Raw genomic sequence first — 576,716 nt, 5'->3', positions numbered from 1 at the left:
AGAGGGCTCTCTGCTCCTCCCCCTTTCACAGAACAGGTGTGTGTTCTTGCGGGGTCAACACATCCCTAAGATGTGAAGACACGAGTGAACAGATTTGACCACATTGGACACCTAGTCGTTAAATCTGTCTTTAAGTCTGGCAAAGTGGCTGTTATAACTAGCGGTGATCCTTCCATTGACCTCAGCCATGTGGTCTACGTATTCATGTCTGATTACACCTTCAGCAAGTTCCACAGCACAGTCAAGATTGAGAATGGGAAATTTGTCACCATCAGGAAAACCATGTCCATCTTCCAGGTGTGAGATCCCACCAACATTAAATGAGGTGATGCTGGCACCAAACACGCAGTGGAGTCCACTGGTGTCTTTACCACCTTGGAGAAGGTTGGGCTCATTTATAGTTAAAAGTGTTATCAGGGGCTCGGCAGCGTGGCCTAGTGGCTAAGGTCCTCGCCTTGATCCCATATGGCCGCTGGTTCTAATCCCGGCAGCTCCACTTCCTCTCTATCTCTCCTCCTCTCAGTACATCTGACTTTGTAATAAAAATAAAATAAATCTTTAAAAAAAAAAGTGTTATCAATTTGATGCCTTCTGCTGACACCCTTGGACATAAGCCATGTGAAGTCTGATAACTCCTTCAACATCGTCACAATGCCTTCCGCATCAGTGACTGCTTTAATCTTCTTCCCATCCCAAGTCCAGGTCATCCATGACAACTTAGGCATCATGTAAAGACTCAGGACAACAGTGCCACCCAGAAGACAGTGACTGTGTGGAACAATGCTTATGGGGTTGGCCAGAACATCAATCATCCCATTAAGGCCTTGAGTTAATTCATCCCTGAACTGAATGGGATATTCATTTGCAAGGCCTTCTGTATGTCCCCTGACAAATCTGATGACATCAAGGAATAGTAACGCAGACATTAGAGGGCCCTCTGGGTTACACTGAGGACTCGGCCATACTTTAATTGTCACAGGTACTCCTCCAACTTTAACTCTAAGGCTGGCCTTTCCTTCAATGACCACTTTGTCAGATTCATTTACTGCTGTGACAGTATGTTTGACTACAACAACAAAGTAGAGGACCTCATGGTCCACGCAGCCTTTAAGTGTGAGAGCCACTGGATCACCAACCCCAACAAGGGCAGGAGGGGAAGAAAACCCTTCAATGCCTGGGGAGTCCCTGACCCAGCTCATTCCCCGAAACAGAGACTCTCCCCTCTTTACTTTTCATGATTTCATCTCAGACCGCATGGAGAGGGGAAAGACTTCAGTAGCCCTGTCATATAGTGTTACCAGCAATAAAGTCTGTGGTACCCAGCCAGAAAAGAATAGAAAGGAAAACAAGCTCAAGTTCCTGACTTCAGCTGCCTAGCAACTCAGACCTTGGGAGGCTGTGATGATGGCTCAACTAATTGCTACCCTCCTGGGAGGTCTGAATTACAATCCTAGCTCCTAGCTCCTAGCTCCAACCTCTCTGGCCCAACCCGGGCCATTGCAGGCATTTAGGGAGTGGTCCAGCAGATGGGAGTATTTCTCCTCTTTTCTTTCCCCACCCCCCCATCTCTGTCTCTCTCTCTCTCTCCTCATTTTCTCTCTCTGTATTTGCCTTTCAAAAAAAAAAATACTCTCCCATTATTCCATATTGCTACAAGGATAAATTTCTTAAATAAATTCATTTGTCATCTCTACTTTTCCTTTCTTTCTGATTTTTCAAAGGCTATTGTGATCTCAATCTTTATTTATTTAGAAAAATTGTTATCAGTCTGGGCTTCATTGGAGGGAAATTTAAGAGTGTCTGAAGATGCTTTGTCACAACCTGGAAAGCTGGGCTACCAGCATTTAATGCGGAGAGGTCAGGAAACAGCTGAACAACTTTTAGTGCACAGCAAGTCCCTGAACAAAAGGAGAGACTTGGCTGCTCCTATCCGTAGTGAACAACTGCAGTCTGACGTGGGATTACTTAGCTGGTCCTGATGGAAAGACCTCACTTGACTTTGTAAGTTCAGCAGCCTCACTTCTAAGACAGGCACCACCCATGGAACTCCACTGACTCCCTCTCAGCTCTGACAAACAGTTCCTCTAAAATAGTAACAAGCAGAGTCGTCTGAAACACTGACAGTCAAGAAATTCAGAGTTAAGAGTTAAGATTTCAAGGCTGGCACTCTGTTGTTAAAAAAAGACAAAGCCAGAAGGTGCTAGGGTGTGGGCTGGAGACAGAGTGTCAAGCCAGACTTTCATCTCCAGTCCTGCTGCATTTGGCTTTTGTGGGCTCAGGTCAGAGTGTGCTACCCTGGGGTGGTGGTTCTGTGGTTTCCTCCTGAGTTCTATAGAACCTGAAGAAGCAAGCGTTGGCAACATGCCAAGCAGAAGAAGCAAGCATGCACAGGGGAGATAGGGGCTAGTTAAGATTTGGAATGCAAATTTCTTAATGACATTTCTTTGATAAAATCACTACGATTTGGCCTTTTATGCTCTCGGTTGTTAACACTGAAAACATGTTTTTTGCTTATGTTACTTCAATACTCAATGAATCAACTACTTATTAATTTTGGAGGTCATAAGTGTGAAAATATAATGGTGGTACAGTCAATAAGCGTGGTAGTGAAAGTCAAGAGCAAAGTGGGCTTGAGTTCCACCTCTGGTGTTGATGCTTTGAACTTCCCTGACTTGTCCAGGTTTAATTTTCTCCTTCTATAAATTGTAGAAAGCACTCATTGATGGGTTTTTCATATAAAATACCAATCAGAATTCTGGAACGTGGAGGATTTCAGTAAATTCCAATCCTTATCATAAAACAGTGACCTTTCCCTTAGTTATAAAGTCAAACTGTTCACATATGAAAAGACAAAGTAAAAAATGCAAAGCCATGAACGGCATGACAGCCTGCCCTGAGGTTGGAGAGGGTTACATGGAGATCACCTGTGATTACTTAGCCCATGTCCATAGATGCAAGGGGGTTTACAGAATTCATATGAGAACGGAAAAACAAATGAACCTGGATTACAAAGGTAGAGAAATAAAGGGTGCATTCAAAAATCATCAAATTTCCTGATGAGCTGGAGTATGGCATATTTACAAGAATGCAGAGCTGAGGCTGGGGAAGTAGTTGGTGTGTACTAATGTGATGCCAGCACAATTATCCTGTTTATCAAGATTTGATGCTACACATTAACAAACACTGTTCTCATGCTTGCATATCTGCAACTCAGCTGAGGCTCGGTTGGTATCGAGAAGGATTGGCTGGAGAGATCTGATTCCACTATGCCTCAAGTGGCTTGGATCCAGGCCACGGATTGAACTTGGGTCTACACATGTTTTAATTTTGAGATCAAGACTAGAAGATGAGCAGAAATCCAAGGCATGTTCTTCCCATAGCAGATTCTAGGTATAGAATTATAATAACACGAAATGATAATAAACATATCTGAGAACGCTGCTCCTGCAACATCTACTCACATGAAGTAAGGAAATTGTGAGGGCAACGCAAGATTACAAGGTGGGAGTGTGAATGTATAGTCCTGTTGCAAGAAACTCAAGAAGTAAGACCAGTAACTGAATCTCTTATAGGATCATACAAGGCCAGATCTAAAAAATGGAGGTAATAAACTGGGCAAAAACTAGTTATAATAGGAAATTAGAAGAAAGCTATATTTATATTAAGCCATTTTGTATTGCTATAATAAGATATCTAAGGTAAAGGGGTTTATTTGACATGTGATTCTAGTAGCATGAGGATCTGAACAGAATGGCACTAAAATCTTCATAAATTCTCCTTCTTAATTTATTTGTTTGAAGGGTAGAGTTACAAATAGAGAGAGAGAGGAGAGAGATATTCCTTCCACTGGTTCACTTTCCAAATGACTACAACAGCCAGCTCTATGTCAGTCCAATACCAAAAGTCAAGAACTATCTCCAAATCTCACACTTTTCATTAGGTTGTTTAAATTGTCTTCCTTATCTGCATTTTGACCTTCCACAGTTTCAGTCACCTGTCAACCACCATCCAAAGATATTAACCAGAAATTCCCAGAAAGAAACAAGTCATACATTTTGAGTTACAATGCTGTTCTGAGAGATGTGATGAACTCTCAGGCTGCCTGTCCTTGTTCTGCCTGAGAGAGGAATTCTCCCATTGACTACTATTTCCACACTATGTCAGGGGTCTTCAAAAATTTCATAGACTATGTATCAGTTACAAAAATGATGCAGAGATTTGCATTTTTCTATCAAACCAATTTCACTTTAAGAACATTTATTTACTGCTATTTGAAGACTAGACTTACAGAAAGACCTTTCATCCATTGATTCACTGCCCACACAGCCACATTGACTGGAGCTAAGTCAGTCCAAAACCAAGAGCCCACACCTTCTTTTAGGTCTCCCAAGTGGATGCAGGGGCACAATGACTTTAGCCACCATTTGTTACTTTTGCAGAAACATTAGCAGACGCTGAATCAGAAGTGGAGCAGCTAGGACCTGAACCAGATGCCGGCATTACAAATGGAGGCTTAACTTACGACATCATGGCACTGGCACCACCAACTTATCTTTTAAGCTGATTTTCATAATCTTCTGTGAAATATCCTTTTATATGCTGTCACACAGCCAATTGGTATCCATCTCAGTTGTTAGATTAATATTTGTGGTACAGCAGTGTTTGTGCTCAAATCACACTTTATTTAAAATGTCCCCAAAGCATATGGGCAATGATGCTGACAATCTGAACATGTCTAATAGAAGCCATAAAATGATTCTTTTAAATATCATCTCACATTATCACAAGAATGATGATGCTCAATATGACATTTTGAGGCAGAGAGAAACTATATTCATAGAACTTTATACAGTATATTGTCACCATGGTTAGATGTTATTCTCTTACTGCAAAATTTATACATTAAACTTTATCTGGAGTGTATATGTACAGGAAAATCATAGAAGTGGTAGAGAACTTTTCACTATTTGTGGCTTTAGGTATCTATTGAGCATCTTGGAACACAGCCTCTATGAATGAGGAGGAACTATTGTATTCTACAAAATAATTTTCAGTTAAGATGTCGATAACTAATTACCCCCTTTAAGAAAATATCTTTTCAGTGAATGTAATCCAAAGAGATCATTCTGGTTTTTGATATTGAAGTGGAAGGGATTTAGGCACCCAGCACCTGCGTGGGAAACCCGGAAGAGGATCTGGGCTTCTGACTTTGGAATGGTGCAGCTCTGGCCATTTCAGCCGCTTGAGGGGTGAGTCATCAGACAAGAGGATCTTCCTGTCTGTCTCTCCTCCTATCTGTGTATATGCGTTTCCAATAAAAATAAATAAATCTTTAAAGAAAAATTAAGAAATGGGCAGACACTTCTCAAAGGAATAAATCCAAATGGCTAATAAGCATCTGAAAAAATGCTCAAGCTCCCTGGCAATAAGGGAAATTAAAATAAAGACAACACTGAGGTTCCACTTAACTCAAGTAAAAATGGCCCATACACCGAAAACTACCAACAACACCTGCTGCAAGGTTGTGGGGAAAAAAGAACCCTGCTCCACTGCTGGTGGGATTGCAGGCTGGTGCAACCACTATGGAAGTCAGTATGGAGAATACTTAGGCAACTGAAAATCTACCTACCATACAATCCAGTAATGCCACTTCTAGGAATATATACAAAAGTCTTGTTACCTGAGAAAGCAACGTGCACCCTTATGTTCATTGTAGCACAATCAATAATTGCAAAATCATGGAAGCAGCCTAAATGCCCGTCAACAGATATGACTAATAATTTCCTACACTGTTGGGAGACCCTCAATGGTGAATTTCATGAAAATTCATGAAAGACATCCATTATAAGACTGGAGGGGAGAAGTGTGGGAACGGAAGGTTACTTGGGGGGTGGGAAGAGAGATGCCAGTGCCTATTGAATGGTATCATAAAACTAGATAGATAGATAGATAGATAGATAGATAGATAGATAGATAAAATGTATATATTATGAAAAATGCTGAATTTCAATCTTTGTGCACCCAAATCATCTTTTAATTCCATTTTCCACAAACTTTTTTAAAGTACCAGCATATTATAAATACTAGATATTTTGGGTTAACATTTCATGTAAATTTTAGGAAAAATTATTATAACAAAGATTATTTGTCGGAATCAGTAGTAAGCTTGGAACTAAAAACCTGGGTTAAAATATCCTTGCTTTTTGGTTTCGAAGCTTGTGAAAGGCTCCATTTGCTCCTGTCCAAATGAGAATAACACGTGATCTGTCAATCTTCTTGCAGGGCTGGAAATGAGATGCATATATGAGGAAGCCTTTGAGGAGAATAGACGTAAGATTCTTTCATTGTTGTGTTTGTATTAGAACATAACTCATTGCAAGTGCAGTGACAAAATTTTTAGTGAAAAGATAACAAGTAGTATCTACAATACCATCAATTTTCCCCTTGTGCCTTGACATCTTCTCTGCTATTAGAAAGGGAAATATTAGATATATCTTATAAAATATTATCCTCAAAAAATATGACAACACATGACCTCTGATCCTTTCCCTATTACCTGCTTTTAATGTGCACCTCAGATCACTATAAAATTCCTCCCCTGTGTTACTTTGAACCCAAGCCATTCCTGCGTGGGCTCAACTACTACGGAACATCTTCAATCTGGCCTTTCCCCAACTACTCTCTTCTGCTTAGCATCATCACACCCACTGGACTGCTGCCTGTTATGTTACACCCACAGCCCTCTCAGGCCACAGATTGGGGAGATGCTCTGCTGAATAAGTTTTTACCTGCCAATCACGTGCTGCTCTTGAAGCAGCCAAAAAAAATGGTGTACTCGGCAGTATTTTGGGAGGCTGAAGCGGTGGGATTCAGTCTCCTATGTGAAATGTTACAGACTCAAACTTCAGCAAAACTCGGCCTTACAGTTTCAGGGATGTGGATCTTTCTAACGACTAAGTTCACACTAGGACACAGTCAAATGGAAGGCAATACATTAAAATTTGAATGATCTCCTAACAGAAAGTCAAGATAAATGGATCCTTCCCAGGGACAGAGCACTGGTTCCTGCAGAGGTCCCCAATGTAAGTAAAACCCTGACTCAGCTTGGATACATAGATATTATGGATGCCACAATGTGTATCAGAGTACTTGTGTTCACAACCTGCCACGCCTGGATGCCTGCTAATGTACACCCGAAGGCTCCAGACAATGGCTCATGTTCTGCCTCCTACACAGGAGACCCAGACTCAGTTCCCAGCTCCTGGCTTTGGTCTGGCTCAGACATTAATGCTGTAGCCTTTGGGTGGTGAGTATACCGGTAGATGCAAGACATCTCCCTCTCTCTCTTATGAATAAATAAAGAGAAGAACATTTTTTTAATAAAAATCTGACTCATCAAAGAGGCCAAAAATAAATTAATCAATTCTAAAAATTATTCATGAAAGAAGCCAGATCCAGACAACCCAAAAGAAACCTGTTTAAAAAGTGAAGCTCTTTTGTTTAAAACTTCATTTCATCTGCTTCACTTCTTTAAAGTAAAGGCATGCATTTGTTCTCCTTTTTACATGCTCTGGGAAGACACAGCTAAACCTCTACCTGTTCAGATAAACAAAACATGACAGACAACCAAACGTGTGAAAGCCAAAACCATCTGAAAAACTGCCTCAATCTATGAGCAGCCCATTTGGAAGGAAAATACGTGGGTTGCCAGTGGGACTTTCTTGCTCTTCCGTTTTCTTTTTTTTCTTTCTTTCTTTTCTTTTCTTTTTTTTTTTTTTTGTTACTTAGGGTTTTGCAAAGGGGAAAAAGTTCAGAGGAAGTGAAGTGTAAAGAATTAGCTACTTTAAAAAAATTGCAGTCAGATTGCTATTAATCTATGGAACTATCACTTGCAAATATTAAAAATCCCCTCCAAAATAACCTGCACGTCCATCTCATCGGAAAACATGATATGCAACAGCAAATCAGCCACTCATAGGGAAAGATGGATGACAGCCAAGACCATAGGGTGATGAGAATGAAAATGAGGAACAGGTTTATCAGCAAGAAGAAGAGCGAGTGGTGTTTGGATTCTAGTTTCTCATTGATTCCATGTTTACAAAGCAGTAGTAAATACTTTATTATACATCTTGCTGTTTCATGGTTGGTGTAGAACTGAAAGAAAATTTGTTGAAGTTTTATGAATTAAGATGGTGGAATAGGTTAGGACATGCTTACACACACAGAGAAACATTAGCCAATATGAAGCAAAGAGGGCACATTCCAGGAAATAGAAGAGGACAGAACAAGAACAGAGGGGTACTTGGAGACTGACAGAAACGGGAAAGCAGTGGACACACCGATGGTGCAGTGATCAATAATACCCCAGTGGCATTCCGTGAGCAGAGATCTGAATTGCACCAGCAGCCAGAACTCCACCAGCAACCAGGTGGGAAGAGATGTTCACTGGAGCTCAGGGGGTGAACCCAGACAAAGAACTGCCCCTCCCAGTAAAATAACAGACAACTAAATCAATAAATAGCCCATTGCTAAAATGACAGGACCAAATTACCACTCATTCATACCAACACTGAATGTAAATGGCTTGAAATCATCAATTAAACATCATGGATTAGTAGACTGGATTAAAAAACAAAACCCATCTATTTGTTGCCTACAGGAAACATACCTGACCAACAAATATCAGCGGAAACTATATCTCATGGATTTTGATAATTTTTTTTTTGTTTCATCTCTTCAAACACTTTCTTAAATTCTTCAATGACTCATAGATCAGAAAGTAACATTATTTTCTTCAAGAAGGTTCTTGATTTTTTTTTAATTTCTTTAGCAACACATTAGTCATTCAGTAGCATGTTATTTAACTTCATGGCTCAAGTCCCTTTTATAATATGGCATATTTGCCCAGAGTCCATGCATACCCATTTATATGCTTTAATTCATCTCTATAGTAATTATAACACCATATATAATATAAACGTTATGTAAATAGCTGTTTCACTGTATTGTTTAGGTGATGACAAGAAAAAAAAGATCTTTACCTGTTCAGTAAAAAAACATTTTTTTCTCAACATACTCAATCTTGTTGTTAAATTAACTGTTGTAGAATTCATAGATATGGACCAATTAATACTGTGCAGTTCCAACTAAATTTTGTAGAGATATTAGGCACACCAAGAGCAAAGTATAGTGGACATCTCATTGTAACTTTATTAAAAGCATATTTGTCTGCACTTTCACCCTCAGTAACTCACTGAGAGCACAAGGTACTGGGTTTATGAAATGTGGTTGTTTCCAGGTTCCTGTGGAATCCAGAGATAATCCAAACCCTGACATGGTTTTGTTTTCCAGCTCCTGGACTCCACCCCTTAGTGCTCTGTAATTGAACTAGTTCGGCCATCAATATGCCATGCACAATGCTAAGAAAACAAACTTTTCTTTTTCCATCCATCTCATTCTCTTAGCAATAGTGGAATCACAGCTTTCGTGAAAAGCATGCAAGAAAACAAAACCACTCTGGGTCAGGATCAACTTCAAGTTCTAGTACTCACTTAGCAAGAAACCACATCAGTGAGAACTTCCAGTCTGTTTCTGCCCTCGAGAGCAGGGTCTGGGGAAAGAACCCAACCCAATACGCAAAACCCCTCAACCAATTCAGGCAGCAGCAGTTACTGTGGACTTACTAACTTCCCTCTCCCTTCCTTCCTTTTTTGATGTCATGCTTCCGTTTTTTTCTTTTCCCTCCATCCTCATGTTTAATGACTGTCTTCTCCATGTTAGGTGTGATGAAAGGCACTGGGACTTCAACAAGCCACCATTTATGTCTTGAAATAGCCTACAATCTTAATCTTTCTATGAGATCAAAGTGTGTCAGGAACAAACCCCAATCCTGAAAAAGTCACCAACACCATTAGCCATTGTTGCTATCATGTCTCAACCTCAACAGTGTGCTATTGACTACGCTTTATGACAAGAAGCCCTGTTAGGGTTTGATCCTTTTTGTACCTGAGGTATTTTGTTGTCTTCATGCCCAAAGCTATCTGTGTTACAAAGATTTGGTGTATTGTTTGATTAAACTCAAGAAATGCAATAAGCAAGTTTTGAAGGTGGAACAGCCATAAACAATGCATTAATAGGCATGAAATGATTCTAAGAAAGCAGACCTCAACTACCTGGAGAAATCTGAATGATGATTGGATGGACCTCAGAATTATTCCACCAAAATACAAGGAATCTGGGAGAGTTATCTGGTGATTCCTATCCTTTATCGGTAGAGGACCAACTCTGGGGAAATTAATTCCTAGAAGTACTTCCAGATTGTGGAGACCAAGTACTCTCTTTTGCTGGCTTACCGTTGGCGCCTGCTACAATAATGTGAGAGAGAAAGAAAATGAGTCTACATTCTAGTTCAACAAAGTACTAAGCGGATAGTGTAATCCAATTGCTATCTAGCCTTGCTCGATGGCCCATTGGTTTACGGATAGCATTCTGCCTGCCTTTGGACCTTGAGGCATTCAAAAGTGACATCTCAGATTTGAGAAAGACTTCCAACTAGTTTTTAATTGGCAAGTGGAACACACAGCAACCTGTCAAGTTGCTCTTGTTGTCAGTTAGCTCTCCAGGTATTTCATCATGGAGATTAAATATGGAGTGATTTGGTACACATTGCACGTTTGTGTCTGCCACTTCTTTTTCAGTCTTTTTACTGAAGTCTCCAGTGCTCTGCCTTGCTTTTTCTCTAGAGTTACCAACATGTTCTTCTCAACCACAGAAGTGTTAGACCAAGGCTTGTCAAATTGACTTTGAAGGATAACACGGGCTGATTCTGCATTGTCACTTTTATTCTGCATTTGTGTTTTGATTACATGTCACACAATCTTTTAACACCTAGAAGACCTCATAAAATGAACCCACTCTACCTCTTTGTTACCTGTCTCCGGTCTGGCCAAAGGAGAGAAGTGGTAGGATAGCATTAGAAATAGACAATGGCCTCTCCCTTGCAGAGTGGAACAGGTTTACAAATAAGAAATGGCTTCTATTCATGGACTCTCTTGACCAACCTGCTAGAATGTTTTAAGGGCTTCTTACTCATCTCCCTGACTTCTCTCTGAGACTCTTCAGAATCAATCTGAAATATTTTCTGGTGAAGGTTTACAAATTCCCATATGAACTGGCCTATCTCTGACTAGTACCAATACCACCATTCCTTATTCTGCTCCAGCCAGCCTATAAAGAAGCACATTGCCACCTCAGGGATTTTGTACTTATGGATCCTTCTACTTGGAATATTCTGCCTGGTCTACCTATTCTTTGCTTCATCGAGGTCTCTGCTCAAATATCAGTTCATTGATTATCCTACCCCTTCCCACTCTTTTACCTTTCTCTGAACTCTGTGTTCACATAGAAATACCACATCTTGTTTTTTCCTTAGTTTATATGTTTATTTCCCAGCACCAGGCGCCAGTGATTCTGTGAGCTTTTTCACTGTTTTATTGTTAAGTACCCAGAATAGGGCTAGGTTGTCAATAAATATTTTTGAATTAATAAGAAGAATTTAATGAATGTACATGTGTTAAAAAGAGCCCAGAAGAACTGCAGACAAAAGGAGATATTTACTTCCAAAAATAAATAAATTTGTTTATTTATTTATTTATTTATTTATTTCAACATCAGAATTACAGCAAGAGGTGAGGAGATGACATAGAGATACCTTCTGACTATTGATTCATTCCCCAAATGGCCACAACAGCCAGGACGGTGCCAGGTTGAAGCCAAGAATCTGGAGCTCCATCTGGTTTCTCATGCTCTCACATGAGCAGCAGAGCCCCACATACTTGGGGTATCTTCTGCTGCTTTCCCAGAAAATTAGCAGCGATCAAAAGTGGAGTAGCCGGGATTTGAACTAGGGCCCGGATGGAATGCTACCTCACAGGCAGTGGCCCACTATATCACAATGCTTACCCCTAAAGGAGAGCTTTCAGTGGGAAATTTAAACAAGCTCCTGAAGCAGGGCCAAGAGCTGTGATTCAACAGGCTAATCCACCTGTCCCGGGATCCCATATGGGCACCAGTTTGTGTTGTGGCTGCTTCACTTCCCATCCAGATCCCTGTTTATGTCCTGGGAAAGCAAAGGAGGATGGCACAAAGCCCTGAGACTCTGCATCCACACGGGAGACCCAGAAGAAGCTCTTGGCTCTTGATTTCAGATTGGCTCAGCTCCGGCTTTTGTGGTCATTTGGAGAATGAACTAGCAGACACAAGATCTTTCTCCCTGTCTCTTCTTTGCTCTGTAAACCAGCCTTTACAATAAAAAATAATTTAAACCTATCTTATGTGTAAAGATCCTAAAACATGTCTGCAGAGTTTATGTTACGAGGTTAGTCATTGCTGTACCAGTACCATCCTGAAGATGGAGCACGCTCAAAGTGATGGTTACCGAGAGGCAGATGTGTCCAGTCAGCACAACAGTGGGCTGGTCAAAAACAAAGTTCATGAGAACTGTGTGTACAACGTTGTTCTTACCAAGTATCTGGAAGGTAATGACCGACAATGCTGCTTATTAGGAGAATACCTTGAGAAACTTTGAAAAATGCTCGAGGACACTTCTGCAGAGACCGTCTCCACCAGGAGGATCAGCCTGTCCATCCTTCTTGTTGTAAAAGGGCAGATTTTCCTTATTCTTCTTGTAAAAGAAGAGATTTTTTTTTCTTTTGTCAGCTGTGTTTTCTGATAGTTTCTTTGGGAAACTGCTAAATGTTCACCTTGAAGTCTGGTTTGGCTCCTTAGGACCGCTTTTTGTTTCCTAATCTGTCTTCTTTTTAAAGGTTTAATTGTTTTTGTTTATTTGTTTATGTTGAAAGTCAATGTTACAGGGCCCAGCGGCATGGCCTAGCGGCTAAAGTCCTCGCCTTGAACGCCCCGGGATCCCATATGGGCGCCGGTTCTAATCCCGGCAGCTCCACTTCCCATCCAGCTCCCTGCTTGTGGCATGGGAAAGCAGTCGAGGACGGCTCAATGCATTGGGACCCTGCACCAGCACGGGAGGCCTGGAAGAGGTTCCTGGTTCCCAACTTCGGATCAACATAGCACCGGCCCGTTGCGGCTCACTTGGGGAGTGAATCATCGGACGGAAGATCTTCCTCTTTCTCTCTGTCTCTCCTCCTCTGTGTATATCTGGCTGTAATAAAATGAATAAATCTTAAAAAAGAAAGAAAGAAAGAAAGAAAGAAAGTCAATGTTACAAAGAGAGTTGAAGAGAGAGAGAAAGGTATTTTTTTCATCTGCTAGTTCACTCCTCAGATACCTGCGGTGTCCAGGGCTGGTCCAGGCTAAAGCCAGGAGACTGATGTGTTATAGGAGTTCCCCACATAAGTTACAGGGGCCTAAATTCTTGGGCCACACCTTCCCAGGTCATTAACAGGGACTTGGATTAGAAATGGCTCGGCACAATAGCTCAGCGGCTAAAGTCCTTGCCTTAGATGAGCCAGGATCCCATATGGACAACGATTCTAATACTGGTAGCCCTGCTTCCCATCCAACTCCTTGCTTGTGGCCTGGGAAAGCAGATGAGACTGGCCCAAAGCCCTGGGACCCTGCACCCGCATGGGAGACGCAGACAAAGCTCCTGGCTCCTGGTTTCATTCTGGATCAGTCCAGCTCTGGCCATTGCAGTTACTTGGGGAGTGAATCATTGGGTGGAAGATCTTCCTCTCTGTCTCTCTCTGTATATCTGACTTTCCAACTAAAACAAAATACATCTTTAAAAAATATTAGCAGTATTGTCTCCGGGTGGTGAGGTTATAGCTAATTTAAATTTCTTTCTTTCACTTACCTGTATTTTCCAAATGTTTAATAACTTGCACTGAAGTATGCAAGCATTACTTGAGAAGCTACAAAATACTAATAGGCAAAATCAAATTAGAATGTAAAATGATCTCTAATAAACACTAATGATCATATGACTTATTTAATTATAATGTGTTTTAAATATTTATTTATTTAGGGAGAGTTACAGCCAGAAAGCAGAAGAATCTGGGAGAGAGAGAGAGATCTTCTATGAGCTGATTCACTCAGGCAGAACTGAGTTAGGCTGAAGTTGAAAGACGAGAATTTTACCTGGGTCTCCCACATGGATAGCAGAGAGGCAAGAACTCGAGCAGTTTTCCATTGCTTTCCCAGGTATGGTAGTTGGACAGTGAAGCAGCTGGAGTTTGAACCAGCACTCACATTGGGTACTGACACCACAGGCTGTCGCTTAACCTGCAGTGCCACAATCCTGGCCCCACATAGGGTTTGTTTTTTTAATGCTTTTTAAATCATTGGACCCTAGTCAGAAATTTATACAGATGCATCTTAAAAAAAAGATCTTGTTTATTTGAAAGTCAGACTTATATGGAGAGATCTTCCATCTGCTGGTTCATTCCCTTCATGGCCTTAACAGTCTGAATTTGGCTAGGATGAAGCCAGGATCCAGAAGCTTCCCTGGATCTCCTACATAGGTGCAGGGGCCCAAGGATTTGGGCTAACTTCTGCTGCTACCCTAAGTGCATTAGCAGGGAGCTTGTTTGAACTATTGAAATCTTGCCAAGTGAAAATCAAAATCGGCCACAAATGATGACCTTGTAATTGAAGAGTGTTTTAAAATAATACTTCTTAGGACAGTTGTTTTGCTAACGGTTAAGACAATTGCATCACACATGGGAATATTCATGTTCAATACCCAGATCTGAGTCCTGACTCCTGCTTCCCTGGGAAGCAGAGGACGGCTCAAGCATTTGGATCCCTGCCCTTTACATGGAATATCTAGATTGTGTGCTTAGCTGCTGGTGACAGCCCAGGGTGTCCTGACCTACGCAAGCATTTGGAGAGTAAACGAGTGGGTAGGTTTTTCTTTGTCTCTCAACCTTTTAATTAAGTCAGCATCAGTTGACTGATTGATTATCATTTCCTTAAGACAGTTATTAATGTGAATGCTATAAAATTAACACATAAATACCATATATTTTCATATAAATCATAATCAATTAAGAAACAAGATATTCTGACTCTAATAATGTAATGAGACAGCACAATTCAGACTAATCTATTGAAAAGATACCCAGTATCTATGCAGAAAATCTAAAAATGTGCATAAAAACCCTACAGGACACTTGAATAAATAGAAAGATCATCCTATTTGGGGTAGCGTGTGTGGTAAACTGTATTTTGTAAAACGTACAACCTTATTTCCTATCTCCCATCATCTTGCAATAAAGCCTTAAAACCCCTTCCATTGAGAAATGAGGCTTTGTTTCTTTGCTTTGAATGTGCATATGCTCACGTTTAGGGTAGAAGTGACACCATGTGACTTTAGAGATGGAGTGTCAGAAGAAACAAAGCAGCTGCTATTGCTTCTCCTGGCATCCTTGTCTGTGGACTCCAGCCACCATGCTCCCCGCCTTCGGAGCCCAGACTTCACATGGGATGGTGTGCTGGCCTGAACTCTGCCTGCTCACTAACTTCCCAAGCTCCTGGCACATGTGCTGGCCTGGGACCTTACCCCTCCACACACTCAAGATCCGGGACCCTTCAGATTCCCACGCCCAGTTCATTAACACACTAGGCCAGCATGCTCACCTAGGGCTCTCCCCAGGCACGCCCATATAGGACTTCAGGTATTCTAACCAGCAGCTTAATCATCTAGTCAAACACTTACCCCCTCAGAGACACTTCTGACGGGGACCTATGTCAGTCAAAGTGTGTTCTTGATTCTGGCAAGGCTCCATGTGTTAGCTATAGGATTGATCCTGTAGCATTCTGAGAGAGATTCACAAAGACCCAGGTTTAAACTGCATCTCAGGCCTTTCACTGATTTTTTTACAAAACTTCAATTCTTTGTTTTCATTGACATCCTGCTTAAAGTACCTAGAGTTTTCTGTTTTCTGCGCTAGAGCCTCACTGATACAATTTGCCTGTTCAACCCTCACAATTCTTATTATAATACATAATTACCTATTTATTTGTGTAGTAGTTTTTTTTCTGTGTGGGTCACTGTAGCATGCTCGCCACATGAGATACCACTTGACATGTAAAAAGAAGATTAATAAATTATTTGCCAAACCAATGAGAGAATTTAACACTTTCATCTGTGTGGGTAATTCATTCATCAACTGATCACTGAGATAATTAGATTCACACCTCAGTTACCTTTAAACAAGAACAAAATCATAGAATGTCTAAAAAGAATGCAAATACAGTTCTATTTCTTACCAAGTACAAGAGAGTTAGCATTGGCTATTAGCAAGATGGTGCTGGGGAGCTTAATACAGCAAAGCCACGAGTGAGGTCTACTCTTCTCCAATCGACCAGAGGTCTGATAGCAATTTGGGTGTCTGATTAGGTTGCAACTCAGAAAAAGATTGTCCTAGTCCTACTGGTTCTGGGTGTCATGTTGACAAATTCTCAGAGCAACAGGAGGTCTTGGTGTGGGCCAAAAAGTCTCCAGTCTCAAAAGTGAGATTTGAAGGAAAGAGTTCATCTGCTGCTAGAATTTAATGTGTTTGCTGAGTTCAAACAGTGCAACAGAACTTCAACACACGTATTAGGATATTCAACCAAATTCAGGTTTCAAAGCATCAGCAGTTTAAACAGATGATGCCACCTGGTAGAGAACACACTGGCTTTGAGCTACAAGATCATGGAGACAAGCAGCATCTCTTCCACCTATTAGCTCAACATCTTGGGCAAGTCATCTAACTTCTTCGAGTTTCAACCTCTTCATTTATAAATTGAAAAATCCTATTCACACTTATGACTAGTCACAGATTTCCCCCCCTCTGGGATTTAAGTCAACTCACACATATAAAAATAAGAAACTTGGAACGGAATTTAGAACCTATCCTCTCTGCGGTTAATAAGTAGCAACTACTATTTTTACTGCTTAATGAATATGTTCTTTTCCTGTCCGCTCACTCTGTAATGGTGATATCTGAATCATCAGGTCTGAACATGGAAAAAGCCTTACTGGCCCCATTGTTAATTGAGGTGAGTTTCAAGCGTCTCTTTTGTGGTGGAAAGATTACAAAATATAAGGAACCCAGAAACACCAGATAGTATTAGTTCGTTTTTATTAGAAAAGCAAATTTACAGAGAGAAGGAGAGACAGAAAGATCTTCTGACTACTGGGTTACTCCCCAAGTGGCCACAATGGCCAGAGCTGAATCAATCTGAAACCAGGAGCCAGGAGCTTCTTCCAGGTTTCCCATATGGGTGCAGGGTCCCATGGCCTTGGGTTGTCCTCCATTGCTTTTCCCTGGCATCCAAACCAGCAATAAAAGAGATGAGCAGACTGGAAGTTTAGGTCTCTGGAAGCAGATCCCGAAACCAAAGCAGCACATCCATGGGCAGCGGGGATAAGCTGGTGAAGACCCGGACTTTGGGTAAGTTGGGGCTCTATCCTAAGCACCCAGAGAAAGCTATTGAAAAGTTCTAAGCAAGAGCGAGTCACACTTGGATTTGCATTTGATTTGTTTTCATTTAAACCATAAGTGTGTGGGTCTAGATCCCCAGCTGAGCACAGCGGGTGTTTCTAAGGTTGTTAGAAAACCATTGTCAACAGAGTTTGTCCAGAATAAGATCCTACCTCCTTTTTCTCTAAAGAAAAAAAATACTTTATACTTGCAGTTTTGCCATAAAAAGTGACTGTCTCACGGCATAAAGGAAAAGGTAGAATGCAGAATGTACTCTATTCGTTAAACATTACAACCCACTCACAGTTCATGGTGGAGAGTGGCTACTTGGATACAAAGGGCCACAGCTCAGTATCGTTGAGCATGAGTAGAGCAAAATATATATTTGTATAAATTTGTATCCTTTCTTGATTCATGAAAGATTTCAAGTGATAAGTCAGTACATGAATACACTCCAGATCACAGAATCCCAATGACTGACATTGTGTCTTGCCTGATTCTTTTGTTGTTGTTGTTACATTCATAGATTGTCAAGGAAGATTTCCAATATTTGCTTTATTTTAAACTAGAGCAAATGATTCCAAAATTCAATTTGGTAACTGCTTTTGCTCGACCTCACACTTCTTTTTACAAATCATGCCAAACTAAAGCTTTTCCAGAATTGATTCATGAAGATGGTAATATAATTATGAAGAAAAGCAGTAAGTATAATTTTATTTGCATTATATTTTCTGTAAGAATCGGTAGCTAGATGCATAGTATGTGTCAGTGTAGAAGGTTAAGCATTACAACTTCCTATATTAATGTATATAATTCTGGGTTTTGTTCCTCTTCTCTGAGGCAATTAGCTACTTTACAATGGCTTCCTTAAAATTTTTCCTTTGGTTTTGGGTTGAAATTCTTCATTTGAAACACAACTTGCCCAAAGCATGTAAATAGAAACAGTGGCAGTTCTTTCCATGTGACTTGCCAAAGGGGTGTTAAGAAATTTCTCTGTTTTTTCTCATGTGTGTGATTTGAAAAGAAGTGCTAAATTGCTAAAGGAAATTAAAATGGAGGGGAAAAAGATGGAATTGTACACTTTGCAGTGTCTGAGCAATTTCTGAGCCCTTCATTCCCAGTTAAGATGAAAATCCAAATGCTGGTAAAGCAAATTGTTGTTGAGATTAAAGAAAGAAGAAAAAATGAACAACCGTTGAATCAACCTAGTGAGTTTGGCATCTCCAACTGAAACAGAAATGCTTACTATATCCTGAATAAAATATCATAAAAGCAGACAATAAGGTCAAAAATAAAATGGTAGAGTAACTAAGTAGTTTGAGAGGCTTTCTGCTTTATTAATCTTCCAGTCTTGTATTTCAAAATTCTCAAAATATGTACTAGATCATTCAGAAAGTATAGCAAAAAAGAAGCGAGGAAAACAGCATCTTCACCCCAGGCCCAGGGCTCCAAATAACAACCTGGACTGTTTGGGTGTATTTCCTTCCAGTCTCAAAAACAGAGAGGTCTTCTTTCAAAAACAAAAACAAAAACTATTTCCTCAAGCTTCTTCTTGGTTGGGGGGGCAGGGGGAGTCATGAAGCTTTTGGTCTTTAAGAGCAATTGGTATTCATTTATTTTGTTTTCCAAAATTCCAGAAAGACTCCCTTTGATATTCTGCCACAGCAATTGGTTGAAGAGGGAAACGTTAGACTGCCCCATTGAAGTCTGGCAGACCTTTGTCAGCATTTAAAAGCTCCCCAGGCAGCTCCAGCACTCTAAAATGGAGATTGGCCATCTCCAGGAATGAGTCTCACTTCCTTGTTCCTAATCCTCATCAAAGATTCTCACTCCAAATCACATACTCATTTCCTGCACCCTTCCATTTAGGTTTCTCAGTCTGGCCATATAGACCCATTCATTATCCCACGAGAAATGAAACTACAGGCTCAGTCTGAACCCATCCCTTCAATCCCTCTAATACTGTTGGCAGACATGTGCCTATGTCATCCGCTAATCCAGGGACCTCTACACTCTGACCTCTTCAACTTCAGACCTTGCAACTAGTCCTGATGTTGCCAAGGAGCCAGACTGCTTAACTTTCATGTTGTCTTCATGTTGACAACAGAGAAATAATCACAGCTGTGTCAAATGTTGTGAGCTTGAATCACAAACCCACAGGGGTGAGAAGTCGGAGAATAAAATTAATCTCTTAAAATGTCTCTAGGAAGGAATTCAGGACATCATTCTTTATCTTCAAGGCAGTCTCGTGAAGTAGTTGAAAATGAAATTTTCAGATTTATGAAGAAAGAAAAAGGGACAGAGATCTTGCACCCATTGGTTCACTCCTCAACTGACCACAATGGTAGGAGCCAGGCTCAGTCAGTAAACAGGAGCTCACTCTGGGTCTTCCACATGGGTGCAGGTGCCCAAGCACTTGGGCCATCCTCTGCTGCTTTCCCAGGTCAGTGTTAGGGACCTGGATCACAAGTGGAACAGCTAAGACTTGAACTCATGTCCATACAAGATGAAAGGCTGCAGGTGGAGGCTGAACCTAACTTGCCATGGGCATGGGTTTTTCCACAATTTTTTTAATTGTCCTCACACAATACTTGGGTGGTGAAGGAAATTCCACTTGTTTATATCATTTAGCACTCCAAACCAGGACTCTTCCTTGGTCTTAAAGAAGCAGGTCACTCAGAGAGACCTGCCATTCGGTTTTTCAAGCTATTTACCTTGTCAAGAAAAAGAAACCAATACCTTGCTTGAAGGAAATAAGTGTTGAAGGTAGCTTCCAGAAAGCTCAGCTCTGTTTCATGATGCATCGTATCATGATTGCATCTGAGAAATTTAATATATCCATGACATTTTAAAACAAAGGCATTTCTCACATTATGTGATCTCAGAACACCCTTTTCAAGACAATGAACTAATTTAAGTAGGACAGGCATTTGACCTAACAGTTAAAATGCTGATTAAAATACCTGCGTTCCTGGGGCAGCCACTGTGGCACAGCATATGGTATTTCTGATTGCCACTTCAAGTTGAGACCCAACTCATCTTCTTCTGCCAGCTTTTTACTACGTGCACTCAGAGAGGCAGTAGATGATGGTTCTGGTAGCTGGGTCTTCCCACACACATGGGAGAACCACATTCAGTGCCTACAACAGCCAGGGCGAGCCCAAGTGAGGAGAGAGGAACGCCATACAGGTCTCCCCCGTGGGGGTAGGAATCCAAGCACTTAAGCTGTCATCTGCAGGGACAAGACTTCACTCCAGGTGCTCTCATTTGGGTTACCAGCACTCCAAGTGATGGGTTAAGCATTCTGCACCACAACACCCACTCTTCATCCATTTATACAACTAGCAAAATTTACAGTGTGGCTACTTCATTCCAAGTTCTGGGAAATACAAGGGGCATGATGGACAGTAAAAAGGATTAGGCTTTGTGAAATCAAATCAGAGAAGGATGTAAGATTTGTTCAAATGATTCTACAAATGAATGTGTGAGTAAAACGGTCCTGATATTTTATTGGAGAAAGCCACAGGGACACATTTGCCAAGCCTAACAAGGCATAAAACGATCCCAGAAGACTTATGTGAGGAAGTGATGTATTGGTGAGAGCTGAAGGGAATATACTGGGCAGGCTGAAGGAAAATATGCACACTACAGTACCTAGAACTCCAAGAGCTACAGTGCAGGATGGATGGTTGGAACTAAGAGAATAGTCAAGTGACTGAAGAAAGGATATGAGGGGACAACTTAGGAGTGGTCACGTTCCATGGCTGGGCAGGGAACAGTCAGTAGCTACTGAGAAGATGGTAAGTTTGGCTAATTAATATGTGACAGTAATGACAAGAAGGGGCTGAGTTGAAAAATCAGGTAGATTGCACACTCAACAGATTTGGTGATGACTAACACCTGGGAGTGTTTTACAAGGATTTTCCATTTTCTTATTATGTGATTTGATGAATGGTGTTGCTGCTCACATTAGTGGGAAATTCAAAAACTGAATTTTGAGGTAAGATCATGGATTTCCTCCAGGTTCCATGACTTACAGTTACTTTGAGACATCCATGCAGAAATAGGGAAATCATAGTTGGAATTCATTGTCAATACATGAATTAAATATTGCTGTCTCAAATTCTTCAAGACAATTCTAATGGCGGAAAGGACCTGACCATAATTTCTCCCTCAGTGAAAAGAACCAAATAGCATGCAATAATTGAGAATAAATCCTTTTACTGCAATTATATGCGTTTCCTTTTTACATGTATTTATTCTGATCTTTTATTTTGAATAGATTGTATAATTTCAGTCTAATAAACATTACACAATTGATCTGTAAAAGTAATTAGGACCTTTGCATACCGTGTGACTCACGAAAATATGCACAGATCATACAGAAATAAATATATCTAACACATTAGTATTTCTACAAATGCTTACTCAACAAAGTGCTTTTAAGTCCACTCACGATCAACCACTATTTGGTTTTAGGGATATTGGGTTGATGTATCAGCCTTGACACATTACACATAGGAAACGTGCTTGACTCGGTCATGCAGCCCTTTAGGCGGTACAGAATTGCAGACTTTCACGTCCATGGCCACCAAGCTTCTCTAAGCAGTGGCGAGTCAAGTCTTTGTGAATTTTGGTTCCATGGGCTCATATGGTGGCATAAATATTAATTTTGTGCAAAGTGTGTAAACATGCTAAAACACTCACGGATCCTTGGAACATGTGCATGAGCTATTTGGCATCCTTTGTCTAGCCTCTGTGGCAGTGAGTAAGACAAGCATGCAGAAAGAGTTAACAGAACCTGGACCTCTTAAATGAGATCATGTGTTTTGAGACCTTGAAGGTCTCTGCGTAAGTCCTTTTAGTCTTAATAACGCAGAAAGTTAAAACACAGAGAAAAATGAAAAGGTAAATATACTGTTACTTTAGCTAGATGGCTTTGCATTCTCTTGTCAACTTTCGTCATTTTCTGTACACAATGCTTTTCAGCCTTTGACCCCAGGACATGTGTCATACAACCGCTGTAACCTTTTTATATATCCAGTTTGGGAGGGCAAAAAATATCCTCTTTATAGAAACAAGCTTTTTTTTTTAACATTTGACTATTTACAGTTCCTTTCTCTCAAAGTGTCTGAGAAGTCTAGTGCCTAGCTAAAACAGGAGATTTGGGACTTGTACCAGAACTAGGATTTGGAGGCAGGTGTTTGCCACAGCAATTAGAGATGCTGTTTGACACCTTGGAGGCAGTACATAATGGCTCAAATACTGAATCCCTGCCACCCATATAGAAAAGCTGGATTGAGAATTTGTGACTTCAGACAGTCCTTGTCCTGGCTGTTGGGGTTGGTACATTTGAGGAGTGAACCAGTACATGAAAGATACCTCTCTCTCTCTCTCTCTCTTTCTTCTTCTTTTTCTTCTTCTTCTTCTTCTTCTTTTCTATATTCCTCTGTCTTTCAAATAAACACATGTTTTAAAATGTATTTATTTACTTTTAAAAATAGAGAGTGAGAGAATGTGCTGGTCCGCTGGTTCATTCGCCCACATACCTGCAACAAACAAGGGTCAGTGACTCAAACTAGGTTTCCCAAATGGAGGACAAGAAATCAACTCTGAACCATCTCCACTGCCTGCCATGGTCTGCACTGATAGGAAGCTAGGGCCAAGAGCTAAAGTTGGGAATTAAGCACGTTTCTTTTGATGAAACTGATTAGAGAGAATAAAAGCGTCATTCAAGACATACCACATACACTTGGAGGTTAAGTGCAGCATAATTTCAGTTTTGAATATTTGACTTCTGATTTGGATCTTCTGAATTTCAGGGTGGTTTTTTCCCTTCCATTACATTTTCTATTAATATCTGTACACATCTTTATTTGGGGGTTGTCATTCCTCTGGAATCACCCATATAACCCCTTGACATGCTTTTTGGGGTTGGAAAAAAACATCAGCAGACCCTTCTAGTTCTTGAGCTGAGATGGCCAGACAGCAGGGATTGTAACTGGGCCTTCTCCCAGCCTTTGGAGCTGGTAAGGATGCTTCAAGTATCTTTGCTGCCAGGAGAATAGATACGCTCCACATTTGTAGCCAGACCTAGAAATCATGGACTCAGGGGCTGTTTATGTGAGACGTGGTGTTTTCAAGGGTGGAGATGCAAAGAAAGAAGAGAGAAAAATGTAACAAAGAGAGAGGAGAAGGCTCACTAATTATGCCCCATTTTGATTCTGGAAATATTGAAGAAGGGGTATTTCAATAAAATGCAGTTTAGCAAAAATAAAAAAATAAGTATTTTCCATGAACTAATCTTTGATGTGTTCTGAGCCATCATATATCAAAGTAAATATTTTACTGGTGTATTTTAAAATGTCAAGGCCAAGAAAGGGTTACTGAAGGGAACTTAAAAAGCACCAACATGAATATCAAGCTTTCATCTCATCCCTGAAGAATGCTTAATTGTCAGATGAATAATTGGGACTTTTTATGATAAATGTCAAATGTTTGATGCTTTCAGAGGAACAAAATGAACTTGAGGTGCGCCCTGGGTCTTCCCTAAGAACAAGAAAGCTAGAGCAAGGTGCTCAGCCCGGTGTGGTGAGAACCAGAGCATCCATCCTGGTCCTGGAGAAGTTGGAGGATCCTTCAGAACAGAGAGCTTTTATCCCCTCTACTGGAGACAGGACTGCTCTCAGGGATTCTTCTGGTCCCATGATTCTAAAAACCTTCTTCTTTCTCCTCTGCTTCCTGACTCATGTGAACTGTGTGTTTAGAGAGTGAGCAGAATAAATCTTAACCTGATCTAACTGGAATCTAAGAATGCACATCCCAACTGGTTTGGGGTACTCTTAGTCCCAACTCAATGCTGTCCTCCTATTCTGGAATGTCAGTGACCCTCACAGGAAGCCCTCCATGCTGCTTCCAAATATTACATACTCTTCACAATTCATGTCCTAGGGTGTTGTTATCACTCTTCTGCATGCATTGCTGAATGCCATGGTTTTGGTGCTTCAATTATTGAGAAAGAGATCAACATGTGTTAAATATCATTTTGGCATGTTCCAATATCTCATTATTGGAAATACAGAAGTTCCAATTAGAAAAAAAAAATAAAGAAAACATGGACTCTTGATTCAGAAGATAAGGGGTTAAGAAAGAAGACCTTGTTAACATTCTGTGATCAAGCGAGACACCATTGCCCTGTTGAAAACTCATCCTGCAAGGATGGTCTTGGACTGGAGCAGTAATTATAAACTGCTGGCCTTTAAGAACATATGTGGACTGCTGATGTGTTAAGTCTTGCACATTCTTAAAATCAGACTTCTCATCAGAAATCCAGATTTCTGCCCATTTCGAGGAAGACCTTCACAACAGGTTACACATTTCCCCACAAGGAGGGTGTTACAGGACTGAGGGAGGGCAGCTCCCCCTTGGATGGGTGTGTGCTCTGCTGTGCACATCCTGGCTCACATTGCTTGCTTGTATTGCACGCATTCCTCATGCCTGGTGCTTGGCTTTGGAAATGCTGCACTATACAAATCCTACAGTCCCTAGTTGCTGTAGGTTTGGAAATTGATGCACAAAAATTACAGTGTATGCAACATTGACCAGCCTAGCAGTGAATCAAAATGGAACCCAGACTGCTGTCCTCTGGGGAACCTGTCAGGATTCCTTTTCTTCTTCAGTTGCCACTTATTGAGCAGAGAGCATAGAGGTGTATACAATAAACAACCTGAATGAAGACACCAAGTTTTGGTCAATGACTAACCGTTCTTTGACATATTAGTCACTTAGTGACATTTAGAGAAATCCCTACAAATGTATTGCTTTCAGAAAAATGGTATAGAGGAAACATAGCCTCCCTTCCAAAAGAACCTCACAGAATCTTCTTGAAAAAGATCATATTGGTATGTAAGAAAGTAAAAGGAAATACATTTGGATGGGAAGTGGTAGATCTTTTGTTCAGCCTACCTCTACAGGGAAGACTAATCCTACCAACTCATTGACTCAGTTCAGTGTGTCCTTGGAAACACAAAACGTGCAGCCAACATTTAGAGACTGTGGATTGACACTGCACAAACAGCATCCCAATGCTACCACTGGAAAGCAGAGAGCAAGGTGGCACACAGTTGTCACTGGGAGTTAACAAAGATCCATTCAAGTGCATACGCTCAGGACATTCCCTATACCTCCAGCCACCCTACCTGACCCGGCCACAGACTATCTCACTTATACTTCGTTCTTTAAAATTCTTATGTATTTAATTTTTTCCTATTTGAAAAGCACAAAGAAGGAAACTGAGACAGGGATATTCAACCCACTGGTTCACTCCCCAAAGAACTCCAACAGCGAGATCTGGGCCAAGCCGAAGCCAGGACCCTGGAACTCAATCCAGGCCTCATGCAGGCGACAGAAACAAAACTACCTAAGTCACTATTTACTACTTTCCAGGTGTGGGAATTAGCTAGAATTTGGGCAAGAAGGAGAGGAGCTGGGACTGGAATATGGGTACATACGGGATGTGGGTGCCCTGAGTAATGTGCTAACCACTATGTCAAAAGTCTTCCCCTTGCCTCAGCTTTCTGAGAGACCCAAGGGATTTCCGGAGGGATAATGCCCTGTATGCCAATCCCCAGTGGCCTGACAGACAGCAGGACCAAAGAATAGGTATGTTGGTGCTGAAGCAAAGGGAAAGAAAAAAAAAAAAACAGGTAAATGGGAGAAGTAATCTGTGTGGGATGGGTTGTGGTAGGTCAATCATTATCTTTGAATTTTTTAGAAATAAAATATAAAAAGACAAGTACTTTTCTCACCTAATTTGCTTGTGGAGCTGATAATTAAGTGTTGTTGCTTGCATCACCAGAATGAATTTGTGATACTTGCTTTAGTGTCTCTGCATATTTAAAGACGAAAATGTTCTTTCTGGTGCTCAGTAAAAACATCATTTTTATGAGCTTTCTCCCTCTGGCAGTTCTGTAACCTTCATTCCGTGTTTGTGGAGCTGCAAGACTCCCCGTCTGAGACATGACAAAGATCAGCTTTACACCCAAGTTCTCCTGTCAGCCTACCTGCTCCTTAACTCTGAGAAACAGACCTAGCCTGAGGGAGCTGTGGAAACCCCAGACACTCTCCCAACCTCCTCCCCTACACCCCTGCATGTGTCCCCATGACTCTGTCTCCTATACCATTACAGTGCTAAAAAAAATGGTTCACAATGGATAAAAACTCCAGCTGCAGGGGCAGGTCTGCTTTGGAAGAGTCAATCTTACTTGCATGAATTTAGACAAATTATTATATTCTCTAAGTTTTAGTTTCTTCATCCTCACATGGAAGCAACAATAGTAATTCATGGAGATTAAATGAGGATAGATTTATCCAATGAATGCAAAGCATTTAACACGTGTTGGAGGCACTACTAAGGGCTCTGTGCAGTCAACATCAGCATCAGCATCCTCACTATCTATTCTAGATGATCCCTAAGTGGTAGCATGTGAGAAGAACCTGAAGAAATCTTAAAAGTGCTTATGAGTGGGCCCGGCGGCATGGCCTAGCGGCTAAAGTCCTCGCCTTGAACGTGCCCCGGGACCCCATATGGGCGCCGGTTCTAATCCCGGCAGCTCCACTTCCCATCCAGCTCCCTGCTTGTGGCCTGGGAAAGCAGTTGAGGACGGCCCAATGCATTGTGACCCTGCACCCGCACGGGAGACCCGGAGGAGGTTCCTGGTTCCCGGCATCGGATCGGCGCACACCGGCCCGTTGCGGCTCACTTGGGGAGTGAATCATCGGACGGAAGATCTTCCTCTCTGTCTCTCCTCCTCTGTGTATATCTGGCTATAATAAAAATGAATAAATCTTAAAAAAAAAAAGTGCTTATGAGTAATCCCAGATTCCACTCTCAAAACTACATTAGAATTTTGATCGTGAACCTGATGATAATTTTTTAAATTATTTATTTGAAAGGCAAAGTGACAGAGAGAAAAAGATCTTCCATCATCAGCTGGTTCACCGCCGATGGCTGCGACAGTCTGGGCCAGGACACAGATAGGAGGCCAAACCTCCATTCAGGTCTCCCACATTAGCACATTAGCAGGGAGCTGCATCAAGAGTGGGCATCCAGGACTTGAACCAGTTGCTCTGACACAGTGGTTTCAGCTGCTGTAGCACAATACCACTTCTATCTGTTGACTTCTTCTAAGGTCCTTGTGTGAGCAAATGCTTAACCAAGCCTGGGCACAGCTGATGCAGGATGCCTCCACAGAACCTCGGGGACCGGGCAAAGAGAAAATGATAGCTTTAGGAGACCCTAGTTACTCCTTTGGGAACCATTTAATTTAGCCTGTAGGAAATGGCATCATCACAATTCTCATTTATTAAGCAACATACTTGCATACGTGCAAGATTTTTGTATCAAATGTTATCACTCTTAGGATTTTCAACACAGCTCACAACTGCTCTTGCATTTGAGACAGCTATATAACAATTGTCTTCAACTGTGGGTGACACACATCAGATAATGTCTAGATACATGTCTTGTAAAAGTAACTAAAGGGAGGTAGAGGTGGGGGGACTTCCTATGGAGTGGGTAGAGTCCAAAGACACTGGTAAAACATGATACACAGGACAGCCATTCAATCAAAGTATCGTCTTGCTCAAAATGGCAATAGTGCCAACATGAAGAAGCATGGCCATAGAAGATTCTGTAAGAGACACATTCTGCCTACCTGTAAACCCTCAGGCCCCTTTCTGCATAGCCATGTGTCTCCTATGTATCACCATCAAAGTCTGAGGGCCATCACCATTAGTTATCATTGCTGGCTTATCCAACAATTTCCAAGGCGTGGGCCTGGTGCAGTAGCCTAGCAGCTAAAGTCCTCGCCTTGCATGCACGAGGATCCCATATCGGCACCGGTTCTAATCCCAGCACTCTGCTTCCTATCCATCTCCCTGTTTGTGGCCTGGTAGAGCAGTTGAGGACAGCCCAGGGCTTTGGGACCCTGTGTCCATGTGGGAGACCTGGAAAAGGCTCCGGACTCCTGGTTTCAGATTGGTGCAGCTCCGGCTTATGCGTTGATTCACTTGGGGAGTGAATCAGCAGACGGAAGATCATCCTCTTTGTCTCTCTTGCTCTCTGTATACCTGACTTTCCAATAAAAATAAAATAATGGGAAAAAAATTTCAAGGCAAGCAACATCTACTTGCAGAAATCTGTTCTCCCCACAGGTAGTTTGGACAAGGATGCAATTCAGGCTGACGTGAAGGGTTACAACGTTACCACCAAGTTGGAACTGGCTTAGACCCAGTCTGGCTTTGTACAATAACTAGCTTGAGTGCTAACTGAAAAATGAATGACAAGCACATAACCTGTTCTGCTCTTTCATGTGGAGGAAGACGAAAGTCTCAGAAAAAAATGGGGAAAGTTGTTGAACAGGTGCCATGTGGATTAACTACAAAAAAAGAAGTCTTCAAACTCTACGGTAAGTCTACTGGCTTGTGTAGATGTTACACCTGTCACTGTTGTTGTGATTGCCCAGCATCAATCCTAGGCCAAGGCACTGTTAGGAAATGCATTTGCCATCCTTGGCTATAGAAAAAATTTATTTCTGTTTCTTTTGAACCACAGAGAAGAATGTCTGAAAAATTGTGAGTAGTGGTAGTGCCAATTGTAAGCACTACCCTGGGAGAAAACACAGCCCTGATCCTGAAGCTAACTTCTGCATTGTCATCTCTGCATTTGCTTTCCAAGAATCTTATTTTTTCCAAGACTCAGTATTTCTGTCTGTGACCAACTCTGAATTAATCGTTAATCCTTGAGCATCTGCTCCGATTTAGCAGTGCAAACAAAAGCTAAGCCATCACCTCAAGTTCCCATGAAGCAAAACATACGGGGTAGTTGTGAACTTCATTCTGTTGAAACAATTAGGGATAGCAAACTTCATACCCTTTTACTTTATTAAGTCAAAGTTGGCTGGCTTTAAGGGTCTGTCCTTATTCATTGCTAAGAAATTCTGTTTTCATTAGCACTTACCTACCAGCACTGTGTAAAGAACATGAAGAGTCAGTGATCTTCAATTTTACATTGCTGCACTATTCTGTGCTGGTTTCCACCAAGATCATGCTCCAATAAGATCCTATTAGGGTAACTAATAAGATCAACTCCAAGGTGCTGTTAGCCATCACCTAGGTAAAAACTATTCCCATGGAAATGTTCAAGGAAGGAAAGTCACCGCCACGGCGCTGTGCAAAGCTGTGGCCTGGACACCACGGCCAGTTCTAGAACTCACTGCAAATGAAGTGAGTCCAGTCATTGCCTGCTGAAATTTTCTCTCCTTCCACGAGCACTGCTAGGAAACAGGTGTCAGTATCTGCACACTTTACACCCTTTCCAGCTTGAGGAAATCTCACCAGAGCTCCAAGACTCTTTCCCCAAAGTTTATCTCCTTTCATGGAACTAACTCACCAGAGTTTTTATAATTAGCTTCAACAGATTAACAGAGACATAGACATATAGTATCAACCCTTACGCTGCAACCTGGGACACCTATATTCCCATTTTGGAGCTCCTAGTTTGGAGTCCCAGCCCTAACTCCGGATTCATTGTCCTGCCATTACCTTGGAAGGCAGCAGGTGGTTGCCCAAGCACTTGGATCCCTGCCATCCATGTGGAAGACTTGGATTGGGTTCCTGATTCCTGGTTTCAGCTGGCACAGCCCTGGCTACTATGGGCATTTGAAGAGTAGGAATTTGTGAGTTAATCTTTATTTTCTTCTGTCCCTGGCTTTATGATTTTTCAAGAAAATACATGATAAGTCACCAGAAACACAAATATTAACCTTTCCCTTCAAGAAGGTAGAGATGAGAAGTTAAAGCTAGTCCTTTTTCTATTTTGTTTTGCTTTTATGATTCACCCTGACCTTGTATGACTAATTTAGTCTCACTCCAGAACCTTTTAAAGAAAGGATCTAGGGTAAATTGGCAAATAAGAAAAGGACATTTCAAGATCATTTCATGTTGTGAATAACAGCCCCAGTGTTACCCTTTTAGCATGACAGAGAAGGCAGTGGCTGAAGTGTCAAAGGTGGGAGGGAAATGAAATAGCAAAGGAAACTGCCAAAGACCAAAGTTCAAGTCTTCTATCCAAACTATGTAACAGATGATCGGTTCTGTTTCTCAGATTTTCTCCCTAAACGATGACTCTGAGGCAGGATTTATGATTCATCTTCTTTGTTAGTCACCTGAACAGCCACTTGATTCAATGAGATATTGTCTGCTGATATGACCCTGCCTTGTTGGGGTCAGTTTATTGGTGATACAGTTGACTGGCACAGGATAAAATTTCTAAGCAATAAGGAAGGAAAAAAAATCACTATAATCAGAAAACAAAAAATTCTTACATCAGTAGAGTGAGAAATTTGTCCTAGGCCCAGCGTAATGGCTCATTGGCTAATGGTGCAAGTCCTTGGCAGCCTGCACGTGGGAGACCCAGAAGAAGCTCCTGGCTTCAGATTGGTTCAGCTCTGGTCAATGCAGCCATTTGGAGAGTGAATCAGTGGATGGAAGATTTTTCTCTCTGTCTCTCCATCTCTCTGTAGGTCTTATCTGCCTGCCCATTAACAGGATAAATCTCAGAAAAAGAATTTCTTACTAGAACAAAAACACCCTAATTTGCCTTCTTCTTTGAACCGAAGTTTTTTTCAGGTATATTTTATTTTGTTGCTTACACACATTGCTCTCATTAATAGATTCTTAGTAACTTGCACATGGTACATACTATCCCAGGTGTCCTCTGGTATTACTTAGCACATACCCTTGCACACATTCCCTTGTCAAAGGCCTCTTTGTACCTCCACCTACAGTCAAGGAGCATGTCCAGTTGACCTTGAGCTGGTAATGGCCATGAGCTTGGATGCACGACCCAAGAAACTTTGCATTTTACACACAAGGGAGTCAATTCCAATCTGGCTTTATTTCAGTAACACTCCTACAAACAATGATCTTTTTAGAACTGACACACGATATTTCAGAACGTTTACACAAATAAACATTTTGAAATTGCAAAAAATTGTTTAAATCCATGCGTTGCTTTTCTATAACATATTTTCGTGTATTTTTAGAAGACTTCCAATATTCATGCATTTCGGGTTGTCTATACCACATAGACTTAGCTTCCCACAAACTTTTTAAAGTGTCTCCGTAAATCAACTTCATGAAAAAGTCATGATGATAATCAGAAAAACATATAATAAGCATGGAAGCCAAAGCCACTGATAACCATTTTTTTCATTAGTCTTGTATTCTAGCAACCCTACTGCTGAAAACCTGTCACACCTTTGAAGTGAGACTGGGTGCATGCATGCGCGAGTGTGTGTGTGTTTTAGAGAAGAAAGTAGAAGCCACTACACTTGGCTTGTTTCACAGCGCCTTCCCACCAGGGTGCTGGGAGCCTGAGATTCACTAATGAGTGTGGGTCTTAGCTTCCATTCGTCCTGCTAGCTGAATCAGAAGAGAGCATCTTGGAGTCTAAGTGGCCCACAAATCCTGGAGCATTTCCCTTTCATGTGCCCCACTGCTTATCTGCTCTGACAACAATATGGTGAGACTTCCCTCCCTCTGGCCGAGGGCCATGGTCACCCTGGGAGCACATGCAGGGCTCTAGGAGTGGGCAGAATAGCAGCGAAAGGTCAGAATGAATACCTAGTCTTCTCAAAAGAAATACGCCTCAGTCCAATTTGATCTGCAGAAATAGAAGACATTGCCAGGCACTGGCCAAACCTGCCAGTGCTCCTGGGGGTAGGCTGCAGAACTTCCAACCCCCACGTGTGACCCTCATTTACAACGACTAGCAACACTAGAAGAAGGGGGAGGGGTTCTGAAAAGGGAAAACCTATGCTATCTCTGGTAAAAAGGACAAGTGGTAGTAACTTACAGTGTTTGAAATCCTTTGTTTTGAGTGAGAAGCAGAGCAGAAAACGAAGGACACCAACGTCCTCAGGAAGCTTGACAGAAGAAAGGGACAGGTGTCCGGGTTTTACTTGAAAAGATGCTCTATTGCCAAACGTTCCCAAGTCTCCTTAAAATGTATACCTTCCATTAGCAGTTCTCCATTAGAAAAAAAAATTATTTTATTTATTTGAAAGAGTTACAGAGAGAGGGGAGGGAAGCCAGAATCAGACAGCTTCCATGTGTAGGCTAACTCCCCAAATGATCACAATGGCCGGGGCTGAGCCAGGTTGGAACCAGGAGTCAGACGGTTCCTCCAGATCCGCCACGTGAGTGGAGGGTCTAAGCACTTTGGATCATCTTTCACTGCTTTCCTAGGTGCATTAACAGGAAACTGGATAGGAATTTGAGCAGCTGGGACTCAAACCAGGGCCCATTTGGGATGCCAGCACTATAGGCTGTGACTTTATTTACTATGCCACAGCGCCAGCCCTAGACATTCTCTGTTTCAAAATAGAGGGACAATTTTCTAGGGCATTAATGAATGAGATGCAACTGAAGGTAGTCAATGGTTGTCACACCCAGTCAGTTTTGCTACAGCATAATCCATCCCCTTCAAAGTTGATGCCTTCAAATACAGCCATTTATTTCAACCACAATTCTGAATTGTAAGTGGAGTAGCCAGGAGGAGCGAGATCATCCATATGGAATGCTGGTGTCACAAGCAGCAGCTTTATGCATTATGTAACAATGCTGGACCCTTAATCATTTTTAAAGCATATTTTTTTATTTTTAAAAATACATTAGAGGGGGCGCGGCAGTGTGGCCTAGTGGCTAAGGTCCTCGCCTTGATCCCATATGGCCGTTGGTTCTCATCCCGGCAGCTCCACTTCCTCTGTATCTCTCCTCCTCTCAATATATCTGACTTTGTAATAAAAATAAAATAAATCTAAAAAAAAAAATACATTAGAGGTCTTTGGGCCCGGCGGCATGGCCTAGCGGCTAAAGTCCTCGCCTTGAAAGCCCCAGGATCCCATATGGGCGCTGGTTCTAATCCCGGCAGCTCCACTTCCCATCCAGCTCCCTGCTTGTGGCCTGGGAAAGCAGTTGAGGACGGCTCAATGCATTGGGACCTTGCACCCGCGTGGGAGACCCAGAAGAGGTTCCTGGTTCACGGCATCGGATCAGCGCGCATCGGCCCGTTGCGGCTCACTTGGGGAGTGAATCATCGGATGGAAGATCTTCCTCTCTGTCTCTCCTCCTCTGTGTATATCTGGCTGTAACAAAATGAATAAATCTTTAAAAAAAATTCATTAGAGGTCTTCAAAAATTTCTTGGATACTGTATAGTATGAAAATGGTAGGATGGATTAAAATTTTGCCCCCAAACAATTTTTTAATCCCATTTTCCATGAAATTCTTAACATGATGTATTTATTTATTTCAAAGGAAGAGAGAGAGCTAGAGAAAGAGAGATCTTCCACCTGCTGGTTCATTCTCTGCAAACGGATACAGCTGAATCAGTCAGAAGCCAGGCACTTCTCTCAGGTCTCCTACTTGGAGGCTGGGACCCAAGCGCTAGGTTTATCTTCATCTGCTTTCTCAGGCACATTAGAGGTAAGCTGGATGGGAACAGGAGCAGCTAGTCTCAGATTCATGTCCATATGGGATGCTGGTGCTGCAGGTAGCAGATTTAACCCATTACACCACAGCATTGTCCCCCTCCTGTTAATTTTTTTTAAGATTTATTTTATTTTTATTGGAAAGCCAGATATACAGAGAGGAGGAGAGACAGTGAGGAAGATCTTTCATCCATTGATTCGCTCCCCAAGCAATGGCCGGTGCTGCGCCAATCTGAAGCCAGGAGCCAGGAACTTCTTCCAGGTCTCCCAAATGGGTGCAGGATCCTAAGGCTTCAGGCCATCCTCGACTGCTTTCCCAGGCTACAAGCAGGAAGCTTGATGGGAAGTGGAGCTGCCGGGATTAGAACTGGCACCCATATGGAATCCCAGAGCATTCAAGGTGAGGATTTTAGCCGCTAGGCCCCGGCGCCAGGCCCTCCTATTAATTTTTAAAGTACCCTTGTACATATAGAAAAGTACACATTTCTTAAACATTGCCCAATACATTTTCAAAGCATAAGCATGTAGCTTTCATTTAAACAATGCATTGTAAAAAACCCTCATTTTCCCTGCCAGATAATGCTCAACTCCTCAAAGTTAACAAGTTTCTTGACTTTTAGTACTGTAGATCAATTTTCTAATTTTCAGGTCTTCATGGATATGGAAATACGTAGTATGCACTCTTGTTACTTGCCATTCTGTGTTATTAGTTAGCATAGACAGCATAAACAGTGTTATGTCTTAATTACCTTAGCAATAGTTCCCTTGTTGTTCTTTTTCTTTCCTTAGGTAGTGTAGTTAAGGTTGCTGATTAGTTAGTTTGTTGATTCTTTGGAGAGAGCAGAGAGAATCCCTAATGGATAAGGCTTAATCATTTGAATCACCTTAAATGCTGCTATGTATTTTCCATTTTCATCACCTTGCTTTCTCCACTCCTCACTCCAATTTTGATAAAAGGAAACATATTCCATAAACTTCTTTTTTTGCATGTCCTAATTTAAGGCCTAGAATAAGTGCTGGGAAATCAAGACTTGAATTCTCCAAGACTTAAAAATGAGAAAAAAAGCATGAAAAACATCATGATCCACTTTTCCTAAGTCTGTTGATCTTCCTGAGTTCCTACTGACAATGGATTCCTCTCAGCAGGTTTTATTTCAACCTATCACCAACTTGCATGAATGGAGTCCGAGTCAATGTATAAATCGCACCATGGCTAAAGGGAGAAGATGTGAAAGCCTTAAAGTGCCATCCAAGAGATTAAAGTCAAATGAGATGTGGTAGACTTGTGTGGTCAGATCACTAAAGAAAATACTAATTGTGGCTGGTAGCAGGTGGAGGAGAGGGATATGAAAATAATAAATTTTCCTTTAGTTATGGAAAGCAGGGAGAGGATCTTTTACTTCATAAAGGATACTACTTTAAGTTTCTTGAAGCATTACCCAGTGGGTTTTTTTGTTTTGGTTTGGTTTGGTTTGTTTTGGTTTGGTTTGGTTTGTTTTTTGCGTTTTCCATTCTATTTCAGTGGTACTTCAGGGAGCTGAAAGGTGGAATAATCTCTGACTCAAATTCTCTAGAGATCCCACTTTTAATTAGTTCATCTACACCATCAGCATGATGTAACAGAGTGAAAAAATATGCATTAAAAATAGTTAAAATTTATTGAGGGTGAATCTAAAAAATTAAGTGGAAAGGGTCAGAATCCATCCTACTACTGGCTTAGGATTTCACTCATATAACATCTCAGAGAAGGCAAAGTGACAGGTACAAAAAGCAGGTCACAGGTGAGCAAGGGAGTCATGCTGAAAACTGACAGCAAACAGTGAAAAGGAACTGGGCAGTAGAGTCCCCCAAAAAAGAATCTTTTGGACTTCATCAGGTGCTAGGTCTCAGTGCCCTAGACCCAACTTTGAGCTCCAAAATATAGTTGGAAGTTTCTTCTCCTTGCCTCTCCACACGCAGTGTCACTTTACACTGGCAGTTGGCAGCGGGGTGGTAGAGACCTTGCACCGTGAGTATGAGCCTGGAGGCAGGGTCCAGTGCACTTGGTCCATTGATCCTGATACTGAGGTTCAGTTCACTTGGTGTTTTCCCCAGAGGGAGTTGCCTGTCCATGCCACAGCCCTGCCTCTAGGGGAGGAGTGATACAGTCTTCTCTTTCCTCCTTGCTTTCATCAATTGATTTTTCTTATGATTCTAACAAGATGAGGTACCGTTGTCTCTTACCTACATTCCATATCTTTTATATAGGTGATTTGGTAAATTGGCATTGTGGAATAACAGGTTAAGTTACCACCTGCAACCCCAACATCATATAAGGGTATTGGTTTGTCTCAGCTGCTCCACTTCCAAAACAGCTCCCTACTAATGCACCTGAGAAAGGAAAAAAGGATGGCCCAAGTGCTTGACACCCCAAAGCACATGGGAAACCCAGAAGAAGCTTCTGGCTCCTTATTTGACTTGGCACAAATCTGGCAGTTGCAACTGCTTGAGGATTGAAATAGTGGATGGAAAATCTCTCTCTGTAACTCTGCCTTTCAAACAAACAAAATAAAATTTTTAAAGTGATTCAGTGTCTAAACATCTATTTACAAGGATGTCTCAGTAGCGGCGTGGTCACTGGAACCACTTCCTCAGCCACCATCTCAGTTGTGCCTGCCACGAACTTTTGAAATCCTCTCATATTCTCTTGGCTAAACATAATGTGTGTTATTATGTTTCTAGCCTGCTCTCATCCTTTTAATTGGTCTTGATAATGTCAGTTTTAATCCATTACAGTTTTGATAACAAAATCAAATAACATATTTATTTTTCACAATTCTAGCGGCTAGACCAAGGTACTATCACTTTCTCTCTCTCTTTCTCTCTCTCTTTCTCTCTGTTTGCACACACACACACACACATACATACATGCATCCATCCTGAAGGATGTAAAGTAACAGGAATCATAAGCAAAGGCAGGGCTTGACCCAAAGCACTCTGATATGGAATGCCAGCATTGTTAGTGGTGGCTTAACTTGATGTGCACAATGCTGGCCTCTGCTGTCTTTTACTGGGCACTTTCCCTATTCACAAATGCTCAACAGAAACACTCTGATGACTTGCCAAAGTCACTAAATTCAAATACCCTTATTTTGGGGATTAGGTTTCAACAAATGAGTTTGGAGAACAAAAGCATTCAGTCTATAGCAAAAAAATAAATCGTATTTAAAAAGGAACAAAGATGAAAAAATAATATGATTTTTCTGTCTGAAATCTGACACAGAACAATTAAAACTGTGAATTGAATCCCATATTGACTCCCCTAAGCTGAAATATGTTGGAGTCTTAGGAACAAGAATAGTGTCTCCAAACATAAACAATTTGTATCCGTTAATACATAAACGTGCAATTCTTAAAAAGTGAAACCTCTTAGTCTGAGGCTTAAAAACCTTGGTGATCCAATCAAAATGCTTGCTCTGAGCGTAACCATATTGTGTGTGTTTCACCCTTACCAAGTAGCAGCTCTTGAAATCTGGCGTTTTTCCTTTAAAGGAAGAGATTTGGCTTCCTATTTGTGTAAGAAAATTTCATGAAAATCTCTTTAAGAAAATTCACAGAATGAAGAGGGGGAGATTTCTGGCAGATAAACAGCTCCTCCACTCAACGTCTCTCCAATGTGTTGTTTGTGTTTCTCTCCTTACAGTTTCCTTTTCAATACGGAGGGAACATATTTTCACACAAATGGAAATATGTTCATATCAGTGTCTGTTGGAAATGTTGTCACAGTGTTCCCTCTTGGCATTTACTTAACTGCTGTTCAACAACAGACTTTCCATATTTACGATGTCAACAAATGTTCAGGGAATTTGTGATTTTTTTTTTTTGGCCTTTAGCAAAGTGAGTTTTATTAAATTAGACTCAACAGATAACACTTTCAGAAGACCTTGTACTGCTGCTATGTCTCTGTACACACACACACACCCCACTTTGTAAATAAAACACAAAAAATGAGAAAATACTGACACTAAAAATACTTGCAATGATTTTTAGATTTCAGCCCAGACTTAAAATTTCTGAGAAGTTTATTTCTCAAGAGATTCAGATGCGTTCACAAAGCACTACCCATTCTTATTATGGGCCACACACTCACTCTCTCCTTTTCTATGTTTGCATTTAGGAAGTTTGGTTAGATGACGCTCAGTGATCACCCTGATGATGACATTATGTTCTTTGTTTCATCAGCTTCCCAGAATAATAGTGAACTGATAGGGAGAAACCCTGACCTGTACCATATACCAAGGTATAGCACAAATACTACAATTTCCAACTGCTAACCGTTTAACAATCATCTTTCAATTTTCCTGAACACTTAGTAATCAGTTCTCATAAGGTGCTACAATCTGCATGGTACTATATCGCTATATAAAAGACAAATATCTTGCTTTCTCTGATATGCAAAAGTTAATATCGAATACAAAAATAATGTACAGAAAAGAAATGAATGTCTTGACATTTGATTGTTGTTTTTAGCTCTTGTTATTCCTTTGCATCTTCTATATGTGTTCTTGTTATACATTCTAGTTAACAGTGTATTAAACCTGTGATCATAGAGCCGACTGAAATCACGTTTTTTACAAAAATTAAAGAAAAACAGAAAGGAAAGGAGAGGATTTCAGGAAGGAAAACAAGGAGGGAAGGAAGTATGGTTACCTTAGAACGGCACCTGTGAAATCTATTCTCCATATATTAATTTAAAAAAATTTTTAAGTCAAAAAGTAATGGGAATCCTAATTTCTGAAAAAAAGAAGACTCAATAAAAGCTTGCTGGATGGTGTTTCATTCAACTCACCTTATTACAAGGGTAGAACAAGAAGGTTCTTTTTTCCTCATCAAGTTTTCTGTTGATTGCTGTTTGCCTCATTTCCAAAATCTCACCCATCTAATATGGTAAGTTCCTGCAATTTTTAAATCAGCAACCTACAGCATAGCTCTTAAAAGACCACTCACCAGGAAATTACAGCCAAGAGTTCTAACAAGTGGCTTGTCAGTGTAGAATGTCCTGCCTGAAGTAGGCAGCAGACTTGTCACTTTTTTTCCCCATCCTCTGAGGATATTAAGTAAGGAGGACAAAATGAGTGCAGCCCTCCTGGGTCTCTCCTTAAGAGTTTAAAAGCAAAATATTGATTTTGAGTTACCCCGCTTCAAGTCAGCTTTGCTCTTGTGGTATTTTTATTCCCTTGTAGATTCTTGGGTCCATTTGTCACAGATTTTAAAAAAGTAAACCACTGGTGGATCTGTGGTGTGTCCATGTAACATTTCTGCACCTAAAAATATGGTCAATTGACACCTTAAAGGTTTCCAAGCAGCTCTAACGCTTAGTGACATCTCCAGCTGCATCCTCAGTATGTTCAAAATAGATAAAGTGAATGAATTGATTTTAGTTGTATAAAACCCTTCACAAAATCTCTTTGTGGCCATCCGTGCAGTCTCCTGATGATTTATAAAGGATTTGCTAATAACACAAACGTGATCTTCCACTCTTGCCCATTTTATTTTTCTACTGGGTCCTCAGTGAATTTCCTGAGGCCAACATACCAACAGCAGAAAATTCTCAAGCGCTCGGAGCTAGCACTGGAGTCTGCCCAATTAAATTAAAAATCACAATTAGAATTGTGACTGCTATTACTATCATGAGGGCCTTGAATGTGACCCATCAGAATGCTTAAATTCTAGCTGCTACTTTGAAATGATCATGGAGTGTCATAACCAACAGTCCAATAAACAATTTTGGCATCAATTGGGGGACTGATTGAAAGAGGGCATGACTAAAACAAGATGTTGGCCTGTGAGCCCTTTATAGCACTTGAGGAGCAAAATGCAGCTCATGACTTATTAATTCATTCACCTAATTGCTTATTTAATCATTTACTCCATTATGATTAAATCTTGAGAAAGTGGATTACTTGCATAAGTAGTAATTCCAAGTGTGATATGGTATTGGGTTATGGGAATATCACATACTATAATTTTAATATGGATATCTATATTATAAGATATTCATAATCACATCACATATGGATATATACATATATATATAATGTCATTCCTCTGCCTATATCTAAGTTATAACACACGAGGACATGTTGAGAAGGAAACACTCCATAAATTAAACACATAGAGAACGAAGTTAATTGAAGAGAAAATGAGAGCCACAAATAAAACAGTTTGTGCTGCTAAAAGTTAAAAATTCTTGAAAAAGTGATAATTTGAGTTTTTGAAAAACAACTAGGATTTAAATTAAGAACAAACCAAGCTTGTTTTTTCATTTCAAACCAAATTATCCCTTTCATCTATTATAGAAGCAATGATTGGGTTGGAATAGCAGAACAGTAACAGGCACGTGTTATGAAACGCCCCCTTCCCCTTTGAAAAGGCTTCAAATAGGCTTAACCGCACATGCCTTGACTCCAATCATAACACCTTCGGAACTGGCTATTCCATGGTGACAACCTAGAAATCTCCAAAAATATATGTAGCATTGAAAGTCAACACCCTCAAGGTAAATTATGTCAATCCATTTCTCTAGACTTCATTCTCCAGTTGCATTCTGAGAAAAAGAGTATGTGAGGGTTAGGTATTCATTGACAGCTAAAGTATTTGAAAAATCTGTAGTCAACATTCATATTTAAGTAATTATTTCGCCAGGGGCAGGTGTTGTGCTATTATGGGATAAGCCACCTGTTGGGATACCTATATTCTACAGAGAGTTCAGGAGATGAATGAAGTCTTGCCTCTACTTCCAACCAAGCTTTCTTCTAAAGTACGTCCTGGGAAGCAACAGGTGACAGTGTTGGTACAGGGTCCTTACCATACTCTTGGGAGTCCTGGATAGAGTTCCTGGCTCCCCGCTTCAACCTGGCCCCACTTTGTTGCAGGTGTTTGGGGAGTGCACCTGTGTATGGAAATTCTTTCTGTCTTCCCCCACCCTCACTTTCTCTTCATCTCTTCCCCTAGTCCTCCCTTCCTCCATTCCTCTCTTCTGCTCTGCCTTATAAATAAATTTAAAAAACTTAAGTTTTTTTCATGCCAACCCATTTTTTCAAAAATATTAGCTTTTGGGCCCGGCACAGTGGCCTAGCAACTAGAGTCCTCACTTTGAATGCACCTGGATCCTATATGGACACCAGTTCTAATTCCAGCAGCTCCACTTTACATCCAGTTCCCTACTTGTGGCCTGGGAAAGCAGCAGAGGATAGCCCAAAGCCTTGGGACCCTGCACCTGTGTGGGAGACCTGGAGGAAGTTCCTGGCTCTTGGCTTCAGATCAGCGCAGCACCAGCTGTTGCGCTCACTTGGGGAGTGAATCAACGGACGGAAGATTTTCCTCTCTGTCTCGCCTCCTCTCTGTATATCTGACTTTGTAATGAAAATAAAAATAAATCTTAAAAAAATACATATTAGCTTTTCCAGGTATAGAACACTGTAATTGGAGAGGCCAACATCATGATATAGCAAGTTAAATCATTATTCAGGATGCAGGCATCTTCCAATGTCATACTATGTGCAGGGGAAAGCACCTGAAGGTGGGCCGAGTGCTTGTTCTCTGTCACTGTGAGAGACCAGAATGGAGTTCCTGGTTGTTCTGGCCACTTGAGGACTCTGTCATCTGTCTGTCTGTCTATCTATCTATCTATCTATCCATCCATCCATCCATCTCCACCCTCTGTCTCTGCCTTTCAAATTAGCAAATATTAGTTGCTTAAAAATCCCAGATTATAAGTAAGCTTTCTTTGCAGTTTGAAAGCATGGTTTTATTGCTGCCTCGCCTCCAGTACAATTTCTTCAAGTGTGAAGAAATTCTCATTTCAGATCCTAGCCCTGGGATCTCTAGTTCATTCCTGGAGGCTCATAGCATGGCATCTGTGAGGCCCGAGGGTACCCGAGGATGTGCCTTCATATGGGTCTATGTCATGCTGGTGTCCTGGTCTCTCAGTAAGCAGTTTTTGATGTAGAGAACATGGCCTTCAAGACTGGAAACCTCCCTGGAATGATTCCGCTTGCTACTATTTGGTTTGTCTATTTTGTCTTCCTAAAGTGTCATTATTCAATGATGACACTATCTGGACTGGTTCTCCGATTGCGTGTTTTCTGTTCTTTTTTTCCTGTGTGTTTACTTTTGTTCATATTTTGAGAAATTACCTCAGTGTTATAATCCAAGTCCTATTTGGGTGCTTCACTGTTGTTCATGTCTTTGATTGTAAATGCTCTCTCGTCTCTTCTGGATCTTCAAATACTCCTCTTGTATGTATACACATCTTATCTTTTGGCCTGTCTGATTGTTCTAATCTCTATTTCTGAGGGTACACATGACATTGGTTATCTTTTTATATTCACGATGGAAAGATAAAACATAATTGATTGTAAGCCCTGAGTCAATTTGTAATGCTTACATATTTTGGGGCACTGTTGTAGGGCCACAGGTCTAAAATGCTAAATCCATCCACATCAATTCGATTCAAAATATTAATCTTGTTTCTGCCATAATTAAAGGATAGATGATTATTACTACGAACAATAGCCAATATTATAAACATCCTTTTGGGTCAGCTACATGGCAGTTCTGAATGAAAAACTAGAGTTAAGCAAACTTGGTGCTCAGTGGGTAGCAGACTGTTGCCTGCCTCTAATATCAAACATTTCTTTCTTCTAATCTATGGGAGACAAAAAAAACAAAACAACAAAAAAACACTGAACTTTTTTTTATTGGAAAATCAGATATTCAGAGGGGAGGAGAGACAGAGAGAGAGAGGGGAAGATCTTCCATCCGATGATTCATTTCCCAAGCTTCCACAGTGGTTAGAGCTGGGCCAATCCGAAGGCAGGAGCCGGAAACCTCTTCCAGGTCTCTCATGAGGGTGCAGTGTCCCAAGGCCCTGGGCCATCCTCAACTGCTTTCCCAGGCCACAAGCAGGGAGCTAGATGGGAAGCAGGGCAGCCGGAATTAGAACCAGCGCCTATATGGGATCTCAGTGCAAGGAGAGGACTTTAGTTGCTAAGCTACTGCATCAGGCTGAAATTTTTTTTAAAGCACTTCAATTCTGAACAAAAGTTTAATAACATGTTCTGTGTTTTAGAAAAAAATGCCTTAAATTCTTACTTGCTAATCCCCAGATTGCCCTTCCATGAATAAAGTTCATGGAAAGCAGAATTCAATGATCAGTGTAGGAATAGGTGTTTAACATAGTAGTTAAGACAGAAGTTGGTATTTCCACATTCCATATTGAAATGCCTGCATTGTGGTCCCATCCCTACTCCTGAAACCAACTCCCTGATAATGCGTATCCTGGGAAGCAGCAGCTGATAACTGAAGTATTTGAGTTCTACCACCCATGGGAGACCTGGCCCGAGTTTCAGGTTCTCAAGTTCAACATGACCATCAGCTCCAGCTGCTGCAGGCATCTGAGAAGGGAACTAGAAAATGAAGGCTCTCTCTCTCTCTCTTTATGAAAGAAGGAACACAGGAAAGAAAGAAGAGAGAGAAAGAAAAACAGAAAAGAAAGAATGAATAGGAAAGAGACACAAAGAAAAGAAGAAAAAAGTGATTTCATGGGTTTTATGTAGGTATAAAAAAATTGAAATCCAGGCATAATTTTTTTCATAACATATATTCCATGAGGATTTTAAGACTCCCTAGTGCGTGTTGTTTTAAAAATTGTGGCACAAAAATAAACTTACTTTTTAATTTCATTTTTCCAAAAACTTTTTAAAGTACCCTGCTATGTACAATACACGTATAAATACAGATTCTTATATTTGGGCAACATGGCACCTAAGCCTATCTGGAAAGATATACATCTGTATAATTAAGATGTTGCTTCCCATTAGCTTAAACATGAAGGTAATGATGTTCTCAAAAGCAGGGCAGGAACAATCAGCAGCATCTTAAAGAAATTCCCAAGAGTCCTGATTTTTCCCTCTACTGAGCTCTAGTTTCCCTGAAAGACTTCCTCCGTGGTCCCAAGGTGATTGCAGAGGCAATCGGGCTCCTTGCTTCCTTCTCCTACTTACAAAGCAACGTCAAGGAAGAAACCAGTTTCCCAACCACCAAGTTCTCCCAAAACAGTCTGACTGGGTTGGAATTATCTCCACAGAAATAGTGCAGAAGGCTTTCCCCAGGCACTGGGGATCTTCTCTCCCTGAGTCACAGGGGAGGGATGATTGCATGAATAGCTTGGGAATTCCTTTTTAAGAAGATAAATGAGACTACACGAACATTAAGTAGGCACTCACTGATGTCCATACTACTAGAACTGTTCCTCTTGGTTATCACTGGGCTCCTTGCTATCATATTGTTGCTGCTGTTGTTACACTCTCTTTGTTAAGACTGAGGCCAAATTCCTCATCCTGGCCTCCTGGCCTTCTGAACGGGACGTGAGGTCGCTCAGTGAAGCAGCACACACCAGCCGAAGGATGCAACAGCATAAGGTTTATTTCATTCGCGAATGGGCAGCAACGCCCCAGTACTCCTGGTAGCTGCTGCTGCCCCGAACAACATTTCTCCAGGGTTTTTATTGTCTCAAAACCACATACCATAAACTTACACAAACAACTTGACCTTTTTCTGCTATTGGCTAGTTTTACTCTAACGGCCTATTTCAAAACTACAACTAATAATTTCCTCATTCTTATACTACTTACTTCATTTCGGGGAAACAAAAACTTATATCTAACATGGCGGCTATTCTTAAAATGGTTGCACTTATGTTAAGCCTTATTCTATTAGCAAGCAGAGTACAGAAGCAAACCAGCATCATTAAAATCATAAACACTTACAAAAAGACTTTAAGACTCTTCAACTTGCTCTTGGTTTTTGTACAAAGACAATATAAAAACAAGAAGGGGGAAATTTTTTACCGTAGCCCTCCAAGAATCATATGTGAAGATGTCTACTGGATGTCTAAAATCCCATATATCCAAGTCCAGCGTGATGGATCAGTGACCAAATCCTTGCCCTGCATGTGGCAAGATCCCATATGGACACCAGTTTTTGTGTCTCAGCTGCTCCACTTCCCATCCAGCTCTGCTTCTGATCTAGTTTCTTGCTAAGCTTGCCGGGGAGTGAGCAGACAACTCAAAGACTTGAATCCCTGCCACCCGTGGAGGAGACCTATGGAGTTCCTGGCTCCTTGCTTCTGCCTGGCTTTTCCCCAGCCTCTGTGACCCTTTTGGGGGGTACTCCAGTAAGTGAAAGATTTCTTTGCTTCTCTTTGTAATAAATAGTCTGTTTAAAAGGAAGTAACATGCTGGTATAAATGCAGAAAAAAAGGGAAATCGTACATGCTTTTGATGGGAATAGATGTTAGTATAGCCACTATGGAAAACTGTATGGGGATTCCTTTAAAATTAGGAATTACAACTCCCATATCATCTAGAAATCCCATTGCTTGGTTTGTATCCAAAAGCCTTGAAATCAATGTCAAAATACATTTGGTCCTTGGTGTTTATTGCAGCATTGTTTACAGTGACTAAGATAGGAAATCAACCAACATGTCCATCATTAGATGCATGGATAAACAAAATCTCTCTCTCTCTCTCTCTCTCTCTCACACACACACACACACACTAGAACACTTTTTAGCCATAAGAAAATGAATGAATTCCTGTCACTGGTTAAAAAAAAATGAACGAAACTTGAATGCATCATATTAGGTGAAATAAGCCAGATACAGAAAGACAAAGGCCACATGTTCTCCCTCTTAGGGGAGAGCTTATAAAAACAAAACCCAATCTGACTACAGAATGGTAATTTCTACTGGCTAGGAGCAGGGGATGGATGGGGGAGATTGAATAATGTGCCCAAGTTAGAGTAAGACCAAAGGAACAAATATGGGGAGACTGCAGGACTCGGCCGTTCACTACCTAATGCATCAACACACAGAAGAAAGAAGCCGCACACCTCCACTAATAAAGTAATGTCAAAGAAGGGGAATAGCTGAGTATTTGTTTTGATCACCTTATGTTGTACATATGTACTGAAATATCCGTCATTCATAAAAACTGTATCATTACCTAATTATTCATTAAAATGTTTATTGGGAAAGTAAAATGTTATATAATCAATTGAACATGATTTCCTAAGTATTTGAGATAATAAATATGCTTATGAAACATTAGTAAAATTCACTTGCTATAGAAAAATTCATATCTTATAATAATAACTTGCATTTGTATATTCATGTTATGCGCACAAAAGGAGAGAGGTGCAGTTACCACCTGCAATGCCAATATTCCAGATCAGAACACTGGTTTGTGTCCGACTGGATCTCTTTTCCGATCCAGCTCTCTGCTAACACACCTGGGAAGGCAATAAAAGATGGCTCAGTGCTTGAGCCCCTATCACCACATGGGAGACCTTGCTGGAATTCCAGGCTCCTGGTCTTGGCATGGTCCAGCCCGGAGAAAGAAGTTATTTCAATAAGCATACATTGAAATTGTCCGAGGCAGGCTTGTCTTGGTGAGACATGGAACAATGGTGCATATACCAGATGACAGTGTAGTGTTAGTGAAACAGTCACTCAGTCGCTGATAGAATTTCCCAGCAGTTTACTGTTTTTTAAATATTCCCACACATTATTTGATTTGAAAATGACTTCTAAAGATCCATCAGGCAAAGCTAGGTGTTTTTTCAGTGATGCTTAAACGTCTCCTAAAAATTGGGCAGTTGAGAGACCCCACTCCCACCCCCACGGATGGAGGGCACTGTAACCACAGACAGATGCTGTGCCTGCCGTAACATGCTTTCTATTCTTAAAATGCCTTCTGTCTCCTTTCCCTACTGCCATTCCCAGAGCAGACACAGGGCTGGCCACATGGTGCCCCCACAGGCCAGCTCCTGGCTGGCAGGCACCTCACCACTGCTGTGCGCTCAAATTCAGAAGAGGCCTCCACCCAGGCCCTTAGCAGCCCCGAGCTTCTCCATTGTGGCAGCACGTTAGATCAGCAGGGTGCGTTTAAATACTACTGGTCTTATTTTCCCCAAGCCCCTCCCCGGACAATAGCTGACACATACATACATCAGCTGCTGCGTGTTCTCTTAATGCTTGTGAACGAATGGGCAGCACAACGCGACTTCTAAGCTTGTGCGGAGCCGCAGCATCTTGGCTAGTGGCCATTAGAGGCAAGGGCAATTTGCCAAGCATTTCAGATCTGGCCACTCCTATGACCTTTGGCAACACCTCACCTGCCTGTACCCAAGCCATCTCCGCCCCCAACAGCCAAGTCAAGTGGGATGTTAATAGGGCTGAGGGACCCCCTGGAGGCCCTCCGCTTTGATCCGATTTGTGGCAGCTCGGATAGAGTCTAGCAGATCGCTTCTCCGCCCAAGATCTCCAGGAGCACAGGACGGAGAGCTTGTTTACTGGCTTCTGGGGTCTGGGAGGATAAACAACGCGAGGGTCTCACTGAAAGGGAAATTCCCACAGCGAGGCCCAGGCGGGGATCCGCTCAGACGGGCAAGAGGGCGTTGCGCCTTCCGCAACCCAAATCTCTCCTCCCGCGGCGCGCTTCCGGCGGGGCCGGGCGGCTCGGGCTGGAGTTTGGAAAGTGCAGCTGCAAGTCAAGTTCGCAAACTACCGTTTTGGTGTACTGAATGTTTTCCGCCCGTTTCACGCCCATCTCACGCTCAGGGTTATATCGAGCAAGCAAAATCTCCAACGTCTCCAGGAACGAACATCAAATTGTCTTTGAAGAGAAAATAAGCAAAAAACAGGGTGTGGAACGAATATTATGCAAGTTCAAGTGCGTTTATGTTCTTGCTGGACTGGGATGGAGTAACCCCCAACACTGTATAACAGACTCTAATCTTGATTGCCTTGGGAGGAGCGATTGGGGAGGTGCTAGACTTTGCAACCTGGTGGCATTTTAGTTCAGTTTTGAAATGCACACAAATATACTTTTGCCTCAAGTCTAGAATGATTTCACATGTTTTAGAGTGTACCATTGATTGTGATCGCTATGCATACACTGTAACTGTATGCACATCCCATATAGTTGGGATCTTTTCACTGAAGGTCGTCTGGAATCTGTGGGTTCCTGTTGGGCATTGAACAAGAGTCCTGGGGCACTCAACCATAAGGGTTGCAAACAGATTTGCAGGTTTGAGTTGCCAGCGGCACTGGGGTAACGCTGGGAAACCCTAGGCCCTCTTCCACACAGTACGAGAAGCCCCCCATTCTAGACAGCCAGAACGTCCTCCCTATTGGGGTTCCAGCCCCTGCCTAAAGTGGACAAGGTTCTTTCTGGCCGCGATGGGCCAGAGAGTGGGTAGGAGCCAGTGTGAGACCCGGTGTGAGCACTCACTCTTACAATCCTAAAAGACTGCTTCCAGTTGGACTTAACTTAAATGTTGCCAGGGTGCCTTCTCAGAGCAGGGTGTGGCCACCTTCAGGGGCGGAGGACCAAGGTGGATCCCAAGAGGCCCCTTCACTTCCCCGCACAAGCGCAATGGGCAGGCTTCGAGCCACCTTGGGGAAGGCTGCCCCTCCTTGCCGCCCCACCCCCCCACGCCCTTGTCGGGCCAAGCTGCAACCCAAGAGGGCACCCGTCTGTGGAGGCGGGGAGTAGGAGGAGAAAAGCACAGTGGGAGAGGCGGAGGAGTGATGCGCGCTGGCGGGAATAGCTGCTGCCTTCGCTGGTCCCCCGGGCTCCTCCCGCTGCTTCCCCAGCTTCTGCGTTCTCCTTGGAATCCACTCCCCAGAAGGTGTCACACTTCAGACCAGTTGCTTTCCGTTGCCCAGCCAATTTTCCTCTCTGTAAAATTGGAGGTGATGGAAACACCGGGGGATGTTGGCCCAACCCCTTGTTCATACCGACTGGTTCACTCAAGCTGTCGTCCCCAGCAAGCATGGATGGCCCACATGACCCCAAGATTCTGGCTTCAAGTGCAATTGTGGAGCCTGGCTTCTTCCAAACGTCAGACAGATGCAGATGGGCCCCAACATCATCCATTTGCTTCCTCCCTTTGCCACCCAGGGTCCCTATTCCACCCCCCACCTCTTGGACCCCAACACAAGGTGTCATTCTTGCTTACTTAACTCCTTACTGGGAGCCTGGCAGCAGCTCAGATCCCCCAGATCCAAGTTCACGTGCTGCCATATTAGCTGTGGGTTTGGGGCCTGGCCTTTCTCTTCTCCAAGCACGCTTGACTCTTGGGTACAATAGGCTGAAAACACGTGAGGGCACTGATTTTCAAGGACCGCATTGGTGGAAACAAACTGACAGCCTGTCGTCAGCTTGGGGCTTCTTTTACTATTTACCTCCTTTTTGGAGATTCGACAAAGGATGAACGCTGCTCGTGAAAATTCAGCCAGCAGTGAACGGAGCAGAGCTCCCTTGCCTGCGGACCCAGTGCTGTCTGGGAGGTGGCAGAAGGCTGGGAGAGCTGCAAGGTCTCCTGCAGACTCCAGAAGAAGCAGCCCCGTGTGGCAGATCGCGTTGTACATTCGTCCTCTCCGTTCGCAGATGCCTCCACTGGGGACCGCAGGCGACACCCTCCCCATTCCCAAGCTTTCTTCCAGTTTTGGGGTGCAGCGACAACGCCTCCCGCAGCGATAACGCCGTGGGAGGTTCCCTGCGACGTCGGGCGTTTAACCTAGCGCGTGGAGAACAAGACTTGAGATAAACACTCTTATTCTCTTCTTCGACCAGTACTGGGGCCAGAACAGCAAAATCTCAGCTGGGGGGCTGGAGGAAAGACAGATCCTGGGAAAAAAAAACAGAATGCTAATGGAGACCTGCAGGGGCGGAAGGCGCCCCAGCCGCCTCGCTTTGAAGTGCACCTGGATCGGGGAGCTCTGGGGGAGGGCACTGGGCTGCCTTCCCCCAACCATCCCCCCTTGGCTAGCATCAGTCCCTCCTGGAGGAAAAAATGAGCTGCTGGAGCCACTGCTGACTCTCTTCTGATTCAGCTCTTGAGTCCTAACTGGTTTCTACAGGAGAGACTTTAGAACTTCTCATTCCCAAGTGCCGTTCATTCTGATGTTTGATATTTGTAGATGCTATTGTTACAAGTGGGGAAACTGAGCCATGCAGCTGTTAAGGAGTTTACCCAGAATCTCAAAACTGCTGAAAGGCAGAGCTGTAAACTATAGTCCCAAGCTCAACTTTCTACTCTTCTTTTAGAAGACCCTGAAAGGGGCCAGCGCTGTGGCTGGGGTGGGGGGGGGGGGGGTTTCAAGCCGTCATCTGCTGTGCAGCACTCCATATGGGTACAAGTTTGCATTTCGTCTGTTCCACTTCTGATCCAGCTCCTTGCTAATGGCACCTGGGAACGCAGGCAGGACAGTCCAAGTGCTTGGGTTTCTGCAGGCGACCCAGAAGAAACTCCTGGCTCCTGGCTTTGGCCCAGGCCCAAACATTGAGACCACTGGGGAGTGAATCAACAGGTGGAAGATCTCTCTCTCTCTGTCTCTCTCTCTGCCTCGTCTCTCTCTCTCTCTCTCTGCCTCGTCTCTCTGTGTGTAATTACGCCTTTTGAGTAAACAAAATAAATCTTAAGAATGAAAAAAAAGTCATCAAGGGGATGACCACTCTGGTTTTACCATGCTATTGTCTATCCTTCTGACTCCCTCCTGCTCGCTCTCCTGCTCGCTCGCGCTCTCTCTCTCTGTCTCTCTCTCTTTCCCTCTGATTGTCTGAAAGGTGTAGTTACTTTTGCATGGCAACTCCCTCAACCTAGATGCCTCTCCCTGTTGCTCAGATAGGGCCTGAATGAGAAGTTCCAGCTGCCCCTAACATAGTGACACCTTGGTTCAATAGATTGGATTCTGCCCCCTGTTGTGTAGACAGTTTGCTGCACCTATGTGACGGGGTGCCTTCAATGTGAGCACAGATTTTCATAGGTTCTATCCGCTCACAGTGATGTGCCACTGAATTCGGTTCAGGACAGTATTGTTTTGTTTTGTTTTGTTTTCCCTTGGTGTCTTAACAATTACACTGGGATTCTGGCACTCGCTGTTCCCTTTTCTCAATTCCTGTGGGAAATGTTGTCCTTGATGTATATGAAGGGGAGTGAAGGCATGCAGTAGTGTAAGAACTCTGGGGGTGGGTATGGTTCTTACATTGTTTTTTAAGATTTGTTAAAAAGACAAATATATTTGAAAATGTAAAACAAAAGAGACGAAATGCTCAGACTTGCTAAGATAGCAGCACCTGCGCCTTCCTTTTCTTTTAGGGGAAAAACATTTTCACTTAAGCCATCATGATATAAAGCTTGCAGGGTCCTTGAGTTATGTCAGCTGTTCTAACGCACAGTGAGTAACCCTTTTCTTTCATTTAGCAGGTGAGGCCCTTGGAGGTAGAAAAGAAAGCAAAAACACATGCAGCCTCTGAAACTCTTGTATTTTCATGTTAGTGATAATTAGCCAAGCATCCAGGAAGACTTTGTAAGAGCATTTATCTTTCTTTGTGTCTTGCGATTTTCTCACTATCTATGTGTTTTTATGTGTACATACACATATTTTTTCTCAAAAATTATGAAGATGAAGGATGCCATTTGCAGTTTAAAAAAAATACTTTCCTTCAAAATAAAGAGTTAAGATGGGAATTCGGGCTAACGCCAGGGATTTTTGAGTCCATGTTTCAGAAAAGATAATTTATTTTTTGCAAGAAGAAACTTTGAGTATGTTTATGAGTTTATGCTCCAAGAGTCACCCACTTCCTCCTATTTTGACAGTGAACAATAATTGCTCTTAGCAATGTAAATGTATGGACTGATAATTAAACTGATCATTTACTCTGGTTACTTTGCGTGAAAAACAAACGCTGAGTTTAATACTGCCCTTTGCCTCACATATTTGAGAATCTGGTGCTATTAAAAAAAAAAAAAGTCTATTCCATTGTGACAGTGAAACATAGGTTCCATAATATCTTATAAAAGTGAAATTATTGGGATAGATATCTTGCTGTTGTCAGACAACCAACACTGCTTATCTTTGCCAAAACATTAGGTCTTACAGGACATTGTCTTAAAAAAAAAAAAAACAGGAAAGGAAGGCAAGGAATATGTGCATAACCTAACAGTGAAGAAAGCTGTCTGCCCCTCTAGAAAGCAGAGCCAAGGTGGCAGATCTGGCCATCAGAGAACAAAGGACCAGCCAGCAAACCCGAGATGGTGAAATAAAATGTAACATCAACAAAGAAAGAGCCATAGAGAAATAGTAAAAGAACCAACTTGCCACAAAAAACCCATTGACATTTTGCCAGAGTCCAGGCAAAGCACTGGTGACCCATTGATGTTGGAATGTTTTCCTAGGGTTAAAAGGAGAACCGGCAGCAAGTCTGCTCAGACTTTACAAAGTGTTTGAATAACACGGACACTGTTTGGATAACACATTTTTAGTGCTGGTGAAAATAATAGACTTTATTGGGACATTTATAGGGGCCCCCTTGGTTGTGTGGGTGGTGGAGCGGGGGAGCTTAGAGTAAGCCCTCTATCATTACACTCATCTGTAATGTTCCCCTGTGCTTTATTCATCAGAGTATTTGTGTCTGATACATTCCAGTCCTTTTAAAACCCAGTGAGCCTCAGTTTTTCTTTTCAAAGATGCATGCATGGATAGCGATTACCTTTCAGGGAGGGGGAAGAAAAACAGAGGTCAGGTGGACAATAAATTCCTGACATCAGAATAAGACAGTGGCATGAGGTTGGCATCGCTATTTGGGACAGTCGAGCACGGGATCTTCGATATGCTCCTACCAAGACTCAGCCCTTGGTTTTCTTGTGATGTCTAAAGGTTCCTGCTTGTTCTATTGCAGGCTGCAAGAGGCAAGATTTGAGTTAATCCAGCCAGCATTTTGGTCTGGAGTTCCAAGGGGTCTCCATGTTTCCTTTGCAGTGTTGATGTTTTTGTTCAGTGTATTCCAATACACTGTCAGTTAAGTCACATAAAACCAGGCACCTTTCAATAAATGTCTCATTTAGATTTCATGAAGCTTAGGGTGTAATTGAAATCAAGCAGCAAACAGGCTGGAAGGCTCTGTTCTTTGCCTTCTAATCTAAGGAGGGTGCTGCCTGACATATTCATTGTAAGCCATTGCTTTAACTCTGGCTTTGTGTTCCCATTTCTGGAGGAAAGTGCTGGGATTTTAAAATACAGATGGGGCACACACACACACACACAAATATTTTTGTCTCTCTTCTGGGTTATAAAGTAATAATGAGCCAGCAAGAGGAAAGCTCATTCCTAGTAGGAAATCACAGAATTGCTCATCTATAATTCTCTGGACACTTTAGATGAGTACATCCCATATGGAATAATAATAACATACAGAATCATTAAATGTGATTTACCTGTCTCCTTGTAAAGGACAAAAAGACTGTTTTTCAAAGAGGATTTTTTGATAAACACATATTTATAAATGCCATATATGCAGCAAAATACATATACACCTTACATATTCCAAAAACAATGCTGGAACCCAGCAGTAGTATTGTTGAATCCGGGTTTCTACTTTCTGAATTTGACTTTGCTGTTTCGTCTCCAGAATGCGTCCTGGAGTCAAATAAATCATCTATTGAAGAGGAGGGAAAATAGAAAACGCAGTTCCTTGCCTCCAGAATCAGTACAGATCCTGGTGAGACGTAGTGTTTATACGTTCAGTAATTTGGTAGGAGCCAGAAGAAACCTGCGTGCTTTTGGGAACCTGCTCTGAGGCGGATAAAATCAGTCCTTTCTGATGTGGCGCGGGGGACAGCTGGCCCACGTTACTTGCGCCAGAGTGGGTCGCAACGATGCCTGTTGCCGGCGGTGGCACTGTGCCACGCGCAGCGCTTCCTTGGCTGCTTAGAAAATCTTTTGGAGGCAAGCCCGCCCCGCTTTGGGTTCAAGCGCAAAATCGCCGCGCGCCCCGGCCTGCCTCTTCTGTAACTCCTAAAGACGTGAGATTCTGTCCCACCCTTGTTTTTCCCTCAAACATCTTGAAGTTGAGGCCAACGCTGATACAGAGGGCCCGTGGCCATGCATTGCCACTAGCACCCACTGGCCCAGAGCACTTGGCCAAAGCCACTGAAGTCACACGGCCCCTTCTTTTCCGTGCGCTCTCATCGACTCCACGGACTTGTCTCCCACGCTGAAAAATCATGAAGTCTTCTAAAGCGCTATACTGTTTTAAAGACCAATCTTCAAGACTTGCCGGGCGGCAAAAATAAATAAATAAATAAATAAATAAATAAATACATACATACATACATACATACATACATAAATAAGAAAGAAAGAAAGAAAGACACGGACTAGAGAGAGCAGGTACACTCCAAAAAAGCCAAACTAAACTGAACGAAGTGAAGTGCGAGCAGAGCAGGGCTGAGCGCGCTCGGTGCCAGCTTCCCGGGATGCTCTCCGGAGCCGCAACTGCCGCGGGCCTCCGGGGCTACCGCTCAGGCCCTCTCGTTTGAAGTTACCCTTTCCCTCTGGCTGTACCCTTGACCCTGAAAATTATCCCGCGCTCACGGTTTTCATCGCGGGGCGTGGGGCGGGGTGGAAAGCTGTGATAGATGCCCCGGAGCGCCCCACACTCTCCGCCCCGGTGCCTTAAAGATCGCCTCGCTCTCTAACCCGGACGCGGACGCGACGTGGACGTCGGCCGAGGCGGTTTGAACCCGGGCTGGAAAGGTTTGCGCTCTTCTACCCTGTCGAGAGCGCGCTCGGCGAGTCCTGCGGCCGCCTCATCTGTTGTGCGTGAAGAGTTTCCCGTGTGATCCCGTTCGGTTGGGGAAGCAAGGACCCGACTTCTCAGCCGGAAAATGCGCTCCCGGAGCGCTGACTGGCCGGGTCCGTAATTGCTTATTGGCAGCGCATATTCAGACTTCTCCCTTCCCACTGCGGAAATGACCCTTTTCCTCTGTAGAAATGAAACAATAAAATATCACGGTACCGCTGTGGCCCGAGTTTATGGAAACGCAGGGACGGGACGGAACGGGCTGAGAAGGGGCTTAATTCAATACCAAACTGATTGTCTCACTAATTACTCTTCCTTTTGTGTTGCGCCGCAGGGGAGAGGCGCAGGGAATCTAAACCGCGCGACTGCTGCAGAATCTTTGTTTCGTGGTGTCAGGCCCAGCTTAAGACTTGAGGGTGGGAGAGCATGCAGGATTCCGAAAAACTGAGTAGCCTGCATCCCAGTGGGCAGCAGAAAGGATTGCGCGCGCGCGGCGGAGGCCAGGGAGTCCACCTACGTCTGAAGGAAGGCGTGCCTGGAAGTCATAGCCTCTGCCGAGGAAAGAGCCTGCACCGGGGCAGGCCCAGTCCCCCACCCTCGGGCGCCAGCGTCCCGGCGTCCTGGCAGCAGTCAATTTGGAGAATCAGTCTCCGGCCTCCAAAACCTGCTCCTGCCACTTTGCTCGGGGACCACTCCAGAGCCATGCATGAACTCCCGCTGTGAAGACCCTAGAACAGGCTCCCCCTAAACTCTAGAACCCATTGTCAAAGCAGGACAGACTTTAAAAGGGGGGAAAAATAATCACACTGAAAGAGTCGCAGGCGACTTGATCCAATTAGTAAATGCCTAATTGAATTAGTGTCACCACCATCAGCCAATCAGGAGATTCCCCAGTTTGTGGGGCTGCGAAGCCCCTCCCTGGCCGCGTGTATATAAAGCAGCCAGTGACAGCCCGCAAGTTTCCAAATGGTCACCTCCACCGACGGTTTGGCAATTGACGATAGGGCAGGCAAGCGCAGGCTGGTGGGTGGACGCGGACAAAGATCGTTTTGGGCGTGAGCGATTGACAAGAAGGACGGGGAAGGAAAGGCAAAGTACTTCTCTGTTGGTGTCCATCTTCTGCCTTCCAACTCCGTGCGCTTTCCTTTCGGAAAGGACGCTGGATTGAGGGCGCACGGGTGCGCACAGCAGCGGCCCGCGAGTCGGCAGGTGGATAGCAGGAAGGGGAAGTTACCTTCCCCTCGGAAGGGGGCGCTGGCTCCCCCATCCTTCCTTTATAATAAGGCCACCGGAGGAGAGGAAGCAGCCGTCTGCGCTCAGCAAAGCATGCAGTTAGGCGAGCAGCTCTTGGTGAGCTCTGTGAACCTGCCGGGCGCGCACTTTTACCCGTTGGAGAGTGCGCGCGGAGGAGGCGGTGGCGGCGGCGGAGGCGGGAGCGCCAGCCATCTCCCCGGCGCGGCTCCCTCGCCTCAGAGGTTGGACTTGGAAAAAGCTCCCAAGAAGTTCTCTAGCAGCCTCTCGTGCGAGGCGGGGAACGGGGAGCCCGCAGCCGCCAGCGCTGGGGCCCCCGTGGCCATGCTCAGTGACGCCGACGCCGGGGACACCTTTGCCAGAGCCGCGGCGGTGGCCAAACCCGGGCCCCCGGACGGCCGCAAGGGCTCCCCTTGCGGAGAGGAGGAGCTGCCCTCCGCAGCCGCAGCTGCCGCCGCCGCAGCAGCAGCCGCCGCCGCCACCGCGCGCTACTCCATGGACAGCCTGAGTTCGGAGCGCTACTACCTTCAGTCCCCGGGGCCCCAAGGCTCAGAGCTGGCTGCACCCTGCTCGCTCTTCCCGTACCAGACCGCTGCCGGGGCGCCCCACGGATCTGTGTACCCGGCTCCCAACGGGGCGCGCTACCCCTACGGCTCCATGCTGCCCCCCGGCGGCTTCCCCTCCGCCGTGTGCCCACCCGGGAGGGCGCAGTTCGGCCCAGGGGCCGGTGCAGGCAGTGGCTCGGGCGGCAGCGGCGGCGGGGGAGGCGGCCCCGGCGCCTATCAGTACAGCCAGGGAGCTCCAATCTATGGGCCTTACCCTGGGGCTGCAGCGGCGGGATCCTGCGGAGGATTAGGGGGCCTCGGGGTTCCCGCTTCCGGCTTCCGCGCCCACGTCTACCTGTGCAACCGGCCACTGTGGCTCAAATTCCACCGTCACCAAACTGAGATGATCATTACGAAACAGGGCAGGTGAGCGCAGCAGGGAGGGGCCCCTGGATGCTGGGGTAAAGGGAGAATGTGTGGTCCTGGGGAAGGTCCAGGGTGACTGAGCTGTGCTCGCTCGCTTTTCGCTTTTGGCTTAGAGTGCAGTTGCGACAAGGAGACATCGCGTCTCCGGGGCAGTGTCAATCTGCGTCCGCGAGCCGGCGACCGGTGCGGGATGCTAATGTTTTACGGCTGCACCCATCCCTCCTGTGGACTGGCGAGGAGGAGGCGGAAATGGACTTTTGGGCTAGTCCACAAAGCTGGATTCACTACGGAAGCCCGCTCGGCGGTTTGCTGTTCTCCGTGCGGCAGGCAGGGGGGCCCAGGGGTAGGGGGCACAAGATAGAAGCCACCTAAGCTCTTAAGGGGACTCCTGCAGTTTTAGGCGCCAGGTTATCCGCGGCGCACCTTCGGGAGTTGGGCGTGAGGGCTGGAGCGCCGTTCTAGGAAGATGTGTCCGTGGGCAGGCTGTCCCTGGAGCCTGAGCTGGCTTCCTTTCCGAGAAAGTTAGGATGCACATCCAGTGTTTACAGTGGTTATTTGGGGGGAAAAGTTCCGGTGGGCGCTAGGAGAGGGACACTCCAGGGGACTTTGGTTTTTAAAGCGTGAGCGTGCGTGTTGTTGTTTTCTGTTGCTTATATATTTAGAATCGTTTTTTAAGCCTTTTGGGAGAAAAGTGAATTTGCATCTGAGAGGGCTGTGAATTTAACGGGGGGTGGGGTGGGCGGGGGGGTTATCCCGGAAATAGGTGCATCTAGGAAATACGTTTGGGCAAATTACTCCGCAGAGAAAAAAAAGGGAGATGTTGAAGAGTAGACAACTCAGAAATATTTGTCGTACTTTGGGGCCATTTGATCATGATCTCGTCATCGCAGCCTTCTGAATGTGCTGCGCTGGCCCCAGCCCCGGTGCCTGGGGACCTGGGTATTGTCCGGACTCGCCCTCGGTCCTCTCGGTTTCAGTCCCTTGTCCCCGGTTCTGTCCCCTCGCACAGGCGCATGTTTCCGTTCTTGAGCTTCAACATAAACGGACTCAATCCCACCGCCCACTACAACGTGTTCGTAGAGGTGGTGCTGGCTGACCCCAACCACTGGCGCTTCCAGGGTGGCAAGTGGGTGACCTGCGGCAAAGCCGACAATAACATGCAGGGTGAGGAGAGAAGAGGCCGGCTGGGGTGGGGAGGTGCGGGCCGGAAAGAAATGGAATCCTTCCCAGGCAACCTCACACTCCACACCGCCCCAATCCCTGGCCTAGAAGAGTTAGTGTGCGATTTTCGGTGCAGACGGTTTGAGGAGGGGCCAAGTGCTAAGTCAGTAGCTCACCTGTCACCCTTTAACCATGACCCTACCCCCTCCCTTTAATCCCTACCTTCCCCAAACCTCCTTGTGAGCTCTCCCCTTGGGAGGAGCCACTATTAAGAATGCCCACTGGAGAAAATCTCCATCAAGGTTGAGTTCAGACCTAAAAGTCCAACACCATCCAGTTTTCTCCCTTCAAAGGTCAGCTCCTGCTGGCTAGGTTTTCCAGTGTGGAGACACTTCAAGGTGTGGCAGGCTGCTGTGCAGGCGCTGGGGCCCTGGAAGGGGCGTGGATGGAGCTCCGCTGCTCTCCTGCGGCCTCCTGAAGCAACTCTTCTTAGCAGACCATCCTAGTTCTCACCCCATCCTGCTGGAGCTGACAGACTTCTCAACAGCTGTCCTGGTTATAAACAGCTCACAGGCTTGGGTTTTGTGTTTTGTTTCCTTTAAGGCAACAAGATGTATGTTCACCCTGAATCTCCCAACACCGGTTCCCATTGGATGAGACAGGAGATTTCCTTTGGGAAATTAAAACTCACCAATAACAAAGGCGCAAATAACAACAACTCCCAGGTAGAGTGGCTGAGAAAGATGGGGGGTGTCTGCTGGCTGTATTTCTCTCTTCTGTTCTCTGTCTTTATAACATTAGCAGCTGTGACATGTTTGTACTCGCCAACTTATAACCCCAGAACTTTTTTTTTTCCTTTTGACCTTTCTAATGATCACTTTCTTATTGGATTTCAACAACAGTTGACCACTAGGAACAGAAATAACTAAAATCTTTAGAGGATTTGGGACAATCCAAAAGAAAAAAATATATATCTGTTTTTTGAAGCATTCAGGCCCAATTATGTTTTCAGTTTCAAAAGTGGCCATGATAAAGATATTTTTTTTAAAGGCAATAGAGAAAAGGCTGAAATCAGGAACAAGCAGGAGTCCCTTGGGAAACACAAAGTTTGTCAAAATCTACTCTTTCTGACTCTCTGGCACTCTCTCTCTGTATTGCTTCCAGATGATCGTCTTACAGTCTTTACACAAATACCAGCCCCGGCTGCACATCGTGGAAGTGACAGAGGACGGAGTGGAGGACTTGAATGAGCCCTCCAAGACACAGACCTTTACGTTCTCAGAAACACAGTTCATTGCCGTGACCGCCTACCAAAACACAGACGTGAGTGTCTTCAGCAGCCCTAGACGCCACAGCTGCGGTGCTCGGGGACAGGGCTCTCACAGGCTCTTTTCCTCCTCTGTCTAGATCACTCAACTGAAGATTGACCATAACCCCTTTGCCAAAGGCTTCAGGGACAACTATGACTCGTAAGTGCCTCTTTAGCCCCATGGACATAGTCATCTCCGAGTGGGACACTGTCAGACACTTGTATGCTTGTATCTACCTTAGTCTTACTGTGAGATGCTCTCAGAAGGCCTTTGTGGATATCTACAGAAATGTTAAGGGCTTAAATATGAACAGCTTGTTCTTTTAACACTTGAGTAGAGATTTGACATGCTAAGAATGTGCTTGTATATACCTTTCTTTTTCCTTGAACACAGCACATTTATCCTCACAAAAGCGAATATTACTCTTCTTCCTCCCCCTGTGGTTAACATAAGAAAAACCTAAAACTAAGAGGATGTGCTTTTCATATCACTTAGCAAGACTCTGCTGTTTGCAAGGCTTCCTAACAACACAGCCAGCCTTCATTTCATCGCTAGCGCAAGGGATTGTTGCTCTGCATCCTTTGTGTTTCAGAACAACGGTATATGCAGGTAGACTTTCATGTAGGCATTTAACACCTGGAAGGAGACTTGGAAAAATCTCCCCCAGAGCTGAGAGGCCACTCAAAATTGTCCACCACAGCTGCATACCTGTGTTGCTCTCAACGGAGAGACACACTGTCCGTGCAGCCGAAACACAGCACGGAACGTTTCTTATTTCTGGGAGGTGGTTTGGGAACAATATGAGGTTTTTTTTTTTTTTAAGTGTTTCTCTTTATATTGTAGCATGTACACCGCTTCCGAAAATGACAGGTTAACTCCATCTCCCACGGATTCTCCTAGATCCCATCAGATTGTCCCTGGAGGTCGGTACGGCGTTCAGTCCTTCTTCCCGGAGCCCTTTGTCAACACTTTACCTCAAGCCCGATACTATAATGGCGAGAGAACCGTGCCACAGACCAACGGCCTCCTGTCACCCCAACAGAGCGAAGAGGTGGCCAACCCTCCCCAGCGGTGGCTTGTCACACCTGTCCAGCAACCTGGGACCAACAAACTAGACATCAGTTCCTACGAATCTGAATACTCTTCTAGCACCTTGCTACCCTATGGTATTAAATCTTTGCCCCTCCAGACATCCCATGCCCTGGGCTATTATCCTGACCCAACCTTCCCTGCGGTGGCAGGTTGGGGAGGTCGAGGTTCCTATCAGAGGAAGATGGCGGCTGGACTCCCATGGACCTCTAGAACGAGCCCCCCTGTGTTCTCCGAAGATCAGCTCTCCAAGGAGAAAGTCAAGGAAGAAATTGGATCATCTTGGATAGAGACACCCCCTTCCATCAAGTCCCTAGATTCCAACGATTCAGGCGTATACACCAGTGCCTGTAAGCGAAGGCGACTGTCTCCTAGCACCTCCAGCAATGAGAATTCCCCCTCCATAAAGTGTGAGGACATTCATACTGAAGACTACAGTAAGGACACCTCCAAAGGCATGGGGGGTTATTACACTTTTTACACGACGCCCTGAAAGAGTTGTTGTGACCTCGTAAACACTCACTTCCAGCAGTTGGACTTGGTGGTGTTTCTCTTGTCTTCTTTGCGTAGGTTGCCAAAAAGACGTTTGCCTTCCACCTTGATGTATCTTGTTTTGTGCAATTCTCTCAAAGAAGGTGCCAAAGCTTTTTGATTGCTGCAGGTAACAAAAAACAAACCTGGCAATTCTTTTTTTTGTCTTTTTTAAAAATAAAGTTAATGGAGGACTTTAAGCTGCTTTAGAAGTTGAAGGTTATTTGAGGCTCTGGATTTATTTATTGGAGACACTAAGCAGTCAGAGAAGCAGGCTGGTAAGACTGGGTGCCCAGCATTATCAAATGAGTGAAAACTTTGCATTCTCATTTGTATTTGTAAACCTTTAAACAGAAGCCCAGCGGGGTCAGGTGTTTTGCTTGTGGAAGAGGTGGGCTGAGTCTTTAACTCCCAACTGGGGACGTTTTGTTCTTACTTTTTGCCAGAGGCAAAAGATGCGGGGGCCTGAGGGCCAAGAACAGCTTCAGTGAAAGGGCTGGTTTTACCTGACTTGAATTCCTTGCAGCCTTCCGGAATAAGCCATGTGTGCCCTAGACCGGGAGTTCCTTCCCTCGAGACTGGCTAGGCCTCCACCTTGGCCTGCGCTGGGGTAGCCAGAAGGACTCAGGAGAAAGCAAGGGAGGAAGTTGCCAAAAAAGAAAAAAGAAAGAAAAAAAAAAAAGGATATAGACATGTACAGTTGTGTGTGCTTAGAGCTACTGTAGAATCATGTGGAATATATTGTACCAATAGTCTACATAGGGGTCTGAGACCATGTACAATTAATTGGTGCTTTGGCTTTGTAAAGAATTTGCAAATCATTTAACAACAGCAGCAGGGGTCAGGGGGTGGGTTCATCATCATTGTAGTCATTCTCGTTCTCTCCGGTGACATTTGGGAATAATCTGTTTGCTTCTTAGATAGTTAAGAATGTATTCAGCTACTCCGTACTAGCCTGAGATGTGTTCAAGGAAAACTCCCACACCCACATCCTCCCCCTTCGCCATCCCCACTCCCAACTGGGCAATGTGAAGAAATTGAACCTGATGCCACAGCTCCTATAGGTTGTTTAGAGACCTCGGATTTTTATGTACAGTCTTAGTTATTTTTAATAAACGTGGTTCAATAAGGGATCCAGCACTGCTCTGTCTTCTGTACTGTGGATTATGGAGTTAAGGGTCTCGTTTTACTGCCTCTAGCAGCTCTTCCCAGTCAGAAGTGTATTAAACTTCCCTCTTCCATGGAAGGTTCCAGAATCTCTAACTGGATGCGGTAGTCTAGAGGGGGTTGGGGCGGGAAAGCTTTTGTTTATCTTTTTCCCCCCTTGAAGATGAATGGGGCAATTTCCTCATCCCACTGCGAAGTCTAGACAATAGGTGTTGGCTAGGGGGTGGGGAGAGAATGAGATCTGAAGGCTTAACCAAACCTCCCAAACCGTCAGTCACGTAGTTCTCGGGGCTTAACTGGGCACCGCACACCTCTGGGCCCACATAGGCTCCGCGGGAACCCCCGTTGTCCTTTGAACGCCCACAGGTTCCGGGACCACGGAGCAAGCTGCGGCTGGCTTGGCTTCTGCTCCCACCTGCGGCTTGCAGAACCTAGAACCCGGGGCGGGCAGAAGGCCCGCGGCTGCTCGCCCGCCTCGGGAGACTTGTAGTTTGGCATCCTTTGGCCTGCGGCTACGCAGGAATCGGCGCGGGCCACGGGAAGGCGTGGCTCTCTTAGGGACGATTCGAGCGCCCAGCGCACCACCTCTCTTTGGACCATGCCAGGAAAGCGGGGCATTCACTGGGAGGACGAACGTGGCACTTCGCCCCCGCCCCCCGGCCCAAACCCTGGGGTCAGCTGAAGAGTTAAACAGGGAGTCGGACGGAGGGTCCTTTGTCCCCCCGCCAGACGTCCCGCCAGGCTTATCAGCAGACGGCTTCAGGCTCAGCTTGCAAACCTTCCCTGCCCCATTCTCACCCCGCCGGGGTAGAGGTCTGGCTTGGAGGGTCATTCCGCTAACTGCGTGACGCGGAAATGCAGCTGCTAAGAGGATTGGCTTCTGGGAGGCTACCAATCCTCCGGGACCTCCTCCCCTTCGGTACCCAATTAAGATGGCCGGGAGCTTGTAGGTCTGTGGGGTCTTCCATCTCTAGCACCCTTCTGGGGCCCGAATTCTTCCCGCCTGCTGGTGACCTTGGATGGGGGAGTGAAGGTAAAGAGGCAACTCTAGCGCCACGTCTCCGACAGCGCCCGTTCCAAACGCTTTGGCAAAGGCGCCCGCAACTTTGCCTTGCTGTCCGGGAGAGCGAGGGTTGAGATCTGCCGTTTTTTTTTTAAGCACAATTTTCGAGACTGGGACACGGGAAGGGGGACCCCCAGTCGGCCTCAGCTTGTCAGCAGCTCCCACGAACCCCCTTCGGTGCGTTCCCAACGCGCGCGGGTGGAAGATGCGGTGGAATTTCAGACCCAAGCATCCTCTTCTCCGCCCTCCATGAAGCCCCACAACGGAGTCACTGCAGGGAGGGAAAGCAGACGCTGCCCACCTCTAGTTCGAGTCCTGCATATTTTTGCACCGCACAGGCAAAAGAACCTGGTACTTGTGAAAAGTCCCTCACAGTGTTTAATGAAAACGTAAGCGGCTGAGCGGCCCCAATTAACACCTTGTGATAAGGCATTCCTAAGATGGAGTGTCAGACACCAAATTGTGAAGAGATATATCTAATTAATCCTCCTAGGATGACATCGATAAACAAGCCTCCATTTAAATAAAGATCAAGGGCTCGGCGCCCGGCGTGTCTGCAGCCCCCGCTAGGGTCCCCGCCTTTGAGCCAGTGCGGGGTTGGGCTCTGTGCCTGGGCCGAAACCCCAGCTCGCCACCGTTCGCTTTTCCTTCCTTGCTTGGAACAAAAGTAAAGAATAAAGCAATTGCATAGTCTGATCCGCCTCGGTGCTGCAAATTTTGTCGCTGCATGTCTCACTTGTGTTCTTTACAAACACTAGGGTGGTTTATTTGGAGGGTGGGGTTGGAAGGAAGGAAAGTAGACAGCTCACTAGTCTCCCCCTAAGAATTGCTTTCACAGGCAGCGCGAATTCACCACGGGCCCTTCCTCCGAGCCCCACACGCCTTGGCACGAGTTGTTCCCCAGTGGTGGCAGGATTCCTCCTGCTAGGTCGGGAGTCGAGAGCTGCTGGGGCGCAGAGGCGCAGCCTGGGGGATGGGGTTGCGGGGCTGCCACCATCTGGAGGGTACGCGGAGAAGGGCGGGAGGGATGAGAAAGAGCCTGGGGTGCAAGGGGAGCTGCAAAGATCTAGCTCGTCTTAGTCTCAACGTTTTGGGGGGGTCTGGTTTGGAGCCCGCAATGCCTCTCGCAGGCGCCTTCCTCAGGCTTCCCTCCTCTGCAGCCATCCCTGATCCGCTGGAAACTCCCGGCGAACTTGAAAACAGGTGCGCGGTCGTCCCCCTCCTCGCAGCCCCAGCCTTCTCCCCCAGTTCTGTTTTTGGTTTGTTTTGTTTTTTTCCCGGAGCATTCTCGCGTGCCCCTGGATGCTGTCACCATTCAACCATCAGTGGGGATAAACATTAAAATCATTCCTCGTTGACTCGCTTGGACGCTGAACCCCTCTCCTTCCCCAGTTGTCCTCGAGATGTCCTCCGCGTCACGGCTGAACGACTCCGAAAGTTTAGCTTTCGCGCCGTAGATATTTAGAATTCACCGGAAGACCCTTTAAAAAAGACAATAGGGAAAAAATAGATTGGTACACCTGCTTGAATCCTTCTCTTTCAATTGCCTGTCTCCCTACTCCATCAGGCCTCAAGTTTAGGCTTACAAATGCTCGAGGCAGATACCCACCCCCCAACCCCAGGAAAACCATCCACCAGCCCGAGTCCCAGTCGGGGGTCAGAGGCGGAGCTGAGCGCGCGCTTGGGATTCGCGCCTCTCCACGAGCGCTCCAAGTACGCGAGGTTTGGATTCGCTCCTGGCACGCACGCTGAGCGTTTGCTGGACATTCCTAAGTTTCAGACATCATTGCTGATTGTGTGTGTGTGTGTGTGTGTGTCCAAAGACAATACACTACGAACTTCATGAACATCAAAGTTATGATTACTAAGAAGTTCAAGAGATAAAAGGTAAGCACGCCCTTCTCCCGGCCTGGGAACCCTGTGCACGCCAAGGGCGCGCATAGAGTTCCCCAAGGAGGAAACAACGTAAGCTGCGCCAGATGCCCGACAGACGCCTAGTCCCGTTCTGCAAAGCGTGTGACGATTCTCTAACCGCCACCATAGCACGGGTGGGTCACAGCTTGTTTTCGGCAGCGCCTCCCCAACACAATTCAACCTACTCCTTCAAAAGTCTCCCAATTCTTCGCTAAGCCCGCTGGAGGAAACCGGGCTCCTACGGAACTTTTTGCAACTTTAAGCGCGATCTGCGCGGTTGGTTTGCAAAGAGGGTAAGTGCGCGTTTCGCTCGGCCCCGGGGATTCGCGGCTGCGTTACTGCTGGGGACGGCGCGCACCTCTCCGCTCTGGGTAGCGGGCAGCCTCCGCCATCTGGTGGCCGCGGGCAGTAAGAATTTTCCCCGAAGCCGGTGTTTGGTCAGACCCTGAGCCTTCTTTTCATCGCATCCTTCCTTTCAGTTTGCTATTGGTCGGGGAAAGGAACTGGAGTTGGTGTTCATCCCGGAGACTGATGTTCTCCGAACTGACGCTTACTAACTTCCTGGATCTGGACTTTTCTGATCTTCATTTCCTCATCTGTGGTTTGGGAATTCGAACAGCACCTACTTGGGGAGGAGGAAGAATTGAGACTGCTTAATTCCACGTTGGGATGAGTCACTTTGCAACAACAAATATTAGTGCGCGTGATCATTACATTTACATTAGGATGTGAGAATAAATATGGTACGTTGGTAAAGGAGAGTGATGTATTATTCCAGAATAAGTACGAGCAATTTCAAATACACGGAAAAATAGAGCGCAAAGGTACTCCGTGTGCCAACCTCTTAGTTCTAATAACCACCAGTTCGCGATTTCCTTTGTTTAAATCTATAATCTCCATCCCACGTTCTCAAATCCCAGAAATCCTGTTATTCACATCATACACTCCTACGCGTATGTGTGTGTTTATTTCCAGATAGCCGTCAAATTGTCATCAAACCTCAAAATCCACAATACTTGATTGAAGAATTCAAGGCCTTTTCTTTTTTAATTTGCAAGGCGGAGTGGCAGGAAGAGAGAGACGGAATGAGAACCTTTGGCTGCTGCCTCACTCTGCGGTGACCGCAACCGCCTGAGCTGAGCCAGATGAATTCAGGAAACGCAGCTCCATCAGATTCCCCCCCCCCCCGGGGGGGCGGCGCGCATCTTCTGCCTCTCTCCCAGGTGCCTTAGCAGGGAGCTGGATGAGAAGTGGAACCGCTGGGAGTTTAAACCGAGCTCACACATGGGAAATTGGTATCCTAGGAAGTGATGTAACCCAGCTCCAACGATGATCCTCAACATCATGCAATGCTCAGGTACATTTCCTCGATTGCCTCATAAAGCTGCTGTTTTTTTTTTTTCCCCAGTTACTTTGCTTTACTCAGAATCCAGAAAACTCTATCCACATAGTTAATGTGTCACTTAATACTCTTAATCCAGAATTCCTGCCCCACCTCAAGCACCCTCTTTGAGTTTGTCTTTCAGTTTCTTGAACTAAGCCATCTATTTTTTCTGGCTCTGGGCTTTGCTGTGTTGGTTCCTGTGATGTTAGCAATGATCCTGTGACTTCTGCTTTTCCAACACAGTTTTATTTTGGTATAAAGTCTGATTTAGGTTCTTTGAGTTTTAGTAGTAGTATTCTATTGGAGACCCACACTGTTTGGTTGTCTTTGGAGCCTGTCATCGTCCATTGAGGGATGGTCAAAGAAATCGAATTTTTGTGTAATGATTGTTAAGTTACAAATCTGTGAGCAGGCTTTCCTTATTGGCAGTTTTGATATGACTCTAATCAGCCAAAAACCCAAGATTTCTGCTCTTTAAGTATCATTACAGGGACGTGTCTGTAGCCTTCTGAAAAAACAGGACATAGAACTGAGTGGAAAAACAGTGCATAAATTGGGAAGGTTTAGCAGATGATACACATTGATTGAAACAATTTGACGTGCTAAGAAATCAATGTAAGTCACTGAGTAACAAAGTGATAAAAATATGTTGTGGGGAAAGAATTATCCTCCTTGTAATCTTATCCATGACAAGCAAAGAGAAGAGGCTTCTGACTAGTTGTTTTGGAATGAGGGAAAAGTTTGAAAAAGGACAGTAAGGGAGAAAGTTCAGGTCTCTGATTGCTTAGAGCCTCTAGGAGGAGGATGGGATGTTTACTATCCGGTAATTCTAAAAAATAACAAGAGTAGGTTTTAATATGTAGATGCCATTGCTATGATCTTTGTCCATTCCAAACACTGAATTATAGCCTGTCCCGTGTACCACCAGGAAATCGGAATGTTTGCTGTAGGGGGATCTCTGATAGTCTCCATTTTTTCTTGAAATTCTTTAATGCCATAAAATGCCATAAAAGCAATTGCTTTGTGCTGAATAATGCTTCGTCCAAAGTACACAAGCCAGCTGTCATCCCTTGGGTTACTGAATTGGAGAATCATCGAGAGACTGCCCTATTTCTGTCCACCACACTATAAAGAGCTGGAAACATGATTTGCCTAGCTCTGGGAGGAATCCACTGATTGGACTTCATATTTTGGACACAAAAATGCTTCCAAATTCTGGAAAATATTTAATCGTGAAAATATTAAATTAAAAAATAGCTTTTGTTACTTTCACTTATATTAGTTTTAGCTGTTATTATTATTTATATTTTTTCAGAGAATGCTATTTAAGATGTAAATGGATCAGTGATTGGTTTTTTTCCTTCTTTTCTTTTTTCCTCCCCAAAATATACACTTATAATGGAGCTTTGTTTGCTTCTCTTGTGCTTTGGTTTATATTTAGGTCTATGGTAGTGAAGTCGCAGATCCTGTATCTTGCGTCCCACACGTTTGCCTATTTCCTTAATCTTGTTTTGTCTTTATCATAGAGATCTACATTCCAAGAAAATTCTTCAGCATTTTATTTCTTCAGGTTTCTAGTTTCTAGACAAAAAAAAAAAAAAAGTGATTGTTGATTTAATGGAACAGTCTGTGCTCAGGGTCACGTATTTAGAAAGCTGCAGATGGAGCCTACAGGACTATTGTGGAAAGTGCAGAGGAGGGTGAGTTCAGATGTAGAATCGCATGCATAGGCTGGTGCTGGGGACTGTGTGCTCCAGAACAGAATATCATGGAGCTCAGAGTGCAGGATCTGAGAAGAGGTGCCTAATATTCATGTTTCCTTTAGAGACCCAGCTCAGAGCTGTCAAAACAGATTGTGTAAATAGCCTGGACTGTGGGAGGTGATCCTGATGACATGGGTGACATTCTTATCTTTAGGTCAGGATGTAAACAGAAGGAATACAATTAATTTAATCTGGAAATACATGCCCCCCCCCCCCAATACATCATTCACATTTCTCTTTCTCCTTCAGCCAAAAGGAACTGGAAAAGGTAGGCATTTGCAAGTCCTGAAATGTCCTCTCCTTTGAGTTTTTTTGGGGAAGTTATGAGTTACATTCTTAGTTTGATACCGGGGGTTTCTGCAGGAAGCTCTGGTTAGGGTTAGGGCCTATTCCTGTTTCTTAACTCCTTTGCAACTGTTTAGGATCATACTATCCCACAAAAGATAGCCAGCAATAAGGATAAGATCAATTGACAAAAGCTGGAACCTTAGGAAGCACTTAGCCAACCTTACAGTAAACTAGCAAAACCAGACCCTCCTCCCTCTCTCTAACCCCCCGCCAGAGTTCCTGATTGGTTGAACTCAACAGGAATCTAGAGAGTTGGGAAATCTGTTGATACAGACCTGGAGGACGCACCCACCCCCCTGGGACATGGGCCAAAGTGGAGAAGCATGTGGAGTGTAACTGGAGACAAGGTTAACCTCCCAGACACCCTTGAGCTGTTCTGGAGTATCTGCAAAGAGAAGGGTCTGAAGAATAACTAGAATCTCTATTCCTGTGAGAAATCTTTCTTACTCTTTAGTATTTTCAATCTGTTTTTTTTCTTTCTAAAGTCAAATAATTTTACTTATTTTAAAGGTAGAGTAATACACACTTGATAGCTGCTGATTCACTCCCCAAATGCCTACAGCGACAGAGGTTGGGTCAGATCAAAGTCAGGAGCCAGGAACTCCATTCAGGTCTCTGATTCGAATGTCTTTAGATTGGCTCATCTCTGGCTGTTGCAGTCACTTAGGGAATGAAGCATCTCCCCATGCGGGTACCGATTCGTGTCTTGGCTGCTCCACTTCCCATCCAGATTTCTGCTTGTAGCCTGGAAGGGTGGTACAGGATGACCCACCCTTTGTGGGAAGAAGCTCCTGGCTTCAGATCAGCTGTTGTGACCACTTGGGGAGTGGATCAGAGAATGGAATATCTTTCTCTCTGTCTCTCCTTCTTTCTGTATCAGCCTCTGAGGCAGTCCAGTCCCAATACGTACACTCCATGGCTGGATCACAAAGATGATACACAAATTTGTAAGATAATATCATTTCCTCTTTTAAGAAAAATCCTTTTAACTGGGCAGTAGGCTGGGCTTCTGCCTGCTGAATTGGCATCCCATATGGGCTCCAGATCTTATCCTAACTGCTCCACTTTCCATCGAGCTCCCTGCTTATGGCTGGGAGAAACATAAGAGGATGGCCCAGGTCCTTGGGCCCCTGCACCCATGTGGGAGACCCAGTGGAGGCTCCTGACTCCTGTGTGCAAATCAGCTCAACTCCAGCCATTGCGGTCATTTGGGGAGTGAACTAATGGATGGAAGATCTCTCTCTGTCTCTCCTTCTCTCTGTATAACTCTGACTTTCAAATAAAAAGAAAATAAATCTTGAAGTTGTTTTAAAGTTAAAAACCTTTAATTTTCATGTATATTTCACACATCTGTAATATCATTTTTCTCTTGTACAAATGGACTAACACTATTGTATCAAGTCACGTCTACTCATAGAGCCTGATTGGATTAGAGTCCGGTAGGACAGGTGAGTTTTGCGTGTGGATTCTGCCTGGGTGAAGCTGGTCTTGTTGTTACCCCGTCTGCCATCATAACATGACACTCTCTTCTCTCTAAAGGTATCTTCCTCTCCCCTCTCCCTGTAAGTCTTCCTCTTTCCAGAACCATATCTCCACTCTCTACTCCAATCTGCTTGACAGACTTTTTTGCTCAACTCCTACAGCACCCAGAGTTCAGCAGCTCCATTTTGTCAGCATGGATCTGGGCTTAAATAAACTACTTCTACAAAGCAGTTGTGTGCGAGCATATTTGTGCCTTTCAAATAAATGAATCCTAGAGAGAAAAAGGAAAAAAAATAACAGATGTACAGAGAGAGGGAAAAAGACAGACCACAGGTCATGTGTCAAGTACCAGGCAAGAGGGGGCTGAGTGTGTGTGCTTGCCCCCTGAGCCCTGTGGCCCGGATCCCACATGCTCAACCTTAGCTCAAGCAGTGTGTCCAGACGCTCTTCATTCTCATCACGCTGCCGCATCAGCTTGAGAGATGAGATGGTTGGCAATGTGAGCAGCCCGAGGTCATGACTGGGAAGCGTGTGACGGGCTGATTCCAAACCCAGAGCTTCCCCTCCTGTGTGTTTGTTTGTATGTTTGTTTAATTTGAAAGGCCGACTTACACAGAAAGCAGAGAGAGAATCTACCATACAGTACTTCACTCCCTAAATGGCTGCGATGGCTAGAGCTGAGTCAATCTGAAATGAGCAGCTAGGAGCTGTTCCGGACTCCCACATGGGTGCAGGAGCCCAACGACTTGGATTATCCTTCATTACTCTCCCGGGCACATTACCAGGAAGCTGGATCAGAAATAAGGCATGTAGGACTTGAAGCAGCGTCCTTACAGGATGCTAGCTGAGCAGGTAGTTTATCTGAGTTTGCCATGGCACCATTTCTTCTCTTCTTGATGTTCAGTGTAGGCGACACCGGCACAATCTCAGGGGGCAGGTCAGGTTAGGTTTCCTCTTGGGCACTAGAGTCAAATCACACTCTGGTGGGTAGTCTTTATGGTGTTTGAAGTTCTTCTCATTGTCCACTAGAGGGCACCCTAACCCTAACCAAAAACAAAAAAACAGGACACCCAGTCAAGCAGCAAGAAGGGACAGAAGGCTGAGCTGTCAATGGCCTCGCCTGCCTGGTAAGCCAGTGGCTACAGAGAAGTTCAGGAAAGTCGTTGTCCATCATAGGAAACAAAGGAAACAACTCAGGGACCTGAGTTCTGGAATTTCCCAACTCTTGACATTTTGGTCACGGACATAGACTTTTTGTTCTTACTTTTGAGCTACAGAATTATAATTCAATCTAGGTAGAAAAATGTGTGGTGATGAAATCAGGGTCTTTAACATTTCCATCTCCTCAAATATTATTATTTCTGTGTCTCGGGAACCTTCAAATTCTTCTCCTCCAATGACTCAGGATGTGTGATTAGCGTTGTGGACTGTAGTTAGCCTGCTGCGTTATACAGTAAAAGTCTCCCCTTCTACTGCAATGTGAGTCGCTTTTTTGGTAAGCTTCCACACGTGAGAGAGAACATAGTGCATTTGTCCTCCTGTGCTGGGCTTATGTCATTTGGGCTACCAGTAAGATAATTTCTTCTCCCCGCCTCTCCTTCTTCTTTTAATTGCCAACTCCTTTGTTGAAGGACCCAGACATGCAGGAGTTAGAGTTTTGCAACCAAAGCCTTGGGAACAGAATGAATCTTGTTGACTTGGAATCTTCAAGCTTGATGCTAAGAGTAATGAGGGTATGTGCTGTGATAATCGTGCCACTGTGTTCAAATGTTCCCAAACACAATCTGCTTGCAGCCGAGTTTCGGAGAACTGTGGCTCAAATGCCCAAGGTCTGGTTTGCTGAGGACGCCGAACGAGCAGCTGGTGTTTCCTGACACCCAGACCAGGGTGATACAAGCATGCATTTGTGTGCCACTGTCAGGCTGAGGAGCCCTGTATCATGTTTAAAAACAATGCATAGAAGAAGCAGTGGGGAGAGGAGGAGGCAGGTGGCCTCATGGTTGATGCTGCCTCGTTGGTGATGCTGCCTCGTTGGTGATGCTGCCTCGTTGGTGATGCTGCAGCTCTGGACCTTCCAACCCTCACAACCTTTTTAAACAGCTTTCAGATGTGCCAGACCAAAAGGTTGTAAGAGAAACTGAAGAGATAGAAAAGAAGCCATCCTATTCTCCAGTCTAGAAATAGAACACACTTAAGAAAAACAAAACTAACCTTTGGAACTATCTGCTTATCTCTTGTTGAGCTCAGTTCTCATGCAAACACCATATGTGCGGCCTGCCCTGGTCCAGGATCCCAGGCACACCTCTGCTTTTTCAATACATTTGATATTCCATGGGTCCTGTGTCTTCCAAGCAGCCTGCTTCTCACAGCGTACGCACAAGCTTTACAATACTGAAGTTATCGGTAGACACAGATAACTCACAATGGGACCATGCGAAGCCAGGAGAGAGCCAGATGGATTCACATGAGAAATGGCGGATAGAGTGGTCTCTAAAAGTCACTTCAACTTTGCCCACTTGGAGTCCGAAGGAACTAGCAAGGACGTTCTCTTGACTATCACTGCTGCATCTTCCCTGAAGTTCTCTGCCAAGAAATGAGAAATGTGCTTCTCTGGGTCTTGTGTATCTCACAGAGAGTAAACACAGTGAAAAGTATGGGTGTCCGGAGCTCTGAGACTGTTGCCACTGCTTGCCATCTGTGCAGTGTTAGAACAGCTACCGTACGCCTCCGAAGCCCAGTGCCCCATCTGTAAAGTCACTGTGCTATGCGGACTCCGTTGGTAGAGAGAACGCTGAGCAGGGAAGTATGTGTGTCACATGCTAATGAAATGCCCACCACATTGTACACGCCCAGGAAGGATTTGCTTTTATGCTAGTGTGAGTGACATGCTACCAGGAGTCGCTTCGATATACAATTCAATGGAAGTAGGTACCAAAATGCTTTCTTTTCAGGGACCCCAGACCACAATTTTTCCTCTTGTTGACTGTTTTCTTTAAAACTTGCTTATTTACTTTTCATTTGAATAGGTATTTCTATTTAGGATGCAGTACTAGTGATAATAGACTCTTGATAACAAATCTGTAGCCAGGACACATCTTTAAAATGTGAGTTTTACCACTTGAGCAGTGCCCTCACGTCGGGGACCTGGGGATGGGTGGGAAGCTGGGTGGGGCTTTTCCCTTTATCTCTCCTCTTACCCCAGAGACAGAAAGAAAAGAGAATGTGGAAACAATGGTCTAACACACTTTCCTGTAGCCCTTGACCCTTTGTGCCCTGATCAACTATGTAAAGATTATCAAAATAAAATAATAATAAAAAAAATAAAATGTGGGTTTGGGGGCAAGTAATTTAAGTGTGGAATTATTTCTTGAACATCTTTTTTTTTTTTTTTTTTTTCAGTTTACTTGAAAGGCAGAGTTGCAGAGACAAAGAGAGAGATTTTATCTGGTAGTTTGTTCCACAAATGGCTGCAAGGGCCAGGGGTGTGCTAAACAGAAGCTGGGAGCCAGCAGCGTCTCCTGACTCTGCCATGTGAGTCTAGAGGCCAGGCTCTTGGACCATCCTCTGCTGCTTTCCCAGGCTCATTAGAGCAAACTAGATCAGAGCTGGAGTGGCTGGAATTCAATCAGCGCCCATACAGGGTGCCAGTGTCACAAGCAGAGACTTAACCTGCTATGCGACAATGCCAGCCTTTAAGTGGAGAATTGTTATGAACTTAGCATAAGGGGGAGAATGACGGTTGTAGTCTTTAGACTTGAGACATTTAGTAGACCAAAATGATGACCCAGTCAGACAGAGGGAAGGTATGTAGAAGCAACTTTTTTGTTTGCCAGTTCCTTTGTGGTGTGATCCATCTTCTCTTATAAAAAACCATTACTCCCAGATCTTATTCTTGATTGCCACAGGAAGCCAGTGGAGTGGATTGAGAATACCATGGGAGTTGTGCTAAGAGGTAATTGCCACTGATGCCCACCAACACCCACCTACTTAAACTGTCCCTCTTTGGCTCCAGAACAGATGGTCTTGATGTGGTCTGAGATGGTTTTCACAGTGCACACTGCCCTGGGCAGCTATGGAGCCTTGTAGCAGCAACACCCACCGTGGTGCCCATTTGTACTGAGTTCTTGCTTCAGTCAGCTGTTATCTTTCTGAGACCCATAAATACAAATTTGCTTTGCAATTTCACTTTGGTGTGGCTGACACCAGGATACTGGGTACAGGAATACTTTCCCCAGCTTATGGTATACTTTACATCATGGGTAGCCATGCCAACTTTAAGTGCAATCTGAGATTTAGTTCAGTTGTGATTCTAACAAGTCAAACTCTCAAGTTCTCCTTGAGGGTGGATAGTGCCAATTTGGAGGCAGTCAGGCAATTGTTATTGTCTGGGTTTCCCACTCTGATCATGGCAACTACACCTTGGCTTTTGTAGATTTTCACATTTGTTTTCAGTAAATCTTGTCTTCTCCATGACATGAAGCCAACAGGAATGGCTCATCCGGATCTTCAAAGGTCCTCACCAAGGGTATAGTGTTATAGCTCAATGAGGACACCTGTCAAAGAATTATAGGCTGACATTTACCTATGACACATGTATTGCCAATACTGTACAGCAGCGGCTATGCAATTTGATCAGCTTCTGCAGGGGTAAGGGCTCTTCCTGGTTCAGTCAACATTGGCAGCTATGTTGGCAATTTCAGCAGCTACAAACTGAACCCTAGGGGATTAGGTCCTCTCTACCAAGGAACTGATCCTAAAACCTTTTTAGAGCTCAGAGTTTTGTCTTGGTACAGGTTTCTATCCTTTACTCTGGCAGACAGCACCTTAGGCAACTTTCCGCTCTATTCAACCACACAAGCTGGTCACAAAAAAAAAAAAAAACAAAAAAAAAAACCAGGAAAATACATGTGGCTCCATGGATTTCCACTTCCTCTGCCCTTTCTTTACTTCCTGGCAAAAGCATGGTGATGAAACGTAGGTCAACGAGTTGAATATACCTGAGGGAATATCTAAGCTCTGAGCCAAATCTTTTTCACTATTCAGAGTCTCACCCGCCCAGAACCCACTCCTTGAAAGTCCTTTCTCATTTATTTCAGGGCTTGAGCCTGGGTGAATCTGTGTCTTTGCTCTAACATGTACTGAATGATGCAGCAAAAATGCATTTCCCAGTCCTTATTATGCAGCTGGGTAGCTACCCAGCACAGGCCCTTATTTTGGTTAGAAATTGCCTCCTTAGACTGTCCTTTCTCCTTGGCATAATTGTCTGCCTCGTGGTTCCTTTTCATTTTGGTTGGGATGAGCGTGGGATGAGCAACTGCTCCGTCACTGAAGAAACACAACACCCACATTCCCAGGAACCTGATTACTAGATGTGTCCTCTCACAAACAAGTGGTTTTTTTTGTTTTGTTTTGTTTTTAAGATTTATTTCACTTTCTTTGAAAAGCAGAGATACAGAGAGAAGGAAAGACAGAGAAAGAGGGAGAGGGAGAGAAATCCTCCATCTATTTGTTCATTTCATCAAATGGCTGTAACACATCTGCACCTGTTCAAAGCCAGGAAGCAGAAGCTTCTTCTGGGTCTTGCACATGGGTAAAGGGACACAAGGACTTGGGCTATCCTCCACTGGTTTCTCAGGCACATCAACAGAGAAGTGGGTCAGAAGTGGAGCAGCCAGGCCTCCAACCAGAGGTGCAGGCCACCCCAAACAGAGTTTTTTAAAAAATACTCCGGAAAGAGCTCACTCTGCATCCATGGTTACAGTATAGTACTTGCACACATAATGGGTATGTGTTTTGTTGAAAGTCTATGTTTGTGCTGTGAGTGATTATGATGGATCAACAAAACTGGATCACAGGTGCCATAGCCCTTCTTCTTTCAACTTACAAATATCTATTAAGCATCAATCTTCTCAAAACATTGAGTTAGAAAATGTGTTCCATGTGGTTTCGAACTTTGAGGATTCAGCACAGTCAACATTTAGGGAGAGGCTATGTGAATACATGAGAAATAATTGAACAGGCACTAAAATTTGAAAATGGATAAGAAGTGCTTCGGGAATTCAAATGAAGAAAAGTTCGCAAAGGTCTGATGAGATTCAAAAGGCTGCAAGGATGAGATGATATTTAAGCCGGACTTTGAAATGGCAATTACATAGCTCAGAGAAACACCATAGAAAGCCAAGCTGTGTAGTCTTTGTTAACACTTAAGTACACTGTCTTCTGGAACTATCAGTTAAAATTCTTTTGGTTCAAAATCACACTCAAATTACAAATGCAACCGAATGTATTCATGTAACTGAAAAGTTGAAGGCATGACACTGGCTTCCAGGCCCAAATGAAGGCACCAGGACATTGCCATGTTTTAATGGCCCTGCTCTTCTCAGTACTGGATTTATGTTTAGGTAGACAGTTTTCAAAAATGAGTGCATCAAGGGTTTCAAAAAGAAACTCTTCCAGCTGATGATGTACTTCCCTTTCTCTTGCAGTGCCACCAACACAGTCTGGATTCTTATGAGCTTGGCTTGGGTCAAATGGCCATCTGCAAGTCTGAGAATGATAACTGGCACACAATTCTCTGATGGCTGGATCTGAATCTATTGCCCAACCCTAAAGCAGGTGGTCCAACCAGTGCCTCATGAACAAAGAGTGGGAGACGGGCAGTTCCACAATGGAAATCAGGAGGTTAACACTAGAAGAAAGGAATGGTTGGTGGGTGGATGAAAATAGCAGCTGTCCACTGCCATCTCATCCATTAACAATCTGCTGGCAATGGTTCATCTTAATTCCTTTTCCAAATTTCACAATCCCTTTGTACAAATATCAGTGGTCCCTGAACATGCACAGATGCTCAGTATTAGGTTCACTCTAAGCCAGTAAGAATCTATTGTGCTTTTTAATGATAGAAGGTCCTTTGGATGATTAATTAAAACCCTCGGGGAAATAAGCACCAGAAAATTTCTACTTGTTTTGGAATGAAAAGCAGAAGTTAGGATTGAACCATTTCCTTCTATCTTTAAATAGATGTTAGCCCAAGTTCTTAATCTGTGATAACACTCTGACAATCATGGCTTAACTCAGTGAGGAAACCTCATCTTTGAGGATGCACTTAAGAGATCACTCTCAGAGACTGTCCAATTCAACAGAAAAGGGGAATTTAAATATATTTGTGGATATTTTTGTTCCCAGACCTGAGAGTAATCAGGGTCATGGCTCTCTCCACCCTAGGAACAATGTCTTTATTCTATTAATTCTTAATAAACCAACATTCAAGATTGAGATAGAAGTGCAAATGAGCTGAACTGTGCTTGCAAATTGGGACTTGGCAAATGTATTGGGAAATGAGCCATGTTCTTTCTCATTCTGAAATCTTGGCATTGAAAAATGCCTAAAGCTACTCTCAGCATCTGCATCATTAGGGTCTTGGAAACCAGGCAAATGTACTTGACTGTTGTTTTAAACCACAAGGCAATTTATTCCTTCAGACATTACATTTGAACATCTAACGGAAGTAATGTATAGCCTATGGAATGAAAACTACATCAGGACAGAAACAAACTTTGTTTTTCATTTTTTTTTACTTTTTTGATTTTTCATAAATATTTCTAATATCTTTTAATATCTTTATCATTTAGACCAGACAGTGACACATAGTGCTATGTGCAAGCAAATGTAGAAAAAACATTATTCATTTTGATTCAGTGCCATATATTGTAATTATTTTTTTCACCTGTACCTCTGAGCCTGATTCCTCTTCCTCAGGTCATACACTTCTGTTTTCTAAAGTGCTAGGAAACGAGCATCCTTCTTGATTGACTTTGTCAAGTTACCAGGTGATGGAGTTGTTTCTTAGATACCCCAGCTCCTTTGGTTTTGGTGGATGCTATTCCTCTTCTCTGTCAAGAGAACATCTGTGAGGCCCGGCGGCGTGGCCTAGCGGCTAAAATCCTCGCCTTCAACGCCCCAGGATCCCATATGGGCGCCGGTTCTAATCCCGGCAGCTCTACTTCCCATCCAGCTCCCTGCTTGTGGCCTGGGAAAGCAGTTGAGGATGGCCCAATGCACTGGGACCCTGCACCCGCATGGAAGACCTGGAAGAGGTTCCTGGTTCCCGGCTTCGGATCGGCGCGTACCGGCCCATTGCGGCTCACTTGGGGAGTGAATCATAGGATGGAAGATCTTCCTCTCTGTCTCTCCTCCTCTGTATATCTGACTTTGTAATAAAAATAAAAATCGTTAAAAAAAAAAAGAGAGAACATCTTAAGTATCATTTGTAGGGTAGGTTTGGAAGAGGCATATTCTTTTAACTTTTCTTTACTGTGGAAGAATTTTATGTAATTTTCAAAAACAAACGTGAAGAACATCCCAGTAAAATTACAACAGAAGACTAAATCACTTAACAACCCTTTGCTAAATGACAGGACAAAATTACCGCCTATTGATATTAACCCTGAATGTAAATGCTTAAACTCATCAACCAAACATAAATTAGCAGACTGTATTAAAAACACAAAATCCATTTATTTGTTGCCTACAGAAGATACACCTCACCAACAAAGGTCAGTGGAAACTATATTCATGGATTTTGATGTTTTTGTTTTTAGTTTCAGTTGTTCAAAACACTTCTTTTTTCTCATTAAATTCGTCACTGACTCATATCATACAGTAGCATCATTTTCTTCAAGAAGGTTCTTGATTATCTTTTTCATTTCTTCAGTGACACATTATTCATTCAATAGCATGTGATTTAACTGCAGGGCCAGGAGAACACAAAGGACATGGCTGTGTGTGTCACCATGGCTCTGCAGGCCTCTGCTCCTTGCCTGGTCACAACTGCAGGGGCGGCACAGACACTGGGCAGTGCTGGCTCCCCTTGCCTGATCACTACACGCTGCCAGAGTCATTTCTCTTCCTTCGGATTTGTGGTGGCAGACGTAAGGGGAGGAATGAGCTGAGGGAATCCAAGTCATCTTTGTTGGTTCACTTTTATTTATTTGCTTACTTGAAAAGGGAAGACGGGAGAGAGAATGTGCTTGCATCTGCTGATCCACTCCCCAAATACCTGCAACTACTAGGGTTGGGCCAGGGCTGAAGCCAACAGCCTTGGGACCCAACTGCTTGAGCCATCACTGCTGCCCTCTAGTGTACACAGTGGCAGAAAACTGAAAGCAGGAGCTGGCACCTGAATGCAAGCCCAAACACTGAATACTGGAAGCCGGTATGTGAACCACCAGAACAAAAGCCGGTCCCCTAAGCCTTTTTTTTTTTTTTCATGTATTTCTCAGCAGGTCTCCTGCTGGTGTTCCCTGAAAGTGTTTGCAGGATTAGTGCCAGAAAGCACTGCATGGGGCTTAGGAGCATCTTTGAGAGGAAAATACTTTTGTTGGGCCAAAAACAAGCCACAGGTGCGTGGTACCCTGTCACGGGGCAGGAGCAGCAGCTGGTCTGGGCTGGTCTGGGCTGGCTGGACTAGGCTGGGCGGGAAGAACCTGCCCCCACTGCCCTAGGCTTTCAGGACTGCTGTTACCTTCTGATTTTCACCAAAGTCATGTGGGAAATGACCGCATTTCCTGTAAGAGTGGCTGTGGGGAACCGTCCTTACAGGAAGGTGAGACATTCTGAGAACTAGGGCCTGGGAAAAACCTACTCTCTCTATGAACTCTGGGTGTTGCTGCTGGTGGAAGCCCTGGGCTAAGCGTTATTCTTCAAGTGCTGTTTTCCTATTTTACATATTCCTGTTTTGGCCTTTTCTGAGGCTGTCATTTGTATTAGACTTTAACTTCTATCTTTGTTAATATCGAGGGTTGGAATGAGACTAACGTAAGTATACCCAGCCATATTTGCGATTTTCAATAATGACATACTCTCCCCCTAACTTTCACAGGTGACCGGATTGAGGCCCATGCCTAATCACATAGACTTTCTTTTCATTTGCAGTGATGCATTTTGGTTTTTAAAGATTTTACTTAAAATGTACTCTCATTTCTCTTTCAAACTTTTGTTTGTCAAATTTTAAACAATTACCTGAAAGGCAGAGAGACAGAGACAGAAGCAGGCAATCTGCTGACTTATTTACTTTTTAAAATTTATTTGAAAAGGAGAGAGAAAGACAGAAACAGAGAGAGCGCGGGTACTGGTCTCACTCACCGCATGCCTGCATATGTGCATAGTTTTCTCATATTGCGCATGTTCTGTGAACTTTTACAATTTTTATTTATGTATTTGAAAGGCAGAATTGCAGAAAGTGACAGGGCAACAAATCTTCCATCCATTGGCTCACTCCCGTAAATGTTCACAGTGGCCAGAACTAGGCCACATCGAAAGCAGGAGCCAGGAACCCCATTCGTGTCTCCCACGCGGGTTCAAGGTTCCATGTGCTAGTCATTTTCTGCTGCTTTTCCAGGCACAATAGCAGGGAGCTCAGCACAGGTGGAGCTGCTGGGACTGGCACCAGCTCTCATTTGGGATATGAGCATCCCACCACAGACCAAGACCCTCTGTGACCATCCGAAGACATCATTTGACTCCATTTTCCCCTAATTTTCTGATGACTTTTTATACTTTAGATGTTAATGTTCCTACAGAAGCTATTAGTGTATGAATTTGAGTTTTATTATGTTTTCTTATTAATCAAATAAGACAACAGGGGCCTGGAACTTGCAGTGTAGTGGGTTAAGCTTCCATCTTAAAAGCCGGTATCCCATGTGGGCACCAGTTCAAGACCAGGCTATTTGACGTCCGATCTGTCTCCCTGCTAATGTACCTGGGAAAGCAGCAGAGGCCAAGTACACCCACATGGGAGACCCGAAAGCAGCTCCTGACCCCTGGCTTTAGCCTGTCACAGCCTTAGTTCCTGAAGCCATCTGGAGAGTGAACCAGAAGATGGAAGACTTTCTTTGTCTCTCCCCCTCTCTCTATAACTTTGTCTCTCAAATAAATACATCCTTTAAAAATAAAATGAAACATTTATTTTTAAAAAAAAAAAAAAACAAAAACAAAAGAGAATAGGCTTTTAGGATTTAGGACAAACTCAATGCCACTACATCTTGGATTGAGGCTTTCTGGATGGACAAGAAATCATGCAGCAGTGTGCACGCCTCACCGATAGTAGACTTCCAGCAATGCTGGTGGGTTTGGTCTCAGAGGGCTCCAGTAGCACCTGGCTGCATCTATACCAGGCTCTGACAATAATAAATAACCTCACTTTTAGTAAGACACTTTCTCTCTTCGGCACGGGCTCCTTAAGGCCCTCCCAAGCTGGGTGATGCTGAGTGGGCCTCCTGGCTGTGCAGTGGTGTTTCCTTGCTGGGAAACTCATGGCCAGCAGGGGGCTCTGACCTTTAATGTGGCCGTTTATTCTCCAGAATGCCTCCGACCAGAACAAGCTGAGGGCCTCCATCCATCCTCACAGAGTGCTAAACAAGATTCTTTTCCAAATTTTTATTTTCCATCGCCAACCTGTGTCTGACGTAGACTCTAGAAGCGAGTGGCAATTACTAGTAGTATCAATTAGCATGTTGCCAATGATATTTACTATGAGCAAAAATAATGCGTACTCTCGTAACACTTCCTTCTTTATCCAGACACCATTTCTTTCCCAGTTGCCACACGGAGTTAGTTTTTAGTTTAGTGAGAGGTAGATGCAGCACCCCCCTTCCCCAGCCCAAGCCAGGAAGGATGTCACTTCTGCTCCGTACCTGTCACCTGCTGTCACTCTAATAATGGGCCCAGTGTGACTCACAGGCCTCACATCCAGTCTTTGGGTCCATTTCTGCCTCCAAAGCTGATTATTCCAGTGATAAGTGCCTTAGATGTCATGGCTGGTGGTTGTACTTTAACTGTGGCGGGAGATAACAGGACATTGGGTACAGCACATGCAAACTCCACATTCTTCTCTGTTTCTTGGAAGGACGCTGCTGATAAAAGCTTTCCTGCGTGAGCAATAATGAGGTAGCAAATTGACTGACCAAAGTGTGGGATCCAGCCCTTGCAACCAAGCTGTAAAGGTCTCTGAGCACAGCGTCCCTATGGGCTTCCCCACCCCTCTCCTTGTCTGGCAAATAGGTTTCTCAATGCCAGAACCTCAGCTAACACATTGGCATGTTTTCTTTTCTTTTTAAAATAATTTACTGTGATCGCTAAATCTGTGGAGCCTTACATTCCAGGGGGCCTACAAGGCAGAGGTTATCACCACCATACATCTGGGGGGATGTAATAAGCTCATGATAATGTTCGTATTTCACGTTGTCACTCACCAAGAGGGAACCAGCAACAACACATGTCAGACATTGTGTGCTCATTCTTTCTATACAGACTCAGGGGCTGCATGAGCTCTGCTATCCAGGAATTCGTAGGTTACCAGGGAGGAGCCCAGTGTGATGTTCGGATGACTAGGAATGCTGCTAGCACAAGCTCACCTATCTCAAACGAGGAGCCAGAGACTCACAGAGATAGCACTTTTAGTTAAATCATGGAGAATGAGTAGCAAAAAGCTAATTGAAAACATCTAGGGTAACATTTCGGGGATGGGAAAAAAGAACAGCATAACCACACATTGGAACGCAGTTCATTAATTTTGGTGAAAGTCTTTTGTAAAGAAAAACAAATTGCCACCAGGCCCTCTGGCTAAGAGGTCAGGGAATCTGACCTCAAGTTCTGACACTGCCAACAGCTCTGTGAAATCAGCTCTCACAGTTGCTGAATCCCTCCAGTCCTGTTCACTCACGAATCTAGCAGACCTTCAGGCTGGAGAGCCTCATTAATGGTACCAACCCTAACCCCTTCTGATCCTGTAATTGGGGTTGTTTGCAAGAGATCGGATGAGAGTTCCAATGGTATTGCAGCTTTGTTACAAGCCTTGTGGTCATAAGTTACAACTTAAACTTAGCCCAGTGAGGATGAATTGTAGCTAGCACAACACAGTTGTCCAATCAGTGTTTGTGGGAATAACCTGAACTTCTTCCAGGACAATGGAAATCATGCCAATTTTCACTCTCTCTCTTCCCCTGGCTCTCAAACACACATATGAGAAAATTTTGCTTAGGCTTTTAACATTATTTATTGTTCTAAATTAGCTCCCTAGTCACGTGGCAGGGACCAGCGTACTTTGGGAGAAAGTTCTACCTAAAGTCAGTAATTCCCAGAAGCAGATTTACAGGCACAGTGTACACTGCACCTGGAAGAGATTCTAAGTGTAGAATTCAAGAGGGTCATTTATTCACTAATTCCTGCTGTGCTGGCAAGGAAAACACAAACGGGGAGAGGTGAAAGTGATGAAGGAAGGACCAGCGATTGAAATGCAGGGTTTCTCTTTGCAGCCCAAATTCCATTCAACAGCATCCTGTTTGCGCTGCTCAAAGGTGTGTTTCAGGTTTGTTTCTCCTTTCCTTTTCAGCCCTTAAGCTACATTTAAATCCACAAGATGCCTCTGGCGTTTGTTGGTATCTGATCTAAGATTGCCAATTTGGGAAAACATTTGTAGCTGCTTGCTGATTTAAGCACCAGGGAGGATTAAGGACAAGTTGGGCAGAACGCTTGAAATGAGATTAAACTGCAGCAAAGTTAATTGTGGTGTCGGCTTGAATTGATGTGGGATGGGCCAGGTGTGGGGGCGGAAGACAAAGCCTGGTCTTCCCAGCCTTCAGGACACTGCTGTCACAAGAGAACTAAACAACTCCTTGCATGCCGGAGAATGATAACGGCCTTTGGAAATCCGAGTATGAGTTATTAGGCACTGGAATTGCGTGGTCTCTGCATACAGTGGCTGTTCCTAGGTCCTCTGGCTACCTGGCAGATACATTTAAAGCTGGTGTGGGAGCACTCTTGACTGTTAGTGGAAGCTGGTCTTTCATTTCTTCCTTTTCTATACATGCTTTCTGACCAGTCTTCAACTAGCAACTTAAGGTTCCATGCCATTTTATTGTCTTCAGAGGCGCTAGTGGTGAGGCGCAAAAGATGGTGTTTCCAACCATGCACGAGGCGTGATGTGTCTTGAAAGGCATTATTCCTGATTCTTTTTGCATGGTGATCAGGGCCCCAAGGGCATCTCTAGGAAGGATTACCTGGGAAAGGCTGAGGGCCACCCACACAGCTGCTGTCCTGCTGTGCACACTCCCTGTGCTCTGATGGTCTCCCTGCCACTGTGTTATAAACAACAGGAATAGGAGAGGCCACCCCCTTCATTTTGACAGCCTGTCAGTGTGAGGGGTATCTTATATGCATTTCACCCGGATAACAGATATCTGCTCCTTCAGACCTCTGCCTCTGTTGTCACAGCAGCATACACGGGTCATAGACTGTGGGCCTCAAGCAGCCGACAGACGCGTCCATCTTCCTTTGAGAATGATACAGACATTGTAATCCTAGCATGTTGCACACCAGAACCCCCATCCCTCCCATCATCCCAGGGTGTCAGAGGTCATTTTGAACTTAGATCTTCACCTTTGCGATGTGGCCTTGCAGACTGCAGAACTGGGGGACAGAATCTACCCATGTTGGAGATCACCCGCAGCTGAGCAGACACAGTAGCTGATGAGATCATTGAGCTGCCAATCTGCTATCAACCTCTCCTACCTGTAAACTTCCTCTTTCCCTTTTGCCTTCAAACCTTGGCCTCAATGTTTTGATTGCCTTGTTCAGCCTCAGTTGGGAGAATGTAATTTGGGTTAATCGTGTTTTTCACTGCCTTGGGCACATTCACAAATGGCTACGAAAATACTACAAGTATTGATTTTGGAGTAATAACAAAATTTTTAGTGAGCAAGGGAATTCAAAAATAGTGAGGACCAACCGGGTTTTCATAAGGTATAGAGAAGAATTAGACCAGTTGAATAATATGGGTTAGTAGAGAAAATTGGCTTCAAATTCTATCCCACCATGTAAGAAGTTTTATTAATTTAGTTTATGAGCAAGGACATGTCAAGACTGCTCTTTGTCTGTCAACTCCAGGACAAATCTTTATCCCGCATGTCAATCCCATTCATTAGTTGTAGGTTTTCTAGATCTCTGTGGATTTACTCTTGACTGTAGTTCCTGGGTCACTTTTGTGGGTGTTTTTTCACCCTGACCTTGAATGAGTCTGAACAGCAGTGGAGAAACAAACTTCTCTGAAGGTAATGAAATGGCCCAGCTGTTTTTCCATCAAGGCCAAGAGCTGCTACCAGAAGAGGAGATGCCTTTCTTTATAAGGCCAATAAGCAATTGCATTTTCATTTCAATAAATTAAGAGAGATTGTTTAAAACCAAAGACAATGCTAATTAACACCAGAGAAGATTAAGCATGCAATCAAGTTTTCCATCAACTTTAATAAATTAGCTGAGTTGCTAGAACATTCTCTGGCACTGGAAAAAGAAAGGTCTAATACTTGTTCCCCAGCCTGCAGAGCATGATAATCAGGTCTCCACCTCATTTGCAGGGAAAATGCTCTTCCATGACTTTCCACAGCTGACTGAGATAATGAATCTATGCCCAATTTTCTCCATTTTTATTAATGGATTATTTTATAGACTCATGCAATTATAAATTAGCTATTCATCAGCACACAATGAAATTCATGAACAAATTTGGTTAAATGCCTTCCTTGATTGCACTGCGTGTATAACATCTTTAAAACACGGATTTCAGTTCTTAATTTACACTATCAATTAATGTTTACACACATTGTATTAATCAGTTCCCTTTGCCAGGGAAAGTTGTTTATTGGTATGGCTGTATTAGCATTTGCTCAGCATCTCTGATCACTAACCTAGTATCCCTAAGGGAAATGACCTTTTAAATATGTTTTCAGTGTCAAAACATTAGCTTATATTTATGATACAGTAGAAGTAAGGAGTGAAAATAATGTAAACTATATATTGCTATTTTTGTTCATGCAGAGAACTTTGGAAGAATATATCCTAAAGTTTTGATCATGGTTCTTTCAGGGGACTTACTTTCTGTTTGTCTTCCCAGGGAATTAATTTCTTTTGGCTTTTCTGTGTTGTTTGAATAGATTTCTCTGGTGAATATGTATTATTTAAATAATGTTATCTAATTGCTTAGTAGATGCTTGTATTAACAGCTCCCACACACACACATATCTTTACAGCCTTGTATGGTTGCTAGGAATCCTGATATTCAATAAGTCCTTGTTCAAATGTTCTATAAAAATCTATCTCATCCTAGAATAGACTCAGACTGTGAAAAGTGCATCTGCCCACATTCCATAACCTCTCGGAAGGAGGAGCTGACCTAAGTAACTCTGAAGGTTAATGGTTTTTCCATTGAACGCTGTAAGACTAAAGACAAAGAATTTCATATGAACGAACACCTTATCTTGGTAAAGCGAATTGGTTTCTTCCATAATTTCAGGTGAGTAGTGTATAATAGGGTTGAACAATGAGTGAATACATACCAGAAAAAAATTACAGATAGGTAATGTGGGAAGGCTGGAACGTCTCCTATGGTACTGGATTAGAAACTGTCGGTATGGATTTTCTTCTTTTAATATCTACATATTTTAGTAATAATACAGATACAGTAATAAAAAAGATGTATGCATACATGGGTTAGAGTACATACTTACATGAATAGTTTCTTGTAGTATCTATTGACAAAGCCTTGAAGAAATCACACCCAGAATTAATAAATACAGGAGCATTCAGATCTTGAATATGGTTTAAAAAAATCCTATTTCAACAATGCTGGCATACTGATATAGTCAAATGGGTCTAGGGACAAGCCAGAGTGCACTAGGGTCCAGCACCAGCTGGCATTCATGAGGGCCAGAATGGGTGTGGAACAGACCAGGCTAGGCTACAGCAACTACTAATTCACATGAGAACCAGTTTTGGAGGTAGGCTAGGCTGTAGCACCTTCAGTGAGAGACAGAATGGGTATAAGCCATCAAGTTAGGCTGTAGTACCCATCAGTGAGTTCCAAGACTGGGAACCAGCCATGTCAGTCTGAGCTGTAGCACCTGACAGCACATGTAAGATCTGGTAGTGGGCCTGGTTGAGGAACTTGGGGAACTGTCCTGCTACACCACAGCTCCCGTTGGTGAGCACAAGAGCCAGGGCTGATAACAGGCTAGACCAGGCTGGGCTGCAGCACCCATTGGCATACATGTGAGCTGGGTCTGGGCGTGAGCCGAGCAGGGTTAGTCCACAGCACACACTGGCACAAGTGAGGGTCAGGACAGGGTGCAGGCCAGGCTGAGTTAGACCGCAACACCAGCCAGTTCACATGAGGACTCGGGGTGGGTCAGGCTGGATTAGGCTGCTGCCTTCTCTGGCAAGAGCTGGAACTAGGTGCAGGCCATCTCAGACTGGGTTGTAGCACCTGATAGCCAATGCCAAGACGAGGGGCAGGCCATCTCCGACTGGTCCACAGCACCTGCTGGCACATATAAGATGTGGGATTGGGATTGGGAAACTCTGGAGACTCCCTTGCTGGGATGATGAGTGTGAGAGATGGCCCTGAAGGCATACCAGGCTGGGTTAGGCTGCAGGTTGTCCAAGATGGCAAATACCAAGACGGTGCAAGTCATGTCAGGCTGAACCACAGTGTCCTCTGGCATGCACAGTATCTGGCTCTAGGAACATGCCTGGCAGGGGAACAGTGGGCACTCCCCTGCTAGGCTGTACCTATCACTAGTGAGCACAAGAACTACGGCTAGAAGTGGGCCAGGCTGGACAAGGCAGTGGCACCTGTTGGCATACATGAGGGCCAGGTCTGGGGTGGGTCAGGCGGAGTTAAACAGAAGTAATCACAGATGTGCAGAAGAGCTGGATGGGATACAGGCTAAGCCAGGATAGACTGCAGCAGAGGCTGGGAGGCACAGAAACTAGGGCTGGGGGCAGGTCTGGTGGGGATTATTGGGAGTCACCATGGCTAGGCTGTGACACCCACTGGCATGAGTGAGGATCAGATCTGTGGCAGGCTGGCTAGTTATTCACAAGAGATACAGGGCTGGGGCAGAACTGATCAGGTAGTTGCATCTATGGATATGTGCATTGGCTGGTGCAGGTGACAGACAACACCTGACCCTGTACTGGCTGCTGCACACAAGAATCAAGTCTGAGGTTACCCTAGGTGAGGTCTCTTGGGAAACTCCCCAACTAGACCACTGGACTCAAACATGGGATACAGGGAAAATCACATGGTGTGTAGTCCAACCTTGGAGCGCATGTATCAAGACTGAGCCTCCTTAGTTGTTGATGCCTGTGCAGTGGACACCATGTCCAGATGCATGATGACATGGGGGACATGATGGCCAATTCATCTAGACCAGTAGGGGACATCAGCTGCCTCAGCAGAAGTGGAAAGCAAAAGACGCTGGACCACTCTAATAGCCAAGCTTGCCATATTCCCAGTCTGTGGATGCACTAAGGAGGACTTTGGCAACCAATAGACCTTGAAAAGATTTGCTCAACCATGGGGTAATGAAGTAAATAATGTCCCAGGACTATCAAAACACTCAAGTAATATCCTCGGAACACTTCTCCCCATACTGGGGTCTTCAAGGCATCATCAAACAACTGTTCCTCGTACCTGGAGTCGATGTACTGTAACAGCAAGGAGTGACTCCCCTTTCCTGCCATGAAGACACAGGAGAATAAGAAAATGAAATATTTGTCCCTCCCACCTTCCCCTGTATCTAATCAGAGGTCAACATGGGCATATATCCCTCTCAACTATATAAACAACATTATGAAGAAAATTTTAAAAAATTAACACGTTAAGAAGGCTTTCTAAGTGGATCCACTCCTTCGATATAGTTGTCTCTTTTATGCTCTTTTAAAAAATATTTTTATCAATGAAAGGTAGAGTTACAATGAGAGAGAGAGAGCGAGTTCTTCCATCACTGATTCATTCCCCAAATGGCTGCAACGCCTGGAGCTGGGCCCAGCCAAAAGCCAGGATCTGGGAGCTCCTTCCAGATCTCCCATGTGGATGTAGGAGCCCAAGTAGTTGAGCCATCTTCCCCTGTTTCCCCAGACCCATTAGTATGGTGCTAGACCAGAAAGGGGGCAGCCAGCACTTGAACCAGCACTCGTATGGGCTGCCAGCACTGCAGGCACTGGCTCCTGTTTTATAGTCTGACATGTCAAAAGAGCACAAATACTACAAAGTCACCTGTGAGATGCCTTCCCCGAGTGGATAGAGAAGCATTTAGAATTTACTATGAGAAAACATTGGGTTCTTTAGTATTCCTAGTGTTGCAGAACCGGCAGGGTATTCCTACAAAGATAAATACTTAACCCTGGAGCTCAGTAGTCACCACTATTACCAGAGTGGAGATTTCACCTTCTAAAATCAGTATATGCTGGTATCTGATTGGAAGAAATATTTCTAGAAAAACTCTGGACATTTGGATCCCATAGATAACCAAAAAAAAAAAAAAGGGTGGGGGGAGGTTTTAGATAATTCACTTATTTTGAAATGGTGGACCTCAAATTTTAAACACTATTTTAAATTAATTGGGGCACTTAACTAAATAAAACACAGAGACCCCACACACCACCTCCTTTCTGGAAATACAGTTTTTTTTAATTTTCACTTTTTTTTTTTCAAGGTGGAGAGATAAAGATATAGAGAAGGAAGAACAGGCAGTTTCCATCACTGGTTCACTGCCCATATGCCCGCAATAGCCAAGGCTGGGCCCTGCTGAGAACAGTGGCTGAGAACTCGTTCAGGTTCCATGGCAGGGACTACTCAGTACTTAAACTGACCCCCAAGGTGAATATTAGCAGGAAGCTGTAACTCAGAACAGAGCTGGGACTTGAATCCAGGCATTCTGAGTTAAGATGCAGGCGTCTCAAGCATGATCTTATCCACTGCCCAAATACCTACCCCTGTGAATTGCATGCCCAATAAGCCCCCAGATAATACTGATGCTGCCAGTCTGTCAGTACTTGGAGAACCATGGATTCAGATGAGCTAAGTATGTTTGGAATCGTTGTCTTTAATATGACAATAAGGCTGAGGTCAAGGGGTGAATCAACTTCCTGGTGAACCCCAAGTGTATACTTGTCATCATTTTTCCTGCGCTCTGGCCAGTGGCATAGCTTTTTACTGTACCCCAGTCAAGGCTTCTATGCTGAAGAGATTTGGCTGCTTATCTACTGGGGTTGAACAGGCTTTCCCAAATATTTTCTCTGTGGACAGAAATGCCAAGGGTTGTGTTCTTACTTGAGTGGTTCTTAAGTTCTATTGTGCATGTGAATCACTTTAAGAACTTATTTTTAAAGTAGATGACTCTGTCCCACCCAAGAGATTTTGATTTACTAGATAATAATACTCATAACAAAAGCATTGATCTTACATTTTCCATGTGCCAAGCACTGTTGTAAGTACGTTGCATGTATGAACTCATTTAATCCTCACTGGAACCCTATGAGGTAGCTACTATTATGAGCTAAGTATCTGTAGGCTAAAATCTGAAATCCAGGGGGAAAGCACTTAATGCAGCGCTTAAGCTGCTGCTTGGAAAGCCTGCACCCCATAAGGGAATGCTTGGTTTAACTTGTAGTTCCACTTCATATTCAGTTTCCTGCTGATGTGCACCCGGGGACCCATACACGCTGGGGTTGTAGAGCAGAGGGTTAAACCATTACCTGTGATACTGACATGCCATAGGAATACCATTTACAAGTCCCAGCTGCTTCACTTCTAACCCATCTCCCTGTTAACACAGCTGGGAAACCAGCAAAGTTAGAACCCTTGGGTCGCTGCAAAACACATGGGAGTCCCAGATGGAGTTCCTAGCACCTGGCTTTGGCTTGACCCAACCAAACATTTGGGGACTGAAACAGTTGCTTAAAGTTTCTCTCTGTCTCTCTCTCTCTGTCTCTCTCTCTCTCTCTCTCCCCCACTCTAACTCCCACTCTCCTTCTCCCTTTCTCTCTATAACTCTGCCTTTCAAATAAATAAATGTTAAAAAAACAAAAGCTGGTCCAGACTTCTGGCTTCAGCCCAGCCCTGCCCCAGTTGCTGCAGGCATCTGAAAGAACAAATCAGCAGATGGAATTTTTTGGTCTCTCTTCCTCCCAAGTAAAATGAAAACATATTCAAGAGTTGAAAGGAAAGTCTGAATTCCAGAAGGCTCCGAAATCCAAAACTCTGTGAATGGCAACCTTACATCACAGTTGAAAATTCCACACCTAACCTCTCTATAGGTCCTAGTGAAAAGCCAGGCTTACAAAAAATAGCATAGCAAATTGCCTTCAGGTAGTGTAGAAGCTGCAAATAAGACAGATTTATTTCATGTTTATATTTGGGTCTCATCCCTAGAATAACTCGTTATGTAGATGAAAATATTTAAAAACCTAAAATGTGAGATTTTTTTTTTAGAAAAGAGTGATTCAATCTCTTTTCCCATTTTATACATGAAGAAATCGTAGCTTAAATTGTGACTGATAAACAGTTAGGCCCTTATCAAGAGTAACTTAGTGACCTCTTGGCTCCAATCAGGCTCTCTGAGTTCCCCAAAGAAAGCCCAAAAGTAAGAATTTGGATCTATGCAGTGTGTTGCAATGGTGGTTGCAGAAGTTCAAACGAGAACTCAAGGAAGTGAGGCAGAGAAAGTGTGCATTAATGAGCAGGTTGTTAGGTGGAGAACTGGGGCTCAGTCTTGCTGAGAACCCTGTAAAAAATCATAAAGAACATGCCTTGGAATTGCCCTACTGGAGACTAAGCAGATGAAGGCAGTTACTGGCTGGCTCCACCCTTCCTGGTGGAGGATTGTGTCGCAAGGTCTGAATTCCCAAGCACTTACAAGTTCATCAGAAGCCACAGAGTAACCCTTATGCAGAGCATGGAGAGATCATGCCAGGGAACCATCCCACCGTTGGCCACGGAAAGGCTCTGAGTGGGTCACAGGGATTAGCGCAATGTAGCAATAGTGAACTGCATCTCAATATGTTGCAGGTGATCCAGAGAAGACGCTTTTATAAGCTGTTTAAATTGAGGACTTCTTGGGCTGGCCAGTGTTGTAGCTCAGATCATAATGAAATTTAAAAACGATATGAAACTGGATGGTTTCCTCCTTCCCTTTTCATCTCCAGACCCAAAAATCTACACTCTAAGAAGTGAGCCAAATCAGACCAGTCAAGCACTAAGTTCCTCCAGATGACTCTCGCACAACTAGTTGGAGATGGCGGGGTCTAAATGATCATGAGAAGGCTAAATGAAAGCAGTGGGGAAGGGTGCTTTCGTTTTTATTTTGTTTTGTTTTGTTTTAGGAAGTACCTAGTTAGGTCTAGCATGATAGCACAGTGGCTAAATCCTCATCTTGCATGCATCACCAGGATCCCATATAGGTGCCAGTTCATATCCCGGGTGCTCCACTTCCCATCCACCTTGTAGCTGGAGGAAGCAGCAAAGGATGGCCCAAAGCCTTGTGAACTTGGAAGGATCTCCTGGCTCCTGGCTTCAGATTGGCTCAGTTCTGGCTGTTGTGGTCACTTGAGGAGTGAACCAGTGGATGGAAGATCTTTCTCTCTGTATCTCCTCCGTATAGTCTCCTTTCTAATAAAAATGAATAAACTTTAAAAAAAAAAGTATCCAGTTGACATTGAAAACTTTTGTTTTTTTTAAGATTTATTATTTAGGGCTTGGTGCAGTGGCCTAGTGGCTAAAGTCCTCACATTGAATGCACCGGGATCCCATATAGATGCTGGTTCAAATCCCGGCAGCCCCACTTTCCATCTAGCTCCCTGCTTGTGGCCTGGGAAGGCAGTTGAGGATGGCCCAAAGCCTTGGGCCCGAATGAACAGACATCCAGAAGAGCTCCTGGTTCCTGGCATCGGATCGGCACTCCTCCAGCTGTTGGGGACATTTGAGGAGTGAATCATCAGACAGAAGATCTTCCTCTCTATCTCTCCTTTTCTCTGTATATCTAATTTTCCAATAAAAAAGTAATAAATCTTTTTTAAAGGTTTATTTATTTTTATTGCAAATTCATATATAAATATAGAGACTGCTGCCTTCCCAGACCACAAGCAGGGAACTGGATGGGAACTGGGGCAGCCCGGATGAGAACCGGTGCCCATATAGGATCCTGGCACATGCAAGGCAAGGACTTTAGCTGCTAGGCTACTATGCCAGTCCCGAAACTACTTTTTTAAAAATATCATTTATTTGACTTGAAAGACAGATTTATACAGGGAGAGACACACATAGAGGTTTTCCATCCACTGGTTTACTGCCCCAATGGCCACAACTCCCACAGCTGGGCTGATGTGCAGCAAGCAGCCAGGAACTTTTTCTAGCTCCTCAGTAACCAGGAGCTAGATCAGAAATGGAGCAGCTGGGACTTTAATAGGTGCCCAAATGTCATGCCAGTGCCTCAGGCGCACCACAGTGCCAGCCCCGGAGTGAGGGGAAGTTTCTATGTCCTTTTTTTCTGGAGTCTCTCACCTCAGATTTGAATCAACACTCAAATTAAAGAATCAACACTGATACCCTAATTCCTGTTGATAAAATTTAGCAGAACTCAAAACCCAGATTGTGGAGAGCATAAAGGATGATACTTGAAAGGTTTGTCTGTGCAATATATTTGAAGAACTGAGTACCACTGAAAGGGCAGTAAGAATCACCGTCAGAAATGTGAGAGCTGAATGGGGGACCAAAGGAAGCCTGCCATCCAGAGAAGAGACAAAACTCAGATACCTTCTCTGTTTGGGAGATGTTAGGGCTGGTTAAAGAAATGTATGCAAATGCTTTATGGAAAGACTATGTATGACAGTCATGAGGCCTGTGATTTCCAGTGATTGTATAGACTGATCGATAAAACCATCATGGCCAAAAGCTTAAAACAAAACAAAAGAAACAGACAAAGATCTCTAAAGATCATGTTTGTTAGCAGAATTATTATTATTATTATTCAAGTGTATTTATTGTTTACCACTATCTAGTTTTGTTGGTGTGGGAATTCTCTCTCCCTCTTCTTCCCCCTACCCCATTTTCCCCTCCTTTCCTTTCCTCTGAGTTGCTTCTTTGTGAATACTCGTTATAATGTAGCCATGTTGCTGAGGCAGTGGCCTGGGACTACCTGGGACCTGAGACTTAGCTAGAAGGTACCCATAAGGCCTCACTTGCATGGAGCAGTCATGGCCTGGCTATTCTTTTAAATATTTAACTATCACCTCTGAGTTCACACAACTAGTAGACCAAATCACCAACAATACACTCAACTTGTGTCCATCCTCTGCCCTTGAGAACTTACACTTTGCATTTGGAATATGCAAAAATAAATGCATATGAAATTTTTAATAGCAATAAGTACATAGATAAATGTATTCATCTGGATAAAATAATTTCCAGATGAAAGGGGCCTTAGCCCACATTAAAAATTAATAAAGAAGTCAAATCCATCGGCAGGATAGTTTTCGTGACCTAAATACTTGTTAATCTTTTTTCCTTGACATCTGATTTCATAGTAGGATAATTATATATGTATTTTCACTAGGAATACATCAAAACAAATACTTTCAATAAAACCTTACTGTTTTGCGTGTAAATTATAAATTATACATACAAAGGTATTTATAAATTCTCCCCATGTTACTCTCATAGTACTTCAATTAAAAACCCTCAAATCTTGGGAAGGATCAACAATTAAGCAAATCAATAGTTGGTGAGTGGAAGCACTAATGGGTTGACAGCTCAAGGAGATAGAGAGACTTTGTGTTTTTCTCACCTTCACCTCCCCAGGCACCTAGAATTAAACAGGTTACAAAGATGCTCAGATGCCAGGAAGACTTCAACTGAGACACATCCAAGTTGACTCATGTCGCACAGAGGTCTTAAACACCTGGGTGCTGAGTCCTGAGGAGTGGAGGTGGATGCAGGGGTGAACGGTTGAGATGAAGGGAAAAGAACAGTGCATTACTGGAACAGATGTGCAGTGTTCACAGCGGAGGTGGGAGAAGGTGGCAACAGAAGAAGCTTTTCAAATGAGCCAACAGCATGAGGTGAGGGAGAGAAGGAAAACTAAGACTGCCCGTTGAAAGAGAGGAGTCATTGACAGGGTCTTGAAAGGCAGTTCTTTCAGGTAAATCTGTAAGCTTTGCTGATGTACAGTACTCTATACACAGGGGATGTAAGTTACTGTGTAAATGATATTAAGGAAGCTTATAATGACAGCCGAGGAGAAAGGCATTTGGAGAGAGGTCTGCCCTTGTGGACTTGGCTCTGAAGGGAATCTGACCTGAAAGAGATGCTGTGACTTCACTTAGGGGATGACTTGGCTCTCCTAGTCTCCCTCCAAGGACAGCCTGGGAAACATCTCTGGCCCAGGAACAGAGAATTCTGAGTCTCTGTGTACCTCGTCAGTCCTTGTTTCAGTCAATATGCTCATGAGAGGAGAGACATTGCATTTTTAACTATACCATAACGATATTCTGTGAAGCTTCAAATCAGTGTAATTAGGCAAAGAGAAACAAACCTGGGTCTTTGGAAGGCTGGAGAAACTTTTAATTTTATTAGTGCTGTTGGAAGATTTGCTGAGCAAAGCCAGAGAAGGTTAATGTCTAACCAGGGTTTAATTTATGACCTGAGTGTACAAACCACTTTCAAGAACATATGGCTGACTAATAAATTTATTAGGGAGATTAATGCCTATTATCTGCTATTTTAAGCTGAACTGGTATGTGCTAACTTGATTTGTTTCAGCTCGGAACATGCTGAGACCGCCCCAGGTTCAGCTCAATGGCAGGTAAGTTCCTTCTGCCCAGCGCTCCCACACAGCTCCAGGTGGAGTCAGTTTTGCTCCTGGGTGTGTCTCCACGCCTCAGAGTCCACTACCAGGGCTGTTATGCCCGGGCGGCCAGCATACTCTCCTCAACTCCATCAGTACTGCTCAGGCCTTGCCTGGGGCTCCAGCAACTCATCGCTCCTTGAACTGCTCCCACAGAGGCAATTGCTCCTGCTCTCTGGCAGCCAAGGGGCCACCTCCCTTACTGGAGTGTATTTGTTCCTCATCACCACCTGCCTCTGGGCTGTTCCCTTCCCTAATGTCATATTGTGAGTAAGGGAACCATGCTGCACATGTGGATAGAAAGAAGTCATATGCGAAGAATATTTATTAAAGCAGGGATAATCATCCTATTCATCCATACCAGCCCAAAGGCCTTTATCTACAACAGTTTAGTAGGTTCCTTTTTGTTCAGCATTTTTTAAATTTACAGTCACATCAAAACACTCAGTGATATTATGCAGAAAGACTTAATCTATGTATTGGGGTGGGATTGATAACCACACCACATTCCTCTTACACCCCTTGAATGGCTCAGGTGGACTCAGGCCTGCTCTCACGATCAAGAAGCACAGTATCTCTTAATGATCAACTCATCGCTCCTTGAATTGTCGAAGAACATTAGACTCTTCCTCAAGCCTAGGGGAACGAAAGTCGGGAAAGAGCACGCTGGACCTCGACCACTGCTGTCTTGACTGTGGAGGTGACTTTTGAAAAGTGACCTCATGCAAGCTAGGAGACACATATCCGGTACTACAGTAACACCATTACTGCTCATTTGGTGGCTTAGAGCATATTCTTCTCATTACCTTGCACTTTACAGAATACATACCAGGGTATATCCCTGCTCCGTCTTTTACACACTTCAGTGTGTTCTCTCTACTTTTTCTTTGGGTTTAGTTTGGGTTACAGCTCCCTTATCTCCTGGTGAGTTCTTCTTTGGTGTTTATTCTTAAAAGAAACTATTAGTGAATTTACCAAAGTTTAAGATTCTCAAAGTGCTGAACCTCAAAAGAGTAAGAATTGGGGGACTAAGGGGTCCCCAGGCTGTCTCATCTAAGACGGTTTCTTTATCCTACAAAATTTTACAGAATAGCTCTGTAAGGGATGAGGCCGCATTGTCATGAGTACCTCCCACTTAGCTTGGACTCTAAGAAGCCCTGAAGATTTTTGTCTGAACATTAAAAAAAAAAATCACTGGCCACTTCCATTGCCTTCTCCTTACAGTCCCCCACCCCTGAAATAGCAGAAGAAAAAGAATATGGTTTCTGCTCCAGCAGAAAACAATTCAGTCACAGTTGTGACTCCCCTGACTTCCCCTGGGGATTGAGAATAGACAAAGTTTCTTCGTGGAGGAAGTTGCCTCTGTTATGCTGTGATATGGATTTCTCTTCAAAGATTCCACTGTTTTCTGCTAGTGTTATAGGCTATACTTGCTATGCAATAATTTAGTTCCCAGAGATGATGCTTAAGGGCACCACGTTGAAAGTGGTGTAGGTTATCCTATTTCTGTTTTGATCAGGGGAGAAAACTGTTTAGCTGAGACATCCACCAGGAAGAAGCTTCTCATTCAAGGCAGCAGAGTAAGGGACGTCCTGCTCCTCATGCAGGCCCACTGAGCTTGTGGAGTTACACCACGTCGGAAAGCACAACAGCAGCAGTTCACAGAAACAGAGCAGGGGACAAATCTCCCCAGGACGACGAGCGCAGAGCACTTCTGTAGAGCACATCTCTAGATTTCCACAGACGAAGATAAAAAGGGAAGAGGATGAGAATAGAGTCTGAGCTTTACATGAAGAGCATAAGCTGGTGTTGAGAGCCAGGGCAGCACAGACACCCATCGTGAGACTGGAGGGGAGGAGAGGGAACTTGGGGAGCAGGCAAAAGAGACCTCAGTATCAACTAAATTGTATCAAAAAAAAAAAAAAAAAAAAAAAGAATGGGAAATCTGATACATTGAGTAGTCACTAGCCTGTTCCAGCAATGTCATACAAGCAAATGTCACGCAAGCAATGAGAGGTCCGACTTGCCAAATAGTCCCACTTTTTTTTTAAATAAAGGTAAGATAACTCTGATATTTTGTGTGAAATCTCACTGTTTTTTAAAAATTTGGCTCCAATTTTATTTTTTTTAAAAAATACTATATGATCCAAATAAAACATATCTGCAAGACGAGTCTAGATTTCAGGCTATTGGGTTGAAAACTGTGGTGGGACAGGGTAACTGTGGAAAGCATAGAGGTACTCCAATGTTCTAGAATAAGCAGGGGGGCTGAATTCATTCCAACCTGTGCATGAAAGAACATCCAGAGCCCTCCTGTATCTTAAGCATTGGGAGTCATCTAAACTGCTTGTTTTTCTCAAGGAATTAAATCACATAAATTATTTTTAAAGCCACGTGTGAAGCTTTCAACATCCTACCAGCAGCTATAGCAGACAGAAAAGAACTATATTAACTCATTTTTTCCCCCAGAGAGACAATGAGTCAGAGAACATATTCCCCTTGGTCAAACATTCTCATTTAGGAGAATGGGTCAAGATACTGCCTGGGATGCATTCCATATCAGATTACCTGGTTTAAGTCCTGGTTCCTTCACTTCTCATCCAGCTTCCTACTAAGGCTACCCAGGGAGGCAGCAGGTGATGATCTACTGTCATCCACACCGGAGAGCTGCAATGGAGTTCCAGGTTCCTGCCTTCAACCTGACCCAGACCTGGTTCTTACATAGATTTGAGGAGTCAACAAATAAATGGAACATCTCTGTATCCTTGCCATTCAAATAAAAATGAAAATAAATAAAAATTAAGAAAAAAGAATGTTTTTAAAAACATTTATTTATTTTTTATTGGAAAGGCAGATTTATAGAGAAGAGGAGAGGTGGAAAGATTTTCTATCCACTGATTCACTCCCCAAGTGGCCGCAATGACTGGAACTGAGCAGATCCCAAGCCAGGAGCCAGATGGGATGTGAGACTTACAGGGCTAGGCCATAGCTTCTGCCAGCACATATAAAAACTAGGGCTGGGTGTGTGCCTTGTAGGGATTATTGGGTGTCACCCTGACTAGGCCATGGCACCCACTAGTGTGCATGAAGATTGGGCCTGTGCTGGACTGGGTTGGGCTAGGCTGCAGTACCCATCAGTTCTATGAGAGATGGGGCTGAAGCAGAAATGCCATTTGGAACATGAATCAACGGATGGGTGATCTATCTTCCCCTCTCTCTCTAACTCTGCCTTTCAAATAAATAAGTAAACCTTAAAAAGAAAAATCATGTTAACAGATGTATCAAACTAGGCAAACTAAACATGAAATTTGACTATGCTCTAATTAATAGACATGACCTTTTAAATCAAACTATCAATTGTATATGATTGAGTATTGGAAAATTATTTGTTTTCTTGACATTCAGAGTCAGGTACAATTTTCTCAGAACAGAATCTGGTTTTCCTTTCCAACTCTAACTTCCATGATGGTGGGCGCCATTTTACTATAAGTGCCCTGGATGCTATTTCTCCCAAAATTAGACCCAGATACAAGCCTTCTGGGGACCCTCTATGGTCTCCCCTCATTCTCTGTTTTCCATTTGCTGAGTATTTCACAACCGTGGCCAAAAGGCACCAAACAAATGACTTCACCCTTCCTGGGCTGGCTTTGCCAATGTGAAAGCATTTTGCGATCCAGCCAAGACCCGTCTCCCCACGCATGGAAAAGTGATTCTTTCTCCACACACATCAAACAGCCTTAACAACTCCCGCATGTGAGTTCTGATGCAGCCTAGACTATAATCAGAGGGTCATTTGCTCAGATTATCCACAGCTCTCTGGCTGATTGTCAAGGTCTTTGTGACCTGGTCTCATCCCACATGTTCTTCTTACTCTAAATTTTCCCCCTGGGAGAGAAGCCTACATTGCACTTTCTTTGATCAACTTGGCTCCATTAACTTCTTGTGCCACATCTGAAAAGTTATCAACCTACCCATGCCTTCTTTCACAATGTCTTCTCTGCTACAGCCATGCAAAGTGATGCTTTGTTGTCTCACTTCTTACAGCTTGTCCAATTGATCAGACCACACAGAATGGGAAGCAATTGTTCATTTTCTCAATGAGAAAGCGTCTCAGAAAAAGAAAAAGAAGCTTGGCCACTTTAAATTTGTGAACTTTTAGTGAGAAAGATAAAAATAGGCCAATGTGCACTTTGATTTAAACACATAAAACTTGTTTAAATAGCAATTTATATGAAGTTTTGTTTTGACTTATAAATAGTGCCTTTTTGGAATGGACATTTAAAAAAAGTGTTGGAACCAACTGCTTTGGACACCCAGAGTTCCTGGGTTCAGGTTCTTGCTCCACCGTCTTTTTTTTTTTAATTGAAAATTTGAAAATAATAGTTACAGAGATAGAGAAAAAAGACGAATATCTTTCACCCCCAGGCTTGATCCCTAAATGTCTAGGACTAAGGCAGAAACCAGGAGCCAAGAACTTCATCTGAGCCTCCCACATCATGGTGAACACTTCAGTCATCTTCCGCTGCTTTTCCCAGGTGCATTGGCAGACAGCAGCTGGGACGCCAATCAGTTGCCTATAGAGAACGCCAGCGTCACAGGAAGTTTCACTGGCTACTTCACAATGCAGGCTTCCTGGCTCTTCCAGAAGCAGCTTCCTACTCATGTGCGCCTTGGGAGGCCACGGATGATAGCGGGTGTTACCATCCATGCTGCACATCTGGAATGAGTTCAAAAGGTCTGGCAGTTGATGGGATGTAACTTTCAGTCTCTCTTCAAATAAAGACATTTTATGTTTTTATTTATTTAATTTGAAAGATAGAAACACAGAGAGAAGGAGACACATATGGAGAGCTTAGCACCTACTGATTCATACTCCAAATGGTTATAATGGCCAGATCTGGGCTAGGCCAAAGCCAGAGACCTGGAACTGCATCTGAGTCTCAGGGTCCCAAGCACTTGGGCCATCCTCTCCTGTTTTCCTGGTTTCACAAGGAGCTGCATTGGAAGTGGGGCAGCTGGTACTCTAGCCAGAGCCAGCATGGTGACAGCATCACAGGTTATCTGTGCCACAGCAGCCCCAAATAAAATCGCTTCAAAAAGAAATACTGCCTTTATATCTTATCTCACATTTTCTAAACTGATTTTACTAAGATTCCCTCACAACTTGTTAGTCATTGCTACAGATGCGTTTTGAGACATCCAAATATCATGATGATATCATCTTTACTTCCAGCACAATTCTTTACTTCCAAATAAGTCCTTTTCCAAGTCCCACATGGAACTGTTGCTAGGACACGTATTCCAAAATGCAATAACTACTCACAAAACATTAGAGCTAGTTTTTTTTTTAACCTAATCTCCTTTTAAAAAAATTATTAATTATTTTTATTTTTGATAATTTTTGCGTAATTGATTAGAGTGATGAGGGTCAAAAGCTACAGGAAGGTGGGTGACATTACCATTTCCACATTCTCTTTATTTCTTTCCTGTGTATATGGAAGGGAGGAGATAAGGAGAGAAGCTACACCCAGCCTCCCAAATGCCTCTGCACCCTGGGATGGAGGGCAGCCACCCTAGGGTCCCTGATGTGGGGCATGCTCTGAGTGTCCTCCTCATGAGGTTCCAATAGTTCAACAGTTCTGAATTACTGCCAATCTCACCACTCCAAGCACAGTGAAATCTCTCCAGTATCCACTGGCTGGCATAGTCTGCCTTAGAGTCTCCATTTGCCCAGATATTCACTGCCTACACTTGGCTGGGGTAGTTGATCAATTTGTTTTGTGGTCCGTCCTCTGCCATGGTACCAGGCGTCCTCTGGAGGCTCCAATGGACTGCCATATCCTCCATGTACATTTGGATATGCTGTCCACTGCTCCATCTGAGCCACTGAGGAGGCCCAGCTCTGACACATCCACTCCCACAGTCGGCCCATGGAACCTCTAATTCTCTTCATGGTTAGGGTTTTGAGTCCAGCAGTTCAGTTGGTAGGGAATCACCCAAGAAACCTCATCTGAGGTGATCCCAGACATGATTCTTGTGTGTGCTTGCCAATACAGAATCCAACATAGTCTGTCACCCCAGTCACCTTATGCATATGCTGGTGGTTGCAATTGCTGGGTCAGTTCTGTTTCCAGCACCATTTTCTACACAAACCAAAGGGTGTTGCAGTCCAGCCCGATTCTGCCCATCACACACTAGGCATTTACGTCTGTCAGTGGGAACTGCCGCCTAGTCAGAGTGACCCTCAATAACCCCACCAGGTCTGCCCCCTGCTCTGGTTCCCATGTTTGCCAGTATATACAGCAGACTGGTCTAGTCTGTCCCACATCCCATTCAACTCTTATACATGTCAAAGGGTATTAAAGCCAAGTTCAACCCAACCAGCCCCACTAGCCAGCCCACATACCTGCCAGCGGGTGCCACTCTCTGTCTAGTCATGCATGCCTCAATGCTTGCTGGTTCTCATCATCACCAGTTAAAGTGGCAACCCAAGAGGGAGGTGCCCACTGTTTCCCTAATGGGTCCATTCCCATTTCCGGATCTTGCACTCTCCAGGTGGTTCTGCACTTTAACTTGACAGAATTTGCCCCCAGTGCCAGCATCTGCCAGTAGATTCCCTTTCCGTCTTTCTAGCATCCAAAAATCTCAGAGTTCGTGGTTTTACTGAAGTGACTTGAGTTCTTTGACTTGTGCTCTTTGCTTTGAAGAGTTGGAGGATTTTTGCTGACTGCAGTCGTACCCATTTCTCTTGGGTAGATACTGGAAGTATAATTACTGAATCATGAAAGTTTATGCTTAGGTTTATAAGAAATTGTGAAATGGTTTGAAGTTGTGCTATTTAGCACTTGCAATAAAAAAAGTATAAGTGTTCCAGTTGTTCCACATCCCTGCCAACTTTTGGAAGCATCAGAATTTCTTATTTTAGCCATATGGTCAGCATGTGGTAAAATCCCAGTAGGATAATGACCTGGTAAAAGCAGTAAAAGATGGCCCACATATTCTGGGACCCTGCCACCCACATGGAAACACAGTAGGCTCCTGGCTCCAAACTGGCCCAGTTCTGGATGTTGTAGTCATCTGGGGAGTGAAGTGGCAGTTGGAGGAACTCTCCCTCTCCCAACGACTTTCAAAAAAATTTTTTAAAGGATAGTAGACAAATAAGCAAGAGGCATACAGTTTCTGTGAGGCTGGGTCATTACGATGCCTCTCTGTGAATGTTAAACCGCGACCAGACTGTGAGAACACTCAGCGACTGAAGATCATGGGGGAAGTGCAACAGAAAACAGACAGCTTACACACAAAGGCCAGTGTAGATGCACGCACCAGTGAGCCAGACAGAGGACAGTGTGGCTGAAGCAACAGGACAAGACTGGAACACTGACATCCAATACAGAGGCAGGACCAGATCACGCAGGGCTACACAGGCTTGGGTGAGAACATTGTGAATATACCAAAAATTCTTCGCTATTAAAAAAAAAAAAGACTACCTTTATGATTTAATGATGTCAATCTCTGCCAAAAATCAACTGACCAAAATTATGTAGGTCTTGATCTGGGCTCTCTGTTTCATGGATCTATTTGTCCTGACTGGCTGTATCTACTGTCTTGGACAATTGAGGGTCTGTAGTAAGCTGTGACATTGTGTGGTTTAAGATTCTCTGCATCAGGCTCACCACAGAAGCTGGACCTCTGGAAGCTAATGTATAATAAATAGGAGATTTGGTACAGAGATTGGACCACATGTGATTGTGATAACTGGTTAACCAGTCCCTGCGGGTTGGTTTTTATTGTCAGGTAGGGGAGCTGAAAGCCCCTCAAGGAGGGCACAGATGCAGGAAGAGAATATGCACATAAAGCCCTGGAGAGTCCCCGAGTCTGAACCGGACCCCCGTGTCAGCACCCACGGCTTCCAACCTTGATGCAGTGTGTGTCCACCAGATGTACTGTTGTCCAGTGTAAAGCTAAACATACACCTGGTGCAGGCTCAAACAAGAGGGAGAAGGATCCAGGAGAACTGGTATGTGCCGATCATACATTTTAGCACAACATGCATGAGTTATATAAAATGCCCTGTCTGGGTCTCTTACTATGCCTTCTGCTTCATTTCTGTCCTCCACATATAATATACAGGAGATCCATAGAGAGAAGAGACAGAAAGTCCTCCATCCACTGGTTCACTCTCCAAGTGGCCACAATGTCCAGAGCTGAACCATTCTGAGGCAGGAGCCAGAAGCCTCTTCCAGGTCTCCCACATGGGTGCAGAGAAAAATAATTTGACTTTTTGACTAAAGCTTATGAATTAGTTTTCTACTGTTGTGTAATAAATTATCATGAACCTAGTGACTCAGAACAAATTTTCGTAATTTCGTTTTCCTACAGGTCAGAAGTTGGGGCTGCTTGGATGAATTGTCTTTATCGGGGTTGTTCAAACTGGAAAAGATGCACTTCCAGGCTCTGTCCAGTGGTGGGCAGAATCTCTGTTCAGAATGAAGATCTCCAGTTCAGTGAGGAGCTGCTCTCAGCATCTGGAGGTCAACATAAATTCATGTCACATGGCTTTCTCACCACATGACTGCCTACTAATGCCAGCAATAAAGAAGTAGTCTCCCATCTGTTAGTAGATCAGCCATGTGTACTGTAGCATAATCACAGGTGTGACATGCTATTAGCTTTGTCATAGTCTGTTTGGTTAGGAACAAGTACTTGGTGTCCCCCATACTTAGGAGGAAAGGATTACGCAAGAATAAACATGGGCTACACTGTAGTCTGACCATGAAAATCGACACCTGTCTGGAGAGCCTGGTTCACCGTCTTTATGTATTTAGACAAAAAGTACTCCGTTAAAGCTCTTCGAATGATTATTTTTTGCTCAATTTCAGGGAAGATGGTAATAATTTCTACTATAATAGTGATGCCTTTAATTCAAACAGAAAAATCTAACAGCAAGATCTTCAATTATATATTTAAATGAAGGTTTTTTTAAAAATGCTCTGATTCCTTGCCCTTCTCCGTCAAATAGATAAAGGTGTGTTTAACTCTTCCAACCTCACAGGGAAAGGGCAAAATAGAAAAATAAGAGTCAGGACTGGGCCAGGAAACTGCAACTTCATCTGGGTTTTCCATATGGGTGTAGGGGCCCAAGCATTTGGGCCATCCTCTCTTGCTTTCCCAGGCTTATTAGCAGGAAGCCAAATTAAAAGTGGAACGGTCAGGACTTGAACAAGCCCTCCTATAGGGTGCGTGCATTGCAGACTGCAGATGAATGCGCTACAACTCTGGTCTCTCCTTTTGCTCTTTTTTATATCATCATTTTTCTGTTGAACAAGAAAGGGGTAGGGAAAAGGACCCCTTCGATGAAGATCAACAAACTTTGATAATTTTATTCTACACACTTGAAAACAGTCAGTTTAGGAGTGAGGGGTTGACCTCACCTGTCTTCTTGTAGGCGAAACTGATTCGCTCTTCATCTGATGAATAGTGTGCTATGGTGAAGCTATGACCTCCTGGCAGGAGAGAGGCGGTGACGGGGAGGTACTCAGAAGCACTACAAACTGAATATAGATACAAACTCTACAAGACATCCCATCCCCCCACGGCCTGATTCCCTTCGTCATTAGAACTTCAATACCGATAATCAGAGTCAACATTTATTGAGTGATTATACCAGGAGCTACATCCAAAATAGTTAACAAATGAAACAACACAAATATCAACCGATCAGGAGAGATACTGCTGGTAAAGCATCCATTCGGAAAAGTCCTTGCCTTCAGTTTCAGCTGTTACTGTTTCTGATAGCTGAAATTTTAGACATTTGAGGACCACGAGAGTCTATGCTGCCTCACCATACCAGACACTGTGCCAAGCACATTACAAGCCTTTGCTCACTGAATCCTTCAAGCCATTCTACAAGATGTGTACTCTTCTGAGCCCTGCTTGGTAAGTAGACAGTCTGAGGGTTACAGTCCCACACCACAAAGCTGAGAGGCATTCAAAGCAGGTTTGCAACATGCCATGCTGATCCAGGAGTCCAGGGCATTAAGGTCTGTATCCTGACAATTTCTCAGGAAGCCACATTCTGCAGGTCTTTTTGCTCCTAGAAAAAGAAATATGTACTTTCTGAAGTATGAATTTTATCATTTGAGTAGCAAGAAAAGTAGCCCTTGGCCAGTCCATGAAAGACAACAATACAAACAGATTAGTAAGAATTAAAGTATGAGAAATAGTCCCCAGAGCTGCGTTTGTCCTTGGGAAATTGTTCTGGACTGGATCCAGAGTTCCTGGAGGCCACAGGCTAGAGAGCCCTTCCAGCTTCCGGGAACATTTTCAGATAATTGTCACAAATCCCAACTCTACTTTCCTCTCACCATGAAGAGAATTTTGACTGAGAATTTTGAAGCTTAGTCAGAACAAACCAAAACAGCTAGATTCCAGAAATGATGAGCCATGCTTATGTCATATTAATGTCATTTTCTTTCCCATCTGTAGGAGCAGCTGAACTGCTTCATCTCCTCAGCTAATAACAACTACAATATCACTGCCTGTGTCACTGCCTGGAGTTCTTCATAGTGACACATGAACCTTTCCATAAATCTTACTTTTTCATCTACAACTGCCAGGTCTGATGAGATCCAGATGACGGACGCAGTGCCACAATCTTCAGACTACATAGCATTCCTAGGTCTTCCTGTCCTTCCTCTTTCCCATTCTGGAATGTGAAGAATGAAGGCAACTACTAGAAGAATCCATTTGGACAGCTGCCTTGAATGCTCTGAGCGTTCATTTCTGCAATTGTAAAATACAAGTGAAAGATGCGAGGTTGGAGGTACTGTGGAGTGAGGCAGTGAAGAAGACAAGATTGATCAGAGCACATGTCTATCCCAACTTCTCCAGAATAAGCCTGTATACAGGCTAGAGCAAACTCTGGAATGGCAAAAAAAAAAAAAAAAGAATAGCTGACAATGAAGAATCAGGACTTGCATTATCATTATTGTTAGTTCTGCTCCCACCAGTACCAACAATGATTGTGATAACACTGCTGTGCCTTGAGTGTTGACTGTGATGCGTGAGATCGCCTTCATAACCTCATTCATTCCTCATAACGATCCCACAGACATGCTTTGCTATTATTCTGGCTTGCAGGAGAACGCCACTGGGCCCTGGTATGGCAAGAGCAATCCTAGATGACATATGTTGAGACCAAGGGCCCACCAGCCTCCATCAGCCGGCATGTACAACATCATCATCTACTGTTGTCTTCAGGAAGCTGTATGATTGCACTGAGTGGCATCTGCCTGTTAGGTCCCATGCCAGGAGAAGTGTGGCTTGTGCCAAACAGTCTCTCTAGTTCTCTTGCCTCATCCTGAACTGCCTTTTCCAGCAGCAGTGGTGCTCATCTGGTCTCAAGACACGTGCGTTGCTCATGAAACAGAGTCCACTTGAGTCACAGCCCTTGCCAGCTTGCTGTCTTGCAAGGGAGGACTTCAGAAGGGTTTGAAAAGTGTGGAGAATTTTGTTAGCCCATGTTTCTTCCCTAGACACAGGGCAGTGGCAAAGCACACTCATGTTCACTCATGGGGCTATTTGGAGAAATGAATGCTATTGAGCACTGGGAATATCATTAGCCCCAGTAAGTCATCATTAAGTAGCTGAGTGTTGTGAGTTGACGAAGGAACTAGAGCTCACTCAAGTTTAGGATTAATACGTAATAGCAATAAAGGAAATAGAATGCAAGCGTTGGCATTTTATTAGTGATAACACTGGATTATCATTCCCCACAAATGATTATGATGAACAACTTAATCACCATGCTGGCACAAACACGGAGGCCATGAATGACCTAAAAGACTTGGAATTGATTTTCTATTCTGGGCTGTGCCTGGTTTGGATAGCATTATTGGGTGATGCATCAAAGGGGAATGTTCCTGTCTGACAATAGCCAACAAGGATCCACTGATAACCGCCACAGCTGTGTAGGTACCAGGACCCCGAAAAGCAGCCAGCAATGACCCAATGCAGACATGAGACTTTGTATCCCACCAACACCCAGCCAGAAAGTGAATAGTGTCATGTTAGCACCAAGTGTTCTCCCTTTCAAGGGTATTCTAATCAGAATAAAACTTCCGATTATTCATATCTCATAGGTTTTTGTGGTTTTGCTTTAGTGTATCTAATCTCTTAATCATGTATGGATATTTTCTCTACTACAAAGTTATGTTAAACCATTCTAAGAATAAGTTTGTCTATTCATATTTTTTGTATTAGTTTAAAAATACTCATTTTATTTTTATTTGAGAATAGAGCTACAGAGAGAAGGAGCAAGAGATATTCCAACTGCTGGTTGACTACCCAAATTGCCTCAATGGCCAAAGCTAAACTGATCCAAAGTAAGGAGCCAGGAGCTTCCTTCAGGTCCCCCTGAGGATGAGGGGACTCAAGGTTTTGGGCCACTTTCCACTGCCTCCCCGGGTCGTAAGCAGGGAACTGGAAGAAAAACTGGAGCAGTGGGGACACAAACCAGTTCCCATATGGGATGCTGGCACTAGCAGGCATAGAATTAACCTGCTATACCATAGCATGGGCACCTGCTTACTCATTCTTTATTGTCAATCATGAGCCCGTTTTTTTTCACTCCCCAGAAAAAAAAAGTCTTTTAGACTTAGAACTGAAATACATCCATGAATTTCCCAATATGGATTCGCAGTATTATATTCAATAATGGGGCCATTCCATATCTGTTCCATGCAGTACAGCAGCAACTACACAGAGAACTTTCCAAATACGACCAGCATGAAAAGAAACAGAATTTTTATTTTCAGAAATTTGTATTTGTTTTGGAGATCTATTTTATTTATTTGAAGGACAGAGTTACAGAGAGGGAGAGACAAATGGACAGAGGTCTTCTATCTACTGCTTCATTCCCTAAATGGCTGCAATGGTCAGGGCTTGGCAAGACCAAGGTCTGGAGCTCGGAATCTCTTTTCTTGCCTCCCACATGGGTGGAGGAGCCAAGCACGTGGGCCCATGTTCGGCTGCTTTCCCTAGTGCATTCACAAGGAGGTGGATCTGAGGTGGAGCAGCTGGTACTCGAACCGGTGCCAATATAGAGCACCACTGCCACCGAGGATGATTTTACCCACTGTGCCACAACCTTGTCTCCAAAATGTGTTTTTTATTACACTGTAATTAAAATACAATTCACACTGCCTTCCCCCCCACACCATTATATGTCTATAGGAGGATAGGGGAACCCATGGCAGCAATGTTCAGTGCCACGGTGGAGGGAGCAAGAGACACTGTTCCTGCCCTTGGGAGCTAACTAAAAAGACACGATACTGGAGCAGAAAAAGGGGAGAACTGATTTCTTGTCTGACTGTGCAGTGGAACTCTGTAGGTGATCTAGGGAAAGTAGGTAGGAACAAGTCAAGCTGGAGGAATTTTTTTTTTTCGTATTTTCTTTGTAGCCCTGCATTATAACTCCACCTTCCTTCATTGTCAAGCCAGCACATCCACTTTCCTATGATACCCCTCTGTCTAATCTGGAACCAGGAAGGAGATGCCATGATGGTTTACCACCATACCACCGTGAAACTTCCAGAAAGCTTCAGGCACACTGAACTCTACCCCATTTGTATAGTCCATTGGGGCACCACCCCCTATCTTATAAAAGAGACTCATGATGGAGGAGCAGCTCTGCATTTTACTCTCAGCTTCTGGACCTTACTTATGAATCCATCTGTGACCTCTTCCCACCATCTCGCCTGATAGCTAACTTCCCGGCCCATGCGCAACAGGAGTCTATCCATGTGGGGTTGTCCACAGTCCTGCATGAATATATATTCACTGTCTCTCTTGGAAATAAGTCCTGCTCTCATTTACACACCAAATTCATGCCTCTGCTTTGAGTTCTTCTCTCTGTAGGGGGCAAGTACTTGGAATAAAAGTAAGATACCAGTGCAGGGTTGGGGGAGGGGAAGGCAGATTTTGTCCTCTGTTTCTGACAATGAACTCCACCCTTTTCCTTATCTCCTAAGAGTTTTTACTTCCAACCAGAGACATTAGTGTTTGGACATCAGTGTTTGCACTACACCTAGAGCTGGCTGAGAACAAGCTAAGAGCTCCTAGGGCATGGGGTGGAAGGAAGTCAGAGCCCTTCCTATCTAGGTGGCTCTTGTCAACTAACCTTGCCTCCCAGGACTTCCTTTTCTCATCCATCTAAGGGGAGGGATCCTTTATTTAAACTGGTTCTTATCAGTATTTGCCAGCACACCTACCAATTTGCTCACACCCTGTCCCACTTTCTCCCCCGACACTCCATGCTCCCTTTTCCTATGTAGAACTCAGTCTGAGCCCTTGCATATCTCCCACCAGCTCAGCCTTGGCTTATCTCACTGATTTGGTTTTGTATTTGCTTTTATTTTTTTCCCCTTTCCTAATGAAAGGAAGGTAGATTTGGACAAGGCTAAATGATAATCTGCGTGTCAGTGATAGAGTACTTGGCACACAGTAAGCATTTAATAATCGTAAGTAGGGTGGCTGTTAGCTTTTATTAAGCTCTCCTATGTGCCAGCCATTGTCTTAAGCACTTTGTGTGCGTTAACTCATCTAAATGCCTTAAGACAAGATTTAAGAGCAAGTGATTTATTACAGTTTTGTTCTTGGAAAAAACATTGCAAAGGAATGAGGAGGCAGGACAAGAAAAGCAAAGTCAGTGCAATCTTGGGTACAATGCCACAGAGGGTGGCTTCAGGCAGGCATGAGGAGCTCTGTGTGTAAATGACGCCTCAGGGCTGCGATACTGAGCTTTCACATTTGTGGTCTTGCTTGGCGTTGGCTAAGGACAGGGAAAACGTGAACAGCGCTTCCAGATCTCTGCTGGGATAAAGCACTGATGGAAACCTGCCTACAGAGAAGTCAGACAAGAGGCGCTCACAAAATGTTAAAAGACCACTGGACAGCTTGGCCGATGCCTGAGCTCAAGACCATGACAAAAATGCCCATTGGACAGATGAGGCACAGGAGACTAAATTCATTGACTCTAGCCCCACAGCCCACCCGTGGCATCTCAACAGCCCAATTCCAAAAGTCTTTGCAGTATCATCCATCTTTCCTAACCACCCCAGGTTCTCCTTTCAGACCTAATGTCTTCATGTGGGTGTGCACTACAGACATCTGGAAATGCAAAAGCCAGCCAAACAGCTTCTTCACGGGGAAGGGCCCCGGTTGTCCTGACTTTTCTTAGCTTCATTACCATAAGGCAATCAGGATGCTTTCCAGCCTATCTGTTCCTAATGCAATTTTCCTCTAACAGCTCTCCCAGATCTCGGTGCAAGGTACCATGTCATTCTTGACTCTGCAGCGGGTGCTGGGCTTGGGTACCACGTGCAGGATGCCAAGATCCCAGCTTTTCATGTGAAACAGATTTCATTTTCTTCCAATGTTTCAACAAATGTTGCTGTCCCTTCAGCATGTTAAGTCAGACTTTTCCTGGAAAGACTTTGGTCACAAAAATTCTTTCCTATAAAAATAGAATCAAGGTGCTTCCTGCTAGATTAAGCGGTTAGAGGAAGATCAAATAAAGGCTTGACATTCCCTCCCAAATGGCTGCCTCATGTGCATTGCTGTTAGGTAGCAACCAAAGTTCATTCATCTGGCATTTGATTTCACAACTTCTGGCTGATGAACTTCAATGGCAAAATTGACAGAATGATAGTAAAACTTTACTTAATATATCGACAAGTGCATTGAAGATTAAACATGTATTACTTCACATATGATTACTTTTTATAATCTGAACAACAATAAATTTGATAACACAATGATATCAGTAAACACTCTGGAGTACTTTTTCAACTCTGTCAAAACCGACATTTCTAAGGTCAGACAAGTCTTTTCTGTCCTGGTAGGATATTTCCTGGCATTCCTTGCCTTTGTTCTCTGAGGCATATCTTTCAAATACATATATCTTTAAAAAAAAATTTTAAATGGCCCTGTGCTATGTCTCAACTGGCTAATCCTCCACCCTCCAAGTGCTGGGATCCCATTTGGGTGTTGGTTTGCATCCTAGCTGTTCCATTTCCCATCCAGCTCCATGCTGAGAGCCTAGGAAAGCAGTGGAGGATGGCCCAAGGTCTTGGAACCCTGCACTCACATGGGAGACCTGGAAGAAGCTCTTGGTTCCTGGCTTTGAATTGGCTTGGCTCTAACCTTTGTGGCCATTTGGGGAGTGAAACAGCAGATGGAGGATCCTTTTCTCTCTCTTTCCTTCTCTGCAGATCTACCTTTCCAATAAAAGTAGATAAATCTTTAAAAAAAAAACTTAAAAAAAAAAAAAACAACCTCCAGACTCTTGTCTGTTCCACACCTCTGATGACCTGAAGCCACCAGTGGCATCCTTCATGGTCTTACTCCCTACAGGTAGCTGTTTCTTGTTCAAATGCTGACAACCTGATGGTAATGCTTTAGCATCATCCTACAGACTTCAGTCCCTTGTGAGTTGTCTACTGGTTTTCATCCTTCTTACTCTTCAGGCTTGCTAAAGACAAATGTCTATTTAGTTCATCTACTTTGCCCAAGATCTGATTCTGTCCTGAGTAGGAGCCCAACAAACATTTGTATAATTGAATTTCAACTAGGTAGACTTCCCCAAGGTCTTGCTCTGCCACCTGCTGATTCTTGGCTAAGTATGCAAGGAAGAAAGGACAGGAGGGAGACAGGAAAGAAGGCTGGAGCTCAGGGAAGAAGGCATCCTATTTTTACAAATCTGTTTCCATGCCAGGATTTGTCAGGAAGTTGAAATGCTCTTTTGAAATCACAGTAAGATTGTGAAAAACATGGGCCATATTTACTTCATCTAAAGACAACGATCATTATTAATGAAAACTAAGTGAACACCATTCTGTTAGATCTCCATGGTTCTAAAATACATCCAGGAAACAATCAAATTTAGGAAATGGGAAAATCTTATTTCCTTGTTGCTGAGTCTCATTTCCTTTTGATTCAGAACCTTAACATTGCTTAAGTTTTCCCTTGGTTTTCAGATTATGAAGGATGGGAAAAAATTAAGTGCTGCCTTGCTCTGTCTTCTGTGACGTGTGAACATCTGTGCATTCTCCCATCAAGAACAGAAACTTGAACCACGTGGTGGTGTTTCCTCCAAATATAACGTCCATCTGCCCAGATTTGGATTTTCCATGATCAAATCGATTCTACAGCCTCCTGCAGCTGCTGCTTCTGCTTTCAGAGAGAAGCTGTGTAGACCATTGGCCTCAGTGGCTCTCACTGTGTAATTATTTGAGTTTGCAGAAGGACAGTCAAAGTGAAAATGAGACTTGGAGTGTAGCAAGAGCAACTTCAGTTCACCGTAAGGAAGTCCTGACCAACAAGGTTGTCCTGACCAACCAACACAGGTTCAAAGACATGTGGTCTTATTCCCACAACCCATCAAAGCACACAGAGCAGGGGTCAAGATTTCTTTTCTAGGACAGTCTTATCATAGATGCTAATGAAGACGCGATGGAATCTGATGTTTTGGAGGGCACAGCTGACATGAAGAAACTGTTGGGAATTAACTGCGTATGATGTTGGGAACCTAAGAAAAATGGGTGGATGGAATTGAGAGAAACCAGTCAATGCAGCAGGCAAGAAACCAAGGTAAGAACACTAGATCTGACCAGGCCCTAAGTTCTCTAAGACATGAGAGCTTCGTTGAAGGCTCAGAACCCTGAAGAGTACATGGGCCTCAGGAGTTTCAACTGCATATGGTCTTTCACACATTGTTCTAAGACCAGGGCTTATTCTCAGAGAGTAGACATTTAACCAATTGAGCAAAGAGAGAAGAGAGTAAAGCAGATGCTGGCCAAAATGTGACAACAAAGGATATTTCAGAGGGTCAGGATGTTTAGGCTGATGGTCATCCTTGCCAGGACAAGTGTTAAGATCATGGGGCAAAGATGTCTGTCCTCCTTGAGCCTTGGCACACACAGCTCTGAGCCCCCAGACTTCTCAAGGGCAGAGACTTTATGATGTGACATAATCAGATAGCCTCTGGCTCCTGAATATTTAATGATGGGATGCCGTCCAGTTGCTCATGTCCTTTGTTATTTATAGCTCCTATGATCTCAATAGAATGGAAGTGCTATGGCTTTATTCCAGAAGCTTCCTCAGAACTAAACCTAAAAACACTGGGGTGGGGTGGAGGTGAAGTACAGAAGAGGGTGGGGGAAACAGACACATTAACTCAGAAGGCCACTTTCACAATGTGACATGACAAACTTCAGACAATCACTTTCCACAGATTTGCTGCAGAATATGCCAGACATGTTACCATGATCAGGATCACTTGTGTATTACAGCCTCTCTCCTGTCACACAAAGAATATGTCAGTTACCAGATCTTCACTATGAATCAGCGTCTTCATTCTCTTTATTCAGTTGTCAGGGCATTCTTCATACTTTGTTATAAATAAGAGTGAGAGTGGGAATAAATAAATTTAGAAGATGACAGCAGTATTGGGGGATTTATAGGACAGAAAAACAAAGGATTTATTCTTTTTAAACTTATGTATATATACTTTTTTGGAGTAAAGTGTATTTAAAAGATGAGGAAGTCACAGAAACACACTCAGGGATAGAATTGGCAGACAGAAAAGGGGGGAAGACAGAGGTTTCCACTTTAATTTTGTATCCCTGGTGAGAGAGATGGCATCCCTCCCCAGTGCCTTGTATCTTGTGAGCCTGGGAAGGGAAATGGTTACATGATAACACTCTCCAATCCCAGATGAGGGAGTGTACAGCTTGGGAAAGGGGTCATTTGATTGACAAATAGGCAGAGTGTATTCTATGGGGTGACAGAGATATGTCCTCTACTCCGCAAGTCTAAGTTTGCTACCTGCTTGTCCCGTTTCATTCTTTCCTAAGATTTTTGATCCCTGTTTTTAAGGGTTGCTGGAGGATATAGTTTCATTTCATCTTCTGTAATTCTGTCCTACTGATTAGGAGCTTAAGCTTTGCAAGTCCCAGATTCAGAAATCTCTTCCTGTCTCATCTAACGGACGCACCTCATAAGCCATAGAAAGTGTAGCTAGTGTCAGTGGTTGTGTCCCCACATTGTCATCCCCATCCCAAGAAGTCACTGGTCTTTTCTGCTCTTTTGAAGTGGCATCCAAGGGCCTTGACTGATTTGGAGGAGTAGGTCAACCCCTCGTGTGCACCTGGGCATGATCCTCTCCCCTGCACAGCATAGGAGGCACCAAAACATTGACTGTGTGTTCTGATGCCAGGACACATGCCCCGGTCTCTGATCCCTGAGTCTAGAGATTTTGCTGCATCGGGTACCAAGTTTCTGGGTAACGTCAAAAGCTGTCAGTGAACTACCTCCTCTCTACCTCACTGGTCTAGTGCAATTGCAACCACTTAGAATCTTTTCCTATACCTTCAGAGTATCGTACAGCAGACATGGCCTTCACAGGACCCATCAGGTACCTAGCCTACCAAATACCATCAGTACCCCACTCCTGACAACACAACCCCAGCCTCAAGCCCTTGACCAAGCTCTGTGTTGTGCCACAGGTACAGCCTGCCTAGGAGCCCTGAGACCTTTGACCTACCTGTTCCCATACTGTTTTGATGCACGATGGGTGGCACTTCTCCATTTCCCACTGTCTGCTTTCAGATTGTCAAGTTGGCTCACCACAGGTGCAGCCTACCTAGGATCCTAACTCCAAGGCCCTAGCTGACTGCTCCCAGACTGGCAGGGTGGCATTCCACAGGTGTGGTCTGCCCAGGACCTTAGAGTCAGGGCCCTGGCCTGCCTCTCCCAGACCAACAAATATTCATTTCAAAGCCTATTGGTTGTCCGTAACTACTTTAAACAAACTGTCTGAAGACTTGGGAACTTGCTGTAGAATTTTGCATGGAATGTTGGCCAAACTGTCTGAAGCCATAGTCTAGTTTTTAAGATTAATGCCACGTGACATACTGAGATCCAACAGCTGCTTCCAGAGAGGATCAAGGGAAGATGTCAGTAAAACATGTCTGCCACAAATATGGAGAAAGCAAAGACTATACTATCTTTCTGCCTGTTGAAAAGGTATATGAGGTTTTTGGTTCACTGGAGTAGGCAGGCTTATCTCTCATGCATGCCTAGTCCTTCAGGGCAGAGTTCAGCCTCAGGCCCCTTCTTTGCTTAGCCAGGCAATCTTCTCAGACCTTGTGTCTCTGGCCTTGCGTTCCTTCAAGGGACCTTAGTCAGCCACACAGCACAGATCCAGGGCCCCTCCCTGCTGAGCTGTGCAACCATCTTGGCCCATGTGGTTCTACATGGGGCTTCCTCCAGGGACAAAAAGGAAAAAGGAAGTGGGAAACAAAAGATTTTAATAGAGATGAGATGTTGGGGCTCACCCTAGAAGCAAACATGACCTGCTTTACAGAATTGACCTGGACCAACCTAAGATATGGAATGTAACTTTCTTTTTCCATATTGTTCCCATACGAAATCACAGACTTTCAGATTTGGGATCAGCTTTCTCCAAACAATGCAAGTTATATCAAGACTCACTTAAACCAAAAGTCCAGAGGCTATTCAGGTTTTAGGACTGGCTTGGTTTTGATACAGCAATGACATCATTTAATTTCCATTAAGTCCTTTGGGTCATTTTTTTTTGGCTGCCATTTCATACTTCCTGACATCCATATTCAGGGAAAGAGAAGCAGCTGGCTTCCGGAAGCTCTACCAGGAGAGTTCAAACTTTATTTTCAAAATTCCCCCAGAAAATCATCTTCACAGCTGTCGTTGTCCATAATTGGGTCACATAGCACTTCCTGAATCTGATTCATTTCCTGTCAAGGGCAAATGCCAACTGCTAATTAATGTTAACTTACACCAAGAACCAATCATAAGAGTATATTAAATATTAAATAGGGCCCAGCACGGTAGTCTAGTGGCTAAAGTCCTCGCCTTATACATGCCGGGAATCCATATGGAAGCTGGTCCTAATCCCGGCAGCACCACTTCACATCCAGCTCCTTGCTTGTGGCCTGGGAAAGCAGTTGAGGATGGCCCAAGGCCTTGAAATCCTGCACCCACACAGGAGACCCAGAAGAAGCTTCTGACTCCCGGCGTCGGATAAGCTAGGTTCTGGCCATTGTGGCCGCTTGGGGAGTGAATCAATGGATGGAAGATATTCCTCTCTGTCTCTCCTCCTCTCTGTATAACTGACTTTCCAATAAAAAATAAAATAAATCCTAAAAAAAAGAGTATATTAAATAGACATAATCATCCAGGCTGGTAGTGATGGAGTCAATTTCCTTCCATGCCAAACAACGTAGCTGCTACTCAGAGTGGAAGGGAAATGGTGAGTCTTATACATTTGGCTACTCTAATTCTAGTGTTTATACAGTACAAAGAATAAAGAAAGAAGGAAATACCATTACTGAATGTCTCTCAAGCCTTACAATGTCTTCTCTGGAAAAATTATGATTTCCATTTACTGATGAGAAAACTGAGACATCCTCTAACTTACATACAAACAGTAAATGAAACAGATGAAGCACAACCCTAGGTCTGCCCAGATCTTGCTTTCTACACTAGCCCTGCCCCTCCCCAGTTAAGGTGCATGCGTCTGGAAGTAGACAAAAATTCCCACTCTGTGGAAAAGGAGAATGACTACACAGTGCAGTATAAAAATGTTTGCTCATCCATTTATATCTTCACTTCACTTGGAAAATCTCTATTGATCACAGACTCCACGCCAATCACTTAACTACCTACTATTTTCTTGATAACATGGGTCACACGCAGAAACATCTACATTCAGGCAGCAAAGAATGTGAATGGAAAAACTGCTGTATGTGAGACCTGGGGTGTGTCTGCATCATACAAAAGCAGACAAAATTCATGCAGCCCATGCCTAAATCTGGCTCACAAGCTCTCATGTGAAAACTACGGCATAACATGGAGATCAAGATGCGCTCCATGTGCTCATCAAGGTGACAAACAGCAGGCTGCAGCTCAGCCACCTTATACAGGAAAATAGCTAGCCATGGCTGACATCACTAACTGTTGCATTTTTACCTCTGAATCTAAACAAATCCTTGCAATTCTTGTGTTTTATTTGCTTCTCCATTTTCAATATTTAAAATTCTTCCAACTACAAAGTATGCATCCATGAATGTCTGCCCAAAAGACAATTATAGTGCATTTATACATCTGGTTATGCAGAACTTGCCTGGCAGAATTCTGAACATATGTTAGATATTTTATTTACTTATTTATTTGAAAGTTGAGTTACTGAGAGTGAAGGAGATACAAAGAGAAGGATGTTCCATCGGCTGGCTCACTCCCCAAATGGCTGAAATGACCAATGCTGAGCCAGGCCAAAGCCAGGAACCAAGGTCTTCATTCAGGTCTCCCACTTGGTGGTAGGAGACCAAGCTCTCAGCCATCCTTTAGCGTCTTCCCAGGCACATGAGTAAGGAGCTGGATTGGAAGCAGCAGGACTCCAACCAGGCATCATAGGACTCCAACCAGCATCACAAGTAGTAACTTTACCCACTACACCGTATCTCCAGCCCCAATATCCTTTTATTATAACAGTCACAAATAAATCCTTACCTTTAAATTTATAAATCTTTTCCCTGCAAAAGGAATCTGACCTTCCCTTTCAAAACTGACAGAAACCTTTTTCTGACTAAATTCTGTAAATGCAAAAAAAAACAAACTTCATTAGTCCCAAAGCACTTTTGCTTTTCAGATCTGGCGCCGATTAGCGAAGGCAGATCCTTTTTGCCCTTTGCAAAAGATTTCCTCCGTACTCAAGGATGATAGAATCCAAAGTGCATAAATGAATTCTGTCCTTTCCCTTCAATACTAACATCTAATTAGTTGATACTAATGTTGTTGCCAAACAACACCCTAAAGTTACTTATAGGCATTGTTTTAGAGCCCCCAAGCCTGGATCTGCTTCCCTGACAGGCAGAAAGCCAATCAATGATTTCTGGGTGGTGATCAAAAGTAGTACTTATTGTAAAGCACATGAGCAAGGAACGGGCAGCTGTCGCTTCGACTGACATTGCAACGGAGAGGTGCAGGATCAGCTGATAGCCAGGTTCCTGGTTGGGCAGTGAGCCTTATGACCTTCCTTTGTCAGGGAGGCCGTGTTCTTGAGAGAACTGATGAGCCCAGGTGGGCTCAAGTTGGTCTGGTGTTATGTGAAGGTGGCAGTTACATTCCACCCAGACCTGGAATTTTCCTACACAAATCACCTCCAGGAACACTCTGACCATAACGGTTCTTATCTATTGGAGAAGCAAATGATTCCTTGAATCCAGTAATTAAAACCCTGTAAAGGCAGCTGAATCACTCCCTCAAGTCAGGAAATTCTTTTTGGTAAAGATGAGGGAAGGACATCTCAGGCTAATGGAAACAAACAAGAGGCTAGGTCCTGCCTTTACACTGTGTAGTTTGGCTTCAGTATGTCTCCAGTAATGGGAACTGTACTTAGGATAATATTTTATGTCTTCAGATGGAGGGTATACAATTAACACTATTTGGTTTTAGGACCTCAAAAGAAACCCTGCTTACTACTGTCCTTAGAAAATACATCAGTTAGAAACTAATATTCATAACACACTCCTAGGAACTCAGCACTGGCACATCTTTGGTCATCATTCACAATCCAGGAAAAAAGGAGGAGGGGAGCATGTTAAGGAGACATCACCCTGTAAAGTTTCCAGGCGGAAATATCAAACTAATGACATTCTGATAAGATGTATACATTTAAGGTGAGTTAAAGCAGATGTGCAAAAATATTTTAAGATGTGTAGGTTTTATTTAAAAAAAATATATATATATATATATATAGAGAGAGAGAGAGCGCTCTTCCATTAAATGGTTCTCTCCCAACATGCATGCAAAACCCAGGGGTTAGCCAAACTGACATTAAACCTGCTTCTCATGTATATGGCTAGAACCCAAGTGCTTGAACACCTGCTTGCTCTCTAGGATCTGCAGTAGCTACAAGGTGGATTGGAAGCAGAGCAAGGACTCAAACCACAGCGCCTTAGCAAGGATGTGGGAGCCCCATGTGGCATCTTAACCACTTCCACAAACACTTATCTCAGGATAAAGACTTCTTACACTGGAGTGTCAGGTAGGTGTTATTTGCCTCTTTGCTATATGAAACATTCACAGACAAAAAAAATGTCTGTGGAAAAAAACTATTGTTAAAACAGTGTATTTTCATCGAAGCTGAATGAAATGTGTTATTGGGGAAAATAGTTGACGGTATTGTGAACTTCGGGGGCAGTTGGAATTTGACAATGTGGGAGGATATCTGAACATTTACAGATTTGGGGGGAGAGTGCATCAGGCTTAATGCTCCCTCTTAAGCATGGTTTATCCCTCTGAAATTCATGGAGAAGTTGGACCCCAATTACAAGAAATTAGGAGATGGGACCTCATAAATATTGGCTAGAATAAACCCATTCATGTGATTAGTTCCAAATGGCTGAAACATGAAAGCATTTTAATTGCCTAAATACTGTCTCAATGAAAATGGATTCTGAAAATCACTTACCATCTCACTATACTTCTTGAAGGAAATAGGGATAGAAGTTCATGATCTACGCATTGATGCTACTTGAAAATTAACTTCTTCCAATTAAGAAAAAAAAAAAAGAAGCTAGAAACTCTGTCTTAGCCATAATAATAAATATAATTTGCAACACACACGGAAAATTGACTTCTTCCATTAAAGTCTTATATTGTTTTCAGATAAGGTGTTAACCTGAGAATGTGTGAACAAAGCGACCTGACATTATTTGTGCTTCAGTGCTAATTAAGGAATTAAAATGTATAAATTGGCCAAAAAAGATTAAAAACTTCATTTCTTTCAGAACAGTGCAGTCCATGGACCCTTGAAGTAACTTACTCTCAGAGACCTGGAGACAAAATAATGAGTGCAAATGAGATGATGTCAGAACGAACTACAAAGTAGTAAGAATAAAGCGTAAACTGGATACACAGTACTTGACATGGAAGGTATCTTTTTATTTCCAAACTGTTTCTATTTATAGAACAAGAAGTGTTCTAAAGAAGTCACTCCTTCTTTAGGTAGATTAGGAATACTGAAAGTACCAACTGAACAACTAGATCCTTCTATGTGGCTTCTAAAATGGAAATAGTGCAATCAGTTATGAAAATTCTTTGGACTTATCTTATAAATAATTGAAAATTCCACTTCTAAACATTACCCGAGATGAATGAAAACAATGATACAAAACTGATATAAGCATGTTCATAGACGGTTGACTCATAATAATCAGGAGCCAGAAACAATCTATATGTCCCTTAGCAAGAGAATAGATGGACACAGATGGGATACCACTACTGAAAAATGAAGATGAGTGACTTAATGGCATATTTTTACTAAATAAAAGAGGGCAAATGCAAAAGAATGCATCATGGTGTATCCCACTTATGAGAAATCCAAGAAGAAGTGATAGGCATCAAGGGTGGCTGGTTCTCACTGTAGACTACAGAGTCCATGAAAATTCTGGAGCAAGAAAACAAGCTCAGCCATGATCTTCCTCACGGAGATATGAATGTGCATGTTTGTCAAAACGTCACCAGCCTGCAAACTTAGGATTTTATACATTCCACTTCAACAGAAAGGGAAATGTGAAAACAAAATGATTCCTCATGGCCATAAAAAATAAACTTTCAACCTTGTTCAACTTGCTCTTCCCTCCTTAATAGAGTCTGCTTTAAAATTAATTTTCCTATGTTCTAATCACAATTTGTCATCATCTGAGCTAAAAGTACGCTTGATAAAACCATGACAAAGGCTCACAGCTCACCTTCTGTTGAATATTTCTTCTTGTCTTTTTTGAGGGGGTCTTAAATATTTAGTGGTGGGAATAGCAATGAAATTGAGAATGCTTGTTTAATTGAGACAACATCTAGTCAATTAGCATTTGCATTTCTTAAAGTGTTATTATTCACTTTAGGGATAGAATTTTTTGGAATTTTTTTTCTTTCTGTCCAATAAACTAAATATTTTCTCTAAAAGACTGAGACTAAATATATTAACTATGTTGCTGTTCATATTGTTTGTGGATTCCTTCCTCTCTTGCTCTGTGGGTTCTCACGCTCTTTACTTATTTAAAAACAAAAAGAGATAGCTGTCTCTACCTCAAACATAGTGTTCTCCAGGCTCAGAGACTAATCCTTTGGTTGTTTGAGATGACCAATGGTTCCATGGTTACTGACTTGTTATTTTCCAGCTAAATTCACTCACCATGCAGCCAACAAGGTCATCCATTAAGAAGCATGACTCACCAGGTCAGCTGCTCTGTGGTCTGGTTTTTCAGTGATGAGGGCAGAAGAGTCTGAATTCACTGATTCGTTGCTTAACAAGAAAGATAACAAACTGCTGCTTAGTTCAGCTTCGCATCAAGTCATCCACCTGAGATAGAAAACTCCTTGAGTAAACGTTAAAAGCTCTGCTTTTTCTAACTGTGTTTCCATAGCAGGGAGAGGGCTAACAGCAGCTTAGGTGTATTGATAACTGTGTTCTTTATTGCATATTGACCACCCCAAGGAAGTATAAGTAAAACTAGATTTGGTGTTCAAGTATTACAAATGTCAAGTGACTTCAATACTTTAGAGAAAAAATCCTGTTCACTCAATATCAACAATCAGGTCAGGGTAGGTAGCCCCAGAGCATTATGGTTCATAATTTAGGCACCTTGAAAACCCATTCCCTTTTTCTTTTTGATTCAGCTTGCTTACCTTGTTTTGCTTTTATGCTCCATAAGGCTTGAGTGAGCACTCTTATTTAGGATCCTGAGAAAAGGAGACCAAGATGATTGTTAATTGCACTTCATCAGAAAGAATTCCTAGGAATAAACACTTCATACAGTCAGGGAGTCTGTAACCAGAAGGAACTGGCGAAGGCAGCAGCCAGCACAAGGCCACTGCTTTCAGACCTGCAAAGGAGTTCTCGACAGGCAGTTGTTCCCGAGAGAAGGGAGTTGAAGTATTTATACTCTCGCGCCCGTAAACCAGCATTTGATGGTATCTCACAAATGCATCAATCCCAGGCTTGTCTGGTTGCACACACAGTAGCCAAAGTTACTTTGGAGAATCGTCTCCCAACAATCCACTCTTTGTCCATGCCATCTGGTGTGTGTGGTCTTTCATTTTCATGTTTATCACAACACAGGATGATAGGGTTACTGTATTTCAAGGCATCACACATGCATTTAAGAAAAAAGGAAACGGTTTAGACTTGCAAGAATAGGGTCGCTTGTTTTCCTCTATCTTCTATTCTTAAGCCTTTCCCCAATTTTCCAATAGACTAGTCCCTGCAGTTGAATTTTTTTCTTCCACTGAGTGCCAACCTTCGCAGGGCAGGTAGACACAGGCAACATTTTTATTCCATCCAGCAACATTTTTATTGTGGTATGAGATACAACTTGTGTAACACAATGCATCTGTAGTATTTATTTGAAATACCTACACTACCTCTTTTGTCAGAAAAGAAAATGCTTTCCTGGAATACCCCAGCTTGTTTTTTCTTATAGATAACTGACCAGAACTTGGCCCCTTGCTATCTTGAACAGCAAAGGACGTTGGGAACATAAGTATCGCGTTACAAGAAAGTGACAAGAAACAGGGTAAGCGGGGGAGTGTTGGCAATGAATGGTATCAGCTAGAAGTAGAATGAGGTTATTTGAACTGTTAGAAACATTTATATTTCCCCAATACCTTTGGGGAAGTTGCTATTCTAGGCTTTTCATTGAGCTGTAAAAAAAAAAAAGCAAAATTGTACTTATTTATATTGTTGAACACACAAAAGAACAAATGCATAATATATGTCCTAATACTATTTAATATACGTTTATAAATAAACACTTCTATTTTTCATGGGTAAAAATTAAGAGTATTGAATATGTATATATATATATATATTTTTTTTTAAGGTTTACTTCATTTTTTATTTGAAAAGCAGAGTAACAGAAAGAAGGAGAAATAGATCTTCCATCTGCTAGCTAACACCCCAAATGGCTTCAATAGCTAGAACTGGGCCTATCCAAAGCCAGGAGCTCATAGCTTCTTCCAGGTCACCAATATGCGTGTAGAGACCCAAAGACCTGAGCCAGCCTCTGCTGCTTTCTCATGTCATAAGCAGGAAGCTAGATCAGAAGTGGAGCAACTGGGATTCGAACCAGCACCCAATGGGATGCTGACACCACGGATAAAGGCTTAGCCTACTAAGCCATAGCACCAGCCCTATTGATGATATATATTAATCATACATACTGATTGATATGTATTTTTGTAATCAAAATTGTATTTTAATTCATTTTCTAAGGATATTTTGGAGTATGCACATTCACATTTTAAAACATATTTTATCTATGCAAATGATCACCGTGTATTTGGAATTTGGATGAGCATTAGAAAGTGAAAAACCATATACTTTTTCAGCATTGTTAAACTCACCAGCAAGAAAAGTCACCAAATATTTAGCAGCTTATTCCAAAAATAAGTTAATTTTTTAATGACAAGATTAATCCTCATTTTGGAGTGGGCTTGTATTATTTGTTCTGTTAAGCTAATGTAGAAACTTTGATGATTCAGTGGCTAAATCCTTGCTTTGCATGCACCAGGATCCCATATGGGTGCCAGTTCATGTCCTGGCTGCTCCACTTCCCATTCTGTTCCCTGCCTGGGAAAGCAGTGGAGGACGGCCCAAAGCTTCAGGACCCTGCATCCATGTGGGAGACCTGGAATATGTTCCTGGCTCCTGGCTTTTGGTTGGCTCAGCTGGTCATTGAAGCTATTAGGGGAGTGTACCAGTGGATGGAAGGTCTTACTCTGTTTCTCCTTCTCTCCATAAGTATGATCTGCCTTTCCAATAAAAATGAATCTTTAAGCTGTTGTAGAAACCACATCTAAGTGAGAATTCTATCAAAACGTCTCACACTAGTATCCATTGAGATAGAACTATTTTCAATAGCTCCGTCTTTCTATCATCTGAGACTTCCACTGCTTTTTAAAGATTTATTTTATGTATTTGAAAGGCAGTTTCAGAGGGAGACAGTGAGGGACCTTCCATTTGCTGGTTCATTCCCTCAGATTGTGGCAATGGTCAGGAATGGACCAGGGCAGCTCCAGGAACTAAGAGCTTCTTCTGGTTCTGCCACATGGATGGAGGGGCCCAAGCACTTGGGTCATCTTTTGAGCCTTCTGCAAGGCCATTACCATGTAGATGAATCTTCGAATAGTGACGTTTTACCCAGAACCTTTTCTTCTGGGTAAACCTGTTCATCATTCATAAGTGATTTATGGGTTTCCCATGGCTTCCACACCTGGCCTGGTTAATTCCAATTGGTCTCTGAGACCCAAGAGTGGCAAACTGAGAAGGAATGAGTCAAAGCCTCACATGGCTGCAGTTTGCACAGCTAGATGCTGCTCCAAGATGAGATAAAAATGAGAATTTACTGAAAATGAGAACACTGAATTCCTGTCAGCTAGCTGCGTGTTGACCTTCAACTCCTGAGCATAGCCTGCCAAAAAGATATGGTTGCTTGGTTTCCAGCTGTCAGTGTTACAGATAGAGTCCAAAGGCTTTCTCCCAACAAATGCCAGATGTGTGTGAGAGAGACATTCAGAAGACAGAGCACGTGTACAGGAGAGCATGTGTGTGCTGGAGAGAGCGAGAGACACACGGGCTTAGTTGGAATCATGGGGAGGATCCTACTGGCCTCTTCCTTTTAGGACTTATTGGAATCTCTGGTTCTTCTGTCCAATGCCCAAACTTCAGCCCAGAATCAAGCTTTTCCTAGGAGATCGTGTCTGTGAGTATCCCGTTCTTCTGGGAAAATGAAGAACAAAAAACTTAAGATTCTAGGTTACAAAAGAGGCATTGCTGACTTTATATGTTTGTGGAAAGGGGCTCCACATGATAACCTAGTGGCTAAACCCTCACCTTGCATGGGCCGGGATCCCATAAGCACACTGTTTTACTTCCTGCCCCTGCTGCCCCACTTCCCATCCTGCTCTCTGCATATGGCCTGGGTAAACAGTAGAAGAAGGTCCAAAGCCTTTAGACCCTGCAGCTGCATGGGAGACACGGAAGAAGTTCTGGCTCCTGGTTCCTGGCTTCGGATTGGCTCAGCTCTGGCTGTGGCAGGCACTTGGGGAGTGAACCAGTTGATGGAAGACCCCTCTCTCTCTTTCTTTCTCTCTCTCTCTGTAAATCTGACTTTCCAATAGTAAATAAATAAATGTTTAAAAAATGTTTGTGGGAAATGAGAGAGGCCCGGAACCAGAAAAGCTATGATGTTGGCATAAAATCCAGCTTTAAAATACTACTTGTTGCTTTAGGATTTGGTAGGCTAGGAAAGGAAAAAAGCTATAAAGAGAAAAATAAGAAAACAGGGAGAGACCTCAGGGAAAATTTTACCAGCAATTATGGCTTCAGAATGGTGGATTTGCCTACCATTATAAATTTTTCTTTAATTTTCATTTGTTGAAGCACATTATAAACAGATTACATGTTCACAGTGAAGAAGTGGCTCTATTATGCAAAATGCCCTAGTGGGAGTGTTCCCAGTTCCAAGGGAAAGATGCTGTTTTCCATTTTAGTTCCTTCTGGCAAAATTTTACACAAACAGATTGCTGTGTGGCTCTGAAACCAGGCGCTGGAAGCAATAGAAGTGTCTCTGATTTCTGTACAACTACTTCTTTTATTTTTTCCTTTTGCCATTTACAAACTTAATGCATCTATGTTGGCAGCTAAAGGAAGGTTCTTACTGCCTTTTAAGATTATGTTAAGCAATTGAACACAGGGCAATTCTCAGAGGCGGAAATGACTCCTGTGATCTTTCATCAAAATTTGTAATCAACATTTCCTTTTCACTGACAGTATCAAATAAGCTGCGATGACCAGGCAATGTTTTCTGCCACACCAGTGAGGGGATGTGATGATATTCTCCCGTGGAAGTTATGATTTCCGGTTGCTTCATGTTTCCTCCCTTGTGAAAATAATGGTTTCTGGCCACCCTCAATAGAACTGGGACTTCATGTACATTGCTTGAGGAGACTAGCTCTGTAGCTGTTGAAAGTTTTTCTCTTCCTCAAGAGAAGAGAAAGATCCTCATAGCCCAGTGCCCACGAGTGTGTAGCAGGATGGGCTTTATGAAAATTGGTGTTTCATCGACTCTCCATCTCCGAGCACACAGGACACCTCTCCAGAACATTTCCCTCCGCAGAAATGCGTTTGTCCTTCAACACGACATCACGCGTGTGCCTGCCCTTTGAAAACAAAACAGTTACTAGTGTTTTCCGTAAGTCCTCTGGCCAACAGGAAACAATCAACCTCTTTCTTCACTCCTATGTTTTCCATACAGAACAAGGAAATGAGAAAGCTCAAAGTATGGATATCATTTCCACCTTCCTCATTCTTGCTATTTTCTCTTGCTTGGTTCACTTCTTGCCACTTCTGTTTTTATTTTTCTGTTGTATTTTTTCTTATATCCATTCTGCTTTCTATTTTATGACTTTGCTTTCCCCTGCTTCCCTTTTGCTTAGGAGGAAACCCCCTTCTCCTATGAGGGGGAAAGGGACAGACAGAGAAAGAATCTTGGGGCGAAAGCGTTGGCACTGGTGATATTCTGTTAACCCAGTTGAGCTGGTCGGTTCCATCTTCAGAAGAGATGCAGAATCCTACCACCTTCAGTCTCCATAGTCACTGGTGCAATCCAAATCACCACTGTTTCCTAAATTATATATTAGTCTTGTCTTTTTAAAGATTTATTTATTTTTATTGGAAAGTCAAATATACAGAGAGGAGGAGAGACAGAGAGGACGATCTTCCATCCGATGGTTCACTCCCCAAGTGGCCGCAACAGCGGGAGCTGAGCCAATCCGAAGCCAGGAACCAGACGCTTCTTCCAAGTCTCACATACAGATGCAAGGTCCCAAGGCTTTGGGCCGTCCTCGACTGCTTTCCCAGGCCACAAGCAGGGAACTGAATGAGAAGCAGGGCCGCCGGGACCAGAACCGGTGACCACATGGGATCCCGGCGTGTGCAAGGCGAGGACTTTAACCACTATGCATTGCGCCAGGCCCCTTCTAACCAGTCACCCTTCTTCTATTCTTCCTGTACAGTCACCATATTAGCCAGAGCAATACTTTTAGAAGTAAAATCCATCTACAGATCACAATCCCTTAGTGATTTTCCTTCCTTTTGTAGAACCCCAAAAACCTGACTTCATTTTCCCAACATGCAAGCCGCTAATCACTGACACCAGGTGATGAAGTAATTTATTTTGCAATGGGAAGAGGAAGGAATTAAGCTGCTTTTACTTAATTCTCAGAAACTCTACAGCATGAAAGCAGCGAATCTTACAGATTAAAGTTGTGGTTGAGCACTGTATGCTGGACTCGAGTTGACCCACAGCACTCACAGCCTTCCTTAGATGGGTCAGCAGTAGAAGACCAACCACTGTGTCCTCCTAGACACGTTGTGCATCCTGGCTCACCTTGAGGCTCCTAAAAAGCTGATTATTATTTGTTTTGATCAAGGTATGGAGTTCTTGAAACCTCTCAAAAAATACATCTAGTATTAGAATGTTAGCTATAGAGGTGAAAGTTGAATTCTGACCCTTGTACCCAAAGTCTTACAGGACCAGCCTGACGTTGCACCACTCCCTTGAGTTAATCTTTAGTAGGGAGTTGACTTGTCATCATCAAAGTGGAGAGGATGGAAACTCGAGCTGCCGGAGGGAGACAAAGCCTGATAAATCTGAATCAACGCTGCTAGGCACTGACACTTGGTTTCAATCCAATATGGAATAAATTATAGATTCCTTCCAAAGGCCTACATGGCTCTAAATGATATGACACCTTGCTAATTTCCAAGTCAATTTTTGTCACTTTTGGCTAGCGTAGTCCTCTCCATCCACTTTGTCCCCACTGTCGTTCTGTCTTAAGAATTTTTGTGCTTTCTGACTCTCTCCTCCCCGATTCCCTTCATATCTCTGCTCCAACATTGTCTTCCCATCAAAGTTTCCAGAAGAAACCTCTCTAAAATAACACATCTTTTTATTTTTGTCCTGTTTATTTGATAACTGTCACCACCTGACTATCATTATGATTGGCTTACTATTTATTGTCTCCTCAGACTAGAATGTATCCCATAGGGATTTGTCTCCCTGTTTCACAGTCACAATAGTGTCCAAATAATAAGCACTTGTGGACTGACTGAATGAAATGTCACACTAGCAAAATATGCATTGTCTGATGAAGTCCCCTTTCCGTGGGGTTTATGTCTTCTAAAGCCATACCTCATAGGGTAGAAAGCAGTATTGGAATGCTGAGGCCCTGATTAGAAAGAAGCTCCTTTCACCTTAATGGAAACTCTGTAAATCTGAAAGCCTGGCTGCTTTCTTATCCTTACCTGTCAGGTCAGAAAGAACCTGACCTTTCACGGGCCTGACCTAAGCATTTCTCAATGGCAGTGGTGTGTGCCTTCTACTTCCTAATGTCCCATTGCCAGGGACTGAACCTGCTGTTGTACTTTCAGTTCTTTTTCACAGTCATTGTTCCACCTCACCTGGTACTTTCATGCCTGGGCAGTTGTGGGAACTGTAGTTCGCCCTTGACTTCTTGGAAACTGATCAGCAGGGGAGGTGGTGGGGTGGGAGGACACAGTCTTTCCCAAGATGATTTGATGTGCTAATCTGTCATTCTTCAACCCTTCCCAGAATCTTGGAGTCATAGATTGGGAAACAATTTTGGATTTTGGAAAACATTGACATTTAATCATTTAGGAAAACAAATAGTAATAGCTTTCTTCAAACATACTCTTTCTTGATGTTTGGAAGAAAGGCAGAAACCAGGGTCTCTTTAGTCCCTGGGGGACTGAACTGGGAAATTCTGCAGAGCCAACAGTTTCTACAGGAAGTTGTGGAAACCCCAGGTGTTGTCAACACCATTGCTTTCTAGGTGAGAAAAACAAGTTTGATAGAAGTGAAGGGATTTCCTTAAGGAAATTCAGCAGCAGTCCTAGCTGGAGTGAACTCAGGCTTCCTAATTTCCAATTTATACCTGTCTCACCACCATACATCGTGCCATTAATTTCACTTTCCAAAACAGAGACTAAGAAAAGGCACACTAGAAATAAACAGTGGAGCTTGGCTTTGAACCCATGTGTGTCTCATTATAAAACCTATATATTTCATTACATAAGTCCCATTTAAAACAAAACAAAAACAAGCTAAATGTTATTAGCAACAAATGTACTTAGTAATGCCTGTGCCCAGACACAATCTATTTCTTGCTCAGGTAAGATCATGGGACAGGAGACTACGCTGGCAAAATACCCTCCTCATAATTATTTAGAGGCCCAGTTATCACAGACTCTGCCAATAACTTTCAATATCACCTTAGAAGTTGCCCATTCTAGACAACCAGAGAATAAAAGAGCATGGAGGAGCACTGTGTGGAAAATTCTCAAATAAGACAAACCTGCAAGTGAGAATGAATTACTTTTGTATTCCATTATCTACAAACCTGTCATCTGGTTGCACTTCACTGGGAATAATGCAGAGAAAAGAAACGTGGTCTCTCCCTTGAAAGACACTTTCCTTTGACAACATAAACTCTGAAAGAAAAAGAGCAAGATTTGTTGAACACAGGAACTTCTAGATTCAGGTGCTGGCAAAATGGCATAGTAAGCTAATCCTCTGCTTGTAGTACCAGCATGTTATACGGCCACCAGTTGTAGAGCCAACTGTTCCACTTCTGATCCAGCTCCCTGCTAATGAACTTGGAAAGCAGCAGAGGATGGCTCAAGTCCTTGGAACCCTGTATGCACATGGAAGACCCAGAGAAGGCTCCTGGTTCCTGACTTTAGATCAGCTCAGTTCCAATCACTGTGGTCATTTGGGAAGTGAACCCGCAAATGGAAGATCTCTCTTCCTCTCCCTTTCTCTCTCTCTCCTTGGTGGGGAGAGCTGATTAATAATAAAGTTTTTATACTTTCTATGAAAGGGAGGGGCCATAAAGGGAAGTGAGAGAAAAGCAACCTAGCACCTGCCAGCTATTTACAGCTACCTCTTCCAGAAGGACACAGCAGGCAAAACTCAATGATCAATTTGCGGGCCCTCTGAACCTTAAAACCCAGGCATTGTGAATGCCTGATGACCTTATCTTTCCTTGTAATATTGGAATGAACTTCTGTTTCTAAAGAGAGGATCCAGTTTCTGCACTGTAAAGACACTCTTTTTTTCCCACTTACCCTCTTTTTAAAAATATTCATTCATTCATTCATCTGAGAGGCAGAGCAATACACACAGAGAGAAACTGTTTATCAGCTGGTTCACTCTTCAAGTGGCTGCAAAAGCTGCTGCTGGACCAGGTCAAAGCCAGGAGCCAGGAACTCTAGCAGAATCCCTGAGATAAGTATCTCCACTCAGACACTTGAGCCATCATCTGCTGCTCAGGCATGTTGGCAGGAAACAGGATTGGTTGCAGAGTAGACAGGACTCAAAGTGGCACTCTGACGTGGGATTTGGGCATCCCAAGTGACAGTTTAACCTCCTGCATCACAACACTGGCCTGGGGCATTAACTGCTAATGCAAGCCAATATGTTTGGGGTGCTTTCTCTAAAGGGGACCTGGGCACCCAGGAATGGCAGGCATTGGTGTGTGGCGTCTCCCCTAAGATCATATGTTGAGTTCTCATATCCAGCATCTTCGAATGTAACTCTACTCTACGCCTTTAAAGAGATGATTAAATTAAACTGAGTCTGTGATTCTGATCCAATCTGACATGTGCCCTTATGAGTAAAAACCGTCTCAACACTTAAAGACACCATGGATGTACATGCACAAAGAAAAGACCGCATGAGGCCCAAGCAAGAAGATGGCCATGTGCAAGTCAAGGAGAGAGATCTCAGAAAGAAGCCAACCTTAACCAACCCCTTACTCTTGGACTTCCAGCTTCTATCACAGTTGTTTAAGCCACCCAGGCTACAGTATTCTGTAATAGTAGCTCTAGCATAGTCCCTGATTCTAACTGCCAATGCTGAGATCTTTCTGACATTTTGACATTTGGAGCTTTAATTATCCTGGAGGAACTGGGCTTCCCAAGGCTGGCCAATGCCCAAAGTTAGTAAAGTTTTCATAAACAAAGATACCATTCACACAGGTGTTTGGAACAGCATGTAAAACACCTCTTGAGGTGGTCACGTCCCATATGAGAGTGCCTGGATGTGAGTCACAGTTCTGTTCCTGATTTCTGCCTCCTGTTAAGCTACATCTTGTGGGACAACATGTAGCAGCCCACGTAGCTGGGTCTCTGCCACCAGTACAGGAGACCTAGATTGGATTCTAGCATACTGCCTTTAGCCTGGCACAGCTATCTGTGTCTATTTGCCTTTGAAATAAGATGAAAATAAATATTTTTTAAAAAGTTGCAGAGAGGGAGACATGGGGAGAGGGAGATCTTCTATCTACTGCTTTACTCCCCAGGTAGCTACAGTAGCCAGGACTAGGCCAAACTGGGAGCTAGGAGCTTCTGGGCTCCCACGTGCGTGACAGGGGTGCACGACACCTGTGCTGTATTCTACTGCTTTCTTATGCCAGCAGGGAGGTAAATGAAAACTGCAGCAACCAGGACATGAACCGGAACCCATGTGAGAGGCTAGTGTCAGAGGGCACAGCTTTGCCTTCTATGCCACAATGCTTACCCCCAAAATACATATTTTAAAAGATACTATTATTACAATATAAGAAAAAACAGTGGGGAGGAGGATGGTAAGAGTGGAAGGGGAAATCCCTCAGGCTAAGGAACTGTGTCCTGAATAATACATTTTTTAAAATTAACAATAAAATATATATATATATACACACTACTCACACATAAACCAATCAACCCAGGGCACATAGGCCAGCCACCTCCCTTATGGGACATTCCTCCCTTAAGCCTCTTACCCTGCCTCAATGACCCAGGAGTAAGCACCAGGCAAGGAGACAGTCATTATCCACCAGAGTCGGCCAACATTGTTCAAAACAGCACAACTCCAAGCCTGCTTGTTCCACCTCACCCACTGCTTCCTGGTAAAACCACAGCAAAGACTCTTACACATGTTCCTCCTTGTCCACTTCTGCCTCCAGACGGACCCTGTGGCTTGCCCGAGCAGCTCCATATGGCCCTGCGCGCTTGGCTTCCTCTTGGGAACTGTGACATATGATCTTTCTGATGTGAATCTGATCTACTGCCCTCGTCATGCCTCAGTAATAAGAAACCTGTGTTTTAAAGCTGACCTCTGGGCCGTGATGCTGTCTACCACCTCTCCCAAGCCCTTAAAAAGTGGCAAAGTGATGCCATATACCTTCAGTCATCTCTATAATCATAGCGCGTTCTTATGAACATGGACAGAACTCAATATCTATGCAACCCATCACTGGGCTCCACAACAGATGCCAAGCACTCTGGAATCTGCTGCTGCTGCTTTTATAACAGCTGTAGCTGCAAACCCTCCCCGTCCAGCTCCCCACCTCCATCCCTGGTGAAGTGTCCAGACCCAACCTTCATGGAGATCATTTTGTCACCTCTCAGTCTGTCTTCGTTTTTAACGCATCATGCATGTCTAAAGTCATCGTTTGTACTTTTAAATGTTTTCGTATATTTGAGAAATGACAGACACAGAGAGAGTGAATCCCATCTGTGGAGTCACTGCTCACAGGCCTCCAATGGCCTGGGTGGGGCCTGGCTGAGGCCAGAAATGGGAACAGATCCCCAGTCTCCTGTGTTGGTGACAGGAACCCTATCATTTGAGGCATCCTCACTGCCTTCGGGGGTCTGCTTTGAGCACAAAGCTGCAGTGAGGATCTATCCAGCTGCTGATGTGCCTGGGGAAAGCAGGAGAGGACAGCCCTGGTGAATAGATCCCTGCCCAACCATATGATATAAAGCATTTATCAAACATTTTTCATATAAGATCAGAAAACAAGCAGTGTTGGCTTGCAGTCATGCGGTCTTGGCCATTGCTATCGCCAGAAGTCTGTCTTAACCAATGAACATAAAGGGCATAACTGTGTGCCTAGGATTTACTTCATTTATAAAAAAACCAATTGTGGGCCAGATTCAGCCTTCAGGCTTCAGTTTGCTAATCCCCGGTCAGAGCTTCATTTTTAAGGCATTTGTTGTCCAGAGTCAGGAGTCCCCTGCTTGAACCTCAGGAAGAAAAGTACCTTCTGACAGATGACTGCTCTAAAGACAAAATGTACCAGGGTTCATAAACAAACAGTATCTAGAAAGCAGGAGCACCACCTCTTCAGAAGACAGACCTTCCTCATCAAATGCAAACTTTGAATTTCCCCAGGAAGCTTAAACCCTGGAAAATACGGAAAGTAAACATCATCAACTGCCCTTAGCTGTGGAGTGTTTTTATGATCTGCAGGGAATAATCCCCCAGTTCACCTCCAATCCTCTGCTCTCTTCCTCTTTGGAACCTACATATACCAAGGGCTTTCCTTGCACCAGGTGTTATGCTGATGTACTCCAAGGCCCTAAGCTCCTGTCTCCCCAGGCACACACATACACACTCCCATCCCACACTGGGTCCAGCTGTAAGGATTCAGACTGGCACAAAAGGATTTAGATCGTATTTCCAAGTTCCACCCTACTAATCATCCATTCTCATGTTAACCCTGTGAAGTCAGGACTACCACTATTATTTCCATTTAATGTATGAGAAATCTGAGGTTCAAAAAGGCTCAGTACTTGCTCACATATGTAGAATAAGCTGATGAAGTCAATGGTAAACCGGAATTAGAATTTGGAAGCATTCAGTTTCAAACTTCTGAACAGAAGTTTCAGAACTTCTTCTGTTCTGTAGGTTGGAATTCCAACTTGGCACTGCATCCCTGGAGTAAGACTATCCATTGTAGAGGAAAAGGCATGGCTTGCTGTGATTGTCCATGGTTTGGTTTTGGTTTTTTTGGTGGTGTGTTTTGTTTTGTTTTTGTCAGGACCAGAGGATTCAGGACCTGGATAGGTACCAGGAACTGCAGTGAGTCAGGGAAAGAATCCAAACTCTCCACTCACAGACAAAATCCACAAGACAATATTGGTGCCAAAGAAGAGATTACTGCTCACTTCCAGAGAAGTTATTCCAGTTAGATGGAAGAAGAAAAGTGTTTCTAGACATGGAATGATTCACAATGTTCAGGACCCTAGAAATTTAAAACAAGTTATACATATAAAAAAAAGAAACAGAAAGAGGTAAAATTCTCCAAAAAATAAAGGCCAGACAAGACTAGGGTACAGGAAGTTTGAATTGAATGTTGGTGCTGAAGGAAGAAGTAGGGCAGCTTTCCATTGCAGGCAGTGGTTAGAGAGAGGTAATTGGTATTGTCTTAGTGAAAGGGGTGATGACAGGGCTGAGGAATTGACAGGATTGGCTTAGAATAGCAAGTTATTTTGGGGGACTTGAGGAACAAGTTTGTGCTGGTCAGGGAATGGCAAACAGTATTGTGATTATCCAGAATTTAACAAGACGTATTGCTTTAGGGCTACTTATTCCATGAGTAATCTTGGCCTTTATTTCCTTGGGGGCTTAAAAATTAGCATCTGGTGATCACATCAAAGAATTCTACAGCTGGCCAGAGGATCCAGAGCTTAAATATAAGGCAGGGCTTCTAAGGATGAACGCCATGACAGAAATATACTTGTAGAAATAATACCACACGGCTGGTTTTGCAGTGCAGAGGGTTAAGCTGCCACTTTGTGCACTCATATCCCAAGTCAGAGAATCAAGTCTTCTCTCCATTTCTGATCCAGCTTCCTGCTACTACTGTGTCTGGGAAACAGCAGACAATGATGGAAGCAGTTGAGTTTCTGCCACTCATTTAAGAGCCCCAGATCTGTCCCTCTCATGTGTGTGTGTGTCTTTCAAATACATAAATTAATAAAAATTTTAAAGAGAAAATTACTCCCAGTGTTTTACTGCCACATCTTACAAAATTTGGAAGCTTTTTGTCAGCCTATGCAGCATGGAATCCAGCTAGGAGATCTGTCACTGTTCGTTCACGATGTGTGAACATGTGTGTACTGCTCAAGATATGGAACTCTACTTAGTTTCTGTCTGAAGGAGCTTAGGCATTGGTAAATAACCCAATCTGGAAACTCCTGAACCCTGAGTGACATCAAGTGCCCCTCATCCTACTTACAGAAAGCTGTGTCTTAACTTGAAGTTTTGCCATTATTGCTTGGTTGAGTTTGGGAATATGCCTTGCTTTCAGAGTTCTACCAGCTAAGCTGAATTCTGAATAGAAACAACTGCTGTGGTACTGGAAGATGACCATGTGACTGTAAATAGCGGATTTTGCAATCATCAAACACGGTTCGGGACTAGAGCTAACTTGTCAGCCACAATGCTCCCTGACCCCTGCGGAGCCTGGACCAAGGAGTGAGCTCTGCATGGGGCAGTGCAGGACCTTGTAAGCAAGGCTCTTTAATTGATAACAAGCCTGTCTCTTTCACAAGCCACTTACTTGATCATGGGTCACTGGCAAGAGCTGCACTGGGAATCACCTAACTCCAGCAAAGCACATAGTCTGTGTATCCTGTGTCTTTTGAGGGTCTTTTAAAACAGTGTCCAGAAAGACAGAAAGTCTAAGAATGAATGAAAGGAACTTCAAAAAAAATAAATGAAGGCCGTGGAGGTGCTAACACAGAAGTACTCTAAGTGGGTATCAAATCCTCATGAATGCATCAGTGTGTTGTCACATTGCTGGGCTCCCTGAGTTCTAGAGAAGGCCTCAGCTGGAGGAGCATATGGATGACCCCAGTACAGTTCTTGGACTTGGTGCCCACCCTAGGAGCCGGGGGAGGCAGGCCACTCGACTGCCTTCCCCCAAAGCTGACTTGGAGCTGGTACAGGCACATCTCCTCCCGGTCACCTTGGCAGAGAACATGCAGCCACACAGAGCTGGCTTTATTTTATTTTGTTTGCGAAGTGAAAAGCAAAGATGATTACAGCATATGACACTTTTGTTCTAAACAACAGTAGAACAGATGGGGTACAGGACAGCTACACAACCATTTATGACTCTTGGATTGCTCCCAATGTTTGCTCCTTCTCAGAACAGCAACACCAGAAAGTTCAATAACATCAAACAGGTGTATCTGTGTGTGTGTGCGTGTGTGTGTGTGTGTGTGTGTGTGGGTGTGTGTGGGTGTCTGTGCGTGTGTGTGTGGGTGTGGGTGTGTGCGTGTGTGTGTGCGTGTGGGTGTGCATTCTCACTTGACCAGAATCTTTTTGACAAATGCCACATTTGCTTAGTAGTCCTTGGTTACGAAAACTAGGTTAAGATCACCAAAATACAAGCTTTGAATGGGCCTCCTTTAGGAACTAAAGTTGCCACCTCTCTCATTTTGTTGATGAGAATTGAAGCCCAGAGAGGCCAATTTGCTTGGATGTTAACACAGCTTGCTGACCAAAGTGTGACAAACCTGGGAATCTAGCAATGGGAAGAACCAAGGCCTCAGACCATGAGGTCTGGACCCTGATTCCATGTCTGCCCACCTCCAACTAGCTGTGTGATTTTTGGAGAAGTTATTTAGCCTCCTGGAGTTCCAGCTTCCTGGCCCATGAAAACCACAATAGCAATTTAATTCTGACCTGCCTTCTCTTGCTGACTAGGGAGAGCCAAAGGGTCTGAAAGCTCTGTACAAAAATGAATTATTTTGTTACTTTGTGTGTGTGTGTGTGTGTGTGTGCATCCTAAATGCAGCATCATGGGAAGAGTTTGGAGGAGGAGTACTGATTTTTAGGATCCATTGGACAGTTTTATTGCAAATAATAAAGCCCTACTCATGCTCATTAAGAGCAAGAGGTGGGAAGGAAGGGATTGATGTTAACTTTTGGATCCAGTAACTGAGGTATCCAGAGATTACAGGCTTCCGCTTCCGGTCAGTGATGCCTTTGAGGTTCACCCCCTGTCCTCTTCATCTCACTGGCCCCTTCAATGACCCCATGACCAAGCGACTGATAGACTCAGGTTCAAATTTTTCCTGCAACCGCCAATGAAAAGAGGAAGCTCCTACTTTGCTTCATTCAATGGGAATACAGAACTGACTTGGGTCATATATTCATCTTTTTTTTTTCCCCCAAGATTTATTTTTATTAGAATGTCAGATTTACAGATGGGAGGAGAGACAGAGAGAAGGATCTTTCAGCTGCTGATTCACTCCTCAAATGACCACTACGGCCAGCACTGAGCTGATCCGAAGCCAAGAGCTGGGAGTCTCTTCAGGTCTTCCACATGTTGCAGGGTTCCAAGGCTTCACGCCATCCTCTGCTGCTTCCCCACGCCACAAGCAGGGAACTGGATCTGAATTGGAGCAGCCGGGACAAGAACCCACATCTGTATGAGATGTTGGCACTGGCAGGTAGAGGATTAGCCTTTTGAGCCATGTGCCAGCCCCCAATATATTTATCTTTGAACCAAAGATGGCTTATTCACTGATTGCCTTACGTAGCAATAAAAGGGCTTTTTCTGAAACTGGGGCCAGAGACATTTTCAGTCAAACAATACAGATTACTGGGAGAGAAATAGTTCACAAAAAATAAATATGCCATGGCTGGCATTGTGGCATAACCAATACAGCCACCACCTGCGACAGAAACATCTCATGTTGTCATCTCATGGTCTGGCTGCTCCACTTCTGATTTATCTCCCTGCTATTGGCCTAGAAAAAGAAGCAAAAGACAGCCCAAGGACTTGGGCTCCTGCAGCCACATGGGAAATGCAGATGAAGGCCCTGCACCTGGCTACAGCTTGACCCAACCCCAGCTGTTGCAGCCATCTAGAAAGCGAACCACAGAATGGAAGATCTCTTTTTCTCTGTCTCCCTTCTTCTCTGTAACTCTGACTTCTAAACAAATACATCTTTAAAAATAAGCAAATAGTTTACTATCACCAAAATGCAGAAGAATGAATCCTGATCAGGGGAAAGAAAATGGAATCAGCCTAGCATCAAGCAGGGCAAAGTTCCAGTCCTAGCCTCATGCAGGTAGAGCAAATACCTTAATCTCTCTGAGCCCATTTCCTTTTCTATAACATACAGAGAGTTTATACTTGTAATAGTGTGAAAACAGTTTGCATTCAGTAGAAATCATGCTTAAATGTTGAGATCTTTTCCTTTCCTTGGCGAAGATCTATAACACGATGCTCTCTCATGATGCTGGGCAGTGTTGCAAGCGTTGCAAGCTGCAGATCCCAAGCAGCCTTGGGACCACAAGAGGAAACCACTGATACCTTAGTGTGCTGTGCTGCTCAGCTGTGAGGTTTAACATTCACCTTTCAACTTCTGTTGGGTTTCTGAGGGTAAGTCAAGGTGCATTCAAGATCCGAATAACTCTTCCCCAAAGGGGGCAATGAGGACACAAAGATTACCAGAGATACTACCAAGAAAGTTGAGCAACTGCTGGGAAAGAAAAAGATCTATGGGAGGAGATGCAGGTGGAGGAGTTCTGTAAGATGACAATAGGGCCTGCAACAGATGGGGAAAAAACACATTTTCTCCAAACCACTCAGGAAAAGTATTGTGTGTGGTTGGAGGGAATAGGTTCATACACAATCTGTGGTGGAGCTAGGATGTGAGATCTCAGATCTGCCTTTAGGAGAAGGTAGAACAACTGCTTGCAGGGCTTTCTTTTTGCGAGTTTCCAACAAGAACATAGTTGTGCTGGGTGGCAGGGGAAGGTGAAGGCAGAGCATTGCTGTCTCCTCTGTCCGCACCCTAAGGGAGCCTCAGCCACTTCTAGGTATGATCACTACGTAGTTTTACAGAGTTGAAGATTATCAAGCTCGTAAAGACGACCCAATGTTTCATTCTTTATAGATACTTTCTCTTTTTTTTTAATTTTACTTAAACAGATATTGGAGAGATTATCAGAGACTCAAAGTCACATCATGCAAGGAGTAAGTTGAAAGAATCAGAAATGTGCAAGGATGAGGGAACCATGAGTAAATATAGTGGGCTGAAGGGCGACATGTACAGTGAGCATTAGGTATCCTGAATGGCTCCAGAGGGTTGGACAAGGAGAGTGTAAGAAAGAGATTTCAGAACACACCGAGTAGCAATTCCAATATGTGAGATTGCCAACAGTGAAAATGGCTTGCCCTAAATCTAACTCAGATGTGCGCTGGCTGTGGAGTAACCACTTGTCACTAATGCTATGACGTGGATTGAGCTCTCCTGGGCAGATTTTCCCCCGGAAACTAGTGGAGCCGAGGCTGTGTGTGTCTTCTCCATGGTCCTCAGACTTTCCAGGGTACACTGCATGACTTCTGTCTTCCAGTGTCTACATCTCAGAACCAGAGGGATTTTTGTGGAACTGTTAAAGGCCACCCTTGTCCTCCTGTGTCCAGCAGGGTTGAAGAACTGACAAATTACTAGACTCCCAGAAGCAACCCTTAACCAATGCCTCTCTGGATGTGGAGTATAAATATCCTAGCCACAGCCCTGTGGTGGGATAATTCTGAGGACGTGTTTTGCACCATTTCCAAGAGTTTCCCTGGGAGATTATAGTACAGCTGCCCACAGAGAAAACTTGCTTAAAAATACACCCACAGTATTGGGCTCCTTCCTTTCCCATTCCCATCTCACTTTCTCTCTTATTGTGGTCCCTGGGATCACCTCCTCAACAAACTACTTGCACTAGAAACCTAGCCTCAAGTACATTTCTGTAACATTGCAAGTTAAGAGCAAGATCGTCTCAGCCCATTCATTTAGTCATCCAACAGTTGCTCCAAGCAGTGGATGATTCTCTGAGAGAAGTTAAGGTAGCTAAGTTTTTTTTTTCCATTCATTTATTTTGTGTTTATTTGAAAGAGAAAGAGATGGAGAGACAGAGTCTACTCATAGACTGATTTGTTTCTCAAATGTTTGTAACAGCTGGAACTGGGCCAGGTGGACGCCAGGAACCAGGACTTCAATACTGGCCTCCCATGTGGATGGCAGGGAGCCAAGTCCTGGAGCCATCACCTGCTACGTCCCAGGGTGTACGTTAGCAACAAGAAGAAATTGAGAACAAAGCTGAGACTCAAACCAGGCACTCTGATGAAGGACTCGGGTGTAACCTAGTAGGGTTTTAACTGAGGCAGCAAAATGCCCACTCCAGGATACATTTCTTGAATATGAGAACACTCAGTGCAGTTGGGGAAGCTGGAACGGACCTCTGTGTTTTCCGTATCCAAAATGGTAGGAAATACTACAAGAGACAGCCCCAGCAGCAGTTATGCTATCAGTCGGTTGGTAGGTATCTGATTTCCACAAGCAAAGAAAGTGTTTGGAAGGAAAGAGTCAAGAGGTCAGGCTTCCTTGCCTGTGTTGGTCTGCCAGGGGAGGCACACATGCCCACCCATTCATGTTCTCAGGAAGCCCTACTGAATCATCAGCCTGTCCTTCCCTCACGTGCTCCCCAGGCAGGAGCTGGGCAGATGGAAAACTCTCGGAATGTCTGGGTGGTCTTCTTCCAAGGTACCTTGAGCTGTTGAACAACCAAGACAGCCTCAGCAGCTGAGGTTGCTTCTTTAATTTAGAAATGGAAAGGATCCAGGCCAAGTCCTGCTAATCCCTACCCACTCTTTCAAGGAAACCTTTGCTGTTTCTGGAAGCTCTTCCTGGTCACCTTCTGCCTTGCCAAGGCTCCCTCCACCTCGAAGCATCTTGGCCATCCCTTAAAGGACCCTCCCCTTTTCCTGTTATGATTTATTCCGACCTTCTCTTATGCAAATAGATCTTCTTTGTGGAAGGAAATCATATCTTTACTGTATTAGCTGCTCAAAAGCTAGGGAGTTTAGTAGGAGTGAAAGATGCAGACAACTACGAAAAAAAAAAACCTAACTTGACTAATAGGAAGGAAAAGATAGAGAAGTTGGATGAACAAACTATGAAATACCCGTGCAGCCAGAGAAAAGGAAAAAAAGGATACGGGAAAATGGAGGAGGCAATTTAAAAATAATCCCCATGGTGCTAACACTGAGGTGTCATGAGTTAAACCACCACCTTCAGTTGCTGTCATTGCATATGGGCACCCATTTGCTCTACTTCTGACCCAGCTCCCCACTAATACCCATGAGAAAGCAGCAGTGTATGGTCCAAATGCTTGGATTCCCGGATCCTTGTGGGAGACTCTGAGGAAGCACCTGCCTGCCTTCTGGCTTTTTTCTGGGCCAGCCCCAACCATTGCGTCCATTTAGGGAGTGAACCGGAGGAGGGAAGGCACTGTGTGTGTGCGTGTGTGTGTGTGTGTGTGTGTGTTACTATCATTCTCGCTCTCTCCCTGCATTAGTAGCTCTACTTTTCAAATAAGTAAAATAGCTGTTAAAAAAAACACATGATTTCCATGAAAGAAACAAAAGGGAAGGAGAATGTGAGGGAGAGAAAAGGAGAAGGAGGGAATATCAACGTCGTCTTAGAATTGTAACTATGAACTGTATTGAATCTATTAAAAACTAACTAGAAATCAAAATGAAAGAAAAATACGATTTCTCTGAAAAGGCATGGAGAAGCTAACAACGCATATCCCAAAGTGAAAGCAGCCCGTCTGGAATGGCCACTTTTTAAACGACTTCAACTACAGGACGTTCTGGAAAAGGTCAAAGACAGCAACAGGAAAAGAGATGAGTGGTTGCTAGAGTTTGAGGTGGGAAGGGGGATGAAGAGGTAAAGCACAGGGAACTTTTAGCATGGTGATGCTGTTGGATGTGCTGATGTAGTGGTACTGCACTGACTCAGCGTGCACAGCAGGCAGAGCGAAATATAATGGATACCTTGGGCTTCAGTTAATAGCATAAACCGTGGGCTTCAGTTAATAAACTGCGGGCTGCAGTTAATAGGGTAACAGTGTTAACTCACCAACTCTAACCATTATACCCCCACCAAGGCAAAATGTTAATGAGGGGAAACTGATGGATTAAATGGGGACCTGGGTTTCCTGCTCAATATTTCTCCAAACTTCAAACAGTTCTAAAAGGCAAAGTCCATTCATTGATGTATATGTATACACAGCAAGTACAACATGGTTCTATTTGCACAAGATTAGTTACATGTGTATTTGGCTGTGGGTATATGTTTGGAAACATGACAAAAGATCTAAAAAAATGAGTTGGCAATAACTATTAGCAGTGATTTCTCAGGAAAATGGGATGAGTGGTAAGGAAAGGGAAAGGCTGTTGCCTTTACATGAAATGGTTCAGCTATAAAAACACTGTGGAATTGTAGGATGCACGCTGGCACACCTCTCTCATCCACCCACAGCCAAAGCACAGGTGAAGATGTTAATACTTGCCACATTCTCTCAGGCTTCCCATGTACGTAAGCCTTCAGTCATATTGTACGTTTTGAAAATAAAGGAAAACAATAACCATCAGGTACAGCCTAGAAACAAAAAGCAATGAATGACGCTTGCAGCTGCGCTTTGAGGGAGAGTAAAAGGTTGCTGGACAGGCTTGTGGAAGCTGGGCAGACAGAAAAATACAAGAAGAAGTCGCCCAGAGCGATCCAGCTCCTCTAGGAAACAGGAAATGATTCCAAAACAGCAGTCAGGAAGGAGGGAGAAAAATGTCATAAGAGCTCGCAGTGAAATGCGGAGTGTCTGGTTGTGGTTTCATTGTGAAAGGCGGTGGATACGCTGGGGAGAAAATCAGTCCCGATGTTATCAAGCCAGAGCAACCAGACGCAGCCTCCCAGACAGGCTGAACCCTTCAGAGATCTGCAGGAACGGAGAGCAGTACCAGGCACTGGAGTGGGGATGCTGAGCCCGTCTTCTCTGTGCCTCACACTTTCAGTGACATCAGGAAGCCATGTGCTTTACTTGGTAGTCTTTACATATGTGTGTGTGTTTATCTATATAAGAAAAATAGACTCGAGGGTCCAGCACAGTGGCGTAGTAGGCTAAGTCTCTGTCTGAGCTGACAGCAACCCATATTGAATGCCAGTTCATATCCCGGCTGCTCCACTTCCCATCCAGCTCCCTGCTTTTGGCCTGGGAAAGCAGTGGAAGATGGACTAAGGCCTTGGGCTCTTGCACCCATGAGAAAAACCTGAAAGAAACTCTTGGCTCCAGGCTCTGTGCTCTTGGTTTTGAAATGGCCCAGCTCTGGCCATTGTAACCATTTAGGGAATGAATTAGCAGATGGAAGATCTCTCTTCCTCTCTCTGTAAATCTGCCTTTCACATAAGTAAAATAAATCTTACAGAGAGAGAGAGAGATGCAGACTAAATATTTCTCCTGAAATGTAGAAACAACACAGTACACATAAAAGGATTGATGGGGTGGGGAGGGGGAGGAAGAAGGAAAGGAATACAAGCTCAGCTTCTGCCTGCAGTGCTTGCCTCCCATAAGGAAGTCAGTTCATGTTCTGGCTGCTCCAGCAGCAACCCAGCTGCCTGCTTATGGCCCAGGAATGCAGCTGAGGGTGGCTCTTGTCCTTGGGCCCCGGCACCCATTTAGGGACAAGCTCTTGGCTCCTGTCTTCAGATGGGTCCGGCTCTTGCCTTCAGACGGGTCCAGTTCTGCCTGTTCCAGCCATTTCTAGGGTGAACTCGTGGGTGGAAGATGTCTCTCTCCTTGTCTGTCTTCCCTGCAACTCGGCCTTTCAAACAAAAATAAATATTTTAAGACATAAGTGGGTCTGATGTGTGGCATAGCAAACCAAACTGCTCCCTACCACACTTGTCCTGCTAGTGCACCTGTGAAAGCAATGGAAGACACCCAAATACATGAACCCCTGCCACCCGCACTGGAAACCTGGGTAGAGTTCCAGACCCCTAGATTAAGCCTGGCCCAGTCCTGGACATTGCCGACACTTGGAGAATGAAAAGAGGATGGAAGATCTTTCTGTGTCTTTCCTTTTTTCTGTGTCACTTTGTCCTTCAAATAGAGTTTTTTAACGTCCCAGTTCACCACTTCCTGCTCCAACCTTCCCCAAATTAGATTCCATTAACCCTGATTGTTTTGGGATGGCAAGATCTGGAGAAGGGTACATCTTTTCCAGCATTCTCACAAAGGGTCATGAACTATCTTCAGGAGGCCCCGGTTAAAAGCATACACATTACGTGGTCATAACACTAAGATTCCCAAGGTCCCAGGGCTACTAACCTTTGGCTTTAGAACTGCTCAGATACGCTCTGTATTTGCTTCCTAATGGCATGCCATTGATCTTGAGTTCCAAGGGGATGGCCTTTTGCTCCTGATGAAGCCAATCCTCTTTTTAAGAAGAAGGTCCATCCTTGCCTGCTCTGAGAAAAGAGTCACTATTTGCATATCAGAACAGAAATACATTTGATTTCTGGGATTGCTACGGGCTGAGTCCCTTACACAGCAGGCCCTGAGAAGGGAGTGCAAACACTCTAAGTTTCACCAGGGAGTAAATCCTCTTTAATTCATGTCTGTGACTGTCCAGAAAATGAAGTCCAGTTGAGCAGAGAAAGAAGAGAAGCAGTCAGCCAGTCCCCAAGAGGACATCTACCAACATAGGTGTTCTGAAGATGGGAGCACCCTGTACACTGTCCCTGATGGAGAACAAGAGGGAAGGGCCTCTGTACGCCACTTCAGCCAGCCACTGGGCTTGCGCTGCTCCAGGAGAGTGGGTGTATGTTGGATAAGGCAGCTGTCTTTATCCAAAACCATTCTCCAAAAGGACTGACAGCTGAAGAATAAGAGCTTCACCCCTAAAGGAAGCTACACACCAACATACCCACCCCAGATATAATCTACCATCCAGATACAATCTATACCTTTTACTGTAATCTAAGTTGATACTCAGAGGCCTGGCCTTCCAAGACCTTGTGTCCTTTTCATCCTGAGTTTAGGGAGTAGCCATGTGTCTTGCAAAACTAAAGTTCAAAGCAAAACGTTCATTAACTGGGGCTGGTGCCGTGGCATGAGGAGTTAAGCTACTGCCTCCAAGGCCAGTAGCCCACATAGGCATCTGTTTAAGTCCCTGCTGCTCCACTTCGGATCCAGCTCCTTGCCAATGTGCCTGGGAGGGTAGTGGGAAATGGCCTTGGTGCTTGGGCCCTGTAGCCTCATGGGAGATCCAGAAAAAGCTTTGGCTATTTGCCTTCAGCCTGACACAACCCTAGCCATTGGGGGCGGTGAGAGATAGAGAAAGATTTCTCCTGCTGTCTCTTCTTCTTTCTCTCTGTAACTGCCTTTCAAATAAATACATAAATCTTTTTTTTTAAGAAAAAAAAAAAGTCTTAGCTAATATAATAATCACCACACAGCAGATTTGGTTTTGGGTACAACTGTCACAACAGTGAATGTAATAGGACTCACATGTTAGTGGAGGCGTACAAAGATCATAAACAGAGCTAGCTATATTTGAAAGTGTCACAGGAGCAAGCATTGGGCTCAGTGGTGAAGACGCTCACACTCCAGTTACAAGGACTGAATTCAAATCTTGCCTTTGCTAATGCAGAGCCTGGGAGGCAGCTGACAATGGCTCAAGTGTTTGGTCCCTACCAGCCAAGCGGGTTACCTAAGCTGATTTTCCACCTCCTGCCTTTAGCCTGGCCCCGTGCCAGTTGTTGCAGGCAATTGGGGAGTAAGCCATTAGATGAGAACTCTCACTCTTTTTCAAAGAAAAAATGATTTTTTTTTTCAAAACACAAAAGAAAGTGAGTGTTCTAGTCCATGTGCATTGTTCCCCTGAAGCCCTAACCCTGAGGTGAAACGCGACTTCAGCAGCTAGGCTTTGTAGACGAGAGCAGAGCTCTCACAAATGGGACTCACTGGCCACAGGGGCATGCATGCCTCTCGATTATTGTAAACACTATGAAAAATAAAATTTAAAAAATTCAAATATTTAGCTATTCTCATTGGAAAGCCAGATATGTAGAGGGAAGGAGAGACAGACAGGAAGATCCTCCAACTACTGACTCACTCCCGAAGCGGCCACAATGGCCACAGCTAAGCTGATCCAAAGCCAGGAGCCAGGGGCCTCTTCCATGTCCCTCAAGTGATTCAGGGTTCAAAGACCAAGGGCTTTCCTCAACTGCTTTCCTAGGCCATAAGCAGGGAGCTAGATGGGAAGTAGGGCCACCAGGATTAGAACCGGCACCCATATGGGATTTCAGCAGGTACAAGGCGAGGACTTCAGTCACCAGGCTATCGTGCCAGGCCCAAATTTTTTCAAAAATGGGATTCATGCCCTTGAAAAGAAATTCCAGGACACCCTCTCACCCCTTGCACCATGGGAAGAAGTAGGAAGAAGACAATTGGATACGAAGTAGGAAATGAACCATCACTGGATAGCTAGTCTACCCAAGCAATGATATGGGAATATTTTTTTCAATTCTTGATTGATCACTTAGTCCTACATTTAGCCTTCTTTTATAAGCTTAATAAGACCTAAGCCAAAAGTATTTTCATTTCCCCCAGTAGCAACAAGCATAGCACCTTGTACATCAAAAGGTGCCATCAATGTAGGTGAAAATAAGTTTATCTGGATCAAGGTGGAGATATGCTGAAGGACGCTGGAAGGAATACGCCTCATGCTATTGCAACTCCCTGAAAGACATACTCCCCTGAAAGACTTTGCTTTTATTTCCCAACAAAGAAGAGAAATACGCAGGTCACTAAAGAAGGGAAGAAGACGCTATCATATAGCTCAGGACAGCTTCTGAGCAAAGATGAAAGGTAAGGGAATGTGAAAGAAAGCTGGAGAGAATGGAAAACCAAGAGCTTCCAGGGATTGTTCCATGTGGCATTCCCAGCAGATACGGCACTTCCTGGAGGCCTGCTACACCCGAGCAATTCCCCAGGCCAGAGAGAAAGCTGCTGAATGACATCACAACCTCCTGCTGAGATGGTATTCGGCTGGCTTCCTCTCAGCTTGACCCAAAAAGATCACCACGGACTGTTTCGACTCTCCACTCTCTAGTAACTTTGTGGACACAACGGGGAAGGTGTTGAGGTACAGCTAGAAGGACCCTGAATCCCCGCGTGATCACATGAACGGACTCCCCAGCTCCACAAACTCACACTGCTGTGACATGAACAAGGAATAAGTTTTCCAAGCCACACTACTGACACATGAAGGCTTTTCTTTACAAGAGATCCCACACTTTTCCCTACAGTGTGCAGTTAGAACTGAAGGCTGGATTGAGCTTTGTGTGTATGGGGGTCAGCCTCTTAGCTATGGGTTACACCATAGAAAATCACTTCATCTGGAAACTGCTGTAAGGATTAAGCATGAAAAAAGCTCTGTAAACTGAACGTATTACAAATGATACATGCCGTTAGCATTAGGCCATTCTTCCTAAATGGGCCAAAATGAAAATTTCCAGGGGTTAGTCATTCTTTCCGAGCTAACAATAAGAACGTGATTTTCAATCTGTGGTGTTGGAAAGGTGCTTGAGTGGGTCTACAGACAGTGGGTGATTGACGGCAGAACGCCTGGGGAGTTTACACTTACAGGACTACATTTTTATACATGTTTCATTATTTGTAGGTAACATTGGGATCTCCCACAGTTTTCTTCAGGCAGGACAGCAACAAATAATAAAGGCTTTCAAGATGAATTTTACTAATCATTCTCTTTAGAGTGAAATGTATTCAAGGCATTCTTTTCGGCTACTTCCTGCTTGATGTTTTTAAAGTTGTCACAAATATTAATAACTTTCTGGAGCTGACACTGTCACACAGAGAGTTAAGCCACTGCTTGCAACCCTGGCAGCACACACAAGAGCACCAGTTTGAGTCCCAGCTTTCCTGCTTCCCATGCAGCTCGCTGCCAGTGTGCCCCAAGTAACTTGTGCTGCTCCTGCCCACATATGAGCCCTGGATGGAGCTTCTGGCTCTTGGCTTCCAGACCTGAGTCTCCGCCAGCGGATGGAGCCATTTCACGAGTGAACTAAGGGATGTAGGAACGATCTCTCTCCCTCTCTCCACCCTCTTTTTTGCTGTTTCAAACAATAAGTTAGCAGGGGGAATCACAGTCCCAGACCTCTGGACATACTATAGGGCAGTGGTTATCAAAACAGCCTGGTACTGGCAAAAAAATAGAGAAGAAGATCAATGGAGCAGAATAGAAACACCAGATGGGAAACCACACAAATACAGCCAAATAATCTTTGACAAAAAGACAAACGACAATCCAGGCAAATGGGAAGGTCTGTTCAATAAATGCTGTTGGGACAACTGGTTGATAGCCTGCAGAAACAAAAAGATAGATCCACATCTCTCACCATACACTAAGATCAGATCTAAATGGATAACAGATCTAAACCTACATCCAGAAACCTTCAAACTTTTGGAAGAAAATGTTGGAAACACACTGCAACACTTAGGGGTAGGCCCTCACTTCCTAAAAAAGACTCCAAAAGCAGTAGAAATCGAGACCAAAATAAACAAGTGGGACCTCATCAAACTAAGAAGCTTCTGTACAGCTAGAGAAACAATCAACAAAGTAAAAAGGCAACCCACAGAATGGGAGAAGATCTTCGCGCACGACATAGGTGATAGAGGGCTAATCTCCAGAATATACAAAGAGCTACAAAACAACCAAAATGTCAAAACAAACAAGCCACTCAAGAAATGGGCACAGGAAATGGGCAAACACTTTACAAAAGAACAAACCCAAATGGCAAATAAACATATGAAAAAATGCTCAGGTTCCCTGGCAATAAGGGAAATCCAAATTAAAACATCAATGAGGTACCACCTAACACCAGTAAGACTGGCCCACATGAATAAAAGCACCAACAACACATGTTGGCGAGGTTGCAGGGAAAAGGGAACTCTACTCCACTGCTGGTGGGGCTGCAGGCTGGTACAGCCTCTATGGAAATCAGTATGGAGAATATTCAAACAACTCAAATTCAACATACCGTATGATCCGGCAATAGCACTCCTAGGAATATATCCAGAACACTTGTCTTATGAGAAACCAACATGCACTCCTATGTTCATAGCAGCACAATCAGTAATTGCAAAAACATGGAAGCAGCCAAAATGCCCATCAGCAGACGATTGGATAAGAAAGCTATGGTTCATCTACTCCATGGAATACTACTCAGCTATTAAAAAAAACAAAATGCAGTTCTTTGTGGCCAAATGGGCCAAACTGGAAACCATAATGCTAAGGGAAATGAGCCAATCCCAAAAGGTTAAATACCACATGTTTGCCTTAATTTAAGATGACACGATGTTATGTATAACATGTTATGTTAGGTTTGTTATATGTTGTATATAAACTAAAATTGAAATGTCAATGAGATGGTCACAGAAGGTGGTTAAGAACTCGCATTTATTTTTACCATATTGGTTACTCATTACTATGTCAATTAATTCCATAATGATGTAAATTTTTGCTGATGGTATGTTGGAGCTTTTATTTGATCGGGATGATACTCTGCTGGCTCTGTCTTCAGACCAGAGAGGGTACACCTAAGAAGCCATTGAACTTGACTGGACAACAAGATGATGGACTCTATGTTTGGTATATGCTTGCAATGGGGGAATCACAACTGAACTTTAACTGTGGTTATGCAACAAGGTGGAGGAATCCACCATGGTGGGAGGGTTTGGGGAGGGGTGGGGAGAATCCAAGTACCTATGAAACTGTGTTACATAATACAATGTAATTAATGAATTAAAAATAAAAAAAATTTTAAAAAAACAATAAATAAATAAATACAAATAATTCTTTGCTGTATTGAGAACATTGACACAGTTCAGAAATCACATTCCACCATGAGCTACATTTTAAAGTAAATGAAGGACGATACTAGACTTCCAAAGTCTCAGGTTATTCATTGTTTAATTCCAACATAGTGCTAAACACAGTACCAACCCAGAGTGCATAAACAGCCTTCCTGGACTGAGACACAGGGAATAGCAGGGTAGCCAGGCTCAGTGAGAACCCTCCAAGGCACAGGTGGGAGCCCATATGGCCGGCCACCCACAAGATATGGCCCCTCAATGATGGTTGTTATTGCTGACCTCAGATAAGAGGAATGAGGCAGAGTATGTTTGCTGTGTTTGGTTTTTTTAAGATTTATTTATTTTTATTGGAAAGTCAGATGTACAGAGGAGAGACAGAGAGGAAGATCCTCCATCTGATGATTTGCTCCCCAGGTGGCTGCAACAGCTGGAACTGAGCCGATCCGAAGCCAGGAGCCAGAAGTTTCTGGCAGGTCTCCCAGAAAGCGGGTGTAGGGTCGCAAGGCTTTAGGCTGTCCTCAACTGCTTTCCCAGACCACAAGCAGCAAGCTGGAGCAGCTGGGCTACAAACCAACATCCATATGGGGTCCTGAAACATGCAAGGTGAGGACATTAGCCACTAGGCTACTGCACTGGGCCCAGATTTGTGTATTTTTACTTGTAAGATGCCCTGTCAATGAATAAGAAGATCCTTAGAATTACCTTGCTAGGGCTCGACTCAGTAGTCTAGCAGCTAAAGTCCTAGCCTGAGCACGCCAGTAACCCATATAGGCGCTAGTTCGTATCCCAGCAGCCCTGCTTGTTAATGTCCAAGAACTATATAGTGCAACACATGTTCCTTATATTCGCCAGGTGACACATCTGAGAGAATTTCCAGAAGAAAAAAATTGAAATCATGGAACACACATAAGAAGTCGTGAGAGATGAAGCTAGAAAAGCCATATCAAGCTTTCTGGGGGAGGATATTGAATTATATGTTAGGTTTGGAAGATTTTAGAAGTAGGACTAGATTTGTGCTTTAGGAACCCTGTTCTGATGGTAACAGGAAAGGTAGTGAAAAAGTAGACAATGCCATATGGTAAACACCAACAGCAATTGCTCAGGCAACATATGGCAGGATCTGAAGTAGGGATGTGGAATTTAGTTGGAAAAAAATAGGATGGGATCCATTTGATAGATTGGGATGGGACTTGTGGGTTAACTGGCAAACGCAGCTAAAAAGGGGAACCTACATCAGTCTCATTCATGTGAGTGGATGGGTTGCTTTCTTTTTTTTAACGTTTGCTTATTTTTATTTGAAAGGTAGGTTTCTACAAAAAGAGAAGGAAACACACACACACACACACACACACACACACACACAGGTCTTCCATAATGGCCAGTGTTAAGCTGATCTGAAGCCAGGAGCTTCTCCCAAGTCTTCCACATGGTTGCAGGCTCTCCAGGACCCGGGTCTTCCTCTACTGTTGTCCCAGGCCACAAGCAGAGAGCTGGATCAGAAGTGAAGCAGAACCTGAACCAGTACCCGTGTGGATGCTGGCCCTGAAGAGCAGAAGGATTAGCCTGATATAACACCGCGCCAGCTCCTGAGTATGGCTTTATATTATCATTAATATAGCGAACACCATGGTGTTGCCTAGCTAACATAAGCCTGTATTTTTCTACTGAAACAAACAAACAAACAAACAAACTTTCCCTTCTGGAAACTGCTCAATAATTTATTCAAGGGAGCTGTTTGTGTCACAGTTTTGACCCTGTGGTCCTAACTGATTTGTACAAGACGTTTCTGACTAATCCACTGACAGCAGGTGATGGAGACTGGGGAAGGCAGCTGATTCAATTCAAGCTAATTAGAATCCTCCAACATTCTGGAACCAAAGCAAGCTTCGACCAATCTATTTGAGGGTACAAGTTGTACAATATAAAATAAGGGGGTTAGTAGCTTTGTTTTTTCCCTTCTGTAGAATCAGTGAAAAGCAATGAAGCTCTGGCTCCTGTTGCTCCTGGGGGCCGGTCTGCATTCCTCGACCCTCCTACAACTGGGTTGTACAACGTTTTCTTGGATTTCTTGAGACAATACACTCCCTTTGTTGCCCAAGCTAGTCATACTGAGTTCAGGCCCTGGTAGCTAAGAGTTTGGAAGAGGCATGTCTGAGGAAGAAGATAATGAGCTCAGTGTGGGTCTAGGTTATCTGTTTGAGACATGCTAGGTAAAGTAGCTTTGGAAATTTAGCTGAAGAATTTTCTAACAATCATTTCATTATATATCTGAAACTCAGAAAATACAGTATATTTTCCAAGTCTTCAGAAAGTGTATTAAAAAAGACAAGTTTAAACATGATGCCTTGGGGTCAGCATTGTGGAATAGTGTGTAAAACCACTGCCGGAGTCGCTGCCATCCCATTTGGGCTCAGTTCTGTGTCCTGGATTCTCCACTTCTGACCCAACTCCTTGCTAACAGACTGGGAAAACAAGCAGAAAGTAGCCCCCAAGTCCTTGGGCCCTTCCATCTGAGAAACCCAAATGAATCCCGTTGTTTCTGGCTTTAGCCTGGCCTGGTGCTGACTGTTGCAATGATCTAAAGAGTGTACCAGCAGATGAAAAAAAAAATCTCTGTGTTTGTGTGTGTGTGCGTGTGTATGTATCTCTGTAATTCTGACTTTCAAATAAATAAAACAAATCTTAAAAGCAAAACACATGAAGTTTTATAGAATATCACTACAGGGGCCAATGCCATAGCACAATAGACTAATCCTCCACCCTGTGGCACGAGCAAGCTCTATGGAAGCTTGCTGTGTCCCAGTTTGTGTCCCAGTTGCTCTACTTCTAATCCAGTTCTCTGTCGATGACCTGGGAAAGTAATGAAGGATGGTGCAAGGCATTCTCTCTCTGTATTTCTTTCTCTCTGTAAACTTACCTATCAAATCAAATTAAATCAGTATTTTTTAAAAAACAAGATTACTAGAGGTACCCAAACAGACACTGATCCTTTCTGGACTTTATTGTTTAAGTCACTGTTGTTCTATTCAATTAAATTAGTATTCACCTTGCCACACTCACACTCATAGATGCAGGGTCCCAAGCACTTGTGCCACCTTCTCCTGCTTTCCCAAGCCACAGGCAGGGAGCTAGATAAGAAATGGAACGGCTGGAACTCAAATTGATGACCACATGGGATGCCCACATAAGCATGTGGAAATTTAGCCTACCGTGCCATAGGACCTGCACCAGGATACCTTCTTCTAACCCAAGCCTTGGGTTAACTACTCCTCTAATGAATAAAAATTGAATCATGGTATTTAGCACTCCACAGAATACTTGGCTTATTATTTGTCTAGATCAGCCTCCTAAGCTATAAGGACAATGGGAAAAGATCATGTCGATTTTGCTCAACGCTTTGTGGTCAGTACTGCACAAGTGATGAATGAGTCACAATATCAGAGGGTGGCCAAGAAATAGAATCAAGTTAACAATTCATGAAAAATTTGCTAGAAATTTATGTGTTGTCTGTCTGAGATCCAGATTCAACTGGAGGAGCAGGTGTGTGGCCCAGCAGTTGACACAGCTGTGGCCCACTTCAGCGAGTCTGGGTTTCATACGCAGCTCCAGCTCCTGATCAGGTTCCTACCATGACAGACCCTGCAAGGCCACAGTGATGGCTCATATAACTGGATTCCTGTGGCATGTGGGAGTCCTGGATTGCATTCATGGTTTTTGGCTCTGATCCTGGCAAATCCCCAGCCATTTTAGGCACTTGGCAAATGAATCAGCAAATGGGAGCTCTCAATCTGTTGGTACGTGTGCGTGTGTGTGTGTGTGTGTGTGTGTGTGTGTTTCTCTCCACCACAAATAAGTAGAAAGTATTGAGTCGCATTGTGGCACAGTGGATCTAGTCCAGGCTCTGTTTCTGATCCAGCTTCCTGCTAATGCACACCCTGGAAGGCAGGTCATGTTGGCTCAAGTACTTGGAGTTCTGCCAGTCATGTGAAGAACCTGCATTGAGTTCTTGGCTCCTGGTATTGGCCTGGCAAAGCCCGGGCTAAACTGTAGGCATTTGGGAAGTCAACTGGCTGACAGGAGGTTTTTTCTCCCTCTATCTCTCTCTGTCTCACTCGCTGTCTCTATCTCTTTCACTGTCTCACTGTCTCTGTGTCTTCCTCCCCACTCCTTCCCTCTCTGCCCTTCAAAGAAAAATGAAGAAATAACATATTTTTTAAGATTAATTAGTTAATTAATTAATTTTGCAATGTCAGATACACAGAGAGGAGGAGAGATGGAGAGGAAGATCTTCCGTCCAATGATTCACTCCCCAGGTTACTGCAATGGCCAGATCTGCGCTGATCCAAAGCCAGGAACCAGGAACTTCTTCTCCAGGTCTCCCCCATAGGTGCAGGGTCCCAAGGCCTTAGGCCGCCATTGACTGCTTTCCCAGACCACATGCAGGGAGCTGGAGCAGCTAGAATATGAACTGACATCCATGTGGGATCCTGGTGTGTTCAAGGCGAGGACTTCAGCTGCTAGGCCACCTTGCTGGGCCCAAGATGTATCATTTTTAAAAGACTTATCTTTTTTAAAAAGCAGACAATATTTTTAATAAACACTAAAAAAAAACCCTGAGAATTCTGAATTTTAGCTGGTAAGCCTTCTTGCTTATTCAATACTTCCTCCTACGTGGCTGAGAAAATTATTTCAACAAGCACAAACCTAAAATTAGTAACTGCCTAAGCATTTCAATGTACTGAAGAATCATTTTACTGGACATGAGTACATCGCCTCGCTCACTCTTCCTCTCGCTTTCTAACAACACGAAGTGTGCAGTTCCCCTGCTTGAATTCAGGGTTTCAATGGCTTGGTTTCATGTACTTCAATCGAACATGTATTTCTTCACATAGGCTATTGTTCTGAACACTGGTTTATTAAGTCCCTAGGGACAGCTGTAACCTTTCAAACTGCTAAATTGTGATCTTTTGCACATTCCATTCATAGTCTAATCTGCTGACTACTTTAGGAGTTTCCTGCTTTAAAATTTCACTTTCATTATTACATAATTGGCAATGACTATTGTTGAGTAATTAATGAGTAATCTGATTTGCCTTTTAAAAATATCACATATCTTTCATCAACAACTTATTGGAGAAACTTTTAAAGGTTAGCTTCATTTTGTCAGTGAATAAGGAAACAAATACTAAAAAAATCTTAGCTGATGTTCATATCAATGAACTGTAATTATAACAAAATAATTAGTAACAAATCTTTAGTGTACAATTGGTTACACAATTTACTATATTCATCCAGGATCTGCTAGAAAACATCAAATTATTAAGTAACTAAGAATTTTAAAACTATATTTCCACAAAGAAAATGAGTAAGTCCGAATATATCTATCTATTCATTAAGAATGTTACTGAATATCTATCTCTTTCTAAGGTTTTAACCTGGGCAAAGTTACAGATGTAGAAATAAATGACTTCCCCAAAGAACAGTCCTATTTAGGGATACGACATGGCTTGGCAAGTCAGTGCTATGTCAGGGGCACAGAAAAAAATCAGTGGACACAGGAGAAGCCCCTGCCAGCTGATGAACCAATTCGAATGTTGTTTCTGGCTTGTACAGAGGAAATGGCACAGGTTCTGGGCTTCTCATGATAGGAATGACTCCACGCAGGTGAGCATGCGCCACCCTACAGAAGGATCCCTGTGGGACCATGTCCTCCTTCACCCTTAAAGGGAACCACCTTTAGGCACGCGAAAATCAAATCCCCTAAAGAGAACCACAGACAGTAACAAGACAGTGGCCAGTGAGCATTCCTAGGACAGTGTCACAAAATGCCAACAGAGCCTTCAACTATTCTAAAAGCAAAACTAAAGTTATACATGAAAAATAAGGATCAAGGGTCACCCGTAGATGTGATAGATACAAATTAAGCACATTGATGCATGTACTTAAAGATGAAGACCCCAAATCATTTTCTGTGTGATTGAATATTCTTTTTTAAATTGTTTTGATGATTTTCCATGATACATTTTGTAGACATAGGGATTTTACACTTCCCCTTCTCATTTCTCCTTCCACCATTCTCCCTTATATTACCACAATAGTATTGTCCTTTAGTAACAGCTGTAAGTATTACATTCTGCTCTTTAAGCGTATCATGGCACTGCAGGTCTTGGCAAAGGCAGAACTTCTAGTATCACAGGGTCAGGTATATTTAATTGTAACCAATCTCCTGCAGCTCTTTCCCTTAGGGCAACGACAACCAGCCTGGACAGGTAGGAGAATCAAGAGATTTCCCCAGTCCAGAGCCTGAAGTGATGGCAACTGTGGCTGGGTGACTTAGGAGGAAGTTTCTGTGGGTGTGCTACAGTACATGAAGGAACAACTCTGGGAGATGGCTGCGGAAATTTTTGTCTCCTGCATATTCATTCTGATTCATGTTCTGGGCTCTCAGGGCTCTCAGTTGTCTGGGCCAAAGGGTGTGGAAGGCAGTTGCAAGCTTAAACTCTAAGCCTTTCTGTTGGCCCTTCCAGCATATCCTATACCTATCCTAGGACTAAGTTCCTGCCACCCACCTGGGGGTCCTGCATGGGATTTCCGGCTCTTGGCTTCAGCCTGGCCCAGGTCCTGCCACTGTGGCCATTTGAGGAGTGAACCAGCAGATAAAGATTTCTCTCTCTGTCTCTTCCCCTACCCCTTTAAATCTCTTTAAAATGTATACATCCATTATCTGTCAGCAAGAGATTATTGATAGCTTTTAAAGTCAAATTAATTTGTTCTCCACTCTAACCTGCGTGTGTGTGTGTGTGTGTGTGTGTGTGTATGTGTGTGTAAATAAAGATATTTCTTATGAGGAGTGGCTGATACTGTCAGAGAGGCAGGGTCTGCAGGCTGGATTAGCCAACTGCATACCCTGGATGGTTGGTACTGGGAGTCCACTGTAAAGGTCAGTGGACTCAAACTGGGAGATGAGGTTTCAGCTTGAATTTGAAATCAGGAGTGGCCACCATCTTGTCCTTTGTAATACTCTTATCTTTTTTATTCTTATAATCCAAGGGGACAGTAGAATAGGTCTGCTGGGTCCTTGGTGTCTTGGGTTACCTATGATCCCACCTCCCACCACCCCAATGCTCCCATAGCCAGGTCTTAGTTACCTGTTCCTCCACCCCTGCTCCCTACATACTACTGCCTCTGCCCAGCATGGGTATAGGACAGATGCACACACATGCCCTGTGGGCCAAGGTACAGGGCTAGGCCCTGGGCACTTGGAGGGTTTGTGCTTGCCCTGTGAGCATCCCTTTACCAAAGTAGCACATCAGAAAACAAATTTTAGAATGCACCATGTCCAATCAAAAAATAGACCATGGAAGAAGCAAATCTACCTGGCATTTAAGAACCAACACTCCCTTCCTTGAACCCATCTTGCATTCCCTTGGTGGCACCAGCTTAGCGTTTAGGATCATCTCTATAGTCCACAAGGTGCTACATCATTCTTTTTTGCTTTAAGTGACTGTCTTCTTTCTGGAGCCAAGAAACCTAAAGTAGGCACCAAGACAGCAATCCCCCTCCTGCAAACACTCAAAGCTTCCTCTCCTCTGTCATGCTGTTGCTACTTAGGACAGACAGTCTTATTGGACAGCTTTATAAGTTAAAATTGACCAATTATCATGATGTGTAGACAACAAAAATGATAACAGTAATTTGTGGCAGTATGTACGCCCCAGATAAATGACATAGATAACAATAATTATAGAGATTGAGAGTATTTATGGAGCACTTAATAATTGCTCATGCCTGTGCTAAGTGCTGCCTGGGTGGAGTTTGAAAATATACATAAAGAGGACCCTTTGCTGCAGGCAAGTGGCATCTTGCTGCACACACCAAACCCTCCAGAAATAGAGATTGTTGATGATATACTACAGGCCGCCGACTCTTGGGATCATTGGACAATAGGGCACAGGTGTGTAGGAGCCAGGCCATCAGTCACAATCATTCCAACGTCGTTTCAGCCCTGATGCAGTTTGGGAATCCACAACACAGGCATGAATTCACAAGGACACATGCCGCACATGTGAATGAGAAACACAATGGTCTCCATCAAAGTTATCAAAACCTTCAAGGAGGAAGTGACATTGTGGCTCAGTCGGTTAGGCATATCCAATTTCAGAGTACCAGTTTGAGCCCCAGCTGCTACATTTCTAACCCAGTTGTCCACCAATATGCCTGGGAAAGTAGCCAAGAGGATGGCTCAATGAATTGAACCGCTTCACCACAGATGCTGACCCAACCCTGACTGCTGCAAATATCTGAGGAATAAACCAAGGAATGGAGGATCTCTCCCCCTCTCTCTCCTCTCCTCTTCCTTTAAAAACAAAAAACCTCAAGGGACATGAACATAATTGGATAAATTGGAGACAGGAAATGTCCCACTAAAAATTATGAATTTAGCTATCGTACAAATAGTCTAGAATAACTGTGTGTTAAATAGGAAAGAAGGTAGGTTTGCTTCATGTCAACCATCTAAATGTGAACTATTCAGGATTAACAATCATGTGGCAGCTCCACTGTACTATAAAACTTGACTCTGATCTTATCCTGCCAACTTTGGCATGCAGCTCCCAACTGTCTAAGAGAGACAACCCAAGTTCTACCTGTATGCTCGCATTAGATTTAATACCAAGAAAGAAAGAAGCACTGAGTGGGGCAGTCTCATTTCCTTTAAAAGCATGCTTCAGAAGTGAAACCCACCACTTTTGCTAGTATCCTATTGGTCAACATTCAGTCATGTCATCTTACCCAGCTACAAGGGCGGCTGAGCTGTCATTTTCTTAGCTAAAGTTGGAGGAGTGGTGCTACAGCAAAGGAAAGAAAAAAACACATGGTGGATTATAAGTGGTAGCAGGTAAAATAGAAAATACCAAGAGAAGCTCAGGCTAAAACCAGGAGCTGGACCCCAAGTACATGAGCCATCTTCCTTTGCTTTCCCAGGCACACCAACCAAGAGCTAGATTGAAAATGGAGTAGTAGGTGTTTACATTGTGGCATATCAAGCTAATCCTCTGCCTGTTGCACCAGCATCCCACCAGTACAGGTTTTACTCCCGCTGCTCCACTTCCAGTACCCTGTTAATGGTCTGGAAAAGCAGCTAAGATAACCCAAGTCATTGGGCCATGCACCCATATGTGGGAAACCTAGAAGAAGCTCCTGGCTCTTAACTTCAGACCAACAAAACCCTGACCATTGCAAGCATTTGGAAAGTTAATCAATGAATGGAAGATATCTCTCTCTCCCACTCCCTCTTTTTGGAACTCTTTCAAGAAAAATAAATAAATTTTTTTTTAAAAAAGATTTATTTTATAGCCCTTGTACCTTTTTACCCTAATTAACTATGTAAAGATTGCAAAAAATACAAAAAAAAATATTTATTTTATTTTTTTATTACAAAGTCAGATATACAGAGAGGAGGAGAGACAGGAAGATCTTCCGTCTGATGATTCACTCCCTAAGTGACTGCAACAGCCGGATCTGTGCCAATCTGAAGACAGGAGCCACGAGTCAGGAACCTCCTTCATGTCTCCCACACGGGTGCAGGGTCCCAAGGCCTTGGGCCATCCTCGACTGCTTTCCCAGGCCACAAGCAGGGAGCTGGATGGGAAGCAGGGCTGCTGGGATTAGAACCGGCACCCATATGGGATCCCGGCGCATTCAAGGTGCATTGTCTCAAGGATTTATGCCATCCTCTACTGCTTTCCCAGACCACAATCAGTGACCTGGGTGGGAAGTGGAGCTGTCTAGACACTAGCCGGTGCCCATATGGGGTGCTGACAGTTACAGGTGGAAGATTAACCTGTTGAGTCATGTTGCCGGCCCTGAAATTTTAAGAATCTTATCAAAAATAAGGATGTGAGGAAAGAAAATAGTTGTGTAATGCTACGTACTATATTTTTGTTTTATTGTTATTAAAGATTCAAAACGTTTAAAAATTAAAGTAGATAAAGTAAAAAAAAAGTTAGAGTAAGTTAAATTTGCTGTATTATTGAAAAAGAAAAAAGTCGCTATGAACTTACTGTGTGGCCTCGGGTACAGTGCTCAAGAGGTCTACAGCAGTAAGCATCTGGGCCTTCACCTTCCCCTTCCTTCCGTCACTGATTCCTCCACAACAGCCTCCTGTCCTGCAAGCTCCACGCCCGCAAATGCCTTATACAAGTGTGTGCTTCTTATCTTTCATACCCTATTTTTACTGTATTTGTTTTATGTTTAGATTCACAAACATTTACCATTGTGTTTAACTGCCAACAGTATTCAGTACAGTAACCTACTGTACAGTTTACAGCCTAGTAGCAGTAGGCCGTAATACATGGCATAGGTGCGTGGCAGGGTAGAGCATCTATGTTTGTATCATTGCACCCTGGGGAGTTCACACAACCGCGACATTGCCTGATGTTACATCTCACAATATATCCGTGTCATGTAGCAAGTCACAACTGTGTTTTTGCTTCTGCTATTGATCAGTTACTGAAACCAAAGTGTTAGCAAGATTTTCCAGACTGTCAAATTTAGAGGTGCTCTTGTTTTGACCCCTTGGGTTGCTTTCGTCTTGAGATCTTAGTGTCCATCTTCTTTTCTTTCAATTTTGTTGTTCCTCTTACCTGCACTTTAACATTCACACAAGGGTTAGCACAGCTCGCAGGAAGCCTACCCAGACTAATGTTCAGTCAACCACTTAGTATGGTTTTCCTACGGGCCTAATGCATGCAAAGCACTGTTCTGGATGCGTGGATACATCAATGAGCAAGTCAATATCCTGTGTAGCTCACATTCCAGTGTCAGAGGGATTCACAGTGGACACAGTGCATTAGTTCCCGTGGAAACAAGGCTAATTATATCCCCAACAAGACTTAAATCTCCCAAAAAGGCAGGGACAACGTTCCTGGGTCTTAGAACATTATGGTAGGGCCCAGCGTCGTGGCCTAGCAGCTAAAGTCCTCGCCTTGAATGCCCTGGGATCCCATATGGGCGCCAGTTCTAATCCCGGCAGCTCCACTTCCCATCCAGCTCCCTGCTTGTGGCCTGGGAAAGCAGGAGAGGATGGCCCAAAGCTTGGGGACCCTGCACCCGCGTGGGAGACCCGGAAGAGGTTCCTGGTCCCGGCATCGGATTGGCGCGTACCGGCCCGTTGCGGCTCACTTGGGGAGTGAATTATCGGATGGAAGATCTTCCTCTCTGTCTCTCCTCCTCTCTGTATATCCGGCTTTCCAATAATAAGAAAAATCTTTAAAAAAAAAAAAAAAAGAACATTATGGTAGCACTTGATGCTACAATGTACACATGTGAGCACTCCAGACATTTGTGCAAAGGTTGTAAATAAATGTGTCTTCATAACCTGTTGGGTCACATGTTCTCTTTAAAAGAAATTATGAAACTCTGACACATTTGACTCACTATCAACAGTATTAGTGTGTTAAATCACTAAATTACTTTTTGAATTTGTTCCTGTGCAAGAGAAAGAAAATCTGAAGTAATTTAAGCAAACAAAAACTGGCGGGAGTTCAAGGTGGAGAATCCTGGATTATCTTCTGCATTCTTGGGGCAAATGGAACAAAAGCCTTCACTTCCTCTGTCTTATCTCATTAAGAGTGAGTTTGTGCTTTTTCTCCCTAAGGATTGGTCTTCCCTACATGGAAAGGAACACCACACCTCCAAATCTTAACTCTCCTTGCTTTTGCACAAGAGAATGGGAAATTCTTTGCCAAGCACTTCCTTGAAAAATTCCAAAGCAGCGCCCTAGTTGGTCTGGCTTGTGTTAGGAATCTTATCATCTCTTGATAATCTGTAGCTGAAGAAAGAGTAAGAGCAAAGGCAGAATCCCTGGGAACCCAACACTTCACTATCTCACCCTGGGCAAGGAAGCAACTTGATGGGCTTCCATAAGATTTGAGAGGGGCTGACAAAGCGACACTACAAGCTAATTTTCCACTCTATGGCATAGGCACCCCAAATGGGCTCCAGTTCATGTCCTGGATGCTCCATGGCCTGGAAAGCAGGGAAGAATGACCCAACTCCTTGAGTCTATGCATCCATGTGGGAAACCCAGAGGTAGCTCCTGACTCCTGGACTCAGATCAGATCAGCTCAGGTTATTGCAACTATATGGGGAGTGAATCAGCAGATGGAAGATCTTCTCTAGCTCTCTGAGTATAAAATCTGCCTTTCAAATAAAAATAAATAAATCTCTAATAAAAAAAAATAAGATATGAGAGCATCTTGTCAACCTAAATATCAAAGCCACCAACAGTCAGCCAACAGAATGAAACGCTCTCCAGAGTTCAGTGACATTTATTTGATACACTGAGGATACACATGCGAGGCAGACTACAGGAGGCTGAGGCAAGGGGAATTTTTTTAAAAAACAAGAAAGGATTCTATCAATTATTTTGAAACAATCATGTGCTGTCACAATGAGTACTATTCAGGATGACATTAGTCCCAGTTGCTAAGCAGATGTCCTTGGAGAAGTACATTGTTGCATACAGCTGCAGGGACCCTTGAGAATTGTATTCTGGCGGTCTTGTGATCACTACGGTCAGGTAATTAGGGCTCATGATTTCTTCTTTGTAACCTTCTGGCTTTACTTATTCTATCTTTTTGTCAGGCTTTACACAGGCAGCTCCATCTCGATTCTGACAACTTCCCTTACCTTTCACAATCTCATCAGCCCCTTTTCTGGGAAGACATATCAAGGATTAAGTGAGCTAAGAGTGATATTACTCTCCAAAAGTGTACTGTTACAGTGTGTCAAAACCTGATGGCAGGTTGTCATTTTTCTGAGAGAATTGTCTCCACAGTGCCATGAACAGCAGATAAAGTGTGACGTTACAATCACGCCAGGGTATTACATTTGTTTGTTTTGGAATAGAGCTCCAACATCTTTCACATGTACGTTCCCACAAGCAAATGCGTAGTCCAGGAAGGAAGTTCTCTTATAATATTCACAGATAACAATCTTTAAAAGCAAGAAACTGAAATATTAATTTAAAAACAATTTAAAAACCCACAAACAGTGGAATCTTTTCTTTTAAAATGTTAGGGTCCCAGGAAGGCAGAGCCAAGTCTGTCATCGTTTTGTTCCCTTTAATGCTGGTTTGTATTATAACTTCTCCCCAAATGAGAATGTCTTGAATTAAATGGTATTTCTTCCTTTGTCACCAGGCTGAGGGTGACAGCAGAGTCGGTTTTCATTATCTTAATATGACTGCCAAGGATTGGCAGGGTGGCCTGGTATTTGAAATGCCAAACCCAGCATCTGTTTCTCTGAGCTTGATACGATGATATGGTGACTCTGTGTGAGCACACAGACACCTTTTAATTATATACAGTAGAAATGATATCCAACAGCCTCTTGCAGACAGAAGATAAAGCTTGATTTCCGCAAGCAACTCTGCTCTGCTTGCTGAAAGAGAGGCTGGAAGGTTTGTGGTCGGTGCCCTGCTAGGCCAAATCTTTTTTTTTTTTAAAGATTTATTCATTTCATTACAGCCAGATATATACAGAGGAGAGACAGAGAGGAAGATCTTCCGTCCGATGTTTCACTCCCCAAGTGAGCCGCAACGGGCCGATGCGCGCCGATCCAATGCCGGGAACCTGGAACCTCTTCCGGGTCTCCCACGCGGGTGCAGTGTCCCAATGCATTGGGCCGTCCTCAACTGCTTTCCCAGGCCACAGGCAGGGAGCTGGATGGGAAGTGGAGCTGCCGGGATTAGAACCGGCGCCCATATGGGATCCCGGGGCTTTCAAGGCTAGGACTTTAGCCGCTAGACCACGCCGCCGGGCCCCTAGGCCAAATCTTGTGTGAGTTCTTGGGCCTTCCAGAACATGTCCCCATGTGGAATTTCAAGAGGTCCTGAGGTCCTTTGCCTGGAACAATCTGTGTCGGATGTGACACTGACAAAGGGGCATCAGGAAGATGCCCTTTCGAAGCCAAGGCATTCTGGTACGGTGACACTGAGAGCCCCACCTCCCCAGGTCGCCCAGGACAAGCACCAAAGAACCACTTTAGAGGAGCATTCACGCATAGCAGTTGACCACAGTCATCAGCACCTTCTCTCTCTAGCTGACAAAGATTCTTATTTATTTTTGGTTTGGCTCTACTTCCCTTTATTCAGTCACATCCTTTATAGATGTAGTCTCTTTCTTCCCCCTCCTTCCTCTTTCCCACTGTTATTTATGAATGTTACATGCTTGTTTGCAGAGAACAGAACATGTTTTAAGATGAACCACCAATGCAATTGCCGGCTGATACACTGCCAGGTGCCCCCCTTCAAGCATCGCCGCCATTTCTATGCATTTCTTTTCAGTTGTTGCCCCTGGATGGAGAGGGCCAACAGCAGGAAGGGTGGTGACTCAAGCGCAGAACCCAAAAAAAAGCAGACACACACCAGTGACTCACACACTGGAGCAGGGAGATTCTGAGACTTTCCCTTGCTGAAAAACGCACATGCGGGCCTCACTCCCAGCCGCTCTGCCTGCCCCAGGGCCCCCCGCGCAGGTGGCCGAACCTCTGGGAATGTCACTAACTCAGAGATGGAGTTTACTGGTCAGTAGAAGGTGAGAGGCTAGGACTTGGATTTCTTTGCTTTTTCTCCAAGGTCTGTTGGAGAAAATCTGCCATGTCCTGTATGAGTCAGCCGTGAGTGTGTCTGCTTCTGGAGTAAGGGTATCTGAGTCACACCACCGCCCTCCAACACACCAGGCTGGTTTTAATGAGCCAGCAGGTCATCTGCGCAGAGGCGTGGCCTTCACTGTGAACAGGAGTTTGCTAGTTGTGTGGTCCTTACTTGGCCACATGATTCTTAAAATTATAAAAGCCTGTTTTATTTTTTCAGTAACTTTCTCAATCAAAGGTTTAAAGGACTTGGCTGAACATTGAACCGGTAGGGCCAGCTGTTTATATGAAGACAGAAAACAGGCAGTAATGGTGGGGATCTTGTGTGGCAAAGTGCTTTGAAACCTGAGATGAAAGGGAACCTGTGATGAGAAATTAACCTCATCTGTTTTTTAAGCAGCATTTCGCATGCATGTGTGGACAAATACAATGTGAGGCGGCTTGAGTTTAGAGCCTCTGCTTCACTCTGCTCTAGACCCTCCCTGTCGCCAGCCGAATCAAAGGATCTTTTTTTTTTTTTTTTTCTTTTCACTTCTCTATTTCCCAAGCCACAACTTGTCAGGTAGGAAAGTCAGATTCAGTCTTGTCACCTACCCTCTGCCTCCCAGTCCTGCCCCTCGGAATGGTTCTGCTCCCTGCTGGCCTCTCCCGAATGGATTCTGTCCAGTTTAGAGAGGGATCCAACATACAACACAGAAAGGGGAATCAGAATTCTTTGCCTCCATGTCATTTGAGTACTCTCATTACATCCTGCAGCCGTGAAAGAACACGGGCAAGGACTTTGCTTTGAGCAAGGGCTGATATTTAGTGGCAACTGCTACCACTCCCATGCATGACACACACTGTGATCGTGGCTAGCCTTCTCTAATGCCACCTGCATTGTTCAATAGTTTTAGTGTCACCTCTGTCTTGTAAGTTAGCAGAGAGTCTTCCTTCTTAGCAGATACTGCAACTATCAATAATGCATATTATACATAGCAGTGTGAAAGGCATTGGCAAGTACAAGTTGATGGCAGGGAGAGAATGAAAAACTCCAGTTGCTTTCTTAAGCTGTCAGAAGAGTGAAAATTCAGGTTGGGGTTTCCCTACCAACTGGGTTTGAATGCTTTTAGAAGAAAATTCGGAGCTCAGATGCTCCCATTTAGTTGCTTTGAGGCTCTGAGTCTCGGGACGACACATAGAAAATCCTGACTGGTGGAGAACAACATCCCCTCCCATTTATAGAGTCAGAAAAGGCCCGACAGAAGGCTAGAGTCTGAGAGAAGGCCAATTCTACACTTCCGCCACAGTCTCCCCCTTGGAGTTCCCAGTCTCAGACCCAGTAGGGAAGGGACAAATGGTCTAGGAGAAGAAAATAGCCCACTCCATTTTGCCCTTTTGTTCTGGCATTCATCTGGAGGAAGCTGGATTCTACCTTAACTGTACACTTTCCAAACATGCCTGCATTGATATCGCCTCTAATAGTACAATTTAATCAATGCATTCTCTGAATTCAAATAATCCAATTTTAAAATGAACCATTAGACTGCATAGACATTTCTTGAAGGAAGGCATACAAATGGCCAACAGATACATTAAAAAATTCTCACCATTAAGAGGCTAGCAGTGAAGGTCCACATCCCATACTGGAATGCCCAGTTCTCTCACATGCTGATTAGTGTTATAGCCCAGCATGATGTGGTCCAACCCCTGCCCCAACACTCACTGGCTGGTACTGTGGTCGAGTCAGCAAGGCAGGCCACCAAGCTTGAACTGGCACCCATATGTGATGTTGATATGGGCTGGGTCTTAACTTGCTACACAATGGTGCCAGCTCTGTACCCCCCTCCACACACCCGAATTCTTTTAAAGATTGATTGCATTTTCAGGGAGTTTTGTTGGAAGTACAGCAACTGGGACTCGAACCAGAGACTATATGGTATGCCAGCATCTCAAGTAGCCACTTAACATACTATGGCATAACACTGGCCCCATGAGCATGCTTTTTAAATGGCATTCTTGATGACTTTGTCTTCCTTAACAGTGATCTATGAGAGGTTTAGTGAGCGTAATAACTGTATGCCCTAAAGTTAGATTCTGGGCCAATGTTACAGTGTATCAGATTAAGCTGATGCCTGTATACCAGCATTCCCATGTGGGTAGCAGTTTGAGTGCCAGCTACATTATTTCTGATCCTACTTCTTGCTGATGTACCTGGAAAAGCAAGTGAAGCATGGTGCAAGTGTTTGGGCCCCTGCAAACATGTAGGAGACCTGGAGGAAGCTTCTGGCTCCTGGCTTTGGCCTGGTCCAGCCCTAGTTGTTGTGGCCATCTCGGCAGTGAACCAGTGATGGAAGACCTCTCTCTCCCTCTCTGTGTAATTCAGCCTTTAAGGTAAATAATTACTGAAAAAAATAATTAAAATAATTTAATGTAAACAAAATATTTTAAAATAAAATTCTAATTCTAATCCATTTTCAGCAATGGCAGTTCCTTGATTGCTTAAACTTTAATGAGGACAAATTCTGGGACTTGCCATTTGGTTGTTTCTTGGATGGCTTTAATACAGACTGGTAAAGGCGTATCAGTCATTACCCACTGGTATTCCACCCTTGTTTGATGGTAAAGTTTTGATAGAGTAAACTTTTAAACAACCTAGAGTTGCTCTTTTGTTACGTTCATGAAGAATGCTTTCAGTTGTTTTTAGGCCTGGTTTTCCTCTGGGCTTGGCATTTCCAATTCGATTCCAAGCTGCAAATGACTCTAGCCAAAGTAATGGGCTGCCTTGAGCATCCTTTGACCAAAAAGACAGAAACACTGTCATGCGGCAAATCACATGCTTTGATGTCGAAAAGTTTCCTAGCAACACCATTGATCCATTTACGATTATGGAAGAGTTTGGGTGTCCTAGAATGATACGAATGGGCAAATGAACACTCAGAAGTGAGTGTTAAGCTGATACTCCTCCAGTTTGTTCAAGGTACTTGCCTTCACAACAGAAGAGAAAGAGAAACAAAGAGAGCCCATCTTCTGGAATTAGGGAAATGTTAGTTGGTGGTCTGTTAAGTTCAATATTAAATAGAAACTCTGGTCACAAAATTAAATGGCCCATGTTACCACGCCAAGGACAGTTAAAATTCATACATAATTTACAAAATCTCTCATCTGAGACACTTTTATGAGTAGGCACAGAGCTTCTGAACACATCATACAGTTGGACTGAAGCCTGGAAAGTCACCCCAGAGTGTTTGAACAAGCCGTAGCCCACGAATGCCGTATATTTTATATTGGGACATTCTTTTCCCTTTTTAAAGGGACCCAGCATGTATCTTCTGCATTTTTCACATTCTAGAGTGGTTGAAGTATCAGTCCCAAAACGCTTTTCAAAAGCTTCACTCCTAGTCTTTTACAAGGCTACAAAGAAATACATCAAGATAAGTAAGAGATCCACAATGACATTTTTTTTTTCATTTCCGCTCAGAGGATTTTCTTTTTCTCTCTCACACATATAGTGTGCGTATTCTGTATTGTCCTTTCTGAAGTTCACACTGCCCACTGAGTGTGCTGCAGGCCACTCATCACAGACATGCTACACCTTGCCCATATGCTGTAGTTGTTCAGATAGTCAGAGGGGCTGTGTGGACAGGACGGGACAGGATCTGGCAAACGCAGTTAAACATTAGATGATTTCAAATGTTTTTGTAATGACGGCAAAACTCAAGCATCAAATATTTGAAGTACCAAGCCCTAAGAATGCAAGGATGAGAGGTACGGTTTACCTGTCTTGTGTGGGAGATGGCACAGAAATTACAGTTCACAAGACAAAGGCTATAAGAAGTTTTTGAACAGTGTGCTGGGGGAGCAAAGAGTTAAGTGACTGCTCTGTAAGGTCAGGCCTCAGAGATGGAAATCATAGCTGGGACATTAACATGTTAATATGAATCAGCCTGGTTGGGACAAGAGGGCATTCCTGGCAGAGGTGCCACCGCACCTCAGCAGACATTGGCTCTATTTGCTTTTCAAGATGGGCAAAATATTCATATAAATCAAATAAAAATGTGTAAGTTGGGCCTTTGTATTTATGCAGCCATTTTTGGAATTATCTTGGATGCCTCTTCCTCACATATGCTGTATCCACGCTTTTGGCAGAAGTTATTGGCAAAAGCTGTCAATTTTGTGTTCAAAACACATCCAAATCAGATCACTTCTCCCATCTCCATGACTACAGGGCTGATCCAAGTCACCATCCGTTCTTGCCAGGATGCCCACAAAAACATTTTAATTGGTTGTATTGGTTTTCTGTTGCTGTGTAACATATCACCACAAACTTCAGCCTTTAAAACCACTCAAATGATTATTTCACAGTTTCCATGGGTCAGAAGCCTGGAAATGGCTTAACCAGACGCCCAGCTCAGAGTCTCACAGCCCATAATAAAGATGTTGGCAAGGCACTGCTCTCCTCTGGGCGTTCTGTCGGAGAAGGATGCGCCTTCAGGAGCATTCAGACTGTGCTTGTGTAACTGGGGACCTGGATGAAGGGTTGTCTGCAGACTGAAACTCCCTCATCGTCTTCTTACCATCGTCTTCTTACCAGTGGTACTTTCCACAAACACTTCATACCAAAGTGGTATGCTTCATCAATGGAATCAACAGACGGAATCAACAATTCATTATGTAACTGAACTGTGAGAATGACATTCCATTATCTTTGCCATGTTCTGCTCATTAAAGGCAAGGTGCAGTTCCTACCTACACACCCGGGAAAGCAACATATGACAGCACGTCTCCCTGAGTGTTGGGGTAGGGTGAGGAGCGAGTCATCACAGGGTATGTCTACCACATTGATCTTTTGACTTTCACTCACGCCCTTCTATAATTTATTCTCCATACAGTTTCCAGAATGATCCTTTTACATTTAAACCTGGGGCCAGCATTAATGGCCCAACTGTATGGGCCCTGCCACTCAAAACAAAGATTCAGATGAAGCTACCGACTCCCAAATATAGCTCCTGGCACCTGATTTCAGCCTGGCCCAGCACTGGCCCTTCAGGGGGGAGTGAACCAGCAGATGGAAGATCGCTTTCTTTCTGTAACTGTTGCAAAATAAATAAATGAATAATTTTTTAAAAAACATGTAAGCCTATGCTATTCATTTATTCATAGTCCTCTAATGCTTACCATGAAATTTATAAAGGCATGAAAGATCATGTGTAGATGATCACTGGCTATTTGACCTGATTCATTTTCACTACTCTCCCCACTGGCCGGGGCCTATGCTTGCTGTTAACATGCAACATCACTTTTGATTGAGGGGCATTTACTATTTTCCCTGCCTCAAGCACTCTACCCCAGGGACCCCTTCTGATTTGACCCCTCTGTTTAAGTGTCTGTGCAAATGTCACTTCTTCAGTGAGCACTTCTTTAAACTCTCCAATATAAATTGCTCTTCCAGTAGATTATGTACCTTTTCCCACCTTATTTGTACCTGAGCCCCTGTTTTTCTACATATTTCAGAATATAACTTTTTTTTTAAAGATTTATTCATTTTATTACAGCCAGATATACAGAGAGGAGGAGAGACAGAGAGGAAGATCTTCCATCCGATGATTCACACCCCAAGTGAGCCGCAACGGGCCAATGCTCGCCGATCCGAAGCCGGGAACCTGGAACCTCTTCCGGGTCTCCCACGCGGGTGCAGTGTCCCAATGCATTGGACCGTCCTCAACTGCTTTCCCAGGCCACAAGCAGGGAGCTGGATGGGAAGTGGAGCTGCCGGGATTAGAACCGGCGCCCATATGGGATCCCGGGGCTTTCAAGGCAAGGACTTTAGCCGCTAGGCCACGCCGCCGGGCCCGGGAATATAACTTTTAATTACTCATTGATTGTCTCTCCTGTTAGACCTCAAGCAGGTACCTGGACTGTCTTATTCAATATTGCTTTCCCAGTGCCTGTATCATTGTCTGATGTATAGGAGATAACATAATAAAGAGAGAATTTAAGATGCAAATTTTTGGGCCCAGCATGGCAGTCCAGTGGTTAAAGCCCTTGCCTTGCATGCACTGGGATCCCATATGGGAACTGGTTCTAATCCCAGTTGCCCCGATTCCCATCCAGCTCCCTAGTTGTGAGTCTGGGAAAGCAGTAGAGGACAACCCAATAGCTTGGGACCCAGCACCTGCATAGGAGACCAGGAAGAGACTCCAGGCTCTGGCTTTGTATCGATGCAGCTCCAGCCATTGTGGCTGCTTGAGGAGTGGATCAGCAGATGGATCTTCCCCCTCTCTCCTCCTCCTCTTTGTATATCTGACTTTCCAATAAAAATAAAACAAATCTTAAAAAGAATACACAAATTTTTTTCAAACTATTTTTTATTATTACTGATGGTATGATTGATTTTTCTTATAAACAATAACTAAACTTAAACTAGACCCTTCGAAAATCTTTCTCTTGATTCTTTATTAGAATAGTGAAACACAATCAAAAATCTCAAATGAGATTTAAATTCGTCTAGATAATCTCAGAGTGATTACTCATTCCTACTGTTACAATCGGTTGGAAGTTAATCTGAGTGACCCCCAAAACTAGATTTGTCTGAATTTGCTGAAATTCATATTTGTGATTTATTTCTTATCATGTGAACGCTATACTTTGCTGATAAAATGCTGTATTCATCTTGAAAATACTGAGTATCTATGTTTCATTGTTCTGTTCATTAAGAATCTTTATGTGGATTCATTATACATTTTCAGAGTTTCTTATCATTCTACTGGTTTGCTCTAGAGATCCTGCTTGATGCTGGGAACACGAGGATGCAGCCTGAGAGACAGTTTAAAACGTTTAAAACGTAGAGAAATGAGGGAACCACTGCTGTGTATCGTGCTAATCCTCCGCCTGTGGCACTGGCATTCCTTTTCGGCACCAGTTTGAATCCCAGCTGTTGCACTGGTAAAGGCAGCGGAGAACAGCCCACATTCTTAAGTGTCTACACCCACGTGGGAGACCTGGAAGAACCTCCCGGTTCCCGGCCTGAGACTGGCCCAGTCATTTCAGCTGTTTGGAGAGTGGAATATCTCTTCTGGTCTCTTCCGCTCTTTCCCCATAATTCTGCCTTTGAAATAAATAACTCTTTAAAGAAGATTTACAAGGATGGAAAATAGGCAAACTGCGTCCTCTTATTACAATGAAATAAAACTTGAAATCAACAATGAAAGGAATTTCCAGCAACTCACACATAGGAGAAAGTCAGCGGCACATTCCTAAATAATGAGTCAAAGAAGTCATGTGGGAAATTGGGACTGCTTTAAGATTAAAGAAAATGAAACCCCACTGACCATAATCTGAAATGCAACTGGAATGAGGCTAAGTTCACAGTTCTAAATATCTATGTTGAAAGCAGAGTAAAGATTTCAATGACCTATCCATCCACTTCAGGAAAACAGAAAAAGAAGCAACTAAAAGCAAGCAAGCAGAAGGTTAAAATTATGAATATAGATCTTTCTTCTCCTTCTTTCCTTTGCGTATTTTCTGATTTTCCTTTGTTATTTTCACTTTCCTTTTCCTTTGTGTGTCTACTCACCTCATTCTGGGCCTGAGTCTATTGTCCAACCCTTCTTCCTGTTTCTTTCTTTTTCCTTTTCTATGTATCCCTTTCTCTCTTCGCCGGTCACAGTATGAAAATAAATTTCAGTTTTTATTTATTTTTACTTGGAAGGCAGATTTTACAGAGATAATAAATAGCCAAAACGGCCGGTACTGAGCTAATCCGAAGCGGAGAGCAAGGAGTTTTTCCAGGATCCCAAGAATTTGGGCCATTCTCCATTGATTCTCCAGGCCATAGTCACAGAACTGGATGGGAAGTGGAGCAGCCAGGATATGAAATAGAGCCTATATGGGATGCCGCCATCACAGGAAAGAGATTAGCCTACTGTGTCACTACGTTGGCCCCAGTCCATTTTAAAAGTTCAATTGTTGGGCCTGGCATTGTGTCACAGCACGTTAAGTTTCCACTTGTGATGCTGACATGGCCGTTTTGGTGTTACCAGGAGACCCGAGCATGCCTCTATGATTAGGGGTTGGGCACTGGGAACATGGGGTCACGAGGGATTGGTAGATAGGACCATTAAGGCCGTAGGGGATCAGTAGATGCGACAGGAGGCGGGCACTAGGGGAAGGGGCCACGAGGGATTGAGAGGGTCATCAGGCATGATACCATGAGGTTAGGGTGGAATGGTGGGAACAGGATTACAAAGTTACAGACGGTTGGGGTTAAGATAGTGCCAAGTCTAAAGTGGTGGAGATTTTATTAATCTTTATGATTCAAGTATTCCTCACTGCAACCTCAGTTCTTACCTCACCCAAAAGAAGAATTTTCATGTGGACAAGTTCAGTGAGCAAAGGAAGATTTGTCAAAGGTAGAAACCTCTTCCAGTAGCATCAGGATGGTGACACCATGAGAGCAGAGCCTGAGAAAGCAGTGGGAGTGATGTCTTTTAAGTACAATGTTGAAAACAGAACAACAGCTAACGTGATGTGTAAAACCCATTGAGGGGCCAGAATTATAGTGCTTTCTAGCTTGACTGGGCTCAAACAAAAAACCATCAGAAGGGTGTGACTTTTCCATTTTCATGATAAGCTAAAAACTGAGAAGGGTGGAGTGACACTTTTGTCTTGCTAAAATGACCTTCTGGACAGAAGCAAGCAACCTTGTAGACTATTCCCAGTTCAAGAGAGACACTATTAGCCTATGGAACAATACTGCTTCTGATCAATTTCTGCTAACAGGCCTGAGAAAGCAGCAGAAAATGATCCAAGTACCTGGGTTCCTGCCACTCATGTGACAAACCCAGATGGAGCTAATTCTAACCCTCCTGCTATCTGGGGAGTGAACCACCAGATGGAAGATTCTTTCTGTCAATGACTTTTATAAAATAAATCTTTCAAAAACACAAATATATCTATAAGAAGTAGTATGTCCCCTTCTGCTTCCCTTGCTTAGGTGTAAAAACAAGTGATTCTGATGCTTAACGTTTCTGTTAGGAAAAACAACTCTAAATTAATTACATGGTTGGTTTTGCCTGAGGAGATGTAGCCAACAATTTAAAAAAAAATTATCCACCCACACCGTATGACTAGGTAGAAATAAATAATAGAGGCAAGATACTTTCATGAACATTATAAAGTGATTTGTAAATACGAGCAGACATGACTGGTAAACAGTGATAATATCTGTGGTGGTGTTCACCGACAACTCTTCATTATAATTTGCTTGTTCTGTGAGCAGGCTCGCCCAAGTTGCCCATTTAGGCGTCAAAGCAAAAACCTCCTACACAGTTTTGTCTGACTCACATAAACCTGATCTTATTTTTCCCTCAGGAATTTCCTTTTTGAACTTAAAAATAATAATAATAAAGTCTAGCTTGCAAGGTGTTCTCCTGTGAAGCCGTCTTCATAGCGCCTAATTACTCTCTGTCACTGATCTGGAAGAATAGGTAAGGACAAAAAAGAATATCATTAACCACAAAGTTGCGATCTCCTTCAAATGAAATGTGAATCTCTGGTTTGAATGTTGGAAGAGTCACAGTTTGTGTGTGTGTGTGTGTGTGTGAAAACAGGTCAGATGGAAAAACATTTTAACTGTTTCTAGTAAAAAAAAAAAAAGTTTACCCCTTTTGTCCATAAAATGTGAAGAACATGAACTGGTTAATCTTCACTAATCTTCATGATTGAAATTCTAGCTCCCACAGTACTAGGGTCAGAGCGGCAGGCATCTAGACAGCGCTTTCAGGAGCCTTCTGCACAACAGGACTCTTTAATCAGAAGGGGGATGGGGGAGGAGGAGATGAATGTCCATGTAATTGCTCAGAGTCCATTCCTGGGAGGCCATCTCTCCTGCCTCGGAGTGGACAAAGTGCTTTCCTACGCACTCTACCTTGAAGTATTTGTGCACAACTATCTTTAAAATATTAGAATTGCACGTAGATACTACACTTCACACAGTCTGAGGGCACCTAAACAAAGTGCGCTCCCATTACGAGTGTCTTTGCTGGTCCCTGACTCTCCCAATGTTCCAGCCAGTGCCTTTCCCATCCCTCCCCAGTGTGGCTTGCCTGTCTTCCTTACGCTGTGCAATGACTCTATGTCTGAGTCTATTAACTGCTCAGAAGCTTTCTTTTTCCTGGACACACAGCTAGACTGCTACCCAGCTTGCCTTGTAGATAGTTGGTTGTGGTCCAATACCACTGGAATAAATGCAGAGTGATTTAGGACATTTCGGAGCCAAAGCTTTCGAGCAATAGGTATGTTTCCTCCTTGGTCTCCTTCTTCCTTTACTGGACATAGAGAGCTAGATGACAAACTTAGCATAACAAAACGAAAAGGTCTTATATGGAGGACAGGCCCCACCACACAGAAACAATCACCTCCTACATGAAGAAGAGACTTTGTTAGCTATGTTTCAGTATTGTTAGCAGGTTCTCCTTGTTCGCTTGGAGTGTCACCAAGCAACTGGGTTCAAGAAGTTACTCAGAGGAAAGCTTTGCTGACTTGGAGCAAGCAAAGCAGACATGGGTAAGTACAGTTCCTTAGAGCAAGTATTGGGATAATGTCCAGGATATAGAAAAGGAGGAGCAGGGGGCCCCCTCCCTGCTCAAGCAATATGTATGTTCACACACTGCATGTTCAAAAGTTCGATTCAAACTGTTCTTTTGCAGCCTCCCCTTTCTGTAGGGGTCTGCCACAACAGTGCAAGGACAGCTCTCCTGGGACATCCTCAGGAAAGCAGACTCAAGTGAGTAAGCTGTTTTAGATTCTCTGCCTGGGTTACCATGCCTCACTTCACTTGCTTAAATGTTATGCTCTTGGTTGCAGCATTATGTATCTCTCTCTGTGTCATTTTATCTCTCAAATAAATGAAAAATCCTTAACAGAAAAGGTGGTCAATGCTGTGATACATCAAATTAAATCACTGCCTTTCGATACCAGTAATTGCTGTGAGTACTAGTTTGAGTCCTGGCTGTTCCACTGCCAATCTAGCTCTCTCTCTGCTAAGGCACCTGGGAAGACAGTGGAAGATGGTACAAGTGCTTGGGTCCCAACACCCCGTGTGAGACTCAGATGGAATTCCAGACTCCTGGCTTATACCTGGTCCAGGCTTGGCCACTGCGGACATGTGGAAAGTAAGCCAGAGGATGAAAAATCTCTTTTTCCCTACCTCTCTGTCCCTCCCTCTCCTTGTGTGTGACTGCACTTCAAACAAATATGCAAATCTTAAAAAAAAAAAAAAAAAAAAAAAAGGAAACCATTCTGAGATTAAACCCTTGGCCATGGAGTAAGCCCAAGGAGGAAACTCAGTCTAGACAGCAGCTTGGCCAGGGACTCAGTGCCATAGGAAAAGTCCTGATGTGGGTACCCACGGGAATAGTTTCTTCCATTCATTCATTTGGACCATCAGGCTGCTGAGCCACAGGATAAGAGCAGAGTGGAAAGTTTTCAGGTGGCAGTTACCTTGGTTCCGTGCCAGGTGTATTACTCACTACTCACAAAGCTCCAGCTGGTGTTTGCCACCCAACAAAAGGGAAAAGAATAAAACTCTTCTGCCGATTTCACGTCACACTGGACAGAAGGCATGAAAGATGAGACAATGCTATGAGGAAGAAAACAAAATTTCCCAGGGTCTGAGCTTATTTTCGTCAAGAGACGTCAATTAGACTGTCATGTAAGAGTCCACAGCATTTTGATTCTTTAGCTAAATTTTGTTTATTAGGCTCATATCTGAGGAAATAACATTTTAATCGGCTCACTTCCTGAAGGGCTAGTTTCCTATCTTGAGTCAGATTACTGCTGTGCAGAGAACAGCGTCACTCTCCTCCCACAGGGCCAGCTGAAGGACAAGTGTGTGGCACCCAGCATGGCAAATAAAGATGAATGCAAAAATGTCCTGACCCTGAACATTCTGTTTTTAACCAATAAAATCCCTCCTAAAAAATGTTAACGTGTAATAAAACCATGTCATATTACCAAATAGGAAGACATTCAATTTTTTTTTTTTCATTTAACAAATGTTTGTGCTTTATGTACTGAATGCAGCGTGCTGAGAGGGATATAAATACGAGCAGTCCGTGCTTCTCATCCCTATGTAATTTATTGGTATTCAACACAGAGGATACAAAAGCAACCAACTCTAACCCATCCCCAAATGAAATGATTGTACTGATATGAGAATATTCCTGGTGTTCTTTCATTAGTATTTTTGTAGATATTATTTGTTTTCTAGTTACATATTCATTTACTTGAAAGGCCGATAGAGAGCTCCAATCCATTAGTTCAGTCTCTCCAAACACCTTCAATGGCCAAGACTGGACCAGACTAAAGTTGAGAGCCAAGAGCTGAATCTAACTGGGGCAGGGATCCAAGCACTTGAGCCGTAAGTTGCTGCCTCCCAGAATCCGTATTAGAAGGAAACTGGTCCCTCTGCTGTAGGCAACTCAACTCCCTAAGTTGCCTTGTGTGCTGCTGGGAGAAAAGCAAACAACAGCTGGCTGGTATCCTAGGCCTATTTCATGATACTTCTGTGTGAATTATCCCACTGTGCCAACATTAGGTCCCTATTCTTTAAAGGGGAAAGGAGATTAGTGGACCACCGTCACCTATTCACCAGCCGTGGGCTGGAGTTGGGGCCACTGATGGATCAGTGATCCTCATCCTAGGATATACTTGCCCTCATTGAGGATCTGGGATGGTAACATGAAACCATGGCCTCTTCCCAAGATCATTTGAAGACTGGCACCATGAAGAGGCCATGTGTCTTCAACTTGTCACAGAACAGAAGGCAGAAGCATTTGCCCTCCCCCCTACTAATGTGCCTGGGAAAGCAGCAAAAGATGACCCAAGTCCTTAGGTCTACAACCACGTAGGAGACCCAAAGGAAACTCCAGGCTCTTGCTTCAGGCTGGCCTAGCTCTGGCTGCTGTGGCCATTTAGGGCATGAACCATCAGACAGAAGATCTCTCTGTCTTTTCTCTCACTATAAATCTGTCATTCCAATAAGCATCAACAAACTTTTTAAATGCATAATTTTATTTACTTTGAGTATGCACCCCTTGTACAGAACAAATATATCATGAGATAATGAGTTATAATTTATTAACAAATTTATAATTAATAAGCAACATTCCATAACTCTTTTAAAAATTATTGTGTCTCTCCTTCTTTCTGTAAATCTGCTTTTCCAATAAAAAGAAATAAAATTTTTAAAAAAAAGTAATAACCTATCCTTAGCAGTTTCCTATGACTTTCATAACTTCATTGAGAATCTATTTTAGCTGCAGAAAAGGTTTTCCAAACTTTTAAGTGTTTACAGATGCCCTTGATTCTGTGTGTTCAGCAAGCCAGGTGCCAGAACTTCATCTTTTAGTCACCTATTTTGTCCCCTACAGCCCTTGCCATACTGTTCAACAAATAAATCCCCTTCGATTCATGATGGTAAAAATAATATGGAAACCACTCATCACTTTGGTTGCACCTAGAAAACCAGCTGGGGGATTGTTAAACTACAATAAATATTTCAGGTACTCAAAAACTTGGAGGACACATTGAATGTGTTCAGATACTATCTCTTCAACATTAACAACCCCTTGCTGTCACTCCGTGCGTCCAGAACTTAATATTAAAGGCAGACATCCACCCTGAGCTAGTAAAAGGCACTGAAACAAGGGTCTTCATAGTTTGCATAGAAATGCTCTGTTCACATTCCCTGAGGGGAACCAGAACTTAACAGAAGGAACAAGTTCTGAGTTCCACAGTGCAGTGAGAATCTGGTCATGCAAACCCGTGATACGTGAGTACTGTAGGAATAAACGGAAGAGAAGCGCCCAGAGGCTCCAGACGTGAAGTTAGAGTAAGGAATGGGAAATGATAAGAACCCTGATTTGATCAGGGCACCTTGTACACTATACCCTCTGGATGTATTTCCTGTCAGCAGGCCCCAAGACCCTGAAGGGGTGAGGCGAAGGTGTTCTTCGGCTTCAAGAGCCACCAGAGACAGTTTGGTAGGGCATGTCCGTTTATCATAAAGTGAGCACAAACTTCTATAGACTAGGAAAGGGGAAGGCAGTCCGGACAGTCCTCCCACCCAACAATGACACTGCAACTAGCTAGAAGGTATGTCTATCTTGCTGGACACTCCAACCAAGTCAGAGGTCATGTTCTGCATGCACAGCTGAAAACTGTGCCTCAGGTCACATGCAGTAGGTCCTGAGTAATGTACAGCATATAAGTTGGAAGCTATGCCTCAGGTCATAGTCACCACATGTGGTGGCAAATACTTTGTGGGTAGCATTCGATTTTGCAGAGTTGCTTATCAAAGAAGTCCCAGCACAGTTCGTCCAAGGGCAGAGAAGAGAGACTGGGCACAGCCCACCAGTCTCACTGCATGACCAGTGAACAGGCCAGGTTGAGGTCTCAGTTAACTGAAACTATTGTCTGGCGTTCTCCTGGGACAAGGTGTGCCGTGTGCCTACAACCTCCCACATGGGCCAAGTAGGCAGAGATCCAGGGGCAATCTCCCACAGTACCCCCATCAATATGTAAATGAACAGCTTCTAATCCAGAGAGGTTGAAATCTCTAGGGGGGGTGGAGATACTAACTAACCGGATTTGATTATCACATGGTAAGATGTTCCCATAATTTCAGGGTTATTCTATTTGCTTTGCAGAAGTCCTTTGATAAGAAAAGTGTGGAACTGAGTGTCGGCCATGAGCCCTAGACTGCAGCCATCAAGCCTCCATGCTAGACAGCAATCAACTCAGGAAATGGCTGGAGTCTGCTGCTCTGGCCTGGCTGTCCCCAAGCAGCACGGTCAGCCGGCTCCCAGTCTGAGACACCTGGACCCCACCCAGCATCTGGATATTAAAATGGATTCAATTGGCCTCAATAGCTAACATCCTAGGTCTTCCTAGTTTAATTTTTTTTTAATTTATTTGAAAGATGGAGAGAAACAGACAGGTGGCCAGTCAGAGAAATTCCATCTGCTGGTTCATTCCCCAAGTGGCAGGGACTAAGTTGGGCCAAAGCCAGGATCCAGAAACCGAGAATTCAATCCAGGTCTCTCTGTGGCCAGAATTCAATGACATGAGCCATCATCATTGCCTCCTAGGGTCTGCTGTGTTGGGAAGCTGGAGAGCAGAGCCAGAGTGGAGCATTAGATCAGGCCCTCTGATATGAAACAAAGGAGCACTTTTTAAAAAAAGATTTATTTTTTGAAAGTCAGAGAGACAGAAGAAAAGAGGTACAAGGTGATGGTGTGACGGAGAATTTCCATTTGCTAGTTCACTCCCTCAGGGACAGTCAGAGGTGGAACAGGGGAAACTAGGAGACAGGAAATCCATCTGTGCCTTCTCCATGGGTGGCAGGACCTCAACTACTTAAGCCAACGTTTGCCACTTCCCAGGAACATTAGCAGGAAAATGGATGGGAAGCAGGGTAGTGGAACGCTGATAAAGCATGCTGGCATCACAGGAGACAGTTTGGCCCGCTGTGCCCTGACACCTGCCCCACAGTAGACTCAACTGGCATCTAAACCACAAGATCAAATAAATGCTTACCCTTCTAAAATATTTCTAGAACTTGTTTTTGAGGAAGTCACTCATGTGTTTGACAATTAAGCTTTGAACACCTACTACATGCCAGATTCAGGTGTACAATAGTGAATCACTGGATGAGAAATAAGACTATGGAAAAAAATCTGTGAGTACTGTGAGGTGGATTCACTTTTGGAAGGAAGCCAAGTCTCTAGTGGTCATGTCTGGTAAGTAAAGTGGACCACAAAGCTAAATTATATCAATAGTATCATATTTATTTATTTGTTATTTGAAAGGCAGAGTTACAGAGAGAGAGAGAGATCTTCTTTCCGCTGGTTCATTCCCCAAATAGCCACACCAGTCAGAACTAGGCCAGGCCAAAGCTAGGAACCAGAGCTGGGTCTCTCAAATGGGAGTAGGGGCTCAAGGACTTGGGCCGTCTTCCAGCGCTTTCCCGAGTGCATTAGCAGACAGCTGGCTCATATAGGTCCCCACACTGCAGGTAACATCTTAACCCACTATACCAGTCACAAATGTTTTGATTTGAGACTAAAATAAACTACGATTATGGAACCATAAATTCTAAAAATTGTCTTTCTTAGGTGAGTGAACTGATTCTAAAGACAATTTCCAAGTATAAGTTTTAAAGATATTTTGAATTATATTCAATACATGAAGAGTTTCCCAAGGTGACTACTTTGATGGAGAAAAAAAAAAACTGTTTCTATTTTGTCATTCCCATCTTCTTTCTTGATTTTCTTAAACATGATTCTTCCATTTAATCCCACACACAGAAAAGGAATCCTCAGCTGACTGGAATGTGGTTTTTAATAACAACATTGTATCCAAAATCACATTATTTTCTGCATTTGCACTGTGATTTGCTTGCTGTTTCGTTGGGTCTTTCAGGCTCTGCATTTGTTGATCATTTTTGGCATCCTGTGATAATCTATTTTGCAGTTCCTCTCCTAGATAGGCTACCCATTTAGTAGTTGTATCAGCTTAACTTTATAGGATTACAGTGAGGGCTAAAGAATTAAAATATGCAAAGACTGTACAATAATGCTTGGCATGTGGCAAACATTATATATTAATTATTGTCTGGTCCTATACGTCTAGATTAGAGCCAGGTAGTAGATATTTTAGACTTTGTGAATCAAAGGATCTCTGTCTCAACTAATCACCCGTGCCACTATAATACCAAAGTCTGCTTTAGGCAGTTCCTACATGAACAAGCAGGAAGCGTTCTGATAAAACTTCATTTATAAAATCAGGCAGTGGATGAGATCATGTCCGTGGGCTGTCGTTTGCCGACTCCTAACCAGGCCTTTTTGACATGGGATTGAGTGCGCATGGCTGGTGAAGGCTTAGCCCAGTCTGGAGTGGGTGGCAGAGCAGGCAAGGAAATGACTCCACGCACTTCACTCTCCAGGATTCAGTTGTCTCGCTGAGCATCTTATAGTAGCTTAGTATTAGGTCCACCAGGCTCCCTACTGGGTCTGTTCACCAGCATGCGCCCACATGCATGCTCTCTGTCCACTAGCTCATACTTCACAGCCATTTTCATTTTAAACTTTTTTAAAAATGGAGAGAGGTTTTTTTTTTTTTCTACAGGGAAGGGGGATTTGCAGAGCCCAGATTGCAATCACGTTTTTGCTCTCTTCATTCTTGGTGAGTCTAAGGAACAGGAGAAACAGGAACCCTGTTCAGTTACACTGGCCGCTGACCTACACTTCCCTCAGGCCTGGCTTCCAAGCAGTCGGGGCACCAAGCTTTGTATTTTGTTTGGTTTGGTTTTGTCTCCGTATCAGATGAGCATGCAATATGCTCTCCTACGTAAAAGACAGATAAGTAAACATAAGCAAGGTAATTGTTTTCTCTGTGAATTTGGAGTCATAATGTACTTGGCAGTCCGTAGGAGGTGCTCTTCTGTAATGCGCTTCCAGTTTAGCATGGCACTCTCCAGAGAGGAAGAGAAGATCTCTGAGTAGGAGGTCATTTACATTCACATTGTCCTTTCCAGGGATGCGAGGCTTTCCCTATAATTTTGACAATGGTCCAGACTTAAATTGAGCTTTCATTGTGGTGTCGCAGGTCGGGCCACTGACTACAATGCTGGTATCCCATGTTGGAGCTTCTGATTCAGCTCCCTGCTGGTGCCTGGGAGGAGAGCAGAGTGGGTGACCCAGGTATTAGACTTGTGTTGTACACAGGGGGCTGAACGGAGCTCCTGGATTAGGTCTGGTCTGGCCCTGGTCATTACAATCATTTGAGGAATGAACTGAAAATAGAAGATCTAGCTCTCTCTTTCTCTAACTCAAAGTCTAATAAATATAAACCTTTTAAAATTTTAAAAATTTACTTGGTCAGCCAATAGAACTCGGAAAGATTTTCTCAACACTAGTGCAGTGAAGCCAACAACATCTTAGAACTATCAAAACCATATGCACGACATGCCCTCAGAATACTCTTCCCCACATCAGGGTCTCTAAGACATCACCAAATGACTGTTCTCTCTCCCCAGGTGCTAATACAGTTGACACAGGAGAAAAAAAAAATTGAAACATTTATCCCAACCACCTTCCCCCATACCTTGATTCTCTCCATCCTAATTGGAGATCCAACTGGGCATGCATTCCTCTCAATTATGTAAACAACATTAAAAAGAAAATTACATTAAATTAAAAATTAAAAATTAGGAGTTTTGATTCATTATTTTAGCAAACATATTAGTACTGTTTACTTTGTTGTTAATGTTATTTCATTTCAATCACATTATTGCTAACTTTTGCATTCTATTCAGTTGACTTCTGTATTGATAGATATTAACTGATTGTATAAAGAAAAAAAAATAACTATCTTTTTCCTTCAATTCTTGCTTACTCCACTGAATCCAGTTGGGGTGCACCACCTTCCTGGCACAGGGATGTGTTTGTCAACACAAAGCGTATGTATTCTTTTACAGGCAGCACCACAGAAGTGTGATCCACATTTAAATCCATTTATAGGCTCTGCCCTCTCTTAAGAATGAGGCCACAATAGAAGTTTCAAATTTCTAATCATGATGGTGAGCCCTTACCCAAGAGCGCACCTCATAAGAACAAAAGTTGCTTCTTGTTCCTAGGAAATTTCAAGAGATTAGGTGCTCTGTGTCAGAAAGGCAGGTCAATGAATAAAAGACGAACCCATCACCCCTACCACTCAGGAGAGTATAACATTTAGGAGCACCAGCAAAAACAAAACACATGGGTTTTTAAAAAACTGTATCACAATATTCCATACTGCATGTCAAGTATATATCCAGATATGTTCTGGATACCAGAGTGACCGTAGGAGTACGGCAATGTTTAGACACCAACTGCTTTCATGCCCCTTAATATTTGTTACAGCAGCAAACATCAAACATCATCAAAATTAGACAGATAAGGACTGCACATAATTATAAGTAACAAGAGTGTTAGATTGGAAATTAAAATGTTTTGAAGATTTTCTTTATTTGAAAGGCAGTTACAGAGATAAAGAAAGTGAGAGAGAAACAAACTTCCATCCATCTGTTAGCTCATTGTTCATATATCTACAACAGCATTGGATGTCTGGGCCTTGTTGAAGCCAGGAACATGGAATTTCATCTGAATCTTCCGCCATGGGTGGCAAGGGGCACAAATGTTTGGACCACCTTTTGCTGCTTCCCCAGGAGTATTAGCAGGAAGCTGAACTGGAAGTGAAATGACAAGAATTCAAATTGGTATTCCAATATAAGATGCTGGATCACAAATGGTGGATTGCACAGGCTCCAGGAAAGGAAGACGTTTGTACTAATGTTTCTCAAATGTGCCAGTCATTAGAATCATCTCAGTGACCAGCATTGTGGCACACCAGGTAAAACCACTGTGATGCCAGCATCCCATATGGGCCCCAGTTAGTTTCCTGGCTGGTCTATTCGCAGCTAGCTCCCTGCTAATGCCCCTGGGAAGGCAGCAGGAGACGGCCCATGTATCTGGGCACCTGCCACTTGCATCAGAGACTTGGGTGAAGTTCCTGGACCCTGACTTCAGGGTGGTCCAACCCTGGCCATTGCAGCCCTTAGGGGAGTGAACAGAGTATGGAAGATCTAATAAAGAATTATTTGGCAGGGGTTTTTTATTTGTTATAATGATCAGCAAAGAAGTTCCAATTAATTTGTTCTTGCTGATGCTGATGACCTATGGACTGAAACGCCACCTTTATGAAACTTCATCAGGTTGCTAGGCAATGGGTGACTCTAAAAAGTGGGTTTTTGAAACTCCTACAGTTTTTTCATATTTTGCTTTCCTTTATTCAGTAAAGATGCCATCCTGTTATTTACTCTATTTAACATTCTTCTCTTTTGGGATCTTTACATTATACTCAGTAAACTCCCTGGAAAGTTCTACTTTGTGACATTCAGTTTCTGACTTGATCTAAACAGAGTAATGATCCTTTAGGCCCAGTGCAGTGGCTCAATGAGCTAATCTTCCCCTTGCAGGTGCTGAGGTCCTATGTGGGCACTAGTTCATGACCCGGCTGCTCCACTTCCAATCCAGATCCTTGCTTTTATAGCCTGTGAGAGTGGTGGAGGATGGCCCAAAGCCTTAGAATCCTGTACCAGCGATACCAGAAGAGACTCCTGGCTCCTGGCTTTGGATTAGCTCAGCTATGGCCTTTGTAGCCACTTGGGGAGTGAACCAGTAGATGGAAGAGCTTTGAAAATTAATGAATTAACTTTTAAAAATAAAGTAGTGATCCCTACTAACAGGTTATGAACACCATTTCACTGTTCAATGCTAGTGATTACTAATGTGTTCGGCTTTTTAAAATGATTACTTAATTTTGAAATACTATTATAAAATCTCCCATTACTATTTTAAAACACTTTGTCTTAAAGATAATGTTCATTTTTTTCTCAACATAAAAATAAATTGCTTATTGCACTATGGAAGTCAGAAACCTATGGAGAATGAAATTCAAAAATTACCTGTAATCCTATTTAGCAATAACAACTAGTATTTCTATTTCCTTCCAATCATGTTACTCTCAGTATTTTAATAGTGTTTAGATGGTTATTTACAGAAAATTAAAAATGAGGTTATATTCAATGTTAAGTTTGCATCAAGATCTCTTTAAAGCAAAAAAAGATTTTGTTTTATTTCTTTATTGCAAAGTCAGATATACAGAGAGCAGGAGAAACAGAGAAAGAATTCCATCCAATGATTCACACTCCAAGTGACTGCAATGGCCAGAGTGGAGTTGATCTGAAGCCAGGGACCTAGAATTTGATCCGGGTCTCCTACACAGGTACAGGGTCCCAAGGCTTTGGACTGTCCTCAACTGCTTTCCCAGGCCACACACAGGCAGCCGGATGGGAAGCAGGGCTGTTGGGAACAGCACCCATATGGGATCCTGGCGTGTTCAAGGCGAGAACTTTAGCTGTTAGGCCACTGCACCAGGCCCAAGATCTCTTTTCTAAGGGCCTGACATGGGAGCTAGAGCAATGGTTCAATAGCTGAATCCTCACCTTGCAAGCACTGGGACCCCACATGGGCACAGATTATTTAAAATAAATAAACACCTGACAGTATGATGCTGGACTCTCTAACATGCCTACAGTGTCGGGAAACACTTCAATAGCGGAGTGGTAGACTTATGACTGTTGAAGAAGGACTACGCATTCTAATACTAGAGGGGAGATCAGTAGGGTTGAGGGAACTTGGATAGAGGGAAAGGAAATCCCAGAGCCTATGGAACTGTATCATAAAACGATAATAATCTGTTGAAAGCAGATTTTGTAGAGAAACATAGAAACAGAGAGAAAGATCTTCCATCACTTGTTCACTCCCCAAGTGGCTGCTATGGCCAGAGCTGAGGTGATTCACAGCCAGGAGCCAAGAGCTTCTTCTTGGACTTCCATGCTGGCGCAGGGTCCCAAGATTTTGGACCATCCTCGACTGCTTTCCCAGGCCACAAGCAGGGAGTGGATGGGAAGTGGAGCAGTTGGGACACAAACCAGCATCATATGGGATGGTGGTGCTTGGAGTTTGAGGATTAGTCAAATCAAGTAATTGAGTGTTCCTGGGACCACTTTCCTAAAAGGAGTGTTTGTGGAAATTCAACTGTCTGTTATAGCATAGTGCTCTGTAGATGCAAAAGCACCAGAAGTTTAGTTGTTCCTTCATCAAAGGACCAGGAGGAGCAGTCTTCTGAAACTCTTCTGAAAGCCACTGTAATGGGAAACACACCCAAGTGTACCTAGGTGTGACCAACCTGGACTCTGACTTTTAAAGAACATTGCCTAAATCCAAATATGTAGCAATCATTAAAAGAAGTTTCCTGGCACATTGCAGAGTGCTAGTGGACACTTTGCTACACTCACCACCTTCCACTCAATGCTAATTTACAGCATTTCAGTTTGATGCCCAAGAAAACTATACAATGATTTTGAAGTGACTTGAATAAAAACCAGTAATAAAAAAACCAACAATCCAGGAGTTAGCCTGTCTAGTATTCTGTTCCAGGACCTTTCTTTTCTTGTTACATCATTTGACTATGGCAGAGTTTGCAGTTTCCCATTGTGAATATTGATGCATATAAAGGAATTTGGATACATGCACGTAGAAATTGATTTGAAATGTAAAGAGGGAGAGAAGAGAGAGAGATCTTCCATCTGTTTGTTCATTCCCCAGATGCTTAAAAAAAAAAAAAAGCTGAAGCTAAGAACTCAATCCAGGCTCCCATGGGGATGACAGGAAATGAAATACTTAAGCTATCACTGTTGTTTCCCAGGGCGCACAGTGGAAGGAATTAGGAGTGAGGAATTGGAGGCAGGAATCCAATCCCAATACTCTGATGTGGGATGTGGGTGTCTTAACCACTAGTCTATACACTTGGCACTAGCAAGGTAAATAAAATTGCATTGCCAGGCACAGTGACTCAGTGGTTAAATCCTCACCTTGGAACCGTCAGAATCCCATATGCATGGGGGTTTGTGCCCTTGCTGCTCCACTTCCTAACCAGCTTCCTATAATCATTCAAAATTTTACAAAAGAGAATCAGCGTACTCATTGTTACTGGCCTGGATTTTTCCATGTAACACTTCAAAAAAAAAAAGATTTATTTTATTTTATATTGGAAAGACAGATATACAGAGAAAAGGAAATACAGACAGAAAGTTTTTCTGTCTACTGGTTCACTCCCAAGAGACCACGATGACTGGAACTGAGGTAAGAGCCTCTTGGTCTCCAAAACAGACGCAGGGTCCCAAGGCTTTGGGCTGTCCTCTACTGTTTTCCCAGGCCACAAGCAGGGAGCTGGATGGGAAGCGGGGAAGCCGGGATTAGAACCAGGGCCCATATGGAATCCTTTTCCAAGATTCTCTGAAGACTCAGCAACCCAAAAGCTCATAGTGATTTTTTTCTTGACAAGTTTTTATGGAGCTAACTCCCAGTCCTCTTCCTCTTCCTAGAGGTCAGTGCATAGCGTTGAAAAATCCCAGGCCTCTAATTCTCCAATCCTTTGGTCTGACTGTTGACTATTCCTATCTCAGAACTACGTAAAGGCCTCACCCTAAATAACGACTCTGGCACCAACTCAAAGAGTTTTACAGGGAGGTCATTTGGAATAACAAAAATCACTCGACATTCTCAAGGTTTTAGGACTTCTAGGAGGGATAAAATCAAGAAGTGTTCAGATCACAAGACACATATCATTATTAATCCTGTCTGCTTGGCTTCCTACCCAGCTCCCTACTAATGGCCTGGAAAAGCAACGGGGAATGGTGCAAGCATTTAAGCCTCTACATCTACGTAGGAGACCTGGAAGAAACTTCTGGCTCCTGGCTTCAGTCCAACCCCAGCTGTTGTGGCTGTCTGGGGAGTTAAGCCAACAGAAGAAAGACATTTCTCTTTATTCTTCTCTTTCTGTAACCCTTTCGATAAATAGATATTTGTGAAAAATATCAGTTCAAAGCTATTGTGTTTTTGGTAGCTTTTTCAACCACCTTCACATGTATCTTCTTTCCCTATTAGGCAGCCTCATTCCCAACTAGAACTCAATTCATTGTTCCTGCTGAGGTTCCCAGTACTGTATTATATACATATTGCCTTGTTGACAAATGTTCATATGTCAGCATTTCCTACCACACACCCCAAGAGATCAAAGACCGGGCCTGGTTTTGGGTTTGTTAATTCATTTTTTAATATGAATATGTCTGAGTCTAGCCTACAGAAATGAAAAAGAATGATGACTGAAGTAACTTTCCTTTTGTCTTGCCTCTTTTGTGGCTGCCGTTGAAATCACTAATCCAAGGATTTAGCTTTCTTTGTTGGGGATAAAGTATAGCAATACTGTGTCATCCCCCAACATGATATAGTATTGAATTTTACCATGCTGAATCCTTTGATTGCAAGATGACTGAAAGATCTTAGGAGCAGCCTCCCAACCAAAGTCTCTCCGACCTTCTCTGGCCCTTGCTTCTCCCAGAAAGGAAGGGAGGGGATGTCTCTAAAGTTCCTTTTTCTATGCATAGACAGGCCCTCCCCAAAGAAACTCAACTGCCATGAGTCACCTCACAGCAATCTTATCACCTAGGAAAGCTGAATGCATGCAGAATAAACTGTAGGTACAGTGTACCCAGAAGGACTTTGGTACGCCTTGTCCTGGTGGGCTCCCCCGAGGAAAATTTTATTACCTGAAGGACTTTTTTTCTTTTATGGATCAGACATTTAAATGCATTTGAGAGGGGCTCACCTTTGGTATAGTGGTTTAGGCTACCCCCTACCGTGCTGGCAAGCTACGTGGGGGACGATTTGTGTCCTGGCTGTTCCACTTCCTCAGACACCTGCCATAGCTGGGACTGGTCTGAGCTGGGGGAGGGAGAGGGAGGGTCCCAGAATTCAATCCAGGTCTCCCACGAGGGTAGAAGGAACCTACTCATTTGAGCCATCGTGGGTGCCTCCCAGTGTCTGCGTCCACATCAGTAATTTGATTCGGGAACTGGGATCCATACGCATTTGAGGTATTTTGTCGTGGCATGGGCTGCACTTTGCCTTTAGTCTTCACTGTTAGGGGAAAACTCCATCTCCTGAGAGGCTGTTTAAATGCTTAACAAAAAGCCTTTTATTTCCCTTTATACCTCTTCCCTTCACCCTTCCATCACTGGTTTCCACCTCCCCTACAAAAACCACTAGCCCCATTTCTTTCTACAGCTCTTCCATGCAGCTTCTGAATCTAAGTCATCTGGCCCTTTAAGGTCCCATCATTAATTCAGATGTTTTTCTTCTGTTAATCTGTTTACTGTTCATCTACACAGACTCAATTATTGAAACTTTGGTGGGTTCAGAGATGGGTCCCTTGATTTGGAATACTTAAATTTCAGCCATGACGCAGAAGAGGCAATGAGGATACAGTTCGTTGTCAAAGTATCCTGTACCGTAGGTGAAGAAGGCCTTCAGATTTTTCCAATGACAAAGCAGGTGCTATTTGTCTTTAACCAAACACTACTTCTCACAGAGAAGTGTTTGAGCAGCAGGAAGACATTGCCAAAGGGATGGCTCCGGGTCTCCACTAGGATTACCTAAGGCTCCAGAAACCCCAGTCTCCCAAAATTAGGACACAGCTAAGACTCATTAAGTCAAGGTGCTATCATTTCATTGACAGTGATGAATGCAAGTTCACGTTTGCCTTTGTTTATCAAGTGTTTCCCTGTGCTACATTTCACATGAATATTTAAAATGCTTAGGAGAACAATTTACCACTCAGTACATTGGAATATTTTATCAGCAGCTCCACTTGCATGAAAACCATTTGAACACACCATCTTCTGTGTCATCACCTGAAGATGAACTTGGGGCTGAGCCTGAATTAAGAGGGCTCCTGAGATGGACTAACTTGGCCCTGTACAATGTTATTCTTCTAGCACTTGGAATGCAGCAGCGAGGAGAGAAGCATATAGTAACATAGAAGTCATTCAGACCATATTTGTGGATGAAATATGCCAATGGTTCCTTTTTACTTTTCTCTTTATATGGGATTCCATTGGTTGCAAGGTGAGGATTTAACCACTAGGCTATTGCGCTGACCTCTTTTAAGCTTTTCCTGCAGCTTTTTTTTTCTTTTGTACTTTCAACTCTGACCAAGGTTCTTGATCCGTAATCTGCTTGACACTACTTTTGAAACATTTGCTTGTTTTTTTCTCCTATTATGTTTATTTGAAAGGCAGAGTTATACACACACACACACACAAACAGAAAAGGCTGAAGCCAAGAGAATGTAACTCCCTCAGGGTCTCCCACGTGGGCTGTAGTACCCCAAGCACTTGACCATCCTCTGCTGCTTTCCCAGGTGCTTCAGCTGGGAGCTCTATCAGAAGTGGAGCAGCTGGAAGTTGATAATGGGATGCCAGAGCCACTGGTAGTGGATTGACCTGTTGGTCATTTGGAGAGTGAGCCAGCAGGTGGAAGGCCTCTTTTCGTCTTTCCACTTCTCAGTGTAACCCACTTTTCAAGAAAATTGCTGGTGCTGGCCTGCACTGCTGACATCCATACGGGTGCCAGTGTGCGTCCAACTGCTCCATTTCCAATCTAGCTCTCTTCAGGTCCTGAGAAAGCCTCAGCCCCTGCACCCACGTGCGAGGCCAACAAGAAGCATCTGGTCCCCCAGATTTAGGTCAGTGTGGCTCTGATCATCATAGCCATGTGGGGGTGAACCAGTGGATGGAAGACCTCTGTCTCTGCTTTGCTGAAAAATCCTGCCTTTCAAATAAAAATAAAAATCTTTAAAAAAGGAAGAAAACTGTTGCCACATGTTGTTAAATGGGGCACACATTGGTCTGCGCGTAGACAGAGGCTAGTTATCACAAAGAACTAAATCCACGCAGGGAATATCCTAGGGGATAAAGTGCTATGTAGAAAATGAAGACCGAGAGAGCAGAATGGCAGGTGTTCTGTACACACCAACTAGAGTGTATAGGAGGGCATCGTACTGCGATGTAGCCCAGCAAAATTCTTCAGGTTATAATCACCTTAGAGAAAGATGGTAGGGGCCCAAATGACTGGCTCCTTCAACATCTTTAGGAGATACATATATATGTTTTCTCCTAATTCCCTCTGCTCTTCCTTTTCATTCTGGCTTCATCTTTTCTTTCTGTCTCTCTTTTTTAAACTTCAGTGAGGACTTGAATTTGGTGATAGAAGTAGCAGCTGCGTTCATACGTCATTTCTGCGCACCGCGTCATCTGTAATACACCCGTTTATAACACTGTCTCAATTGCCTTCCCATTGCTATGTCAGACAAGTTGCCACACATTTGCAGAATATATCAAGCCTTGTCAAGCTTTTTAAAAAATATATGTTTCCATTGGAAAGACAGATATACAGAGGAGGAGAGAAAGAGATCTTCCACCTGCTGGTTTACTTTCGAAATGGCCACAATAGCCAGAGCTAAGCCTCCTCCAGTTCTTCCACCGGAGTAGGGTCCCAAGGTTTTGGGTCGTTCTCCATTGCTTGCCCAAGCCAAAAGCAGGGAGCCAGATGAGAAGTAGAGCAGTCGGGACACGAACCAGCACTCATAAGGGATAATGGCGCTTAGAGGTGGAGCATTAACCAGCTGAACCATAGCGCCAGCCCACATGCTTTGTATGTGGGTTAGAATGCAACGTTTGTAAGATGCCATGGGTCTCTAATTGTAGACATTTCTGCGAGAGTAGCTGTTATTAACAAAAGCACATCTGCTCTTGTACAAGAGCACAGTATGTGCCAGTGGGAAAACTAACTCTGGGATATTTAGAACAAAAGCAGATCAGGGACCCGGTGCGGTAGACTAGCGGCTAAAGTCCTCACCTTGCAAGCACCCGGATCCCGTATGGACGTCACTTCGTGTCCCAGTGCCCCCTGCTTTCCGTCCAGCCTCCTGCTTGTGGCCTGGGAAAGCAGTCAAGGATGACCCTGCACCTGCGAGGGAAACCCATTAGAAGCTCCTAGCTTTAGATTGGCTCAGCTCTAGCTGTTGCTGCCACTTGGGGAATGGAAGATCTTTCTGTTTCTCCTCCTCTCTGTGTATCTGACTTTCTAATAAAAATAAATCTTACCCCCTCCCGCCAAAGGATCCAGACGAGGAACAGGGTAAGCCGGCATCCTTAGCTACCTATGGAAATAACATAGGGCTCTACTAACAGCTGCTTGGAGACCATCAAGATGTTGAGTCCAGGACTGCTGCTGCGTGTGTCACGCGCCTTTCCTAGGTAAGGGTTCAGGTCTTTCCAGTGTAAATCTTTATTCAACTCTGGAGAGAACTCTGTCAACAAAGCTAAAGACACTGATAGGCATGCGAGGTGCCAGCCGGACTTATGGGTGGGATCCACTTCATCCTTCCTGCGTGGCAGGTGCCACCATCGTTCCCAGTGATCTCTACAGAAATCTGAGAGGGCCCTTCTAGGCTTGCACCCCAAAGTGCGGGAGCTGCGGAGGTGCCCGGGGAGCAGGGCGAGCACGCGCGGGAACCTGGCCAGGTGTACCCGCTCTTCCTCAGATCACGCCTATAGGACTAACAGAAACTTGTGAGGGAAACCAAGACCCGTTAGTTAGTTCCTGGGAAGGGCGGCGTCCTCCCGCCCACCCTCGTCCCGGTTAAAGCACACGACCAGGAGCCGTCTCCTGGCCACCCCCGTCCCCTCCGACTTCCGAACAGCAGAGAAACCGCCCACCCGAAAAAAACAAAAAAAACAAAAAAACGAGTCAGACTGTCTCAGTGTCGCTCCATTAGGCTTCCACAAAGAGGGGCGGGACCTCCTGAGGAGGTGGCGAGGAGAAGGACACGCCCACCCCCTCGCGAGTCGCCCATTGGCTGGCGCAAACGTCCGTCCCGGCCTCTCTCCCGCCCGGTCTCCGAGCGGCCTCGCGCCGAGGCGGCTAGGTGATGCCAAACTGGCAAGGGGGCGTGACTCCTGGGGCGGGGCCTGGGCCCGGGGGCGGGGCCGGGCCCGGGCGCCGCGCGCGTCAGCACAGGCGGCCCCGCCCCCGGGCCCTACGCGGCTCTCGCCACCTCGCGGCGCGCTGCTGCCGGCTCGCACACTCCCGGCTGCAAGCTCCACGCCGCGGCCTCGCTGCGCACTCGGCGCCGGCGCCCCGAGGCCCCCCGACCGGGCGCACACGCGCGCCCCGCGTCTGTCCCCTACCTCCGGCAGCCCGGCTCTCTTCCCCCAGACGCGCGCGCGTGGGGTGCGCGCCGCTCGAGCACAGGGGCGCACGTTCGTCTGGTCCCGCGCGCCGGGGTCTCCAGCAGCAGCAGCGGCGAGCGGCGGGGCGGAACGCGCCTCACTACCGTCAGCGGCCGCGCTGGCGGGCCGGCCGGCCACCATGGAGGCGGATGGGACCGGCGAGCAGATGAGACCGCTACTCACGCGGGTAACGAGCAGGGTGAGGGCGCCGCGGGCGGCGGGGGCTCCTGGTCCTCGGCCGGGGGAGCTTCTTGAGGAGGTGGAGGAGGGCGCGGAGCAGGGCGCACAAAGGCGGGGCGCGGCGAGCGGCGCGGTTCGGCCCCCTCTGCCCGGCGCCCTCCACCTCCCCGGCGGGTGGCGCTCCGCGCCAGCGCCTTTGTGCGGCGGCGCCGGGAGGCCCGAGTTAGGGCGGCTGGCTGCGCGCCAGGGCATCTTGGCCGGGGGCATCCTTGGAGAGGCTCGGGCGGGACCCCCGTCCGCTTGGCGGGGGCCTCCTGGAACACCCCCAGGCCTCCTCCTCCTCCCTCTCCCCGACGGTTCCTTCCTCTAGCCGCAGCGCTCGGCTCCGCCGGGGTCCCCGGCGTCGTAATTTGCAGGCGCCTGGGTGCCAGGCTTCAGATCTTCCTCCCGGCAAGCCCCATCTCTCCCACATCCTTCTAAGGAGGACCGCGGCTCCACCTGTCTCTGGCCCGAGGCAGGGGAGAAGTCCTGGCGTGACCCCTTCCCCGTCTCCGAGGCTGCCCGGCCGGTGCGCGCGGCTGCTTTGTTCCGCCACTTGTGCGGCCGCGTGGACGAGCCGCTTGCCCGCCTGCGCGGCCGAGGCGGATTTCGCCGTTGGCTGCCTCGTCCACCCCCCTCTGGAGGCACTAAACGGGCTCTCCTGCTGCTCCCTGAAGGCCGAGCACACACAGAGACCTGCTACCCCTCTCCAGCCTGGGGTGGGCTTCAGATTAGAAGGGCGGCGACGAGTGGGTGGGCTCTGCGGAGGCTACCCCCCTGGGGTGATTGATGGACGGGTGGCCCTAGCCCAGGAAGTCAACTTCCTGCCTTCGTGTGGAGTCCATGTGGCCCCGCGGTTGGGACTGTCTTTTCCCTGCCCAGTTGGTGACTCAAAAGGACGTGGAGGTGTTACACATTTTGCCTCTTAGTTTTCCAAATTTTTTTCTTCTCCGTGACTGGCAAAGGAGGGTGATTTTAGCAGGGATAATTTTTTCAGCCTTCTTCAACTCAAAACAAAAGAAAATGTTTTTCTCATGCGTTTTGTTAACGAGTGTTCCTGAGCCAGCTCCGTGCCTTTCCCTTGGAGATCGTTAAAGACGCCGGAGAGGGGTCAATCATTGCTTATCCCAGGACGCTCATCTCGTCAAGTTGTCTAAACGTAGGGAATGGAGTCTGTAGACAGTGAAGGCATGTAGCGGTTTTCCTGGGAAGGTCACTCAGTGGGACCTTGTCCCGAGGAATCTTCCATAGGTCACACTGTGACTAATGAATAAACTGTGTGTTCAGCTCTTTGTGTAATAGTGTGTGGCAAATAGAGTGTTGTGTGTTAGACTTCTGCTCATTCTCATCTGTACAGTCAGTAACATGCAAGTGTTCACAGCACTGCTTGGAAACTGTGATGTTATCTCACCCGGCTCCCCCACTGGCAGGAGAGGCCTGGAAGAGGAGGCTGTGGCGGTCCAGATCTGTTACTCCTTCACCATAAGAATACCTTGGTGTCCCCTGGGGCAGGTCGGATCTGTGCTCACACGAGTGTTACTCAGGCTGATGGCAGAGGAATTAGCCAGCACGGGGATGACTCGCGACAATGAGTTCCGTGAAAGAGTGACAGGGAAAGATCTTGCACCTGCTGGTTCCTTCCGCCAACGAGTGGCAGCATCCAGGGCTGGGCCAGATAAAGACAGCGGCCAGGAGCTCTGCCTCGGGTGGCTGCAGAGTACACAGGATATCATAGTTGGCTCACTGGATGCATGAGCGCGGAGATGGTCGGAAAGTACAGCTTCCCTAAGCTTGAGCCGGGCAGTCTGGTAGGAGATGTGCGCTTCCCGGTAGGGTTAATAAGGCCTGCTCCCTGAGCACTGTTAGTCATGGAGTTGGGAATGTTTCCGCATGGAGATGCCGCCCCAACCCTTAGCAAGATGAGATTTGGCTGTAGTAGACCTACAGATCAGTGAGAGCAATCAAATACAGTAAGTTTGTGAGGATTAAAATGCGAGAAGAGTAAACCTGTAGATTGAAGTAGCGTTATGGTCTGAAAATGGAAACTGTTGGCATTGACAAAGTCAAATTTTCCTTAATATGCATTTCTCTAGTAAGTGAAAGTTACGAAAGTCAGAGGTAGTGGGGCTGGCACTGTGGTGTAGCAAGCCGATCCTCTGCCTGCAGCACCGGCATTCCATTTGGGCGCCAATTGGAGTTCCTGGTTCCTCCGCTTGTGATCCAGCTGTCTGCTAATGTGCCTGGGCAAAGCGGCAGAGGATGGCTCAAGTCCTTGGGCCCCTGCATCCATGTTGGAGATCCAGAAGAAGCTCGTGGCTGCAAATCAGCTAGATGTGGCTTGGCTTAGCTCAGCTCAGCTGTGGCCATTGGGGCCATTGGGGAAGTGAATCAGCAGATGGAAGATCTGTCTCTTCTTTCTCTGTAAAAATCTGCCTTTCAAATAAAGTTTTTAAAATTAAGAGGTTGTACTTGGTCAGTCATAGCTTCCTCTGTCTCATGTGGCCTGCTTAGAATAATCCAGAAATGGAATTAACACTCATAAAATGCAATGGTTACTATAATTATGCAAAAATTTTGAACAATTTGGTGGCAGTTTGCATTACTCTGGAAAGTCAAGCCGTCTGTTTTGTAATTTAGGCTCTGAGGTTTCTTCTAAAAGGCTTTGATTTTCATTGCTGTTATGTGATTTAGGATGAAGTCACTTATCTTACAGTTTTGATGTAAAAACTCTTTGTAGGCCTGTTAAAGAGATTTGTCAGTCTTCTGTTGTAGATTAAATTGTTAAAAACAAGTAACTAGAAGGTTCTCAAGTTTTAGCCAGTGATATACTTTTTTTTTTTTTTTAATATGTAGCAGCAGTTTTCTGAGCGCCGAGGTTTGGAGCCTGCTGATGAGCTCTGTTGCAGGGTTTCATTTGCTTCCCCATTGTTAAGTAGCTCCAGCTGCCAGGCACGCGGAGTATAGGCAAACAGAGTCGACAGAAGCTTGCCTTGGCTGAATTTACTTTGGCTTGTGGAGTGAACAGTGATAGCATTTACATTCCGTTTGTGAGGGCCAGTTAAAACAGTTCTCAAGTTTGTTAGAAATAATTATAGAAGGGAGAAATGATAAAGTGAAGTAAAACAAGTCCTTAGAAGAAATGAAGCAGATTAAGGACGCAGTAGAGTTCTATTTTTTAAAGATGTATTTATTTTCTTGAGACAGAAAGGTCTTCCATCCACTGGCTCACTCCCCAAATGGTGGCACGGGTAGCTGGGCTGAAGCCGTGAGCCAGGAGCCCCCTCCTGATCTCCCAGGTGAAGTGCAGGGGCCCAAGGACTTGGTCCATCCTGTGCTGCCCTGCCCTCCCAGGCAGGTTAGCAGGGAGCCGGATCAGAAGTGGAGCAGCTGTGATTCCAACCAGCACCCACATGGGATGCCGGTACTGTAGGTGGGCTTCATCTGGCCCTCCCCACTAGATCATGGTGCTTACCCCACAATATGAATTCCGTGAAAGACTTTTGTGGGCCTGGTGAGTTGTGGTCAGATATCAGTAGCTCTAGAAATAAGGCACCCGAAGCACGCTACCAGAATTGCAGTTACCTCCTTGCTCTATTCTTGGCTATCTTTGTGTCACAACTCATGGAGCCCTCAAATCTGTTCATTGTGTAGATGAACCAGTAGGGCAACTGAATTGGCATTCATTGGGACCGGAAAATGTACATGAGTTTTCTTCTAAGATGGCTTGAGAAGAGGAAAGGTCTGTTTTATTACAGCATGCTCCTGACAGTTGAGAAGACTAAAAACGAAAGGCAGAGGAGGAACGTGGTGTAGTTCGTGGTATCTGGTGTGTGTGTTGACGGAGGTAGTCCGAAGACCTCAGTCGTTAGACTTGTCAACATCCTGTAATGGCTTGTTTTTCTTCCTCTTTCCTCTTACCCCCCCTTTTTTTTTTTCTGAACACTGTATCTTACCACAAATAACAGTCTTAAATGTGGATAGGATCTCCAAGGAACAAAATGGGCTGTTTAGATTCAAGGAGCAAACAGGTGTGTTTCATAAGATTGGGGATGTGAAGTTAGTCTGGATCAGTGGAGCTTTGGATTCATGTCAGTTTGCTCTTGGCTTACTGCCTATTATGTAGGCAGTGTTACATGGTTTGTAAGAAGTCTGGATGAGCGCTAAAGCTATTCCAGCATTCTGCTTCACAGTGAAATTTGCCTTTCTGTTGGTGTAGCAGACAGCTTTTCGTATTTCGCGGAGTTTTTACAATTTGGAGGAACTTCCGGATTAGCTGCCCCTGGTTGGCTTAGCATGTTGGTGGTGGTGGTTGGCAGTGCTGGTGCCAACCTGCCACTGTCTAGAGTGGTGCTGGGCTGCCTTAGTTCGTGACTGTTTATTTCCTGCCATGCTTTAGACATTTTCAAATGACTCCTGTGAGAAGGGAGTGGCCCAATGCTTCTTTCTCAGGACTTGGCTTAGGAAGGTAATGTTAAGTGCAGGTAGGTTTTATCTTGGCAATTGTACGCAGATTTTTTTGAATTTCCCCTGAAGAGGATTTTAAATCTTTTTGTTTTTCTTAGGTGTTAGTTTGGAGTTCAACAAATTCAAAGTCCTATTATTGGACAGGGTCAGAGTGAAGGGTACATTTCCAATAGGAAAGCTGCCTTATTGGTGTAATGTCCTCTGCTTTGCTGCTCTGTAGACTTCTGAGTGGACTGGTGTCGTTTGGCTGCCCGTCTCTTCACAGCTCAGCATCTCTCAGCCAGTGCAAAATCTTGCTGTCTCTGGGTGCTAGGGTTGGGTTGCATCCTTCCTGTCAGATTGCCCAGGTGGGAGACGCTGTTTGTATTGTGTATCATCAGCTGCTTAGGGACTTGAGAACTGGATATGATCTTTGAAAGTAGAGTCACACTTGGGAGATGCCTCTGTTTTATTACAGAAGGGAGCATCAGCTTCTCAAGAGCTTGAGACAGGTGAAAAGACACAATCTTTTCTCTCATAATTTACCATAACGTATAATTAATCTTGTGTTCTCAGCACAATTTATTTTATATATAGAAAACTTTCAGCTTAATACTCTTTATTCTGGGAAGTACACAGAAAAATCCCCTTTATGAACTGACATATTCAACAAAAATAGGAATACAGAATATCTTAGGTGTAGTAGACTCATTCCGTTGAAGTGCACGGTAGTCCTGGAGATGTTTCCAGTTCAGAATAGTCTGGTAGGAATGAGTTTTTGATCAGGCCTGATTTAAGCTAGCATTTGCATTCTGGTTTACTTTGGCCACCAGGATGTTTACTTTGACTAAAAAACTTTTTTTTTTTTGAGATTTGGGTAGTTGCTGAGAGGTGGTGGGGCCTGGGCGGGGGGAGGAAGGCACTGCATTGCTGACTCCTTTACAGTGGAAGGACTTGACTGGCTTTTGAAGAGCCAGTGCAGAACCCTGGCCCTGCCCAGCCCTGCTCTGGACCCGTCCAAGGAGGGGACTCCTGAGATTGGCCGTGGTGGCCGGATGTACTGCCTGCTGATTCAGTAGCTCCGTGGTCCAACCCAGGGTTTCTTTGCTGTACATTGAAAATACTCCCAGAATCTAGTAACGGCTGGCTGCTGTCAAATGTAAAATACATTGCTTTGTGGAAAAAAAAAATCCTCTCTGCTTCATTTCATTTTGTATACAGCAAATTAAAGACCCAGTGTGTTAATCTTGTAATAATCCATTTAAAATAAGAGAAACCTGTGTGAAGAACCAGCTTACGCTCCATCTGTGAGTTCCCATGGTCTCAGTAGGCATCTACTTTGCTTGATGGTTCACTGGTGAACACGATCTCTTTGGCTGTTTGGTTTGCTTTGTGCCACAGTATGTTGCACAGTGAAGCTGTTCTTTCCTCATTAGCTTTGCATGAAAAGATCTGAGTTTTGTCCTTGTATTTTGGTGGAGTATGAGTGGTGTCGTAGATGATACGACACTGATTAAAACTGCTTTCAAAATAGAGGTGATGATGGCCCTGATACGATGACTGAATGACCAAATCTTCACTGTTCAAGCGCTGGGATCCATATGGGCACTGACTACTCGTATCCCAGCTGCTCCACTTGCCATCCATCTCCTGGCCTGTGGCCTGGGAAAGCAGTGAGGCATGGCCCAAAGCAAAGCCTCGAGATCCTTCCCCCATGTGGAAGACCCAGAAGAAACTCCTAGCTCCTGGTTTCAGATAAGCTTAGCTCTCATTGCTGCAGCCATTTGGGGAGGAAGCCGGTGGATGCAGGATCTTTGTCTCTCCTCTCTGTAGATCTGATCTGCCTTTCCAATAAAATATATCTATCTATATATATTTATATAAATATATATATATTTAAAGATTTTATTATTATTGGAAAGCCGGATATACAGAGAGGAAGATCTTCCGTCCGATGTTTCACTCCCCAAGTGAGCCGCAACGGACCGATGCGCGCCGATCCAATGCCGGGAACCAGGAACCTCTTCCAGGTCTCCCACGCGGGTGCAGGGTCCCAAAGCTTTGGGCCATCCTCGACTGCTTTCCCAGGCCACAAGCAGGGAGCTGAATGGAAAGTGGAGCTGCCGGGACTAGAACCGGCGCCCATATGGGATCCCGGTGCGTTCAAGGCGAGGACTTAAGCCGCTAGGCCACGCCGCTGGGCCCTAGATAGATATATTTTAAATAGAGCTGATGACAATGGGGTTTGTGAATTGGGCCCTCAGGGCCCCTTGATTCCTCAGAAGCTAAGAAAAATTTATGGTTCTCTGCTCCCTGCTTATGTCCTGGGAAAGCTGTGGAGGATGGCTCAAGTCCTTGCGACCCTACACTTACGTGGGAGATCTGGAGGAAGTTCCTTGCTCCTTAGTTTGGATTGGCTCATCTGCAGCCATCGTGGCCCTTTGGAGAGTGAACCAGGGAATGGAAGATCTTCCTGCTGCTGCTGCTTCCTATAAATCTGCCTTTAAAATACAAATACTTTTTTAAGGATGTGCACTGGTATGTACTCCTAGTGCCTTTTCTGATATGGGGAGTGGGGATATGCATTTGGAGGAGCGCATTTGGCTTGGTGGTTAAGTTGCTGTTAAGATGCTTGCATTTCTTATTGGAGTGCCTAGCTGCAAGTCCTGGCTCTACTGCAGTGTCGTGCTCATGTTCATCGTGGGGCGATTGGGGATACCCCAGATAGTTGGATCCCTGATGCCTGTGTGGAATACCTGATTGAGTTTGGCTGCCAGGTTAATCCAGGAGCAGTTTGGTGCTGGAGGGCATTTGGGGGAGTGAACCAGTGGTTGGGAGCCCTCTGCCTCAGATAAATTGTTATATATGTCATTGAACGAGTGTTAGTATTTGTATAAATGCAATGAGAAGACTAATAATAGAAGCCTAAGAAAAACGTTGCCGTGGAGGGTGAGTGGGAACCAGGAGTGGGAACAAGCCTTCAGTAAGTACTTTGTGTAGTTTTCATTTTTGAACCTTACATATAATCTACTTATTCCATAAGATACATGATTTAAAAAAATTGCTTTATGCCTTGGGTTGGCGTTCCAGCTGTGTCATGGGGGTAGGGGGAGAGATGCTTGTTTGTGTCTAACGTGCATATATAAGCTACCTAGTTCTAAGAGTACCATGTAAATACTACTGTTGGCAATACATGTCATTAAATTTGTATCCACATGCCTAATTATCCAGTTGTGCTGATTCTCTTAAACCCTTTCTTCTTGGGGATTGAGATTAGTGATGTGTGGAGGGAAGGCAGGATTGGGAAGACACTGGGTGCTAATGTTACTTGCCTTAGCTACAAGTGAAGAGCTGCTTGGTTGTGAACATATTTTAAACCCAAAGTTTTTGCTTTATAATCTTTGAACATAAAGAAACCCTTGTTGGAGGTTATAAGTACTTGAAAAAAAATGTATCCAGATGAGTAACATTTCGTTGACCGGTTGCCTGGGTCACTGCTCAGTTACTTTCTTGCTTTTGCCCCAGTGGTTACTGTCACCTTGATGGCCTGGAGTAGTTTCTCCTGGGCCTGGGCAGCAGGGCTGTGCTGTGTGTGGGAAGGCTTCCCGGAACTGTAGGTTGTTGTTCATGCCATTACCTTCATCCAGTGTGTCATGTCTGCCATTTCATTTTAAAGGAGGTTTGGAAATAAGACTGGAAAAAAAAATTTTTTTTTCTATTTAGCCAGTATTGAGAAACTAACAGTTGTGAAAAACCAAATGAGTATGTTTTTCCTCTAGAGGGCATTTTTATTTTCCATTTGAGTATAATGTACCTTGGTGGTACTGTGGGAGTCTCTGGCAGCTGTGATGATCCCATGAAACCCCCTGTAGGGTTTGCTGTACTGTTCTCCAATCCCTGACCTGGGGTTGGCGGCTTTGCCCTTAGCTGTGGGGCAGCTTACTGAGGGACAGGTAACTCTCTGCTTGATGAGGTGGGTCTGAGGGGTGTGTGTGTCTTTGAGGTTTCTCACGTAAACACTTCTCATCGTATGCTAATGCATATGAGCTCGGGGCAGAGACGTTTCCTAAAATGTCCAGGCTCTGGAGTCAGGGCAGTTGAAGCCACGGTGATGCTGAACCCCTGCCCGTCTCCTTGTCTTCCCTTTTGGTTAGTTTGGTGTTACCAAAGATCCTTCGTTCTCAGAAGCCTAGTAGATCATCGTAGTTGTGTGACACTGTGAAGCAGTTTGTCTCGTCAGCCCCAGTTAACTACGGATGCTTTTATTAAGGTAATTTTCGTGAGTTTAGTTGCTGATATTATAGAAAATAAATATCTGCATGAGATTTGCTTCTCTGCTTCTAGAGGTCTGGGGATGGTTTTCCTGAGTTACTGGCGAATGTTCCGTTGGATCCGTTCTAGGATCTGACATATAGAAAGCATCCTTCCTGTATGTTCTGGGGTCTAACGTATGGAAAGCAATCAATGATATTTTTTCTGTGAAAGAAAACTAGGATAATATTATGAACTGAGAAAATTTCAAGTTGACTATGCTTCTGTTTAGTTGTTCAGTCAAGTAATAAATTGTGTTGACCAACAGGAAAAAGAGTCCCGCTTTTCTTAACTTAATATAACTGCCAGAATAAGAGGGTGTTCTTTTGCTTTGGTTCTGTTGAGGGAGAATATTAAGTAAACACAGTAAATGGATTGATTGCAGATTTAAGAATATAAACTTTTTTTTAAGCCTGAAATGAGATCTTGGGTCACTGAGTATTAAGCACTTTTAAAATAATTTCATGAAAATTGACTCCACCAGCTTTAACTCTATGTAAATTGATCATAATGAACAGTAAAATACTTATTGCTTATCTATCGGGACTTGTATAGATTTTGTCATATAAGAGTAGTGATTTTTTTTTAACTTAATATACGTGATCATAAAAGTACCAGTGGTAAGAGATTGGATATCTCGTATCGGATGTCCGCTGTTGGATGTGTTGGTTTGAGATTGTATTATTTGTGTTAATTCTTCAGAATGATGACTTACAGAATATCGTGTATATCCTGTTCTGATGCCTCTAATTTTGTGATTTGTGGTTTGTGGACCTTTTTCCTGGTCTCTGTGGCCACACTTCCCAGTCTGTGTGTGTGTGTACAGGTGATATAGCTAGTATTCTGCACCTAGTTTTGTCTTGCTCGTTACTGTTCCCATGACCTTGTAGCACCTCCAGGAGGAGGGGACTTCCTGACCTGTTTCTGTATGTGCTGTTTAGCCGCAGAGTCCCCAAGCAGGATGAGGTCCTGTTAGGAGCCTGTTTGTGTCTGGATGAGTTGGCCTCCGTTTTCTTGGGAATAAGGGATTCATTCAGACTAGCATTGGCCTTCATTTGGCCTTTCATTGTCTTCAGTAACAGGAAGTCCAGTAAATAACTAGAAACGCAAGCTCTTCTTTTCTTTTTTTTTTTTGCTGTTGGCAATATTTTATTTGTTGATAATAGGTCATAAACTAAGTGTACTTCCGACTGCATAGAAGCAAATTTTAAAGCTCTTCTGTCATTTTATGCTTGTACTAGCCATTGGAACATAAGTCGCTCTATGTTAATATCAATGTAAACTCTAGATACATCTAGTAGGTGTGAATTGCTGTGCTTCTATATTTTATTTTTTTAATAATTATGTTTAGCATTTTTCATGTACTATTTGACTTTTTTTAAGATTTATGTATTTTTATTGGAAAGTCAGATACACAGAGAGGAGGAGAGACAGAGAGGAAGATCTTCCGTCCAATGATTCACTCCCCAAGTGACCGCAACGGCCTGGTGCTGTGCTGATCTGAAGCCGGGAACCAGGAACTTCTTCCAGGTCTCCCATGTAGGTGCAAGAACCGTAGGGTTTGGGCCGCCCTTGACTGCTTTTCCGGGCCACAGGCAGGGAGCTGGATGGGAAGTGGAGCTGCTGGGATTAGAACTGGCGTCTGTACGGTATCCCAGCGTGTTCAAGGCGAGAATTTCAGCTGCGAGGCCACCGCACCGGGCCCTGCAGATTGTTTTAGAAAGGTCCTGCATTTCTTTCTGATGGATGTTTTTTAACATACGTTTTCCAAACCCTTTAAAAAATAATATTGGTAGTAGTGACAGGAATAAAAATTGTTTTGTTACTTAGAAATCAAAGCAGAATGTTTTAATTTGAGGTCATGGCAAAATCGGGGCCTGCCGTAACAGGATTTTGTGCGGAAAGATGTGATGGTGGGAAGTGTGAGCTGAGATCGTAGGAGCTGGGGAAAGGAATTTTAAGTCTCATGAGGTGGGGGGAAGTTAGGGACCCATCCCCTTCTAAATCTGTATCATGAAATCTGTTTTATGTAAACTAACCATCAGAATAATACAGAAATTGAGAAAGTTGGGAAGTCACCACTGTAAGTTAACATTTGATTGCATTCTTTTGGGAATAGTACATTTTTTTTCCCATTGTAATTTTAACGTCCACGTAAGTATTTAGATTCGATTTAGGTGTATATTAATGCTATAGGAAAAAGTTATTGGAAATTGTATATTTCATGAACAGGGTCTAACTTGTTCTGTTTAGAACAAATGAGGTTATCCCTGTTCAGTTTCAAATTCTTACATACACAAACAAAGTGAACTTGAAATGTCTACACTTAGACCTTGTTTAGTCGGTTTGACACAGCAATACCCGAAGGATGGCCTTGCTTTTAATGGGAAGATCATCGGGAAGGGAGTTAGCAGGGAGACTGTAGGGAAACTTTACCTTCGATGCTGTAGCAATTAGTGTTTCTTTGGTGCTTTGAGAGTTTACAAGAAGCAAGATGAGACACATGGAATGCTTAGTTACACTGGATAGTAATTCTTATGTTTTATGGGCACGCAAACACATGGTTGGAGCACGCTTGAAAGCAGGCAAGTGCTGCTTATTGTGTAGGATAATCCTTAGAAGCTTAGGTTTTGTTTTTTGTTTTTAAGATTTGAGGGAGTTTACGTTTGAAGAACTGCTTCATTGATCAATGATTGGCATGTGAATATCAGCCCTGATTTTTCTTCCTCTTTGTCCGAACACTGAATGCAATGGATTCAGCACCCCGCCTGTCTTTAGGTTTCCTTGACTGTCTCAGGTGAGGTCTCCGCATTCCTTTGTCTGAAACAATGCAGTAACTCTGCAGCTGGCTTGCAGCTCCCACACCCGGTTTTCTCCAGGGCTGGTCTGAAGCAGCGCCACACTGCTTCCAGCTTCCGCTCTCAGGACGAGTGGGAACTCCAAGCCCTGGCAGGTCTGCCCCAGCTCTGCCTCTCTGCTTCTGTCGGTGCTGCTCTTCTTCCTATGGCACGAGTCAGCCATATTCAGCTTGTTCATTTGAACATACTAGACCTTTGCCCTTTTGGGTCTTGGTGTGTTGTGCCCTCTCTCAACTCCTAACACAGTGGCTGGGATGTATTAGGCACTGGCTAAATGTCTCTTGAATTGCTTGTTTTTGAATTTTGTTTCCTACAAGGCCTCACGTTCAGTCGTTCGTTCCAGTGATGGTGACATTTCCAGCTGGAACGGATTAAGAAGTTGGTGATGTCGGTGCCGTGTGAGTGTGTGCCCTCATTCATGCGTGCTGCTTCTAGACCCGGCTTGGTTGTTCGCCAGTGTTTCCTGTTATAGTCACACCCTAGTATTTTCACTTTATTTTTAATCCAAATCCTTTGGGGGCACGGGATGATTTCTGCTTTTTTGGCCAGGAAGTTTTTGATTCTGAAGGTCTTTTGACAAGACGGGGAAAGGGAGTCAGGTACCCACACCGCAGCGGCAGCGGGGAGGACAAAGAGAAGGACTTACAGAAATCTCTGGGTTAAGTAAACGCATGGCTGGTATTTATGTGATTCACATAGTAATAACTTAACATTCAACGAAATCTTACTCAGTTGCATTAGTTGATAGCATGATGTCATTAGGACATTTAGAGTAATGCCTAGCTTTCTGTGCTGTGAGAGTTGGTGCTAAATCTCTTTAGATTCGGGTTTGAATGGTTGATTTGCAAAGCAAAGTTACAGAAGGGGACAAGGTGCAATGGCTTAGTGGTTAAATCTTATCCTTGCACACAACAGGATCCCATATGGCTGGCGGTTCATGACCTGGAAGAAGCTTCTGGCTTCAGATGGGCTCAGTTCCAGATGTTTTGGCCACTGGGGGAGTGAGCTAGTGGGTGGAAGATCTTTATCCGTTCTCCACATAAATTATCTTTTCTGAGCTGACCCAAAGCCAGGAGCTGTTTCTGGGTCTTCCACGCAGGTGCAGGGTCCCAAGGCTTTGGGCCATCCCTCATTGCTTTCCCAGGGTACCAGCAGGGAGCAGCTGGCTGGGAACTGGAGCAGGTGGGAGTCGAACCAGCTTCCATGTGGGATCCCGGAGGATGCAAGGTGAGGATTTAACCCCCAGGGTATCATGCCAGGCCCACCCTTGAGATTCTTACAGGTAGTTTTTACTAAAATTAACTCGGGTGCAATTTCGCCCACACGATTCACTTTGTATAAAATGATGAAGGTGTGTGTATTCAACAGGCTGAGTTTTCTCAGAACATTTTAATTTTGTTTGAGAGGCGTGGGTGGAGAGGGAGAGAGAGAATGAGAGTGTACTCTTACTCGCTGGTTTGCTTCCGAATCCTTGTCTCCACACTCAGAACTTGACCAAGAGCTCTGTCCAGGTCTCCCGCAGTAGGTGACAGAGACCCCAATAATCCGTCATCCCCTGCACCTGTAAGGATCCACTTTAGGAAGGTGAAGTTCGAAGTGGAGTTAGAACTTTATGGTAGCGGCTAGACCAAAGGCCTATCCCCATACTGACTTGAGCAAGAACCTGGTAGGTTTATTTTTTTCCTCACAGAATCCTTAGGGTACTGGAGATGAATGATGCTTTGCAATCCCCCCTAGAGTGGTCGTTCTCCATGAGTGTGTATTGGTAGGGAAAGGAAGGGGGTTGTTTTTGCCTCTCGAGGGGACACTGGGTAACGTGTGCTGACTGTGCCGCAGTGCGTGGGGCTTACCACGAAGACGTGTCCGAACCCTCTGGGAAAGCTCACGAGGTTCCAGGTAGAGTACTGTGAACTGAGTCCTGGAGGTCTTGCAGTTAAATGCTTTAGCGAGAGTGTTTCTGCTGCAAACATATGTTTTGAATTTGGTAACTACGCATTTAAATTAGTGTCAATTGTATTCTAGTTCCTACCAATCAGATTGCTTTTTAATTCCTTGGAAATTTTTCTAGCTGACTGCCTCCCAAGAGGAGACCTAAATCTTTGAAACCATACTCGTGAACCCTATGACTAAGTTTGCATCTTCTTACTCCAAATATAAATTGAAGGACACTTTCTTTGTCCCTAGCGTGAGTATCTTAAGCGTGAGTGCTATTCCGATGAGAACTAGATATACTTTGTGACAATCAGTTACTTTTTTGTCATAAAGTTAATAATTCTGGACAGTTTTAAACTGTGTAAGTTACATTCTTCAGTCATAATTCTCATAAAATTCTATTTCAAAATGATTAAAAATGAAACTCTTGAAATGCTATAAATATTTGAAATAACTTCTTAAAAAGTGATTGTTGCTTTAACACTTTTGCTCAATATTACATATGAAGATATCATGAAAAATACTGTTATATTCTAAGTTTGAACTGTGCATACAAATGAAATTTTTATTGAATAGTTCTGTAACTTCTTAGTACTTAAGAGTTTCTGGATGAAGTTGAATTGTTCAGCTTTCTCAGAGCAGTTGCCAGGGAAGTTTTCTCAAAGTTTGAATATCTTCTTCTGGGGTAGGCGTTCAAGAGACATTTTTCTCTTCATAAAAGCACGACACAAGAAACGTTGCATTTCTGATTGTAGCCACTAGATGGTGATCATAAGCATTTGTGAGGACCACATTTTGTTGGTGGTGAAGGCTGCACTAGTTGCCCAAATGAAGCCTTGTGGACTCAGCGGTGATAGTGTGCAAGGTGAGAACTGGTGGTGCTCACGGGAAGCTCAGGCTTTAGAGGGGGGCAGGTGCCGTTTCTATTAACAGGGTTTCCCTTCTTTGGAAACATGGGCTTTAGAATGAGACAGGTTTCATTTGTATTAACGAAGCGTTTCCGTTCTTTTATTGGCCAGGTCGCTTCAGATTTACCCGTGGAAATAAAATTAACTAAAGTCTCCATATGTTAATTAGGTATTTATTATGTTAATGTTGTTTCTTACGGTAATAATTTTAGTTTTATTAGCTATTACTGCATTTCTGCTAGACTTAGACTATTTAAAACAGTATCTGAAAATACTAGGATTCATTTACTAGTCCCTAAATAAGATGTGTACACAAGTAAAATTGTATGTGGTTTCACTTAGGGGTGGACATTAGCTGCTGCTGGAACACCATGGCCTGTGAGGTCAGGTAGGCCTTGGGTTTTTGGATGCTAATCACCTTTGTTACTGTAGAGGGTTCTTAACAGTCAAAGCAGCTTGTGAGTGGCTCAGTGGACAGTGGCTGTGCCTGGAAGAGGACTTGGTTGCCTAAGACTGCTGCCAGTCATACCGGTGGGCACCTGCAGAGAGAGATGGAGATCTCCAGTCATTGCTAGCTCACTCCCCAGATGTCTGCCACAACCAGAGCTGGTTGAAAGCCAGAAGCTTCTTCTGAGTCTACCATGCATGTGCAGGGGCCCAGAGGGCTTGGTCCATCTTCTACTGCTGTTCCAGGACACAGGCAGGGAGCTGGATCAGAAGTGGACAGCGGGGTCTCGAACCAGTACTCAAATGGGATGCTGGCACTGTAGCGTGATGTCTACATCTTCAGCAGCTTCATCCCCAAATTGTGTTCCTAACCTGAAAACAAAACAAAACAAAACAAAAAAAAACACTTCCCATCTTAATGGATGCCAGGAACTTGAAGAAGTTTGTGGACAGTGGAATTACAGGATAATGGCCCAGCTCGGGAACCTAGTGGCTAAAGTTCTTGCCTTGCATGTGCTAGAATCCCATATGGGTGCCAGTTTATATCCTGGCTGCTCCACTTCCCTTCCAGCTCCGTGCCTGTGGCCTGGGAAAGCAGTTGAGCATGACCCACTGCACCAGTGTGGGAGATCCAGAAGAAGCTCCTGGCTCCTTACTCCGAATCTGCCCAGTTCATTTGGGGAGTGAACCAGAGGGTGAAAAATCTTCCAGTCTCTCCTTCTCTCTTTGAATCTGACTTTCCAATAAAATAAATAAATCTTTTTAAAAAAAAGATAACTTCATCTTGTTTTTGCAAATATCTGAAATCCATGTTTTGTGATGACTCCTGTATTTACTAGAGAGGCAGAGGGGCTGATACTGTTTGCTGATTCATCTCCCAAAAGCTGAATGAGGCCAGGCCGAAGCCTGTAGCCCAGAACCCAGTCTGGGTTTCTCAGGTGGAGACAGCGGCCCTCCTACTTGAGTCACGATGATCATCGCAGGTAGCTGAATTGCAGGTGAAGTAGCCAGCATTCAAACCCGGTGCTCTGATGTGGAATGCAGGCGTGCTAAGCTGCAGCTTACCCGACAACCCTGAGTGCTTCAACTCTCCTGATTGGTTCGCTCTCTGCTGTCCTTGGCCAATTTAAATTCAGCTAGAGCTTAAACTGTTGCAGAATTTTTCTTGAATTTAAAAAGTTCACTTCATTTGATTGTATTATTTTATGTCTCTGAAGCTGAAGCGATTTTAGTGAGTGTTTTTGTGCCTACTAGTTCATTTTTTAGAAAGTGGCAATGTATTGGAATTCGGCAACACCCAGGTGGCTGGCGAAGTGAGGTGTTTTCTTAAAAGCATCACTTGTTTTGTTACCAGAGTTGTATCTGATTGAAACAGTCAGTGGTTTTCGAAAGAGCTGAGTAAAATTTTACTAATATTTAACATCTGTTGACTTACTGCCTGTCTTAGATATTCATTAATAACCACTTGGCATTTTTAGAGAACAGGTTCTTTGTTGAAATATTGAAGACTAACCTGTACAATCTTGTATACCTATTTTCATAGGCACATTTATTCATTTGCACAGAAGATGAGAGTTCCATTCAGAAGTCATAGATCAACTTATTTCATTGTAATGGTGTACAGACTTTTAACTTAAATGATTTCAAATTTCACATTGTAGCTCACCTTTCAGGAAAGACTCCTTCAGGAGTTGAGGGAAGTATCTAAGGGGAGTTTTCCACCTCACCTGAAATGGGATTGAAACACTCTTCTCTTTTCCAACAGAATATCTGTATCAACTCCAGTGTTTAATGTGCTTGAACCAAGTAACAAAACGGGGTTCACCACAGAAGTGGATGTGAAAGTCTAATTCAAGTCAGACATTAAAAGAGATTGGCTAAAATGTAGAAGAAAGCCATTTTCCCTAAACTTTCTTTTTTTTTTAATATTTATTTATTTTTATTGCAAAGTCAGATACATACAGAGAGAGGAAGAGAGACAGAGAGGAAGATCTTCCGTCCAATGATTCATTCCCCATGTGACCGCAACGACCTGAGCTGAGCCAATCTGAAGCCGGGAGCCAGGAACTTCTTCCTCCAGGTCTCCAATGCAGGTGCAGGGTTCCAAGGCATTGGGCCGTCCTTGACTGCTTTCTCAGGCCACAGGCAGAGAGCTGGATGGGAAGTGGAGCTGCTGGGATTAGAACTGGCGCCCATAGGGCATCTCAGCGCATGCATGACGAGGACTTTAGTCACTAGGCTTCAGTGCTGGGCCCTAAATTTTCTTTTTTCACTATGTGTTAGTGTGAATATTTTTACAGTCTTACTTCCAATATGGTATAGACAACAACTCAGATAAACTTAAGCCTTTTCAGGTCTTCAGTGATTTTCATAAAATGTCAAGTAATCCGGGGCCCAGTTTGAGGAGTACTGCTGCTTTCTGTCTCCCCTTCTGGCTCTTGTCCACATAGATATCTTATTTTTGTCTGTTAAAATCATTACCATAAAATGATTTGTTATGGTGGTTAGTACAGTTACAAGTGAATTGGAGCAAATATAGTGATATAAAGCTGTCTACAGAAAACATATTTGTCTTTTCTGAAAATGAAGTGAGACGTTGTTGAGAATTGGTTCAGATAAATAGTCTCGTGTGGCCTCGCCCGCACAGGTCCCTAGAGAGTGTTGTCCTGCGCACTAAGGTTGTAGAGAGGTTTCGGTTGCATTTCTCCTTTAATGTTCTCTCTCCAGACTAGAGAAACTCCAAGTACGTTAGTGCGGTGGCCGTGTGTGAGTTGTAATCACTCTCTTGGCAGATTAGGTAACTTGGAAGACAGTGATTGGCTGTGCCGTCGAAGTAACTTAGTAGCGGTCAGCTGCCCGGAGCACAGTGACCCAGATGGGACGTGCATAGCCGGGGTCCCCGAGCGTGCGAAGGCCCAGCAGCAGGGCGTGTCGGTGCTGCCATGGCAAGGCTTTGGCAGGAGATGAAGTTACCTGTATGTACCCACTTCAGAAGCTTGTGTTTGATTTACCAATGAATTTGAATCGTTCCAAGTGTAATCATGCAGCCAGAAGAAGTGTCAGTCTTAATTAGCAGGCTTAGAATAGTATCATCCTGTGTGTCCTTGGCCGTGGAAGTCATTGGCTGAAGAGTAAATCCTTGCACAAAGTCAGACATGGTTTGTAGCATCTTTATTCCTCTATAAAATTAATTCTTCTGTTAGTTAATTTCAACTTGTATGGCTTATTTGAATACTGGGAAAGAAACACTTAATAATTAAGTCTGTTTTGAAACTAAACTTGTATCGGATACCTGGGTAATTAAGTGGTTAATATTGGATCATATCCGTGTGTCTTAATAGTGGAAAGTTAAATTTGTGATGGGGGTCTATAATGGGTATTGTAGAACTGATTTTTTAAACCTCAGGATTTTAAATGGATATAGATTGTGGTTTATAGTATATTTTAAAATAATTGCTGAATGTTTTTCTTAATACTCTGCCTTCAACTTGCTGGAGTTTTTTTGGATAACGTGACCATGAAAAGTATAAATCCCAGATTTTGCTTTGAGCCAGGATTTAAAAAAAAAACTATCAGATATTAGTAAAATGTGTAATGTCGTTATGAAAGATGTTTCTGGCAAAAACTGGTTAGTCTGATTTTGCTGTAATTCACATGTATGATTAAGTTTTGATTTTTGTCTTGTGAATACGAGCTTTTGCTCATAAAAGATAAAATTATATTGCTGTGAAAAACACTGTCCATGATTTTTTGAAGTACACTCATGCATCTGAAGGTGTGTGGGAATGTTTTGGTTTTGATTTTGTTTTTCAAAGATTTGTTTACTTATTTGTGGGGCTGACGTCATGGCATAGCATGCTAAGCTCCCTGCTGCAGTGCTGGCGTTTCTTACTTGCACAGGTTCGTGTCCCAGCTGCTCCCTTTCCTACCCAGTTCTCTGCTTGCAGCCTGGGAAAGCAGAAGAGAATGGTCCAAGTCCTTTGGACCCTGCACCCTTGTAGGAAACCTGCAAGAAGCTCCTGGCTCCCAACCTCAGCCAGGCCTTTGCGGTCATCTGAGTAAATCAACAGATGGAAGAGCCCTTTCTCTGTGTGTCTCCTCCTCTCTGTGTAACTGCCTTTCAAATAAAAAACAAAACAAATCCTAAAGAACGTAGAGACGTGAATAGGCAGTCGTAGGTTAATGAATCACATACACATTGTGTGTTCTCAGTGACCTCATTCTGTGGTCTGATGAAATGAAGAACCCCCATACCTGGCGCTCAAAATCCTTGGTTTTTGATTTTTGTTAATAGTGTGAGCTTAAACTTTGTGCATCCTTTGTGGGCACTGGGTTGTGTCCTGGCTGTTCCACTTCTGATCCAGGTGGTCCCTGTGAATAACCTAGGAGAAAGAGCAGCTGGCGGACAGGGAGGCCCTCTGATGCCCGTGTGGCAGCCCGAGAGGAAGCTTTGGGCTCCTGGCTTCAGTCCAGCCTAGTCCTGACTGGAGGGGGCCGTTTGGCGTTTGGGGAGAGAACCAGTAGATGGAAGATCTCCTGCTGTGTTCCCCTTTCTGTGACTCTGGCAACTAGTGTGTGTGTGTGTGTGTGTGTATAAGAAATATTGCCTTAAGATTGCAGCGTCCAGAAAGTAGATTGACTTGCTGAAAGCTTTACAGGCAATGCTTGTTGGAGGCCGTCTGGGTGGAATATGAGAACATGCAGAGGGCGTCTTTCTACATGCTGCTTTGTGCATATATGGGAAGATTTTTATATTATGTGTAAAGATCAAAGGGTGAGTGTATTTTAAGTAAATATAAGTATGGTAATAAATATAATGTGTATTATGGAATAAATGGTGATAAAATAACGTATCACCTGATTCAAGATGCCTTTTAGTCTTAGCTGGTTAGTGTTACTACTACACCCGACTGTGTGAATACAGTTGCATGGAAATAAAGAGCTTTGTCTGAAGGTGGACGTTAACATGTATTGTTTTGCACCCCCTCCTGACCAGCGTGCAGGATAAATGAAAGTTTGGAATGGGAGCAGTTAATCCCTTTTAGACAGACACTGAGCTACCTCGCAAGGTGGGACTTCCTGTGTTCTGTTTAGACAGAGTTTGTCTTATCTGCTCAGGGACTAAGTGACAGCATCATTGAAGGATCGTCAATGAGCATGACTTGGTTAGTGCAGGGTGGTTAATAATTCATCCTTGTGTTTTGCTGAGGTTGTGTTTGGTTTAGTTTCTTTGGACATTGCTTCTGTCTAATGAAATACAAAAGGTGTGAGGTAGCTGGATTAATCCTACAGGTCATTGTCTAGCTGTTTAGTCTATTGTGTGAAACGATACCCCAGTCTGCACAGCCTGTCGCACGCCTTTCAGTATGGAGATTAGCAGGTTGTGTAATGTCTCTGACTTTCCAGTGTGTAGGTAAGCACCAGCCATTTGGAGTCATCGATACAAATATGTCTAAGCCGTATGATCTTAGAGTTGGACATCTGTGTTCACTAACGTGCTGTGTCTGATTCTAAATTTTCCATAGCAAATATTACGAGTTGGATTGCAAGGAACTTACATGAGAATGTGCTTAAAATGCATTCGGTTTCAAAGATCAGGTGGAGAGAATTTGGACTCTTTCAAGGGTTAGTTTAATGAGAAACAATTGTCTTTGAATTTGCTTTGTGTGTAGCCTCAAGCTACAGGCTCAGCCCTGGCAAGGGCCAGCGAGGCCAGATATTTCCTTGTGCCATTCCAGCAGCCCCAGCCGGGCAGTGGGCCAGAGGGAGCTACAGCTGGCTATGCTTCAACACGGGACTGTGTGGAGGACTTGTTGAGGGATGGAGTTTTGTTCATTAACGATAGTATCTGCTGGGACCAAATCTTCTGCCTAATAGGTTCATGGTTATTGATGATTATAACTGCCTCTGAAACTTTTTAGTTTAGATCTACCTAAAAGCCGAAATTTTATTTTTATAATTCCTGTGTAGTATTTTTCAGTAAATACATTTAGTCATTTTTGTTGTTGAACCAAAAAGGGAAGAAAATACAAAGGCAATTTTCACAACTGAACTTGGGAATTTTCCTGCAGGTTAAATTTTTGTATGGATTTTTCTTTGTGGGGGAAATGAAAAATTCTGAAGTTATGTTGGCTTTTGGTTAACATGAATGAAAGCAGTATCACAGAAGACCATGAAAAATGTTTGCTGCTCGTTCCTTTCCCCTGTGAGAGTCCTGAATGGCCTGTGGTACGCTGCAAAGCAACGTGGCTGGCTGGAGCAGGGGTTCTGTCTTTACAGAGGACGCAGCCTGCTCTGCATCTGTTTGGGGGAGGGTGGAGAGCGAGAGGGGCCGTTTCTGATGATCTGTCCATATGTATATGTCTCTGTATGAGTAAATGAGACTTCTTTGTTCTTAGGGTCCTGATGAGGAGGTTGTTGTGGACCTTGGCAAAACCAGCTCTACGGTGAACACCAAGTTTGAAAAAGAAGAGCTAGAAAGTAAGTTTGTCTAAAATAGCTCATCAGGGTTAACAGATTAGATCACTAATTAGTGACTGTTGGTGTCCTTTACACTATACCCCCCTCCCCCCATTTGTTGAAGCGCAAGGGAGAGCATCCATTTAGAAGAGTGTGCAGCACTTGGGTGGACTATAAGGGACAGTAGTGCAGCAGCCACCCGTGTCACCGTAACAGCATGTTTGCTTGATCAGAAGGTATTGACGTAAGAGAGACTGATACTTGCCATTCCTTAACCTGGCAAGCTGAAAGGCCATAGTGAGGAAGAACACCCTTCAGAAGGCTGTTCCATGTGTGCTCTGAACGCTTTAGAGTGCCAGACCAGTCAGCTGGAGCTGTGAACGGTCATCTGACACATCAGCCTTACGGAATGACGCAGTAACCTCAGCACCAAACTGTGGAGCAGACAAGTTACTTCCCACTTAGCTTGCCACAGATTTCTGTTTCAGAATTCACCCTATGACCACCAAGGGGGTGCAGTGATGGTGTTCAACAGCAAGAACCACCAGAGACAGCCTGATCGAGCATGTCCTTTTATTGTAATGCAAGCATAAACTTATATATACTAAGAAAGGGGCGGGCAGAAGGGTGCCTCCTGACAGTTCTGCCACCTAACAATGGCACTGTAATTAGCCAGAAGGCCTGTCTATCTCTTTAGACCCTCCAGTCCTATCGTAGGTCACATACAACACTTAGAGCTGGCAGACAGGCTGTGGGTCCCGAGTAGGCTGGCAGGTTACACGGACCCTACCTGACATAGCAGGGATCCAGTGTGATCTTCCACATCAGGGTCCACATTAACAGGAAGTTAGAGTCAAGAACTGGAGCGAAGTCCAGCCTGGGCATTCTGATGTAGAATTTGAATGTTCTAACTGGTGTTTTAACCTGCCCTGTCAATGCTTTGATAGCTTTCATGTGTTTATAGTTTTGTACAGTCCCCTTAGGTTAGAATTGTCTTTAAGAAGTTTCTCTGCATTGGGTCATTGATCCATTGCTATTTTGACTTTTTCTTTAAACTGACTTTTAAAATGGACATTAAAAGTTTAGGATTGTTACAACTTTCAGAAGGAACCTCCAGTTGCCTAGAAGATTATGGTTAGGGCCTGGCAGTTACAACAGCTAGGAAAAGTCAGGATTTTTAGCAGTAATTCTGCTAATTGATGCATTTAATCTGCTACTTGTCATTCAGTGTAGACTCTCACGTGTTTCTGTCTTAGTACATGAAGGAAGGAGGTCCTTGAACATGTTGTTGGTTTCCTCTGGCTAACCAGGGGCCTCAGCTCTGCAGTCCTGGCACACATCTGCATTTTGCAGTTACGTTTGAGGGAGAGAGTGAGTGATTAGGGGCTGGGTGGAAATGTAAGTGAAAGAAAAAGGAAAGAAACAGAGCAGAGGACTCCAAAGACAGCCATCAAAGACTCCCGGTCCGTGAATTCTGTTGTGTTCCCTGCTTCATTTATCTAGTTGTTCTGAACTGAAGACTCGTAGAATTTATTTTTATCTTGGTTCACTGGGGCTTGTGTGCCAGGACCCATTAGTACTAATTGGAGGAACAACTTTAGAATTCCCAGAGCACAGTGATGGGAATCTGATTCTTTAATTTCCACTTTTCTTGGTGTTTGGAAGGAAATAGTTTCACTCAAATAAGGTGGTAAAACCACTAAGGTTTCTTCTTCTTACTATTAGTTAAGATTTATTTATTTGAAAGGCAGAGTTTTAGAGACAAAGAGGATGGCTTTCCATCAGCTGGTTCACTTCCCAAGTGGACACAGCAGCCAGGGAGGCGAGAGTAGGCTGACGCAGGAGTTTGTTGGGTGTCCCGTGTCGGTGCAGGTACTCAAACACTCTGGCTCCTCGCATTGCTTTCCCAGGTGCATTAGAAGGGAGCTGGGTCAGCAGTGTAGCAGCTGGGCTTTGAACTGGTGCCCATGTCTGATGCCAGTGCTTCAGCTAGCAGCCTAACTGGCCACATCACAGCACTGTCCTCTCTTTTATTATAGTTTCCTTTTTTTTTAAAAAAAATTGAGCTTTACTTTGCATAGTATATAATTTGCCATTTTAAAGTGTACAGTTCATTGTTTTTAAATGTATTATACAACTATTACCAACCCTGTAATCCCAGAAGGTGATTTTGTTTTGGTCAAAATGCAAAGTCAGAGTGATATAATATCCACATACAGTAACTCTTCTGTGCTGCCTTTTTATCCAGGCACACACTTTTCTACGATTTAATTGGAGTGTTTGGATCACTTACATTTAAGATATCCCTTAGTAATTTGGGCTTTATTGATTTTGAGGTTTCCAAAACCTTAAAAAGTTAGTATTTGCATATTTATGTATACTGGGATCTTTTTTCTTATTTGTAAGTCAGTTTTTACAGAGAGAAAAGGAGAGAGGACTTCAATCTGTTGGTTAACTCTTCAGACAACCAAGTGACCAGAGCTGAGCTGATCTGTAGTTGGCAGCCAGGCGCTTGCTCTGGGTTCCCCACGTGGGTGCAGGGACCCCAGGACTTGAGGCATCCTCTGCTACTTTCCCAGGCTGTATGCAGGGAGCTGGATTGGAAATGGAACAGTTGGGATTTGAACTTATACCCATACACGATGCTGGCACTTGTAGGAAGAGCATTAGCCTGTTGAGACACTGCGCCAGCCCCTAGAAAAAACAATTGTTTTCTATAAAATCTCTAGTAACCATTAGACCCTGTTTCTTTAGGACCTCTGCTGATAGGCGTGGCCCTACGTGTAAATCGTGTTTGTATGTGTAATTTGTGTTTGTAAAGTATGCTGTCAAGTAGGCCAAATTCTTGAGGTGTCTTTTGAATCATTCTCTAGAAGTATCTACAGAACCCCAGTATTAGCGATATAAGCTTGTGTGTAGATCTTTGCTGTCACAGTAAATTGTGATGTGTTTTCTGTGGTTGTTCCTTTTCCCCCTTTGGGAGATCAGTAATGTGTTTCCGAACCTTGTCCTAGGCCATCGAGCTGTGTATATTGGTGTTCACGTCCCATTCAGTAAAGAGAGCCGGCGGCGTCACAGGCATCGTGGACACAAACACCACCACCGGAGAAGGAAAGATAAAGACTCGGACAAAGACGATGGCCGGGAATCTCCTCCTTACGGTGAGACCAAGAGCAGGTTCTCTGTCGCTCGGGCCTGCGTCACGGGAAAGTATCTGGTTTTATTAACTGAATCTTTTCAGGTTGCTCTGTCTTCAGTGCTTGAGGCACACGTGTTGGGGAGTGCCATTCAGTGTCAGGATGCTTTTTAACAAGAAACATTTAGTTCCTAGGTTAAGATCTCTTTGGTATAAGTGAAAAAAAAAAAAAAGGGGGAATTGGTTTTTTGGGTTTTTTCCCCATCTTATTCCAGACTTGGAACTGTGAAAGGTAGATTTTCCTATTTAATTTCCAATGTAACAGGATTTTATTTCCTTTATATTTGTTGCTTACATACCCTGTGAACCGACTCCTGGAATCCTGACGCCTGTGGTAGGGATTTTCCCCCTTTATCAACCATGTTTTGTGACTATGAGATATTTCCATTAGCCTGAATTCTAGTATCTGTGCCAAAAGGAGGACTGATTTGCTAGAGCTGTTGGCAGAGGACAGAGCAGGTCTGTCTTTTTTGTGTTATTATTATTTAAAAGAAGAAAACTATGGAAGAGAGAAAAACATTTAGTGAGGATTAATAGAAGTGTTATTCCACTTGGCTGGCATAACAAAATGGGCCAATATAGTCCTCTCTTGTCTCATGAGCCTTATAAGGTGTGTGTTTTGTAGTAAAGTTACTGTATGAACTAAAACCCCCGTAGGTCCTAGTGTGCTTTGCTGAAGGCATGTTTCTGTGAAGGGAAAGAAGAATGAAAAATTACTGTCTTGATTACAGTTATAACATGGATGTAAGAAAGAAAGTGCTAGTGTTCTAGTAAAATTGGGTGAGTTCTGTGCTAAGCATCCTACTTTATGCATTCTCAGCATTTTTGAAAGATTATTTTCAGTTTATGGCTCAGGAAATTTGAACTCAGAAGGACTAGATTATGAGAATATTTAAGAACCTCTGCTAAGAGAGCCTGTGAGGTAGTACAGTATTAAGCAATCAAGTATTTCGCAAAGGTCATGTAGCTAATCAAGGCAAAATGAGCGCTGGGTTTAGAATTGCTAAGTGAACTTTGATGATGCAAATAATTGAGCTATTTATTTTTCTGTTCCCTATGATGAAGTAGTCTAGTTGAGGATATTTTAGACTCTTCCATTAGTGAAGTGTAGGCCTCCTGCTTTAATTCATCCTACAAACCAAGTTACACAATGTTTTATTGATATTTGCTGAACTGTCGTATGCTTTTATGTTCAGGCAAGTAGATAAGATATTTGACATTTAAATGGAGTGACAATTCCTAGAAAAGATGTAGTCCGCTGAAGTGGGTTTATTTTGGTTTCAGCTACCATCTTGTATTCTAGAATGCACTATGAATGAAACTGACTTCTTTTCTCCTCCCCTAATTCTAAAAACACACTACACAGGCCTTTTGCTTCTGGGCATGATGGAATAGTGTAGGATTTGAGGTGTTCATTTCTTGATTTTATTTTTAAATTATTTTCCTGCTGGTTTCTCTTCCCCCACCCCTAGCTTCATTGAGGTATTAATAAAAAATTGTATATATTTAAAATGAATATACTATGATGACTTTGTGATACACGTTAACTCTGTGACTACTGCATGTAGCAGACTTTTCATTTACAATAGCGTATCACTAATCGTAGTCGGTGTGTTTCAGATCCCCATGATATAGAAATCTATAGTTTTTAGAACTAACAGGGGGTCTTTACTGGGAAGTCATCTGATCAGACAGGAGTCATACTGGAAATAGATGTGATTCCCACTCCTGTCCCCCAAAACAAGCGATTATAGTGATCCCAGGAAGGGGGTCTTGACACAGGGCGCTCTGATAGCCGTCACAAGCCAGGCAAGGGAAGGGGCTTCTATAAGGAAATCAGCCCTGCCAACACCTTGATTTTCAGCCTTGAAAGTTCAGTGTTGAACAGTAGGCAAATTATGTTTAAACCATTAACTTGTGGTTTTTATAGCAAAATAGAATACCTAAACGCTTGCCAACAGAAACAGGAGTTTAAAATGTAAATGTAGACATCAGTCACCACATTGCAGCATGAGCAGGAAAAGTCACACGATCACCTCGGTAGGTCCAGTAAGAACAGTTAGTTCATGCAGTGAACTCTGCTTCATGACTCAGTGCTTTGTATTTTTCGAATTTCTGGAATTCTCTTAGCCTTTTGTGTTTTCTGTCTTGTTACTTGTTGCTTTGGCATTCTGTATTGCTTCCTCCTGTCTTTCTTTAAGAAGTTCCTTTATGCCCCTAACTTTGAGTTCCTCACCAGTTTTTCCTCCCATTGTTTATTTTAAATAAACAATAAACATTGTTTATTTTTCCTCCTGCTGTATTTTAAATTTTTCTTTAAGTCTAACATTTCCATGTGTTTTTAGTGAGGAAGAAGCCCTGTTGTTGAGAAGGGTTGTTCGTGTTTTGGCATGTTGCTGGTTTTGGCTTCTTTTTAAATCAGTTATGGGCTTAGTTGGACTTGTTTAACTCTTTGTATAGTTTGTTATTTTTCTGTAAAAAAAGAAATGTTTTTCTGTGATGTAGGCCTTTTTAAATTTTAATTTGTTTCTGAGTGAAGTGGGAACAATTTTGAGTAAATCTCAATGTTTGCTCTGTCAAGATACCCCATCCCAGCGGGTTCAGTTTATCCTTGGCACCGAGGATGACGACGAAGAACACATTCCCCATGACTTGTTCACCGAAATGGACGAACTGTGTTACAGAGATGGGGAAGACTACGAATGGAAGGAGACGGCCAGGTAATGCTGTTGAGGCTCACTGCTGAGTTGGCTGATTCAGTTTCTTTTGGTAATGACACTGTTAAATTGAAATTATGACATACCCAGTGCTGTCAATCAACGAATAGAGGATTTTTCCCTTGTCCATGTGAGGAACTTGTACCTTAAATTTTTTTTCTCATCTCATATTTGTTTCTGATTAAGCTATTTTATTACTATACAAAAGGATTCATGTTACTAAAGTCTTGCATCAAGGAAGCAAGTTTGAGGAGTTGTTGTGTAGCCTGGGGGTTCAGGTACCAGTTAAGACTCCGGCACCTCACATTGGAGTTTGGAGTTTTGGTGCCCAGTTCTTGCTCCTGCTTTCAGCTTCCTGCTGACATGGACTCCGCAGTCGCAAGTGGTGGCTCACGTGGGTGAGTTTCTGCCCTCTGTGTGACGGGCAACTTAATTCAAGGTCCCAGCTGTGACCGTGGCCTGACCCGAGTCACCACAGATAGCAGTAATCCAGCACGAGCAAGTTTGCTCTCTCTTCTCTGTCTCTGCTTCTAAAAAAGAATTTGTTATTTTAAAAAAGAAATGTTAAAAAAAGAAATTTGAGAAGATCTTACATATTTTTTCTATAATTAAAGTAGGATTAAAAGTGAAAGAAAAAGTTGCAGTTGTGTTTATTATTCTTACTGTTGTAATGACTGTGGCAGAGGGGGAATTTCAAGGGGGGAAACTTGTGACTGTAGACATTACGGACCTTTAGCTTGACTTGTGAAAATGTGTTCAATGAAAGTTTCTGTTTATTACATTGCAAAGAAGCAAATGAAATCTGTGTTATTTATAAAACATTCTAATGTATTCATTTAGGTGGCTGAAATTTGAAGAGGATGTCGAAGATGGAGGTGACCGATGGAGTAAGCCTTATGTGGCAACGCTGTCTTTGCACAGTCTCTTTGAGTTGAGGAGTTGCATCCTAAATGGAACGGTCATGCTGGATATGAGAGCAAGCACTCTGGATGAAATAGCAGGTTATATTATTGAATTTTCTTATGTTTAAGGTGCACTGAAATTAACGAGTTGATTAAAGGATATAGAGTATGATTTTAGACATTCTTTTAAAATTGTTGCGCACGGAAGTTTGAGGAGTAGACCTTGAAGGGTTTTGAGAAGAGATAATTACATTGGACAGATAACTACAGTATCAACAAGTACAGAACTACAGTCAAGAGCTCACGTGGAGTCTGTTCTCTGGAAATTTAGGGGCTAGAGCGTTTGGGGAACACCCATTGACTGCGCACCATGAGCAGTGCTTGTAGCATCCTCTAGAGAAAATTTTGAGGAGGAAGAAGAGAATGGGAAGTTTAAACCTAAAAGCCTAGTCGGGCCTGAATCTCAAGAACGTAAACCTTCTGTGAAAATACACTTCTGTTGAATGTGGTAGGAGATGAAGTTAAGTAGTAATGAGTCTGAGTGTGCAGCTTTCTTAGTATTTGCTCCTGTTGGGGAAAAAACAAATTCTGTAGTGTGTATGTTTTCAGAGAATCATTTTCAGGGTAGAAACAGTTCAGTTTTATCTGATTGTGAAATTTGATTATGTGCTATAAATCTTTACAGTGTGAGAATGCTGGCTTTCTTGCTTTACATGAGTGAATGAAAAATTGAATTAGGGCTAGAATTATTGAATTTAGGCATAAGGATCTGTCTTTGGCCCAGCAATTATCTTGTAAAGCAGTATAGTACTTTCAGTAAATATTGTTTAATTCATAGTCTAATGGTTTGGTTCACCCTTAAGTTGGTCCTTCCAGTTCTCTGATTATTCTTATCATAGTTTTGAAGATTTGACATTTGAAAAAATTCTCAAATTGGTACCACTGTTTAAGAATATTTATACATGCTTCATAAATTAAAAAGTCAAAAACTTTCCACTGCAGTAACATTAGTGAAATGTTTCTGTAATTTGTTCATTTTTGTTGAATGGATGATATTCGTAGTGTACACCTAATTTGATTTTTAGAGGCAAAAGTTTCCAGAGGTATTGAAGGATCTAATTTTTGTTCCTGAGTTTCACTTGGAATGTGTTTATTCCCATGGTATATGTCGATGTGTTTACCAATAGTCGTTTCCTTTCCCCTTTGACTAGATATGGTACTGGACAACATGATCGCCTCCGGTCAGTTAGACGAGTCCATCAGAGAGAACGTGAGGGAAGCCCTTCTGAAAAGGCACCATCACCAGAACGAGAAAAGATTCACCAGTCGGATTCCCTTGGTTCGATCCTTTGCAGATATAGGCAAGAAACATTCTGACCCTCACTTGCTTGAAAGGAATGGTGAGATAAGTTGTGGCATCCAATTTTTGATAACAGTCCTACTCTAACAGCATTCCAGTATGTTGTAATTAATACTTTGGGAGAGCAAAAATGGTATTGCCAAATAGTTGCATTGACCACTTTACACTCTTCTGAAATTTTCCCTTAACACCAGTGTTACTTGTGCCTTTGAAAAATGCCAGTTCGGAAATACCTTCACAGCATAGCAAAATCCTGGAGAAATCCTGTGGATGCAAAAAAATTCATCATGCACTATGCTGTAATGGTATAAACGAATTCTACCTCAGGAATATTGAGGACATGTTCAAAAGCTTGTGGAAAATAGAATTACAAACAAGCTTGTGTTGGTTGGACACAGGTTTGAACTGGCTGCATATTTTTTCTCGTATGCATACATTTCAGAATTGCAGCAGAATAAGTGTGCCTGTTAATTCTGTTCCTCCGTGAATGTTTTGAAGTACCCTTGTTTTGAAATATCTTCGTGCCTGACCCTTTTTCTTTTTTGTTTTTGTTCATGATTTCGTTTTGAATAGTTGATTGAAGAGGCATAAATTATGTTCTATAATCTGTTGTGAACTTTTGAATTCTAAATGTTAGGTGAGCCTTTATATTAGATTTTCCCTGGTGATACTTTTTAAATCTTTAAGAATTTAAAAAAAAAAAGGTTGAAAAATGCATTTACTTCTGCACTCACACACACACACAGAAAGAGATACTTCACGTTCTGGTTTATTCCAGAAGTGCCTGCCACAGCCCGCTCCTGGCCAGGCTGAAGCTGAGAGCCCAGAGCTCAGCTCGAGTGCCCCCCAGAGATGGCAGGGACCAGAGCACTCAGAGTGTGCCTGCTGGGAAGCTCAAGCTGGAAGTGCAGCTGGGATTTGAACCCAGACACTGGTGTAAGATCTGGGCATCTCAAGGGTTTTGTTAACTGTTGTACTAGACTCCTGCCCCGTCAGTGATTCTTTGTTTTTGTTGCTTCCAAGATATATTTTCTTTCCATTGCTCTCATATAGTTTATTATTACTGTTGTTATTATTTTGGTGATTTTTGTTGTACTCTGAGAGCACCTTACTTGTTATCTTTGCAATTGGTCGTGGCTCAGACCCAGGGCAGCACAGTCCAGGTCTGCACTCTTCAAGTTCACTCGTGTAGAATACAGGAAGAATGTTTTTCTATTGTTTGCCTCTGGCAGTGTCTTAAGACTGGCACACTTGGAAATTTTGCCTCTTCTTATTTTCTTCTATGTAAGACAGAGAAATGTTTCCCTAGGACACTGTTTTATCTCTTAAGGACTACTTCTTTGATGGGAAAACCCAGTGCAAAAGCTTGGAGTAGCTCAGGAGGAGCACTGTAGCTTCTAGGAGCTGCTACCCAAAGCCTGCACGAGGACTGAAGTGTGAAGAGTCAAGGATGGGACACGGTGTCTTTGTTGTTCTTGAAGCAATGATATGGCTGGTAAATACTGACAGCCACAGTGGAGGCTGGCTACAGTCATCTTTGGAGCTCAGTGTTAAGATACCTAGTTGAACAACCATTAAAACTCGTTTTAGCCAGTTTAAGATTATGCCTTGGTATATTCAAGGAACCATCCATTAAGACTAAATGAATGTCTCCTCATGTGGACCTGAGTTCATTTAAAGCAAACTGTAAAGTACCTTTTACTGTTTGTTTTTTTTTTTTTTGCTTCATCTTTCATTTGTTGTGTGTTCTCTACTTTGGTGAAATGTGGTCACTCACCCAGAGGGACTACTCCAACTTTGTTCCTCATCTGCAGTGAGTGCCTCCTGATATTTCCTCCCATCTTTTTTTTTTTTTGCTTACTTTTAATAGTAAGATAATGGCTCCTTTTTTTCTCAATTGCTACTTTATAATTTTTTAAACTTTATAATTGTAATGAAAAATTCTTTTTTGCATGTAGCTTTTCTTAACAAAATGGCATTAGCTGGTGACAGTTATGGGTGTGACATTAATTTTTTAAAAATGTTTTTTGAGTCTCTTGAGCATGCAGTTTTGATAACTTGCACCACGTGGGAGTTGACTGTTGTAAATTCTCATGCTTTTCCTAAAAGAGGAATGCCGCTCTGTTAATCTGCACTTAATAGGAAATATCAAGTGTTTTCATTTCTTTCTTGAGTGTGCATGACTTTTGGAAATACTCTGGAGTTAGCCTAACTGTTGTTGGGGAGGAATGTTTTCTTACCCAGTTCAATTATTATACACGGGATCTTCAGATGGCTCATGGAAGCTGTGTTTTATGAAAAGAATAGGCAAGGGTTTTGACATTTCCTATTTTCTAATTTCCACTTTTCCATGAACTATTTGAACCCTGTTCGTGCATGCATGTGGTTAAACTGAGCTGCTATATTTAGAAATGAGAAGCATTTTTTTTAAGGTATCTAAGAATATCTTAGAACAACACTCTATTTCCTTTAATGTTGACTTTGTTTCTGTAATCAGAAAAGTTTTTATATTTTGCCTTGTTTTTACATTTGCAAATAAATGTTGCCCTGGTGACTTTATAACAAATTGAAACCATTTTTAGGTTAGATATTGTTAGGTAATATTAATATGGACTTTAGTAATGAGAAAGAAGTTATGTAATCTTTTGACATAAGAAAAAACACATTAAACTGTTCTGATAAGTTGGTTTGGATTCTGTCAGATTTTTCTTCTAATTTTTATTTGTATTTGTTTAATTAGCAACTTTGTGTTGATTTTGGCCCTTTTAAATGCGCCAACGTTGCTGAACATTCTGACTTGTCCTATTATCCAGTAGCAGCCATCTTTAACATTATTTTGTTTTAATTTTTTATTTTATTTATCTTCAGGGAGCTAATTATAATGCAGACAACTTCCCATTGAGTTTCTAACACGTAAGAAGCTGACTTGCTGTCGCTGAGCGCGTGCATGCGCTATTGTAGGCCTTGCTGGTAGGCGTTTACACCGCGCGTGATGCTGCTGTCTCCTTGGCCTCCTGTGTTGAACTTCATGTTTTGTTTTGTTTTTTTTTTTCTCCCTTCTTTGTGTTTGTCTCAGGGGAAGGCCTCTCCGCCTCCCGCCACTCTTTGCGAACAGGTCTCTCCGCCTCAAACCTTTCACTGAGAGGAGAATCGCCCTTGTCTCTTCTTCTCAGTCACCTCCTTCCTTCTTCGAGAGCTGGAACCCCGGCGGGCTCGAGGTGTACCACCCCAGGGCCCACCCCTCCCAGCAGTCCTCCTTCCAGCCCTGGCACCAGCCGCCCGGCCGCCGGAAGTTCCCAGCAGAGTCAGCCGCAGGCCCCGCAACTGCTGGTCACACCTGCCAGTGATGGTATTCCCACAGTAGTAATCCATCCGCCCGAGGAAGACTTAGAAGTGTCGACAGGCCAGGAGCAGAAGCAAGAGGAAAATGTTGGCTTAACTCCAGGCAACTATCCCAAATCTCCCATGTGTGGCGCTTCCTGCCTCTGGATCACTCGCACTGGGAATGCCTATCAGCACATAACCTAAGCAGCCTCCGTAGATCATGCTTTTCATTTGTTTTGACTTTTGCATGTATTCTTCCCCCCCCCCTTATATTGTAGAAAAGAATGGAGTTATTAAAAATTTAGAGGGCTACATAGATTAGAAGTCCTTTGAAAATGTTCATTGAGATTTTAGGGGTCAAGACATTTGGTTCAGAAAAATGTGCTTTGTTAAAATGAACATTTTAATTTGCCATGATTTATTATTAATTTTTGGAACAGTGGCTTTTCTTGCATTTCGCTCAGGTGAATGAATATTATCTTATACTTAGGTGTAATGAGGCTATTTGCACTTTATCCATCTGAGACTTTTCTTCGAGGTTTGTATTACATTTTAGCCTTTCTAAGAAAAATAGAATCTCATTTTTATCTCTGAGAACATTAAGATTCTGTAATGACTGTGCAGAATCATTATTTCAAGACTAATGTTATATTTTGGAATGTACTTTAGACACCTATTATGCAATATCTAGCCTTTATCCAGATTTTCCTTAGTTTGGAAACAGAGGCCCTGCCTGATCTTTATTTCTTTGTAAAGGTGTTTTTTTTTTGTTTTTTTTTTTTTAATTTAAGAGACAGAGTTGCAAAGAGAAGAGGAAGGAGAGATAGAGAGCTTTTCCGTATACTGGTTCACTCTCCAAATGGCTGCAGTTGCCAGAGCTGGCCAAGTCAAAGGACAGGAGCCAGGAGCTCCTGCTGCTTCTCCCACATGCGTTTCCTGTTGCTTTGCCAGGCACATTAGCAGGGAGCTGGTTGGGACGTGCAGAAGCTGGGATTTGAATCTACGCACAAATCCTGATGCTTTAGCCATCACCTTTAGGCATCACCTTTAGGTGGCAGCTTTACCCAGCACACCACAGAGTTGGCCCCATTTCCTGTTGTTATGGCTAGGTTGTATTTTAGTATGTAAAGTAGAAATATCATTTCATAATGTGTGCAAGTTTTGTAACTCATCTTGTGTATTAATCATTATAATTTGGATTCTTTTACATTGGCTGAGTGTGTGTATATATATGACTTATTGTTTATTCGCTTCTTTGTTTATTTGAAAGGCAGAGAAACTGAGAAAAGGCAAGGACAGAAAAGGAGTTTCCGGTTCAGGTCCCAAGGTCCTCTGAGAGCCAGGCTGGGGTAGACTGAAAGCCCGAGCCATCATACAGTGTTTTCCTAGGGGGCATTAGCAGGGAGCTGAATTGGAAACAGAATAGCTGGGACTTGAATCAGTGCTCTGGTGTGAGATACCAGCATCGCCAGTGGTGGCTTCATGGGCTGGGCCACAGCATTGGCCTTTGTCATATGTACGTTTGTATTTAATAGATACATTTTCTACCAAATTGACTTTTTTTTAAACACATGTTTCAGTTAATCATCAGTGTAACATATATAAATACTTAATAATGCTTTTCCTCATATAAGTATTTTTCACTTTTCAGAATACCAGTGCCTAATACTTCTGTAACGGCTGAGATATTAATTAATGCTATTTAGTGTGTATATCAGTCTGTGTACATTCAATAGCCAAACTCATTTGTAGAAACTCAGAACTACTTACGAGATTCACACAGTTAGTATGTGGCTGTCTGTCTTTGCTGCTCTGTGAAAGCAGGGTTCTCCTGCACTGAATGAACCCAAACATACCAACACAGTCCAGGGTTGTTGCTGTTGCAACAGATATTGTGGCAGGTGCAAATGGAAGCTTTAGGATCAGATTGTTACTATCTTAGGTAGAGCAAGGATCAAAATTACCAAGATTGTAGCGATGTGTTTCAGAAACGGTTATAAGTGCTTTCCAAGTATCTTTTCTCATTTATCAAATGAGACAGATTTAGAGAGTCTAAAATCATGTTGTGAATGACCACGATAGAGAGGTAACACTTATATCTATTTAAGTAAACATCATCAATGGTGCTGTATTTCCACTGGGAATTTTATAAGTTTATGAACAAAAAAAAGAAAGAAAGCTTTATGATAATTAAACATAAAAGGGGAAGCATATGCTAGATTTTATTGCTAGGAAATAATCAGGACTTGTGTCTTAATTGGAAAGAACTAATAAGAAATAAAATGAGTTCATTATTTTAAAAAAGAGGGTTTGGCACGTTGACGTAGCGTTTGAGATGCTGGTGTTGTAAGCGCCGGGATCCAATATGGGTACAGTATGGGTATAGGTTCATGTCCTGGCGGCCCACATGGGAGATCCAGAAGGGGCTCCTGGCTGTGGCTTATGGACTGGCTCAGCTCAGACCATTGTGGCCGCTTGGGGAGTGGAGTCAGCATACAGAAGATCTTCCTCTGTCTCTCCTCCTCTCTGTATATCTGATTTTCCAATTAAAAAAATTTAAAAAATCTTTTAAAAAGAAGAAACGATGGGAAAATAACGAAGAACTAGTAAGAATTCACTTTGTGAATAGAATTGATTTTGAAATTACTTTTTTTCTGTATGATTGATTGATCAGAGGCTAACATTTCCGCTACTGTTTAAAAAGATGAAGAATTATATATTTTGTCTAAGAAGAGATACATAGGTTCCTGGCCTGTTAAGCAGGGCATGCTAAGTGAATAAAAGGAGCAGTTGAGAATTAAGGTACATACAATGTCCTTTTCCCTCACCTGGAGTGTGTGTGTGTGTGTAATGCGGTTAATCAGCAGATCAGCTCTCTGCTGGCTTGTCCCCAGGATGCCCACAGTAGCCAGGAATTGGCCAGGCTGAAGCAGAAGCCGCGTGCTGGATCTGCAAGTACCCCATGGGTGGGGAGGAAGCCAAGTATTTGAGTCATCCCTTAATACCTCCTGAGGGTACACATTCGCAGGAAACAGAATTCAGTTTGAGCCTGTACTCAAACAAGGCACTGTAGAGTGGGTCTTGGAGGTCCAAAGCATGGCTTCCACCACCCCTTTCCCTTTTTAATTGATGAGTAATGATTGCATGTTCTTATCTGTGCGTATACAGTAAGTAACATCAGATCAGAGTGACGGGCATGTCATTTCTTTGTGCCAGTGACATTAGCTCTAGACCATCACAAGTCATCCCACCTTTCCAGTTGCACCCGTCTGCCCCATGTACTCTTTTTGCTCTCAAACTTTCAGCAACAGAAGGGTCTGTTATTGCTGTTGGAGAGCAAAATGTGAAAATACTATAGATATGTTGTTTTTAAAAATTTGATTCGAGAGGCAGAATTACAGAGAAATCTGTCCACTGGTTTACTCCCTGAACGCACACTGACCAGAGCTGAGCTGATCCGGGATCTAGGAGCCAAGGGATTCTCCTGGGTCTTCCTCATGGCTGCAAGGGCCAAAAGACTTGATCCCTTCTCTGCTACCTTTAGCAGGGAGCTGGATGGGGAGCGGAGCAGGTGGGGCACAAGCAGGTGCCCATATGGGATGCCAGAGCCACAGCTGGAGCTTAGGCAACTATTCCAGAGTACCAGCCTCCCTGAGTATGGTTTTTTAATCTGATTATTTTTTTGATTATATAGTTTTTTTTTCTTAAAAGAAATACCATCGCTGTGTGTACTCTGTGCTAATGATAGTGAGCTTTGTGATTTGCTCCTTTAATTTGGAGTCCCAGGGATTTGATGTAGAAGCAGAGACTCGTCTTATAACTAAGTGTGGGAAGGACAGTGGTGGAATTGGTATCACATATCTGACATGCTAGTTTTGAAAAAGGGGCGGAGCCAAGGGACCAAGTTAGCCAGGTAACTTCAGAGTGTGTCTTCTAGCTTTATTGAGTTCCGCTTCCTCTTTACACACTCCTGCCATATTCCTACTTTCCCATAAAGCCCTTTCATTCCATTGCTCTCACAGTTCTGGCAGCTGGGAAACGGTATTACAGGTTCCTGGCTGACACATCCAGAGGTTATTAAGCATTTGAAAGCATGTCATGCTCAGGTATGGTTGCTACCACAGTCTCCTTAGTGCGTCTCTCCTGGTTTTCTTGTGTAGAGTTGGTAGAAGTCTCTGGAAAACTTTTATATCCCTTGGGCAAGGAAAGGACTCTTATTTTAGAAGTTTAGGGACAAAGGTCAAAGAAGAAAAATCTTCATAACTTTTCCATGCTGGAAAATGAGTTGTCTTAGGAAATCATTTTTTTTCTGGACTTGCTTACCTTTCCCAGAAATTGAGCTCCTGGCTATAAGAGATTGCAAGTACTTGTTTGCTTTTCAGACTGAGATTCGGGGGTGGAAGGGGCATGGAACAGTGAATAATGAATGTCACAGAGCTGTCACTGAGGTTGAGCAGTAAACGCAAAGGACTTGTTTTGAATAATTCATTAGTTTCAACATGCTATGTTCCACAGAAAACATTCTCTAGGAATTTTGAAGTGTTTCTGATATGCTTTAAATTCTGGATTTAAATACCCATTTTTAAACAAAAGTTTGTTTTTATTTATCCCTATGATAGTCAGTGTTTTAGGCTGTAATTTGTGTATGTTCTTGGAGTTAATGATAGAGATCTGTGTGGTGTACTTGAATGATAAATAGTTGAAGTGTGAATTTTTGTAAAGGAATTGAATATACTAATTGGTATTTTAGATTATTTTGTTGTGCGTATCTCTAGTGAATATCCCTTGAAATGAACATATTAATGCCTGACCCATGCGTACATATCATGTTAGTCCAAAGAACAATCTGGTAATCCAGGCAAGCTAATCACAGGCGTCGCAGGGGTCTGTTCCACACCTTGCAGGTGACAGTGTATGCTCCATTTAGCACAGCTCTTGGATGATAACATCCTTACTCCATGTAGTGATGCTGTAAGTTTACTATATTTCAAAGTCATATTTCATAGGCATAATGACAGCAGACTTGAATGCTACCAAACAAAACAAATGAAACTTCTTAAACAAACGTTTTTGAAGATTGTGAGAAACTCAGCTTACCCTGGCTGGTGCAGCTTTTAGGTTTTCTGAACCATACTTGGGTGTCCTAGGAGATGTTGTAGGGGAGTGTGGTCGGGCACCGGGCGGCGCTGAGGGTCACGCGCATGCCTGATGTGCTCAAGTGCATGCCGGAAGCGTTTGTGGTGACGCTCGGAGTCGGCCTCTCTTCCTGTCTTTTCTGGTCCCACACCAACACACTTTTTGTTTTTTGCAAAAGGCCACCAGATTTCATAAATCCTAGTTGTGTGATTTTAAATATTTAAAATACAGCTTCAATTATTGCTTACCTTTTCTAGTTTTGCTAGTGTGGTACTAACACTTGGCACGGCACCTATGCTTAAATCGTAAACCGTCACTTTCAGGATGTCAGCAGAGTCAGGCTACAGAAGTGAATTTTGTCCTTACTAATTTGGACTTGTTTGTTCTTAAACACAGGTATTTTGGCCTCTCCCCAGTCTGCGCCTGGTAACTTGGACAGCAGTAAGAGTGGAGAAATGAAAGGTAACGGAGGTGGTGGAGGAAGCAGAGAAAATAGTACTGTTGACTTCAGCAAGGTAATTCTGTCGTTAAGTAACGATTTTCAACACAGTTCTTGTTCAAGGAAGCACTAGCGATCTGTGGCTTTGTTAGCATTAATTATAAAGAATCTTTCCGTAGACCATGCTTCCTGCGCTGTACGTGTTGCTTGTGATGTGTATGTTAAGATCAGACATGAGGAAGGTTAGTTAGCCTCTGAGTACCTGAAGAATTTCGCACATTTGCCAGTTGTAGAGAAAACAATAACAACAAGAGACTATGTGAGCAGCATGTTATCTGCACGTGTACCTAGACAGCTGGCCTGGAAGTTCAGTGCTTCTGAGCTGCAGTCGCTTGTCCTGGGGCTGCTGTCCTTAGAGAAGTCGGTTCTAACAATGATGTCGCAGCGTTAGACGCAGCCTTGTTTGGGACTGTCATGGCTTTCCCAGAACGAGTGCCCCCTGGTGCAGAGCTTTAAGGAGATAGTGTCTGCTTCCCCTTTGGTGGGTAGAAGCATGCAATTAGAAAATCTGTCCGTATTTTTTCGTTGTTGTTCTGGAAGATGACTAGTTGGAATAGGCCAAAAGCAAGCAAGCAAACAAACAAAAAAAACAACCGTCCACCTGCTTGGAAAGAAAGAAAGGAGGCAGAAGAAAAGAAAGCTAAGTTTCAAATGCGACTGAATTTAAAGTGTGCTTTAAGAGCTTCTTGTGAAAAATCGGTTCTGTGAAGCTGTGGAAATTTTTGGGTATTTGTTGGCCATAGAGCGCTCAGTACTTTCTTTTTTAAATCTAGTGTTAGATTTTTTTATTAAGTAAGATTATGTCAGATAAGGTTGGACTTTCTTAGGGCTCGCGTTCCACAAAGCTGCATCTACGAGTCGTTTAAATGATTGGCTCAGCTTTGCCGAGTTGGCGTTCTGAAATGCCGAAGAAGCTTGGCTCTGGGGGCGCGGGCTGTGCAGGAATGCTGTTGCATCCTTTATCCTGGCATTTCTAAGCTGACATTCTCGTGAAATGAATCGATGGGTGTGCTTTGCATTGTAGAAGTCGTCTAGAGGCGGCAGTTGCCCTTGGTTTTTTTTTTTTGTTCCTCTGTCACAGTTTCACTTTTTTTCACTTGGCCTATCCCTACCCCTCCTTGTCTCCTGCGGGCAGGAGTCTGCCTCCTGGCACTGTAGTTGTGGCACACTGGGTGTGGGACTCAAGAGGCCCGCCGTAAGTGCTGGTTTTATTTTTAATAGCTAGCCCTGTCAGTGATTGTTGAGTGACTTGTGTGGAACTGCATATAAAGAAGCTCACATACTTGGATAATCATGTTTGTAACCTTCTTGGAATTATACACAAGCAAACTCAATTTCATTATCAGAACGTTATCAAATATCTATACCGTTAAGGATTGTTTACCCTAATTTCAAATACAGGTTTTTCTCCCTACTTAATGAAAATACTCAGAAATTCCCAGTTTTTCTTTTTTGAAACAGGGACTTCACAGAATATATAAAATACAAAGACATTAATTAATTTCTCTTATTTAAAAATCTGTGAGATAAATATTTTTAGCACTGTGTATAATTTCATGAGCCGTTGTTAGCTTGTGAATTTCATATCTGTCCTTTTAGTTTCTGATAAATAGTGCTGTTGTATTAAAAAAATATATATTGTCCAATTTACGTCTGCAGATTTAGACCTGAAATAGTGAAGACTTGTGGTTAAATGGTAGTTTCGATGAATGCGTTCTGCTTGCCTTTCTGTATCTGTCTACTTTCTTTGTGAAAATGTTAGCATTTATATATCTATTGCATCTGTTCAGTTGTCTTGATGAACAAATGCTCCATTTCCCTGTAGTCTTACACATCATACAGATTGTAATACTGACATATTTATCAATAGGTTGACATGAATTTCATGAGGAAAATTCCTTCGGGAGCCGAGGCATCCAATGTGCTGGTGGGAGAGGTGGACTTCTTGGAAAGACCCATCATTGCGTTTGTGAGACTGGCTCCTGCCGTGCTGCTCTCCGGGCTGACCGAGGTCCCTGTTCCTACCAGGTGAAGAGCTGCTTCCTCAGCATGCTCCTAAGCCAACAGTTGCAATCCATTAAATGTGCAAGAACAAGCATGTAGCTTTATGTAATAAAACCTCGCTTTCGTTGCTGATGTTCAGTCATTACGTCAAAGGTTTGAGGCAGTAAAGCATGAAGGAGTTGTCTTTTTCCCCCCAGCAGTAAAATTACCATGCTTTTGAAAAATACTCTGTGACTTTGAGAAATTTCGTATTTTAAAAGCTTTGTTGTAAGAACCAGTTAATTGCCTAAGACTTAATACTCTGTGCAGGTGCTGCGCCCGAATGGAATTGAATCCTTCCTTGACCATTTAGTTTTTATGGGGAGAGGATCAAGCCTGACTCATTTTTTTCTTAAATTTCATTTGTAATCTGAAGGTGATATCCCACTGGGTTCATGAAATCAAATACTGCTTTTGAATTAGGCAAGATGCTGCGTTTTGAACTGACAGCTTATGTTGAATGTTACATTGTAAGTAAAAGTTAAATCCGGGATAGCATCTATGATGGTAAGAGTAATCCGTACGTTAGGTGTTAGCTAAAGAAGCTGAATTGCAAATGAAACTTATTGTTCATACTATTTTTATGATATAAAAAAATACAAAGAGTTCATAGGAGCTTGATGGGAATGTACTTTCTGGTTCTAGTTTATTCAGTTGCACTGATGCTGCAGTGTTATAAAAAGCGGGAATTCATTTGTAAATTCTCAAACTCACGTTAAGCAGTTCCAATTTACAGAAGTATGGATGTTAATTTTTACTGTAATGCTAAGCATTACTCAGGAAGAATTCCACACCGTCATTAGAATAATAGGAATTTTGTTGTTAGATCTGCTGTAGCAAATGGAATCTCCTTGTTTTTTTCCAAAGGAATTGATTGAGTCAGCAGGCTGAAATCTTTTTATTGACAGCGTTGGATTTTTGTCCAGAACTTACATCTGAAGCATTGTGGGTCTTTGTGTCAACTGTTAACCTGTTTTACTTGGCAGACCTCGCTTTCAGTGCTTACTGACAGTCGTTTCTTACTAATTTCCTCTTATCCCTTCTGTCCAGATTTGTTTCCTTACTCTAATCCAAAAGGATATAGAAGAGGAACATTTGATTTCGTAGTTACTGTTTTCTTCCAAGGAAGATGTGAAGTGCTAACTTGGTGGGAAGCTAGTGTTTGCTCAGTGTAGCCATCTGCTGTACTCAGAGTGGGCCGGGGTGGAAGAAAGGCCCAAGTGCTTGCTTGTTTGACATCCGAATGGGTGTTTTTCTATATTAGCCTGGACTTGTGTGTGGTGCTGTGTTTTAAATCCGTCTGTTATCCTGTTTCCTTAGGTTTCTGTTTTTGTTGTTGGGTCCAGCAGGCAAAGCCCCACAGTACCATGAAATTGGAAGGTCGATAGCCACGCTCATGACGGATGAGGTAATCAGACACTGAAGTCCCACTATAGCAGAGTGATTGAAACGTGTAACGCATTGAGCCATAGTTCTCCCATCTCTCACAGGGATTGTAACATAATCGTGCCTGCTGTCTGTACTGTTTAATCTCATACACCCTTCAACTATTTGGTAAGGTTTCCGAGACATTTTTTGTCAGGATCATTGGATGTTTTCTAATATTCTTTTTGTTTTTTTAAGATTTGTGTACTTACTTGGGAGGCTGACTGACAGGGAAGTAGAGATATCTTCCGTTGGCTTCTCTTTGGGCGAGGAAGTTGAGCCCGTTGCTTGTCAGACATGTCTGTGTACGCAGCCACGCGTCTGAGCCAGACGGAACATCTCTGTGCTGTCTCAGCCAGCCAGTCATGGCTGTGCTGGTTTGAGCTGGTCAGTGTGTTCCGCATTGTGCCCGTTGTCATGTTTACAGCATCTCCACTCTCTCTGGCTTGGACTCTTAACTCCTCTAAGTGACGACCCCAGCGACCATTTTTGGTTTTTTGTTTGTTTTGTTTTTAGTCTTAGTCTTCCACCCTCACATTGCCAATAGCATGCACATTTGAATATATAGATTCTTGACTTCCCATTGTATATTTCACTTCAAATGTAAACCCTTTATTTTTGTCCCAGGAGGTCCTCCCTGAGCTGGCCTCTGCCAGTTACTTGGCTTACACCCTGTACCACTCATCTTCCTCTTGTAGCTTGCCCTAGCCAGCTGTTCTGCCACGGCCGTTTCTTTTCTATTCTTTGTGTTCATTTTCTCAGAGGGTTGATCATTACCTACAATTATGTATTTATTTAATTGATTGTTTCGTTATCCTAGAAATAATGGATGAAAACAATTACGCATTATTCTAGGGGAACAAAAGGTGGTTAAGAACTTTGCCTGTCTATTGTGCTATCCATATTTAAGTAAAATTGTTTCACTGTTTATGTCATAGAAGTAAAATGTTATTTTATTTCTTAATGAATTTACTGAGTACTTCCCATACCAAATCAAAAATTAAAATGTTTTGGACCTAATGTGACAGTGTCTAAAGTCCTCACCTTGCGTGTGCTGGGATCCCCTGTGGGTACCTGTTCATGTCCCGGTTGCCCCACTTCCCATCCACCTCCGTGTGTGTGGCCTGGGAAGACAGTGAAGGATGACCTCAGGCGCTTGGGGTCCCACGCCCAGTGTGAGGGGCCCAGGGGAAATTGCTGGCTCCTGGCTGGAGTTCAGCTTACCCTGGCCGTTGTGGCCACTTGAGGGCGTACTGGCCGACGGAGGATCTTTGTCTCTGTCTCCTTCCCTCACTCCCCAAGTGGCTGCAACAGCCGGAGCTGAGCTGATCTGAAGCCAGGAACAGGAGCCGCTTCTGGGTCTTCCACGTGCGTGCAGGAACCCAAGGCTTTATGCTGTCCTTGACTGCTTTCCCAGGCCTGCAGCAGGGAGCTGGAGGGAAAGTGGGGCCACTGGTTCTGGAACCTGTGCCCAAATTGGATCCGACTCGTGTAAGGCGAGGCCTGTTAGCCACTAGGCTACTGCACTGGACCCAATAAATCTTTTAAAAAAGAAAAAGTTTGTCTTAAAGCATAACTGTTGCTAGCAATTCATCTGATAATACTAAATGGGTTACGCAGATCTTTTCCAAGGTGGGTGGAATACCCTGCCTTGGCTAAGAGGTTTGTTAATAAATTATGAATTTTATTCGCTTCATGTGAGGTGGATTTGCTTTGTGTTTCAGTTTTAACATCCTAGTTTTTTTTTTCCTTGTAGATTTTCCATGATGTAGCTTATAAAGCAAAAGATAGAAATGACCTGTTATCTGGAATTGATGAGTTTTTAGATCAAGTCACTGTCCTGCCCCCAGGAGAGTGGGACCCTTCCATTCGCATAGAGCCACCCAAAAGTGTTCCTTCTCAGGTAAGACCCCGACCTGTCCTTTCTTAACTCAAAAATCAAAACAGCGAAAAAGTATACTCGGACAAGTTTTCCACTCATCTCCTCCCCTCACTTTGTTATGTCTACCTTCTGTTGGTAACCGTTTGCTATCAGTTTGTGTGTCTTAGATTTTGTTCAGTACCTGGGAGCGCGACTGTTACTTCTTTGGCTTCTTTATCAGAGTTCTGCCCCCTGTGCCTCCCTGTCCCTCTTTTTTAAGTTTATTTATTTCTTTTTGTCTGAAATGCTGGAGTTAAAGAGGGAGGAGGAGAGACGGAGAGCTTTGCTCTGCGGGTTCACTTCCCAGATGCCTGGGATGGCTTGAGCTGGGGCAGGCCAAAGCCAGGGACCCACGGCCTCGGAGCTGTCTCTTTCCACTTTCACAGACACTTAAGCAGGAAGTTGGATCAGAAGTAGGGCAGCTGAGACTAGAACTGCCACCCGTGTGGGATGCTGCTGCTGCTGCGGGCAGAGGCTTAATTTGCTGTGCCATGGCACCGGCCCCAGTTTTCTTTATGGAAATGGGTTGGGTGACCGTTTGATTTTTTTAGTTTGCATCTATAATCTTGCTGCTCCATAAACATTGGTGGTATTAATCTCTGTAGGAGCCTTGAGCCCAGGGCCCTCCTGGGGTAACACATCTCTTCGGGCCTCTCTTCCCCTTCTGTCTCCTTTCCTCTCCCTTTTCCCCTGTAGCTCCAGCAACTTCTTGGACAAATGAAAGGCTTGTGTCTTTGTCTTCGGGTGAGGGGCGAAAGGAGCTGTATCTTGGGAATAGCTCCTACTGGCTTTGTAACAGAAATATAATAGCCCAACAATAATTTTAAAGATTTTGGTGAGGGAAATTTTTCTCTGAGGGAGATGCTTTATTTGAACACATTTATGTTCGTAGATATTTTGAAATGGTGTGTATTTATATGTTGATATCAGAAGTTGAATTGGAAGAGTTAATCAAAAGCTTAAAATATTAGCAGAAACTGGGGGTGAGCATTGATCTAAGTGCCTAAGATGCCATTTGGGACATCAGCATCCCATGTTAGACTGCCTGGGCCTGAGTCCTCCTGTTCCACGTTTGTTTCCAGCTTTCTGCAAATGAATGCCTTCAGAATCGGAGTCCCCGCGCCCTCATGGGAGATCTGGGTTGAGTTCTTGGCTCCTGGCTTCTGCCTGCCCCAGTGCTGTGGCCGTGTGGGGAGTGTCTCTTTGTCTCTCAGAAAAATAAGATCTTTAAAAAGGTTTATTTATTTTTATTGGAAAGGCAGATTTACAGAGATAAAGATTTTCCCTCTGCTGGGTCAGTTCCTAAATGGCCAGAACTGAGCTGATCTGAAGCTACAAGCCAGAAACTTGTGCATCCTCCATGTGGGTGCAGTGTCCCTAGGCTTTGGGCTGTCTTTTCTTGCTTTCCTAGGTCACAAGAAGAGAGATGAATGGGAGTGGAGCAGTTGGAACACAAACCTGTATGGATGCCGGTGCTTGCAGGTGTAGGATTAGTCAGTTGAACCATTGCCTAGGCCTCAAGTCAATAGAAATTAAAATAGATGCATGTTAATAGAAACAAATGCTAGATTCTATTCTGAAGTACCTTTTATTTAAAAGGAGGTTAACATTAAGCATTTTGTCTAGGCACCCGTGTAGTACCTGTTTCGCTAAACCCAATTTTGTTTTTGTGATATTCAGGAAAAGAGAAAGATTCCCGTGTTTCCCAATGGATCTGCGCCCACGTCGGGTGAGATTCCTAAGGAGGCCGCCCACCACGCTGGCCCCGAGCTGCAGAGGACTGGACGGTGGGTACAATAACTGTTGTCCTTTGGAGATTAGGGATGGATTTGATGAAAAAGACATAAAAGTTGCATGCATTCAACAACAATTTTAATAATATAGGTTGAGCTTTAATTGAAAATGAAAATAGGATAGTATAGTATATCCATTGCCTGTATAACAGATTCTTGAAGAAGGCATATTTGAGCCAATGCCAGATTAGGTGTATATGCCTGGTTACACCATGCTAATGATCTCTAGAAAAGAACTTGAGTATTGCCAGCTGCCAACACTGCCGTGCAAAGCAATATTTTGTAAAAGTAGAGAAGTGTTAATGGTGTTTCCATACTAGAAAGAAAGCATGTGACAACTGATACTGTAGTCTTTGCTTTTCTAAAATCAGGGTATTTTGTGCAGGCACGCTGTTGGCAATTTAGATGACCTGGCTAGCGGCTGTTGCTTTATAAAGGAAAAATTAGTCACTGATATGCTACATGCGGATTTTAAAGTACTGAAATTCACAATTAATCAATTGCTTCATGATATATATCCTCTCTTTGTAGGATAGATAGTAGGATGTCCCTAGGCAACAGTGTGAATTCCCTATTACCTGTAGTGGTCAACATCTACCAGCTTCGCAGTGAGGTAGAATTAGTAACTGTGAAGTCAAGTACTCCTTGATAAGTTACCTGGTAACTTCCATAAGTCATCTGCCAAGTAACCAATTACTGATTTGATAGTCTAGGTTCAATTTCTAAATAATGACTGATTTTTTATTACTATTTATTCATTTTTTAACTGTAAGCAGTTTTTTGATAGGGTAACTGTTTCACATGTCAGTGTATGTTTAGGGTTTATTTCACCATTTCAGAATGGTAACGTTTCCAACACCTGAATCCTTTGAAAGTTTGAGATTGATGAATTTTTGATTTGTTTATGCTTAGGGTTGGCTCTCTAAAAAATTACTGATTTTCAGCTCTAAGCTTTTTTTTTTTAAAGTATTGAATCAGTATTTTCACTACTATTCTAAAATTGTTATAGACACCAAACATAGTAAGTTAGAAAAAGGCCCAGTCTCTCATGGAGTTTGTATTTTATTGAAGTGTTTCCGAGTGAGATGTATCCAAAACTCTGATTTGAAAGTGAAAGTTGAATTGGTATGGTTTTGATGTGTAATTTTCAATTTGGTAATTAAAGCCTTAATCTTGTTACTGTAATGCTAGTTTAACTGCGTATATAGTAAATTAAATGTAGTAAAAGAATCTTTAAGGACGGACATCTGTATGATTAAATTAGCATTTCTGGTGCTTGCTGGGATTATTATTTGATTCACTTCTTAAGCATCCAATCATAGCACTGTGTATTTATGTTAAAGAGCATTGAAATTAGAATTGCCAATGTAGGATTTGTGACAGTTGCCTTTTAGGTTTTATGGTGTAGGCAGTGATTAATAGAATTGCTTATGCATATTTTCATGAATGATTACATTTTACTCATTTTTATCATACATTTCTTTGCATAAATGTGTCCAAAATTAAACTTATTGATACAAATTATTTCCTTGTAATCTTTTCAGTTTGTAGTCAGTTAAAAAACAGATATTTATGTTTCTTTTTAAGTTAATGAGATCAGCCTTTCCTGTAGCATCAGTAGATTGGAATGCATGAGTTTGTCTGCTATGATGTGAGCTGTGATTGGACCAGATGCTAGGCACCAGCAGTGTTATGTAGCCCATAGTTTTAGTTTGAACTAGCCAGTGTCCTCTAGTGTACAGTTTGACGAGTTTCATCTCACCTATTTAGGCTTTTTGGTGGTTTGATACTTGACATCAAAAGGAAAGCACCTTTTTTCTTGAGTGACTTCAAGGATGCATTAAGCCTGCAGTGCCTGGCCTCGATTCTTTTCCTATACTGTGCCTGTATGTCTCCTGTAATCACTTTTGGAGGGCTGCTTGGAGAAGCTACAGAAGGCAGAATAGTGAGTACAAAGACTGCTAGTGGCCAGGCTCTCAGCTCTTCAGAGGCAAGTGTCTGTACGCATTTGTCTCAGCATTCGTACTTGCACTGGAATAGTCTACCCGCACCATGATTAACGTGTCCCCAATCAGACTTCCCCCCAAAGGTAATTGCTATGGAAAACATGGGGAAGCCATTTGAACAGGAGAAGATGCACAGTTGAGGTAAAATAAATAAATAAATAAATAAGTTGAAATTAAAAAAATAAAATTTTATCCTGACTTGTTGGGTGAATGGTTTTTATAAATTGAGTAAAAAAAGAAAACAGGCTTGTATTATCTTGAAGGGGATGGATTGTTGGGGGAAACTGATTCTGGGTGGGTCGTGGGTGGGGGAGTTTATCTTTGGCGGTGCTTCATCCTGAAAGATACCATAGGATTAGTTAGAGCTGCGTGATTAATAACACATCAGCCCTGGGGGTAGACCCCAAGTGCACTGTGGCAGAATAGAACATAATGATGGAGAGAATGGATTTTTAATTGCATTTATTGTTGCTGTTACAAAATCTGTGTGAAAGTATCCACAACTTTTGTTTTAGAAATGTACCTAAGAGTTGCAATTCTTGTTAATACTGTGTTAGGAATGTGTGATGCTCTGTAAAATCTTGGAAGGCATTATTTTTTACTTCTGCCTTTCAAGATCATGTAAATGACGACTTGTATTCCCTAAGTTTGCGTTTTTAATATTTACTCCTGTGGGAAGAAAATGTATTATTTTATGAATAAGAGGTTAAAAAGCTAACTCTAAATAATAATTATTCAGTGTTTCACGAGTTGAAATTATCTTTGGATTTTGAGTTCATTTAGATGTGCATTTTCCTGCATTCGTTGATGCTTTTACTATTAATGTTACTTTCTATACTGTCCCGAAATTGTACTTGTAAGCTTGGTGGTCCTTGTAGAAGTATGTTGTGTTACCATCACGGAAAATGCTACTGCTTTGCTGTGGACTGTCACTCCCTCAACTGCCTACCCTTCCCGTCTTGTTTGACGCCGCGTGTGTGTGTGAGCGTGCTGAGGCACTGGCAGAACAGTGCAAGTGTTCAAGCACTTCATCTGTGCTCAAGGCCTCTGTCCTGTGTGGGAGAAATAAGATGGCTTATCCATAGTCACTGTGTCCCCGTAGGCAGCGGTGAGGATTGAAAGGTAAAGATTGGGAACATTCCTGTACAAACGAGGGCTGAGACTGAGGGTGGGTGAGGCCAACAAAGGGAGGGAAGCGCAGGAAGAAGATGAGAGAGGTTTCCTGGATGTATGGAATGAAGAAGGGAAGGCCGGGATGGAGGGAGAAAAGGAGCCAGCAGATTACACCCAGGGTACGATCAGAGCGCTGGAAAAGGAATTAGGAGGATGTAGCATTTTAAATGCTAAACTAAGAAGTTTTGAGAAGGAGGGATGGTCAGCAAAGAATGTTGGCTTACTCAGAGGTGCACTCATGTGCCTGTGCTTAAGAGGAAGTAAAGGTAGGCTCTTGTTAACGCGTGAACTGGAAACTTCTAACATAGGAAGAAAGAAGGGACGGCAGTGTGCATAACTTAGCTGTGATTTTCTTGTTTAGGGAGAGGCAAGTTTGAATTTGGGAATGAATATAAAAACAGGTCAAACATTATTGAATAAAAATAGGTCAGGGTAAAGAAAGTTTTTGTTTCTCATTAGTGTGAAGATTGGGATGGAATTGTGATATGAAATGTCCCCGCTACCTGCTGGACAAGCGAGGCTAGAAGAGCGTCATCTGCCCCTGCTTTCAATCCCCTTGTGATTTACGATTACTTTTGTTGTTGCTTTCTGCCCTGTATACATCATTTATACATTTTTTTCCAATTTAAGTTGCTTAAATTTAAATGAAGGCTTTTAAGATGACTTAGTGGTATCTTATAGGACCAACTTGCTTTCCCATGGGCAAGAAAACAAATTTATGTGACACAGTCAACCAATATGGACCCTTCTTGTTGCCATAAGACAAACCTGTATGTGAGCTCTACCCCATGTCTTTTGAATTCGCATGGTTAATAACGATGTACGTACTACTGTTGTGTGAGAGATGCGGTTAGAGCTGACCCCATGAACCGCTGCAGTTCTTGAGTGCACTTTGTGTACCACACACTGTGGCTGCTGGGTGTTGTCACCAACACTGCTGCAATTCTCATTCTCGTTAGCTTTTGAAGAAATGAGATGCGCCTGACCTCTAAAGAACTGAAACGACCTTGCTTGTTACCCAGCAGTCCCCAACCTTCCTCTTAGAGTCTGATTCTGAAGCCTAGCTGTTGCACTGCCTCTTCAGGACTGTTGCCCTCCTCAAGCTTCTCTTTTTTACCTTGATCAGTTGGGAAACTTTTTCTTTCTGGATTGACATTCCAGTTGACCCTGATGTTTGTGAATGGTAAACTCTTCTTACCTTTACACTCTCCCTTCGTATAGTGCACAGTATTATCACTCCTCACCATCTCTGATCTGTTGTGGTATGACATTGGTGTGCTAGCTTTTGTTTAAAATTTCTCTTGAAACTTGTCACATTATTACTGTCACTTGGTAAACTTTAATGTGATAATTTTCTCATTTATGGTTGTCTTTAGTTGTTTTAAAAAGATTATTCTCGGTTTCATGTGTGCTAAATACATCAGTTTTGGTGTCATATTTTAAAGTAAACAGAAAATTGCTGCTTGGTCCGTTTGAGGGAGGATCATGTTAATTTATCCTCTTTTGAAGCACCATTTTATTTTGTGTATTTTAAAAGTTTCAGAAATTAAACTATGTAAATAATGCATGTTTTTGTACTTACAGTAGACTTGAGAAACAAAGCCTCTGTACCTAAAACTGTCTGAATATTTTTGTTTTCCAGATGCCTTGCATATATTAGAGCATATAAGAGATATATTTATGATGTGTTGCTTTTATTCATTTCCTTTTTTCCTTAAACAGAGTGCAATAGAATCTCTTTTTGGAGCCTCATTAACTGGGATTGCCTATTCATTGTTTGCTGGGCAACCTCTAACAATACTGGGCAGCACAGGGCCTGTTCTAGTGTTTGAAAAAATCTTATTTAAATTCTGCAGGTAAGAGCACTCTCCTTGTCACACGTGTTTTTGCATATATGTGAAATGGTGTATTATAATGTTGACTAACTTAGTTAAAAGGATGTCATGTTTGGTAGCTGGAAAATAGCCTTCTTTGTGGTCAGTCCTACCTTGGCCTTCACCTCCCTCCTTTCCCCTCCTCCATAAATTGTAAATGAGGACAATAAAATTGCCTTTGAGGGTAAAAATCAACTTTTGGGTAGCCACATATTTGAGAAGCAATAACCATTTTTTTGTGTGTGTGCGATCAACTTGAAAGCCTTAAGAAAATTCTTTTATCTGAATTGTTAGAATCTGTACTCATCTTGTAGTACAATTAGAAAGACAGATTCTTGAAGTTCCCAGGTTGACCTTGTCATTCAGTTCTGCTTCCCAGGCAGGGATTTGGGGCAAGGCTGTTCACAGCATAGAAGTGAATACAGAATACTGTAATGAATACACCTTGGATTTGACTGGCTAACATTGTTCTTCTCATGTCATAATTGCAGTTGACTGTTTCAGTCTGAAACAGCGTGGGATTTTTCTAACACTTTGATTTCAGTCTTGTGCTCACTAAACCTGATTCTACTTTCCATCTTTTGTGCAACATAGACTAATAGAGAAAGGGATGAAGTGATGTGAACTCCAGATGCTTATAATCATTTCTTATTTGAATATAAATATATGGTCCATGGCCATACCACCCTGAACACGCCCGATCTCGTCTGATCTCGGAAGCTAAAGCAGGGTCGGGCCTGGTTAGTACTTGGATGGGAGAATATAAACATGTGGAAAATCACATGAAATTGCTTTTTGTAGTGGTGGTTGTGTGTCCGGTTGCTGGGCTGGCACAATGGCTCCAGGATTTCAGGTCCAGCCAGATCTGGCTGTTCTCTCCTTCTGGTCTGGACCTGTGAACACTTTCTAAATGACATCTACTGGTTTTGAAAAAAAAATTTTTTTTTTTTTTGCTTAGTACATCATTACTATCAATCTTCTAGGTGAGTGTAATTTAATAAGAAGCTGGCCTTCAGTTGAAGTGGAAAAACATACAGGGCATTTTGTAGTCATTGTTATTATGTAATTCCCTCTTCAGGTATTTTACGTCGCTGTGCTATTTTTTATTGCTTTCTATGAAAATTTGTAGGTACAAATGCTACTGTTCCACCCAGCTGTGTTGATCATGTCTACTTTTTTTTGTTTGTTTGTTTCTAAACAGAGATTATCACCTTTCCTATCTGTCCTTAAGAACCAGTATTGGTCTTTGGACTTCTTTCTTGTGCATTGTTTTGGTTGCGACAGATGCAAGCAGCCTTGTGTGTTACATTACTCGGTTCACGGAGGAGGCCTTTGCAGCTCTCATTTGTATCATCTTCATCTATGAAGCTTTGGAGAAGCTCTTTCACTTAGGGGAAATATATGCGTTCAATATGCACAACGACTTAGATAAACTGACAAGCTACTCGTAAGTATTTCTGTTTCCCCCTAACCTTAAAAATGTGTTTATGTAGAAACTTCCAGAGCCCAAGGAAATGGCTGTTTCTGCAACGTGGTTCGCATTGTGTGTAGCGAGCACCAACTACTCAGCATCGTATGCTGGCTAATGTGTTTTAGATTAGATTTTGCTGGTGCATCAGTGCAGCTGACCCAATTATAGCACGTTTTGTTCAGTAGAATAGCTCACTCAAGGCTGTATGTTTGGTTTTCCATTTGAACTAGATGGGCCAATTCTAGGGATACGTTCTTGTGTGTGTGCGTATGTGCGTGCAAGTGTGCACCCCCCTCACATTCATGAATACTTTTTGAAACTTGATTGTTTCTACTCAGTCTTTCAGTAGAATTTCAGTGTATTCTCTGTTGAAACGATTTATTAGTGATAAGAAAAGCATGAAACGAAAATATTCTTAAACTACAGAATAAAACTTTGAAATAAAAATAATTTTCAATAATAAACATAACGAATAAAATAATAAACATTTGCAAAGTTTTGAATAATAGTTTTAATGCTTTGGCACACATGTTCAGTGAAAAGGAAGGCTGGTTGTGAACCTGAATCCGGGTTCCGATCCACAGATGCACACTGAGAAAGTGCGAGTAGTTGTTGTTTTTTACAGTCGTGCTTGTTGTTACCCTTGGATGGACAGCGGAACAGTGTGGTGACCGGAAGGCAAGGATATGATTTTTCCTCCCACCCACCTAAGCCCCAGGTCCTGTACCTTGCCCCCTTCCTCCCATACCTTTGCTCGTTCCTTCTCTCCCTGCTACATTCCCTTCCTTGCTTGCCGGAGCTTCTCAGCTTTGCTGAGCAGTAAAGGGACATGAGAATTCCTCTGAGGTGGTGACTTTTATTTGATTGAAAATATTACTGATGCTTTTGTTTTAGCATTTTGATGCAGAATATATTACAGCTATTTCTTGCTCTTCAACCTTTGGCTTTTTAATGGCTTTTTGGAGGGATTGGGGGCCTTTCCCCCCCTCCTTTTCTTCTTTTACCTTTATGATGCAGGCCATCTGTAGTTACTGTTGGAGCACTGTGAAGGACATTCATTCTCGAGCAGTCTGAACATCAGCAGGCACTGCGTTAGAAATTCATATCATCACACTACTTACTAATATTGTAGTCCTTTTTTTTTTTTTTTTTTTTTGTAAGATGAAAGTGAGGCTCTTGGAAGACTGGCCTTAAGTAAGCAGTTACATAAATGGTAGCACCTGGATTGGCTTCACAGGCCGTCTTTTCCTTTTCTCTGATAGTTTATAATACAGTTGGAAATACTCATGTCTGTTTCTTATTTTTCAAACCACTTTTAGAAGTTTATTTGCTCATGAGCTTCCGGTTTTAGAAATAGTTCTGGATTGAGTGGGAGTAGGTTGGACTTGTAAGAGTACGAAGAGTGAACAGTAGGGTGACTCCTGTTGAAAAGACATAGCTGTTTTGGGGTACATGCAGGCAGCAGTAACGAAGGGGGTTTTCAGAGAAAAGATTGAGTAGTCTTGTTAAACGTGCTGGTATATTTTTGAATATAGGGAAGTGGTAGGTGATATCCCAATCCCAGGGATATGTTTAAATTGTTTCATTAAGTAAACATTTTCTTGGTATTCACACTACTTATAGTTTATTTTTATAACCCAAACGTTATTCCATTCTGTTATTTTTTTCATGTATTTTCACTTTGCTGTCTCTAGGTTTTATAATTGGGAAACAAGTTAAAAGCTACCACATTACCACATTGTATAACTGATCTAATAATATGTGAACATGAAATGCAGAATTCTTAAAATTTGTCCTATTCTAAATTTTTAGGTGTGTGTGTGATGAACCTGCCAACCCTAGCAATGAAACTCTGGAGTTTTGGCAGAAAGAGAATATAACAGCGCACAGTATTTCCTGGGGAAACCTCACCGTTTCTGTGAGTATGAGGGAATAAGGGATTTTGCAAATACGTGTTCATTAAATTCTTAGCTTTTGTTGATTATGCCTACATTTTGTTTTTGATCTGGGTTCTATCATGGGCTTTCAGTAGATAGTGTTATTTGGATCAATTAGCACTTACTGTTTTTCTACACATTCTGCACCAGAAAGTGTAGTGTGAAAAAAGTATGAAGCTGGTAGGTGAGATTAAGCTATCTTATACCTGACTTCCAAAGTAGAATTATTAAAAGGCTTTGAGCCTCTGGGTTTCTTGCTTTATTCCACACGATAAAGTCGAGGAAGTGCTTCCTGGGGCTGCAGCGGCATACACTGGGGTTTGTAGTGACGGCAACCTGTTCTGTGTGTCCTGGCTTCCCCAGAAGGCATCTGCTTGCTGGACAGTGACTTAGACTGTCCGATGCTGTGCAGTGAGAACCTGCCTCCCTGTTAGGAACTACTCTCCCTCCAGTGCTCAGAGTTGGGAGAGAGGAAGGAGAAACACGTAGTGGGCACCTGCTGCATCCTGAGTGTTCTCGCAGGAGGTTGGTTGGATCTGTGTCGGGTTACTTCCAGGGTTGGGAGTTGGGGCTAAAGATACAAAGCATTAATAATGCCCGTTAAAACAAGATTCCCTTGAACTCCCTGGTGCTTCTTATATCATATAAGCAGCTATAAGCCATTTCAATTTCATAAAAGGTGATAGTTGCTAAGTGTTTCATTGAAGGATGTCATCTAAATTTTTATCCCACTGATAGTTATGTCCATGCTGTCCTGAACAATATTCATCTGTCTATTTAAGGTAAAATGAATTCAAAGCAGGTGTTCAGTTTTTCAGTTGACTGGTCAGGTTAATTCAGGATTTTGAGTCCCATGGTCTAGATGGGAAGTTCCTCAAGAAAGCTTTCCTAGAAGGTCCTCAGACTTAACTCTTGTGTGTACCAGTTAACTCAGGATCAGGTTTGGTCCATCTCTTGCACTTGCCATTTCAAGTACCAGTGGGTGAAGCTGCCTGGTCAGTCCCACCCCACCCCCATCATGCACAGCAGCAGGTGCTGCAGCCTAGTTGAGACAACCCCCAGTAACCTCCACCAGGCCTGCCTCCAGCCCCAGCTTTGATGTGGACAGTCGGTGCAGTGGTCCTGACCAATCCAGCTTATATGCCATCCTGGCTGTAGCACATGGCAGTAGGTGGTATGGCCTGGCTCAGCCAAGCCCGGACTGCCAAGTATGTCAGTGGAAGTTGCAGCTTTGTCCAGCTCACCCCCAGCTCCGGCTCTTGGGCTCACCAGCAGGAGCTGCGGCTTAGCAGGGGAGGTTCCCTACCAGACCCACGTCCAACCCTGATATTGTCTGTATCAGCAGGTGCTGTGGGCCAGCCATGTATAATCCACCTCTAGTCTTGCTATTCACTGGTGGGCACTGTAGCTTGACCTGGCCTGCCCCCAATCCCAGCTATTACTGGCAGGAGCTGCAGCCTAGCCCAATCTGGGCAGCCCCCAGCCCCAGCTGTCATTTGAAGCAGTGGGTGCTGCAGTCTTGTCCAGGCCAGCTAACCCTCAGCCTGAGGCTCATGCATGCGGCTGGTTTTACAGCCCAGCTTGGCATGACCCATCCCCAGTCTTGGCACTTGCCAATGGGTAAACATAGCCTGCTGTGCCTGTTTGTCACTAGTGAGAACTGCAGCCTAGCCCAGCCTTGCCTGTCTGTAACCCCAACACTAGTGTGAAGTGGTGATGCTGCGGCCTAGCCAAGCCTACACCCTGTTCAACCAGCTGCATTTCAACTACTCTGTCACTGCCTTCTGTATTAGCATGGATAAATAGCATCTCTATTACAGAAAATTTTACTGGATATACTGATTTAAAATAGTAAAAGTCATCAACTCATTTTATTTGACATCTTACATATATATATATATATATATATATATATATATATATATATATTAAGATTTATTTATTTTTATTACAAAGTCAGATATACAGAAAGGAGGAGAGGCAGAGAGGAAGATCTTCTGTCCGATGATTCACTGCCCAAGTGAGCGCAACGACCGGTGCTGTGCCGATCCGAAGCCAGGAGTCAGGAGCTCTTCCGGGTCTCCCACACGAGTGCAGTGGTCCAAGGCTTTGGGCAGTCCTGGACTGCTTTCCCAGGCCACAAGCAGGGAGCTGGATTGGAAGTGGAGCTGCCGGGATTAGAACCGGCGCCCATATGGGATCCTGGCGCGTTCAAGGTGAGGACTTTAGCTGCTAGGCCATGGCATCTTATATTTAAAAAGTCATTTTTTTTTTCTGGCAGGTGAGTGCTTATTTAAGGCTCAGATATAAATGATTTTTGTTAAAAAGAATTTATTTCATGCTACACGTATTAGGATGTTTTCTTATTGTTGATGTATGTATTTCTTAGAAGTCCAAAAGGTACATGGGGTGCGAGGCTCTCGGGCAGCTTTCCGATTTGCCGGGGTCCTGGTCTGATGGCCTCCTTCTGGGCGGGAAGGTTGTCCCAGGACCCTGAGAAGCGGGTTGGGAACGCCTCTGAGCCGCCATGCCAGGGGCTGGAGTGGGGGTGGAGCTAGCTAGCACGATCCAGGCGGGGGCCCAAGCAGCTTGGCCCCGGGCCGCCATGCGGCCCGGGTGCGAGGGTCCCTGCCACGATTCCAGCCTAACACAGCCAAGCTTTCCACCACCTGCGCAGGTACATGGGGTGCGAGGCTCTCGGGCCAGGAAGTTCTGGAATTTGGTTTCTCTGATATGCTGCATGAGACGCTCCGTGCTGAACCCACAGTACTCTGAGAATATGTATTAGTCCTTAAGCTTTTCAAAGGCATTTAATCTTCCTCTGAAGAACCTGTAGTCACTTTATAGTGCCAATCGCCAACATCAGCTCACTTAAAAGGCAAAATTCCGGGCTTTTCCAGCAGGATGCCCCATTACCTGATAGGATGAGGGATCAGCAGAGGGGTCACAGAAGGCATTACTATGACACTGACTGGCATTCAAGAACCATACTCGGGGCTAGAATGTGTAAGGCATACGTGGACCAATGCCCTGACACTCTGACCCCATTGGACGGTTTAGAAGGGCCGGTGGAGTCTATGCAGGAGGCATGACAGTCTATAGGACGCTCTGGGCTGACCAGAGCAACCTCTGGCATAGTTAACACTGGCTGGCAACAGGCCTGTTTGGAGAGCGTGGTGGAGGCCTTGGCTGCGTGGAGCCTACCACTAAGGGGCACAGGAACTGGAGGGAGGCTGAGTTCTGGTCGGGTCACAGTTGTAATCCCTTGGCACAAATATCAATTCGGCTTTGACGCACCATGCCGGATTAGACCACAGCACAGTTTGGTGCTCTGGAGGACCAGGATAGACGTTGGACGGGCTCGGCTAGGCCTCAACCCCATCTGAGCCATATATGAGATATGCGTGGGTATGGACGAGCCGTGGCTGGGCTGAAACTCTCAACAGCAGGAACCAGAATGGATTGAAGAGCGGTGCTGGCCGAAGGACCTGCTGGAATGCGTGAAGCCCGACACCATGAAGGAGTTGGAGGGAGGAACCTGAACAGATCCTCTGACAGGACACTGACTCTACAAATAAACGCAAGAAGCATGGAGGTAAATAACCCAGAAGAGGCTTTGGAATGTGACCCACTGGAATACACTTGGCTCGGGTTGGGGCAGACCAGGCTGAGTCGGTTCACGTCATCCACTGGCAAGCCCAAGTGCTGAAACTGTGTGGGGGCCTGGCCGTGTTTGGTTGCGATAAAAAAAAAAAAACAAAAAAACAAAAAAACAGTACAAAACACAAAATGCCAAGGTGAAATGGCCTGTGCTAGCAGGGAATGCAACACCCGACCAGCACTCCTCCCACTGGTTTAGGTGAGGGACAAGAGTGTGATGGGCAGAGCCGGGGAGAGATGCGATACTCATTGGTTCCAATAGAGGTCGGGGCTCAGAAGAGAACCAACCCAGGGGTTAAAACCATCAGCTGATCGGAGTGATGGACGGTGGCGGGCACTGTGCTTACTAGTAGTACATGTAGGAGCCTGGACTGGGAATGCCTCAAAGTTTTTTTTAGGGGGATTCCCCTGAACAAAATGGAGGAATCAAAGCATTAATCAAAAAAAGATGGAAAATGGAGTAGATGAATCAACCACCTCAGCTTTATGCTTGCAGCGGAAAACTGGACAAGGGGAAACCCTAAGACGGACTATGTCAATCAGTGGACTCTGCACCAGCCTCATCATACCTGGACTGTTGCTGATGATATGTTGGTGCTTCTAATTGATCGAGGTGACGCTCTGCTGGCTCTGCCTACAAACCTGAGAGGGCCTCCCTAAGAGGCGGTTGAACTTGAACTGGACAAGTGGGATGCTGGACTCTGTATGGTGTAAACTTTTAATTAGGGAATCTCAACGGAACTTGAGCTGTGGTTATGCATCAAGGTGAAGGAATTCATGATGGGGGAAGGGTTTGGGGTGAAGGGGGGGGAATCCCAGTACCTATGAAATTGTGTCATGTAATGCAATGTAATTAATGAATAAATGAATATTAAAAAAAAAAAAAAGAAGTCCAAAAGGGACTATGTCAGGAATTTGGTTTGGTTTTGGTAATTTGAGCCTTTATTTCTGTGATCCATTAAGTGGCTTAGGAGTATTACTCCTAGCACATAGATCTTGAATATAATGGAACCTTAAACTGTTTTTTTGTTGTGGTTGTTGTTTTTTAATTGTAAACTTTAATCGATTTTAAATTGAGCCCCATGAGAGTTGAAGTGAGAGTAGTTGGTGGTGTGTGCCTTTATTAATCTCTAGTTGACTTTTGATTATTTTCCCCCTAAAGGAAAATCAGAGTCAACTCTGTGTAATTGAATTGTACTACATAACGTGTTAGAGGCATTACCTAATTGACTTTTCTAGTAGAGGAATTGTAGTAAATTTTTACGGTCCTTATTAGTAATTTGAATTTAGTCGTCATTTTTTTTTTTAACAGAGCATCATAAAAGGGCTCAGTAGGACTGCTTTTATTTTAAATTGCTTGCTTAGGAAAAAGACAGCAGATTTGTGGGCTAGCAAGCACACAAAAGGAAGCATTTTATAAGTAATACTCAGCCTTCTATTAAAGGGAATATGTAATTAAAAATAATTTACAAAATACCATGTTTGGGGGATTTAATAAATGAGCATTAATATTTGAATTTCATATGAGTGTTGGAACTAATTGCTAGTATGTTACAGTTGACCTATCAATGTCATACCTTGAAACATCATCCTGTGTTGTGCCATTGGTTGTGTTTGAAAGCCGGTGAAGTTCCTTAGTAGTTCGTTGGACATCTGAGGAGCCTTTCCCGCTTTCTCTGTAGGAGTGTGCAGCCTTCCGCGGGGTCTTCGCGGGACCGGCGTGCGGGCCCCACGGCCCTTATATCCCCGACGTGCTCTTCTGGTGTGTCATCTTGTTCTTCACAACGTTCTTCCTGTCTTCATTCCTCAAGCAATTTAAGACCAAGCGTTATTTTCCCACCAAGGTAACAGGAATGTGATCTGGGAAACCTGGTGTAAAGTGGGGGTTGGGTTTTGTTTTGTTTTGTTTTTTTTCATTTCCTTGCCTTATTTCTGGGAAGTCAGTTTGAGGTTAATACTTTACACCACATAGTTATAAAGAAATTACAATGAAAGAAAAATGTATATTGCATATCCTAGCTCAAATGTGAAGGTAAGGAATGGTGCTACGAGAGATGGGCGGGGTTATTTGTGAAACCTGTTTCTTTGAGACAAGAATTAGGTATTTCAGTGATAAAGTGTCAGACTTTCTCATGATGTGTTTCATCTTTCTAAATACGGATTATTTAGAAAGTAGCCAAAGCACCTCTGTGTCTGTATTAACCTAATCCCTTCAATGTAGGTGCGGTCCACCATCAGCGACTTCGCCGTCTTTCTTACAATCGTCATCATGGTTACGATTGACTACCTTGTAGGAGTGCCATCGCCTAAGCTTCATGTTCCTGAAAAATTTGAGGTAAGGATGAAAGCAGACAGCGTTTGGGAGGTATTGCCTCCTAAATCGTCATTTTAAAAATACATGTCGTTCCTTTGAAGAGCTACATTTTTCACATAATTAAAAAAAAAATGGCCACTTGAACAGGAACAACTAAGTTCTTTTAGCTGAGAAAGAGATAAGGAAGCTGGTGAGAAGGAGTGTTTTCTTTGTGGAGACGCTGAGGGCCCTAGAGTCGAAATTCCTGATGGACATTTGAGAAATAAAGAAAACCCTGAATTCTTTTACAAAGAGGTTTACTTAAAGCAGAACTTGGAAAAGTAGCAGGGAGACCTTACTTAAATTTCTGAAAGGCTCCTGTTTCTAACAGTAGTTGATGGAAAAGATCCGTGAAATATTTCCCAGCAAAAGAAGTCAGGTGTATTCTGCAAGGAAAACTTACTTAATGCAACCATTCACTTGAGTTATTTGCAAATTTTAATATCTAGATAGATACAAATGTATTCATTTTCATTTAATTGTTAAGGTTCATTTTCCTCTGCTTGTGCTTATATGGTAAAAGGGAAAGCACTTCTTGAGCCCATTTCATTGGTGATAGGTACTTTTAATAAACTTTTTTTTAAACAAAAAATTATTTTAATTTTTATTTGAAAGGCAGAGTTACAGTGAGACAGAGTTCTTCTGTCTGCTTGTTCACGCTCTAAATAGTCACAACAAGAGAAGCTGAGCTGATCTGAAGCCAGGAACCAGGATGTTTTTCTAGGTGTTCCACGTGGTACAAGTATCTGAACCACCCTGCACTGCTTTACCAAATTATCAGCAAGGTACTGGGTCTAGCAGAACAGCTGGTCTTGAACTGGCACCCATATGGGATGCCAGCACTTCAGTCAGAGGCTCAGCCAAGATGCCATGGTGCAAGCCCTACTGTGTTTCTTTTAGAAGTAGGGGTGTAAAGGGGATTCAAAATAAAAAATATAATGAAAATTATGTTATGATTTTCTTCACTGAGACCAAACATTAATGATGTTCTTTTACGGGCCTGGTGTTGTAGCATAGCAGGTTAAAGTTGGTGTCGGTAATGCCAGCATTTAATACGGGCACCAGTTCAAGTACTGGGTACTCCACTTCCTGTCGAGCTCCCTGCCAATAAGCCTGGGAAATCAGCAAAAGATCACCCAGGTTCTTGGGCCAGTGCCATCCACAGCGGGGTAAAGGGGAAGTTCCAGGCTTCTGATTTTGGCCTGGCCCAGCCCTGGCCATTGAGGCCGTTTGGAGAGTGAACTAGCTGGTGGCAATTCTCTCTCTCTGTAATTGCGCCTTTACAATAAATGAATGTTTAAAATGATTAATCTGGAAACCAGTGGTCTCCAAAATCAGCTGTTTGAGTGGAAAATGACCCATCAGAAACAGCTAGAACACCTGTTGATGTTTTTAAATTTAAAAATGAGAAAAATTAAAGTTTATGGTATTTACAATCTGAGTTTTACTACATGGATAAGCAGTGATAGAACTATAGTATGTCATAGATGTATCTGCTCAGTTGTATTTTTATTTTACTGGAGGCCTTTGTTCGGCAGCGTGGATACTGAATCAGTGAAGACTTTTAGGTCATTAAGAAATGACTAGGATGTAAAAGTCATTGCATTTTTACCAAATCTTATTTGAATACACAGATTTACTAAACAGAAACTAGATAATCAGTATTACTTCCAAATATTGACATGATATCTTGTAACCCTGGCCTTCCGGCCTGGTGAAGTGCCAGATTTTTCTCAGCAGCTGTTTTGTGGGAAGTCCTGTGCTGGCCACCAAATCTGACACAGTAGGGCCTTCTGAGGTTATTAAAGCAGCTTGGTTTTAGGGGTTGATCCACCGGATGGTTTGATTTCACATTATACGATGCAGTATGTGGGCACATGTTGAAAGGAACTTGTGTTCAGTCTCTCTCTTCTTGCCTAACCTCTTCAAAATGGAAAGCCCTTACCCCACGACCCTCCCTCGCGTCTGGCTCGGGCGCCTGGTCTCTGCGCCGAAACGGCTGGGATGCTTGTGCTTCCCTGGCCCTCCCTCGTCCTGTGGTGTTTCATCCTCAAGAAAGCCTATCTGGACTCATGTACCAGCATAATCATCTCAGAATGTTCCAGAGGGTCTAGGAAGAAGCTTCAAGATCCCTTGAGATGAACACCCAGAAATTGTAAAAATAAGTTACTGTGGCTATATTTTATGGGTTGAAATAAGTCTTAAGGCCAGTCCAGTTTCACGGTGGAGAGAGGGCTAAGTCACATGACTTGGGGCATACCAGTGGGAATGTGAAGAATCCCCAGGCTGTCTTTACAAGCAACTCACCGTACATCCCAGGGTTTAATGCAGTTCTTTTCTACCCCCTTGCCATTTCTTGTTAAACATTGGTGTGTCAAGACGTGGAGGGTAATAGAAGGAAGAAACTTTTTATTACTATTAATTTCTTTAACAGCCTACAGATCCAAATAGGGGCTGGATCATAAACCCATTGGGAGACAATCCTTGGTGGACCTTACTTATTGCTGCTATTCCAGCTCTGCTTTGTACCATTCTCATCTTTATGGATCAACAAATTACGGCCGTAATCATCAACAGAAAGGAGCACAAGCTGAAGGTAACTCAAGCTTTACCCCGAGAATTACCAGTTTGTATTTTCGTAAGGATTAGAACATGAGAGAAGATATAAAACTCTTATTTCTTTCTACAGATCATTTAGCATTTTATCCTGAAAGATCAGTCGAGACTCACGAGTAATGGTGTTCATTTCACTTTTCAGAAAGGAGCTGGCTATCACCTTGATTTGCTGATGGTCGGCGTCATGTTGGGAGTCTGCTCTGTCATGGGCCTGCCATGGTTTGTGGCTGCAACCGTGTTGTCAATCAGTCATGTCAACAGCTTGAAAGTTGAATCTGAATGTTCTGCTCCAGGGGAACAACCCAAGTTTCTGGGAATTCGTGAACAGCGGGTTACAGGGCTAATGATTTTCATTCTAATGGGCCTGTCTGTGTTCATGACTTCGGTTCTAAAGGTAAAAATCTCTTTTTTGAAGTATTTCTAAATTTTACTTGTCATGACATTTATTCTTGCTTGTGTGAAAATGAACTATTAAAATCTACTTAAAACACCTAAAATTAGTTTCGTTTCATCCAGCCGACACAGAAAAATATTTGGTAAGGTTTTGAGTGTAGAAAACATGTCAGTTGTAGGTCAGTCGGTTTTAACAACCATGTAAATGAATGTTAGCAAAGACAAACCAGTTTTGGAAGGAGGTAATTAGTGGCTTGATTAAAGGAGAATATGTCTAGAAGATTTTGTAGGCTTGAAGGAAGAACGATTGAAAAATGAATAGAAATCGTTTGACCAATATGAAAGTAGTGTTTTTATTAATGAATTAAATGTGGTGTTACTGCTATACCAAGTTAAACAGTAAACAGCTACTAGAAAAACAAAATAGCTAACATTGTTGATAAAGCACATAAGAAATTATGGTTTACATAAAGCACCTTTATGTTCCATCTGGTTTTGCATTATGCATACCATGTTGAATCTAAGAAGTTTCTAGAAAGTAACTAATAAACATAGGTAAGTATTTCATGTGGAATTTTCTGCTCGTCATGGCCTATATGGTGTTTAAATGAGTATACAAACTGGATAGGTGTAATGCATGTGGATTGCCTTGGCTTCGTTTCACGGACTTTGAAGCAGCCAATAATTTATTAAATATTTGTTGAGTACTTGTGTTACGTATTGAGAAAACAGGAATGAATAGAATTATTGCCTACTAACTTGACAGTCTGGTAAAACAGGAAAAAGGGACAGTTGTAGAGGAGCTTGGGAACAAGAAAGGAAATATTTATTGCAGTTTTAAAGGATGCAGTCACTCAGTTATGAAGGTTGTCTTTTAATCTCAAATTTTTGCAAGTTATTTTCTAAAGAAACAGTTTATTTGATGGGCAGACAGGCAGACCCGGAGGGAGAGCTTCCCTTCACAGTTCGCCTCCCCGAGTGCTCACAGCAGTTTTAATCTGGATGCAGGTCTGGTACAGAAACTAAAGCAGAGAGAGGTTGAGTTTCAATTAAAAAAAAAAAAAAGGAATTGAAGCCAAGTGCTTTAGTATAGTGCAGTGGTTCTTCCCCACCGAGAAAGGGGAATGTAGACGTTGTGAGAGACTTTATGGAAATGTTAGGTTAATGTAATATTCATTCCTAAAGGATCTGTCTTATTCTATTCCCATAGTTGCTTATGGATTATATTCTATATACTTATTAATACGAAATTATTTCAGTAGCATGAGTTCTAATTGTGATCATTGCTCCTGCAGTTTATTCCAATGCCCGTTCTATATGGTGTTTTCCTGTACATGGGAGTTTCCTCACTGAAAGGAATCCAGGCAAGTCTTACCTATTTCGTGATTTTGCTGGAGAGCTTTAATGTTTACAATTCATAAAGATCATGTAAGTGCCGGTTGTGAGGTATTCTCAAGTGTTTGGGAGCAAGTTCTTTTTCTAAGTGGTGACTTCAAATACATGCTTGCCAATTGACTGTTGCTTACTGTACATATTTCTTTCCAGAGAATGAGATCATGCACCTGGCGTGGCTCTGACTTGTAATTAAAGCCAAGGAAAGATTATTATTATACTGTTATTATTATTATACTGTTATTACAGGAGAAAGGAGTAAAAGAATTGGAATGGGGAGGAAAAGTGCTGTTTCTAACCTACAGAATAATAGTTTCAGAATACAGAAAGAATAAGTTGAGACATTCGTCTCCTATATAAATGGTTGTACCTGCAGTTGTGTGGTGCAGTGAAGTTTATAAAGCCTAGACCATAAACTGTTGTCTGTGGTTCTCAAACCAGTCTTTGCGAAAGAATAGAGGAACTTGTTGTTTGGTAAATAATCCTTGGGACCAAGGCTAGGACCCAGTAATTCCATGACTCTGTCCCGTTTATGGAGAAACCTGGCGAAACATGTAATCATCATGTGTTAGTGTCAAACATTTTGATCAACCCGGTTAGCACTGCATGCGCGTCCTGTGAACGAAGCATGTTATCTAAACCTGCCAGCTAGCGGGCAGGCGGTGGGCAGGATCCTCCTCTCAGGAAGCTTCTCTGTTTTTATTTGTCTGTTTCCATTGTTAAGAAATCTCATTATGTCATGGCTGATTTTTTTTTTAAATAGTTTTGTGAGATAAGTAGGACAGGTGCTCCTTTTTTTTGTTTTTAATATTTTGTTTATTTGAAAGAATTATGGAGAAAGAGAGAGGAGGTGATTTTTTTTACCAGAAGTTACTTTTGTCGAGCTGGTAGTATTAAGTTTGGAAAGAACCCTAAAGGCAGTGCAAACTGTTGCTCTTATTTTACCCATTAGAAAGAAATTCCTATGATATTAAATGATTTATAGATTTAGTTATAGCAGATAAATTCACCCTAATTATTTTGATGTACCCCAGATTAAATGGTAGTAAATTGACTGTTGTAATTGCTTTGCTTTTCTCCCCTCCCTTCTCCTTGAATGCAGAGAATCCTAGCTGAATTTTTTTTAAGATTTATTTATTTTTATTGGAAAGACAGATATAGATAGATAGATAGAGAGAGAGCTTGCATCTTGTGGTTCACTTCCCAGGTGTCCACAATGACTAGAGCTGAGCCAACTCAAAGCCTGGAGCCAGGAGGTTCTTCCTGATCTCCCACATGGGGTGCAGGGTCCAAAGGCTTTAGGCCATCCTCCACCACATGCCCAGGTCTTAAGTGGGGAGTTGGATGGGAATTGGAGCAGCCAGGACACCAGCTGGCATCTATATGGGATACCAGCATTTGCAGGCAGATGATTAGCCAATTTAGCTGTTGTACGGATCTCCTGAACCATTCTCTGACACTGTGAGAACATGCCAAGGAAATTCCGGTTTAAATTTAGTACATAAAACCCTAAAGCTGTGTATAATTTCTCATCCCAAATGGCAGAAACTATTTTGTTGAAGTTTTTTTCTCTGTTTTTCGTCCTATGCATAGTTCTTTGACCGTATAAAGCTGTTTGGAATGCCTGCTAAGCATCAGCCTGACCTGATATACCTGCGTTACGTGCCTCTCTGGAAGGTGCACATCTTCACGGTGGTGCAGCTCACCTGCCTGATTCTCCTGTGGGTGATAAAGGCTTCGGCTGCTGCGGTCGTTTTCCCCATGATGGTAAGCCTTTTTTCCCCACCCCCAGTTTAGTTTCCGCTAATTAATTATATGTTTGTTGTGATGATTCTTTTGTTAATGTTAGTAACTGCCGTTGAGAAAATGCTCATGATAATCCATTGTGTCCCATCATCCGAAATCAGACAAGAAATATCTCATATACAGTAATTTGAAGATAAAAATGACAAGTTAACGACAGTATTTTCAGAGTTGAAAATGTGGATCAGTTGCTTCTAGCTATAAATACGAACCAGATGTTCATAACATCAAGTTACAGAGAAAGTTTCATCTTTTGGTTTTCCCCAGAAACGGCTGCTATTGCCAGGCCAAGCAGAAGGCAGAAGCCTGGAGCCTCGTTTTCCAGGTCTTGTATGTAGGGGGCTGAGGCCAAGTCCTTGGGCTCTCTTCTGCTGACCTGCGAGGGAGCTGGGCCAAAAGTGGAGCAGTACGGACTCAAACCAGCTCCGTGGGCTGGATGCCTGCACTGGCACCAAGGACACTGTTCCATATCTTTTTCAGATGTAGACCAATCCCGAGTTAGCGAGTTATGAAGAGTAGATGCCTTCAGTAAGAGTTAATCTGCTCAATTAAACCAGTGTGTGAAACTTGGTTAGGTACATGACCACAAGGAAAAATTAAAAATTCTCAGGTAATACCAAATAATCACGGCGAATTATACATAATAGAAGGTCACTAAGTTAAGCATATGAAACTAAACTCTGTTCTAAATAACTCTAGGATAGAAACGTGAGTTTAAAAAGTTATGAAAAGACAACTTTTAATACTGTCTGTCTGAAACTTTGAGCACATCTACAGTTGTGTTCTGAGGAGTACTAGTGTTCGTGTGTAAAGAGCATTGTGGCTCAGAGGCTAAGAATAGGTGACCTGTATTGCAAACAGAGACATGAGAAATACCAAAGATAAGGCTAAAGCAATACAAACCTAGGTTATTTGTATAATCCGGTGAGTAAGAGTAACTTTTCAGTGAAGACAGGGAATCCCAAGGGTAAAAGAAGGATAAATACATGAAGCTACTTCAGGAAGTTCGTAGATATATACATTATAAAAAATGATACATGGGATTTCCATGTTTTTCGCACCAGAATTGATTGTTTTCATGTTCTATGAACTTTTTGAAGTGCCCTTGTCTTTGACCATAGATAATGAAATGTTATTATGGGTTTAGAAAGTGTCATAAACGGAGTAAAAATCACATTGTAAACTGGGAGAAAATCCTTGTAAAAGCATAAGCACATAAAACATTTTTATCCAGGCCTCCCAGGCGTATGAATTCATAAACAGAATCAAAACCAGTGGAAGAATTGGAAGATGGCGAGGCACACAAACGGGTATCCTCCTAGCTATTCAGTCCTGGAAACCACACTCCCCATCTGCAGTTAGAGGCAGGCCGAGGACTCACTGTCTAGCCTAGGATAGCAGAGGTAAACCGAATGCCCCAAGCAGGCCTCGTAATGTTGTTGCTGCCAGGTTTGTTAAACATGTACTTAACGTTTGCGCCTCATTTCACTCTCAAGCTTGACTTGCCTGCTGCTTTTCTGCAGAATGCCTAAGGGATTCATTGAGGAGAGGTTAAGAAAGCCACCTGCTGTTTTCTAGCTTTATCACATTTTCCCCCCATTTTTGTGCATTTTATAAAGATAAAAAATATGGCTCAGTTGCTTTTTGAGATGAGATGGTGTATGAAATAATTTTTCTTCAACACATGGAATTTTTTTTCATTATTTATAATAATTTATAAAAAAAATAGCTTCTTGAAGGGTTGTCCTTGACATGCTGTGTTCCTTCATATCTGCTCCTCCACTTTCCTAAGGTTCTTGCATTGGTCTTTGTACGCAAGCTCATGGACCTGTGCTTTACAAAGCGAGAGCTCAGCTGGCTCGACGACCTCATGCCAGAGAGTAAGAAAAAGAAAGAAGATGACAAGAAAAAAGAGAAAGAGGTAAAAGAGAATTTGAGATTTATATTATCTCTTGTTTGTATTTTGTATAATAAGCAGCCACTATTAGAATCACTTTACTTGAATCGACTCCTTTCCCGTATCCTTGTAAGGACCCTGTACAATGTCGAAGCATATAGTCCCATTTTATATATGAAGAAACTGTGACAGTTTAGGTAACTTGTGGCAAGCAGGGATTTATTTATTTGAAAGGTAGAATTACGGGGTGGGGGGAGGGGGAGACAAAGCAGAAAATCTCTCCACTGGCTCACTCCCCAAATGGCCACAGCTGGAGCCAGGAGCTTCACCTGGGGAGGCATCCTATTACTTTCTCAGCTACGCTGGTAGGGAGCTGGACAGGAAGTGGAGTAACCTGGACTTGAACTGGCACTCTTGGCAGTCTTACAAGGTGCCAGTGCTGCCAGCAGCCGACTTAACGCTCTGTACCATAGCACCAGGTCCTGAAACTTTCATGTGCTGCTATTAGTTGATCTGTATGATGAGATTTAAGCATGAAAACTGTGTTCTAAATTGATAATTTAAAAAAAATTATTTTTATTGGGAAGAAATAGGCAGAAAGATCTTCCATTCGCTGTTTGACTTCCCAAATAGCCAATACGGGCAGAGCTGAGCTGATCCAAAGCCAGGAGCCAGGAGCATCTTCTGGTCTCCCAAGTGGGTGTAGGGTTCCAAGGATTTGGGTCATCTTCCTCTGCTTTCTCAGACCACATGCATGGAGCTTGGTGGCAAGTGGAGCAACCAGGTCGTGAACTGGTGCCCAATGGAGGTGGACAATTAGCCAATTGAGCCAGTGTGCCAACCCTGGTATTTAAAACTTTTTGTGCCAAAATAATATTCTGGTTTTTTCACAGATTCTTTGCAAGTCTGATTTATTTATAAATGTATGTGAGCTTTCAGTGATTATATGCAACATGTGATTCATTTACAAAATATTTAGGTTGTATTTCCCATCTAATACTGTTAAAAAGAACTTTTGATAACAAGTGCCCTCAAGTTCAGTGTTCCCAGGGAGCCCTGTCTGTGCTCAGCAAGGAATTTCCCTGCTTAGCAAGATCGCCGCAGCCCTGGAGCTGTTATCCTGGCATTCGGAATGGACAGGAGGCAAACTGGGCCCAGGTTATCCATCTTATTCTAAAGAGTTTTTCCACCATGTGTCCCACTGAGTTGTAAGACATGCTGTGTTACTTAGTGTAGTTTTGTTACTTAGTGTAGTATTGCTGAGATTAAAGAACGCGGACTTAACCTGTGTGGCTTTGTTTATATGACATAGTGATAAAGAGATACAAGATGGTATGGAGTTTGATCTCTTGTTATATACCTGGATTAACCGATCATCAGTCTTTCCATAGATAAATTGCTCTGTCAGCAGCATTGGAGATTTTATTTGCAGGAGTGAAAGTCGTCATTTAAAGTTAATCTTTGTAATTGGTTGTTTGATTTTAGGCTCCAAGTGTGTGTTCATAATTGTTAAGAGGATTTTCAGCCATGCAGATATGTTTAGACAACACAGGTGTCAACAATGTGGGTGTCTTAGTCCTTTACATTGTCTATTTTAACTTTTTCTCTTGGAAATACTCTGAGGAAAATAATTTCTTCGTGTGTGTCCTCCGCAGGAAGCGGAACGAATGCTGCAAGAGGAGGAAGATACTGTGCACCTCCCATTTGAAGGGGGAAGTCTCCTGCAGATCCCAGTGAAGGCCCTAAAGTACAGGTGAGATAGTGTTCTCTTGTAAAATTTGCCTGTTGTACATGCTAGGTGCATGAGTAGACCATATTATATATGCCTCTTTGAAATATTGACTTCTATTTTTAGAAAGGCATTAAAATCAAAAGTCTGGAGTATCAGCTGAAGAATATGCCCTTGGAGAAGGAGGTTCCTTTACTCCTCTCCCACCTGGGTTATAGGCAGGAATGAAGACACGATCAACCTCGGACCAAAACCTTAAGCTAATTTGCTTGCACAGTTGACAGCATTTCTTATCTTGCAATATCTCATATGTCTTAGGGAAGTTTAACAAACCTAACGCCTTGTAGTTTCTAAGTGGATATTGTTGTGTCTCTGCATGATTGTCCCTCAATTCTTGATGGACTTTGAACTAAATACCTGATATAGAGATCTTCAGGTTTCCAACTATGGCTTTGTTAATGTTTGTTTTATGTTTCTTAAATGAATCAATAGATTAACCTCATCAGTTATATCTAAGCAGGGTCTGGGGACTGACTTCCATGTCTTGCTTTATTCCTTTTTTATTGTTATACATGAGTACTTTTAAGTGGAGTCTGATAATTATAAAAATAAAGGATTTTTTGGGTTTTTTTTTTTAATTTCATGCAATAATGATGTGAGCTATAATTCATAAAGTTCTCCTCAAGATTTAAACATCATGAATGCCAGGATATGGCTCATCTAGTTGCTTGTTAGAGTTCTACATCTTAAATGTTTTCGGGTTACTTGCCTTGCAGAACAAATGAGACAGTACATGCCAGCATTGAGAAACCACAGGATCCTGTAAAATACGAAAACAACTTTATAATATGGGCAAGGTTTTACTTCTCACATTTTATTTGAGAGGATGAGGAGTAAAATACATCTTTTCTTCAAAAAGAAAAAAGGATTGTTAATTTCTCTAATGGATATTTAATTATCTAATTGATATGAGGCTATTTCATATCTAATTGATATGAGCTATTCGGAAGGTAGGAATTTTGTTAGGAGTCGCTCCCAGGAGTTCCCTGCAGTTGGCTGCCAAGTAGCAGGCTCTCGGGGTGAGCGGTTCTGAGCTTGTGAACTTGGGTAGATTCCTAGGGACATCTGAGTGACCATGTCCTCTTTCCCTGCGCCTTGAAACAAAGATCAGACTCAGGGCATGAACAAGGCTAATACTTTTAAAATGATTCTTAGTCATTCGTAACCTTTCTATTTATTGAAGCATTTTAATGAAATACAGAGCTCATATAAAAATATTATTTAACATGTCATTGTTAATTTTGTAACTTGATAATTGAATTTGTAGCTTGTTTGGATGAACTGTTGGCATTAAAAAGAAAAGGTTTATAAATGTGTTTCTGTTAATTTCATAATTTTGACATTTCTCGTGACTGACAACTTTGAGCCCAAATGAATTGTTTATAGATAGCGTTGTTATTGGATTTTGAGGTCTTTAATTTTGCAATGTGTTTGCGTCTTTTGTAATATATATGCAATATTCTGCTCTTTGAATTTTGAAAATGGCCCTGTGACGCTAAAAATGTGGATATCAAACACACACATTTATTGGGTGTTTTTGTCTTACCTGTTAGATTATTTTCAGAGCTTTGTTTTCCAATTTTGAAGTGTTACCTTAAAATTTTTTTTAATACTTCGTAAACTATGTAAGACAAAGGCAGTAAAAATTGTGGCTTTTTTTTTATTTGTTGAGACATGCTTGAGTCAGTATCGCTTTCTAACTGATGTGAAGCTGTGTTATGCTTTATAAGCATGTTAGTATATCCTCATGTTGTTTTGATCCTATACTGTCTGCCTGCAGCCAAGATGATCAGAAGGCGCCATAGTTATACCAACTGCTAAAATAGTGCTAGCCAAACCCCAAATTGCATTCTGAGGTTAAACCCCATCCGTAAATCCTAATTGAATTGGTCTCACGATTGGTTTTGATTGTAAAGATGTAGTCTTCTCTGAGGCCTCTGTAGCACACTCTAAAATTCTCATCTCTTGCTTGACCTGGATTTCAGTGCATGGCAAGGATTTTCTGAGTTTTAAGTTGATGGAAGCAAATAAACGCTAAGACAATACAAATGACGGTATGAGTGCTTTTGCCAGTGCTGAATACTAACCAGCAAGTGTGTTTGTTTCTCAGTCTTGATCCCTCAGTTGTTAACATATCAGATGAAATGGCCAAAACCGCACAGTGGAAGGCACTTTCCATGAACACTGAGAATGCCAAAGTAACCAGAGCTAACACGAGGTAGCTACAACTATTTATGCGTTTTCTAACTGTAGCTGATGTTCGTTTACTTACAGAGAGCTCTGCCGGGAACTGTTACAATTAACTTACCTAATTCATATTCTCCTTAACCAGCTTTCCCTTTTCTCTTACTGTTTTCTAGAATCAGGTGTACATGATGAATGGTTATTTGTTCTTCAGTTTACAGTTGCCTGTTTTTATTATAAATATATATAATATACATGTGTGTATTTTATGTATAAAATGTGTATATACACTTGTGTATGTGTATACATATATATGTGTATATTATATATAAAAGTGAATTTCCTAATGCCATTGTATGAATCAAAGCCATAAAAATGCCTTTTTAGAGATTGTATGAATAGTATAATTGAACGGTACCTCAGTAATGCTGTCTGATCCAAAGAAATAGAAAAACACTGTTTTCCCGTTTACGTTGTTTTGATTTTAGCACATCTTTTCCTTAGATGAGACAAATGTTTTGTCCAGAAGACTTTAGGGAGACGTTTAAGCCTTTGACATCCATTCAGAAATCCTATAGTGGTTATGTCATATTTTGCTGTTGCTGTTAAGGCCTATACTGGGAATTCTGTCCTAATAAGACGTAGTAACTTGGGTCTCAGAGCTCTCTGGCGGAATCAACGATCCTGCGCCAGGGCCTTGGTACTTCACACTCAGCAGACACTTGTTTGTGCCAAACCCTGGTTTGAGTGTTACTGTATTCTGGCCTTTTCCAGCTGAGGCAGACACACAGTCATTTCTTTGTAATTTGCCATCCAATTTGAGCAAAATAATTGAGAAATTTTTTCTCATTCTTCCACTGCCCCCCACTCTTTTTTTACATCATTTTGCTGCCTAGCCTCTGTCACTGTATGGTTTTGTTTTCTGTAATCATTCTGTAAGTTCTGGTTTTCTGAGTGAGGCTACTTCCTCTCTCCCCTCCTACCTTTAGTCCAAAACAGTTTTATAGTTATTTTTTTTCATTTTCCCATCACTCTGTGCAGGCACCATTTCACTATGAATCTTCTTGCTCTTGTCAGTACCCTTGGCACATGTTGGTAGTATATTTGTGATAAAAATGCCCATCTTAAGGGAATGTTAACGTGTTTTAGGCTTTTGCCTTTTGTATTTGTTTTTTGTCTCTGTGTTCAAGACCACACGGGGAGAATATTTTGCTACAGCTTACATCAGAAACGTTTGGGGAGGACTTTGCCTTCGTTATTTGTGGAGAAAGCAGCAAGCCGTAGTACATTTTTACATCTTGGTTTTTTTTTAGACCTTGGGCATTCATGTGCTAAAATTAAGTCCTTGTGCATGGAATCACTGTAGTTGGTACTAACTTGACAAAATAGTATGGGTTTGTTGATCTTGTGTTTTTAGATCAGAGTTGGTAAGAGAAATCTTGTAAAACAACAAATAAACAAAAAACAAGAAAAAAATTTTTGTGAATTTGGTGAGTTTTAGAAAAAAATTGGTTGATATTTATATTAACAAAGCTTGTGTGTTGATACATTTATCAGTGAAATAAATGTTAGTGACTATAAATATTTTCATATATGAAATAAAGCTAATAAACATTGATACTGACAAATTTTGAGGAGCCCGTTTTCAGCTTCAGAAAAACATGAGTTTCAATCACAGTTGTTTTTTAAAAACTAAGTATGTTTCGTATTTTCCAGTTTATTTAACTGATGGGACAAGAAGGCAATAGAATGTTAATATAGTAAGTTTTTAGTATTAGTAGTTATCTTAAAAGGCTCGTTGTAGACCATTATTAAAATCTAGCCTTTGCTCATTTAAAAATGACTCATTCTCATTCTTTTGTTTTAAATAGCCCTGAAAAACCCATGAGTGTGAAAATAAATTTGGAAGATGAACCGGCAAAGAAATACATGGATGCTGAAACTTCATTATAGAATTGAACTCAGAGGAATTACATAGAGACATTCATATATATGTGTATATATATATAAAATGTGTGCGTGTCATGTCACTATATATAATGATGTTTTATGTCATGCTGTTGTTGCATGACTGCTGGGTTCTTTGAAGTAGTGTCTGCAGTTTGTTAGGAGCACCATGGAGACTGTATATAAAGGAATAGTCTCCTAGAAGTGAGGTACATGGCTCTTATCATTCAAATATTTATTCTGTTGGAAGAAAATGGTTTTTTTTGTTGTTCTGCTATAGAAAGATGGGGGAGATGCATTCAGTCTATTTTCCTTAAGTCTCCGCTCATCAATGGTAATTCTGAGCATCCTTTAGTGATATATGCTGTGTCCATGTATTTATAATTTGTTTCCTATATACTCACAAAGATGAAATAGTTTATGGTAGCGCTTTATGGGAATAGCAGGGAGTCTTTATGTGGGGGAAATGACAATAAGGCTTCTGTGTGTGTGTGTGTGAGAGAGAGAGACAGCACGCGTGGGCACGTTCCTGTTAGTGCAGCTGTCCACCCTGTTTCACAGCTAATGGCAGGTTGTTGGCCATAGGAGTGAACGTGGAACAATGCAGATGTTCTAGATAGGAGCCTTAGTTTTCAGCCTTTATGTTGTGGAAAAATGTTGTAGATCTTCAAGCTTCAACATCCACGTTTCCATTTTGACAGGCAAATAAAATTACAGTTGATTTTATAGTTTAACATCCATGCCAGGCATAATTTTAGGAGCTACAAAAATGCCAATTTGTAAGTCTTGTTACTTTTGGAGAAAACCCCGTTGAGTCCCTAAGCTATTTTTAGAGCCCCTGTTCCCACTCAGTTTTCTGCGTTAACTCTCTTTTACTTAAAATGGGTTAGTTTGGATCAGGTTCAAGTGCTGTGTTACTTCCTAACATAAATAGTGTAATTAAAAGAATGAGGCCTCAGAATTCTCTCATGGGTTTATAATCAGTATTACTTTTTATTAAGAAATGTCTTTTCCCTGTTTGTTATTTCTATTGTATAGGTTATTTAATGAGTTGTTACTTACAACTTCATTTTAAACTACTATTTAATTTAATTGATATGCTTACATGACATAAACATTTGAAAGGGTAACAAGTTTATAATGAGTTGTCTGTACCTATTTGGTGCTCACTTGTGTTTGTTATCTAAAAGCAGTTGACAGATTTTACATCTTTGATATAAAGTACTGCCATATTTGTATTCACAAAGGAAATTGGACTTTTTATGTATAGCTCAAATTGATGACGTTTTTTTCTGTTTTGTGGTAGGATTTGTAATTTTTAGTTTTCCTGAGATGTTTTTATCTTCTAGCAAATATTTTTAGGCATCTTTGATGTAAACCTAGCTCCTCATGAAGTAAGTCATAAGCCTGTAGGATCGGATGAATGGGGTTGTGAAACTGATTTGCCAAGAGAATAAATTAGAAAATCAAGACAAGGATTGAGAAGCCTCAGAAATAATGAAAATGGTGACACGAATATCAGTATCCACATATCAATGAGATTCCAAATATCCCCTTTAATCATTTCTAATATAAATGCAAAGCCATGAAGACTTGATCTTACAGAGGACAGATCATGAGGCATGCCAAAAGCTGGTATTTACGCAGTTCCTAACTAGCATTAAGTAATGTAGTTTCCCCATCTGTGACCATGTGGTTCGATTCTGGTTAGAAGAACTGACTGCGCTTCTTGCTCAGGTGAGCTGTTGGCAATGTAGTTGCTTTCCTCAGGACAGCATGGCCGGGATTACTTGGTACCACCTGAGAAGGGAGTTAGGCTCTGGGCAACTGATGGAGAATTTCCCATGGTGCTTCTTGGTGATGAGCTTCCACTGAAGTGATTGCTTTTTATTCATAGCAGCAGAATGATTTTCCGAGTTCCCAGTGTTTGCTGCTATTTTTTAAGTCCCCCTTCCCTCCGATGTTTCTGAACAAGAGGATTTCCTCACCTCATTTCCTTGTGCTTGGGTTAACCATTGTACTTGTTTTACAAGGAAATGATTTTAAAGCATAAACTGAAAACTACCTGGGATTGTAAGTGTTTTCTCTGATTTTATTTAATCATGTATCACAATTAAAAGTGCCAGAAAAACCATGACTTGCAAACTACTTTGCACTCAAAACATTTTTCTGTATTCCCTGATCATTGAGCATTTCTGCTTCCTTTTGACTACTTGACTTGGAAAGTGATCTGTTAATGACTACTCCATTGGAGAGCGAAGGGAACTCATCTTGCTTTAGATATTTCTTCCACTATTTTTGGAGAAACATCAGTCATGGAGAGCATGCATTGCAAGACAGTGAAAGGTTTTTAAATGTTGCCTTAACTGGGTGTGTATGAGCAGTAGTAATTGCTACGTACTGATTTACCTCATGGTGCAAAATAATTAAACCTGTACAGATTCCATTTGCAAAAATAAATTCCCATAAACAGCCCTGCACTTTCTTAGCTGCCTTGATTTCCAGAATGGAGCTTAGTGCTACTGAATCCCCTGGCCACAGGGCCGCCTCAGGATATTCTCCACCCTGTTTTATTTATTTATAGATGTCTGTTTACAAAGACTATAATAAATCCTGGTGTAGGTCATCTGAAATTTACTTTCTTCTCAGTGCTGTTTCAATCTAACATAGTAGCTTTTGAGAAACAATGAACCAACTTTGTTACAGAAAGGGATGATTCTGTAGATTCTTTAATTATATGACATGCTCTCTAAGTGAAGCACACGATCTTTCTAAGCCGTGTGTGTGTGTGTGTGTGTGTGAGAGTGAGCGAGAGAGTGTCTCCAATGTTAAAAATCTGTTAGCGTTGTTTTTAAAAAGCTGTAGTGTCCTAAGGTTCGTATTTGCCAAGTCTTCTGTAAACTGTTTTAGACAAAAAATCTGATGTGCTAATGGATGCATTTTTTAAAGCAGATTTGTCATTCAAAAATAACTGTTTTCTCTTTCCTAGATACATGAGTTTCCACGTGAAAATAAAAAGCTTTTCATTTTTTTTTTCCTTTCACAAAGGCAGGTTCGAAATTCTGTGAAAAGCAAAATGATGTCTGAGCCTGAGGTGTAACACGCACATCCGGTCACGCCAATGCTCAGACTGTGGATGTGTGAGCCATTGGTGTCACTCAACAATGTCTGTGTTAAACAGCTTCAGTCTTTTATGTAGGTCACATCATGGTTATGGTATACTGTGCAAATACGTGAGTCGTCTTCTGGTTTATTCCAACAGCTATTTATTTTTTAGAAAGTAAATTATAAAGACTTTAAGGACACTTAAAGTTTAGTGTTCAAATTGCAAAATTTGGGGAATTTTAATGTAAAGTCCATTTTCTGACTTGAAAAAGTAAAGTAAGAGTTGATTGTAAGTAAATAGTTAGAATCATCTACACATCATTTTAAGAAAATAATTAGCACATATTGAGTTCTATGTTTGACTTGATTTTTTTAACCCCAGTTTTGTTTTTAATCATATTTTTGCACATGGTTGATTTTTGTGTTGTGGCTTTTATTTGTTTTTATTACTCAAGGCTTTTGTTCTTGGGTTTTTTTCTCTTTTTTTTTTGGCAGGGGGGAGATTATTTTCCAGTGTTTACTGTGTTTAAATAAACAAATGAATTTGAATGTTCATTTATATGATATTTGATACCTTGGTGTAATTTCACAGTACAATTCCAATTTTTATGGCTTTTATAATATTTTCTTTTATAGTAAAATCCAAAGTAAATTAAACATTGAAATTGTAAAACCGATGTTTCATTTTTATGAAATACAGGTCTCTACCAAGTCTATAATGTGAATGATCCTGCCTTTCAAATTTGTTTCATATTTGTTAAAAGAAAACTATTTTTTTGGAGATGTTATTGAAGTTGAAAGAGCAATAAAAGTCTACGTAATTATTTGTTGGCTATTGTCTTTTTTTTTTTTAATCTTCCTCAGCTGGGAGTGGGTAGAGAGGAGGGACTGAGTGATTTCTGCTTCCTGCTTTCTAAAAATCCATGCACTTTAGAGTCAGAAAAAAGAGGGAATAGTGAAGATGAAGCAAATGTGTGTACAAGGTCGAGATCTGCAGGTGAAAGTTAAATATTATGGAAGTTGATCCATTTTTATCCTATGTTAAAGACATACGTGTTCACGGTTTTTTATCTTGATTTGTATGATAGTACTCTCAGGCTCAAGACTTGTCCTTTGTTGTTTAAGCTGATATCGTTACGGATATTTTTTCTTGATAGCAAAAATAACGGGTCTCAGTTTATTTTACGTGTAGCCTGTGTGGCACACTACCGTGTTTTGTGTTCTAAAAAGCTTATGACATCTCAGTTAGATGAACTTTGCAAGTCAGTTGTGGAGTGGTGCTTGAAAATTTCATTTGATAGTTTTGCTTAATTGTGTATAATACATCTGTATAAAACCTTGGCTTTGTGCACAATTAGGCAGTTTGAGTATCTGCTGTTTTCACGGTTGAACTTTGCATTCCTATCTGTATTTTTTAGTGAAATTCATTTCCGTTATTTAGAAACCTTCACTGCACTCCTTCAAGACCCATTCTGTAGTCTCAGTTTACAACTAACTGTATATAGCCTTCTGCTTTTTTCAGTCAAGGTCATTTTCACTCCTTCACTTTAAGTGTGTTTGTGTATAATTAAATATCTTTTTCTTAACCTATACGATTTGTTTAGAGGAAGTGTACAAATTTGAGGAAATGGATTTGTCCTCTTGTCCATTCTAAATAGGTTTCAGTGCATATTGAACATTTTTTTAAAATGCTGCAGTTGGACAGGATAGCTTTTCGTTAAGATGATTCACTTATTTTTAAGGCAGAGTGACGAGGAAACAACGGTTGCCTTTCATCCATTGGTTCACTCAGAATGCCTGAAATAACCAGGACTAGGCCAAGCTGGAGCCAGGAGCTTGGAATTCCATCCACATCTCTCAAGTGAGAGGGCACCCTCCGCCTGCCAGGCAGGCACCTTAGCAAAAACCGTCTGCAGTGTGGAACAGTCAGGATTCACTCCGTATGGGCTGTGTGTCCCAACCGGTGACTTCACCCGCTGGAACACAGTGCCTGCAGTGCTTGCCCAAATTGTGGTACCTCTTGAAATACATGGTCCACAGTAGAGGAAGAGTATTAGCAAACCAAAGAAAGGGGAGGTGAGGGTTATGATATGTTTGCTGCATAAGCTGTAAACGTGGAATAAGCCTGAGCACCCCAGGTCTTCACCACACCACAGAACACAGTGAGGACCCGGGGGTGTACTTACAGAAGTCTTCATTTTTCTGAGGAGTAGAAAAGATGGGTTATGTTGTCAGCATTCTCAAAGCAGATGTTCATTGGTGTCTTTTCTACTCTACTGCTTAATATTAGAATATGTGTCTGGAATATTTGAGTCTTGCTACCAGCATCAGTCTTCCTATCCCTGTCACCTTGTGTTTTGATCACAATCTATTCCCTAAGGCTGGATCCTCTGATATCAAGTATTGTTAATCCACTAGGCCTACTGATTCAGAGCAAAGGGAGCTGGGGAAAGGTTCACTGTGTTCATTTGAAATGTTTTGTTCGATTTAAATAACCGGTGTTGACACCAGCAGGCATTTGGCGTTCTGTTAAGTTTGAACTGAATAGGGCCCTACCCTAGACTAGAAGAAATTGTGCAGGAGTGGGACTGTGGTCAAGGTGGTCTAGCAGCTCCCACCCACCTGCAGGTTCTACGCTGATCCCATCACTTCCAGTTCCGGCTATTTAGGAAACTTTGTGCCTGTGTTTCTGTTTGAAGTCTAAACCAGGATGAAAAACATCACTTGATGTGAAGGGTAAGTGAAACAATAAGGGGGGATTTTATAACAGCCCAACGCGTAATTAAACATTGAATAAGTTTGTTCTTCTCTATGGTCTTTAAAGCTCCAGAATATCAAATATCTTCTTTATCTTGGGCAAGTCAGGAGTTGTTTTTGTTTGTTTGACACTTCCCAGCCTGGAAGGCTAAGTGACTTGCCCAAGGCCATGAGCTCCAGCTAGTGAAAGGCTAAAATACAAACTTCTCACTTTTCACCTTGGTATTCTCATTTGTTGTATAGAAGATACTTGTTGCATTCCTTTTTAGATGTCATGTTTGCCTTGAAAGGAAATTGATTTGCTGTTAGTCCACCAGTTATTGAGACAACATGCCAGCGTGAGGCTGCTCTTCCATCGTATTTTATTTCAGGTGCAAAAGACACGGTAGCCCTGAGGCACGGTGCTGCTACATCACAGCCATAGGCACCATCCTGCAGCCTTGGGGCTGCACCCAGAGCGTTCTCTGGTTGCTACAGTAACCCTGGCAGCGTCACCCGTCGCCGCGGCACTGGGCACTTAGCAGCATGGCTGCACCCGATTGGCTAAGGCGCCCCAGCGGGACGAAGCAAGGAGTGTGCGCATTGGCTCAGTCAGCGCCGGTTGATGGCCCGAAAGAGGATTTGCTTCAAAAACCAACGGTGCCGCTGGCCTCGGTGCCCCTGAGGTTGAGGGGACCGAGAGTGAGCTGAGGGAAAGGTGGGGGCTGGTCGAGATTCGAGCGGACCCTTGGTCCTGAGTAGCAGTAACGAGGATGACAAGGACGATTTGGAGATTGTTCTGAGAGAGGGACAGTCCCTCCGGCGCGGTGAGTGAGGCGGGAGCCTGGACTCCGCCTGCCGGCGCGCGGGGAGAGGCCGCCGGGTCCCTGCGGAGCGGCCCCAAGCCTCGGGAGCCGGGAGCAGGGGCTGTCATGGGTCGCTGAGTCGCTGTCTCCTCACGCAGCCGCGTCCGTCAGACAGCTGAGTGGCGGGAAAGTGTGGTCCGCGAGGTTTGCGGGCACTGCCGGTCCGGTTAGTCAGAGCTCTAGTGTCTCCAGAACCTGGGCAGACGCCTCCGTGTTGGCCCTGTCTTCCTGTGAGTGCTGCCTTTGCTCGCCTGCCTTTCTGCCGTGACCCTAATGAGCATCACTGCTGATGGCTGCAAAGCCTCCAGCTCAGAGACCACACTATAGCATCCTATTGCCAGTGCCGGCCACACATGTACAACCCTAAACGCCATCTTCTCCTGGTCCCAGCAGGCTCGCTGTCCTTGGAGTCCTGACTTGCTAGCATCACTGGGTCAGTTAGCCAAAACCACATGCCAACCCCTTCCCGGTATCTTCCTCAGGTACTAAGCTTGTACAATTTTCACACATGCTGAATCAATCCCGTCATCACCAGCTCCATTCCTAATATCTCCTGGTTACATTCAAAACCGGTTTGGCTTTCCAGATTCTAGCCTAGGCCCGTCTAAATTGTTTTCCTCACCATTGTTGGAGAGATTTTTTTTTTTTTTGAAAAGCCTGTATAGTTTCCTCTTCTGCTTAAAGTCCTGCGAATATCCCCCCCCCCCCCGTTTCCTTACTCTAGTATTTAGACGTACTAACAGCAATTCTGTCTGCTCTCAGAAGAGAACGCCACATTCGCTCCCATGTGTGATTGTGTCACCATTGATTGTTGCCTTCCCAACAGTCCAGGCATGTGGCAGGTATTCGGCAGATGCTTAGAAAAAAAATTTTTAATTTTTATTTGAAAGGCAGATTTACAGAGAGAGATCTTCTAATCGCTAGTTCATGCCCCACATTGCCCCGCTGCTGAAAGCCAAACGCATCTGAAATCAGGAGCCCAGAGCTTCCTTGGGGTCTCCTGTGTGGGTGCAGGGACCCATGGGCTCGAGGCCACCCTTCACTGCTTTTCCAGGTCACTAGCAGGGCGCTGGACCAGAAGTAAGGCAGCAAGTACCGACCAAGTGAAGCAGTGCCCACACGGGACGCTGGTAGTGCACCTAGAGGCTTAATCTACGATGCCGGGGCACTGGTGTCTGACAAATACTAGTTAAGTGAATTAATCTCTTAAAATTAGGAAGCTCTTGTTCTTCTTCAGCTGCCTATTCCGAAAAAGCTGAAAATAATTTCTGACCAATGAAGCGTTTGTATATAAAAGCTGTTAGATTTGCAGGTTTTACTTTAATAACAAGATTCCCGTTGGCTGGAAACGGTATTTCAATGGTCAGTTCGTACTCCCTGCCATCTTCATTATGATGGTAACAATTGTTCTATGCTGTAAATTTAAAACGATAGACATCAGGAGAGAGTAGCGGGGCTGAGAAGAGCCACGCTGTGGAGTCATGAGAAGTGTGGCCCAAGACAGCTTCTTAATCTGTAGAATGAACTGATAGTATCATCTACCTCGTGGGACTGTTGTGAAGTATTTCTGTGTCTATACAATGCCAAGCGTTTGATGCTTAACACAGAGTTCATTTTCACATGTGTAAAAACAACCACATTGAAGATAGTGAATTTTCCGTCACCAGTTTATAAAAATGTCAAAGTCTTTGATTCAGATAAGTGCAATTTCTAGCACACCATCCTGTCATTGTACCCCTTGATCATGAACTTCAAAAAAAGTATATTTGAGTTAGACAAGGAGAGGACAGAGAGATGATATTCCAAAGACTGGTCCACTCCCCCGATAGCTGCAGTGGTCAGATCTGGGTCAGTCTAGGGCCAGAAGCCAGGAGCTTCTTCCACGTCTCCCATGTGGGTACAGGGGGCAAGGACCTGAGCCATCCTTCACTGCTTTCCCAGGCAGGCTGGCAGGGAGCTGGGTTGGAAGTAAAGCCACAGGGATTTGAACTGGCGTCTGTATGGGGGTGCCAGTGGCACAAGTGGAGGCTTGGCAGCAGCCCTCGTGAACTAGCAGCAGCTCTGACACAAGGGAGAATGTCACTGATTCAGTAGATATTCACTGACGCTCTGATAGGTGTAGGTTTCCATGCCAGGTTAGGATGAGTGGAAAGCACAACACGTAAAATCTTTAGGATATAAAACAAGGTCCTAGATTGTTTCTGCTACCTGAACAACTCGTGTTTTGAGGCCAAATCTAGGGTGAACTGAATTGGGCACTTGGACAGGCAGAGAAGAGCTGGGGTTCCTGCAGGCACCTGAGCACACAGCACGGAGCAGGGCAAAGGTGCTGTTTAGAACAGTCCTCGGGGCAGTAAAACGGAGTGTGTAGGACATAGACTCTGGAGCCAGCTTGCTTGAATTCAGATCCTACCTCTCCCATGCTAAATATATATAATCTTTCAAATCACTTAAATTTTTTTTTGCATGTTTTTCCTCACCTGAGAATGGGGTGATTTGGACAAATTTTTAGAATAGCAGTGGATATGTAGGAAGTGCCATGAATAAATGTGTGTTAGATAAGACACACACACACACAAAAGAAGGGGTGGATGGGGAAATAGGAAGTGTTAACTTGAGAACAGGGTTTAAGATTTTAATTTGAGAATGAGTCTTAAGTTTTTCAGAGAACAAGTCTTCCCGATTTGGAAAGTATGCTTGAAACACGTAATTATTCTGGGCTGGCAAGATGGCTCAGCAGCTAATCCTCACCTTGCAAGCACTGGGATCACTTTTGGCGTAGGTTTGTGTCCCAGCTGCTCCACTTCCCGTCCAGCTCCCACCTTGTGGCATGGGAAGGCAGTAGAGGATTGCTCAGAGCCTTGGGAACCTGCACCCACAATGGTCAAAGCTAAGCCGATCTGAAGCTAGGAGCCAGGAACTTCCTCCAGGTCTCCCACATAGGTTAAGGACCCCAAAGCTTTGAGCCATCCACTACTGCTTTCTTGGGCCACAAGCAAAGGGCTGGATGGGAAGTGGAGCAGCTGGGATATGAACTGGCACCCTTATGGGACCTAGTGGCTAAAGTCCTCGCCCTGAATGCACTGGGATCCCATAAGGGCACTGATTCTAATCCCGGCAGCTCCACTTCCCATCCAGCTCCCTGCTTGTGGCCTGGGAAAGCAGTCAAGGACGGCCCAAAGCCTTGCGATCCTGCACCTGTGTGGGAGACCTGGAGGAGGTTCCTGGCTCCTGGCTTTGGATTGGCACAGCATCAGCTGTTGCGGTCACTTGGGGAGTGAATCATCGGACGGAGGATCTTCCTCTTTGTCTCTCCTCCTCTCTGTATTTCAGCCTTTCCAGTAAAAATAAATAAATCTTAAAAAAAATTAACTTTCCAGTAAAAATAAATCTTTGAAAATGTGTAATAAATATTGGGGGTAAACAATCTTTCTGCTCTGCTCACCGATCCCACATACAGGCCAGTGCTGTAGCATAGCAGACAAAGCCTCTACGGGCGCCAGTTCTAGTTCTGGGTGCTCCACTTCCAATTCAGCTCCCTGCTAATGTGCTTGTAAAAGCAGCAGAGAATGACCCAGGTGCTTGGGATCCTGCATCCATTTGAGAGACCCACAGGAAGCCCCTGGCTCCTGGCTTCCAAAAGGCTCAGCTCCAGCTGCTAAGGCCATCTGGGGAGTGAATCAGCAGATGGGAGCTCTCTCTCCATTTCTCTCTTCTTCTGTATACATGTCTTTCTAATAAAAATAAGTAAGTCTTTAAAAACAAAAAATGTGAGAAGCAGTGGAAGTTAGAGGGAAGGTATCTGGAGCAAGGATGAGAGGAGAGAACCAATATACTGTCAGGTAAAGTCTTGGGTTTTTGATCGCCAAGTACTTATTTAAATATAAAATCAATATGACTTAAAGTATAAACAATTTGCACATGAAAGGTGCCAAGTCAGTTGACTCAAGAACAAGGCCAGGATATTTGCCCGCTGCTGCCACTGGAGGTTCTGTGCCAACTGTGTCTTTGTTTCCTTCCATCTGATGATATGAAAAGCCACCACCTACGTATTTCACATGAGCACACCAGGTGAATGAATGGATATCTGCGAACACCCCCGGGTCCAGGAGGTGAAGTTATGCAAACTCCAACTCCTATTGTGTATTTCCCTTTGCCCTGGACTTACGGCCAGTGTCAACAAGATTTCACTTGGGTATCTATGCTAGGATTTCCCACTAAGATTTAGATCCTGCAGCTGAGTTCCACCGCAGCTTAAGATGTTGTGTGGTCTGGGGCATATTTTCTCTTGCTGGACATTAATTTTTTCTTACCTGGCAAATGAAGGGAGCTGCTATGTGAGGAGTTTGTCTTGTTTTGTACTGTTATGATTTTGAGTCCATTTGGCATGGTGAGCTGTCTCAGGCTTGACTTGAACTGCACGGCCCTCTGCCATCGCCGTCCGCCGTTGCTCATTCATTAATTATGTTCCTGACACTGCTTATTCTTTTTTTTTTTAAAGATTTATTTCTTGTTATTAGAAAGATGGATTTACAGAGGGAAAAGTAGATAGAAAGAGAAAGATCTTCTGTCCACTGGTTCACTCCCCAAATGGCCTCAACGGCAGGAGCTGAGTCAAACAGAAGCCAGGAGCCAGAAACTTCTGCTGTATGTCACATGCCGGCCCAGGTTCCCAAGGCTCTGACCCATCCTCTACTGCTTTCCTAGGCCCTAAGCATGGAGTTGGGTTGGAAGTGCAGCAGCTGGGACATGAACCCTTGCCTATATGGGAGGCTGGCACTTGCAGGATTAATCAGTTGAACCATCACACCAGCCACTACCACTGCCTATTCTATACAGTTCTTTCTTGTAATAACTGCCTCTCTTCTCACTCCACACACATTTCCTACTGAAGAAAAACAGGAATATAAAGGATAAAATTAAAACTACTGTATACATTAGCTGAGAGCTGGGCAGGAAGTAGAGTGACGACTCAAACCTAGGTGTCTGGATGTTGGATGTGGATTTGATGTGGATAGCCCAAGCAGGACCTTTTTCTGGTGCATCACAGCGTCCACCCTCCAATCGTAAATAAAATGGAATATTTACTAAGATACAGTCAAGTGAATGCTAGGGAAAAAAAGCTTCATCCCATGATTCATATGACTTTCTGCATCATATTTACCAATAATTGGGCCATTTAAAGATCTTTGAGTAGGAGCCAGAGTGGTGGTGTTGTGAATTAATCCTATACCTGTAGTGCTGGCATCCAATATGGGCTCTGGTGGTGTTCCAGCTGTTCTACTTCCAATCTCACTCCCTGCTTATGGCCTGGGAAAGTAGTGGAGGATGGCCCAAGTCCTTAAGCTCTTGCACCCCCGTGGGAGATGGGATTTCTTGGTTTTAGATCAGCTCACTTCTGTTCCTTGTAACCATTTGGGGAGTGAACCAGCGGATGGGAGATCTCTCTCTTCCTCTTTCACTTTTTCTCTGTTTCTCTTTTTCTCTCTCTGTAAATCTATCAAGTAAAAATAAGTCTTTATATATATATATATATATATATATGGAGAAAGAGACAGAGAAGCTCAGGCAACCATGGAATGAAAAAAGACTTCCAGATAGAGGATCTGAAATCTACAGCACACATGCACACTATGTTATAATTAATGGGTTTACACTGCATACTTTAGGTTGATTACAATCAGTCCGGTGCTTTACCATACTGGGATTTCTTTCTATCTGTCATATGTATTTGCCCTGTAGCCACCAAGAGATTGGGCAAATGAGCTGTGTGTCTCCAGGGACTGTTTTAGCATTAACCTAATTTTCAAATGGCCATGGGAGGTAGGGATTACTGTTGAGAATTCTTAAAAGTTAAAAAAAAAATTAAAAATAGCAGGGTGTCGGGCCCAGCAGCGTGGCCTAGTGGCTAAGGTCCTCGCCTTGAACGCCCCGGGATCCCATATGGGCGCCGGTTCTAATCCCGGCAGCTCCACTTCCCGTCCAGCTCCCTGCTTGTGGCCTGGGAAGGCAGTCGAGGACGGCCAAAGGCTTTGGGACCCTGCACCCATGTGGGAGACCCGGAAGAGTTTCCTAGTTCCCGGCTTCGGATTGGCATGCACCGGCTGATGCGGCTCACTTGGGGAGTGAATCATCGGACAGAAGATCTTCCTCTCTGTCTCTCCTCCTTTCTGTATATCTGACTTTGTAATAAAAACAAATAAATCTTTTAAAAAAAAAATAGCAGGGTGTCAGAACTGGGCCTGTGTCAGCACTAGATCAGGACTATTAACACCAAACCCATTGGTTCTATCATGAGATTTCCAAAGCTCTTTCCTCTTCCATCTGAGATGGTATCTAGTCTCACAACTGTGGTGTACAGACTAAGATCCTGGAAGTTGTCCTTCACAAAGTAGCATGCATTTGATTTTTAAAAAAAGATTTATTGGTTTTTATTGGAAAGTCAGATATACACAGAGAAGGAAAGACAGAGAAGATCTTCCATCTGCTGATTTACTCCTCAAATGACTGCAACCGTCAGAGCTGACCTGATCTGAAGCCTGGACCTTCTGGGTCTCCCACATGGGCACAGAGTTCCAAGGCTTTGGGCCATCCCAGGCTACAAGCAGGGAGCAAGATGGGAAGTGGGGCAGCTAGGACATGAACTGACACCCATATGGGATCCTGGTGCATACAAGGTGAGGGCTTTAGCCACTAGCTTACTGTGTTGAGTCCACATTTGATTTTTATATATAACGTCTTACTACTGCGCACATGCATTCATATTAAAAAATGATGCCAAAATATAACTCCAGTTTTTCTGTTATGGAAGAAACATCCATGTCAGCATACGTGTTTGTGTGGCAAGTGTTGCTGTATGCTCTATGGCCTCATTTGCAAAATGAGTGTTACAGCATCCCCAGTTTCGGTCTTTATTTTTTTAACATGGGAGCACTTTTCTCAATGGAACTGTGCCCCAAGCCCCACCCTGCTCCCTGGGTAGCAGCTCCCATATGGGCACTGATTCTAATCCCAGCAGCTCCACTTCCCATCCAGCTCCCTGCTTGTGGCCTGGGAAAGCAGTCGAGGACGGCCCAAAGCCTAGGGATTCTGGACCTGTGTGGGAGACCCGGAAGAACTCCTGGCTTCAGATCAGTGCAGTACCGGCCATTGCAGCCCCTTGGGGAGTGAATCATCGGCTGGAAGATCTTCCTCTGTGTCTCTCCTCTTCTCTGTATATCTGACTTTCTAATAAAAAATAAAACAAATCTAAAAAGAGAGAGAGAGAAAAAGGAAAGGCACCCTGGCTGAAGGTGGAGTAGGAGGGAGAAGGCAGCAGAACTCAATGAGGTGAACGTCATTGTTAAAAGCCAGGTGCAAGAGGAGGCGACAGGGAAGTGGTACGTGATAGAGTGGCCTGAGCCGATTTGTATTTTTCAATGATTCCTTGGGGGTCCTGTGTATACACAGACATGAAAGTAAAAGTAGAGATAGCAGGAAGAGGGCTGCAGCAACGATCTGGGGCCAAGAAGATGGAGAGCTGTCCTAGGGGGAAAACAAGGGAAGTAGGCAGATGAGCGGGCCGACTAGCCGTGCTCATGGCTTGAGGGTGGGAGGCAGAGCAAAGAGCAGGATAGAGACTAGTCCTCGAGCGGTTCTTTTGATCAGCTGTACCAGGGCAGGGGACAGTTCCCGAGAGGAGGGCATTCAGGCATTGGTCCTGGCCATAGGGGTCCATGGTTCTGGGAGGGGTTTGTTAAGTTTGGAATGCCCACTATATACGCGGACGGTGATGGTCAGAATTTCGAGCTCGAAGTTGGAAAGTAGGAAAGCAGAGCTAGTAGGGCAATCACGGGCTGCAAGTGATCCCCTGGGGAGAGGGGACAGCCGAGGACAGGGCTGGCTGCGAGGACAGGGCTGGCTGCGAGGCCGCAGGTCATGCTGTGGTCTAGAGAAGACAGGCAAAGGAGGAGGGAGATTGGACATGATAGTTGGGAGTGGCCGTGCTTATTCAGTGAAGAGCCACAGCATAGATCCCTGTGCTCCCCAGAGTTCCTCCACGTGGGGCAATGATCATGGCAGGGTATGTGGACAGTCGGACCAGAACCTATTGAGTACTCTCAGCTGTTGGTGTATCCTGGGCATTGACTTTAATGTGTTTTTTGTTTTGTTTTTGGGTTTTTTTGGTCTTTTAGTGAACTTACTCAAGTTGTTGGAGTCCCTTGGTCCCAGAGTGTCTGACTGTTCTGACCTCCGCCAGGGACCCTTAGCCAAGGAGTAAAGACTGTAGGAATGTGAGGGTCCAGCTTCCTTCTCTCAGGTTAAGATAGCTCCAGGGGCCTGATCTGCACGTGCGGGTGCCTCTGTGGAATCAGACAACAGCCATACTCCAGAGAGTTTTGGCTTAGACAGTTTCGGCCTTGCCTGAACTTTATCTGGAATTAACTTTCTTTTTTTTTTTTTTTTTTTTTTTAAAGATTTATTTTATTTTTATTACAAAGTCAGATATACTGAGAGGAGGAGAGACAGAGAGGAAGTGGAGCTGCCGGGATTAGAACCAACAGCCATATGGGATCAAGGCGAAGACCTTAGCCACTAGGCCACGCTGCCGAGCCCTGGAATTAACTTTCATAATACATTGTCTGCCTTTGAGCAACTTGATTCCCTGCCTTCACGCGGCCCCCACCACCTCCTCCTACCTTCCAGCTCATTTCAGATTTTAAATATTATTACAGTGGAAACCTTTTTTGTTAATTTAAGCAGAGAGTAGATTAAATATGTTAAAGCATTCCTAACTAACCTCTCGAAGTTTTAGGAGAAAAGCTTTCATTTTAGCAGGCATGAAGTGGAAAGGATTTTTTTTTTTTTTAATCCTAGAAGCAATTGTCTGTTTTTACTGATTCTGGTGAATGTATTTGATGTTTAATTAAGTGAAACCTTTCCAGAGAGCTATCTGGATTCACTCTTCCAGCTCATAGGGCACATACTAATTTCAAACTGAGAAAACGATTAGATGATTATTTCCTGTTCATGCACCAGGTCAATAAAATTATGGAGATTAAGCAAGGAAGTCAGATGTTTGACAGCCGTTGGTAGTGGTGAACCTGTGATCACCTTCAAACAGGAAGTCTACAGGTTGCTGCATAAATTTGCATGTGCTTATCTCCGGGGCTGGCATTCCCCACTTCTCAACCTGTTTGGAGCTCTGGGTGGAGCTGGAGTTTGAAGTAACAACAGACCACGTCTGCGTGAAATTTCCTATCACTCAAGGAACAGCAAAACTAGATTCTCCTAGATTCTATTTGTCTTGACTAGATGTCCATTGATTTTAGAACTTCCAGGGCCGTTTCTTCTACTGATGTTTAAAAGCCCTTGGATCTTTCGCTTTGAAACACTAACTTGCAGAGCCTCCCTTCTTCCTTCTTTCCACCCTTCCCTTCTTTCCTTCCATCCCTCTCTTCTTAACTTGCTTTGGAGCAGAGCAGATGCTAAACTGAACTTCTATATGAACATTTCACAAAACGTATCCAATGTCATAAGTGGGTTGTTCCTGATGAATTACATAGTTGTGCTTGTCTGTTTTCAATTTGAGACCAGACATAGTAAGTGTTCAGTGAAGTACTTAATGAATGAATGAGTCTGTGGAGGATAAACTGAGTATAATGCTAATGTATTAATGTTGTACCTTTTCTTACTGTTAGCTGTGATGACAGCCTAGGTTCCCAATTCTGGATTTCAGCTCAGCTATTTGTCACAAATGGGACAGCTGTAATTGAAGAAATCATTTTTAAATGCTGAGATCAGCCATGTATTTTACAAAGTTAAAGCTCATGAGTTTTTGTTGCAGTATAGCATTCACTGGCACATTTCTTTTGCCTCTCAGTACCTTTGAAACATTTGGATTTTGACCATAGATTTCATAATAAATTGAGTCATGCAATTATAACACAATGATGCATGTTTTTTCCATGCCCGAACAACACATTGAAGTCAAACTGTGAAATTGAAGCAAGATTGGGAAATTTACACTCAATCAAATAAAACCAGTAGGATGTTTAGTTGTGCTTTTTCTTTGTGTTTCTATTCCAGAAATAATAACATTTAAATCTGAAATCAAGAAAAGAAAGCAAACACATTGTTTTCTGTTGAAGTGAGGGTAGGAAACAGAGTTGGAATTAACCCTGGGAAGGTGACTGGGAGGAGTATGAGGTCTGTGAGGATGCTACGGAGTTTAATCCACAAGATGGAAATGCCTGTTTGTGTGTATTCCTGGGCTGGCCAGTCTCACTGTTGGGAAGTAGGGTGAGCTCAGGGGCTGTGTAAGGTTGGCCCATATTTTCCAGAACAGCTGAATGACTGCTGCTGACCCCTAAGGGGTTTCAGAGAGCAGCTTGCAAAGTCTAGTGATTCTAGAAATGCAGCAACATTGTGTGTACCAGCCGCAATCCTGAGCGCTGATCTGTGAGTGGGACTCCCCAGATAAAGAGTCCTCTGGACTGCCAGCCTATGGTTAAGGACACTAGTTCAGGAAGACAAATGAGACACCATCAAACTCCAGCTGAGCTTCAGGAGGATTTTTAAGGGATATCATTTGGAAATGCAGATTGTGACAACTTTTGACCTATGGAGCAATACTTGTTCAGGCAGTGCATTGAAATACTTGAATTAAGGATGACCCAGAAAATATACTTGAATTACTAGAAATGGTACCCTAAATTTATTTAGAGTCCTTCGAATGATAGTCAATAGTCTTCACATTAGCAATTTATTATTCCATTAGAGATAAATGTTAGTATTTGCTTTCTGAAATAGATGTGTAAAGTCAATTTTGTCTATGCTAATTATTCAAAATATCTGAAAACACACACACACACACAATCCAAATAAAGATTGATTTTCCCCCATTTTACTTTGAAAGGAATGCAATGTTAATTCTGGGGCATTGATGTTTTACAATGCCTGATCAAGACAGAAAGGAGAAGACCACAGAAAAATCAACCGATAAACAACAGCAAGCGATTGGCACCAGGTAATTATTAATGAAGGCAGCGGGCACTGAACAGACTTCAATGGCTTTTCTGAGAAATAAAATAGACGCTTGACAACTGCTCCTCTGGGTTACAGTGTTTACTGAAACACTGGATCATTTGTAGAGTTCTAAAGGAGATGGTTAGAACATACCCATTTCAGTCTATACAGGAGGCCTTCACGTGGCCTTGACATAGTGGGGGACATGACCGTGTTCACCTGGGGCTTTTTGTTGGTTGATGTTGTGTTGTTCTTTCTCCTAGGGACTATTCAGACCTTAAGAGACTTCGGTGCCTTTTGAACGTTCAGTCAAGCAAACAACAGGTAGTGTTTTTCAAAGAACATGTGTGTGTTTCTGAAAGAGAAATCTTAGGTTTTTGAACAGATCTATTTAACATCTTTATGAATGTGAAGTATCAAGTTTCTTTGTTCTTCCACACCTTTTCTCTTTCTCCCTCTGAGGACTCTCGCTTACTCTACCGAGACTTGGCTGCCACAACCCTTTTTTGTTCTCTCGGGCAAGCACCTGTATATCTCTGACTCCTCCAAATGTTGCCCTTGCTGCTATACCAAGGTCATGAGATCTGCCACACATGGTACCTCACCCAGAAGAAAGCAGAGTGTTGAGTTGTGACTATTTTTTTATAATACCATCTGAATATTTTTGTAGACATGGAAAAAATGGTACTTCTGCTTCGATTCCTCTCTCAGCTTTTCTTCTTGGTTTTGGTTTTGTAAGCCTTTGGAAAATCATAAGATTAAAGACTCTCTATGGAGGTTTGGGAAACAGATGCTATACTAATAATAGTGGTAATAGCAGCCACTTATTAGCACTGTCAAGTATCAAGGACAGGGATGAGACTTAAATCCAGATGGTCAGCCTAAAAAGTGTATTCCATTGTATTTGTTTAGAAGTTCATGTGGTTGGTAACTTAGCCCTGATGGTTTTTGTAAAAGCAATTCTACCAGAGAATGATAGAATTGCTATCTATTTATTTATCTTGGAGAATGACTTCCTTTGTTCCCCCAATATTTATTTATTTGAAACACAGAGTTACAGAAGAGAGAGAGATGTTCTACCTATTGGTTCACTGCTTAAATTTTTGTAATGATTGGGGCTCTGCCAAGCAAAAACGTGAAGCCTCTTCCAGGTCTTTCATATGGGTGCAGGGGCCTAAGCACTTGGGCCATCTTCCACTGCTTTCCCAAGTACATTAGCAGAGATATGGTGCAGAAGTGGAACAGCCCAGACTCAAACTGGTGCCCATACGACCTGCTGGGACTGCTGTGGTAGATTAACTCACTTTGCCGAAGCACTGGTCTTTCCAATGGGTAAATAGTGGTAGTTTGTGTTTGGGGACTACTGGCTATATACATAATATTTTACCTGCATTGTCCTGCTTAAAAAAATGCAACTCTTCTACAGTTGAGGAGATTAAGGCACAGAGAAATTAGTAGCTCCAAGGATAGTTCTGAATGCTGATGTCCCAACTTCGTAACAGATGCTTCTAACCACTTAGATATTTTTGACTGATTTGGGGAATTAAACTACAATTGAAGAAATAGTTGTGTGATCACTGATCTGAAAGAAACATGGCCTGAAACTCTCTTCTCCCCTGCGAGCCCCTTCTTCCGTGCGCTTCATGCTATGAGTCCTCAGGAACTCTGGGCTTCTTGCCTGTTTCAGCAGTCACTCTTCCTCCTCTGCCTTCCTCTATCCTGCCAAAATGATCGTGTTGACTTCCTGCTCTCAGGGCTTTCTGGATGACAGCCCACACCAAGTTCATCCTGTCTTGCAGAAATAACCAAGATGACAGCATGCAGTTCTGGTTGTATTTCACATTCTTGTATGTTCTACAGTGTAACCATCACATCAATGGTTTCTGCATTTTGCTCTCATTAATACCTTCTTCTAGCTTTTTTTTTTCTGTAAAATCTTGCCTAATTCCGAGGCCAAATCTGGTAATACCACCTCCTTAGCTCCTCCATTTCATAAGTGACATCTCTCTTCCCAAAGTGGTTCCTTGGACTGGTGCAGTATTTTCTTCTGCCTTGCTTTAGAACCTGCTGTCCATATGATTTCCTAATAGGATCATATCATACATTGCCCAATGCCTGCAATTTTGACTTTTGCCTCTATTGCACTGTCACCTCTGCTTGGAAAGTTCTTGAACAGTTTTTGCTAAATTGACTTGTGACCTAAGAACTGGATCACTGTAAAAGGATGAATACCCCCTGGCCATGGCAGAAGAAATACTAGTGGTGTTGTTTTGACAGTAATTTTTCAGTCTTGAAGTTCATGCTAACTAGATCTACTGTGTTCCCTTTCAACATCACTTCTGTGTTAACATCTGGCAAACTTAATTTGATGATTTCCTCCCTCCCTTAGCCAATTTTAGAACTTACAATCTGTTGTCTGACAAGTTCACGTGTCAAACCTCTTGGTAAAATTTTTCACAAGAACAGAAGTGTGTATTTTCAATGGTGGAATTATTCCAAAGGTACAGTTCTAAGCAAAAAAGGAAAACAGTTGCCCAAAACTAGATGCAGATTCTGAGGTTCACAAACTCATGCCTGATTCTGTATATAAAACTTTTATTTGTTGTCATTCTGAAACAATAAATGTCATTGTGAACACCCTGTTCTCCTAGCTGGGAAATAATGTGGAGACATTTATAGGAGAAGGAAGGTATTAGAGAGACTAACTCGGGAATTTATTTATACCTTGGTTGGTCCAGAAGGAATGTTGGGATCATAAAGTACAACCATTGTATCATACATTAAAACCAAGGCCCAAGACAAAGGGAAAACAAACGGTGACCGTGGAGTCAGGGTCAGGCCGAAAGAACCAACAAACTATACGAAGAGGCCGCATATTTGACTCTGAGACTTCTGTCATCCTTCAGTTAAGGGAATTCTGGGATTAAGTTTCACTCACCTGAATTTCTGCTCTACGACATGACCTGTTTATTTGTGATTGGGCCAAGATGGCCGATTACCAGTTACGGAAGAACTCTTCCTCATGGGTTTAGGCAGGGAACTGAAGAGAAGTGAATGTCCTTTCTCTGAATCTGTACCGAGCCAGTTTGTGGTCCTCATGCTTTCATTGTGTTTCAGCATTCTGTTTTGTTGTGCTTTGTCCTGATTGTTCTCTGTGTATCTCTGTAGTTTTTCTTTATTTCTGTTTTTGGCTTTCAGACATTTTGTTTATTTGAAAGGCAGGGACAGACGTACACAACACACATGTGCACACACAGAGATCTTCCTTCGGTGGTTTCCTCCCTGAATGGCTGTAATGCTCATGGCTGGACCAGGTTGGACCACGTTGGGCCAGGAACCAGTGTCTCCTTTGTAGGTGGCAGGGGCCCAAGTGGTTGGGCCGCATTCTCGGCACGTTGACAGGGAGTTAGCTCAGAGGCGGAGCAGCCAGGACTTGAATCATTGCTGTGGTATGAGATCCTGCTGGATTAGGGGCCTCATCTCTGCATTTCTTACTTACCACAGGGCCTAATGTGTTCTTCCTCCCCACCCCAAAAGAGATATTTTGCTTATGTGTTTCAAATCAGAGAGATGGATCCCCTGCATTGCTTTAAGTGCTGGGGAATGAGAACTGAGCAAAAACCAGGTTAAGTTCCTGCCTGTGTAGGGGGTCACAGTATAATTGAGAGAGGCTGAAAAGATTCAAATTGCTGTCCAAGGTGATGTGTGGTGTGGTAAACTACGGAGGGAAACAGCAGCTTCAAGTAGACATTGTAAATGTTTAAGTCAAAGGGTGCTCAGCTCTTTGAAAACCACTGCTTTTGACTTAACTATTATCTTTATTGTTCTTTTCACTTTCCCCTCTTTGTCCTATGCTAGAGTGAGTTCTCATGTGCTTTGTGCTTCTATTTCTGTAGCTTCCAGCCATTAATTTCGATAGTGCCCAAAATAGCATGACAAGGTCTGAGGTCGCCATCAAGGTGGGTGGACAAAGAGCCCGGGGCCATTGGCATGAGTCCACAGAAGCTGTTGAACTCGAAAATTTTAGGTAAGAAATCCCTTACCTGCAACAATCTATTCTCATCAGCCTGATTTTTTTTTTTAAATCATAGACTGAAACTTGAAACCTGCTTCAAAATTTACCAAGGAGATTTTAAACTTAATTACTTAGAGCTCGATCCATTCCCAGAAATGATGTGCAAATAACAGGTTTAATGGTCACAGGGGGAACTGACCTGGGAATTGCAGGATACTCTGCTGACATGCACTTGGTTTGCTCAACGAGGAAGTGGTTCCAGGTTGTTGGCCTGGCTAGGTTGACTCCTCGCTTTGTTTTAGTCTGTTGGCTTCTTGCTGATAGTGAGAAGGCTTGAAGGAAGCGGTTGCTGTGAGTTGACGTGATGGTTAAAGATGGTGGTTGTCAAAAACAATGGAGTTTTTCAGTTGCAGGGAGAGCACCTCACCTTGAACAGCAAAAGTGTCAGCTCGTGTTTATGTCTGTTGCCAAGTAGACCTCCTGGAAATTGCACATTCTTCGGGTCACTCCCCTTCCAGGATCTGATTCTTCCAGTTTGACGAGGTGCTCAGGTCACGTGACACTAAGTACCATTGCAAATAATGAATACTATAAAGCATCAGAGTATGCACATTCTAGAATGGTCATGCATTTATTTGACCTATGTATATTTTCCCTATCACATTATCACATAGCATTTTAATGGTCTGGAAAAAGTGCATAACATTATAGGGGCTTGTATTTTCTTTTTGTTTTTATTTTTGAGAAAAAGAAAGAACTCTCATTTATTTCTTCATCTTCCAAATGTCCACACTCAGTGGACTAGGTTTGGGCTCAAGCAGAGACCCGGGCACACCATGGAGGTCTCCCACACATACGACAGGAACAAAATCACTTGAGACATTTCTTTTTGCTAGTTCAGGTCTACCTCAGCTGGAAGCTTCAAGGATCTGGAGCTGGGGACAGAACCCAGGCAGTGCCTCGTGAGAAGAGGGAATCCCAACTGTTACTTTAACTGCTGGCCAAATGCTCATCCACCAGAAATACGTATTTTCAAAATATATTTTCAAAGAGGAACACAAAATACTTTTAAAATTATTACATATTTAATTTACCAATATTCCTGTGCTAGGAGATGAATACAGCCCTTGCTGTGTGCCATGCCATCTGAAAGACAGGAAAGAACAAAGACTGACAAGTGCTACTTGTCCTGAGCACTATGGCAAACCCCAATATTTCTGCAATATTTGTTTTAATCAAGATCATGTTTATTTACACTTGTGACTTTAAGGCAGCCAAAAAAAAAATTTGAGACAAATATGTTCCTTCTTGTTTCATCTCAGTATCAACTACAAGAATGAGAGAAACTTCAGCAAACACCCCCAGCATCAACTATTTCAGGAGATCTTCACGGCACTGGTGAAAAATAGACTCATTTGCAGGTGAGATTGTCGGAAAAACAACTGGTGTTTACCCAATAATCGCATGTTTTGTGTATTTCATATCTAGAGTATGACTTGAAGCGATTTACAGGGTTGAATACCATGTACGTAAAGGATGAAACTGAGCAAAGGCCATTTAGGAGGTGAATGAGTAGGTATTGCATTTCATCTTACTCTGGGTAGATACTGTCGTAAGCTGAAATGATGACAGATAAAGTAAAATAGTAAGCATGCCTGTTACATTATTCCCCTTCGTTTCCTTATTTTGAGTTTGTATATACTCAAGGAGGAGTTCTTGGGTAAGAGGTGTTAGGTAACACCATGGCCGCCATTCTCATGGCACAGTGTTGCAGTGGATGCAATGATGGATGAAAGGGGCTCATCCAACCTTGGTCTTGAAGGACGGAGGGATGAGTGTATGACATTCAGCAGTAGCCTCCTAAGGAAGTTTCTTCTGAGGACAGACCAGATATCCCCGCCTTTGCTCTGTGCCCCGTCCCAGCACAGATATGTTTTGTGTTATAGACGAAGGATGAGTTAACACTGATCTTTTGGATAGGGTCCATTCTTACCACATGTTTAAAGCTCTGGACAGTAACTGCCAGTAACTGATGAGTTGAAGAAGATACACAATGCGACTGCAACTGCCATGTGTCTGTGCCTGGTTTATGGAGGGGATATCTCAATTGGTCTGGATGACACAACAAGCCTGGGATCTTCATCAGGGTTGTGCACCTGGCTTCCCTGCTCACTTTCTGACTGTACACTGAAAGATTGTTGAACCTTTACTGAGAACCGTGAAGAACCTGAAGTTATCCTTGGATGTTTTCTCTTGAGCTTTAACCAGGTAGAACAATGATGAATAGCAAAAGAACTCTGCATGAAATGGTGCTAGGAATAAATGTTCTCTAACTTTTTAAAAGGATGGAATGGCACATGGCCATTTGTTAGGTCAGCACTTGGGGCAAAGTGCTAGATGTAGAAGCTGTTAGGGAAAACAACTGGGCAAGGGCTGACATCCACCAACTGAAAAACATCTTCACAATCCTGAAGTCCAGAGATCTCTTCGCAGGGCCATTGCAAATTCTCAGTGATTAATGAGGTATCCTGTAACATGAGCAGCCCCTGGAAATCTTCAGATCAGGAAGAGATCATTGCAGATCTCCTTGCTTTCATAGTAGGAGAAGGAATTCAGGAATGTGGACCATCCAGGGCATCCTCTTATGTCATGCTTTGTTCGCTGACAGATTGCTATGTTCAGCTCTATTCTAAAAACAGGGCTGGGCAAAAGATGGCTTAAGTGTAAATGTCTTCCATTGTCCCTCACCCCGTATAACCTCGGTGAGATGACCAAGACCCCATTTCTCATTCCTTTATAATGTTAGAATTACAGAATTGCATCTCAAGGCCTTTTCTTCTATGGTCTCTCGTCCCCTTTCCTTAGAATGTCAGATTTAAATTTGGATGGAAGCTTAGGTTCAATTTCACAAGCAAGTTGATGAATGCCTGCCATACGTAAGAGAGGAAAGAAGCAACAGGTAGAGGAAAGAGGAGAGAGCAAGAATTCAGATAACCGAGATATGCATTCCTCCTGTTCTTGGGGACTCAAAGCTCTACTTTTTTTCAGACAATTATCCACTGTTCCAACACAAGGGGAAATGTGGTACATGTAAATAATTTGTATTTAGATGACTAAAGACTGACTGGAACCAGGGGGTGGGAACATTAATCTTTGGTCCAATTCTGGTTACGGACAAGATATACACATTAACACACAGGACTTGTGTTGTGACTTACAGGGACTTTAGTTTTTCCTACCCCTTCTACTTCCTCTCTAAAGTTCTGCCCATTTGGTGATGGCATTGTTATGGCTCTTGTCTTTCAACCTCCCCATCTGTGGTCTTCCCTGAAGCTCTGCTTGGTAGATGCCTCCCTTCTGGGTTCTTTACCTGAGTGTGACCTGCGCCCAATCCCTCTCATTCTCAGAAATGGAACTGCCCCCGTGGCATTTAGAATTAGACAGGACTTGTTAATCCAGAGTCGGATAAGGTAACACTGCAAATACCTCAAGGTAAATCTCAAAGGTCAAGGGAAAAGTTTGACCCTGAACCTGAGATTGTTACACAATGCTTGCTGATCTGGATGTGTGGCAGGGTAGGGAAAGAAATTCTGATCTTCCACGCTTTCTTCCACAACTTCATTTGTCTATAGGAGATTCTGAAGTTAGAAAATAAATTCACTTCTTTTCCATCTCATTGGCCAGGACAAGGCGCTTGGTATCCAAGACCAGGTTGTTAGGAGGCAGTGAGGAAAGTCACAGTTGTCACTATGTTGACATTATTTTTTTTTCTAATTAACTGAGTGTTTATAAAACTGACCTCTACCAAACATCTCTTCTATTTGTTTGTTTCTTTGGGCTCCCCTTTCTTGGCCTATTCCTCACTGCTGTGATACAAATAATCTCATGAAATGCATTTGCAAATCTGGCTGAAAACATGGGATTTCATGAAGCTATTGGGAGTGATGGTAATGTACTGGTAGAATCTGAAAAGCGATGCTCTGGCAGAATGAGGCCACTTGACGACAAGAGGAGGCTCTAAGAATAAAGACTTGAATAACAGAGGTAGGAAGAAATTATTGGGGAAAGAAAGACTCATTGACAAATATTCAAAAAATGAAACTTTCCGTGCTGCAAAAATCAAAAGTGAATTCAAGGAGGTTGGATAATGTCCTTCTTCAGAAAAAAAACATATAGGCCCAAAGTGCTAGCAGACTTTCTTGTTTTGTTCTAGTTGCTAGAGAAGTATAAAGTTTTATATTTGCCACGGTAAGATGTGAGATAAAAATGTATCTTAGTTTCTTAATTTATTTTCAGGATAATTAAAAAAAATTTTTTTTTTCAATTGGAAAGTCAGATTTACAGAGAGGAGAGACAGAAGAATTTTCAATCTCCTGGTTCTCTCCACAAGTGGTCCCGATGACCGGAACTAAGCTGACCCAAAGCCAGGAGCCAGGAGCTTGTTCTGGGTCTCCCACGCAGGTGCAGGGTCCCAAGACTTTGGGCCGTCCTCGATTGTTTTCCCAGGTGACAAGCAGGGAGCTGGAAGGAAAGTGGAGCAGCCGGGATTAGCACCAGCACCTATATGGGATCCCAGTGCCTGCAAGGCAAGGACTTTAGCCACTAGGCTATCGTGCCAGGTCCTTAAGATAATATTTTATCTCTTCCTTTCTGAACAGGAAATTTGGTAATATTAAACCAGGTTCTCTTGGCTGGCTTTTCCTGGTCTTGTTGTCCTAGAACACTCAGACCATCCCTCTTCCCTTGCCTGTGACTTTTGTAGAAGTGAGCAGGCCGCCACTACTCTCTTTTTAGTTCCAGAGACATCTGTTCCATTTAGCATGATCTTTTTTTTTTTTTTTTTTGCCCCCAAACTCACTCACTTTTCTGCAGTGGAGAAGTTAGTATTCTTGCTGTGTCCAATCTTCTGAAATATTTGCTACTCTTTTAAAATATTTTGGACATGAGTTTTGGGGCGAACTAGGTGAGGAATGTGTTTACATACACGAAGGAACTCCTCGAACTGGGGAGAAATGTCTGGCCAAACCATCATGGCCTTCATAGAAATTACTACAGAAAGTGCTTTGAAAACTTTCTGGAAACTTCTCACCAAGAGGACTGCTGCAGTTACCTGTTTTCCGATGAGAGTATCCATTGCTGACCACCAGGTTAGCAGCTGTTTTCCTTTGAGCTTCCCCTGGCCCTCAGTGCTGGTTGTCCTGACGCCATCACAGAAGGAGGTGAGATGAGAGGACCCGAGGTTAGGATATGGCCAGAATGTCTTTGGTGTCTTGAATCAATCCCTGTGATACATGGAGTTGATGGGGGGATGCTGTCTTGGTGATTTGGTCTCATCACAGAGACTAGCAGGTGCCTTTGAATGTTTCCCGGCAAAGGGAAGGCCTGGTCCCCTCGGTGAAGTCTGTCCATGTGAAACCTCCCCAGAGCGAGAGCTTCAAGTCATTGCCTTAGACTGGATGCAGATAAAGCTTTAGTAAGGTCCTCAAAATCTCAGCGATGTGGATGTATGCCTGAATACCTTCTCTTGGCCTGTTCCTTTTCATCTTTCTTCTGTTGAAAATCTAGGCCACTTTGTTTTGATCGATGTGGGAGCTAAGGATGTTGAGGTGTAAGGTGCAAGATACTGGCTGATACGTTTTTCTTCTATGCTTTCTCATTTTGTGCTTCTTTACTGATAAAGGGGCATTAAAAATTTGGTTCCAATTTTGCCCCCGGGAAAGTCATCACTTTATTAATCAAATTCTTTTGACCACCTGATGCTTGGTGGAAACGTATCCACTTGAAGTCTAATGGGCATGAAATGAAAAGATTCCCACCTTCCCAGAAAATAGCCGATTGACTTTGGGCCACCAGAAATGGTTTTAAACCTGACCACATCAGCACACACACTTTGAGAATCAGGCAATAAATCAGATTTATTTTATTGTTATTGGAAAGTCAGAGATACAGGGAGGAGGAAAGACAGAAAGATCTTCTGTCCGTGGATTCACTCTCCAAGCAGCTGCAATGACTGAAGCCAGGAGCCAGGAGCCTTTTCTGAGTCTCCTGCACAGGTGCAAGGTCCCAAGGCCTTGGGCCGTCCTCGACTGCTTTCCCAGGCCACAAGCAGGGAGCTGGATGGGAAGTGGGGCCGCTGGGATTAGAACCGGTGTCCATATGGGATGCTGGTGCGTGCAAAGTGAGAATTTTAGCCACTAGGGTACTGTGCCAGGCCCTTGATGGGAATTTTATTTTCTCAACTATCAAAAAAAAAAAATCTGACTCTACCTTATACATTTGAGAGTTGAAACAGGCTTGACTTCTACTTTCAAACACTGAGATAAAGGTAGCAGGCTCTTTTTGATTTGTTGTTATTATTATTATTATTAGTGCAGCATGGAAAGGGCTGGATTTTGGAAATGAGATGGAGAGAGGCATGCTGCACAGAGGGGATCATTGTGGTCCTTTCCCTCAGGACAGATTTGGTCCATCCTTGCTAGACGTTGGGGAGCTCTGGCTGATTGTGGTGACCCTAGCTTCCTAAGATGACCCAACAGCCTCGTGACTGATTCTCACGTGGAGCTCTTAGGGCACATAGCGTGTTCTGTACTCTGCGTGAATTTGAAACTCCACCTGCCCTTTGTCTTTCCACACAGCGCATCACGGGTGCCACTGTTTCTTGTTTGTTGATAGCGGAAGGTGGCATCTGATGCTGACAGCAGAATGGCAAGTGGTCCTGGACAAAGGCTGGGGGAACTTATCCCGCTGTCATGTGTTCACAGCGCCATGAGGGCACTGGCATGAGTTCAGTCACAAGAGGGGATAAGCATTTGCCTCCTCATGCGTCGGCTTCTGCGAGGCTGCTGTGTTGAGACCAACCATCTCTTTGCAGACAAGTTTTTCAGGGCTGCCTCAAGAGATTCCCACTCTGCAGAATGCTCCTGTTCCTGTTACACATATTTGGAGAATCTCTTTCTCTTCAGTCCTAGATAGCCCCGTGTCAGACTCAGGCGGAGGGGGAGGGTTGGTTGGGACACTGGCCAGAAGGGTCTGGAATCCAGCTCGGATTGTTGTGTGTAAAATGAGGCCAGGCACCCGGCATCTCTGTTCCGTATCAGTCGAAGGAAGACGGTCTGTACTGACTATCTCTAGAGTTCCCAGTCATTCCTTGGTTGCACTACGTTGTGTGCTTCCTCGCTCTGCTGCTCCTGGCAAACAGATGTGTGTATCAGCTTACAGCGCACGTATTTCCCCTTTGACACCACACCACTCTGTCGCAGGTGCCATGTCCTTGCTGGGGGTTAAGGGCTGGGAGCCAAGCAGGGACCAACTGTGTCTTCAGAGGCCAGCACACGGAGTGGAGCAGCCGGAGGACTCAGACACCAAGAATTCTATTTACATTTGCAACAGCCCAGCCAGAATCACATAGAAATATTAATAGCTTTGGGCTGCAGTCCCAAAATCACAAAACAAAACCAAAAATGCCCTTTGCTTGGAATAGGACTTTCAACTCTTGAGATATTTTTTTTTCTAGAAGTCCTCATTTATTTTTACTCTTTTGACAGTGAAAAAAAAAAAAGACTCATTTTGGAATGTATGTGTGTGTGTGTGTGTGTGAATGTGAATGTGTGTGCAGAAAACAGGACATTAAAACCTTTTTGTAAATATTTCACTATGAGGACACATTGGAAAGGTCATGACCTTTCCCTGGGAGGACTGTATATAGCTCACCGGAAAAACACTAAGTGAACACATGTCTGTAGGGTGAATCATCTCTTAGAACATTCTGTGACTTTTCCTCTTAAAGAGTGAAAAGTCGTCAGCGTTCAGCCCCTGGTGTGCCAGCAGCGATTGCAGCGTGCTCCTGTTTCTATCTTTGGGAGGCAGCATCTCTGCGTTACCGCTGGGGCCACATGCTATCTTTAGCTAACCCTGGCACCTGAAAGATGAAATCGTCTTTGCCTTCTGCCTGCTCCCTCTTTTTCAAGATTAAAGCCATTTCCCCCTCTAGATTAGAATCACCGCTTCTTTTTTTTTTCCACTACTCACACAAATTATTATTAAAGTTAATTTATTGGTTTTTATTTATTTGAAAAGTAAAGAGATGGAAAACTGGATGACTAAATACTTAGATGATAAGGAAATATCTTTCATCTGATAGTTCACTCCCCAAATGTCCTCAACACTCAAGACTGGGCCACATTGAAGCTAGGAGGCAGGAGCACCATCCAGGTCATCCATGTGCGTGGCAGGGACTCAAGTACGTGAGCCCTGGGTGTATCTGCCTTGGAACCAGGTGGGGACTCTATCCCAGGCATTCCTATTTGGATGTGGGCAGCCCAAGCAGCTGCTTAAACTGTTTAACGACAATTCCCACCTCCAGATCATTGCTTTTAATTCAACTTTACCATGTGGCTTCTTAATCAGTGTAGGGTGTGTGCAGTATGAAGCCAGGGTGAACCACAGGCTGGTTACTAGCCGGAAGTAATCCAGTCTGGGTGGCAACCCTGGGGTTAGTTGAATTGTGCCTTTATTTTTAGAAGAACCTGGATTTTTCCCCCGTAACAGATCTAAGTATTAAATTTTTTAAAGATTTATTTATTTTTATTGGAAAGGCAGATAACAGAGGGGAGGAGTGACAGAAAGATCTTCCGTCCTTTGGTTCACTCCCCAAGTGGTTACAACTGCTGGAGCTGAGCTCCTCTGAAGCCAGGTATGTCTTCCGGACTACAAACAGGGAGCTAGATGAGAGGTAGAGTAGCTGGGACATGAACTGGCACCCATATGGGATTCTGGCAGTTGCAAGGTGAGGATTTAGTCACTAGGCTATCTCACTGGACCCAAAGGGTCGGAGTTTGAGACTCTATTTGCTCCTTAATTCCAGCTTCCTGCTAACGTATACCCTCTAAGGTAGCAGATGACAATTCAAGTATCATGGACCTGCCCTCTATGGAGGAGTCTGGAACTGAGTTCTAGATTCCTGGCTTTGGCCTGATCCAGTCTTGGCAGCTGTGGGCATTGGGGAAGTAAACCAGAGAGTGAGAAATTTCTCTCACACTGTTTCTGTAGTTCTCTGCCTTTCAAATAAATACTAATGAAGAGCAAATAATAAAATAAGCAACCCACCCTAGTAGATCTCTCTTGAGAGCATCATTCATTTTGAATTTACCATCTTCATCTAAGGGTTTAAATCTGGGGCAACTGATCTAAGGAAAACTGTATTTCCTGAGCTACGTAGCATGCAGCTCTGCAGATGCAGGGAACTCCTGGGCACCATGGGCCTTTTAAATCCCCAAGGAAAGCACAGACACAGTGCCAAGTGCCCAAGGCCGTTGACAATGTCAGCATTTCAGATGGCAGTGTGTCTTTCTGAAGCCAGGTAAAAAACAAGTATCCTGTGAGCAATCAGTGGGAAGAGGAAGGAGGAAGCAAGGACCATAGCATCTGCCTTGTTTTTTTTAGGTTCAGAAGTTCATGGATGTCCGCAGGTATGCGTACTCCATTAATCACACATTGTGGGTTTTCAGAAATGAAATGAAAGTCTTTTAATTTTGATGTATATATGTTCCTTTTCCAAGTGAACTCCAAATTGTTAGGAAATAATCTCTTGGTAAGTTGGATCTACCTAATCATTGGGATTTATTAGCTATTTCATTTTAGGGTGCTAGGAAATATTATTGGTTCAGTTGGGGTGCCATGTGCTGAGTAAGTTTTAGACTTCTGTTAATGAATGATAAAAGATGGTTTGTGTGTGTGTTGAATTAAGATGGACCAAGTATTCTAGTACCAAAAGTCTCCATTGCAAATAGATTCAAGTAAACCAAGTGGGCAATCCTGTACGCATTCTTCTTTCTCCTTTCATAATCTTGCATTGTTTATAAAATGATCTACTGACCCTTTAAACATGAACCTGTTCTGTCTTTTCTTTCAGAGAGTGGGTTAATCGAGCCCCGTCCATTCATTTTTTGAGAGTGTTAATCTGTCTGAGACTCCTAATGAGGGATCCGTGTTATCAGGTGGGCTGACAATTCTTTTTGACTTACATGAAGAAGAAGTAAAATATTGGGTATGCTCTTCTTTGAAGCAGATTATGATGATTTTTTTTCTTTCACAGCTTGATAATTTCTAAATTCAGGAAGTATCTCACACTCTATTTGAGAACTTTTGAAAGTAGTGATTTAGTGGGGACAACAGAACCTATACATTCCTGCCATATGTCCTATGGGAGTAAGTGGATCCAATTCTTGGTGTATGTTTTTATGGATGCTTGGAATTTTCATCCAATAGTTCAAGGAGGTGGACAGTTTGTCCACACCATCAGGGATGTTGTAAGTTGAAGTCAGCATGAACATGTGTGTCTTCCCACGGTACAGTTTAAGCAAGGCATGCCTGCAGCTTGAGTAGCTGCTTCAGACTTCAACCTCTTCCTAATTCAGAGCCCAAGTATGAGTCAGAGCAGAGCAGGGGCCTCCCGTGCATCTCAGAAGAGGCTCTTAACGTCAAGAATCTTATTATTTTCTCACTAGTTGGTTGAATGTATTGCTTCTCGATCCCCACAGCTCTAATGTGCATGGGGAATGCCCTGGGATCTTGTCAATGCAGGTTCTGCTCCGGTATGGTATAAACCGAGGCCTCAGACTCTGTCTGAGTGGGACAAGTTGCCGGGGTTGCTGCTGCTACTGACCCACAGTCCACGCTTTGAGTAGCAAGGATTTAGTGCTTCAGCTCTGAGATTCTGAAGGAATGCTTTCCTAGCTCATCTTCTTCAGGACTTACTTCTTCCAGCCCCAGGTGGTGGATTGCATAAAACAGCAGCTCTTACACTATTTTATGCATCAGAAACACCTGATTGTTGAAGTTTTGCCCTCATAGTTTTTTAAAAAAATTTGTTTATTTCACTTAAAGTCAGAGTTACAGGGCCTGTCGCAGCAGCCTAGTGACTAAAGTCCTCCCTTTTTATGCGCCAGCATCCCATATGGGCACCGATTCCTGTCCCTTCCAGCACCCTGCTTCTTCTGGGGAAGCAGTGGAGGACGGCTCAAACCCTTGGTCCCCCGCACCCACGTGGGAGACCAGGAAGGTGCTTTTGGTTCCTGGCTTCAGATCGGCTCAGCTGCAGCATTGCGGCCACTTGGGTAGTGAGCCAGTGGATGCAGGATCTTTGTCTGTCCTTCTCTCTGTTTATTTGCTTTTCCAATAAAAAGATACACACACACACACACACACACACACACACACACATATATATATGTTTATATTATATATATATATCTATATATATATATATTTAAGTCAGAATTACAGAGAGAGAAAGAGCTCTTCAAGCCGCTGAGTTGCTCCTCAAATGATTATAATCACCAGAGCTGGGCTGTTTTGAAGCTGGGAACCAGGCACTCCATCCAGATTTCCCACATGGGTGCAGGGGTCCAAGGACTTGGGCCATCCTCTGTTGCTTTGCCAGGCTCTAACCAGGGAGCTGGCTGGGAAGTGGAGCAGATGGGCTGTGAACCAATGTCTATAATGGATGCCATTGCTGCAGGCAGGCAGTGTGCCCTTGAATTTGCTTCTCAGAGCACTTAACAAGCATGGCTAAGCCCGGTTGTATGCATTCATTGTTGTCACGGCCTTTTTCGGTTTGCACTCTTGGGCTTGTGCAACCCCGTTGGTTGAATCACAACACCAGGAAGCACAACAATCTCCTGACCTTCCTCCCCTCACTGCCAGAGGCGGAGGGAGAGGGAGATGGCTCATTTTCACACTTGAAGCTTGGGTTTTCCATACACAATGGCGATGTCCTGTAGGAGCTGTCCTTCTCAAATGTGCTCGAAAGGGGAGTGGCTGGTGTTCTGTGACAGGGAGCATGCTTTGGGCAATGGTCCTGGGAAAAGATGGATGCTGCTGCCCGCCTTGGAGACAGGGCACGCAGCAGCAGGAACTCCTGACATGAAGCATTTGCTAAACTCTGTACAACTCAGCATTTCCCAGCCTAACTTGAACATCGCCCCCCGCTTTTTTTTTGTCGTTTCCTCTTCTCTCTCTTTCTCCTCCTCTCTCTGTGTAGAACACCTGATTTAATTTCCTGTGTTAAAATGAAAAGACTATTTCTAAGACATAGGTTTGGAAACACTGACCTAGCCTCGTATTGTTAATATTATTGAAGAGATAAATGTCTTGTTATGCTAAGCCTGTCAAAGTAACCATGACTGTGGCCAATCATCTGCACATTGTTTTCTCCCTTGCTGTCTTCTCACTCCCAAGCCTTGAAATACACTTCTTCATGTGAACTACTTCAGGTTCTAATCTTTTTCCTTCAACTTGTTTTCTCTGGCTCGGGCATCCTGTCAGCATGTCCGACGCTGAGCCATTTTTGTCTGCTCTCCTACATTTCTTAGTCAGGTCATCATCCGTAGTCACCTACACTCAGTCCTTCCCAGCTGTCTCCTGTTGATCGTACCTGCACACAGACCCCCTGTCCCGACATCTAGGTCCTGTTGCCCCTGACCTCTAAGTGGGCTTGCAGCTTACACTTTCTCTCTCCAGTTCACTGAAAAGCTGCCAGAGAGGAAGGATAAGAAGGGGGAACTCCTTGCTCATCCATTTCCTCTGGGTCCTATGGTTTGCAAGAAAGAATTCAAGGTAGGCTCATGTCCAAGTTGTCCCACATGGTGTGACCCCACTGCTCCAGGAATTTTCTTCCATGGGATAGTGAATCTGCTTTGCTCAGCTGAAGAACACCTGGATATCTTTTCTGTACAACTTCTATGCAGCCTTGGATCTGCTCTGTTCTTTGCTTGGGGCCTGCTTTATTCCCCCTCTTCTCTCATCTTCACTCAGCAAATCTATCCATCCTGTCGGTTCCCATTCAGAAACCACCACTGATAAAGTTTTCTTCAGTTGTGTCAGCGGAAAGCAATGTGTCCCCACTCTGGGCCACTCTGGTACTTCCATTCATAACTTTCTTGTGGGCTCATCTTATTCTTTCTTAATTCTTTGGTAATTTGTATCTCTTATTTGCCTAAAATTCAGTGAAGTAGAATACTGTCACCTGTGGGTTTGTATTCTGTTCAAAGCCTAGACAGAGCTTTTTATCTATCAGAAATGGGGAAAAATTGTTGAATAGGTATAAAATAGAAGTGGTTTTAAGTATTACTTTATTTATTTTTTTTTATTTATTATTTTTTTTATTTAATTATTTATTATTTAACTTCATTAATTACATTGTATTATGTGACACAGTTACATAGATACTCGGGTTCTCCCACCCCTCCCCAAACCCTCCCACCATGGTGGATTCCTCCACCTTGTTGCATAACCACAGCTCAAGTTCAGTTGAGATTCCCCCATTGCAAGCGTATACCAAACACAGATGTATAAAACATTCTACCTTAACTAGAGTTAATGTATACAATATTTGTTTAGGTCCTTTATCCATAGCTCTTCTAGAATGAATAGCATGTGAGGTTTCAAGTTAGTAAGTGCTCATAGGATTATTTTGATATCATTTTAAATAAGATTTATTTAGTTGAAGGACAGAGCTACAGATGGAGAGAGAGAGGGTTATATCAGGTAGCTCGCTCCCTAAATGACTGTGATAGTCAGAATTGGGCCAGGCCAAAGTTCTGAACCTGGAATTCCATGAGGGTCTCCCATGCGGGGGTCAGCGGGGCCCAAGCATTGGATCTTCTTCCACAGCCTCCCCGGCTGCATTGGCAGGGGGTTTGACTACAATTCGAGCTCTAATACAGAATGTTTGGGTCACCTTCACCCACTGCGGCACAGCATTATGTTTAATTCCTGTCATAAATGTTTCTTCATATTTAATTCCTGCTTGAATTAACGGGTGTGTCCAGTGTTTCCGAAGTCGCTTCACATGCCACGAGGAAACCTTGAGAACCTGTGCCCTCTCCCCCCGACGCCCCACCTGCCGCTGTCATAGGGGTGAGCACAGTGTCTTCCCGCACGCTCATGTTCTCTCTTACTTGAGGCTTTCTCAGAATAGAAAGGCTGGCTACTGTTTGTATTTCAAATAACTTCCTGGTGTGAATGTTCAGTCCGCGGAGAGATGACAATGCAGCTTTGATTGAACAGGTGAGGGCCACCTGAACACACACTGGCCTGCTGGTCCATGCCAACAGGGATAGCCTAAAAACACTTACTGCTTGTAGCATTGCTTCCACGCCAGTCCCTTTCACAGCTGTAACCTCTTCCTCCCTTCTCTCATTGGCTTGTTCAGGGGGACCATGAGAGATGCAATGAAGTGTATACTTATTGGAACTGAATGTGAAGTCCTGGCCTAGAAGACACTGTGCTCATATTATATTTATATTTGTTTAGAGTATGGGTTTAGTAAGACAAAGTAATCTAATGATTTGAAGTGAAAGCCCAATAGCCTACATGCTTCATAAAACACATAGTTCATAAAAATGACCTAGGGAGCATGTTGAAGCATGCATTGTGATTGAGTATGTCTGGGGTGGGTAAGCTGAAAGTCTGAGTTTCCATACCCTCCCAGGGGCTTTTGCGACTATTGCTGTCATTGCAGAAACCCATGGGAAGGTCCTGGGAATCTGGTGATGTTGCGCTCCTCCAGATCCTGTCAAGAAGGCAAAAGGACTTGCCTTTTTGGGCCCTGGTTTGTTTTGCATCTGCAGTATTAGAGGGTTGAATGAAAGAGATCGCTACTAGCACCTCCCAGCTAACACTGGATGATGTGAAACCGTGGGCAGGCAGGCTGTGGTTCCAAGCACAAACTCCTTTGCCTGTGCTCTATCTTTTAAAAAAGATTTATTTGCCTTTATTTGAAAGTCAGAATTAGAGAGAAGGAAGAGGGAGGTGAGGAGAGGAGAGAGAGACAGAAAGAGCTCTTCCTTTTAGTTGGTTTGCTCCGCAGATGACTGTAATGGCTGAACGAGGCTAGTCTGAAGCCAGGAGCCAGGTGCTTCTGCGTCTCCCGCACAGGTGCAAGGACCAGGGCCCTGGACCAACCCCTCCACTGCTTGCCCAGGCCATTGACGAGGAGCTGGATTGGAAGCAGAGCAGCCAGGACTCAAACCTAAGCTCATGTGTGATGCTATGGTGCCGACTCCATAAATTGCTTCTCTTTACTGTGACCCCTGACTTTTGTATTTGTCTCTGAAATGCAGTAAGGGTAGAAATACTTCTAAAGTTTCCATATTTATGTTAGATTGTGAATGTTAAATCAACAATTATAAATCTCAGTAAGGAGGTGGTGTGTGATGTACCGTTCTCTGCGCTCATCGCTGACCCATGTTGTGTGGTTTTCTTTTCTTCAGGAAATCCTGCACAGCTTGGGCGGCATTGAGAACCTAGCTCAGGTGAGGCTCCTCTGGCGTTGGCTGGTCTGCCCTTTCTGCCTTCGTGGCACGCTCTGGCCAGCGATCAAGCAGCTACATGATGACAGCAGGTGGTTTCCTGGTTGAGCAGTGTGAAGGTGAAACACGATATTCCTAGCCGGGAGGGACAGTTTATTCTGGATAACTGTGCCCTGGGCCCCCCCGCCCCCCAGCCCGCTGAAACCAAAAGCCACTATAAAAGGTCCCCTGTCTCTAGTTAGAAATGCCAAAGGATAGGTGTTGGCTGGCAGATTTTCAAGTCCTTGGCATCATACACATCAGCAGACAGGGGAGAAAAAAAAAAAAGATTGCAAAGCTGTTCAAAACATCTTCCACATGGAGTAAAGAACTATGCTCATTAATAAGGACATGAGAAAGTAAGGAATGATTTTGACTTTGTTTAGTTTTCTGTTTGGTAACTATCGAAGGAGAATAACTGGGTGAGGCTCAAAGGCTTGGGTTTCTTACTGCAGTAACAGAACTTCCGCGCGTGTCACTGAGTTGACATAGCCCAGTCTCCTAAAACATGTCCTGTGTGTGGAAAGAAAGATTTTCATAATATACTTGTGGATCTACAAATTCATTCTGAATGAATGGAAGGTTAAGTCTAATGGGAACTTAGCATCAAGGGTATTTTATTACATGCTCATCCTGTGGAAATTGATCCATGTCTAATTTTTGTTTCTAAGGCTCAGTTTTTAAATTACTTGCTATTTATTGTGTATTTCAGTGAAAACAGTGTTTCACAAGATTATGTTGTAAAGGACCTACTTACCCACTTTTTTTTTAAAGATTGATTTATTTACTTGCAAATCACAGCTAAAGCGAGAGAGAGAGAGAGTATGAGAGAGAGAGGGAGGGAGAGACATTTTCCATCTGCCTGCTCACTTCCTAAATGTTCGTAGCAGCCAGTGCTGGGCCAGGATGAAGCCAGGAACTCCACCCAGGTCTCCCACATTGTTGCAGGGTCCAAAAAACTTGGGCCACCCTCTGCTGCCAGGGAGCTGGATAGGAGGCGAAACAGCCAGGACATAAATCAGCTCCCGTATAGGATGCCAGCGTTGTAGGTGGCAGCTGAACCTACTCACCCCACGATGGCGACCCTATGCTTATTCAACTTGAAGTTCTGTTACACTCTCAGAAGTTGGATGTGCGTCTCTGGGCCTGTTTCTTATCCCAGCCAGTCACCCAGTGAGAAATTATCAATCCACCTGTGCCCATTTTATTTTCATTATTTGTGCCAAGTGTATAACAGCTAGGTATAGCTTAGGATATTGTAACACATAAGGTCAGTAAAATATACACAGTGCATTGTAAAAATGATACTTGGAGTCACGCTGGAGAAAACTGCTGCACATCCTCGTTCACTCACAAGTCATCTTGGCGAGTTGGGGGAACTTCATGTTGTCTTTTACGTGGTCTCTCCATCAGCTTCAGGGCTTGGGAAGGGAGGGGGGAGAATCCAGACAGGCAACCAACCACCTTCACTGCTTGAGCGAGACTGGTCCAGAGGGAGCACTATTATGTGGTGGATTTATTTCGCCACCTACAGTTCCTTCTAGGAACTGCAGGTCTTGTACCTCGTTAGCTGTGGGCGTCCACCGTCTCTGACCAGCTTGTTCATGTCTGCAGTACATGGAGATGGCGGCCAACGAGTACCTGGGCTACGCAGAAGAGCAGCACAGCGTGGATAAGCTGGTCAACATGACATGTAAGCATTGTCGTCGGCGGCGACAAGGCCGGCTTCGTGACCTTGGTAGAATACGCAGTGTGGTGTCTGCTGCAGAGGAAGATGAACTTTGGGATGTCGGGAGCCCGGTGCCAATTGTCATAATCAGTGGCAAGAAATACCCAGAAGAAAAGCTTGTCACTTACAAATGTTGCCTGCACATTTGTTGCAATGTAAGAAAGGCTTCCGATTTAATCAGCGCAGCTTTAATACATACAATTTTTGCATCTTTGAGGTGCTGGAGAATATTCGGTTTCCCTCTACAAGATTGGGTTCATCACAGTTCCTGCTTCCTAGATTCTGATATATTCAGAGCCTGAAAAAAAGCAAAGCGCCACTGTGGCTCTAGAAGCAGCGCACCTGTGCTGATGCCCGAGGAGGGACAGGCGCAGTAAGCCCCAGGCCCCCGGGACATCTCTGTGAGGATGCCTCTGTCCCTCAGCTGTGGAACCTTGCTGGGTCCATCCCCTCTCTGCACAGTGCAATCTTCGAAAGAAGGATGTTGAAGAACAGGCCTCGCTTTGAACTTCAAAATGATGGGAAGGGCCTGGCTTAACTTTAAGCCAAAAGCGAGGGTTGTCCTTCTGGGGATTTCTGTGTTCCATTAACTCACTAACCTTATAAAACGAGAAGGTATCAGGCTGTGTTACATTTCCCTGTTTCGGCCAGAGCCAGGATTCTAGGAGGAACCCATGCGTTATAACTCCAGATACTTCTTTGAACCGTTTGCTTCCTTTATAGATATTTTTCAAAAGCTTGCTGCTGTCAGAGACCAGAGGGAGTGGGTCACCAGCAGCGGAGCCCACAAGGTGAGTGGTCCCTGAGGGAGCGTGCTTCAGCCCCACGCGCCACGGGCTCATGCGCCTGAGCCTGTGCTGTCACGACCCTGACACCCGCTAGCCCCGTCTCAGGTGGGGAATCTATGGATGTTCTGTACCGGTCCAAGGAGTAAAGGAAAATAAAGGTTTGGGAAATTGTTTTTTTTTTTTTCTGGGAAATTTAGTTAGTACCAAATTTATGGCTTAATTTACTTTATACTTAAAAAAAAACTTCAGCTATATGTAATCTGACACTAGGTATGTGTTTATAGATAAAAATAAACAAAAGATATGTGTGTGTGTGTGTATACATAGATTCTAGATGTCCTGTGCAGTTGCAGTAGTTTGAACCGCATGAAAATTGCCACTGCTTGCAAATCTAAAGTGGTTGAGTAAAGGTATGTTACTAGGATTCAGACTCATGGCCAAGGTAAAATGATATTACAAGCAGATGTCTTCAGCTTTTAAGATGAACGGATGCAGATTTAATTAAAACAAACTCAATCGAGCCTGATTGGCTGGTATCCACGTGGGACTTCGTTTCAGTTCTCTTTGCCGTGCCTGTGGGCCCACGGCCATCCCGCAGTGTAGCATCACAGACAGCTCGTGGCCCAGGGCCGGAGGGTATAAGCCGATAACAGGTGCACAGTGTTCATGTCAGCAGCCTTCTGTTGCACTGATCAAGACAACAATGTTTGAAATCGTTTATTCTTATTTGGTTGTAGAGGCGGGGAAGCGGGTAGGTACCCACTGACCCTGCACTCCCTGAATACCCGCTGTTGTGTTGGGCCAGGCTGGGAGCTCTCCTGGGGTCTTCCGCTTGGCTGATGGACACACACCAACTTAAGCTTGTCATCTGCCGCCCCTTTCGTGTGTTGTCTTGATTGCGAAGGAACTCCAGTCACTGGAACTCATACTAGTAATACAATTGTTTGAAATTAGAAACAACAACAAAAAAGTGGAATTACAGAGGGGGAAATTTGCATGTAACGGATGCCTAGAACATCAGAAGGTGTCAGTAGCTGTTGCTGAAGCTGCAGTTCTGGCCCGGAGTATGTGTAAGCAGTGTGTGAAATGGTCTATGGCAGGGCGGCTGGGAGGACTTTGAGTTCCGAAGCTGTAGAGAGCAGACTTCGGGTGAATGGGAACCGAGGGCAGCCGCCCTGAGGAGCTCTGGCTGACACTGCGCCCAGTCACATGCTTGGGGTAATACGCGAGAGACCCAATGGTTTCCTTCCACAGCGCTGGGAAATCTGCGGGAAGCATTGTAATACTTGGTGCTGGTGCTGGGTGTTGGTGTGTCTCGCCTCACCTTGGGCAGGGGGAGAAAGCTTCAATCATGGCAGTCTGAAAAACAGTTTCATGATTTGGAAATTGCCGTACACAAGGGTCTGCTGACGGCTGACGGCCACCAGTGTTAGAATTGATGCTTGTCCCTGGGGAGAGATCTGAAGCAGTAGAGCAGGATTCCCAGGGATGTGTGACAAGCAGGTTGTCATGTGATGTCCCTGGGCTACAGGGAGACATTCTCCAAAACACAGTGTCCCGAGCAAATAACTAAACTATTGGCATATTTGATAAAAAAAAATGCCTTTTAAAGGTAAACCTCTACAGCTGGTGTTCTTTTGTGGTGCAGTGGGTGAGCCACTATGCCTGTGACACCAGGATCCCCTATGAGCACCTGTTGGAAGCCCAGCATCGGTTTGAATCCTGGCTGTTCCACTTCCTGTCCAACTCTGTCCCTAGAGCTCCTGGGAAAGCAACAGAAGATGACCCAAGTGCCTGATTCCCTGGAGTCCCGGTTTCCTGGCTGTGCCTGGCCCGGTGCTACACACTGCTGCCATCAGAGACTCAATCAGCAGCTGACAGTTCTCTCCCTTATGTCTCTCTCTTTCTCCTCTGTACTCTGCCTTTCAAATTAAAAAAAAAAAAAAGATCTTAAAAAATAAACCTCTATACTGACCACAAAAAAAGAAGAAAGAACCTACATATGTTTCTTGTTTTTGTTTTCACAGATACTTTAAAATATTAAGCAAAATGAAAGTTCAACTTCTTTGATCTTTAGAAGCAAACATTATGCCGCTCAAGGAACTTGCAGCACATGTGTAATTAAACTTTGTTTGCTTTCGCTTTTCAGACTTTGGTAAATCTGCTCAGTGCCCGAGACACAAATGTCCTCCTGGGTGCCCTTCTAGCTCTGGCAAGCTTAGCAGAAAGGTAAGTGAATTTTACCGTATTTTCCAGTTCTGCTGCAGGTGCGGTGTAATTCAGGGTAGGGCAGTAGAGGTCAGTTGATATTCTACCTACCTAGTTCACGTGATTGAAAAATAAACGTGAAATAACATTTGTGTATTGAAGAGGATTTGGATGGAAAGCCTCATTTTAAAATGTAAGTTAGAGAGGCAAATGACGGTTAAATGTTTTCTGCTTCTACCTGGCCTGAAGTATTTCAAGAAAAGATTTTAAGTATATGTTTCAGGCAATAAGTGGATCAGTGTGTTTTAGTAAATAACATGATTTCTTTTTTTAAAAAAAATAAAAAACCTCTTCTTTGAGATATAGTTAAAACCAAGATATTAGCTAAGTGGTTACAGTAAGCTTTTACTATGCTTTTACTAACATGTTCTGATTTGTAGTCCAGAATGCAGGGAAAAGATAAGTGAACTCAACATTGTGGAAAATCTGTTGATGATTCTACATGAATATGACCTGCTTTCTAAAAGGTAGGGGCTGCTATCGGGGGAAAAGACAATGTCTTCTGTTAGAGTGAGTGCTTATTTTTATGTCTATCATGCTGTTTATGTTGTGAATTGAACGCTGTGAGCTTGGCATTTATTTTCTGTTTAAGTTTACATAAGGAATTTAGAGCAAAGAGGCATACTGCTTTATCTTTTGCTCCACATCACTTTTAGGTCAATCTTATGATTGTGTTTTTAGTGTTTTTTTGCTTATCGGATTTACCTGCATCTGTGCTTTTAGGTAAAAAATCCATTTTGTTTAAGGTGCCAACATAAATAAAACTGACTCCTGACTCGTATTGTGGTCACTTATTATAACTCAAAAATTAAATCTGACACAAAAAAATGGATTTGTTTTCATTTAGATTGCATATTGCTCAAAAGAAGAGCTATTTCTAAGCAAATAGTTGTTAGGTTGTATTGTATTTAGAGTTTTAATATACACCACTTGATAATCTAGTGTGAAATGTTTTAAGTTTCTGAAGATGGAAGATAGACAGAAAGCCAGCCCTGACACTTAACAGTAAATCCTTCAGTACTCTCCTTTCACTCTGATTTCATGCTTTAGTAGGAGTGTTAAATACAGACGGGAGTTTGCTCCCTTCTCTGAACTTACTCCACAAGCAAGGTGCCACGGAGTACCAGGGGTTGGAAAATCAAAGACGGTCCACACGTGAAGCTGTAATGTAGGGTGGAGACGGACAGGTCAATCATCTGTCTCAGTATGGGGATTTGAATGGGGCGGCAGATGGGCTCACAGAGCCTTTGCAAAGGAGAGAGCAGGGCCCGCTGAGTTAGTGGAGGTGCTGTGCCAGCATCCCTCGAAGAAAGAGGGGATAGGTCGGTGGAGGGAGGGAAGAAGTGAAATGAGAACATGTTCTCATGCCAAGGCATGACTTTGGGTGTGTGAGAGGACAGTACACGGTGGGCACAGCTGCAGGGGAGTATAGGATGTGCCAAAAGATGAGGGCAGACAGTGAAGGATGAGTTAAACTTGGAGCTTCCAGGGACATCTCTAAGTACTTTTCTGTGTTAACCCATTTGTTGTGCACGGTAACCCTGTGATTTTAAAGATTTTATATGTTATAAATATGAGGCGACAGATAGATTTGCTGCTGTCATGATGGACTCCGTGTGGTAAGCAAAAATATGATTTTTAAAAAATCTTGGACATTAGAGGGATGAACAGATTTTATGCGTGAGCGTATTTATTTTGTTTGAAAGATTACTTCAATAACAGTGTGTGTGGAGATGGGTGAAGGTGTGAAAGTAAATTGAGATCCACTTTGAAGGAGGGACTGTTTGGTGTAGAAAGTTATTAAAAAAGTAAAGGATACTTTTACTGATGAACTCATGTTTTTTTTAATTTATTTGAAAAGCAGAGAGAAAGAGAAAGAGAGAGAGAGAGAGAGAGAGAGAGAGAGAGAGAGATAGTTGCTGTTTCTCTCCCCAAATGACTAATGGTCTAGCTAGGGCCGGGCTGAAGCTAGGAGGTTAGAGTTTCAGGCGTGTGGCTCCCATTGGCAGCAGAAGCCCACGCGCTTGGGCTTTTGTCCGCTGCTTTTTTAAGTGCTTTAGCAGGGAGCAGGATGTGAAGTGGAACAGTCAAGATCTGAACTAGTGCCCCCCCATGGGATGCCGGAATTGTAGGTGGCAGTTCCACTCACTGCGTCACAATACTGGCCCCTCCACTGCATGGTCTTCATGTCAGCGCAGCAAAGTTACGGAGGGAGAGGAGCCACAGGAAATTGGTTCAGGCGCAAGGAATTACGTGTGACATGGGAATGAGATTGTGAAGGTGGAAGATGGCCGAGGGGTTTGAGGGTGCTCAGGGATGCCAAGAATAGGAGAGTGGTGGCGTTAGCAAGTTGTGTGACTTTTGTGGGAGTTAAACCTGGGTGATGCGCAGCAGATAGGGTGTACTGAGGGCTCTTGCTGGCAGTGCAGGATATGTAAGGAGATTCATCCTTTTGGCTCCCAGTTTTCTGGCTTGCAAAATTGAAAATATGGTGTTCGTGAGGAGTAATAAGATCAAGAGTGGAGTTATCAGGAACATAGGTGTGGGGAGGAGGACAGGGATGTGGAGTTCGGCCCTGGTGTCTTGTTCCCCACGCACTCGTGGGGTGCCCACATAGCCAGCTCTTCGGCGGGCAGCAGTGCCTTCACTGGGGATGTGCAGCCGTGAGAATGGGTGACACCATCTGATACTGAGAACTGGAAACTGGCCTGGCTCTGGGAAACCTGTGTCTTTGTAAAGTGCCCTGGCTCAGCTGGGCCTTGTGCCACAACTATCAGTTTTATTTAATTCTCTTTTTTTTAAAAAAATAAAGATTTATTTATTTTCATTGGAAAGAAAGAGTTACAGAGAAGAGATACAGGAGAAAGATCTTCCATCTGCTAGCTCACTCCCCAAAAGGCTGCAATGGCCAGAGCTAAGCCAATTCAAAGCCAGGAGCCAGGAGCTTCTTCCAGGTCTCCTGTAGAGGTGCAGGGTCCCAAGGCTTTGAGCAGTCCTCTACTGCTGTCCCAGGCCACAAGCAGGGAGATGGATGGGAGGTGGAGCAGCTGGGACATGAGCGAGCATCCATATGGGATTCCGGAACATGCAAGGTGAGGATTTTAGCCACTGAGCCATTGTGCCAGGCCCTGATCTGTTTCATTCTTTGGGTAGCGCCGGACACTTTGCACTGGACTACTGTGAACTACAGCAACTTTGACATTTACCATGAGGGTTTTATTTTTGCAATTGCAGTCTAGGTTCCTGAGAACCAGAGTAAGGCCATTTGCTTACTTCTCTGCAGCACAGTGCTAGTCCCAGAGTTTGTAGTTGGGTATATACCTGCTGATCGGTAGGCTTCTGGTGAGCCCAATAAAGATAACATAAGGGTCTAACTTCGAACTGTGGCCACCAAAGTACGACCTGAAGGCGACATTTGGCCTGTGCCGCGTGTCTCTGTAAATACAGGCTTATTGTAACACAGGCGTACCCATTCACTTTTGTGTGCTGTTTGTGGTAGCTTTCATGCTGTCTTGGTATAACTGAGTAGTCGTAACAGAGGTTGTACAGCCAGTAAAGCCAAAAAAACCACTTGACTTTGATGTGGCTCTTGACCGAAAGCCTGTGTCGATCCGTGATGTGGAAAATATCAGTGTTGCGTTGCATGCAGTGGCAAAGCCACCGACTGGTGACGCTGTGGATCTCTGCCTGTCCCATCATGCCCGTGCCCTTCCAGGCTGACAGCAGAGTTGCTGCGCCTGCTGTGTGCAGAGCCCCAGGTGAAGGAACAGGTAAAGCTCTACGAGGGCATCCCAGTCCTGCTGAGCCTGCTCCACTCCGACCACCTGAGGCTGCTCTGGAGTGTCGTCTGGATCCTGGTGCAGGTGTGCGAGGACCCCGAGACCAGCGCGGAGATCCGTGTGTGGGGAGGCATCAAGCAGCTCCTGCACCTTCTGCGAGGGTGAGTCGGAGACGGGTGTCCCTAATGGTGTTTATAGAGTTGAGAGATGCGTACTCCTGTGGTCCTCTGGTCAGGGTGGGGAGCTTCAGGCCTGGAGGAAAGTGGGTGGGATATTTTCTTTTTCTTTCTTCTTTCTTCTTCTTTCCATAGGGGAGGAGGCTGCTCTTTGCTGTCAAACGATACCAGCACCTAGGGATGTGGGATGGCAATTTGTTGATGTTTTAGAGATACCAATGTTTTCTCCCCCACACCACTTTTTAAAAGCAGAGTTGCACACACACACACACACACACACACACACACACAGAGATCTTTCATCTGCTGGTTCACTCTCCCAGTGGCCATAGCAGCTAGGGCCATGCCAGCAACCTGGAGATTCTCCTGGGTCTCCCGTGTGGATATAGGGGCACAAACATGTGGGCTGTTTTTCACTGCTTTCCCATCCACATTAGCGGGGAGCTGGATTGGAAGTGGAGTAGCCGGATGCAAATGTTGGCTTTACTGCTGTGTTGCAACGCCCACTCCATATAATCTCTGTTTTAAAAGTAGGATTCCAAGGAGTAAGATTCCAGTGATATCCTTATTCATGAGGATGGGGAAATAGTCTTATTGTTAAGTTGCTAAAATAGTTTCAAATGGAAATTCTTTGAAAGTATGTTGCAATGCAGCTGCTATTTTTTTGATGAAGTATCCAGTAAGAATATAATTTTTTGGTCTCATCTGTGGGAAAATTCGATGACCCAAGAAAGCATAATTCAGCCCTGCAGATGCTGAATCAGAGTTAAAAATACATATGGCGGTATGAAAGGCATCATGCGTCTGATCAGTAATATGTGCATAAAGTCCATCCTATTAAAAAGAGTGACTTGTCAATTTTAATATAACCGGATGTTACCAAATCAGTACAATTAAGATTTCGTACCTTTTATCATTCTGAGGGAACATTTCGAAGCGCGAGGGCGGAGCCAAGCTGTCGCTGTGCTCGTGGTTTCTGTTATTACTGCAACAAAGGAGAAACACTTGTAGACCACGGATGAGCTGTCTGCTTTAACGAAATTCACATAAAAATGCCAAGTACTCTTTTCTTTAAAAAAATCATTGCATGTCTTTGAGAAGCAGAGGTTATATTGAGAGAAAGAGGGAGAGACAGACGGAGAGATCTTGCGTCCACTGACACACTCCACGGAGACCCACAGGAACCAGGGCTGGATCAGAAACCGGGAACTGGACGCTCCGTCGGGGGTCCCACGTGGGAGGAAGGACCCAAGATCTTGAGCCATCTCACGCTCCCTCTTGGATTGTGTATTAGCGGGAATCTGGAATTAGAAATGGAGGCAGGGTTCCAATCCAGGCACTCCAATGTGGCAAGTAATTGCTTCCGCTCAGCCCAGCACCTGCTCCTCCATTATTTTTAAGATATAAATGATAAATCTTTGATATATACTGTGACATAGTGAACTAGCTCTTTGGTCAAAATAATTGCAATTGCTAAATAAATAAATATTTTTTGCTTGCAGTTGTAGAATTTTGATGGTGATAATGATGATGTTGATTATAGATTACTTAGAAATGACAATCAGACCTATTATAACAGCTGAGGTTTGTCCTGTCAGAAAGTAGCTATTTTTTTAAAAAAGATTTATTTATTTTTATATCAGATATGATATTTTATGTCAGATATACAGAGAAGAGGAGAGACAGAGGGGGAGATCTTCCATTCATTGATTCACTCCCCAAGTGACCACAACTGCCAGCTGAGCTGACCGAAGCCAAGAGCCAGGAACCGCTTCTGGGTCTCCCACGTGGCTACAGGGTTCCAAGGCTTTGGGCTGTTCCCAACTGCTTTCCCAGGCCACCAGCAGGGAGCTAGATGGGAAGCGGGGCTGCCAGGACATGGACCGGCACCCATATGGGATCCCTGCAAGGACTTTAGCCACTAGGCTACTATGCTAGGCCTGAAAGTAGCTATTTTTAATGATAAAAATTCTACAATCACTTAGCAATACTTCCGTGATGAAAATCTGCCTTTTTCTTATACAGAGTTAAGTCTAGTATAAGGTACTGGCTTTTTTCTCTGTTATTTCCGTTATAATTATTCATAACAGAAAAAAAATTTCATGTTGAAGGTGTTGTTTTGCAACTTGTTTCCATGCATTAGTGCTGGAAAGCACTTCCTTGGGAATATGATATTGACTAACCCTTATTCAGTGTTAAGTATGTTTCTAGAACGTAGGGGGAATTTATGACCCCAGCTGGGTAAACACTGATCAGTTCACAGCTTGCACCTGCCCTTGGGCTGCCTGGAGCAGGTCGTGGGGTGGAGGCTGCCAGGTAGTCTGGTGGCTTGAGTATGAATAGTCAGTATTGTCAGGGCGGTGTTTAGAAGCCTGCTCGTGCCCCGTGATCTGCAGTCCTCAGTCAAAGCAAGTTCCCAAAGGGCTCCAAGCTCTTGATAAGTCAGAGAGATTCCCTACCGTTTGAGTTGGAAGACAACTTTGTTGACTGATAGGATCGCCAGATTGTGACCGTCTTTAAGCTCCTACCTGTACTCGTTGAAGAAGGGATACCCGTGGACCCAAATGATCAGGGACAGAAATCAAGAAGATCCCATCTATGTCATATTTGGCACATAGGAATTCAGACAGAGCTGCAGGCATAAAACACAAAGAAGTAGGGGCCAGCATTGTGATATAGCAGGCTAAATACTTGTTACACCAGCTTCCTATATGGGTACCAGCCTGAGTCCCAGATGTTCCATTTCCAATCCAGCTCCTTATTAATGACCCGGGAAAGCAGTGGAGGCTGGCCCATGGCCCTGGGGACCCTGCACTCATGTGGGAGCCTCGGAAGAAGCTCCTGGCTTCTGGCTTCAGACTGGCCCAGCTCTGGCCATCTCAGCTATCTGGGGAGTGAAGTGGTGTATACTTCACTCTGTTTGTCCTCTGTCTTTCAAATTAATTAATTAAGAGAACAAAGCAGACCAGGAACAGTTGAGAAGTTCATGTATTGTAGAAGACAGTGAACTAGGGACACGGAAAAACAAATGCCACACTTTATCAAACACAGTGAACAGAACCTGAGTCCGTGAAATGAGATGAATGAAGAGATAATAAGACAGTGGGTAGGTTAGGAGATTGTAGCGTAAAAACTACAGGAGCTAATTAACATCCACAGAACTGCCGAGTGAAACAGGATATCAGAAAAACACCGAGAGTACTGAAATAGAGAAGGTGGAAAAATTATATAGAATGCAGAGAGAAAAAAAAAAACAATACTAGGAAATGAAGACAATTAGGAAGTCAAAGGCGAGGCTTGTACGGCAGTTGTCAACTCATAGATAACAGATCCAAGAGAGAGAGAGAGAGAGAGAAACAAAAAAAGAAAGGTATTGTAGAAAAGAGAATTTTACAGAAAAAGGAGTTGAGAAGAATGAAAACTGAGATGTATTCATGTGAGTTGAGTGAAAGAAAAGACAGTTCGCAAAGGTGGTCGCCTGCGGAGAGCGGGGAAAGGGGGGTCCCTTGTGGAAATAGGGGACAGTCGTAGGTGCAGCAGCCGTGAGAGAGATACAGGAGTGAGTGCTGCCTCACTCCACACGCTAACATCTCACCGCAAGGAAGGTGAGACGGTGCAGATAACGCAGGAGAGAAGACTGAACCCAAAGGAAAGCTCATAGAGCATCTGTGGATTTACCTTGCTTTTTCAGAGACAGAAATTTTGTTTCTGATCGTTCCTCCCTCGGGAGCTTGTCCAGTGCAAATGCGGCAGGCCGGATCCAGCAGCTCCATCTGTCCGAAGACTTAAGCCCTCGGGAAATACAAGAAAACATCTTCTCTCTCCAAGCAGGTATTCATGCTATGTGACCATGGCTTATTATGTGATGCTGTACAATTTGTTATGTTGTGTTATGCCTCTCTGTTTTAAAATGAGGACGGTAGGGTCAATTAGGTATTTCTAATAAGTTTGCAAAAATGTCGAGTTAAACCCATACGGTTGCCCTAAGCCAGTGCTGTGCTTACAGGTGAGTTATACAGCAAACTTTTCTCTCCTGTTCATGTTCTGAACTCATTGAGAAGCTAATCTGAAAGTCTGATACAAAGAAAGATAATAATGGGACAAGCATTTGATCCAGTGCTTTCAAGCCCATTAGGACAAAGAGGTCGCACATAGGATCCTGGCTCTGGTTACTGATTTAGTTTCTGGATAACGCGTTCTCTGGGAGACAGCAATGATGGCTGAAGCAGCTGGCTTCTTGCCAGAGAAAAGTGCTGTCCTGGGTTGAAGGAATAACAGTGACGCCTACATGAAGTTTTCTTTTCAGTGGGCTACATCAAACAGGTGCACAGAGGTACCTGGCGTTTGGGACAGGAGGGGCCACAGTTCAGTGTGAGGGCTTTTGACTAAGCTGGTGTCCGGTGGCCACGCTAAGGCAGGGAGTAGAGTAGACCTGCACTAGCGTGGGCCACTGAAGGCCAGGGAGAGCTGAGGGGGCAGTGGAGGGCTGGGGGAGTGAGAGGCAGGAGCAGGCAGTCGCTCTTTCCCCCCCACCGTTTCCTCTTGAAACCTGGAGGTGCTTCTTCAAGACAGGGAGGTTGGACCCTCTGGATGGCCTTCCTGCTCACTGCAAAGGCCTCTGTCTCGCCACAGTGCTTGTGTGGGGAGTTTCCTGTATGAAGGTCCCCTGGAAGTGTAGGAGCCTGGTGCAGAGCTGCCACTCTCTCTGGCACTCCTCGGAGAGTGGGTGAGGGTGGCAGTGACAGGGTTCAGAGAGCAGTGACTGGCATGTGGGGTTACAGGAGGCACCAAGTCCTCAAAGGGACACAGGGGAGCCTCGGGCTGGAGAGAGCAGAGAGAGCCCCAGTGGGCCTCTGGGAGGGAGTGGCTTCAGAATACATAGACATGACATATCTCACTGAGTTGTACACCTAATATATATTCGCTTTACATGGTTTAATGTCTAAGTTAAAAGGAAAAAAGAAAAAGATAAGGAGTTAAGAATAAGAACTAAATTTGGCCCCACCCACTTTGGTGGCCACATGGTTTTGGACATTTTTTTTTCAAGATTTATTTTATTTGTTTGAATGATACAGTTACAGATTCAGAGTTTCTCTCTCTCACACACACACCCACCCCCCCCCATACACCCCACACACCCCACACACACGTTATCCATCTGCTGGTTCACTCCCCAGATGGCCACAATAGCTATGGCTTGGTCAGGCCAAAGCCAGGAGCCATCCTCTGCTGCTTCCCTGGGAACATCAGGGAGCTGGATTGGAAGGACAGCAACCTGGATTCAAACCGGTGCCCATATGGGTTGCTGGCACTACTGGCAGTGGCTTAGCATACTACACCATGGTGCTAGCCCTTGGACAAGTTCTTTAACATCTGTGAGTCTTTTTTAATTTTAAGTTTAATTTTGAGAAGAGTAAGAGTGTGTGCGTGAGAAGAGGGAGATATTATTTCCCATCCTCTGATTCACTCTCAAAAACCCCTCACTGGCCAGGGGTGGGCCCTGAATCTGGGAGTCAGGAATTCAATCCAGTCCTTCCATGTGGGGTGACAGGGGGTCCAGTTACTCAGGCCATCACTGCCTCTTCCTGAGGTTCACATTAGCAGGAGGCAGCAGTCAGGAGCCAGGACTGGGGCTGAAATCCAGACACTCTAACGATAGTAGATCTGAGCATTCCAAGCAGCAGTGTGACTGCCTGGTCGCAGGCCTGTCCCAAGCCTCAGTTTTGGCCAGTGTGATGGTGACCACAGCGCCATGGTTAGAGAGCTCCAGTGAGAGGGACCTGAGGGCATCCGCAGCACCTTCAGCACAGACTGCACGCACAGCAGGGACTCAGCTGTGTAGTGTTATCTGCAACAGGCACTGCCTACTGCAATGTCTGGCATGCGTCTGGGTGGGCGAGGTGCAGAATGCCAGCAGCTGCCTCCACGGTGGCTGTAGGACCACAATCTCAGGTTGTGGGATTTAATATCCGACAGGGCTCTGGGCTCCCCCCGCCGGCCCCCTTCGCTGCTGATTGTGTGGTCTAATGCGTTAATCTCTCTGAACCTGTCTTCTCATCACTGAAGTTGATACGATGATGTGGTCGTGTGTAAGGAAAGTCCACTGAAAACCTGTGTGCATTTATCCAGCACCGCAGATGTAGGTATCATTATATCCGCTAGGAATCAGGCACACGTCAGGCACTGGAGAATGGAATGAATCTGAAAGACACTGGAGCCCAGTGCACAGTAAGAGCTCCGGGGAAGGCTGGGATGGGCTTTACACGTACATGGAGTGCGATGTCAGGAATCACTCCTGCGCCGCTGGGCGAGCGGGAGAGTCAGTGCTGCCGAAGGGGGCACTTCGCTGACAAACCCCCTGCCGCGTCTGAGTATTGCTCTGAGCGTGCGCTGGGGACAGACTGGGCTCACTGCGCACTTGACCTTTCTCGTTGCAGCCTGCTGCGCTGCACTCACGGAGCTCGTGCTCAACGACACCAACGCCCACCAGGTGGTCCAGGTGAGAACGCTGCAGGCCCCCCTGCGCGGCTCTTGAGTGAGCCTCGTGTGGACTCCATCAGGGGACTGAAACATGTTTCAGCATTTCTCGCTTCACGTACAGAATTCAATTTTTTTAAAAAAAAAATTCTTGCCTTTCCTCCTTAAACTCACTCGATCTGAAAAGGGACTGATGAGGTGATTCATTATAGGTGCTGATGATTTTGTGGGTTATATTAAGCCCCTTTCATTTTCTCTGCATGTTTTCTTTAAGTTACTCTGAAGTACTTTAATTCCGAGCTTATGGCATACCTGGAATTATGGACAGCGCTCATCCTAACAATATTTTCAGGCTCCTCGGAGATGACCAAGACACAGGAAGCAAAAATAATTGTGGACAAGAAGCTGATTTCACAGAGTATAAGTCATTAAGAAATATACTACAGGCAGTTATAGAAATAAATAAATACACATACAAACACACACGCCTATATATGGCACCTTCATCTTGTTTTCTATTGCAAAAGTTACCTCCTACTTTGACGTCCAACAGGGGAAACTTTTATGAAGATTCAATAAAATACATCCAAATTTCACTTCAAAATACATAAATCCCTAAAAGCTGGCAAGCATTCGGAGCGCCTGTAGCAGATGTTCCCATGGGAAGCTCAGTGGGTCGGGGTAGCTGCTTGGGCAGGGATTTGGAATTAACTCGATTGAGGTTCATTTTCTGGCATCACCTCTTATTGGCTTAGCTCCTGGAAAAAAGTGACTCTGTATTACTTGTTTTCCCATGCCTGAAACTGGGAAGTGCGAAGCTAATCGCATAACAGCTGCAAGCATCATATGGAGCAGAGCAGGTAGTGTGCTGTGGGGTCACGAGGTCCACAGGTAACGTTGCAGAGGCCAGTACATCATACATTTCATACTTACTAGGAATAATCTTTCCTCCATTGCCCTGTTTGTTATAATTGCCCTGATATATGCCTTGAAATCTGGTGTTTGTTTGGCTTTGTTTTTGTTGTTTGAGATTACTTTAGCTTTTTGAAGTTTCTTCTGTTTCCATATGACTTTAGATTGGAGAAGAATGTTCTTGGCATTTTGGTTGGGATCACACTGAATCTGTAAATTGCATGGGCAGTCTGGGCATTTTGAGGATGATGTTTCTTGCATTCCATGAACGTGGAAGATTCTTCCATTTCTTACTGTGTGTCAGCTTCTATTTCTTTACCCAGTAACCAGCTGAAAGAAATCTAGGTAGATCCCATATATAAATTTACCTGCTTTCCTAACTGTAGTCTTGACTCTTCCCAGACAACTGACTGTTGGGAAAGGTGGTGATTATCATTAGTAAACTATGACATTGTCATTGGTAGTATTGTTACATTTATTTAAATGCCACAATGAACATTTCTTCTGTATGATTCATTTTTGACAGTCTGGACCTTCTTTGTGCTTGTGTGTCACCATGGTAACACAGCCCCTTTATTCTTCCAGGAAAATGGTGTGTATACAATTGCAAAATTAATTTTACCAAATCAGCAAAAGAATGGAGCAAAAACGAATCTCTTGCAGGTAATAAACATGTCCCCTGCTCTTCAATATCAAGTTAATGGAATCTGGGGAGACTTGATTATGTTACGTGCGAGTTTTAGAATTCTTAGGTTTGTGTTAGTCTCTGTACTGAGAGAGAAATATCCAGCGAAGGAGGTAAGAACGGAAACACTCGGGGTTAAAACGTTGTGAATACTCAACGATATTTACTCGGAGAGGGAGAGTTAGGTTTTATTTAGCCATTTCTGTACTTATCAGGAAGTTTTTTTTTTTAAAGATTTATTTATTTTTACTGAAAGATTTATAGAGAGAAGGAGATACAGAGAGAAAGAGCTTCTGTCTCCTTGTTCACTCCCCCAGTGGCCACAATGGCTGGAGCTGAGCTGATCTGAAGCCAGGAGTCAGGAACCTCCTCCCCGTCTCCCATGTGTGATCCCCAAGGCTTTGGGCCATCCTCTGCTCGCAGGCCACAGCAGGGAGCTGGGTGGGAAGTGGAGCAGCTGGGACATAAACCTGTGTCCATATGGGATTCTGGTGTGTGCAAGGCAAGGATTTAGCCATTAGGCATTTGTGCAGGACCCAGGAAAGTTTTTTTTAAGTTATATAAAGAAATAGTCTTTACTTCCGTACCAAAAAAAATAACAATAGAGAAAAAAAAATTACTTGCCATTTTAAAGTATGTACCACGGGCATCGAAAATGAAATCAGGATGATCACAAATGAGGTCAGGATGGCTGAATATCGACTTGCATGGAGAATAAGGGGAAAGATACTAGGCGAGTTAGCCAATGGCATCTGGTACACAGAGGAAGGACATTCCATACAGATGGAGCAGCATGTAAAAAGCGTAAGGAGCCCGAGAGCTGAGAGGGTGTGTCGTTGGGGAAGTGTGCTTCCCAGGAGATGAGGCTCCAAAGGTAACAGACGAAACCAGCGCACTTTTCTAAAGCGTAGGCAATGAGGTGCCAGTGTCCCCATTGACACTAGCACGTCAGATCCAGGTTTAAAGTAAATTGGCAGTCGTTTCACCCAGCTAACCTTTACTCCAAGTCATCTAGCTGCGGGCTCGGGAGACAACCTTGGGCTCCGGCTCGATTTCGGAACTCTCCTGCAGGACGACTGCTCCCTCTAGCGGAGGCTCCAGTGCTGTGTGGGTGCTGGAAGCAGGTGGTGTTTGGAGAGCTACCAAGAACTACACATTAGGTGTGGGACTGGATTTCTTTAGTGCACCCCAGATGCGGAACACGGTGCTGGGGACCCAAGTCACATACCACCCTGCCAACATTTAGCGCGGCGGAAGAGGCTCTCAGCCAATTGCAGTGGAGGTGGCCTGGGAGGTATTTGGCACTGCGGGTCTCACCTAGCGCCTTCGTGCCGTTTGGTCATCTACCTGGTCCCTTTCGCTTGTGGCTCGTCTACGTCCAGATGACTGGTTTTATTAGCCAGTTCTGGTTTCAGCTGAGCAGACCCTGGTCACTCCAGGGGTGGGCCTCTCTTGTATGGGTGCAACTGCAGACTGGGGCTTGCTTGTGCACGGGTGTGTGTGTGTGTGTGTGTGTGTATGTGTGTTTTCGGTCAGCTCTGCAAAATCTCAGCTGTTTATTTTCCTTAGTGAAACACTCCCAGGCCTCTCTTGAGTGTTCTAGGGAGTGAGTGTGGATTGTTCTATTGGGGGACTAGTTAGGACTTCTCCCTCAGGGGACCAATTTGTCAGGTCTGAGTCCAGCGTGCCTCTGGCTATTTTTATATGTCAGCATTGGTAGTGTTTATTTTCTCACAGAACCCATATAAATATTGAGGCATACAGAGAAGGCTGCAAACAAAATAAACCTTGAGCTCCTGGCAATCTTTGGGACGTTGGGTTTTCTCAGCGTACGGATTTTATTTCTTGTCTCTGTGCCGGCTGTGCGCTGTCCGGAAAGGCATGAATGCCCAAGCCCCTGAGTGAAACAAGAAACAAGGCCAAGGTCGCTAGCGCTCTGCAACATAAACACTTTGAAAGGCCAGAGCCGATCCAGGTGCCTGGGTTTTCTGTTTTCGGTCATAAGCGTTGGCTCCGACGAGGCCAGCCACTCACAATAAAAGTCCCTTTCGTGTTTACTTGGTGAGCCGTTCTGCGCCTGGGGAATGTTTTAGTTTGCGGAGCTTCCACTGAACACTCAGGTAATGCTTTTATTTTCTAGTGTTACGCTTTCCGAGCCTTGAGGTTTCTCTTCAGCATGGAAAGAAACAGGCCACTCTTTAAAAGGTATGATCTTAAAAGTAATCCTGAGGATTTACTGGATTGGAGGAGAGATTGTTAGGTGGAACTGGTTTCTCACTCTTGAGATGGGCTCAGCAGGTGAAGGAAGAGTGAAGAATGACAGATCCCCCAGGCGGGACTGAGCTGCGGCAACCATAGTGCGAGTTAACAGGATGCTGATCAAAGAGAGTTGGTCACGACGTCGACCCATGACTGTTCTGCTTCTTACTTTCAAAAAAAATTTTTTTTCGAGTTATTACTATTTTAAATGGATGGCATCAACATAGGAGCTTGTTTTTGTCCATGCCCAAGTTGATCTGACAATCTGCCCCCTAGATCAACAGGGAAAGAGTTATTTGTCGCCTCTCCTTGTGGGTGGGAGGGAGCTGGAGGGAGATTCTGAGGATGACAGCGACCAACAAGTCCTTGTCTTGGCAGGGAAGCACTGTGCATTTGGGTGGATTAGCCCAAGTTAAAGCGCTCCTTTATTCTTACTAGGATTTTGTTGCTAATGCAGAATAGAAATGAAGTTTTGAGTTAATTCAGTATTATCTGTTTGCAAAGTATGGAATGTTTTATGTTGTTACCCTATTTCCGTAAAATATTTGAATTTAATGGAAAAGGAAATAAAATTATTTACCCTATGGAATTTTTTTTTATTCAAGGCTGTAAGCCACCCATTTTAGCGAACTTAAAACGTTTTAGTAAACTCCTAAAATAAGTATCTTTTGCAAATGATGCATCAGTCTCTCCATTTACCTTTTATTTACCATTCATTCTTTTTTCTCTTACTTCCATAAAGCATTTAAAGAGCAAATTAATGGTGACTTCCTAGAGTTAAAATGAGGACTGCATCGAATGACATTCATGAAATTTGATAGCACTCAGGAATACCCAATGGGCATTCCTCTCTCATATGCTTAATACCTACAGTTCAACATATCTTACAGATAATATACAGTCTATACAGATAAAAGTATAGTCCATTTCATGTCTAGCTTTTTTATTGTGATATTAACAATAGCATGACATTAGGTTTACCTTGTTGCCTCTCTCAAGCACTGTGGCAGTAGCATATCTGATGAGGCAAGTTGCGGAGTATTATTTCCCTACTTTGTGGCTAACCTGGGGAAGGTAAGTTGGTTTCGTATCCTTAACCTTTGAGGGAACTTCTTCGCCGAAGGAGGTAATGAGAAGCGACTTCCCAGCCCTGCCTTACAGGTGTGTGCGTGTTCCCCTGCAGGCTTTTCCCCACCGACTTGTTTGAGATCTTCATCGACACGGGGCACTATGTTCGCGATATCAGTGCTTACGGAGACTTGGTGGCTAAGTTGAATTCTTTAGCGGTGAGTTCAGTTTTATTTGCTTGGGCTGCCACATGGTTGGGGTGAACTGCATCGCAGCAACCCATGGCTTTGATCTCTTTTGGGTAGGAGGACGACCTGAAGCAAATTGCGGAAAATGTTGAAAGCATTAATCAGAATAAAGTTCCTTCGAAATACATAGGCAACTATGCGATTTTGGATCATCTGGGAAGCGGAGCTTTTGGCTGTGTTTACAAGGTGACTTTGCCTTAGGGGAAACACTCGTCATGGTCCCACACAAATCAAATGTCATGCTTGCACAACCATACTCTATTTAATTGGAGCCCTGGTCATTTGAAAATAGTGAATCAGTAGAGACACAACTATTCAAATATTTTGTCCAATATTTGTCCTTGCGTCTCAGCTCTAGAAGAAAACATTGTTACTCTCTCTCACACAAATAGTTGAAAGAGCTTGTCCTAATTATAATAGATTCTCTATTATTTTTAAAAGAGCTGCTTGTTTATTTCAAAGTCGTGTGTGTGTGTGTGTGTGTGTGTGTGTGAGAGAGAGAGAGAGAGACAGAGAGAGAGAGAGAATCTTTCACCCACTGGTTTACTCCCCAGATGGCTGCAATGGCACATTGGACCAGGCTGAAGCCACAAGCCAGGAGTTTCTCCGGGGTCTCCCATGTGGGTAATAGGGGTGCTGTGTCATCTACTGCTTTTTCCAGGCCACCAATAGGAAGCTGGATTAGAAGTGTAACAGCCTGGACTTAAACTAGTGCCCATGTGGGAGGATGAAATTGAAGGTAGTGCCTTTACCTGCCACCCCTCAAGGCCAACCCCAATTCACGTGGTTTCCCAGTGTTTAGCCAGTAACATTCTATTGAATATTAGAGATTCATCCAGGAGACTTAATATTTTGAGTTGTGTTTAGCATGGATACAGTCAGAATGGTAAATGCTTTGTGATTTATTTACATGATTTGCTTAATGATGTGGCTTTGTTACTCCATCTACTCCAATGCTACTACTCTCTCTATATATTTTTAATCTTTCTTATTTCAGGTTAGAAAACGCAGTGGTCAAAACCTTTTGGCAATGAAAGAGGTCAATTTACATAACCCGGCATTCGGAAAGGATAAAAAGGACCGTGACAGCAGTGTGAAAAATATTGTTTCTGAATTAACAATAATTAAGGAGCAGGTAAATGTCTTTCTGGGGATGTTTTTCTTAGATCCAGAAATTTCCACAAGAAACTAGAGTTCTTGTATTTTTCTTACGCTTGCTGCCTGTGAGCCAGCTTCTTATGAAATTCCCACCAGCTTCTTCCCTGAGAAAAGACAGGAACCACAGAGGCACTTTCTATAACTGATATCAAGGGCGTGGGTGCAAGTCGTCTGGGCTTTTGAAATCAGCTGCATGACCCAGGACACAACAAAAACTCCTCTGTCTTTGTTGTAAGCACACTCACTCCCTTCTCATCATGTTGTAGAACATTTGCTTCCTTGGTTATACGCATCGGAATGTGACAAAGAGTTCTGGATGCCTGTCAGATGGAGCCCAGCTGTTAACATGAATCAAATGTGGGTTACTAAATCGAAGGTGTGGATTTTCAAGATGTGTGGATATTTATTGGAATGAACATATTACTCTGACATAACATAATGGCTCAGTTAGCTACCATGAAGAAGGTTTGTTTCAGGAGGAACAATAAACATGTTGAGAGAGAAATAGGATTCCTTTTTGTGTTCCAAGAACACATTGTTTTCTTTTGCAGCCTTCCTTATTTTTACATTCCTGACAAATACTATCACTTGGAAAGCCCTGTGTGTGAACTCTCGGCTTCACCGCTTTGCTCTGCTCTCGTTAAATTTGCATAGCATCTGTGCTGGTACATAAAGATATCATAAATATGATGACCTTGATCCATCAAAATCTAGAGTTCTGTTCTAATTGATAAATTTTAATGTCAATTGTAATCATTGGCAGCTTCTTTTGTAGTTGACTTTTTACAAGTTCATAAATTTAAAAAGCTATTATTTGCTCATGTTTAAAGAGAAATAATCTGGCTCTTTTTTCTCATATGTAAGATAGCCCAGGAAGTTCTGTTTCATTAGGCCATGAGGTTAGAGGAAGGCTTTAGACCGAACCAACCCAGTGTCTTCATTTGGACCTGAGTCATTGCCAGAGAGCCAAGTTCAGAGCTGGGTTCTGATCATTCATGTGGCGTTATGTTGCCTAAAATCTGTTGGTCCCCTGCTGCTTGATGAGGCACCTAATTTGTTCTATCACATTTCCTAAGGGAGCGGGAGCCAAAACAACAACAACAACAACAACACCCAGAGCTTTAGAGTAGGGTTGTGGAAGAGGCATCTGCTGGGGACTTCTTAGTCATTCAGAATCATGTACTTGTCATCTCGTGAGAGTGTTGAACCAGTACTGACCCTAAGCAGAGGAGGTAATGGCGGACTAGAGCGGGAGAGGAGTCTTGTTAACAGTAACCAGCAGTAACGAGAGGAATCCAGAATGCCGGAGCTTGTACAGGAGGCCTCCCAGTGCTGTTATTCATCTTGCATGTATCCGTGCTAAATGCAGCGGGCAGGCTGGCATTGTCCGCTGGCAGTCATTTGGCTACTTCCTGGGGGCACTTGTCTTTCTGTATGTGGTTGGAACTGTCACAGACATGTTTCTACCAAGGGAGAGAGAGGAGTGCACAGGGGTGGGGCTCAGAGCCCAGGGTCCACATGTTCCCCTAGCCGTCACCTGCCACTGGAGAGCTCTGAGGGCTAGTCCCACTTCTGGCTGTAGCAGAGGCTCACAGATCTGGCCCTGGCTGGAGGTTGCATCCTGCTTCTACCCTACTGCCATGGACAACAGAAGACGGCAGAGTTCTGGAGGACAGCGGGCAGTCTCCCTCCAAAAAAAGGAATACAGAAAGACCAGAAGGGTGTTCAAACATTTGTCAGCTAAATGGTGATTCTTGTGCCGGTTAATGCCGATGTACCTGCAAACTCAGCTACGCCCAGTTTAGCATTCTGGAGGAAAGTGTCTTTCAAAAAACTTAAGACAAGAAAGTTTTCATTTCCATTCTTAAGTAAGCTTTTTTTTTTTTAAGATCTATTTTATTTTTATTGGAAAGTCAGATATACAGAGAGGAGGAGAGACAGAGAGGAGGATCTTCTGTCCGTCGATTCACTCCTCAAGCGGCCACAACGGCAGGAACTCTTCCGCAAGTGCAGGGTCCTAAGGGTTTGGGCCATTCTCAATAGCTTTCCCAGACCACAAGCAGGGAGCTGGATGGGAAGCAAGGCTGCCGTGATTAGAACTGGTGCCCATATGGGATCCCGGGGCATTCAAGGCAAGGACATTAGCTGCTAGGCTATCACACCCGGCCCATAAGTAAGCTTTTGCAAAAGGGAAATTTTTTACTAGGCCCCTTTCGAAACAAAAGTGATAATGTTATTCAATGAGATTGCAATAGAGTTCAAACTGTTGCCTTGAACAGGCAGGTTTAAACCAACTCTGAGTTCATCAAACATAACTGGAGGTTTATAGCCAGTGGGTAGGGTGGAGGACTCAGTGGAAGAAAACGGCTAAGGACTTGGTTAGACACCAACAGTGCCGGAAGGAGGAAAGTGATGGGCTATGGGGCGCAGGGGCGGATCCTCAGAACTTAGCTTGGCAGGATTCTTGCTAAAACTGGTCAGGCCAAGGTAAATGCCTAGTCAACAAGAGGATTTGGAGGAGCCTGATGGAAGTTTAGTCAGGAAGGAAGAATTTTTCAATGATGATGTAACATGAGTTAACCCAGATTATTTCAATTTAATGTTAATCATTTGGGAGAACACAGAAATGGTCTAAGTAAACAGAATTGATATTAGAATATTTAGGTGGTGGAGAGGGCCAAGGAGAAATGAATAAATATGTTGGCTATATAAATCATTTCAATTCAGTTTTCTCTAATGATTTGAAAAGCAGAGTTGCAGAAAGGGAGAGAGAGTGCCAGAGAGATCTTCCACCTGCTGGTTCACTCCCTGAAATGGCGACAAATGGCTCGGACTGGCCCGGGCTGAGACCAGGAGACGGCAGCCTCCTCCAGGTCTCCTGAGAGGGAGCTGGCGCCCACAGACTTGGGCCATCCTCCACTGTTTCCCAGTGTGCATTTGCAGGGAGCTGAAATGCAAGTAGCACAGTTGAAACTTGATCTGGTGCCTGTATGGGATGCCAGCCTCGGAGTGTTTAGCCACAACACTGGCCCCTCAGTTTTCTTTTCTTTTTAAATGATGTCTCTGCGATGTTGGAGAAGAAGGGCTAATAAATTCTTAAGAGTTCCATCTAGTTCTACAGTTCTCTGTGTTACGTGAGTGGATAAAGCATTTTCTTAAAAAAAAATTTGCTTGGTAAGTGTACATAAGAGATGATTATTATAATTTTGTAGGCAATAATTTTTTATATTCATAAAATCCTCAAATAAATGATTTCTTGACACTATTATTTTATATATACATATAGAATAAATACATTTCTTTGTTTTTAAATATGAAGATCAACTGAGGTGTGAAAAGAAGTTGTTTGTTTTCCGTAGTATAACAAATGTCTGTTACTTCTTTTCTTACAGCTGTATCATCCCAATGTTGTTCGTTACTACAAAACGTTTCTGGAAAGTAAGTATGATGTTTCATGATTTTTCTCACTCATCAAGAAATGTATCTTTATTTCTTACCTTTATTTGACAACATTGTAAAGTAAACCATTTGCTTTTTTAAATTGTTACTGTGACCGTGAATGGGGCTGGGCTCTGTGCCAGCAGTCAGCATGCCAGTTAAGAAGGCACCATGTCCCGCACAGGACCTGGATTCGTGTGTCTCTGGTTCCTGGTCCCACTATCTTGCTCATCGGATCGCAGGAAGCAGTGATAACGGTTCAAGTAATTGGGTTCTTGCCGTGCCTGTGGGAGAGCTGAACTGAGTTCCACCTGTCAGCTTTGGCCCTGGCTTAACCCCAGCCATTGCAGGCATTTGAGGAAGGTGAAAGCTCTCTCTCAGCTCCCCGCACTCCTCTCTCTCTCCCACTCACTCTCTCTAAAAAAAAAATAATCTCTTGAAGATGGAATTCACAGTGGATGATCTTGAAGATTAATGTTTGATTGGCAAAGCAGTAATATACTTAATCTGACACATGACATACTTAGACACCTCAAATGAAAGATATCTTATGAATAAACCGAAATAGTTATTGTTGTTCTCTTTTACAAAAACAAACAAAAACCTCACAACAGAATCCAGAGAAAAGGAGAATAAGCCATGATAGTTTTCTTTTGGAAAAAAATGGAAAACTATCTTTATTGAATCATTTTCACCTCCAAAATAAATAATGGGGGGGGTGTGTTGGTGCAATGGCTCAACTGGTTAATCCTCCACCAGCCGTGATAGCCCATATGGGTGTCAGTTTGTGTCCCAGTTGCTCCACTTCCCATCCAGCACCCTGCGTATGGACTGACAAAGCAGCGGAGGATGGCCAAAAGTATTGGGACCCTGAACCTGCATGGGAAATCTGGAAGAAGCTACTGGATTCTGGCTTTGGATCATATTTCTGGCCATTGTGACCTTTGGAGAGTGAATCATCCATCACTCCTTTTTTCGAAAATCTGCCTTTCCAATGACAATAAATCTTTTAAAACACACACACACACACACACACACACACACACACACACACACCACCACCACCACCACAAAAAATGAATCTTGGATTTCTCTTACATGACATTCAGTTGTGTGCCACAAGGTGGCGATGAAGCTTTGACTACAGGCTCCTTTTCTGCAAGGTTGGTGGAATGCAGAAATAAAGCTGAATTCCGGACTTGCTTTAAAACAAAATAGAAGAACAACAATAGCAAAATCAGCAGTATTGCCTCTGAGATAATATAAATATTGATAGACCTTCATGATTCGGGATACATAGGAAATTTCAGAATCAATTTCCACTTGAAGTTAAATATAAAGAGACACAAGGCAGTAGCTGGAATTTCCTTACCAGGTTCTTAGAGCTATTGCTACTTTCTGTTAACATTTTTACCCTTTTCCAGTCCTCTGGATGACTCAAAAAACAAACAAACAAACAAACAACAACAACAAGAAAGACTTAACATCGGAAGTTCTGTAGCAAATTCTGCTTCTTTAGCCATTTGTTTTGGACCTTACAGTGATTTCCCATAAGTTAGTGTCAAAAAGAGATCAAAGTTGACTTCTAACAAACTCTGAAGTGGCACAAGTTGCCTGTTTTCTACAGTAGATCTATTTGCTTTATTTTTGAAAGGCAGGAGAGAGAGAGAGAGAGAGAGAGAGAGAGAGAGAGAGAGAGAGAATGAGAATGAAAATGAATGTCAGATAATCTTCCATCCACTGATCTACCCTCTGCGTGGCCAGAGTGACTGGACCGGTGCCCGTCTGCAGATCCGGGTCCCCCACATGGATAAAGGGACCCAAATACTTGGGACATCTTCTGCTACTTTCTTGGGTGCATTAGCTGGGAGCTGGATCAGAATTGGAGCAGCTGGGACTCCACCTGTGCTGATATGGGATACCGCCGTCAAAGGTGGCAGCTTAGCCCATTGTGCCAAAATGCCAGCTCCACAGCTTGCTTTGATACAGAAACCAAAATGTTTATTTACAACCTGACATTTTCCTCCGCACATATGAGGTGGCCTCAAGAAGTATGAAATAGGATAAAATAAGTTAGGAAATTATAATAAAGGAGAATCAAAAGTGAATTAAAATATTAATGATAAAGTTGGCATATGTGCTTAACATTTCTTGGAATTGTGAAAAGTTAGAAACAATATAAGTTTCTATGTGCAGATGAATCATTTATGATATATCTATATGGTGCAATTCTATACAACCAAGAGAAAGAGTCGTACGGCTTTTTCTGTTCTGAAATATAAGGCTATTTAATAATAATAAAAGGTGTCATGACAGCTGTTTAGCTTAGCAGTCCAGCTGCCTGGATTTCCCTACTGAAACACCTGGGTGTGATCCCCGCCTGGCTTCCAACTCCATCTTCCTGGCTTGTGGGGACCCTGGGAGGCTGTGGTAATGGCTTAGAGAAATTGGGTTCCTGCCATCCTTTTGGAAACCTGGATTTTGCTTCCAGTTCTCAGCTCCAGCCCAGGTTCCACTGGTTCCTGTCTTGCGTCGTGAGCCACCTGAGGGTGGAGATCTCTCTTTTTCTGCCTCACAAACAAATACATTTCAAAAAAATTTTTTAGAAGAATACGTTAAAAAATGTGTATAGTATGGTTGCAGTTTTGTAATTATCACATACATACGTATCCATGTATATATCCAGAAATCATAAAAATGCACATATCATGTGCCATTGCTAATGACTATTGATTATAAAAGAGGAAGTAAAATTCACTTATTGTCTGCGTTCAAAGGAACGCAAGATGTAAAACCAACACAACTGCAGCTTTTTCTGCACTTGAGGGAGCACAATAAAAATTTCTGACATCGGTAGTATTTTTGGTTGCAACATGACAAGATCATGGCGTGACTCCAGTGTAAAATTCAGCAAGACGATTCCCTGAGGTTACAGAACAGTGTAATTTAAAATGCGTTTTTCTAAACATTTGTTGATCTGATAGTGTATATTAGAGTATCAGGAAGAAAGTTGGGTTGGTATCTTATTCAAAGAACCTGTGACTTGGGACCTTTTTCTTTAACATGTTCCAACTGTTTCTCATCCTGGTGCGTACAGAAAGCAGTAGTATTGGACAGCATGAACCTACTCTAGTAATTAGTGATTATGGCTTGGGCTTCAGTTTCCCTAAGATCCTCTACCCTGTGCCCTTGTCCAAAGCTGAGTGGATCCCCCAACTTGGCACATCTCCACTTCTGTAGCATTATAAACCTGCTCACCCAGTGGGAAGCTCTGAGTCTCATTTGTAAATTGTTTGTAAAGTTCTATATTTTATGTAAATTTCTAAGACTTCTGTGTTGTTTTTTTATATAGATGATAGATTATATATTGTTATGGAACTTATAGAAGGTGTTCCACTGGGAGAGCATTTTAGCTCTTTGAAGGAAAAGCAACACCATTTTACGGAAGAAAGACTATGGAAAATATTTATACAGGTATGTTCTTACTATCAATACATTTTTCATACTATAGCAAACTTTTTTTTTTTAAAGAACAACTGAAGGTCTGAGCTCATTTCTCAGAAGCATATGCGGAATTCATCACTGGTTATATATATGTATGGTTATGTATGTATCGGGGGAAATGAAATCTGTTTCTTGTCTTTGTTTCAAGCTTTGCTTAGCTCTTCGGTATTTACACAAGGAGAAGAGGATTGTCCACAGAGACCTGACTCCAAACAACATTATGCTGGGGGATAAGGACAAAGTGACAGTTAGTAAGTATGAAAGCCTGAACTTTTCCTAATGGAATAATAATATTCTAGAGTTGTGTCCAGTAGAACTTTGAATGTTCAGGGTAAGATTCTCTTTCTGGGCTTTCAAAGTACGGCAGCCATCAACTACATGGAGCCATAAATTCAACACTTGGGCAATGGCTAGTATGACCGAGGAAGTGAAGCTTTAATTTTATCAAATTCTAATTACCTTAGATATCTTTGATTAGGGCCTAACCATGGAAGGCAGCAAGTGTAGTTTGAAGTGTTTAATTTGCATTTTGCTTATCTTGAGAAAAAGTAGTCTTTGGATGCTTGGATATTTAATTTCCAAGCCGTCGTTTTGCAGGTGTTTTCCTTGTGTGGCATACTGCCGCTTTAAGAAAAGCGTTATGACAACCAGGCAGGCGCACCATTTGGTATCATTTTACCGTGGTCTGTGCCTCAGAGATGACGGATAGCCACACTGAGGACCAGAAGCAAATTTATTTGTTTGTGTCCTTTCAACACCCAGTTTTTATCACACTGTGTTCATCTGTGGCAGAGAGCCCAAGAGTAGATAAAACGTTACAAGTTAGAACGTTTGTTACAGTTTCCCCCATAGTTGCCTAATTCTCGATCATAACTTTAAAGTTAGGTTTTTCTCTTTCTCCTACCTTCTTCGCTTGTGTTCCTCTCACACGTTTTGATGGCTCACCGATGACAAGGTCCTAAACCAGTGGAGTCCAGAAGGCTTTGATCATGACATTGCACTAGTAAAAGCTTGTTTTTCTTTTGAGAAGAAGCTGCCAATACAGATATTGTTATGTAGAAAGATCACACATGTGTTGCCATATGAAATTTCATTAATTCATAATAATTTCTGTAGAAATAAAACATGAAAGCATTTGCTTAGAAATCACTGTATGTAAAGTCACCCAGGGAGTTGCCGTAGGCAACTGCGTTGGGGACCTCCTACACTCGATGTTCTTGATGTGAGACAGACATCTGACAACATCCCAAGTTAACTGCTTTCATTTTAAAAATCTGGTTTCTCACGAAGGGGATCCTAAATGTGCACGTGTGCCATACTCACACATCTTCAGGAATAATAATTCAGTTTATGACCTAGATTTTTACAAGTAGAACATCCTGAATTCATTTTTAAAATCAAAGTGACCTAAAATAAAAGCTCAGCGTCAGCCTCAGTGCAAAATTACTTGGAAACAGCAAGAAAGAAAAAAAGGTCAAAGAATGACGACAGTTCATCTTAGACATAGGTTTGCTTTATCACTAACTTACACTTGCTTTACTGTAAACTTTTTTCTTTCTTTTTTTTTGCTTTTTATCTTTTAACAAATTGGACTTGGGTTTCCTTAAGAATATTACCCATTTACGTGTAGATATTACAATTGGTGTTTTTAAGAGTTGTCATAAATTAGATATTGGATTTTCATATGGATTGCTTCCAAATTTGTTTAATCTTCAGCCCGTATTTCCTGAGTAATAAGCCAAACCTGTGTTTCATTTTATTTCTAAGATTAGCTGTATTTGCCTCCTTTTGTTACATTTGAATGTACCGAGTTTAAACCTTTGTAGAAGTTGCCTGATTTCCTTATCAATTTATTAGTTTTCGTATTTATATTTACTTTCTTTCATAAGTCTCACATGTCAGAATGCCAAACATTTTAGAGAAAAACAAGTTTCTAGTACCACTGCCTTTTTATAAAGAAAATCCTTTGTTTTTCATGATCTAGTTCCTTAGGCCCAGGAATTTCCCCTTCCACATTCCCCTGCCCTCTTCTCGCCATTTTTTGCCTATAAGGAAAAAATGTTTAACAGTTTAACAGTTTCATTGGGAGTCCTTTTATTCAGAAGTAGAGATGCAATCTGCAGTGTGTCTCTAACTCCTGGTATACTTGACTCCATTATACAGATTGTCTAGATAAATATATGCATATAAATGTTTACCTACCATCTATTGATCTTGTATTTTGCATAACAGTGGCCTTGTTTCAGAGAGAATATATGATATGTGTCCTTTTGGGATTGGCTTCTTTTCCTGAACCTGTTGTTCTCCAGTTGGGATCATTTGCAAATGTAGAATTTCATTCTTTTTAATGGCTGAGTAGTATTCCATAGAGCGCATATATCACAGTTTGTTTTTTAGCCATTCCTCTTTACCCTGTCATCTAGGCTGTTTGTATGTTTTTGCTATTGTAAGTTGTGCTGCTATAAATATAGGAGTGCAGGCCACGTTCTCATATGGAGATTTCATTTCCTTTGAATATATTTCCAGAAGTAGAATAGCTGGGTCCACAGCAGATTAATTTTCAATTCTCTGAGCTTTCTCTATACTAACTTCAATAGTGGTATACTAGGCTACACTCCCACCAACAGGGAAGTAGGGTATTTTCATCCCCCCATCCATGCCAGCAGGTGTAGTTAGTAGAGTTTTGAATATAGGCCAGTCTCACTGGAGTTAGATGGAACCTCAATGCGGTTTTCATTTGTCTTTCCCTGATAGCTAGGGAATCTGAGCATTTTGTTTTGCATATGTCTATTAACCATTTGAATTTTTTCTTTTGAAAAGTGTTCAGTTCCCTTGCCTGTTTCTTCCCAGGATTGTTTATTTTGCTGTCACTGAGTTTCTGAAGCTCTTTGTAAATCCTGTCTATTAGCGCTATATCAGTTGTGAGGTATACAAGATTTTTTCCCTTTGTGTTGGTTGCTTCTTCACTTTGTTGATTGTTTCCTTTGCTTTGTAGTTTGATGTAGTCCTGGTAGCTTATTTTGGTTGGGATTGCCTATTCTTTTGGTGACTTTTCTATGAAGTCTTTGCCTATACTTCTATCTTGGGGGTTCCTGTGTGTTCTTCCAATAGTTTGATGGCTTTTGGGTGCAGATTTAGGTCCTTGATCCATTGAGAGCTGATTTGTGTATAAGGTGAGAGGTGTTGGGTTTGGGGTATTTCTTCTTCTTGCCTCTGCAGGCTTCTATCAGATTGTCCCAAGAGCATTTGTTGAAGAGACCAACATGATTGCCAGGATTATTATCAGTGCTATTGTCCAAGGTTAGTTGGCTGTACATGCGTGGGCTCCCTTCTGTGGTTTCTGTTCTGCTACGTTGATCTTGTCTGTTTCTGTATCAGTATGAGACTTTTTTGATGACATTACCTTGTAGTATGTCTTGAGGTCTGGAATTGTGATTTCCTCTGGATGGATTTTTATTCTTCAGGATAGCTTCGGCTACTCATGGTCTCTTGTGTTTCCAGATGAACTTTTCTATCATTTTTCCCCCCTATTTCTGAGAAAAATGCTGGGAGTTTGATTGAGATCTCATTGAATCTGTGTATTATTTTGGTATTATGGACATTTTGATGGTGTTGATCCTGCCAATCCAGGAACATGCTAAGTTTCTCCATCTTTTAATGTCTTCTATCCTTTTTTTAAAAATGTTTCATAATTTTCACCACAGAGGTCTTCCACATCTTTGGTTAGGTTAATTTCAAGGTATTTAAGATTTCCCCTCTACTATTTTAAAGGAGACTGTGTTTACAAACTTCTTTCTTGGCCATGCAGTTATTTGTGTAACTTGTGCAACTAGAGCCATCGATTTATATTCATTAATTTCGAATCCTGCTACCCTGCCAAGGTAATCTCTTGACTGAGTTCTTTGGTACTCCTGGTTAGAGAATCATGTCATCTTCAAACAGGAATGATATTAATTCAATGTTATTTATATGTATCAAATTTCCACTGATGAATTATTAAGTCAAAAAGTATTTCCAAGTTTCTAGACATTTTAGCTTTAATAAGAGTCAGTAATTTCCCAGTTTGAAATGAAGAGGCAGTGATAAATTTTATCTTGGAATCATATCCTAGTTCAGTATCTTTCTAATAAAGCAATTGTATGGAGAGGACATTGAAGTGCTGCTATTATTTTCACTGAATATAAAAAGGCTTTATGATCAAAAAATTAATCTACAACGATTTGATATGACTATTTGAAAAATCTACTATAATACTGTTCCTGGATTTTTTTCAGTGCCTGTCTCTGTTGATATAAAAATGGCCATTACAGTCTTATTTTTAAGAGTGGTGGTAGCAAAATGTAGTCTTTTTGAATTAATGTAATTTTAAGTGTATAAAATTTCCATATTTGGGGAGGTTGAAAGATAGCTGTAATTCATCAAGTTTATGGAAGCCGACTGACTGCGGTGGGTAAGGAGGGCTGTCACCACAAGGGGGAAGCCTTGTCATGTTGTATTTTTCTCTTCTAGAAAGTTGTACTTCCAGAAGAAAGCACAGAATTGTTAAATTATATTTCGCATATATGGGACTGAAACAATATAAAGAAAAAAAAACTTATGGAAAACCATTTTTTCTTTTTTTTTCATTTTTTAAGACTGAGGTTGGTCTGTAGTTGTTGATCGTAAGCATGCTGAGAGCTTGCTGTCATAAAGAGGCATAGCACAGGACGTTAACATGGCCAGGGAGGTGTAGTTTTATGAATGTTGTCTATTTTAAACCTTTGAGTCTATTTCCATCTGACAAGCAGCCTTGGAGAGCATATTCCTTGAGCAGTGTCCGCATCTTGCTCTGACATTTATCTGTAGCTTTTGAGGCCACACAAGCGAACCCATTGGCACAAGGGGAAAATACAATAAATTCTGCCTTAAGGACCTCTACGGGAGGCGTTAACCAGGAAAGGTAAGAGTGGCTGAAGCAGGAACGTAGCCAAGGCAAAGCATTAGAGACCTGAAAACGGCAGTATGCATCTAAATGATATCAAAATAATCGTAGAGGTACAGGGGCCTCTGTGTGTGTGGACCTGGGATGTTGATCAAAGACTTGTCTTCAGAGATTTTTTTTTCAGAATGGAAGTGCTATGATCTGATCAGGGAAATATGGGGAGAATTATAATGGCAACATAAGGGGCGTGGGGCAGATACTGTTTCAGAAGCTGTGTCAGTTAGCCTGTCTTTAGGTTTAAGAAGCAGACTTGCAATGGCTTCAAATGAAGAGGACATTCAGTTATCTCAGAACAAGGGGTCTGGAGCGGGTCAGGCTTATGGTGGGTATTGTAGATCAGAGAGGTCCACCAGGGCTGAGGTGCTTCTTCTGTTTGTCTCTGAAAGCTTCAGCAGATGGTCTACTTTCCTATATGCTTGTCATCTCATTGTGACAAGATGGTTGCCAGGACTCAGGCATTCTCACCAAATTCAGTCTGCTTTTAGCAGCAAAGGTGATCAAAGACCTTTCCCTTTGGACTTCTTAGAATGTGTTGGTCAAAGCTGAGTCATGTGATTACTTCTAGCTGTGAGGGGAACTTGGGCCTCTATGTTTGGAGATGACAAAGGGAGAAGAAGTTGGCCAATGGTTTTGGGACAACTGACCCATGGCATTTGCCACTGAAGACTGTTGCACTTGTGCCGGAACACAGGGTGTGGGTTTTGCTCATAACAGCAGCTGAAGAGGCTAGGGAGGGGACCAAGATTCCACAGCAATTTAGCCATTGCTGCCATCTGGGGAGTGAACCAGTGGATGGAAGAGCTTTCTTTCTGTAAATCTGATCTGCCTTTCCAATAAAAATTCTAAAAAAAAAAAAAAAATAAAGCCTCATTTTCTCAGGACGCCCAAGTCCGCTCTTCTGTGATCTTGCTTACTCTTTACTCTGACCTCATGGGACAAATCGCCCTCTCCTGAAGACAGACCTGATGTAATAATTTATTGTTGTAAATTCCAGCATGCTGTTGCATCTGCTGGGGATGCTTTTCTTCTCTTCTGCTGTTTCAGTGCCATTCCTCCAGGCAGCTTCCTCGATAATCCAGTGCTTTCTGTTCTGTATATGGGTTCCCTCAGTATGCTAAGTTCACCTCTCTTGTAGAATATAGTCTGTGGTTCTGAAAACATCAATTTATTGTGAGTTCTTCTTTTAGGTGAAGAAAGCCAGTTTCTTTGGCTCTGTTTCGGAGAGCAGTTAGTAATGTCTAGTGAACATCTGGATTGGAGAATGAGTGAGTGAATGCCTGAATGAGCAAACGAATGTAAAAGCCTATCTAAATGGAAATATTCAAAAGCCACTCACAGTTAGGGAAGAATGATTGAGAAGATGCCTCGACTGAACGTTGTTCATTTATTTGAAAAACAGAGACTGAGAAGGGGGGCAGACAGATATCCCATCTGCTGGTTCGCTGCGAACGTAACCATGATGGCTAGAGCTGAGGCCGACTGAAAACAGGCGTCAGAACTCCACCCAGGAATCCCACATGGCTGCAGAGATGACTCAGGCACTCGGGCCGTCTTCCTCTGCTTTCCCGGGCATGTCAGCCGGGACCTGGATTTGAAGTGGGGGCAGCCGGGACATGAACCGGTGCTAACATGGAATACTGTTAATGCAGGTAGCAGTTTAACTTACTATCTCAGCCTTTGGGTTGAGATCTTCATTTGAACTAAGATTGAGAAAAAAAAAGTCTAAAAAAAGGAGAGTTGAGGATTGATGTAGATCATAGGTTCAAGCAGTTCCTACTCTCAAATCATCAAGAAATAACACAAAGGAAAGATTTCACTTTTAAAAATGCAGCCAATGTTTGAGGAATCAAATTAGACCCATCTCTTACTGCCAGAATCCTTGGTGTTTTAATTTTCTTTTAGAAGATTAGGGGATTTTAATTGTTATCGGTTGGCTAAGTAGCTGCTGAGAAATCTGTGTGTGCCATTATCAGAAAAGTGGATTAGTACTGCTTTTCTGATTGGAAACACAAAGTTCTTTTTTCTTTTTATAAAGTTTTATTTATTTTTATTTGAAAGGCAGAGTTATAGAGAGAGAAGAAAGAGAAAGAGGAAGAGAAGGGTCGTACACCTGCTGCTTTACTCCCCAGATGACTGCAATGGCTAGAGCTGTGCTGGCCTGAAGCCAGCAATCTGGAGCTTCCTTTGGGTCTTCCATGTTGATGTGGGGGGTCCAAGCATTTGGTCCATCCTCTGTTGATTTCCTGGGTAGATTAGATGGGAGGTGAATGGGAAGTGGGGCAGCTGGGACCCGAATGGACGTCAGTATGGGATGCCAGTGGCACAGGTAGGGGTTCCACAATGCTGGTCCTCACTTTCTTAAATGCACATTACTTGCATACATGTAAAATATTGTAGTAACACGTATATCTAATGAGTTATTAGTGGCTTTCATCGATCTCCTTTCCCATCAACTCTATCTATCTATCTATCTATCTATCTATCTATCTATCTATCATCTACTTACATAGTAATTTGAGTTCTCCTAGAAGATTACAGAATATTGCGTCACTGGTGCTGTGCTCTTTCAACATCTGTTGTGCGAAGGATGGCTACAGAACTCTGCTCAGTCAACACATTGCTCTCACATTACTCAGAAAGGAAGAGCATTTTCTGTGAAGCCCATCACAGTTCCTTTATATCTCCATAGGGTCTTGTAAAGTAAGGAGAAATGTTGAAAGGAATTAAGTCAAATCCAATTTTTGAAATATGCTGAAGACTCTCACGTTTTTTGGTGGGTTATTCTGCAATTCCAAGGTTCTGTAATTTTAAATTGGCTTCAGAGACAAGCTGAGAACAAGAAGTCTGGGAAAGTTAGAGCCAGACAGGATTAGCTCCTAGCCTCAGACCAGAGAGTGGCTATATTCTTCTGATGCGCCAGTAAAGCAGGTGGACAAATACGAAGGCACCAGGTGTTTCCCAGCTTAGGGACAAAAAAGGAAATAACAGTTTCATAAAGGTCAAATAAAACACCGAAGACTAAAGAGAATATAAAATACAGTTCATTTTAGCGTGTATTTTTCTATAAGCATGTTAGAGTGTGATTTAATTCTCTGAGCACGTGTGCATGTAGGCATAAAATCCGATGTGTTCTGGACATGTTGTTTTCATTCTGTGAGTTTTCCCAAAGCGTGTTCTCTGAGGTAGCGTGCTAAGTGTTGAGTGTGTGTGCTTCTGCAGACTGACTCCATGATACATGATACCACACTTGTCACTCTTTCATCAATCTTCCTAGTCTCCTGGGTGTACTAAGTTTGTGTGTGTGTGTGTGTGTGTGTGTGTGTGTGTGCGTGTGCGAAAGAGACAAAGTTTCTATTTAATGATTTGGTCCTTAATTCTTCTGTTTAATATGACAAGTAAAGTTTCATTATTCCTACTAATTTAGTAAAGAGAAACAAATTAGTCATCACAGCAGTCTGGTTCTGATTGTTGTTGCTGTTGTTGCTGGTGGTGTTATATTCTGATGTTGATTTTGGGTTTTAGAATCAGGCAACTTCAGGTTAATATTTTACTCATGATTTCTCTCTGTGGGATGTTAGATAAGTTACTGATTCATTCGGAGCTTCAGTCTCCTCTAACAATGTGTGATTGTGAAGACTCAGTAATCAAATATATGTTAGATGTTCAATACTATACTACACATGTTTTCATATGTATAGCACCTCCTTTAAGTGATCGAAAACTGTTTACACTTTACTATTTACTATTGTATGATTCTAAACCATCCTGTGCTATACTATACTAACTTCTAGGGTCTTGGCTTTTAAGCCCTGCTCTATGTTAAATAACACTTATGTTTGAGAGTCACTAATAGAGGCAGTTCATCTAAACATGTAAATTTAGGTTTGTTGTTTAATGGGTATTTATTGTTTTTAATAATATGAAATTTTTTTATTATTTTGGAATGAAGTTACCTTGGATTGTTTTTCCAACTGCAATACATTTTAGCATATATAAATAACCAAATCATGTTTTATAATTCATGGTGTGAAATTCTTTAAGCATTTGCTGCACTTTTCAAAGTGATATTGTGAGCATCAAATCTAATTAGGAATCACAACTTTAATTCTTGTCCCGGTTCAGCACTGACTTTTTGTGCAATCTTGGTAATTAAACCTCTTGAGATGCACAATGAGGACATGAGGGCTATCTGCTGTCACTGCTTCGACCTAATGTATTGAGTGGTTTAAAAAAGAGAGGTGTCTGAATACAGCCAGTGTTAATATTAAATATGCATACATTCTATTCAGTGATAAAAATAAAAATCATTTGTTGATATAGAAGTGTATCTTGAACTGATTCTTTCTCTGGTTTCGTGCAAATAAAAGTCATTTAATTTCGGGTGTCCAGAGCTTCCCGGTGACCATTCAGGTTTCCTGTGCTTGCTTTCCGTGTCGGCCAGAGGAGATCTCATCACTGGCACTTGTCAACACGTTGGGTTCATCCTGTGTGAAGCTCGTCAAGGATAACCTCAAAGGCGAGACCACATGGGAACGTGTATCACAGCCTGCTAGGCTTTTTAAAGATATTTTAAAAATGATAAACTCTTTGTCAAAATACCTATCGTAACGGTACAGTGGGTATGCCATTCGTTAAGATTGGGAGCGGTGTGGAAGAAGGGCATGGGGCATTTTGACAGAGGGTGAACCAAGAAAAGCCCTCTGTTGGGAAATGTAATACCGCACAGAAGATCAAATGCTAAGGAACAATGCTTAGGCCGGGACAATGGAATAACATGTTGCTTTGTTTTGTCAATTGCAGCTGACTTTGGCCTGGCAAAGCAAAAGCAAGAAAACAGTAAACTCACGTCCGTTGTTGGAACAATCCTGTATTCTTGGTAAGAACGTTTATTTTGTGACTCTTAGATATCACATTTAATTGTCCTGGGCTGTCATTTCCATTGTTGACTAGTGAAGTAAAGAAAATCTTAAGAAAGAAGATTTCTTTAATGAATTCTTCCCAACTACGTAGGTTAACACATGTGAATAAAATTGTGGGTTAATATGTGTTTGTACTTGAAACAGCCAACACAAAATATGATGCTTTTTTTTTTCTAAGATAGCTTTTCTTCTTATGGAGATTAATTCTGTAAGTTAAAAATGGAAACGATCTTTGATATACAGTAGGTGTGCAGTAATTGTTGAATTAATGCGGAAGTGAACCAGTTAGAACTCTTTTCCTTTTTCCCACATATAAACTTTCTTCTTTTTTTTTTTTAAAGATTTATTCATTTTATTACAGCCAGATATACACAGAGGAGGAGAGACAGAGAGGAAGATCTTCCGTCCAATGTTTCGCTCCCCAAGTGAGCACAACGGGCCCATGTGCGCCGATCCGAAGCTGGGAACCTGGAACCTCTTCCGGGTCTCCCACGCGGGTGCAGGGTCCCAATGCATTGGGCCGTCCTCGACTGCTTTCCCAGGCCACAAGCAGGGAGCTGGATGGGAAGTGGAGCTGCTGGGATTAGAACCGGCGCCCATATGGGATCCCGGGGCTTTCAAGGCGAGGACTTTAGCTGCTAGGCCACGCCGCCGGACCCCCACATATAAACTTTCAAAGGCAAGGAAAGCATATTTTTTTTCTTTTCTATTACCTATCCCAGTACCTTGCACATAATAGGCTTTGAGGAAGTGTTACTGCATGAATGAATAAATGGTGACGTTTACTGAGACATATGTGTCAGTGTTTATATTTTGATGAACTGATACCCTTACAACTTTTGTAGTGTACTTTGAGAGTTCCATTGCAAATCACGGATCATTGTGTCGGGAGGGCTGTCTTTTGCTGATCACATGTAATTAGCCTGAGTATGCTGACATCGACAGACATGTTAATCAGTAGAACAGCAGATTTCACAGAACTGTTTGAAATATGATTCAGCAGATCAAGGAATCAAAACACTTTCCCTTTCCTTATAAATCTATCTTGAGTCCTGACGATAGAGATGAATGTGGATCTTCCTGGGATTGGAAACTGGAAGCAACAGCTCCGTCTTACTGTTGCACGCAAGAATGTTCGGGATTTTGGGGAGGGGCTTTTCATTCATTTTCCTTTTGCTTCACCTTGCATTCCTTCTCAGAAATAATGCAAATTTGATTATAAAAGTATTACCTAATCACATACTCAGCAACAGATTTTATTGTCAACACAAAAATGTACGGAAAAAAATAAATTATGAGCTTAAGTTTCAGTTGATTATACTTGGCTAAGCAGAATGTTATTACCAAGACTTTAATTAAGTTTAGAATTGCTAACGTGATAATATCAGCTCTGTGTGAATGAAAGAGCAAGTGAGAGAGAGACTGCATCGTACAGAGGGAGAAATCCAAGGCGTGGAACTGTTTTTGCTTTATTAGCCAGAAGATGGATTCACATTTTCCTTTATTTCTTTGAAAGATTTATTGATTCATCTCAAAGGCAAAGTTACAGGGAGAAAGGGAATCTTCCATTCGTTGGTTGCTCCTCAAAATGCCCACAACAGGTTCCAAACCAGGAACCTGGAACCCATGTAGGTCCCCCCGCATGGGTGCAAGGACCCAAGCACTTGAGACCTTCGCTGCTGCCTCCTCGGATGCGTGGGTGGACCCTCAGCAAAGTATACAGGATTCCAACTGTCATTCTGAAAAGAAAGATGAGCGTCCTAAGTGGCATTTTAAACTGCCATGTCACTATGCTCACATCCAAATTTTGTAATTTGGTTGCAATCCTTAGAGCTTCCCCGAGTTTGTGCAGTGTGGACATGGGATGCCCCATGTCCTTGCGTTCCACAGTTTCCAGAGTTTGATGTTCTAGTATCATTCATGGTGCACTTCCCTTCGGCTTTTGATTCCCCCAATATTAACTAATCTAATGGAATACATTCTCTTTATCATCTTCTTAGGAAATTTCTTGGAGCATTCCGTATTCTTCTGCTAGATAATTGGGCTTCAGGCATGTGGCTTGGTCAGTTCTAGAAAATCAGTAAAAGCTCCTTTTCTTCGTTGAATTTGATTCATTTTTAAGGAGGTCTGTATCATCATTTTCAAGGACAGTAACATGCAGCTATGGTCTTTGATCATGTCTTTTATCACTGTACTTCAATTCCAAAGAATACAGTTGCATACCATCTTCAATAACCTTTTCAGATGCCAGTATAGGGTCTGCAGTTCTGGGAAACATTTTAGGCTAGTTCATCATGGAACATATATTTGGGATTTAATAAAGTAAGTACCATGTAATAAAGATAGAAAATTTTGACTATCCCTGGAATGGGAATTCTTTGAGAATGTATTGCTTACCATGAGACTGTTGATAGTGTAACACTAGATAATCAGAAAAGAAACTGGTGAATTTTTTTTATGTTGGATAGAAATAAATGTGTAGGAAAACTTAGACATGCAGAAGCGAAGTGAAGCATGTCCAACTGTTGATCATACCTCTTCAAATCTTAAGAAAGCTACAGTGCACTCACAACTAAAAAGCTGGAACAGGCATTGTGGCTCAGCAGGCTAATCCTCCACCTGCAGGAGCTAGCATCCCATATGGGCTTTCCTCCCCCCCGCCCCATGTTTCTAGTCCTGGCTGCTCCATATCCCATCCAGTTCTCTGCTTGTGGTCTGGGAAGGCAAGTCCTTGGGTCCCTGCACTCGCGTGGGAGACCCCGGGCTCATGGCTTTGGTTTGGCTCAGCTGTGTCTGGTGCAGCTCCTTGTCTTTGTAAATTTGCCTTTCAAATAAAAAGAAATACATAGTGGGATTGCTGGGTCATATGACAATTCGATTTCTGATTTCAAACAACTCTTCACTGTTTTCTCTAACGACTCCCTTAATTAACTTTTTTTTTTTTTTAACCACACATGTGTAATAGTTTCCCTTGCTTCAGGTCCTTGCCAGCATTTGTGACTTTTATTCTTTCTGATAATATTCATTTTTAACACGTGTGAGGCACTAGCTCATTGTGTTTGGATTTACATTTTTCTGGTTGCTAGTGATACTGAACATTTTTATTTATTTTGTTGGGCATTTGCATCTTTTTCTTTTCAGAAGTATTTGTACAAGTCCTTTGCACATATCTTAACTGGATTGGTTGTTTCTTTGTTATTGAGGTATTTGAGTTCCTAATACATTCTGAATGCTAATCCTTTGTTAAATAAGCAATTTGCAAATATTTCTCTTGTCCTGCTGGATTTCTCTTTGCTCTATTGATTATTTCCTTTGCTGTACGTAAGATTCTGTCCAGTTTTATTCTTTTTATAAAAGATTTATTCATTTTTATTGAAAGGCAGATTTACAGAGAGATGAAGAGACCGAGAGAAAGATCTTCCATCTGCTGGTTTACTGCTAAAGTGGTTGCAATGGCCAGAGCTGAATTGATCCAAAGCCAGGAGCCAGGAGCTTCTTTCGGGTCTCCCTGTGAGCCTAGGGTCCCAAGGCTTTGAGCCATCCTCTACAGCTTTCCAAGGCCACAAGCAGGTAGCTGGTTGGGAAGTGAAGCAGCCAGGAGATGAACCAGAGACCACAGGGGATCCCGGCAGCTGCAAGGGGATGGCACCAGGCCATCGCACTCTGCCCCTACTTTTTATTTTTGTTGCCTGTACTTTTGGGTCTTATCCAAAAAGCTCTTTGCCTACACCAATATCTTTAAATTTTTTTTCCTATATCTTCTATTTCAGTTTTTAAAAAAGATTTATTTATTTTTGTTGGAAAGGCAGATATACAGAGAGGAAGAGAAATAGAGAGAAAAATCTTATGTCCAATCAGTCACTCCACAAGCAGCCACAATGGCTGGAGCTAAGCTGATCCGAAGCCAGGAGCCAGGAGCTTCCTCTGGGTCTCCCATGTGGGTGCAGGGTCCCAACATTTTGGGCTGTCCTTGCCTGCTTTCCCAGGCCACAGGCAGGATGCTAGATGGGAACCGGGGCCACTGGGACACGAACGGGCACCCATGTGGGATCCTCGCGCTTGAAAGGCAAGGACTTTAGCTGCTAGGCTACCAGCCAGGCCCAGTTTCAGATTTAATATTTAAGTTATTATATCTGAATTTGATTTCTATATATGATGAGAGGTAAGGTTTTAATTACATTATTTTCTGCATATATATCCAATTGATTAGTACCACTTATTAAAGTGACAGTCATTCCTCTGCTGGGCTCTCTATTCTGTTCCATTGATCTGTGAGTCATTTTGATGACAGCACCATGCTGTTTCAATAGCTATAACGCTATAGCATGCTTAGAATTAAGGCAGTGCTACGTCTGCAGCTATACTCATCATTTACGCATCTATGCTTACGATTACTTGACTATTCTGGGCCTTTTGTGGGTTCATATCTATTAGGTTTTTTCTGATTCTGAATGTCGTGGGGATTTTGGTGGAGATTGCTTTGGTTCCATTCACTGCATTCATTCCAGTTCATGAGCATGGAATAACTTTCCAATCTTTTTTTTTTTGTATCTTATTTCTTTCATAAACTGTCACTTTAGAGATTTTTTACTTGCTTGGCTATATTTATTCCTAAATATTTTACTCTTCTGGTAGCTACTTTGACAGCATGCTCATCTGCTTGCTGTTTATGCAGGTCTAAAATGCTCCGCTCTGGACAGGTCTTATAAAAAGCTATGAGCTGCCTAACATGGGTCTGTGCTTAAGTATCACTTCTGTAGAGACCCTTGCTCCAAACACTTGCCCACAAGTGCAAGCTCTCTTCTGACTGTCCCATAGGACTTTCAATAGCCCTTGCTTCTTCCGCCTCACCTTAGATCGCACAGACACGTGATTCCTGAGTTAAGATGCTCTCTCTTGTTTCTTCTGGTCTTACAATGGTAGAAAAGCAAGACTCATTTAGTGGAGACCTACTTGAATTTTAGAATTCTGATCTCGTCCCAGACTAATGACATGTCATGGTGCTGTCTCATGATGCCAGGCGATCACAGGGACCGCAGCCTTGCAGTCCGCTTGCGTCGAGAGGGGATGCACCAAGCTGAACTGGGATGCTTAGCAGGGCTGGTATTGAGTGAATTTGCAATATTTCCTTCTTACGATGGTTTATCCGAACATAAACCCTCATCACAAGTTGAGGAGTATCTGTATTTGGACTGGTTTATTGTGTCTGCTCTACTGCTGAAACACATGCTCTGTGGGCATCAAACTTTGATTTCCTTTGTTTTGCCCAGGGCCTGGAGGAGCAGCCTAGCAGAATCTAAATATTTTGAATAATTAAAGAGAAAACAAGTCATTCTGAATTTTAATGTGATTAAAGCTCAGTGGGCATTTGTATTGGACTCTAAGAAACTAGCAAATCTTTGAATTTCTCTTTGTCCAGTGGAGCCTGAAACAAAGGATTTTAGTTTGAAGCAGTAAAAACTTTGATGACCGGGTCTGTTTTATTTTAGTTTTTCTATTAATTTTATCCTTATATCTTCCTGGCTACTGGGGCAGTGAATAATAGGAGAGAGTAGAATGTTATCATTTAAAAATGAGGAATGACGATAATGTATTGAGGCACATATTCTCCTGTGACTGATAAATTGGCCCCGAAAGAAACTGCAAAAGAGGACTTTGAAAAATAAGAGCATAATTGGGATCAGTACATGGTATTGATATGCAAGTTAGAAGGTCATTTTTAAAAAAATATTTATTTTATTACAAAGTCAGATATACAGAGAGGAGGAAAGACAGAGAGGAAGATCTGTCCGATGTTTCACTCCCCAAGTGACCACAACGGCCGGTGCTGCGCCGATCCGAAGCTGGGAACCAGGAACCTCTTCCGGGTCTCCCACACGGGTGCAGGGTCCCAAGGCTTTGGACCATCCTCGACTGCTTTTCCAGGCCACAAGCAGAGAGCTGGATGGGAAGTGGAGCTGCCGGGATTAGAACCGGCGCCCATATGGGATCCTGGGGCGTTCAAGGTGAGGACTTTAGCTGCTAGGCCACGCCGCAGGCCCAGTCTGATGAATTTAAATACATCTGCTAAATGGAAAGTACTACTAGAGAGGATGCAGTAAAGTTAACCCTCCGCGTAAAGTCTTGTTTATCACTCACACAGAAAGAGAGCTTTGGCCTACCGTGGGGATTGTTCTTAACTAGCCTGCATCCTGGGTTGGAGTGCCTGGGTCAGAGTCTTGGTTCTGCTTTTGATTTCAGCTTTCTGCTAAGGTAGACCTTAAGAGCTGGGGTCCTGTCACCCATGTGGCAGACCCAGAAAGGGTCAAAGCTGCTTACTTAACCCTGGCCCTGTTCTGCTGTTGTAGACATTTAGGGAATGAACCAGCAGACTGAAGCTCCTATCAATCTTACGACCCCTCAAATCAGACAAATCTCACGGAAATAGAGCTTCCTAAGCATGTGCACTGTTGTCTATAAATATTATCGTTTAATCCTCTTAGAGACAGGTGCAACTATCTTACATAATCTTAAGGGAGGTAAAGCAATCTCACCAGCATTACGGAACTAGCAGTTGGAGAGACCTGGGCTCAAATCGAGACAGCCTGAGTCCAGAGTGAATGTCCTTGACCATTCTGCTACCCTGCCTACAGAGGAAACAGTGAACACCCAAAGACTGATTTGTTAAAAATGACGAGTATTGCACTATGATTGATGCTTGCTTTAGGGGTTTCTGATTGATCATTTAGAATACAAACATTCCAAATAACCTTCATCAATACATGTATTACCTGTTAAGCTTTTTTTTTTTAAATTCTGCTAAACATTTTTAATTTTAACCCTAATTCTGATTGCCTTGTCATCACTCAGCAGTTTTTAAAAGTTCTAACTAAGTTTCACATACTGATAGCAGACTGCGGAATGTTCGCTGACACTTTCTGAATTCAAAAAGGTTCTCAAGTTTCTGGAAAGGCAAAAAAAATTCTGAGTTAAGAAAATTTAACGCTTTCTGTAATTTTGACACCCACAGACACCACAGGAAATATACAGATAGAAGAAAAAAACATTGTATAGTGTATAATTACAGAATTCCTAATTTTCATTTTGTGTGTCTCTGGCGATGCTAAACACTTGGCTTAACCAGAATTAAAAGTTTGACTGTGATGTATAACACCATGTGCATGATAGATGTTTCAAAGTCTGATTTTGTCCGCACTCCCCAGCAGCCCAAAACACAAAACAGAGGACCATGTTATGGTTGATTCTGTCAGTGAAAGCCATGGATTTTTTTTTTTTTATTAATTAGGAGTTCAAAATCACTTATCTTCAGTTTCTCTATCTTCATTTCTTTGCCTTCAGGTAGTCTTTACTTCTATAAGTAAATGAGTCTGTCAGCTCTGGGCTTATCTCTTCATATTGATCCAGGTTATTTGTCTAATTTTTCACTTTAAACGTTTCACACTGTCACTGTATTTCCTCCAGGAGATTTTTATTTTAGCATATATATTTTTTTCTTTTTTGAAATATGGCTTTATTTATTTTGAAAGGCAGAATGGCAGGAGAGAGATACTTTCTATTGACTGCCTTATTTCTTACTTAGTGGTTTGGGGTTGGCCAGGCTGAAGCCGGGCACCCAGAATGCCATCAGGGCATTCTACAGGAATGGCAGACATCCCGGCTCTTGGACCATCTTTACCGCTCTCTCAGGATGCATTAGCAGGAAGCCAGGTTGGAAGTGGATGAGATGGATCTCTAATTAGCACTCTGACACGGGATACTGTAATGTACACAGAAGCTTAACTCAGTATGCCTCAACCTTGGCCTCTTACATTGCTTTTCTGGAGTGAGGTGCTTTGGCAACAAACAAAAACAAACTACAACAAAAAAGTCTTCATGTATTTACGATGAATTAATTTGCTGCATAATTAAGAAATGAGCAAACTTTGCAATAACAAGGAGGTATCAATTCGAGTTAGGTATAAGGAGTTATCTGTTGTGTATCCATCCAACCTAAAATTTGATTTAAAACAGGTTTGTGGGGCCCGGTATGGTAGCCTAGTAGCTAAAGTCTTCACCTTGCCTACACCAGGATCTCACAGGGACACCAGTTCATGTCCTGGCAGTCCCACTTCCCATCTTCCCTGTGTGGCCTGGGAAAGCAGTCAAGGATGGTCTAAAGCCTTGGAGCCCTGCACCCATGTGCGAGACCCAGAAGAGGCTCCTGGCTTCTGGCTTCAGATTAGCTCAGCTCTGGCCATTATGGCTACTTGGAGGATGAATCAGCAGATGAAAGATCTTGCTCTCTGTCTCTCCTCCTCTGCATATATTTGATTTTCTAATAAAAATAAAATAAATCTTAAAAAAGCAAGTTTATGTGGGTTGGCTGCATGGCACTTGAGCTTTCTTCCTCTGGACTAACTGATGTAAATTCATGAAGCTGAGTGATTGGCTGGGCTGGAAACTCTTAGCTGGCTGATTGGGTGCTGATGCTTGGGGGTGGGGATTATCAGTCTAATCTTCCACGAACAGGGCAGAGTTGGAAGAGGGCAGAAGTGGAGACTGCAACGGCCTCTTCAGGGTAGATCTGGTGTTGCTTAATGTCCCTCCTGCTGTGTGGTACTGATCTATTGATCTACCCAAGCTATGGCACTCAAGGCATGGGAAGTACATTTGCTTGCAGGTAGAAGGAAATACAGAGAATTTGTGGCAGCATTCAATAAACCAAATTGTTGCAATGCAGTTCATTCAGCAGGAAGCATGAGTCTTTGAGTGCCTTTAGGAATCAGACCTGGGAAACAACAATAACAAAACATAGTCTGTTTAAGCAGAACCAATTGACACATCATCCCCACATCTCAGAATGAAACGTACGATCAGGAGAGAGGAATGACTTTGTGGGAGAAGTAAAGGAAACTTATTATGAACAAGCATTGTGGAGATGCAAGGGTAGCCAGAGGATGGGATACAAGGAACATTAACAAATAACCTTAGGGCTAAGGGTGAGCCCGAAACTGTGGGAGCTCAGAACTTACAGGAGAAAAGTGGGGGGCTGCAATTTTGCTGGCCTGGAGGTGCTGGGCCAGCAGGCAGCAACCTTCTGCAGTGCAGGCAGAGGGGTACAAGCACCCCATGTCGCACCTTGAGGATGTAGCAGGAATTTAGCTGCCAAGCAATGGAAGCCTTTTAGGGTTTAAGGACCAAAGGGAGGGAGGGAGTAGGGCTAAGCGCAGACACTGCACAGGGACACGCAGGAGGCCAGTGTGGGGTGCGGGCTGTGCTGTGCCTCTGGTTTCTGCGTACTGATGGCAGTGGGATGATGGTCACTGGGTACATGCTGCAGGATGAACCTGTGCAGGGACAGGTTCTACCGGTTCGACTCAAGTTTACATTAGCTGACTTTGACCCATACCAGAAACTGTAGAACACCCTGTTCTGCATCAGCGTTCAATGAGCACCATTGAAAGCTTAATGAGGAAGTACCCAAAGGATTCCATTTGCTCACTGAAGGATGTGACAGGAGCTGAGATAATACATCTATAAAGATGCATTAAGTGATTTCGGAATTTGGCCGAGCATATTTGCTGGCCTGGACAGCTGGTCACTGCTGTTGCAATTTCACAGTACCTTTACTTCCTCTGTACAGTAGGTGTTTAAATTTCTCTGTACCTCCAACATTGCCACCTCTCCAGAGCATCTTCTTGAACCGTGGGGATTTAAATCTTCCTTCAGTTCATTTCTGAGTTGAAGGCATATTTAAGAACAGGCAGGAACTGTACATTGGCTGCGTGGAGATTTATGCTGCGATGATGGAAGGTCTGGAATTTCGCCCTTGCATTGTACAGCCAAGGATCGACTCTCAGCCTGAAAGTCACTTCATGAAATTGCTCTTTTTCAGAAGATCTGCAGAACAGAAATAGGGAAAGAGAATGAGAGAAGTGTGTGTGTGTGTGTGTGTGTGTGTGTGTTTACCATTTTACTTGTCTGTGAAGTGGAGAGTTAAGCACCTGCTTGTCAGAAGATTCCTTCATCCCTTCCCATGAGGTTAATTAAATTCAATTTGGACACACAGGCACACAGAGAGATAGAGAGAGAACAGAGTATCAGGAGCAGAAGGGTCAGAGGACAGGAAACCCGTGGTACTTGTTCTGAGCTCCCATGAGATTCCCGCCAAGTCCCCAGGACAATTGCCACTGGTGGAAGAAGGACCCACCTGTGCTGAATGACACTGGGGAGAGGCTGAGGCGTGTGACAGTTGCTGTAGTTTCCTTATCGTGATTGTGTCAAACAGTCCCGAAGGTTTATATAATGCAAGAGATTTACACTTTCCTCAGATTTAGACACTGTGATATGATGTGTGACTGAATAATAAAAATGATAAAGAGACCAGAAATGAAGAAGAGAAAAGATAACAATGCAATGGAGTTAAACAGGCTGGACTGGAGAAGTCAGGTTTGATGTGTAAATATTTCTCTAGTGGGCCCAGCACAAAGGCTTAATGGCTAAATCTTCACCTTGCAAGTGCCAGGATCCCATATGGACACCGGTTCATGTCCTGACTGCTCCACTTCCCAATTTAGCTTCATGTTGATGGCCTGGGAAAGCAGTAGAGGATGACCCAAAGCCTTGGGACCCTGCAGCTGCTGTTCCTTGTACTGTGTGTGCCAGGAGCTGATGCTGGGAGGCCCAGAGGTTTGTAGTGGCCATGTTTGTAGGATGTGGGAGGCCAGTCTGGCAGAATGAGACCAATCCTTGGAGACCATAGGAATGAATTCTGGTGATGTCAAGCTTTTTATTCCATCTTCCTGGAGATCCAGCTGTGGCTCCTGTACTTACAGAAATGTATCAGTGAATTCCTCTCTGTGCAACCTGGCTAGATTTCTTTTACTTGTCTTTGTTTGGACTATGCTACAAAGTAAGCTCTCAAATATTCAAGTGTGAGGGGTTGATTCAGGAAGTGACCCTAGGAAATCTGGGCAGTGGTGGGGACAACATGAGACAAGGAAGGGTAGGCGGAAGACAGATTTCTTTGGCAAGGCACTACTGGGGACAATCAGAACTTGAGCCTGTTCAGAAACTTGGATGTTAATGTAGCAGCAGATAACTCAGAATTACCATGCTCCTGAAAGGAGAGTGTGGCAGGTTTCCACCTCAGCCCTCAGATATGCTGTTCTCATGATCAGTTTTCTATGGCCGGCACTTCAGGACTGTCAAACTGCAGGCAGTAAACATCAAGGGACTGAAGCAGATCATCTGAAAAACCTGCAAACAATTGGCATCGGGTCCGGTGTGCTCTAAAGGCGCAAGGTCAGGGATGCAGCTGGGCTACCTGCAACATCTGCTTCAAGTTCACCATGGAAACAGCTCTGGCGCAGCAGAGCTCATGCTCAGTGTGCCCCATATCTTTGCAGACGCCATGGAGAAGTTGTACACATACTCTCTCTTTGCCACCTGCCCCCACCCCGCGCTCTGCACGTATTATTTTATGCTGATAGCTGAAAGCCATTAAAATAGTTCCCAACAGCTGTTCTTGGATTTTTCTTCATGGTTAGAAGGACTGGAGAATCATTTCCTTCAGACCTCACCTAGAAAGACTTCTTACTTTCCTGTAATTTTCAGACTGCTGTTGCCCACATTAACTTTGCAAGTAGGATAATAAATAGGACTTTGTAGATAAGGTACCTGCCTGATGATTTCTCGTCACTTAAAAAGATGAATGTGATAATAATGGCCATGCAAAAGCAAAAATATTCTGCTCACAGTGGGTTCTTACTTTCTGTAGACACTATCAAGTGCTTCCTTGGGGCACCCGTGTTTGATGCAACAGTTAAACCACCACTTGGGATGCCCACATCAGCCATTAGAGTGCTGGAGTTTGAGCTCCAGCTGAGCTCTGTTTGAGCTTCTGGCTAGTCCTCACTGTGGGAGAGTGATTGATGGCTCTGCTACTTGGATCCTTGGTTAGATGTGGATTGAGTTCCCGGCTTCAACCTGGCCCATCCCTGGATGTGGTGGTTATCTGCGGAGTGAACCAGTTGATATCAAATCTCGCCCTGTTCTCCTTCTTTCTGTTTGTCTCTCTGCCTTTACTTAAAAATTCACTTTAAAGTTGCTTGACAGCTTTTAAGAAAATCAGTCTGTGTTTAAGGAGCAGACTACATCTTTTTATGGGCTTTATATTTAGAGAAAAGGCATTTGTATAATTATATGTTATAATTGAAAGATTGTATTATCCTTCTTTGTGAAGTCACAATAATTATTTAGTTATGTATTTGAGTTTTAGAAGCTGGTAGAATTTGGCTTGAATACAAGTACAAAATGTGTGATGTGAACCTATAATGCCAGCTGTTTTTTCCCCCAAATAAAGCGTTAGAGAAGAGCAAATGGCATTTGATATATAATGAGAAATTTCAAGGCTGTTGGATCTGAATTTAATTTGTGTTTGTGACTCAAAGTAGGCAGTGCCTGATAATCATTTTCTGACTGGAGTGTAGTCCCTGGGTGCACATAATCCATTTGTTTAATTGTCTAAATTCCTCACTGTATTTACAGTTAATTGGTTCCTGTTAAGGTCCTCTTAATGGAGACCATAAAGCTGTAGGGTTATGAAAACCTGAAAAGGAACATTTAGCCAAGTCCTTTCTAGAAGCCAAGACCTTACCAGCATTCATTTGTTTCTTCATTTTCTACAATCTTCATGGCAGCTAGAGGGAGGTTAATATCTCCCAGGAAGATGATTTGCACATTCTTCTGACTGTTTGGGGCCTATGAATGGGCGCAGCCAGAAAGTCAGAACTCCCATAGCCTGTTACATCCAGCTGCATTCTTCTCTGATAATTTAGCATTCTCATTGGATTTTAGTGGCCGTGCGAAAGGGTGGGTCACTCCCTGAAATTTACCGATTTCTCATTAACCGAAAGGTTCTCTGAAGTCTTGCATATTTTATCCCTCATCCTGCATAGTTCCTTTATCCTTTTAACTTAGAGTTCTGGATTTGCATAAGAAAATTTTTTATACAACCTTCTGATGTCCTGGGAAGCTCCTGTGACCCCGCCTGAAGTACATATCACTATTACAAAAAAATGCAATGCAGGGCCACCTTTTCAAATTAAATATAGATTTATTTTTTATCTTATCGTTTATACAAATGGAACCAATTTAATAATATATTTCTTATATATGGTTTTAAGACCCTAATGATAATTCCGACCCAATCCTCCTTCTCTCATTCATTCTCACCCTCTATTCTCTTCCTTTTCTTATCTTTTAGCTTTTACAATGATGGATTTTTAATTTTCTTTATAATCATAAATTTAACCCTCTGTCAAATATGGACTAGAATAAGTAAATAAGTAGAAGAATCACTGTTCCTCAAAAATATAGATAAGGATTATAAACAGTAATCAAATCTGAAAATGCTAATTTCACTCACAGATTAATTGGTGAAATAACTGATGTCGATACACTTGATAGAAGTGCTATGTTTTTCTCCTTCAAGTATTTTTTAAAAATTTCTATTCTCTCTATATAATTTTTTGTAAGAATCAAGACTTTAGTACTACAGATACTCATTGGCTAGATAATGTTCACTTTTAGGATTTCTTGCTAATGGCAGGTGACTAACATTGAGCCCAAGTGGAATTTACTTGTGTTCGCTGAGCTTTGATTATTCTTTGTAGTGAGCTGAAATCTTGAAAGAATGGCCCAGAATTGTTTAGCCCATTTTTCCCTTGGCTTCCCAAGGCATTGCCAAGACCTCAGTGGCGGCTGTGAGGTTGAGTCTTGATGGAGCTGGTTAATGCTCAGCTCCGGCTAGGCGCATTAAGAAATGCCTGGACACAAGACAGATTCTTCAACAAGTACCCAAGTAGATAGCTCGACCCTATGTTCCTCCTCTTTCACTCTTTCTTTTTTATTTAGATTGTTTTGGGGCAATGAGTTGGGGGGAGTTAGTATATTTTCTCAGATGAATAAAGAATGAATATTTCAGATAATTTTGAGCTATTGTGATAATCTTAGAAATATGTTTTCTATATTGGAGGGCATTCCGATCTTTTGAAAATCCTCTCCTTAAGTTAGTAATCAGAAAAAGGTGTTATCATAGCCCTTCCTGCATTTGTAGCACTTAGATTCTTAAACTATCCTTCTGCTAACCTCAGCAAGGCTTGGATTTGGGGTAAGAAAGAGGGGAGAACATATACAAGACAGAGTTCTTGTGTGGTAACAGGTGCAGTAGTAACAGTAGTGGCATAAAGATTAAAAGAGGGCATGTTATGTACACACTTTCTCCTTCCCTTAGCAAAACGTGAGAGCGATGCAAAAATTGCTGTTGGATTCCCATGCATTTTAAATAATAGCAGCATCAACACAGAAACCATCAAACTATTAGAGGAAAACATAGGAAGTACTCTACAAGATAAAGATGAAGACTCAGAAAAGTCACCAAAAGCACACGCAGTCATAGCCCAGAGAGACAAATGGGACTGCATCAAACTAAGAAACTTCTGCACAGCAAAGGAAATAATCATCAAACCGGAGAGGCAACCCACAGAATGGGAGAAGTCAGCAGCGTTCAGTTACTGCAGGACCACCAAGTACCAAGGACTGACATTGCTTTTGTGCGGTGACTGTGCGTGATCTCACCTACAGGACTGAAGAGTGTCCCTTGGACTTGCACATGGCCCATCAGAGAGGTTCCAGGGGAGTGCTAAGGGCTCTTGTGAGACTTTAACGGGGAGGGCGAGCAGTGATAGCTAGAACTGCATGGAAGCTGGGAGAGAATGGTAGGTAGAGGGAATGGCACTAGTGGTTGGTAATAGGATGGTAGTAGGAGCGAGTGGTAGTTAGAACGGTGGTGTGGAAGAAAGTGAACTGATGAGAGGCCAGGGATGTGGAGGAGCCACCGAGGGAGGACGGAGAAGGTGTGGAAGCGACAAGAAGGGGCTCAAAGCCCCTCCCCTCCCTAAAACACAGTGCCGTGCTTATTTTTTCTATACTATGAGATGCTGCTCACCTGTTCATGAGGACAGTTCTACAAGATCTTTGGAAATGGTTGAATACGATGTCCAGCTCTTGAAAAACAATAGCCTGCAAATTGTTAGTATTTTAGGCAGAGAGTAATTTACACTCATCTCTTGAATGAACACATTCAGATAACCCTGGGTGGTTCAGGGTCATGTTTTCCAAAGGACCTTCCTTGACAGGAACAGCTGTTAAAGCTGTAATTATTTGCACCACTGTCTTCACTACTGAGCGTTTAAGCTTGTGATGGTAGAAGTCCTTAGCCCATTGGACTCTGACGTGAACAACCTGAAGGGCAACTGGTTGTGCCCTTAGATTTTCTCTCCACTGAGGAACATGATACCCTCGTCTTCACCACCACATTCACCCTGTTGCATTGCCATCCAGTTCCTGTCAGGGTCCCTATGAAAGGTGAGCAGTCTCTGCGGGTAATAGAAATGGCATGGTGCGTTCGTGAAGTATTTAGTATTTTTCATGGCACTTGCACTGTATTATCTCATGGACAGACTGTATAAATTGTGGTGTCACACAAAATGACCTGTAATGAATTGTGCCATCTGGACAACATCCACTCATTCTAGTGGGGAGGTGAAAATGGAATCTGATTGGGCTCTTTGTTTTTTCCTGTTTAAACCACAGGCCATTTAAGGGCAGATCCTCAGCCACTATGGTAGTCATAGGTCATGGTTTACATAACGCAGTGTCAGTCTATTCTTTTTACCGTTAGGAGTCCTGGGTATATTAGGTTTAGAATGCTTCCATAACTTAAGGAAGGTTTGCATGAATCTGTGAAATGATAGGGTGATTTTTCTGTAATAATCATGAATTGTTTATAGAAATTGAAAGGCAGAGCAGGAGAGAGAGAAAGAGGGAGTTTTCATCTACTGATTCATTCCTCAAGTGGCCACAATAGCAAAGATTATCCCAGGCCAAATTCAGGAGCCGTGAGCTTCATCTAAACCTCCCACAGAGGTGCAGGGTCCCAAGCACTTGGGTCACCTTCTGCTGCTTTCCCAGGTGCCTTAGTAGAGAGCTGGATCAGAAGTAGAGCTGCTGGGACTTGAACTGTGATATGGGGTTCCACTATCTCAAAATATGGTTTAACCCACTATGCCACAATACCAGGCCCAAGACACTGTTGATTGACAACTGTTCCAACTAGAGTATCTCATTTCTTTGACTCATGAAGTGGCACCTGGGTCTGAATCATACATCTTCCCAAGCTCAGTCCAGTGTCGGACTCAGTGAGGAGGTTTGGCATCTAGAAACAAGGCACAGCGCACCTTTGCCCACGATGTTAAGGGATCAGGTACTCTGATGGTTGGTGCGCTGGTTTATGACTTATCACCAACCTTTACTGAAATGTTTGGCAAAACCATTTGTGAAGATTGGGTATAGTTTAACAATTTCACATATTTAAATGTGTTTTGCACTTGAAGATACTACTAATGTGTAACGGAACTTTTCAGTAGTTGGTTTCAAAGCTGCTAAAACACATCATCACAGGGTTTAATGTAATATGAGAAACAAAGCTCAATGTATTTGGGAAAATGTCCCAAGTGTTCTGTATAAATGCTCTGCTTTACAATTTTTCCTGAAGCAAGTGCAGAAATAGTATTTAATGTTTACCTAACATATGCGTAGAAAGGGAATCTGTACCAAAGAAAGTACACGAACAGCGCTCTGTATAGCATTTCCAGGTAATATAGAATATCCAATGAAATTTAACTTTTCAGTAAGGGATGTTGCAGTTTATGTAGCAATATGGGTTAGTTTTAGCAAACATATGTCTCATGTATTGCAGTAGTTGAGTAATTCATCTTCAACTTAGTGTCCTCTGCTTTTGCTGGAGAAAGCTGCCAACTCTAGGAACAGCTAAAGGGCTGGTGGAGGTAGAAATCAGTATTGAAAGTGTGTTCACTTTTTTGGTAGCAAAATATATTGCTCCATTGCTCTCAAATGTATCATCAAATTCTGTTTTTCTCTAAAGTTTGCCTTTTGGGCCAGCCTTGTGGCCCAGTAGATTAAGGTTCTGCCTGTGACGCTGGCATTCTACTTGAGCACAGGATAAAGTTCTGGCTGCTCCATTTCCAATCTGGCTCCAAGCTAATGCACCTGTGAAAACAACAAAGCATGGTCCAAGTACTTGGGCCCCTGCCACCTGTGTGGGATACCTGGTTGGAATTCCAGGCTCCTGGTTTTGGCTTAGCCCAGCCCTAGTCATTGCTAACATTTAGGAGTAAACCAGTGAATCAAAAATGCACGGAACCACTACTGCTTCTCTCCTTCTCCTTATCCCTCCTCCTCTCTCTGTCTCTACCTCTCCTTGCCTTTGTCTTTCAAATCTATCTATCTATCTATTTACCTATTAAACAAATTTGTATTCAGGAAAGCTTTAGAACTTAGATATTGAGTCTTTTCAGTTCTCAGTGGCAATGGCAGTGTACATCTGTGAGCTGAGATTTCTGGTGCCAAGTCACAGACAATCTGTGCTCTGCGCATAAAGGGGCTGTGAATGTCCAGAGTGATGCTACCCACTGGGTATTCCAGACTGTAGATCTTGCAGACATGAATTATTACATGACACATTCATCTTGTTCCCTCTCCCACAGTCTTTCCTTCCTATCGGATACCGATACTCCTTTAATCATTCAAGTCAGATACGTAGGAGTCTAAAAAGGAGGCCTTTCCCTTCCTGAGGTCCTCTACACATCCAGTCCGTGTTCAAGTCCTGAAAGTATCTTTTCTTTCCCTTGTTGCTGTATTGGACAATGTTCACCCAGCATTCCTGTCTCCCCTCCGGTTTAAAGCCCTCGTTCCTTTATACTGGAGAACACTCTAAGTTTGACCAGGATGCCCTTCAATTTTGTGGCTCAAGGGGGACCAGGTCACGTTTTAGAATACCTTGAGATGCTTTAGATACTAGATAAAGGCCATACAGAACTATCAGGGCACAGATGGATTTTCCTACATTCATGATTGTGCTTACTATCCTTTTTCTTTATTTCTTTTTGTTGCAGTCTACTTATTTTACTGACGTCACACGACTCACTCTTTCCAGAAAATGCCCTGAGGATGCAATAACTTTCCCGCTGAGTTCTCCCAACTCCCCCTTGTCCTTGTTTATGCTCAGTCATTCCCAGCCCACCATAGTCATTGTGTTTTTGAATCATTTTGCACCAACAATTTACTCACTTCCACCATCTGTAACCAGAATGTACACAAGCATCCATGCGCACACATACAGACATACACATTTTATCTACCCTCTTTTGCAAAATGCTGTACTCTAAATCAGTCTCAATATGACAGCATTTTCAGTTTTAAGTAAATGATGGTTATTGAGATATAAATCTAATTATGTCACCTCATGTCAGATTTTTATCTGCATTAATTCAGGCAAATTTTGCCTCCTGGATTGCCAACATAGTGGATATCATTTTCTCAGACAGATGGTTTTTGTGTCTTCAAAATTTGCATTTTTATTTCCTTTTCAGTTAACAGTGATAGGTTAGTTCTCTTTCTTGTTCTTTTAAGGTGGTCTAGGGAAAGGAAAGTGCAATAGGTAATATCTGGGAACAAAATGTACTTTTTTCAGTTGGCTCACAATTAATACATTGCAGTGGGAAGCAGAAATCCCTTTTCTGTCTTTACCTAGTGATGCAGATATTATTGGATGAATTACTTCAATAAAGCATCTCGTCTCTAATCATTTAGCTCTTACGATGTCCCAAGCCCCTCAAGATTCTTTTATTAGTATTTCTTAACGTTTGTTAAGGGAACATTTTCCTTTATAATGTCTCCAAACACCACTTCCAGGATGCTACATCATTAAATTGTCAGTGAGGTACTTTTTCAATGATAGTTTTTTTTTTGATTTCTTGCAAAGCTTTATTTTCCAAATGCTCACACCCTTCCACTGATGAATATTCTGCAGGCTTCATTTTCCTTCTGTTCCTTAGTGACGATATAGGCTGGTTCTTACGAACACTTAGCTGTTCATGATTTCGTTTTACCTTCTGTCATGGTTCAGTTTCAGTGTTGGTCACTGGTGCGAGCATGGTGGGCACCCAAGAGCCCTGGGAAAATCAGAAAAGACAGATGCAGGAGAAAATGTTGAATCTGGATGCCAGAAAGGTTCAATGGCATATGAAGTACTCAGTTCTGAGCCTTTGAGATTAAGAAGCAGCTCATGTGGTACACACACATGTTTAACAGCCAAATGGCTGTTTGAAGTGAAATTTGCAATGCCAGAGGAGCTTAGGTGGAATGCGGCACTCAAGAAGTAATGGATGAAGACTGTCGTATGTCTTCCCCAGTAATGCAAAGAATAGAGGTCTTGGGGAGGGGTGGGGAGAACATCACCCTTGGGCAGCAGTGTGGCTTTGGTCCTGCCAGAGTTCCTCAGCCCTTTTGGGCACTGCAGAAACAGTTCTGAAACTTCATGTTAGGAGAAGCATTGTTATCATTGCAGAGATAACCGACTCCAATTTATATTTATTTATGTATTTACTTTTGTTTCTATGATGCAGTTTTATAGGCTCAGGTATTTCCCCTTGCACCCTCTCCACTGATAGCCCCTAACTCTTTCCCCCCATATTATTACAACAGTCTTGTCCTTCGGCAACAGTCCCAAGTCCAACATTCTGCTATTTAAGTGTAACATGGCATTGTAGGTATTAGCAATGGTAGAAAACCTAATACCACATTGTCAAGGTATATTTAACAGTTTCATTGTGAGTCCTCGTTTTATTCAGGAGTAGAGATGCATACTGTGCTTTGTCTTCACAGTTCAATATAATAGTCTGCATTATGTAGTTCCTCTAGACATTTTACCTATATATCTTTTTGTCTTGTATTTTGCATAAAATGTTGCCTTATATGAGAGAATATATATTTGTCCTTTTGGGATTGACTTATTTCATTTAGCATAATGGTCTCTAGTTGGGACCACTTTGTTGCCAACGGTAGAATTTCATTCCTTTTAAAGGCTGGATAGTATTACATAGAATACTATGTACCACAGTTTGTTTGTCTATTTTTCTTTCGACAGGCATCTGGCATTGTTTCCATGTCTTTTCAATTGTAGATTGTGCTGCTTTAAATAGAGAAGCACGGGTCACTTTCTTGTATGCAGATTTCATTTTCTTTGGTTCTATTCCCAGAAGTGGGGTAACTAGGCCATATGGCAGATCAGTTTTCAATACTCTTAGCACTCTTCAAACTAACTTCCATAATGGCTGGAGTAACCTACACTCCCACCAACAGTGAAGTACTCTATTCCCCCACATCCATGCCAGCAGGTATTGTTAGTAGAGTTCTGAATGTAAGCCAGTTTTACTAGAGTTAGGCAGAATCTCAATGTGGTCTTCATTTGCATTTCCCTGATAGCTAGGGAGCCTGAGCATTTTGTTTTTCATACGTCCATTAGCCTTTTGAGTCGGTTCTTTTGAAAACTGTTTGTTAATTTCTTTTGTCCATTTTTTTTTCTCAGGGTTGTTTATTTTGCTGCCACTGAGTTTCTGAAGTTCTTTGTAGATCTTGGATATTAGTATCCTATCTGTTGTGTAGTGTGCAAAGATTTTCTCCCATTCTGCTGGTTGCCTCTTTGGTTTGATGATTGTTCCCTTTGCCTTAAGGAAGCTTCTTAGTTTAATGTAGTTCCATTTGTTTGTTTTGATGTTGACTGCCTGTGTTTTTTGTGACTTTTAAAAAAGTCTTTCTCTAAATATTATAGAGTACATCTTATATTTTCCTTTAATAGTTTGATGATTTCTGGGTACAGATTTAGGTTCTTGATGGAATTGATTCTGGTGTTAGGTGAGGGGGGGGGGTTGGTTCTTGTTTCTTACTTCTGAAGGTTGCTATCCAATTGTCTCAGCACCGTTTGTTGAAGAGACCAAGGTTTTTTCCTGAAATAGTTTCAGTTCTCTTGTCAGATATTAGTTGGCTATATATGTGTGGGTTCCATTCTGTAGTTTCTATTCTGTTGCGTTGATCTTTATTTCTGTACCAGTACCAGACTGTTTTGATGACCACTGTCCCAAATTATGTCTTGAGGTCTCGAATTGTGGTTCCTCCAGCTTGATTTTTATCCTTCAAGATAGCTTTAGCTATTCAAGGTCTCTTGATTTCCAATGAACCTTTGTATCTTCCGCTCTGTTTTTGAGAAGAATGTTTATGCAATTTTTTTTCTTTTAATTATTTATTATTTTTACTTCATTAATTACATTGTATTATGTGACACAGTTACATAGGTACTTGGGTTCTCCCCAACCCTCCTCAAACCCTCCCACCATGGTGGATTCCTCCACCTTGTTGCATAACCACAGCTCAAGTTCAGTTGAGATTCCCCCATTGCAAGCGTATACCAAACATAGAGTTCAGCATCTTATTGTCCAGTCAAGTTCAACGGCTTCTTAGATATACCCTCTCTGGTCTGAAGACAGAGCCAGCAGAGTATCGTCCCAGTCAATTAAAAGCTCCAACATACCATCAGCAAAAATTTACATCATTATGGAATTAATTGACATAGTAATGAGTAACCAATATGTTAAAAGTAAATGCGAGTTCCCAGCCACCTTCTGTGACCACCTCACCTACACTTCAATTTTAGTTTATATACAACATATAACATTCATAACATAACATAATTTTGATTGGGACTGAGTTGAGTCTGTTTATTACTTTTGGTAATGTGGACATTTGATGATGTGAATCCTGCTGATCCAGGAACATGGTAGGTTTTTCCATCTTTTAATGTCCTCTATTTCTTTTTAAAATGTTTCGTAGATTTCATCATAGAGGTCTTCTGCCTATTTTGTTAGATTAATTTCAAGGCGTTTAATATTTCTCTGTGCTATTTTAAAGGGGACTGTATTTATAATTTCTTTCTCAGCCATGGAGTTATTTGTGTATACTTTTGCCATCAACTTGTGTTCATTAATTTTGTATCCTACTTCCCTGCGAAGTTCTCTTATAAGTACCAGTAGTCTCTTCATTGAGTCTTTTGATTCTCTTGTGTAGAGAATCATGTCATCTACAAACAGGGATAGTTTCAGTTCTTCATTTCTGATTTGAATTCCGTTGATTTGTTTTTCTTGCCTAGTAGCTCTGGTGAAGACTTCCAATACTATATTGAATAGCAGTGGTGAGAGTGGACATCCTTGTCTAGTTCCATGTCTTATTGGAAAAGCTTCTAGTCTTTCCCCATTTAGTATGATGCTGGTGTTAGGTTTTTTTGTATATTGCTTTGATTGTGTTGTGGAATGTCTCATCTTTGCCTATCTTGATTAAAGTTTTTAGAGTGAAGTGATGTTGGATTTTATCAAATGCCTTTTCCACATCTACTAAGATGATGATATGCCTTTTGTATTTCAGTTTGTTGATATGGTATATCACATCTAATGATTTGCATATGTTGGTCCATCCCTGCATGCGAGGAATGAATTCCGCCTGGTCTGGGTGAATGATCTGCCTGACTATTGAATCCTATTAACTAGCATTTTGTTGAGTTTTTTTGTGTGTGTGTCTATGTTCACCAGTGATATCGGTCTGTAGCTTTCTTTCTCTGTGTCTCTCTATCTGGTTTTGGTATTAAGATGATGTTCTCTTTGTAGAAAGAGTTTGGAGGGATTGCCTTCCTTTCAATTTTTTTTCAATAGTTTGTGGAGGATTGCGGCAATTAAACATTTGGTACAGTTCTGCAGTGAAGCCACCTGTGCAAGGGCCTTTCTTTGTTAGGAGGGATATAATTACTGATTCAATTCCTATCATGGTTTTAGCTCTAATGAGATTATTAATTGCCTTGTGATTCAATTTTGGTAGATTGTATGTGTCCAAAAATCTATGCATTTTTTCTAGGTCTTCTGATTCGTTGGCATATAGTTTCTTACAATAATTCTTGATTATTTTATGTGTGTCTGAGATATGCATTGTTGCATTTCCCTTTTTGTTTCTGATTCTATTAATTCATGTCTTCTTTCTCCTTTAATTAATTAATTAATTAATTAAATTAGTTGGGCTAGTGGGGAAGTTGTTTTATTGATTTCTCAAAGAACCAGCTCTTTGATTCATTGATCTTATGTATTATTCTTTTTGTCTCTATTTGGTTCATTTCCTTCCTTATTTTGGTTATTTCTTTTTTTCCTGCTAAACTTGGGATGGTTTTGCTATTGTTTTTCTAGCTCCTTCAGCTGTAGAGTTAACCTTGGTATAAGCATTGCATGAGATCAACTTTCCTCTTTAGACTGCCTAAATTGTGTCCCATAAGTTCTAGGGGTCTGGAACTCCATCCAGACATCCCATATGGGATGGTGGGGGCCCAAATACCTGAGCCATTTTCTACTGCTTTTCCAGGCTCATTAACAGGCAACTGGATTGGAAGTGGAACTTTTGGCACTCTACTGTGATATCGGTGTCACAGGCAAGTTTCACCTGCTTCACCACATGTCAACCTCCTAAAACTATTTTTCTTGAAGTAAAACTTTAAGTTAGAGTAGTTTTAGTTATACAGGATGATTGTAGAGGAAGTGCAGAGAGAGTTTCATATACCCTACATAGATTCCATTGTGATTAACCCCGGTATTAATATGTTGGATACCTTTGCCTCGGTAAATAGACTGGGTTGAATATATTTTTGTTAACAGCTTTCTTAGTCTTCCCCAAACAGCGTTTGTCTACTTCAAGATCTCATCAAAGTTCTATAACCCATCCAGGAGTCCTGTCTCCGTAGGCTCCTATTTGTCATGACAGTATCTCGGATTGTCCTTGTTCTTAAAAACCTTGTCAGTGTTGAAGATTACTGGTTAGATATTTTATAGAATTTCCCTCAGTTGGGATTTGTATGATATCTTTTCCTCAAGATTGGAATGAAAGAGTTGTTTGTTAGAGGGAAATGAGAAACTGTCATTCTCTTCTTATCCTATCAAGGGAATGTATTATCAACATGATTCATCCTTCTTCGTGTTTCTCTTGGTTCCCTGGCTTGAGATAGCATCTGGTTTCTCCACCATAAACTTCATTTCTCTCATGCCTCTCCTTTCTCAGTACACTGTTTGGAGGAAAGTTACTTTGTGGGGTGAGAGGATATGTTCTCCCTCCTTAAGAGTGGAATAGCCACTTTTTAGCATTATTGAATTAAAAAAAATCTGTTGGAATTCTTCTGCACAAGTTTCTCTTTCTCTCTCTCTTCCTCCATTCTCTGAATATTTATTTATTTGTTAATTTGTTTATGTCAAGACAGACTTGTGGTTATTGATTGTATACTTTGGGTTGTAATCTAACATTACGTGTCATGGACTGAATTGTATCTCCCTCAAAATGCATGCATTGAAATCCCAACCTGTGATGTGATGATGCTTGGAGGGGAGGTCCTTGGGGGAGGTAATTGGTTTAGATGAGGTCATAAGGATGAGCCGGCTTGTGACGGGATTAGTGCCTTGGTGAGAGCAGACACTGAACAGTTTGCTTCCCCCGCTCTTTCCCTACAACGTGGGTGCAGAGCCAAGGCTGCTGTCTGCAAACCAGTTTCCTGAACTGACTTGAATTCCAAGTTGTCAGAACTGTGAGAAAGAAGTATCTTTAAGACATTCAATCTATGATATCTTGTTTTACTGCCCAGATTGAACAATACACTGTTTTTGGTCTAATTATTGTACAACTGACTAGTCTTCCTCTGTATTCCAGAGACATAATCCTATCATTGCTGTATTAGCATTTTTTTGAACACTAACTTCCTGGCCTTATAATATGTTTTAGGCTTATTTTGTATATGTTTTTTTTTTTTTGCCTTGGTCTGAGAATAAACCATTTCTGGGAGGTAGCCCTGAAATCTTTTTTATAGGAAAATGGTATTAAGAATCAAGGCATTGAGTTGACCCTTGATACTGGGGCATCATCACTTCTAGATGCCTTCAGTTGACAAAACGGGGAGTTATATGCATATATACACATATTTCTCCATACATTTGCATATATGTAACCATTTCCCCCTACATTAAACTAAACCTAAGTTCATATCACTGTCTCCGCCTCTAATCCTTTATTCCATCATGGAGTATCCCTACTGTTTCCCTTGTTCAGCCATAAACTCCCACTCCAACAGTGAGTGAGAAACCTCATTTGCATCATCTTAAGTGTTCAAGCACAGGAACATGTACAGCAGTGTAAGAATTGAACCTGTTCAGACCTATAGGAAACATCTTCATTAACCAGAGTACAGTCTTCATTTTGAGTCCGCTTGGCTCTTGACTTAACTGTTGCCATGGAATTGCTTCCCAATACACAAGTCATTCTTGTGCAGGGTTCTTGCTGACCTTCTCTGTGTCAGTTTTAATGAATGCACCGTTGAAGTGAGCATGGCAATCAAAGCTTTCGCAAGCCAGACAGTGTCGTTGCATCAGCAGCAAAGGGAAATGGTCTTGGCTGCACACAGACTTAACATATAGCACTGTGTTTCCTTTACTTAGCTTCTATCGAGAGAAGTTCTTTCTCCATGATAGGTGGATCGGACTGTTGAATTATTTAGGAATGATTGCAAGTTTGCATTTAATGTGTTTTGAAATACACTTGGGTCCAACACTCTCCTTGTTTACTTCATTTAGTGAGTAAATAAGAATCACTAGCAATTAGCAACTCAGTTGTTTATATGGCAGGGAAAGAGTACTAATGAAATTTTAAAATGTAAACAGTGTCCTTTTTTTTTCTTAACTAGATAATTGTTTCTTTTTAGCTTTGTTTTTAGTATTAATTTGTCAGTTTATTCCCCTTTCGTGATAGGGGTAATGTTTATGTAGATTTTAGAACAGTCACCTCTCAAATGCAGCTAATTATGGGTTATACTTAATCATTCTTAATTAGAGTGTTTATGCTAGTTATACATAATTTCTTTCCATCTACCTAACTCTACTATCCTCAGTTAAAAAAAAAAACTTTTCTGAAGTTGAAGTACAACGTAAATGGCTATGATTTTTGCACACTTAATTGCAGGTTTCTTAAATAAAGACTTATATATTTTTAATTTTCAAGGTAGATGTAGAGAGAGGGGGGAGGCGAAAGAGAGAGCTTTTGCATGCACCTGTTCACTGCTCAGATGGCTTCAACGGAAAAGCAAGTACTGGGCTGTGCGGAAACCAGGAACCTGAGACTGCAGCTGGGTCTCCCATGCAGATGGGAGCAGTCCAGATATTTGCGTCATCTTCCACTGATTTCCCAGACACATTAGCAGAAAAGTGGATTAGAAGTGGAGAAGCTGGGACCTGAGGGCCCAGCCCGGTAGCCTATTGGCTAAAGTCCTTACCTTGAATGCTCCCGGGATCCCATATGGGTGCCAGTTCTAATCCTGGCAGTCCCGCTTGTGGCCTTGGAAATCAGACGAGGACGGCCAAAAGCCTTGGGACCCTGCACCCATGTAGGAGACCCAGAAGAGGCTCCTGGCTCCTGGTTTTGGATTGGTGCAACTCTGGCCATTGCAACCACTTGGGGTGTGATTCAACAGATGGAAGATCTTTCTTTCTGTCACTCCTCTTCTCTGTATATCTGACTATCCAATAAAAATAAATTAAACAATAAAAGAAATGGAGCAGATAGGATCTGAATCTCTGCTCTTAGGGATGCTGGAGTTATAGGATTGCCTAAATCACTTTGTCACAGGGTTGTTCCTAGTTGTAGATATTTTATTCTGTCAGAAGAGTTTCTATTGTTGTAAGATATGCACCATTTTATCAGTAAGAGATTTTAGATGACCAATCATGTAATCACTTTTTAGCTTCTTTCTCTCAGATGAGTCTTTACTAGTTGTAACTTTCTAGACTTCCCAACAGGTGGTTGAGCTCATGTTAAGTGGGAGAAACTGAAAATTAATATAAGACAGTGTGAGTTTTTTTGCCGTGGTTTTCTGGGCAATTACACACACACACACACACACACACTCACACACACACCATATTTACAGTGCTTTCATCTGCAGTTTTTCCAAAGGCTCATTTCTATGAGAGTGAAAAAAACGTCTGGTTGGATTTTCATGTGCTCTACATTTATTCCCTCACAGCTTTGGAGGCTGCAAGGCCAAGATCAACATTGGTTGGTTTCCTCTGAGCTGTGTCTGCTTGTCTTGCACATGGCCCTGCTCCGGCTGCCTCTTTCAGTGGCTATCTCTGTGACTATCAGCTCCTGGAAGCTTTTCCTCTTTTTGTAGGAGCAACAGACATAGTGAATTAGGGCACACCCTCGTAGCATCATTTCAGCCTGGTCGGTTTTTTAATAGACCATACCTGTAAATATGGTTACCATTTGGGGTCCTGGGATTTGGGACTGCAGCAGAGGAATTTTGGCAGGAGGATGATGAGAGCCACTCAGACCACTGCAGAATCTTCTTCATGGCTTAGGAACCCAACTCTGTTTTCTGTTAGTCATTGTTTTTGGTAGTCATGATGAAGCTCTTTTCCCCCGGGAAAAGTTTCATCTCAGACGTTATGTGGCCATTGGCAGCTGTGTGGTCTCTGACTTCCCGTTCTTATTATTTTCCAGAAAAGTGGCTCTCCATCTTTTTCAGGGGCCCCTGGATAACTCTGAGAATTTGATGAAAGCTATTCCATCAGTTAGCTTTGTTTTGACAAACCATTTCAGAAGTGGTTTAATGTGTATATAATTGCTTTGTCTTTCCTCTCAAGGCTATGTGCCGCATGCTGGGCTTGTTTCCACTGAGATGCCTGCAGAGTGTTGGCAGGGCTCAGCTAGGCTTTGTGGCCACCTGGTTGGCAGTGGCTGTGCTGGCATCCAGCGGTTGGCTGGCTGGTAGTGCTCATCGCCCAGCAGGTGGACCTATGTGGAGCCACCTGGGGATGATCACAGGGATTTTAGGATCAGAAAGAGACAAGCAGCTCCAAAGAGCCAGAACTTGTCCCGTGTCTCATGGAAAGGGGGCGGCGGGCGGCGTTCCTGTGTAGAGGGGAGGACTTTGTGGTCTCCAAGGAGAAAAAGGAGGAGACATAAACAGGAGAAAAGAAGGCTCAGGCCACCCTGTTAAGACGCGACGCTGGTGCTCTTGCCCTCTGTGGAAGGGACCCTAACAAAAGTCATTTATGTGCTCAGTGTTGTGGAACCAAACTAAAGCTGAAGTCACAGTTAAGTCAGTGGTGAAAGAACGGAGAGTTGGAGCCTCGGTCACAAGTCAGCATCCCAACACTCCAGGGGCTGTGGAGTCATGCCTGGAAGACAGCAGGAGGAAGATGAATGAATGGCTTTTCCCAGAGTCCCCAATTTGCTTCCATCATGAGCTAATATTTTCTATCATGGCAGCTGGTAGGCATGTCACTTAGCATGAAAATTAGGTTACAATGAAATTTGAGGTCTCCTGGAGGTCCCCTAGCTATGTTGGTTTTAGCTGGCTCTGGCCCATTAGCTGGAAAAGTAACTTGAGACCACACAGCATGCTGCTTTCACGGAGGAACTGTGTTAGGGTGGGAACAGAAGCTTAAGTAGGCCCTGCAGGTTTGGCTGGGATAGGATAGTCTTACAGGTGGTTTCTTCCCTTTTTGAAAAAATTTTTTTTTGTCGGGGGTGGGGTGGGGAAAGGCTGACTTCCAAAGAAGTTAGATGCTGACTGATGGGAGTGAAATCGCACCACGATCAGGACATGGAAAAGGGACCTGAGGATGTGCTGGGAGAGCACTTGTTGCCTTTGGGATGAGAACAGAAGGAATTTGTGTACTTGGGGCGGGGTGGGGGGAGTTTGGTGGTGAAGACACTGACTGTTTCTATGGAAGACATTGAATCTTGTTGTGGCATTTATGTACTTTATTGAAGGACCACCAGACATGTTTTTGTATACTTAGAGCCAACAGAGCTTTGGATATTTCAGCCCGATGCCCCCTTTATCATATCATTGAACACAAGAACATTTAATGTGGAGCCAGAATTCTGATACAGTGTGTTCAGTCACTGTGTGTGATGCCAGCATTCCGTATCTGGTCGACCTCCAAGCTGCCCTGTGCTGATTCTAGCCCCCTGCTTGTGCATTTGAGGAGGCAGTAGAAGATGACCTAAGTATGTGGACCTGCAACCCCCGTGGGTGGCCTGAGTAGAATTCTAGGCTCCTGGCTCTGGCTTAGCTCAGTCCAGGTCGTGTAGGGAGCGAATCAGCTGACGAAAAGTCTCTCTTTCAGGCAAATAAAATGTGAAACATTAAATAAGAAAGTGATTACCTGAGTGACCCGGAAATGAGACATCTTGCAAATGCATACTATAAATCTTACATCAGGGATGTTGTAAAAATATCAACTTCTTGGTTATTTCTAATAGTCAATTCTGATTTAAATCTACTGTGATTATTTTGATAGTGGTTTACAAATCTCTTTATAACTTAACACACTGTCAAAACTAACTATTAGTCTCAGCTCTGTTCTGGAAAGGAGAGAGATCATGCCAGACCAAATGTAGGCTGTAAGGAGGAATTGTTGTTAGCCAAGCTTGGAGGGTGGGGGGAAGCTGCTGCTACATGCCAGGAGCCACCGCACTGCATGGCTGAACTCAGGGCTTTTTAATCTTCCCTTGGTGCACAACAGCCAAGGGATTTTCTTTTTCTTTTTTTTTCTCAAAGCACCCAAGCTGTGGAGGATACAAATCATCCAATCTACTTAGGCTGTGCACACTACAACTCATTCAATCAACTGAAGTGGTGCACATCACAAAGTATCCAGTCAACTGCAGTTCAGACTGCATCTTAAGCCAATCAGCTAGCAAGCCCGTTTACAGAGGCAGACAGCTGCGGTTAGCAACGGTGGGGACTTGGTCAAGGAGCCTAAAAGGAGTTGCAGCTGCCCACTGCTGCGGGGTGCTATCATGTGATGCACTCCTTTGCAGCTCTATTAGAGTTCTGAAAGTGCCCAGTTAAATAACTAGATTATCAAACCATTCAATTAGGGGTGTGTGCATGTATGTGTGTATATTGAAGGTTTTTAGTGCTGTGTCTAATTTTTAGTACTGTGTTGTATTTCATTTCACAAATATGACAGAGAAAATTCTGCTAGTCCAGAATTTCCAAGCATACTATATTTCTCTCTACATATATTTTTTTTAAATGACAAAGCTTCCACAGTCTAACTTCATTTTTTAGGTTGTTTACATTGTGAAGCAATTTCAGCAGAGGTGAACATGGTGAATATGTTTCTTCATCATATTTAAACATGGTCTTCCCTGTCCATTATAAAGTAGAGTTACATAGGGACGAGGGGAGACTGTATCATTCCCATAATATTGCTGAGCAATGAGCATTCACCCTCAGGTGCCCAGGGGTGTGGTCTCTGGCACTATGTGCCTTTAGGCTTCAAATGTATGGACTGGCTATTTGTTCCGCGTGTCTTAGGAGGGGCCCTGACACAGAGGTGGGAGTTTCCCGCGACATGTTTTACTGCTGATAGCTGACAGACACTCCAGGCAGAACAAGTAGAGGCACCTGATGCCTGGAAAGGGTGGCGCTCTGATCTGGAACTGGGACTCTTGTCCAATCTCAGGGCCAGAACACACCAGCAAAGACAGGAGAGGGTAATGTGCGCCCCAGCAGGAGGCTTCGGCAAAGGTGGGATACACAGAGGCTTCAGAGCAATAAGAAACTGGGGCCAGTTTCATCGACCGCAGAAGGATTGTTGTTTCTGGAAATAAACACATCCTCGGGCTCCCACTCGATACTGTTTCTGTGGTTTATTGGTACTCAGCACTTAGACTGGTGCTGCCTGATTGTGTTGCTTGATTATCTGTGGCTGTGAGATTTCCAAAGATACTTGAGTTTTTTTTTTTTCTTCCCTCTCTTAGCTACAACCTGAAAATTGGATCTTTCTTCCTTCCTTTCCCTTGCTTGGTGTCTGTTAACCTCCCTCCTTGATTTTTAGCCCCGAGGTACTGAAGAGTGAGCCGTATGGGGAGAAGGCGGACGTGTGGGCTGTGGGCTGCATCCTCTACCAGATGGCCACCCTGGACCCTCCCTTCTACAGCACCAACATGCTGTCTCTGGCTACCAAAGTAAGCAGCTCAGGGATGCAAAAAGGCTGTCGTTGCCAACACCCCCGTACTTTTATACAACTGTTCAAAGCAGGCATTAGTGTGTTAACTGCATGCTGCGGTTTCTCCTACATATACATCATATCCTAGGGCGTATTTTCCTCTGTAATGGTTTCATTTATCATAGGAAAGTATAAAATCAAATATATCTCACTGTTTTTGGTCTTTCATTTTTCATTACACTTTGGACTCCCCACAATCCAACGCATTCTATTATCCCACACATCATTTTATTATGACTCTAAGGCTAACTTTAACTCAGCTTGGAGAGAATACTATAGTTTCATGTTCAAGAACTGTTTCACGGACAGTCTTTTTTTTTTTAACTCGGGATTTTTTTTATTTCTGAGTCACATTTGTGTATGAGGTTATATTGTTTAATTAATGACTTTATTGTCACGGCCCAGAAAGGGTGATTACGCTCAGATACCGAGTGATGGCTATGTTGATTCTCATCCCTGTGCTGTGCTTGCTTTGTAGATAGTGGAGGCAGTCTATGAGCCCGTGCCAGAAGGCATCTACTCTGAAAAAGTGACAGAGACCATCCGCAGGTAACTAGCCTCACGACGTTGAACACACAGGTGTCATTAAGAAACACCCGGAAAACAGAGTGTTTTAGGGTGAATACTCACAAAGAGGAAGTGCCCTTAACCATTCCAAATCTGCAAGGATGTCTCTGCAACGTCGGTAGCAGTGGCTCTGTGGGAGCTGTCTGAGGGTCCAAGAAGGGGAGTAGTCCATGTGCTTGAAACACTGCACGGTCACTAAGTGATTATTTGGATGGCTTTGTATTAACTTGCAAAATGTACATGCTCTGAAAGTAAGACCAATAGGTTGAAAAGCTGCTAATTAACTGTAACAGAAACCATAAAACCACACACAAATATGGAACAAGACAGGACACATGAAACAAACAAACAAAAAATGCTGTGTTAGATAATGAAAATTTGTTGGGATTTTTTTCTGGGGGCAAGTGTAAGCCCAGCATTTAAGACACACATCTCCCAAATCTGAGTGCCTGGATTTGTTATCTGTCTCTGGCTTCTCATTCTGGCTGCTTGTGCATGGGAAGACAGTGGTAAGAGCTCAGGCACTTGGTTGCTTCCACATGGGAGATCAGAATTGAGTTCCTGGCTCCTGACTTTGCAGAGCACACATCACTCTGATGTGTCATGTATACACCTACCTGCCTGTTTGTTGAGTGTCTGCCTCTTTCTGTTGGTGAATCCAAGTGCAGGTACTTGGGTTTCCGGACTCTTTGCTGTCCAGAGCAATGGCTGGCACATGTTTACCTGGCTGATGGCTATTTCTGGGCCTTCTGGGGGTATGCAGATTGGCCCAAGGTTATTTCTTAACCACATGGTACTGGAGCAAATCTTTATTGCTTGGAATTGTAGAACTCTTTGAATTAGCTCACATGGACTCCGCACAATTGGCTTGGGCTTGGTCCTAGCTCCACATGTGATAGAGTATAACATGTATGACTGTGGCTTTTTCTCTCTGCCTTTGGCTTCTCCTCCAAGTTCAATGTTTCACACTCATTGTTACTGCTCACTTTGTAGGATTCTGTCTCGGATTCTCCTGGTTTGGCACAGGTTTGGACTGTAGTCTTTGGGCCTCTTGCTCATATAGAGTCTGGCCAAAGGTTCTGTTCTTTTTTCTCTATGCCTCTGTGAACTCACCAGGTAAAATGAGACTCCGAGTAGGGAAACCTCCACCAGGCCACTGTGGTGATTGTACAGAGAAACACAGCACCGCTAAGTACAGGGCTCGGCCAGTGGGAAATACTTGAGCAATTTCAGCAGCTGTCCTTGTTGATATTTTGGGAAATTCAATGAAGCCTGTTTAAATCATCTGAATTCCATACATACTGGATCGTGCTCCATGAATTCAGATGTATGCATTTAAATTGTTTCTCTCAAAATTTTTCCTGTTCACATTACTTTTAAAAAATTTACCCATTTAGGGTCCTGCATGGTGTTGTTAATCTGCTGCCTTTGGCAGGGAATCCTAAGTGGTTTCCAGCTTTAGTCTTGGCTGCTCCACTTCCAATCCAGTTCCCTATTAATGGTTTGGGGAAGTAGTGGATATGACAGAAGTCCTTGGGCACCTGCACCCATGTGGGAGACCTGGAAGAACTCCTGGCTCCTGGATCTTGGTTCCTGGTTCCACATTGGATCAACTTTGGCTATTGTGGCTATTTTGGGAATGAATGAATGGATGGGAAATCTGCCTGTCTCCTTCTCTCTCTGAAACTCAGATGTTCAAATAAAACAAATGAATCTTTATAAAAAGAGATTATTTTGTTTCAAATGCAGAGTAAAAGTTAGACAGGGAAATATAGATTTTCTGCTTTCCTGGTTTAGTCCCCACATGTCTGTAACACGCAGGACTGAGTCATTCTGAAACCAGGAACCAAGAACTCCATCCTGGTGTCCCATGGGTGACAGGAGCCCAGATAGTGGAGCCATCACAATCTGCCTCCTGATTTGTGCATGAACATAAAGCAGGATTAGAAACGGGGCTGGGACTTGAAGTAGAAACTTTGATGAGGGATGCTTCTGTTCCAACTGGTGGCTTAACCTGCTGGGTCACAGGACCTGCCCCTGATCTCTTTTGTTTTCCAGAAAACACCTTAGAAATGGAGAGAAAAATGTCTTAACTGTTCATTTAACTTCTCTTTTTACATGTATTTGAGTTCCGAAAAGAGTAGGGATGAGGGGAAGCAAAGACAGAAAGGATCAGAAACTTTATGCTGGTTTTGTGAGACTGGACAAACAGAATCACGAGTCTCTTGTGCTGAGTTCCCTGGGTACTCGTATGGATGCCTCCTGAGGAACAGGCTAAAAGAGGAGTCAGATAGCCAAAGTATAGTGTAAATTATAGAGTATAAAGCTTGGATCTGGAGTCTTTGGGCTGACTTCTGATCTCTCCTTTTTCACTCAGTTTAACTTTTTCAAGCTCCAGTTTTCCTCCGATGGTTTGTAGATATCAATGATAAGCTGTCTCAGGGACTTGCTTTGAAGCTTACGTAGCATAGTACCTAGCATACAGCAAGTCCTTGATAGAACTGAGTGTTTTTATTGATATTGCCATAATTGTATGATAATTATATTGCCTACAAAATTAATTATTGAGTCACGATAAGGCGAATGAAGGATGGTGAAGGGAGTGATCAGAGACTTCAGTAGGACTTTGCCTGCTCTGGGAATTTGGGGAACATTTCTGTGAAGAAAGGATGAGAAATCTGAGATCTGGACAATTGGTAATTCTCCAAGGGTAAACAAAGTGGGAAAAGGTTTCACATACATGCTCCCATCTGTGAAGGCTTTGCAGAGAGGGAGAGCTTGTTAACTTGAGGGCTGGAAAGAAAGTGGAGAGGTATCTGGCAAAGCGAGGGAGAGAGCCAGCAATGATTGGCAGCTCAGGAGGGCAGTGGAGCCCAGATAGACCAGGTACTGCCCATGCCACTGAGAGTTCTTTTTATCTCCATTTGGGAGGAGAGGGCTGGAAGGTTATACCAGCAGCCTGGACTAGTATAGGAATTTCCGCTGCAGCAAGGCTCCTGCTGGGCACTTCCTGGGAAGCAAAATCAGGCTCTGAGAGTCGGAGGAAGAAGAAGTTCTATTTGTCCACCAAGAGATGCTGGTGAGAAGTGTTGTTTGCCTCTCGCTGTAGACAATACAAGTGGAAGTGAAGTCAGCGCATTCAGAGGCATCAATCACGACAGGTTTTAAAATGAGGCCGGCTAACGGGGAGAAGGGCATGACACTGGAACAATCACTGGATATGTGCTATGAAGTTTCAGAAAATGGAGCCGAGACCAATGGGTGGAAGTGAAGAGGTCAGCTCATCATTAGGAAGTGTGTGTCGGAGTGAGAGAGATGTGCTGCGGAGGGGAGGGGGCAGCATGGGGGAGTCAGTCATGAGTTCATGGTTAATGGAATGTTCCAGAGGATGAGTGATTGTCAGCGGCTCCAGATCAAAATGTTTCTGAGGGTGTGATTAATGGAAAACACTAAGTTGCCTTAAGTCAGCCAACACTAAATTCAGACATCAGGGTGTACATGTACTGTAACAGATGTTACTCAAGCATCCCTATTGTTTCAGTCTGCCTTACAGATAGTTCTATCTTTAGAAAACCTGACCAAAAGCCAAAACCAACTGTATTGCATATTAAGGTTCCTTTAGGATTTCAGTGTGAAAAGTTTCCAGAAGAATTAAAGGAAACAAAAATCCGCATTTCCTACTTTTTTTTAGTGTCCTATTTTCTTGAGGAAATTGGTGCAAAGAACATATGGAAACCAATGGGTTCTTGATGATGTTTTATGACTCAGCAAAACATCAGGCTGAAAGGCAATCACTGGTAACTTAACAGAGCTTTTGTGACATAAGGCAACTGCTGCTGGGCAAATTTACTGTGATTCTTCTCAAACTAGGTATTGTTTCTGATCACACACGTCTTCTTGCTGGTTTCCATCCTCGTCAGGTGGAGCTGACACACTTTGCATTCTAATGTACAGACTCCTTCCTCTGGTTTCCTGTGTTCATATAAGCACATTTTATTTCGGAAACTTCTCCTTTGGACCAGGCTTTACATGAAAAGAATAGCTTAGCATTCCTGAAGAGTTTGAGACAGAAAATAAATATATCTTCTTGTTCTGATCACAACTATTTTTACCTCCCAGTGCATTGTTAAGTGAGTCTGTTTATTTTTTTTTTAAAGGGAGAACATTGCTTTTTAAGCCCCAAATATTCCAATTGCCTTGTTTTTCTCTCTCTTTGCCTAGTTGCATAAGCAGTCTGGTGCTTTGTTTCAGAAGCAATTATAACAACTAATAAAGTTGATACTTTCAGGTAACTCTAAGGACAAGGACCTTAGCATTTTAACTTTATCTTCACCTCATTGTTTCATGCTTTCTTAAAAAAAAGTTTATTTATTTTGTTGGAATGGTAAAGTGACGGACAGAGATGGGAAGGAGATATAGATAGAAATATTCCATTGCTGGTTCACTCCCTGAATGACAGCAACAGCTGGGTTTGAGCCAGGCTGAAACCAGGAACTAGAACTCCATCTGAGTCTCTAGCATGGGTGCAGAAACCCAAACATTTGGGCCATCTTCTGCTGCTTTGGCCAGCCCTTCAGCAGGGATCTGGAATGGTAGTGGAGCAGTGGGACTTGGACTGGTGTCCATAGGGGGTGCCAGCATTACAGACAGGTGCTTAGCCTGATGTGCCACAACTCTGGTCCCCCTTCGTTTCTTTCTTTTTCTTTCTTTTTTCTTTTTTAAGATTTATTTTTATTGGAAAGGCAGATTTACAAAGAGAAGAAGAGACAAAGATCTTCCGTTTGCTGGTTCATCCCCCAACTGGTTACAATGGCCAGAGCTGAGCCGATCTGAAGCCAGGATCCAAGAGCTAGGAAACTCTTCCAGGTCTCCCACATAGGTGCAGAGTTCAAAGGCTTTGGGCCATTCTTTACTGCTTTCCCAGGCCACAAGCAGGGAACTGGATGGAAAGTGGACCAGCTGGAACACAAACTGGCACCCATATGGGATCCTGGTTCATGCAAGGTGAGGGTTTAGCCACTGAGCCATCATCCAGTCTCCTTCTTTGCTTCTTAAAACAAGAAATAAATATGATTGGGTACTGTATCTCTCTAATTATTTCCATAGGGTCTCTCACAGTAGAGAGGGTGGGGTGAGAACATGACAAGTTATTTTCCAGAATGCAGTTTGTTTCTTACTTACTTGCTTATTAATTAAATCATTTGTTAATGAGGAATATTTGTTTGCTGTTAAGCATTTCTCTATGATGCTTAGTAAGGTGTCATTTCAGAGCAGTGAGGCTCTGAGCTTGTGCTTGAGATATATCTGGAAATCTCAGAGTACGTAGCCAGGTACTTTGGGTTATGGACAGGTACATCCTTTATTTTTAATTTTTAAAGCCTTATTTATTTATTTGAAAGGTACAGTTGCAAAGAGATGGAGGTGTTCTTCCATCCACTGGTGTACTTCCCAAATGGCCACAATGGCCAGGGTTGGGGCAAACCAAAGCTAGGAGCCTGCAGCTCTATCCTGGTCTCTCACGTGGCCAGAACCTAAGTCAGTGAGCTACCACCTACTGCTTCCCAAGGTGAATTAGAGATCTGGATCTCAAGTAGAAATGCTGGGACTGAAACAGGGACTCAAAACGGATGTCCGTGTCATGGGCAGTAGCTTAGCCTGTTGTACCACAATGCTGACTCCAATTCTTTAGATGCTTGTTCACTGCTTCAAGCCATTTTACTTGCTAGGAAGATCATAGTGAGGGGACACCTCTTCTTTCCCTCAACAACTTTCTAGTCTAGTGGCAAAGCAGATGGTGATGAGGCAATGATTACACAGTGTTTTTTTTTTTTTACATATTTAAATGTAAAGAGTGCAGTGAAAGCATATGCAAAGGGGTCATTAAGTTTTTCTGAGGGCAGTCAAGACAGTCTAATTGGGAATTGGAAAAGAGCTGGAGCTTAACAAGCAGTTAAGGGATGGTGTCTGGAAAAGGGGTGGCAAATGGGTTAGAATAAACACGAAAGAGTGGGCAGCAGAGGAAGGCTGTGGTTGCTGGGGAGGTGGAGGTGGGAGACTGGTGATTTGTTGCTGGGAGAGGGGAACAAGTGGAGGAAGGGAAAGGCAGATTAGGGGTACCTGGTATGGCATAATGGAAATCTGAAGTTCATCCTACACAGTTTGAAGAACTATTGAGGATTTCGTGTGGATGAGTGACAGAGTCATCACAGTGCTATAGGTTTACAGTACAGATCAGAAGCGGATGAGATATGACTGTGGCACTGAGGAGACTGTTTCAATAGTCCGACACGTGACGCTGAATCAATAGCAGTGATATTAGACAGGAAAGATATGCATTCAAGAAGTGTTTAGAAGATGGAAGCCATAGGACTTGGAACAGATGCAGAGAAATGCACAGTGGATTTCCAATTGATTGCACTCTTACAGTATCAGTTTGATTAGATACTAAAGCAGCCCCATTTTAAAGATGTGCTATCTAAAATTCAGAAGTGAAATAATTTGTCCAAAACCAGGGCTAATAAATGTCAGACTAGGATTCCAAACCACGCTTTCTGACCTAGACCTCCATGCCTTTGACAATTCCAAAGTGCATCTCAGGTGATTCCGGTCCTAGTGTTGGGAGAGAAGAAAAGGACTAAATGCTGGGAGTACAGGAACCTTTCTAATTCCCATTTATCATAATGTGTAGCTATATACTTTGCTGTTTGATTTGCCAAAACACATTCAACAATCAGCTGATAAGTGGTGTCTTAATAATACCTTGAATAAGGTATCTTCAGGCTAAAATATCTTCAGGCTAAAATCTTTAATATTTGGACCAAAGGCAAGGGTTAGATGTTGGGTGGTTTCGTTTTATTTCTTTCTCTCATGGCAATCATAACCAACCTCAAGTCAGTCAGCAATTGATAACCCTTTCAATTTTTTTTACCATAGTTAAGTAAAAGGGGCATGTTGTAACCAGAGATATGCTTTATCTGCCAGGGGTTGTTGTTCCGCATCCTGTGCTTGAACTTGGGCAAAGTCGTCAGATAGGACTCTGGTACTTGCTAAGCTTTACATTGTCTACTTTTCTTTTTAAAAATTACTTTTGTTAAAAAAATACATAAAAAGTTACTTTCTGTAATCACATAACCAAAATGTAAGTCATCCTGATTTCCCTGAAATGCTGTCTTAATCACAAAACATCAAATGGAAGTTGTGCATCCTTGTCTGCATGATTCAGGGAAATCCAGCCGACCAGCTGCAGGCAAACCAGCTTAAACAGCTGTTTGCCTTAAAGAGAATGAAACTATGTTGACAGCCAATCACCAAAAAGGTCAAACGTTTTCCTTGTTATCCTATATAAACTCTGCTATAAACGCTGTAAGACGATCTTCTCATTCTCAATGCAGTCTTCGTTTTTCAGGCATGGTAGATTTCTACATTGGTTTATTTATTTATTTTTTTTGGTTAAAGAGGCAGATCACTCCCATATGCTTGATGTGCTCCACAAACGGCTGTGATGGTCAGGCCTAGGTCAGTGTTTAGGCTGGTAGGTCTCCCCTGAGCTTGGCAGGAGCCCAGTGACTTGGATGAGCACTGCTGCCTCCCAGGGGCTGCACTGGCAGGAAGCCAGAGGCGTGAACCCCCGGGACTCTGCTCTGATTATCTGCTAGGCTAAACACCTACTCCAACTTTTACAACTGTAAAATTTGATCTGGTTTTATTTTTGACACTACAGCTATCTTAGCCCTCTAAGTAACTGAGTCGTGTTTTGTGCTGATTGGCTTAGTGTTTGGTAAAAATTATTAATCAAGCTGTGTTACAATTGTCTGTATGCTTTGGGGGAAAAGTCAAAATGTTATCCCAGAAATCTTCCATCATTCCTTTTGGTGTATCAAAGGTGATGTTCAGAGTCTCTATTATTGGAATCTGTCTGCGATTCACTGACCGGTGACCTGGCAGGGATTTCAGAAAGCAGCCGACCCACACAGCAGCGCATGACCCCATCAGCCTATGCTGAGACCCAAAGGAGTTGTGTGCTTCATCTCTGACTTTTGCCTTTTGGCCCAATGGGTAACATGACTGCCTCCGTCTCCTTCCCCAGTTCCCCAGATCTTGTCAAATCTTTGAGTCAAAGCAATGCTTGATGTTTGTCCATGGTACACACACTACGGTGGTGGACATGCAGTGAAGTGTCCCCGTCACTTCTCCTCTCTCTGATCTCGCCCCGACACTCATTAAGCATGCCTTCTCTTAGGTGCCTCACTCCAGATGCAGAAGCCCGTCCAGACATTGTAGAAGTCAGTTCCATGGTATCAGATGTGATGATGAAGTATTTAGACAACTTATCTACATCCCAGTTGGCCCTGGAGAAGAAGCTAGAGCGAGAGCGGAGGCGCACCCAGAGGTATTTTATGGAAGCCAACCGGAATGCTGTCCCGTGTCACCATGAGCTGGCTCTGCTTTCTCAAGTGAGTGCACACCTTTCTCCCTGAGATGCATCCCATTAGGCTGCCTGAAGTTGTTCATATTTATTTTTAAGAAAATCTAAAGTCACGAAAATAGTAGTCGCATGCGATATTTCAGTATTAGATGATGAAATATTTATAGATAATTTAAATCCATTTCTATGTTTTATGAATGAGGCTCAAACAACTTGATATACAGGATCTTTCAACTAACTAATCCAAAATTTATCAGGTATAGCACACCTAGAGGTATCTAAAAGTTCTCCTAGCAATTCTTTAAATTTAAATTATGGCTTTGATATAAACAGCAGTGAATGTCTACGCTGAATTTCTCCAGCAATCTGGTTGAATCTTGTGGGAATATAGATGAAAGCTCCGAGTTAATTCAGAGAAGAAAAGAAGGTTTGCCTTTCACGCTTTTTTTTTTCTTTTTCCTGTATTGGTCTGTGTAATTTCTTTCCTTGTGCTTGTGGGGGAAATTTAAAGCTTCCAAGAGGAACATGTCTTTTCATTTTTCTTACTGATACCTTTTAGATTCGCGTTTCACTATCTAAATATAATTCTGGAACTTTCAGATTTGTGTCCTGATATCTGAATGTATTTTCAGATCTAGTTTGAGGAGGAGGAACACAGCTACACCTGACTGTCGTGTTCATGGGACAGTGCCGGTGGGTCTCTTGTTGCCTCTTCTCTTCTTTCTGTCTCTGTATTTTGTAGTCAGTCTCTATGACCCATCTCTTCTCATGCTCTATGCCCCAGCCTACACATCCTCAGTTAAGAGTCCTTCAATTTGGCCAAGTTTTTTTTCCCCTGTCTTAGGAGTGGAGCTAAGTTCACAGATGGTCCAGCCATTCTTGGTCAGGATACCAAGAATTCCTTCTTAGATTCTCTAGGAACTAACGTACTTCAGAAATCGGCCCCAAAGCAAATGAAGCTCGGATGTGTTGAACTACTGTCTGAAGAGAAGGAGGGCATTGTTGTTTAGTGGATGTTAGAGGTACCTGGAATCCAGAAGTGCAAGATCCAGCGCAGTTAGTTTTCCTTGAGGCCAACACGCTTTCATCTTCATTGCCTTAAATACTGAACTCAGCTGTCACTTTACAGTCAACCCATGATGATTATCTAAGGTTGTGGTTTATGCTTCAGAGTATGTAACTGGGAGTTAGAGCTCTCACTGAATACAGTTAAATCTGTACACTGACAGTGAGAGCTTGTTTGGTTTGTTATTTTACTACCTAACTTCATAAAAACTAAGCAAAAACATCCACGTATGTTGTGTTGCATTCTGAGCATAGTTCCCCAGCAGACTAGAATTCAAGAGATTTCTTGTATATTTTATTTGCAGCCTTGATTAAGTTCTATACTGAGAATCTACTCAGTCAATTTCCATTTGGATGTGAAAAATCAGATTTTATATTAGATTTGTGGTTGATGAGGGAGTTAGGTATCAGTTTAAAATGTAACAGCCAAAATCCTCTAATCTTGCGCATACTACCTTGAGAAGAACCACTTGTTTATTTATTTTGACTTCTCAGCTTTACAGAAACTTGCAACATTTGAAGAAAAAAGGAATGCTCTCTGTACCCATCTCCCCCAACTGTAATAATTAGTTATTTAGGGCTAATTCTGTTATCACTAACCCTTGCTGCTTGTCTTTCTCTACCTTTTCCACATGAATTTCAACCGAATCCCAGATATTAGAACATTTCACTAACTGGTGTTGGAAAACGCAGCTGGACATTTCAAGTGCAGATATGTAAGCACTTAGGCTTTGGCCAGGTGAAACAGGTAAAGCTCTGAACTCTAAGAATCCTGAGGTTGCGTACCCATTTGTAAACTGAAAGAAGGGGGACAGCTACTAACTTCCTAACTGGATGATAATATCAGATAAATGAATGTGCTTAAATAGAGTGTGCAACTTAAAGAGAAACATGATATTGTAAGATAGTGTTACATAAAATCAGCAGTGCTTATGTTTGAAGAATATAACAGAAGTTATAAGTGTAAGTCCCTGGGCCTGGAGCAGTAGTCTAACTGCTAAGAGCCTCACCTTGCACGCTCCGGGATCCCATATGGGTGCTGGTTCATATCCTGGTGGTCCTGCTTCCTATCCAGCTCCCTCCTTGTGGCCTCAGAAAGCAGTCAAGAATGGCCCAAAGCCTTGGGACCCTGCACCCTGTGGTCACCTGGAAGAAGCTCTTTACTCCTGGTTTCAGATCAGCACATCTCTGGACATTGCTGCCACTTGGGAAGTGAATCAATGGATTCACTCCAATGGAAAATCTTCCTCTCTGTCTCTGCTCCTCTCTATATAGCTGACTTTCTAATAAAAACAAATAAATCTTAAAAAAAGAATAGTTTGTTGATGCAACTTATTAATTTAATACTAACTTGTCCAGCCACTAGCATGAAATCTGCATGTGTCAGTCATGTGGATAATACATATTTATTAAGCACCTGCTGCTAGTCAGCCTAAACGCCTTCATGAAGCATTTGGTCTTTTATGAACCATGAAGAAATGCTTTACTTCAAAGCAAAGCTTATACTGCTTCTTTAAAGAGACATAATGTAACCTTCTCCTTCTTGCACTATTTTAAGTATGCTGATAATTTTCCGGCTCAAGATTAATCAAATGTTAACTAAAAGGAAAAAAATGCGACTTTATTAAAGAATCAAGGAGAAATTATGAATACATTCGATCAAAAGGCAGCAAGAAATTAACTGGTTTTATCCTCACAGGGCAACAATGATTATTTTTCTAAAACTTATAACACCACCACTGGCCAAAAAAAATGGGCATAAAATTTTTTGGTAGTATTATGATTGCTTCATTTCAAATGTAGTAGAATGTTCTCTCAGGGCAGTTAATATCGATAATGTAATTAAACAATCGAAAAATGATAAATGATAGTCAAAGGAAAATAGAACTTTTAGAATTCAGCAGCACCAGTAGGGCAAACCACTGTGAATTACACATGTTGATGGGTAAGCGAATAGTTTATAAGAAATCTTGGTGGCTCCTATTGGGGAGTAGGATGCTTATTTTCGAATTGAACTTATTAACTATGGCAGTTCTCATAAAAGGCTAGCAAAGACCACAACAAAAGTACATGTATTCCAAAGAGGCAGAAAACTTGATTGATGAAGTTCACGTCTGTGTGCTATGGCTTGGCCCCATGAATGTGAAAGAAGGCTTTCCTTTAGAAGGATGTTCAGCTTTCCGGTTTTTATAATTCAGAATCATCAATTGCAAGGGCATCCAACATTGAGAAGGATAAGCGTCAAGCAGATTCAAATAAGATACAGTGTTTTTCGTTCGTTTGTTTTTCAGTTAGAGACTTTGGGGGATCAAAGAAGGAATTTGGGTTAAGTGTACCAAATTGGAGTTAGGTTGAAGGTATAAGTCCCTAACGTCAACATAGTGGGCAACTCTCGTTCACAATAAACTATTACATCTTTTCTGAGCAACTAGGAGAAAGGAGCTTTGAGATTCCCATCATTAAGTAATGTCAAAGAAGGGCAAATGTTAATTACACTGCTTTGATCAGTATACATCATATGCATGTATGGAAATGGCACATTGCAGCCCAGACATTTATATAATTGTTATCAGTAAAAATTTTAAACCCTGTAATAAAAAAGCAAGGAATACAAGGAGTAAAGGAGGGAGATCATTATTTTTTTTATAGCTACATGAGGAAATGAAAAGTTGAATCACTTTGCGAAGAAATAAGATGCAGCTTTTTCTTAAATGTGTAATAGTTTCAAAGGACAGGATATTTGGGCGCTGTAATAGTCACAAACACGATCAACTGTTCTGGCAGTACTCACAAGGCGTTGAACGCACAGAATTCATTACTCTCTAGAAGTTATTTTATATCTCAAGAAATACAAGAAAGAGAATTTAAAAATTCAGCCTGGGGCCGGGGGAAACCCAGAAAATCAATGGGAAACTTGTAATTTCTCTTATTGGGGTCTTATGGATCCAGTGTTGGGCCAATATTTACTTGGGTGAAGAAAGCGCATTTCCCCATACTGCTCTGTGTGCAATATTCCAGGGTGATTGAAGAGTAATCCGAGAGCACTCCGCTCTTGTAACACGACAGCTTGCAGCATGCCACTGCTTTTCCAGTAGCAGTTGACAAGAAGTGTATGTTTTCCAGCCCCCTTTTAAAAGCTGAGCGATGATTTCTCTTTGCTCCATTCAGTTTCCAGAACTGCGTTTACATCCAGCAGCCTATCAGACAGCAGTACAAAGACCAAAAAATTGAAAATGCTCCTGGTATACAATTACTAATGAAAGAACAATGTTTTTGTTTGATGTTTTCTGGATGTAAGGCTTTCTGCTTGATTCTGTGAAGGTTATAAAAGTGTATAAGCTATGGTCACATCTGTTCATCTATTTGGGAGGGCAAGACAGATACACACAGGCAGCAGACAATTTTTAATGGCCCGAGACACTCTGAGCAAATCACAACGTGATATGTGGGTGATAGGGAAGTTTCGGTACACACAGGGAGTATAAAATCTAGATAGCTGGATCAGGAAGTCATCCCTGGATGGGAAATAGTAGAAATACCAAAACTCCAGATATCTCAGCCCAGCTCACCAATTACCAAGAATTAAATTTAAAAATTATATTATTTTATGGTTTTTAAAAAATTTAATTGTAAAGTCAGATATACAGAGAGCAGGAGAGACAGTAAGATCTTCCATCCATTGATTTACTCCCTGAGTGGCAGCAATGCTCAGAGCTGTGCTGATCTGAAACCAGGAGTCAGGAGCTTCTTCTGGATGTCCCACATTGGTGCAGGGCCCTAAGATTTTGGGCCATCCTCGACTGCTTTCCTAGGCCACAAGGAGGGAGCTGGATGGGAAGCAGGGCTGCCTGGACACGAACTTGCGTCCATATGGGATCCTAGTAGGCACGCAAGGCAAGGCCCTTAGCAATTAGGCTACTGTACCAAACCCTATTTTATTTTTTTAAGGATTTATTTATTTTTATTTGAAAGGCAGATATTATAAAGAGACAAACAGACAGATGGAGAGATATATTCCATCTACTGATTCAATCTCCAAATGGCCACATTGTCCAGAGCTGAGCCAATCTGAAGCCAGGAGCCAGGATCTTATTTCTGGGTCCCTCTCCTGGATGCAGGGGTCCAAGGACCCATGTCATTCTCCACCATTTTCCCCAGGTCATAAGCAGAGAGTTGGATCAGAGTTAGAGCAGCTGGGACTCCAACCGGCGCCCTAAGGGATGGGAGTGCTGCAGGATGAGAGTTAGCCTGCTCTGCTGCTGTGCCGGCACCTGCTTTATGATCGATTTAATATGTACAGAAAGGATTATCAAAAGTTACGAGATTCATTCAAATTCATTTTCCTAGTCATTGAGGGCCCCAGGGTGTTGGATATGCTGAGTTGCAAGGCATATTTCCATGTGTGTAATTTGAAAAGTCTAGGAAAGTATGCTGATGTTAAATGGGAGAAATCATGAACACCTCATTAAGTTGTTTGGATTCAATTCTGTGGGTAATATGGACTCAAATCTTGAATTCTTACAAAATAGCTAATAACCAGATTGCAAATGAAAGACTGATTCTTGCTCGTGTGATATATTCCTCCCTGACTGTGTTTTCCTTTCGTGGCTTCCACTGCACCCTTCTCTCCTATTGCCAATCCTGCCCCGGGAATGCTTTTCCGTGTTGTCTCTCCTGAGCCCGGTATCTTCTCTGGATAACCTGTTTCTCTTCTGCGCTACTCATACATTAGCTCAGTTCAGCTCCATGGTGTTCCACTTCATATGGATTGTGTGTACAAATGGTGAAAAGTGGGAACACCATTTTTGTTTTGAATCGCTCTTCTTGTTGATGGCAGTAAAAGGAAGTTGTGACTAGCATCAATGATATCAGCCGTTTTTGGCTTAGAAAGTATTTTTTTTCTCATTTCAAGAGTTGTCTACTTACTTCTCTTCCCAGTGTGGTAGCTGGCTGCAAGAGAAAGCTTAGGCATCCACATCACGCTGGGAGAGATGCAAGGCTGTGTATGTTGTCTTTCTTTTGCTGGCCTCTCTTGATTTCATCTCCGTGGTTCTGGGACACTGACCTCTGTTCCTGTGAAATGTTTGTGGCATCTATGACTACAGCTTCCTCTCTTATCATGATGAATGCCCACACAACGGTCCATGATGCCTCCAGCTACCACCTTGGGCTCACGATGCCTGCTCCTCTGAGGTCTGATTGTGACTTCCCTGCAGGCATTCTTAGTCTAATCGGTCCTCTCTGTGGCCCCCATGAGCAACGATGGGCTGTCAGACTCACCTGTGCTAACCCAGCCATCTTCCGTATTCTCACAGCAACCATATGGGATCCCAGCGCATCCAAAACAAGATATTTATCCACTAGGCTACCGTGCCAGACCCTTCCTCTAGTCACTTCTTCAAATGAGTCAATCAGTATGCTATCTCTGGACTGTCTACCAGACTCATTGAGAGATATTTTTATTGGGGATGATTTTAAATGTTGATTTTAAATGTTGCAGACCTCTAAGGGGCAGCAAGCGAGGGTTGTGATTGCCATGCTGTGTGCAGGAGATGGCTACACAAATATGAGTGAAGCATGGAGGATCCAGTGGGAGATACACGTGAAAAGCTTTATTTGAAAGAATTGGCTTCAGTTATGCTGGGGATTGGTGAGGCAAGTGTGACTTTCATAGGGTGGGCCAGCAATGGGAAATCTTTGTTGGAAACAAAAGATGATATCCCTAATAGCAAGTTCTCACTGAGCACAGGGGAGCCTCAGCCCTGCTTTAAGACCTGCCGGTCAAAGGATTCAGTTCTACCCAGTTATCTAGGACTATCTCTCTTTCTTAACCATTATCTTTCAACAAGCAAAACAAAATAGAACAAAATAAAATGAAAAACCCCTCACATCCAATCTTGGTAAATGATCTTATACTTAAGATGACGAGTTATTGTTCATATAGTGAGTTCTAGAACTTTAATCTTTTGGCAAATTCGTTTTTTTTTTTCTGTGATGATCTCATATTATCAATAGTTGAACTGTGGCACTTGTAAGTGTCATCTGAAATTTTAGTCTATTTTAGAGGACAAGGCAGCTGGGAGAATAGTTCCCAGCAAAGACTGTTTTTCACATTCACAAAGCTTTTAATTCATTTTTTAATGGAGATCTTGCTGCTTCTAATAAAATCTGCATATGTTCTTAGCAAACTATATTGGAAGATATTTACTTTTTTCTAAAATTTTCCAGATATTTTTTAAGTTGCTTATAATAATTGGACTGATGATAAACATTCAGATTCTTATCCTCTTGGTGCAAATTAAAAGGTATGAATTACTTATCTGAGTTGCTTTATTGTTGTTATACCATATGCCATTCACAATTACTGAGCACACTACTAAAGGCCCATGTTTGCAGTCCACTATTAAAACATTAAATTAAGCCATGTAGAAAATGATGTATTTTAAGAGGACATTATTTTAGTGCACATCTTTGCTTTTATTGTCTGGTTAATTGTTGATGGAATTTTCCCCAAGGCTGTAAAAATGCAACAAGTAATGATGCAAGGAGAGAAATATTGGGAGTGATCATGACTTGTTTTGGAAATGTTCTATGCTTTTACAGAAATTAAAGCAGTGCCTTAGACGCCCCACAAAGATATAGACATGGTTCTCATATGAATTCTATAATCCCCTCTTTTATGTTAACACATAATATAACATGCAGAGAAAGGAAGAAATCATGAAGTTCAACAACATCCCACACAAGAGTAACACCTTCCTAGGGATATAAATTCCCCAGGAATTTCTCTCCCGAGCCTTCTGGCATTTCCTTGTTCATGGAAAAGAACTGTTAGCATTCCAGTCCTTGTGGATTATTTCTGCCTCTTGCAGGACTTTATAATTTAAACATATATATATTCTAGTGCCTTTCCTCTTTCCCATTACATAATACCTATGAGATTCACCCACGTTATGTGTAATAGTATTTTTTGCATTGCTACATAGCAATAGCTTTGGTTTGCTGTAAAAGAAACAAGTAAACTATTCTTTAAAATTTTATTGTTTAACACTTTAGGAACAATCCTTGAGAGTTCCCATTACTCCCCATCTTTGTCAACATTTGGTATTGTCAATCTTGTATCTTAGTCAATTTTATATGTGTGTGTTACATATATATATATATGAAACATATATAAATACATATGAATATATGCAGTACACACACTTCCAAAAGTTCGTAGGTACTATGAAAAACTACATGAGTTTAAAAATTTTTAATCCCCAAAGTTAGATTTTAAATTTATTTCCTGTGAATTTTTTGAAAGTTAAATTTCATTAACATACGGGTTACCACACATAGTGATAGCTTTTTGGTGGGAGAGCTGAAAATCCACCCTCTTAGCATTTTGCAAGAATGCAGCATATTGTTATTAACTACAATCATAATGCTGTACAACATATCTCTTGCACTGATTTCTAGCCTCTCTGTAAGTCCTGATATCAGGTTGATGTAAGTCCCCCAACTAGGGTGGAAGCGGAAATCTGTGAGCCTGTGAAATGGCACCATGAAAACCACAAACTGTTTTAAACAGCAGGCACACACAAACATACAGGTGCGCAAAAAGTCCTCTTAACCGTTCTTTGTCAAGTTGGATTTGGCTATTCTAGTCTGTTGTATTTGCTTGCTAATTTTGGAGTCAGGATGTGTCCGTTTCTCCAAAAAATAAGTATAATTTCGATTTCTTTCCTTTGGCTTCACTTGGAGTAACATCTTTGGAACATCAAAAGACTTTCATTTCACTTGTTAAACGCTTATCAAGCAATTACTCCTTCTGGGAACTATTTTAGTCTCGTGACATAATAATGAACAAAAGGGCGAAAGAGCTCCTTTGTTGCAGAGAGGAAAGACCAATAGTAGGGAAAAATTTGAGTGCTCCGGATGAAAATCTAAAACACAAGATAAGAGCAAGTGATTAATAGATTCAGGGAGACAGGTGGGTTTGAGTAGGAATTTCAGGGAATGCATCTTTAATTACATGACATTTGAACAGATACATAAGTGCATTGAAAGAGGGGCTTTAGAAGAACTCTAAGGAAGAAACAGTATGTCCAAAGATCCTGTGGTGGAAACAAAAAAGAAGCCTATTTGGCTGATGTGTATGAAGCAGAGGGAGACGGGACGGGGAGAATAAGGAGACTCTGGTGTGTTACAGACTCAAATGATGTGAGGCTTGAGCAAGCAGTGGGGATACAGCAGAGGATCTGTAATGGAGGCGAGCATACCATGAGGTGGAGATACATTGCAACATGCATCTTTACTTTTGAATAAAAGAAGGACTCCCAACGAAACTTTAAATGTATCTTGATGCTAGAATGCTGGACTTTATACCATTCTGTATAGCTACGATATCAGGGTACACTGAGAGTAGAATGATGGGCTTGTGACTGTTGTTGAGGGGGACTGTTGTTGCAATACAGGGGGAACAGTGAGTGCAGGGGAGAGGCAATCTGGGAGGGTGAAGGGGAAAATCCCGGATCCTGAGGAACTGTATCATGAAAAATAAAGAATTAACAACAACAACAAAAACAGACACAGTAGAATGCTGTGTAGGTATAGACCACCAAGAGCCAGAAGTAAAAACAGGATGATTAAGAAGAGATCTGTAATGGACTCAGAAAAAAATGATGACAATTATTGACTTCGACTTTTGGTTTCTCTCTACTGGCAGTCAGTTTAGTATGTTGCCATCATGTCCTAAGAATGCAGTTTAGGGAGAATTAGACAGTTCCCTGTGTACCTGTGTTAGAAACAAAACAGTAATGTGAATTCATATGTGTTGATACCACCCAGTTCTAATGTCACACTCTCTCATCACTCATTGCTGATTTTCAATTGCATCTCTTGTTTTGAGGAATACACACTGAAATGTCTTAAAAATTTGTTGACTTGATGGGTGTATGTCAGTTTCTTCTTTTTTGAAATGTTAAATAGATTTGTCCAGTTCTGACCTCCTTTGAAATATTTTTGTGGATTACATTCTCTAACTCTCTATGTATACATTGGTCTGTCTCTTGGAACAACACGGAGACCAGAAATGCTGCTGCAGATCACACCTTCTGTCCTGTTGTTTTTTATTGGTGTTGTCACTTTTAGAAAACCTGTATTTGTATTAGGAATAATAGGGAACCCATCCATTTCTGATATTAGCTTAGTTTCGAAGTTGCAACGAAACCTTTTTAGCCACGGCAAATATGATGTTGGATTCTTAGATTGAATAATAATATTCAGCTCAACCTTAATTTGCCGAAATTAGTGACAGTTCATAATTATATTCCAGCACGCTAAAGAAGTTCTGACTAAGAGAGTATTGCGACAGTAATGGGTCATAACTATCACATGGTAATGAAATTTTTAGCTTTGTGTAAATACTTTTTGTTAGACAGTAAAAGAATAAATAACATCCAAACTCGAGAGGGATGTTGTCCATATTATATAATGCTTATAAATTTGCTTATTCGTGGGATCCCCTCAGCAGTAGTTTTCCTGGTTTAGTTTTAACTATTTTAGCAGGTGCTTGGTCTAGTACTTAAAATCCTGATGTTCCTTGTTGGGACTTCTGACTCGTGATTTCTCTTTTTGCTGATACGTATTCTGGGAGGCATCAGATGATGGTTCAAGGTGTTGAATCCCTTCCACCTACATGGGGACCTGCCCTGCATTCCTAGTGCCTAGACCCAGCAAGGTCATGGCCACTGTGGGCATTTGGGGAGCAAACCAGTGACTGGAAACCCTGTTCACCTTTTCGCCACTCAACTTAAAAAAAAAGACAATAATATTAGATTGAATACATTGATACATGGGGTATAGAAAAAAATGCTCCATAATGACATTAGACAGTCCTATTTATCCAAACAATTTTGGGTCTGCAAGATATCTGTCTACCACGATAAGAACCAGGCTCACTGTTTATTTCTTGTACTGACGTTTCTGATTGTGCACAGCCAACCAGAGGAAGGAAGGCCTGAAGGAAAGTATTTCTGCACCTGCTGAAGGGGCAGTGCCCTTAGCTATGGCCCGAACTACATGACTTCTTCAGTTTTTTAGAGTATTTTGCAGTTCGGGGGCTAAGTTTCTGTATAATACTATGCAGTCAATGATCTGTCTCCTATTTGAAACTTTATTTGTGCTATCATCCATGTAAAGCATAGAATGTGGTTTGCTACTGATTAAAAAAATTACAGCAGCCAGATGCATTTCTTGAAAGAATCTGGCAGACGTAAGCCTATGGATTTAAAGGTAGTTAATAACTAGGCAAATGATAAAAACAGGATGTAGATACAGCCTGTAGAACAAGAATATTCTAGAACACAACAGAAATGGTGCACTTTTTTATGTCTCTGAAGTAAAATATCTATAGAATACTTAGTGCTATTCTTGGTCATCTATTTCTTGACTTTTTTCTTCTTGCTCCTTATAATACTAGCATTCTGGGAAATTCTAAAAATTGCACTATTTTTAATAAAATAGACTTTAACTCTTCCCCAAGTGTTATGGTTAATTTGGGTAATGCCAGTCTGTTACTGTTAGAATTGCTATTCAATGAAAAATGTATTATGATGTGCTACACACATTAAAAAATACATGATAATGAGCAAAAATGAGTTAAACATGATTGTGCCTGTGCCAGCATTATGACAGGAAGCATCTTCTGTGATGACAATGATTTGCATATTAGAGATAATTTTGTTGCCTGACTTTCACTGTATTCTCCTTACTGCATATTGATTCACAAAATTTGTTCCATCATTCATTCCTATAAGATGCTAGTGCCAAAAAAATCTAATTAACTTCCTCTCCTATTCCTTGGAAAATTTCAAGGATAATAAAGTTAAGTAGATTCTAGTAGCCCAATTTTACCCCTAAATTGCATCTTACAAAAAAAAAAAAAACCCACAACCAATTCCCTTTATAGGTTTAGGTACTTGTTAGAAGAGGTATTTTCTGAAGAATCTCATGACCTCAACAATTAGAACAAAAATAGCCAACATGTTCTGCATTTGGCCAGTGCCTTTTAGGTTATAAAATAACGTGGTCACTATTGGGCTAGTCGACAGCTAGACAGATGACTTTCTCTCTGTCTCTCCTTCTCTCTATAAATTTGATTTAGAAAAATCTTAAAAAAAAAGAAGTTATTTGGAAATGTAGGTTTTCAACTGAAGCTACTTACACATTAATTATATATTACCAAACTGTCCATATTCAGGGAGTCTGAAAAAGATTCTCTTCCTGATTATAAATTCATTTTTATCAGAGTTGCATACATTCATCTACTCCCTTGTATGTAGCGTTGGCAATCGCAGGTGATTGCTGATCCACCACCCAAATGGTTTTTGCATACTGCTGTAGGTCAAACCTTCGCAAGTTTGAAATTGCCTGTCTTGGTAGTCACAGCTTCTCCTGCTCTTCATTTGCTTAAAGAAAAATGTTTTGGCGTTGATATTTTGCTCGCTTTAGATAAATGAGTTCCTAAATCCAGTTGAATTAATTCAGCAAAAACGTTTTCTCACAAATTCTCTCTGGTCTTTTAAGGACTGGTAACACTGACACATCTTGGATGTGCAGTTCTCAAAGGGCTGAACATGCCAAGTGTGGTATCTAGCATAGTGCAGGAGGTAGCTCGTTTTGAATAAAAACAGGTTGTATAAAAGTGAAGGACCTCAATGGAGTGTTTATTTCCAAGTAGGATTTCTTTCTTGTTTATTATTTGTAAAACAGAGAGACAGCGAGAAGGATCGTCCATCTGCTGATTCACTCCTTTAGTAACTGCAATGGTCATGATGGCTGGCCTGGGTCAAGGTGGGGAGATGAGAATTCAATCCAGTCTGCAGCTGGGTGTCAAGAACTCCAGATCAAGGCATTACTTTCCCCATCTTCGGGTGCACATTAGCAGGAAGCTAAAACTAGGAGGGGAGCTGGGACTCAGAGCCAGGCACTCAGTAGTGAATGTGGGCATCCCGACGGTATCCTTACTGGGACCTGCTCCTCTCTGAAAATGTTGGTGGTTTTAGTTGAGGTTAGTTAGAGGAGATGGCATTCTCTGTGAAAGAGACTGAGTAGGTTTTATAGTGACATTATGGGCCTTAGAATGTAGAAGGGTTTGGTGTTAGGGACTGGGTATGGGCAGAACTGAGGTTGGCATTCAAAGCCCCTTACTTGACAAAGACATTGGGAAAACATCTAATCAGCACACACTCCACTCTGCCACATGGTTTCCAAAGCGTTATCTAACTCAGGTTCGAACTTGCCAGAGCGGGGTGGCCCCAAGTAACACAGTTCCACGATCGTAACAACAGTAATTCAGCATCGGATGAAAGACTAGCCACAGAAAACTGAAGTTCAAATTCCACTTCCATGGCTACTAGCAACAAAGCAAACAAGTTAGTAAAACTTTGAAGAAAAAAAACCACTAAAAACAATTTCCAGGGATAAGAGAAAATAAACAGCAGTTGATTGGACAGTGTGTGATGTAGAGAGATTTTTGATGTTAACTTTTCTCCCCTGTGTGGAGGACATAAGCTCGCAAAAGGCTTCTGAGGTTTTCTTCTAATTACAGTTACATGTGAGATCTCAGTTGCTCAAATGCACATTCCAACACCAACAAGTTTTTAGGAACGTATTCTTTGAGGCTGTGGCGGTCACTTTAGTTATTGAATAGTATGTATATGAAATAAACGAAAAATGTGATCTGTCAAGTGGGCATTCGTTGCTTGCTGCTCACACTCTCCCACTGCTCACCTGTCTCCTTCCGTGGTTTTCCGTTCTGTTCTTTGCTCTTCAATAGATTTCTCAGGTTTATCACCACTATGTAACCCCTCAGCGTAAGAAGGTACCAGACAGTGGTTCCATATAATGGGTGGTTTAGGTACTGAGATTTACTTGAACAAAGAAACAAGTGGAGGGGTGGAATTGTGGCACAGCAGGTTGAGTCATAAATTAAGCTGTGGCTTGGGAGACTCACACCCCATGTTGGAGTGCCTGGTTTAAGTCCCACCTCCGCTTCTAATCCAACTTTCTGGTAAGGCTTACCCCGGGAGGCAGCAAATGATGGGGCAAATACTCTGGTTTCTGCAATCTGTGTGGGAGACTTGGGTAGATTACCAACCCCCGAGCTAATACAGGTCTGCTTTGCTCTGCCTTTCAGACAAATACAAACAAGCAAACAAATGATCTTTTTTTTTTTGGTAAGATTTATTTATTTTTATTGGAACGTCAGATGTACATAGAGGAGGAGAGACAGAGAGGAAGATCCTCCGCCCGATGATTCACTCCCCAAGTGACTGCAACGGCTGGTGCTGCGCCGATCTGAAGCCAGGAGCCAGGAACCTCCTCCAGGTCTCCCACGCGGGTGCAGAGTCCCAAGACTTTGGGCCGTCCTTGACTGCTTTCCCAGGCCACAGGCAGGGAGCTGGATGGGAAGTGGAGCTGCCAGGATTAGAACTGGTGCTCATATGGGATCCTGGGCGCATTTAGGGCGAGGACTTTAGCCGCTAGGCCTGGCCGCCAAGCCCCAAATAATCTTTTAAAGAAGGAAAGAAGGGAATACTTTTTTCCATTTAGTCATATATAGCCCTTCCCCAGTATTGTTTTCTTATAAAAATAAGAGTAGCCTAGCAATGAATGGCACTAATCTTTTTCCTTTCTTTCTCTCGCTTTCCTCCCTCCCTTCTTACCTTCCTTCCTTCCTTCCTTCCTTCCTTCCTTCCTTCCTTCCTTCCTTCCTTCCTTCTTTAAAACTGAACTTCACATATAGCTTTTGCAGTGTCTGATGTTAATGTTTAGGGCAATGTAGCCTCATCTGGTCAGGTTGGTGATGTTGGATGTAATATCATAATAGAAATGCTGGGCCTCACCAGACCTGAGACTCTTTCAGCCAGGCAGGGTGTAGGGACCTAAGCAGTTTGAAGTGTTCTTTGGTATGACTTTTATCTTTCAGAGCATCACTGCTTTTCTTCCCCATGGCCTAGCTTTTCCGCTACTAATTTCCCTAAAGCTTTGAGGAAAATAAGCATTTCTTTTCTACTGTGGTGTTAAGAGAACTTGACAGTAAATATTGTGGAAAGAACTTCAAGGATATAGATTGGTGCCTAGGGGTACAAATTTTTCATTAAATTGTTTAACTCTTTGCAATTGCATGCTCTTCCAATACCCATGCTGTTTTCCCCTAAATGGTAGTTTGTAGACCTATTTTTTCATCTTTATGGACCGATTGAATTCCTTAGCAGGTGTATGGGTAAAACTGTGGCAGTACTTTCTGCATAAACTATGAATTATATCATGATAGTTAAAGTGCTTCATTGTGGATTCTCACAACTTTTGAGTCCTGCAGAATGAAAGATGAAAATCCTATGAAAGACTGAATTCTCTTTGTAGGAAATCTTTGAGAAGGCAAGCTTGAGCAGCAGTAGCAGTGGAGCAGCCAGCCTGAAAAGTGAACTTTCAGAAAGTGTCGACTTGCCCTCTGATGGTTTCCACGCCCCCAGTGCTAAGGATGAAGACAGGGCCTGTGATGAAATCCTGTCTGAGGATGCCTTCAATCTGGAAAATATTGAAAAAGGTAACTCCAGGGAAAGCGTGTAAACATGAATGAGTCCTTGGCTCCTTTCTGTTTTCAAGTTCATTTTCTTTTTAATGTATTCTTGTTACTACACAGATATATATTCAGAGTTGGATGATGAGTTGGATATTTCCGATAATTCCAGCAGCTCCAGTTCAAGTCCCTTGAAAGAATCTACATTCAGTAAGCTTTCTTTACTTTCCTGACAGTTTGCCATTTGTGGGACTTGTGGGGTGGGGTGATGATTTCACAACAACATTTGCGTCAAGCCAAGATCAGCATCTATAGAACCCGGTGGTTTGCTTCCCAGTGTTGTATGAGCAAGGACAGATGTGTCTGTCTCTCTAACAAAACCCAAAGGCCAACTGATTCACTGAATTTTACATCTCTTTGGCTAGCAAATAAATAACATCACTATTTGTGCCAGGAAATAGATGTTCTAACTAGGGAGTTGAAATAACTAATTTGAACACAGCTAAATAATTACATGAATGATGAAAATGACTTTCTATGATTCTTTTGTGATCAGAGAAGTTGAAAAGCCCATGGAAGAGATTATTCTTAGTATACATGAATTCTTGTACAGTTTTCTTCCCCATGAATGAAAAGGAATATATGATGTTGAAAACACTAGAAGAGAATTTTTTGCATTTTTTTAGAACACTGAAGAGCCGTGATGTTTGCAGTCAGTCTATATACTAGTGTTGACTTTTAGCCTGAAATAATAACAACATCGTGTGAGATATGTGAAAGAAAAGACACTTTTAGACAAAATGTAGAGATTATAAGGAGAGCTAGGACTCAGTACAATCAACAAATGTGAAACAGAAAGCACAGCGAAGTTAAGATTTGAAATGAGAAGGAAAATAATTTTTGACAAGATTGAGTTTGCACAACATGAAAAAGAATATACAGGAATTCCCTGAAATAAGTTGAATGTAAAGAATTGAATTCCCTCTCCTCACTGACTATATTGAAGAAACATCTCAAAGATGAAGTTTTCAGCAGTCCCTTTGAAGATTAAGTGGAACCCCAAGGGTTTAGCTACATTCTTTGTCTTTTCCAAACTTAATTGGTCCATCCCAAATAGTTGTTCCAGATTTGTTGAGACAATCAGAATGTCCAATATCTTGTCTTAGTTTTTTTCTTTCTGTAAATTCTTCAATTCTAGAAAACAGTTTGGATTTGTGATTGAGAAAACATGAATATAGCGCAGGAAAAGCAGCTCATGTTACATGGAAAATTCTAGTCATTAGTGACTATTTTGGAATGAGTTTAATGTTACATAACCATGGAGATGATGAGAGAAAAGAGGATGAGAAGAAAAGAAAGAAGCAAAGTCATTGACTTATTTTAGTTTTTGTTGTTGTTGTTTAGATTTTTATTTTATTTGGAAAGGCAGATTTTTAAAATATATTTTTATTTTGAATTTTGAATTACGTGGTACAATTTCATATAGGCTGGGATTCCCTCCCAAACCCCCACCCCCGTCAGATTTTTCCCATTTTATTGTAATAGTATAGTCCTAAATAAGGAATCATAATTCTATCAGTCTCTTATTTAAGTGTACCCCGACACTGTTGGTACAGACAATGTCAGACAGTCTAGCATCCCATTGTCTACACATGTTTAACAATTTCATTGGGAATCCATCTTTCGTCTGGATGTAGGGATGCATGTTGCATTATACCCCCGTATCTGTATATGATAGACCCCAGTACTCTATCACTATACATTTCCGTAAGTAGGAAGCCATGAAACAAGGTCAACAACTGGTATGAGTTAGAACCGCAACAACAACAATAACAACAAATTACAGCAACATGAAAAAAAATGCTCCGGTGAGTAACCAACACATGGGTGACAAAAAGGAAACACAAAAGTCTCTTGGGAAAAATGATGGCATCGTATAATCATGAGTCCGTGATGAATTTGACAAGACAAAAGAAATTATTTGGAATAAACCAAACTGAAATAAAAAAAACCATCAAAACACATGGAATACAGCCAAAAAAGCAAACAAACAAACAAACAAAAAACAGTCTGGATTGGATTATTGAAGTTATACATTTGAAAGGCAGATTTTACAAAGAGAAGGAGAGACAGAAAAATCTTCCATCTGCTGGTTCACTCCCCATAAGGCCGTTTTTAACTAGCCTATTTGTTTGGTAATCAAGTTGAGTTTGCTTCTACTGCTTTCCAGGCACATTAGTAGGGAGTTGGACTGGAAGTAGAGCAGCTGGGACTTGGACCAGCACTCATATGTGATGCCAGTTGAAGATTGCTGCTTAACCTTCTCTGCCACCATGCCAACCCCTGGGCGACTCTTTCCTTTCTACTTTCTTCAATCAGATTTTCCTGATTTTTGCGTGAGACACTTCTCTTACCCAGTTTCCCACCTCTTGTGAAGGGGTCTGGATTCTTGAATAGATGCTTAAATTGGTGTCTCTGTGGAGGAGGTTGGTTATTCTGGGACCATGTTGATTTCCCCTCCTAAATGGTGATGTGTAATGTTGCATTTCAGCTGACGTTTGCATAAATAAAGACAGTCTTTACTGTTATAGGCAGTTGTTCAAACTACAGAAACAAAGCTTTAAGAAAACAAATACCTGCAGAGAAAATAATAAATTTTTATTTCCTTGTTTCAGGCATTCTAAAGAGAAGTTTTAGTGCTTCAGGAGGAGAAAGACAATCCCAAACAAGGTCTGTACAAATTGAGCTCTTAGAAATGTTTTTAGTCTTTGTAGAGCTGAGTTGCTGGTGGCTAAATTAAAATGTAATAGCCAGAAGTTACCATTAGGCATATGAAACTAGAGACCATGAGAACCTACCTTCCCAGAACCAATTATATTTTGCCACGTTGCTCTCAGGGACTGCCAGCAGGTCCCGAGGTCACTGAAGGTGAGGTGATGGTGTTCTTTGACTGTGAGAACCACTGGAGACAAGCCAGTTAGGAATGTCCACTTTATTATGCACAAGTTACAGGTTTTGAAGGTTAAGGGATGGGAGGGCAGCAGGGCATCTTCTGGCAGGTCCCATCCACCAAAGACTCTGTAATTGGCTACAGAACATATCTATTTCCCTTGACCTTCCCGTCATGTCAGAGGTCATGTTCCACGTATATTCCACTTGACCTTCTAGTCATGTTGGAGATCACACTCCATGTGTAGGCCTGAAAGCTATACCTCAAGTCATAGGCAGGTAAGCTCTAAGCCATGCCCACCAGGTAGCAGGCAGGGGCCCAGAGACGATTGCCCACAAGTTGCGTGTAGGGAAGGGTACTAAACTTGGAACTGAGTTTTAGCCTCATTATACCTTGTCCTAGCTTTATGTCCTTCACCTAATCCGCCTGTGTCCCTGAGCTCAAGGATGGGTCAGGACCGAGGGATGGGTGTGCTCCACAAGATTACTCAACAGCCCTCATGGCAACTGTATCTAATGTGGCTTAATGGGCCGCATCCTACAACTCAGCTTTCAAGAAAGGTAGGGGGAGGTGGAGACACACGTTTCCGTTTGAAGATATGACTCAGATGTGGTTCTCATCACTCGTGCTCACATTCCACTTGTGCTCAGAACTTTATTACGTCATAGATTCTAGCTCAAGGGGTTGTTGGGATATGTGCGGCATATTCTTTTTTAAAACAGCAACAAAAAAGCTTGTTTGAGGACAACTGATCATGTCAATGACAGAACAGAAACAGAACTTCTAGATTTGATCTTTTGCTAGTCTCTGGTGCCCTGATGGGAGCAACATACTTGGTATTGGGGTGTTTAGATGAACAGAGGCCTGACTATGATCACCTTAGACATTTCAGAGGGAAGGAAAAAAGGATGGCTTCAGGGAAAGTGAGGAGGGAGTTATGAGAATTTGCTTTGTTGGAGATGTGTAATATAAGTTTGAATCATGAGGACAAGAAGTCAATGGACAGGAGAAGGTGGAGAGGGTAAAAGATAATGGTGTTCAGGCCCAGGGTAGCTTGGAGCCAGAGAAGCAGGCTGGGGAAAGATGCGGGGGGGAGGGAAGCCGTTCTCTATGTCTGGAGAGGGTAGAGTTAAACATGAGAAATGGATGTGATAACACTCCAGTAAACTGGAAAGTGGACCAGCTGGCTTGGAGAAATGCATTGATTGAGCCAGGAACTACCCACATAGTGATGAAAGAGGCTGAGCAGAGACAGGCAGAAGGCCCGCTTGCCAGGTTTCTCTGCAGTTAGAGCATCAGTTGTGGCTGTGGCCACGTACCTGGGGTGAGGCTAGTCATCGGGCTTTACAGTAGAAAATCATGGCATGCATTTATTTTTCAATTGAAAGACTTTATAATAGAATGAAGGTTTCCATTTCAGGAAACTTTATGTTTAGGACTCTTGGCATTGCCAAATAATATCACTCATTTTTTTTTTTTTTGCTTTAGAAAGGATCCTTGAAAAAGTGTCATATTTGCAAGAATTCCGTTAATGTTTAAGTATTCAAACAGGAAACATCTTTTAGAACTTTAGATGATCTCTAAGAAGCAAGACATTAGCTGAACATTGTAAGATACATTGGGTATGTAGAACTAGCCTCAAGGGAAAATTCAGTCTGAAATTTATTGAAGGGGAGGCATTGCGCCTATGTCAGCAGATAGTGAACAAAAAGTGGCCCACACAAGGCGAGCTGCTTTGGAAAGTGTACTTCAAGGTGAACAGGACCTGATCTACAGTAATGTTTGCAAATCTGTGCAATGTATGCGGCGCCTACAGTGTGACATTGCCACCAGGGAACACAAGTTGGTGGAAGATAAGCTCTCATCCCTCAAGGAACTCACAGTGTAATGGGAAGACAAGGTCAGACTTTAGAAGAAAAATGATGAAAGAGACAGCCTGTGATTCATGTCAAATGAAAGTAGAGAAAATTAATAACCTTTGACTTTCTTCCAGGTAATCCGCAGGGCTTCTCTGAATTAAAAGGAGACAACTGTAAAATGTTATTTATAATTCTTAAGAAGGCATTAAATAGAACTACAGTTATTTGCAATCTAATTTTGTTTAGAATTTTCCTGGTTTTCATGGTTTATTTATGTGAAATATGAATTCATCCTGTAAAACATTTAGATGCTAAATGAGAAATGTGAACATGAAAGATATAAAAGCTACATAATGGAATAAATAAATTGAAATTCCAGCCTGCAGAGGCTTTTTGGCTATTCTGTCACGTACTCATATGGAAGCGGTAACAATTAGAAGTAGACTCAGAGTAGCTCTCCATCCTGGGGATCTTGACCGGCCTTTGCAAAAGGAACATGATCCAGATGAAGAGAAGCCACAGACGAGTATGCATGTGATCTGGGCACAGAGTTTGAATTCAGACTTGGCCATGGCTAGCTAACGGAGAGGAGCCCTAAGCCTGCATTCTCAACTTTTGGCAACATCAGACATTAGGAACCAGAATTCGAAAGATTGCCTGGTGAAGAGCTAAAGTGGCTCCTGAATAACTTGAAGTAGACCTTCTTGAGAAAATGAGCCAGGCACATGGGCAAAAAAGCACGACCCAACAGATCTTGAAAAGGCACGTTCTGTTTCAGCGAAATACCGCGGTCAAGGCCAGAAAAACCAACGCAGCATCAGGATTGGTGACCCCAGTCCTCACTAGGCGACACTTCATAGGGAGTGTGACTCATGTTAAGACCAAGACAAGACCTGATTTGAAATATCCAACCCCAAGCATTTTGAATGTTGAAGCAGTGGCTCCTATATCCATTGCTGTTTTCTAGAATTAACAATGGTCCTGACTTTCACAATTTTTGATGTGAAGTTTATAGACAGACCCAATACATATACCTTAACAGTTTCCTGTTTTTATCTTTTTCTACATTTTTACAGGAATTTATTAATGCGTTCGATTCTCAGGGTTTCAGCTAGTGTAAAACTCCAATGCTAATATGCCATTGATACAAAGAGAGCAGATTTCATGCAGTTCATAGCTACAATTCTTTTTTTTTTCATAGCAATAATTCTTATAATGATACTTCCCTTCCTCCCCTCCTCCTTCTCCTTCCTTCCTGCCTGTTTTCCTGCTTTCCTTCTTTTCTTTCTTCCTCTCGTTCTCATTTTTGAGATAAGACAGTTTTAATTTACATTGTAATCAAAGACTTAATGGTCCACTAAATAAAGATATCGGTACAGCCTTTTTCCAAGGACCATTTTAATCATTAATAATTCTGTATGGTGGAATTGGTATTTGCAGTGTTAAACAGGGGTTCAATGTTAGTAATAAGCGCATATATATATATATATATATAGATAGATAGATAGATAGATAGATAGATACACACACACACACATATACTCAGGTCCTAGTAAACTTTGGCTCTCTGCTTATAACCTGTTGAGCATTTGTTCATTTATTCAATGGATACATACTAATTACTGTGTGCCAAGCTTGTGTCAAATTATTTCAGATTCATTTTTGTGTTCCCCAGGCCACAGTTCAATAGCACATAGGTATCACTTTACACCTGCTTGATAAGGAACAAATGGCTCTTGCCTTAGTGTAAATTCTGCTATCTCTTGCTGAAAAGGACTAAAATTTTGCCTACAGGGTTGAAACTATAGTGCTATTTCTTTCTTTTCTTTTTTTTTTTTTTAAAAGAATGTTGCTCTGGCAACAAGATTTCTCCATGCCTTGTTGCCTCTGGTTGTCAAGGCAACAAAATATAGTTGGCAGGCAGGTTGGAGGTATAGGGTATTATGGTCTCAGAGATTCCTGTAGTTAGTTCACAACTTTTTAGTAAATTGATGCATGCATAATTGCATTTGAGAATGTACTTTGGATCCTGTTATTTGCAAATAAAGATGATTGTGGATGTCTATAATCATCCAGCATAATAGATGTAACCAAAAGACCCTGGTGTTGTTTTAAACCCATGGGTCTTGTGCCTCCTTTCTGCACGAATCCTGCCTATTTTCACTTGTGTTCATCTCTCCCTACCCCGCCCCCAAGGCTTTTCCCATAATGTGTATTTTGCTTTGGTTTGATTTAATAAGTAGCCTTTGGTCACTCTGGCCTGTTTGCTCGTATCACAACCTAGCAGGGTTACCACAACAGCAGTAAGACTATATGGGCAGTAAGAGCCCTTCAGTCCTTTGCTGTGACGGTTCTAAGCTTTCCTGGTTTGTTGCTCATTTGTTTCAAGCTGTCGTTGATGTTTGGGAAACGGCAAGGGCATCTTAACATGACACTAACTCCATTGGTGTTGTGGAGAGAGAGAGATGACAGCCCTTACGGAATGTGAAAACAAAGCCCTCCAAAAATACTGTTTATTCACACAGGACCTGTTTTTGCATGTCACTACCTGGATGAACTTCTAAAGCATTAGTTCCCCTGGTGTGGCCTCTGTAGCCTCGGAAGGCCTTTTATCAATGTTGTACTGCAAGTTTCTTGTTGCAAAAGGCTAAATCTGTCTTTCTGTTTTGGTCAGCAGCAAATCGCATTGTCCGCTTTCCCTAACTGAATTAAATGCACCTATACAAGGCATGTGAAAATATTTCCCTCTGAGATAAACAGAGAAATTCCTTCGAGAGATAACCTCGTAAAGCTTCATCTCCTTCATGGCCAGACATAATAATTATCTGAATAATTCAACACTTGCTTGCATTAACTCAGCGAAAAATCTCGAAATTTTGCTAAGCTAACTCCTGCTTTTCTGTTCTAACCTGTAGTGGGAGTTACTGGCTAACACTTGTTTCTAGAACTTGAGCTTTTTTTTTATTTGACTTCTGAATTGTGCCACCACAGAAGAGAGCTGGCAATGACAATCTTTTGGAATCCTTCTGATCTTCCATTTCTCTGAAATTCATTCACTAGCTGGAAGTGCTATTGGTCAATTGTCAATTTCAAGCTTTCAGAGGCCAGGAACTTCATTGTGTTACTATAAGCTTTGTTTGCCAGGAAATATTTCTGGAATTTTATTTGGTAGTAGCCCATTTCTGAATCTAACTTGTATAGCTGTGAAAACACTATGCTCTTTGGCTGTAATGTTCTATTGGGCATAAACATTGTTGATTAAATCTAAAGGAGTCTTCCCTCGGGCTGTGTATAATTTCAATCATTTATCCATCTGTGTATCCAACAATTGTACAGTTAAAAGCAGTCACTGTAGTCATTATGAGATCTGTTCTCTCTTGAAATTTAAAATGACTATATTCTTTTTCTGTTGCAATTTCCAGAAAAATGTGTGTGTGCGTGTGTGTGTGTGTGTGTGTGTGTGTGTTTCCTGCTATCTTCATGAAGTCGTTTCAACACTGGGAGACAGTTCTTTTCAGCCTCATCTTCAGTGTCTGGCAGAGTGCCTACAAAGGTGGATATTTGATAATTACTTGTTGAATGAATGAATAAATATGTAAATGGTACTTATTTTTAGAGATTCACTAAAACATATGAAATAAGAATTTAGAAATACATAGAAGATGAGCTCTCCAAGAAGAACCATAAACTAGCGAATAAAAACCTTCTGAGAACTGCATTTTCATTCAACTTTTAAGTTAGGTCTGTGAAGTTGTAAATCTAGTGGCTATATGTGTGCTATATGTGTGAGGAAAATAGCCAGCAGCTCCTGAGGAAGAACCTAGAAGGTTGTATTAAATGTGGTAGCAGCCCTGGGATGGGAATGTGACTTTTAAAAAAAGTTGTGAATGATTAGTTTTACTTTATTTGTGTAAAAGATATACAGACAGAGAGAGAGAGAGAGAGGTATCCCTCTTGTGCTGGTTTTCTTCCTACATCCCCACAAACCAGGATTGGACCAGGCCAAAACCAGGAGCTAATTGCTTTTAATTCAGGTTTTTCACATGTCAGGCGCGGACTCAAGCACCTGCTTCGCTGTCGGCTGCCTCCAAGCATCCACATTAGCAGGACACTGGAACTGTGCGTGTAGCTGGAACGCAATCTGAGGCTCTTTAGTGCTGGATGCACATATCCCAAGTGGCAGCTTGACTGTTGCACCCAACACCCACTTGATATCGTTATGCTTGATAACATACGTTTGCATGTGCCTAACTAAAAATTCTATGGTTGATGTGAAAGGATTGAAGCAATACTTGTATCTGCCATCTTCACTTGTCTTTGAATTCTTACATTCATCCTTGCTCACCAAATACCTCTCATGTGCTTGTCTTTATGTCTTTGCCAAGTTACATAAAATTGCAGTACAGCTCTGATAACGTAGAGGTTTCTTATTTCATTTCAGCAGACTATTGCAACATGGGGAATTCCCGTTACAGTGGGAAAAACAAGGCTGAGGTTTTGTTTTGCTCTGTTCTGTTTTCTTTCTTTTTAAAAAAAGATTTGTTTATTTTTATTGGAAAGGCAGATATGCAGAGAAGAGGAGAGAGAGAGAGAGAAAAAGATCTTTTGTCCAATGGTTCACTCCCCACTAGGCTATGGCCTCAGGATCCTGTTCTGTTTTCTAATGGATATCCCCAAGACCTCAAATCCGACATCCACAGGGTATAAGGTATTAAGAGAAACTTTCAACATGATCAGGCACTCAAGACAAACAATGGGTGTTCATGGTACTAGAAGCATTATGAAGAATAACAATAATTCATAAAATGCAAAGATTATTTCACTTTATAAGAAATGCAATAATTTTTCTTTCCTTTTTTTTTTTTAAGACAGCAGGACCAAATAATGGAAACTATCATGTGTAAAGTTTTAAACGGTACTTCCTTTTCAGTGCACCATCAGTGTTTTGACTTTAAGTGTAACAAGAAAATCATTCGGGACGCTAAGATTTAGGCTGTCAACAGTTAGAGCTTGTGCACAATTGGGGTTGGTTAGAATGTCAGTCTACATTGCTGTTGGAGTGTGTTTATTGAACCCTTGAGACTGTCTTGAGGGGGAGGGGACAGAAACAACCGATATTTTTATAATGTAGACTCTAGAAGAGTATAAATATTTGTCAACATCTGGGAAAGACTTCATAACAGCCCCTAATTCTGTTTTCAGGGACTTCACAAGCACTGTAGGAGCCAGACCAAGACCAGGTAACTTCACCTGAAGCAATCAAACTACCCATTCCTCCCAGCCACAGAAAGGATGCCACAGTTTGATTTTTCCCCCTTTTATTTCTTCAGCTTTGCTGCCTCTTGACCTGCTTCTGAAAGTGCCACCCCTCATGGTCAGGGCCCACGTTAAGGATCTAGAGGCTGAGTTAGTGACAGGGTGGCAGTCCCACAGCCTCCCTGCTGGGATTCTCCGGCATCTCAAAGATCATGGTAGTACCGACAATATCACACGGGTGTAGAGTGCACTGGTTGGGCAGAATGAGAGTTGGGCCTGAGATATCTGAATGATGCTTGGGTGGGGGGGGCGGTATTTTCTGAATACAAATTGAGGGAGAATTCTCTATCCTTATTTTGGGAAATTGGTAGTATCAAAAATATTTCTGTGTTCATCTGTTGATTGAAATATGCACTTTTCTCAGCACAATTTGTATTCCTGCTCTGGTGGGAATGGTAATTAGCCAAGCTTCAAGTGTGTAGCTATTAAAAAAAAATCGTCGCTGTATTCTATATTGATGTTTCTACAAATGCTACACCCACATCATATGGGAGTGATTTATGTTTTTTTTCTTCTCTTTTATTATGCCACAGGTAATTTGTTAGTTATTTCTATTTCTATTTGAGTAACATGATTTATATCACATAACTGCTTTAATAGCTAAAAAATGATGGATTCTTAAATACAGAAGTTTATGATCGTGGCTTCAGAAGAAAAGAGTGTACTAATTAGACTGCTCCTAACTTCTTTTCAAAGAGGAACAAACTCTAGTAGTTACAGTAAAGTTTTTAGTTAAGCTTGCACAAGTCAGAAAGAAAGATTTAACTCTCAATTTAATCCTTTAATTCTTAATTTTAATGTGTATGATTCTAGAGGATAACTTTTATGATTTAGGTAAATCTAAATTATTATGTAATGCTATTTTCACTTTGATGTCTTAATATTCTTTTGTAGAGGTAATATGCATTAAGAACACAGTCTATCAGAATTTATTTCCTGTAAAATTAGCCCATATCTCCATATTTTTAAAGTTCGTCTTGGAAGAATTGACCATTTGGGGCCATTAAAATATTAGTATAGATGCAGAAAAAGGTTGTTCTATCATTAAGCTAGCATGTTGGCCCTGCTTTGTTGCTTCTATTTTGGCAAAGGTAAGTTCATAACACAATCTTGAAGTTAAAATGATTGCTGTTGGTTGATTTTATAGCGGTAAGATTGGACACACATATATAAATAGAGTAAACAAGTCACAGTTTAATTCTAATTCATAATAGCATTTTTTTCCCTGAAGGGCTTAGTGGGGTAGCAATATGTACATTAGTTTTTGTACACTAGGTTTTTTGGTACGCCAGGTTTTGGCTAGTGTAACACTACCATGCACATTTACATTCATTGTAGCATCACTTATAAGAACTTGAACATACAATAAATACCCATCTAGACAGTGGCTCAGGAAAGGCTAGTGCATCCAGAATTTGCAGTACTATCCTTGGCTGACAAGAATAAGCCAAAACTGTGTGTGTGTGGACAAAAAGAAGTTCCATGAAAGTTACCTCCCCTCGCCCCCAAATTGCAGAATGTTCATGTGACGCTACACGTTACCATTTATTTCAAAGGAAGGTGGGTAGGGTAGATGAGAGTGAAGAAGAGCATTGAAAGCAGGAAGAGAGGGAAGACAGGAATGAAATGACACCTACTTCAAGTGTGTCTTGACTGAGTGGAGTTTTAGTCTACACCATGCCTTCTGGAACTTTTCTAGTCCATGTCAACTCACCTTATTTTTGAAAATGCTTGGCATGGTGCATTCAGTTGATTTCAAAAACTCAACCATAGGCTGAAAAATTCTGTTCTGAGGCACACGCATATATATATATATATGTGAGTAGATAAAAAAATACCAGTAAGACAACCTGCTCCAGGGTATGTGTCTGAGGGGAGGGCTGAGATGGGTATTGGGTGCAGGGAGCCTCATTTGAAGTTTTTTGTTTGTTCATTTTTTCCCTTGTCTTATAAGGAGAATGTGTAGCTAAATATTTGAAATTTCATTTTTAGAGAATAAATAAAACCATTTTCAAAAGAGTTGCCGGATTTGAGAGGCTAGTGCTTGAAAGGCCTAAAGAAACGTGACGTTCACATTAACGTGCGCAGTTGGTTGGTTCAGCAGGCAGGCATTGTAGCTAACTCTCTCCTGTTTCTATATTTAGGGCCACAGATGAGCACATGCTTGTGGCAAGGTAGAATCAGCCCTATGCAGTATCTCACTCAGAATGTCACCAGAAACCTAGGAACTCTCTGGCATACTGTGAGATTTTAAGTCGTTACCTGTAATTGTTACACTTACACATTAAAACTATGAAGTAGTGAACATATGAATAATTTTAAAGAGGTATTTTATCAGATTTCATCTCAATGATTAAATAATGATTGTCGAGATGCTGGACGTAGTATCCCGGGGAAGTAGATCCTTTAAATTCCAAAGAGTTAAAACAAGATATTAACTGCAAAGGAACAAGAACTAAATTATTTCATGTGCCACTTCCAACTAAGTAAAGATACTCATTAACAAATAATATCTCTTTAAATATTTAAAGTTCATTCTCTTATGTTCATATTCTTACATCAAATAAGTAGACTCTTCCAAGCAATCATATCAGATTTTCTCAGTGTTTCAAAAAACAAACGTTTATGATAAAATGGGTTCTTGGCATGTAGAATCATTTTCAAAGAATCTTGATTGTTGATAGAACAATGATCGCACTGAGATTCCATTTCTATGAATGGAGGGAAGAACAGAGGGTGTTGGGAAGTTTTTTCTAATGGAAATTGACAAGGGCAGCCCTGTTTCAGGAAGTTGCAATACGAGTTAAGGGAGGAAGGAGGATCATGTACCTCCAGGTTTCTGGAATCTGTTCTCCATGAGCTGCATGCATGCAGGTGGGTCTGCAGGTGAGAGGAGGCAGGGTGGCCTTGTGGCTAATCTTAGGATCAAGACCAGTCCTTCAAGGAATTTTAAGAAGGGACCCTTGGCGGGCCTTGATATGTGAAATGTAAAACCAAGTGAGACTATACTTAGGAAACTGGTGTGACTTCAGCATGACTGTTCAATACAAATTGTAAATGTGTCCAATTGAAACCGAGAGAGAACCAGGTGAAAGTAACAATTTGTCTTTACTAAGAATTTGAAAGTTACTGAGTTCTAGCTTAGAATATCTGTTGTTTTTCACTGGAAGAGTCCCTGTTTTCTGGGTCTGTGATAGTTGTGGTAACATTAATTTTAGGATAGATTATGGAGAACAAGCTGAATTTACAGTTGAAGAGCCTAATAGTTTGAAGTCAGTGGCTACAGTATCTACACCGTCACTGACTCCTGGGGGCAGCCTGCCGTAACTGCAGACAAAAACAAAATATCCAAAAGAATCATTGTGTTCCAAGTCTGAGAAGTAAAGAAAGAGCTTATCCCATATTCTAAAATATTGATGTGCTACAGACGATCTATATAATTTTGTCTCAGTGTCAAGATGAGAGTGTTTGATCTGAGATTTTTTTTTTTATTTTCGGAACTTTAGTCCCATTTTCTACCAATAATCACCTTTGAAAGAGAACTTGACTGATTACAGACTCTCCCACCCCCACCTCCCAGCATCTGCAGGCATCGCCGTATCCCAGAGGAAAGTGCGTCAGATTAGTGATCCCATTCAGCAGATACTGATTCAGCTGCACAAAATCATCTACATCACTCAGGTCGGTGCCTTGGCTCTCCCTTCCCTCCCGTGTGTGCGGAGGAGCTCGGTGGGAGTTACAGTGGCGTGAAGACTTGCGCTTTGTTTTCCCGGCTGCTCGTGTAGGTGCACCGCGGCCTGGCAGCAGAGCCAACGGGTCAGGTGTTTCTCTTAGTCTCCTCTCTTGCCGCGGATGCCCAACCGACACCAGATCTCATTGCACATTTTTTTCTCAGTGTGTGGATGCAAACGGGGACACAGCTGAGCTTTGTTCTCCATAAGCAGCTTTGATGGTGCTCTCGTTAATCCTGTGATGACCGGCTATATCCAGGCGCTCTCAGAGTGGTGAAAGCCAAAACCACGAACAATCCAGGATTGTTAAGATTTCCTGGTTGTAAATCTCAGGGACTTACTGAGTGCTAATCAATGCTAAAATTAACCATGGATAGAAATATCAATGCTAAAATATAGCTATTAACTATGGACAGAAATCTGTCTGGCAAGAAACAACTTGAATGTTCGTTCATTCACCAATGGTGTATGCTATCATTAAAAAATAAGTTTTTGCAGACTAAGATGTATAGACATTTGAAAAGAAAGCCTTATTTTGTGTTCCTATTCTCATCCAATTTACTCATTCGATTACACACCTGACGTGTAATTATTAGGTGCCTACCCTATATCAGACTCTGCTTCCGGCCTGTGAGATGTGCCAGTGTACAAAAACAGAGACAAATTCTTATAATGTTGTCTATTGTTAATTAAGGCAATTGCAATGACCCATTAAGTAAATAACACGAGGTCAGCAGAACCATAGCTCTGCAGGGGCCACTGCAGATCAAACGTGGATTCGTACAACCCGATTACCTAGCTCAATCACAGCATCTTGGTGGGTGCATGAAGTGACTTTTTAAGACATGGCATCACCATCTACTTAGAGTCACTGCCTAGTATTCTCTGCAAACCTGCATATTTCCACTTTCCCTAGTGGACTCTACCCACAGGGATGGTTCAGTCCCCTTGGGAATGTCCTGGAGGAAATGTGTTGTATAATCTCATGACGATATTTCTAGACTGTTCTTCATGGATTCCCCGCTTTTTTTTAAGCAAGGATATTGGGACCTCTGAATTGTCTGAGGCTTGCGATGGTGGGAGAGTCTCTGAAACTCCCCTCCAGCAATGGCAACACGGGTCAGACTTGTGTCTGCTGGACCCAGAGTTTCTTTTCTCTTGTGCAGAACAAGGAATATTCTAGAACGTTAACTGTTTCTTTTCTGGAGACACTTAATTAACCACCATCCAAGATCTCCTTGGGCCAGGGCATTCTAAACTAAGCAGTAAACCCTTGTTGCTCATTGGGGGAGGTGGGCTGTGGCGGGAGGGGGGCGGTGGTAAATGCTACCAATTTATCACTAATGATTTGCACTGTTCCTTGTCCACTGCCGATTGGGTACAATGGAATGTTGTGTCCTTAGACATCATAGTTAACCCACGAAGGAGAACAAACACAGGGCATTTGGAGGATGCTACTGTGCTCCTCTCCAAAGCACTTCACAGTGCCTCAGTGAGGGGAGTGACCCTTGTCTGTCCTTGCTGAATGTGGCTGCAGAGTGGGTGTGCAGGGAGTGCATGATAAACACACCTGTTCCCATCAGCCTTTGATTTCCTTCCCGAACATGTCCTACAGTCGCTGGCATTTGCCTTCCCTGCACACAGGCCCCTGCTGAACTACCTGAACTACGATGTCGAGTTGTAAATGCTAATACATTGAATATGCAGTCTCTGGTGCCTATGCCCCTGCTGACAGAGTCTTCTCTAGCATCATGGCTCTTCCTTCCTGGCCTCTTATCCTTAAATCCCCTCATGGACGTATCCTCTGGGTTGCTGCTGGTATTTGAGAGTAAAATCTTGCAATGCTTTTGGTGTGCCAGCTATGTCCTGTGGAGTCACAGCATGCAGTTCTTGCCTCGGATCATACTGAGACATGACTCTTGTGACAGATTCGATCCTAATTGTGGGTCTTAAGAGAAATGAGCATTCTTTTGAAGACGTTTGCCTCAGTGGAGGCCACAGAAATTGCATGCAAGGGAAGCTTGTCAGACACAGTGTGACAAGCTGCTGCCGCTGACAAGGAAAACTCAGGGTGATTTGGGTATCAAATAGGGCAGTTTTATCTGGCCCACGAGATGTCCAAGTTTTAGAATACTTTTTTTTTTTCTCCTTCTTATTTTCACATGAGATACTTGATGAGCTGAGCTGGCATTGCGAATTTAGCGATCTATCCCATTACATTTGGATGTGATTATCAGCTCTGTCAGCACAACATTGCTGTCTGGACTGTCATGGAACCTTTCCAAGCCTTGGATTGTGACCCTCGCCCCGGGCTGAGGGCTGTACTTCTCGGGAAACTCAGAGAAACTGAACTTCTGTGCTGGGGAAACTTGAAGTGAAGCCTGGAGCTGGGTGACCAGGGCGAGCCATCATGTTAGGTACCTCCTGGTTGAGGATCCAAGTGGTGGAGCTTATGGGGATCAGAGGCTGGCGTGCTGGGCTTCAGTAGGGGAGGCCTTGTCTGGGTGGTGTGACTCCTTGGAACTCTCTAGAAGCCACTGCAGGGTTGGTGCCACTGAGTTGGATGGTGACAGTTTAAGGGCAGGTGGGTGAGTATCACCCCGTAAGGGTCGCACATGTGTTGAGTGGAGAGGGTGACAAGAGCTTCCGAGAATCCAGGACAGCCTTGTCTTCCACCAGTGTCCCTCCAGTGCCCTCTACTGGCAGAGCTCAGCATCCTGCTACTGGCTAAGGACAAGTCCCAAGAACACTAGCTGGCCAGCAAGCATGCCTGGGAGTGGCCGGGCCCATGTGGTGCAAACACTGTACTAGCGGATTTGCTATGGGGTCAAAGACAACACAGAGAGCCGCTCGTTCTGGCGCTGATTGCAAAGGAACACCTTGTTCACAAGTGTCAGAACACCTTCCAGGCACTAGTCCACGTCTCACAGACTCACACATGCTGACGGCCCTGAAACTGCAGGGCCGGGTAACCACCTGACAACTAACAGTTTCAACTTTAAAACACAAACAGAAAACTATCCCTTCTTTTTGACTGGGAATGGCCTTTCCTGGCCAATTTCCATGGAGGCAGATCCATAAAGATCATCTAAGAGTGACAACTTGAAAAGTCAAGAGGTGAGCATCCTTCCCCTTCCCCGCCTGGCTTGTCATCTGTACCCATCATCGCTGTCTTCAGGTCAGCAAGCCAGGGAGGAAACCAACAGCTCATCTCTGTCACGGGAAACCGGTCTGTCTTTGGACACACAAGGTGACCCGGTGACTTTTGTGTGTGCAGCTCATATTTCCTTCTCAGTATTTTGCTGTTATACATATACCATTACATTGACATTATCTACAATGGAACTATTCACGAGTTTTCGTTATGACCAAAAATTTAAAATCTTGAATGAAAGCTTTTAAGATGAGGTGCTGTGCAGAGTGAGACTGATCCCAGGAAGACGCTGCAGCTTTCTCTTTCTTTCTTTATTTTTTTTGACATTATTTTTATTGGAAAGACAAATTTACAGAGAAAAGGAGAGACAAAGATCTTCCATCTGCTGGTTCACTCCCCAAAATGGCCACAATGGCTAGAGCTGAGCTGACTTGAAGCCACGGGCTGAGCAGGGTTCAAGGCTTTGGGCTATCTTCTACTGCTTTCCCAGGTTTTTTTCTTCTTCTAGTGTTGAGAGCACCTTCTACCACAGTTTTCTTCCCACATAACCTCTTTGTTTCTTACATGTCTCTCCTCTCTGCTTTCAAGTTCTCTCTTAACAACTTAACCAAAAAGAAATATTATCTTAATGCCTTATGCAATTCTGATGCTTTTTCTTTTTTCTTGTCTTTCTCTCAAACCTCATTTCATCCCTCTGTTGGTTTCAGGATCTTTGATTTCGTGGCAGAAATGCTACCTGCAATGCACTGCCAATCAGTCTTTTGATATTCTTATTTGCATCCAGTTACCCTCAGTTCTAAGAGTCTACATTGTCTTTCTGCATTTGCTCAGTAAATCGAAGTGATCCGAGCCAGGCACCAATATATCTGAATCTGTTCTCTCTTTGTTCTGGATAAGACTAGTTGTTAGGACTTGATATTTCCCTGATAAACATTTTAAGGAGCATCTCAGGCGACCTTCAGCTTGAACTTCATGTGGCAAATGTATTTCCCAGTTCAAAGGTTTTAGGACCAACACGGTGGCCAGGGCAGAGGTGTTTAGCCCGGTTCTGGGCTTGCTACTCTAAGCTCACTAGCTCTGAGTTAGGAGAGTCCTCTGCATCAAGGCCATTGTTTACAAAGTTCAATGTCTGCAGATCACTAGTGAGTGATTCAACTGTAATACAAAAATAATAAATCAAAGAATGCTAAACAGAGGCAGATCTTAGAAGAGAGAAGAATACACTTTATGCCTTCTGAATGATCCAGAATAAAAGTTTAAGCTCTTAGTCCCCTTGACTAGTTACTGTCACATAGACAGCCCCACTCCCCCCCTTCACCCCAGGGGAAGCGTCCCAGTGGTCAGCTGCCCAGTGTAAGCCATTTCGTTCTAATGGTTGTTTTCCTGTTTTTGTTTTGTTTTATTTGCAGCTTCCTCCAGCTTTGCACCATAATTTGAAAAGAAGAGTGATAGAGAGATTCAAGAAATCCCTCTTCAGCCAGCAGAGTAACCCTTGTCATTTGAAATCTGAAATTAAAAAGGTATGGTATTCTTTATACAATAATTCTTTGGCTTACAAAAAGCATTTCGCGAGAGTAACATTCTGTACCTCCTAGACTCTGTATTTTAAGCTGTGTTGTCCATCAAAGGATGTTATCTTAAGATGCATTTTTTTTTTGCCTCAGATTTTTTTCACCCTTATTTCCTGTGGCTGCTATTCTGCCACGATGAACAATCCTTTCAGTATTATTGCACACAGTGTTTTGCTTCCTTTGACTAAAAATGTGTAGGGTTGAGTCTCTATTAGCAGGCACCAGCCGCTCACCTTATCAGCATGGTCTTCGACAGGACCTTCGGCTGAGGTATGCCACTCTGAAAAAGCGGCTCCGTGTGTGAGGTCATGACCTTCAGCCTCCGACAGCACTGAGGGCACTCTTTCCAAGATTCTGTCTTCAGCATGCTATAGTTTCCTAAACTTCAGATGCTAGCAGCCAGCTGTTTCTCTTCGGATGTGTGGAAACCGAGTTACTAAATCAGATGGGAAGAACGTCGTCCACCTTTGCCTCATGGCTCAGTGGACAGGAAATCCCTTTGTCCTACTTGTAGCGGTTTTGACAGTCTCTGGAAGTGGCTATAAACTCTGTAAGGCTCTGCTGTCTCTATCAGGCTCGAGATTCAAATAGTTCAGGTCCTGGATGGATAAGGGCGCTCGGTTCCACTCCAACTTCCGATATTTAGCAGTTTCTTCATCGGCTTGCATCTTGGCATTGTCATGCTGCCGGTGAATTTTTCCTCTTTGAGGTTCCTTTCTGCTCTAATGGATCCAGCAGTCAGTGTAAACTCATTATTCAGAAAATAGGATAGATTCTCTGGTAAGAAATGCACACAATATATTTCTGCAGCGTTGTCTTGTATCTGTGGCAATTGCTTAGACACACACACATACACACACACACACACGCACACACACACACACACTCCACAAAGAAGATGGGAAGACAGGCAGCTGCAGGTAAGCACAGCTCCAGCCTGACCTCGGCAGAGTTCTTCCCGGGGTTGTGTCGGCAACCAGTCAAGAGATGGAGCTGGAGGAGATCAAAAGAGAAGTGGAGGAGCCCTCGGATATTTATTTTATGATCTTTACACACTGTACCATGAATACCAATACATATATTTCAAAGTGACAGAAACTTCAATCTCCTGTGGAAAGATTCCAGGTTGCTAGGTTTTCAGATTCTTATTAAAATGCTGTTCAGGATAATCCGGTTTGTACACAAACATATTTTAGCAGAAATCCTAGTTTTATGAGACCCAAGCCTCTGCAGAGAAGCGTTTGCTGCATCGAGGTAGCTGGGACACCCTTCCCACCCCCGAATCCCATGCCCAGGGCATATCATGTTCCCTTTTAATACTCCTTTTAATTGTATTATTTATTACTACTTCTGTAATGAAGAGTTTGTTGTGTGTGTTTTTCATTTTGACACCACAGTCCTCCCAGACCAGTGTCTGGATGTTAGCATTTTGAAAACAGCTCTTATAGAAATGCTACCACTTCCAGTTGGGCAGGTCATGTTCTATGTAAGAGCACCTGGGTCAAAGAATCAACCAGGGCTGTCTCTTCTGGGGAGAGAGGGTGGCCTTTTCAGGATGGCTCAGAAGTACGGTGGGAATCGGGGGGGCATCTCTGACCCCGGGTGACTATAGCCCATAGTTGGCAGTGAGAATCATTGCATGGTAAGTTACCAGTGTCATTTCAACCCATGCTTAAACCAGCTGGGAAGCTCTTTAAGGATGTGGCCATTCTAATGCACTGAAATTGTTAGTATCTGCTGCACATTAGAAGCGCCTGAAACTCTTCAACCCTGTGTTGCTGATCATGAGTTAATCCCCATGGGGGAAAATCCCCAGGGACTGGATCCCTGATGATTCCACTCTGAGCCAAATTCGAGACTCTGTGGTGCAGGAGGGTCAGAGATTCCCACATTTATAGTACCCATTGATGACTTGAGGCATCTTGTTAACACATTGTGTCTGAGCTGATGGCTTGGGGCAGAGTAGAGGCCGTGTACTCCAAGCAGCTGCCAGGTGATGGCTGCTATAGCTATGCAGCTGATCCTTTAAGCAGCAGAACACAATGCCGGCCCACTGGGAGCTATTGGTCTGACAGTCTTGGCACTGTTTTTTTTTTTTTTTTTTTTATTAGGACAGGCTATCTAGTTATCCTAAATCACTTATACCCTGAGCCCAAGACACTGCTTTTCCACCAGTGCCCAAATGCTGTTGATTGCCATTCGTGAGCCATTATTTAAGTAAGGAGCTCTAGACGAGACACAATGACATCTCCCCTGTAACGGGGTGATCAGACACAACTGCTTCTTGTCAGCCTTGGCCGTCCCGCGACTTAGGTTCCCAGTTTGCACTTGAGGGCAGATAAGAATGGCCAAGTTTACCTTATTTAGCACAGACAGTCAAACTTACTTCCTAACTCCAGGCTTCCGACTCTAATCTTGACAGGCACGTTGTTCAGTTCCTCTGGCTTTTACTCATGACTTGGTGTGTCTGTAATGAGCTTGCCTTATATTTTTCCAGTCTTTGGCAGAGACCCATGGAAGCTTCATGAATCAGCAGTGCCCAGTGCATTCTGTGTGGGCAGTCAAGAGGCTCTGTTGCAAGGCCATTCTGTTCAGCTGATAAAACACCTCATCCGACACATAGTCACGGACAAACACAGATATTTGCTGAACAAATATATATCTCTGTAAATTAAACTGCAGAAATGTAGTAGTTCTGGGTGTCCCTAAAATATAAGTAATTTAATTTGGGTTCTAATGTGAGACTAATGGAATTTTGGTTTTGCATTCATTTAATGCCCCACTACTCAGGATTTGCAGTGCCTGAGTTAACAGAGACTGCTAATGCTGCAGAAGTCCTGGAAATCTTAGAAACTCCATGTCCCAAAGTTTCAAATCAATGAAAGGGATTTGAAGTGCCTTAAGGGATTTAAAGTGGCAGTTTGATCTTTTTAGGTCACAATCAACATACTGGTTTTTTTTTTTTTTTTGAGGTTTTAAATCTTTAGGATGCAGTGTATACACTTAATAAATGTAAATAAACTTTTTAGTTTTACTGCTATACTAAATCATAGGAGAAAAAAACCCTACATGAAATGTTTGAAGATCAATACCAGGAAACCATTTTCAACATTACTGGACATATGAAGAAGCTCATTCAAGGCGAGCTGGTAGCTGGGCTAGGAGAAATACAGCATCCTCAGGGCTGTCTCTGTCCATGACATCACAGTCCTAATGAGGAACTTACTGAGGGAATGATGACATGGTTCTCATGCCTTAGACAATGCATCGTTGGACAATGATTGTGTAAACAAATATTTATTTATTTGAAAGTAAAAGAGAGAGAGAGAGAGAGAGATACTGAGATTACATATCCGGTTCACTTCTCAAATGGCTGCATGGTGGGGACGAAGCCAAGAGGTAGAAACTTCATCTTTGTCTCCCGTGTGGGTTCAAGGGCGTGAACACCTGGAGCATCTTTCGCAGGTCAGTATCAGGAGGCTGGATCAGAAGTTAAACAGTTAGGACTCAAACTGGTGCCCATATGGGATGCCAGCATTATAGGTGGTGGCTTTACTTGATACACCACAATGCCAGCCCTGTGGTCTTAATGCCTTGTCTGTAACAGATGGGCTATTAATTTTAACTAGTCAACATGGAAGTAAGGAAAACAATTTTGAAGAATGAGAAAGATGGAACTATATATTTTTCTGGTGTATGGTAGGTATGTAGCAACATACAACTTAAAAAACATGTGTTTTGTGTTCAGAATATAAAAAAGTATGAGGCTGGAGCCGTGTTGTGGCATAGTGGGTAAAGCTGATGCTTGCGATGTTGGCATCCCATTTGGACTCCAGTTCAAATCTTGGCTGCTTCACTTCCAATCCAGCTCCTTGCTAATGGTCTGGGAAAAGCAACAGAGGATAAAGGTACTGGGGTTCCTGCAACTCAACTGGGAGACCTGGATGAAGTTCCCGGCTCTCAGCTTCAGCTTACACCATCCCTGGTTATTGCAACCATCTGGGAAGTGAACCAGTAGATAGAAGATTCTTTCTCTCTTCCTCTTTCTCTGTAACTCTGATTTTCAACTAAATAAATAAGTCATTAAAATATATTGATGGGAAGATTTGTTATTAATTGCTAACATAAGTATCTTAGTAAAGTATAACAGTGTGTAATGCGTGTAGTGAGGCACATTTTCAGTTCTATGAACTTGTACATAATATGTATTCAGCTGAGTGGTCATCACCTACATTAATTTATGAACATTTTCAGCCTTGTAAAAGGTTGCTGTCTGGGGGGACCTCCCATCCTGCCACAATGTTATCATTATGCTGTTTTGGATTGCCGTTGATTAGTTTGGTCTGATCATGAAAATTTTTCTAAGTCAAGTCATGCATTATGTAGTTTGCTTTAGGCTTCTCTAATTCACATTCATCTCTGTTGCTTTGTGTATTCATAGTTGTTTCTTTTTATTGCTCTGCAGAATTCCATTACATGTATACATCCTAATGTATCTCTCCCTCAATCCCAAGGCATTTGGGAGTTTTCCATTTGGGAGTTTCCATGAAGGCACTATGGGCATTCTTGTGTCTATTTTCTGATGGACCTAGGTCCTCCTTCCTCTGTGTAAATCCTTGAACGTGAGGCTTCTGTTCTGGAAGTGTTGTAGAGTAAGTGTGTTGTTTGATTATAGGGTACACTCCGTATATTCTCAAATGACTCACAGTGATTTAACTTATGGACAGAATATGTGAATCCAAGGTAATTTCCACTGCATAGTCCAAGTTGTGCCAGTCATTCCTGGTTTATTAGTATGACTTGGCATCTTAAAGTATATTAACTGAGAATCTAAAACTTAGCCAGACCAAATGCTTGTGGAAATTAAAGGTGAAAGAAGGTTGAAACCCATGTAGAACCTAAAATTCCATCAAAAATTTTAGATTTACTGAAGGACCTTGAATAGTCAGAATCTTAATAAATCCTATCATTTGGTGAATTACTCTTTCCTTCAGGGTAGTTTATGAGAAATGATGTTTCCAGGTTAAAGTTAATTAAATAGCGATTTAGAAAAATGCTTTTAAGAAACTTGTTTTGCTTGGTCTAACAACAAGGTACTTTTTCAAAGCAGATATATGAAAAAGAAACATGATTTAGGGTAAACCTATTGGTCTCTTGAATAATTGGAGTTTATTCCTCCTACAGCTGATCAAAAAATAACAAGCTGATATCCTAGGCTCATGTTATTATTTTTGTATCCATTTTTAGTTTGCTCTCATAAAGCAGTAAAACTGCTTTCCCTGCCACCCCCCCACCCGCCTCCTTGTGACCAGGGAATTGTCTAACTTGCTTTCACTGTAATTTGCCTGCTTCCAATTTATAGATTCTTTTGGAAGGCAGGAGATGTTTATCTGTTTACGACGAAATGAAAATCATATGGCACTAAATTTCCCATGCAGGGATGCAGGATGGTGGAGACCCCTCAGAGGGCTTCTGCCATTTCCTCCCGAGTGTGAAATAAGAGGCTGTGTTGCTTTCTCGCTTTCAGTTATCTCAGGGATCTCCAGAACCGATTGAACCCAACTTTTTCACAGCAGATTACCATTTGTTACGTCACTCGTCGGATGGAAAAAGCCTGTCCCCCAGTGACCCTACAGGTAATGGTTGGCGCCGTGGATAATCTGGCTTTTACACACAAATAGATTGTCTGGATCAACAGCAATCCCTGAAAGATTATCTTCAATTTAAAAGGAAAAAAATAAATAGAGTTTCTTCGGATTTGCTGTGGCAACAGTTAAAAAGGGACATATGGTAGGAATCTCAAAATTCCCCGAGATGTATCTCACCCCGTGGCGGCAAGTCCCTTGATCATTTATTAATACCACAAACAAGAGAGGGATCTGTGTGGGTGAATTGCATTTCCTTTTATTTCTTTGTGCTTATCTGATGATGGGAAATCAAATACCCAAGAGCCTCTAGGGAGACGAAAAAGCAGACATGAAAAAGTTTAAATTTTCAAGCTGCAGGAAGCTTCGAGCTTACCTAAAGACTCCACATCAGACCTATTTATTTATTTTGTTCTTTTTAGCATGCATTTCACAAGGAAAAGCAGTGTCACCCGGGGACTAAAGGTGCGGATTCTGCAAACTTGAGTACCTAGTATAACTGACCTTAGATGAAGTTATTGAACCTCTCTAAACTCCCAATAAAATGGGAATGGAAAAAAACCCACCTAATCACATATTATTAAACATAAATAAAAATAAATAGTACTGCATCCTGAAGTTATAGTGAGGACCCCAGAATAAACAAAATGTTCCAGGCCAATGGCAGGGGCTAGTACCAACGTCAGGTCCCAGAACTTTCCATGTTATATTTGAATTCTCTCTTTCTTGAGAAGATTTGTTTCTTTCATTGGAAGGCAGTTACAGAAAGACAAAGAGAGAGAGAGAGAGACAGAGAGAGAGAGAGAGAGAGAGAGCGCTCTTCCATCTGTTGGTTTATATTCCAAATGGATTCAACAGTGGGGACTGGACCAGGTCAAAGCCAGGAGCCAGGAACTTGTTCTAGGTATCCCATGTTGGTGGTAGGGGAACAGACACTTGGACTGTTCTCCAGTGCTTTCCCAGGCATTCTGTAAGGAGCTGAATCAGAAGTGGAACAGCTAGGACCCAATGTCAGGCCTATGCATGATGCTACTTTTGCAAGTGGTGGCTTTACCTGTTCCAACACAGTGCCTCCCACTCTATTAGAAATTTGAAGAGGAAGCTTCAAGAGTTTCTAAGTCATTTTTGAGTCCCATAAACTATAGTTATGTCACTTGAAAACATGGCTAGAAGTGAGCCTTTCCCAGTTAAGACTTGCCATCTCCCCAGCTTGGAAGCGTGCATTGTGCTGCTGCGGTTCCCTAGCAAAATATTTCGAGGCGCCATACTCAAACTTTTTTCAAGTCTTGAACTGCTGAGTGAAAGCAAACCCCGAGGCAGGCTGACTTTCATTTAAAATAGTCTCTGAGACATCTGAAGGATGCAGATCAAATATTGTCTGAAGTCATTTGCTTTGAAAAGCCTCTCCAGGACAGGTGTATTCATCATTGGCAGGCCCCACTGCTCCTTATGATAGGAATGCCAAAGAAATGAAAAATGCAGCTGCAAGTCTCTCAAAAGCCTGGGAGTTGCCACGCAATTCCCAGAGCAGCTGGATGCTCCACCCTAGAGCTGACCAGGCCTGGCCCCTGGGGTGGCAGGCTGGGCACAAGCAAAGACAACAGAGCTTGCTGGCACAGCGGGGAACACCTTTAAACGTGGCTTTACAAATGAGCTGCCTGCACTCGCATTTCACATCTCCTTCTGTCTTTAAATGGTTTTTGATTTCTTTATCCAAAGTGGCAAGACAACTCCACCCGCAGTCTGTGTTAATTGATCTGAGTTGAAGCTCGGCACCTTCTTGGGCTGTTTGATTTCTGCTGCTGGCATGCCATGTTCTCACCAACCATCGAAATGTTTTCTGGAATGAGTTGCATGCTGTTTGCCTTTAGGTGACCTTCTGAAAGGCACAGATATTTGGTATCTTTAGCTTTTCATTATTTTTAAAAAGATTTACTTATTTTTAATTGGAAAGTCAGATATATAGAGGAGGAGAGACAGAGAGGAAGATCTTCCATCCGTTGATTCACTTCCCAAGTGGCTGCAATGGTTGGAGCTGCGCTGATCTGATGCCAGGAGCCAGGAATGTCCTCCAGGTCTCCCACACGGGTGCAGGGTCCCAAGGCTTTGGGCCGTCCTTGACTGCTTTCCCAGGCCACAAGCAAGGAACTGGATGGGAAGCGGGGCTGCCAGGGTTAGAACCAGTGGCCATATGGGATCCTGGTGCATGCAAGGCAAGGACTTTAGCTGCTAGGCCACAGAGCCAGACCCTAACCTTTTGTTTTTGTGTCCCTAATGAATTTTTCTTTTTGGCAAATATACATTTTCTGTATGGATTAAGGAATAATTATTTAAAATTCCTGCCTCTTTGTTTGAAAGTACTCCTTCCCTTCCTCAACACAAACACACGTCAAACTGTCCTAATTGACTGATTTATAGCATGAGCAATTCCCCCAAATATTTGTGTATTGCTTTTTGATGACCAGTCCAAAGCAGCTAGCTGTTAGATTCAGAGTTTGAATAGTCAAAGCCAAAGTTCTCTGGGATTGCCCCTAGATAAGTCTGTGTCATGAAGAGCCTGATCTCTTTTTCACTGCAGTTGGAGTCACAGTAATGACCAAGGGAGTGTGAAGCAAACATCAGATTCTCTGCCTTTTATCTGTTGCAGGTCTCCCCACCGGCTTGGATTTAGAGGAAGGAATAACATACGAAGAGATGCAGGTGAGATGTTTGCAATGCCTGCGATGGGTTTTGGTTGCTTTTCATCCAGTGCTAGCCTGATTTCCTCTCTTCCTCTTTTCCTTCAATTTCAGAGTGTGATTGAAGAGGTCCTGGAGGAAAGTGGCTATTACAATTTCACATCTAGCAGGTGAGACCCCAAGGTGGAAGATGCATGGTGACCATCGGGGGTTGGATCTGAGTTTTCTAGTTTTGATTATAGAGGTTGTTTACATTTTTTTATTTTAAAAACTTCTATGAAGTATCTTTGGTTCGATCGAGCAGAGCTGTGGGTAGGACATCGTTGCTGGTCTGGTATGTGATGCAACAGCTACCGTGTTTTCTGAAGAAACTGAAAAGGGTGATCCCTGAGTAATAATTTACTTCCATAAATAAATAATGAATGGAATGACTGGAAAAGCATTTCCAGGATGTTTTCTTTAATCAAACGTCTATTTGTCCTATTCTAGAAGAGCTGGAAATCTAGGTTTCCATCCCTGAAACTGAATCATTATTCATATATGGTGCTAGAAGGAAAAAAACGCCAATTTTCCTTTGGGAAAGGGACTTCATTGCTATGTGCTGCCATCTGCTTACTCTCTGTAAGAAACCTTGGCTTACCAGGGCTGTACACGACCTTCTCATATAACTATTGGTTCTCTTAAAACATACCCAATGTCTACCACGTCTCAGTTCCTGCATTCTTACCGTTGGGCAGTGGTTGGCCCAAGAATTTACATGCGATTAGTTTGTTTGAGAAGTAATTCAAGAAAACACGAGTATAGGAATGAAGCAACGATTTAACAGAGGTTTCTTAACCAAAGAGGCTACCATTGTGCATGACTGTAACGGTATCTCACTATGGAAATCTGAAAGCCAGTGGTTAACTCATGCATTAGAGTTAGCCCATCAAACAGGGAGGACGGGGGGTTCCTTAGCCCCAGCTTCAGTCATTGTTTGAGATCTTTCCGCACAGGAAGCGTTCATTCCCAGGTGTTTCTGATGTTCTATTAAAGGTGAGCAGACATGGCTCTAGAGGCCCGAGAAATACTCAGGAGGAAATGCAGACACTAGCGTGGGAATCTGAGCAGCCTGAAGCGGTCTGGAAGGAGTGGTAAGGGCACTATGTGCCCAATATGCATGAGTTGTCTCAAGTCACCCATTCAGAGCTGAGTCATCAGATTGATTGCAAGCATCCAGCACATTGCAGCAGGCTCAAGGCTGTCAGTCAGGCAGAATCCTGTGGAGTGTGTCTCCCAATGTGGCCTTTGTGTCTGGAGGATCTGCCTTCCTTTCTAGCTGGTGCAGCTATTTAGTGACAAATTATTCCAGAGGTCATCAGTAAGCCAATGCCCTTGGTAAGAGAAAGAGGACTCAGAAACACCTGCTTAAGGTCATTATCTGGAGATTAGATGCTTTTTTAAGGTTACTTTGGTCTCCGTATTTTATCTTTTTTTTTCCTTCCATTTCAATGAGTTTTTTCTTATGAATCCCATGGAGATTGTTCATCTACTTGCTCCTTTGGTTTGATAATATATTTCCAGAATTCCACCTCTGTAAATTTAGTTCTGTTGTGACTTGTGACTGCAAAGAGAAGATGAATAGTTCTCATTTTCCAAAGATATATTGTTAGTAGAAGTTACCATTGTCTGCAACTGCTCTCCTCCCACCAGCTGTAGAGAAACTTCCGACTTTTCAGTTTCTACTTGAGGACTGGCCATGATTTTCCCACAGCCAAAGGATGAAGGGTGCTCAGTGTCATGACACATGAGAAGTACTCTGGATTAATTAGCATTTCACAATAATCCATCATCAGCCTCTCAATCCAGAAAGTATGTTTTCCCCCAAATATGTTGTTGAAGATTTTAGGGAAGATGTTTTGGGGATGGCCCTGTGGCACTGTGGGCTAAGCTTCAGTCTGTAATGTCAGTATTCCATTTGGGTATCAGTTCAAGTCCCAGCTGCTCCACCTCTGATCCAGCTCCCCCCTTATGGCCTGGGAAAGCAGCAGAAAATGGTAAATTGCTTGGTCCCCTGCCCCCATGTGAGAGTCTCAGAAGAAACTCCAGGTTCCGTGCTTCAGACAGGCCCAGCTCTGACTGTTGTGACCATTTGTGGAATGAATCAATAGATGGAAGATTTTTTTTTCTGTTTCTCCTCCTCTCTGTACCTCTGCCTTTCAAAATAAATGCATCTTAAAGATAAGGTTGAATGAAAACAAAATTTTATCACCAAATATGTTTGAGAAACTGAGTGTACATTTTCCTATTTTTTTAAAAAAAGGTTTATTTATTTATTTGAAGATTAGAGTCACAGAGACATCTTCGATCTGCTGGTTCATCCTTGAAGTGGCCATAACGGCTGGAACTGGACCCGCCGAAAGTCAGGAACTTAGGTTTTGTCTGGCTCTCCTGAATAGTTGCAGGGGCCAACACAATCGATATCCCGAAAATCCAGGACTCAAATTGGTCATCATATAGGATGCTGGCCTGGCAGGCAGGGGCTTAAGCAGCCCTGTGCCACAAAACCAGCCCTCATTTGACCATTTTGGAAGAATGCTAACAGCCATTTCCATTTCTGCAGTAAATGCCCCAAGATATCTCACTGGGGGAAAACAACACAAAAATCCATTAGTCATGTTTGCTTATCAGTGTCTTTTCCTCATGGAACACAAGTTGAGAAAAGCTGTTCGGGCTGTGTGGCAGGATGTGGGAAACGCTTCTCATTCATCCTCCAGGATCCGCCCAGTCCCGCTGTGGTTCTCATAGTCACATCATCGCAGAGCGTTAGAGAATGATCTTTATGGAATAGCACTTTTCAGAGAGAATTGCCAACTTCATTCCTTTGTCATCCGTGACTACAACTTAACATTGTCCCTCCAAGCTTATACATACGCCGGTGCGTAAAGTGTTTGAGCACATACATCTGCTTTGAACTTTGCTTTTAGGGCTTGAATTTGGTGAGAGAGGAGGGATCATGTCTCATCCATCTTTGCGGGAAGAGTTCTGGAATGTTAAAATAGTTTTGGAGAACGCATGAGCTGTTGGTTTTGGAGGACGTGTCAGTCACAAAATACAGCTTTAGGAAAAGCTAAGTGCAGAAATAGCAGCTAAGAACCCCTGACCAAAAGAGAGGCTTCTCATATAAGGGCTTTTGGGAAAGGGGAGTTAAGACTGAAAGATAAAGAAAATAATAATAATTAAAAGATCAAAAGAGGCTTGGCTGGCCTCCGGAAGTAGGCTGTCTTGATCATTTGCAATAGTGTGTGAAGACTGATATTTTACATGCACAGAAATTCAGGTCCTTAGCAGAAGGAGCTGGCCTGGAATGCCTCACTGTGTCGTTGTTTGTGTGAGTAAAACAGTTGAGTTCTGTGAATCAGTATACGACAAGTGTATCATCTTTTTGAGCACACAACAGTATTCTCTTATTACATGTGCTGAGAAATAACAAACAAGATAAAAAGAAACCTACATCAACTCAGCCTGCATTACTTCATTTCCCTAAACTGACTGTTGGATATATAGAATTATTTTAGGGTTTCAGCTCCCATTGAGTGATTATTTTAGAAGGGACTGTTGGCAGTGAGCATCAGAAGAGGTATCTTTCTAAAAATGTTCCCATTTTAATAAAAAGCATTTTTTTACCCACTGTGATTTATTCATATGCATGTCCGAACCATGGGATTTTGAAACTGAATGTGAGAACTAAAATACTTGTCACTGTAGGGAACTGTGTCTATTTCTGCTTTTCCCAGGTACCACTCCTATCCATGGGGGACCAAGAATCACCCCACCAAAAGATGAAAACGCTGCATCTCAAATGGACTCGCGTTCCCCAGCGAAGTTCAAGTTCTGGACTTCAGCCACTACTTGCAGGATGCCCGGTGACTGGATGCTGCCAGGAAGATGTGAAAGAGAGAAGACCAAAATACTGTGGTGCCTGTAGGACTTCCTCCTGGGATTGTGTGGTGCAATGGATGACAGCTGCAATGTTCGGGGGTCCATTCCAGGGTTTGTGATGCCCACACGGTGGGGTGGTCCCTGTCTCCCTGGGGGAAGAGTCTGCAGCATGAATCCATCTGTAAGGGAACTAAGTATCCTCACTCTCCAGAACTTTCCTCCAAGGTGAAAAAAGTCATATTTTTCAGATGAATATTTTATACTCAGGATTGCTAAAGCAATGTTTAAAGCTATCTAACCTTCTTTGTATAAAAGCAATTGTTCTAAAGAAAACTATAGGACTCAGAATGACATACTGTATACACCATTTATCTTAAAAGAAATTAAAAAGGTATGGTTGATTTTTAAAAATGTAACAATTGGTTCTGTCTTAACCACTTGGGTGCTGGTGGCCTTGAACCAGATACAATGTAGACAGTATTTGTAATTTTGCACAGCCTCTAGGAATAACTGTTAAATGTTAGGTTTAAGTTAGATATAATGTGTGTGTGTGTGTGTGTATATATATATATATATATAGAGAGAGAGAGAGAGAGAGAAGTTTTGATTGAACTAATGCTTTGCTGCTGATCAGCTTTGTGCTAATTTTAGAGCACCTCAAAGAATTTACAGAATTTATAAAAGAGACGCAATATCCCTTCTTTCAAGTCCTTTCTTACAGAAATTATCTACAATGCTTATCCGTTTATATTGTTTGGAAATTCAAACTGAGCTTATAGAATAAAATATAAGATTATTTTTTACTCACCGAGATGGCCCAAAGAAAGAAAAACTAGAATGCTACTGTCTGATTCCTGTGTAGGAAGAGTACATGACCAACATTTTCTAGATTTAGATTGGGCTAACATTCTCCCATTAGCTTCTTATAACTCCGATGTAATGTCAAGAAATTCTCCTATTGCCAAATCAGACTGCACTGCTAAATCCTTAAAGAACACTTCATGTTTGTATAATTAGTGATCTGAAACCTGAAGTTACTTTTTAAAATTTAGTTTTCAGAGTTTTGTTATCTTTATGTACATTGATGCATATCTAACATGACTGAACAGAATTTAACTCAATATTATTTATAGTGATGGAAACACTATCACCTTTTTTGTATAGCACAAAATAGTCTTAATGTAAATGTGTCTTATTTTAAAAATTAGTTTGTTTAATGCTTAAATCCACCTGAATCATGCACTAGTCACTGAAGACCACCAAAAAATATAATTACAAATTCACTATAAACTCAAATAACAAAGTACAGTAATAAAGATGTTTAGTTAGCTTTCCAGTGAGGTATGTCTGTAAGTGAAATTCACATGCATATTCAAAATGGTGCGTTGATTCATTTACCCAGGAAAACTTGTATTTCTACTCTAACTTTATTAGAATATCTTTTGTTATTCTTCACATCTTTTAGTGTGTGTAAGTAGGTGTTTTCTCATTTTAAGGGAAGTGCAACTTAGAGGGGGACAAATTCTAATTGTGGTTAAAAGCCCGTATCTCCGTTAAACCAAGCAGTGAAAGTTTGAACAATTGAATCCATGCTCCATTGGGAAAATGCACTGACACAATTTAGAAAACAACAGTAGTTCGAAGTCACACCGTTCCAAGAAATGCTTCATTGGAGGGGTTTTCAGATGTGTGCACTGACAGGGAGGGAAAAGTTGGTCAGCTAGTTTAGACCATTCAAAGTGACATTTATTCTTTGAAAGGCCATTAAGAATTAACAAAAATAAGCGAATGAATGTCCTTTCAACTGTAGCGTCAGGCCCATGCAGATAGACGTATTATTCTGCTGAAGTAATGAATGGACTCTCCAAGTTTTCCCTTAAACAAGTCCAACCATTGAATCTGCTTCAGGGATGACCAGGTCTGCACGCATAAGTTAGGTGCCAGTAGGATGCCATTTTATGCATGGCGTCACATGGGTGAAGTAGGCTTTTCGAAAGCTATTTCTTCCTTTCTTTATTAATCCATTGTCAAATGAGGAGCACCTCCCCTCTTAATCAAACAAGAATGGCCATTTTGTTTTGATTCCCCAAACCATCTTCTAGTGAGTGCGATGAAGTCGTTACTTGTGCTTTGTAAGTCTCATCTTGTGCTAATGGCGCTTTTTTTTTTTTTTCCTTTTCCCTTGTATAAACTTAAATGACGTGTGTGGTGGAAGTCCCTGGGCAGTCATCAAATCCATCTGAGTCTCGGTCACTGAATATCTGCGTGGGGTATTATGAATCAGTCCTTTTGGATTGTTTGGGAGACATAAGTGCTTCAGTTAATTCTATTTTGATCTACCAGCTCTATCTGGATATCTGTAGTGGAAACCTTAATTTTCTTTTTGAAAAACAAGATATTCCATTCCCAGGGGAGTGACTGCAACCAGCTACTTCCTCGTTGTCATCTTTGCCTTCCAGGTGCAGAATCTTTAAATGGAAGGTGTCAGGGAATAGTAGAAAAGGGGACACTTGGGCCTGCAGTTGTGGGTGGGTTTCAGAAACTCAGAGAGATGCTGTTTGGATCCAGAAAGGACACACGAACAGGGCACCCATAATCTATGGTGGCATTTTAAAGCAGAATATAGTTAAGAAACACTGTTCTGAAATGTATTCAAATGACGTAACAGGGAGTTACTGTAATAGGTCTTACTGTAAGTATCATCCATGCGTGACTCATTAATCACTGTGAATTTTGATGATCAAAAATCTCACAGGGTGGGTTTGCAAATTCTAGTAATATCACAATTAATACCACTTGCATGTACCATGTATAAAGATAATAATGTTAGGTAGTTAATTCTTTCAGTGTTAATATACATGAAACCTACATTTCTCCTTTTGCTTTGCTGGGCTGCAAGACTTCTCTCTCTCTCTCTCTTTTTAATTTCTTTTTCTTTTTTTTTAAGATAGTTAGGAAACAGGTACAATGAATATGCTAGATTCTTTGAGAAAGGTCCTTGGTTTCTGTCTGCAAGCAGGAACAATTTCTTTCAAATGATCTTTTTTTTTTGTCTTTTATTTCTGAGCGGCAATGCAAGGAAGTATGAGCTGACACAGCTGGTCAGCACCCTGGCACGCGGTCATGAAAGGCTCCCTAAGCCTTGGCTATTTGGGCAAAATTCTTCAGGCTCCGCCACTAAATGTGTTATGAGATTGCATTTTTATATTATATCGTATCATATATTATATCACATATGTATGTATGATTCTTTTCAAACGATATTAATCATCCTTTGGCGGAAGCTGACATAGTTTTGAATAGATTGTATTTTCGACAGAAGCACGCTGCTCACACTGGGTTCATGCGTGAATGCCATTGCTCATATTGGCGGAAAGACACAGACCTTGGAAGCATCTTTGTGACAAAGGGCCTCTTACGTGTGTCATCAGTTAGATTGCACTCTGCAAAGATGACTGCTATGGTAGATGACAGTCCTGCTGGAATGTTCTTTTGAGCTTTGCAAGAGGGACAAGGGTGATTTTATGATTCTGACCTGTGACTGATGGATGTCCCTAGTTTGCATGGCCCCTGGGTCCATGGATAATCATTTCAAAAACAAAGATCACACAACCTCCAGAGTCCCAGCAGCAACCTTTGTATGTGAAGGTACACCGGTTTTTAAAAACAAAAGCAAAATAAAAAACCTAGCTAGGCAGCATTTGACTAATAGCACATGATTTAAAATCTAGTTCATTGCTTTCATACTAAAAGTTAATGGAGCTTTCTTCTTAATTGAAAAGTGATGCTCATGTGAGTGTGTGATGCCTATCTCATCCTGTCTGTACAACAAAGCTTCACCCTGGACCCAGCTCCCATGCCTCGGAGGAACAGGAGACAGCAAATGCGTGACTGTTGCAGCACATCCCTTGAGAAGGAGCTTTCCTCTGTTTACCCTGAGCCAAGACAGCAGGTGCATGTCTATGGAAAATTATGGCTGACAGTCATTTTGACAGACAATCAACATGTCTGGATAGATGCTTAGCATTGATACGGTGAGCTGACAAATGAAAAACTAGCTGAAGCTTTTGCAAGCATATGCAGTTCTTGTCCCAGAAGACAGAGAAAGAGAGAGAGAGAGAGAGAGAGAGAGAGAGAGAGAGAGAGAGCGCTTTGCACCAAAAATAATAGATTGAGAAGAAAGAATTTGTTATGGCCTTTTCACCTGAAAATCAGAGCACAAAGGTCAGTGATAAGTCAATCTTTTTAGCCTATGATGTGGCTGTATATTTCGAATTTTAGTTGGACTAGGATTTTGGAAAGAAAAAAGAGAGAGAGACAGTTTGTGAACGCTTGTTCAATTTTAGCTGAAATTCTTACCTTTCATGTTCTCTGTGATCACCTATTTCTGTGAATTTGGGGGTGGGGAATAGAGCTTGTTTAGGGATTCCTTAACTAACCCTCATCTTATGCGAGAAGACATGAAGCATTTGTATGAAGACAACTTTATACCAAGGGAGGTGAATAAGTACAGAGACTCAGAACAGGGAATTCCTCCTTGTAAAAGATGAAGAATGCAACTTCCAAAGAGGTGGGGCAAATTTCAAGCTCAAACTATTTTGAGAAGTCAAAAGATAAAGACAAGGCATATTGCTTCCCCAGTGCCTGGTGTGGCCCAGACATTCACCCAGTGCACAGCGTGTGGTTGGCAAGGGCCAGCTTCTACGTAGCTCCAGAAACCTGAGTGATTCCTGTTACCAGGGCTCCTGAAAGCAGCTGACCAGAGCCTCTTCATCATGCAGCTATGGTAGCATTGTCAGCCAGGCCTCATCAGTAGCAAGTTACTGGCCTAGAGTAGTAACAGAAGGTTCTGCAAGTGTTCTGTAACCTACTGGTCACATCTTTTGGAGAGAGTCCCTTCGAAGCATCGCACAAACATTGGCCTCCTCAAAGAAGCACATTTTAATCTGCCTTTGAAGTGAATGCTATTCTGTCTGTGGGGTCATGTTTTCTTTCCCATCTTTCATCCAGTGCCTCAGGCCCATTTTGTTTGACAATGCGAATTTTAAGACAATCATATATGGAATTTAAATGGGTAAAGACAGGCAGATGGGAGATGTTCACACTTGGCTAGATTAGAAAATAAACATTGCAAGGTATTTGGATTGTTTGCAAGTAAACCAGCTTAATCATTGGCTTTGGAAACAATCTATCATTTTATGCTTCCAGATAGGGAAACAACAATAACAAAAATCACTTTTTAAGTGACTTTTTGTTTACTGACATTCAGCAAATGGAAACTGAATTACAATTCTTCCCATATTCACTTGTTCCCAATGGTGAGTTTGTGAGGATCAAAAATGTATAAATAAATAAGGTCATCTTTCTGAAAAGAAGACCCCAATGTCATATTGCCCAGAGCTCCTCCTTTCTGGGCAGTAAGAGGCTTCATCAAAATCCTGTGCCTGCAGAGTGCAAAAATACTCTCAATACTCATTACCCTTTAAGTCTGGAAGATAGCACCCCTTGATTTGCTCCCGCACCTCCTATCTGGCTTGGCCCTCTGTCCTGTATCACTCCCCAGCCAAGGTGTGAGGTGAATGTTTGCAGGACTAGAACGGGGTGTGGTGTGGAAGGCAGGTGGGGGAGTGCCACTGTGCACATGGTTCTTGTCCTTCTACGGCATCTTGAATACATCCTGCTTCAACACACATAGATTGGAAAATGGCCTTCAACTGGAAGACTCCAAAGAGAAGAAAAAACACATGTCTCTATGAGAAATTACATGGAAGATACAGGCAGCAATTATGTTTTTCCAAATTGTTTAAATATGGCTCTGTATAGTGATAAACAAAAAGAATAAAAATGTATTTTCAAGTTACCAGAACATTCTCTTTGGTCAAGAGTCTGCAGTAAATGTTCATCTCTTTCCTCTCATCACCTCTACCATGTTTTACGCTTTCATATTTTGATTAAAAAGTAAATCCGAACTGGCGCTCAAATGGGTATGTCCTTCAGCTGTAACTGCTTGGGCCCTGCAGTAGTTGTCCATCATGACAAATCTAAGTTGTACCTCAGAAATTAGGTTTAAAAAAGGGCAACTTACTGTTTCTCATGAGCCTGAGAGCCAGCTGGGTGTTTTGCTGATCCCAGCAAGGTTCGGGTGATCTCCAGAAGGCTAGCTCATGGGACTGTGGTCAGAGGCAGTGATGTTTGCGGTTTGGCTGAGCTAGGGTAGATCCACATAGCACAAGTTCCCTTCAGCTATCTTCCACATCTCTAATAGCAGCCTAACGTGGTAGTGTTTTTATGATGGGGCAAAGTTGAGAAGTGATTGCAGCTTCCCTTGGCAAAACCATTGCTTACATTAAGTTTTTCCCACTCCTCTGGGCTGAAAACACAGCATATGGTCAAACTCAGCTCTAGGTTTTTGGCTGTTGTGTAACAAATTTCTGTACACTCTGCAGTTGACAAAAACACACATTTATTATTGCAACCTTTGTAAGTTGGCCATTTGAACTCAACTTACTGGTTCTCTGTTTGGGGGTCTTATTGGCTCCAATCCATTTGCTGACCAGGGCTGAGATCCAGTGAGTTTCTGGATGACCTTCCACGCTCATGGGATTTTTGGCAAGGATCAGATTCGCCTATGATCCACATCAGGGCGGTTGCTGCTTCGGGGTCCAGGCCTATTTCTCTCTCATTTTTCTAAGATTTACACTCTAATCAAAGAAGTGGCACCCCATACTCTTTGCTGAGCCACAGGTATAACCTGCACTTAAGGAGAGGGGCTTACACAAGTGCAAAGGTCATTGAGGTCATGTGAGGAAGTGAATACAGAGAATACAGAGAATACAGTAACAAAGGACACACATATAGTTAGACTTGGAATGTTAAGGCAATGAAATGTCAAATTCCTGTGTCAGATTAGCACAGCCCTGATGAAGGACTCGGTCTGAACTGTGTGTGGCAAGCTCATGAACAGGTCCTTGACTGCAGGCGCTGAATTCCAGAGCATTTTCAGTCCCTAACCCACAATTCCAACAGATGCCTGCAGCGGACTATTTGCAAACCAAATCTTACCTAGAAAATAGACAAACAGACTTAAGTCTCTGGCACAAGAAGCAGGAACAGAAATTGTTCTTCCTCCAGGAGCCAGAGGAACTTTCTGTAGCATCACCATTACTGTCCCTGGCATTCTTAAACCTCTGTGCATGTCAGCTGCTGTTCCTATTTTAAGTTCTTTATCAAATGGAAACAAGTTGATTGTCTGCAGTAATTGTGTTTACATTAAAATAAGCGAATTATATAGTACATCTTGATATAGCTACAAAAAAAAATCCCGTAAGCAATGAATAAAAGCAAGTGCTTCCCAAGTGTCAAGATGTGTTCCTCTTCCTGAGACTAAGCACGCAAGTTGATGTTCGTTTTCTCTTTTCTCTGTGTGTAGGACAGGCTGTTTGCTATCACGCTGCAAAGACTAAAATGTCAAGGATTTGTTTTCTGCACGCCCTGGCTTTATCTCTTGAGCCACACACAGTGTTGGCCAAGACATTTCAACCCACTCTGGGATGCGCAAAAAGTTGTTTACATAACCCTTGGAGATTGTTATTATTTTCATGGGAACATAAGGAGGATTTAAAAACATTTCATGCAAACAAGGGAACAACAGCGTATTTTGCATATTTTGGTGTGTTTTTTTTCCATATCTGTGTATAGCTCTTTCGTATAATGCATATTTTCGACAAACTCTTTGAAAACTACACTTCCTCCACATTTTGTAAGATGCGGAGGCTTAGGAAGCACATCACCTGAAGCCTAGATATCCCTGTATCTATTTGCACATTCTGTAACTAGTAAACCCAAGAATTTCAGTGCTTGGCTCAAATAGCTTTGAGATCAGAGTTCAGCTTCACAGATTTTCTACCTTTGTGATCTCGGACCAAGGATGGAAACTTGCTAAGGCTTAGCTTTAACATCTGCATCATGAGGATCACAAACCTACCTAAATATCTCCAATTTCCCAGGAAGTAAGGAGAACTCCTTAAACAGGAAGAAAAGGATCTAAAAGAACCTATGGCTTTTCTTTACCACAAACAAAATACTCTCAGCCTTTGAGGAATCCCCCAGCTGTCTTGGTGTGAAGGAAGATCTTACTGACTTTCAGTTGTCCTCTTGGAGAGAAGGAAAAACTTTCTCCTGTGTCTGTTACTGATGGTCCTCTGAGAATATAATCTTGACCAAAATAATGAGCATCTTAGTGTCTCCTAATTTATGTTTTAGACTCTAATGGATCCAGGACCCCTGCCTTCTTCCAATCTCCCAAAGCAAAACTCTACGATTATATAATAAAGAGAAGAGTGCTAACATTGTGAAACTTGAAAACTTGTGTTATTTTTTAAAGCACATGGTTTATATTGTGGTTATTATCTCTTTTCTGAGCACTAGTGGCCGCTTCCAATGTCTTGCTGATAGCCACATGAAATATATGCAGGGGGGGCTATTCTTTAATTTGTTTTTCAAAGACTTGTGTATTTAGTTGAAAGGTAGAATGACAGGCAGAGAAAGAGAGGGGGAAATCTTCTGTCTGCGGATTCTAGGTGGCACCAGACTGAAACCAGGAGCAAGGAACAGAAACCAGGCCTTCTTTGTGTCAGGGGTCCAAGTGCTTCTGCCATAATCGGCTGCTTTTCCAGGTGCGTTAGAAATGGAGCTAGACTGGAAGTGAAGCAGCCAGGACTCAAACCGGTCCTCTGCTAGGGGATGCAGGTGTCAGATGAAGCCACTAAACCCACTGCACCATGGTGTGGACCCCCTCCGTAGGGGGTGTCTTATTTACTCTTCTCAAAAGAACAGAAGTAGCCTGCTCCATTGCTCCATTGCCAGGGCTGAGTCTCCCTGGAATGTGTACATCCCAGCCCATTTTTAAGGTTTTTGCTAAGATCCAGCCTTCTGTCAAGGATTTTGGTAAACCTACTCTCAATATGGCCCAAGAACTCAATATTGCTAGTTTAATAGCTTGAGAATCAATCAGAAATTTTGGCTCTAAAAGTAAATGGACTTAAGAACAAAAAATCAATGGACTGAGGAGTTTCCTGTTCAAGACAGAGTAAAAGAGACATCTTGGCTGTGCTACCTAAAATTCATGATTTCACCACTCTGAACCTCTGGAGATTACAGTGCTTTGTTCATTGTATCATCATGAAGATTGAAGTTGGTAATTAAATTATGAGATAGGGTTATCTCAGTGTATGGATTAAGGAAGCATTAAATACATAGAAATGATTCGTTTTATTCATCTGGAATTGCTTATAAGGTGAAATATGAGGTAACTGATTTTATAAGACTTAATTTCTTCATTAAATTTTATAGAAAGCTATTTGAAAGATAGATGAGACAGACAGAGAGAGAGATAATGCACTTCTCCAGTGTGTGCAACAGCCAGAGCTGGATCAGTGTAAAGCCAGGAGCCTGGGACTGAACCTAGGGTCCACACGGCTGGCAGGAACTGATGGATTTGAAGCATTGCTTGTTGCCTACCAGGGTGTGATTAACAGGAGGTTGGATTGGAAGCTGAGGAGTTGGGTCTTGAAAACAGCTACTCTGATGAATAATATGGGCATCACAAGCAGCATTTTTTTAAAGAAATCTCTTTATTTTACTTAAAAGGCAAAGCTGTGCAGAGAGAGGCAGTGGCAGAGACATTTTGCATCCATTCGTTCACACCCCAAATGGTCACAATAGCTGAAGTTGGACAAGACTGAAGCCAGGAGACTTACGTCTCCCTGGGGTCTTCCATGTGGGTACAGGGACCCAGACACTTGGATCATCTTCTACTGTTTTTCCAAGAGCATTGGCAGGGAGCTGGTTCAGAAATGGAGCAGCTGGAACTCGAGCTGGCACCTCAGGTAGTGGCGTAACCAACTGCACCACAATGCTGACCTGCTCAGCAGCATTAATCATTGTGATCGATGCCTGTCACAATTTCCCTAATTTTTAAATGATCCAGCTTGCACAAGGACTTCTTCTATGTCTAGGCTTTTCTTCATTTCTGAGTTTGGCTCTCTGAGTTGGTGGTGTTACTCCTAGGAGAGTTCTCTTCCTGCAGGAGCACTAGGATTATACTCTTCCAGTCCAATCTCACAGAACACTTCACATTATTAATTTGTCAGAACTAACTCTCAGCAGACTAACTTGACTGACACTAAGCATGGGGAAGAAGGGATATTAGGGTAATGTCAACTGGCTTGGGCCAGTGCACGTGGTCAACTCTGAGCCAATCACTGTGAGCATGAAGATGTGATGCCTGTCCCTGGAACTCAGAGTGGAACACTATGATTTGACAGAGGAGAAGAGTAACTCTGTGAGCCTAAGGACAATGAGGAGCTGAACTTGGAGCAGAGACAAAGCAGATGTTTATGAATTTAATTTAGTCTTAGAGGTACTGTATCCACCTATCACAAGGGAATTCTAGCCAGTTGATTTCTGCCTCATAGCCATTACCTCCATTTACTTAAAAGCACTGAGTTAAGTCAGCACTTCACCTGAGGATTTCAACTGAGAAAAAAAAAAACATAAAGAGAGCAAATCAAACAGTCTGGGAAGCACTTGTCTTCTTCCATTCCACTTGTTGGAGAGGTCCATGAATAAGTGTGGATAGGGCTGTCAACACTGAACGACCTGCTGGGAGGGAGCCATCCTTCCATGTGGTCAGAGTCAACTTTTGCATCATTTATACCTATTCACTTCGTGTTCCTCGGTTCCTCAACACTGAGCTCAAAGCAAATGTGTTGGTTTCTGTGCAGAAGTGCTATTCGTATTTCTCTTTCCTACTCTACTCCATTTGGGCCAATGAATACCCAAGCTTTTCTCTCACACTTTATCCTGCTGATGGCAAAACTACACATTCAGGCTTTTAAACCATGGGTCAGCAAATATATTACTGGCAAGTTCCGAGCCACATTGATTCTATTGCTCATTTGCAACTATTGATCATTTGTGTTTTTCCACATGCTTAAGCTGCCACCAAGCTCCTCTTTGCCTGTCATCTCACCTGCTTCAGGAGTTACCTGCTTCATGGCAACCCTGACCATGGCCTGACCTTCTGTCTCAGCCCGTTTGCTTGAATCTAAACAAACATACCACCTGGAACCTCAAACAGCCTGCTATAGTCAAAACATCGCCCTTGGATAATGGCTTGCCTTTGGCAAATCTGAGTCTAGAATATCACATGTGGGAGGAAGCCATCCTTCCCTCAACACACAGAGGACTGTTTTTTTTTTCTGCATGCACTCTGATTCTGTGTCGATGTACTTCCTTTGTGCTGTGGTTCCACAACTACTGACATCATGACCGCACTGGGGGTAGTTGCTGGGTGGGTGGGGAGTCTACCAACGGAAGCACAACAAAACTTAGCAGTCCGGACGAAATTTAGCCTCTATTGAGCCTATGAAGTCCACTCGGTCTTCTATTTACTCATATATCAAAGGTTCATCACACCATCCAGGGCTTCTGGAAGTTTCACAATGTGTTGACTATCTGTCGATCTTCTTGAAATGCAGGATCTGGCTCCATAGGGCTGGGCTGTGGCCCAAGACTGTGCACTTTTACCAGGTTCCCTGGCTAAACATTTGTCTAGTAAGTGATGTAGAAACTCAGTAAACATTTGTTGGATGTAAAATGAATGAACAAGCACCTGAGTAAAATTTTTGAATAAAATGCCCAATTTTAATGGAAAATTGCTGGAGTTATTAGTAGCTGGTTAATGGGTGAATGGGTCAGACCCTTTAACCTTTGCCATTTGCATTTTCCCTCGTGCAGTCCCTTTATTATCCAGCCCTTTGCTCTTTGACTCATTTTCCTTGTCCTTTATGAAGAGAATCAGAACCAGCTTCAGACCAGCATTTCAATTGCCTGCTTTTAGAAGCATATTCTTTTTAAAACACAACCACAGTTTCATTTTTTAAAGCATTCATTTTTTGCAAAGTCAAAGTTACAGAGAGAGAGATGAAAAGAGGGGGGATCTTCCATTGCTGCCCATTCCCTGGATGGTAACAGGTCCAGGCAGACATCAGGAGCTTCATCTGGATCTCCCATGTAGGTGGCAAGGGCTCAGCCTCTTGGCTATCTTCTGCTGCTTTTCTCAAGTTGTCATCAGGGAACCGGATCAGAAGTGGAGCTGCCACGACAGGAAATGTGCACATATGGGATGCCGGGAACGCAGGCAATAGTTATGCCACAATGCCGGCTCCCATAACCATGGTTTTTCTGATGTTGATTGTGAAAACATGACTTTATATTTATACACACAAGGACAATTCACCGTTCTTGATAATTGTAGTATAACATAACAGCCAAAACCCTACTGGGCATCAGCATTATCAGATGGCATTTCATGCTTATCTAGATTCTCAACAACCCCACACACTCAAGATAGTTGAAAAAGGAAGGTATCAGAAATCACCCAAAGGACAGGCATTTCCCCCAACCCCATCTCCATGTGCTTTCCTTCCATCTTCCTGGATTTGACGTGATTTCTTTGCCAACACAGGCTTCTTTCTTTCTTTTTTAAGCTGGACAAGGCACACAATCTTTTGTACCCTCAGCAGTTCTTTGAGCTCACAGGATAGAGTGGTGGTGAGGTTTGCCCTCTGAGCAAGGAGCCTCGCAAGAGAAAACTAACTTATTTCCGTGGTCAGCTAGGAGCTGATTCTCTGCTGATAATAGGAATCTTGCCTTGTGGAGAGCTCATTAGAGGTCCCCTAGAGACCCAAAAGAAGAGGCTCAAATCAGGAGAGAGGGATAATGATGCTTGGTGCAAATGTTAGCCTGTCATTCCTGCCTCGGAACTCTGGCTTTCCACATAATGAGCAATTTTCCCTCAACTGAAACTCACTGGAAACGTTGGAATGCTTGTGTATTAGTTACCTCTCTGCCTTCCTGCCAAATACCTCCCTTTGCTGGATACACAAAACACAGACACCACAGCTCTAGACGGGAAATGCAGAAACCTGGCTTCTTAGATATATGGAGCTAGAGCAATATTTTTGAAAATGAAATTTAATGGTAAAGGAACTTCGCCTAAAACAACTTGGGCTTCGGCTTTGCCCCTAAGCACAGTGTCATTGTAAAATTAAATTCTATCCTTTCTCTCTCGAATGGGCTCTCTTTGCCATCTAAAGAGCAGGTGAGAAAATTGCAGTTCTTGTTCATTGGCATGCTATTTTAATTGAAATTGCATCAACTTGAGTTCAGCTGAGGTCATCAATGAAAAAGCTCATGTCCACAATTTAGGAGGCCTTCGGTAACTATCTTGGGTGTTCAACAGCTTTCTGAGTAGGCAGCAGCTCCACACAAAGTTACTAGTGTCCTGGCTGCTGTGACTATTACAGCTGAAATAGGCATCCCCGGGTAGAAGTTTCTGTGAGCAGCTAAGCATCCCTCCATGCAGAGGGGCTGAACTGTGGAGTTTTATTGAAGAAAGGGTATAGGTCTGTATTAGGCAGGGCTAGGGAGGCAGCTCAGACATACCAATGTGGCTTGGTTGCATGATTTGATTTGGGTCTTTTATGAGTTTACTGTGAAACTGAAAGTGAACCATCTTCCGGTGCTCAATGGTTGGCATCTGCATATGCCTTTTCTGGAGCTGTGGAGGCTGCCATGGGTGGATTCCTGCTTGTTGGGCTTCTTCTGTTTTAGGTTTCTCTGGAGATAAGGGCTGTGCTTCAGTAGCATTTGAGGTGGACCTCAAAGATAAGTCAGATGTGAGCAGGTAGGAATTGGCATAGAACATTCTGAATCATAGAAACTGAATGTTCAAAAGATGGGGAAGGGTCCAGTGATTTGCTGTGTGATCTTTTCTAAGGTCATCTTCTCCAAGTCACATTTTCCTCACTTGCAAAATGAAGGCTTTAACTTATGGAGTCTCTGACTGAGTCTCTTCTTGGTTTTAAACATTAGTGATGAGCCTCTTTACAAGGTATTAACTTGTGTAAAGAAAGCACAAGTGGTTCTTTTCATTAACTTGCTGTATTTAGATGGTAGCATCTAAAAGGGACAAAAAAATAAGGTAGATGGGTCTTGAAAAATTAGTTAAGAGCTATGGCCAGGGCCCGTGCTATGCTGATGAGTGATGTCTGAGTGGGAGGAGGGATATTGGGAAGCCAGGGCCCATTCATCCAAGTGTTTTGTTTCTCAGTGTGTCACAGAGTTAAGTCATAATCACAAATGCCATCTTGCTAGTTAGAGGAATAAAGATTGTGGGTGCTGCATCTGCTATACTTGATTCAAGTCTCAGCTTTGTCACTTACATAACCGCTTAACCTTTTTGTGCCTCTGTAATCTAAGAAAAACAATCATACTTTATTGATAGAAAGATGGTCAGTTTTCATTCTTTCAACACTTGCACATTACTCAAATCAGTTCCTTGTGCAAGGCAAAGCAGTTAGTGATAGTTGCAATTATTTCTTATTATCTTCTCCCACAATTCCTGTTGCTTTGACAGTTCCTTGGAACTCATGTTTGCTGGAGCTTGGACTGGAATTCGGGTCTTCTTAATCTTGCTTCCTTCTGTTTTGATTGTTGTGGGGGTAAGGAACGGCTTTAACTTGTTTCACAAATGTACACTGATTTGCTACTTTGAGTGAGGCAAGTTATAGTCTCTCTTAGGGGTGTTATCTCTCAGGTGTGAAGGCAACTTCTAGAGGGACAGAACTTGCGCTTATTTTCTTTTGAAACCCGATCCTAGTATTGTTTGAGATGCAACCTACGAGTCTTCTGAAGACACAGAGAAGGAGAAAAGAGTGAGAACAGGAGGGAATGGATGTAGGCAAGCACACATCAGCACAACACATCCTTGGCCTTGGGCCTTTTCAACTTTCTTTGTTCCTCAACTTACTCATTACGGATGGTTCCTGTGGTCCGCAAATTGTGTTTACAATCTGCTTTTATAATGTCATCTTTGTTCATTGTGTGCTTTCTAAATTATTTGCACAAATATACAATAATTCAATGATCTCTCATTCTTGCTGATTCCTCCTCCTAGGACATGGGGCAGCCTACTCTTTGATAATACTCATTTGTCAAGGCACAATTCAAATATTACTGCTTGTACCCAGTGCTGACAGCAATCTAGCCATATCTTTTGCTGGGCATGCAAGCAACTTCCACCTAAAAGTCGCTTAGACTAACAGTTCCTTAGAACATTCTCTAAGGGTCCACTCTCTTAGGGTCCATCTATCTGTGCAAATTTCACTGCTAGCACAGAGGACGTAACTTCCTGAGCCCCTCCTCTGCCCCAGCAGTCCTCACCAGGATCCAGTAGGATTGAAACAGCAGTAAGTGTATGTTGCACACAGCTCCCAGTTTCTCCATGAGACTGGTCTCCTTGACAACATGCCCTATATTAGCTTCTTTCCCTTCCTTGTGTTTCTTCCCACTTTTTCTACTTTTATTTCTTGGGAACCAATTCTGAGGAAACTTGCTTGCCCTTAGATGCTTAAATATGCTTTTCCTCCTTTCTGTTTTCTGAGAAATCCCAAGAGAGGGTGGAGGTTGCTTCCTTATGCATATTCCTGAAGCATTTGTACCCGCCTCTCAATTTCCTGGGTATGTTCTTATACATTTGTGTGCAAAACACTCAGCACAATTTATACCCCTACTTGTGTGTTAACTATGACATCATAAAGTAAAAACCCATGTCATTTCAAACCAGGTAGCCTTCTGGACTACTGTACATGTGACATGTAACTAGTAGATTAAATATTCATTTTTGTTTATTTGTAAAGCATGGACAAGCATACACACATGCATACGTGGAAAGAGAAGATGAAGAAGAGGAAGAGGAGGGAGAAGAAGAAGAGGAAGAAGAAGAGGAAGAAGAAAAGAGAAATCTTTCTTTTACTTGTTCCTCCAAATGGTTGCAATGACTGGCACAGAGACACTCCAGAGCCGGAGGCAAGAATTCCATCTGGGTCTCCCACATGGTTGATGGGGGTCCCAAAGTATTTGGACAATATTCTGCTGCCTTTTTAGGTACATTGGTGAGAATATGTATCTAAAGTGCAGTAGCTGGTACTAAGATTAATGTTCTAGTATGAGATGTTGGTGTCATGAGCAGGGGCTGAATTCCCTACACCACATTGCTGGCCCATTTCCAATACTAATTGAACACAGTTTCCCTTCTCTAACCAAAACCTAGTATAGTTTAGCATGCCAGGGATACATCAACGATTTTCTTTCAGTCCCTATTTGCAGCAGAATCTTTACTGATTATTATCATGTTATTCTAAGATTCCCTGGACTTTAACCAGTGTGGCAAGAGGCAGCTATTGAATAATTACAGAGAGGTCTAAAGGTTAACCAATTTTGTGATTCTAAAAAGTTCAGCCTAATAGCACTTGGGGAGTTGTGAATGCTTGCAGGATGATTAATAAGCAGGGAGGTTAAGTTAATGAGCATTGGCCCATGACCCAGGGAAGGAAAAACCTTGCCAAGAAGCACGCACCTCAGTTCCTAGTCATGTTGGTCTCTTATGTCACAGTCAGAATTCAAAATTGGAAAGACAGTCACTCCAACTTTTATAAGAGACATCAGTTCCTCACGATATGAAGTCCCATTGAATAGGCATCAGAGAGCCATCACCTTGCCCTAAAATCTGAAGGCAGACAGGCATCTGCAGGATGATCTCCACTGCACACCAGCAGGGATTCTGCTGAAAGCCTGTTAATGAACTGTGGAACCCAAGCCTGCGTGGTGCTGCAGTTCCTGCGAGCTACAAACACTGAGGGGGCTTTGTGCCTTTTCTTTTTCTAAATCCACCCTGGTGCTGGGGGAGGGGAGAAGAGCACAACTCCCCTCAGACCCTGATGGCTTAGGAGGGGAGGAAACGGAAATCACTTCCCCATTGTGCCAGTGAGAAGGGACTGAAATACAGAGGGAAACAGCTGTGCTCATGATGGAGGGACACACACACACACACACACTCCATGAACCAGGGATATTAGAAAACATTAAGAGTATTTTCAAAACGGGATGGGGGCATGCTGAAAAGGCTCAGGAGCCAAAGTGAACAAATCCCCCATGACCAAAATTGGAATAACCTGAGCAACAAAATAATGAACAAAATAGCAAAATGCAAATGAATGGATGAGTAAATGTGGCAGAAGGGGCATCTCTACCCCACGGAACACTTCCAATGTATCAATGTGGAAGGAATGAAGGAACTAGCAAATTATCACTAGAACATCCCAGTTATCACTGCAGACAAGGCAAGACCCCCATGGATGTTGAAATTAAGAGGAGAAGTTTGGGAAGAGGCAGGGCACATTCATAGTCTCAAACTGCTTGCCTTGAGACATTTATCAATGGTGAAGTCTGAAAAGGGATTTTAGCTAAAAGTCTAGTGAAATCTAGATAAAGCCTGTAGTTTGAAAGAACTGAATACATATAAATTCCTTCATTTTGATAGTTATGCCATGGTTATGTCAGGTGTTAAAGAGGGGAAGCTAGAAGCATGGTATACCAGAATTCTATTTTTGTAACATTTTGATAAATATCAGTTCATTCAAATTAAGAATTGTTTTAAAAAGTACAACAAATCATGCCTTTACTGTGTTCACTACTATCGAATTTTTATTCTTGGAGGAAATATTTGGAAATAAAGATTTCACCAGCGCTTGTTTCTGTGTAGCTCATCTTAACATTCTTCCAACTAATTATTTCTCTCAAATCTTAAAGTGTATTGTGGTACAGCATGATAATTCCAGTTTTACCAAAGAGAAAACAGGCTCAGAGCAGTCAAATGCCTTGTCTGAGTTTATTTAGAAGCCAGAAAGATCTCCCACAAGAACTTTGATTTTATGACTCCAAGGGCTTTGGACAATGCTGTATTCTTTAATTTTTGTTTTTTCTCCTAACCTTTCTCTCTGATTTGTTTTGGATTGTGTACTTATATTACCTTTGTAGCAGGGAAAACATAATACAATATAATAAAAAAGAAATGAAATCTAGTCAGTGGGGCAATAAAATACTGAAATATGTTAAATGAGAGGAAGAATAGAGTCCTAGTATTACAGTCTGGTTCATAGATGGTGGTTGCTGCTTAACTGCATTTCTCAGCACTCATGGGAAAATTACTGAGCTTGCTGACCAAGGCCTTGCTGTATTTCTCTTGTTTCCTGGACTTTGATGCTCCCTGGCATATAAAGCCCTGGGATATGTTAGACATACACTAAATATAAATGTTTAGTTTTTTGTTTAATTTTTTGAATAGTGGATGACAGTATCCTAACGGATGTGATGAAAACTATTTCTCTTCTTTCCAGGAAAATACCTAGGAAAAAATGATGCAAGAACATACTGGTCCTTTAAGGCTAAACTCCCAGAAGGAATGAAACAATACAGCAGATGTCCAGTTCCTGCACATACACTGAGATGCTGAGATGCAGGCCTATATCCAGATGAAAACCAGGCTTCCAGTGTGGTCAGATTGCTCATATGTAATGATATAATACAATTGAAACAGATTAGCCACTTATGTAATTCTGACTTCTCTAACAGTGGCTCTTTTTCTACAGAAGTCAAAAGGGGAGGTGTTGGACTAGTGGATATGATGCTTGTGTTCCACATCATGCTCTCAAGTTCATTGCCCTGTTCCAGCTCAGGCTTCCTGCTAATGGTACCTGGGGAGGCTGTGGTGTTGGCTCAGATGGCACGCTTCTTGTAACCTGGATTGCATTCTAACAAGGTTGGTCATTGGAGGCACTTGAGAAGTGAGCCAGCCAATGGGAGCTCTCTATTTGTCTAACTCTCTGTCACTCAAGAAAAAGCTACAGCTTTCAAATAAATAAAGATTGTAATAATGCATTTTATTTGGTCCAACATATCAAAAATGTGATCGTGTCAATACAGTTGATACAAATATCTATTAAGGAAATATTTCACATTTTAGATTTTTATTTTTTGTCGAGGCTTTGAAATATGGTTACTATTTTACATTTATCAGCACATCTTGATTTGTATTAGTTCTGTTTCCTCGTTTAGAATTGGTCTGGTTCTGCCATGCTGGCTCAGTGACTAAATCCTTGTCTTGCATGAGCCAGGATCCCATACTTGGACTGGTTCATATCCCAGCACTTCTACTTCGGATCCGGTTCCCTGCTTACAACCTGGGAAAGCAATCACGGATGGCCCAAAGCCTTAGGATCCTGTACCCATGTGGAAGATCTGGAAGATGCTCCTGGCTCCTGGCTTTGGATCGAGCCAGCTGTGGCTGTTGTGGCCATTGGGGAGTGAACCAGAGAAAAGATGATCTTTCTCTGTATATCCTTCTCTCTGTAAACATGCCTTTCCATTAAACATAAATAAATCTTAAAAGAATTGTTCTGTACAGGTTAAACCCACGAAAAGGTGAAGGTAGAAAAGGTGTAGGGAGGAGAATGGAGTGAATGTGGTGGCGCTCTGGCCTCTCCACTTTTCATGAAAAGCGTTGAGTCCAATGCTCCGGCGTCTGGGGCTCTCTTGCAAGATCCTGGTACTCATTCCCCATCATGCTTATCCACAAAGCTTGTGGTGTGGATTCCACCTGGTGAAGACCAGAGTAAGAGACATGAGACAAGACCACCAAGAGCCAGGCTGGATGAACCTCCACAGTGGATCCCAGAGAGCAGCAGGCTGGGGCTCATTTGGAAAAGCTCTTTCTTTAACTATTCTCCCAGAGGCTACTGGTATTCTTGTTGGTGCTGAAGTGGCTTCGAAACAGGTAGTAGATAAACAGTGATTGTCAACCCCACATTATGACTTCGGAAGGGGGTCTCTGCGAGAACCCATAGAGATGGCTCAAGATACAGAAATGCTACTAAGGCTAGGATTTGTACTCATTTTGTTTGCTGATGGCTTCAAATACCTAAAACTGCTTTTAGAAGTTTTGTTAGATGGGGAATTGTTATTGTATCCTATTCATGGGATTCCTGCTGACTCATAGAATGAGTCATCCGATGTTGAAATCAGATTACCATAGCACCGAGGGAGATTGCACCTCTCATGCATCCTCCTTCTTGGCCAGCTGGTCCTGGGAGTAGAGAGAGAGAAGCAGATGGAAACCCTCCCTCCCTGACCCAGCTTCTGAAAGCCTTGAGACAAAAGGGAGACTGAAGCTCTCCTTGAATTTATTCGCTAATACATCAAATGAGCATGGCCTTCTCCACCTAGAGTGAAGTAAAGTTGTGAGATCAAGGAAGATAACCTGTGTGCAGTTCCCGAGTTGCGGCCCTGAGGATGAAGCCTCTGTTTGCAGTGACTGCATCCCATATCACAATGCTAGTTTGAGGCCTGGGTGCTCTACTCCCCAATTATGTTTCGTCTAAAACACCCAAGAAGGCAGTGGAAGATGGTCTAAGTACTTGGGCATGAGAGACCTGGTGTGAGTTCCTGATTACTGGCTTCAACCTGGCTTCAATCTGGCTACTCCGTCTGATGGGGAGGGAGTCAGTGGATGGAAGATCTTTTTTTCTCTTTCTCTGTTGCTCTGCCTTTTAAGTAAATAAAGAAATCCTAACAGAAGAGATGATCCGCATGATCATGACTCTTACAGTCGGACACACGGCATACGTAGTAGAAGTAGATGCTCTTCCTGTGTCCTTTTTCCTTTTCTTCTATGTTATAGACTGCACACCTGCCAGGCATCATGCGCAGGTGCAGAGATTCAAGAAGTTGCATTTGGGGTCAATCAGGTGCTCATCTCACTTAGAGCATCCAGAATGGGCTCTATTTCTTTGTGGAAAGACCTGTGCCCCTCATCTTTTCCATCTGACATTTCCCCTCAGATGAAACACTAACATACAGCCCCGGGTCCAGATTCCCTCACCTCACCTGCACCTCTGGCTTTGGGGTTATAATTGGCAGCTGGAAAATGACTACAGTGTCAATGCCCTCTCTTTTTTCACTCTCTCTGAAGAGACAAAAGTCATTTTGGTGTGTGTGGAACTGTATCAATTGTTAACTGCTGCCGGCAGCTTTGTTCACATAGGGGTCTGCGTATCATAAGCACACAAATGTCTCTACATGCTCGTTAAGAACAGGCAGGTTGTAGACTGTTTTGTGAGTTTTCAGAGAAATGAGATAATGCTTCTAGTGTTCTTAATGAATCACCTAGCATATTATAAGGGTTCCAAAGTTTGAGTTATTCAGACCAGCGCCGTGGCTTAGCTAACTAATCCTCCACCTACAGCACCAATCCCATATGTGTGCCAGTTCATGTCCCAGATGCCCCACTTTTAATCATGTCCACAGGAAACAACAGATGCTGTCTTCAGAGACACTTGTATATGGAATAAGTAGGATAAGAGGTGGCATTCATTTCTTGACTCTGCCAGCACCAGGTAGAGCTTATTTTAGGCTCCTTACTGTTGTCATTTCTTTTATGATTTCTCCACGTGCTATCAGTTTCAATTCATTTATGGTTCCCTGAACCCAGAATGGTTCTGTCTGCCACTTTCTTGTGTGTACAAAAATAAAGCCTTTATAATTTCATAAATATACAGACAGCATTATGATCTAGCAGATTGCATCTCCTACTAAGATACAGCATTCCACATGAACACTGATTTGAGACATGAATATTCTACTTCTTATCCAGCTCCCCGCTAATGCGCTTGGGAAAGTGCCAGAAGATGGCTCAAGTTTTCAACTGCCCTGGTTCACAGAGTCACCCCTAAGCATTTCAGTGTTTCATCCAACAAACATCCAGACTCGCCGGCTGCCGACCATCGCTTTGTGTCCTCTTCCTCCTTCTCATCTGTCATAAACACACACCAACCTGAGCACGCTCTCTCAAACGCACCAAGCTCAGCAACCTTCCAAACATCCTGGAGATATTTTATGTTAAGAACCAAAATGCATAACTACTCACAGCCACAAGTGTAAACTGATTCATCCGAATAGCAATACAAATGCATTGACATTGCTGGTGTGCAGTAGGAAAGGATGCTTTACATTTTTAAATTAACACGATCGATGTTTTCCAATGCTTTCTATCCATAGCTGAGATCTGAATACTGTAGGGCCATCTATCATTCTGGGTTGCCATTGTCATTGTGTATGTATTTGTTTGAGAATCATGAGGTTAGGAGACCTCAGGTTAACACGCTTACCTCTTTTAGTTTTGCTTTTCAAAATTATTGCATTATTTAATGAAGAATGGAGAAAGCAGAAATTGAGAACTTGATGTAGGCTGGACTACAAAATGAAGTATTTCACGTGTCAATGGTCCAAGCAGGAATAATATTTTAGATTCTATTAGAATTCTATAATTAGAGAATAGTTATCTCAATCTGGAGAATATTATAATTGGGTGGTATCTGCTGGGTGATGAGCTAAGTAAGTAGTTACCCTGACTGGATTTAAGCTTCTTATTTGTTAAGCTAATTTAATGTTTAATTTTAGAGACATGGACATGCAGTGTTCTCACAAGCGGAAAATACACATCTTTAATCCCTAACTGGCTCAAATAATAATTCTTTACATGAGCATCATCCTTTATGGTTATCTTACCAACATCACCTTGAAGTTCAATCATATGTTCTTTGGGACCTCCATCCCAGTCTCCTGCATGGGTCGCAATCAACTGCTGCTTTCCCAGGCACATCAGCAGGAAGCTTGGTCAGAAATGGAGCAGCTGAAACTCCAACCGGAAGTCTAATAGGGGCAGTTTGCATTACAAGCGTCTGATCAACATGCTGCTCCACTATGTCAGCTTAAGAAGCTAACACCTTCCAGTTATGCTGTCTAGCTGCCTAAAAACATTATCATGTTCTTAACCCTAACAGACACCCTGCATTATGTGGGTAAGAGATGAGAAGATTTGACATGCCTGTGGTGGCAAGGAGAAGAATTCCAGTTCCAAACTCAAATATTCTGGGGTTAAATTCGGGCGTAAGATTTTATGGATACCTAAGGCTTGGAAATGACATTTAATTAAGTGACACTCTGCAGAAATGCTGTAACATCGCCCTTCCCATCAAAAAACACATGATGTTTTTTAAATTGAAGGAGTTTCTAATCCACCTCTAACCTGTAAAATATCTCTTTAGGTATTATGAGGAAAGGAATAGGTGCCAGTATAAATTAACGAATTCTCTTTTCCAAGACGAGGCTTATTTAATATCCCCAGTACTAACCCAAGAAGCCTGCTTTCTGGATAAGGCTTATATGACTCCAACAGGCACATTTACTGTTTTCAAAACAAGCTTCTTTTATGTAGTACTTCAAAAAGTTAAAAATGGCTTTTTAAATCACCTGTTGGAGTAGTGACCCTGTACAGAATGGTGCACTTTTATTAGGGTTTGGCAAATTGGTTCTTAAAGTATCTGTAGTAAAAACTGTGTATGGGTCACATTCAGGTCCACTCTTGTAATGTGAAAAAAGCCACAGACCATCTTTAAATTGATTTGGCTGTGTTTCAACAACCTTTATTTACAAAAGCTGCCATGATTTGTAGTTAACCAATTACAGCTCCATATTGCTTAACCCTTTAAAAACCCTCCAAACATATAACACAGGCCATAAAATGTATCCTTGCCCTTAAAAACAATGACTAAGACCAAGAAATAGTAATGTATGCATGTATAGTCATGACTTGAACTGCTTTATCTTGTTTTTGTGAATCTCAAGAAGAATCGAAGACATCATAGACCTTTCCTCCCCAGCTGTGACATGTCCCTAACTCTTCAACACTCCCTAAACCACCATTCCCTCTTACAGAAGTCACATCAGTTTGAATCCTGAGAGGGCAGCTTAATGAATTACTGGATCACAGTGAAATGGTCTAGGAGGGTGTACTTAACCAAGATGGGTCATGAAGATCTCCCTGTATACCTTTTGGGGAAAGGATGAGAGTGACTTTTCTATAACAATATTTTTAAGGAGCTGATTTTGAAAATCAGATGAACACAGAACCTGAGTGAGGCTGACATAATGGCTGTACATGAGGGTGTGAATGGTTTTCTGTAGAGAGATGAGATAATTGATGCATGTAGGTGCTGTACACCTGGAGCTGCAGCCCGTGAGGGCGGAAGAAGACACATGGAGGCAGTCACTGAAGACTCAGGAACTCTGGGACTTGAGTTCCTAGAACCCAAGTAAAATTTTGCAACTGGATTTCATGAGATTTGATTTTTCACGAGTTTCTTTAAACAGATGCCTGATCTTTGTGACTTTACAACCTCCAAGATGCTGTCAAACTCTTTCCTTCCTTTCTTTCTCTTGTATTTGGTGTATCCTTAAAAAGTCTTCTATGAATTGCTATCTGCTGAGACATCTAGCATTGTATGATCTTCAAGGAAACTTTGAATAACATTTGAGAAAAGATACTCTGAAACACAACATGGCTATTATCTCAGTGGGAAAATGTGAAGATAAGGAAAGATCACTGCTTTGAAGTGAGATAATGTGGCTGTGACTGCTTCTTCTACATGCCAGTTTTATAATTATGAACCGACTAGTTTTTTTAGCTTAAATTTTTTCTATCTGTGATGTAGCAAGATTAATATTTATCAAACAGAATTGGGATGAAGATGTTGTGAACTAAGGTAGACATAAATCTTGGGTATCATACCAGTATTGAGCTTGAGTTAAATGCAAGGTAAATCTATAAATGATGTCCATTATTTGTACTGCCAAATCAAAGTGATAGTGGTTAGGAAGTCTTCTCACTGGGAAAATAATAATATATCAAATATTAGATTGGCAAGGAGAGCATTGGGACACAGATTCTGTTGGCTACTCAGCCATTAAAAAATGAAATTATACCGTTTGCAACCAAATGGTTTCAACTAGAGATCATTATGTTCACTGAAGTAAGTCAATTGTAAAAGGACAAATACCATCTATTCTCTCTGATATAAGACACCATTCATACAAAATATAAGATCAGTAGCCTTTTTAATACTGTTTTTGCTACATCTCATGGGTTTTTATATTTTTGTTTTTATTTTCATTTCTTCAAAAAAGTTTTTTTGCTTTTATTAATTTCTTCACTATTCATAAGTCATAACAATAGCACTTCTTGCTTTAAGAAGGTTTTTTATTTTCTTTTTCATGTATTCAGTGACATATTATCATTCAGTATCATGGTATTTAACTTCATTTGTTGTAAATTTCCTATTTTTCTTCCTGTTGATTTTGCTTATGGCTTTTCATTTAAGGGAATGTATAGCAACTGCGTAATAGGGACTATCATATCCAGATGTAACGATACAATGTAGTATGCATCTCTACTTCCAGATCAAAGATTGACTCCAAATGAAACTGTTAAATATGTCTTGACAATAGGATGATGGACTGTCTGCCACTGTTCATATCTAAAAATGTCAGGATACACTTAAAGAGCAGAATGACAGACTTAGGACAGTTAATGAAGGATTGTATTACTGGAATAATACGGAGGAAATTAGTGGAAGGGAGGGAACTTGGGGAGGCAGGAGGGAAAATCCCAGAGCCTATGGAACTGTATCACAAAATAATAAGAAGAAGAAAGAAAGAAAAAGTTGGTATTATTAAAAAAATTGTCTGGTGAAGTTTCAAGAGTGTAGGTCAACGACAGGATTTGGGCTAAGTCCAGTGTCACAGATTCACACCGTCCTGAGTAAGCACATTGACAGCAAGCATTTAAGTGACAGGATAAATGCTACATTTGATAAACTTCCTTCTAAAGGCTCTCCGTGGGCTTCTCTCTCCAGACTTCAGAGCTCTCTGCTCTTCCATTTGCAACTCCTTGCAGAATTTCCTCTTCTATGCACTTTCTTCCCTTCTTCCTCATTTGAATTTCAGCACCATATTTCCCTCCAGCATTACTCAGCTTTCAAGGCTGCATCCAAATGACCCCTCCAGTTTGTACTACTATAGTTTTTATTCTGTTTGTAATCTCTTGTAGTCTTTCATCTATGGTTTTCTCCAACTATTTGGGACTGTATGCTACATTATAATATATACTAGAGAAAATGCTATAAAATAATCATTTCTTTGTCTCATTTTGCTAAAACAATTCTGACTTTTCCTGTCTGCATTTTCTATTTCTTAGATGAGTCCTGTTCTTGATAGACTACATCATGGTGCCTTGTAATTGTGAATTGGTTTGTTATGAAACATCAGTTAAGAAACTCCAGTTTTGGCCATCTATTCTGCAGGTTGCCAGCTCTTGATTAAAGCGAGCCCCTCTACAATCTTAGGAGATAAATCAGAGTTAGCTTTATCCAGTCCTGGTGCTCTCAATACGTTTGCGTGAATAATGAGTGGCACGCCTACCTCTGGCCAATATGAATAAAAGGAATAAGTAGAAGGCAACTGAGGTGTTCCAAAGATTATTTTTTACTTCCTATAAAGTCTATCTGCAGTTATGTGTCATCTAACAATAGATGCCTGGTTGAGACATGTGACATTAGGTGATTGTGTTGTTGTGGAATCAGAATAGAGTGAATTTATGTAAACCTAAATGGGAGAATTCAATTGGTCAATGTGACCTTGTGATGCCTTCAAGAGGTGTAGTAAAAATGAAATGTGTATGGGTGCTTTCAGTATACATTTTACAGTAAACATTTTTACAAGCAGAAGAAACACTCTAAAATAATACCAATTATATATTTACTAATGTAGCAAATATACAAGCCAATAATACAGTTATTATCATTATAAAGTATGTTTATACCTCTGTCTACATCTAAATATATATTATCATCTCCATCCAGATTTTTTTTGAATAGTTTGAGCAGAGATGTGATGTTTACAGCTGAAAATGTCTTGCAGCCATAGTATGCATTTTGGCAAAATGTTGCAGAGAGCAGAGCAAACAAAAGTAAGCAGAGCCTGGATCCTGGATGCCATAAGCGAGAGGCTAACGCAACCCTTGGGCTGTCAACTATTTTTTTGGACAGTGAGACAATGGATTAAGTGAGCATAAGTTTTTATAAAATATTATACCTTGCAGAATAATCAGCTTCCGTTAGTTTACTTTTGTTCATGTAATGGTTGTAGACAATGCTCAGGTCATTGGGTGCAGCTCTTGGCAGTCTAGGATTCTTTCATCCTGTAGTTTTTGGTCTTCTGCGTTGCTCTGAGTCATTGGAAAGAGAACAGGAGAACCTCACACAGGAGGTTTTGTGGACTGAATCAGAAAGCGACAAATCATTTCCAAAGGAGAGAACTTAAAATTTTGTAGACTATTACCATCAAACTAAAAAGAGGCCCGGGGAATTTTGTGGCAGAGGTGATGTGTGTTGCAGCTAGCAAGTAACCTTGTTTAAACCACTCTCAGTTATATTTGATATTTGCCAGTAGGCACAGAAAACACTAAAGTCACACAAGAAGACTCAAGATATTGTGGCTGAATTTGAAGGAAATCTTGTTTTCCTCTTTGAGAAGAGAACTATGGGTCAAGGGTGAGAGAGGCTTGTGAGAGTAGTGTTTAGAGAGAGAACTGCCAAATCAGGAATGTGAGGTCAAAGTGATCGTAAAGAAAGGGGGTATTTTAACTGGGGCCGTGTATTCTGTCTTTGGATTCTGTTTTCAGCATTAAAGAATTTCATTTTCCATGTGTAAGTCTAGGAACACTGACTTATCTTGAAGTTTATTTTAATCACTTTTCTGTTTCTTTAATCATGCTATTAGGCAGAGACTGGAATATGTGAGTACTGGGCTCCCAGGAGTTCCCTGTGTATATATTTAATCTACTCCACAAAGCTGCTCTTTGATGTTGGTGGGATCGATGTGATGGAATATGGATAGTCATTGTTACTTCAGATGCTCTGTGGTGGGATTCTGCCTCCTAATGAAGTCCAAATTCTTCTGCATGCATGGAGCAAGGTGATTTATATAAGTCCCCTTCTCTTCTAAAGTTGTCTCGACCATGCTCCTGTTGTGTTACGTCTGCTATTCAAAATGTTAAACTATTTTTAAAGAAAATTTTGAGAACTTTGCTTATAGATGCTCGATTGATTGGGATATTCTATGTCTTCTCCATTTGCACTTAGTCCCCCTTCCCCAAATGTATTTATTAGTTTGGTCAACACTGAATGGACCTTCAGGTTATAGGCTTAAAAAGTGCTTTTGCAAAGCCTATGCTGCTCTCCCTGACCTGGGTTGGGTTCCTCTCTTGCATACTTTTTGCCTCACCGTTTTCTTCCTACCGTAGTTCCTGTCGAACAGTCATCCTCTCGTAGCTTGTTAACTTCCCTCACTATCCTGAAATTCTATTAGGATAAGGCTGTCTCTTCTCTATGTTCACAGTCTCTAGCTGAGAGCTGACACTTAGTGGAGGATCTATAAATTCTTGTTAATTGAGTGAATGGATGAATAAATGGTACGAGGCTGAGATTGAAGACCAGTGGCTTTGGGTCAGAGGCTGGCTCATCAGAGTTTTTAGAGGAGAAGGGATGAGAGACAACTGGTAGTGGAGATAGGTGTGGCATTCTGTACTTGCAGGGCATCAGTAATCAGCTGCATGATCAGAATAGTTTGAAATTGCCTTCAGCAGGGTTGGCAATGGCATAGGAAGCAGAAAGACCCTAATTATGAAAAATAAGACAACATGAAGTTTAACTGATCGTCATTTGGGTCTGCCTTTTGTATTCATAGCAGCCACAATGAGCTAATTAGGAAGTTAACAAGCCCTTGATTTAAACTGATATCTGACTTGATTGCATCCTATCATCATTAATGCAGACAAGAGGTGAATTAAAATGAAACAGATTGCAAGTTGTATTGACATAATGAACTAAAGACAAGGGAGACTTCAGCTGACTTCCACCAATCCTCCTACCAAACACACATCCACTCCTTTCTACATGGAAATTACAATGTTTTGAGGTCTGGGGAAAGGAAATGAATCTGGCACCTACATTGGAGTAGTCAAGAATCCTGGATGAGAAAACAGTATGACAAATGATGTTGTCCATGTTTGGAGTCGGTTGTGTGATATGAGAAGGATTTCTTTTCATCTCTGTTTTTATCTTTGAGGGCTGTGCCTCCAATGCTTGGCACAACCTCTGACAGATTATCAGTGTCAGTTTTAAGGAAGAAGGAAGGATAGAAGAAAAAAGAAAGAGGAGGAGAGAGAGAAAGAAAACAAGGAAGAAGAAAAGAGAGTGTGGGAGGAAGGAAAGAATAGAAAAATAGAAAAGACTTTCATGTTTTAGGTGGAGAGGTAGGAAGATGAGGGGGACATGAACATTTCTTGCTTACCCAAGTACCAGATGATGTCATATAAAACAATACATATTCTCATTCGAGCAAATCTGTGAAATTGATACAATTTCCTATCTGTGCTAGGAACAGTTTCATCCTTTATTCTCTCTATAATGTCAAATAAAACTATTAAATCTCCTTGCACCTCAATTTTTCTCATGGGTAGAATGAAAATTAAAATGTGTGTTTTATAAGGTTCTCTGAAACTCACAATAAAGGCGATCCACTTTTTTTTTTCTTGGCAAATAGTGGACATTCAACTAATGTTTCAATTTCCCATTAAATGTTTCTGTATTTGAAGACATTGACCTATGAGGCTGCTTTGGCCTGCCCTACATAAAACATTTTGTTTAGTTCATGTGAGAAAGTGACCATTCAGAAGGCTCCTGGAATCCAAGAGATGGGATATTCCATAGATATGTTTCCACTGCTTCACAGTGATGCACTCTGAGTACAGCCAGGGTAGCTACCAGAGTGCAACTTGGCCAAAAAAAAAAAAAAAAAAAAAAAAAAAAAAAGGAGAGGAGAGAAAACGCTAGGGGAAGGAGGGTTATCACCAGGGACGTTCTGTATCTGAGTGATGGTATTGGATTTTCCAGTCCTCTCTGGCCAGCAACCCCACTTCTAGGGTGAAGGTGAAGCCGTTGGCAGCTGGCAGCTGGGCTGATGTCTTTCTGTGTAGTGTGTTTGCCTTCAGAGGATTGCTGACAATCTCCTACCTTGTAATGTGTCTGGTTGGGTAAGACAGCTTCTTCTTTATTGTCTGGCATATTTCTCAGCAGTGTCTTGAAATTGCAAAAATTGGGAATGACAAAACATGGAAAAATGAATCAGAGGTGAGAGTGACAGTACAGAAACCACAGAAAGGGCTGTAAGAGGCCTGCAGCTTAAAGTGGGATGTGAACAAGGCTTCCTTTTTTTTTCTTCTCTTCACCTTGGTCCCAGTACTTGCCAAGCGAGAGACCAAAGCTACTGTGGAGAGTAAAAACACATATTTCACTCATGCAAGTCATGTGGGGGATGAAATTGCAAAATCACACAACCAGGGAGAGGGTAATGGAATAAATGATTGGGCCAGGATAGAGCTGAAATGAACATGTGTGAAATACACTGCTGAATACTATGTTTTGTTTTTCTGTGTCTGAGGCTGTGATAGCGAGATGAGGGGCAGTGTAGAGCAGGGATATGAGTGTGATTTGGAAAGTGGCACACTTGCACTTTCTAGTTATAAGATGAGTCATGCCAAAGCTTCAATCCTAAGGCACAGTGACGGATAGATCATATCTTGCACCAAAAAGCTGTATCAATTACTTATTGCTACACAGCAAAATTACCCCTCAGACGTGCAGGCTCAAAGCAATAATTAATATTTCTTGTTTACATATCTCTTGTTCAAATTGCTTATACTGTGGCAGTCAGCTTTGCTTCAAGCTGTGAGGTTGTTCCTTTTTTTTTTTTTTTGGATTTATATTTGTTTGCAAGGCAGATCAGATTTATGGAGAGAAGGAGAGACACGAAGAGAGATCTTCCAGTCTCTGATTTACTTCTCAAGTGACCACAACAGCTAGAGCTGAGCTGATCTGAAGTCAGGAGGCATGAACTTTTTGTTGCTCTCCCATGTGAATACAGGAGCCCAAGTCTTTGGGCCATTCTCTACTGCTTTCCTAGGCCAGAAGCAGACAGCTGGATGGGAAGTGGAGCAGGAGGGACATGAACCAGTACCCATATAAGATCCTGGCACTTGCATGGTGAGTATTTAACCCTGAGCCATTGCTCTGGGTCCAAGTTGCAAGTTTCTCTGAGCTTGTTCCTCACTGCACGTTGGGTTCAGATGGCTTTCATGTCTATTCCTATTGCAGTTTGGCCGGAGAGACCATCTGTGAGAAACACCTCATGATGAAAGCAGAAGTGCAGGGAGGAAAAGGGAAGTATGTGACCCTTCTAAGGCAAGGCTTGAATTGACCCATTTTTGCTTTGGCCCAGGATTTCTACAAAAGTCCCATTTTACATCTACAGCTTCTCCTTTTGTCCTTTTCTTTTCCTTCATGATTTACATGCATGCTAAACCTATGCAGTTTTGTACATTCTAGACCATATTGTTTGCAGAATCATGAACTAATGCAACTGTGTACCTCTGTGTTCCCTTAAAATTTACAATGGAATGAAGTTTTATAAGACTTCAGTTCACTGTCTCTGACCAGAGTTTAAATGATGTGTTATTTTTCTTTTTCTTTTTCTTTTTTGTTGCAAAGACTGGTCGACAGAGGAGGAGAGACAGAGAGGAATGTCTTCCATCTGTTGATTCACTCTCCAAGTGGCTGCAATGGCCGGAGCTGCGCCGATCCAAAGCCAGGAGACAAGAGCCTCTTCTGGGTCTCCCACACAGGTGCAGGGTCCCAAGGCTTTGAGCCGTCTTTGTCTTCCAGGCCACAAGCAGGGAGCTGAATGGGATGTGGGATCACGGGGACACGATCCAGCACCCATTTGGGATCCTGCCGTGCAAGGTGAGGACTTTAGCTTCTAGGCTACTGTGCTGGGCCCATCATGTTTCTCTTTTAATGATCCCTCAACAGAGGGACCCTAAAGTCAAATGAATCAAGAAATCAGTGGCACAGAGAAATCTATTTGTCTACATTTTCATTTTTCTTTAATTTCTTCTTTTTCCCCCATGATTTTCTTATTTCTTTTACAATAATCAAAGCTTTTATGCATAAAAAGTTTGGACCAGAATATATGGTTCTAAGAATGGGATGGGGGTATTTTCTGCATTTATAGCAACTATCCAGCAAGAATCATTGTATTTAAATGGAGAGTTCTGGAAATCTAAGCAAGGGAATGCAAGCCTTTAGTTTATAGTAGGTAGCATTCTCATTGCCAAAGCTTACTTTCCTATATCCTTGTTTTGGATCACTTGAGAAATTATTCCTGCACTCCCTCAAACCTTCCCAGAGTCAAATCACAGGGCCTAGCACCTTTTATAAGGGGGTGCACATCGTATGGAGTACTGATAAGATTGTCACTGATCCTTAGCCACAGTGAGATGTTGCCAGGTTGATCTATGCCCTTGGAGAGAGAGAGAGAGCAAACTGAGTTTAAACAATGTTACTTTGGAACTCCTGATGACTGTCTTCCTTCTAATATAGGAGGAATCTGCCTGAAGGACAAAGCTACATGGAGCGAAGCAGAGCTGTCACGATAGAGGAAAATATAAGCCTATGTCCATTTGGACCTAGTTAGATGCTTTGCTATTCTGCGCAGTTAATGAGCTACAAATGGAAGCTCCAAGTGCTTGCACTGATACCTGTGTAAATGTCCCGTGTATCCTCCTAGAGGTTTAGGTAAGACTACTCTGGAAGAACAGAGAAAGGCTTAAGTGGAAGTAATCAAGTAAGATAAATCATTAGAGTAAAAATGAGAACAAAGAATTTCAAGCTCAAAGCACTGAGACAGAATGGAAAACATTCTCAGAGCTCCTACAGCCTTGCTATGGGCAGCCTCTACTGTTGGTCCTCACTATCTGCTTGCTTGTTGGTATTCTCTGCATTACAGATTTATAGTATCTTCCTAATGTTGACCAATAGTGTCTCTTTGCCTCTTGACTGGGTTTTGTCATAGGAATTGTTTTCTTAAATAGAGATAGAAGTTATGACGTAGATCAAGACTGGGTCTCAAGATTTGTGTTGCTTTTGATCTCTTCTATCTTCCATCGCTGCAAGGTCCTGCCTAGACCAGCCACGAGACCTAAAAGCAGCATCGTGAGAGGCACGTGGAGCAGTGCCAATCAGGGTTCAAGTGAACTGCAGTGTGAGTGAGTCCAGCTAGTTCACAGTCCTCTATGGACAAATGAGTCTTTTTTGAAACTAGTAATCTTGGGAGTTGCTTGTTTCACAGTATTGTTATGACTACAGTTAATGGAAACACCTGGTGATATATCATCTACAGAGAACTAGAAGTTTAGCTTAAAAGTTTAGGCTACTAAACTTTTAATTTTTGATTTATTGCTAAAATATATTTTGTTCATTTTTATTGGAAAGGCATATATACAGTGATAAGGAGAGACAGAAAGAACTTCCATCTGCTGGTTTATTCTCCTAAAGGTCACAAGGGCTGGAGCTGAGCTGATTTGAAGCCAGCAGTCAGGAGTAGATGGGTCTCTTGTGTGGATTCAGGGTCCCAAGGTTTTGAGCCATCTAGCAGAGAACTGGATGGGCAGTGGAGTAGCCTGGACACAAACTGGAACCCATATGACCAATTGAGCCATTGCACTGTCTTTTTATTTTTTTTAAAGATTTATTTATCTAATAAACTTTTTAAAGACAGGGTAGTGGTCTTGGAAATCCTGTGCAGAATACGACAAATGGGGAGACTCTTAATTCTGTGCTCAAAGTGGAACTCAATGGAACTGGTAGGAATTTTAGTATAAACTGGCTGAAATGAAGAAATTGATAAAACATTGTGAATATAAATGCATATTTCATTTTAAAAAATGCTGTTTATATCCTAATATTTTGATTCAATCTACTGAGAACTCCAGGATGTCAGATTTGTTTGTTATTACCCCACCCATTCCCAAATAATTGCATAATTAGCTCTGCATCAGTAATCAGTCTTATTTTCCTATAGCAGGTATCTTGTGACTCCATTGAAGTACTCCATTTCTGTTGATATTTTTGCTCTATTTTTACAAAGACCTGACATTCATGGAGACCTCTAAATGATGGGCTACATAGACATGCAACATTTTTATTATTCCATAGATGGAAAAGCCAAATACTTTTTCAGTGATTAAACTCAGTAACTAATCCATTATTGAGGTAATTACTTTTTAATTTCCTGAAATGTTAGTGCACAGCTGGCAGTGGCATTGGAAAAAATAATTTTTTTTTAAATCGACTGCTTGTGGGTATTAGAGGCAAAGGGATTAAACCAAGTCTGACAACAGCAAAATGTTCTGCTCAGCATAACATGCCTGGAGGTATTTGATGTTCTCCTTAGAAGTTAGTACCATTCATCTGGTTTTTGTTGCACTAACCCGGGTCACTTTCACAGCTGTACTTGTAAGGAGTTATTCGAATATCCCACCCTGGGCTTGGCTCCATTTCCTTTTCCTCACAGCTCACGAAATTCACGCCAGTCCAGCTGTCCACCAATCAGGCATTTCACCTGAGAATCCCACGCGAATCTCCCAGCCCCTTCCCCAACTCTCTCACTTTCCAATCTACACATGAAGTAGAGACAGGGTAATGCTCTATCAATGCCAATATTGATAACCCGTAGTTAGCACTTTTAATATGCCAGAATATGGTGTAAACATTTTCCACATACTATTAATACAATTAGTATTTAAAATATTTATTTATATTGGAAAGCCAGATTTACAGAGAGAAGGAGAGACAGAAAAAATGATCTTTCATCCGCTGTTTCACTTCCCAAGTGGCTGCAATGGTCAGAGCTGAGCTGATCTGAAGCCAGGAGCCAGGAGCTTCTTCCAGGTCTCTTACATGGATGCAGGGTCCCAAGACCTTGGGTTATCCTTTACTGCTTTCCCAGGCCACAAGAAGGGAGCTGGGTGGGAAAGTGAAGCAGCTGGGACATGAACCAATGACTATCTGGTGAGGGTCTAAACTGGGTGAACCAACAGTCTGAACAGATAGCACGTTGGTGGTCTCCTAGCATTGCTCTTAACAAAAGATAGTGAAATGAGTGGTTTCACACAAGGGAAATTTCTTTTTAAATTTTTTGTTATTGTTTTGCATGATACAGTTTTGTGTTTATAGGAATTCCTCTCTTTCCTTCTCTTTCCCGCCTCCCCATGTTCAGCTTCTAACCACTCCCTGCCCCCCTCCCCATTTTATCACAGCCATGTAGTCCTTCAGTAACAGGTACACATTTAACATTATGCTTTTAAGTGTATCATGGCATGGTGGGTATAGACAAAGGTAAAACATCCCATACAGCAAAAGAAATTTCTCATAATTCTGGAGCCTGGTAGTCCAGGGCAAGGTTGCCGGCAGACTCATGCTTCTTTTGAAGGTTCCACTAGAGTATCCAATCCATATCTCTCTTTCTTAGCTTCTGGTGTGTTCGCTATAACTCCTGGTTTGTTCTTTGGCTTGTTCATGATACCTGGAAAGTTTATGGAGAATGAAATTTAAGGATAAGTGTATTTTTGGTGCAAATAATTTAAAAAAATCTATGCTTTTACATAATATGCATTTTCCAGCAGGAATACCCTCCTCTAAGGTATGGTAAAAGTGTTTTCTTTGCACCAAGGTACTTTGGTCAGTTTCCTCAACACCCCGAATGTGTCCTTTGCATTGAGGCTTTGACGTAGCTTTCCTTCTTTTGATTGAAGATTCAATGATCTGCTATCAAGACTACGCCTTGAACAGTTATTCAGGATTGTCTTTTAGAATTTGTGAAGAGTATGTCAATTTCTCTAGCAAAGCCTTAATTTCTGTTATTATCTGCTTTTTAGGAAAACAAATGCTACATTGAAAGTGTAAATTATTTGGAGGAGAGTGGTGAATGCTTGTGACTTATGCAAAGCTTCAGAAACAGAGCAGAGAAAGGTTTGGAGAGTGAGAGGAGAGGGTAGGGGCTATTGATAGGCTGAGAATGTAAACTTTACTGTGGAGTGAACAGAGAGCCACCGAATGTTTTTGAGTATAGGAATGATGCCCTCAGCATGGTGAATAGATCATCAAAGGTTTTCTTTTTCTGTTTTGTCCTTCAGTTATGCCACACAACAAAGAATAAGTTACATAATAGTTGACTTTGACCGTTTTTAAGGTGTGGGAGGTCAAATATTGGCAATTGTACGAGATTTCATCTAATATACTCAATGTGGAATAACTAAAATTGGCTCCAAATTTCTGGTTTTAGCACAGAATCCAGGCAGTTGTTCTCTCTATTGATAGCTGTTTAGTTCTGCCAATTGAGGGTGGGCAATACCAAGGGGAGGAGACCTGGGAAATTTGAATACATTCTTGACCCCTGCCTATTGCAGTCAACTCCCAGGCAACATCAGAGAGCCCCTGCCGATCTAGATCCTTTTCCAAAGCTAGATTCTCAAGGAGCAGGGAGTGTCAGCATGTGGGTCTCTCTGCATCAACTTTGCAGGAAACAGAAGGGCAGTTGGCATCTGCAAAGGACGACTGTGTCCTGTGGAGCTCTGTGATGTGCCTGGCCATCCGATGGCCATCTCATGACCAGGTGGCCCGTGGGGAGTCCTGGGGAGAAGGGGAAGGAGCCAATCTGTCCAGTTCTTTGTGCAAGCATGAGCAATAAAAAAAGAGAGGGGTCGATGGGAAGAGGAAAAAGGAAAAGAAAGGAAAGTGGAGGATGAAGAGATTGAGAGAGCACTGGAATTAAAGCTTATAGGAAGAAAACTAGGTGTCTAGATGTGTGTCTCCATTACTACCTTACATGGGAATGTGGCTTACTAACAAACTCTAAACAGGAAGCATTTATGTATTCTCTGGTTCATGACTTTATTCATATAAAAAAATCTAAAAAAATCTGAAACTGGACACCTAGACTAAAAGGAATGAAATTATATTTAACTAATGATTGAACGATGATTGGCAAAGATCGCTGCATGTCTACATTCTCTCCCGAGCTAGCCACGGGGTTGTGAGCCTTTTACTCCTCATTCTGGATGCAGTGATTTCTATCAATAAAATGACCAAGTCATATAGGTTAGTCACTGAAGTTGGGTGGCAGATTGGGAAGAACCAAGGTGGGCAGATCTTTAATGTCTGCGTGCTAATAAACGCATTTCCTTCTTTTTTGTTTCAAGAACGTCTTGGTTGGTATGGCCTGATTCAGTATTTGAATGTAATGACCTGAAAATAAGACTTCAGACAAAAATAAATGATATTGATGGGAGTGCATTTTCAGTGCGCAAGATCCTAGGCGTCTTGTAGATTTCTATTATCCATTTTTCCGCTTGAGGAGAAAGATTAGTTTCCCATGCTTTCTCCGAGTGCAGCAGAGGGAAGGTTGTGGTTTTGGTTGAGGAAGCATTCTTATGATCCACCCCTATTTTTAGAATCTTTAGCTATCTAACTTATTGACTTGAGTTTATAATTTAGACCTATAACCTTTAGGAAAAATAAGCCTTCCTCCTTTGAAATTCCCCATGCATGATTTTAGCCTGGAGGAGAATTTTTGTGAAAATTTAGCGAAATCTGCCTTATCATCAGAGTGATCGAGTTATTCAAAGGGAAAAGAATGATGCTTTATCCATAGCATTCTGACATAACCCCTGGACTCACACTCCTCAGAGTCATTTTTAAGCATCTGTGATAAATGCATATAAGATCTGGAGAAGTCCTGCTGCATTCCACCTAGCTACTGTTCATCCCTCCGACGTCTATCACTTGCGGTTTTTCTGTTTAGGCAGTATATTTGAAGTATATGGTTGTGGTCAGAGGCTCCAATTTGAGGCATTTCAGAGACAGTCATTCAAAGCTTTCTTCTCTTGACAGTTGTGTCCTGGTCTGTGGATCTCATTAGACTTGATTGAAATAAATCATGGGTCCATTTTCAGAACAGATCTCAGTTTCTTAGGAAATGCCCACTCTCAAGCCAGTCACCATGCGTATGAATCTCTGATAATGCTGCTGAATGAGGAGTGAGACCCTGGAGGATGAGAGGCTGTCTGAGGCTTCCCAGCTCCCAGCTGAATGTGGCTACATGGGTGGCCTTCTGCCGTGTTCACGCTATTGGAGGGGGTTACAAAGTGGGGTCCACTTGGAATGATGTTCTTGGAATGATGAAAAGTGATGTCAGTGCTGTTTTATGCCACTGCATTTTGGAGTAGTTTATTAGGCAGCAGAATGCTAAAGCAATGTAAGTCTAGGGTCTGCTTTTTATTCCACCTGTAGGTATATTTCTCACCCTAGGAAAGGAGAGCTGCTATTTTATTCATAAAATTTCCATGCCATTCATAGGGTACTACTTGCTAGTAAGAAAAATCACTCTAATGAAGATGAAATTCTCTCAGGTACTTCACTTTCATTGGCTGCCATCATTCTTTCCAGTGACAGCAATAAACCCAACCAAATCTGACTCGTTCTGTATGCACACCTAGGCAGAATCCCTACTTTTGGCAGTGGTGGCAAGGCCCTACATAGGCCCACTGAGTTGCCTTTATGGATATTTAAGGCACTAGTCCAGGTAGGAAAGTGGTTCTCTATTTACTGTAGGATTTGCTCCTTGCAGTTCTCTCTTTTGGAAAAGCTGGATAGGGCAACTTAGCAGGGCAGTAAACAGACATTGCTGAGTTTCCTGCTCCCCAAGACACTGGGTGCCATCAAAACTGTATTCATATTTTCACCTTTTACACTTTGATTTTTACCAAGATCAACATGAGATTTACCCTTTAAAAAAAATAAGGGTGTAATGCATTATTATTGACCATAGATACAGCTTTGTGGTATGGAGCTTTAGAGTTTATTCATTGTGTCTCACTGAAACTATACCAGTTTATTAAATCCCAATTTCCTTCTCTCACCAAGTTGTGGCTATTCTATTTTTAAAAAATACATTGTTTAAGGGCACGAAAAAGTTGTAGATTTAGTGATAGGTGATAGATACAGATATGGATGATATAGAGCTAGAGCTAAAGACAGTGCTATCATCTGTTGGTTCTGCTCAAATCCCTACCAGGGGCCAGCCTGGAATCAAGATCCAAGAATGCAAATGAGGCCTTGCATATTCATAGCAATAACAAGAACTTAGGTCATTACTGCTGCCTCTCAAGGACCAAATTAACAGGAAACTGGCATTAGGAGCTGGGATGAGGTATCAAACCCAGGTATTCCCTGGTATTACAAGGGCATCACAATCAGCATGTAACCATTAGGCCAAGCATCCTTTTTGAATCCAGTTCTGATGCAAGACATAAGCAGAGTTTAAATAAATGATTTTCCAATTGCCTGGAAAAGTGTCATGCTTGGAAAAATACCCAAAATATATTGCTCTGGTCCCATAACTGCCATGCAAGCATGCAGAACACCTGAAGCTTTCAAACTGACTGTACTTGCAGTGCCTAATTCCACTCTTTGGAGTTAAGTCTTTGGTTCAAGATATGGAGGGGGTCTTCCCCCTAGGATTTACTGTGCATATGGTGGATAGGACAGTTCATTTTTCCTTCCAAAATCTCCCTTAAAATATAGGCTGACAACAGACCGTCATGAATACAACTGCCAATTTATTTTCTTCTTCCTTTGCTCTTTTTTGTATCTCCTTCCATAGCCTTCCATGCTGCTCTATTTTCAGCTCTGCATCTGCACAGTGAAGCAGAGATCTCTAGGGGCCAGCATTCATATTCTATTTTGTATGAGCAAGGGCCAATGAAACATCTGAACATTGTTCTCATGGGCATTTGCTTCTGATTTTTAATCATAACGCTTGCAGTGATTATAACTATTGCACAAAAGCAAATTTCATTCATATTTCCCCACAAACAAGCATCACAGAATGGCAAGTAGCTGTGTCTTAGATAAAAAACATTTTGAAGGAAAAAAGAAGCGTTCTTCTCTCTTATTCTTTTGTGTGGCCAGAAATCATGATATAACACAAGAATTAAGTTTTAAGATTGATTTATTTCTGTGATCATCAGAAATATATATAGAGGGAGGGAGGGAGAGAGAGAATACATTTCCATCTCCTGGTTCACTCCCTAGGTGTCTGTAACAGCCAGGGCTGGATCAGGTTGAAGCCAGGAGCCAGGAGCTTCATCTGGGTTGCTCATGTAGGTGAATGCGATCCAATGGGCTATCTCCCACTGATTTTTCCAAGTCCATGTGCAGAGAGCTGTTTCAGACTTGGAGCAGTTGGGATTCAAACTGGTGCTCATATAGGATGCTCATGTCACAGGTGGCACCTTTAGCTACTATACAACAATACCTGCCCCATGAATTAGTTTTCTGAAGATATCAACAAGAGGTGTTCTGAGGGTAGGTGTGCTTGATATTTTTGACATGTAATTCAAGCTTTCTGAAACTTCCATCTCGGGGGTTTCCTGACCATCAGACCCTCACGAGCACCAAGAGGGTGAGGTGAAAATGTTCAATCACAGCAAGAACCACCAGAGACATCTTGATCGAGCATGTGTGTTTATTGTAAAGCAAGCACAAACTTATATAGACGAAGAAAGGGGAAGGTGCGGGGGCGGGGCGCGTCTCCCAACAGTTCTCCCACTCAACCACAGCATTGTAATTGGCTAGATCCTCCAGTCATGTCATAGGTCATGCACAATACTCACTGCTGGCAGGCACGCTGTGGGTCACGTATGCCAGGTAGGCTGGCAGGTAATGTGGGCCACACCTGACTTCACAGAGTTGCTTATCAACGAAGTCCCAGCACAGCTTAGCCAAGGACAGGGAAGAGAGCCTGGGGTGCAACCCACTGCTCTCGCCTGCATGACCAGTGAACAGGCCAGATTGAGTCGTGGTGTTCCCCCGGGGATGTGGTGACATTAACATAAGAGTGATAAAAATCTATGAAGATGCAAACCTAGGAATTACCTGGTGCTGTGAGTTTCAGTCATGCTTGCATATGAGAATCATATGAGAAACAAAAATATTCTCATCCCCGTATGGTCTGATTTAATTAGTCTAGGGTGAGACCTGGATATCATATTTTTAAAAAGTATTCCAATATAGCCAGAGTTGAGGAACACTTTTTTAAATTTTATTTTAGAGATCAGATTAGAAATCCAGGTATGCTGTGTCATAGTGCCTGCTTGAAGCCTATGTCTTCAGCTGATGGCAGGAGTAGGATGGCATTCAGCAGCATAGAAAATACCATGCCTTCTTAGAACTGTGTACATACTGACTGCATGTGGAAGTTGTCCAGTTTGATATATGATCCTTTAAAGAGGGAAAAAAAAAGTCTGAAATTGTAGATTTGAGCGAAATTGGGTCAAATTCTCTTTGTTCTTGCATAGTCATATTAGTACCAATGCAAATTCATCAGATTGGACTTTCTACTGTCAGTTTAAAAACAAATAAATGAAACTATTTTTTTTTTGGTGTGATGGGAGGGCTGATATGTGACTCAATGGCTAAATCTTCATGTTGCATATACCAGGATCCAATACTGGCACCAGTTCGTGTCCTGGCTGGTGCATTTCCCATTCAGCTCCCTGCTTGTGGTCTGGGAGAGCAGAATAGGATGTCCCAAAACCTTGGGATCCTGGACCCATGTGGGAAACAGGGGTGAAGCTCCTGTCTCCTGCCTTCATAAAGGCTTGGCTCCAGCTACTGCAAGCCTGTCTCTCTTCTCTGTAAATCTGATCTGCCTCTCCAATAAAAAATAAATCTTAAAAAAATATTTATTCTTGGAAAGCTGATGTAAAAATAATTTCTTGTGCTTAGTAGGAATCTATTTTACACTATGGTTAATACTCCACACTTTGTTGATGCATAGGTAAGATGCTGTTTGCTTTTTGACATTGTTGAAGTAGGAACACAGGTAGTGTCATTTAGAAGGATAGTCAATCACTTTTAGTGAACCATAAATCTGGAAGGACAAACTGTACAAATTGAAGGGCTTATGGATCCTGTTGTAGTGATTACTGTGTGGGTGGCAGAAGCCCAGCTACCTGGGCTAATGCACCATAGAGTCTGTGTTAACCAGAAGCTGGCACTAGCAGCCAAGGCCAAGAGTTGAACTTAGATCCTAACATGTGTGGTACAAGTGTCTTAATTAGTGTCTTAACTTCTACGCTAAATGTCACTCACTGCCTTTTATTTTAATGACTTACTTACTATCCCTTGCCATTTTTTCCATCTCCATTCCCACAGAATAACTTCATTTGGTCCTTGTGTTTTCTGATTTGAGGAGTAAATCCCACTTGTCATAACAACAACAATAACCCCAAAACCTGTTACTGACAGAAGTATTTGCTTTATTTCACTGCTCTCCCCTCTTAAAAAAAAATCTGTATCTCCATGTCCATTTTGATGGGATAGCAGGGCCACCAAAATCCTGGACATAGAATTTCCCTAGCTTCTAGACGTGTCAGAAACAAACTTAAATAGTTACCCCTCTGCTTGATTAATAAGGTCTTTCCATGTGTTTTAACATAATAACAGTCCATCTTGCAGTAGCTTCCAATTATTTCCACCCAGTGACAGAAAACATCCTAACCTGTACTCTTTGTTTTTTCTTCACTAGACTAACCTGCCTACTACCAAAGACCACAGCCTAGAACAGATAGCTGCACAGCCCTCTCCAGATGGTGGCTGTGAGGACTGCTTATCTGTATAAAAGTTCCCATCAGAAAAATCCCAAGGATATGACCATGAACTCTAGATTAACACAGGCATATCGAGCTAAATGTGGAATAGGTTGAACTATGCTCATTTGTTTTGGATGAAAACTTCTCCAATTGGGTTGGCACATTTCTGCAATTTCTGTAGAAGCCTAATACACAATTAAATATCATGCAGTCTTGATAATGACTATGAAGAGATTACACAAGTGCCTTAGATCCTAAGGGCCATAGTAATTAATGTTCCTGCAATATATTCATGAATTTAAAAAAGAAAACAGCTCTGTGCTCTTCTGTTCATTAGACGACATAGTTACCAGTTACACAGAAGTATAGTGACTGAGAAATGCAGTCCTCACTCTGCAGACACCCCCAGGGGTTCCTGTCTGAATGCGAGAAGAAATCAGTTTATAAAACTAATCTCTAGCTCAATACAAGGCCCTAGACATTGAAGGCTAAGAAACATCTCTCAGAGGATTGATTGGGCAATTGTATAAATACCAGCCTTTATTTTTGTCTTCATTGCAGCCAGTTGCCTTTGTTGCCTCATTTTATTAATGGTAGAATGCACAAGACTCAGGGGAAATCATTGTCCCTTTTTCCTGCCTTTAAGTTTGTTCATATACATTGTCTACAGCAGAGGACAATGTTGAAAAGATGGAATCCCATCACCTTCTGGTATTCCTGAGTGACTTCTAACAATGCTAACAGTCACTGCCACTGGATACAGCACTGGTATAATTTTCAGTAAATAATAAATGTTGGAGAGGTTGTAGTGACTGTTGATTTGATAATAGTTATTAAAGTGATGATGTTAGTGTCAATGAGGATTATTCATTTAGATCTATATCTCAGGATATAGACAATCTATATGAGTGTCCCATATGTATACTCTGAAACGTGTAAGAATTCTCTCTAGGAAGCCTGAATTCTTTTTTGTGCTTATTCTCCTTTGTTAAGGAAACTTTACCCTGTTGTTATATTTTAAGTCCATTTGTTGTTATCACTACTGGTGATAGCCTTCTCTTTTGCCCTAGCTTACTCCTATTTCCATTTTTTAACTAGGATGTCTTACCTATTTTGTATCTGGTGTTTAAACAATATTAATTGAATGAACCTTGCCACACAGAAGGAGCTGAGGTGAATGACATGTTCCCAGGGCTGAAGAGCTCACAGTCTAATGACAAAAGATGCTGTTACAAAGGTAAAAATGCTGAGGAAAGATACCGTAAGCCTGAGAGACAAATCAGTAAGAGTTCTAGGGGTTGGCGTGTCAGAGCTAAGTCTATGACCCATCAGATCTAGGGGTCTTGGAGTGCTGTTGATGTAAAGACTCAATTCTTCACTGTCCCTTTCAGAAAATGCAGGAAGAAATCCATATCAGATGGGAGATACTTAGACTCTACTCTAGAGTAGAGTCTAAGTAGCCATCAAAGCTCTTCAGGATAAGAGGAACAGTTATATGCCTTGCATTGCAAACACACTATATAAAATCACACAGCTTGGCAAACTGAAATTTGCATCTGCGTTTTCCTTTCCTTTCCTTTTTTCCCCTTCCTTCCTTCCTTCCTTCCTTCCTTCCTTCCTTCCTTCCTTCCTTCCTTCCTTCCTTCTTAAGATTTGTTGATTTTCATTGTAAAGGCAGCCCTACAGAGAAAGGAGAGACAGAGAGAAAAATCTTCCATCTGCTGGTTCACTCCACAGTTGGCCACAGTGGACGGAGCTGAGCTGACCTGAAGCCAAGAGCCTCCTCAGGGTCTCCCACATGGATGTAGGGGCCCAATGCTTTGGGACTTCATTCACTGCTTGCTCAGGTCACAGACAGGGAGCTGGATGGGAAGTGGAGCATCTCAGTTATAAATTAGTACCCATATGGGAGGAAAAGATTTAGCTATCAGGCCATCGTGCTGGGCCCAGTAGGTTATTTTCTATCAGTTGATAACTGAAAGGAAGTGATGGCAGAGAAGGACAGAAGAACATTCAAATATGAAAGCAGACCATTCTTAGAGGTGAACTAAGATTGCCTGGAGCACCTGGGGTAGGAGGTAACATATTGCAGTGATCCTTACAAGCATATGGAATGTTTGAAAAAGTAAGCACAATCATTGTTAAATCTCATCAAAAGAGGATGATATGTGGAAGAGGATGCGTTGCTCTGAATCTTTTTTAGTCTGTGTTAATTGAATTTCTTCTTAGCATGTATATTACATAATGAGGTTTCAAGGAACAGCTGCAAATGCAGCTAAGTTTAATATTCCACTCCCAGGATATTTCTTTGTAGGTACAGTAATTGAATAGTCATGAAAATAAGCACTAGATTCTGCCCTCATCCTAGATGCAATTTGTATCAAATAATGAGATTCACAACCATTTGGCAGGAAGTTTGACATAAATCACAATATTCATACTGCTTCAGTTTATCTTTCATACATATATTCATCTGTGGAGGAACTAAATGCATTTCTTTTTGACAATTCTCTGAATCATCAGGGGTAGAACTCTGAGAAAACGGAAGTGTGGGGAAATGATGTGACTTCATGCCATGACATGGTCAAGACTTTTGCAGGAAATTGCTATTCAAGGTGTAGAGGTAGATTGCATGCGCACCGCACCAGGAGCGTCCACATCATTTGCCTGTTGGAAATGTGGGTTTTTAGGCCCCACTGCAGCGCTGTTGTATCTGCAATCTGCATTTCAGCCAGTTTCCCTAGCAATTCACACAAGATGTAAGTAAGATTATGATTTAGGATCTATGATTTTTTTTCTAGTGGACCACTGTATTTTTTAGGATGGTTTGGGCTGCAAATGAAATTATGAAACAAAAATAGCATACATAACAGGATATTTATTGTTTCCTGCAACATGAAGTCAGGAAAAAGTCATCTAGTGGTTGAACTTACTAATGACTAAACTTCTTCAGCGTTCATTCATTCTATGGTCTTCAGTGTGCTGGTTTTGTTGGCTCATTGATGTGAAATGACTGCTATAACTCATATAGCTGAGTCCAGAAAGGTAACTGGACAGAATAAACCACAAGACTTCTTTTTACATATTCAATTTATGGGCTGGTGGCAAGTCCTTCCAAGAAGGTATTTCAAGACATATACTTCCTTCAGATCTTCTCATTCAATTTCGGGCCCAGTGATCTTGCTGTAGTTAGAGGAGAATCTTATTAAGTTCCAACAAGGTTTGTGCCAGTAGGGAAGAGAGGAGGGAGGAAAAGGCTGGATTTTACTTAAATATTTATTTTTATTTGTTTGAAAGGGAGTGGGGGCAGAGAGAAGAGAAAGAGAGAGAAATAGAGAGCACCATCTTCTATTGGCTCTCTAAATGATCAAAACAGCCAGTGTTGAGCCAGGCCAGAGCCAGGAGCCAAGAATTCTATATGAGTCTCCCACGTGACTGACAGGAGCCCAAGCACTTGGACTATTGTCTGATGCTTTCCCAGGCTCATTAGCAGAGAACTGTATGTAGCCAGAATGTGAAATGTTGCTCTTCTCTAAAATAGGATAACATTGCAGGTGCAGGCTTAACCAACTGGGGTAACCTGGGCAATGGCTGATGACTAGATAACCAACGACTCATCCAACCATGTCATCTTCAGGTTATCCTGGTACAGAATGTAGTCGATCCTTGCACAATTATACTCCAACATGTTCTGTCAAAGAAAATCAATTTTTCCACAGTACTAAATTGAGGAAATAATATAGAGCAATTTTAATGCAGTAGGCATCTTCAGATAAATTACTATATGACCCTTTTTATCCCAGTTGCTAAACGGACAGACACAAGAGACAAAGAGAAAATGTAAGCCATGATACTTTTTCAGGAAAGTTCTGACGTTGCTGTAGCAATCACAGAATTTTGTTTCTTTTTTTGAGGCATTTTCTGTGTCTGACATTTTGATCTTGTTGACCAAGCATGCGCTCTGTGCTGAAGCAATGAAATTCTTCCATTTATTATTAAAGTATCTCATTGAATGAATGACACTGTGAGTAATATAAACCTGAAACATCTGTGTACACATTTTCACACTGGAATTATCAAGGATGCATCTTTAATCTTCTAATGTATAATATCCCCTCCACTTTTTTTTTAGAAAGACAGTTCTTTGCCAAACAGATGGTGTTGTCCAGTTTTTTTTTTTGACATTTCTTCATTTTCTCTCATATTACTCTCTACAGCTCTGTATAGCATTGACCCAAATATTACTTACTTCTTAATCTGTGTAAGAAAATCAATGTGCTTTCTCAAGAAGATAGAAATTCAAGTTCTAGGGAGATCTGTCTTTGTTCTGGTTAGCACCCATATGTGTGGTCTAGTTGGAAGTGGAAGCATGCTGTGTTACAGGTAGTGAAGAGCTAGCAATGGAAGAGGAGAAGAGAGCAGAGAAGATGATGCTGAAATATCCCATGACATTACCTCTGGATAGCAAATTGTATTTCACAGGAAAAAATAAAAATTATGGGCCTGTGCAGTAGCCTCATGGCTGAAATCCTTGCCTTGGTCCCATATGGGTGCTGATTCCAGCCCCATTGGCCCCACTTCCCATCCAAATCCCTGCTTGTGGCCTTGGAAAGCAATCGAGGATGGCACAAAGGCCTTGGGAACTTGCAACCCACATTGGGGACCCAGAAGGAATCCTGGCTCCTGACTTCAGATTGGCACAGTTCTGACCCTTGTAACCACTTGGGGTATATCTGTCTTTCCAATAAAATAATTTTTTAAATAAATTTTTAAATAAAATAAAATAAATTAAAAATCACACGTTTTCTTTCCTCATCAAGAAACAGCTTGCTGTCCTTCTGTGGCCCTGAGATTGGGGAGTTTGGCCAAGGGCACACCTGCCTACTCAATGTCTGGATTATATCTGATGGCCAATCTGTGAATTTCAGATGCAGAGAGGTAGGATACCTATCCCATGTTGTTAAAAATCCTCTATGTGACTGAAAACTCTGGGCAGCTTCTTCTAATTTTCCTTTGGTCCCGTTCCTATTAAATGACAGCAGAATCATTGGGGTGTCTGCTTTTTAACGGGGCAGCTGCTTCTGGCTGCATGAATCAGTCAGTAGAATTTTAGCCTCCACAAAAAAGTTTAGAAGAAGGAGCTCTTTTGCAACAAGCAGGTGCCTTCCACATAGAGCTACAATTTATTTAGAATTTCCTGTCTCTAAAGCAATGAGATCTTTATGTGAATTATATTACTCAATCCTCAGTGCAACAATGCTAAACGTGTGAGAGCTGGCTGAATTCCGGGCTCCTAGCTTTGTCTTGACCAAGCCCTGGCTGTTGTGGCTGTTTGGAGAGGGATGAGATGTGTCTCTCCCTCTTTCTCTTTCTCTCTCTCTCTCTCTCTCTCTTTCTCTGTTACTTTGCCTTTTACAGTCAGTTGTTTACCATGGAGGGTCGTAGGCTTTTCAAATTGGCACTTTTTCCTATTTACACGTAACTAGGTAGGGACGTTTTGGCAAACTGCTCACCTATTTTAGTCTCATTGATCCAGTAACATATCCTGAAGACTTTCCATGTAGATGAAAGTGCTTGTATGATCACGTTTGCATTTTCAAATGCCTGCTTTGACTGTGGGAAGGACACGCCCAGCTCAGCCTGTTGGCCTGATTGTCAAGATGGCATACAGTACACAGCTATTCCCAGACAAGCTCAACTTTGATTAGCCCACTGCCAGCCAATGGAAGCACTCCAGGGAAATAGCGATTGCTCTGTTTAAGCCACTGAATTTGGGCTGGTTTGTTACACAGCAAGTTCTAACTGATGCAATCCATCTTCATTTCACGAACGCATACCAGTTCGGCTACTGCACACTCACACGAGGGACTCCCTGTCAGAGACTCTTCTGAACTTCTGTTAACATCTGCTGCTTCCCTGACATCATCAGATAGAACTCAAACTGAGTGAGATATCTTGTCCCTTGCTGAATTAAATGATTGGTTTTCACTCTCCACTGGCTCTCAAGCCTATGAAAAGGACAGCAACATTTATGGGGAGGTAATTTTATGTGGTGAATTTTTCCAAGGAAATTTCCCAAAGCAGTTAGCTAACCCGAAGAAGAATATTTTAATTTAGAAACCATCAGCATTTGCATAGCTTGGAACTTTTTGCCTGACTGTAGTGAAGTCCAACAACAGGAAACAGGTCTTCAGGACTGTTATCAAGCAGTCTGATTTGCTGCTATTTTCCTCATATATTATTCATTGTTTCCATGTTCATGGCTTGAGTAATGCCAGCAGGGTGCAAACAGATGTGCTCATTCCCTTTTGGAAGAGTTTTTTCCTTCTTCCTAGGAATTGTCTATCTTATCTTTTCATATAAATAAAATATTTTACAGAGCCGAAAGGAACATTTGGAAGGCAATTACTGATAAATTCTCAATGTTAATTGATAGCACAGTTTGCTAGGTAGAGAAGAATCCGGACAATTTCCTCCCACTATTTTGAACGGATGTGAGCTGTGCTCTGCTTTGACAGGCAGATTTTTTTCCCCCTCCACTGTTTGTTCTTAGTCAGTGGAAGTAAATTCAGCTTCAGGCAGCAGCTGTTAAAGTTACAAGGGAATTGGGAAACTTGCTTGGTTGTACGCTGACCATTAGCGTATCTTCAAATGTATTGTTTCTCCATACCAAGTTTAATCAAAACTATGTGTTGCTGATTACTTCCTGAAAGTACATTACTTTAGGAAGTAGGTAGATTAAGAAGAAACAGACACACACACACACACTATATGTGTGTATATATATATATATATATATATATATATGTATGTATATACTGCACTATATATATATATGCAGTACAGAGAGAAATACAAAGTATTCTGGCTCATTTTTCTTTACAGTGTGGTAGAGCTGGCCAAGAGGCCACAGGAAATACTCTTCAGTGTCAGATGAGATGATTGGAGTTGGTACCTGGACACAGCATTAGCCAGCATTAAATCACCTGCTGAATGGTGCTCCCTTTTGGAGTATATACAATTGTTTCGATTTTTTTTTTCAGTGAACAGTTTCAGCTAAATATTTCTGATCAGCACGGGAGTTTTGACTTGCTCCGTTTCCAACCTGGGTCAGTTCACCCCTCCTGAGGCAACCTGGTGGTCCCTTGCTCCCAGGAGGTCACCACATTGATGCTAACTTAGTGCGGACACCCGATCGGCATAGCGCACTAAGCCCAGAACTCCTGGACTCAAGCGATCCTCCAGCCTCAGCCTCCTGAGTAGCTGGGAATACAGGCGAGCGCCACCGCGCCCAGTTCAGCTAAATATTTCTAAGGATCCTGGAGAACTCTTCTGTGCCAGGTATGGTGTCGAAAAACTTAGTCTCAGTGAGGTTGAGCATCTTGTCTAAGTGTCCAAAAGCAGTAGATAGTAAATGTAGGGCTTGATACAATTTAGACAGAGAATGGGGGATCATCTGAGTGCACCTGGAAGACTACATATTATTACAAACTAATCTGTGAAAAGGCCTTGGCTATTACAGGAAATGATATAGTGTAATGGTTAAGGAAATAGACAAGATTCTACCTGGATTGAAAATGTGGCTCTGCCACTTTATCAGCTAGGTGACTTTGAGTATTAATTAATGTCAGTTTGCTCTTTTAAATAGGAATAATAATAGTTCTTGCTCAACAAATTATAATAAGGATTTATTGAGAAAATCCCTATAGGCACAATGTGTTTGCCATGTAAAAGTGGACATTGCACGCTGGTTATAAATGCTATAATTATGCCGGTGCAAGTAGCTAGATGTCTGAAAATTCAGATTAACCAATGAATGATACTGTGTAGGTAAATTTATTATTATTACTATTGCCAATTAAATATTTACTTAAATATTTAAATATTTATTTATTCTCATTGGAAAGTCAGATATACAGAGGAGGAGATAAAGAGAGGAAGATTTTCTGTCCAGCAATGACTGGAGCTGAATCAATCTGAAGTCAGGTGCCAAGAGCCTCTTGTGGGTCTCCCACTCGGGTTGCAAGGTCGCAAGGCTTTGGGCCATTCTTGCCTGCTTTTCCATGCTATAAGTAGGAAGTTGGATGGGAAGTGGGACAGTTGGGATTAGAACCGTGCCCATATAAGATCCTGGTGCCTGTAAGGTGAAGACTTTAGCTGCTAGGCTAGTATGCCGGGTCGTATAATTTTTTTGAATCTGAGTTCAGGGCCAGTATTACAATTCCAAGGATTACGCCACAACCTGTGATGTTAGCATCCAGCATGAGTGCTAGTTCCCATCCAGATTTCCCTTGCTTTCCCTTCCCCTGACCTCCCTCCCTTCCTCTCCTCTTTCTCCTGTTTCCCTTCCTCCCTTCCTTCCTTCCTTCCTCCCTCCTTTTCTTTCCTTCAATTCTTATTTTCTGTTACACAGCTTTGTAGATACAGAGCTTTCCCCCCTTCCCTCCCATTTCTCCCTGCTCTTTTCCCTCCCCATCGTTCCTTATATTATACTTCTGATGTAACTCATTGTTAATGTGCCTGAAAAAAGTGCCAATGATGGTCAAAATCCTGGGGCCCTAGAATCTATTTTGGGGGTTTGGATGAAGCTTTTGGTTTCATCCTGGCCCAGCCCTAGCAGTTGCTGCCATTTGTAGAGTGAGCAAGCAAGTGGATGTATAATCCGTGTGTGTGTGTGTGTGTGTGTGTGTGTGTGAGAGAGAGAGAGAGAGAGAGAGAGAGAGAGAGAGAGAGAATGTATATGGGGGAAATAATTCATGTAACAAGTTGTGAATTTCCAGGTCATTTAGTAAGTAATTCAGTTGTGTGGATTATATATAGAAAACCCTTTCTGAGTTTTACATGGGCAGTGAAATGTCTGTTGGAGAATTTAATTACTTTTTAAAAGCAACTGTACATGAAGAATTGTCAGTCGTGCCATTTTGCTGACCTGTGTGAATGAATGCATTGGTACTATGTTTATTTTCCTCTGACTGCTTATTATGAAGCAAAACACTTGTCAAAGGAGGTGGACGTAATTGTTTGCATGTTTTCCTGCCCTTATATTTCTCTGCTTATTAGTGGTGCCCTTATGACCCCCATCTGCATTTTGGTATATTTTTCCTATTCAGATAATATCTTTTCTACTGTCTGAATTATAAATAAAAGAGCTGAAATTATGTAAAATTGCTGTGTTTTAATTGAAGAGTTCATGTCAAAGTATTCTACATCTGTGGATCCCAAACATTAGCTATATCAGAATCAGCAGGCATGGCTGTTAAGCATAGGCTTGGATGAGGCTGGACTTCACAAGTTTGTGATGTAAAGAAATCCCTGGGGCGGCACCAATCATTTGCATTTCCAACCAGATTTTAGGTGGTACCAACATTTCAGGTCCAAAGATCACAGTTTGCGATCCATTGTGCTACATACAACTTTCAGCCACTCCTACTTAACTTAATGATCAGAAATATTGGGCCTCTTGAACCATCCTTGATCTCCTACAGGCTGGATTTTTAGCAGGGAAGAGAAAAGTGGAGCCCTATCTCGGGCAGTCTGTGTCCAGGTTGGCTTCCATACTTTCTTCTGTCTGTCTGCTTGGTTTTGTGGGGAAAGAAGGCTGTCCTGTTATGTATGTGGTAGAATTCAATGAAGCAATATTTATGACTAGGTACCAAATGATTTTTTAAAAGTCAATTTTTATACACTGTGTGTATTAACTATCAAACAAGAGAAAACACATGACACTTTTCAGGATCTGGGTTATTTCACTTAGCATAATGATCTCCGGTTCTATCAATTTTGTTTCAAAATGCCAGTATTTCATTTCCTTTTTTGACTTGTAGTCCATGATTTATATATTTTCATTCTTACCAGTCTTACACCATTCAGAGGATACACTTTTGCCATATGAGTACTATGGTAGGTCTGTTATGTTCTTATTCTTTCTAACCAACAGGCAGGTAAAAACACAATTTTTTTTTTACCTTTGGTAATTAAAATGCTTGATTAAAGCGTGCCATCAAAACTTGACTCTTCCCTGCCTGGTGTTGAGCCTGTGAATAGGAAAGTGAGGTGGGAAGGCCTCATCTGCCTCTCTTTTCCCAATGCTTCTCTCTTTTCCTCACCTCCTGCTGTTTGGATTCCAGTGCAGAGTAGAACAGGAACATTTGTCTCAAACTGGAGAGTCTGTCAGTTGGAGTTGAGCTCTTGGGTCAAGAAGACTAACTATCCTTCCGTGAGGGTAGTTAGATGGTAGACCCACAGATAGTAACAATTTTCTGTAAAAGAAATCTTTGCTTTTCTTCCATACTCAAACTCTTTGACCTGACTGAGAGGTCCAAAAGTCATAGAACTGCTTCTCTGATTTTTTTTTTTTTTGGAAAATCTGTGCAACTTTGGGCAACTTTGTGTAATTACTCGTTATGGAAACAATGCTGTAGTGATAACATTTAAAATTTTTTATATGTGTGAAAGAGAGAAGAGGAGGAGGAAAAAGAAGAAAGGGAGAGAGAGAGAGAGAGATGAAACTTGTATGGGCATTCCAATTGGTAGCCTATTTGCTAGACAAATATCGTTCCTAAAACTTCAATTTTAGTATTCTGTTCATTGAGTTCAATCCATCTGCCAAAATTAATTTTCCAACATTTAGCTATATTATCTTACTTCACACTAATTCAGCTAAACTCAATGCATTTCACCTGAATGTTAATACTGAATATATTCCAGGCATGTGTGATAACATGGGTAATGCAAATACAGAAATGTATAAACCTTTACACCAAGATGTTCACGGCAGGGAAGAAAGTCATATAAAAAATTATAAGCAACAAAGAGGAGTTACACAGAAAGAAATGTGGTTTAACCCACATGGTGACAGATAATGGAAGAATGAGTTTACAAGGTCAAGGAATATGAATACTACAAAAAAATTATACATAGATTTCAAAATGTTCTGCAACAAAATGAACAGATTTTTAAATTCCATTTCCCAAAAAAAACTTGTTAAAGAACCTTGTATAGGGAGTTCTCCAGTCAAAGGGGATATAAAGATGGGAGCTGAGGACTTGTGACTCAGTCGTCACAAGGCTCAGTCTAGAGGTTTAACACCTGTTTCAGACTTTATGAAGATTTCATGAGTTATACAAGATGGTGGCACAAGAGGCCATGGTGATATTTTCTGAGAATCAGATACCAAAACAAAATAAAGTATGCAAGCTTCATATTAGGAGAAATGCCAGTGAAAGGAATTTGGATGAGGCAGGGAAGCCAACGTGGATGTAAATCTGACCTCAGGTGAAGGAGAGAAGAAAGGAAGGTAGGGTGGTGAAAGGGCCCTAGATTTTCATCCAGTTAAAGGAAGGCTCAGCAGGTTCATCAAGGAGTTCTTACGTCCACATTGGCTGTCAGAGGAGTCTGTGTGTCTAAGGAACTATTTCCCCTTAGAGTCCTTGCCGCGGTGGGGCAGCATGGGAAACATGAGTTCAGTGCTGTGGGTTTCAGAGTTCAACAGCTGGGGCCGTGTAGGTGAGGTCCCAGTATCCATCAACTTTTCACACCTATAAATCAATACACAAGACAAGCTACTTAGCAGGGCAGGTTTAATCCGGCTCATGGTTTTGGAAGTCAACAAACCAAGAGTGAGTGACTTCTTTATTTGGTGTCTGAGTAGGGTGACAGATGTCAGGCATTGTGGAGGGAACGGATCACCTGAGAAGTCACAAAGCAGGGACAGAGACCATGCTCTCTGCTTCTGTAATCCACCTTTTTGGGAGAATGGTCTTCTGGGGAAATGTCACCAGTGACCAACAGACTGTCCACTATCCCCAACTCCTAGACACCATGATTAGATCAACTTTTCATCATTAATCTCTTAACCATTAACATTAAGCCATTCAACATTTATGTCATATTTTTGGAACTAAACCTTCAATACCTGGGGTCTTTGTGGCAGACACTCAAACTAATATTCAAACTATAGTGGTCCCTAAAATTGGAGATCTGCAAAATGTACTTTTTTAAGGCTAAGGCACAAGTTATGTCAATTGGACTTATATGATTCATATTTCAGGAAGCAGAAAATATGTACAGTCAGTAAAAAAGTAATGTTTTTGTAACAGCACAGCAGATAATTTGGGATTGTTTTACTATAAAGTAAGAATTTTGGAATAATGAATAATTGAGAGATAGTATGGGCTTGAGTCTGCAATAACTGGCGTAGGCCAAACTGCTTGAAGAAGCAGCCTCTGAATTTGTGATAGCTCCAAAGTAATCAACATGTATATCTTATGTGTGTATCCATTTAAGACAGGTGTCTCTGACAGTAAGATATTTGCCTACATGTGTAAGTTCAGGGACTTGACACATTGCTGGTAGCTCTTTCATCTACTAAGTTCTGGGATCAACTTCCAAGTACAAGGGAAAAGAAAGCAAGTCCATAGAAACACCTATTATTTTTTGCTCAGTTTTCACGAAAAATTTTAATTCGAAGTGGCAATACCTAGATGCCAGGAACTCCGCGAAACCATTTTCCTTCTGAGCTGCTTCTGAACTAAGGCTATGCCATGAAGTTAAGCACCAACTCTGTGATCACTTAGTTTCCCTTTCATGTCAGGCTTCACCTTTGCTACTAAGTGACATAGATGAATTATAGATGATAGAGGGCCACCCTGGAATTCTAAGCAGCAAACTGATGAGACGTATTTGCATTTTAAAGACTATGAGGGAATTGATATGTCAGTGGGTAGGAGAGACGCCGAAGAACTGAGGCAAGGCAGTCAGTATGGAGATTTTTGAAGGAATTCAGGTGAAAGATGAAGAAATGCTTGGAAGATGAAAAGCAAGAGGGGTGGAAAAAAATTCTCAAAGGACTTAGGAGGCAGATCTTTATATGCACACTGGTTGAATATGGAGACATTGCAAGGGATTGGCCATGTGATATTGTTGCCTGGATAAAGTCAATGATTGTTGTATTCCAAACTGAATGATGAAAATGAAATAGCATCTCCTTCAACTAGTAAGAGTGCTTTGCAAACTTTTCTTCCAATATTCCTTTCAGAACAAAACAAACACATATTTGAGGAGGCTCTGCTAGTTAGATGATTCACCCTGGAAATGGAAATTTTATTTATTTTTAAAAAGATTTATTCATTTTTATTGGAAAGGCAGAAATATAGAGAGGAGGAGAGACAGAGAGGAAGATTTTCTGTTCGATGGTTCACTCCCCAAGTGGCAGGAATGGGTGGAGCTGAGCCAATCCTAATCCAGGAGCCAGGAGCTCTTTCAGGTCTCCCTTGTGGGTGCAGGGTCTCAGGGCTTTGGGCTGTCCTCCACTGCTTTCCCAGGCCACAAGCAGGGAGTTGGATGGGAAGCAGGGACACTGGGATTAGAACCAGCGCCCATAAGGGATCCCAGTGCATGCAAGGCAAGGACTTTAACCACTACGCTATCGCAGCAGGCCCAGAAATGAAAAATTTAGGTGTTTCATTTTGAAATGTACACAAATTTCACTTTGTATTCTTTTTTTTAAATATGCACACACACAGCTATTTCAAGAAGTTCCTAAAAATTGAATTGGGGGAACAGTGAGAAGCCCAATTTTGTAGAAGGATGACTCTTCCTGAGATGATTGCTGTCCTTTCTGATAGGGCCCAGAAAGGATAAGATAGTAAGATAAGTTGATTTTTTTCAAGTAAGATTTTTAACTCTGTTCATATTTCCTGCATACTATATGCTTCCATAAACTTTTTGAAGATCTTTAACATGCACGAACTCTATTTTTTTGCTTGAAAATAAGCATCTTTTACTTTAATTTCTATTAATATTTTAAAGTACTGGTCTGTGTGCATGCTGTTGCAAGACTGAATGCATTAAATTTTGTTTTTTTTAAAAAAACAAAGAAGCTAATTGAAGAGTAATTAATACATCTGTCTTCCTATCATGAAAACATTTAGAAGAATATAAATATGGCTGTTCTGTGTTCCCCAGAAGAAACCACTTCTTTTTATTTGATATCTTCACATGATAGCAAGAAGTACAATTATGGTTGAAGTACTTGTGTCCATTTGTGTACTCCTAAATTATTATGTTGAAATTCTCTGAATGACAATATTAGGAGGCAGGACAATTAGGAGGTAATTTAGGGCATCAAAGCCATTATTAAAGAAACCCCAAAAAGCTCTCTAACCTTTCTGCTGTGTTAGGATGCATCAAGCTGTCTACAAACTAGAAATGTTTTATGCCTCATCATAATCTATGTTGGCAGCATAAGCTCATATTCCCAGCCCCAGGACCGTGAAGAATGGACTGCTATTATTTGTAAACCATCTAGTATATACTAGTTGTTGCAGTAACCAGAATTAAATGACATGGAAATTTTTATACTTTAAAAAGAAATACTATTATAATGTACATAATTTTGTAATGTGTTTTCTTCTCTGAAAAAAATACTTTACTGTGACTTATCAATGTTAACAGAGATAGAAAATCCTTTAAATTACTACTTATGAGTAAAACTGATAACTGACACCTCTGGGAAAATGAAGATACGTTTGTCAAGTGGCTTTGACTATTCTGGGCTTGCTGAAATCCTAGTGCCTCATCAGTCCAATGAGATACACAGGTGCATGGAATTCAGATCTCTCCTGCCTGAACTGGTGGGAATTTGTGCATGGGGTGGTTATCACTCCTATATATTGGTGCTGTGCACCAGGCAATGTTCGAGATGGGATACATGCATTCACACAATCTTGACATGGTAGTCACTGTAATTATATCATCATTGCAAACAAGAAGATGAAGCATGTGAAGTGTACTTTAAATGTGTATGGGTATTTAGGTATCTTATAACAAAGACAGGATTCTTATTTAGGCTGCCTGATTTCAGAATTTGCGTTTTTGTTGTGCCTTGGTTTGTTCACATGTTAGATGGCTGTTATTTAATGTGAACTGAGCGGAACAGGTGGTTTTCAATTGGGCCATGTGGAGAACACAGGACTGTACCCAAGCCACAGCAAGCTATCTCACCTGCGTGATGGACCCAAAGAATCGGGGGAACAGTGAGAAGTGTTTTTTTGTGGAAGGATGATGATTTCTAAGAAGTTTGCAAAGTAACCTAATGGCTAAAGTCCTTGCCTTGCATGTGCCAGGATCTCATATGGGTTCCAGTTCTGATCCTGTGGCCTGGGAAAGCAGTCGAGGATGGTCAAAAGCCTTTGCGACCCTGCACCCATGTGGGAGGACGCGGGAGAGGCTCGTGGCTTTGGTTCGGCACATGTCTGGCCCTTGTGGCTGCATAGGGAGTGAATCAATGGACAGAAGATCTTCCTCTCTGTCTCTCCTCCTCTCTGTATATCTGACTTTCCAATAAAAAAAAAAATTAAAGAAGAAGCAGCAGCAGCAGCAGCAGCAGCAACTTACTGCCTTCCCTGGCCAGTGTCCTGAGAGAACCATATCAGACTATGGAGCTGCTCTCAGCTGAGGCTGCTCTCCAGAGACCAGGGCGTGATGACACCAATGAAATGGTGTGGGGATGTGAATGCCGTTCATCTTGCCTTTTGCTCCTCCATGAGGGGGGAGTGGGAGGCGGTCCTTTAGATTTTTTTTCTTCACTGACAGATACAGTGCTTGGATTTCAAAATGGTGGGATGAGTCAGGTGTGACTTTGTTTTTCTTGTATTGAAGAGCAAATGACTTCAAATGCTGTTGCGGGGTTCTTCTTCTCTATTTGGTGCTATATTTTGTGTGTCCAAACAAGTGTAGCAGAATGAAAAATAGCCTTAGTTTGAATAACTGGATGCATAGTGTCTCAGGGAGCAAACCATATTGATTTAGACAAGTGTATGGCTAAAAGATTTGTGATGTATGATCTATAAGTAACTGGAAGAGTTTTGGAGGCCAGTGGGAGCTGGAAAGATACCAAAGGACTGAGAAGTCTAACGTCTAATTAATGACCTCTTACTTCCCTATCTCTTTCCTTCCTCCCTCCTTCCCCTCTTGCCTTCTTGTCTTTCCTTCTTTCGTTCTTCTGCCATATAAATAACTACCAATCCTCTTTAAGTTCTGTGCAATATACAAATAATCCTATACCAGACAATCCAAAGACTACAAGGAAGGAATATATTCTTGGGAAGATCCAGAGTTGAGGTGACTTGAAGAAGACACTAGAAGGAAATATTGAGACCAGTGGAATGGGGGTGGGAAAACCAGCAGCCATCATAAAACTCCAAGTGCCAGATAGGAACGTTTGCTTTATTTGAACATGGGACCTGGATTTCGATTGGCAGGATTCAGTTTAAAATATACAGCTGGACAGGAACTAATACATGTATTTGTCACCCTGGAGATGTTGTGAGAAGCAGATTGGATCTATTTGCAGAGTCTAAGAAACTGATCCTGGGCAGTGTGAGGCAACAAGGTCCACCTAAAGTTTCATCATACAGGAGAGCTGGATCCTGCCAGAGTCTGTGCACAAACAAACCCCCATTAGTTTTGGCTTGATTATCCTGATCTTTAGACTGTCTTAGATTATGCTCAATAAAAGAGAGCCAACTTAGCTTGGGCACTCTCCAGTGCAGCAATTATATGATGAAGATGAGAATCACATGAGGCCCGTGCCCTTCTGTGCCCGGGAATCTGAAAACTTTAATAGATCCAGGCCCTGAAGGGTCTGGAATTTTCTCAGTGTAATTACTGACACCAGAGAGAAAAACAACATTGTCTGGCTCCTGGCTTCCAGTTTATAACATGTTAGCCCTGAAAGAGACAATAGACATGATCTAGGATTGTTCCTATATTGCCGCCAGTTCAGACAGCCCCAATGTGGAAGTCTGCCTTCTCCTATATGAACTCTTCTTAACGGTCTTCTCCATTTTGTCCAATCAAGTTCAACAGCTAATTGAACTCTGACCTAGAACTAGTATAACTGAATAACTTGCTATTTACTTTTAAAAATCTTCCTTTGAGGTACAGGAAAAACATGACTCTTTCATTCTTCAAAGGAAAAAAAGAAAAAGAAAAGCAAGCTTCCACATTGGAGCTGTCTGAATTGGAAGCAATATACGAACTATATGTATTGTTGATGAATTGGATGGTTACTTATATTCATTAGTACACTGATTCTTTACAGTAGAGGTTATGGTAATTGTTAGAAGAGGCAGTCGGGATGGGGGAAAGTAACTGATAAATTACAGAAAAAAATTGCAATCAATTGCTTCATAATTTGAGCCATAAGCAAACATCTCTGACCTTTCCCCTCTGTAGACTGACATTTTCCTTCATAGTTCAGACTGTTTAATCTAGTTTCCCAGTGTTGCCTGAACCATGACAAGTATTGCCACTTTGAGTTTGTTCGGTCAATTAGAATATTCCAGAACTATCTTTGGGCCAGTCTAAAATTCTATGATTCCTAGGCTAGAAAACAGGATACAGAATTTGATTTAGTGCTTTATACAGATCTTGATGAGGAAGAGAGCATAGTTTTTGGTTCATTCATTCATTCAATTATTTATATTCAGATTCACTCACGAATCTACCTGTCTTTGCATCTGCCCATACTGGACATTAATTATGCCTGCAGTGTTGTGATAGGCAAGAGTCTAGGATAATTCTGTCAGAAAATAAAGGTCAAGAAGCAAAGGCAGGACATTTTTCATTTTAGTATCAGTGATGCTGTCTTACCAAGGTGTATACATTTGCAGATGAGTTTTCTTTTAGAGAAAGTGGCAGCTGTGAGCATTCATCTGGACTAGTCTGCCCTTCCTGCCACTGTGGGAGAGGAAAGGATCTTCAGGATGCTCCTAGAGGGAGGTAGGAACCCTAGGGGACAAGGAGGACTTCTCAACTTTTCTCTATATTACAAGTACACAGAAAGCAACATTTACGACACCACATGGGGCATATTGCCCTGGGCTCCCCTCTGCTGCTATCCTCTCACTGCAGATTCTTAAAGGATTTGAGACACTACTCTAGCATAATGCACACTTGATTAATAATCTAAGCATGCACTCTCTCCAAGGGAGGCACTCAGATGAAACCACCTAAATGTGTCTGTCTAACATCAAAGCAATTAACCTGGAAAGTAACACACCCAGAACTTCAATTTCAGATCTGTTTTTCACTCACAAAAAGAATTTATGAAGTTTTTATTTTTATCCACAACATTATGCGTTCTTACTGCTCTTCTCTAAAGGTTAGATGGGTTTTTTTAGTGGCCTGGTGGAAGAGGTTCTGACCTCTTTCAAAGGCTATTTTGTGAAAATTCTTAGAATAAGTTCGGAAAAATAAAAGCAAACTCAAACTATACCTATATTATATCTGAAAAATGTGAATATAACCTCACTGAATTAGTGGATGAGAAGATGTGAAGATGATACTGGAAGAGTTAGTATAAAGACTGTGGTAAGTGAGCTTTTATTGCCTCCTATTTACTTGGAGAAAACTGTCAGTTTCCCTTAGGTTCTCAAGGGTGGAAGGAAGAAAGAGGGTAAAGGAGGAGGAAGGGCACTCATGGGGTGCTGAAATGCTTGTGGTAGATGGTGATCTTGAGGAGGGAATGTTACCTGGGACTTGTTCTTTACGACTGAACGTTGTATTCAGCTTCTAATCTCTTCCAGGCAAACAGAGGTTTGAACAAAAAGGTTGTATTCCTGGGGACTCTTTGGTAGGAAAGAAAAAAAAACACTGGTGTTTCCTCACTTCTCTCATTTCCAGGTTTCAGCACCGAGCGAGCGAGAGAGAGAGAGAAAGAGAGAGAGAAAGAGTCTTCTGTCTGCTGCTTTATTTCTCAAATGGCTTCAATGACTGGGGTCAGGCCAAGCTAAGACCAGCAGCCAGGAACTTCACTTGAGTCTCCACATGGAATTTAGGATTCCAACTACTTAACCCATCATCTATGCCCTTCCCAGGTGGATCAGCACAGAACTGAATGAGAAGTAGAGTAGTCAGGATACAACCCACTGCTCATGTGGAACACTAGCATTGCAGCCAGTGGCTTAGGTGCCGCCCCGTAATGCCAGCCGCAGCACCAGGGTTTGAACTATGTTCTCTCAGAGGCAATACTTCTAGGAGGGTAGCCTACACTTCCTAACCAGTGCCATGGGAGGAGACCATAACTGAGTTGAGAAGTCCAGTCACAGCATAACCCAAGATGATTATAAATAAAAATTTCTCTGTGTTTTAATAAGGTAGATGCAAATTTCAGGTCTATAATCCACTTAACATTGTAAAACCTTAGTTTCTTTGACTCATCATGAGAATGGCGATATATTGTAATTAGTCCTGTTGAAAGACCATAATACACACAAAACAGTTAACCCAATATTTGACTCTTCTCAAGGTATGAGAGCTTCTGCATTTAAAATTTTTGTTTGTTTATTTTATTTGAAAGGCAGATTTGCAGAGAGAAGGAGAAAGAGAGAGAGCAAGAGAGAGAGAGAGCACTCTCTTTCATCTGCTGATTCACTCCCTGCATGGCTGTGATACCTGGAGTTGAACTGAACTGATTCAAAGTCAGGAGCTTCTTCTGGGTCTCCCATGTAGGTGCATGGGCCCTTCATTGCTTTCCCAGGCGATAAGCAGAGAGTTGGGTTGAAATCGGAGCAGCCAGGATATGAACCAGCATCCATATGGGATGCTAGCACTGCAGGCGGAGGACTAGTATGCTACACCACTGTACCAGCTCCAGCTGTTAGAGTTTTGATTTGCTTCTTCTTGCGCTTTCTCTTGTGCATGAACTCTTGGGGAATGAGTGACTGCGTGGATTTCATGGAGAAAAACTTTCGCAGAATGACTTCAAAACTCAGTCAGCTACAACGGAGCCAGTACTTTTCCCTTGCTTAACGCTTTGCAAGAAGTCTCCTTTAGCATTTGAATCAGGACCCTGGAAGGCAGCAAGCACATAAAGAAATGAGGAGCTCACCATGTTAGGACCTAAGGTGCTGTCTGTGCTGCGTTATGTTCTTGGACCTCTCCGTCTAAGTTCTATTTTGTTGAATCCACCTGTCAACATCTACATCTGTCTCTTTCAGGGCTCTCAGAAACTGGAGAAATTTCCTTTGTAAAGTAAGGTAACAGTGCTGGGAATTAATGTCTATGAGACAAGCATGCATGAAAACTTCAGGTCATTTGCTGTTAAGATGGGGTAACCCTGCGGTGTGTGTTCTACGGAGTTCCAGGGATTCCCCACGGGAGATTCCAATGATCATGCATCATGTTTTTTATTGATGCTGATTCTTCTTGCACTTCTCCATCCCCTGATAACTGACAGATTCCCAACTCTCCAGTGAAACTGGACCAGTCTCATTTCTTGAACCTGTCCTTTCTGAGCCTTTCACACATCATAAATCCCATCTGAAATGCTGTCCCTTAAGCCCCTTGCTGGTTGAAATACTACCGGAATATCAAGGCATAAATCAAATGCCCTTTTTTCAGCCTAACCCTTCTGTGCTAACACACAATAATATTTATGACGGGTAGCACTTATTAACTGTGTTTTATGTACCAATCACAACACTAAGACATTTTTTTGGCATGTGTTTAAACCAAAATTTTGCAAGGTTTAGAAAAATTAAGCGATGTGACAAACAAAACAAAAACAATTTCAGCAGCTTAACAAAACTGAACTTTATTTCTCCACAATGTAAAGACTTAGTATTCCTATAAAGCAGACACAGTGAAGGATTTGGGAACTTGGCTCTTTTTGTCCCTCTCTGTCACATTTCTCAAGTTTGTATCAAACTTAACTTACGTGCCCATAAGATCCTCTTTTAACACCTTGGAGATTGACCTCATGCTGTGCCACAATCAGTTGGCTGCTACTTTCACTCTCATCCCATTCTTTCCACTTTCCCACACAGATTTGTTCTAGCTCTAAAAACTCTTACTTTCAAAAGAAAAGTCTTTTTCTGCTTAACTTTCAGATACCTTCACATCTTGTTGTTGGAGACATCTCTCTATTTCTATAATGCCTTTGACCATTTTCACAGTAATCTTTGGGGACTAGAATAACACGGCTGCTCCAGTGATCCCCTTCCTAGAGGGAAGACAACATGCATAGCTATTCATGCACCAAGCCCCTTTCACAAAAACTACAGAATTCAGAAGAGAGACCAAAGTGGCTTTATTAAAACAAGAGAAGTTATGTTAAAGAAATAAAAAAAAAGAGTTGTCTGTCTTTGGCTGTGCGTCCACCTCTGAAGCAGACAGGCATCAGTACAGAGGGCTTTAGTTTTACCACCTATGCCGTTCTGGGGTTTGTGAGCTGTGAGTTCTGGATGTGATCTAGCACTGGCCTAGGTAACCACAGGCCTGGGTGTTTAACCTTACCCCAGTCCCAAGAAATGGCTCGTAAGGGTGAAACAGTATCCTCCTTTGAAACACTTCCACAGCCAAACACGCCTTTCAAGTCAAAATAAATAAACCTTCAAAAAAGATATCGAAACAGCAGTTATGTCATTAACAGAACGGCAGCAAACCTTGATTTAAGGCACAGTCTATTGCTGAAATAGAAGTTTCACAGACTCAGAAAAGAAACACATTTCTAAGAATTTCTGGAGAGACAGCCAGAAATGTGGCCCGATCGATGTTACTGACCTCTCAGTGCAGTGTCTGTGGCACAACAACAGACATGAGGAGCTTCCAGGAAACCAGTGTTTAATCCAGAGAGAAAAACTAAGAAGGTGTAAGAAACCAGTCATTAAGGAATTGAAGTTTCAAACACTTGAAGGAAGTTTTCAAAATAGATTTAAAGAACACAGGGACATCATTGAGCACTCATTAAACAGTGCAGATTCACCCACTACTAAATACACTTAGCAAAACTAAAAATACAATTGAAAATATCCTTGATAGAATAAACTGCAGAAAGCCTTGATGTGTTCAAAGTCAAGTTATTTGAAAAATGCAGTTGTGTAAGAAAAAGAAAAAAATAATCAATCTTTGTGAAACTGAAGGATAGTAGGAAAGAGAAAATACCTGTGTGTTCAAGAGAAAATTGAGAATGTGAAAAGGACAAAAAGCTTGTTCAAAGACATAATGACAGGAACCCACAGTAAGTCATGACTATCTAGGGAGGCCAATGATCACCAGTCAGATTCAACCCAACTGAGCCTTTCCCAAGACATATTATCACCACACATTCCAAGGGTAAAGACAGACCGCTCTCAACGCTGCAGAAGTGCCTAACACATAAAGGAGTGCATAACACGTAACACGTTAACAAGTAAATCCTCCTGCCTGCAGATGGCTCAGCAGAAACATCACAGGCTGGGATGGAGCAGGGTGAGGCTTCATAGGGCTGAAGGGAAAACAAATCAACTATCAGGCAAGAATAATCCATCCCACAGAGTAATCCTTCATAGATGAGGGAGATAAAAAGACATTACCAAACAAAAGCTGAGAGAATTCATCACTACTAGACCAGTCTTACAGGAAATGCTACGGGAATTCTTGAAGCTGAAAGAAAGAGGCACAAAGAGTAAGAAAAAGAGATAAAAAAGCAGAAGACTCACTGCTAAGAATCACTATAAACGCAAGTAAGTATGCCCTAACATTGTAAAGATGGTGTGTCAACCTAAAAACTAAAACAAGTAGAATAATAACTATATTAAAATGTCAAGGGATAAATAGTGAAGAAGAGAAGATAGGACATCCAAAATGGGGGGGGGGGAGGGGGGGGTGGGGGGGGGGTGGGGGGGGGGGGCAAGTATAGAGTTTATTCCCCATCTTACCTCCATCTTTTTTGTATTGCTTTTTTTTCTATCTTTATAATGAACTCCATATTGTTATCAACTCAGAATATCTTGTTAGCAACAATAGACTTTTGAAAGCCTCATGCTGAACAGCAAGCAAGACTTTTAACAGAATTCTAGAAAACACTAAGCAAGAAATCAAAGCATACCATTAGAGAAAATCGCTTATCCAAATAGCAACATTGTAACATAACAGCAGGAAAAGAAAGAGGAACTGTGATAAAGCAGAAAGTGAGTATGAAAATGTTGTAGCATTACCTTCCCTACCAACAGTTACTTTTAGCATAAAATCTCTCTTTCTAGGAGGCCGAATTTTGTTTGTTTTTGAACAGCAAAGATTTGAACCTGAGGTCTGACTTTTACTAACTCTGATATAGTTAGTGTCTGCTACGCAAATAGCTCCCTCTCCTCCCTTGATGTAGAGTGGTTGCAAGGTTAACAGGTTGTTCAGCCAGCCTATGGTTTCCAACTACTTGCTGTTAGAGGTGGGAGCAATAGGATCACACGCATCAATTAATGTGATGTGTCTCTTAGGCAAATAAATGCTTGTTAGTATTTGGAGTCTGTTTCCCTAGTTCCTGCTTCCTCTCAGAAGAAATTGGGACATGCCCCATCGTACGATGGAAAACATTTGATACTCGAGCCATTGCTTAGAAAAGAGGCACCCAAAAGAACCCATAGCCAGAAACATCTGCATTTGTCTTTTGGGACATGGTGGCATGTAGCAGACAGCTCCAACATACCTCATACCATCAACAACATGTTGAAGACAACAAAATACCCTGTTATGGGGGACTAGAAATTGTTTATGTTTATTTAATACTTGAAGATAGTTTTGAGTTTTTAACCACAACTACACTGTTTACTATATCTTATATTGCACTGTGGTTAATAGGAGTATTATCCATCTCTACTCAACGTAAAGATCTTTAGACACATTGAGCTTCTTAGCTTCCAGAATTTAATGGTTTCTGGCATATGTGGGGACTTAATATTAAAAGAACAAACAAATTAATACATAAATTTTATTTTTGAAATAATGTTTTCAGGACAAATGCCTGTCTTATGATGGTAACAATAAACACAAAACATTTGAAAAATGAAGTTTCAACCATCAATGTTAATCTCATCACTTCGTTAGCATATTTGTCTACTTTTTGCCTAGTATTTTCATAGTATTTCCTATAGGTGCAACTGTAGGATGCAAGCATTTTGATATTATTTCCAGTTTAATTTTATAAATTGTTATCCGTGTGTTTTGAGTCTTTCTCCATAATCATCGCTTTTTAATCATTGTTCATACAAGTGAGTGTAATTTCTTTGTCTTCTGTCAACGTGTACCATTTAATATAGCCTAAGTAAAAATTCTTGTGCATGGAGCTTTTTCATGTATTTATTTATATTGTTTCTTTGGAATAAACTTTCAAATGTAATATGACTATGTCAGCTGGTATGAGCATTTTTATTATTGTTCATATTTATTACCAAATTGCTGCCTGGGAGTTTTTGTCTGTCTGTAAAGAATTACTGTACTCCTGGAACCATGATCAAGAAGGTAGTATTATTGTTTAGATAAAAATATTACACAAAGTATCTCTGTTTTAAATCTTGTCTTTGATCACTCAAAAGATGGAATACTTTTAGGTTCTTTTTGGTTGTTCCTTCTTTTATCCATTTTCCATTTCTATCCATTTTAATCATTTCCTTAAAAGTTCATTGCTTTATTTTAAAAGTCAGAGTAACAGAAAGAGGGAGAGAGAGAAAAATCTTCACTCTAGATGAGAGAAAAATCTTCACATCTAGATTCCCTAGATGGCAATAACAGTCAGCAACGACCAGGAGCCAGGAGCTTCATCTGAGTTTTCCATGTGGGTGGCAGGAATCCAACTGGGCCATTTTGTACTGTCTTTTTTTTTTCAGACCACTAACGTTGAGCTTGATCAGTAATGGAGCAGTTAGAACATGACCATGTCATATATTATACCAGTGCTGCAGGCAGCAGCTTTACCTACTATGTCACCACACCGGCCCTTCATCATTTTTTCTCAGTTCAAACAATATTTCTTTGCCAAGCAATGTGCTGGATGTTTTAGTGTAAAGTAAGAAGTCTTTGCCTTTAATTAACAACTACTCATTTCAATGAGGGGAGATGAGAAGTCAATACGTAAACAAATGAGATAGTTGGTATTATCATAAGGTACATGGAGGAAACTCATAAGATTGGTTAGTGATTTATTATTTTATTTGACATAGTTACAGAGAGCAAGAGCATACCAGAGAGACTAAATATATGTATATATGTATATACACTCTATGTATATTTGTGTATATATATATATATAATGACAGCATTGCAGGCAGTGGCTGAACCTGCACAATAATGGTCTCAGTGCTTTGTATTTGCATTGACTAGAGAGTCCTTTAGACAAAAAAAAAAAGTGAACAAATTCGTTCTAGGAGAACTCACCAAGCAAATACCTGGAAGATGGGGATTCCACTGAGGTGCAATTGGTTGGAGTGTACACATAATGAAAAGGTTATAGTAGCTGGAACCCAGGTTTGGGCTGAGACTAAAACGTCAAAAGTTTTATAGACTATGACTGGAAATTTGAGCTTTTGGTACAGGAATAAACAATTATAGCAGCATATGATATGACTTAAAAGATCAGTTTAAATTTTTTTTTGCAGAGAATAAATTTGAAATTTAAGAGGAAATTTAACCTGCTTGGAGGTTGGTTGCTCTATTTTTTTTTTAAAGATTTATTTGTTTTTATTGGAAAGGCAGATTTACAGAGAGAAGGAGAGACAAAGAGAAAGCTCTTCTGTCCACTGATTCACTCCCAAAGTGGCCACAATGGCCGGGGATGAGCCTGTCCAAAGCCAGGAGCTTTTTCTGGGTCTCCCACATAGATGCAGGATCCCAAGGTTTTGGACCATTCTCTACTTCCTTCCCATGCCACAGTCAGGGAGCTGGAATGGGAAATGGGGCTGCCAGGACAGAAACTGGCATCCATATGGGATCTGGCTCATTCAAAGCAAGGACTTTAGCCACTAGACTACCCCTCTGGACCCTGATTGCTCTATTTTAAGTAAAAGACAAAATGATGGAGGCGCAGATAGTGGTAGATAAGACAGAGAAAAGAGACTGTCTTCTTTTGAGTTATTTCGAAATCAGTCATTGAAAGAAAGATTAAAGCATTAATGGTATATTCGGGAGATAATTTCTTAGAATAAAAAAAGGAGAACAAGGTAGATAAAGATGAAAATTCTAGTTACGGAAATGCCAAGGAAGCCACTACATGTAACAGGACCTGTAAATTCTGAGAACAATAGGCCTGTCACTATTGCTCAGCCCAACATCTGGATGTTGAAGTATTTTTCTATTGGCTTCATATCTCCTCTTACCAAACATGAAAGCCTAGAACAAAATGCCCCTAGAACGTTGACACCCATGTAATTCTGAACTGCATTTATAGTGAGTAGACTCCTCTAGTTTTGGGGAAGGGCCTGGATGAAAAAGCAAAAGTTTATCACTTTGTCATGAGGTGGAATGACATTGGAGAGTATATAACAGTACCATACTGCTGGTTCAAATTGCACATAGCCTGGGTGTATGGAGTATAGGGTACTCGAGAGAGCTGATATGCATTAAGAGTTGTTTTACTAGTGTCAAAAAATCTTCCATTTGGACCAAAATGGGAATTTGTCACAGAGTCTCCAAAAATTTCTCATATAGAAGTGCTATTTGATTTTAATGTCAGGTCAAGGACACATCTTTTGCTAAAAATGGTAAGAAACAAATTGTTTGGAAGGAATCCTTGACCAAGTACAACAATAGATATTTCCCACCAATTCTCCTTCCTGAGGGTAAGTTTTTAACCATAGAAATAAAGGTGGAGAGACAACACGGCAAGTTTGAACAACACCTGAGCTTTCCAGATCGTTGGACCTCATAATTAGAACATCACATGGCACATTTCCTCCAGGCAGGTATTCACTTAGCTGCTTTAATCTGTGGCTTTTGTCCTTTCTATTTTAATAGAGAGCAAACATTCCTGTCCAGGAGAACTAACTCTAAGACCAGGAAGGACCTCCAAGAGTCCAAGCAACATGTGATGACTTTCTCCCCTTTCAAAAGGTGTGAGTCTTCTGCTTCATACAGGGGGTTGACAAATATTGGAAACCACTTTAATATGACAAAAGGGGAAATTCTATAAGAAGCATATTTGGGACAAAAATTAAAAATGAACTTCAAATATAAATCTAAAGATTCATGAGACACAGTCACTTTGATATTCACAGATAGTTGATTTCCGTGAGTATTACATTTCTGAGACAATTCTCCCTTCTGCTTGCTGATGTTCATTTTTTATAGCCCCTTTGGTTAATGAGGCATACCATGGCTAACAGAACAGGAAAAGCCTCTCACTTTTCTTCCTGCAACTTTTACTTGGAAAATTGCATCGTGGATATTTCAAATTAGGACTATAGCACTGTTCCTCAATGTAGCAAACATGCATGATGCAAATTAAGTACCCACCATCTCAATGTGAGATGCACTGGCTCATTGAATTCTCACAGCAGCGTAATGGATCTAATCCATTTCTATAAAAAAAGAGGAAACCTGGGTCCAACATGATTGTATAATGTACCAGGGGTCCCGTAGCTACTTTGGAAAGGAGATAGAACCAGAGAAAGATTTAATTTTCTTGCATTAAAAGAACACTCATGAAAAAACAAAACAAAGCAAAACAAAAAATAAACAAACCAAAAAACCCCTTCCAAATGGACCCGTTAAAGACAAATAGCCTTCTCTCTACTCAAAACTCTTTCACGATCTGGACCTTCACTTACTGACCTCAAAGACCTGCAATTGGGGAAGGCCTTATAGCACAGCAGTTAAGATACCCTTTGTGGTGCCTGTATTTAATTTCAGATTCCCTGAGTTTTTGAGTGTTGGTTCCACTTCCTTTTTTTCAAAAACAAAAAAGATTTATTTATTGTTATTGGAAAGGCAGATATACACAGAGGAGGAGAGACAGAGAGGAAGATCTTCCATCCAATGATTCTCTCCCCAAGTGACCACAACAGCTGGTGTTGCACCAATCTGAAGCCAGGAGCCAGGAACTCCCTCCAGGTCTCCCATGCAGGTGCAGGAACCCCAGACCTTTGGCTCTCCTTGGCTGCTTTCCCAGGTCACAAGCAGGGAGCTGGATGGGAAGTGGGGTCCCTGGGATTAGAACCAGCACCGGTGTATTCAAGATGATGACTTCCTGATAATATGTACTCTGAGTTGGAATAGTGTTTGGTTCCCTATCACACATATGGAATAGAGTTCTGGCTTCTATCTTCATTTTGTCTCAATCTTGGCTGCTGTGGGCATCTGGCAAGCGAACCAGCAAACAGAAAATCTCATTTCCCTCTCTCTTTCTCTCTCTGTCTTTCAAAGAGACAATCATTTTCTTTTAAAAATACCAGAATAGGTGCTGGTGGTGTAGCCTAGTGGCTGGACTCCTTTCCTTGCACATGCCGGGATCACATGTGGGCACTGGTCTGTGTCCCAGCTGTTCCACTTCCCATCCAACTGCCTGCTTGTGGCCTGGGAAAGTGATGGAGGAACGCCCAAAGCCTTGGGACCTAGCAGCTGTGTGGAAGACCCTGAAGACACTCCTGGCTCCTGGTTTCGGATCGGCTCAGCTCTGGCTGTCGCTGCTACTTGGGGGCTGAACCGGGGATGAGGATCTTTCTGTCTGACTCTGTTTCTCTTGGTAAATTTGATTTTCCAATAAAAATAAATGAGTCTTAAAGAAAAAAAAATGAACAAAACAGTTTATCTGTAAGAATGACTACCCACTGTGGGTTCCTTTCCCCCACCACTGAGAAAACCAAAACTGTTTAATTTCCTAATATCAGAAACATGGTGAGGTTAAAATTCAATGAATAATGATCAAGTCTAAGAGTTACTATTTCCTAAGTTCAGTTGTTACCATATGAGCACAAAGCATTGGGACATACTCCGCTATAGAGATCAATTAGAAATAAGGGCTATCTCTTCTAAGGTGGATTTGCTGTGTCCTTGGAAGAGACACAGCTTTCCCAGGCCACAGTCTTGCCATCTTTAAAAAATAGGGAACTGAATTAGAAAGAAATACGTGCAAAAGTAAAACTAAGAGAGTATGTGAGCGGTGCTTATTTTAGCAATCTCTTAGGCACAGTAACCTAATAAATGTTTTGAGAAGCCCAGTCGTGAGTTAGATTTGTTTATGCTAGTTTAATTAAGATTCCTAAATTGATTTGAATTTGTGATTTTCCAGTCTTTATTTTCTTCTGAAGGCCAAAATATCTCATGAAAAACCTTTTGGGGGAAAGGTTAGATTGCATGGTTTTTATTTTTTTCAAAAGACATTCCATGATGTTTTTCACTGTCTACTACTGATTGAATGATCCTTACAGTGAAAGAGCTTTGGTATGAAGCACTGGTCCTAACAGATTGGTATGGTAGATCACAGTAAGAAGAAATCAAGTCGAGTGCTTTATTTATAGTCTCAGGCCTGCTGAGCTGAAATCCATGTTGTATTGAATGAATACCTACAGAGAGCTTTCACCCATCTAATTGCCAGGAGAGAATGAACATCCCCAGCTCAAGTTGAAGAGACAGAACTCATCAAGCTGTGACAATTAGCTGATCCCTGAATGTGGACCAAACCTCTCAAGAAAGGAATTTGTTGCACCCACGAGTCGGAGCAGTCAGGAACTGCATCCTTTCCGCTATGGAAGGAATCATGAGCCGTCTGTCTTCTTTGAGTTGTGACTGAGTAGGTTTAATGTCTAAGCTTATAAAACCCAATGTCATCTCACCCTGAAAGGACAGTGAGTGAATTGCAATGTATAAGACAGTTGAGATCTTAGGCAATAAAAACAGGGGTGAGCATTTAAAAGACAGGATGTAGACACCAACATGTTGATGAAAATTTTCTTTGGGGAATATCTTCTTTAACTGGTATTTTTGTCTGAGAACGATGACTTCAATTGCTACATAGGTCAAATAAAAGGTCCAAGCATAGTCTATCAGACAAGGCTTTAGAGGATCCTTTTACTGTCAATGTTCTGGCAACACTTAACATTAGCTCCCTACATTAGCTCTCAAATATTCAGAAGCAAATCCACACTAATTGCATCTTTAGTTGTTAGAAGTTTTCAAAAACCATTTTTAGCTTTTTGAACATGTGCACATATACACAGAATTTGGGTGATGAATCTTTGTCCATTCCCTACCTTCAACTTTTCTCATGCGTAGCTCTTGTAGCTGTACCTTTTTCGCTCTTTCCCTTTCTTAGCACTGAGTTATTCTAAAGCAATTCCCAGACATAATGTATGAACACTGCTTGTGTTCATACATACTTTTTTCTTAATCTGGCACTAGAATAATCCATTTGGAGAGGAAGATTTATTTCTTGTTACATCATTCTAACACACATAACCCTGGTTTTTTGGTCCAGTGATGTTGATCTTAGCATCAATTCCTGAGTTTAGCTGCTTTCAACCTGATCCATTCATTATAAAATTTCCTATAATCTTATATTCCATGGTTTCACAAGTCCTTGATAAATATCTGAAATTGCCCTACTGTCTTCTTAGATGTTGTAATGTGGGGATATTCTAATCCATCTTTCCTTCTACATTATGCATTTTATAGAAGAATTTTCCCCTTGTTAACTATTTTGTTCTCTTGGGGTAGAGTACATAGGAAAGATGAATTACTACATAGCTTTTGTTTTGAATTCTTGGCAAAAAATTTTGTGCTCATATGAGATCGATGGTATGGCTTTTCTTTGTTCTGAATCCTCTTACGAATATTCCATCCTTTTAATAGAGGTGACAAGTAAAAGCAAATTCTTCGGTATTTTGTCCCAGTTGGGGGTATCCCTCACTTCACTTCGTATTTCTGATGATGTCATCCTTTCTTTTCAAACTTCTTTCATAAGCAATGATATCAAAACCAAAGCATCTGTGCAATGAATGCACAATGGATCTTAGCATAGAAATACATGTATATAGAACTCAAATTTATTTCTAAGAGTATTTACAATCCTGTTTGTTGGTATGAAACTATATGTGTGTCAATTTAACTCTGCTCCCCTACCTGTTCTGAGTTCAAGTTCTAGACTTACTGAAGAACTAAAATTTTGTTTGTATGAGAGAAAGGACCTCATACTCTGTCCCTGATATTAGTGTTTTTCTTATTGCACATGCTCACTTGGTTGAATCCGTCACACCCTTGGTTCCTGGTCACTGTTTTGAAGCCTGGGGTTAATTCTGACGCACCCTGCTCTACTCCATTTCGGGGAATGTCCATGTTTTAGCATTACACTGTCTACTCAGAGCCTGTAATTACATTTTTTTTTCCTGTAGTATTCATGTCTTCCTCTGTGCTTTGTCCACAATGGGCCCAGGGACGCTGCCTGATGGAGTTCTTGGGTTTCTTTACTACTTCTCTATTGCAAATTTTATCATCTCATGGAGGCATCTTCCATACACAAACTGCTTTAGTTTTAAAAGTTCATGTTCACAGTTTGATATTTGCCAGGGGCTCCAAAGCAATCCAGTGGGGAAAGGAAATGCCATCAGAGTGAGTGAATCTCTATAAATGAAAATATTTGACCCCAACCCCTCCCTGTCTAACGCCTACCATAAAGATAATCATGATTTGGTCACATACCTAAACTTAAAAGCACAAAAGTGCTTTGGGAAAAAACACTAGAGTGTCTTCATGATTTAGGGTAGATGAGGGTTTCTTTAGGACACAGAAAGTGCTAGTTGTAAAATAAAAGTTTGTAATTTAGTCGTACTCAATATTAAAATGTGCTCATCTTAAGAAAATGAATGAACAACCAGTTTGGGAGGAAATGTTTATATAACATTTTTCTGGCTGTGAGAGAAACTCTAACAATTTAATAGCAAAAATCTTCCAAAAATTCAACAGAGAGAAAATGGAAAAAACATGTTATCTGACAAGAGAAAAATCTTCAATATCCGTAGTCAGCAATGAGATTATATTGATGACCCTAAATTATTCTACTACACATCTCTCACTATATGTAAAATTAATAAGATTTAGAAAAATATGTTAGTAAGAATATTGAGCAAACAGTACTTGTATTTCTTACAAGAATGTAAAGTGGTAAAACTACTTTGGGAAAAGAGCTGAAAATTTACTTTAGAACAAGACACCTTCCCTAGGATCCAGAGATTTTGTTACTATGTATTTTTCCCAAGAATGATGAAAACATGGCACCAAAGCATAATATGCTAATGTTCACATCATCTTGTTCATAATAATCCAAATTTGGAAACAAGAATCCAGAAACCTACTAGGGCTGTCGCTGTGACGCAGCAAGCTGGGCTGCTGCCTGCAATGCCTACTTAGCAAATATAACTGATAGTCCTCATGCGTATTCTTGCAACTCCCTTATAAAAGAAAATGACTATAGAAATTTCTGGGAAACCCCTAAAATATCTTAGGACAGTCAGTTCTCTCTTCTCGTGAAAGGTTGAGTTCACACCCCTCCCTGAATTCCCCTGGGACAGGCAATAGCACTCTCTCAATTAGATGAAACTACACTTCGCACACTCATAGAGTGGAGGTCAGTTTTTTCACTTTTCCTGATGTCAATTGCTGAAACTTACCGAGGCATAGCATTTTATGTGTGTCTTTCCTTTGAATCAATATTCTGGGGCACTCAAACTCAGGAACTGTTATTTTAGGTTTGTTATATTCCTGTGGAATTTTAAAACTCAGATAGAAACCCAGTGCTACAGCAAACATATTAATCATGAAGGCTATAAGAAGGTTTAAACTCTTACGGATTTATCATTGATAAATTCTAAAATAGTTCACATCTAAATGGGAAAGGATAGTCTTTTCCCCTTTTATTCTCTTTTGACACTGAGTTTCTTTAGATACAAGATGCAAGTGTGAGATTTTGGGTCATCATCTTACATGGGTAATTCCTAAAAGAATTATCAAAATATACTCTACCGATGACTGTCAGAAACAAGCTTTTCACACCGACATGGTGATATCTCTCAGGTGATGAGAGATTATTAATACACACTTTAGATAGATTTATCTACCTAATACTGAAAGAGGTATCTTGAGGATAGGTTGATTGTGTTTGCCAGTAGGAAAATGGACACAGAAAATAAATAGAAAATGTTAGTATTTGCTCCGCTGTCAGTCTTGTGGAAGATGGATGGCAGTGGTAGGATTTGTTTCTGTTTTCCCAATGGTCTATCGCTGTCAGGAACAGTGCCCTTGTGACATCCATGAATCGTTAAACTATTTAGACTTCAATAGTGTTGTGATGGGGCATTATTCTGTCAATTATGAAAGTTGAAATAAACAAATTTAATGAACTGACTGAACTTGGTGTTGTGTCTGGGCCTAATTAGATTCAATGAACACCAAGGGGGAGTTGCAGACTCTTTAGTTAGTGCCCATGGATCATTAGTAAACAGAATTAGTTTGGAATTACAAGGACTGGGGTTTAAACACTTGCTTCAATATTTATTCCATGTCTTATCTAGACAAAATATTTAATCTTCAAAAATCCCAATCCTTGTAACATAATAATTGATAATTCACAAATTTAGAGAATCAAATGAAAGTTTATATGAATGATGTAATTGCATAGTACATGTTCTTTTCCTTTTAAGGTATGATGAGATCATGGAGGCTTTTAACAGTTTGATCAAAGAGACAGCTTCTCCCTTTTAGAATGTCAGATTACACAATTGCTAGTAAATCAAGGTACAGTTGGAGAATTGGTTTGTGTTGTGTCAAATAGGATAAAAGGACAGAGTGAGAAATCCCAGTTCAATTCTTCTACGTTCAACAAAACCTCAAACAAGACACTTCTTGTTTTAATGTAGCCATATCTGAAAAAGATAGTGTGGGATTAAATGACTAATACCATTGTTAGTAGGCATTACGCATTGATTACTTACTGCAACTAAGTTCTCTTTTAGAAAAATTGGAATACTTTGAAATTTAGACCTTCTTTTCTGATGCAATGGTTTATTCATATTATTGAAGAGCATTGTCCCCTGGGTAAGATCAAAGTTTTACAAAGCAATGTCAAGTGACTATTGGTGCAAGAAGAAACACTGAATGCACAGAGCTTTCTCCTAAATTAAGATAACAGAAAATGACATCTAATTGTAAATAAAGCAATTCTTTTCATGGAGGGTATTGGTAATTCTCCCATATAAACAGAGGTATTCCCCCCACACACCTGCTGGGAAAGTGGGAGACTGGGAAGAAGCTCCGGGCTCCTGGCTTTGGATTGGTACTGGCTCTGGTCATTGCAGCTGCATGGGGAGTGAACCAGCAGATGCAAGATCTTCCTCTCTGTCTTTCCTCCTCTCTGACTTCCCAATATAAACAAACAAACAAATAAACAAACAAATACATAAAAAGGAATTGAAGTTACAGAAATACTGATTTTTGAAGTCCAAACATTCCAATGATAAAGGAATGGTATTAAAACTACAGAGATCTTAAAAAGGAATACAATTACACAAATATTAGATTTTCTTCTTAGTAATTCCAGATGTGAGTAGAAAATGCAACTATGCATTCAAAGTTGTAGAAAAAAACATTTCTTTAGTTCATAATTTGCTGTTCTATTAATGAAGAATAGGATATTAATGGCATTTTCAGATACTGTAAATTTTCAGGAAAATTACTTCCTGTTAACCCGGGGTGCCCAGGGCAGGCAGAAAGCCCCTATGTGGCGCCAAATGTTCCAGCTGAGAATAGTCTCCCTGGACTCACTTCAATGGAGCCGACCAGTCAGAAGACAACACTTACCTTTACCCCAAGCTTGGTCAGCACCACTGCTTGAACTAGGCGTGCCTCAGTCCAGCAGGACTTCAGCAGCCCGTTACCTTGTGGACAGGTGAACCTCGCCCAGGAGCAGATTTCAATAAACTCTGGTTTTATCACCATTCTGGTCTCGGTAGTCCCACTGCTTTGGTGAGATTTTATATCTAACACTTTCAAGAACCATTTCTAAGAAAGTTGCATCATGTACTTCTCCAAAATTAGTGTCAAACCCCCCAACATAGAAAGACATGGCTAAAAAAAATCTATGAAATTAAGACAGAACTTGACCTAGTGGAAATCCCAAAATGCACCAAATATGCATATAAATTAGAAATAGAAACACGGGTCCAAATATATGGGAGATATTTCTGCTGGAATGTGGAAGTAGTATTTCTTTTTCTTCTTTTTAAAGAATTATTTATTTTAATTGGAAAGTCAGATATACAGAGAGGAGGAGAGACAGAGAAGAGAGACAGAGAGAAAGATCTTCTGTCCTCTGATTTATCCCCAAAGTGGCTGCAAGGGCCACAGCTGAGCCAATTTGAAAGCAGGAGTTTTTTTCTAGGTCTCTCATGCGGTTGCAGGTCTCAAGGCTTTAGGCTGTCCTCAATTGCTTTCCCAGGCGCCAAGCAGGGAGTTGGCTGAGAACCGAGGCCACCAGGCCACATACCTCTGTGCATATGGAAATCCTATTCTTACTCAAGAGGTAATCCAAGAACTGACACACTCTAGAAATCACTCAAAAAAGTAACTGATAATAGCAGGTCAGAGTTGGACGATGAAAAAATAATGGAGAATGTGGCATGGTTTTCTGTAAATTGAGGAGCAGGAGAAATGGGAATATAATAGATCTTTTCACAAAGAACATTCTCCCTTCCTTGCGGTAAGAATTGCAATGTTGGACTGGGCAGAAACAAACCATAATCCGAATTCTGTATTTCAACCAAGGGAGCAATGTCAACATTGTTCATTCACTTTTTTAGTCTTAAGAATCTGCTTATGGGTAATACTCAGTGGTCTCATTTATGATGATGGTATAGAGAGTTTTTGTTGTCTGATTTAACAATGTAAAAGTTTGCATACAGGTTGGGTGATTTTGGAGAAAGCTGGTAAGTGGTGGGAAGATGAAGTTACTGCCACAAAAACAACCGATGGGATTAATGAAATGGTAGACGTTTTATTATGCAAACAAAAGAATAGTTCAGAAACGGTAGGAAGCCCTGGCTGCAGGAGTTAGAGCACAGTTCACAAATCAAAAAGGAGGAAGTATTTGACCTTTTCTCATAGTTGCCTGCTTTACATGAACATTCTTTTTAGGGCAAATAGAGCTGTTCAAGGCTATTTGTTTACAGCCAATTGGTTTAATTTCTCTGAATCCTGATGACAAGAACAAGAAGCTGATGTTTTGAATTTCAATTAGCCTTACATTTTTATTTAGTATTGCAAAGCTATCAGAGTGACTTAAGTTTTGGTTCACTGATTTCGGCAGCAGGACTTGGAGATGGAGCTAAATTGAGGCTTCAGTTTTTATTTTTCCAAAATGGATCCTGTCACATCAGTTTTGTTAGAGGAAATTAAGAAGTACTGTGTCTTGAAGATCAAAATAATTAACATTAGAATGATAAACAGAATATCAAAAAAACTCCATGGAATAGTTATAATAATAAAATTATTATACAAAGCAAAAAGAGGGAAGTTGGAGACGTAAGTACAGCACCTGTGTTTTATAGTAGGGATCAACAAACCATTTATAGAGAGGACAATTAACAGCAAAAAAAAAATCTAGGAAGATATAGGTTAAAGGAGGGTTTGGCTATTGCCTTTTGAAATACAACATTCTGCACTCTGTTCTATTTCCTTTTTTGACGTGTGCACGTATTGCACTACAACGTTGTCCCTGAAGATTGTTCTCACAAACATCTTGCTAGTGGGGCAGGGAGGAAAGTTGTCTCAGAGCTTTGCCTGGGGCACCCAGTGCTAATATTGAGCTGGGTGGGGAGAAGGGAGATGCCACCAGGTAGTGGTTAAAGGGTGCCATGATGGTGGAGCAAGCTCACTGCTGTCTTCCACAGCAACAGGGCTGGACAGCTCCCCACCGGCACCTCTCAGCCTGGAAATAATGGCTATTCGGTAATTATGCCAGTCTGTACAATCTGGTGAGACTGGGTCTGAGAGAACAACAGTCACATGGGTTAATCATACAGCTTCATAACTCAAACAACAAACAAAAACCAAACAAACAAACCAATCAGTTAACCAGAGGACTAGAACCAGGGCCTCAGATTCCGCATGGACATACATCCAAATGTTTTTATTTGTTTCCAAGTGTTTTTATTTTGTTTTTAAATTATGTTTTCAGAGTGGGCCATTTCTTTTGCAGAAAATCTCTTGTGGAACTCTGGATAAGAAGTATGAATAAAGCTGTGAGATTCAAAGTAAACCTGTTTGGTCACTCCCAGGGATCCCACTGACTCCAGGCATCTTGAAGACCCAGCCCGAATTCCACGAACTTGGACATAATTCAAAGTCTTCTTTTCAGAAGCACAATACTGAGTTCCCATCTTGGATTTAAATTGCTCAGCTGGGTTCTCTCTCTCTGTTCTTAAGGCACTGCTTGTAGACACTGTTGTTTCTGCTGGCTGTCTACCCCTGTTATCTTACTGACTGCTCCTAGTGGTGCAACCTTCATTTGGCAGAAAGGATTCTGAGTCTCCCTGTTTGTATGACTGCAGTTTATTGCTTTGCTTGTTAAAGAGAAAATGGAATTGTGCTTCCAAGTGTTGTTTCCCTCATTAGGCATTGTTGGTAAATTGCTTTTCTTGCATTTGTTTCCTCCTAGGTTGTTTCTTTTTCTCCTCCTCCTCCTCCTTCTTTTTTTACATTTTTCAGTGGCTGGACACCTAACAAGATGGAGTCAGACGATGACTTCAAGCGATTTGAGTTTCCAGTCTCTGACAAGTCTGGCTTGGATTTTCAATTAAAAGAAAGTTGAGCGACAGAAATGAGAACAAGCACAAGTAATTAAGCAGCTACGGGGTCTGGGCAGAAGTTGTTCAATGAATTATTTAATGAAGCAGTTTGGTGCAAGAAGGCTTGGCTCCCTCTGGCTCTCATTTCCTGAAAAAATCCCAGGTGGCCGCTTTGCGTCCTCCTTGTCATGCTCTGACAAAAAGGGGTGCTGTGAGTCCGTGAGACTCGTGAAAAACAGAGAATTATGCCTGATAAATGTTTACCATCAAGTTGTCGGAGAGACGAGAGCCCTGGACTGCTGGGAAGGGACTTTGTTCAGAATTCCAAGCCCCCTCATGAAGGTACATATGGAGGAGTTGCTCTCTTTATGAAGTATCTTAATGTGGCACTAGAGTTTCAAGGTTCCATGAATCCTGAGGCAAGATGAAATGAATCTGGAGTTTCAGATTTTCATGTTTAACCTCTCTTTTTAGCAACTAACCCCAGAGCACATTATCATAGCTTTTGTCCCTCTGCTGGCCAGATTTGCCACCCGATGCACCTGTTAATTTACAATCTTTGGGTTTAATCATGTGGATAAAGGGAGGATTGTAAAAACAGAAAGTGGTGCAAGTGACAGAGGGTACCTCTTCCTGAACTTGAGCTTCCATGCTTTGGGATACTAGAGATTGAGCGTCTCGGTCCTTACTGAGGAGGACCTTGTGTGGTGACAATTCTGCTCTGCTGTCAAGTGCTGATGTCAGAGTTAAAATTCACCCTGGGCACATCTGGGTCAAACATACCGGCGTGAAAGCCTGCGATGGAATGAGGGTGGCACTGTGAATAGTCTCCATCTGCAGGGCGATAGCAATCTGTTTAGATTGCTTGGTGGTGTGTGTCTGCAAATGTACGTGTGTATCACTGTCCTCCAGAGGAAGCAACAGCGTGTCTGAGTCGGGCAGGGGAAAAAGGAACACACTGGAGAACATGATGTGAGTGACTACAGAGACTTCAGCTTTCCACAGCGAAGCCTTCATGTGCTACCTTGGAGATATGTATTGTACACATAGAGCAGATACCCAAGAAATGTTTGTTAATTGACCTTGAGGAACTGGTATGCAGTTCGGTTTGGACAGTGTGGCTGAGGGTTAGAGGTGTCCATGACAGTCTTGAGGCAGGGGAACATACCTTGAGAAAAAAGAAATACTAAAAATGGGAGTGTTTAGGGGGAAAGAATGAGTGCAAATGCTGGAAGGGGTGGGGCTAGCTGGGAGAGTTATCAGCCATGCCCTGGGATGGGGTGGAGGGGGAATGGTGAGATATTGATGGGACTGCTCACTTCCGGTGATGTGATATCACGAAGGCAGTGGCCAACTTCCTCTCTGTTGTTGCTGAACAGGAAGCTGCTGACCTTCTTCAGACTTGTGTATAGCTGATTCCAAGGCTGGACACACTTGTGCTTACACATGTCAAGTGAACCTTATTGCTAATTATGATAGAGCCGCAGCAGAGATCGACATGAGAGGAACCACGTATCTGTGGCAGTAATTCTGGCTAGCCTTTCTCTCGTGATCCATAGAATGCAACAAGGAATTTTCCTGAATTCTTCCATTTAATTATTGTAATATAATAAAGGGTGCTATATTCCTCATTTTGACAATGAAAGAAAATTGGCTTCAAAGAAGTTAATTTCCTAGTCCAAAATTGTATAACCTACAACTGCAGAGCTGGGATTTAAGCGTCTTTTCTTTTTTTGGCAGTGGACACTGAATGATGTTTTTATCATGCTGTCCTTGTCAAGGGGATGTACGGGTGTGTGTTTCTTGAAGAGATATGTGAGATATGGGATGGCTGAACAGAGAGGGTATTCAAGAAAACGATGACTTCAGCTCACTTATGCCAATCATTATGATTAAAGTTGGTAGCTGAGAATAACACAGAAGCCCAAGGAACAAAGCAGTGAAAAGAAGGTCTCTTAAGTTTCCCTTTGTTTTAGATCTGTGACCTTTCCTTTCTTTCTCTTTCTAGTTCCCCAGCTCCATGAACTTTGGCTAGCTGATAATTTGCAAGGTTCACAAGAATAGTTCTTAAAAACAAAACAAAACAAAAAACCCACTGTTGTGTTTGAAGGGACTGTTTGTAAGAAACAGAAGAACAGAAATAAATGCCTAATTCAAAGTTTTAGTTAAAGTTAACTGTCTCTTATGCCTGTACAGCAGGGACAGCTGCTCAATTGCTCTATCCTTGTCCCTTTAAACCCTGTCCCAACTCCAGCTGGCGGATGTCCCAAGAGCAGGTGTAACCTGACATGTATCAGCCAGGTTGAGCCTTAACTTCAATGCAGCCGCTTTTAACGACGACTGTCAAAAGTTCTGCTTTCCTTAGAATCTTCCAGGTTACAGAAGGTCACCATATCTCCTTTCATACGTCTTGTTTCAGAAACATACTCCTCATCCTTGTTGCCCAAGATGAGCTTGTTCCCTTGAGTGTTTTCCTTCTCGTTTCTTCCCACTTCTGGCACCCACCCCCCACTCAGTCATCGGCTTTCCTTTTTAAGTGGCTTCTCCATCACCTGCTTCTGCGTCCATCCTCTCAGTCTTCAGCACAACCTTGCCATGGTCCCCATTATCCATGTTTCTAACACATTATTCACAAAGTGTTTTTTATTATTTACATGTATCTTTCAGCAACACTGGTTACATGACAAGTGGCAATGCCAAATGTTGTCAAAGTTTACCCATAGTAAGTCTCCACATAGACAAGTGAAAAACATTGCCTGCATTAGCTTGGGTCTGAATAGCACATTACAAGGTGCATTGTCTCAGGTTAGCATTTTCCATCATTCGCATGTAATTGATCCACATATATTCAGATATGTGTGTATTGGCTTTATGTTCCCTGGAGAACAGTCTAAGGTGTTGGAGACTCATTCTAAATGCACCTATGTAATTTTATTTTTAAGATTTTGTGTATTTTGAGAGCCAGAGAGATCAACAGGTATAGGGACAGAGACTGAGCTAAGCAGACAGAGAGAGATCTTCCATCTGCTGGCTCACTCCCTGATTATCTGCAACAGCTTGCATTGGGCAAAGAATTCAACCCATGTTTCCTACATGGAGGGCAGGGATTAAAAGTCCTGAGTTATCATTCCCTGCCTTCCAGGATTGTAACCTAGGCATTCCAGCATGGTATGCTGGCATTGCAAGTCTAAAAGTTGCCCACAAATTTTTATGTCCCACCCAACTTAGCAAAATTTCTTGCAATAAACATTTTAGAGTGACTATTTAACTGAATAAATGAAAATCTGATATATACATAAGCTTCATAGTTCTTATTATTTGCTATAAAGAACAAATGACTTCATGATCAGTCCTTAGGAGGCATTTTATATTTGGACATGAGTTGTGAATGGTATTATTAATTTTCCTTGGCTTCTGGCTTCTGCTTTTTGCCCCTTTTCTGTTGAAATTAGGTTCTTGACCTTTCTTTGTTGCTACCAGTCTTGGCCACTGATAATAATCATTGAAAAGCAAAGTTTGACAAATGAAATCTGATTTCTATTAAAACCAGCATGTGGTAGCATTGATATCAAACAAGAAGTGTTTTTTCCTGCTTTTTTTGGTTTGGCCTCAGACCTTTATATTTAACTTTTTATTACTATTCCTTATAAAGCTCAGTTCAGGTGTGTTGCAAATTTATAGACTTACATTCTCATGTATCAGAAAAACATTGAGATTTTTGATAAAGCATTTCTTGTAAAGAGAATGAAAACTGGTTGTACAGCCATTTTCAGTGTTGCTGCTGTTAAATAGGGGAATGAGATTAAACAACAGGACCCAGCGCAGTGGCCTAATGGCTAAAGTCCTCGCCTTGAACGTGCCAGGATTCCATATGGGCACCCGTTCTAATCCCAGCAGCCCTGCTTCCTATCCAGTTCCCTACTTGTGGCCTGTGACCCTGCACATGCATGGGAGACTGGGAAGAAGCTCCGGGCTCCTGGCTTTGGATTGGTGTGGCTCCAGCTGTTGTGGTCACTTGGGGAGTGAATCATCAGATAGAAATTCTTCCTCTCTCTCTCTCTCTCTCCGCCTCTCTATATATCTGACTTTGCAATAAAAAATAATGGATAAATCTTTAAGAAAAAAGAAATTAAACAACATTAATACTCTCTTCCAGGTGTCTATAGACCAAACATTGTAGGATAACAGTATTTGGAGACTTAAACCAGAAATCCTTAATGCCACCAATGATGACCCTTGAGTCTGAGAGTAAGCAGCTGCTGATGGAGAAATCGTCTCTTTACATAGGCTTATTTTAGAATATGTTGGTCCTCGAATGATATTCCTACCTTGCAGATTTTCTGCTAAGTAAGATTCCAAGCTCATTTGACTGTAGTGCTATTGAAGAGAAAAGGGCTCTAGATATTAAAATAGCATTTCTAGTTGTTTTTCTTTTAAACTAAAGTTGTCTTTGTGAGAAGTTTTAGATTTGCAGAAATTTTGATGTTACAGGAAGTTCCTCTGCCTTCATTCACAGCCACCCCTTCGTCACCTCTTCTCAAAATTTGCACTAGAATGGTGCATGGGTTAAAATTGATGAATCCACACTGACGCATCATCCCTGATAGTCCACAGTTTACCTTAGTTCACTCTCGGTGTTCCATGTCCCACGGCTTGGAACACATGTGTAGCGGCATATATCATTAAAGTGACATACAGAATAGTTTCACTGTCCTAAAAGTTCTCTTTGCTTCATCTGCTCATCTCTCTGCCCCCTAACTTCTGGAAATCACTCTTCTTATTACTGTCTGAATGTACCAAAGTTTGTTTAGCCATTTAGTTGTGGAAAGACATTTTGCTTGACATGAGTAAGGCTGCTAAAAACATCTCTCTCTCTCTCTCTCTCTCTCTCTCTCTCTCTCTCTCTCTCTCATTCTCTGTTTGTGTTTAAATTTATTTGAAAAGGAGAAAAAATCTTCCATTCATTGGTTCACTGCCCAATGACCATATCCACCAGGAGTGGACCAAACTGAAGTCAGGAGCCAGGAAGTCAGCTGAGGACCCCTGAACCATCACCTGCTGTCTCCCAGCCAGTTTGTACATCAGCAGGAAGCTGAATGAGAAATAGAGTAGCCAGGAATTGAATCCAGCATCTTCAAAACATAATGTGGTGCATTCCAAGTCATGTCTTTTCCTTTCAAACACCACTCCTCTTAGTGCAGATTTTCTGTAATTATAGGTTTTCATCTTATCTTGGAAAATACCAAAGAAGCACAATTGCTGGATAAGACTAAGTTTTAAACAGATTATCATATTGTCTCCAAAGTGGCTGTAACATTTTATGTTCTCACCAGGAATAAATGAAAATTCCTTGGCTTCACATCCTCTCAGCATTTAGTGTTGCCAGTTAGTGCCAGCTTTTGTTGGTCATTTAAATTGGTGCTCATTGTATCACCATACTGCAACTTTTGCTTGCATTTCCCTGTTTGGCATGGGATGTAGATCATTTTTCATATGGAGCCTTTTTTTTGATACGAGAAATTGGAGTTTTCAGTATAAGGCAGTTGGAAGAGGAGCTCCCACCTAAGATTATGGCCCATGTTGGCCTGGAACCACTTGGGAATTCCTGTGTCTGACTCTTCATTTTATTAGAAGTAGCAGAAATCTAAACTGGCTTCAGTGTTCAACTTAGTGCCTTCTATGGTGTATATATTTCTACATCAATATGTTTTTGTATTATCTATCTATCTATCTATCTAGGCAGATTTACAGAGAGTGAGGATGTTTCATCAACTTTCCCACTTCCCGAAGGGTGGCAATGGCAAGAGCTAGGGCAGGATTAAGCCTGGGATTCCATTTGGGTCTCTCACAGAGGTGTTGGTGGCCCAAGTACATGTGCCATCTTCTATTGCTTTTCTAGCCATTTCAGCAAGGAGCTGGACTGGAACTGGAGCCCTGGGACTCCAACCAGTGCTCATATGGGATTTTAATTGAAGCTGATGGCTTCATTGGATAAGACACAAGGCTAGCTTCCTCTTTTCTGAATATTTTCAGGCAAGTGAAGATGTATGAAGGAGTTTTCATAGAGGTAATGGAAAATGAGCATTATGAAAGAATTATGCCTGGATGTTAAGACTGTTGGGGAGAAATTAACTTATCTTTTCATTTCCTTTCCTACATTTTTTTTTGAAATATCTCTGTAGCAAAGTATAGATTAAAATGTATGCTGATATTGATATATAAACTTATATTAGATCAAAGTTGATAAGACCAGTTTCAGTTGTTACTCTCAGTGACAACTTAATGGCATGCAATTTTATATACATGTATCTCAAATACAGAGTTATAAAAATAAAGAAAATACAGCATGTTCAGTTATTTTGATGCTTGTATGAACATTAGTCCCATTAGCAAAGAAGACAATCATTTTAGTATTAAGAAAATAGTAAGGCTCTCAACTGAGACAAGGAGAAGTATTTAATTTATTAGCTGTCTTTTTTGATTAAACTGGAAAATGAAAATAATTTTCACACATCATGTTGTAGTGTATCTTTCAGTGGGTATCTATAAATACATATTTAACAATTGATAACATAGGTTCAAAAGCATTCTTCATAAAGCCCAAAAGTTTAAACAATCAACATGGTTTTGCAAAAATGCCTTTCTTCTTACGTTTTGTAGATTGATTTGGAAACAATACTAACTACAATATACAATTTTAATACAAATATAAAGTTAAAAACTTCTTCTCACATTATGCTTAGGCATGTGTTTTGAATTGGACTGATTCTGAAGGATAAAGTAATGTTCCTTGTGTCGTGAAAATCTTGCACATAAGATACTGTACAATTTATCACATAGGGCTCATTAATTTTTTAGAGGCAGGCAATAATTTTATGTAGAGAACATCTAAATTATCACGTGTACAAAGTAATATTTTAGAGTGAGATTGTAAGCAAAGAGCAGATAGCACAAGAGGGCATTTTATGCCCAGTTACTGGCAATTTTTAAACTCCAAGTCTGTGTTGATGATATCTGGCTCCAAGTTAAGACAGGTCCAGGGGAGGATAGGTAAGGCTGGCAAGCGAACCCCTTGGCTTCTCTCATGCTGCTCAGTAGCCCTTTTCCTTGTTAAAGGAAGGACACATGATTGCCTAAGACTCCTCCTAACCTTCACTGAACATCTTGGGATCTCTGGAAAGGTTATTCTCATTCACTTTTCTAAGCCTTCACACTGTGTCACAGATTCATTATGTGTTTAAACCATATATATATATATATATATTTTACCTTGTGAACTTTGAGTTATAAATAAACTTGTGAACTGGAACAATTGTATAATTTAGGAAGTAATTATGCAGTTCTCAGTCAAGTAGTGAATGTTAGGCATTTTATACATTATCTTTATTATGGTAAAAAAAAATGTGGAAGATAAATTTACAATGCATTGACAAGTTGCTTAGGACATTCTACGCAGGAACAATTGGATAAAATGTGATTTATCTATTCAATTCTTTTGCAAAAGTTGAACATTAACGCTGATACACTGATTTTTACTGCTGTGAAAGTTTAATGAAAAGATAGAATTACTGTACATTGATAAAATAGGCTTCTTATTTCTTGGGGAAATTAATTTAATTCTGACCAATGGTCTTGATCACGTTTCTGGAAGTTATTTTTGACACTGACCTATAATAAGAACATGTCGTGATCAATTATTTAGCAATTTCAGAATTAGATCATCACTCCTTTATCAATTCCTGCTGTACTTGTCTTCATATATACTTTCTAATAATGAAAATGAATGTTTTCTTCTATGAAAAGATGCTAATTTGAAAGAAAATAGGCAATATTTAATCTTAGGGTGGTCTTGGGCTCCTGAAATACCACCTCAAGAAATCATGAAGTGGAAAAAATGAAAAATTGTCAGTTAATTTTATCCCTAAGAATAATGTAGTCTTTTGCCAGTCTTTTGAACGACTGGCAAAGCAGACCCACTGCAAACGAGCACGACTATCATATCCCTTTATAGGATGGAGTTGCTCCTGTCTCTTCTTGCTTCTATTTCACAGGCAAACAAGAAATGCTGTGCAAGTTTCGAAGTTAATAAACTTAACATTTCCTGGTACACTTTCTAGATCCCATACTAAGTATAGGATGAAAGACCAAATACAAGTAGCAGAAGAAAACATTTTACTATGTTTAAAATTACTAAAAATATGTTTGTCAGTATTCTAACATTTAACAAAACGATGTAACTGATGTGAGATTTTAAAGGATATTATAATTCTCTCTTCTCCCAATTTTAAAGTGGTGAAAATGAAACTTCTTATTACATCTAGGCCTCATTTTCCTTGACACTCCAGTGATAATAGTAATATTTTCTTTGAAGGACAATGTACACAGGCAGATGAAATAAATATGGAAAAACTAAGATTCCTTAAAGGTTATAAAAAGAGGGCTTATTTCTAGTGATATCTTTGTCCAAATGTTCATGCTTTACTTGGGGAGGATTTTCTTCATTTAGCTGAAAATGGCCTTTCCAATGAAATTATGTAGAAGGCAGAAGAAAATGAAGGAGAAAAAAGTTTCTCCATGTGTACCACAATGTATATCTTTGAATTCAATACTTGTAGGTCTTATTGTATATGTATATCATCTTTTTTTTCTTTTCACATTGTGATGAAGCTAACTGCTGAACTTATGACTAATTAATGAGCCTGTGTAATTCAGAACCTGACTTCAGTCAGCTGAAGGTATAAAGTAATCTGGCCCTCCTTGGTCAGCATGATCAATGGATTTAATTTATTTTAACAAAATATAAAAGGATAGAAATAGGCACATGTGCTACAGGCTGAGTGGGTCTTACCGCACTTCTTTCAAGTTAATAATGTTTCTTCAACTGATTATTTGTGAGAACATCCTGCGACATGCTCCTCACGATAAGGTCATCAACAAGTTTTGCAAGGAAATGCATTGATGTCTGAGATTGATGACATACCTTGTTATCGGACCCGCAACCTGCCTCATCACCCATCATCCACTGGCCAGTTCCTGACAAGACATTAGTCATGTGTTCAGTAGTTCAGTCTCCTTTTACATTCCTTAGAAACCCCAAACCACCGTGTGTGACGATGATACTTCTTAAGATAGTAGTCTGCTGCCTTTCTCATCCACTGGTGGATTTTTTTTTTTAATTTTTATTTTAGATGAAGTTGGATTTTTAAACTGTCTATTTCCGTTCTCTTCAAGCGTTGCTTTTGTTCACCTGGTTCAGCATTGTTGACCAGGACTGGAATTTCAGTAACATTATCAAATGTATAATGCAAGAAGTTACATGTTACAGATTAAAGATACTGAAAAATTGGTTCTTACTTTGTGATCTATCATTTGAGTCTACAAAGAAATTTTGCAAACAATAATCACACTCACTTTTCCCTAACCATCAATCCTTCCCACCCTGATCAACTGTGTAAACATCATCAAAATTAAAATTAAAAAAAGAAGATACTTGTGCCATCATGTTTAGGGCAGAACTGTTCGCAGTAAACAAACTCTGAAATCAGTTGAGATGTCCATCATCAGATGAATGGATAAGACAATATAATTGGACTAGTACTTAGCTATAAAACAAAATGAAAATCTATAGTTTGGATGAACCTGGAAAACAACATATTGACTGAAACAGGCCAGATGCAGACAGACAATGCTGTTTATTGTTCCATATATGTTTGAGCTAATATTAGTAAACAAAAACAAAAAAGAAAAACAAAAAATATAGAAATGCCTGTTTGTGTCAGTATTGCTGCAAATATAGTTCAAACTTTATTTTGTGTTGTTGTCAAACCAACTTTTGAAAATGACACACTGCTCTCGCTTTATTGGTGACAATTAAATAAATTATATATATATATGATATATGTGAGTGAAAAGGACATCTTTTCATTAGATCAGTGTTTCTAAGTTTATGATGCTTGCCTATGGATCTGCAGCTGAATTAAAGTCTTTTAACACTTTCTTGGAGGACTTTTACATTTTACAAGGACTCAGAGTCATGATTTAGTGGAGCATTAAGCCTTTGACTGCAAGGCAAATTAAAAATATTATCTCAAAAACTACCAGAGAAAGGAAGAAAGGAAGGGAGGGAGGAAGTGAGAAATAAAGGAGAGAGGAAGGGAGGCTGATTGTTCTGGGAATCTTAAATATGAACTACATTGAAACTGTTAATTCAAAGAGAATTTCTGAGAATTGTTATAGTAATTACCATGCATTTGTTATGACCCTGAAAATCTAGTGCATTAATAATTTTTTTTAAAAGTAAAAAGAAAGGCTATTGAGTTCTGTGTGTTGATTTCCTATCCTGCAATCTTACTATACTCTCAACAGTAACCTTCAGAACTGAAGTACTTACCGAAGTCAAGCTTCAGATGAACAGAATTGCTCTTAATTTTCGTTCATTTTTGCTGTTCAACTAGTGCTGACAATAATACAGACAACTTCTGAAACGTAAATGAATTTAGGTTCTCTTAGACTGTATGGCTTATAATAGTTGAATGTTTTAAAAAATCTGCCTGATAAAAAAGAACAATAAAGGAACAGGAAATTTATAGATTCAAGGCTTAGTTCTGAAAGAGAGATGGAAATTGGGCTCCACCAAGAATCTTTGGAGAATAAAAAGTGGAGAGTACATGTACATGTCATTGTTCAAAATGGGTCTAGGGCTTTCACGGCATGAACGTGTGTGTGTGTGCGTACATACCTGCACATGCACCGAAGTAAAAATCTAGGCAGCTGAGTCATGTGACTGATATGAATCTTGATGGAGAGTAGCAGTCACATCTCAGGCCCTGATCCAGGAGGGACAGTCTCATGCCATCTACCCTCCTGAGGCAAGTGAAAGAGTGGATAGCAGTCACAGGTCTCTATGATATTCAGACGGGGCACTGTTGGGGCCATTTGGGTCCAGATCGATGAATATTTTTGAAGTAAGACTGGCGGAACTTGGTGTTATCATGATTAGGTGACAGTCAATGGGACTCGTAAAAGTAATTAGGATGCTACTGATTTTAAAAAGGAAAAGCAGGCAGCAGTCGTCAGCATCAGCCCAACATGTTTACCTGCTGCTTGCTTTTGTTGTGTTCAATAATTATAACTTTGCTAAAACATGCAAAGTTGTGATTTTTAGCTTATAAAAACTCAGCAGCATGCTAGTATTTGATAAGAGTTACCAAATAAATTTAGTGGGAAGAAAGGTATGTGCTACATATAGCCCCAAGTAACAATTCAGGGGTTTTTTTGTTTGTTTGTTTTAATACAGTTTTGATGGGTCGGCAATCTGGAACTGGTTTCATTGGATGATTTGGCTCAAGGGTGTCTCTTGATTCTGCTCAAGAGATTAGACAAGTCTGTTGTCACCTGAAGGATTGCTGGGGCGGACTCGATCCCATGATGGCTCACTTAGGTGGCAGTTGGCAGGCATCAGTCCCTGCAAGTGGTTCTCTCTGTGGCAGTTAATTGTCCTCAGGAAATGCCATCAGAGACTGAGGGAGAAAACAATGTATTTCATGAACTGGTCTTGGGTTCATGCACATCCCCTTCATTCACATTACCTCCAGAGGGGAGTCATCAAGGGCAGTGCATACTCAAGGGGAGGGAAGTGTGTTCCCAACTTTTCCACATTCAGATAAACTTGTACTTTCTTGCCTGTGGATGAGCTTAAGCAAAGAAAAACCTTGGAAATAGATCGTGAAGAACCAAGCTAGAGTTCAAGCTGTGTGGCCTCAGGCAAGTCACCAACTGGCCTAGACCTCTACTTCGCTCATTTGTAAAATGCAAAATGAAGGGTCATATTAAACAAACCAAAGGTTTTTCCTCCAGGTCCTACATTTGTAGGAGTATTTTATCTCAACTGGTTAAACATTATCAATTATTACAAGACATGCATCAGTAATGGGCTCTGTAAAAGAACCTGAGAGTGGCTGCCTTCTTCAACTATGCAAATCTGTGATTAGAATGGACTCTGCTACTCAGCTGGCGGGAGTGAGGGAGCCATGTGTGCCCCCAGCATCGTCACCCTCATCACAATGCCTGGTGTGCACTTAATGACTCCAGCCAATGCCTATCAAACCAAAACACACTGGCAAATGACTCTAAGTGGTGAGGTCAAAGAAACTAGGATTGAATTATTTTTCCAAGGGGCTAAAGTGTTGGTATTTCCTGGAATGAAATTCTAGACCTTAGTGAGCTGGTGAGGAAAGGTTCTTATAGACTGGGTGCACTTTCTGTTTCTCAGAAATACTAAATCTTATTTACCCACATAACTCCTTTTGAAGCTGTAGAAAGCTTATTAGCATTTGTAGCCAAGCATTTTGCCATAAATTTGTTTCTTCATTAAACTGCCACATACTACAGAGACCTTGCTATACTATTCACAAAATATGACTGATATCCGAACCATGAAACACTAGAAAAAGAAAGGAGAGTGTTTTTAGCTTGCCATATAGTTACAATACAGGAGATCTCCTCTTTTGCTAGGGACTGGAGATAGAATTTTCTCCTCCTCTTGGCCATTCCCCAGTCCTTCTTCAGACTACACCCACATTCCACCTCCTTCACCGATGGTTGACTGTTTTGAAGCTCTGAACAACCATCTCTTTCAAATTCCAGACAGTTAATGAGTTTTATGAGCTTCTATCCCTTCCTTTCTCATTTAAGTCATATCTATCATGGACAATTTGACCAGGGTTTGTGGACACCAGAAAAACTATCTTACTGGGGCCCAACATAATAGCCAAGTGGCTGAAGTCCTCACCTTGCATGCTCTGTAATCCTATACAGGTACCAGTTCATATTCTGGCAGCTCCACTTCCCATCCAGCTCCCTGCTTGTGGCCTGGGAAAGCAGTTAAGGATGGCCCAAAGCCTTGGGACCCTGTACCCATGTGAGAGACCCAGAAGCTCCTGGCTCCTGGCTTAAGATTGGTTTAGCTTTGGCCATTGTGACCCCTTGGGGAGTGAACCCAGCAGATGCAAGATCTTTCTGTCTGTCCTCTCTGTAAATCTGGCTTTCCAATAAAAAAATAAATAAATCTTTAAAAAGAAGTGTGTTGGAACCTTACTGCTTGTGTCTGCAGCATGTGAGAATTTTCAGGTGGTCAACAATTATAAAACCTCCTGATTTGATTCCATCCCACCCAAACGTTTGCTGTCAATCTGCTAAATAAATACATTCAGGGTATGGGAACACATGATGAACATTGACTTTGGAAGAAATTCCAGAACCCTTCTACACACAAAATAGAATACCGTGAGGCCAATTTCCAGGATACCTCAGTTGGATATTTAGCTTTGTATGGGAGATTATAGATTTGTCTTGTTTGGTTGATTTTTTTCAGGAGTAAAAATTCTATGCACCCATACACACTGGAACGTTATTATTTAGGAAGCTCATTCCCTTGCCAGAACAGGAGGCAAGGTGGGGCCAGTGCTGCATGGAGTAAGATGAACACTGAGGCCATGTCTAGGTCTTCCTCCTGGCTCTTCATTTCTCTGAGCAAAACTGAATGTTGTGCTCTTGTGTGCAGGCCATTTCTTGTCCTTGGTGTGTGCTTCCTATGACTACTTCTCTGTGTTAGGTTCTTTCATCCTTTGTGACTCAGTCAATTATTTTCCCTTTGAAGCCACAGTCATGAGCCATTATCCTGCTGTTCAGATGTACACTCTCTCCTTTCTGGAATACACATCTGTGTTCTTATTTTTCTTTGTGTTCTTTGTCCTGCTTTGAAGTGTAATTATTTGCAAACATGTTATTTTCTCTAGCAGGTATTAGGTACCTTGAGAATAGAGCCTATGCCTTTCTATCCACATAACTTCTTTCGAAACTATAAAAGAACAGTTAACATTTTTAGCCTTGAATTCTGCATGAATTTCTTTGTAGAACTGTCCCATGATACCGTGGAATACTGGTCTATTGGTATCTTTGGGTAGGTATCTGAACCTGGGAATATCAAAAGCAAAAAAAAAAAAACATACTAGAAGATGTTCATAGTTTGCTATATTATTATCAAGCAATCAAGATGGGTGTTGGGCAGGTGACAGGAGAGTACTAACAGCCAATACTTATGTAACTCTTGCAAGTGCCAGGCTCCTGTTCTGATCTCTGTACCAGTATTTCTTAACTCTGATTATTTAAGAATAAACTGATAAGCAGGGAGAATGTACAGCTTATTGAAGACTGCTACATGACTAGGTGGCAGAGCTGTGCTCCCTAGAGTCGCCGAACCTCGCAGGTCCTTGGCTTTATCCCCTGCATTGTATGCTCAAGGCAAGCAAAGCTCTCCTAGGTACTTCCCTCCTGCCTGGAAACTGTCCAAGAAGACTAAATATAATAGTCATCCATCCTTGACAAGTTTTTCTTCTCTCCCTCTTCTGGAAAGGAAATGTACTTTAATGTGTAGATGTTTAGCTAAAACATACTTTCTGGCAAGATAATTAAACACAAACAAGTTTCAATCCTGGGGGTGGGGCGGACTGATTCCAAAAGCCTGGTCCCTGAGTGATGGCATCCTTGTCACCAGTGAACTTATTAAAAGCGGAGTTCCTTGTGTTTCACCACAAACTGACCTGAATTGGAAACCCTAGGGAAGGGCCTAATAAACTGTGCTTTCACGTATTCTCCAGGTGTCTTTGGTGCAGCTCAGTTCTGGGAACCACTGCTGTAGGCGACTGGTTCTGAAACGTGGCTGCATATTGAAATCACCAGGTTTTGGGAAATGATCTTCACCCAGGTTTGCAGATTTCATTGCTAAGGTGTGTTCTCCGCATGGAAAAATTGTAAAAGCTCCTTTGGTGATTGAAATGTTCCGTTCTGAGTGCCACTACTACACTCTAATACTTAGGATTTCTGCCTTCTTGCAGGCAGTAGGTTTAGATTCAATTAGTGAGAAGCCAACACTGTCTTGTAACTTCAGAAACTAAAGAATATTGGGCACTTGATAAATACGTGTGGAATGAGGGGATTTTGTATCAAACTGTCATGCTTCACAAAATGTGTAAAATAAGACATAATAATAACATAATGTTGACATTTTTCAAAGACTATTCAAGGGCCCGTGTCATGTACAGCATGTTAAGCTGCTTTTTGTGGTTCCAACATCCCCATGTATATACCAGTTTAATGGCCCGCTGCTCCATTTCTGATCCATTTCTCCAGTAATGCACTCAGGAAGGTAGTGGAAGGTGTCCCAAGTGCTTGGACCCTCTGCTACCCATGTGGGACACCCAGATGGAATTCCAGGCTCCTAGTTTGACCTGGCCCAGTCCCAACTCTTGCAAGCATTGGAAGTGAACCAGCAGATGTAAGATCTCTTATTCTCTGTGTTTGTCTCTTCCTTTCCATAACTCTGCCTTTCAAATAAATAAACCTTGAAAAAAAACCTGAAGAATATTTGAACACTTTGTTTCTATTGAATCTACCGAGATAAGCCACGTTTATGTTTTTACTTTAAACTTTGAAAACCAGTTGCCTCTGCTTATCATTAATTTTATCTTTACTCTTCCAAACATTTGCTCCCTAAATTCTACCCATTGTCCTAATCTCAGACTCTCAGACCACCCCCTAGACAAGCAGGCTTTGACTTAGAAGTATTGCATAAGAAATGTTTTTTTCTGGTCTCTATCATTACCCATTGTGCATCTCCCTTACCACCTTAATTACCTGAAGCAAAATTGCCTCTTCCCATGGTTATTTATCCTTCCAGGCCCATGCCCTTCTTAGTTGCAAATCCTGCCTCTTCCTCAATTCTGTCTCCAGTCAGGAAGTCAGCATTTGGCATGTGATAATTGCTAACCACATGATGCTCAAGGATTGGGTGAAAGATTTCTTCCTGCAGGCTGTTCTGATGGCTCCCCTCATCACCAAATCAGGAGTCCCCTTTAAGCAGATGGAATAACCTGCTCTGTTGGGTGAATGCTGGCATTGGCAAGCAGCACTGCTGGCCATTTTGTGGTCCAATATCTAAACCATGCAAAATACCCGGGTTGACGTTTTTCCTTGATCTGAATCTGCCCTTGTGCAGCTGAGATGTTTGGAAGCCTTAGTGTCTACACCAGCTTGTTAACCCTGGCCATCTGTTGGGGAGGATTTGATTTTGGATGAGAGCATCTGGATTCCCATTTACATTTGCTGAGGTTAATAGATCTGACAACCTTTCGCTGTTCCCAGCAGGGAGCATACCCAAACCACTGGGGAGGAGGCAGCTGAACTTTTTTTCTGGTTGCTCTCCAATTTACTTTCCTCACCTCGAGTTTCTTCTGTATTCTTCTTAGTACTCTTAGTTCTGAAAGTCACATCCTTCTAGTCCATAAATGGCACCTAACTTGGAAGCTATGTCAGTTACTGTGAGGTTTAATGTCAATCACAACTGCCTAGTAGCTAGCTGGGAAACCTTGGCTGCTCCCTTCCCACTCCCAAACTGGCCTCCGTGAATTTTAACCTTCTCATTTCAAAATATAATATCTGTGAGAATTAAATAATATTTATTTAGCACTTGACACATTGCTCTATGTATGGACAACAATATTTTTATTCTTCAGCTAGTTATGTTTTCAGAGGTTCTGCAGCATTTGGACATGCATTTGATTTGCTTCTCAAAATCACCTGTTGCAGGTTGCATTGTCTGAGAAGTAGACTCAATTTAGTGGACAGGGTACTTGTTATAAAGTATTCTTGGAATCAATACATAGGAATGAGGGGGGAGGAGTAAGAAGCTGAATGAGTATGTAGGAACAATGAAAGCATTGGTTAATTCCTTGGGAGCTGGAAGGACCTTATGAAGAATCATCTTGAGTTAGATTTTTATACCCACTGCACATTGTAGTCAGTGTACCCTTAGGAGAGGGCACCTTGCTAAATCTGATGGACCAGGAGTCTTAAGCAAGGGCACTTTCTGCAGTGAGACTGTTGTGGCTAGAGCTGACAACCAAAAGCTATACACAGCCAATCTCCCAATCACTCAGAATCTGGGTGATGACTCCTTTGTTGCAGGGGATCTGGCTGTGGGGAGTATTCCAGGCCTGGAGTGTCTTTCTTCACGAAATGAAAAGGTATGAAATTTACTGAAGTGAAATGTATAGATTGTGTGTTTGAGAGAGAGAGAGAGAGAGAGAGAGAGAGAGAGAGAGAGAAGAGCGAAAAGAAGAGAGAAGAAGGAGTAGGACCCAACATCATGTTTATCAATAGAAGGTCTTTGGAGAGCAAAGGAAGGTTGATTTACAAAGCCACTTTACATAAGACCCTTCCCAGCGTGTGCATCGGAGGCCTCCTCAGCTTTTTGGAGAGATGAGGGAGTCAACTCAGATTTCTATTTTCCTTTTTTTCTTTTAATACTGCTTCATAAATAAGGGATGGATCCAACAACAACAACAAAAAACCCAGAAGATGTCAAGATAAGAATTACAGTTGAAAAAGTTAAGCAAGACTTCTTCTAAGAATATGGCAATATGAAAAAAATACGGCACTGCAGGATTAAAATTGAACACAACTGGAAAAAGGCTGTTGCAGGTGTCCAATATGAATTGGTAAGCCTTTCTCACTGAGAGGTTTTCAAGGGTTAATAGGGAACTCCTTAGCCATCTCATTTATTAATTGGCTTCACCCACAGTACAGGCAAATGTCTTGTATCTTTACATCAGGACTTAGTTTACCACTTGGAATAAGGAATCTACTGAGGCTGGGTTCCTCTTGTGTCACAGACTGGCAGAGAAGAGTTCCTTCAAATGTTTATGTTTTGAATAAATAGTTCCAAGGTTTTAAGAAAGACATTTTCTTTATCTTAAAACTGAACAAGTTCTAAAGAGACTGATTTCAAAAGAACAGAGAAAGAATTTGCAATTACAGGTTTTGAATAGCAAATGCTCTAAGGCGGCAGAGGTCAGGGGCCTGCAGTCAGGCAGAAACGCATCTGAAGTCCAGGCAAGCAGCAAGGGAAACATTAAAGCATCCCAGTCAGAGGTTTTCCTTTGGTTAAACATCTTCAGAGAAGCTTAAGTCAAAGCTGACTGCTTTTGACAAGGCAGGCCAATTAAATCAGCTCCAAGTAAGCTGTGCTGTGGAAATGAGTCCTTGCTGAGCTGCCTTGAGATGGATAATCAGATCCTAGTGCCCAGATTGGTCTACATGCGTCTTGTTACATAACAGCTTTTAACTCTGCCATGTTACTAGGCATTTTTGTCTTGGAAAACTATAACAGTTATACTCTAAACTACCCAGGGCCCAGATACTTGAGAAAATGATCAAAGTTTCCACAGTAAAGAATGCAATGCCATCTTGTCTTTTATGTGGGAGAAATATTTATGACTTATAACTTAAGTCCAGACCACCACTTGTAGATCTGTTTTATCTGTCACTAATAAAAAGTTATGTGTTTATGGTGTCTGCTAGATACTCAACATTACTTACATAAACATCATTGTAATAGCATATTACATAAGGAAATAATTAATCTTCCAAATCATTCTTTGTTTTATGCCACAGCTAATTCATTGGACAAACTGTGGAGAAAATAATGAATGAGCAGCCTGAATTTTTCATATACCACAAGTAAGATTGGCTAAACTCATGAATACAACTTCATAGAGTAGCCCTTCTTATCAACAGTTCCAGTAACTAGTGACTTCAAAATATTAAAATAGAACATTCAAGAAATTTAAAAAAGATGTTTTAAGTTTGCAATGGTTTTTTTAAATTTTTATTTTCTTTAAGATTTATTTATTTTATTACAAAGTCAGATATACAGAGAGGAGGAGAGACAGAGAGGAAGATCTTCCGTCCGATGATTCACTCCCCAAGAGAGCCGCCACAGCTGGTGCTACGCCGATCTGAAGCCAGAAACCTGGAACCTCTTCTGGGTCTCCCACACGGGTGCAGGGTCCCAAGCTTGGGACCATCGTTGACTGCTTTCCCAGGCCACAAGCAGGGAGCTGGATGGGAAGTGGAGCTGCCAGAATATGAACTGGTACCTGTATAGGATTACAGAGTATGCAAGGTGAGGACTTCAGCCGCTAGGCCACACCGCCGGGCCCAAGTTTGCAATGTTTTGCATGGTGTGATGAAAGCGTTGTCATTCCCTGCCCTGTCTGGGATGTGACTCATCACTTTGCCAAGATCTCCACACTCTTTGTAACATGCTTATCCATCGGTTAGTGGTCCTGTCAGTTATCTCACTGCGTACTGAAGTATCACCTCTCTGCTTTGTGTTCAAGCAATCCACACTTTATACAATACAGCTGCAAAACTATGAGTGCTGTTGGTAATACAGATGTGTGGCAAAAAAGATGAGCAGCACCTCCTTTAAGTTAAAAGCTAGAATAAATCTAAGACTTAATAAGGAAAAAAGAATCATGCATGCTAAGATTAACATCTAGGGTAAAAACAAATTTTTTACACATGAAATTCATTCTAGTTTTTCCGTAGCACTTCAAACTATAAAATTCATGACTACAGTGAATGGTGAACTCTTAGTTAACATGGAAAGGGCATGAAGTTCTAACAATCAGAATTAACTGTTGTGTCAGGTACCTGCTCTAGGTATTGTAACATAGTCCCTTTAGATGAAGAGGGACTATTGTACAAATCACTTCCACTTTATGAATTTCGCTTCATCTGATAAGTGAGATTAATTATAGTTAACTTGGTGACTGACACAATGAGCTTCAACATGCATGGAAACATGCATGATCAGGGTGGTAAGAATTAAAGAATTAAATTCATTTTCACATACTCTAATATTGCAGCGTCACATAGAAACTAGCTATCTGATATGTGTTCATTACACTTCCTTCCATGAAATGTATCATGTTGAATGCTCCTTTTCATCAGAATAATATAGAACAGTCTTTTGGGTATAAGCTGTATGTGAACATCTAGATGGGACAAGCCTCTGGCAATGTAGGAAAGATGAATTCCATGTAAGTACATGTGTCTTAACTTTGAATAGATCAACATCTGAAGAATAGGGCTACCCTTAATAGGGAACACATGCAAAAATAATGTCCTTCACTTTACTGATTTAGTCTAAAATATTCATCTAAGTCTTGCTGATGTTAGCTTCATTTGGGAGGCAAAACTCGAATGTTTCTATGGAAATTCTGTATCTCCTGTATTCTAGAATCTTCTTTTTCCTCAACCTCTTCCTATTTTCCTTCTTCTCTCTCTCTGAGTCAGTGACAGGCAGGTGTATTTGTTACTCCTCAAACTCTCTTATTCACTTCATGGGAGAGGGGAGGATACATAGAAATCAAATAATTCCAAGAAATGAGGGTCACCGTTATATGTTGTTCAATTTAGGGTCCATTGAATCTGCCATATATGTATAAACATTTAAAATAGTAACAGTAATGATATTTTCTGTTTTATGATGACCCCATTATCTCTATTTTATAACTTCTTCTTCCTGAGTATAATGCTAGCCACAGTGGGGAAGAATAAAGGGTTTCAGCATTTTAGAGAGGCTACAGGTTCTTCATTTGGAAGATGAAGCTCCAACTATGCAAAAAGAAGATTGAAATGAGCAAAAGTGAACTGATAGTTTGTTTTAGTTTTGACGTAGCCTATTTAGATTTTGTGGTAACAATGTCTAGGGAAATGAGTGGAAAAGTTCTTAAATAATTATGCCTGTCAAACTGCAAGTTCCTCTGGGGTCCAAGCTGTGAGCAGGTGGGTAAGTGAAGTGCTCTTTCTGCAAGCCTGTGTGTACATTGTGTACGGCAGGAGGGAAGCAGGCTGGTGGGAGGTAGCTCATTTTCAGACCAAGTTGTGTGGGCATAACCATTTTGAGGAAACTCCTATAACACCAGTTGCGTATTCTCTGTGTATTCACAAATTTACACTCCATTAAAATAAACTTAATAGGATCAATGAGAATTTTCCAATGAAGCTCCTTCCTGCATAAATCATCGATATATACAAATCACTCCATTGCAGAAGAGGGGAGAAGAGTTCCGGTAGCTCACATTCAGATAAATCAGGCATAGAAATTATTGCTGCCAGTGGGTCGAGCAAGAAAGACTCAGGCTAAGTGATCAGAAAATGTGCTTATTCTGTTTCCAACGGTCACAACAGACAGAGCTGAGGTGACCCAAAGCTAGGACCCAGGAGCTTACTCCAGGTCTCCCACATAGGTGCAGGGTCCCAAGGCTTTGACTCATCCTCTGCTGCTTTGCCAGTCCAATAGCAGGGACAGGAACCAGTGCCCATAGAGGATCTTGGCACTTAGAGGAAGAGATTTATCCAATTGAGCAATCACACCAGGCCTATTTCCTTGCATTTATATCTGATTGAGATGACTCATATTTATTTCGGTTGGACATGGCAAAAGAAGACAGCAACTTGGCTTTCCCAAAGAAAAGAAACTGTCATTAAAAAGGAACCCTTAGATCTGTGCCTAGCACAGAGGAGCCTGGTTTTATTGCCTTTTCATTTTATTTATTTATTTATTTATATTTTAATTTAATCTCTCCCACAGGGAAGCGAGCTCAGTCCCTGTTATTGAAGGCACAATCACTCAAAGAAAAGACATGCTTTCCAGTGCTAAGTTATCTATTTGAATGTTCAGGGATTTCTTCATTGACAGTTTCTAAAACATCTCTCTTGTGACTCTGTAAACATTTACCAGCATTTATTAATGCCTTGCCAAGTTAGAGTCTAAATTTTTTCTAACTCTATTAGGAACAGATCGTTCAAGCCACCATTTATAACGTTCCTGAAAGAAGGGAAGTTGTCAAAGAGGAATGGGATATTAATGCCATGTGGTAGAGCCCCTGTAGACATCATCCCAAGCCGCGTGCATTCATTGCATCCTTTTGTCTTGTGGTAAACAACACTGAAATTCCAGCTTCCCTGTGAGTTCATGCCTTTCATGTTAAGGCATTTTATATTCCCTCATGCATCTCTCCACGATTTAAGTTTGAATTATTTTACTTTTGTAAATGTCTTATGGAAGAGATAAAGCTGTTTATTTTTTAAGGAGTTACGTATTTATTTTGAAAGTTGTAATTATAGAGAAGGACAACCACTCCCCATGTGACCATAAGGACCAATGTTGGGCAAGGCTGAAACCAGGAGATGGGAGTTTCATTTAGGTTTCCCATGTGCACAGCAGGGGAAAACCTTTAGCCATGTTTTGCTGCCTTTCCCAGGTCATTAGCAGCGAGCAGGATTGGAAGCGAGGCAAGTGGGGCATGAACTAGGGCCCATATGAGATGCTATTGCTGTAAACAGTTGCTTCTGTCATGCCACAGTGCTGACCCCTGAAAACATTTTCCTGGGGCCAGCATGGTAGCACAGCAGACTAATCCTCCCCACTTTAGCACTATATCTTATTTGGGCATTGGTTTGTGTTCTGTTGGTCCACTTCTAATCTAGTTCCCTGCTTACAGTCTGGAAGGCAGTGAAGAATGGCTCAAGTCCTTGGGTTTCTAAATTCACTTGGGAGACTGGAAACTCCTGTCTTGTGGCTTCAGAGTGGTCTAGCTCTGGCCATTGCATCCATTTGGGAATGAACCAGTGGATTAAAGATCTTTGTTTCTGTGTCTCCTATTCTCTGCAACTCTGATTTTCAAATAAAAATAAAACTTTAAGAATTTTTCTCAGGCCCAACATGGTAGCCTAGTGGGCTTTTTATTTTTTTATGTGTGCTTTGTTAAAGCCAATGTTCTAGCACTAAGTTCAAATAGATGCTCAGCTCTGGCCGTTGGGACCATTTGGGAGAACGTATTTCCTTCTGTCTATTTGTTTAACTCTGCCTTCCAAGTAAAAATAAGTAAATCAAAGATATTTGCTCACTTTTTCCCAGAAAGTTGACTTATTTTCTCTAGTATATTTCCATTTAAATTCAGAAAATGCATTGTTTCTATGCCCTTCATATTTTATATAATACATTCATTACATATTATTTCACTTGATCCTTTTCCTTACAATATGGATTTTCTTATTCTCTTTTTTATAATGAAACCGAGCTTCAGAACGAATGAAGCAAATCACTCATGACTTCTTAGCAAGAAAAGCTGTAATTTAGGATCGAAGACCAAGTTATTGTTTATTTTTCCTACAGCATAGTCCATTGAGGTCTCTGTGGGATGATGGATAAGATGGTCATTTTGACCCTTCCCTTTACAGGGATCTAGAAGTACAGCACCTTGCCTCCAACTTAAATGTGGATTTATCTTCTTGTCCTAATCTTCAGAGTCAGGCATCCACACAAAGCATTTTTCTTAGGACTTGATTCCATCAAGATGTGGCCCGAAATTCACATTCAAGCTCCTTGCTTTGGGGTTACAAACACAAGGAATCCACAGAGGAAGAAGCTGGGAGAAAAAAAACCTCTGGGGATATGAAAATTCTCAACTCAGAGAGGCAGGAGCAGTCAGTATTGACTGCCAAACCATGATGTGCACAAAAGATGGATGTTTTACTGAGAAAATTGAAACAAAAAAAATGATACATTAACAGTCAAGGTGACTTAGACATAAATTAAATGAGTTTGATTTGACTATCTTTCATCTTCATGTATTTGAGGCTAGAACTTTTATATATTTATAGAACATATATATATTATAAAACATATATATATATTTAGAGATAGAGCGAGAGAACAAGAGAGAAAACAGAGAGAAAGAAACAGAAAGACAGACAGAGACAGAGACCTTTTAACCACCGATTCAATCCTCCAAAGGTTTCGACGGCCAAGGCTGGGCCAGGCTACAGTCAAGACCCTGGCACTCCATCCTGCTCTCCCGCCTGGGTGGGTGTGGCTCAAGTACTTGGGAGTACCTTCCATTGCTTCCCCAGGTGCCTTAGTAGGGAGCTGGATCAATAGTGAAACAGCCAGGATTCAAACTGGAGCTCGCATGACACACTTTCTTAACCTTCTATGCTAGAATCTTGGTCCAATAACTTGATTATCATTGAACAGGGCCCATTTATTCTCAGATACTCTGGTTCATTAAATTCCAAATCTTCCAGAAATATGTGATCATTTCTTCATTTTGCAGAGAGAATAGCCCAGTAGTATTTGCCAAAAATATGATAATGTAGTGAGAATAATTGCTTACAAATTGTCTGTGTTCTTCCACATTCATTACTGATTTTAAAAGCATTCAGCAAATAACTACCCAGTATTTTCACTGTCTCAGGAATAGCACCATTGAAATAAACCCATCGTGTTGTGTTCCACCTTATTCTTTTGGGAATATGTTAGGTGTGCATTCTCCTAAAGCTGGAACTTCAGCAAGGCCTGCACCCTCTTTCTCCAAAATCTTATTTTGTCCAATTCCTCCCTTCTTTCATGTAATTTTTCTAATATCACCTTCCCACTGAGAGCTTCTCTGGATATGCCATTTAAAATTCCATTCTCACTGGGCTCTTCTTTGCTAATATAAGCTTCCTAGAGGCTGAATAAGAGATTCTGCTTATTTTTTCAATGCATGACACTTGACAAGCAGTAATCTACCGTGAGTGATTCAAATTAATATCTGCTTTAAATAACTTGCAGTCTAAGCTAGGAGTGTCTGTGGTATAATCCGTGCTATGTAAAGGTATGAGATAGAGCTCAAGGGAAGGGTTTTTGATGCAGAGAGCGTAGCCAGACGTTGCTACTAAGCCAGTGCCCAAATACTGACTAGAAATTAGCCAGGCCAAACAACAAGGATATTTTATTAAACTGCAAATTTTAGAACAATGGCTTTAACAAAGCACACATAAAAAAATACAAAAACTAGGACCTAGCATGATGCCTCAGCAGCTAAATCCTCGCCTTGCATGTGCTGAAATCAATGTTGGCACTGGTTTGTGTGCCAGCTGCTCTACTTCCCATCCAGCTCCCTGCTTGTGGCCTGGGAAAGCAGTCGAGGACTTGAAGCCCTGCACCCACGTGGGAGACCCAGAAGAAGCTCCTGCTCCTGGCTTTCGGTTGGCTCAGCTCTGGCCATAGTGGCCACCTGGGGAGTGAACCAGCGATTGAAACAGTTTCTCTCTGTCTCTCCTTCTCTCTATAAATCTGAATTTCCAATAAAAAGTAAGCCTTTAAAATAAAATAAAAACTAAAAATAAAAAGCTGGAAGGCAACTTTTGAGTTACAGTGAGAGATCATCACGTTTACATTCCTTCAATGGTAATGTTCATACAAATGAGACAGTGACAGCAACTCAGGTCGGAGATATGAGTTCATAAAATTTCCCCTTGACTTTCCTTGGGTTCAATGAACAAATCCATCAATTGGAAGATTTCATTCTTATTGCACAATATAATTTGTGTAATCTGCCATGCTGCCATGCAGTCTGAACCACAGGTTAGGAAATCAGATTCAGATAAAAATCACAGATTTTTCTAAATCTTTTTTGCTTAAATTACTTGTTAATAACATTGATTGTTAAAAGGCAAATATCAACCCTGAAAGAACGGATGCGAAGTTCATACACATTTAGACCAATTGTGTAAAAGAACTAAAAACGGAGTGGCAGAAACTTATTACGCACTATAGTGAATTCACAAGTTTTCTCACATTTTTGAGCATCTATTTGAGAATACATCTTTCACCTCCATTGTATTAGCTCTGTTATTTGAATCTTCGACTAGTTCATTTCTCTTAGAAAGCTCCCGGTGGTTCACCTTCCTCAAGAAAAAAAAGAAACCACTGTAACACTCCATGGATTAAGGGACATCAGGGAGAATCTTCTTAAAAAGGAAAAGATGACCTCCCATTGCTGTAATTCCTACCTCTCTCAAGGATCCTGCTTATTTTTGTAGAGAAGGAAACCAGAGATGCCTTAGTTACACAAATGCATCTTCCAGCAAAGAGTGAAATGCTCTTTTTCCAGTGACCAGGGAATAATGTTCTAATTTCTGTTTAAAGAAATAAAGAGAGCATGCCCTTCCACAGAGCGCATTCTAGCCGTGAGCTGCACACTTGACATTGTTCCTCTGTTCAGCTGGTTTCCTTGGTAAATTAAATCACCCCTAGCAACCTCAACCCTCAAACCTCATCTTCCCAAACTGCTATCTTTTGTAGAGTTGGCACTTTTCAATCCAAGTCCATATTGGAAAAGGGTGGCATTTAAACAGAAAATACACAAAAATTATGTCTGTACTTTCAATAGCTCATTGTTGTATATTCTGTAGGGATATTTTCCTGTGTTAAAAGTATTTTTCACAGCAGTGATTCTCAGCTCTACTTACACACCAAAATTGCCTGAACAACATCACCAACAAGGCAACGTGAAAGTCTTTTTCCTAAACTCACGTCAATTGTTCTGCATGTAACCTAATTCCAGTTTTTTTATTTCTCTAACATGATCAGCCATATAGTATGATGGAGGTGTGTGTGTGTGTGTGTGTGTGTGTGTATGTGGCCATCTAGGCTGTAACTAAGAGCACTTAGCTTATCACACAGATATGACCACCTTTTATCCACACAACTTTAGGCATGTGTCTTAATACCATTGAGCCCCTGTTTCGTCACCTTGAAAGTAATAGTTCTGATAATCCACCTATTCTTTGAGCTTGTGTTTGATTGTTGACACAAAAATAGTAGTTTTAAAGTATTTGATCAAATACCACATTATCTAACTAGCACAAGAACTGTAGAAAAGTGATCTCATAGAAGTTGAGCGCACAGGGGCCAGTGTGGTAGCCTAGCAGCTAAAGTCCTCGCCTTGAATGGGCCAAGTTCCCATAAGTGTGCTGGTTCTAATCCTGGCAGCCCCACTTCTCATCCAGCTTGCTGCTTGTGGCCTGAGAAAGCAGTCGAGGATGGCCCAAAACCTTGGGATCCTGCACCTGCGTGGGAGACCTGGAGGTGGTTCCAGGCTCCTGGCTTCAGATCGTGTAGGATTGGCCATTGCTGTCACTTGGGGAGTGAATCATCGGACGGAACATCTTCCTCTCTGTCTCTTCTTCTCTCTGTGTATCTGTCTTTCCAATTAAAAAAAAGAAGGAGTGAGAGAGCACAACATGATTATCGCGAGCTGGGGAGGGTTATGGTGTGACAGGAATGGGGAACAGTGAGTCAGGAGTGCCAGATTACAGTTAGATAGGAGGAAAAGTTCTAGTGGCCTATGGCACAATAGTGTGACACTAGTTAATAATGCAGTATTGCCTATTTCAAGAAAGTCAGAAAATAAATTTTAATATTTGCACCACAAGAAAATGGTACATGCTTGATTAAATAAAAATGATCAGTATTGAGGGACAGATGTGCTAACTACTCTAGTTTGATCACTACCTGATGTGTGCATGTATCGAAGCATTCTTGTGCCTCATTCATGTGCAGATATAATTATGTGTCAATCAAAAAGCAAAATAACTGGGAAGCACATTTTAAAAGATACCGAAGTACACAGTTGTTGTTTTGATTTTCTTCCATGTGTTTATTTTGTGGCTCCTACCAAGAGACTGGTCCCCATTTGTCAGGTGTGAGCCAAGGCAGGTGCGTCCTGAAAGGCAGCAGTTACTATGGCTGTGGTTCTATCCAGCCCCATTGGTGGCACTGGAATCTTTATGCCTGAGACCACTGTCAAGGCTTTGTTCCTCAACCTGCAGAGATGCTTCAGTGTCTGACTTTGTTTTCCATCTTCTTTCGGTCATTATGCAATTGCAACTACGCTCCTTTAAGCTGAAACAATTTAGCTTTGATCTTCAACAAGCAGCTCATTTCCTTGACATTTCCTCAAGACCTGCTTTTCCTGCTGACTCAGGCTCTGTGAAGATACGGATGGGTGTTCCACTACTCCGCTCCACATCTTTTGCTTCACCTGAGCTGTCCGTATTTCTGTATTCTTCGTGACCTCCTTTGAGAAAGTAGTCCTGGGCCTCTTTTCCACAGGGTACATTCTCTTCTTTAAAGTGGCTGAGAAAAGAGACGTATATCTCTTGAAAGAACAATTGAGGAGGAGTCAGAAACTTACTTGATACATCCAAAGAGGAATAGTAGATCTATGAGAGCCAACAGAAAGCTCCTGGTTTCCAGTCTTGGATCTAACACTACATCAATTAGGACAAGTGATTTAAGCTCTCTGTGCCCAAAGTTCCACAGAGAAGGGGAGATAGAAAGATCTTCATCCACTGGTTTACTTCTCAAGCAGCCACAACAGTGGCAGCTGAGCCGATCCAAAGCCAGTAGCCAGGAGCCAGAAGCTTCTTCCAGGTATCCCACACAGGCGTAGGGTCCCAAGGCTTTGGGCCATCCTCGACTGCTTTCCCAGGCCTCAAGCAGGGAGCTGGGTGGGGAGTGAAACAGCCAGGACACAAACCAGTGCACATATGGGATCCCAGCACATGCAAAGTGAGGATTTAGCCACCAGGCTATTGCACCTGGCCCTGAACTATCTGGTCATTATTTATTTGAAATATACAGTGACACACACAGACAGAGAATGAGAGACAGAGAGAAACGGAGGGAAAGAGATCCTCCAGTCATTGGCTCATTCTCTAAATGACCAAAATGCCCAGTGCTGAACCAAGCTGAAACCAAGCTCAGGGAGTTCTATCCAGGACTCCTACGTGTTAGCAGGTGTCTAAACACTACTGGAGTTACAGGCAGTGATTGAACATCCTGTGCCACAATATCAGCCTCATTTAGATTGAAGAAATATATGTATATGTTTAAAAATTCATGCATTTAAGCTTGCTATTTAAAATCTGTATTTTATGGATGTACATATACTATAAAATAAACCCATATGCAGCAAATATTATGCTATGATAATTCATATATAATAGAGAGGAATTTAAGTGGAAACATTAGTTTGATTTGATTTCAGTATTACTTGGTTTAGAAAAAAACAAACAGCTGTAAGCTCAGTGTTCCCTGTCACTCAAAGATGGCCAGGCCCTCTCCTATAGGTCTTTTGTTTTTCTTGGCAAAGCAGTTCAATTTGTTATGAAGATGTACAGTTAGCAGACTCTTATCCTCCTGCTTGAGAAAGCCAATTTATTTTTTTCCCAGTCTGTGCTTCACACATTCTATGTACACGTAGAAGAATTTGAACTTGTGCATGAACAAACACACAGATCTCAATTCATTAGTGTTAGAGCTATTGCCAGCACAAAAGGCAGAAATGTTCAACATTTCCTCAGCAAAAATTGTACGGTGCTATCCTGCACAACGCAGCACTGTGAACCAGTTCTCACAAAGGAGCTCGATTGCACCTGCTGTGGAGATCTGCTTGGAGAATAGAAAAAGTGCGTGCCTCGGTTGTGAGCTTCCAAAGATCACAGCACCATTTTGTTGTTGTTGATTTCAAAAACAGCCTGGAAAGAATATGTCATGTATTTTCCAATGGATAAGACATACACAGCAGAATCTACCTGAAATTGATCATCAGAATGTGTGACAGAGTGTTGGTGATGCACTCTTCCCACATCAGTGGGGATTTTCACCTCAACAGTAATTATCTTGCTTATGAAAGCACTCCCTGAACAATGAGTTTCATCACACAGGTGACTTCCCTTTTGAAGGGTGGTTGGCATATTAGTACATTCTGACTTATTGACAAGTGGGAGCTTCCTATTTAAAGACAACAGGAGGCTTGGGATTCAATAGTGACACATAAATTTATATAATTCTCATTGGAAAATAGCCAGTTTTTTTGTAATTGCAAATATGTTGACTTCTCCATCTGGAGATAAACAGTTTGAATGATTTCCTGGTTACACTACACATCTTCTGCCCAGTACGCCCTCGGCTTCAGTCCACCACTCTTGTCACAAAGATCTGAAAAGGCATTTTCATACCAAAGGGTAGAATAGAAGAGAATCCTGCATATAAATTTCTGATGGTGTGCTTCATTAATACCTTTCAGCAGCGGCAGAAAGAGTAGTGTCAGAGTGTAATTTCACTTACAAAATCAAGCAGAAAATGAGTTTCTCATTGTGCAGCATCCATATCAGTGAGCATGACTGTGCAGAGGCCAGCTCTGAAGTCAAGGGAGTTAGTTCAGGGGAGCATTAAATTACCATGAAAAGAAAAATAATATGCATTATTGAATTGTGATAGGATTGGGGGAGGATTTTTGTATGAAACACAATCTTCTTAAAAGTTGTTTTATAAAACATTACTTTAAAAGTTTTTATAATGCTGGACCTGGCGGCATGGCCCTGCGGCTGAAGTCCTCACCTTGAAAGCCCCGTGATCCCATATGGGTGCCGGTTCTGATCCCGGCAGCTCCACTTCCCATCCAGCTCCCTGCTTGTGACCTGGGAAAGCAGTTGTGGATGGCCCAAAATTGGGACCATGCACCCACATGGGAGACCTGGAGGAGGTTCCTGGTTCCCGGCTTTAGATCAGCACAGCACCGGCCTTTGCGCTTACGTGGGGAGTGAACCATTGGACAGAAGGTCTTCCTCTCTGTCTCTCCTCCTCTCTGTATATCTGACTTTGTAATAAAAGTAAATAAATCTTTAAAAAGTTTTTATAATGCTATACTAATCCTTACATCCTAACACTCTTATTCCTGGATTCCTATATCCTAGATCATCCTGCTGTTCAGCTATACTGTAAGAAATAGGTGACAATATTCCCATCAATGACAATAAGGCAGTTATGACTGAAAGTTAGTACCTGCTCCAGGTTGCACAAGACCTTATGGAAGACCAAGCAGAACTCTACTCTATGTATCTCCAATTCCCTTACAGCACACCCACAAAAATTCTTTCTGGACTATGCCAAGAGAAAATTCTTTGTCTTTGGAGCTCTCTTGGATTAATTTTTTTCAGTTCTGCCATTGTGGACTCTGTGATCCAGAACGGTTTTTCTCTCTCTCTCCCTCTCTCTCTCTCAACTCTCCCTCTCTTTTTCAGAAATAGATGGAGGGAGAAATGTCTCATTTGCTGCCTCAGTTGTCAAATGCTCACAAGAGTAGGATTGGACCAGGTCAAACCTGGGTGTGATGAAAACAATCACGTGCCACTTCCCAGGGTATCCGTTAAAAACGAGATGGAGACCGGAGCCAGAAGCAGGTCACATATTCAATCCAGGTACTCTGGTATATGATGTGAGCTTTCTAACCAACCTCTTCATCACTGTGCCCATGTTTTATCCTTCACCATCTTAATTATTTTCTCAATATTGTGTGTGTGCGTGTGTGCGTGTCTGTGTGTGTCTCTCTGTGTGTGTTAAATCATAAAAGCAGGATCCACCTAATGATGTTAAGGTAAACTGGTTGGCATGTGTAAAGTATTAAAACAGTACCATAGTAATGAGTAATACTTATGTTTCCCTGAGTACCTTCACCGTACGAGTCAGGTCTACCCAGGTTTAGAGCTTTACTACAGGCCAGGGCTTTCCATCATGAAAGTGGTTGATGCCTTATGAAACAGCTTGATCCTCTCAAGGATGGATTATGAAGAAGTTCGAAAAAACTAATTGAAGTCACATGAGAATAATGTGAAACTAAGATGAACTGACACTTTAAAACATTAATGTTCTAATTAAGATTCATGCCTATGATCTTTGTAAAATAGACTGGTCTTGACTGTGCAATTTGTACCATGAATTTCAGGGATCATCTTTCAAGGTCCCTAGATTTTTAAACTTTACTGAGAATCATTAGACGTCAAAATCTTTTCTTTTTCATGAATTAGGTACCCGACATTGCAGCTTTAAGTTGTGTGTGTGGTGTGTGTATTTCTCTCATCTCAGGCTGTTTTGTTCTTTTTTGCAGATCACAAAATAAAGAGCAAATTAAAATGCGGCCCTGTAAGCTGTTCTCTACATATATGATCATAGTGATCATAAAAAAACGACAGAAGCAGTTAAGGAATGATGTTTTCTGGAGTTAAAATTTCAGCTTGATTCCTTTACACTTAGAATCAAATCTAAGCTTTTTATCATGTTCCTAAGAAACCTGACCTCATTATTTCCTCTCTCCCTGTCAGTCACCATACTCCAGCTTCTTGGTCTTTTCTTTTCCTCCTGAGTTATTTTGCCAGCTGTGTGTCCTTACCCTAGCCAGCTTACCTCCACTGAACAGAGCAATCCTCCCCAGGGCCTCACATGCCCAGTTCCATGGCATTCAACATCCAGCTTCCACTATGAGGGCTCCTGCCTGAATTTCTTTAATATAGTCACTTTTTGTTTTTTATTTTTTTAGAAAAAAATAAATAAAGGAAACATATCTTGCATTTCACACATCCAGTTTAAAAATGTGATACTCCCCACCTAATCCCTGGTTTCTATCATTCTTCCTCTTCCTTCTTTTTTTTTTTTTTAAGATTTGTTTATTTCTATTGGAAAGTCAGATAAACAGAACGGAGAAGAGAAAGAGAGGAAGATCTTCTGTCTGATGTGGTTCACTTCCCCAGCGGCCGCAATGGCTGCAGCTGAGCCAGTCCAAAGCCAGGAGCCTCTTCCAGGTCTCCCACGCAGGTGCAGGGTCTCAAGGTCTTGGGACATCCTCAACTGCTTTCCCAGGTTACAAGCAGGGAGTCAGAAGGGGAGCATGGCTGCCGGGATCAGAACCGGTACCCATAGGAATCCCAGTGCATGCAAGGTGAGGACTTTAGCCACTAGGCTATTGTGCCACCCCCTACCCTTTTTCCCTCTTAATTTAGGCAATGACTTGCTTTCAATTTATAAGGTAGACACTTCCATTCTGTTTTCCTCTTAGGACTTAACACTCTGGGATTGTACTTGGGTTTATGTAAATGAGTTGATGACTATATAAAGAAAATATGACATCCATACACAAGAGAATAGTATGCTCAGTCTTAAAAAAGGGGAATTAACTCCTGTCCTTTGTGACAAAGTTGATGAAACTGAAGAACATTATGCCAGTGAAGAAACCCAGACCCCCAAAGACAAAGGTTTTTTCTTACTGTGGAAGCTAATACACAGAGCATGAACATTCCGGTGAGACAGACTGAAATTGATATTTTATCATATGTGCTGCCAAAGTGAGTACAAAATTGACAACTTAAGATTTGATTACTATATAAAGCTCTAGTTTATACTCCTGTGGAAGAGTGGCATTTTATTTTCTACTTGATGAATTCTTTATTAGTAGAGGATTAAGTCTGTGATTATACAGTAAATTAGATGTATAAAGAAAAGCAGGTGGAGGGAGAAGAGATGAGGAGTGTCATTGTGTGATTAAAACTGCGTAAGTAAAATGCATTAAAACCTGCTCCCTTTAAATAAACAGGTGCAGGGTCCCAGGCTTTGGGCCATCCTCGACTGCTTTCCCAGGCCACAAGCAGGGAACTGGATGGGAAGTGGAGCTGCTGGGATAAGAACCGGCGCCCATATGGGATCCCAACATGTCCAAGGCGAGGACTTTAGCCACTAGGCTCCCGCACTGGTCCCAGAAGTCTTGTAGAATATATTTACATAGAAATCTCCTAAGTGGAAAACAGGTTTCTATTATTTTTCATGTATTTGAAAAATAAAATTTAATCCACTTGATAGTAACTCTCTGAACCAGATCTCATCTTCATGCCCATAAAAATGCAATCCACAGAGATGGTTATGATTCTGGCATAGAACTGATTATAAAATGTAAAGTCTAAAACATTTCTCATAGATAGAGTAAGGTCCTAAGGGTCATATAGAGCTCGAAGAGAAAAGGAACATATCACACACTGAACTGCAATGCACATATGGGAAGAATTGGTTAAAATCCTGCACTACTTCTGATGATGAAAAGTGAGTGATTTATTCAGAGAGATGTTTATTTATTATAGCTCATACATGCATGAAGCATATGAAAATTTCAACTGGAATCATGTATTATTCTCACCATGTATGCTAGTATTTATTTCATGTCATTTGTTGCATTCCGGGTATACAAGTGGTCTTTATTTCCGTTGAGTAGTAGCAGGGAAAAAAAATCCTGGGGAAAGTATGAAAGGTTAAGAATGAAGACCCTTTTGCTTATTTTCAGTCTTGTCATGTATGAACTGAATATCTTAGCTACAATATTGGAAAAAGAGGCTCTTCCTCAAATTGAGATCTATTTTAGGAGTAAGGAACAGCCTGTGTGTATCCTGAGATTAATTTTTCTTCCAAAGTATTTCTTCCCATAGAATTATTTCTCTGAATCTTTTCAGTACAGTATCTGATTAAGTCATTATTTTTCATTATAGTCCTGCAGATTTTTCATATTTCTCAAGATGAAATCAATCATTTGATGTAGTTAGTATGGTATTTGGTTTGTTTTGCTCATATCATTTGAAATACAGCTTTAAAACACAATTTCATGAAATACTTTGCAGTGTTAGAAATGTTTGGAATTATTCACATCTTTGAAACTGATGAACAGTTATATAATTTTATTATTTGCTAAGTTAATTGTCCACTTCGCATTGGAATAACTACTTCAAATTAAAAAAAGCTTCTTTTAAGTACATGTGTAGGTGCAGAATTATAGTTTTTATTGATTCTTTGATCTAATTGTAAGTTCTATTGAAGGAAAACCTTAGAACAAACAAGAATCAAGCAAAACTAATAGAAGCAACCCACCAATTCCTTGATGACAAACTGATGCTGAGAACCTTTCTGTATTCTCCTTAAGATATTTCGTCCATTATTGGTGAGTGGTTTGCCTTCCTTGATTTTTAAACATTTAAAAATATATTTTGCATGAAATCTCCTTGTCAGGTATATTATAAATATAAATATAGTATAGCACATATTTTTCTGGTCTGTTAATCATCTACATTTTATGTATAGGATTTTTATGATCTGCAAATTTTAAATATGAATTCTAACTTACCAAGCTTCCCATTTATTGTTAGTGGGTTTCATGACTTCAGGGCTCTTTCACCATCTTTCAGTCACTCAGTTTTGTTCAATGTATTGTTTCAGATGCTTTACGTGTCTTCTATTTTTAACATATACATCCAAAGTCTGTTCTGAATTGTACCAGTGTATGCAGTAAAGTAGGGATCAAAACTCAGCTTGTTCTGAAAAACAGATATTTAGTTTTCCCGACAGTTGTTGAGAGTGATATTCCTCTTTATTAAGTTGATTTGATATTTCAGTCTTTAAAGAATGAAACAATATAAGCACATCTATTTATGATCATGTTCATCAAATCTGTGATTAAAAATCCAGACAGGACCCATGCCTCCTTCCCCCAGGTATACAATTATAGACAAAGCAGATTTCATATATTTTATAGGTATAATTCTGAGAAGATCACCATGCTTCCCTCCCTCTCTTTAGAGTTTTTCTAGCATCAGGACTTAGACCATTGCAGTTGAGCTGAATAGGTCTGAAGCCAGGAGCCAGAATTTCCTTTGAATGTCCCACACGGGTGTAGAGACCCAAGGTCTTGGCCCATCCACCTCAGGTGCTTGGTCATAAGCAGGGAATTGAATCGGAAGTTGGGCACCAGAGACCTAAACCAGAGGCCATACGGGTTACCAGCACTGCTATACCACCACATCAGCCCCTGAGTTGATGTAGATTTATTTGCATCTTTGGGTCTCCAACATGTTTGGAAAAATAGCAATTTTATAGCGTGTCTGATTTGTCCTTGTTCTAATGGAAACAAGGGTACTTCTAATTTATGCATCTTTATCAGAGATGAAAGTGTGCAGCCCCATTTGTAGACTCTTGATGTCATGTTAGTCTCATTCCAAAGATCCAGAGTGGAATTTTCTAACTAATTTACAAGCTGCAGCATGGTTTGTTTTGTGTCTGGCTGAAATCCATCTACTGCTCATGTATTCCAATGATTGACAAATTAGCGGAGATGCTTCTACTCCCAATAACGGTTCATTTGCTCTCATATGGGCACTGGGTTAGGCCAGTCCAATGCCAACTTAAAATGACTGCTGCTGAACTTTCAAGCCCTGATTCTCCAAGAGTTTTCTTGAAACTCTTCTGTTAGTTAACTGAAAGGCATCATTTGACCGTGTTTATCTCAGGCTTATCCTGGATTTTTTTTTTCCTCTCACATTTGACATCAGTTTTTTTTAATAAAAATGTTTTTTTTTCCCATGATCAGATTTATATGCAGAGGGGATATAAGTTTTCTTCAGTTCATTTAAGAAAACTAATCTAAATGCTTAAACATTCATGGAATTCATTTTTGTTTTATTTTAAAATTTATTTTAGTAATAAGAATTATTATTTTAATAATACATCAAATACTATCAATACTATATTATTTTACAATGCTCTATTTATAGCATAGAATATGATTTTGAGGTAGGTACACATATTGAAATGATCAATTACAATAATTAGCATATCCATAACCTCAAACATTTAGCATCACTCTCTGCTAAGCAGGTTCAAAACTCTATTTTCTTACGATTTTCAAATAGACAATAGGTTATTGCTAGCTGTAGTCATCCTGCTTTGCAATAGGACATCAGAACATATTCTCCTTTTCAACTGCAGATTTATAACTTATGATCAGCCTCTCCCCATTGAGCTGACATTTTCAGCGTTTGTTTCTCATCCATACTCCCCTACAAGGAACTGCCTCCCCCTCAGTAACAAGGGCTTTTGTATGCCTCATTACCTACATTTCCTAAAAATGCCTCCTGACTTCAAAATCATTTTTTCACTTGCTTATTAATTCAGTTATTTATCTTTAAGCAGATGATAATTGAGCACCCATCATGTTCTCTGCATGTGCTCAGTTCTGATACACAACAGTGAGCAGAAAACAGCCAATGACTGTGATGGATTGCATGATGCTCTTCCATAGAAAAAGAGCTCTTGGTTCACTATTTTGTCATAGTACTGAGATAAGTTAAAGATGAAAAACTTATATGGCACACTGAATCTTAGGGGACTTGATAATTTACTGTTAGTCCTCATAGACATTCCAGCAGGTGAGTCTAGCCTACTTGGAGGATGCTGCCATCTTAAAATACCCATAACAGTTTTACTCATAACAGCAGAGATCTGGAAACAACCCAAATGCTTTAATGGGTGAATGATCAAGCAAGTGGGTACAGTCAGATCATTTAATTGATTCATCTATTTTCAATTTTTTCAAAAAGATCTATTTATTTGAAAGAGTTTATAAAAGAGGGAGAGGCAGAGATAGAGAAACTTCTATTGTGGAAGTGAGAACACAGGTTTTGGTCTATGCCATTGGGATAATAAATATATACTCACCCACCAGTGACTTTTAATACTGCATTTCATAAGGTCAGTCTAATGTACCCCACCCCCCATTCTCTGCATTTCCTTGCCTCAAAGGAACAAGACTTAAAAAGTTTGAAATGCCTGGGAAATTTTGGTGTGTCCCCACCCACTCTTCCATTTTGTTGAAATTCCCCTATCCTTAGGAACACCTCCAAGACCTCAAACTATATAGAAGGGCTAGCCTGCAGGCTTGATGCACTACGCCACAATACTGGATCTTATATTTATTTGACAGACAAATCTTCCTTCCACAAATACCTGTAACAGCTAAGGCTGGGCCAGAGCAAAGCCAGGAGTCTGGCACTTAATCTAGGCCTCTCATATACATATTCAGGACCCAGACACTAGAACCAGTGCACCAGTCTTCCCATCATGTACAGTAATAGGAAGTTGGAATCAGAGGTGGAACTTGTATTCAAAACCAGCAGTCAAATTGAGGTTGTAGGCATCCCAAGTGGTGGCTAACCTGCTGTGTCAAAATCCTCTCCCAGAACACATTCCTTAGCAACTCATACAGGGTAAAATAAATAAATAAATACATAAATAAATAAATCTCTTTTTTCAATAAGAAATGGAACATAATAACCAACAAGATTCCATAGTTAACCGCATTGTCATTCTTATTTCAAATACATAACAATATAAACATTCAAGAAGAGAAATATTATTAGAAGATACTGTTACTCTTGCTCCAATGTTCGTGTATCAGGCGTCTTGGGAGATGATTGCCTGTCTTCTTGGAGCCCATGGCAACTTGTCCTCTAATACCTGTCACAACAAGAGGCAATCACTTTTAGAAATATTACCCAGACTACAAAGTTTAACAATTGCCAAGTAGAGTGTATTACTCTGTTGAACTCAATAAGTGATCTTGCCGGAAGTCAACATTTCTTGATGGTAACAAGTGTGTATATTATTAAAGCCAAGTTTTTTGGGTGAATAAATCACCATCAGTCCAAAGATTATCTCTGGGAGGTATTTTTTTGGAAAATTTTAATTTTACATTTAATATTGCTTATACAGCATGATAGCTTAAATAACCCCAGGATGAACAGTCAAAGCAAAATTCCATTGATATTATTTTATCCTAGTTGATGCAGATAGATTAATATATTATTTTCTCACTCATTGAAATGGTTGTAGAAATCATTAATTATTCAGGAAGTTTTCTTTAAATTCTTTTAAATTTAGGGAACCTGATGAGGCATAATACCTTGGAATTCAATATTATACAGACATTTTCATTTTCATAATACACAGAAAATCCCTAAATATTTTTCTATATGTTATTTAAATGACCTACAACAATTTACCAAAGGCAGCAAATACAGCCTTGGAATATAGAGTGTAGAACTTGCAGTATTTATTTATGGATTAAATTTTATTTTTTTCAAATATATTAAAATAACAAAAGCTTAATTAATTATCAATTTAAATTCTGAACATCTCAAGAGTGAAGAAACAACAGGGCTTTGCCTCTTAATAATCAAGATAAGAAGTTTCTAATGGCTTTCATTTCCTCAACAAAAAATCAACAACATTGACATTTCCTGAAAGCTTTCTTTGTGTTGAGGTGTGAGACAACCAAAAATTATTTAAACTATCATGCTGTATATGTCACTCGCAAAGAGGACAGTTTTGAAAGAAACATGATTGAATGAAACAAAAACAAAAAAGGGAAATGGAATATTCTCAATGGTTTGACAGAGGTTGTATTTTAATCCAAAGGGGGGAAAATCTCATGCATAGATTTTCTGATACTATGATAGCCAGACAGACACATAGACTAGTGTCTTAACCAGCAGGTCAAACACCTGCCCCCAGGATCAACTTTACATGGTGATACTTCAGGAATTGGAAAGTCTTTCCAAATTACATACTTTCACCTTCAAATAGCTTCCACTAAAAGCATAAAAGAGTAAACAAGAAAGAAAATAGAGAATATTTTTGGAAAAATTTGAATAACTTAACATGTAATTCTTTTATTAGACTTATAACAATGATTCACATGCATTGTCCACACACACAACTAACCCTGTTCTTAGATCACCAACAATCTCAAAGCATTATTTTGAATTCAAAATCTGATTGAACTCTCATAAATTGAAAAGTCTCCAATCTCGTCGTAAGATTCCTTCAATTGGATAGGATTGAGACTCTAGATATATTTCATCCTGGCACAAAAGCCTCTCCATTTGTGAACCTGACAATTAAGTCTCAAGGTGTCTACTCCAAAAACACAATGACAAGACAAGAATGGGATAACAGTTGCACATATTTCCACTCCAAGAAAGAAAAAGGGAACTTCATAGCAATTTCAAAATTTAACTAGGAAAACTCTGCTTTGAGGTCTGAAATAATCCTCTGCGGTCAGTGAGTTTACACTCTGGAGGCATAGTTGTGCGCTTGAGGCTGGAGGTTCTGCTGATACAATCTTATCTGCACTCCTCTCCACTCCTCCACCACAAAGAATAATACCAGCTTGTAGCTGGGCAGTTTTATCAGCTTGTAAATGTCTGGAGAGCCCAACAATGTCTTGACATTCCTCCCCTCTCTGTCCAAGCTGAAGTGCTTCTGCTGGCAAACCATCTTGAGACAAGATGGTTAGTTAAGATATTCCTCCTTAGGTCTTATTTTCATAAAACTTAATCTCAGTGTTTGGAATTGTGGTGAGATTCTGGCTGAGATGACTCAGGACTAAACTAGACTACACTAAGCTAACCTAACCTAAACTAAACTAAGCTAAACTGAACTAATCTCTTCCCAGGATGCTCTGATGATTCACTCCCCAAGTGGCCGCAACAGCTAAAGCTGAGCCAATCCAAAGCTAGGAGCCACATGCCTCTTCCGGGTCTCCCACACGGGTACAGAATCCCAAAGCTTTGGGCCATCCTCTACTGCTTTCCCAGGCCACAAGCAGGGAGCTGGATAGGAAGTGGAGCTGCCAGGATTAGAACCAGTGCCCATATGGGATCCCGGGCGTGCAAGACGAGGACTTTAATCACTACACTATCACGCCAGGCCCGGATTCTCTGTTGTTCTTAGCAAGATTTTGAAACAGTGTCATGAGGTTTGTTTTGTTAACCTCCACTTTAACTTGATTGTCAAAGAAAGGAATCTTGTATCAGGTTTGGAATGGGGGATAGAGATCTAATAAAAGACAACATTTGTTGGGATTAAAGAAGTGATCAATCAGGAGATGTTTTAATGTACCCCTAGGTAGTCCGTGCAAGATTTGATGAATGTAACCGCCTAAAAACTCCAAATAACCCAACCATTCTGCCTGGCATTGATGCTAGAGAATACTAATCATCAATGTTACAATTGACAACTACTTACTAGTAGCAAAATCAGCCCCAAAGTCAACAGCCCATTAACAGGGGCAGTCATAGAGGAAATACTGGTTTTGAGGTGTTACAGAGACTGTAAAAGAGCCAGGATTGTCTAGTTCCAACATTTGTAAAGCTCCTGTTAATGGTGTAGCCTTGGAAGAAGTTCTGCTCCAGGCTCAGACAATGACACTATCAATGATGCTAAAGCTTTGTCTTAGACAGACTGCTGGTATAGAATACTGTTGTCCTCATTCTGCTGTTTCCAGAGGGCTGAACTGAAATTTATATTTTCACTGTGCAACAAATCCATGGCCCAAAGGATTTACTCAGCAAAGCGGCATAGGGAACATGCGCAGTGTTTAAATATCTGCTTTAAGGATGAAGGCCAACACATTAATTTTAATCTCTTTAGCAGATTCCTTGGCATTCTCAAAATGAGTGTGATAGCTACAGATGTCCCTCATCCAGAAGTTAACACATTTCAGTCATCAAAATTCACAGCCTGTGATTCTCACCTCCCTCCTGACCAAGGAGGCACTGGCCTTACATTGGCTTCCTCCGTCATTGGTAGGAATCAGCTGGTAGGAATAACCTACCAGTTGTTGAGCACCAACCAGATATCAAGTACTCCAATCAACACTTTTTAGGGAATAATCTTATGTGTTTTATTTAATCCACTTTTATTAAAGGTTTCTAAATCCAGCATTATTTTGAAGTGCTCTTGGCCTGTTCAATTCAAGTCTACTTAAGCTATTTTTTTTCTGTCTGTTCCTTGGCATTATTCATATTTGCTACAAGATTGGTGTAGTTTCCAGTTTGGGGCCTCTGTTCCTTGGATTGGATTTCTACCATCTCTCTCTCTCTCTTATTCTCTCCTCCTCACTCTCTTTTACACACACACACACACACACACACACACACACACTAGGGAGTGAAGCAGTGGATAGTGAAACACTGGATAGAAAATAACTGTGTGTGTGTATTTCCCTACATCTCTGTAGCTCTCCCTTTTATATATATATATACATTAAAATTCGTTTTACTACTGACTTTGCTGTTGATTTTATTCCTTTCAAGATTATATAAAGGTTTATTCAGCATGTACACCTAAGTATCTGATATATCCAAATTTAATGTCCAGAACTGAAAGCTAAAACTTGCCTACTAAATGTGCTTCTTTCAAAAAGTCTTCATTTGTTTCTTGATAATTCCATCCATCTAGTTGCTCAGTTCACATCCCTGGAACTAATGTGTATTATTATTTCTGTCATACTTTATGTCCAGTCCATCTATGGTCTATACTTAATATACTACTGTACTAACAATATCACGACTTGATTTTTCCCACTCCTACTGCTAGTTCCTGATAGGAGCTCCCATCATATCTTGCCTTGATTAGAACAAGGCTCTTCTAGTTGGTCTCTTTGTTTTCCCTCCTACATTAGTTATTTGCAAAATAGAAATCAAGTTTATTTTTTCATAAGTTGTGTTGTGCCATACCTAGGCTTATAGCTCTTGTCAATGCTTGCAGTTAGTTAATCCTCTAGGGATTCATTCTATTTCCCTCTGGGTAAGTAGCAAAGTGCTCCCAGCAGCCTACAAGGGTGCATATGACCTGGAACACTTCGCCTCTTCCACCTTACCTCTCCCTAATTACTCCATGCCAAGAATTCAACTTGACTCTGTCAGGATCAGTGTTAGTGGCCAAATTCTCCATATGTCTGTATGGATAATACCTTTACTTTCTTTTGGTCTGTGCAACCTGTACCTCTACTTAGCAATCCTGATCCCTTTATTCTGATCTTTATTTTTCTTTCTTTCTTTTTTTTGTACTTAACATCTCCCAAACCAGTACATTGTTAAACTTCTTGATTTTTTTTTTCACTATTTTCTTACTGTAATATAACCACATGAGAGTAAGAATATAGCTTTGTTTTCCTTCTGGTAGTTATCAAGCCCTCAGATTTCTGCTTGGTACTCAGTAGGTATCCAATAAACTTGCTGAATAAATTCATGAATGAATTATTATCATATCCTTCAATAATTGCAATAATTGGTACATATAGGCCTCCGGCGTTTTTTTAAAGGGGGAAACATTACAAGATTTAGAGCTTTCTCCATTGAAAACATTTTCCCTTTTCTCTAGCCATGGAATTTTGTTTTATATAATGGCACTTATGTTAAAAAAATTGAGCTGAATTTCAGAGAAAGATATGTTAGTTGGAATATTTCATGATGCCATAAAGAGAAATGTTGTCTCATCTTCCCTTTTTGGCTAGTACCACTGGTCCTCTCCTGTGGCTCATTCAAACTTGTACTGTATTTTGTATAGATGTTTAGACTCTATAGGCCAAAGAACCCCAAGGTAAATGAACAAAATTGTCATACCCAGTACATAATCATTGTGTAATCCTAACAGAGTGAAATTAATGAAACAAAACCAACAGGAAAATTGTCAAGGAAAACATGAGGAAGGTGACTTACATTTGCTATGTCTAGTTAAGTTCCTGTAATCTTATTAGAAGCGGACTGGCTATATCTTCCTCATAACCAAAGAAATGGCAGGATCAGCTCTGGGGGTGCTGAACACTAGGACATGGTGGATGAGGCTTTTTGCCACTGTGCTCTGAAATCAAGAGAAATATTACCTGGATAAACCATTATAAACCAATCAAATCAACATCCTGTGGACAACCACCTGATTTAGTCAATAATGCTTACCAGGAAGAGGGCGCTGTATTTCTGAAGAAGACAGGAGGTACCTCTTAGCAGATGAACAGTAGGGCCTCTATGGTCCAGCTTGAGCAGCTAACTTGTGTGTTCATCTTGGAATGCCACAAATCAGCATCATCATTTAAGTGACCCTGCTGCCCTGGAGACAGAACTGTCCTGGAAAGTAAGACACTTGTATTCTAATCTTAACAAAGCCACCATGCTTCAGTATATGGAAGAGCTCTTTGTAAACCCCTGTTTAGCTGCAACTCAATCCCAATTGCTAAAACATGGAATCAACTCAAATCTCCATCAGTGGATCATTGGATAGAGGAAATGTGGTGTATGCACACTGTGGAAGCCAAATTAATATTGTGTTAACCAGCAACAACCTTAGGATAACACACGGTTTCCTGCTAATGAAGGTATTTTGATTTAGTATCTCATTTGGGTCTCTTTTTTTCACTCAGGAAACAACAGGCCTGCCTAGGATTGATTGCAAAAGAGGCACATACTATCCTAGTCAATAACCAGAAAATAGTCATTCATCCTGCTCCAACTGTCATTAGGAAACACCCCTCGTTTTCCAGTCAAAAGGATTCCGTTTGTGTTCAGGGAGCAGCTGCACCTCTTTTCTCCGCAGTCTTTCCAAGCTAACACCTTGATATGGGTGCAGCACCTGCCCTCTTTTCCTTCCATGTCCAGCTTCTCATCTTCCGTTTACACCTTAAATCCCCATACAATTAAACCCCTTTACAATCTCCTTGGGCAGTTGATCTCGGAGAAGTCAGAATCAGATAGTGTATAGGAATTTGTGACAGATCACGAGTTATCAGTGGGTCTCTTTGATCTCACAGGCACAGCCGTTCTGACTCTGGCTCATCTTCCTTTTGGAGGGCCTGCCTTTTTCTTGAGAAAAAAAAATGCTCATCAAATTATTTTTGAATTTATTTTACTTGTTTAAAAGGCAGTGTGTGTGTGTGTGTGAGAAAGAGAGAGAGAGAGAGAGAGAGAGAGAGAGAGAGAGAGAGAGAGAGTTGAGGGCAGGTGAGAGAGAGACAGAGGGGGTAGAAGTTGATCACCTGCTGGTTCCCTCTCCAAAGGACCATAAAGATGGAGGTTGAGTCATATCCAAGTCAGGTGCCTAGAATTCGATCCAGATGTTCCAGGTGGGTAGTAAGGACCCAAGTTTGTGAGCCATCTTTTGCTGATTTTCTAGGTGTTCTAGTAGTGAGCTGAATCAGAAGCCTGAGTCCCCGGATCTCAAGTGATGTTCTGAAACATGATGACAAAGCGCAGTCAGCAGCTTAACCCACTGCCCATGTCAGCGTCTCCTCTAATTACTCGTAGGGCCAATTCCTCATCAAGCAATGCTCTTCAAAGTAAAAAAAAAAAAAAAGATTTATTTCCAATAAAGTTGAATTTTACTATTAGAAAGCATAAAAACACTTAAAAATCATCTTTTGTTTGCAAAATAATATTGTATCATTGGAATAATTTATTAGTGAGGCAACAAATGTCCTTCATAGGAGTGTGTACTTCGGTCCATGTAAGTAAGATAAGAATTTATTAAATCTGCAGATATATTGCAATGGTTGCTTTTTAGGTCATCACATGTTAGAAGTTAAAACTGCAGATTCACTCACTATGAATAAAGGTAACTACATGCCTAAAGGTGCACAGTATTTAGGCTCAATACTTTTCATGTCTCTGTAATTCCTGTCTCACCCCCAGTTTTCATGCTCCAATGAAAATAACAAGACCTGACCTTTAGCTGTTTGCATTGACCCCTCGACTGATTTTACTAGAAGGACAATCTCTACTCTCACTTCACTTTCTGCTCACCTGAACAAAACTCAGGCTCCCTTCATCCATCCGGTCACTCTCAGTACAGTTGGTACATTTCATTTTCTACTGCTACTATTTGTGTTATTACTATTATTATTTTCTTTCTTATTTTCCCTCCTTACTTCCCACCCTTCTTACCCACACTACACTGCAAACTTCTGTGGGAGAGGACTACACACTCCAATCTTTGCTTTTGTATAGATAAACGTTCTCATGGGAACTCATACACTCAGAATCATTCTTTAGTTTGGCCCCTCTAGTGGCTGTTGTCCATCTCCTTAATACAGTTCTGGAAGATTTAGCAAAAAGAAGATGAAAAACAAGGCATAATGATCCCTTAATTTTTAAATCATTACTAACACAGAGTCCATAGATCTTGTAGATACAGTTCTACCAAGATGATACATTCCTCTCTTGCTCTCCCCATTTACCTCCTCCAATCATTCTAACTTTCTTTTTCCTCCTGCTTCTTTATTTTTTGCAAAAACATACTTCCAATTTACTTTGTAGTTACAGGCTTAATGCATTAGTAACCATAATGTAAGATTTGGGGCTCCCTAGGAAGACACTAATTAACGAAAGTGCTTTCCAGATGTTAATTTCTAATCTTCATATTTAATTTATGAAAATTAATTCAAAAATCTAGGTTTCTCCTTATTTTAATTCTTTACTTGCAAACCTTTCACGGTAGTTATAAAAAGAAGAAAAATATGAAGTCCCTCAGATTTAAAGGATCTCCAAATGTTGTCTGTCCTACCAGAAGCTTTATATTTGGAACTTTAAAAAAACTCCATTGTAAATTTAGTGCATTAAATTTCCTTTATAGAAATTAAAATGCCTAACAAATTAGGTAATTTGTAAATCATCCCTTCCAATACATAAACTGAACTTACGAAAATAGAAATGGTAAGCTTTCAACCAGGAGTCTAGTGTATATGTAGATAGCAAGAGTTCAACTTCAAATTGTGTGTCTACATCAATGACCTAGTTACACATTTCACATGGCATTATAAAACTGATATGTGGCTCTCAATGGCAAACTTGTTTTGAACATTAAAATTCCTTAGAATATCAAGCATGCCTTTAATGCAAGGTATTAATTTTATAATTGTCTTAAATGTGTCTACATTTATTTCCAAATTTTCTCAAGGTTAAAGGAAACTTATTCATTAATGAGATATTTGTGTTATCTCAACTTTTTATCTTCTCAACTACTAAAGGTTACCTAAAAGCTAGAAATAATGACTGGTACTTTCACAATTATATTCAGGCTTCCTGCTGCTACCACCATTAGGTAGATTGCATACCATTCTGTGGGAATCCTAGCAATATCTTATTCTTCTGTCTATTCAAGAAACTTTGCAAGAAATACAGCCTTACCTTTTAATTAGATTCATTCTGCTTGTTTCAGAATTATTTTCATCATCTGCCTAGATTAGGGCTGTATGCAACTCATAGTTTCGACAGATGCCTGTTTCTGGAGTAAACAATGTCATTTTAACAGCATGATCAAAGAGAAATGGGGCATACAGTGTGTTAAAAAAAAAGATAGGGAAAATGATTTAGGAGAGAAAAGCACAGAATCTATTAATCTTGCTACCCAGAGGCTGTTTTCACTGCAGCAATTTCTTTTTTTTTTAAGACTTATTTATTTTTATTGGAAAGACAGATACACAGAGAGGAAGATCTTCCATCCAATGATTCACTCCCCAAGTGGCCACAACGGCCAGAGCTGAGTGGATCTAAACCCAAGAGCCAGGAGCTTCTTCTGGGTCTCCTGCATGGGTACAGGGTCCCAAGGCTTTGGGCTATACTCTACTGCTCTCCCAGGCCACAAACAGGAAGCTGGATGGGAAGTAGAGCGACCAGAATATGAACTGGCACCCACATGGAATCCCAGTGCGTGTAAGGCAAAGACCTTAGCAGCTAGGCTACTGCACTGGGCCCACATTGTTCTAATTTCAAAATGATTTCTATCCGTTAAAAACCCATTGTTAGCTAATCATTGATTCATTATGCATACATTGAGGAGGCACTTATTAATATCTACCTTTGCCTGGTCTCTAAGAAAAAATGGACCAAAATAAATTCAATGTTTAATTATTGATTGTGCATAATTTTACTTTTACCCAACATGCCCTTGTGTAGGAACCACCAAATTTAGTTCACAGATAAGAAAAATAGGGGCAGCAAGGGATAAGAATACTATGCATTGTCCAATGCTAACAAATGGTCAAACCAGACACAGACTTGGCGATGGCAGGATCTAAGATGGAGTCATTTTGCTTCCAGAGCTGTTGCCGTGGAGCCCTCAGATAAACTGATTTCTCAAAACATGTTAGCTAAATTTGCTTTTATTACTTATCTATATAATGTAAAAAAATTCATGCATTTCAGACTTATTTCATAAGACACATTATAGAGCATGCTGCCTAATTTGAGCAATACAGAGAGAGGTAGAGACAGAGAAATCTTCCAATAGCTGGTTCATTCCCTAAATGTTGGCAACACTTAGGGCTGGGCCAAGACACCATCAGGAGCCGGAAAAACCTCTCCAGGTCCCCCAAATGGGTAGCAGCGAGTTAAGCATCCGGGTCATCACTTTCTGCCTTGGCAGGTGCATTGTCATGAAGCAGAGAAGATAGGGTCAAACCAGTGCCCCAGAATGGAATGTGTACGGCAGCTGGAGCCCTGTGCCACACAGCCTGAATTCAAATCTGTCTTTGACTCAATAATTAAAGACTAGACAACTACAACGGTACCTAACGTTCAGCTTTGTTCAAGGAAATAGGTGCTACTCTCTTGCTGCGTCTTGCTTTTTCTTAGAGCACTTGGGCACAGATGATATCTGTAGATTGCCCATTTCCACAGGCTTCCTAGGAAGGTAAAACATGTGGTTGACTTCTGTGGATGCAGACTGTTTTTAATGGTACACTTTTCCAGTATCAGTAACATCCCAAATTATGATTTATTCTGAGCCAACTGATTATGGCTTAGTAGATAATGGACAAGCTTATTGTCTGAGGACTGGGTCTCCTGTTTCTACTTTATTTAGTGTTTGAGCGATTAACAGATTTGAAATTGGAACCCACACATGCCACCCACCCAGCCAGCTCTCATTAGGATTCCTTCAATGGTTACTGTGAGTTATTTTAAAAAGTTAGAGTTCTAGTTATTACAATATCATTACGCGCACAGCTAATTCCCGCAACCTGGTTATTTACCGTGAGCTGAAAACACCAGACGCAACGAGGTATCTTAGAAGGTTTATTCCAGTGGGGAAGGAATGGGATGGACGTGGTGGGAGAACAGCAAGGAGGGAGATAGGAAGGAAGGAAGGAAAGGGAGGCCGGAAGGGGAAGAGGGACAGAGCCGCACCTGGGGGCCTTCTTGTCACTCAGGTGAGCTTGCAAGATGTGGGGAGGGGATTGGGAGGGATTGAGGGCAGGCCCCAGGGATTAGTGCCTGAGACTGTCACAGGTGATTGCCTAAGAATGATTGGTAAGTGGGCGGAGTTGAGGAAGGGGCTGGGAGATTGGGGGTGGGATTCTCAGGTGAAATGCCTGATTGGTGGATGGTGAGCTATGAGGAAAAGGAAATGGCGCCGGGTCCAGGGTGTGATATTCGAATAACTCTTTACAGTTACTCCTTTTCTACACTCAAAACTCTCTCCCTACACTCTTCAGCTCCCTCCTGAATGGGGTTTTCCACCATGTTCTGTGCTGCATCTGCTTGGTCGGAGAAAGATGATTCCAGCCAATGTTTCCCGAGTCTGTTACAAATGCCGTCCACATGATCATGTTTAGCCAACAAAGGCTACTGTTGTAGGGCCAGGAGTCCATGCCTCTAATCCTGACTGACACAGATGGTGTGTGGGCAGAGATTCAGAATTTTTGAGTGAGAGAAGACTTGGACATATTAGGGCTACCCATAGGATTTTATGGAACTTTCTATAGTGATGGTAAGAGTTTAGAAACTGCTATCCACAGTAGCCACTGGCCACGCGTGGCACTTCAAATTTGACTAGTGTAACTAAAAATTGAATTTTAATTTATTGGTAATTTTATTCAAATGTAATGAGGCTATCCCATCAGAGAATAGATTATTCATGACCGATAGCGTAACACAGAAAAAAGATCACACAGGATTGGTACATAGCATGATTGGGACTAGAGATTGGATAGCTGCACTTCCAGTCTGATTCTTCCCCCTCCTTTCAAAATCCCAAAGGTGTGAACATGGCTCTGTAATTATACTGGAAGTAATGATATACCAGAGGCATCCTTTCTGGAGAAATTGGTCTTCCATAGGCAGCTCCCCTATTCCTGGCATACTTTCTTTCTGGATCTAATGGCAATGTTTAGTGTGACATCTTTGCTAATTGATATCTGAGAGTTCATCAAAGCCAAATGGGACAAGGCACTCAATTTAGCATCTGCAGCCTGAAAACATTTTACTTTTTTAACGATAATGTGAGATCATTTGCTTCAAGCTCCACAGTGGAGCCTCTCTGGGACGCTGAAAGTTGAGATGTAACCGTTTCCTTTGCAAAGTTCTGCGTGCTATCTTCTGGGATTTGTTCACAGCCTCCACACCTCCCATGATGCTGAACAAGATCCTGTATCTTTAGCACATTTCAAAGCAAACATTTCTTGCCCAGGGTTTTACTGGCCTCTGGGTGGTTTCTTATGAGAATATTAGTATTCATTGAAGGATGCATTTTAAAACATTGCAAACTGGCACTCAACTGAAGTATGGCTAAGAGGTTTCAGTCCAGGAAGATTTATCACTGTTGAGTGGAGAGAGGGAAAGAATTCCTTCCTGCAACTAGATACACTCTGCCATGAGGTGGAATCCTCCCTTCTGATTTGACTCTCAGGGCCTTTCATCCTGAAACAGGTTTTCCCACATTGCATTGACAAGCTGACACAAACCAAAAGTTTGGTCTTTTTTTTTTTCTTTTTTTAGTATTTAGTTTGTTTATTTGAAAGACAGGAGGAGAGAGAAATAAGAGAGACAATAGGGAGATAGGGAGAGAGAGAGAGCACTTTAGATGATGTGTCATCAAGAGTGTCCCTAGCAGCGTTTCAGCCTATCACTTCACTTTATGTTTCTCTCATTTATTTTTTTTTTCCGCTGGCAACATTTCATAGCCACAGCTATCATTTCCCTGGTACACAGTAAACATTTAGGAATACACTTTAAGTATTCATGATCTGTGATTACTTGGTCTATATTTTCATCTCCTGGGGCAACCAGGGATGCATGTAGAATGGCTAACATACCCTGAGAGATTTTTCTCTCAACAGTTCTACTTTGACTCAGTAAGAGACTCTAAGGGTCTCTCTCACATGTCAAGCTAGAAAAGATACCATAATCTGCGAAGAATGAGGCAAAGCAATGACCAGAAGGCTAAAATGAAATAGATTTTTTTTTTCAGTTGGAAAGTTGGAATGTATTTCCATCCTTTTTAGGCTCCCAAAAGCTGCAGATTCATAGAGTGTAGACCTGTGTCTCATTTGGAAGCATGGGACAAGAAAATCTCTGATTCTGATTTGGATGCTAAAGTTTGTCCACCTGCTACAGTTTAAACGGGTAATATTAGGGTCCTAAAAGTTCATTTCATTAGACTAGTGATATAATTCAGAGTTCCCCTACCGAATAGATCTAATTTAAATCTGTTCAGTGGAATGCTTTGGCAATGCCCTTCATACGGTGATTTAGAAACTTAGTGGGTTCTGGATAGTTTAGCATGGGTATGTATGGAGGTAAGAGCGGATCTCTGAGCTTTGTTCTTGAGCTCAGTCTGTTAGCTTTGTGATCAGTGAGGTCTGCACAGCAGGTGCACAAGTCATTAAGGAAGAAAAGGTATTAGTAGGCTTGAAACTCCAATCAATCACGCTTGATTTAAAATTCTACCACCAAGGGCAAGTTGCTTGCTTTCTAAGCTTCTGTTTTCTCCTTTTAAATTTCACACAACAACATTAAACTTGAATTGTTCTTATAAGGAAACATGCATGCTATTGTAGACCTTGACATGTCAACATCCAAACAAAGACAATTACGGAATGGCAATATCTACAGCAATAATGAACATATCAAAACTATAGCACATTCACAATTTTGCTTAAACCTTGGGCTGCATCTCCTGCTTTTCTAGAATTTGCAACTTGTTAATGCCAAGAGGGAGAAGAGTGATGATATATATTCAAAGTCCTTTACTTGTTGCTATTTTTGAGCTAATCCTTCTGGGTAGGGCTCCCTTGTGCTCCTGAACAAGTTTGAAACCTGAAGTATTTTTGGCAATTTGTCATCACCTCATTGGAAAGAGCAGTACTCAGAATGATGTAGCTGATGCAGCATAGTAAAATTGAAATATTCTTTCATATATGCATTCTAAAAGGTCTACTTTCCATCAATTTCTTGAATGACTGAAAAAAACAAATATTCTCATCATTTTAGAATACAGTTTTATTTTTACTCCTTATTTTGTTTTTAATTTTTAATGATACAGTTCCATAGGCTCAGGAGTTCCTCTTCTCACCTCCCCAACTATACTTTCCCCACTGATTTCCCCCATATTATTAAAATAAGATCATCCTTCAAAAACAGCCAGAAGTCCATCATTCTTCTATTTAACTGTATCCTGATATTGTAGAGAGAGGCAATAGTAGAACGTCCAGCATCCTATTATCAAGATATATTTAAGTTTCTTTGTGACAAAATGGTCCCAACTAGAGACATCTTCCAATTCATTTACAAATGCCCACAAAAGCCATGATAGACTGGATTGAGCCAGAACCACACATTTACAATTTTTCTCGTGATCTGTGTAGGTAGCAAAGATCCAGGTAATTACAGCATCTGATGGTGTGCCTCAGTAGGAGGCTAAATCAGGAGAACGGTAGCTAGAACTTGAAATTGGCACTCCAATAAGGTATGGAGTGCACCAAATGGTGACTCAAGCAGGGTACCACATGCCCATTCTGATGTTTGGACTTAGGTGTCACACACATGAAACAGGATGATGCTGCAACAGTCATAAAGTTTCTCAAAAAAAACCCCATATATTTCTAAACAAGGTTATTACACAAAAGTATGGTATCGATGCTGGACTGTGGTATGCATTCAGGCTTTGCTCCTTAGAACACCAGTCACAGATGAGCAGAATCAGCATCATCCGGGACCTTGTTAAAATCACACAATCTTTCCCAAAGATCCAAATCTGCTTTTCAGTCAGGCTCCTTCTCCCCACCATGGTCATACAAATTACAATTTAAGAAACTTGGAATTGTTCTGTTAGAAACAGCATAAACTGGCTCCATCTAATTCAAATTTCAGTGCTGAATTGACCAGAACGTTTTTGGAGGTCCCAAAGAACAGAAGAAGGAATTGGCCACACAAGAATCAGAAAAAAAGGTGGGCATTTGGCCTAGTGATTGAAACTGCAGCATCCTATTTCAGTGTGCCTAGCTTGAGCTCAAGCTGTGGTTCCTGATCTGAGCTCCAGGCTAACACAAGCTCTTGAGAAAAACAAAAACAAAAAACAAAACAAAAAGTTCTGATGGTTCAAATACTTTCTTTCATTCATGTGGATTCAGCTTCGGCCTAGGCCAACCATGGCTGTTGCAAATATTTGTCAGTTTTTTCCCTTCTCAAATAAAAAAAGAATAGAATATAAACTTGTTAAAAATCAGGAAAGAACATTATTTCTTTAAGAGCATAGGAATCAGGACATTCTCTTTCCCCACAAAGCAGTTATCCTGACTTTTTTACTCTCTGTCCCTTCTTCTTTCAGTTCTTGCCTTATTTACTACATTTTCCTCTTCTTTTGTTAAACATTTATTGAATGTCTACTATTTATTCAGCAAAGAGATGGCAATGGGAATCTAAGAAGCAAAACTGAAATGGTACCACCCCTAATGGGATTCATGGCTTCATTAGAAGCATAAATAATAAAAAGTGGCGTTAATAATGTAATCATAATTAACAGAATAATCAGAGCTATTGAGAATTTAAGAGGCAGATTTTTTTAAATGCATAGTAAATCAAGTTGTTCCTAGGTAGCTTCCTACTTATAATTTGGAGTTACAGTTGGATGCTACAGTTGGGAGAATGGATGCTTACAAGGCCACGGTGGTATGAGGACCACATGAAAGTGAAGTACAAGCCCTTGGTTGGAACAAAATGTGATACTATGGTCATGTAAACTAGATCAAAGGAGTCTCAAAAATCACTTATGCGAAAAATGTTTCTGTATCAACAAATACCTACATTTTCCTTCTGAGTCCTCAGCCAGTTCAGTACAGCTTTCTTGGTAGGTTCTGGCTAAGGGAACTTGGGTGAGCATTAACAAACATCATCTAAAGGCCTCACCAGTAAAACTTATAGCTAAAATCCCATATTTTCTGATTTATATAATGGCCCTTCTTGCCCTCCGACCCAAGTCCTAGCAAATGTTAGAACCTCCAACTGCCAAGTTTTTTTGTCTTTGAATGAATATGTGAAGCAGTACCGTTTCATTCCAACTTCTTTTGATTGAAAGTTAAGCTAGGAATGATCCTATAATACATTAAATAGTTAGCTCAACTTGACTAAAAAAACACATTAAAGATATTTTCCTGTTATCCTAAAAGTTCAGAGAAAAAGCTTGGAATGTTTTCAGTGGAAAATATCCCAACTTCATATTCCTGGGAGATCCTCCTGGAAGAGTTTCCTGCCTGAATCAGTAATGTACCGATGAGTCAATTAACCATGGCTCATAATCACAGTTACGTAGCTCAGAACAGGTCCAGCAGGATCTCATGGCTGCATGACTGGGAACCATTCATAGGGATAAAGGAGGGTTTGCTTGCCGAGCAATGACTCCAAGGACTTTTTCCTGTAACACCCAACCCTTGGATTAGATTTCTAAAACAAAACTGCTCCTTTCTATTTTGCTAAAAAAAGAAAAAAAAAAAAAAGAGTCTGAGTGAGCTTAACAAAACGATTCAAGCCAATTTGCAGACATGCAGAATATGAACTTTCTGTACCACTGAAATGTAGCAATTGTTTGTTATGAAATTGTGGCTATTCAATAGTGAGAACTGATCAACACAGTTAAGTTTCTTTAGTCCTCCTTGAATTCTAAGTAAAGAATTTGGTGGGGGAGTGTGGTTAATGTGTTAATTTCCTGGGGATGCATTGCAACAAAATGGATTAATGTTAAAACAAACAAACAAAGCGCCAACAAACAAGAAGACCTCATTTGCTCACAATCATAGAAGCCAAAAGTCCAAAGTTAGGGTTTCAGCACAGTTATATACTCTTTTCTCTCTTGGGAAAAAAATTTTACTTGCAAATTCTGGTTTCTGGTGGCTCATGGTGTCCCATGGTAGCATGGCTCTTTCTTGGGTATAATACAGGCTTCTTCCCCAGGTCTGGTTCTCAAACCTTTCTCTTACTTTCATAGGGACATTAGTTATTGGATGTAGGATCCATCTTAGATGCTAAGATGATCTCACTGAAATCCTTACTATCATTATATGTGTAAAAATCAAGATCTTATTTCCAATTAAAGTCACAATTAGAGATACTAAGAATTAACACTTAGACATACCATTGTTGGTAATACTAGTCAAAATTCATTGCATACAATATGAAAAGCTGAACAAGATTCATAGAGTGGAACTCAGTACCTTACCTGCTGTGATATCAGTAGCAGTTTGGTAGAGATACCTGGAAAATCAAAGACTCAGTTACAAAAAGAACATTAAAACAGTTCACAACTAATTGTAAATGGTCAGTAAACATTAGCTATCATTACCATCATTATTATTGCTATTTATTATTATCCTGATAATTCAGAGTATTATTACTGCTTTACCAACTGCAATAATTATGGAAAAACCATGTTAGAATCTAACTGGAAAAATACTTTGTGAAGTGTTTTTAAGTACAAAAATAATTAAAATATTGTGGGCTTTAAAAATTATGCATATATTTTTAACAAAGCAAATCACAAAAAAATTTTATTGATGTTGGTGGAGAGACATGGTAGATAAATTTTTTCATTAGTTGAAGAACACTCCAAATGATATTTTTTGAACAAATTAGACTGTATAAGTCAAGGGACTGAAAAAAGAGTGATCTGCTCATTTGCTTGTTCAGGCCACATTCTATACAACCGAGTTAAAAGTGAAAAAAAAAAAATATTTTCACCAAAATAACAAAATTGAGACAGGAACACAAACTGATAATTTTCTTGTCGGAATCCTTGGGAACCCTGAATACTCCCACATAAATATACCAATGTTAGATTTTCTTACATAAATGCTAATTTATCTTTTTTTGGAATGCCTTTGGCTAGAGTTTTTGAAAACATTTTAGAAGCTCTCCTACAGTTTTTCAGTAACTATTTTACGAAGAGCTGGGGAATATCATTTTTGCTCAACAGTGGGAGGAAATGACTTGTTTCCCCTTTTAAAATGTGAACATTAGATTTTATTGATGAAATAAACCAAATAAGAGACTGTGTTGCTGTTCCTGGTCTGGTTTCTTTACTGGGCTTAAAAAGTATTTACTGAGGATCTGTGATGAGCAAGGCCCTGTGCCAAGTGCTTGGGCAGGAATTTAAACAAGATATTGTCTTTCTGCTCAATACCCATGAGTGAAGAGTTGGGACACAGAGTAGAAAACAGCAAACTCAGAACAGTGTAAGGAACATCTTAATGTCCTATTAAGAGAAAGCTATAGGAACATAAGGTCAGGATGCTGATAAATGGGATGGGGAAAATGAACTCAACCAGAAGGAACTGTCCTACAAACTGAGATTGGAAGTAAGGGAAATTAGAGTCTGCCGTGGAGTGGGAGTGGTGACCATGCCAAAGCGGGAAGCGCAGGTGCATACATACAAAGATGAGATGCACCCATTGAGCATACAAGTTTAGATAGCTTTCTCTCTCTTTCTCTCCTTTTTTCCTTTTCTTTTCTTTTTTGCTTATTTGAAAGGCAAGTAATGATGGCATATAAGAAAAGAAGGAAGGAAGGAAGGAAGGAAGGAAGGAAGGAAGGAAGGAAGGAAGGAAGGAAGGAAGGAAGCAGGGAGGGAGGGAACCAGAACTCAAACCCAGACACTTTGATGAAATGTGGTGTTGGCATCCTTAACAGCATTTTCACAATTATACTAAATGTGCACGCCTAAGGTTTCAGTAATTTGCAATGTTCTGTAGAGGGAAGAGTGTTCCAAGATGGAAAGAGACATGGTGTTGGGGTCAATATATCATGAACTTCATGTTACGAGTTAAGGACGGTCACACTATCTGAAATGTGTTCTCACCAAAGCATGAAGATATTGGAAGAGAGCCACCTCAGAGAAAAGGAAGCTGATAAAAGATTTAGGCATCAATTCAGTTAACAAAACTTCACTTAACACAGGTAAGAAAAGATGGTAAGAGAATATGACAGCAACAAGGAGAATGTATCTGTAGGAATGGATAATCAGTTGAATATTTTGGGTGGAGAGTCAAATTGGGGAAATTCTACACCTATGGTCCCCAATTCAGCAGCCACGAGCCTTGCATAGCAAACACTTTAGACATGCACCATGTAGTTTGAGATAACTTCCATACCTGATACTCCTAATATGTTGTATACACCTAATATTGGAAATTTAATATGAAAAGGGAATGTAAAGCATATCATTTATGATTTTATTTTGATCACAATTTGAAATTGTATTTCAGATTTATTGATTTAAAATGAAATACATTATAAAATTAAATCCACATGTTTCTTTTTACTGTGACTGCTAAAAATTATACATGTGGTTCACATTCACGGTTCATGTCAGATGTGTAATGAACAGCACTGATATAAAATGATCAGCCAGTGTCTGTCTTGGGTAATTTGGGGAACTGTGCTATCATTCAATAAATTATAAAGTACAGAGGAGAAAATTTTTAGAGGGAAGACAAAGTGTTCTTTTTTTTTTTTTTTTCACTTGCTGACTTTGATATGTCTACTGATCTTCCATGTGGTGCTTTCTGCTTTGTTGATAGTTTTAATATAAGGCTTAGAGGCTCAAGACTCAGTCTAGAGACAGATTGGAAGTGGGAAGCTGTGATCCTCCAAGCACCAACATTCTGTGAGAATGAACCAGGCATTGTACTCAACAAGGACCCAGGCACTACACTCACTACTTTACATACATTTGATTTGCTAAACAATTAATTCTGAGTCTTCTCATAGGATTATCATCTTTGTTTTCCAAATGAGAAATCTGAGATCAGTGTAAACAAGCTTCTGATGTGATTAGGTGGGAACTTCCAGAATTACCTGTGTATCCTCTGAGCTTGACACAAGCAGCAGGGATCAGAGTTCTGACTTCACTCCAAAAAGAAGAAGCTGAGAGACATCTCTTCCTCTAGGGACCTGTCAGACTCGTCTGCATCTCCAGGGCTACGTACGCAGGAATGAGACGCTGGGGTGTGAGCACCAGGGAAGACTTCAATGAGTTAGGAGCATCAAACACCTGGAGGTGCCCAAGACTGTTCCTGTGCAAGAGGCATCTCATTAACAGAAAAAAACAGCACAGGAACTTCCAAAGGTGGCATCAAAATAGTATATTGACATGCCAAAGAAAATACCACAACCACTTCATAGACTCTCTAGAGTTCAACTGCAAGATATTTCTCATATTAGGAGCCAATCAAACAATAAACGTATCAAAACCATAAAAAAAAATGTGTTAGCAAGGTTTTGTCAGACAGAAGCAAAAATAATAATAATGATAATATACAATGTTTTTCAGAACTTGAGAACATTTAAATTTGTCAGTTTCAAGGATGAGTGACTTTGTGGGATAAATTTATTGTAAATAAATGCTTGCCTGTAACCTTCTTTTGCTTTGTTTTGTTTATGTCAATCTTATGAGGAGTAATTTACATAAAATAAGCTACATCTGTCTTAAACACAGCATTCAATGAGCTTGACAATTGTAATTGCATTCCCTCAGGATATTTCCATCACCATAGAAAGTTTTCCTGTGTCCTGTTGAAGTAAGTCACTTTCCATATTTGGCTCTGGGGAACTACTGCTCTGCTTTCATTATAAATGAGCTCTACTTGATTTACAATGTCATAGATATTCAGTAATACATGGAATACTCTCATACTTTTGCCCTTAGTTTAGGATCATGTGTTCAACATTTTATTATGTTTTTAGCGTCTATCTGTAACACATTCATTGATTGTTTTGTAGGATTCCATTTGTGTGAATATTCTGTTGTTTTGCAATTGTTTTCTGATGGACACTGGAGCTCTAAGCATTTTAGTCCTATTAGGCATAAAGATGTTAGGACATTTCTGTGCAGCCTTTTTGTGGACTTAGGGGAGGACTACTTTGCCACAGATTAAAAAATAATCCCTTTCATAAAAAAGGACGAGCTTATTTCTAAACTGTTTATTTCCTTCCGCACTGCCTCTGAGATGAAAAGTAGACAATGTTTCATGTGTTGTGTTTCTTTTGCAAAGAGAGGTACTGCAGCTACCTAAGCATTAGACCCTACAAAACCTAGGTTCGTTTGTCAAGGTGAGAGAGTTGGGTCCAAGAATCCAGACTCCTACATCATGCAGAAAAAAAAAAAGTTCAGAGTCCCTGAGCATCTGCCATATTCCTGGAGAATGTTACAGATGGAATTTGAAAGGGATAATTTTACCTGTCAACTAGTTAAGCGTGATTCTACATGTCACAGTGAAGGTGTCTTTAATGTGAAATTCACATTTGAGCCTACTGGACTTTATGGAGCATTAGCTTCCCAGCCGGCTTCTTGTCAATACCTCTTGCGAGGCAGTGAGTGGTATCTCTAATGCTTCGGCTATTGCAGTCTGTGTAGGGTACCCAAATGGCATTTCTACCTCCTGGATTTGGCTTCCCAGTTCTGGGTTGTTGTAAGCATTTGGGGACTATACCAATAGATGGAAAGATGGAAGGTATCTCCCTTCATCTTTCTGTGATATTCTCTCTCTCTCAGAAATCAACTAAAAGTAATAAATGAAGCATAGTGGTTTCTCACTGATTATTGATAAAGATGACACAATAACCGTCCTCAGTGTCTGCTTTCACTCCGTAGTAATTGATGGGACATGATTAGCTATTGAGAGACTAGGTTTCCTAATGCCCTCAGGCCTACAAGGTTCATGGAACTAGTTCTGGCTATGTGACTGAAAATGGTCTATTCCATCTTTGTCCTATACCTTCCTCACTCTCTCTTCACTCCTTCTGGTTGGAGGATACCTAAGGAACTTTGGTACCCTAAGATGAAGACAAATGTGTCTCAAAGCCAACCCTCATTATTATTTCCAGAAAATCCTCACCTTGCAGTGGGGTGAAAAGAAGGAAAAATAAGCCTCGTCTTATTAAAGCACTGAGACTTTCAGCTGGTTATAAATGTATCCAAATCAAATTATATAAATGTAGTTATTTTTATTTCTACACATAAGTCTCTAATTGTTATTAATCCTGTCATATCATTCACATTTTTCTTCGTGTACCAGTACGTAGGTGATTGACTTTAGCAACATTTAGTGTTAATGAGCGATATTAGGTTTTCCACTAGATAAGAAGGAAGATACCTAAGAACACCACATACATTTTAATTATTTTTATTTTGTTTTAATGCTTACTACAAAAGTGAGGGAGTTGCAGATCCCTGTGGGTCTCTGATTGTGGTGGAGAGGGTTGGGGTTGTGGGGATTTAAGGGAAGATTGGTGAGATAAATGATTCAGTTTCCTGTCCTGTATCCATGGGATCAGGGTAGGAGAAGCGGCACTGCCCTTTGCTGTCCAGTTACCTCAGTGTCCAGGGAAGGAGACCATTGTTTGATGTCACCTTTGAGGCCTTGATGTGGAGAATGTTTCAGGCATTTTACATGAGCTGTCTTGATTGTTCTGAGAAGTTACTGGCTTCACTACACCAGAGGTGAGAAATTCTTTCCAAGATCTTGTCTGTCCTTGTCTGCCTTAGTGTGATTGCTGAAATCCTGACCTGGAGTCTTATTCAAAGTGTCCTTTCCATTATTTGATGAATTATTTAAATTCTTTGGCTTGAATGAGTTGGCTGTCTTGTCTTTGTGTTCATCTGGTTATACTCTTCATTCTTGCATGAGGGTAAGGAACTGAGATAGCTCATCCTGCAACATGTGCTCAGAGGTAGGCCCACATGTCTGTGAACTTTCCTGATATCTGGGATTAAGTACAAAGGTTGAATTAGGGAACCTGCTAAGAAACCTCACCTGGAAGGTCCTCAGACCTTTCTCTGGTGTAGGGTTAGGAACTAGTCTGGCCTCTCGCCAGCCAACACATGTACCAATGGGTGTAGCTACCTGGCCAGCCCTGGCTCTCACACAAACTAACAGGTGCTGCTACTTAGCCAAGTCCAGCCTGCCCTCAGTCCTGGCTCCTGTGTGTGCCTGTGGGTACTGTGTTCTGTCCCACACCAACCCAACCAGCTCTCATGTACTAAGCAGAAATTGTCCTCATGCCATCAACTCTTACAAGGGACCACCCTCAATGGGTAACCCCCAAGATGGCCCACCAGATCCACCTGAGATGCAGTAGTCAAGTTAGCTCTCCTCACTTAACCCATTCATCATTAACATTAATATCTAAGAGTCTGTGCAGTAGTGTAGCGGCTAAGTCCTCGCCTTGCATCTGCCAGGATCCCATATGTGCACTGGTTTGTGTCTCAGCAACCTCACTTCCCATTCAGCTCCCTGTTCGTGGCCTGGAAAAGCAGCTGAGGATGACCCAAAGCCTTGGGACCCTACACCCATGTGGAAGACACAGAAGAAGCGCCTAGTTTTGAATCGGCTCAGCTCCGGCTGTTGTGGTCACTTGGGGAGTGAACTAGTGGATGGAAGTTCTTCCTCTCTGTCTCTCCTCGTTCCTGTATATCTGACTTTCCAATAATAAATAAATAAATAAATCTTTAAAAAAAGTAGTACCTGTGTGAGTTTTGGGCAGACCAGTCCTACTCATTCCATAATGAACATGTTTGGGATTACATAAAATAATCAGGGATAACCACCCCCTCATATTGGCACATTTAATTAAATCATATATTCTAATTTGCTTTTGGGGGTCAGCGCCTTGGTATAATAGGCTACGCCTTCCCCTGCAGCACTAGCATTTCATATGGGGTCCGGTTCATGTTCCAGGTACTCAACTTGTGATCCAACTCCCTGCTACTAGGCAAGTAGCAGAGCATATTCAAGTTCTGGCCAGTAGAGCCATTTGGGAAGTAAACCAGCAGATGGAAAATCTTGTTGTCTGTCTCTTTCTTTCTGCCACTCAGCCCTTCAAACAAAAACAAATATTTTTAAAAATTTGCCTTGTCTGTGTAAGATCACATGTTGCCAGGTATTAGGAGTTAGGGTGCTGGCACATTGTTCCTTTTGTGTGGTATTATTCTGTCAACCACAAAGTGGAAATTATTTATAACAGATATATAGCAATCTCCACAATTGATTAATTAAGTAACTATGATAAAATAGCCAGCATACATATAGGTGTACCCGGGAAGCACCTGTGACTTGCTTCAACTTAATTCTGTTTCCTGTCTAATAACAACTACAATCTAGGAAATCAAAATGATCACAACTTAGGGATTTAGCTTAGAAGAGGAATAGTATCCTGCTCTTGGAACTGGAGAATGGTGTGAGCATTTCTAATTAAAACAAAACTGTAGTCCGTTGCTAGGTAATCTGAATGATTTCCTTGTCTCTTCCAAGACAAAAGCCAAGATTTATATGCACTGCCTCAAGGTCTTACATATGAAAAATCAGTAACCCCACAGCAGAATGTCCCCAGAAGAGCAGAATATGCTTAATTTCATATTAACTTTACAAATCATCATTTAGAAGTATCTATGTTTGCAAATTAAGAGGCTTTTCTAAAACTAATTAAAGCATGCTTATTAACTTTTGGCAGAAAACTCCTATTCTTAATTTAAAGAAAATAAATTTAGAAGAAAGTGCCTGCAATCATAGGAGTAAGAATTCTATTTATTTCTTAGCTTGATAACATTAACCATATTATATAGAGCATTTTAAAAAATACCCCTCTTTTTGTATTTTCTAAATGGTTAATTAGATCCAAATACAGGATTTCTTACCATTCTCACAAAGGTGCCTTGATGGAGGCATTCTGTGTTGGAATTTTTACTACTATTACTGTTAATCAGAAAGCTGTGTCAGATAGTTTTATGTGGCTCACAGTAATTTATCCTCAGATACAACCCACTGAAGAATAAGGCAGCCACACACACCCCAAAAAAATTTGTGCTGAAGATTTCTCTGCTTGAGTGTCATTGTTATTGCCATAACAACAATGTAATTCACCATAGTCCACAGTAGGCAGCACTTGTTTGCCAAAAGTTGAATTTTGTGTTTTGTTAGGAATTATTTATTTTTGCTAGAAAAGGCAGATATACAGACAGAAGAAGAGACAGAGAGAAAAATCTTACACCTGTTGGTTTACTCCCCAAGTAGCTGCAGTGGCCAGAGCTGAGCTGGTTCAAAGCCAGGGACCAGGAGATTTTTCCAGGTCTCAAGGTTTTGGACCATACCCTACTGCTGTTCCAGGCCACAAACATGGAGCTGATTGGGAGTTGGAACAGCCGGGACACAAATCAGTGCTTGCAAGGTGAGGATGTAGCCACTGAGCCATCACACTGGATCCTAAAAACGGAATATTGTATTATGAGTACTGATTCAATTGGGTCTCTTCCTCTCTAAGACCCATAAGATCATGTCTGCGTGGCAAAAATACAATTCATCTATGGGTTTTAGCTTCATAGGAAGCTTAGAATGTAATTTTTAGTTTGATGGATTGTAATTCAGGAAGGCAAGATGAAATCTGTTGAGTCATATAGTATAAAGCAGATGTCATTAATATTATGTTTTCCTCTTTGGAATCCTCAGAAGTCATTCCTAATGCATTCACCAGATACTTAAGAATATACAACTGCTACTGTATGTTTTTACTTCCACAGAAGATCAGTAATAAAAATTGCATGAATTCTTGGGCACGTTTAACTACTCCCAGCTTCAGAATAAAGGGCTTGCTAACCCATAAGAGATTTTACATTTATCATTTCAGCGCAAAGCTTCATAAATCAGGAAAAGAGAACTTTGGTTCCAGAGAAATAAAATCTAAGTGGCCTGGGATAGTTAAGCTCGAAGTCCAAGGAAGCCCCAAAACTTGGAGTTTAGTGTGTCCTCCTCTCCTCGAATCTCCTCGAATTCTTTGTTGCCAATGAGGACAGAAATGGCACCTTCCAAGGAAATTGAATGAAAATGGAATTGTGTTAATATACACACATCACCCAGGAATTTTCTCTTTAGAAAGCAAGTGAATATACTAGTATCACATAATGTGACAAAGATAATACAATGAAGGAAAGAAGGTTTATTATTATGCAAGCCATTTAATTCAGTGAAGAAAGCATAAATGTGTATATGCTATTCTCACTTTTTTACTATGTACTATACTATCTAGTACAGTTCATTATATATGTGTATCTACATATACATTTCTGTATGTGTAAATTTCCATATGAGAAAAAAACACATGCCATTTATCTTTCTGTGTCTGGGATATTTCACTTAACATAATGACTTCCAATTCGACCCATTTTGTTAGAAATGTAGGTCTTTTTTTGCTCCTTAAGGTATGAAGGTAGGCAGATGAATGGGAAACAAGGCACCATTATCTCCTTCTTCAAGAGACAGATTGATGCTTAGGTTAGATTGCCAAGGTTCATAGAAGTGAGTCATATAGTAAACTCCAAATCCATATATTCCATCAGCCTATATTTCTTCGGACCACTCAAAAATCGAATCAAATTATAGAGATGTGGGAAATAGTTGAAATGTTCCTTTACAATATTCTTTGTGCCAAAAATCATCTCAGATCATTTTCATTATCTTATATTTCTTCAAAACAACATGAAACAGATGTTATGAGATACAAAGTAACAGGCTCAAGTAAATTCCAAAGTTGGTTCCAGACTCAGTCCTTTCCAAATGTTTTGATTTTCTCTAAAAAATTGCTTACAGATGGATAGTAAAAACTATTTTATCAGTGAGGTGAGGTAGAAAAAGCACACATTTCATAACATGAGAAAGACTGTTCACAAATTTTGCAAAAATTGAGAACTGTCTTGCTGTGTTTTTCAGACCCAGGTCTAGTTCATGTCGTTATACTCCAAGCCCTGTTTCCTCTTCAGTGTCTTTGGTACTGATCAAGAATGGCTTTAAGTTGCTTACTTTTTAAAGTGGGAATACAAGTTACAAATCTTAAGAAATGAATAATTAATCTTATATACGCATCCTCCCTCAATATCTCTGTTTCTGGAGTTCTTGAAAAAGTTAAAAACAGAGCTGCTCTTTGACCTTAAAATTCCTTAACTATTTACAAAGGAACTTCAAGAAGTTTACGGTCAAAAAAGGAACTGAAGATACTTTTACAAGTAATTGTATCAGTCATTTTGTCCATTCTCATTTTATATGTTACATTAGTAGAAGAAAAAAAATGGCTTACCTTAAGATTAGAAGCCAACAACAACAACAACAACAACAAAAAGTCAGAAGGAGCAAACTAATGTTGTGATGTAAGATGCCTAATAAGTGGACAAGGTCTATGTGATAAAGCTTCTGGCATATTGTATCTAAGATATCTTTGGCTAACATCTTCAAAACATTCTCAGAATAGGCACACGTCATTACGACTCAGCCTTCCTGAAAGCCAACAAGCAAAATGACTTGTATGTGCAAACAAACCTGCTGTGACCTTGGCTTTTCATTGGTTCATTTCTCCTTGTCCACACCACTCCCACTTTTTGGTAGTAATTATTGTTTTGATTATACTTTGTGTTCAGAAAAGAATCACTAATGTCACGGTTCCTGTTCTTTATAATTATTTTTTAAAAAAACCTTTCAGAGTATTGATTCCGTTTGTTGAAAACACCACTCTTGTTTTATCTAACATGGGTGCAAAAGTTCTGGACATGTGAAACAGGAAGTTTGCTCCACCATACATTTTAGCCAGAATTATGTAAGCTAAACCAGGTTAGGTGTCGATGGTGTTGGCTTTTGTTTCTGCTGATAGTCCTTGGTCGTTATCAATTAGGGAAAAGCGAGATTAACTTTTTATCCTCACAGATTGATGTGGAAGCTCTGCTGCTCTGAGAGTCAGCTCCAACATGATCTCTTTCTATTTGAAAGAAGTTGCACATTTATGAACTGCGGATTTCTTTTGGCATTGTTCACATCAACTTGTCATAAACGATCAATGATTTCATCATCATCAGAAAAGTGAAGTGAGTTTTGCCTCAATTTTTGTAGGATTCATGTTGCTCTGGTAGGGACGTTTTAAAATTAAAGCTTTCACCTTTACAGTGCATCAAAACAGAGTCAGTTCAGATGTGTTGTAGTAAGTTAGTGTCATTTATTTTGGTGCACTAGGATTTGAAAAGAAAGAAATACCAATGTTGCCCAGTCATATTGAATTCTTCAAAATTTAAAATCCAAGTGCATTTTTTATAAGTATACATATGTGTAATGTAAAGGGTCTTTAAGACCTCATAGAAAATGAATATTTTGGAAAAAAGAGCCGTGCATGGAATCCAAATGTTTTGTAGCAAAATAAGCCAATCTTCTAAGTTTAGTCTCCCATAAATCTTTTCAAGTCCCGTTACATACCCAAGGGAATTGAATACAAATATCTGCACAAAAACAGGGTTTCCAGCTTCAATATTCATGATAGCTAAAGGGCAGATACAACACAAACACCCATCAACTGACGGATGATTGAGCAAATTGCAGCATGCACACATGATGAAATATTATGCAGTCATAAAGTGAAATATTTATCCATACTACTGATACATGAACCCTGAAATCATTATATCAAATGAAAGAAGGCAGTCACAAAAGATAACATATTGTGTGATTTTTATTTGCCTAAAATACCCAAATCCAGCAGACCCATAGAGACAGAAGTTTTGTAATTGCCAGAGGCCAGGGGAAGAAAGAAGAGAAAATGCTAATAAATAGAACTTATTCTGAAGCTTTTCCATTTTTGCACTTGAAGAATTCTGAGTCCGTTAAAAATAAATTATAAACTTTAAAATGGTAAATTTTATGTTGTGGTATGCATCTGAAGGAAGTTGTTATTTCTT

The 576,716-nt window shown here is 42.0% G+C and overlaps 3 protein-coding genes across 8 annotated transcripts; all 3 read left to right on the top strand.

Annotated features, from left to right (window-relative positions):
* The first annotated feature begins 55,675 nt into the window (after positions 1–55,675).
* Positions 55,676–61,653, top strand: EOMES (eomesodermin). Of its 2 annotated transcripts, none has more exons than XM_004588271.3 (6): positions 55,676–56,914; positions 57,924–58,078; positions 58,679–58,800; positions 59,240–59,398; positions 59,483–59,544; positions 60,286–61,653. In XM_004588271.3, exons 1-6 carry the CDS (start codon positions 56,019–56,021, stop codon positions 60,965–60,967), a joined length of 2,076 nt encoding a protein of 691 aa, XP_004588328.1. In that variant the 5' UTR covers positions 55,676–56,018; the 3' UTR covers positions 60,968–61,653. The 2 variants fall into 2 exon arrangements, with proteins under 2 accessions (XP_004588328.1, XP_004588327.1); XM_004588270.3 differs by having other exon boundaries at positions 60,229–61,653.
* A 132,439-nt stretch (positions 61,654–194,092) lies between these two features.
* SLC4A7 (solute carrier family 4 member 7) lies at positions 194,093–272,378 on the top strand. Of its 4 annotated transcripts, XM_058657183.1 has the most exons (26): positions 215,560–215,659; positions 218,653–218,799; positions 221,416–221,554; positions 222,392–222,552; positions 223,665–223,853; positions 226,890–227,258; positions 232,670–232,788; positions 234,643–234,800; positions 236,136–236,223; positions 237,997–238,143; positions 239,842–239,948; positions 241,725–241,899; positions 244,856–244,989; positions 246,209–246,454; positions 248,291–248,396; positions 253,758–253,919; positions 254,297–254,410; positions 256,863–257,024; positions 257,187–257,438; positions 258,733–258,801; positions 260,423–260,596; positions 262,425–262,553; positions 264,185–264,282; positions 266,429–266,536; positions 268,374–268,942; positions 271,226–272,378. In XM_058657183.1, exons 3-25 carry the CDS (start codon positions 221,499–221,501, stop codon positions 268,453–268,455), a joined length of 3,405 nt encoding a protein of 1,134 aa, XP_058513166.1. In that variant the 5' UTR covers positions 215,560–215,659; positions 218,653–218,799; positions 221,416–221,498; the 3' UTR covers positions 268,456–268,942; positions 271,226–272,378. The 4 variants fall into 4 exon arrangements, with proteins under 4 accessions (XP_058513165.1, XP_004588338.4, XP_058513164.1 ...); XM_004588281.4 differs by lacking the exons at positions 226,890–227,258; positions 260,423–260,596; positions 262,425–262,553; ... (2 more) ...; positions 268,374–268,942; positions 271,226–272,378 and adding an exon at positions 194,094–194,248 and having other exon boundaries at positions 215,578–215,659; positions 258,733–259,052; XM_058657181.1 differs by lacking the exons at positions 226,890–227,258; positions 260,423–260,596; positions 262,425–262,553; ... (2 more) ...; positions 268,374–268,942; positions 271,226–272,378 and adding an exon at positions 194,095–194,260 and having other exon boundaries at positions 215,578–215,659; positions 258,733–259,052.
* A 2,522-nt stretch (positions 272,379–274,900) lies between these two features.
* Positions 274,901–430,835, top strand: NEK10 (NIMA related kinase 10). Of its 2 annotated transcripts, XM_058657179.1 has the most exons (37): positions 274,901–275,117; positions 286,054–286,164; positions 286,427–286,487; positions 290,060–290,190; positions 291,501–291,599; positions 300,089–300,173; positions 305,451–305,492; positions 307,143–307,221; positions 307,981–308,048; positions 310,195–310,274; positions 310,694–310,780; positions 314,029–314,253; positions 317,960–318,099; positions 320,706–320,767; positions 322,243–322,320; positions 324,483–324,547; positions 325,785–325,887; positions 325,975–326,103; positions 326,915–327,052; positions 330,468–330,513; positions 333,866–333,987; positions 334,166–334,268; positions 343,799–343,874; positions 374,802–374,931; positions 375,451–375,521; positions 383,779–383,992; positions 399,442–399,625; positions 399,722–399,808; positions 402,274–402,328; positions 409,610–409,647; positions 409,738–409,878; positions 413,304–413,404; positions 418,018–418,128; positions 423,707–423,815; positions 426,472–426,524; positions 426,617–426,672; positions 430,279–430,835. In XM_058657179.1, exons 2-37 carry the CDS (start codon positions 286,091–286,093, stop codon positions 430,325–430,327), a joined length of 3,492 nt encoding a protein of 1,163 aa, XP_058513162.1. In that variant the 5' UTR covers positions 274,901–275,117; positions 286,054–286,090; the 3' UTR covers positions 430,328–430,835. The 2 variants fall into 2 exon arrangements, with proteins under 2 accessions (XP_058513162.1, XP_058513163.1); XM_058657180.1 differs by lacking the exon at positions 409,738–409,878.
* The last annotated feature ends 145,881 nt before the right edge of the window (positions 430,836–576,716 follow it).

The sequence above is a fragment of the Ochotona princeps genome, chromosome 30 (genome assembly GCF_030435755.1).
Source record: "Ochotona princeps isolate mOchPri1 chromosome 30, mOchPri1.hap1, whole genome shotgun sequence".
In the NCBI taxonomy this organism is placed as follows: Eukaryota; Metazoa; Chordata; class Mammalia; order Lagomorpha; family Ochotonidae; genus Ochotona; species Ochotona princeps.
Note: the sequence above shows the minus strand (reverse complement) of the source record. Positions and strands in the feature narration are given on the sequence as shown.

Excerpts from the sequence above, each read along its gene's own strand:
- EOMES (XM_004588270.3), top strand. The coding sequence starts at position 56,019 with ATGCAGTTAGGCGAGCAGCTCTTGGTGAGCTCTGTGAACCTGCCGGGC. Across the intron at positions 58,801-59,239 it reads CAAATAACAACAACTCCCAG|ATGATCGTCTTACAGTCTTT; the intron begins GTAGAGTGGCTG and ends TATTGCTTCCAG. Across the intron at positions 59,399-59,482 it reads CCGCCTACCAAAACACAGAC|ATCACTCAACTGAAGATTGA; the intron begins GTGAGTGTCTTC and ends TCCTCTGTCTAG.
- SLC4A7 (XM_058657183.1), top strand. The coding sequence starts at position 221,499 with ATGGACGAACTGTGTTACAGAGATGGGGAAGACTACGAATGGAAGGAG. Across the intron at positions 222,553-223,664 it reads CACTCTGGATGAAATAGCAG|ATATGGTACTGGACAACATG; the intron begins GTTATATTATTG and ends CCCTTTGACTAG. Across the intron at positions 248,397-253,757 it reads GGGGAAACCTCACCGTTTCT|GAGTGTGCAGCCTTCCGCGG; the intron begins GTGAGTATGAGG and ends CTTTCTCTGTAG.
- NEK10 (XM_058657179.1), top strand. The coding sequence starts at position 286,091 with ATGCCTGATCAAGACAGAAAGGAGAAGACCACAGAAAAATCAACCGAT. Across the intron at positions 286,165-286,426 it reads CAGCAAGCGATTGGCACCAG|GGACTATTCAGACCTTAAGA; the intron begins GTAATTATTAAT and ends TCTTTCTCCTAG. Across the intron at positions 320,768-322,242 it reads ACGCCCACCAGGTGGTCCAG|GAAAATGGTGTGTATACAAT; the intron begins GTGAGAACGCTG and ends TTATTCTTCCAG.